This window comes from Heteronotia binoei, chromosome 21, assembly GCF_032191835.1.
Source record: "Heteronotia binoei isolate CCM8104 ecotype False Entrance Well chromosome 21, APGP_CSIRO_Hbin_v1, whole genome shotgun sequence".
Classification (NCBI taxonomy): domain Eukaryota; kingdom Metazoa; phylum Chordata; class Lepidosauria; order Squamata; family Gekkonidae; genus Heteronotia; species Heteronotia binoei.
This window is the reverse complement of record NC_083243.1, coordinates 114,726,673-115,303,388: the sequence shown is the minus strand read 5'-3', so window position 1 is coordinate 115,303,388 and position 576,716 is coordinate 114,726,673. Positions and strand designations below refer to the sequence as shown.

General features: G+C 43.0%; 4 protein-coding genes across 15 annotated transcripts; 3 read left to right on the top strand and 1 right to left on the bottom strand.

The window, feature by feature from the left end:
- Positions 1-58,655: 58,655 nt before the first annotated feature.
- On the top strand, positions 58,656-110,746 carry CAPRIN1 (cell cycle associated protein 1). 10 transcript variants are annotated; one of them, XM_060261743.1, is made up of 19 exons: positions 58,656-59,047; positions 59,411-59,623; positions 71,096-71,158; positions 73,498-73,584; positions 81,360-81,598; positions 81,698-81,780; positions 93,642-93,779; positions 94,502-94,554; positions 94,639-94,725; positions 96,928-97,083; positions 97,462-97,570; positions 98,458-98,519; positions 100,522-100,632; positions 101,154-101,303; positions 101,485-101,638; positions 102,166-102,360; positions 103,139-103,239; positions 105,006-105,069; positions 106,591-110,746. In XM_060261743.1, exons 2-19 carry the CDS (start codon positions 59,417-59,419, stop codon positions 106,653-106,655), a joined length of 2,124 nt encoding a protein of 707 aa, XP_060117726.1. In that variant the 5' UTR covers positions 58,656-59,047; positions 59,411-59,416; the 3' UTR covers positions 106,656-110,746. The 10 variants fall into 10 exon arrangements, with proteins under 10 accessions (XP_060117726.1, XP_060117729.1, XP_060117731.1 ...); XM_060261748.1 differs by having other exon boundaries at positions 58,837-59,047; positions 102,166-102,213; XM_060261751.1 differs by having other exon boundaries at positions 59,032-59,047; positions 59,415-59,623.
- A 7,053-nt stretch (positions 110,747-117,799) lies between these two features.
- Positions 117,800-167,659, top strand: NAT10 (N-acetyltransferase 10). 3 transcript variants are annotated; one of them, XM_060261972.1, is made up of 28 exons: positions 117,800-117,949; positions 122,131-122,222; positions 122,671-122,842; positions 123,647-123,769; positions 125,902-125,963; positions 133,951-134,065; positions 134,267-134,374; positions 134,797-134,930; positions 136,454-136,547; positions 138,089-138,187; positions 139,441-139,577; positions 141,212-141,336; positions 142,654-142,804; positions 144,712-144,808; positions 147,115-147,231; positions 148,837-148,938; positions 149,042-149,116; positions 150,229-150,345; positions 150,489-150,622; positions 151,613-151,661; positions 158,179-158,275; positions 158,588-158,698; positions 159,979-160,151; positions 160,701-160,820; positions 163,921-164,019; positions 164,512-164,585; positions 165,835-165,918; positions 167,261-167,659. In XM_060261972.1, exons 1-28 carry the CDS (start codon positions 117,842-117,844, stop codon positions 167,349-167,351), a joined length of 3,060 nt encoding a protein of 1,019 aa, XP_060117955.1. In that variant the 5' UTR covers positions 117,800-117,841; the 3' UTR covers positions 167,352-167,659. The 3 variants fall into 3 exon arrangements, 2 of the variants coding, with proteins under 2 accessions (XP_060117955.1, XP_060117956.1); XR_009556568.1 differs by lacking the exons at positions 165,835-165,918; positions 167,261-167,659 and having other exon boundaries at positions 159,979-160,155; positions 164,512-164,588; XM_060261973.1 differs by lacking the exons at positions 164,512-164,585; positions 165,835-165,918; positions 167,261-167,659 and having other exon boundaries at positions 159,979-160,155; positions 163,921-164,020.
- Positions 167,660-190,930: 23,271 nt separating this feature from the next.
- Positions 190,931-469,199, bottom strand: ABTB2 (ankyrin repeat and BTB domain containing 2). Its single transcript, XM_060261740.1, has 17 exons — positions 468,227-469,199; positions 281,996-282,142; positions 273,892-274,105; positions 238,901-239,053; positions 235,865-236,030; positions 233,100-233,189; positions 232,528-232,629; positions 221,781-221,877; positions 216,657-216,792; positions 213,461-213,687; positions 201,650-201,828; positions 200,573-200,678; positions 200,379-200,481; positions 197,947-198,037; positions 196,755-196,823; positions 192,781-192,894; positions 190,931-191,184 (listed from the first exon to the last, which is right to left on the bottom strand). The coding sequence occupies exons 1-17, from the start codon at positions 469,092-469,094 to the stop codon at positions 190,987-190,989; spliced, it is 3,060 nt and encodes a 1,019-aa protein (XP_060117723.1). The 5' UTR covers positions 469,095-469,199; the 3' UTR covers positions 190,931-190,986.
- Positions 469,200-539,337: 70,138 nt separating this feature from the next.
- CAT (catalase) lies at positions 539,338-573,148 on the top strand. Its single transcript, XM_060261741.1, has 13 exons — positions 539,338-539,760; positions 556,009-556,180; positions 560,665-560,775; positions 561,773-561,903; positions 565,455-565,559; positions 565,913-566,038; positions 567,811-568,002; positions 568,109-568,261; positions 569,148-569,286; positions 570,182-570,312; positions 571,115-571,222; positions 571,945-572,031; positions 572,366-573,148. The coding sequence occupies exons 1-13, from the start codon at positions 539,695-539,697 to the stop codon at positions 572,429-572,431; spliced, it is 1,587 nt and encodes a 528-aa protein (XP_060117724.1). The 5' UTR covers positions 539,338-539,694; the 3' UTR covers positions 572,432-573,148.
- Positions 573,149-576,716: the final 3,568 nt, after the last annotated feature.

Genomic DNA, 576,716 nt, shown 5'->3' with positions numbered 1-576,716 from the left:
TGAATGCTGTGCCGTTGTTGGTGACGATGGTCTCCGGCAACCCGTGGGTTGCAAAGATGGCCCTCAGAGCCGTGATGGTCGCCTGCGATGATGGCGAGAGCACCTGGACCACCTCCAACCACTTGGAGTATGAATCCACTAGTATGAGTAGAGTCCGCCCATGGAAGGGGCCAGCAAAGTCCATATGCAGTCTTGACCAGGGGGTTTTGGTGGATTCCCATGATTGCACTGGGCCATGTGGGGGGTCAGGCCTTGACACCTGGCATGTCGGGCACCTTTTAACCCAAGCCTCAATTTCTGCATCGAGGCCGGGCCACCAGACATAGCTCCGTGCGAGAGCCTTCATGCGGACTATGCCCGGGTGTGCCTCGTGCAGGGCTCTCAGCACTTGGTCTTGCAAGGGTTTGGGGATGACGACTCTGTTGCCCCATAGTAGGCAGCCTTTGTGGGTGGATAGTTCGTCTTTCCGGGCTGCAAACGGAGTAAATTCCGGCCCAGTCGATCCCTTGGGCCACCCCCTCCCCACCCAGTCCAAGACATGGGAGAGGACTGGATCACGAGCTGCGGAGCGGGCAGCAACGTCACGGGCGAGCAATGGCCTGTCCGGAAGCATGTCCATCAGTAGGATCTGATGAGCCGGGGCTGGATCGGGATCCACGTCAGGCAAGGGCAAGCAGCTCAGGGCGTCAGCATGGCCCATTGCCTTGCCCGGGCGATGTTCGGCCACCGCTGCCTTGTGGGGGAGAAAAGCATGATAAAAGTTTAGGAGGCCGAGGAAGGCCTGGAGTTCTTGCTTGTTGGTGGGCGCTGGAGCATCTCTTATGGCACGCAGCTTGGCGTCAGAGGGGTGGACCCCCTGGGCATCGATGGAGAACCCCAGGAATTCCACCCGATCCACGCCCAGGAGGCACTTCTCCCGTTTGACCTTGAGGCCGGCTGTTTCAAAATGTTGTAAGACTCCTCTAAGGCGGGCGGCGAATTCTTCAGGCGAGGCTGCCGCGATCAGCACATCATCGAAGAATGGAGTGACTCCGGGAAGTCCTTTTAAAAGAGAGTCCATGAGTTCCTGGAACAACCCCGGAGCCAAACTCACGCCAAATTGCAACCGCTTTACTCTAAAGGCCCCCCGGTGGGTCACAATTGTTTGGGCGTTGGCCGTGGCCTCATCCACCGGCAGCTGTTGGTAAGCTTGGGCCAAGTCCAACTTGCCAAAAAATTTTGCGCCGGCTAGGGTGGCTAAAACGTGGCTGACGATGGGCACAGGGTATGCGTGGGTCTGAAGAGCCTTGTTGAGGGTGCACTTATAGTCTGCACAAATCCGCACTTCCCCACTGGGCTTGACTGGAGTCACGATGGGAGTTTCCCAGGTTGCGTGGGTGACAGGCTCTAGTATTCCCTGTGCAATCAGTTTATCCAGTTCCTCCTCAATTTTAGGCTTGAGCGCGAATGGAACTCGCTGCGCTTTAAGCCCAATAGGCCGCACTGTGGGGTCGAGGTGTAGTGTAACCGGGGGACCCGTGTAGCAGCCCAAGGTGCCATCGAAAACGGCCGGGAACTCTTCGCAAACCTTGTTAAAGTCCACTCCGACAGTCTTATTGACCCCCCTGATCTCTATTCCCAGGGGCTTGAACCAGTCGAGACCCAAAAGGTTTGTAAGGTGGTTCTTGACCACTAGCACTTGTAGCTGGCCCTTGAACCCCTTGTATTGGACTGGGACTGGGCCCACTCCCCAGATAGGCACCTTATTCTTCTGGAAGTCCACTAAGGTAAACCCCGGGTCCCTGAGACGAGGCCTCAGCCTGGTGGGAATTTTAAAAAATGTCTCTGCCGCTATAATAGATGATGCTGACCCAGAGTCCACCTCCATTTGGCAGGGCACCCCCCCGATCCCTACACTGACCCGGATTTTGGAGGGCCTGACTGGCGAGGGTAGGTACTGTACCGGGTATGTGTGGGCATGGAGAGCGTCGGTCTCGAAGTCTGGCTGGCCTTCGGAGTGCGCAGATCTTTGCGGGACGCGTGCTCGGGATTTGGATCTGCAGGCACAGGCGATGTGGCCTTCCTTGTTGCAGAGTCGACAGGTGGCATTCCGGAATCGGCAGGTCTTCCGCTCGTGCTGGCCCCCGCAACTTGCACATGCAGGTAGTGTCTTGTGTCTCATGCCCTGTGGGACATGGGTGGTCTTCCTTCCTGCTGAACGATAGCCGGTTTGTAGAGCTTTGTCCTCGTCTGAGTCCTCTGTAGATGGTTCAGGGTTGATCTGGTGTGCCGCAGCCTGTCTTGTCAGCCGCGGCTCTGCTGATCTGCCCTTCTCCCAGCTGGTGGCCACATCGATTGCCTTTGTTAGGTCGCACTCGGAGAGGGACAGGAGTTTCTGTACTAGTTTTTCGTCCCTCAAGCCCCATACAAACTGGTCGAGAAGGGCTTCGTTGAGGTCTGCGAAACTGCATCGGCTTGCCACCCGGCGCAGGCTTGTCAAGAACGCCATCGTGGTTTCGCCTGCCTTCTGTGTCCTTTGTCGGAAGTCCCAGTGCCGGGTGAGCTTGGTTGGCTGGGGCTGGAAATACTTCTCCAGAGCGCTGATGATGTCGTCCACCGGTGTCTCTGAGAGCTTCCTGGGTTGGAGAAGAGCCCTGGCTAAGTCCACGGTCTCCGTGCCACACGTACTGATAAGCAGAGCTCTCTGCATGGTAGTCTCTGTAATCTTCCGGAAGGTCAGGTATGACTGGAAGCCTTCGACCCACGAGTCCCACAGCTCGGGCCGATCGATGCTAAAGGGCTGTAGGAGGTTGGCTGGAGCCTCCATTCTTGGCAGCGTGTCTGGGCGGCTTGCGAGCTGGGGTGTGCGCAGAGCGAAGGTGCGGACCCAGATGGCTTGGATTTAGCCACCTTTCCGTGTTCCTGGTTCTGTTGCTGGTTCTTACTGGCATCCCATCCTCGTCGCCAGTGTAAAGTACTGGGGTCGGCGCAGTAAGAGACCAGAGTCGGAGAGTGATTTCAGCAAGCTTTACTTCAGGAACACACACACAGACTGAGCTCTATTCAAACTTCCCGCTCTTTTATACAATTCTTGCCCCCTTCTGATTGGTCCTTAACTATCTACATGGATTGGCTATTTACAGGGCCCTAAGGGCCTATCAGGGTACAGTATGAGCCTAGATGTTGATTGGCTACTTATGTTTCAATCCTTCCCCTGATTGGGCACGCTTAGGCCTTCTCTGGAACCCTGGTGTGGAGTACAAGCTTTGGCTTATTCAGCTTCCCTCCAAAAGTAACAGTTCCCTCCAAAAGTAACAGTTCTCCCATTTAAGCCTAGGACACAACAAAACCCATTGAATAGAATTAAAGTTGGAACTGTTTCTGATTGCTGCTGGTCCCTCTGGATCTGGAAACTGGCTGGGGAGCATTTTAATCCAGCACAGCAAAGTTTAAAGGAACAAAAGCCTTAGGAAGGGAGGCTCTTCCACTTGGAAGGTGGGAAAGGGGGGAGGAGAGAGAAGTTTCTGAATTGCCAAAAGATCCTTAAGAGCAGCAGGGATCTTACAGCTGGATCCAGGGAAGGTTTCCTTGCAAGTAAGTCATTGGGAGGGGAAGGGCAGGGAATAAGATATTAGATCTTGCAAGAGAGGAATGCAGCTGTCAGCATCGGTTTTGCCCCATTTGGGGGGGGGGGGGGGGTAGAAACAATCTGTCTATAAGTACAAGAAAATTCACTGTATGAAACTGGCATCAAATTGCTGGTCATTTTAATTCTGCAAAACAAAAAAAGATGTTGCTATCAAGTTGTGGAGTTGTCCAGTCTGCAGTGGAAATCCCTGGACAATTGGGGGTGGGGAGTGGAGCCTCGTAGTGCAGAGTGGTAAAGCTGCCGTACTGCAGTCAAACTTTCTGCTCACGACCTGAGTTCAATCCCAGCGAAAGCTGGGTTCAGGTAGCCGGCTCGAGGTTGACTTAGCTTTTCATCTTTCCGAGGTTGGTAAAATGAGTACCCAGCTTGCTGGCAGGAAAGTGTAGATGACTGGGGAAGGCAATGGCAAACCACCCCATAAAAAGTCTGCCCTGAAAACGTGATGCGACGTCACCCCAGAGTCGGAAAACGACTGGTGCTTGCACAGGGGACTACCTTTACCTTTTTTTGCCTTTTAGTGGAGCCTAGAGTGGAGTATACTACCATACAGGCTTCCTTCCAAAGTGGGCTTGTTTTCCAGGGGTGGACTGATCTCTATGCTTGCGCAATCAGATATAATCCTGGGAGATCTCCAGGCCTCACAGAATAGTATGAAACAACAACAGTGCTACCATGGAATATTAACAACATCTATTTATAATATAATAAATTGCTAACAATAAATTCCTGTGTTGGTAAACATCAAAATACATCTAGTGGTTAAATACCAATCACAATGTTAAAGTGCAGATTCATACACTGTCTTTTCAAAAAGGTGCAAGCTTAGAAAATCTCAACCATTTTTATCACAGTTCATACTTCGTCTCCATAAAAGACTTCCAGAAGTTCCAACTCATCAAAAATTACCCATCACCTGTGGGCTGTGTTAAAGTGCTGGTATAGGTCCTGTTGAAAAAAAAAAATCACTCCATTCTTTGCAAGCTTCATTGCATATATTTTCAAACGTTGCTTCCAACTTCTATTATTAGCACTGACGTTTGGAGACTTAAAAAGTTGGAAGCAATGTTTGAAAATATATGCAATGAAGCTTGCAAAGGATAGACTTCCCTAATACTGACAACATGCAAACTTGTTTAGATTTAGCAGCTTTGCCTCAATCATGTCTTCAGACCAGCAAGCACATTAACTCTTAGACTAGTGTAGGCATTTATGCAATCACTGGTCACTTTCCACTTTTGGCATTTGGAGGCTTAGAGATAATCTGAATCATGTCTAAACAGCTGCATAAAACAGTTCATAAAAATTGGATTCACAGATCATGCAACCCACAGAAACACTATAATTGTCACACAGGAGCTGTCATGTTGTTAAAGACCCCTAAGATATCTTTGAAAGGAAAATCCACATAATGTGTACTTCAGTAATTCATTTTTGATAATTGGTTGGGGGAGGCATCAAGAAGCCTGGCACCAGCCCTGCCCTCACAGTAGAATGGGCAGGAGCAGTCTGTCTATCTCAAAATGTCAGTGGCTGGGGGAACAAGCCATTGGCAAGTGTTATTCAGGAGCATCTTAGAGGGAACTGGCTGGCTGCTGTTGGAAACAGGATGGTGGACTCTGGAGCCTGATCCTGCCTGGCTATCTTTATGGGTGAGAAAGAAAGAAAGGAAGAGAAGTAATAGATTTAGGGAGGGGGGATAGAATATATAAGGAAAGAGAGATCAGAGAGTGGGAGGTGAGACAAATGTTTGGGAAGAAAGGGGGAGACATGGATTGGATGGAGAAATCAATATATATGTGTGTGTGTATATTATGCAGAAATAAGGTTATCATAAAAACCAGTCCAGAAGAGATTATGGAACAAAAAGAATTTGTCCATGCTGAAAGTCTGCATAAAAAACAGCATGAAGATTCTGGTGAAGAATATATATATGGGGGGGCACCATTTTTTACTCCCTCCCCCTCAAAAATATGTAGATCCAGCCCTGCAAATGGTTGGACATATTAATAAATATATTTGGATCTCAATTTCATGTCTAGTTTTGCCCTGAATAATGCCTTTCTATTGATGATGCAGTCCTCCATAGGACATTGTGATCCTGAGATATATTTTGTTATACTGTGATCTTGAGATACAAAAAGAAAAAAAATATCGTGTTACAGCATCTCCTGCATCAGAAGTACACGAAGACTTTAGACAGAAATTATGCAGAAATAAGGTTATCATAGAAACCAGTCCAGAAGAGATTATGGAACAAAAAGAACGTTGTGTCCATGCTGAAAGTCTGCATAAAAAACAGCATGAAGATTCTGGTGAAGAATATCCCTTTTCACTTGCACAAAACACTGGATGAATCCTGGCAATAAAAGTTGACAGCGCCTAGAGTTTCTGTTAAAATATATCCTTTGGGTAAATTATTCCAGAGATAATTGTTTGTTTTCTTTCTTTCTTTTTTCTTTCTCTCTCTCTCTCTCCCTCCCTCCCAGACAATGAAATGTTATTTATATAGCTATATTCATAATGAATGCATATGATATGCAGATCTCAGTCATACATTTAATAAGAATCATGTGCCATATGGTCATCAGCCAACTCCTCAATGCTATGTTTCATTCCTGTTTGCTAACAAATGCTAGTCCATAAATAGGAATAGAACTTTGCTGGGTTTTTTTTTTTTTTAATGCTTCAGGTATAAACAGACTGGGGAATCCTGCAGTAAATTTCCTAGATTTAGAAAATACTCCCTCATCAGTTACAGAAAAGGAAGTCCAGAAGTTAATTGCAAAGCTTTCCAATGGCAAAAGTGCAGCTACCTTCAGATCTATATAAAGCCATCCTGATCTATATAAAGTTTCTATGTTGAACAAGCTTTTAAATATAGTAGAGTGACAGATGATCTGCTGGCTTCCTTTCCAGTATAACTGTCCCTATTTAGGAAAAAAGGTTGTTAAAAACTAAACTATAGACCAATTAGTGTTTTAGATGTAGCCTGTACAATCTATACTTGGGGGGGGGGAGGGTGAGAGAGACTTGAAGACTGAGCAGAACAAGACCAAATCATCGTGCAAGAACAAGCTGACTTTCAGGAAGGTAAGGGCACTATTGATCAATGTTTTATTCTAAGTCACATAAATAAAGGGTATCATTACACTAGATCAGTGATGGCGAACCTTTTAGAGACGGAGTGCCCAGACTGCAACCCAAAACCCACTTATTTATCGCAAAGCGCCAACACGGCAATTTAACCTGAATACTGAGGTTTTAGTTTAGAAAAAATAACTCATAGTGAAATTAACAAACTGAAAGAACATTTGGTCTGGATAGCATTTGTTTAGGAAACCAACAAAATAGTAACATGTCAGCATGGGAGAATGATGATGAGAGTGTCATAAGGCAATAAACGGAGGCTGTTCATTGCTCTGTTGCTTGCAAGTCTGGGTTAAACTGAGAACATGCTTTTGCCAGAGGTGTTCCTGTCCACCTAATTTACTTTTGAACATGTAACATACATTATAAAAATTATTCTAGTTTGCCATTAGGAAAAAATACATTAAAATATAGTGTGTTTAGTAGGAGCTGGTGGTTAGGGTGTCCAAATCAGATCTGGGAGGTCCTGATTCATATGCCCACTCTGCCCTGGCAGCTTGCTGGGAAACCTTGGACCAGTAATACACTCCGAGTTAACCCGCCTCATAGGTTTGTTGTGAGGATAAAAGAAAAGGGGAGTGTGTATCAAAACACTTCAGTGTCCTTTTTGGGAGGAAGGCAGGGGATACATGATGTTAGTTAATAAATTAAGTTGATGAAAGGAGTCAACTGATTTATATAGCTAAATCTGAGTCCAGCAGCACCTTAGCAAGATTTTTGAGTGTCAAAACTCCTTTTATCTAATTGAGGGAGCTCTAATGCTGGAAAGCTTGTACCGTCTCCCCCAAATCTTGTTGGTCTCTAAGGTGCTCCTGAGCTTGAATCTAGTTGTTCTACTATGGACCATTATTAACTAGAAAAGTCTAATGTGAGAAAGGAGGGCCAGTTTGGTGTAGAGGTTAAGTGCGTGGACTGTTATCTAAGAACCAGGTTTGATTCTCCACTCCTCCACTTTCAGCTGCTGGAATGGCCTTGGGTCAGCCATAGCTATCACAGAGCTGTCCTTGAAAGGGCAGCTTCTGGGACAGCTTCTCTCATCCCCACCTACCTCACAGGGTGTCTGTTGTGGGGGAGGAAGATAAAGGAGATTGTGAGCTGCTCTGAGACCCTGAGATTCAGAGTGAAGGGTGGTATATAAATCCAATATCTTCTTTCATTAAACAAAACTGCAATCCTGTGCATGTGTAGAGAGTAGGTGCCACAGGGCTCACTGTAGATTACTTCCAAGAAACCATGGAGAGCAAGCCCAATGAGAAAAGGCTAAAGGATTTGGGGATATTCAGTCTGGAGAAGAGGAGGTTGAAGGGGGAAACATGATTGGTCTTTTGAAGTATTAGAAGTGCTGCCACTTAGAAGAGGGCAGGGAGCTGTTCCTGCTGGCAGCAGAGGAGAAGACTGGCATAGGGAAAACTTTTTAACAGTAAGAGTTGTTTAACAGTGCAATCGACCCTCTCACTGGCAGTCACTTAACAGTGGCTGGACAAAACTTGTTAGGGATGCTCTGGAAACCAGAACAGCAGTGCAACAGTTCAAAAGCAGCTTATCAGCAATTTGCCTTATGGTCCCTGTAGCTTGAAAGAGCTCTGCTCAGATACTGCTATCAGAAGCATCGTATTTGAAAGCAAGGAAGCTTGCAGTTCCTTCCTTTCCACTCCTAAACCAGAGGCGATCCCGACTACTGTTTCTGCCAGATTAGTGGGATCCAACATTTCCCGTAACAAACCCACATCCCTTCAAAAAAGTGCTTGATTCAAGGTCCTGATCTCTCCTCCCCCCATCCCCCCCTTCTCCATGCTCTCTTCTCTTCGGCTTGGATCATGCCACAACAGTTTTGAAATATGAAATGCAACAAGGTCTTGGCCACACAAAAACGTGAAGCTGCCTTATACCTATCTCTCTAGTGCAGGGGTGCCCAAACTGTGGCTCTTTCACACACATTGTGTGGCTCTTGAAGCCCCCACCAGAAAAGGCATTTGTCTCTTTAAACCACTTCTTCAAGCCAAGCCAAGCCAGTCAAGTTGCTTTCTTCCCACCTAATTTCCTTCTTTCTTTCTCTCAGACTTTTGACGTTCATGTCTGGTGGCTCTCACACATCTGCCATTTATTCTTTGTGGGTCTTATGTTAAGCAAGTTTGGCCACCCCTGTCCTAGTGGGTCCCATCTAACCCCCTCCCTAAAATGGCAGGAAAACCTGCAAGGAATTTTCCTCTGTGTGTTGTGCTTGGGGGCTGCACTGTGGTTGCACCCACCCCATGTCAGAATTCCAAAGGTACCCATGAGCTCAAAAAGGTTGGATTGCCCTGTTGTCTCTCTGAAGGAGGCCCAGTTAGGGTTGCCAGGTTTGGGGTGGGAAGTACCTGGAGATTTGGGGAAAGGAGTCTGAGTTTGGGGAGAGGAGGAGCTTCAATAACCTAAGAGCCTTGTTCATGGGGGGGGGGGCGAAGGAGAGGGCTCCGAGTGCCGCCTCTGGCACCCGTGCCATAGGTTCGCCACCACTGCACTAGATGTTTGACATATATTGGGTTTTGGAAAACCTCTAACCCAGTGTATATCAGAGGTATGACTGAGGACTAACATTTAAAAGTAATTTCTGCCCCCATTCTGCTCCACAACTGGGTGCAGCAGGAGTAAACACTTAGGGTTGCCAGGTGTACATCGGAAAATACTTGGAGACCTTGGTGGTGGAACTGGGGGAGGGTGGGGTTTGGGGAGGGGAGGGGCCTCAGCAGGGTACAATGCCATAGACCAGAGATGTCGATCTCATTTGTTATGAGGGCCAGATCTGACACAAATGACACCTTGTCAGGCCGGCCCATGTGCGTCATAAAATGTAATGCCAGGTAGTAGAGATATAATGTTTATAGCACCATATTGTTAATGTTAATTTTAATATAATCTGTAAATTGTTTTAACCAAGATTTTATAAGTATAACTTGATGTATAATGTATTTTTATGCTGTGAGCCGCCCTGAGCCTGCCTTGGCGGGGAGGGCGGGATAGAAATATAAAGTTATTATTATTATTATTATAAACTTTATAAAGGACACAGAGAAACACAATTAAACATCTTTTAAAAAAAACCCCTTAAAGCATGCTTAAAACATTAGCACTCATTGGTCTTAAAGGTGCTTTCTTTGTATCTCTCCCATGGGATCCAGGGAACTGGACAAAGGAAGCTCTGGCTCTTTCCTCCCTTCCCCAGGGGGACCAGGAGGGAGAGAGCCTCAACCAACAGAAAGAAGAGGGGCTTGGCTCAGTAGCTCTATTGTGCAATTGTGAGAGGCCTGGCAAAGCAAGCTCTGTCTCTTCCCCAAGGGAGGAGCCTCAGGCAATGGAGAAAATAGAGGTTTTGCACCGGAGCTCCTGTGCTACTGAGCAAGCTTGGCAAAGCAAGCTGTGATACAGAAAGAAGCAAGAGAGAGGGAGAAGGAAGCAGATGACAACCGCAATGATTCTTATATTTCTTCACAATATAAGAAGAATCACTGCAATCTTATAAGACTTTTTTGTAATATAATTCTGAAGTTTACATATGAAATTGGGATTACATTTATTTATTGTTTGCATTAGTTAATTTTTCACGGATTTGTTCTTTCATACATTTTCTCCAGGGGAGTGGATCTCTGCCAGCTGGAGATCAGATGTAAAAGCAGGATATCTCCAGGCCCCACCTGGAGGGTGGAAACCCTAGGAGACACTTGAGCCTTCCTCTTCCAAACTGCACCCTTTTGGGCTCAGGTAGGCAGATGATTACTGGTAGCAGGACAGCCATTTTTTAGTTGCTGAAAGGGCACAGACTGGAAGAGAAGGGAAGCAGAAGTCTACTATGAATTCAATAACACTTCAAAATTAATTTGTATTTTATTAATCGCAATAGCATCTACATATTTGGAAAATAGTCTACAGGCGGCATATATGCTCATTTATTGAACTGAGTAATTTAATGAGTGACTGGCTGAAGGGTAGACGGTGTAGGCCAAAGACGGCACATAACAAGAAAGCTTCATGTTTGTGTAGTTTGGAGTTACTGGTGTAGCTGCCTCGAATGACCTCTTTGCTAACACCATTAACAGTTAGTCTGTACTTATTGGGAAATGCTTGAATGCCCAATGAGTTTTCAGTCCTTGACAGAACAATTGGCAGATGTTTTATTTTTATTTTATCCTTGCTATTCAGTGGTTATTTCCCAAAGGAGCTCACAGATATCACAATCTAACACAAATAATGATTAAAGCGCAGTGTAAGTGTGCTGGAGCCTGGCATTATCTAGATATGCATGGTTGCTCCCTGCATATGGCCTTATCATGGCATTTGGGTTGGAGGACAGGTGACCTCATCTCTAGATCTCTGGGCAAATGTGTTGAGCTGCAGGTCTTCTCCATAGCTAATGGTGTAGTGATTCCTGATCTAGGTGGCAAAAATAAATGAGAAGTTCAGTGGCACTTTAATGAGTAAAAAATGTATTTCAGCCTAAGCTTTCTTGAGTCAGAGCTTGCTTCAAATGCATGAATAGTTGCGGGGGGGGGGGGGGTTCTTCCCCTGATGTTACTGGGCTGCTGTGGGTTGGTCAAGAGGGAGATGCCATGTCCTGGTGAAGCTCTTTGCCCATGATAGCTGCTGATGCAGTCTGAATCTTCCTTGGGCTGCCAGAGATGTGAGAGGGGAAGGGGAACCAACTGACTGCTCACAAGAAAGTGAAGAATCAGCTTCCCAAGAAATGTTTATTAGAATAGGATGGTAAGAAGAGGTGGGCTGGTGGAAAAGTCTCTGATGTGAATAAAGTGCTGCCAAATATGTTAACTACAGATCTAGAGATAATAAAATGGCTAATTCAGGAGATAGGATAGTCAACTGGGATAGCCAACTTGATATGGACATTTTTCAACATGCTCATTTTTTTTCTTAATTGGCACTGCCTTTTTGAAAAGAATCGTGTTCAGCAGAGATAATTTAAAGAACTGTCTGCTAAAGAAAGCCTTCATGTAGCCACATTTTCCAGCAATGGCAATAGTGTATCTGGACAATAGAACCCTTAAAATCCTTGTTAGACAAATACATTTGTGTTTGTTATCAAGTAAGATTTGAAAATATAACCCAGGAATAGCCAAACTTGATTAACATAAGAGCCACGTGGAATAAATATCAGATGAGAGCCACAAGACATGAACAAATATCACACACGTCTTTATTAAAACTCTGAATACTTTCTTTGCACAGAAAGATAAAATGCAGGCCTTGAGTTAAGCAGGAGCTCACAGGAGCATAGCTCCTGAACCTTTCTGAGGGTTCCCCCACCCCCACTACCTTGTCCATTGAATAGTAGGTGCAGCTGCATAACAATCTCTGGATTAAGAGAGCGGGCAGCCAGCCAGTCACCAGATGCTTTGCCATGCCCCCAGAGCCTTCATTAACCCCTGGAGAAGCCCACACCACCCTTTCTCCACTTCTTATGTGATTTTGGGTGGCAGGTGGCTTGCTGGCCGTTTGACTGGGGGGGGGGTGCGGGTGGCCCAGGAGAGCCCCGGACGAGCAAGGCCTGCTTGGGCTGGCTGGATCTCTAGCAAGCCCAAGCAGGGCTCACTCCTGGGGCTCTCCTTTCTTGAATTGGGTTGCTTTTAGTTTATGGGAGCAGCATATGCTAATGAGTTATGCTAAAGTATTTGAGCTTCAGCTTCAGCATCTGACCTTCCAGGGAGCAATCAGGGTTGATTTCCCTTAGGACTGACTGATTTGATCTTCTTGCAGTCCAAGGGACTCTCAAGAGTCTTCTCCAGCACCACATCTCAAAAGCATCTATTCTTCTGCGCTCGTCTTTCCTTATAGTCCAGCTCTCACAGCCATATGTTACTACTGAGAATACCATCGCTTTGACGATATGGACTTTTGTTGGCAGGGTGATGTCTCTACTTTTTATTATACTGCCCAGGTTCGCCATGGCTGTCCTCCCAAGAAGCAAACGTCTTTTAATTTCATGGCTACAGTCACCATCTGCAGTGATCTTGGATACCAGAAATGTGAAGTCTGTCACCACTTCCATGTCTTCCCCTTCTATTTGCCAAGATGCCATGATCTTAGGTTTTTTGATGTTGAGTTTCAAGCCTACTTTTGTGCTCTTCACTTTTACCCTCAACAAGAGGTTCTTTAGGTCTTCCTCACTTTCTGCCATTAGAGTAGAATCATCTGCATATCTGAGGTTGTTGATGTTTTTCCCGGCAATCTTAATTCCGGCTTCTGCTTTATCCAGGCCAGCATTCCGCATGATGTACTCTGCATATAAATTAAATAAGCAATATACATCCTTTTGAACTCCTTTTCCTATTCTAAACCAATCAGTTGTTCCATATCCCGTTCTGACAGTTGCTTCTTGCTCCTTATATAGGTTTCTCAGGAGACATGTGAGGTGGTCTGGTACTTCCATCTCTTTAAGGACTTGCCACAGTTTGTTGTGATCTACACAATCAAAGGCTTTAACGTAGTCAATGAAACAGAAATAGATGTTTTTTCTGATACTCCCGTGCTTTTTCCATAATCCATTGAATGTTAGCAATTTGATCTCTAGTTCCTCTACCTTTCTGAAACCCAGCTTGAACTTCTGGTAGTTCCTGATCTACATACTGCTGAAGCCTAGCTTGTAGGATCTTTAACATGACCTTGCTGTCATGTGAAATCAGTGCAATGATGCGATAGTTTGAACATTCTTTGGTATTACCCTTCTTTGGGATTGGAATATAAACCGACCTTTTCCAATCCTGTGGCCACTGATTTCAGTTGGGATAGGGGCACCCCTTTTTGAAACTAGGGGGTTCTTTTGGAGAGAGGCTCCAGCAGGTACTCAGCAAATGTGGTGCTTCTAATTCAAACCTCCTCCCCCCCTCCCCAGCCCGTGGCATGTACTCTGAAGGATTTTGCCATTGACTAAAATGGCCCATAAAGTATAATGGAGCCGGGAAAAATTGGGAATACCGATTTTTTTCAGGTTTTTTCCGTTTACCTAATATGAGATTCAGTTTTTTAAGGGAATAATGATTTTTTTTGTTTAATCAACCCAACACCAATTTTTAACTAACTTTTTCCATGCACACCCCTAATTGAGTTCCTTCTTGTATAATTCTTCTGTGTATTCTTGCCACCTTTTCCTGATCTCTTCTGCTTCTGTTAGGCCCCTACCATTTTTGTCCTTTATCATGGCCATCTTTGCATGAAACGTTCCCTTGATTTCTCCAATTTTCTTGAAGAGATCTCTTGTCCTTCCCATTCTATTATTTTCCTCTATTGCTTTGCATTGTTCCTTCAGGAAGGCCTCTTTATCTCTCCTTGCTGTTCTCTGAAAATCTGCATTCAGTTGGGTTAAGTTTTCCTTCTCACCTTTGCCTTTCACTTTCCTTCTTTCCTCAGCTATTTGTAAAGCCTCATCAGACAGCCACTTTACTTTCTTGCTTTTCTTTTTCTTTGGGATGGTGCTGATTGCTACCTTCTGTTCAATGTCAATGTTCAGTCTTGCCATCTCTTGTTTGACTACATCCAGCTTACTTTGATTCATAGATCTTACATTCCACGTTCCAATGCAGTATTGTTCTTTGCAGCATCGGACTGTTCTTTCACCATCAGACACATCAACAGCTGAGCATCCTTTCAGCTTTGGCCTTTCCGCTTCACTCTTTCTGTGGTTACTTGGACTTGCCCTCTGCTCTTTGTCAGGACTTGGATGAACATCAGTCGAGTCCAATACTTGTTACAAGTTAGGATCTTTATTGATGAACTACAGTGCTAGAGTAACGAAATAACAGTAATGGCGATTCTTGGCAGTTGGTTACATTTTATGCCAGCAGCAAAGCACAATAAAACAATTATTCACACGGTCTCAAACAGTTGTCTCGTCTTCCCAGCTTTCGTTATCAGAAGGGAGGATGCTCCCCTGTTGTGAAGGCCAAACGGTTTGTCTTCAAAGGGCACCTGTGGATGCTAAGCAGAGACTATCTGCCGCCTGCCCTACTGCCCTAAATATTTGGCATAGCAGAGGGGCCAGGGTTAATGACCGGTGTCAGGCACTCTAAATTACAGCATGGAGTCAGTTTGGTCAATGCAAGCAAAGTAAAAGTTACAAGTTCTGACACTCTTCCCCAGTAGCATATTGGGCACCTTCTGACCTGAGGGGCTCATCTTCCAGCACCATATCTTTGAGCCTTTTGTTACTGTCCATGGGGTTATCTTGGCAAGGATACTGGAGTGGTTTGCCATTTCCTTCTCCAGTGGATCACATTTTGTCTGGATTCTCAGCTGTGGCCTGTCTGTCTTGGGTGGCCCTGCATGGCATAGCCCACAGCCTTACTGAACCGTGCAAGCCCTCTCGCCACATCAAGGCAGCAATCCATAAGAGGGTACGAAAGGTTAGGGAATTATTTTTTTGCACCAGTGGGAGAAGGAAACACACATGAACCATATAAATCACTGTCCATCATTTGCATCTTTATGCATCTCTCTTTGCCTTGACACCAAGGTTAGTAAATACAACTCCTACAAGAGCTATGAAACTACAACAACTACAAGAGCTATGAAACCCTGCACCACCCTCTTTAATTCTATCCTTTCTTCCAGTGGCTCCCTCTGTTCTTGCGCTGTTTCCCTGCTCTAGATCTCTCGGTGACCTCTGTGGTAGAGGAGAAGAGCTTGCAAGCCTGCCTATTTCCCCTTCCTTCCCTGCTTCACACACTGCAGAAATAGTCACCTACCTATGGATCAGCGCTCAGAGGTTGACTGAGCTCCTAATGCTAAGCATGTTTACTGCATTAGGATCCTCCTTGACCTACAGGAAGCACACAATATGTGTGAAAGAGCCACATGTGGTTCCCAAGCCACAGTTTGGCCACTCCTGATGTTATTATTGTTATTGCTGTTATTATAATATAAATGTGTGATTTTAATCGTACTTTCAACTGTACATGCACTAAATATAACATTAGAATTACTCAAGGCACATATAAAGAAAAATCAAGCATTCACTGTACATGGATTGTATGTGTATTCCCTGTAAGTTGTGAACAGTTAGGCCATTTCTGCACAGACACCTATCCCGATGCAGGCTGGCAAAATAATTTGGCATTAGGAAAGAATTCCCCACATGCCAATCCAGGTTGAGGTTTTGGGCAAGGTTTTTTTGCTTTCATGCGCTGTTTTTGCAGTCTTATTTTTTCCAGTGTTCCTTTTTTGCTTCAGCTCGCAAATTGCTGTTATGGGTGTGGAATTCTCCTCTTTGGGGCTATTTTTCCTGACTCTCTCCTTGCGATCAAGCCCTCCATCCTTCCTCCTCATGACATACATTTTTTTAAATAACATTTTTATTGACAATGTAAACAGCTTACAGAGAATAATGCACCATTAAAGTGATACCATAGAAAATACATACAATCAGCACATATGCAATAATAGATGCAACAAAATCCAGTTCAAACAAATTATGTTAAAGATAAATAGTCAACAAAGTTAACTTTTAAAAAGGGAGACCATATATAACCCCACTGAATTTTGGAAAGAGAAACACCTAGATCTTTATGCCAAGCAGTCTGATAGTTATGGATGAAAGGATTTTTTGGACTGACCAGCATATTATAGATTTTCTTGATTAACCCTTTAATTGGTGTTTCATCAAAATATAGTAATTTTTCATATTCAGAAAACCGGATACATACAAGAGACATGAACTTGTGAGAGGACCACAAATGTTGTAGCTGAAGGTACTCAAACCACAGTAGGACTGTGAAATGATCCCTCTCCAATTTCATTTTTTCCAGGAGGACCCCCTTCAATGTTACATCAGCAAATCGTGTAATATTGTTTTGTCTCCAAGTCCAAAAAGCAGAAGATGGTACACACACACACACATATATATATATACACACTGTGGCTAATAGCCACTGATGGACCTCTGCTCCATATTTTTATCTAACCCCCTCTTCAAGGTGGCTATCCTTGTAGCTGTCACCACCTCCTGTGGCAGTGAATTCCACATGTTAATCACCCTTTGGGTGAAGAAGTACTTCCTTTTATCTGTTTTAACCTGACTGCTTAGCAATTTCATTGAATGCCCACGAGTTCTTGTATTGTGAGAAAGGGAGAAAAGTACTTCTTTCTCTGCTTTTTCCATCCCATGCATTATCTTGTAAACCTCTATCATGTCACCCTGCAGTCTACGTTTCTCCAAGCTAAAGAGCCCCAAGCGTTTTAACCTTCTTCATAGGTTCCAACCCTTTAATAATTCTAGTTGCCCTTTTCTGGACTTTTTCCAATGCTATAATATCCTTTTTGAGGTGCGGTGACCAGAATTGCACACAGTATTCCAAATGAGACCACACCATGGATTTATACAGGGGCATTATGATACTGGCTGATTTGTTTTCAATTCCCTTCCTAATAATTCCCAGCATGGTGTTGGCCTTTTTTATTGCAATCACACACTGTCTTGACATTTTCAGTGAGTTATCTACCACGATCCCAAGATCTCTCTCTTGGTCAGTCTCTGCCAGTTCACACCCCATCAACTTGTATTTGTAGCTGGGATTCTTGGCCCCAATGTGCATTACTTTGCACTTGGCCACATTAAACCTAATCTGCCATGTTGATGCCCACTCACTCAGCCTCAACAGATCCCACACAGAGCCTCAACAGAGTGCCTCACAATCCTCTCTGGTTCTCACCACCCTGAACAATTTAGTGTCATCTGCAAACTTGGCCACTTCACTGCTCACTCCCAACTCCAAATCATTTATGAACAAGTTAAAGAGCATGGGACCTAGTACTGAGCCCTGCAGCACCCCACTGCTTACCGTCCTCCACTGCGAAGACTGCCCATTTATACTATACTCCTGTTAATTAGCCAGTTTTTGATCCACAAGAGGACCTGTCCTCTTTATAATGTTTTTATAATGTCTTCTCCAAACTTTGGCTGTAGCCTCTAAAAACAAATTAAGTTTCATTTTTAGTATGTCTGTATTGAAAAATGGGTCATAAAATTTCTTTAAAGGAATTAGGGAAAGAATACAAATCCTCAGTATACTTCCAATCAACCCTATATGAATCTTGAGAATGTTTTATTACATTTGTTAAAATGATGGATTCATAGTACAATTAAATATCTGGAACGGCTAACCCACTTGAGTTGAATGGACGTCGCATGGATCGAAATTCAATATGAGATTTGTGAAAACACCAAATAAATTTATTCAGACCTTTTTGCCATTTAGCCAAAAGTTCATTTGGAAGAAATATAGGAATTCCTCTCATGTAAAAGATCAACTTTGGTAAAATAAATGTCTTAATATCTATTCATTCCAATAGTGAAAATAATTGTTTATTCCATTGAATCAGAAGGTCATTTATCAGTTTTATAACTGATGCGTGATTAGCAGATATCATCTATCTATCTATCTATCTATCTATCTATCTATCTATCTATCTATCTATCTATCTATCTATCTATCTATCTATCTATCTATCTATCAATCATCTATCAATCATCTATCTATCTATCTATCTATCTATCTATCTATCTATCTATCTATCTATCTATCTATCTATCTATCTATCTATCTATCTATCTATCTATCACCATGTTGTCAGCAAAGAGGCTGGTTTTAAATTGGTGGTGGCCAATTTTAATAGGTGGGTTTCCCAGATCCAATCTAATGATATTGCCAAAGGTTCCACCGCAAGGGCGAAAATTAGAGGAGATAAGGGACAACCCTGTTCAGTGCCCTTACTCAACTTGAGGTCTTGAGAGAATACTCCATTGACACTCCTGATTTAACCCATTCCAAAATACCTTTTATATAAGGATCCTGGAGATTTCCATGTAGCCTCCTTACTGGAGTCCCTGCATGAATAGATTTTGAAAAGCACTTAATATGCTAAACAATGTAAAAGGATTCCCAATTCTGGCTTATAGTTTTAAGGAAATAATCTGAACTTGATTGTTGTGTACCACTTTTATCCTCAGCAGGGTTGAGTTGTGTAAAACTTTCCTCTACTGATGATGAAAAGCTGTTTCAAGTGGAGAGCAGGAGCTGCAAGAAATCATGAATTGCCCCTCCAATGTTTGTATGTAACCCCCAGTGAGGACATATAATTCCTGTTAAGAATAACATCTAAAAGAAAATTTGGATTCCCTGTAAATAAACTTATAGTATAGTGATAGCAGCAAGACAGCCCACCATTGGTTGCTGTTCCTTCCTGGCAAGCCCACAATACACTGGCAGTGTAAGGAAGAACAACACATTCACAGCCACTGGCCAACCAAAGTCTTGGCAGCACCCTGGCCCTGCCAGCCATCCTCCACCCTTCCGAAAGGTGCATGAACCTACTGCAGCATCATCTCCCTCTGGTCCTCCTGTTATATAACTCGGGGCAGACTCTGCCGTTGTCTTTTTTGCCTGGTCCTGTCTCTTCTGACCTCCCCTTGCCATTTCTCTGAAATAAAAAAAGTCTATTTTTCCCCCTCAACTGTATTTTGTAAAAAAAAATATTCATGAATATTATCCATGATACTATGCCTGGATAATCTACACACTGGGGAATTTCTAGAATCCAAAACTTTATTTGTTTATTTATTTGCACCCGAGACACAACCATGATAGTTTTTTTAAAAAATACTGGCAGGTTATGGAAATCATCCATACTATACTTACAAATTCCCAAGGACTGGCTTATTATCTAGGATATTCCTCTCACAGCTTCAGTGGACAAATGTAGAATCATTGTTTGCTTGAATCCTTGGTATTTCTTGGTTCTAATATGAGATATTAGTCTGAGAGTGGCTTTCTAGTAAATTGCCAAATAATTCTTCTTGTTAATTAAACTGAATACTTTCACAGTACAAACATGCACTGAGAAAAGATATAAGAGGAAAATATTTGAACAGAACATTTCCTACTTTCTTAAGCCAAGCAACTATTATTAGAACAGACATTGAAAATAGAATGGTACTATAATGTCATCATTAATGGTGAAACTATATTTACAACACTGTGTACAGTTCTGGACACTCAAAAAAGTACATAAGAAAACTGGAGAAAGTATGGACAATATCAAGAGAAATGGTCATATGCCTGGACCATTTTTTCCACAAGAAAAGGTAAAAGAAGTTTTCTTAATTTGGAAAAGAGGGATTTACGCAAACGTTAGGGAGGCTTGCAAATATGGCAGTTTAGACTATGTGAACGACAATCTCTTTCTCATCTGTCTGGTAATTGAATCAATATGATCTACCAAATGGATGTTTCACTGTGCCTTCAAACTGCCTGTCTTAATCAGGTGAACCAGTCTGATATTTCTGCTCTTTCCCTACCATCATACCCACAACACAACAAGAACAATAAAAGCCATAATTGTGGAAACACCTCTCATTGTCTCTAGGATGGATGTTGTCTAGGCACTGCAGGAGGGGCAGAGAACTACTGTGAATTGCTTGGGGAATAACTTGTCATCACTGAGTGACCTCCTGCTATCGCTGTTCTATTCTAAACTATACCAAACCCTCCAAGGGCAAAAGTGTAACTAAGGCGAGGCCAGAAAACATAACACACTGTGCATTCTGGGACAAGCAGAGGCAGCTGAATAGTATTCTGGGATGGCAGAGACAGGAAATGAAAATTAAAGTGGAAGCTGTAAAAGCAAGAAGGAACAAACTTTACATATTGCCAGATTGCTTTTCAAACTTGTATCTAAATGACAATGAAAGCTTGCTTTTGAATCAAGACATCATCTGGAAAAAATCACCTCCACTCACAATATTTATTTAGTTGACATTTTGTCTAGGGTTGCCAGGTCTTACCAGGCTGCTGGTGGGGGACAAGGGTCCTCTTTCCAGTGATCTTCTGCACATGCCCGATGTGTCCAGCATGATGATTTCACCCGGAAGTTATGTCATCACGGTGAACATGTCATGCAATGGTGCTGTCATTTTGGGGAAAACTCTATGGTTATCATAGAGTTTCTCCCAAAATGCTAGAGCATCCCCTGTGTGACATGCCCGGCATGATGATGTCACTTCCAGGAGACACCATTGGACTGGGCATGTCAGGTGTGCTGGAGCTGTTCAGGGACAGTGCTCCCCCTGCTGGCCAGTTCCATGGCAGCAAGTTGGAGGCCCAAAAAGCGGGAGAACCCCCACCAGGGGTGGAGGAATGGGAACTCTAATGCTGCCTCTCCAGAAACTTACTAGAGGGTGGCCAGATCGTCCCGACCACCCGGGAAAGTCCCGCTCCTGCCTCCAAATTCCCGCCTCCCGGGCTGGCTATCCCGGGACCATTAGAAGTCCCGGTTTAGCCAGCGAGAGGAGCCGGCGGGCCGCGTGGGCGGGCAGCGGCCCACCGAAGCAGCCTGTCACTAATAACACAGGTCGAGATGCAGGACAGGAACCCGGAAGTGACCGACAGGCTGCTTCAGCGGGTCGCCGCGCCGGCCCCCTGGGTCCCACAACGATGGGACCGATGCCACAGGGACGGGCTCGAAACACTCTATAACCCCTCAAAAGAACAGCAGTCTAGCTCGCTTCCCCCGAGCCCTGCTGCCATAAGCCTCAAGGGGGCTCATTTTGCGGCATCTACCGGCGGGAGGGTGGCACTCGCACGGGACACATATCAAATGAAAGGGCTATCAGAAACAGCCGGCGGAGGGAGTCGGGAGCCCACCCCACTGGGGGATCCACACCCTGAAAGTGATGAAGGTGGCGCAAAAACACAGTGGCCCAAAAACTAGGGGCTATCAGGAGGTCCAGTAGTGGGGCCAGTTTTATTTAACTTTATTTCCCCCTTTCCCTCTCTATAAATAATCTTGGTGTTTCCGGCGGTGATATTTGGGGGATTTTTGGGGACGTCACAGGAAGTGCTGTGAAGTCACTTCCTGTTTCCGGCAGTGGCATTTGGGGGAAATGACGTCACAGGAAGTGATGTCACTTCCTGCTTCCGGCAGGTGGCGCGGGGGAAAATGATGTCACAGGAAGTGATATCACTTCCTGTTTCCGGTGGTGGCATGATGTCACAGGAAGTGACGTCACTTCCTGTTTCCGGCAGCACACACATCATTCCCCCCCTCAAGGTGTCCCTGGCTGGCCTGCAGATATTATGGCCACCCTACTAGAGGCATCACACTAAGTAAGAACAATACATCAATAGAATTAAAACATTAGAATGATACATATTAAATAAGCCATAAACACAACTTTGAAACAACATTCAGCAGCCTAAAATGATATTCACAAAAGAGTGCTCAAGCTAGAAGCAGACTATAAAGCATATGGAAGAATGGAATGCCTAAAAAACATATTTATTTAAAGTGTATACAGACTCCTACATTTCCCTTCTCTCTGCTTTTTCCTTTTATTCAATTGATGATACTTTGTCCTTTACTCTCAGAGCTACCACAAGGACCTAGAATTGTTTTGGTGAGAATACAGAACTCTGCTTCTTTTAAGGTCACTTTGTAAATGGATTTTGGATGAACAGAAATCAGTAATCTTTCTGTGTTACACTAATAAATTGTTGCAAAATAATTTCAGCATTTAACTAAGGGTTGCGAGGTCCAACTCAGGAAATACCTGGGGACTTTGGGGGTGGAACCAGGAGACTTTTGGGATGGAACTAGGAGCGAGGTTGAACTCTGAAGGGAGTTCTGGCTATCACATTTAAAGGGACCATGTTTCTTTTAAATGCCTTCCTTCTATTGGAAATAATGGAGGAAGGGGGGTACCTTCTTTTGGGGCTCATAGAATTGGACTCCCTGGTCCAAAACTCTTTTAATCATATATAGCCTTTAAACATTTAATTTTTAAAAAAAGGATTCTCAGAATTCTGTAACAGATACGAAATTGTGTAGCATATCTCAAATGGGTAGAAAATCAAGACATACAGACCTGCTTATAACCATACATGTGGTGCAAGAACTGCTAAGGAGATTAAAGAAAATGTACATGAGCCCTGACCTGGCTAGCCTACGTAAGTCTGATCTATTGAGACCTCAGAAGCTAAGCAGGGCAGATCCTGGCAAGTACTTGAGTGAGAGACCTCCTAGGAATGCCAGGAATGGGAGGCAGAGGCAGGCTGTGTCAAGCCACTTCTCTGAACATTCTTCTTGCCTCAGTAGAGGTAGCCAGAAGTTGCCATGACTTGCAGGCATGCTTGCACAGACTCACACACACAAAAAATACAAAAAATACCAAAAAGAAAAAAACAAAAATGTACATGGAATCTGTCCATACCGTAAATAGACAGCGTTGGCATGTCAATTATCTGCAACACTATGATAATGAGACAACAACTAACCCTCCTCCCACACATCCTGCCATCCCAGAACAGAGGATAAGAAGGCAGTAAAGAAAGAGGAAAAGGTTATGTGGTTAAACTAGGAGTGGTAACCACCCATCGAAGTCATCGTAAATCCTTTTGCAGACAAAGCACTTAGCATGCAGAGAAGGAGTTCTAAAGTGATAGCAACTGAAGAAGGAATACAAAATAACAGCATCATGGTGACGTCGCTCTTGAACAGAGTACAGAAAACTTTTTTTCACCTCCTTTATAACAGAAGATGGTCAAATTATTTCTAGGAACATGTTCAATATCTACTGTCTCACCCCCTCCCCCATCTTCTGTTGTTCAGATAGCAGAATACACTTTGGTGAAGAGGATCTGCACATAATGTACTATGATAAGGGAATTGTGGTTTGGTAACAAAGATGTTGCTTCTAGATGTTCAAAATCAATTTCTTCTTCAAATTCAGAAGTCTTTATAGGCTACAGCAGGTATGTTGTTTGTTGTTCAGTTGCACAGTCAAGTCCGACTCTTTGGGACCCCATGGACAAAGTCACGCCAGGCCCTCCTGTCTTCCACCATCCTCCTAAGTGTGCTCAAATTCGTGTTAGTTACATCAGTAATGTTGTCCAGCCATCTCATCTTTTGATGTCCCCTTCTTCTTTTGCCTTCTATCTTTCCTAGCATCAGGATCTTCTCCAGTGAGTGCTCCCTTCTCATTTGGTGGCCAAAGTATCTGAGCTTCAGCTTCAGCATCTGACCTTCCAGGGAACAGTCTGGGTTGATTTTCCTTAGGACTGACTGATTTGATCTTCTTGCAGTCCAAGGGACTCTCAAGATTCTTCTCCAGCACCACAGCTCAAAAGCATCTATTCTTCTGCGCTCAGCCTTCCTTGTGGTCCAACTCTCACAGCCATACATTACTACTGGGAATACCATCGCTTTGACTATACGGACTTTTGTTGGCAGGGTGATGTCTCTACTTTTTATTATACTGCCCAGGTTTGCCATAGCTGTCCTCCCAAGGAACAAACGTCTTTTAATTTCATGGCTACAGTCACCATCTGCAGTGATCTTGGATCCCAGAAATGTGAAGTCTGCCACCACTTCCATGTCTTCCCCTTCTATTTGCCTAGATGCCATGATCTTAGTTTTTTTGATGTTGAGTTTCAAGCCCACTTTTGTGCTTTCCTCTTTCACCCTTAACAAGAGGTTCTTTAGGTCCTCCTCACTTTCTGCCATTAGAGTGGTGTCATCTGCGTATCTGAGGTTGTTGATGTTTTTCCTGGCAATCTGAATTCTGGCTTCTGCTTCATCCAGGCCAGCATTCCACATGATGTACTCTGCATATAAATTAAATAAGCAGGGTGACAATATACATCCTTATTGAACTCCTTTTCCTATTCTAAACCAGTCGGTTGTTCCATATCCCGTTCTGACATTTGCTTCTTGATCCTTATACAGGTTTCTCAGGAGACATATGAGGTGTCTGGTACTCCCAACTCTTTGCCACAGTTTGTTGTGATCCACACAATCAAAGGCTTTAGTGTAGTCAATTAAACAGAAATAGACGTTTTTCTGATACTCCTGTGCTTTCTTCATAATCCAGCGAATGTTGGCAATTTGATTTCTAGTTCCTCTACCTTTGCAAAATCCAGTTTGAACTTCTGGTTGCAGGTATACATGACCCTATACATAACAGCAGGTATACATGACCCTATAAAATTTGAAAAGAAATCAGAAGTTTAATAGTTCTCAAGATAATTATGTCAGAATCATGCCAGAGAGGAAATGTTCTCTCTAATTTTGCAGGTGAAATGGAGAGGATGGAGTAACAGCAAAACAAGGTCCACTTCCTGAGAGCCTTGGGTTCCTTGATTAGACAGAGCTTGACTGGAGAGATGTATGGCAATGCACTGAGGACAGCTGCTATTAACAGATAATTGTGTACAGTAGTCTTGGAAAGCCAATGCCTGTAGCTATAAATTTCCCAATTCTGAACAAACATTTAAATTTTTAAAGGAAGAATTAAGACTATTCATGCTAGAGAAGAATAAGATGATTGGGTAATTGTTGTTGCCTTTGCCATACTCATGATTTTTGATTACGGATAATTTTTCATATGAATAAGCAGGGCTTTTTTTGAGCAGGAACGCAGTTCCGGCTGGCTTGGTGTCAGGGTGTGTGGCCTAATATGTAAATGAATTTCTGCTGGGCTTTTTCTACAGAAAAGCCCTATGTGAAACAATGGTGACATCAGGGGCGTGTGGCCTAATATGCAAATGAGTTCCTGCTGGGCTTTTTCTACCAAAAAAGCCCTGCAAATAAGTCAAAGAACCCAGGTAGGAGGTGATGTGAAAGACCTCTGCCTGAGACTCTGGAGAGCTGCTGCCAGTCTGAGTAGACAATACTGAACTGAGTAGACAATACTGATGGTTCAAGGATCTGTATGGGGAGCAGCCTTGGTTCCGTAGGAGAGCATCTGGTTGGCATGCAAAAAGTCTCAGGTTCAATCCCCAGCTTCTCCAGTTAAAAAATTTGCCAGTAGAGTCTGATTCAGTATATGGCAGCTTCATATACTAATATATTTGGGATTTAAAATCACAAAAAAAAATCACAACAATCAATAGAGCAGTGTTAGCAAACAATTGTAGGCTAAAATCTATTACTTACCTGTCTCTCTGTGTTAAGTGCTGTCAAATCGCTTCTGACTTACAGTGACCTCCAAAACGTCTTATCATTAACAACTCATTAACTGGCTTGCAAATTGTGGGCCATGGCTTCCTTGACTGAGTCAATCCTTCGCATGTTGGGTCAGCTTATATTCCTGCTGCCTTCACATTTCCCCATCATCATTGTCTTTTCTAGTGACTCCTGTCTTCTTATAATGTGACCAAAATATGATAGTTGATTTGATCTACAACCTCCTTATTGTTTTTCTAGCAGTCCATGGTATCTATAAAACTCTCCTCCAACACCATGTTTCAAACGAATAAATTTTCTTCCTATCAGCTTTCTCAACAGTCCAGTTTCCATAGCCATATAAAGTAATGGAGAATGCCATAGTATGGTCTTGCTCTTGGGTCACTAATGACACATCTTTTTATAGTTCCTAGCTTTTTTCTAGTTCCTTCTTGATTGACTGCCTTTTCCAATCTCAACCTCCTTCTGATTTCAATCTCCTTCTGGATGCAGTCTCTGTTTTAATTGATGATTGAGCCAAGGAATAGAAGATTTTGAACAATTTCAGTCTCTTCATTGTGAATCTTAAAGTTGCGTAATTCTTCAGTAGTCATTATGTTTGTCTTCATGTTGTTCAGTTGTAATCCTTCTTTGGCATTTTCCACTAACCTTCATTAGTAGTCATTTCAAGTGGTGTCATCTGTATATCTCAAATTGTTAATATTCCTTCCACCAATTCTCACTCCACCTTCATCTAAATCTAATCCAGTTTTCCTTCTGATGTGTTCTGCATATAGATTGAAGAGATAGGGAGATAAAATACATCCTAGTCTGACACCTTTGGCAATTTGGAACCATTTTGTTTCTCCATATTCTATCCTAACAGTAGCCTCTTGCCCAGAGTACAGGTTGCACATCAAAACAATCACAAGTGGTGGCACGCAAATCAACCATAAGTTTTCATGATCCATGCAGTCAAAAACTTTGCAGTTATCTATGAAACACAAGCTGATTTTCTTGTGAAAATCTCCAGTATGCTCCAGTAACCAATGTGAATATGTAATATGATCTGCTGTGCATCATTCTTTCCTGAATCCATCTTGAATATCTGGCATTTCTCATTCCATATATGGTAACAGTCTTTGTTGTAAAATTCTGAGCATGACTGTACTTGTATGAGAAATTAACGCAATGGTTCAATAGTTGTAGCAGTCTTTGACGTAACTATTTTTGTAATTGGAATGTAGATTAAGCATTTCCAGTATGTGGGCCATTGTTTTGTTTTCCATATTTGTTGGCATATTCTTGCTAAGATTTTGATGGATTCCATTTCTGTGCCTTGGAATAGCTATGTGGTGATTCATTTCTCCCAATTGCTTTGAGTGCAGCTTTCACGTCGCTTTCTAAAACTGCAGGTTGTTCTTTGAAGGAATCTATTATCCTCTCATTCCTTCTGTATAATTCAGCTTATAGTTCCCATGTTATCTTTATTTTGTTATATTCAGTTAATGTATTTCTATATGGATCTTTCAGCATGCCTAACCATGCTTGAAATTTCCACTTGATTTCTTGGATCTTGTGGAACATCTCTTATTCTTCCTTTTTGGTCGTTCTAACCTATTTCATTGCGATGATAAATATAATAGGTTTGTTTTGTTTTTTTGTCTCTACATGCCAGTTCCTGGAACACTGCATTTAGAATGCTGATTCTATTTCTGTCACGTTCTACTTTTCCTTCTCATCTATCTTTAGCAATTTTAAGAGTTTCCTCAGTCATCCATTAAGGCTTTTCATTTCTTTTGACCAGGGCTGTTTTGTAGAAAAAGCCCAGCAGGAACTTATTTGCATATCAGGCCACACCCTCTGATGTCACCAGGCCACACCCCGACATCACCAGAAGCAGGCCTACATTTAAAAAAAATTCAGTTCATAAACATACAAAACATACGAACATGAAATATAAACTAATATTACAAATCTTATATGGAACTTATCACTGTCCTTAGTTGACAACACTCTTTTAAAACATGCATTTTCACACCACTGTTTCATTTAGACATTATTATTCCATTATCCAATTTGTTCTGAATCTTCAGAATGGGAACACTACCATTCTAAGTATGCTGACAATATACATTTAGCCTGCATTAAAAACTGTTGTGTTTTTTAAACAAGGATTTGTCCAATAGAATTACAAGTGGAAAGTTACTCCAGAATTTGTGGTATTGTTCACACAAAATTCAAACAAAAGGGAAAAGAGAAAGAGAAAGAAATTGAAAGAAACAAATGGAAGGAAGGAAGGATCTGCTTAGCCTTTGAGATCTGTTGGGATCAGGGTGTACCATGCCACTTTCCCTCCCCCTCTGGGAGGGGCTATTGTTTGAGGTAGAGGCACCAAATTTTCAGCATAGTATCTGGTACCTCTCCTCAAAGCACCCTCCGAGTTTCAAAAAGATTGGACCAGGGGGTCCAATTCTATTAGCCCACAAAGAAGGTGCCCCAATCCTTCACTATTCCAAATGAAGGGAAGGCATTTAAAAGGTGTGCTGTCCCTTTAATTGTGATTGCTAGAACTCCCTTCAGAGTTCAATAGAGCTTGTCACACCCTTGCTGCTGACTTCACTCCCGAAGACTCCTGGCTCCACCCTCAAAGTCCCGATATTTCTTGAACTGGACCTGGCAACCCTAGTCAGCACACAGGTACCAAAAACAGCAGCCCTGTACTAAATGGTCCATCCCTCTCCTAAACGTGTAACCTAAGTCACCTATAACTTGTTCTTGCTGTAGTTACACATTTCCCTGCTTTGTAGGAGACGATGTTGAGTGGGGCAGAGAATCCCAGCATTGCTTCCAAATTTTTGTCAAGAGGTAAATTTTACTTTACATTACAGAGAAGAAGGAATTCAGCATGGTACAGAGTTCTGTCCTCAGGCCTTGGACCACTCACTGTCTACTTGTTGTGAGCGGGAAATAGACAAAGCCACAAACACCCACCTGACCTGAGACAAAAAACTGGGAAATGGGATCAATAATGGTGGGAGTGGGGGGAGAGAAATGGAACAAAATGGAAAGTGGGGATGGAATGAAGAGCGGGAGAAAGAAATGGAACAAAGGGAAGGGAGATATGGAGAAAAAGAGATAATGAACTATTTTACTCACCATATGCTGTTGCACAGCTTAGCTCTGGGTTTTTGGAAGCTGCTGCACAGCATGGCTGAGCTCCAAGGGTGGCAGGCAACCCAGGAACTGGGAAACCTCAGTGAGTCCTCCTCTAGTCCCCCCCGAAGGTGGCAGGCAACCTGGGTGCTGAGAGGTAACCAAGGGAGTTGGCTCGACCCCCCTGAGGGTGGCAAGCAACCTGGGCACCAGGAGGTCACCGAGGGAGCACGGTTTGACACCCCCCCCGAGGGTGGCAGCAGAAGATGAGGCCACCCAGAGGCCACTGAGGGAGCACAGCCTGTCCCCTGGTAGGCAGCAGACAACAAGGGTGGCGTAAGGCCATGGAGGGAGCATGGATCGACCCCCCCCCCCGAGGGTGGCAGACAACAAGACCACAGGAGGCTGCAGAGGAAGCGCGGCCTAACCCCCCTCCCCCAGAGAGGCAGAAGAAGAGGGCACAGGGGGAGTGCGGCTTGACTCCCCCCAGGCAGCAGGCAATAAGGCCTCCCAGAGGCTGTTGAGGAAACGCAGCCTGACCCCCCCCCCCAGGGCAGCAGAAGAGGAGGGTGCCGGAGCATGGCCCGACTCCCAGTGGGTGGCAGGCGACCAGGTGCTGAAAGGGTGCCAAGGGAGCTCAGCTTGACTCTTCCCTCCCCACCCGAGGGCGGCAGGCAATGAGGCCACCTGGAGGCCAATGAGGGAGCGCGGTGTGACCCCCCACCCGGGTGGCAGAAGAGGAGGGCACCAAGGGGGCACTGCCTGTCCCCTGGTGGGTGGCGTAATATTTCAGCTTCTACTGTGGCATCTACTTCCTCCCAAGCAGTCAACGGAGCCCCCCGCCGGGTTTTCGCTACACATGGACTGCCAGACACCCTCGTCTCCAACAACTGGACTGCTTTCATGTCAGGTGAGTTCCAAGACTTTTGGGCTTGGAACCTGATAAGGCACATCAGGTCCATGCCCTTCCACCCAGCCATGAACGGCCAGGAGAAAGGAGGGTGTGGACAACCAAGGAATCACTCTGCAGCATTGTCCACGGGGATTGGGAGGCCTGGCTTGCTGAGTTTCTCTTGGCCCAGCATGCACTCCCAGTCCGGTGGAACTCCTAATAGGCCAGTGGTTGTCCACCTTTTTGGATCGGTTACACCCAGACCAAGCCCTGGACCTAAAAGCATTTCCAGAGGTGCTCCTGGCACCTCATGGATTTGATATTGGGGACATGGTTTATGCAAAGAACTTTGTGGGCAGCCTGGCCTGGATCCCAGCCAGGGTTGCCAAGGTTCTAGCGTTGGTATCCTATGAGGTGACCACGGAAGGTGGGTCCACCCTTAGACAGTACATCAATCAGCTGAGGTCCCATGCCGCTCTGGAGGTCGAGGTCGATGGCTTCAGCCCCGACTACCTGCCAGCCATTTTGCCACCTCCACCAACTGAGCTGTTTGATCCTGAGACCCCAACTTCCACCCCCAGGGCCGAGTCAGCAGCTGCCGAGGACTCTGAGATGCTGGCAGAAACTCCAACATCGCTGGCCCCTCCTCTCACCGCACCTGAAGCAGCGACTGCTTCTCCGCCCATTCCGGCACCCAGGCGGTCCATGCAGGAGCACTGCAAGTCAACCTACCTCCAGGACTATGTATGCTAGACTTGCAAACTGGGGAGGAGGAATGTTGTGTATGTGGACTAATGTTGCTTTTATCGTGTTCGTGCCTGGCTCATTGGAGCCTTTAGTCTGAACTTGGGGTCGGGGGAACTATGGGTCAAAGAACCCAAATTCCTGCCATCCTGCTCCAATCATAGGCCCCTGCTGGTTTAAATGATCCAATGGCATCCTAGCATGGGAACTTTGAACTGTATATAGTTGGCCCCGTTGGCCCGGAAAAGTAGTCTTCTTTAGCTACTATTTACAATGCTGTAATGCAATAAAGAACTATGATCAATGCAACCTCGTCTCCTCCCTGCATTGGACCCACTATATTATACAGACCAACAACAAATAACATCTGTTTTAGAATGGTAATGTGAAAGGGGCCATAAACAATAACTGCCAATAGTATTCTTATGTTATCTGCATATTCCATATAATATTCTTGATCACTGTGAAGATATAAAGCCATACATCAGTCTTCAAATAGATGCAAGATAGAAGCTTCTTGCTGTAAAAATGAAAGGAAGAAAGATAGCTAAATAGAAAACAGGATTTTAAAAAGCTTTGTTATCAACATGATTTATGACTCAGATGATAAAATCATAGCAAAAGCCATGTTTGCTACAATAAAAAGTTCCAATCACATGTAAAGTCTACCCATCTAGGTTCAAACCTGCTTTCACTAGCTAAAAGAATAACACCATATTGTGTAAAATCAAGATAATATTCAGGTCCAAAATTCCTTGGCAGAGAACTGTACCGGACTGCAACTCAGGGCAGGGATCAGTAACCACTCCCTTGCATGGCTTTTGAGAAAAACAAAATGAAAAATCATTGCTGCATTCACTGAGCCTTCTATTTTTGAGATAGGGAACATACTGTTGAACAGGGGTGTTACAGAATTTTGCAACCCAACTGTTTTGACCTGTTAAGCTTTGTTTGGTGTAGTGGTTAAGTGCGTGGACTCTTATCTGGGAGTAGGCTTCCCAAACACCCCGCCCTGCCAGGGGACCCCTGGATTAGCAGCCTCATCCCCTGCTCTCCAAAAATGTGGAAGCGGGGGCATGGGGAAATGGCGCGGTGTCTCTTTCCTTTCCTTGCCTGCCTTCCTCCCTTCTCCCTTCCTCCGGGTCACAAAGACCTGCCCACCGCCGGCCTGCTATTTGCTCCAGTCCGGCCTCCCTTCGCGAGGTGCATGCTGGGACTCATAGTCCTTGCGTCCTCTCCGGCTGCCACAGGCATCTCCTCAGGGAGTCTGGCCAGCAGAGGGGGGGGGGAGCTCCGCCCCCAGAGGACCATGTGCGTTTCTACCTCCAGAGGCTTCAGTCGCTGATTGAAAGGCTTCCTCTTGGGATGGAGTGTCTGTGTTACTTTGAAGAAGTTGGCAGCAACTCATGAGTAGAGAGGCCAATCCCCCTTCAGTGTTGCCAGAAATGGGGGGGGGGGAGTCTGCTGAGTACTTCATTATTCTCTATGTGAAGATCGATTCTCATAGGGTAAAATGGGGAATTGATCTGGAGGTTTCGGGGGCTCTGGGGGCACTGTTTTTTGAGGTAGAGGCACCAAATTTTCAGTATAGTATCTAGTGACTCTCCCCAAAGTATCCCCCAAGTTTCAAAACGATTGGACCATGGGGTCCAATTCTATCAGCCCCAAAAGAAGGTGCCCCTATCCTTCATTATTTCCTATGGAAGGAAGACATTTAAAAAGGTGTGCGGTCCCTTTAAATGTGATGGTCAGAACTCCCTTAGAGTTCAATTATGCTTGTCACACCCTTGTTCCTGGCTCCACCCCAATATCTCCTGGCTCCACCCCCAAAGTCCCCAGATATTTCTTGAATTGGACTTGGCAACCCTATCTGGGAGAACCAGGTTTGATTCCCCCCTCTTCCACTTGCACCTACTGAGATGGCCTTGGGTCAGCCATAGCCTTCATAGAAGCTGTCCTTGAAAGGGCAGCTGCTATAAAAGAACTCTCAGCTCCACCTACCTCACAGGGTGTTTGTTGTGGGGGGTGGGGAGGTAGAAGAGATTGTGACCGCTCCGAGACTCTGAGATTCAGAGTATAGGGCGGAATATAAATCCAAAACCATCATCATCGTCTTCTTCTTCTTGTTTTGCATTTGTGTCTCCCTTGTCCTAATTGAATTTATGAGTCTTTTCCTGTCTTGTTTCCTCATACTAAAGTATTCCCATTAAAGTTATGCAATTTTAATTTTTTTATCAGTAACATATAAACAATATAATATTATATGTTGCATATAAATGATATAAGGAGTTAAAATGCTGAAAATATATGAATTGATTGGGATCGTGAACAATGAAAATCTGTCAAATGAAATGGTTTACAATGACAACATACACAAACAAAAAAAGGGTGTAACATTTTTCTTCCTACAGAACTATTTGCTACACAGAAAAAGGTATACATCCGGAAGAAGACAGAATTCCAAACTACAGACATCTATGTTCAGATATTCTACAGGTTTGTAGAATATTTGTAATCTTTGGTAATTAAATCCTTTACAAACATTTAGAGCAAGAGATGAACAAAGAGTTATTATAATGAAGTCCATTAGCATAATCAAAGCAGTATGTTACAGATAACTGATGTTTATTAATAACCCACAAAGTTTCTGCAGCACAAATTCTAGTTGTTGCAAGTCCTTTAGCACACATGAAGGACACACAAGTAGTAGTAAATATACACAGGACTATTCTGCATCATTGGCCTATTATGCATGGTTGTTTTGTCTCGCTTTCACCGTATGTACCCATCAGGTTTTCTTTTTTGTTCTGCATTGATCCCCCCCACCCGTGCTCAGTTTGCTTTCTGGTCACTGTTTCCTTGGCTTCTCTGAGAGTAGTTCTGTGCCCATTTCCCCCTTGTTTTGCTTCCAAGCCAAAGGTAATTCAAAAGCATACAGTTTCTCTCAGATTTCCCTCCATCTCTTTGCTGCCTCTCAAAGGTCATTTCCCACCCACATTGAGGTCATTCTGCTGTAGTCTCACGCTGCTTGTAAAAAAAATTAAATGACTCCTGACTGGTCTGCTCTTTCTTCCCACCTGGTTTACACTGGGTGGCAAGAGAAGGCAGCACAGAGCTGTGTGTGCAGGGAGCCATAGGCTCTCCACACACACAGCGAGCTTGGCTGGGCTTCTCTCTCCTGTTGCCTGGTTAAAACTGGGCAGCAGGAGATGGCAGCACAGAGCTGCGCCTGCAGGGAGCATTCCTTGAAGTTCTGCTGCTGCTCTATTTTGGTCTCCTTGAGAGGAATGGTGGGCATCGCAAACAGCTCAAAGGGCAAGGATGGAAATAACTAATACACTAGCTCTCATTAGCAAATGTGAATTGTACATAAGACACATACCCAGTCCCCACTGTTGATAAGGCTGCAAGCTAGATGTTTGGATTCTTTTATGCCTCTGCAACTTCATAACTTGGACTAGAGCACTGTGTGTGGGACGGATCTTTGGGACTGGCTGGGAGTTGTAAATGATGCCATGCATTGGGGGGAAGGGGGGAGAAGCCAGAAAGCTTAGGCTGACATTGGAGTAATGCAATCCAAACCCAAACTCATCAAGAAACATTCACAAAAGAGAAAGCTGCTCGCTTTCCATCTCTTCCTGTGTCGTCTCCTCCATACAGATTGCAGCCAACTTTGCACAGGTGCTTGCTCACACGCGCACACTTTGCCAATGATCACAGCTTGCAATGCCATTGTCAGTGGGTTCTACCAAGCATCTGTACACTCAACATGTTCCACCATATTATGTGATCATGTGACTCCCACTTTTCACAGTGGCTGATAACACAGCTGAGAATCCCCTAGTGTTCGGCAATATGGAAAATGGGGCTTCGCAGTGTTTGTCACTTGCAGAAAAAGTCTCATCAATTTCAACTGGGGGGGGGGGGTGTTCCCCTTTGCCTGTGTTTCTTTCTGTTCCCTTTCCTTCAATAGACTAAGCTAAAATGCATGAACAAAACCTGAACGAGGATTTACATTGAAGGTGTAAACTGTGATAGGACAGTTGTGTGATTTTTAAAAAAACCTTTGAATGCCATGCCCCACACTTACACCCCAATTTAGAAAAAGTGTGCTGTTAATTGTAGCTGCAGAATAGATACACTGGAGGGGAAAAATGGTCTGTAAAGTGGGAACAGAATCCGAAGTCAAGTTTAAAGGCTTGCTGCTCAGAAAATCTGCAATAAGCTGTGTATACATAATGGGTCATTGTTTAATGTACTAGCATTAATCTGTATATGGTTCACACTTGAATTACTGGAAACTATTCATCACTTTCATTTCCCTTTCTGTAAAGCATTTCCAAGAAATGCTTTAAAAATCTTTGCCTGCCATTTCCTTTATATACTGTTTCTTCTAGGCATCCCATCTACCTCTCCAATATACTGTAACAAAGGTGTTTTTTTTTAAAGAGCCATATCTGGTTCCACACCGAGCCACATTTAGTTCTAGATCCATAGGTTGTAGATTCCAGGTCTATGCTAGCATAAGAGCTTCTCTGGGGTCTGAGGTGTGTCACCTTAGAATGGATGAGGGCCATGGCTCTGCCTGTTATTTCTCCACAGAAAGGATTCAGATTAAAGCCTCATTCATCATGAGCAAGTGCCACTTAACATGTGTTTTAAGAATTTTGATATGCTGTATTCACAGGTAAGTATTTCAGTAGATATAGACACCCATTTTATGCTTCTGATCTTTCTCAGGAGGCTAAGAGAAGTTCCTTGGAAGAGTGCAATGGAGCTGTTGCTTAGCACCAGAAGGAGGACTGTCCCACAGACAGCATAAGCAGGATGCTTGAAACAGACTAATGTTAAACAGAGCTGCACATAATACGGTAGAAGGGCCACATTCTAGCAGACCAAAGGGCCCACAAACTTATTCATTAACTAGATATGAAGAGTACTCGCTCCCCCATCTCCAGAGATTTTAGACAAGCTTTCATCTTATTTCATCCACTGTATGTGCTGGCTGAAAAATAAATGTGAATGCATATTCTAATTTTTTGGGGGGTGGCATTGGAAATGGGACAGATGGGGAAAGGGTTAATCCCCTTCTTTCTCCACTATCCATTGTGCCCTCCCGAAGTGTCTTTTAATGCTTTTAAGAGCTAATTGCACACATTTGCACATAACATACAATTTGGTCTGAAGCTGCATCCAGTTACATCACATCAAAACAAATGAGACATGTATTCTTAATGTCAAAGCTTGATTTGATCACTGAAACACTGGTGCCATCTGCAGACTGCTAGAAAAATGTAGGTGTTTTGCTAGAGAATAAATGAAAGCCTGCTGTTCTTTTAATTAATGAGGCATAGTACTATGAGCTGCTTTTAAAAAAATTATTATAACAACAATTTCAAGGGGAGAAAAGTACAGTAGGTCAAAATGACTTGTTTGCTTATTAACCTAAAATGACTTGTCTGCTCATCTTCCATTCTTTAACCTAAAACCTATTCAGTAAAACCTTTGTGCTTGCCATTTAAATACATATTTTTTAGCAATGTTAAATACAGAGTTAATGCTTAAGGATAGGACAGTTTAAACCAAAGCTGGCGGATGGTAAAGTACAGTCTATGGATGGATTTCTGATAAATCTCTTCACTCCTGCTAAGTGCCAAGATACTTGCAAAGTATATAGGAAGACTGAGTGAACTTTTCTTTCTTTTATCCTAACCCAGAATTTTAAGGGCCATGCTAGACATTCTGTTTTTTTCGAGTTGAGTCCAGCACATTTATGTTGGCCCTTAGGCAAGATCATTTAACAGAAACAGGGTATGCCTTAACTGGTTAACAAACGTTTTAAAAATCACTTTTGTATTGTAAATTATAATAGAACACAGATATTCTAATCATTTAAAGAGTAGATTAAGCAATTTAGCAGATTTAGGTAGGGCTTTGTTTGTAGAAAAAACCCAGCAGGAACTCTTTTGCATATGAGGCCACACCCCCTGACATCACCACTGTTCCACACAGCTTTTTTGTAGAAAAAGCCCAGCAGGAGCTCATTTGCATTTTAAGCCACACCCCCTGATGCCAAACCAGCCAGAACTGCATTCCTGTGCGTTCCTGCTAAAAAAAAAAGCCCTGGATTTAGGTAGTATGGATTTTTATAGAATTTTACACAATAATAAAACAATCTCCATATATCTAATTCTCAGCATGGTCTCATACATAGATACTTAAATCCAGAGACTAGGGCCATGGAAAGACATCTTCCTAGAAATGTGAGAAAAGCCCCAGGTTTGTAGAAAAACCTAAAACCATAAAGAAGAACTTCTTTTTCTACCTCCTCTATCCCACACATAATTTTGTACACCTCTGTCACTCCTCAGTCATTGCTTCTCCAAGCTAAAGAGCCCAAACCTCTTTAAACTTTCTTCATAAGGGAAGGTGTCACAAGCATGGGACCATGGAGGGCCTTCTACTGGCTGCCACCACTCTGGTAAGGGTCTGTCTGGGAGGGCCCAGAGCACCCATCCACCTCTGTCTTCCTTCTTAACAAAGCACCTTCTATCAGTGACTGAACAGACATGAGGACCCAGGCAGTATAACAATAACAAGTTTATTATAAGAGCCCAAGAAGAAACAAGTGGGTTGTACAATAACTTTTAGTGCAACAGTGAATATGAAAACAAATAAGGTGGCACAAAGCAAACATAAAAGCCCTAATGCAACTAGCTATACATTCCCTTCCTCTAACGCCAACAGACTTACCACTCCTTGGGTGAGGGAACTCTCCTGCTGCAGCCTTTCCAGAGAGAACCCTCCTGATTGCAGTTTCTCCAGAGAGAACACTCTTTCCTCTCTAGCTGGGCCTTTTATTTATTTATTTCCAGGTCTCTCTGGTCTCTGCTGGGCAAGTTTTCCCCTCCTAAACCTCTGCTCACTCAATCAGAGGGACAGAAGGGATCCTGGGAAATGCAGGCCTGGTTACTACTCCAATACAGGCTGCACTGGAGCCTGTCAGCTGCACTAGGCCTAGGATCATGACAGAAGGTGTTCCAACCCCTTAATAATTTCAGTTGCCCTCTTCTGAACCTTTCCCAATTCTGTGATACCTTTTCTGAGGTGTGGTGACCAGGACTGTACACAGTATTGTATGTATGTATGGCTTTTTTGTAGCAGGAACTCCTTTTCATATGAGGCTACACCCCCCCTGATGTAGCCAATCCTCCAAGAATTTACAGGGCTCTTAGTACAGGGCGTACTGTAAAATCCAGAAGGATTGGCTACATCAAGAGTGTGTGGCCTAATATGCAAAGGAGTTCCTGCTACAAAAAAGCCCTGTATGTATGTATTTATGGGATTGCTATCCTTACAGAATAAAAACCATTCAGTAAGATACATTATAAGAACATATAATTTAAAAAAAATCCAAAATGAGGCCACATCACAACTTTATACAGGGGCATTATAATACTGGCTGATTTGTTTTCAATTCCCTTACTAAGAATCCCCAGCATGGCATTTGCCTTTTTCATTGCAGTCACAAACTGACTCAAAATCTTCAGTAAATTTTCTAGCACTACTCCAAGGTCTCTTTCCTGATCAGTTACCATGAGTTTGGATCCCATCAACATATATTTATACTTAGGATTTTTGTCGCCTAACACACATTGGCGACAAAAATCCTAAGTATAAATATATGTTGATGGGATCCAAACTGATTGAACCTCATTTGCCATATTGACACCCACTTGCCCAGCCTTGACAGATCACTCTGGAACACCTCACAGTCCTCCTTGGCTCTCATCACTCTGAACAATTTAGTGTCATCCACCAACAGCCTCTTCACTGCTTACTCCATACAGCAAATCATTATTTAACAAGTTAAAAAGCACCTGATTTAGTATCAATCCCCATGCTACGCCAGTGTTTACCACCCTCCATGTGAAAGCCGCCCATTTATACTCACTCTCTGCTTCCTGTTAAATAACCAGTTTTTTAATCTGCAAGAGGACTTGTCCTCTTATCTCATGACTGCTGAGTTTACTTAGGAGCCTTTAATAAGGAACTTTATCGAATGCTTTCTGGAAGTCTAGGTAAACAACATCTACTGGGTCTCCTTTGTCCACATTTATTCACACCCTCAAAGAACTTTAAAAAGGTTAATGGGACAAGATCTTCCTTTACAGAATCCATGCTGACTCTTCCTCAATAGCTTTTGTCCATCAGTGTGGCTATTAATTCTGTCTGTAATAACAGACTCCACCACCTTACCCGGTATCTATGTTAGACCAACAGGCCTGTAATTTCCTGAATCTCCTCTGGAACATTTTTTTAAGGATGGGGATGTCACATTAGCTACCTTCTAAGTCCTTGGAAATGGAAAATAAAGATTTTTTAAAAAGGAAAATATAGATTTTTATTTTAAAAGACCTTATATAAATTAAGAAAAAATTTTCAACATTCAAAATTCACAATACAAATTTAAAAATACAAAATACAATACAAATAACCAATTACAAATTCAACCTCAGAGTCTTATGTAGGGTTGCCAAGTCCAATTAAAGAAAAATCTGGGGACTTTGGGGGCGGAGCCAGGAGACTTTGGGGGTGGAGCCAGGAGACATTGGGGGTGGAGCCAGGAACAAGGATGTGACAAGCATAATTGAACTCCAAAGGAGTTCTGGCCATCACATTTAAAGGGACGGCACACCTTTTCAATGCTTTCCTTCCATAGGAAATAATGAAGGATAGGGGCACCATCTTTTGGGGCTCATAGAATTGGACCCCCTGGTCCAATCTTCTTGAAACTTGGGGGGTATTTTGGGGAGAGGCACTAGATGTTATACTAAAAATTTGGTGCCTCTACCTCAAAAAATAGCCCCCCCCAGAGCCCCCAATACCCACAGATCAATTCCCTATTATTCCCTATGGGAATCGTTCTCCATAGGGAATAATAGAGTGCCCAGTAGACATTTCCCTCCCCCCCACGCTTTCTAAAGGGGGGGAAGGCCTCCAAACCAGGGAATCCCCTACCCCCTCCCTCTCACACACACAAATACTTACCAGATTGGAGAACTCTACTTGCTGTGAAAACGAAAGAAAAAAGGGAGGGGCTGTTCTCCGAAGCTCTTCCTGCTTCTTGCCCAGCCTTAAAGGGGCCACACATTTTACAAACGGCTCAGGATCTCAACAATACGAAGCCTGCAGGTATGTTCTTCCCCCCCCCTCCACCCCCCCACCCCCGCTTCCCGATTTCTGGGGGGCGGGAGATTAGGCTGCGAACCCAGAAGTCCCCCGCCATCTGGATCGGGGCGGTGTGGCGGTGCTGATGTTGTTAGATCTGTCGGCCGCGTTCGACACGGTCGACCATCGGCTACTGACCCGCCGCCTCGCCGATATAGGGGTGAGGGGGTCTGCCTTACAATGGCTCTCCTCCTTCCTCGAGGATCGGGGACAAAGGGTGGCAATTGGTGGCGAGCGGTCCCGGAGGCGCACACTGGATTGTGGAGTGCCTCAGGGGGCAGTTCTCTCACCAATGTTATTCAATATCTATATGCGCCCTCTTGCCCAGATTGCCAGGAGATATGGACTTGGGTGCCATCAATATGCAGATGACACCCAACTCTATCTGCTGATGGACGGCCGGCCTGACTGCGTCCCTGAGAATTTAGACCGGGCCCTGCAGGATATGGCAACATGGTTGAGGGAGAGTGGGCTGAAACTGAATCCAGCGAAGACAGAAGTCCTTTGTCTGGGTCGGGGCGCCCGGGAAGGGGAAATACCTCTTCCGGTCTTCGACGGGGCGCTGCTGAAAGCGGCGCACCGGGTTAGGAGTCTGGGAGTCTTACTGGAGCCTTCATTATCAATGGAGGCCCAGATTGTAGCCACTGCCAAGTCAGCCTTTTTCCACTTGAGGCGGGCAAGGCAGTTGGCTCCCTTCCTAGAGCGCCAAGATCTGGCAACGGTACTTCATGCAACGGTCACCTCGAGACTGGATTACTGTAATGCCCTCTACATGGGGCTGCCTCTGTACCGAACCCGGAAGCTGCAGCTGGTGCAGAACGCAGCGGCCAGACTGTTACTGGGGCTCCCTAAATGGGAGCATATACAGCCTGGGCTGCGCGAGCTGCACTGGCTGCCAGTTACATACCGGGTTCGTTACAAAGTGCTGGTCATCACCTTTAAAGCCCTATATGGTCGAGGACCTGTCTACCTTAGGGACCGTCTTTCCCCATACGAACCCCAGAGAGCACTGAGGTCAGCTGGAAAAAACTTGCTGACCACCCCCGGACCAAGAGAGGTGAAGCTGCAATGCACCCGTAATCGGGCCTTCTCCTCTGTAGCCCCGAACCTATGGAACCAACTTCCAGAGGAAATGCGGGCCCTGCGGAACCTTGAACAATTCCGCAGGGCCTGCAAAACTTTCCTCTTTCGACTGGCTTTCGCTGATGAAGGAAGTGATTGCTGATGAAGGAAGTGATTGCTAAGGATTACCGCCATCATATAAAGAACAAACAGCACTAGCACTTTTATTACTAATTAATTAATCAATTTTAAACTTATTAGAATTTTAACGTTAAATGTAACTTTGTTGTTTTGTTGTTTTTGTATAATTGAATGATGTTGTCAGCCGCCCTGAGCCTGCTTCGGCGGGGAGGGCGGGATATAAATAAAACTACCTACCTACCTACCTACCTACCTACCAGAGCGGGGGGGTTGGGAAGCCTAGTCTTATGATACCCCAGTTGAATAATTCCATAATTTAAAAATCCCATAATTCAATATTAGCAGTATCAACAACATTAGCAACTTAAGTAATATTAATAACATTAACAACTTTAATAACCTAATCTACTCTAACCTTTCCTATGAGGGGAGAAAGCAAGGAATGTAAGGAAAGATAACATATAGAACCAGAGGATTAACCTCTTCAAATCACCGCCATTTCCTCTACCATATTTCCCTTTTTGTGTTTTTCTTCTGCCATATTTTAATGCTGTATAATGATCATAACACCCATGCAATTGTATCTTTTATATTAACAGAGGGTTTAGAACATGCTTCTGCATGTTTGTTTCTCAAAATCATTTGAAACGTAACTAAATTCAGCAACCTAGCCACCACTTTCATCTTTTCAAAACCATCAAGACAATGCTAGGGCCCCCTTTTGTCCTGAAACCACCTGATTGGCCATAATTCCAAGTCCCAAGACTATTGTCTCCCAATTCTGAAATAAAAGATAAGGCCATTTCAAAACTTTTGTCAAAGCAGCCTGCTCTCTCCTGACAGCCACACACTTCATCACAGCATGAACAATGATTTTTGGAGAGGCCAAGTCTCAATAATAATCAAAAGCCCGAACTGTTTGTTGATGTTACAGTAAGATCACACATTCTACCCTTGGACACTTCTGCTGATCTGGGGAAGGGCCGAAAACCTTAATAATTTCAAATAACCAAAATTCCACAGTTGATTTCCATTATCAACTTTATAATCTTTTGCATTAAGGTAAAATGGGTCAAATTGGTTATTTGAAACTATTTTTGTATGGATTATCTGTATACTTAGTTTGTATTCTTCTTCACTCAGCCTGTGGAAGCTTCAGAGAAATGGAGGCAGAGAGGCGCCGCCTTTGTAGCTGTCTGCTACTGTTGGCTTTTTTCTACAGCAGTTTGACTTGTGAAGAAGACTTTACTTTGCCAGTTCTTGGCTGAAACCATTTGGAGGCCTATTGGTCCCAAGAAAGACTGTGTATAATACTTCACCTTATTTTGTCCTTATAAAGGACTGAGCATACTGTATGATTTCACCTTATGTACAATTCACTGCTTTAAGTGGTTGTTTATGTTTCCTTTATAAATTTCAAGGAAAATTTGTTGATTATATTGGAGGCTGGTTTAATCACAGAACCCTTAGGGGCTCCCCTGCTAGTCATTTATCTGTGATTCTCTATTCATATTGGGTTATTTAATCCCCAGGTGAGGGCAGGGGATCCCCTGGTTGGAGGCTCTCCCCGCTTCAGGGTCATTAGGAAGTGGGTGGTGGTGGAAATGTCTGCTGGACACTCCATTATTCCCTATGGAGACAGATTCCCATAGGGTATAATGGAAAATTGATCCATGAATATCTAGGGCTCTGGGGAAGCTGCTTTTTGAGGTAGAGGCACTGAATTTGCAGCATAGCATCCAGTGCATCTCTTCTAAACACCCTCCAGGTTTTAAAAAAAATTGGGCCAGGGGGTCCAATCCTATGAGCCCCCAAAGAAGGTACCCCTGTCCTTCATTATTTCCAATGGAGGGAAGGCATTTAAAAGGAGTGCAGTCCCTTTAAATGTGATGGCCAGAACTCTCTTTGGAATTCAATTATGCCTGTCACAACTTTTCTCCTGGCTCCACCCCCAAAGTCTCCTGCCTTCACCCCCAAAGTCCCCAGATATTTCTTGAATTGGACTTGGCAACCCTATTTGCAGACCCTGCGGAACTGCAATAAGTTTCCATTTGTGTATAGTGTACTTTTATTCCGTAATGAGGCTACAGTTTGGCCCATAAATGTTTTTAACCCTTTGACAATAAATACATGTATTTTTCATATTACTTAAGTTATACACATTGTTTTTAGTAACTGGCCCTATACTTGGTTTGCAGCTAACCTTTTTGGTTCTTGATTTGCTTCAAATTTCAGCTATCTATTTCTCTCCCTTTTATGGGCTCCTTCTAGGGCAAAGGTTCATAGAAACAATAAAAAGAGAACCAACTTGTCATGACCCTAGGCCAAGTGAGGCCTGCAGGCTCCAGGGAATAGGCTTCCCAACCCTCCTGCCCTGGCGGGGGACCCCAGGATTTCCACCCTCTTCCCCCACTCCCCCCCAAAAACGGAAGCGGGGGGAGGGGGGAAACAGCGCCAAGGAGCGTGCCGGGCGACGCCGCTGCCGTCTCTTCTCCGCTCACCGTAGCTGCTCCTCCGAGATGGGCTCAGGCTGAGCCCATCTCGGAGGAGCAGCTAAGATGAAGCCGAGAAGAGGCGGCAGCAGCGCAGTGCCATCGCCCGCTCCGCCTAACTGAAGCGCTCAGCCGCCCTACCGAAACTCCTAACAGCAGTTCGGGATAGGCCTCCCGGGGTTGAAAGTTTCCTCTAGCTCAGCGTCCAGCAATTATTCTCCACCAGTAGTGCGTGACACTGAACTGCTTCACCTCAGCTACTCCACCCCATGAAAGGGGCGTCGCGGCACGGGTGCCGGACTCTGTAACCAGCCCTCCAAAGCAATGGCCCCACGTCAGCTGTTAAAGGCAACTAATTCTCCCTCTCTTCTGCACCAGGCACGAGGGCAGACGCACCAACTCCTCTCGGGATAGCAGGAAGAAGAGCGAGACAGCCTCAGTTGCCCCAACCGACCCACCCACATCCTAATTAGCACCGCTCGAGCCCCTCCACTCACCGCGCTCAGGACGCGCACCACCACCTGAGGCTGCTGCAAAAAGCGCCACAGGTCAAAGGTACTGCCAGCTTTGCTGGCTCCGTAGGCGCCCCCACCGCTCTCCATGATCCTGACGCTGCTTTCCAACACTCTCCCAGCCCGGAACTCGCTGTAGCCACCTCGCCCAAACTTGTGCCTGTGCGTCCCCAAGCTCCGCCTTCAGGGAGGAGACCCGACCCGAGAGCAAGTGAAGGAAGCTGCCTCATTCTTGGGTGGTGTAGGTGCCGAGTCGTTTAATCTGCGCTCAGTTGTGCCTACGACATAGCAGCCCAGCTTCGCATCTACAGCAGGCAAAACCAAGGCAGGCGTCCGGTTCCTTAATGGTTAGGCTTTTTTTTCATTCGTTGAAGACCCCACTGGTGAATACCGATGTTGTCCTAAGCAGACTTACAACCCTTCTATACCCATTGGGCTTAGATTAGATGTACCTGTTTAGCAGTGGCTGTTGCTTCCCTGGCCCTTTCACCCCACCCTAGGGTTGCCAATCCCCAGGTGGGGGCAGGGGATCCCCCGGTTTGGAGACCCTCCCCCCACTTCAGGGTCATCAGAAAGCAGGGGGGGGAGGGAAGGGAAATGTCTGCTGGGAACTCTGTTATTCCCTATGGAGATTTATTCCCAAAGAAAATCATGGAGAATTGATCTGCGGGTATCTGGGGCTCGGGCTGTTTTTTTAGAGTAGAGGCACCAAATTTTCAGTATAGCATCTAGTGCCTCTCCCCGAAATACCTCCCAAGTTTCAAAAAGATTGGACCAGGGAGTCCAATTCTATGAGCCCCAAAAGAAGGTGCCCCTATCCTTCATTATTCCCCATGGAAGGAAGGAATTGAAAAGGTGTGCCGTCCCTTTAAATGTGAAGGCCAGAACTCCCTTTGGAGTTCAATTATGCTTGTCACAGCCTTGATCTTGGCTCCACCCCTAATGTCTCCTGGCTCCACCCCCAAAGTCCCCAGATATTTCTTGAATTGGACTTGGCAACCCTACCAGGGAAGCCTGAGAGAGTGGTTATAGCGCCTATATTTTCTAGGATTACTTCTGTCCCTCTGATTGGGTGGGCAGAAGTTTAGGAGGGAAAACTTGCCCAGTGAAGAACAGAGGGGTGGGACGTGGGAAGAAAAAATTAATAGGACTGGCTAGAGAGGGATGGTTGTTCTCTCTGGAGAACTTTTCCGCTGTTGAGAGAATGAGCTGTTGCCCTTTATGTAACTGAAGGGATTTATAGGTTCCATTTAAAAGCTGATAGACTTGACAAAGAAGTCAAAACATAGTACACCGGATAGCATGGATGGCCTTTTTGTGAATTCATTTGGACTCATTATATTTCAAGGACTATGAACCGAGAATGAGCTTTGTATGAAATTCTTATGTGAGGAAACTGTATATTGTCTTGGAACCTTTAAGAATGCATCTGTGTATGCAACCAGACTGACCACTCCTTGGTGGTAAACCATTGCTGTGGTCTCATGATATGAATTAGTGGAATTTGTTGACATATTTTAACTATAGCATTTGGAATAAAGAAACTGTTATTATTGATTAGATTGTGACAGTTCCCCTGATGTCTTTATACTTCGTATGCTCTCTGAAGGGCCTGCAGTCAGGAGGGTTCTCTGGAGAGGCTGCAGCAGGAGGGTTCTCTTTGGAAAGGCTGCAGCAAGAGGGTTCTGTCACCCAAGGAGTGGTCAGTCTGTTGGCATCAGAGGAAGGGAACGTTTAGTTAGTTGCGTCAGGGCTGTTATTTTCTTTGCATCAGCTTTACTGTTTCTATCTTTCACTGTTGCACTGATAATTAAAACTCACTTGTTTATTCTTGAGCATTTACAATAAAATTATTGTTGTGATACTGCCTTGGTCCTCACATCTCTTCAGTTATGGATAAAAGGTGTTTGTTAAGAAGGAAGACACAGGAGTGTGTGTGTGTGGGGGGGTGCTCTGGGCCTTCCCAGACAGACCCTTACCAGAGCGGTGACAGCTAGTAGAGGCCCTCCCTGCTTGTGACACAGCCTTAAAACAAATAGCTTTTAATAACAAATATTATAAAAGCAAAGTGTCAGAAAATGATGGGGTTTTGCACCATCTTCATTACAAGTATGTCCAAGTATAAACCAACCCAGGTGGCATATTTTATATATATATATTTATTTATTTGGGGAGGGGTTTCCTTAGACATTAGAGTATTTGTAGAGAAATGTTTAAAACAGAATTCATAAATTAGAATACAATTGTACCTGCAATTTTAAAATATTGTTTATTAACCTTTTACCAAGATCAGATGCAAAGACATTATTAACTCCTGACAAACATTTGGGAGAAAAAACATTTCAAATGCCTTGCATATAGATAGTTACTTCTCAGTTTCTGTTTGACTTCTATGCTCCAGAACCTTGAAAACTTTACAATCTGGCACACACATGAATAAAAAATGAATATCTTGTAGTTAAATTTTCTAAATCCTGCTTACCTATTTAACTGCATTTAAAAAACCCATGAACAAATATTTGCATTGAAACGTGAATTAATTAACTTTGAAAAGGTTAGAATACCCAATTATTGTCTTCACAGAACACTCACCCCCCTAGTGGTGGATAGGCACAATGTATTTCTTTCTACTTACCGTAAGTTAGGAACAAGTAATTGAGTTTGTTGCTTCTGTACTTTTTAAATCCTTGGCACCTCACTGAAGCCTGTTTTAAAACAATATGTCTACCATTTACTTAAGCATTCCATGGAATGAAAGACTACTATACAATCATGGGATTTTGTCCATAGGTGATAAAGGAGAGCATTCCCCGTTGCCGGGACTTTTTTTCTGAGGGAATGAGGTAGAATGGAGTTTGGGATCTCTTTGTGGAAACAGGATTCCCAAAAAATCTTTAGAAGTTCATGAGGGGTGCCTGTGTTCCTCCTTCATTTCCATCTTGAGAGTTCCAGCACCTCTTTTTCCCGAAAAAAGCCGTGCCTGTAGCAGTTCAAGTGAACCTTCATTATCTAAACCATCCCAAATTTCGACTTTACTAAGCTGCTGAATACACACAGCACAAAATTTACTTCCTTGTTGGGTCACGTTTGGGATATTCTACACATTTTTAAAAAACAGTTCAATGTAGGGTTGCCAATCCCAGTTGGGGGCAGGGGATCCCCCAGTTTGAAGGCAACCCTGCTTCAGGGTCATAAGAAAGCGGTGGTGGTGGTGGGGGGGGGAGAAATGTCTGCTGGGCACTCCATTATTCCTTATGGAGACCGATTCCCATAGGACAGGGGTGTCAAACTAATTTGTTATGAGGGCCAGATTTCACATAAATGAGACCTTGTTGGGCCGGGTCATGTTCCTATTTTAGATTAGGTAGCAGCAAGGCTTTTTTAGTAGAAAAAGCCCAGCAGGAACTCATTTGCATATTAGGCCAAACTCCCTGATGCCAAGCCATCTGGAACTGCATTCCTGTGTGTTCCTGCTCAAAAAAAAAAAAAGCCCTGTTTAAAACATTAGCACTCATTGGTCTTAAAGGTGCTTTCTTTGTATTTTTCTCTTGGTATCCAGGGAACTGGGCAAAGGAAGCTCTGGCTCTTTCCTTCCTTCCACAGGGGACCAGGAGGGGGAGGAGCCTCAGCCAATAGAAGGAAGAGAGGTTTGGCTCAGTAGCTCTGCTGTGTGATTGAGAGAGCCTGGCAAAGCAAGCTCTGCCTCCCATCCTTCCTCCCCAAGGGAAGAACCTCAGCCAATGGAGAAAACAGAGGTTTTGCTCTGTAGCTCCTGTGCGATTGAGCAAGCCTGGCAAAACAAGCTGTGATGTAGAAGGGAGGAAGAGCGAGGGAGAAGGAAGCAGATGACAGCCAGTTGCCTGGAGACCTGATAGGAGCCCTCTGGGGGCCTGATTTGGTCCCCGGGCCACATGTTTGACACCCCTGCCACAGGGCATAATAGAGACTTGATTCGTAGATATCTGGGGATCTGGGGGGGCTGTTTTTTGAGGTAGAGGCACCAAATTTTCAGCATAGCATCCAGTTTTATAATTTTTATTGATTTTAACTACAAAAAGAAGAAGCAGGAGCAAAGATAGATAAAAGGGGGAAAGGGGCATTTACAGAGTGGGGAAAACAGAAACAAAGAAAAGTACAAATATATAAATTATAATTCTACCTCCAAATAAAATACCATATTCGTTCTACCTGCAAGTATGAAGTTCTCCATATATTTTACCATCCTTGTCTTTCATTATAATTTTTTTTACTAAACTATTACTAGCAATATAAGTCTAAACAATTCTTTTTCAACACAAATAAGTATAAAAAATTCAAAGCCATCTTGACACAAGATTGGCTGATTTAGCTTAACGTTAAGAGCACAGACTAATTTGTTAGCTTGACTATATCCTTATTAAAATAAGCACATAAAATGATATCTTTATCCTTAAGTTAAAAAATACAACATAATAATTTGTCTATCTCAGTATAAGCAATTTCTCCAGAGGAGCATATTAAAAACAAATCTGCCAGATTACAAAATAATTGTGCTGTCTGCCTTTTTAACAATTAATCCAACTGTTATATCAGTATGAGCAATTTCTCCAAACAAACATACTAAGAATAAATCTGCCATATAAGAATAAATGTGTTGTCTGCCCTCTTTACCATTGATCCAAATTAACTGTATATTTATCTAACATTTTAACAACACCCTTCCATCCTTAGGATCTCCCTTGGCCTTTTAAGGACACATGTCAATTCTTATTAATAATTCCATATTTATTTACCCACAAGGAAAACCAGAACTCAGGAATCCTTCTTCCCAAGAAGATTTTTAAATTTTAATTTTAGCTGCTTAACATAGCCATATTAAAAACACAAATTCACTTATTGGTTCAACAATATCATCATTACAGTAGACATAAAAACATATATCTTTATCTATTAGATGCAAACAAAATTGAAAAATAATTATGTTATCTATCTACCTAAGTATATAGCCCAAAAATCCCACCTAGCCTTTTAAAATCATATGAGTTCTTACTAAAAGTTCCATATTCAAATGCTCACCAAGTTACAATTTGATTACGTTATGTATCTTCTTAAAATTTAAAAACTTTTTGATCCCTTTTGCTTCTATATCCATATTACTCCAAAGTAAACCAACTTGATATAACCCAGACATCAAACTTTGCCTTTTAAAATCGCATGTCAGTTCTTATCGAGAGTTCCATATCCAACTATCCACAGAGAGGGAAAAAATTCAAGAGTCCTTCTTCCTGAAAGATTTCCACATCTTAATGTGTTGCCTGGGATGTACCTTCTCTCTTCTCAATGCAACCACCCGTCTCAGTAATGAGAAAAATTCAGCGCCATTTGTTCCTCTCAGCAGGACTTCACTCAATCTTGATTTCCGGTCTTGTTTTGTAACTGTACCATAAGGATCCATTTTGGTTTTCTTTTGTTCGTTTCGGAACGGATTACTTTCCCATTCTGATTCCGCAGACGTCGCCAAAATCTCTTTAGCACTCAGCTCACGTAGATTTGAAAGTTCGCTAGCTTTCAGCATAAACGCTCCCATTTGCTTTATAATCAACTGCATTAATGAGCCAAGATCCTGTTTCAGAGAAGTAATATTCCATAATATATCTTTTTTATAAGACATGTTGCTTGGCAGTGCCATTTTTCTCTGTCAGCAAATTCAGTCTCTTAATCCAAGTTGAAAAGTAGCTTAAAGATCCTGTTAGATTATCATTCCAAATCAGCTCCAGCTAAGATTTCAAATGTTATCATTTCAATTACAGTCGGACGACAGGGACAAATCTCTCTAAAATATATCTCTTTCATGTTCAGACCATATTGCAACCAAATAATGTATGTCCAATTATAATCCGGGTCAATTTAAGTATTTGTATTCAGTCCAATTCAAGTTATTACCAATAGTTAAAATTGCTCTTTGACTTTTCGAGGCCTTATTCGCAGGGAAAGTAGGCGTACAGTTGACCTCTATCCCTTTCTTTGAGCTGCCTGCTCGTTGTTATGTAAAACGACCCATTAGCCAGTGGTATTGAAAGCTCACTTACTTGCAGAGTAGAATTGCCATGCTTGGAGTAGAGAGGAAATACCTCAAAAGCTTACTGAAAGGAGTGAAAGAAAGCAGTCAGGTGTTCACCTTTTTCTGCTGAGTCAGCTATCATGGTGGCGGAGCCTCGGGACATGCAAGAAGAACAGAAGCAGCTGCCGCTGTAACCCTAACTTCATGCAAAAGTCCCATGCTGGAGGAAAACCCATTCAGGGTCTTCCTGATCAGCTGCCTGATTCAAAGGTGCCGCAGAAAGACGATCTGCGGACACCCCTGAAGTCAGGCGACGTAACCCGGAAGCCCTACATTTTCAGCATAGCATCCAGTACTTCTCCTCAAAACATCCTCCAAGTTTCAAAAAGATCGGACTAGAGGGTCCAATACTATGGGCCCCAAAAGAAGGTGTCCCTATCCTTCAGTATTTTCAATGGAAGGAAGGCATTTAAAAGGTGTGTGGTCCCTTTAAATGTGATGGTTAGAATGCATTTTGGAGTTTAATTGTGCTTGTCACAACCTTGCTACTGGCTCCACCCCCAAAGTCCCCAGATGCTTCTTGAATTGGACCTGGCAACCCTAGTTTAATGGGCCTACAAAAGATTTTTGGGAGTAGCACCTCTCCTTCAGGCACGCTGCGCAAGAAAAGGAGTATTGGTAGAATTCTAGCTGCAAAAAATTCCCAGCATAAACCCTCTGAGATAGTAAAAGTTGCTATCATTTTTAACAATGGTAGTTTATACTGGATTTACACACTGTAATTCAGAAAACTGAGCCAAACAAATAGACCTTGTACGCCTCTGTGTCAATAAATTAAAAAATGCTTAAGAACACTGAGTTAATACGGCATGTTAGCAGTGCAATATAATTGGTGCTCCTGTTGAACACTGTCATACTGAAGTCAGCATGTTTATTTACTTCATTTTTATCCCACTTTTCTTCACAATGGAGACCCAAACTGATTTACAACATTCTTCCCTTTTCCATTTTATGCTCATGATAACCCTATAAGGTAGGTTAGGTCCAAATGTGTGACAGGACCAAGGTCAACAAGCAAACTTTAGCATATATTTCCAATGAAATTTGTCATGTGAGATAAATTACAGTAAACATGACCACAGTACAAACAAAAACTCAAAAGTCAGACTGCGGGCCAACAGTTCTTACCAGCACAAGGATTTACACGTCAGTTTTAGTAATTTCTGTTCACATTGGAAAATATTATAGCATTTAAGTTAATACCGCAAGGAAGAGGATGGTAAGAATGCCAGCTACTCTGCACACATTAGTTTTCATACAAAAACTTCCCCTCAAATGCCTTTGTTTAAAGTAATATAGAGTAATCCTGTGTTGCTAGGAATTTCCCCAAGGGGACAGTTTTGGGCAACCAAATGGAAACAAAGGTGCTCCAGCAGCACTTCCAGGTGCTACCATGGCAGCATGATAGACAAGGCAGGCAGAATCAATGGGAGTCTTGAGTCAAGGAGGCTGAGCCGATTGTTCTGTACTTGCAGGGGACAGAGGGGATGGGCCTTAGAAGCCATGCTCCTCCTCTGTTGCTAGCCTCTACAGCTGGGACCAAGTGGCAGTGGTGGTAACTATGGCACTCACCACACAGGACCTCAACACAACAGCCATCCACCATACTACTGCCTGCATAAATTTCACTTTTGTCTTTGACATTTATAACATCAGAGGATCCTGAAACAAAGGAACAGGATCTGTTAAGTGTAAAAGTAATACCTGTAGGTCATTAGGCAAATAAAAGGAAGATGTGGATATGGAAGCAACTTTGCTGCCACCCTCTACTGCAAACTGATTTCTAATAGAGCAGATTTCCACCTTGCTTGATTTTGCTACTTTAAAACCCTGTTTTGCTAACCTGAGTTTGTTTTTCAGACCTTCCTTTTGCATTTAAATCCCAAGCCTTGCTTCTGATAGCCTGCCTTCCTTGTTTTCTCCAGACCTGTGGATGGAACCCTTAGATTTCTGACTCGGAACTGGTTTGTGACCTTGCTCTTATCTCTTGCTCAATTGTTATGTTTGCATTCATGCCTCCCAGAATTTCTGAGTAGAGCAAAAGCATCAAGCTCTGCCCTGAACATGACATTTGTTTGCTGAAGCTAGTTGTGTTACTGGATGCAAGAAGCTCCTGGTTGGTCAATACCAGGTTTGCCCTTGAAGGTGACAACTACATTTTTAAAACACAAGATAATAAAAAGATAAAGTCAGGCAACATATATGTAAAAAAGGAACGTTAGATATGAAATAATTAGGGAAACATGGAATAAACTAAAAACAGAACTACAGAATTAAGTGTATATGTACATAAGCTTCTATGCAAGTAAGTCCTGATTAACAAATAGTCTAGGGCAGTTTTTATTGGTATTTGTAGTTTTTGTCTTTGTATGTATGTATTGGAAGAAGATACTGGATTTATATCCTGCCCTATACTCTGAATCTCAGAGCGGTCACAATCTACTTTACTTCCCCCCCACCAACAGACACCCTGTGAGGTAGGTGGAGCTGAAAGAGCTCTTACTGCAGCTGCCCTTTCAAGGACAACTCCTACGAGAGCTATGGCTGACCCAAGGTCATTCCAGCAGCTGCAAGTGGAGCAGTGGGGAATCAAACCCGGTTCTCCCAGATAGGAGTCTATGCACTTGACCACTACACCAAACTGGCTGATTAGATACTGTACAAAGCAGTAGACAAGTGCACCTTTAAGACCAACTAAGTTTTATTCAAAATGTAAGCTTTCGTATGCTCTTAAGCAGACTTCATCAGACAAAATGGGAATGGCAAGCAGCAATTTTTAATATAAGTGGGCAGTGAGTTGGTATGTGGAATCATGGGAATGTTTTTAGCAGATTAAAAGAATCACAAATAGGTATCTGTGTTTGTTAGTGTTAGAACAAAGCAGGGCTGAAACAACACTGGAGGGTGATAAAAAGCAGATTGCTGTTGTAGGTGCGAAGTGCCATAAATCTAGGTTTGTTAGTTTAAATAAGGGCATGGTTTCTCAAGAGGTTATAACATCCATTATAGTTTGCCATTAGGAAAAAAGGAAGACATTAAAATACAGTGGAGGATGGGTATATGCAATATGCAATAAGTATATGCAATAAGACAAGCAGCCAATATCCCCCATTTGAGTATGTCAATACAAAAAACATAAAACAAAAACAAGAAAACCAAATATTCTGATACATTGTTCTAAAAGAGAAATAATATAAGTTAGCCACTAATGGCTAGCCTCTACAGCTGGGACCAAGTGGCAGTGGTGGTAACTATGGCACTCACCACACAGGACCTCAACACAACAGCCATCCACCATACTACTGCCTGCATAATGGCCTCTGCTCCATCGCCTGCAAGGACCCTTCTTCATAGCCTGCTCAAAAGGAACACCTTCGGCCATGAGGGCTTGAACATGCTTCTGAACAAGACTGAAGGAATCATTCCAGCACTTTGGAGTAGACATCTCCATCTGGACAGCACGTCCCAGGGTAGACTCCCATCCCACAGCCATGTGCCAGAAGGCATGGTGGTGAGAGGTGGTGGAGCTACTCCTGGCAGTGGCAATGCTTGCATGCTTCACCACCAATCTGTACAGCAGTGCCTTGGCCTCAGTCCAGTTTGGCTGGTGGCTGTCCTGCCACCAGATGTTGCAACAGTCATACTACCCCCACACAGGAGAATTTGGAAGTGAGCAGTCCCACTATGGAAAGATACTGTTCACCTGCCCTGCCCCCATGCACCCATCATGGCCATCACCCACCAGGAGGTGGCTGCGGGTAGTGGTCAATGAGTCACAAAGAGGGAAGGTAGTATCTGGGGTGGGGAAGGACACTAGCCACATGCATGGCTGTGGCTCTGGCTGCCCATTATGTTTTTGAACACTGTCCCCTTTTTCCACAGGGGCAGGCCAGCCACACGTGGAATGGTGCCCCCTCATGCTGTTACTGCCCATGCTTGGAGAGCACCACATTCACTCGCTACCAGCACTCTATGTCTGGCCAGCACAGTGATCGTGGAGGAAGTACTTTGCTTGCCAGTACCAGGCTCCCATGAGAACTCTCTGTCTTTCAGATGGCACTTACCTTGATCAGTTTTGCCTAGACAGAGCCACCATCCAAGTCTTGTATGAGATGTGTCGTAAGTCAGCCTGTGCTCGGTGACAGCATGGATTCGTCATATGAAGAGCTGCCTGCAGCCAGCTCTCAGCCATTAATTGAATATCCAACCGCAGCTGTCTCTGAGACAGAAGGAGAACAAGAGATCACGTTACCAGCTGATTAGGAGTCACAGCCTACAGCAAAACTGAGCCAACATACCTTGTACCAGTAAACAAGTTTTCAGAAGCCACTCCAAGCCCACCCAGATCACCAACACTCTTGCAGTGCCGACACTGTCAGGGACGCTTAGAGTTGCAAGAGAGGAGAAGTGATAGACTCATGGTCCGTTGTCACCTATCAGTTGAAGAAATGACTGAGTAGTTTCAGGATGACTACCAAATCGGCTGAGAATTTAGCTCATTAAGTAAAAGTAAAGGTAGTCCCCTGTGCAAGCACCAGTCATTTTCGACTCGGGGGTGACGTCACATCACAATGTTTTCATGGCAGACTTTTAACAAGGTGGTTTGCCATTACCTTCCCCCATTTTACCCCCAGCAAGCTGGGTACTCGTTTTACTGACCTCAGAACGATGGAAGGCTGAGTCAGCCTTGAGTTGGCTATCTAAACCTAGCTTCCGCCGGGATCGAATCCAGGTTGTGAGCAGAGCTTGGACTGCAATACTGCAGCTTACCACTCTGTGCCATGGAGCTCCTTTTTAGCTCATTAAAACCGGCAATAATTTCAGCCAGGAGAAGCAACAAGTTGTAGATGCAACAAGTACACTTTGCTGCTGCTGGACCTCTGCAACTTTGAATTGAACCTGAAAACTGGCTTTTCTGGAAACCCTGACCCTGGACTGAACTTGCTGCCTGGAAGTCTTTTACCCTAGACCGGACTTTGGTAATGCTGCTCTCTGGAATCCATGTCTTTTCGACTAGACTTTGGTTATTCTCTACAGCCTTGCCTCTAACCTGCCTTGCTGAACCCCAGCCCTTAACTGCTGGGGAAGCTGCAACAGTACAAGAAGCCTGAGCCAGCCCTCCAGGACCAAGCTTCTGCTCCCCATCCCATTCTTGACTTGCAGAAAATCCTGCTCCCCCTGAGGTTCCTGGCCATGAGATCCTTACAGGATCAGGAGTCACAGCCTACAGCAAAACTGTAGACAGAGGTTCCACAGTCCTTGGCTAACTGCTGCCTACCCAGTTTTCTTGGTGCCATACTGGTGCACCTCTAGGAGCATATGCATTTCTCCAATGAGAAGGGCAACCTTTCACCAATCAGGGCATGGTTTGCATCATTTGGAGGTTTTCTCAATGTGATGGTGGCCACTGACTGCACCTACATAGCCCTTATCACCCCCCCCCACCCCGGGAAGAATCACAGGCATACCATAATCACCACTTGAATGTTCAGGCCCCCTGTGACTACCAGGACATCTTTACAGACCTGTGACCAGGCAGCATCCATGACACCCAGATCTTTGCTGCATCCATTCTCAATTGCTTGTTGGCCACCTGGCTAGAGAGCAAAGGACGGCTCCAGTGTTAGTATGGTGGGCATGGCTGGGTGGACAAACAGCAGAGAACACCACCCTTGTTGCCTCACATGCCATTCTCTCCAAGTGAACAAGGGAAACCCCTGCTGCCATATTTGCTTACACTGTATCTCAAAGATGACCCACTGGTCCATGCAGCTTACAACCAAGCCCACAGACAAACATGCATGGTCATCAAGAAGGGGTTTGGACAGTTGAAGATAAAATTCTATGCCTCCACCACATAGGGGGCTGGAGGCTTACACAGCCTCTGGCAGTGGCAAAGTTGTTCACAGTTTGTGCTGTGCTCCACAGCATCATCATTTGGTAGCGCCTCCTCCCTCCTCTTGGTGGAGTTGATGTGGAGGGTTCGTTGGCCAGGGACCATGAACTGTATGTGGGGTCTCCTGCAAGGCAGGATCTTAAGCGCCATCTCAAGCAGGAGTTTGTGCAAGCACACATCTGGCAGCAGAGGCATCCCAATTATTGTGCTGGCAGTTTAGGGTGTCTCTCCTTCTCTCAGCTCAGGTGGGGAATGATGGAACCCCTGGTAGCCCACCCATGCCACCTGAGCCCAATGGTGTGTGTGGGTGCCACCAGCCCAGTATGGGCTTCCCCCCAAATAAGGGCCAGATCCCCCCAGCACATGCCCCCATTCAGGTGTCAATGGAAATGATGGTGGTCTGCTTGCCATGATGTATAGCACACAGCACTCTCCCTGTGTGTACCTGGCCTGGTATAGGGTTTGGTCAGGTCTGCAGATGTGTGCCTATGGTCCAGCTGCTGGAGTCATGGTGACTTCTGGCATCCAGAGGGGTCAACAAGGTTGCTGCCATGGGAGCTCTTAGCAATAAAGGAAGCAACCAAAAACCTCTTCTTTAGCCCAGAAGACGTCTACATACTCTCATGGCCTGTTGGCATGTTTAGGCTCATTTCAGCCATCTTTGGGACGGAGCTTGCTGAAGCCAAACCAACACTGGCTTACTGAACTCTAGAGAAGAGTTGTCTTGGAACCTGCAACTGGAAGGGTAACATCTTGTACTTATGAACCTTTTAAGTATTTTAGCTAACAACTAAATATTTAGCTTTATAGTTTTCTTCTCATTTACTGTTCTTAAGATTAAACTACTCTTTGCACCTTAATAAAATATACTGTATTTTAAAATTCATACTTTAAATTGAGCCTGCTAACCGAAAGACAGCCAGTTGACTGAAGGACAGCAAGTGACCAAAAATGGGAGTAATACACCTGCTCTGTCTAGCACACAATAATAGCCAAACAGCAACATTCTGCACCAACTGTTGTTTTCCAAATTGATTTTAAGGACAGTGTATTACAGTAGTCTACTCTCAATGTTATTGTAGCATTGATCCACGTGCCCAGATCAGCCATTTTATAGGCTGTGTTGGAAGAAATATTTTTGCATTAGCTTGCTTCTCCAGCAATAACACCAGATCAAGTATAAACCCAAGGGTCTTAACTGAGTCAGCAAAGTCAGGTGAACTCCATCAAAAGTGGAGAGCACAATGGCCTACAAGACCTCCACTTTCCCAACCAGCACAATCTGTCTTCTCAAGGTTTAGTTTCAATGTTTTCATATGTAGCTAATTTATGAAGAGGACTGTGCATATTCATAGGTTTCTTGACAAGCATCATTGCCCTGGAAGATGCTCACACCTGGTTGCAATTGAGTCAAAAGGACCAAACCTACTGAAAACTAAGTTTCTCCTCAATTAACAATATCATTTAAATTCCTCATTTCACAATCTGTCACCAAACAACTACTTTACAAGCTTTAATCTCATTCTCCTGCACATTTGGTCATGCTAAATTATGTATGTTATTACAGTAATACTTTAAATCTGCAAGTTTAACATTTCTTCTAGATGTCAGAGTTCTGCATCACTAACCCTATTACATTGCTTATTTGTTATCCAATCTCATTGATAGTACTAATTTACAGCATGTAATCAGCATACAAATTAAACTGAAAGTGATTTTGCCCTCTATTCAAATCCAGCAATTTGCTATTGCAGTAGTAGTGTCTTTCAACTATGGTCCTGTAAATCAGTGGTCCCCAACCTTTTTGGCACCAAGGACTAGTTTTGTGGAAGACAATTTTTCCACGGACTGGGATGTGCGCACGTGATTGTTTCAGGATGACACAATTGAGCATTTTATTTCTATTAGTTTGGTGTAGTAGTTAAGTGTGCGGACTCTTATCTGGGAAAACTGGGTTTGATTCCCCACTCTTCCACTTGCAGCTGCTGGAATAGCCCTGGGTCAGCCAGAGTTGTCCTTGAAAGGGCAGCTTGTGTGAGAGCTCTCTCAGCCCCACCTATCTCACAGGGCATCTGTTGTGGGGGAGGAAGAGAAAGGAGATTGTAACCCACTCTGAGTGGAGGGTGGGATATAAATCCAATTTGTCTTCTTCTTCTCACATTGTATATATAATGAAATAATTTTACAATTCACGGCCTGGTTGCTACAGGCTGGTCCAGGGCCCAGAGGGTTGGGGACCAGTACTGGTCCAGGGCCCAGAGGGTTGGGGACCTCTGCTGTAAATAGCTTTAGTCTACTCAGAAGTCTGCAGAAACCTGAAGTAAAACTAACAATATTGTGAAAACCTTCAATCATAGGGTTTAACGGGACCCGTATAGGATGTCCATAGCAAATTATGTCTTGGGAGTTCTCTGAGAGAACCAGCTCTGTGGCAGATTCTGCACAAAGAATAAGCCAAAGTTAAGCACCTTTAAGCCTCACTGAGGAATTTCAAATCCCCGAGATTGAAAAAAATTGTTTTTCTACGACAAGCAGCACTTTCATCGAGGTCCATTTCTAACCAAAAGGCCACATGCGAACTCTCGATTCTCGAGGCGGACTACTTTCTTTTCTTTAAACGTCAACGGACCCCACCCACCCTGGGGTCCTTCTGAGCCACCAAACCTCACCCTCACCAATGTATTCCATATTTAGGCGACAGCCGCGCCTGAAAGACCCGCCGCAGAAAAGTCAGGCTCTCGCGAAGGCGTACTCAAATGCCTTGTTAGGGTAGAATGGGCGGCTAGGTGGCTATCAATCAGGCAATGTGCGCAGACAGCCCCAAAAGCTAAGGACCCATCGCTCATGCCCTGCCCGACTGTCGCGCGCGCACGCTTTTCCTTCTCTTTCCTCCCGTATCTGGGTGCAGAGGTGGCAGGAGGAGCGGCGCAAGTGACCGGGGCTGGAGTGGGTATAGGCGGCCATCCCCCCTCCCCTGACGGCAAGAGTGCACAGCACTGAGTTATTTCCCTCGTCCAGGGCTTACTCGGTTCCGTTCACGCGAGTGCGCGCGCACGCAAACATACACGGTGAGGAGGGGCAGCAAAAGGGGATGGTTCTTGAAAGACCGTTGAGCAGGACAAGGGGGGGGGGGGGAGGGTGCACGGGGCTGCAGTGAGGCTGCCGGTCACGTGGATGGCGAGCACGCGCGTGCGGTTTTGCTGGCGGACCACACGAATCAATCGGGTTGCCTGGAATCGTGTGCGCGCTGACAGGTGTGGGCTAGGTCGCGTGTTCGAAACTGGCGGGGAGAGGAAAAGCGGGGGGAATAGAAGAATAAAAGGAAATCTGGGCGGTGCGTTGTGTCCCCTCTGGCGGCCCGTCCGTTCATCCGCTTTGCTTCTTCTCCCTCCCCTTCGGGGCCCCGTAACGCGCTCTCGCTCTCTCCTCAGTCAGCGATGCCCTCAGCCACCAACAGCGCGATGGCCAGCAGCGGCGGTAAAGCGGGAAGCGAGGCAGTGGCGGCAGCTCCATCCCAGGCTGCAGCGAGTGCGGCTGCTGCGGCGGTAGTTTCGGGCGGCAGCACGAGTTCGGTTCAGACCGAGGCCATGAAGCAGATTTTGGGCGTCATCGACAAGAAATTGCGCAACCTGGAGAAAAAAAAGGTGCGGAGCCTCCCCTTACCCTCCTGTTGTTGTAAGCGCGTGTCGGGCGGAAGGTTCGTGGGGAAAGAGAGCTACGAGAGGCTCCCCTCAGCGGGATGAGGCCTGAAGGGCCACCACGCACGGAAAGCCCTGTTCGCTCTGGAGGACGATCTTCGCTTCGACTCCTCCCGGCCGTGGGAACAAAAGGGCCCCGGGGGCTTTGCCTTCGATCTTCCTTTGTTCTTACGCCCCACGGAGCCTTTGGTGTTACTTTGCCCTCCGGGCTTTTCTCCTCCCGCGCTGGCATTTCCTCCAGCTCTGCTTGCCTTCCGCCCGAGATGGGCTTGAGCTAGAAGCGACCCGCGCTGCCCACCCCCCTCCTCTGGCTTGGGCACATGGAGCCGGCCGGGTCCCAACATGGCGGCGAGAGGCAGCGACTCTTTCCAGGGAGGGAGCCTCATTGTATGAGCGGCGGCGGCGGCTGCACAAAGGCCCGGCAGGCTTCCTTCCTGCCCAAAACGCGCAGCCTCCGCTCTGTGTGTGCGTGCGCGCGCCCAGTTTCCTTCACTCCCTTTTTAGCTGCCATTTCTATGGTGTTGGAAGAGTCCCCTCGAGGGAAAAACATGACCTCGCTATCCCGTGGAAACTTCCGTACCCCAGTGAACGGAATGCTTAAATTACTTCCGCATGTATTAATGTCTCCCAACGGTTTAGCTGCCGCTTCTGTCTGTGACAAAAGCGTGGGCTTCTTGGGGTGGGGGCCAGAGCAACTGGAGCCACACAAAAGAAGTTCTCCATTACATCATGAACAGTGGGCACACAGCATTTTTTTTTAAAGCCTGGCCATTGAGTGGCAAGGTATTGTGTTTTTGTGCATATAACAGCTTATGCTGCTGTTCTGTGTAGGATTGTAAAATAAGCTTGGTTAAATACAATATGCACACAGGACATAGCTAAAATCCAAGTGTTCTGGTATTTGTTCCTATTTTTAGATTGCGTAGGTAAGCTAGTATTGTGGGGAGGGCATTCTATAGTTATGCATAGCTGTCTTCATGTACTTGTACTAAAAAGTACATGTTTTAGTATTGGATACATGCTACATAAATATGCATTGCGTAGGACACACCTCTGTAATTGGGGAACATGCAGATTCAATGAAACTGGTGACTTTAGTGGACATGACAAGATGCTTATAAGTGGAACTTTAAGTTGTGGTGGGGAAGCTGAAAAGTTGTGATGTGACAAAAATAATATTGATAAAATAATCCTCAGACTAAGAGAAGTATGGGTAAAAAGAGATGGTTTGGCATGCTGCTTAAAGGAGAATAAAGTACCTGGCATGCGTCAAGTGAAAGGACATTCAGAGACCATCTCTAAAAAAATCCCTATCTGTGGTTGCCTCCTGCCTTGCCTTTGCTGGCAAGAGTACAGAGAGCAGAATTTGAAATCAAGATCTCAGCTGGTGAGTTTGATTTAAAGCAGGGAGGTGGTCCTTCAGGTACCCTGGTCCCAAGCTATTTAGGGCCTTGTAGGTAAGAACCAACACTTTGAGTGGATTTTAGAACTGGAGTGACAGGGTCTGTTTTTGCCTCTAGCACGCTTCACAAGACACTATAGTGTTTTGTCTGACAGTTCTGTTTTCATAACAGCATGAACCCATGACAAGAAATTCACACAATGACCTAGGTCAGTTGCACGTAATAGGATTTCCTGTAACATTATTGTGGGCAGAGTGGTAGAGCCACTAACTTGAAACACCAATTTAAAAGCCCAGAGTTCATCCTGGATTCTCAAATTCTGATAACATAACAGTGGTTTTCTTGCTGCTTTTATATCTAATTTAAATTGCTTATTTTTATTATAACAATGTATTTATATGAACATATGAACCTACCTTATACTGAATCACACTCTTGGTCCATCAAAGTCAGTATTGTCTACTCAGACTGGCAGTGGCTCTCCAGGGTCTCAGCAGCTCTCTCCCAATGAATGTGGAAAATGTCTTTGTTCAGATGTTTTGTGTCAGTGTTTTGCTCAGAAAATCTTTGTAAAAGTCTGTGCCTGTAGTATCATACATTGACATGTATATCCACTCACTAAATAATATTCATGGTGTAAGAAACTGCATAAATTTCTCCATGGAACTCAAGGGGACATGTAATTTTTCCTCCTTCTGTTCATTTGTTAAAATACTTATATACTGCTTCTCTGTATCCACACCTGAATAATAGAGGTTTTAAACATTCATAAAACAAAAAATCTAAGTCATATTTAAAACTAATTGCATCAGATAAAAATTTAGAATAGTAGCAGAAAGCCTGATCAGATCAGCTGTTAAAATACTAGGCTTGGGGAGTGTGAGGATAAATGAATTATCCCCTAATTAATAGAGAGAATTCCCCTCTAAATGAGACCTTGTTGATAAAATAATGACTTGGAATGGCACCTAAAAACAGCAAGTGATCAAAGGAGACAAAGGGAGGAAGGGGCATTAAACTGCATGGTGCCACTATTAAAAAGGCCCTATTCTTCCTGTCTATGGGGGGTGGGGTGATGACATAAAGCAGAACCTGTGTAAAAGAGTAAAATGTATGGTGAAAATGTATGGGAGCAGATGGTTCTTCAAATACCTTTTTTTTAATTGACAACTTGAATTTGACCTGATAGCAAATGGATAAGTAATTGATATCTTTATGGATTGTTGTAATATACAGCATGTCACCCATTCCTCATAAGTTGTGCTGCTACATTGTCTAATTGTGGCTTCTGAAGCATTTCCAAGAATAGTTATAAGTAGAGTTCACTAAAGCAGTTAATCAGGGAGTAGTGAGGAGGGATGGGCACGAACTCATATGAACAGGGAGGTTGGTTGACAAACTGACTTGGTTCATATTCATGAACCATTCAAAGTTTTAAATCCTTTCTGCTCTTCATGACCCACAAACTGCATCAGAACTCATGAAATGTTGTGGTGGTTCTTCAGTTCGCCGTTATTGCTTCTTGAACCAGCCAAAATTAATGACAAACATTTGTTTGTTAGCCAGTTCATGCCCATCCCTACCGATGAGCATTGATTAAGATAACTACAACCCTGTAGTGTGTGTTAGACTGAGAGAAGGTTACTGGTCCAAGCTCAGCCAGTGAACTTCATGCGAGTATGGGGATTTGAATCTGAGTCTTTTGCTTCTCGTTTGAAAGTCATCACTGTTTCACAATTTGCACTTGGAAGCCCGCTTCCATATGTGCAGTGGATCAGGTCATCTGCTTGTCTTTCTAACAGAACTTCAGACACCACATTGAGTATCAAGACCAACAGAAGAGGAAGCATTGCCTTGTCTCAAATGAACCTTATCAGCTACTGCTGTGGGGTGACCCAGGATTGTTGAATCAATTAATTGATGCTTAAAGTAGTTAAATGTTATTTTTAGTTAGAATCTTCACTTTTAAACTTGATACCTTCTCGCTTAAGAAAGATTCCATTCATATTCATATAATTTAGAACTAAGCACAGAATAGTTCTAGTTTCCACTGTGCTTGGCTTTATCAAATCTGATGGGATTAAAAGTATCTGTTAAAATTGAAAGTGAAATTTAAAATGAATGAAACGTACTTTAGTGTAGAAACTGCAAAAGCAAAACACCCCTCCCACCAAAACTCTAGTTTTTGAAAATTCCAGGATTCAAAGTCTTGTAAAGAATAAAAATACATTGACTTAGGACTATCTCAGTCCTTAGATTTTTGGTGTATACCTAGAATGTTTTGAGTGTTCCATAAATCTGCATATTCACTACTGCATTCTTAAGTTGATGAGCTGATGTGGTGAGGGAGAGCTTGCCACAACGCCAGAATTAACAGTGACTCCCTGTTGTTTCTATATGCTGTAGTATATACGTTTTTCAACCCCATGATACTTATGAAACAACTTAGCTATATTCCAAAAAATTAAATAGAAATAGTTGATAAATGATTTAATGTTAATTTTGGATAGTTATATGTGTCTGGGCGTAGGTTTCACATGGTTCTATAGTAGAACAAGTTTTAGTCAGGTGCAACTGGACTCAAAGTTTGTTCTGGTGCTTCAGACCAACATGGTTATCCACCTGAATCTATGGTTTTATAGTGTTGCTTACCCAGCCGTGGAACCTGCTGGGTGCTTTAAGGGCCAAGGATATGGGCTCAGGACTGATGTCCTCACATTGGTTTGACATTCTAGGATTCAACCAAAACTATGGTTGCATATAGGCTGAGTCCATTCTCAGGAGACATGGCAGCTCTAGAGTTAACACACTGCTGCTGTTATATTATTAAGATGGTTTCTTGTCTTTTAAATAAGGAAAACCATGGGATAAATATAATTATGCAGACATGTAAGGTCTGAATAGGAGGCTTGGGGACTTAATGAGATTTGACTAATTGGTTAGTCAAATATTGTTATAACCAGAGAGAATTACCAGCAGGCTTGATGCTTATGCTAGCAACAGAAACAGATTTGTTAACTGTTGTGAAACAATGAAATTAAGTTAAATTGATTATAGCATTTTATTATTTAAGTAAGCATAATTCTGTGAACTGGCTTTTATGCTAGAACACATGGGTCCCTTTCTGGAGAGTTGATGAAGCAAGGGAGAGCATACATGGGGGGAGGTTGGTCTCTGAATCTGCCTGTGATAAAAAGCAGCCCTCTCTACTGTTGAGTGATTTTATCTTACTGCTCCTGTCTATATGCAGAGGTTGGAGATGTGGAATATTCCCAGCATATGTACACTTAGGTAGGAGTCTTCAAAAAGCAACTGAAAACAGTTGTGACCCAGCAGGGAGGGCTGTGATTTATGAGGGTCAAGCTGTCAAAATAAATTATTACAAGAACACAAATATTATGGTGTACACTAGGGATGGGCATGAAATGTGAAAATGGTGATTCGTTTTGTTTCGTGGTTCATTGGTTTGTCTGATTCAGTGGGTTTTTTTGTTTTGTTTTTTTAAATTTGAACAAATTTTGGTTCATTTGGTTTGGGAGGGCCTGAGAACGCTGGTGTGCCAGGAATGTGCCTGGCGTGATGACATCACATGGAAATGATGCTGTTCTGATGGACACATTTGCTGGGGCGATGCGAGGAGGATCCCCCGCCATTGACAGCTCAGATGAACAGCCCCCAAAACAAGTTTTGCAAGTTGTCCATAGCATGAGTACCTGAACTGACATGGAATGAACTTACAAAACAGCTATTTTAAGCACAAATTGTGATTTGTGCCCATCTGTACATAAGAACATAAGAGAAGCCATGTTGGATCAGGCCAACGGCCCATCAAGTCCAACACTCTGTGTCACACAGTGGCAAAAAAATTTATATACACACATACACTGTGGCTAATAGCCACTGATGGACCTGTGCTCCATATTTTTATCTAAACCCCTCTTGAAGGTGGCTATACTTGTGGTCGCCGCCACCTCCTGTGGCAGTGAATTCCACATGTTAATCACCCTTTGGGTGAAGAAGTAAGTGTTTTTGTAGTGTTTGTTCATTCACTGTAGTGTTTGTTCATTCACACAGTCAAGTCCGACTCTTTCTGACCCCATGGACAAAGTCACACCAGGCCCTCTTGTCTTTCACCATCCTCCGAAGTCTGCTCAAATTCGTGTTTGTTACATCAGTAATGCTGTCTAGCCATCTCATTTTTTGCTGTCCCCTTCTTCTTTTGCCTTCTGTCTTTCCCAGCATCAGGATGTTCTCCAGTGAGTGCTACCTTCTCATATGGTGGCCAAAGTATTTGAGCTTCAGCTTCAGCACCTGACCTTCCAGGGAACAGTCTGGGTTGATTTCCTTTAGGACTGACTGATTTGATCTTCTTGCAGTCCAAGGGACTCTCAAGATTCTTCTCCAGCACCACATCTCAAAAGCATCTGTTCTGCGCTCGGCCTTCTTTATGGTCCAGCTCTCACAGCCATACATTACTACTGGGAATACCATCGCTTTGACTATACGAACTTTTGTTGGCAGGGTGATATCTCTACTTTTTATTATACTGCCCGTGTTCACCATAGCTGTCCTCCCAAGGAGCAAACGTCTTTTGATTTCATGGCTACAGTCACCATCTGCGGTGATCTTGGATCCCAGAAATATGAAGTCTGTCACCACTTCCATTTCTTTCCCTTCTATTTGCCAAGGTGTGATGGGGCTGGATGCCATGATGATTAGTTTGTTTGATGTTGAGTTTCAAGCCTACTTTTGCGCTCTCCTCTTTCACCCTCAACAAGAGACTCTTTAGGTCCTCTTCGTTTTCTGCCATTAGAATGGTGGTATCTGTATATCTGAGGTTGTTGATGTTTTTCCCGGCAATCTTAATTCCGGCTTGTGCTTCATCCAGGCCAGCATTCCGCATGATGTACTCTGCATATAAATTAAATAAGCAGGGTGACAATATACGTCCTTGTTGAACTCCTTTTCCTATTCTAAACCAGTCAGTTGTTCCGTATCATGACAGTTGCTTCTTGACCCTTATACAGGTTTCTCAGGAGACATGTGAGGTGGTCCATCTCTTTAAGGGCTTGCCACAGTTTGTTGTGATCCACACAATAAAAGACTTTAGCGTAGTCAATGAAACAGAAATAGATGTTTTTCTGATACTCCTGTGCTTTCTCCATAAACCATCGAATGTAGGCAATTTGATCTCTATTTCCTCTACCTCTCCGAATCCCAGCTTGAACTTTTGGTAGTTCCCGCATACTGCTGAAGCCTAGCTTGTAGGATCTTTAACATGACCTTGCTGGTATGTGAGATGAGTGCAATGCTGCGATAGTTTGAACATTCCTTGGCATTACCCTTCTTTGGGATTGGAATATAAGCTGACCTTTTCCAATCCTGTGGCCACTGTTGTGTTTTCTAAATTTGCTGACATAATGTGTGCATCACTTTAACAGCATCATCTTTTAGGACTTTGAATAGGTCAACTGGGATACCATCATCACCGCTTGCTTTGTTGTTAGTAATGCTTTCTAAGGCCCATTTGACTTCACACTCCAGGATGTCTGGCTCATCGTCAGCAATTTCACCGTCTTGGTTGTCAAGGACATTGAAATCCTTTTTGTATAATTCTTCTGTGTATTCTTGCCACCTCTTCCTAATCTCTTCTGCTTCTGTTAGGTCCCTACCGTTTTTGTCCTTTATCATGGCCATCTTTGCATAAAACGTTCCCTTGATTTCTCCAGTTTTATTGAAGAGATCTCTTGTCCTTCTGATTCTGTTATTTTCCTCTATTGCTTTGCATTGTTCCTTCAGGAAGGCCTCCTTATCTCTCCTTGCTGTTCTCTGAAAATCTGCATTCAATTGGGTGAATTTTTCCTTTTCATCTTTACCTTTCACTTTCCTTCTTTCCTCAGCTATTTGTAAAGCCTCATCAGACAGGCACTTTGCTTTCCTGCATTTCTTTTTCTTTGGGATGGTGCTGATTGATGCTGTCTGTACAATGCCACGAACCTCCGTCCATAGTTCTTCAGGCACTCTGTTTATCAACTCTAGTTCTTTAAACCTATTCTTCATCTCCACTGTATATTCATAAGGGATGTGATCAAGGTCAAACCTGAATGGCCTAATGGCTTCCCCAGTTTTCTTCGGTTAAAGCCTGAGTTTTGCAATGAGTAGCTCATGATCTGAGCCACAGTCAGCTCCAGTCTTGTTTTTGCTGACTCTGAGGAGCTCCTCCATCTTTGATTGCAGAGTATATAATCAATCTGATTTCTGTGTTGCCCATCAGGTGATGTCCATGTGTAGAGTCGCCTTTTAGGTTATTGGAAGAGGGTGTTTGCTATGACCAGTTTGTTCTCGAAGGCCAAACTTGTCGGTTGTTCTGGCTACCTTTTGACTTTCTGCTTTGGCATTCCAGTCCCATATGATGAGGAGGGCATCTTTTTTTGGTGTTAATTCTAGAAGGTGTTGTAGATCTTCATAGAACTGTTCCACTTCAGCCTCTTCTGCATCAGTGGTTGGGACATAGACTTGGATTACTGTGATACTGAATGGTTTGCCTTGGATACGGACCGAAATCATTCTGTCATTTTTGAGATTGTTACTGCCTTCCTCACTCTCTTGTTAACTGTAAAGGCCACACCATTTCTTCTACGGGACTCTTGCCCACAATAATAGATGTAGTGATCCGCTGTAGTGTACACACTGGCAAAAGATAAAATAGGTTAAAAGAAATGGTCCAAATATCAGAATCTTGACACTTTTTACGTACAGAGATAATAGTTATGCATATACAATTGATGGATATATCCTGTGACCAATGGATCATATGTGTTTTGGCTCCCTAGGACCTTCCTCAATAGTCAATATTACTATTGTAAAACAAAACACATCCAGGAGTAAATATACGGGAAAAAAGATTTCTTTTAAAGCTAGGTGTTGCTTTCTAATGGAATGTTCAGTTACTAAAAGTTTATATAGTAGGCCATGGATATTCTTCCATGGTAACTGCACTTGTTCTTCAAATTTTTTTGCACTGGTACCAAATATCCAACATGTCTGGATGTATCTAGCTTCCATCAAAAGTAGCAATCAAGTGTGGGATCCATGGCCCACTGGAGGATCCTGCCAAGTGGGATGAAGACCACTGTAGTAGACCATTGTTTCAAAATGTTACAAAATGACTCAGCACTGGAAAGACCCCACTTAAAGTACTGCATTCTGGGCATCTCCAGGATGGAGACAAATGTAGTAAAAACGTGTTAAGGCAGTGAGGAGGCTAGTAACCAAGTTACAGGAAAAAGCTTAAAAAACGTGGTAGAACAAACATTCAAGCTCTTTTTTTAAAATATTAAAGGTGTCAGCCTGCTGATTTTAAAGATCCAGCAAAAAAGGGAAAACTCATGAAAGGCGCTGTATAATGGAAGCCAATAGTGGTGGTTGTGGTAGATGTAAAATTTCCAGAAATGTTGAAGCCATAGAAAAAGTATTTTTCCCCCAAGGGGAAAAAGATTTTTTTTGGAAAGGTATGTGTATTTTATTTCCTTTGATTTTTATTTGCCCTTCCCACAAGTGGGCTCAGGGCAGGTCACAACAATAAATTGCAAAAGCTACAACAGTTAGAAATAATTATTAGCATTATTAAAACTATGTGTGCAGTATATGCAATACTTATTTTCTGTCAAACCTAAACTACTTTTACTGATTTAACAATATAAAATGCATGATTTTATCAATCTACAGGTCCCAGTACACTCCTATTTGTCATTTACAGTATTCAGACAACTTTCTCCCGATGATGGGCCCAGTACTTTGAAATGGCCTGCTAGAGCAAGTGAGGAAGGTACCTTCCTTTGCTACTTTTAGGAAGGACATGTAAGGCATTCTTCCTTACCAGAGAAGGGAGCCTTTGGTGGAGGCTGAATTTTTTAGCAGGTTTTTGCTGTCTTGAGTCCCGGAAGATAATTAGATTAAATAACTTTATGACCTAGAGAGCATGTAAAATTGAATTGTACTATATGACATATTTATGGCATTTAAAAATATAAAAGTCTTTGTTTTCTTTAAGAAAAATTGCAAGTCTATCAAATTATTGAGAAAGAGTTGCCTTTTCATTGTGACACCAAAATAATGAAATTCTCTCTCCAGGGAAATCTGTCTGTTCACCTCATATTGTTTTTATGCCAGCGGAACTGTACCTGTTTTGTCCGGAATTTTTCTCACTCTCCTTCCTGTGTTTGATTTAACTGTTTGTGTGTTTTGTTTAATGGTTGCTTTTAATTGTTTTAATGCTATATTTCAAAAGCTTGTTTTAATGATTTTTATTGTTGTCTTGGGAATTCTGTTTGTATGAAGCTGTATGAAGAGGAGGCATGGAAATATTTCAAATAAATAATATCATGGGGGTTATTTTCAGTGTTCCATTTGAAGTCCCCCCAAACACCCCCCTATATTTCCAAATTATTCCATCAGAAAAATTGCACAAAAGTTTGGACAGGGACAGTTTTTTTCTATTTTTGAGTCCCCCCCCCCCTGGGTCTCTTCCTCTGGTTGTCATAACCTTTATAATGGCATTTGTTACCTGGATCATCCAAGTAACATTGCTATATTAATTTGAAGATGGAAATATTGGAGTAGGTAGATGACAGCAAGATTCAGTTCTTTGAATCAGTTCAGTCAAAACTGTAGAGTTGAGATTCCATATGTAATAAGCAAAATTTGGCATTTAGTGGGTTATTAGAAGTGGGAAACTGTACAGTATGCATCTATGGAGTAACACAAGAACTGCTTTGATTGTCTCATTATATTCTTCTGCCTCTTCTTAGTGGCAGCATATGAGCAATTTCTATTGTAATTGATCTTTAGAAGTAAGATATTTTGCTACCAGGAACAAACATCTGCAGGTCACTGGTAAACTGAGACTTCACTTTATATGTTTAAAATAAATAAAATCTTAGATTTCAGTCATCAGGTGTATCACCTTTCTTATTGAGTTTAACTTTGAATTGACTAAAAATTGAGAATGACAGCTTTAGTCTTGCTTTCCTTACAGCCTGATTTGACTCTCCCCTCCCAGTTATACATTATTTATTTAATTCATTTATACCCTCCCTTTCTCACCAGCATCCTTCTCTCCTCCATTTTATCCCTACAATAACCTTGTGAAGTAGGTGAGGCTGAGACAGTGTGAATGGCCCATGGTCACCTGGTGAGCTTCTGTGGCATAAGTGGGGATTAGAATCTGGGTCTCCGAGGTACTAGTCTAAGAAGAAGATGATACTAGATTTATATCCTGCCCTGTATTCTGAATCTCAGAGTCTCAGAGCGGTCACAATCTCCTTTACCTTCCCCTCCTCCCCACAACAGACACCCTGTGAGGTAGGTGGAGCTGAGAGAGCTCTTATAGCAGCTGCCCTTTCAAGGACAACTCCTATGAGAGCTATGGCTGACCCAAGGCCATTCCAGCAGCTGCAAGTGGAGGAGTGGGGAATCAAACCCGGTTCTCCCAGGTAAGAGTCCAGGACTTAACCACTACACCAAACTGGCTAACACCCTTAATAATTCAGTACACCACACCAGCTTTCAGTGTGAACTTTCCTGCTGCTGTACTGGAAGGGGTGCATGAAACAAGCACCTATAGTTGAAGCCTTCTGGTGATGCTCCATAACAACTATTTAAGAGTTGTTTTAGGCTTGTGAATCCATGTGGTTATTGGAGCATCATGTCGAAGAGAGTGGTAGTAATTATAACATGGGCAAAGAATTATCGAAATAAGGTGAGATTCCAGTTTTCATGTGGAATTTGAAATAGAAAGGAATCTGAAAATGGATGTCTGGGCTGGATAAAAACAGTAGCTTCTCAGGATTCTGTTTAGTGGGAGCTCTAACTGCTGCTTGAGATAGTAGCACAGACTTGTGATGTCTCCTCAGACAGTTGTAACATGAATATATCACTACCTCTAATTCACATTAAACTTCTTTGATGAATTTATATATGTGCACATTGTTGATGGTATTTTCTTTGTTTCTAGAGCAAACTTGATGATTATCAAGATAGAATGAACAAAGGAGAACGTCTTAACCAAGATCAGCTGGTAAATTAATTGATATATTATTGCAGAGCTTCCTATAAATAATAGGCTTATTTTAAGCTTTGTTTGAGTAAGTTCTGTATTACTGATGTGAAGAATGGGAAACTATGTTTTTTTGTTGTTTCCTGTTAGGAATGCATTGTAATCAGATGACCACAGTATCAAAGAAAGGCAGGGAATTTCCTGAAAATTTTGGAGAGAAAAAGCATGTGTTTGATCTCTTCTGGTATGTCTCCATTGGAAACAAGAGTGGGAAATGGCCAGTAAAATCAGTAAAAGTTAGTTTTTTTGTCTTGGCCATTCATTTTCAGGGTTTTTAAAAAATGGTCAGTAAAGTCAGTATTTCTTTGTTTTTGTGAATGCAATTTGTAGGGTGTTTTTTTTGTTTCATTACTGCATTTTGGGGGAAGTAGAAGGCAAGAAAAAAATGCTTGTGGATGCAGTGCAGAAAACTGTTGAGAAATGAATAGGTTCAGTAACTTTTCCCCAGCAAAAACACAAATATAAAGTGAAAGTAAAGTCTTACCTTACAGTAATCATGTTATGTTTTCATAATGATTATTTTATGCATAATTTTTAATATGTTTTATTAAATTTGTTTCTTATACTGCCCATTCCTTTTAAACAGGTCTCAGGGCAGTGTACAACAATAAATAAACTATTATATAGGTTAAAACATTACAATTACAATAAAATCAGTCAGATTTACTCAGATGGCGATCTAAATTTCCAATTATGCTACCATTTTGTGGAGTGGGGGGAGTGCCAGCCAGATGAATGATGTCACTTATCCTTAATCAGATGCCTTATGTGCCCTTCGTAACTGCATCAAGTTCTGCAGGGCATGGGTGTTACTTGGCAGAGAGTTCCACCAGGTTGGGGCCAGGGCATTAAAAGCCCTGGCCCGAGTTGAGGGCAGCCGGATACCTCTTGGGCTGGGGACCACAAGCAAGTTCATATCAGCAGAGTGTAATATCCCTTTGGGGGATATACCAGGAGAGGCAGTCCCGAAGACATGTGGGTCCCAGACCATTAAGGGCCTTCAGGGTAAGCACTAAAACCTTGAACTTGATCCGGTGCTCAACCAGTAATCTGTGCAGCTCATACAGCACACGTGGAATGTGTGCTGATTGTGGGCTCTCCATAAGGACCTGCGTTGCTGCATTCTGTACCATCTGGAGTTTCTGGGTCATTCTCAAGGGTAGGCCCACATAGTGAGTTACAGCATTCCAGTCTGGAGGTGACTGTTGCACAGATTACTGTGCAAGGCCAAGGTGGAACAGGTAGGGGGCCAGTTGCCTGACGTGGTGTAGCTGGAAAAACACCAGTCTGGAAATATTTGTGATAAGGAGGCATCCAGAATCACACCCAAGCTCTTGACAGTTGGTGCTGGTGTTAAGGGCATGTTGCCAAGAGCTGAGAATTGGCATCACAAGCCTGAATCCTCCCTGCCCAGCCACAGAACCTCTGTCTTAGCAGGATTCAGTCTCAGCCAGATCTGCTTTAACCATCCCACTGTGGCTTCCAACCCCTCAGCCAAAACTGATAGAGCAGTATCTGACTAGCTACCCATTAATAGATATAGTTGGGTGTCATTAGTGTACTATTTTGCTGTTTTATTATCTGCACTACATGATTATTTTTTAAAAGGAATTTTTTTGCCTTAAATTTTGTATGATAATGAAAACATTGTCCTATCTTTATTAAAATATTTTTCCAATAAAAAGGCTATTGGAGGCCAAATAATAATATTTTTAATGAAGTCTCAGTTTTACTTCATCAGTAGACTGGAATTAAATTGTTCAGTAATTGGTCAGTAAAATCAGTAATTTTGATGCTTTGACTGGTTTCTATCCCTGAAACTTTGGAGGTAGGTAACCAACTGGCAATAATCACAAAGCTGTTAAGAATTGTTGTCTGGTTACAGAAGAGTTAGCCTGTAATTCTTAGCCTCAGAGGTTATTTATGAGATTATGCAGCTTCTTTTTATACCAAGCAGGATTTGAATGGCCTTGGGTGGCCATCAGCACCCATGCATATACTACTTGCTTGGATAAGATGAGACGGGGATGCGGGAGAGAAGCATTTGGAAACTTTGAATGTAGCTAAGAAAATATGGACACTTCGAGTTTTTAGTGGCTAGCAAGAAGTGACCTTGGCAGAGCTGCAAGGTATACCATTAAGGGAATTGACAGTTGTCACTGCTTTGCTAAAGCTGTATAAAATAAATTATCTAAATGCTGAAGATGAATCGTCAATACTTGTCTCAGGATTAACATCATGCAGAGCCTCAGACTTCACTTTCACCCTTTGAGACGCACTATTTTTTTTCCTTCCTGCAGGATGCTGTGTCCAAATACCAAGAAGTCAGTAATAACCTGGAATTTGCTAAGGAACTACAGAGGAGTTTCATGGCACTGAGCCAGGATGTAAGTAGAATGTAGATGATTCAGTGCTAATTAGCCATTGAGAAATGTGCTTGACACTAAAAATATTGTTTATGCAGAACTGCATGTATCTTTTATTTAGTATATGTACAGCTTCTATAAATACATTATAAAAGACACATTGTTCTTTAAAAGTGTACTTGTTGCTCTTATCCAGTGTTCTAGATAATTGGTGGTCTCTGTCTGTCAGGAGCAGATAATTTTCAAGGAAAGATATGGCCGGGAGTAAACTAGGAGATTATCACTTACATCTTCCTTAGACACAGCAACACTCTTATCAGTGGTGAACAGAGTACCAATATTTGCATAGGCCATGGGTCTGCAGCCTTTTAGAGTTAAAAAACCAAACTATGTCAAAACTCTGAGCAAAAGATCAGTGTTGATTAATAATCCATAAATTTTCTGGAGCGCAAATACTGGTTGTTGTGAATACTTTATTGGAAAACTAGTATGAAATCCGTGCTTTACTATGGTATTTTAACTACCTTTAATCCAGTTATAATACTTCTGGGTATATAATTTTTGTGTGTTTTAGGAAGGGTGTTTTGGTTTTAGAATTGGTTTTGTAATATAGCAGTAAGAATAAGGCCCGTTGTGGAGGGAAATACAACAGGCTCTAGAAAGAGCCTGTAGGCGACTGTCCCCTATAGTGTCTTCCCATCTACTCACCCAAGTGAAGGCATTCAGTCGCCCCAACCTTGGTGTCTTCCCACCCACCCAAGGCAGCCATTTTCTGTAGGGGAACTGATCTGACTTCAGCTTTCCATCTCCTCCCCCCTCTCTGCAGCCTCTTCCTAGGAAAAGTAAATTCTTTCTCCACAATGTGGACCAGAGCTGTGTATATCTTTCTCCTCTCCCCCTTTTGATCTGCACAACAACCCTGTGAGGTAGGTTAGGCTGAAACTCTGTGACTGGTCTGAAATCACAGTGTGGACCAAAGTGACTTCAGCAGGGTATAATGACACACAGTCCACCCTGCGAAGCCATTTTCTCCAGGGAGCCTGATCTCTGCCATTTGGAGAGAGTTGTAATTCTGAGTTGATCTTCAGCCCTCACCTGGAGAGTGCAACACTGATTCCTCAGGAAGAAGTGGCTGGTTTGAAGGGTGGAGCATATGGCATTGTACCTGTCTGAGATCCCCCCCCTCTCCAAGCTCCATCTTTCAAATCTCCAGGAATTTCCAAACCTGGAGTTGGTAACCTTATCTCCTTCCCAGCCAACCATAGAAGGGATGCAGTCTCTGAATTTTGGGTTTCTAGGTCTAGGGGCTTGGGCTGGGTGTTGATGAGTCAGTCAGGACACCTGTTCAACTGTCTGCAGTCTCCATTAACTGATTTTCACCTGAGAACACAGAGTTCCACAGCTGACCAATCGGGGCTGGGTGTGTGTGTGCAAGCAGGCAGCAGCTTGCCAGGCAAACAGCAAAGCTTTACCCCTTTGCGAAAACACTTTTTACCCCTTTTCACTCCCTTGGGGTGGAATTTCTAAAAATCCCTTCAGAGTGGGCACTTATGTCATGGAAGGAATGCACTCCCCAAAAATTTTGGGATCCTAGGTCCAGGGGTTTGGGCTGAGTGTTGAGAGAGAGAGAGAGAGAGATAGTACACACAAAACCTTATTATAAGTAACAAGACAGTTTTATTTAGCACTGCATTTGACTGATTTAGTTTGTTTTATTTACAGTCTTAATTGGAAGTTTTAAATAAAATTGTGACCTTTTATGCATTTTTAAAGTTGTTTTGTTTATATTGTTTTAATGTTCCTTATATTGCGAGCCACCTTGAAATCCACGAGAAAGATGGTTAATGAATGTTTTAAATAAATAAAATAGCCTGCACAATAGTTGTAGTGAATTAGAGTAAATCTATGCATGGTTTGTACCTGGATTACTGGCAGGTGTACATTTCTGTTATTTGCCTTTATGTAAATCAGCTCTAAGAACCCCGTGGCACAGTGGTAAAGCTGCAGTACTGCAGTCTGAGCTCCCTGCTCACGACCTGAGTTCGATCCTGGCGGAAACTGGTTTCAGGTAGCCGGCTCGAGGTTGACTCAGCCTTTCATCCTTCCGAGGTCGGTAAAATGAGTACCCAGCTTGCTGGGGGGAAAGTGTAGATGACTGGGGAAGGCAATGGCAAACCACCCCATAAAAAGTCTGCCGTGAAAACGTTGTGAAAGCAACGTCACCCCAGAGTTGGAAACGACTGGTGCTTGCACAAGGGACTACCTTTACCTTTTTTTAAAATCAGCTCTAAAACTGCTTTAGTTCCATAAAAATGTTGGGCTGCCATTCCCTTCACATGTTGGTTACTCTAGCATCCCATCTACCCTTACCTATCTAGTGCACTTAAATTTAAAGGTTTTCTTTCCTTCTTGAAGAGCTGGATTTAGTTCCATACTGAGTCGGTTACAGATTCCTGCTGTAGGTAGTGTCCCAATTTGGGCTTCCCACAGCTTTAACTCGCAAGAGTGTGAATATGAGCTAAGGGAAGAAGGGAACATGAATTTGTAGTATGTCCCTTTTTTTAGCCATTTTCTTCACTGAGACTGAATTCTGTGTAGCCCATTGAGTTCTGTGTGCTCTGCAATGATCATTGAGGTGTTGGTAAATAGGATTCAGGTATGCTTTTTCATAACTTTTTTCATTATGTTCAAGGCAGTGTACAATTCAGAATTACATGACCTGTTAAATACTGCAAGAAAGGAGAAAGAGGGAGGAAACCAAGCATATTCATCCACTGACTTTTAGATAATGTATATCTGTTCCATAATGACTGGATGGAATGGCTGCTGCCAGAGATAATTCTTTCTGGGAGAGCAGGGAGCCAAGTGAAAACTGGTTCCTAGCATGCTGATGGATGGGCGCCTTGTTGTCTTATGCAGCATGTGGAGTGACTGACTGCTGATGGAAGCAGTTTCAGAAGGGCAGAGCCAAATGACAGCTGGTTCCAGGAAACCCAGTGGGTCAGAAGCTCACTCCAGTGAGCTATAGTTACTGCATGTTTTTCATTATGCACCCTGACAGAGCATCAGTATAACTTTTCACATTGTTGCCCTTCTCATCCTCTATAATTGGTGAGTGCTGGTTAGCTTGAACATTTGGAGGTCTGCTGAAGCAAAGTTTAGCAAAGAAACAGCACTCTGCTTTGTTACAAGGAAATACATTTCCTTAGGAAGAAGTGCGCTTTTTAAACATACCTACTGAAGTCTGGGAGATTGAGTTTCAGTCTTATTTCTGTACTTGAAATGTTATTAAAAAATGAAAGTGTTTTCGTGGTTGCAGTCAGACGGCTGTCTCTTTATCATTTCATGTTTACTTATAGTGAGTTCTAAATCCCTAAATTTAGACTAAAATACACTTGCCTAGAACATGTAGTACAATGACTTCATCAACTTCTTTTTGTTTGGTATCATATTCAGTCAGAATATTTTAGCATGAATTAAGGGTGTGACTATATGCTATATAATAAACTAAATGTGCTTTTGAGGCTTAGGCTGCATTCCGATGTCACAAACAAGCTACTATTTATTTGTGATATAAACAAGATTGAAATCCTCGGGCCTGTGTACTCCCTTCCCTCCCTTGGACTGAGGCTGAAGATTTCCTAACCAAAATGGATGTTTGAATGTGGCACTTTAACAAATTGGAGTTAGTGGGATGGTTTATTATGCTGCAGACTGTTTTTAGAAACTCTCCTTATGGGCAAGGGACCTCCCCATTGGCTACGTTGCTGGATTTGGATGTCCCTACAAACTGTGGAAGATAGTATCATAGAGTTGGAAGGGACTCCCAGGGTCATCTAGTCCAACTCCCTGCACAATGCAGAAAATTCACAAATACCTCCCCCTAAAATCACAGGATCAGCATTGCTGTCAGATGGCCATCTAGCCTCTGTTTAAAAACCTCCAAGGAAGGAGAGCCTACCACCTCCTGAGGAGCTGCTCTGTCAGGAAGTTCTTCCTATTGTTGAGCCAGAAATTCTTTTGATTTAATTTCAACTCGTTGGTTCTGGCCCTACCTTCTGGGGCCACAGAAAACATTTCCGCACCATCCTCTATATGACAGCTCTTAAAGTACTTGAAGATGGTGATCATATCACCTCTCAACCACCTCCTCTCCAGGCAAATCATACCCAGCTCCTTCAGCCTTTCTTCATAGGACTTGGTCTCCAGACCCCTCACCATTTTCGTCACCCTCCTCTGGACCCATTCCATCTTGTCTGTATCCTTCTTAAAATGTGGTCCCCAAAACTGAACACAATACTCCAGATGAGGTCTTACCAGAGCAGAGTAAAGCGATACCATCACTTCATGTGATCTAGACATTATACTTCTGTTGATACAGTCCAAAATTGCATTTTCCTTTTTAGCCATCACATCACACCGTTGACTCATGTTCAGCATATGGTCCACTAAGACCCCTATATCTTTTTTGCACATATTACTGCTAAGACAAATCTCCCCCATCCTATAACTATGCATTGGATTTTTCCTACCTAAATGCAGAACTTTACATTTATCCCTGTTAAAATTCATTTTATTGGTTTTAGCCCAGTTTTCCAGCCTGTCAAGAGCATCCTGTATCCTGTTTCTTCTACTATATTTGTGATCCTTCCCAATTTAGTATCATCTGCAAACTGAATAAGCATTCCCTCTATTCTTTCATCCAAATCATTTATAAAGATGTTGAACAAAACAGGACCCAGGATCCTTTAGGCACTCCACTTGTCACTCTTCTTCAAGAGGATGAGGAACCATTCACAAGCACTCTTTGGGTGTGATCTGTCAACCAGTTACAGATCCACCTAACAATAACAGGATCCAAACCACATTTTACCAACTTGTCAAGGATACTATGTGGAACCTTATCAAAAGTCATACTGAAATCAAGATAAACTATGTCTACAGCATTCCCCTGATCCAGTAAGGTAGTAACTTGCCAGGGGAGATCAGGTTTGACTTCAGTAGAGGGTACAAGGGAACATTAACCAATGTTCATCTTAAGTATGGTTTTGTTTTAGATATGAACAAGGTACTTGGCTTAATTATGTTTTTTCACCTGCTAGTGCTTCGTGCCCTATTTACAGAGTTGCCTGCCAACAGCAGCTCTAAAATGAAATTGTTCTTGCCTTCATCTATCTCTTGCTAGCACCGAGCTTTTAGTTTTGAGTGTGCCTTGCAACACCCTCTCTGTGCCCTGTCTCTAGCTTGTCTCCACTTAAAGACAGTAGTGAAGAGAGCGGGCGGGGGGGGGAATGCTAATGGAGTCCAGTCTTAGGTTCCTGTCCTCATTCTATATAGTAACTTATTATTATTTATAATACAATTTCTACCTTATGGAAGGCAAAGTGACTTACAGTGTAAACAAAGCAGGAACTGTACAAATGTATTTTAAAAAATCTAAAATCATAATAGATAAAAAACCTGGATTAATCAAATGCCACCCTCAGCTGCCTCCTAAAGATTAAATGTGAGATGGCCAGGAATCTCTCCCTGGGGTGCTGCTTTCACAATTGCAAAACTTCCACCAAAAAGGCCAACTCTTGTGTACTCATCAGATAAATTTTTTTGGTGGGTCATTCAGGAGGGCCTGTGATCTCAGTTTCCAAGCAGGAACATATGGGAATAGATGGTTCTTCAGATGCCCTGGCCATGTAGGACTTTAAAGGACAAAACCCTTAAATTGGACTTGGGAGCAGATCAGTAGCCAGTGTGATTGCTGTAATATTGGGGTCACAAGTCTGCAGTAGTTGGCTCCAACTAGCAGTCTACCCGCAGCATTCCGCACTAGCTGCAGCTTCCAAACAGTCTTCAAGGGTAGCTTCAAATAGAGCATATTGCAGTTATCCAGTCTAGATGCAACTATGGCATGGATCACTGTGGCTAGAGCTGACTGACCCAGGAATGGACACATCTGACACCCCAGCCAAAGCTGGACAAAAACACTCCAAATCACCATGGCTATCTGATTTCCTAAGGTAGTTGCAACATTGAATAGCACTTCCTAGTTGCAAACCTGGTTTTTCAAGAGGAGTGTAACCCCAGCCAAGACAAGGCTGGGGGAGGGGGGGTGGAAAGAGGGGGAAACTCCATGTCCCGGTAGAACAAAGTGTGAGTCCAGTGACACTTTTAAGTTTTATTCACAGTATAAGCTTTTGTGTGCATGCACATGTTTTCAGATACAATGAAATGGAAATTACCAGTCCATACATATAGGTAGAGGGTGAGCAATAAATAGGCATACATATGATTACCATTTGTTTGGGTTTAATTTGGGAGGTGGAGGGGGAGTAACACAGTGAAGAAAGTAAATTTGTCAAAATTGGAGATTGATGGGCAGATGTATCCTTAATTGTGTGGAATGCTGAGAATAATTAATTGAGACCCTGCCATTAAGCTCAAGCATGGAGGCGACCTTGCAGCATTTTCTTTGAAGTGGGGTGATTGGTTGTATAAAGTTATTTCTCCTTTCCCCAGACCAGAGAAATACATTCCAATCTGCCATTCCAAATTGCATTACATTTTGGTACTCATCAGGCCCTGGATTCAGTGGGAGCTCACAGGAGTGCAGCTCCTGAACCTTTCTGAGAGTTCCACCTCCTCCTTGCCACCTTGTCCATTGAATAGTAGGTGCAGCTGCATAAGAATCCCTGGCTGAGCTCCACCACCTATTTTTCTACAAAACGACCCCTGGTACTCATTACAATTACAAGTAATATATTACGTCCGATAAGAAATAGAATAAAGAGGATGTATGACCCTTCTGGGGGATTGGTGAGAGTACAGATGTGAGGACTGAATGAGGTTAGCAGTTTTGAGATAAGAAACCAATATTCCTGTTACATCCTGGGAATTCCATTGGTCTGAGTGTTGTAATAAATTGCAACTCAGCATTTTCCCTTTCTAGTCTGTTCCTGAAGTTCCTTTGCAATAAAACGGCTGCTTTGAGGTCACCCATTGAATGTCCTGGAAAGTTGAAATGTTCCATAGATTTCTCAGTCTTGTGATTCAGATTTGTCTCCATTTATCCTTTGGCAGATTTGTGTCCATTTTTCCTTTGAAACTTGGAACTTGAGTATGTCTCTTCAGAAAGTATTACAAATTTATTTATTTATTTATTTATTTATTTAAGATTTATACCCCGCCCTTCCCACAAGTGGCTCAGGGCGGCTTCCAATAGTAGATCCATCAAAATTACACATATAAAGGGATCCATATTTAAAACAGATAAAACAGATAAAACCCTAGTTATTAATACACATAAATATTTCAGCTATATATAAAAGGAATCCAGCAAGTTACAGTAAAATGCAACTAAAGTGTGTAGATGATGTTGCATTTTAAAGTTTTCCATGCCTTTATTTTACTACAGAGCTGCCATATACAGTAATAGCTTTGTTAATGAGCGTCCATGGTTAATAGTGGTTGTAAATTTACTGAATGTGCTGGTTAACAAAGCTTTTACCTGACAGTGAGAGGGTGGTAGTAGCAAATGAGTGGTGGGTCCTACAGCCTCCTCAGTGTTGCTGACTAGCAGGCCCAGCTTGTCAAGCCTTAGTGAAGCAGGCAGCCGGTGTCAGCTGGGCCCTCTGGGCAGCAGCAGCACTGAGTGTACAGTGGTGAAACAGACTTCAGGTCTTGGATGTGTTGGTTAATGAAGTTTCTAGTTAACCAAGTGGTGTCTAAAAAAAGCTTTTACTGAACATTTATAAGTTAAATGACGTCACAGTTGTGTTTAACTACTTATATTTTTTCATTAGATTCAGAAAACAATAAAGAAGACAGCTCGGCGGGAACAGCTAATGAGAGAAGAAGCTGAACAAAAACATTTAAAAACAGTACTTGAATTACAGTATATTTTGGACAAGTTGGGTGATGATGAAGTGCGCAATGATCTAAAACAAGGAACAAATGGAGTGCCGGTATTAACAGAGACAGAACTGTCAGCGCTAGATGAATTTTACAAACTAGTTGAACCTCAACGGGACATGAATGTGAGGTATTGCAATAGATTAGGCTAATGAAGCAATCCATTTAATTCTTTTGTACTGTACACATTTTGAGGTATGTTATGCTTCTGTTAAAATTTTTGTTGAAGGTTGAGTGATCAGTATGAACAGGCATCCATTCATCTCTGGGACTTATTGGAAGGAAAGGAAAAACCTGTATGTGGAACAACCTGTAAGTATACTTTCACTTTTGTAACAATAGTGCTAAAGTGGTGCTCTAAATGCCAAACTGTTGGAATATTCAGGTTAATTTGTTTACTGTGTATAGTTGTCTAGAATCTGAATAGTTAACAACATGCTAATTTATAGCATACTGTATTCTATACTGATGCAACCTTATTCAGCATTTAATGGAAGCTATTTGTTAGCTTCTACTTGTGCATCACTATTGTGTAACTCAGGTGTCAAACTCATTTCTTACGAAGGACGGATCTAATATGTCATTTTGATGGGCTGGACCATGTGTGCCATAAAATGTAACACAAGGTATTGGATATAGAAACTTTATGAAGGAGATTTCAGATGTCAAATGGCAATAGGCTTGATTGGATTAGGTGTGATGTGCAGAGGGAGTAGTAGATGTGGATATATCATCATTAGTAATGAGACAGGAAACCTAGATCTCACTAATAAAGATTGCAAGCTGTGCTGTTAGGTTGCTTTTATTATTCTTATATGTTAGAACTGGAACCGGGGGATCTTTCCAAGTGAAATAATATGTTGCTTTCAGATTGGACAAAATTCACTCACTGCTAGTGATGATAATAAGTTTAAAAAGCAAAGGGGTGTGTGTTAATGTGAAGAAAGGTAGCCAGTGAGATGGGAAGGGAGAGAGGGAGACTATGTGTCGAACTAGAATATATCATTTATCATCATAGATAATAATTCCCTACTGGTGATGGCCAAATAGAGCACTCCTATTGGCTGATGGGTGTACTCAACAAACCATTGGCCCATCATGCATCAGTCACCACCTCTGGGTTCCCATTGGCTGACTCCTCCGTCTCCCCACCTACTGCGGGCCCAGGAACACTGAACAATCCATCAAAACACCAAGTCTAAGCTCTATTGGAAGAAGGGCAGAGACAGTAGCAGTTGGATCCTTAAGGCTTTGTGTAGTTTTTTGAAGCTTGGATGAAGCTTTTTGTGAAAACGAGATCCTAGTATCTGGAGGCGCTTGTTTAGCGGCTTTCAGTCTTCTACTGGACTGTGGTCCTTATTGGATAAACAGTGTGCAGCGACCTGAACAGAAGACATTCCCTCTGGAAAAGTAATAAATGACTGTGTTACCATTTGAACTTTACCTGTGGAATTTTCTCGAGTCTAGTTCTCTGGCACTGCATATGTTCTATGTAGTTACATATTGTAGTCTATTTAATATTAAGAATGTTTCTGTATAAGAATGTTGAGTGTTTATGAATTTGTCACAGACTTAGTTAGAACGTGGTTTACATGGAGGCTTCTCCTTGTTTCCTGTAATCTCCAGGTGAGGGCTGGAGATCACTCAGAATTACAACTGCTGTCCAGATGGCAGAGATGAGTTCCCCTTGAGGTTGAAGGAGAATGAATGCATTCACTTGGGTGGGTGGGAAGACAGCAAGGGACAGTCACTCAGAGCCTCTTTCTAGAGCCCATTGTATTTTTCTTCACAGCGGTCTTTATTCCTAGTTGAATCATAAATGTATTTTTAAAATACTTAGCCATCTACTTCCAGTCATTAAACCATGGAATCCAATCCCAAGTGCTGTAATTCCTAAACGGTCTTTTTGAAAGAAACTAAAATCCCAGATATGCACTTAGAAATCTATTTAAAAAAAAAAAACTTTTCTAAGTAAGCCAAAATAATTTCCCTTTAATTTCCCTTGTCCTAGATGCATCTTTCCTGCCTCCCTTTTTAAATGTGTGTGCATGTGTGATCAGGACTCAAATAAAACAGCAAAGTAGAGCTTGTCAGAAGAATCTCCCCCCCCCCCCCCAAAGTGTGCATGCAGAGAAAAGCTTATAACTTTAATAAAACTATGGTGGTCTTGAAAGTTCCATGAAACTCCCTGTTTCTTGAATAAGCTCTCTCTGGTTCCGTCCACCGCCCTCCCTCCCTCTCCGAAAAAGGTAAAACAGGCTTGGCAACTCAGGAGCAGCCCTGGTGGAGGAAGCAAGAAGACAGTGTGGATGGGGGGTGGGGAGGTTTTCTCTGCAGCATGTGCATGCGCTCTTTTTCCTTCCCCCTCAGAGAGGCCTGGCAATGTAGTAGCAGCTGGGAGAAGGAAGCAGAAGACAGGCAGCTGCTTATGGGACAGATACCAGCCCTGCAGGAGCCAGATCAGTCCTGTGGGTCACACATTTTGACACCCCTGGTGTAACTGATGGTTCTTAGCAACACTTTGCTTTCCAGTAATTTATTAAAATATCTTTCTAAACAAAAGTCTATTTCATAAAGAAAAGAAATAGAAGTTTCCTATGCATGCAAGAAAAAGATAGTAGAAATTGATAGTTGGGAGAAGATCATGTAGCAAATGTTTTATAGAAATCTAGCTGGATGACTGATGTATGTGTTTGACTCTCTTATGTATGGTATAACACATGCTAAACTAGCTTATTGTGATCATATGCAAATAGCAGGAAATTGTTCCCTTCAATTGTACTTTGAGAAGGTGAATAAAACACTAAGCCTAGAGTTAGGAAAGTGAAGTTGATTTTTAATTGCCATTAGTGAAGAATTATAGCAGAAGAATTATAATTTAAAGCTACAGTTGAAAAATACCAGAACACGTGAAAAAGTACAGAGCTTTTTAAATGTGTGCCCCACAAGACTGTTCTGTTCATTAGTTATTAGGCAGTTTTAGCAGGCCCTTGATGCTCTTTTGTAATGCAAGCTTTCTCAGTGGCTGCACCTGTGATATAGAATGAACTTCCTGAGAATAAGAACATAAGAGAAGCCATGTTGGATCAGGCCAATGGCCCATCCAGTCCAACACTCTGTGTCACACAGTGTCCAAAAAAAAAGTTACATATACACACACACACACACATATATATACACATACATACATATATATACACATATATAAACACACTGTGCTAATAGCCACTGCTGGACATCTCCATATTTTTATCTAACCCCTTCTTGAAGCTGGATATGCTTGTAGACGCCACCACCTGTGGCAGTGAATTCCACATGTTAATCACCCTTTGGGTGAAGAACTACTTCCTTTTATCTGTTTTAATCTGACTGCTCAGCAATTTCATTGAATGCCCATGAGTTCTTGTATTGTGAGAAAGGGAGAAAAGTACTTCTTTCTCTACTTTCTCCATCCCATGCATAATCTTGTAAACCTCTATCATGTCACCCCGCAGTCGACGTTTCTCCAAGCTAAAGAGCCCCAAGCGTTTTAACCTTTCTTCATAGGGAAAGCGTTCCAACCCTTTAATCATTCTAGTTGCCCTTTTCTGGACTTTTTCCAATGCTATAATATCCTTTTTGAGGTGCGGTGACCAGAATTGTACACAGTATTCCAAATGAGACCGCACCATCGATTTATACAGGGGCATTATGATACTGGCTGATTTGTTTTCATTTCCCTTCCTAATAATTCCCAGCATGGCGTTGGCCTTTTTTTATTGCAGTCGCACACTGTCTTGACATTTTCAGTGAGTTATCCACCGCGACCCCAAGATCTCTCTCTTGGTCAGTCTCTGCCAGTTCACATCCCATCAACTTGTATTTGTAGCTGGGATTCTTGGCCCCAATGTGCATTACTTTGCACTTGGCCACATTGAACCTTATCTGCCATGTTGATGCCCACTCACCCAGCCTCAACAGATCCCTTTGGAGTGCCTCACAATCCTCTCTGGTTCTCACCACCCTGAACAATTTAGTGTCATCTGCAATCTTGGCCACTTCACTGCTTACTCCCAACTTCAAATCATTTATGAACAAGTTAAAGAGCATGGGACTCAGTACTGAGCCCTGCAGCACCCCACTGCTTACCGTCCTCCACTGCGAAAACTGCCCATTTATACTCACTCTCTGCTTCCTATTAATTAGCCAGTTTTTGATCCAAAAGAGGACCTGTCCTTTTACTCCATGACTCTCGAGCTTACTAAGGAGCCTTTGATGAGGACCTTTATCAAAAGCTTTCTGAAAGTCAAGGTAAACAACATCTATTGGGTCTCCTTTGTCCACATGTTTGTTCACCCCCTCAAAGAAATGTAACAGGTTAGTGAGGCAAGATCTTCCCTTACAGAACCCATGCTGAGTCTTCCTCAGTAACTCGTGTTCATCAATGTGCCTACTCATTCTGACCTTGATAATGGTTTCTACCAACTTTCCCGGTATTGAAGTCAGACTGACTGGCCTGTAATTTCCCGAATCTCTTCTGGAACCCTTTTTAAAGATGGGGGTGACATTTGCTATTTATTTATTTATTTTATTCGATTTATATCCCGCCCTCCCCACCGAGGCGGGCTCAGGGCGGCTTACAACAGAAAAAAGCTAACAAAGATCAATTTAAATACGTTAATAATTATACAATAAAATACATAAAAACCTGCTACCTTCCAGACCTCAGGAACGGAGGCAGATTTCAATGAAACATTACAAATTTTTGTCAGAAGATCCACAAGTTCAACTTTGAGTTCTTTCAGAACTCTTGTATGTATGCCATCCGGACCTGGTGACATTAGTTTTTAATTTGTCTATCAGTTGTAGGACCTCCTCTCTTGTCACCTAAATCTGACTCAGGTCTTTTAAAATCCCTTACAAAATAAGTGGTTCTGGAGCGGGCAAGACTGAGGCAAAAAATGCATTCAGCTTCTCAGCCATTTCCCTATCCTCCTTCAGTAATCCTTTTACCCTTTGGTCATCCAAGGGCCCCACTGCCTCCCTGGCTGGTTTCCCGCTTCTAATATACTTGAAATATTTTTTATTGTTAGTCTTTATGTTTTTTGCAATATGCTCCTCATAGTCCCTTTTTGCCTGCCTGATCACAGTCTTGCATTTGATTTGCCACAGCCTGTGTTCCCTTTTATTAATCTCACTTGACTAGCTTTCCACCACTTAAAGGAGTCCTTCTTACCTTTTACAGCTTCCATTACTTTGTTAACCATGCAGGCCATTTCTTATAGTTGTTTGTGCCTTTCCTAACTTGTGGTATATATTTTATCTGAGATTCTAGGATTGTAGTTTTAAATAGCCTCCAAGCTTCCCCAAGGGTTTTGACTGTATTTACCTTTCCTTCCAGTTTCCTCTTCACATTCATCCTCATCTCAGAGAATTTACCCCTTTTAAAGTTAAATGTGGTTGTGCTGGTCTTTTGGGGCAACTCTCTATACAAATGGTGAAATCATTAACGTTATGGTCACTGCTCCCAAGCGGTGCAATCACATTTACATCTCTCACCAAGTCTTGGGCATTACTTAGGAACAAATCCAGGATCGCCCCACCCTGTTCTGTTACCATCTGCTCCATACCACAGTCATTGAGAGCATCTAGAAACTCAATCTTTCTCTCGACCTGAACACATATTGACCCAATCAATTTGTGGGTAGTTAAAATCACCTATTACGACACAGTTTTTACGTCTGGCCGCTATCTTTAATCCTTCCATCATATTATAATCATCCTCTATCTTTTGATTTGGTGGGCAATAACAAAACTCCCATAGTTAAATTTCCTTTTGGGGCCCTCTATTTCGACCCAAAGTATTTCTAGAAGGGAATCTGATTCTTTGACCTCAGTCTTACTGGACTGTATACCCTCTCTGACATATAGAGCCACCCCACCTCCAACCCTTCCGTCCCTTTTCCTTCTGATATAACTTATATCCAGGAATCATTGTGTCCCACTGATTCTCCTTATTCCACCAAGTTTCTGAAATTCCCACAATGTCTGTTTTCTCCCAACACTAAACATTCCAACTCACCAATTTTACTTCGAACACTTCTAGCATTTGTATACAAACACCTATAATTTCCCAGGCAAGTTAGGCCCGCAACCTTCCTCCTGCCGCCTCGAGACTTTGGCAGACAGTCCATACTGTTTGTCACCATCTCAGCGGCAACTCTGATCCATTACCCGGTAGAAAAGTACAGCTAACCCTTCATCTCTTTGAGATGAGTCCTCCCGAACCAGAGACATTTCATCTCCTGTCGGCTTTTCCCCAAGATTTAGTTTAAAACTGCTCTGCCACCTTTTTGATTTTAAGCGCCAGCAGCCTGGTTCCATCTGGGGACAAGTGGAGACCGCCTCTTTTGTACAGCTCCTGCTTGTTTCAGAAAGCATCCCAGTGCCTAACAAACTTAAACCCTTCCTCCTTACACCATCGTCTCATCCACACATTGAGACTTCTAATTTATGCCTGTCTCCAGCCCCGCACGTGGAACAGGTGGCACTTCTGTGAAGGCTACCTTGGAGGTCCTGGCCTTAAGTCTCCCGCCTTACAGCCTAAATTTTTCCTCCAGGACCTCACGACTGCATTTCCCCACATCGTTGGTGCCAACATGCACCATGACCACTGGCTCTTCTCCAGCACTGTCTAGCAGCCTATCTACTACATGCATAATGTCCGCTACCTTCGCACCAGGCAGGCAAGTCACCATAGGGTCAGTACGCGGTTTTGCCACCCAGCTGTCTACTTGCTTAAGGATCGAATCACCAACTACCAAGACCTCCCCCCCTCTCTGCCCAGGGATGGTTCCTTGGCGCGAAAGGATTCCCGCTCACCAACTGAAGAAGAGGTCCCTTCTGAGGGCGCATTTCCCTTATCCTCAGCCCGGTGCCGTATTCACTCTCGACCCTCATGCTCCCTGGCAGCAACGGGGCTGCCACGTTCAGAGTGGGGCTCATCTAATACGTCCTCGAGAGTCTTCCCCGATTGCCTAACTGACTGTCTCTGCTTCTCCAGGTAAGTCACCATAGCCTCAAGGGTACGAACTAATTCCCTGAGGACCAGGAGCTCCTTGCATCAAGCACACACCCAAGACTTCTGTCCTGTGGGCAGATAGTCATACATGTGACACTCAGTGCAAAACATTGGAAAGCCCCCACCCCCCTTCTGGCATTCTACCTTCATGATAGCTTTTTAAAAACATATACAGTCCCCTTTAAATCCTTTTTGTTTATGTGGCTCCCCTTCTGGAGGGTCAACTTACCTTATTGGGAACACAAGGAAATCAGGGATCTTGGTTCCTGGTCCTTACACAGCCCTCAGGTTAAGAGCCACAGGCTAAGAGCACTTTAGCTCTCGCCCTTCGGTTCGCGCCTTTGGCAAGACGCAGTTTAACAATGCAAAGAGGTTGGGGAATACAGCCACTCCTAATCAATCAGCAACAATCACCTGCAGCCCAGTCAAACCAAACAGACAGCAGTTCCCCAGCAACCACAAACTCAGAATTTTCAGCAGTCACACAAACTCAGAAATTCTCAGCAACTTCCTCAGCTTATATCACTTATTCTCTGCTCTCTCTCAGAGCTTCTCTGCTCTCTCTGACCTCTCTGAAATGTGAGGCTACAATGTTTCACAGGTTTTGAAGGCTCTGTAATGTATGCTTTGAGATGTGCTTTTTGTGGCCTATGAGTGGAGGCTGTGGTTTGCTTCCTTTTATTTGCATTTGTGATGATAGGTAATTGTACTTTTGTTTAAATATGATGAAAAACATTTTGAGTCCTGTTGATTTGAATAAAAGTGGAACATGGATGTTAATAAATTAAAAAAACTTTTAGTAATAATTTTATCTTTTTTTGTCTTGGTGATTATTGTAACTTTGCTGAAAGACTTGCCAGTCTTTGCAGCAATCTGATTTTAGGCTGAAAATGATTTTTGGTGTTTAATTTGTTGGTGTTCATGGAGTACCACTTCAAATTCTTCCTTAGAAATGCTTTAGGACAGATTTCCCATTGTATAATGTGTTGAGATGAGGCTTTTTGTAAGAAGACTCTTGTTAACCTTCTCAGTTGATTTGATACAAATGCAGGAATTGACATGATGGATGAGACAGACTATTTCAGGGGTCCCCAACCCCTTGGCTGCGGACCAGTCCCAGTCCGTGGCCTGATAGCTATCAGACTGCACAGCAAAAGGGAGGGCAGCAGCAGCAGCAAGACATGTGATGGATATCAGGATTTTTTTATCTCCTTCAGACAGTTGCCTTTGCTCTAGCTCACCTCCCACGTTCCCCGAGGCAGAAACTGTGAGAGAAAAGGAGGGGCAGGGCCAGGCTGGCTGGCTCTGCCCCCTTTTGGCTGCTCTCCCTCGCTCACTTCGTTGATGTGCTAACCAGGTGCTGAAGTTGGAGGCAGTGGATGAAACAAATTCTGACATGGAGATTTGGTCTGGCATGGTGGGGAGGAAGGGAAGGGATGGGAGAGTGGTGGCAGGGTGGCTCCAGCAGAGGAAAAGTCCAGTGAGTGGGTGGAAACTGTGGATCTGTTCAGCCCACTGGCCAGGGCCCAGGCACTGAGTGAGCTGCAGTGAAGGAGCGATGGGAAAATGGAGAGTTGTTGACTGGGCAGGCCTAGCTCTTTTTAGAGGCGTGATTTCATTCCACGGAGGGAGGGAGGCTCAGAAGTGGCGGGGCAGGGGTGAATTCAGCCAGGAAAGAGAGAAGGGTCTGGTGAACCCAAGATGGGGTTTTGCCAAATGCAGTTGTGAAATCTCGTAGACTCCTTGCAGCCAGTTTAGGAGGTGCTACCTGCCATCCTATTCCCTCTTTCCGGGGACTTCCTTTGGGTACAGTTTACTTTGTGTTATATTCTTAGTCTGTTTTGGACTCTGGGTGGGTTATGCAGAGTGAGTTCTGAGGCATCACACCTAAAATGGCACTGCAAAATGTACCCCCTTCCCCCGCAGACTCCCAGTGTGGATGTGTGGTGTGTTGTATAATTATTTCATTATATATTACAATGTAATGATAGAAATAAAGTGCACAATTATATCATCCAGAAATCATCGCCCCCCCCCCCCCCCAGCCCTTGGGGAAAATTCCACAGAATCGGTCCCTGGTACCAAAAAGGTTGGGGACCACTGGTCTATTTAACTCAGTATTTGTTTTTTTTTTTCATAGTAGCCAGCTTAGATACTTTTGAAAGTTGTCCAGTAGGGTGTGGTGATTATATCTTTCTGATTGTTAAACACTGCCATCTTAGTGGAGCTGCTGTCATTGAAAGTTGCTTCTTTTGAGTGTTATGGCTTCATGGCATTGGTGGTATTATTCTTAATATGTATAATGTAATCTGAAAAATCCAGTTATACCGCTGGCCATGTCAACATTTGAAAGCACTGAATGATGCAGATCAGGGGCTGCGTGGAAACATTTTTAATGTGTATCTTAAAATGGTCACCTGTCAGTTTAACTGGGAAAATTGGAATTCTGTGCATGTGTTTCTATGCACTTGTGAATTGCCTATTTGCATCTGGAGGAAGTTGACAGAATCCTCTCCACTGTGCGCCCAACGACGTGCAATCTGGACCTCTGCCCATCCTGGCTAATTAAAGCTTGCCAGATGGAGCTATGGTATCCTATATGGGATATCGTAAATAGATCCTTCTCCGAAGGGCTTTTTCCAATGCCTCTGAAAGAGGCAGTGGTCCACTCTCTCTTGAAAAAACCTACACTTAACCCGGCCGAATTGGCAGACTACTTGCTGGTCTCGAACTTACCCTTTTTGGGTAAAATTATTGAGAGGGCAGTGGCACTACAGTTACAGAGTTTTCTGGAGGATGCTTCCATCCTAGTTCCCCATCAGTCAGGTTTCCACTCAGGTCACGGGACGAAGAAAGTACTGGTCGCCCTGGTGGATGAACTCCAGCGGCATCTGGACCGAGGCGGTTTGGCGGTACTGATGTTGTTAGATCTATTGACTGCGTTCAATACGGTCGACCGTCAGCTGCTGACCCACTGTCTTGCCGACGCAGGGATTCAGGGGTTGGCCTTGCAATGGCTTTCCTCTTTCCTTTATGGTTTGGGACAAAGGGTGGCGATTGGGAGACAGTCATGTCAGAGACACTCACTTAATTGTGGTGTGCCACAGGGGGTGGTGCTCTTCCCAATGTTGTTGAACATCTACATGCACCCCCTTGACAAGATTACCTGGAGGTATGGGCTGAGTTGCCATCAGTATGCTGATGACACTGAGCTCTGTCTACTGATGGACGGCCGGTCTGGCTGTGTCCTAGAAAATTTGGACCTGACACTGCAAGCTGTGGTGGGGTGGCTCAGGCTGAGTCGACTGAAATGGAATCCGACAAAGACAGAGGTCCTTTGCCTTGGTCGTGGCGGTCCGGGCAGGGAAATTCCCTTACCAGCTTTTGATGGGGAGCCGCTGACAATGGCGTCCAGGGTCAGGAGTTTGGGGGTGCTGCTGGAGCCTTCCTTGACAATGGAGGCCCAGATAGCAGCCACTGCCAAATCCGCCTTTTTCTATCTCAGGCGGGGGAGGCATTTGGTTGCCTTCCTCAAGCGCGGCGACTTGGCAGTGGTGATCCATGCAGTGCTTCACCGCAGCCAGGATCCTGTCCACATCCTCTGGCAAGAGCCCGCTGAAGCAGTCCAATATAGGACCAGAAGACAACCAAGGGACTTCCACCTCACATACTGTATCAATCGTGGCGGGTAGGTCCTGGCAGAGAATCAGGATTTTATTTGCGAAATATGTTGCAAAGGCCTCAGAGCCAGTATCCAATTCTCTACCATTTTGATTGCCCGATGGCAAAACTGTTAATGACCGAATTACTCTAAATAGTTGGGCTGGGTGCGGCTTTGTAGCTAAGACGGTGAGCCAGTTTGGTGTGGTTAAGTATGTGGACTCTTATCTGGGAGAACTGGGTTTGATTCCCCACTCCTCCACTTGCACTTTCTGGAATGGCCTTGGGTCAGCCATAGCTCTTGTAGGAGTTGTCCTTGAAAGGGCAGCTGCTGTGGGAGCCCTCTCAGCCCCACCCACCTCACAGGGTGTCTGTTGTGGGGGAGGAAGATAAAGGAGATTGTGAGCCACTCTGAGATTCGAAGTAGAGGGTGGGATAAAAATCCAATATCATCATCATCTGTACCTGAGTTGGGGTGGAGTGGGTATGGGCATTCAGCTCCCAGCTTTGGACAGTGCCACATTGGTGCTAGCCCAACAGGTGAAGAGCTTGGGAGTGACCTTGGATGCCTGTCTTTCCATGGAAGTCCAGATCACGATGGTTGTCAGGTCTGCCTTTTGTTATCTTCAGCAGATCAGGCAGCTAGTACCATATCGATCCCCCCAGGACTTGGCTACAGTGAATCATGCAATGGTCACTTCCAGACTAGACTACTGTAACTCGCCGTTCGTTGGCTTGAGACTGATCCAGAAACTGCAGCGGGTGCATAATGTGGTGGCTCACCTGCTGACTGCATCACCTTTATGGATGGGCATTCGGCCGGCGCTCCGCAATCTGCACTGGCTGCCCATTGAGTACCGGATCTGCTTCAAGGTTTTAGTTTTAACGTTTAAAGCCTTATGCAGCCTGTAAAATGGAGCTGTTCCACCAGGCTTTTAGTTGAGGCTGCGGGCGTCTATTCTTGATCTAGTTGGCCTCCCCTACTGGCACTGTCATCTGTGCTATAAAGTGGACTAATACCTGCCATCTCTATGAGATATCATGATGTGAAACGGCCAAGCTGGGCAATATGTGATGATATGGTAAAGTTTTCTGAGTGCTGTTGAGTTGTCTGTTTTTATTGTATTTTATTGTTTTATCCTATGTTGTACTCCACCCTGAGCCCTACAGGGAATGGGCGGAATATAAATAAATAAATAAATGCTAGCATATGGACTCTGATAGGGCTTTTCTTTTAAATCAGTGTAGAAGGGCAGACATTCACATCTTTTAACTGCACATGTATACATCATCCATTAATATTACAAGACTGTTTTAAAGAATTTGGGGTTACAGGATAGCTGTATCCATTCTAAATATTTTATGTATCTGTCAAAGTATGTGAAAATTTGATAAAATTAATGAAGCGGGGGGAGCAGTCGGAAGCATTACCATGTTCTTGTTTTATTTATAGATAAAGCCCTAAAAGAAGTCATTGAACGCATTCTGCAAACAACTTACTTTGATATTACCCACAACCATCAAAATGGATTATGTGAAGTAGAGGAAACATCCCCGGCACCTGCAGTGGAGGACCCTGTTGCAGAAGCTGGTAAATTCAAAATGATTATTACTATGTATGTTCAGAAAAGTTTCGCACTGGGAGTTAACTACCAAATAAATATGCATATAACTGCCTCCTTAGTTTCCTTATTCCAGTTTGCATTCATATTGCATTCTTAGTTGTAGTTAGTTATTGGGGTGAGCCACAGAAAAAGATCAGATCTTATTCTTGTTGACCTGACTGAATCTGATATCAAATTTCATTTCTTTTCTCTCCCCTGGCCCCGTAGAACCTTTGTGTAAAATTTGTAGTGTGGATTTGTTATTATCATGAACAACTTCGATAAAATTTTACTAGGTGTAAATTCAGAATTCTTAACTCCTGCCTTAGACAGCTGATTTACTCTTCTTGAAAGTAAAGTGCACTTTATACAAATACTGATTGTGATGGTTGCAAAAAAGAACGGACAGAATTTATTCTTCTGCTACTAAATAAGGATGCCAATTCCATAAGCATTTGCTGGTTTTTATTTTAAATTGTTGCAGTTACAATTACTTGAGAACCTACTTCATTTACAAACATATGTTAATACTAAAATTAGTTTACAGTTCTTAAGTATTGTCCAAATGATTTCACAATGTGTTTCCATAAAATTGAGCAAAATGGGATGTACTTGTTCATAGTCTAAAATACAGAAGGGGGTACACTTGCAATATGTAATACAAATATATTTAATATAGTTTGCCTAAAAAGGTCTGTTTTCTTTGTAGAGCCAGAGCCAACAGAAGAATACACTGAACCCAGTGAAGTTGAATCAACAGAGGTATTGTTGAGTGGAAAGATTGTAGTCACCTTTTAAAAGTGAATGCTGCTGTCTTACTGTTGTACTCTCTTACTTTTATTTTAGTATGTAAACAGACAGTTCATGGCAGAGACTCAGTTCAGCAGTAGTGAGAAGGAACAGGTAGATGAGTGGACAGTTGAAACTGTTGAGGTAAGGTGTTCTGTATGCTTTAGGTAAAGTTGCCATCATTTTCATTCCCTTGTCGTAATTGGTATGCAGCTATAATCTAAACAGGTTTATGGTGTAGCTAGTGTGAGCTGAACTTCATAGAATTAATACAGTCAAAAGTTGATCTGCTGTTCAGGTATATAGTTTTAAGTGAGTTAATCCTGACAGGGAAAATCTGAAGGATTTTGAAATTAGCTCATAAGGTTATTTTTTCAATATTAGTTTGAAAATATATAGGCATACAGTAGCTGATAGTTATTGAAGTTTTTCTGCATTCCTTCATTGACAAGAGAGAACGCTCACTCTTCAGACTGTTTTGATGTCAGTTGGAAGTAATGTATCCATTTAGGCTGAGAAGACTTTTTTCTAGTATGTATGAACATGAAAATTTGATCAAGTTAACTTAGAATAGAAACTAACATATTTGTCTGCTGTTGTCTCAAATGTTTCAGTCTGTGAAAAGAGGTGCAAGTATCATCCTGCTAGAACAGACTTTCTAGTCTTTCGGTTCTGCCCACTTTGTCAGTAGTATTATAAACAGGATTAGCATATAGACTCCAAAGAGCTGAAAGCATTTGACACCTGTAGTTTCAATGGAATTCCCCTTCAAACTTTGGTTATTTCTCATTAAGTAATTCTGTCACTTAATGATGAGGTTAAATGGTAGTCTTGTGTGTGCGTGAAAGTTTTGGAAGAACTATGTATTTTAAATTCTGATTGTTGAAAACAGTAAAGTTAAATTTGAATCAAGTAAAGCTCTGTGAACTACAAATACAAATTATATTACAAATGTAATGTTATCTTTGCCTTTTATTTGTACTATGCATTGTTTGTTCCAGTCCTCTGTTGCTTGAGATGCTAATTTTGGATTTACATTTGCTTTATAATTTGCAGTCATAATGATTTGCTTTATAATTTGCAGTCATGATGATTCCCTGAATATCTTAACCTATATGTCTTGGCTAAATGCTTGTAGCACACAGACATGAAGCTTGTCTTTAGATGCTAAATCATTCTAGATAGACTAATAACAGTAACTAATTTTGGCCTGCATCTTAAGCCTTGCCCTCTGTAGCAGAGAGTGTCCTTCCAAGCAATACTCCCTCTAAGCTGTGGAGTCTTGTGAGCAAAAGTTCTACTTCATGAGCTACTGGCATTAAATCTGTGAGCTACTGCATAAATTTGTTTGCTCTGGGGCCATTTCTCCTGAGCTAAGACAAAACTGTGTGAGCCAGAGCCTAAAAAACTGAACTAGCTCACACTAACTCTGCTTAGTGGGAGCACTGCTTCCAAGTGCTAGCAGTTTCCACTCTCACAAGATTAGAGTCTTTCAGTGAACCAAAAGCTCAATTGAAAGCACTCATCAGTAGTGGATCACCTCTGCATCAAACTGAGTCACAATGGAAGCAAAATTTAAGAGCCAAGCTAATTGAAAGCAAGTCATGAGAATTTGCTCCCATAGAATGATTGACTGCTTCATATTTACTAAATTAGTATTACTCTTAATTCAAAGAACATTATTGAAATTATTACCATTTAAGTAATAATGAATGGAAATGTCCAGAAAGCAGCTGGGGAGGGGGGGTGCTTGTAAGTATATTCGTGAGTTTATGTACCAAGGAAGTGCCAGATCAGTAGCCTTATCATGTTAGTTATTGTTGTTGTTGCTGCAGTGTTTAAGGATGTACACCCATCAAAAAAGGCTGGAGTGCTAGGAGTGTACAGGATGGACAAATTGCTCACCCAAACAATCAGTATTGGAGAGAATATATAGAATTATTTGCCAGTATTGTTGGGGTATATTCTCTTTTGATCATTATTATGATCAGTCTCTAGCATGTGAGCAAATCCACCCAGCCTTGAGATAAATTGCTGTCCTGGCATCAGATTTCCAGGTTTCTGTACCTTTGACTCAGTGACTTTTATCTTTAACTTGTTTCTGTCTTTTAACTTAATCTCACTTTAACAATCTCAAAATCAACTCTTGTTTTCTCTTTGTAGTTCTAGGAAATTGTAATAAGAGGATTGCCAAAATTGATTTCAGATATTTAATAGTTATCACTGCAAGAAGTTATTTTCTTTATATATTTTGTGGATTTAGCAGTTTAATCATAATAACGGACCAGTACTAAACTTTCTGATGGACTCTCATGTTTTGACCACTTCTGATGTCATCTGATGTAGGTAGTAAATTCACTCCAGCAACAACCACAGGCTACATCTCCTCCAGTTCCAGATCCCCATGCGCTTTCTACTGTGGCCCAAGCAGATCCTCTTGTGAGAAGACAAAGAGTACAAGACCTTATGGCACAAATGCAAGGCCCCTACAACTTCATGCAGGTACGTTGTTTCTTCACAGATGCTCCATGAGCTGGAACCAAATCAGCACTTGAGCTAGTGGGAGATAGTTCTGTTACTGCAGGGGAAAAGGTTCTATAATTTCCATGGGCGATTCAACCTGCTGTCTCTCATGCTGCACCTCATTCTGTTCTTGTTAAGAGTCTTTTTTCACAGGAGGCATAGGAAGGCATAGGCAAGAATGATCCATTTCTTGACATCAGCCCATCATGTAGGAAAAAAACAGAAAAGCTTTCACTTAATTAGTATTATTATCTCTCTGTTCCCATTGATTTCAGTCAGAGTTGAGCACCTGGCCAGCTAGTATTCTGGAAGGGACTTTACTTCTAGTGTAACAGGAGTCTCATCTTAATTATCTAGGATTCCATGCTGGAATTTGACAACCAGGCGCTCGATCCTGCTATTGTTTCAGCCCAGCCTATGAATCCAGCACAAAACTTGGACATGCCACAGATGGTTTGCCCTCCAGGTTTGTAATGGTAAATTCTACCTAGTTAGAGTATGGCAATAGTTCAATATAATTCAGTTATGCCAAATTGCTAAATATCGAGAAAACTAAATTGGATGTTAGTAAATATGTATTTAGATCTTTTCATTAATTTATGGAAACTGATTGATGGAAATATCTTTAGTGTAGTGCATTAGTACATGATATAGCGGTTATAGTGTTTAATTAGAACTTGGAAGACCTAGGTTAAATTGCCACACTGCCATGGAAGTTTGCTGGATGACTTTGGGCCACTTAGCCTCACGTATCTTGTAGCATGATTGTTGGTAGGATACAGTGGAGTACAGGAGAAAGATGTAAGAAAAAGAAGCATACATAGAAGTAGTCTTGTAGATGCATTTTCAAGTAAACTACTAAACTGAAGTAATTTTGAGTCCAATTACATCTTTAAGACCAATAAAAGTTTATTCAATGTATTAGCTTTCGTGTGCAGGCACATTTCCTCACATCTGAGGAATCTGATATCTGAGGAAATATGCTTGTACACGAAAGCTCATACAGTGAATAAACTTTTGTTAGTCTCAAAGGTGTCACTGGACTCAAAATTCATTCTACTGCTTCAGACCAACACAACTGCTCACCTGGATTTGCTGAACTGAACTGTTACTTATAATCTAAGAAATGGCTTTGCCACTGTAGTAGTTCTAGGAATATTCTTCAAAGACCATACAGTTGTGAACAGCCTGATATAATTAGCTGATACTGCAGCTGTTAGTTGAGTTTTAAAATTAATGTATATTATTCTCATAATCTTTTACAGCAGAAATATATTAGAACTAAGCATACGGAAGAGCAGTAGTTAATCACATGACAAACTCTTAATAAGGCAAATATTACTGTATTTCTAGTTCATAGTGAATCCAGACTTGCTCAGCCTACCCAGGTCCCTGTGCAGCCTGAAGCTACGCAGGTAAGAAGAGTACCTTGCATACTATGGCTCTGTGTACATGCATCTTAAATACTGAGACAATAGCTTAAATCTAGTGTTTATAGATGGGCAAGCCCTTGAATACTAAATGAAGCATAATTTCAGTCTTTCACATTCCTGTCATAGAAAATTTATGCAAAGCCACTAATTATAAGATTTGCTTATTGACGATCACATTCTTATTGTCTTCAGCTACGAGAGCATTGTGGGAAGAATAGCAAATTTGCAGTTTATATGCTGACCATTAGAGTATGATGTCTTAATTCCATTATGGAACAGATCAGAGTGGGTTGTTAGATGATTATTGCACAATCCTTACAAATTGGCAGTATTGATCAGTGTACCAGTTCTTGGGAATAGTTTTATCCTGCATTCTGTTCAAGATGGAAATTAATGTGCATTTCTTTCTAGTCAAATCAAATGAAGACTTAAGGCCTGCTTCATATAAGCATTACCCATATGGGTGGCCACTTGCAACATAATTTGTGGATGGAGTTCCATGTGGTAGGCCCAGGCAAATTTTAATGGCATTATATTACATAATAATGAAAATAGTAGATGCATGTTTGTTGAACTTGTAGTCCATTTTCCAGTTTGCCTTGCCTGTCTCTTTGGTAAATACTTTGTAACATTCTGTCTAGCAACATAGGCAAATAGTCGCATTAGAAACACAGCTTTTCCTCTGTTTGTTCTAAGACTTAAAAATATTCTACCAAAAAATCTCTGAAGGAATTGTGAAACTGTCCTGTACTACCAGTTATTGTCTCATTGTGTTTCCTCAGCTATTTCTGCTGTAGCAGCAATTTAAATACTTTACTGATCTAACAAATTAGGCTCAAATTAGGGGTTCAGCTAAATTAAGAGATTAATCTACAAGGGTTGAGAGACCCATGCTCCAGAAAAGTAACAGGAAAAGTTTGCTCATTGATTCATTTCACAAAGTTGACGCAGTAAATTATACAGTTGTGACCCCCCATACTAGTCAGTTCAAGTCCCTTGAATTGGTTATTGGACTTCAGCTTGGTTCAGCCATTAGACACATGGTAATAATTCCTTGCACATGTTGAGAGTGGGAATTGTGCTTTAGGAGTGCATGTGCTCAACACTGTGAAAGTGTTCTCTTATGTGAGCTGTGCAGTCATGTATATAAGTTGATAAACAATTTGTCCCGTTTGTATGGTGGTTCTACTGTTTTTGATCCAGAAAAAAAATTGCAAATATTGCATATCTTATTTTATTTATTTATTTATTTATTTATTTATTTATTTATTTATTTGGGATTTATATCCCGCCCTTCCCACGAATGGCTCAGGGCGGCTTCCAACAGTTAATCAAACATAAAATTTAAACAATTTCAAGTATAAAACAGTTAAATATTTAAACAGTTAAAAACATTAAAAACAGAGTAATTCAGTTTCCTGTAAACAGATGGCTGGCCAGTTACCTGTGAAGTTCTGTAAACTTGTTTCACGAGTTCATGCAAATTGTTGTGTGTGATAATGTGCAAAGCATGTTAACATAAAACCAATAAAATACAGTTAAAAAGATCCAATACAATAATGCAAGCTAAACAAACTAAAATAGCAGCAAAAATCAGTAGTAATTTAAAACAGCAATCAATAAAAACAGTGGCAAAAAAGCAGACCGTATAAAAGGTGGGAGACACAATTTGTTTCTTACCAAAATACTTGATTGTGGGGGGAGGTGAGCAAATACTGCTACAGCAAGAGGATTCAGTTCAAACAAAAAAACCCTCTTTAATCTGAATTTGATAAAATGGTTGAAATAAGACTTTTGTGATTATGTACTTGGAGAAATGATTACCTTTAGTTCTCAATCCCACCCTTTCAGTGTTTCTAACAATGATTAAATTAATGCTGAAGAATGTTGCTAGCATAGATGTTCACAAAGCTTGTGAATTCATATAAAGGATTTACCCAGAGGTCCTGGCAGGAGTTTCTGCTAAATCTTAAAACTTTGACAGGTCCCTTTGGTTTCTTCCACAAGTGAGGGATATGCAGCATCCCAGCCCATGTATCAACCTTCTCATTCAACAGAGCAGCGGCCTCAGAAAGAATCAATTGACCAGATTCAGGTAAGTTATGAGACTTCAGTTTGTTTGGCAAAGGTGCACACATTGCATTTCCACAATTATAGGTGAAGGTAATGTGTGGGCCTCTAATGAAAAAACTAGGATATCAGGTTTTTAATTCTGACTCCAGGTATCATTTGCTCAGTCATTTTTCTGGATTATATATATATTTAAATTTGTTCATGTCTCCTGATATTATATATTCCTTTTATTAAAAGCATTTATTTCAGAATTGCACATTTAAGTTTGCACACAGCTAATCAGAGAATGAGGAGATGAAATTGAAGAATACATTTAGGTAGTGTGAATTCTTCAGAATCTTAGTTTCACCACATTAATTTGAGCTTCAAAGGCAATGAGGAAGAGAGTTCCAGTAATTTCTTCCCCATGGTGTAGAATAAATGTTGGGTATTGAAGCCATAGAGTCTATCTGTGCCTTAGGAACCCTTGCTTGAGTGATTGCCTCAACTTTATAATATGGCATCTCTTGATATTACTAACATCAGACTCAATTTATTTGCCAGGCTTCAATAACTTTAAATGCAGACCAGACACCAACAACATCACCGCTTCCAGCTGCATCCCAGCCTCAGGTATTCCAGGCTGCCACCAGCAAACCTTTGCATAGCAGTGGAATCAATGTCAATGCAGCTCCATTCCAGTCCATGCAGACAGTAAGTACAAAACTAATATTGAGCATTTACTTTAGAAGTCAGCATCCTGAAAAAGCAATGATTAATTGTGCCAAGAGTAAGTTTACAAGACACTTAACTTTTCATGAGTTCCACAGGAGTGTTTAGTGAGAAGGATTATTCTGTAAATATATCACAGGTTTCTATTTATTTTTTCATGTAGGTATTTAACATGAATGCACCTGTTCCTCCTGTCAATGAGCCAGAAACCTTAAAGCAACAAAATCAGTACCAGACCAGTTACAGCCAGTCTTTCTCCAGTCAGCCTCATCAAGTAGAGCAATCAGAACTTCAGCAAGAACAGCAGCTCCAGACAGGTACACCTGTGAAATATGAAGCCTAAATGTTTAGTTCTAAAAATGATTTTCAAAAGATGTAGACCAAATAAAACAAATGGTGGCTAAGAAATTCATTTTGAATAAAATTTAGTAGATGTATGTTGAGAAGTAGTGATTTTACAATTTTTAAGGGATGGATAAATAGGAAAATACTATAGAATGCAGTCATTCATTTGATGTTGGTGTGTAGCAAATCAAAGAAAATTATTAATCCCTCTGTTAGTAAATAGAAAATAATTTAGAGTAACACTATTAAATATGTTGGTGTTATGTTGAAGGTAAGCCCTATGTAGTTTGGGGAACATTCTACCATGCTTAGGTAATTCAGACTGCCATGTTCGATTTAATTATGTAAACAATCTTTCTTTAGGTAGGTAAACATTTACTGTCCTACTTGGTGGCTCTTAAGCAGAGTATATTGGTGAGTTAGCTTGATATTCTTTGAATCTTTAGGAAACTGCAGTTATAAATACCAACCTTGTATTTTCTTGGTTCTTTCAATTTAGTGGTTGGCACCTACCATGGTTCCCCGGACCAGTCCCATCAAGTGGCAGGTAACCACCAGCAGCCTCCACAACAGAATACTGGGTTCCCACGTAACAGTCAGCCTTATTATAACAGCCGGGGAGTGTCTCGTGGTGGATCACGCGGCACTCGAGGCTTAATGAATGGATACAGGGGACCAGCCAATGGGTTTAGAGGTAAAAACTTAAAAACCTTTTGAGACTAATTCTGAATGTGTTTCAGAAATGCAAAATGTTCAGAAGCTTAAGCAATATATTGGCATGCTTTAACTTTTAAAAAAAGTTTATTGAAACGTGGTCTAAGCTTGTGCTGCATTTGCTCCGCTGTCGTTTTTGATGAGTAAAGAAGATGTGTGTGTGGGGGGGGGGGAGAATGACAGTAAAGGAACTAACAACATTGTCTCAGTTGAGTTTAACATAATGTAGTGTGAAACTGACTTTCCCGTATTTACAACCTGCTAAACAGCTGCATCTTTTTTCAGGGTTTGTTGCTTCCTTGGTTTACAAAAGCAAGTCTTTTCTTTTATTCAGACTATGACATTTGGCGGGATTGTTGTTTTTGGTGGCTTCCATTCTTAAGTTATTCTAAAATAACAGCTTTGCTAAATGCAAATATACAGTATGAAAATCTTGAACAGTATTGAAGACATTGAATGGCACACAGGGGGATAGGTGCAGTTTAAACATTTGTCTGCTAATTTTGTATAAAAGAAAATTGTGTGGCACAAACCCAGAAAGACTCTTTGCCTGCCGTCCTGTACTGCATCATGAAAGTGTAACATTCTCCTTATATGAAGAATGCTGCTATGGTTGCAAATGAACCTACATGGATTACTTTTTATAATATTGAATACTTTTTTCTTTATTGAATATTACTAATCTATTGAATATATTCACCTGTCTTCCATAAGGTGTACAATACTTTTCAATAAGATTTTTTCATCCTGATTTTTAGGCGGGTATGATGGCTACCGCCCTTCATTTTCCAACACTCCAAATAGTGGTTACACACAGGCACAATTTAATGCTCCTCGAGACTATTCGAACTACCAGCGGGTAAGTTGACTGAACTGAGACAAAACTTCTCTACTGGAATAAAGGTTTTTATAAAAGTGTTCAGTCTGGTGTTTTTTTTTTTTTAGTTAATGAATTTCTTTTATTTTACAGTTAATGAATTTCTTATGTAGAAATCTAATTTGAATGCAGTATTTTTAAAAGTTCATGTTTATTTAGCACTTTCAGTAGCAAAAGCTCTTCACGCAGATTATCTTACATTCTAACAGTGAAGATCTTTAGGTATTAAATACAGTGACTGGAGCTGTGAACATGCAAGACAGACTTTTCTACAAACCTGAAAAGGGTCCCAGCCGGGATTGCAGAAAAATGTGATTTTTTTTTTTTAAACTCAGGGTTTTTTCAAGCCAAAAATGATAAAAGGAGTGCCCGTAGCTTTAAGGAAAGGAGAGAAGGAAGGAAAAGAGAGTGTGGGGCTTTCAGGAAAGGGAAAGAGGAAATAGTGGGGGAAGGAGGGAATGAGATGCCTCCTGCAAGTCCTTGTGAGTTCCCAATTTTTGTATTATTCTTAACAGCATACTAGTATAGAAACAGAAGAAGACATTGAATTTATATTCTGCCCTCCACTCTGAATCTCAGAGTGGCTCACAATCTCCTTTATCTTCATTCCTTACAACAGACACCCTGTGAGGTAGTTGGGGCTGAGAGGGCTCTCACAGCAGCTGCCCTTTCAAGGACAACTTCTGCCAGAGCTATGGCTAAGCCAAGGCCATTCCAGCTGCTGCAAGTGGAAGAGTGGGGAATCAAACCCGGTTCTCCCAGATAAGAGTCCACATACTTAACCACTACACCAAACTGGATCACCTGACCTGGATAGCCCAGACTAGCCTGATCTCTTCAGTTTTTGGAAGTTAAGGAAGGTCATCCCTGGCTACTATCTAGATGGGAGAGCACAAAGGAATACCAGGGTTGTGACACAGAGGCAGGCAATGACAAACCACCTCTGAATGTCTCTTGCCTTGGGAACCCTTTGGGGTCGCTATAAGTTAGCTATTACTTGATGGCACTTTACACCATCAGGGTCAATCAGTACTGATATTTCTATTAGGGGGCAGGGAGTGAAGTTCAGAGAATGCTTTACATAAGGTTGCTTAATGAATTTATGATTATGGCAGTATTTGAGGCAGGGACTTCCTGGATCATAGGTCCATTCTCTTAAAGTCACTGTGCTGTAACAGTTTCATAGTTTTTTAAAATTGACTATTAAACCTACTTAGTTCTTGGCAAGCAATAGCTTAGTAAGGTCAAAATAGGCCAGGTCTTTAACATTTTCTACGCTTTAATCTGTGACTGAAAAGTGCTTTTGTATGTGCTCATGAGTGTGTATGTGCTTAGTGTTAAACAAAATCTACTCAGCAGCATCACCTTACATGTTTTCAAATATTAGTCAGGATTAGGGCTCCAACTGCCTGAGAAAAAAATGTCCGGTCCCTTTAACAAGAGGCTTAATAGGATGCTGAATGAAGTTATTGACTTCCATGCCATGAAAAGTTTTGACCACCCCATTTCCACACATTAAGCCTCTATTAAAGGAACAGGACTTTTTCCTCTACTCTTGTTGGCAATCCTAATCAGGAGGATTCCCTGGCTTTTAGGGGCAGCTGGAGCTGGGAAAATACAGAAGGGACTTTGGAACACCATATGTTGGCTTTTGGATCCCAACCAGGGATGTTGTATGGTGCCTGTAAAGTATTAAAAACGATCTTTTAAAACAACTTCGTTAATTGAGTATTTCTGATTCATTACAGGATGGATATCAACAGAATTTCAAGCGTGGCTCCGGACAGAGTGGTCCTCGGGGAGCCCCTCGAGGTAATATTCAAATGATGAATTTCTGATATGCACCTGGAGAAATTCTAGAGGGTTGCAGACTTAAGGGAACATATTCTATATTTAATTTCAAATACTTTTAAATTTCCAGGCCATTTGTTGGAAGCTGCTAATTAACTTTTGAGCTGTGTATGGAATAAATTTGCCTGCTGAGCTTTCTATTTAAGGCTACTTGATTATTTTGTACTCTTCACACAAATAAGTCGTGAAAAATGTAAGCTTAACCAATTAGGCGTGCACTTATACCGGTAAAATGGTTTGGCAGGCTCTTACCCCTTTTCAGCCCCAATAATTGCTGCATATTTGTAACTTGCTATTGCTACTTGAGTTTTAATAAAGATGCTGTGTTACTTGTAGCCTTTGTGGAGTTCTGTTTTTGTATGTGTGTGTGTATGGTACATAAACTTTGCTGCATTTTTATATAAGGATATTAGAAATTTAAATATTTTCTGTTTTATCCTGTTCGCTGCATATATATTTAAATGTGCCAATACTTCAGTGCTAAATAAAGCAGTGGGCTTGACCTAGTCTCAGGCAGGATGCAGCACCTGCTCACAGGAGTCATTGTGGCACAGAGGAAGGTTTGGAGGAATGATAAAGGAGGCAGCGCTCTTCATGCTGTCCAGGCAAGGTGGGGAACTCCATATGCAGATGCCAGTGCTGTTGCATGAATGGATTAAGCTTAATATCTCCAGCAGCTCAGCTGTTTATGTTCGACTGTTCACGAGTTCAATAAACAGCTGAATCTCAGATCTTGCAGCGCAAATTTGGTTGTCACTTATTTAAAAAGCCGCAGAGCAGGAAGTTACAGGAATTTCTGATAACCTTCAGTGTCATGAAACTGAATTCTGAAACATTACTGGAAGGTAGTCTGATAAGGGATTGCCTTTTTGTTCTTCTCTGCAACTAGTCCAGCAACATCTGTGTATACTGGAGGTAGAAAACCCCTGGGACACATGATGGATATAAGGCTGGTTCTCTGCCTAAGCTTCCATGCCTGTGAAATGCTAGCAGTGATGGGGAAGGGGATGAGCATGACAATGCACATCACTGCACCTTCAATCTACCTAGCCGCAGGGGCGCTCAGCTTGCTCCTAATGTGTCTGGTCCAGTACAACCGTTGTCTGCTCCCCTCTTGTTTGTTTGCTGGCACACCAACATTTCACTGGTAGATGTTACTGGGGAAGGGGTGTCTACTGTCGGTCTACACTAATAGTTATACCTGTTAAGCTTGTGCAGAAAACTGTGCTTTATTAACTACATTTCAGTATGTGGCTGAATAATTTTGGGCTTATTGCTAGTAGTAAGATGGCTAGCATTTGGTGTGCAATTTGCTTATCTTTCATGTATACAAAATCTGTCTTCCGCTGGTTGAACAAACAGCTGTCATATCTCTTTGTATTACCTCTTGTCATGAGACAAATATACTAGGGAAGAGAGCCATTCTGAATACCAAATGATCCCATTTGATAAAAAAAATAAAATGCTATTTTTATGTTCTAGGTCGTGGAGGGCCCCCGAGACCCAACAGAGGGATGCCTCAAATGAATGCTCAGCAAGTGAATTAAACTAATTCACAGGATTACATTTAAACGCCAAAAACATACTGGCCAGTGTACCATACATGTTACCAGAAGAGTTATCTCTTTGTTCTCCTTTTTAGGAAGTTCATAGTAAAGGGATTATTTTCATTGCCCATAAAGACAGGACTACAGTTGTCAACTTTATATTACCTGGATATGGAAAGAAACAACGTTTATTCTGCATGTTCTAGCCTAAGCGTCATTTTGAGCCTTGCACATAAGTTTTCCCTTGCTCTGATTAAAAGCAAAATTAGCAGTTCCAGGGTAATGAAAATCTTGGTTAACAAGCAGAAATGACCAATAACTGATTCAATTGATGTTCTCCAGTGGTGCAGCAAATTTGGATAAACATCTACAAATCCCTAATTGGTTTATTTAAACTTTCGCAAAAGGAAGATCAGAGAAGCGAAGTGTGAGTTGGTAGCAACTACATTTCAGCTTTTTTTTTTGGCTAGATGAAGCACTGAACATTTACAATGCCTCTACCATAACTAGATAACCTGATGGACAGTTTGTACACACCCCTGGTTGCAGCATTTTCCTATGAGGTCTGACTTGCTGTGGCAGAGGGATGCATTGTTTTGTGTTACTGTTGATATAATTCTGCAAACCCCAAATTAGGCTTAGATTGGCACTTTAAATTTTTCTGTAGAAAAAGATGTAATCTGGATTGCCACCTCTATTTCCAATGTGAAGTGTTAGAGCTCTCTCCCAACACATTTCTTGGATAGCAATGACACTTATAAGGATCGGTATTCTTTATCTTTCCTTATGACTTGCACATTGTCTGTCGCTAATACTTGATCTTGCTGTATTATCACCTAAATAACTTATGCAGGTACTGATGAAAATTAATGGATATTCATAACACTTTTGGTCACATGTTCTTTCCTTTCTGCATTCTGAAGGTTTTAAGAAATCTTGAATCCCTGCTGCTGCCCTTTTAAATTGCTCTCTGTTGAAAAGCACCAGTATGTGTTTGGGTTGGTCTTCCCTTTTAAGGGAAACTGCATACAGCAGTTACAGATCTAAGCAAGATAAATAAAACTTGTTTATAAAAAATGTATTCTTTTAACATATCTTCAGTGATTGATGCAAGTTTAGTAGTGGAATGGACTTGAACATATTCTCTAAAACTTTAAAGCATTTTACATTCCTAAGGGTATTCAGGTTGTTAATAATGGCCTCAACTCCCAGATGATACAGTCGTTTTAGATATCTGCCAAGGAGATTGTCTCCCGTTTCCATGTGGCATTGGTGCTTGTTGCCAATCATTCTCGTGGGGCTGTCCATTCAGTTTGGGGCAGCACTGAGATCTGTGTATATAGCAGGATGTTGGGTACAGCAGTCTAGCCCAGAAAATTTTCTGCTGTTTGGTGAGCAAGATGCATGCATAATGTCCTTACTGGATTGAAGAGATGACCATTGTCCGCTTATATGAATTAGAATAATTTCCGCTCCACAAACACTATTCGTTACATTGGGAAATGAGAACTATTAATTTGTTATTTAGTTTACCAGGCAATGTATCATTGTTCTTCAGGAAATTAGAACATTTTTGCCTGACCACATATCATTAGAATATGAAGGAGCTTCAGTTTGTCTCAATGATTATGTAAATATTTTCAAAGGCATGTTGTACCTTGAACACTAAGTATTACACATGGCATAAGTTTTTATTACAATCATCAGATTTAAAGGCCTAGAACTGTTGGGTTGGATGCAAACCTAGGAATGGAAAGAATTGGCAAAAATATGTCTTCTTAAAGGTAAAGGTAGTCCCCTGTGCAAGCACCAGTCGCTTTTGACTCTGGGGTGACGTTGCTTTCACGTTTTCATGACAGACTATAAAGCTGGAGCTGTGGACTGAAGGGCCTGTTAAGACTGCCGTGTGCCAAAGGGGGAACTCTGACAAAATGCCCTCACTTTCATGCAAGATCCCTGAGACCCATTTTTTTCAAGGGTCTCCCATACCTTAGTGGCTTTATGGTAGTCTCCTGGGAGAGTGTCAGATGCAGGAGGTCTGCTTCTATTAGCTTCTTCTGTTTGTGGGAGGCTGGGTCCAACCCATGGAAGTGTAAATTAGGGTTGTATATTTAATTACAAAATAATTTTATGCTGGGGTGACACCAGTTGTGATCTGAAGAAGCTGTGATGTATAAATTATGCAAATAACATTCATGCTTGTTTTGGGTCATGAGCCATGCAACACACTGAAGTCCTACCACAAAATCAGCACTGGTATTCTCAGGCTGCAGTACTGTCTGCAGCCCAAAATTCTATGTTGTCAGGGAACATTTCAGGTAACATGGGAAAGGGTCATATGATTAATGGGTTTATCTTATTGATTATTCCAGATGGCAGTGTAACATCTCTTCTGTATCTGAGTTTAAGCAAGGAAAAGAGAATTTTTTAAAATTATGAGGGCTCATCTTTACAATTAGGCATTGTTCTCTTCATATTGACCAAAAGACTGAGCTTGAGCCCTATTTGGGGTTCTGTTGGGTTCTTTTTCTGCTATGCCTTACATTCATCAGGCAATGACAATCGTGACTTGGAAAGGCTTGTCAAACTTTCAGAGCTAGGAGAAAAGCTAAATCATTCTGATTCAGTTACAGCAAGTTCTGGGCAGTGAATAACTGATTGTATTTACTTGGCTGGGTCAATCAGATACTAGGCATCCTGTCTGCAGCCGAGACCAACATTCACCTGCTTCAGAAGTGTCCAAGGCTTGATTCATCCTTTCAATATTCAAAGGTTTAAGGATTCTTCTTTTTTTTTGAGGTTATAGTGTCCAAATTGATAGAATATAGCATTGACAGAACTTGTTTTAATTTAGCTAATCTACTGCCATTCCTAACAGTTTTTTTTGGTAATGGTACTCATAGAGAGATTGAATCATGCAACAAAAGTATCTTGTTTGTACCACCCACTGTACAGTTGCTGTCCACATTAATAATCCATTTACAGATCATGTACGTCCTTTTCAAGCATTCTCACACATGAAGCTAAAATGCTTTGAGTTCTTGATAGTTTTACATCTGAATGCTGTTAAAGTGGGTCAAAATGTGAATGAGCGATAAAGTATTTATTGAAGGAAATATAGACTTACAGTAGCGTTACAGAATGATTTAGGGGAAAGCTGATTTAAGTCCTGTGTCTGTAAACTTCTAGATATCAATTCTGTGCAGGACTTTAGTAACTGCCCCTCTTTACTTTTTAATTTGTGGTTCCTGGAAAAGATGACTTACAAAAAACATTTATGATCCTGATTTTTTTTTTCCTGGCAAATTTAGAATCTGTGACATTGTGGATGTACATTAGAGTTATCCTTTAGTCTTCAATTACTTAAAATATCATTAATGTCAAAATGATCTTTCGAGCACCCTGCTGCCCCCCTTTCTGCACTGTTTGGCTATTGAATTCCTTTTGTCAAAATGTCCCTCATTCGCTCAAGTGTGTTGACCATTCCTGTTTCTACCATGGCTTTACAAAATTTGAACACTTCTTGGTATTTTTCTAATGTCGGTGTTGCCATTGTAATCTAATTCACTTTTCCCATCTACAAAGTTACCTTTGCTGCTGGATTAAAGACTTATTTTTAACTATTGTACAAATTTAAAGAGTATAAATAACCTTTGGCATTTCCAAGAATTTTACTTCATTTTATAACTGCACATTGCATCTGAAAGAAAAAGGGTGCTTACAGAAGTAATACTTCCTGTACATTAAAAATTGAGTAAGTAAAACTTGTGGGTATTGCATTAATGTGAATTGATGACTTGTATGTTGTGTTAGAATTGGTCAAAGCTAAACCTGTATGTATCTATGCAAACATTGTGAATTTTAGAAAATACACATCTGAGGTTAGTGATTTTTTTAAAAAAAAATTACTGGCAGAAATTGAAATTGGTGCCTATGCTGCTGTATTCTGGTTTTGAAAGACTGCAGGTCAGGTTGGTGAATCATTTGATTGCCTTTTTCTTCTCCAGTCCAATGGTGGAATTTCTTTTGTAGTTCATATGTGGCAAAAACTTGGGAATTGGAATGCTTATTAAATAATGAAATTTAAATTATTAGAAGTGTTATTTCTATATGGCTGTTATCACCTGTGATAACTTTTACATAGGATGTAGTCACCAGTCTCTTCCAAACACCTTTCTGCCAGTACAAAGACTGGAAATAAATATATTGTGTTAACAAGTATAAAAATTAAATCCTGATTTGGAAGCAGGACCTAGAATTAGATGCCAAAATTAATGTTAGGAGACATTCCAAAGTTAAGCTAATGTCTTACTGACTCGAGGGGATTTGTTACTGTTTACTTCATTTATGTCCCACATTTATCCTAAATTGGGGCCTGAAGCAGCTTGCATCATTCTCTGCATTTTATCCCCCAAACCCTGTGAGGCAGGTGAGGCTAAGATTGTGTAACTAGTCCAAAGTGACCCAGCAAGCTTCTGTGGCAAAGTGGTGATTTGAATCTGGGTTGGCCAAATCCTAACATAATACTTTGATCATAATACTACACTGGTTTGGAATCTGGTAAAATTATAAAACAATCTTCAAGTGAAAGATGTATTACTGTAGATATTGTAAGCCGCCCTGAGTCCGCTTGCGGAGAGGGCGGGATATAAATGTAAAGTAATAAATAAATAAATAAATAGAACATCTGGCAAAAGGTAATGACCACAGATGTGTGATATAGATACTGAAGTTGGCATGTTTGACTTCAAGATAAGGATTAGGAGGAACTCAGCCCTCCTTAGGGCTTGTTTCAGGATGATTTCACACTGGACACTCAAGTGAGACAAGCAGATGTAGTCTCCATATTCTCATTTCAGAGAATTAACACAAGAATTCTCGTTATCCTACAGTGGGTAGAATATAGATGTGAGAGGTCATACAGATTAGCATGTGTCCCTTTTGAAATGCCTGATTTTGAATAAAATGGGTATTACCAGGTGGATATATAGGTTTAGGGATCTGGAAATGTACATAAAGCTATAAAATGGCTCTGTCCTCAGTTCCCTATCTATTTAATTCAATGAAAGTCAGTTTGTGAATATATTTTGTTAATACCAATTTCTATACATTTTCAGACAGAAGAGTTATTTTTATCTGACATCCATCTATGCATATAACTGGTAATTCTGAAATAGTATTAGGTGAACAGTGGTCATTTGCAAATGTAATGGCAAAGCCTGGTGGCTGTTTAGCAGCTTTGAAGCTTGTCATCCCAAATAAGAGCATTTATAGTGCTTTATAACACTTTATTCCGAGGCTATGCTATTAGAGAAAGCAGTAGCCTACCTTGCAAGGATGTTGTAAGGATTATAATGCATGGAACCATACTACTAAGGATGCTAACAAGTACCTATAGGCAGGCCTTGAATTCAGCAGGAGCTCACAGGAGCACAGCTCCTGAACGTTTCTGAATGTTCCCCCTCTTCCCACCTACTTACCTCGTCCATAGAATAGTAGATGCAGCTGCATAACAACCCCTGGATGAGCTCCACCACCTGCTTTTCTACAAAACGACACTTGCCTATAGGGTAGAAGTTTTAAGCACCTTGGTTCTGGGATGTTTATCCTTTTGTACAGCTCTGAAAGCTAGTGGAGCTGCTGATGCATAGAAATTGTTAGGTATCTTGGTTGCAATTTGGAAGAACAGTATTCTATTTGATCCTTTAGGAATGCTGTCAAAGGAACAGTAGATGCAATACTCAAGATACAACTACTGACTTATTCAGTAGCCAAATATTCCCATGATCGGGAGGACTTATGCTGCTTTAAACAAGAGTGGCAACACTAAATTCTTTTCAGCAGTATTTACCCTGAAGACCATATGTGAAGAAGGAAGATGGATAGATTCCTTTAAACCAGTACAAAAAATTAAATTCAAGTTTTCACATGAGATTCCAGAGATGAACAAATACCACTTTCAAGAGAACTGCAGGTAAGTGTTCATCCCTATAATAAAAAGTTTAATTTCTACTGTTTTGTCAGCATATTTTTGCCAAACACAGATTTTTAAAATAAATTTTTATTAAAAGCATTCTGAAATTAAATCAAACTCCTTCTCATAGAAAAATAATTCTTCCAAATGTAATTCAGAATTCTTCACCTATGCCAGAAGGCAATTGAGGTTTCCTTAATGGAAGCAGAGATACTGCTTTAAGTGGAAGATCAATCCTTTCTTAAATTAAAAGCTGAGATGTTTAGCTCAGATACATTGCTTTATGAATACTTTATAGAGCTGAATGGTGAGAATTTATTAGATTCACATTTTAACAATTTAACAGTTCACTTTCTCAGCATAGTAATCTCTTATGTGTTATATATACCATATTTCCGGGGGGGGGGGGGGGGTGGGAATCTCTGGGCTTGTGTACTATTGTCCTAGTATAATAATTTGTTTGTATAGGGTTGCCAAGTCTGTGTTGGAAAATAACTGGAGGCTTTAGGGGTGGATTTGTGAGAGTGTGGGGTTTGGGAGGGGAGGAGCCTCAGCATGGTATGTTGCCATAGAGTCCACCTTTCAAAGCATCTATTTCCCCAGGGGAACTTATCTCTGCCAGCTGGAGATCAGTTGTAAAAGTGGGAGATCTACAAGCCCCACCTAGGGGCTGGTAACCCTATTTGATACCAGGTTAAAATCAGGAAATTTATGAAGCCTAGCTTTCAAGTAGCCTTTAGCACGAAATCCCACTGGGCCTAGGGCATGGGTCCCCAACCTTTTGTAACCTAAGCTCACATTTGGAATTCTGAGCATGATGGGTGCAGCAATGATGGCTGCTGCAGGATGTGGAGCCAGCCACAACATTATTGCTACAGCTTAACTCCTGTCACAATGCAGATGTTGCCAAAGCAACATTTTTTAAAAATGCAGTTAATCAAATCTCCCAATAGTCAACCAGAAGTCCTGCTGGCCCTGCCTTTTCCTAAAAACCCTCGGGTGCCATGGCACCCATGGTCTCACCACATTGAAAGACTCCTGCTCTAGGAAGTTTTACCATGCTGCAATGTTTGTTTTTTAAACAAAATATTTCAAAAGGTAGACATGTTACTCTGCAGCAGAAAAGTCAGATTCAAGTCCAGTAGAACCTTTGAGCCCAACAAGTTTCAGGACAAGCATTCTGCTATTCCCTTCTAAGCTTCTACTTTGTGAGCTGGTGTTAAAGCTGTGAAAGAGCAATTTGGCTACTGAATAAATCAGTTTGCCCTGGGGCCATCCCTCCTTAGACAAAAATGTGTGAGCCAGAAGTTTTAAAAAAACTTGTGAGCTAGCTCACACTAACTCAGTTTAGAGGAAACACTGGGTGTAATTAAGGTGATCAGAATGCATTTGTACCATTGTCTCCTTTACCAGTATTCTTTACAACACCCCCTCCCACGTTCTATTTAGGATAAAAGGACTGGGATGTTGATTTCTATTCATGCCTGAGAAAGGGAGTCTTGACTCTTGGAAGCCTATACTCGGAAACGCTTTTGTTGGTACCTAAGGTACTACTGGACGCTTAACATCGGTGTTTTTCTTCATTATGCGACTTAAACCCGTTAAAGATCTATACTGGCACTGGATGGTCCAGAATGCAATTCCCCTTTGCTGCGAGACTCTAAACAATATTCAAATGAATTTGCTTCAAAGTGAATACGTGTTAAGTTTAGCAATATATTTTCTTAGTATTAACGCTAATAAAAACATGGAGTGTTTGTCCGAAAGTAAGAAGACTCCTATTAGTCATGATGACAGTCTGCGTGAAACGGAAACGAGTGTCTTAAAATTTAACCCAAAGGTCACTTCATGTTATGCATATAGTGTACATGGATAAATTTATCCGCATATACCCACGTTTCCCTTTTCGTCGTTTTTAACTTTTGAATATATCCCCTTTGGGCGTTCTTTTCTATGCATCCGATAAAGTGAGTTCTGACGTATAAACTCATGGAGGAATAAATTACGTTAGCCTGTGAGTGCCACTGGATTTTTAAAGTTTTGCTTCCCCCCCATAATCCATAAAACCGATTCCGCACTTAGCACTTGCCTCTCTTCTGTGCGGGGCTCCTCACAGTGGTTTTTCCCCGGATTCTGGATAGGCATTGCTGGAACGGGGCTGCGTATTCCCCGCTTGCTGCCTCCCCCACGCAAATTCGAGAGCCGAGAAAGACCGGGACAAAGGCTAATATGGAATCGTTAAAATTCGAGGGGCAGCAGGAGTGCATACGATTAGTCTGCAATCCTAAATATGGTGCCCTGAAAGTCCTTGAATGTAAGTGAGCCTAGTTCTATGCAAATAAAGGGCACCGTAAAACACTAAATGCGCAGGACGGACTAATCCCTCTAGCTCACAAAGCAATTTTTCGGCGGCGGCCGAAGGAGGAAAGAAGCAGCTTCTCTTCCTGCCTGAGCGGGGCGCATACAGGACAGGCCCCTATGGAGAGTGCCTGATATTTTTGCCCTGACTCCTGCGTTGGCATCAGCTATATCCTCTAGTTTCTCTCCGGCGCTTTGAGAAGACTGTCGCTAGGTCCTTCCTCTCTGCCGCGCAGCCCACGTGGTTTTACACGTGGGAAGCTGGTCTTCAAAAATCAGGGTTGCAGCCTCCGCTTCCTTTACCTCCTGGATTAAAAGAAAGAAAGAGGGAAAGGTAACAAAAGCGCTCAAGGGCAGTGTGTGTCGAGATGGGGGATGTGCAATGCTTTTGGATTTCCGAGTTACGTTGTCGGATTTTAGGCCTGTTCCCTGGGAAGTTTACCTTTGTGTTCCGTAGGACTGATTGTGAAGAAAACGTGCGTAGCTTTTCAGCCTCAAAGATGACCCACATTGAAGGCCTTTTTCTACTGGCCTTATTTTTCTTAATGCTTTTCCTTTCATTCCCACCGGAAATCTTCCCGGCTTCTCTTTTTGTGGTTGTAGACATTTCAAGTAAGGCGAGATGCATCTCTCTTCGTCCCCTTCAATTTTTGGCCAATCATTTTAACATTTCTAGATTTCTGGTGAAATTTGCAAACTGTAAACACAAGTTTAATGATAGTGATAGAGTTCATTTTCACATAAGCAGATTCGTTCTTTCGCTATCACTGCATGGATGCTGCAATCCTATGCGTTTGGCTATAAGAATAAAAATCAGTCGATTTTGAGTAAAACGTGCAAAATTCATCTTAGTAGCGCAGAAGCTTAGAACAGTAGAGCTGTTGAACTACTCTGACTGCCGTGCTATTGTTGTGATTCTGGGCTATTTTCCTATTATTAAAGATGTCACACTTTAGAATACAGGGAATAAAATTAATGAATGTTTTTTGGAGTTTAAATTGAAACCGCTCATGATTTCTTTTCATGTTTGCACTAAATAGAGGCTGCAGCCCAAAGCACACTTACTAGGAAGTGAACTCAGTAGGATTTACTTCTGTTTACATGTGTTTAGGTTTGCACCGTTAGGAAGCTGCAACCTTAGAAGGTACATAGATGCTGTTAATCAGTTTACAAGCTCTTTTTGTTACTGTTATGCTGACAGTGTGAAGTATTTCCCAGGCTGGGGATGAAAGATAAGATATGACACTTGCACCAGAGCTTCTGTCTGATTATCACTCCACCCCATTTTTTATTCCACTTTTGCTTCAATGGGTTCAAGGGTGCTGTACGTGTTTTTTCCTCCATTTTATCCTCTTGATTGTTTCTGCTTGAGCTTCCCTCCTCAGAACCTGTTGGGGAATAATCCCTGTAAAGCTGACTTCTGAGTTAACACAGGGTTGTATTTTAAAACAGTCAGATTCAACAGAGGTCAGTACTGGTATTTTTGCAGGCAGTGTTCCTGATTACTGTCTCTTCACCATAGTATCTGGAACAGCAGTGTCGAACATGCAGCCTGAGGGCCGGATCAGACCCCCAAGCAATTCACTGTCATCTGCTTCCTTCTCTCTCTCTCTCCTGCTTCCTTCTGCATCACTGCTTGCTTTGCCAGGCTTGCTCAGTCGCACAGGAGCTACAGAGCAAAGCCTCTGTTTTCTCCACTGGCTGACCAGCACATGAAACAGCTTATGTACGAAAGCTCACAGTGCCCAGCCATTTCGTGTTTTCCCATGGGTCTTAGGCTCAAAGCATTGACCATGAGATTTCTGTAATGAATGTCAAATCTAAAGTAGGTTTGCAGCATACAGATACACACCTGAACAGCATACTCAGGATTGCTACAGCACAGACATTTTCTCCAGATTTTGATTCAAAAATTCAGAGCAAAAGGTGTAAGTGATCAGAAACTGTTAAATAAACAAAATATTGCAAGAGTGCTAACCTTTTAAAGATCTTTTAGGTTTTTAAAAAATCTTTAATTGTGTTTTGTCTGTGTTCTTTATAAAGTTTATATCTCTGCTACCTGGCATTACATTTTATGACACACATGGCCCGGCCCAATAAGGTCTCATTTATGTCAGATCTGGCCCTCATAACAAATGAGTTCAACACCCCCGATCTAGAATGTCATGTGAACTTCTTTTGTTAACACTTTTCTTGGCAACTGCAGTAGGTTTGGCCAAACCCAGACAGTATCTGGCATCTGGTTGTTGGATACCTAGTATTTTTAATACAAAAAGGGTTTTAAAAAAATACAAAATTTTGCTGCATCCTGCTTGTAATTATATTGCAGTTACACTTACTCTTTCTGTATAAAAGATAGTAAGCTTTAATATGGTAGAATCAATTTAATGATTCTGAAAAATTCCAAAATAAGGTAGAGTTATTTATAATAGTGGCTTCTTAAAATGTGGTAAGGTATTGTGGGAGAATGTATGTTTGTCTCTGTCCAATCTGTTTTTACCAAATATTGTCATGTCATGACTGCAGGACATTGCTTATTTATTTATTTATCTATCTATGACTTGTATCCCGCCCTTCCCACAAGTGGCTCAGGGCGGCTTCCAGCAATTACAATTCATGATGTTTCTATATGGGAAGGTTCACCAGCAGGTAAGCCTTTGAGTTATTCAGAGTTTGGAGCTTGTAAAGATCATGTTGAAATGGCATTTTTCTGTTTCTTACTTCAAATCAGATACTTAGGGATAAGTGACGTACTAAGAAGAAAAACTGAAAACCAACTGCTACTGTAATCTTTACAACAATAATATTATTATTATTATCATCTCTGACATCTTTACAGGATTTTTAGCTGAAGATGCAGCGGAAGAAGGTGGATAATCGCATTCGTGTTTTGATTGAGAACGGAGTGGCTGAACGGCACAGGACGCTCTTTGTTATAGTTGGAGATCATGGCAAAGATCAGGTGAAGACTAGCTTATGGCCATTAGGAATAACTTTTTTATAAAAATACTTGCATTGTGGCTGCATATTTGGTTGATATTCTGATGGAAACTTGTATCTCATGTAATTGAATCTGTAGTGGCAGGGGTTGGAGAGGCAAACACAGGAGCCGCCTTTGCAGTTTATGATCCTGCATCATAAGCCATTGTATAATCGAGAGACAGTCATTTTCCACTGAAATTTCTTCTCATGGTCCCTCCCTTATGTGCATTATGTGACAGCAGTGCATGCATCAATTACCTAAGAGATCAGTTGGGCTTTTGGATTGATTGTAGGGCAAAATATCTGAAGAAATTTTAGTAGCAAAGATGACTGCATTGCCCTCAGTTATAATTCTCCATTGAAGGATCAAAATAGGTAGCTGTGTTAGTCTGTCTGTAGCAGTAGAAAAGAGTAAGAGTCCAGTAGCACCTTAAAGACTGTAGTGAAGATTGACTTAGGCAGGATCCATGGCTAGATGGGACAATGCAGAAAGTCCTCTGTAATGCACTCTGAGCTTTTTAAAAGGATGAACAAAATAAAAATATAACATTACAGTGGATGCTGAATGTTCCAGTCTTTTAAAAACTTAATTCTGTGGTTGACTTCTAAAGGATCCTTTAGAAAAGTTAACCAGTGTTTAAAGAGCTATGTTGGAAAATTTTATCGCCAAATGTTTAAGAGGCAATGGCTCTATCCATTCATCTGGTGCCATCTCCAGAATCGTACAGGCATTCAATGACTTTCACCCCACCATCAACCTGACAATGAACCAGTCTATGCAAAAAAATACATTTTCTGGACACCACTGTAAAAATACGCAATGGACGCATAGACACTACCTTATACCGGAAACCTACTGACTGACAAACATACCTGCATGCCTCCAGCTACCATACCAAACTATCTATTGTATACAGCTAGGCTCTATGCTACAAGCACATTTGCTCCAATCATACTGTGACAGAGATTCTCACCTGAGGGATCTACAACAAACCTTTTTGGAACTAAAGTATCCACCTAATGAAGTCAGGAAACAGATTAACAAAGCCAGAATGATACCCAGAGAAAACCTGTTACAAGACAGACGCAAAAAAGACAATAACAACACCACTAAGTGGTCACACACAACTCTCAACTGAAAACAGTCCAACGTATGATCAACAACTTACAACCTCTATTGGACAGTGACAGCTCTCTTTCAAAAGTACTGGGGGGGGGGGGAGTAAACCTTTTCTTGCACACAGACAGCCCCATAATCTCAAACAACTCCTCACCCACAACAATACAACATCTCATCTGAGCATGGACACTGGTACCAATAAACCCAATTGCCAACTTTGTTGCCACATACACCCAGACAACACAATCACTGGACCTAACAGCATTAACTACGCCAGGCTCATTCACTTGTTCATCTTCCAACAGTATATATGCCATTAAATGCCAACAATGCCCTTCAGTTCTCTACATGAGGCAAACAGGACAAACCCTATGCCAAAGGATAAATGGACACAAATCTGACATCAGAAATTACAAAACTGAGAAAGCTGTGGGAGAACACTTTAATCTGTGGGTGACCTCAGAGTAGCTGTTTTACTGCAAAGGAACTTCAAGAACAGAATGGAGAGAGAAATTGCTGAATTACAAATTATTATGAAACTTGGAACAAACACCAACCCAGGACTGAACAGGCATATTGGTTTTTTATCTCATTACATATGCTAAACCCACTCTCACTGAGTATAGCTATATATCCACAGTATTCCAATGTATTTCTCCTTTAGAATAGTGTATCAGAATAATATTTTTTGTATTGACATATTCAAATAAAGGATATTGGATGTTTATCTCATTACATGTGCTTAACCCATTTTCACTATATTTTAATGTATTCTCTTTTTCTAATGGCAAACTTGAATGATGTTTATAATGTATAAAATGATATTTATAATATATGTTGCATGTAAAAAAATAAATTAAGTTGACAAGGAACATCACTAGGAAATACATATCCTTTTGTTTTACCTAGACTTGTAACAAGAGCTATTTGGTGTAGTGACTAAATGTGTGGACTCTTATCTGGGAGAACCGGGTTTGATTCCGCACTCCTCCACTTGCACCTGCTGGAATGGCCTTGGGTCAGCCATAGCTCTGGCAGAGGTTGTCCTTAAAAGGGCAGCTGCTGTGAGAGTCCTCTCAGCCCCACCCACTTCACAGGGTGTCTGTTATGGGGGAGGAAGTTAAAGGAAATTGTGAGCTGCTCTGAGACTTGGAGTGGAGGGCAGGATATAAATCCAATTTCTTCTTCAAATTAACAGGCAACTTTTATTACCTTTTATTGTTTTCCCACGCAAATGCTATCCAGACCAAATGGGCTTCCAATTTATTACACTGTTTTGCCATTTGATCCTAACTTTGTATCAGTTTACACTCTTAACCCACCAGCTATATGTATTTCAGCTCATTGTATCCCATCTCCTAGTCTGAAGAAGTATGCATGTATACGGAAGCTTACATTCTGAATGAAACTTTGTTGGTCTTAAAGGTGTTACTTGATTCCTACTTTGTTCTATATATACTACATTTATTCAAATACAGGCCTAGTTTTTTTTCAGGTATACCATACAAAAAAAGCAGAAGCCATCCTTCGTTACCATATAAGTTACAATTAGTAATTTGTTATAATAATTTTTTAGAAAGTCATTTTCCTTTCTAATTAATTTGTGTGTGTATTTCTTTTGAAACTGTCTGCCTGAGGTCAGGAAGACTCAAACATTTCTGTTATTCTGCAAAATGTCCAGAACAATAATGTTCAAGAAGGCATTTTTCAGAAAGGCATTACAACTGTGATAGAATGTAATGGTTCAGTTATAATGGATTAGGATTGTTTAATGCAGTGTATCTCTTGTGTTTACTACATTGTCTTTATTTTGTGATCCACTCTCTGTATTATTTACAGTATACGAGCCCTTCTGGCGCCCAAGGCAGCACAGCTCTGCCCCCAGGCTGGCAGCCTACTCATGAGTAGACCCACAAATCAACAAGGAAGAGACAGGACATGCGGGGGAGGGGGTGGGAGGATGAAGGGAATCAGTGGGGAGGAGTCAGGGGGGCAAGTGGAGGAAGAGAAGGGACGGGTGAGAGGACGAAGGGAATTGGTGAGGAGGAGGCAGGGTGGGCAAGGAGAAGACAAGAAGCAAGCAAGAAGGAGGGGAACAGGCATATGGGCGGAGGAAGAGGCAAACTAGTGTTTTGTCTATGGCATGCGGAGGGTGGAAGGCCAAATTCGGCACCCCACCCTGCCGGCGCCCTAGGCCGCTGCCTAGTTTGCCTAGTGGAAGGGCCGGCCGTGAGTATAATTTGTTCTTTCCCATGTTCTCTGATTTTGTAATTGTAGTCCTATTATTCAGCCAACTCACTGGTAGTCTTATGCTGTTTGATTGCACTGTTAATATCCTGTAATAATTTTTGAGTCTCAGCAAGAAAAGCAGATGATAAAGTTGAAAAAATATGTTGCAGCTTTATCATTCAGATATACCTTGTTTGCCTTGTTCTCTGATTCTGTAATCATAGCCCTGTTAGATTACTCATTGGTTGTCTTATACTGTTTGATTGCACTGTTAATATGGCAGGCTGTAAAGTTAAAAAATATATTGCAGCTGTATCATTCAAATATACATCGAGGTGTCAGTTATGCATCTGTATGTGCATGTGTCATTTGCGTAATATGGAAAATAGACTGTTAACTTTTTGGGTATGTCTTTTATAGTGTTTTGGTATAGAAATAAGTAATGAAGGAACTTGGCACAATTGAATGGGCGAAATAATTGCTTTCATTGTTTGAGCAGTCTTTCCAAATATGCACTTGTTGATTTCACGTTGCTTAGGAATTTTTTAAAAATACAGTTATGTCCAAAGTTCTCTACCAGGGATGTAATTTCCCCCACTTCCATGGATGTGATTTCACCCCCTCCAGAGTCTGACTTGCAGGGCAACAAATGATTATACACAGTAGTTCTGCCTGTTCCCTGGGCATAAATACATAGATCAAGCACAAGTAAAGTTCTAACATAGCCATTTTTCTTGTGACTTTTCTAATATGTTCCTGCATTGTCATTATTTCCTTACAAAGTAATGGATTTCTTTCTGGTCTTTTGACAGGTTGTCATTCTTCATCATATGTTGTCTAAAGCGGCTGTAAAAGCCAGGCCATCGGTGTTATGGTGCTATAAAAAAGAGCTGGGTTTTAGCAGGTAAAATGATAGTCCTCTTTCTTTTTAAATAGGAGCCAATTTTTGTAAAGTGTATTTTCCCTAATTGTTAACAAATAAATACTAGGTTCTGGATAGGGCAAAATATTCAAAGTAACAGGCTAAATACCTCCTTCGTTCTATTTGCATGAAGCTGAGAACAGCTGTTGGAGGCTTCCAACTCCATCCTAAGCAGAGTTACATGTATTTGAAGCCTATTGACTTCAATGGATTTAGAAGTCATAATTCAGTTTAGGATTGAATTGTTCATCTTCTTTGTCTGCTTGTAGGACAGTCATAACCCATCTTGTCTTAATTTTTCTAGACCTCCCATGTAGTCACCTTAATAGTATCAATAATATGCATTGTTCCTAATTTAAGAACATCTTTTTAAATCTGATTGCTTTCACAAGTGAGGACTTCTATTTTAATCTCATTTTCTGTCCTCCAGTCACCGTAAAAAAAGGATGAGACAGTTGCAAAAGAAGATTAAAAGTGGGACTTTAGATCTGAAACAAGATGACCCGTTTGAGTTGTTCATAGCAGCAACAAACATTCGGTACTGTTACTACAATGAAACACACAAAATCCTCGGGAATACTTTTGGCATGTGTGTTCTTCAGGTAAGAAAATGTTGTAAATGTCAAGAGTCCTCCTGGTAGTCCTCATGCCTGATATTTGTTTCTGTAAATAATGTCTTTAAATAGTTTACCAAAGCAAATTTAAAAGCACTTACTTGAATGTTACATAATACTAGTACGTAAGTGTTGCACATAGCATTACTTAATACTTTGTAAAGTTTATGAAGTAAATGTACTCAGCATTATTTTAAAAATCCATAAAATATCATTTAAAACTTCTACAACATACAGTATTGAGAATCATCATATGTGACTAGTATTTAGATTGACCAACTTTAATTGTAGTTACAAAGAGTGACATAAGAAAAGCCGCACATGTCAGTTGCAAGGTGTAGTATACATAAAACCTCCAGTGGACTGAAGTGGGGGGAGGGGGGGTTTCTCCCTCACATGGACCTGTAAATCTTTGGAACTATGTGGTTACATACAAGCCTTTGTGAACCCTTTCATGAAGACTGAGGCTGATGGTATTTAAATAGCATGTGTGTAACATAACCTGAAAATGCAGTGAATCAGATCAAAGTCTTCTGTGAACTTCCTTCTGAAGTTACCCTTGCTTCGCCCCACCCCGTGTGATGGGATCTTGTTCTGCTCATAAAAGCGGGGAAGGTACTTCTGCTGACTGCTTCTTCTTGCTACCCCCCCCCCCCCCCCGGGAACTGATTGTATCTCTCACTAGCATTCCAAGGGCTCAGGGAAGTGTGAAAAGATGAGAATTAATCCTTTCTGTGGGTTTAGTGTCTTCACAGGAAATTGTCTTCAAAAGTCATCTGTAATTTTTTCCAGGACTTCGAAGCCTTGACGCCAAACCTGCTGGCTAGAACTGTGGAAACTGTGGAAGGCGGTGGCATAGTAGCAATTCTTCTGAGATCAATGAATTCCCTAAAACAGCTATACACGATGACCATGGTATGCTTCACCGAGATGCTTTCACTTGTGCTTGAGAGATAGCTTGGTGGCCCTCCATGCCTGTATACAGCTACATTACTGACAATTTGCTTTTCCTCCTGTATTTCTGTACTGAAGAATAATTCTAATCAGTGGACTGAAGAAATCTCAGTGGCTTAACACTTTTTTTTCAATCATGAAACCAAATCCAGAATGAGCATCATGCATCTTATCCCTGAGCAAGTTCAGATTATTCTTCTAAATCTATAGTGGTTATTAGTCCCCGTCCCACCTTATGGCAGTATATGTTTTTACAAGATGCTGGATAAACTGTTATTTTTTCAATTTAATTTATTACGGTCAATAACAATATACAAAATCTCATGGTCACAGACCATAATTACTGACTACATAAAAGCATTCTCATATTCAAATTCCACCAATGTTAAACCTTAAAAATGGCATTATTAACCATCTCTATTTTGTTAAAAACGTCCACTTATTTATGGCTAAAAACCAATATTTTGCTACTGCCTGAGTTACAATTTTCTTCCAGTAAGTATTTCAGTAGCACAACATCTGCAAATTTCAGATAATTATCTATAGGTTTAAATTTAGAGCGTAACGGAAATACTAACTGATGTCTCTCTTTGGAATAGAGCTCACAGTGTAGAAGAATGTGAGTGACAGTTTCAACTTCCTTTTCTAAGCATATACAGCATCTTTGGATAGGCCAACGAAGGAACCTTTCTTGCAAAACATTAGAAGGGTGGGCATCAAAACGCGCCCTAGAAAAGGCCCATCTGTACGTTTCATACGTGATGTTAAATAAATATGGGGCTGCAGCAAATCCAGGCCAAGATTTTAGCTTGCTATACATGCTAGGTAAGAGTGCTTCATCGGCTTGGACCTCAATATCAGTCAAGCGTTGGTGTACCAAAGATTTGGCTTTACATAAACCTATTTCCAAGAGATTAGTCAGACATAACCCAATTGTTCTCAGTTTGTTCATTATTCTAATAGACCAATCAGGATAAGGGGTAGATGCTAAGAACAAAGGGATAAGTCCTGTAGGCTTCAGATGGATTCTTAGCCAATAGTAAATTGAAACCTTCCAGATTTTCAATTCCACTATTGGTATCCCAGCCTCTTGTCTTAAGACTACATTGGATGTACATTTTGGTACATTAAATAGTGCTCTGAGAAAAAGTACTTTCTCTAATTCTCTGTAATTGTTGCTGTTATTTAAAATGACTTGTGTCCTGTAAGTAAGTTGGGTCAGCACTTTGTGAGAAAAGAGCTTTAAGGCTGCCGGTACCAAACCTAGACCCTTATTTCTGAAGAATCTAAGAATGGCATTGGCACGTCTCTTTGCTGTGTTAGTTATAGATGTTATGTGTGCTGCTGGGCTATCATTGTGTGTAAAGGTTACTCCTAAATATTTAAAAGACTTTACTTGTTCAATATTCTGATAATTAATTTTCCAATTATATTTCTTATAAACTCTATTGAAGCGTACTATCTTTGTCTTTGAATAGTTAATCATTAACAGTTCTTTATCACATTGTTTTATAAATGTCTTCAGAGCACAGTGTAACCCAATTCTGGTTTGTGAGATGAGAATGGCATCGTCTGCATACATAAGTATCGATACACTTTTCCCTCCTGTAAATTTGGGGGCATGTACAACAATCCCATGTAGACATCGTATTAGTGAATTTATATAGATATTAAAAAGAAAATCTGTTATTCAGCTGGCAGATTTTTTCTTTGCATGAAGATACCAAGTATAATATCCCTGTTTTAAAAGAAGCTGAATTACTGCTAGAAGTTTATCTACCCGTGTGTGTGTTAATTGTTATCAAGTCACTTATGACTTATAGTGACCCTATGAATTAATGACTTCCAGAATGTCTTACCAGTGGAATGTCCTACTAGTTACATTTCTGATAACAGCTTCTGAAATGTATGTTAGGAATAAATCTTAACTTGGACCTGCTTACTTTGTCTTTTGTTTTGATTTTAGGAGCAATTAATGCAAGCTTTTTAGACTCATTTTTGGCAGGGTAGCACAATCAAAGTAGAGGGGTACTGAATTAGCTTAACACATTGTCCTCTGTGTCAAATTCATCAGAGTTCATTTTCTATTCTAGGATGTACATTCTCGATATCGAACAGAGGCGCATCAGGATGTAGTAGGCAGATTTAATGAGAGGTATGTTTATAATTTTGCCCACAAAATTTGCATTGGGAGGATAAGTCTAGCTTCCTGAGTAATCTGTTGAAGTTTCTGTCAAAACTGATTCCTCATTTTTTCTGGCATATTTTCAAGCTTAACTGTATCATGTCCAAATCTGATGTGATGGAGGGACCTGTGTGTACTTATGTGTCCACATATTAATATGTAAAAGAGGAAAGGAAAGGTCCCCTGTGCAAGCACCAGTCGTTTCTGACTCTGGGGTGACATTACTTTCACAACGTTTTCATGGCAGACTTTTTACGGGGTGGCTTGCCATTGCCTTCCCCAGTCTTTTACACTCCCCCCCCCCCCCCAGCAAGCTGGGTACTCATTTTACCGACCTCGGAAGAATGGAAGGCTGAGTCAACCTTGGGCCGACTACCTGAATCCAGCTTCCTCCAGAATCAAACTCAGGTCGTGAGCAGAGAGTTCAGACCACAGTACTGCAGTACTGCTGCTTTACCACTCTGCGCCACGGGGCCTAATGTAAAAGAGAGGAGGGGTTTAATTTTTAACACATAAAGGAATGCAAGTATGGGGGAACCTAAACCCCCAACCTCCTGCCCAGTATCTCTCAGAACTCCCTTGTGTGAAGAAATTTTGTTCTTGTCTTTTGTACTGGCAGGGAACCAAGCTGAAGGAAGAACCTTAAATCAATGTTTTGCAGTGAGATCAGGAAGAGCTAAGGACAGGGCTTAGCTCACTTGTCTGCTTGTTTTTCATTTGTTTGTTTTAAAAATGTGCATGGATATGTCTGTGAGTAAATGAATATAACTTCACTCTTAGATGAAAGACTTAAAAGCACAAACTTTGGTAGATTTGCATGTTCTCACAGTGGGAAAGGCAAACAAGATAGAAAACTTGTATTTCTGAGAATTTAGTGCACTCTCTTGCTGTCTTTTGACCTTGGCAGTTAAGAAGTCACTTGGTAGATGATAGAATTTTTACTGATTAAGAAGTTCAGATTTGTTCTGGAACTAGTATGTCCTAGAGTCAAGCGCCGATATTTTTCAATAAGCAGTCTCTTTTTTTAAATCAAAGCTGTTTTATTGTTAGAAATTCAGGAGCTATACCAAGGACACAAGCCTTGGGAATAATGACGTATTAACAGTTACACAGTTGCTATATAGGATATCTTCAAAGGTTACCATACAGATGCATAGTTGAGTCACAAGTTCAAAGGTTGCTAAACAGCTATCTATTTTATTGCTAAGGAATTTAGGCTATTAGAAACATCTCCCAATCTTCTTCGTGGTCTCTGTGCTTCACACTCATGGGATAGTGCGCCTGCGCCGATCCCCAAATCGGTACCTGAAAAGCCCGGTATTTTTCCGTGCTCGGCACCAATGGGCATGCGCAGGCGTCCCAGTGCGCATGCTCACCGGTGCCGGCGCGGGGATCTCGCCAGTTCCTTTCTGACCGCTGCGCTGAGAGGTTTACTTTTCCTGTTCCCTGGTCAGTGAGAGTTTTTGGCTTTGCCTTTCTTCTCGTATTCTTAGCCCGTTTATTGTTTTCTTAGTGTAGCTAGGTAGATAGTTAGTTAGTTAGTTAGTTGTTTTAAAAAAAAAGTTTTTCCCTGTTTGTTGGTCGGTTTACCCTTCGGGGTGTTCCGCCCTTTCTTTCCCCCAGTTTTCCCCTCAGACGACTCTGAGCGGTTTTTTTGCGACTACCGTCTATGGACAGTCGCGGGGGGGTTTTCAAGAGCTGTCGTTCTTGTGGGAAAAAGATCGGCCCCCCAGACGGTCATTCCTTGTGCCTGCTGTGCTTGGGAGAGGTGCATCGCGTAGAAGCTTGCCCGCACTGTCTTCGCTTCTCCAAGCAGACGAGGAAAAATTGTGCGGCCCGGCTATCGGCGGCTTTGACCGAATCGGCGCTTCGCCCGCAAAAATCGATGGCGACCGCTTCAACACCGAAGTCGACGGACACCCCGGCACAGGAACATGCATCGGCCGATGCTGCTCCGACCCTGACTCTGACTGAGTTGCCGGAAGAGCGCGGCTCCACAAAACATTCCCATGAGGGTTGGGTGGGCACGCCCGCTAAGAAGCGCTGAGAGGACTTGGGGACCCGAGCTCCTAAGAAGGCAAAGTTGAAGGAAAAGCGGAAGCGACCCCGCACTCCTTCGCCTTCGGTCGACGCATCGACGCCGGTGACCCTTGCACAGCCGAAAAAGATCCTGGCTTCCCCACGCCAAAGTCCTTCGACTCAATCACGTCAGTCGACATCGGAGCAGGCCCGTGAGATCAACCTGACCCAGCGCTCCTCGTCGTCGGACTCCCGTCGACGCACTGCGAGCGAATCGACGTCGGAGTTGGACGTTTCGGCGCCGATCATCGAGCCGATCCGAATGAGGTCCTGAGAGAGATGAGAGGTGGAAACCTTTCAAGCACCTCGCCGATTCCCCATACCACCGTGGGAACAGCGCAGGTGGCAACCTCCATATTCCCGGTACCAGTCGTACCACTGGTACCCAGAGGAGTTCCCGGAATGGGAGCAGGAGTCAGAGTTTTCCTCTATGTCGAGGGTCTCGCATCAATCCCGAAAGCCGTCGGCATCGGTGTCGATTCCCCCGGAACGACGCATGGTCCCGCTCGATGCCCATCGACGCCCATCGCCACCGGTCCAGTCTCCTCCAAGAGAGTTTACGCCGATGCTCTCAGAGCACTCTGCCCACCGAGAGTCTTCGTCGTCGGTATTGGACAGTGATGACCAGGACTTAGAGCCCTCACCGGTCTCCCAGACGGCCGAGGATCTTCCGATTTCTCCATCGGAAGATCTGAAGTCATACGGGGACCTTGTGAGGAGGATTGCAGCCACTCTTAATTTGCCTGTGACTCAGCCAGAACCCATCGTGGACGACACCGTGTTCGATATCATGCAAAAGAACACATCCACGGCTGTCGCCTTACCAGTCACCCAGGTGATCCTCCAGGCAGTTAAGGAGCCCTGGAAGAGGCCATCATCAACGCTGGTCTCATCCAAGCGGCTGGACCATATGTACAGGGTCCAGGAGGCAGGAGCTGAGTTCCTTTTTACCCATCCAAAGCCGAACTCAGTGGTCGTCTCCTCCTCCTCGAAGGCATGGAAGGTTCATTCCTCCCCACCCGATAAGGAAGGGAAGAAGATCGATGGAATGGGCCGCAAAGTTTATTCAGCAGGGGCACTCGGTATCAAGGTATCTAACTATGCAGCTTGCATGGCTAGATACCAGTAAGCTGTGTGGGAACAACTCTCCCTCTTCCTTTCCTCATTGAGTGAGGATAAGAAAGCTGCTGCAAAGAAGTTACAAAAGGAGGGTCTTGCTGTAGCCAGACAACAACTGGCTGCAGCAAAACACATGGTAGAAGCTTCAGCCAAAGCCATCACCTCTGCCGTCTGCATCCGTCGCCACTCCTGGCTTAGGTCGACGGCCTTACACCAGGACACTAAGACTTTTATAGAGGACCTGCCCTTTGAGGGTGATGGGCTCTTCAGCACCACAACAGACACGGCGCTGCAGGAGTTTGACAAAAGTGTTAAAACCTCCCGCAATCTGGGCGTCCAGGCTACCCCCAAAGCTACCAGGTCCAAACAATGGCCTAAGCCTTGGTCCAGGAAGCCCTATCAAAAGTTCTCCCTGAACAATGGCGTCTTCGCCCTTCGCAGGCTGAACGACCCTCCTATCCTGGCGACAACAGGAGTCGTTACGGGACCCAACCAACTACCAAGTCCAAGGGCGCTCGCCCCCAGAAGCAGGGGGTTTGACTTCTCCCCAGCACGCGTTATTGCCCCCACTGGTGCTTCATCCATCCGCCTACGCCCTTTCCTGCCTGCCTGGGAGTTGATCTCCACAGACAGGTGGGCTCTGTCCATCGTAAAAGAGGGCTACAAAATAGAGTTTGTTCAGACCCCGAATCAGTCCGTGGTAGTTACCACTCTCCCTTCCCCACCTCTGCTGGCGGAGGTGAGCAACCTCCTACAGAAACAAGCCATAGAGGAAGTTCCATTGGAGGCCAGGACAGGAGGCTTCTACTCTCATAAGAACATAAGAACATAAGAGAAGCCATGTTGGATCAGGCCAACGGCCCATCAAGTCCAACACTCTGTGTCACACAGTGGCAAAAAATGTTATATACACACATACACTGTGGCTAATAGCCACTGATGGACCTGTGCTCCATATTTTTATCTAAACCCCTCTTGAAGGTGGCTATACTTGTGGCCGCCACCACCTCCTGTGGCAGTGAATTCCACATGTTAATCACCCTTTGGGTGAAGAAGTACTTCCTTTTATCCGTTTTAACCTGTCTGCTCTCGCTACTTCCTGGTTCCCAAACGGGATGGGGGTTTGAGGCCTATCATGGATCTTCGGAGTCTGAACAAATTTATTCTGTACCAGAAGTTCAGAATGGCCACGCTGCAAACAATCTTGCCTCTCATCAATCAGGGAGACTGGATGGCGACCCTGGACCTCAAGGATGCTTACTTCCACGTCAGCATTCATCCTACGTTCAGGCGTTTCCTAAGGTTTGCAGTGGGTGCTCGACACTTCCAGTTCAGGGCCCTACCGTTTGGCCTGTCTACCGCTCCTCGGGTGTTCACGAAGCTGATGAGCCTGGTGGCTGCCGACCTTCGGCTCCAGGGAGTAGTTGCCTTCCCATACATCGACGACTGGCTTCTTGTGGCGAAGTCGAGGGAGAGTTTAACAACACACATTGCCATCACTCTGCATCTTCTCGACACCCTGGGGCTACAGTTCAATCTGGAGAAATCCCATCTCACTCCTTCAAGGACAGTGCAGTTCATAGGGGCTCTGCTGGACACAGATCAGCACCGGGCGTTTCTTCCGTCGCAGAGAGCGAAAGACATCATCAATCTGGTGCAGCTTCTCCAAAGGCGGCAGTGGGGCACAGCCCAACAGCTCCAGCGGATGCTGGGGCTGATGGCGGCGACGACAAGCGTGCTGCGTTTCGCAAGACTACGAATGAGAACTATGGTTCTTGCGCCATTTTCGTCCTCTCAGAGACTCACCTCGAAAGAGGTTCACCATCCCGCCTGCAGCTCTTCAATCACTGCAATGGTGGGAGTCGGAGAGCAACATCTGCCAAGGGGCTCCCTTCCATCTTCCGACCCCTACTGTGACTATCACTACCGATGCTTCCCTGTGGGGGTGGGGGGCCCACCTGGAAGATCTCTGTGTGGGAGGTCAATGGCCTCCGAGACTGAGTCGGTGCCATATAAATTACTTAGAACCGCTGGCGGTTCACTTTGCCCTTCGTTCCTTCTGCCCGCTAGTAGCGGGGAGAACTATGGCACTGCTTACGGACAATACCACTGCCCTGTATTATATCAACAGGCAGGGGGGGACAGTATCTTGCCGGCTATGTGCGCTGGCGATGGATCTCTGGATGGAGTGCCTCCAGTTAGACATTTTTGTGAAGGCGACACATCTGCCGGGGGTCCTCAACATACAGGCGGACTCTCTTAGCAGGGGTGGAGCCTCTCCACACAAATGGGAACTGCAATGGCGTTTCCTGGAGCCTGTGTTCCAACTCTGGGGGTACCCACAGCTGGATGTTTTCGCGACAGCCGAGAACAAGAAGTGCCCTTTGTTCTGTGCCAGGGGAGGGGCGGATCCAGCCTCGTTGGGAGATGGACTCCTACTGCCGTGGGGGGGCCGGTTCCTTTACATGTTTCCACCTTTACCTCTGCTGACGAGGGTGGTCCACAAGCTAGTGCAGGAGGGGCCACGTTGCATCCTGGTGGCGCCTTGGTGGCCCCGTCAGAGTTGGTTCTCGATCCTGCTCCAACAGTCGAAGGGGGTCTTTTACCAGTTTCCGGCGGAACCGGACCTGTTGTCGGCTCAGGGCGGACACGTGCTCCACCACAACGTGCCGCATCTGAAGCTGACAGCGTGGTTCATCGACCACTAGGTTTTTCTACCAGGGAGCAACAAGTCCTAAGCAGTAGGAAGCCTTCCACCCGTACTTCTTATGAGAGGAAGTGGAAGAAGTTTAGCAACTTTGTGGCTGACTCTCCTGTGCCGCCTGACAGTGTCTGGCTCTCGGCAATTTTCGAATTTTTGTTGGCTTTGGTGGATGAGGGGCTGGTATTCTCTTCCATCAAGGTCTACCTGGCAGCCATTTCTGCCTTCCATGGTTCTGTGGAGGGTTACTCTGTTTTTGCTCACCCTCATTCCAAAAGGTTCATGAAGGGGTTGTTCCGACTTCATCCTCCCTCTAGGTCCCCTCCGCAGTTGTGGGACCTGACTCTGGTTCTGGACAAGTTGACTCATCGTCCTTTTGAACCCATGGCAACATGCTCCTTACAACTTTTGTCATGGAAGACTGCATTTTTAGTTGCCATCACTTCAGCACGTCGTGTGGGGGAGCTCATGGCGATGCGTTGTGACTACCCTTACCTTGCTTTTCGGGAGGCTGGGGTTTCTTTAGCTCCAGACATCACTTTTCTCCCCAAGGTGGTTTCTCAGTTCCACCTTAATTTAGAAGTTTGGTTACCTACGTTTTATCCTAGTCCTTCCTCGGATGAGGAACGTAGATTGCATGCGCTGGACGTTAAGCGTGCGCTGTTATTTTATTTAAATCGTTCATGGGGTTTTCGTAAAGACAAGCAGCTTTTTGTCTCATACTCTGCCCCCAAGTTAGGGTCCAGGATTTCGTCTCAGAGACTTTTGAAGTGGCTTACTGAGACGATTAAACTTTGTTATTTGTTGGCAAAGAAGCCTTTACCTGGACCTGTTCGCGGACACTCCACAAGGGCGATGGCCACGTCGGTGGCATTCCTGAAGGGTGTGTCCCTTTCCGATGTCTGCAAGGCGGCTACCTGGTCTTCTCCGCATGCCTTCATGAAGCATTACGCGCTGGACGTGCATGCTCAGCAGAGGACTCGGTTGGGAACTGCGGTGCTGCAAGCTGTTTCTTCAGGTTGACCGTCTTCCCGCCTCCAGGTATGTTTTGCTTGCTAATCTCCCATGAGTGTGAAGCACAGAGACCACGAAGAAGATAGACAGGTTGCTTACCTGTAACTTTAGATCTTCGAGTGGTCATCTGTGCATTCACATTACCCGCCCTCCTTCCCCACTGCTGATGGTCTCCCTCCAGTAGGAGCTTCCAGTGGTCAGGAAGGAACTGGCGGAATCCCCGCGCCGGCGCCGGTGAGCATGCGCACTGGGACGCCTGCGCATGCCCATTGGCGCCGAGCGCGGAAAAATCCCGGGCTTTTCAGGTACCGATTCGGGGATCGGCGCAGGCGCACTATCCCATGAGTGTGAATGCACAGATGACCACTCGAAGATCTACAGTTACAGGTAAGCAACCTGTCTTTCTCACACTATTTTGGAAGCAGATAAGAGTTGTCTGTGTGAACCTGTGGGAGAGGTGACTTGAAAGTACTACCAGGCTGTAGCATAAACATCCTTGGGCCAGATGGATTTATTACTTGCCCAATGGTTGTAAATAAGGGGGGAGCAGAAGAGAGCTGGTGACCTGCTCTTTGTCTGAAAGAAAATAAAGTTACAGAAATGAGCGCGCTTGACACCTGGCTGTACAGGATAGCTATGTATGCACAGACCTGAGAGGAAGTAGGGGTGAATTACTAAATCTGAAGTATTAAGATGTGAGTTCACATGTACTTTTTTTTACTCTTATCTGTTGATTTACATATTTATAGTTATTGTTTTGCTTAAACTTTCCATTTAAATACACTGGAAGTTCATTGATCACAACATACAAGAGGTGGAATGTTCCACACAGAATCTATTGCTTGTTGGAGATAGGGCTTGGGTCCTCCTGAGCCTGGGCCTTTTTTAACATAATTTAGTTCACTTTTTTTGAACATTTGCTTTGTCCAGAGACAGATGAATCCCATGTGGATTGGTGATCGGATAAAGAAAAGGTTGCAGGGTAAGAAATACCTGCTTATTTAACTTCTTCACTGGTGGTCTCTCTCTTGTCTCCTTATATAGATTCATTCTGTCTCTGGCCTCTTGTAAGACATGCATGGTAGTTGATGATCAGCTTAACATACTCCCAGTCTCTAGCCACATTGCAAATATAGTACCTGTTCCACCCCGATCTCAGGTAAGTATATGTTAGTTGAAGCTTTTGAGCTTTGACTATAAATTAATTTAATGTTCAGTACAGAAGAGTATAGTAAATTCATATAAGCCTTTTTTATTTAATTGGGTTCAAGTAAGAGCTTTCCATTAGGTTTGTATCCACTGTTTGTGAATTTAATGACAGCAACTGTTTTGATTTGGGCAATTCTACTCTCACATATAGGAAGACAACCTGAGTCCTCAGGATATGGAGCTGAAGGAGTTGAAGGAGAGTCTTCAGGACACGCAGCCTGTTGGAGTGCTGGCTGAGACCTGTAAAACTCTGGATCAGGCAAGTATTGCAGTCACACTGGGATGAGGTATAGATGAGCCCAGGTCATTGTGGTGAACCTCTGTGGTAGTGTTAAATTATATAGCTTCTAATTCCATCTCCCACTTGCATGTTTTTAAACCTTAAACTGTGGTGCTTCCTCCTCTGATAGTTGTGTTTGGCCTCTCATTACAGCTTTCCAGGGTCAACTGAAAACTTTATTATTGTGGAAGACCATTGAATAAGAATTTTGTCCCACTTTTTAGTTTTTAATGGTTATCTTACACTGTGTTTTAATTATTGTATTGTATTTTACTGTGCCCTGCTTCCAGCTTAACTTTTATAGAACAATGATATAGAAATTCCCTAAATAAACAAAGAACTATACTATTTATGGTTGTCAACCAAACAGCCATACTGATTACTTGTTTCCTCATTGCTAGGCAAAAGCACTTTTGAAGTTCATTGAAGCCATTTCTGAAAAGACACTGAGAAGTACTGTGACTTTAACAGCTGCTAGAGGGCGTGGTAAATCTGCAGCCTTAGGATTGGCTATAGCTGGAGCAGTGGCTTTTGGGTAAGTGTTTGGTTAGATAAGAATGTATTTTTAAAAAAAGATAAGTATGTATTTGCTTTAGTAGCTGAACTGTGCTGCTGTATGATTTAATTATTTCCTGTCACTTTTAGCGACTGTTGCAGACTTAAAGTTTAAGGTGTTTTGACTAGAAGGTCAATCCAAGAAGCATTTTTAGCCCTCAAGTTGCAACTGACTTACAGCAAGCCTGTAAGGTTTTCATGACAGGAGACATTCAGATGAGGTTTTCCATTGCCTGCATCTGTGTTAGGAACCGTAGACTTCTTTGATGGTGTCCCAGCCACATACTAACCAGGGCTGATCCTGCCTAGCTTCTGAAATTTGATGAGATTGGGATAGCCAGGTCAGGGCTAAAAGTAATTAGTATTCCAGGCATGTGTGCGTGGAATGCCTGGAAGTCATGGTGGACTTCTGGCAACTCATAATGGGGCTGGATGTTCAGAGCGGTGGCTTGCTATTGCCTGCCTCTTGCATCCTAGCCCTGGTATTCTTTGGAGGTCTCCCATTCAAGTACTTGCCAAGGTCAGGCTTGCCTGGGCTATCCAGGTCAAGACTCAGGTTAAAAGCATTTTAGGGAGTTATAATCTCCAAAATTCTAAATATATTTTGAAAAGAACTCATTAAAATGTGAGTGCTACCTACAAGTTCTAATTCAGTAGTACTGAGTGCCCATTCTGTTCTTTTCCTGCCACCGAAGTTCCTCACCGCTCAATCTTAAGTCCATTTGGCAAGGAGCTCTGAGACCAGAGTCTCATGCTGTGCACTTTACCCATTGAGTTGTAGAGTGTTCTGGCTGGGGCTTGTGAACGGTGGGATAGACAGCAATTGGCTGCTGGGGAAGGGGGCTCAACTGTCATAAAGGAAGGGAGGTGATTTTGTCATGCCAATAATTAGCATCCTGAGCTGCTTCAGATGTCGTGGTCATGGCCGAGGGGAAGGGCTTGATTTTTTTTTAGTACACTTAACACCTGTGGGCTACACTTTTGAGGTGTGTGTGTGTAACTTTCTACTTCTGACAGGGAGCCTTTTTAGGTTTGAAAGAGCTTAGGGAGCCAAAAACAACAGCCATACTTCAGAACCACCCATAACCACACAAGCATAGGGGTCTGTGCCTCAGTTGTGCTGCTGGGCCACTGGTGTGGAGCTGCACTAGCACCCAGGTGCAGCAGTGGGGGCCTGTGCTGGAATAACCAACCCTTACACCGATGTAGGAGTTATGCTAGTGCAAAGGTTATTTGTTTCCCTGAGTGCTCCCTCCCCCTTAGGATTGCACTGTTAAGAGATTTATTTTGGCATATATTTTTGTGGAGTAGAGCACATTGATCAGGTGCATGAAGCATATCCTTGATTCGTAAATATTGTCATGGGGGAGGAGGATGTCTTAATAAATTCGTTAGTATTTTAAGTTGCACCATAAGACTTCTTGTGGGTTTTTTTTCAATGACTAATATAGCTACCACTCCAAAATTATAACACTTCTTTCCATCCCCCTTTTTTGTGTACAGCTATTCCAATATTTTTGTCACATCTCCCAGCCCAGATAACCTTCACACCTTGTTTGAGTTTGTATTTAAGGGCTTTGATGCACTACAGTATCAGGTAAGATGAACATGTCATGCAGAGCACTTTTGTAGATCTTTGATTTAAGATGACCAGGAAACCTTCCTTAAACTGAGTTAAATCACTGAATACCTGCAAGGGTGGTAGTGTTCACCCTAACTAGCAGTGGCTCTCTAGAGTCTTGCTTGAGGTTTTTCTCATTGCTGAGTCTTTTAAAGATTCAGATAATTGAATCTGGAGCCTTCTGCATGCAAAGCAGAAACCACTGAGCTATGCAAACTGCCCACCTTCTTTTTGTATGACTGATGCAGTAAAATACATAGATGTTAATCATAGTCACTTCAAACCACCATCAGTATTTATTTCCTTGTTACATTTATACCTTCTATATTGGAAGTCAGGGAGGTGTTTGTAGGATTTCCAGAAAATTTCCCCATCTACTGTCAGGCTGCAGATCACTTTAGCACCATCATGTTCCTTCAGATCTTAGCCTGATGAACAGTCACCAGATTAGCTCATGTATGACATGACAATTTTCAGTCAGAGGGTCCTAATTTACATACTGCACCACGGTAATTAGGTAACTAAACTGAATTCACTGTTGAGTCCTGTGATGCTGCTTTAGGTAGCTTAAAGCACTTAACATGTGACCTTTTTACTGGTCTTCCTGAATGATGAAGTTTTAATTCTATTGTTATTTGTACTGCATTTAAGCCTGCTATAGCCTTTTGTTCTAAGCACTTAAAAGAAGTAAATTGGCTTTCTTGGATGTGTGAGAGACCAAAATGAAGTAAGTTAATGGTAAATCTATCTGTAAATGGGATCATGTATCTATTTAAAGAAGACAAAAGTTGTATTTTCTCAGTAAATTCAGAAAATAATTTGCTTGGAATATCATTTTGAATTCTTTGCCTGAACTATTGTTGGGGTTGTAATTAGTCATTCAATAGATGCCAGCACTAGTGGTCAGTTCATGAATTATTAATATAGCAATCTTAAGCAGCACTACACTCTTCTAAACCCATTGATTTGAACTCTTTAGGATACCACTGTCATTCCGAAAATTAGATCCAGGTATGGATTGCTAATTCCATCCCATACTATTGTCTGATGAAGTGTGCTTTTAGCACACGAAAGCTTATATACTCAATAAAATGTGTTGATCTTAAAGGTGCTACTGGACTCCAGCTTTATTCTGAAAACTAGATCATTGTATAAACTGTGCACTAAACATGTAGTGGGAGAAGCATAATTGTGCTTTACCCATTACCTCCAGAGCTTGATATGACGTATATATGGTGCAACTGCATGAACATACTCACATGCACAGTTTTATCCCTATCTTTCAAAATTTCACCTAGCTTTTTAAACATAATTTTTGAATGTGTTATATATGTTACCAAAGAAAGATGTAGTTTTGATGGGCAGAAGCAATCCTGATGTACCACATTGTACACTGGGAGCAGTTTGCCAGTTAATGTTTAAAAATAACCACTTTCAAACACCTTTTCCTCTTTTATTAGTGTGCTATACTGTTTTTATTTGGTTCTCAAATATTCTTGTTTGCTTTTCTTTTCAAGGAGCACTTAGATTATGAGATAATTCAGTCTCTCAATCCGGAATTTAACAAAGCTGTTGTCAGAGTAAACGTATTCAGAGAACATAGACAAACTATCCAGGTAAATTACCTTTCATACAATTTTTTCTGTTTGGTTTTAAACACATTTTGGTTTCTGGAATTCTTCATGCACAATAACAACTTGCAAAGGCCAGACAGTATTGCTTCTGCACGGTCAGATTTTATTATTTAATGCAAACATCTTTGTTAATTTTTTATAGCTGTGGGTTTTGGAGAGCCAATGTGGGAAAATGCTTAGAATATACTAAGGCAGTGAAAATATGGGTTCAGATCCCCACCGTCAAAAAGCTTAGCAGGTGACTGGTCTATTCACATTTGCAATGTGTAGTGTAGATAAATTCTAGTGTAGATAAATTGGCCCTGTCTCTGTAGTATATAATGAACCAAAGTGTGTGTTAGGGGAGTTTTAAAAATCCTAATATAACCCATCTCCCCTTTTCCCAAGTTCTGTCTGGGGAGAAAAAGATTCCCTCAAGGCTTTAAGCTACCAAAGCATGCAATTTTAATAATATGATCATCCTGATGCAAGCAAGAAAAGATCAAGCTGACATAGTAAATGGTTCAAAGTTCTTCATTTACAGGATAAAACAGACAAAAGGTCAGGGTCTAGAATTCCAAAAGAAAAGTTTGCCAATTCACCAATACTTTAGCATCGTGCAGTGACTGTTACTGATTATTCGTGATAATATGTAGTATTTCAGAATGCCTGAAGTCCTTCATAGCCATTGTGATAGTATTTTTTTTTTTTTACAATGGCATTATTGAACATGAAGTAATTGGAGCGGCAGATGGCTACTCTAACCTACACTTGCTTAAGGCTGCTTAGTCGGTTTGTGGCAAGGAAGTGAACTGGGAATTTCCTGGTTCCCACTCATTTTATGAGCCATTATGCTTCAGTTATTTACATTTTTATAATATATTTAAATTCCACTTCCCCCTGATCAGCAAGACCCAACAGTAGCTTCAGAGTCAACATAAATTGGTATTGTGAAATTTGTCATTTCCCAACTTTGTCATAGTAAGTGCTAAGGTTTGTGTAACTGTGTTAGATGATTTAAAGCTGTATTTTCTTTGGTAGCCACAATTATTATCTAAATCTTGGTCACTGGAACTGCATACAGGATTTAAAGAACTGTGTAGCTACCTTTGCTTTACTTCAGACAGTACCAGACTTAAGGAGAAAAGTGCATGGATTCCCCCTCTGCCTACTTTTGGATTGATTTTGCTTCTAGCAGAACTGTCATTTTACTTTTTTAAAAACTCTTGTTCCCCGCCCACTTCTTTTCTGACTAGTATATACACCCAGCTGATGCTGTGAAACTGGGTCAGGCTGAACTTGTGGTGATTGATGAAGCTGCTGCTATTCCCCTGCCCCTGGTGAAAAAACTTCTCGGCCCTTACCTTGTATTTATGGCTTCTACAATCAATGGGTAAGTATTCTGTCTGGGTAGAGAACATGAGTCAGTGGTAGAGCATATTCTTTTCATGCTGAAAGCCAGAATTCAGTCTCTGTCATCTCCTTTGAAAGAATCTTAGGGAGCAGACTGTTCCTTGCTATGATTCTGGAGAGCTGTTGCCAATCAGAGTAGACAATAGTGATCTGTATGGGTCAATGAGCTGATTAAGTGAAAGGTTTAATTTTAGCTAGGTACACACGGGTCCTGTCTCCACTCTGCTGTGAAGACTTCTGTGACTCTTGCTAGATAAAGAGCAATACATCTTGATGGTTTGGCCTTTGAGATATTTGGATTATGCTGGCATAAGGAAATTACATAGAAAATTATTGTGACATCTCTGGCACTCTGATGGGTGGTTCTGTCTGTCTGTCTTAGTTAGTACTTGAGAATGCACATGGATGATCATTTGTTGGAGTGTTTCATTCCAGAAATTCCTTCCTGTGGGTAAAGATAGAATTCTTTATGGTTTCAGCCTCTATGGGCTCTGCACAGGACAGAGCTAAGACTTCTGGAACTAAATCACTAATAACACAATAGATAATCCCAATGTTGAAACACTTTTGATGAATCAGGATTGATACCCAAGAGCAGTAGGTTCATTCTCAGAGAGTAAACTGGAGGATACATCACAAGAGATACATGCAAATTCACCTCCTGCAGTGCTGGAGCGTACAATTAACTAATGTCCAAGGAACAAATCCCCATTGCTTTCCAGATATTTGGGACCTTCTCAGTGCTCTTTTCTGTGGTTACTATGCAGACTCGCACTGAAACCTTAGTGCTGTGGCTGAGACACACATCTCTTGGATCCTCACTGCCCCCATTATCCTGATTGCTCTTGCTGGTGAGCAGAATAAATCTTATAGACTTGGACTGTTACTTGGCCATCTTATCTAGGGCTAGATTTCTGCATTCACACTTCTGGTACTTATCAGATTGGTGTGCATATCAACCTCAGCATGGGTATTCTATGCCAGAACCAACAGCTACCACATCAAGTTCCTGCAGGACCTAATGGCTAACCTGCCTCAAGAAAATACCAATCCATAAACCACTGGATTGTAACCGACTGCTACAAATGAATGACAAGGAGGTACCAGCTGTTCTAAGTACTGATCATACCACTGACCCAGATGCCCAGTCCTGTACTGAAGTACAAGCCCTGACTGTTCCAGGAAAGAATGGAACCAGGAAGGCATGAATCACCCCTCTAAGTCTGTGTGCTGGCACCTCCTTTTCAAGGGGTAGTGGAGGAATCAAAAATCATCGTTCTGGGAGGCCATGAACAGTGCTCTGTGCAGGCATATGGAGTCTATAAGTGTGACTACACAACACTGTCCCTTTAATAACATCAGTTACAACCACCTCTGTTAGGCACAAAGGCCCAGACCTAGCTTTCTCTGACAGGGTAGTTACTTCTAAGTAGAGAAGGATAAAACATGACCCCCCCCCTCCACTCTTATGTGGAACTATGGCAGTGGGTGGGTGCCATGTGAATCTTCCAGTCATGAAGCTTGGCGCCAAGTTCTGCTGCGGGCAGTACATTAAGCACCGCAGGATTAATACTTCTTTCTTTTTCCAATTGATTGTGCATATTGTTTTAATAGCTATGAAGGCACTGGTCGTTCCTTGTCTTTGAAGCTAATCCAGCAGTTGCGGCAACAGAGCGCACAAGCCCAAGCCAGTATGACAGCAGAGAACAAATCCACCACCACCGCTAAACTCTCCACAGGTATTTTTCCCAGGGCTGCATAACTTGAGCTCTGTGTTGCTGATCTGCTGCTTGCAAGGTTTCCCCCCCCAGATTTGTACAAAAAAAATATTTACCCAGCCGTTCCCTGTAAGTACAAGGGACTAATAGTTTCATATGAATGTACCTATTAATAGGTGATCATCTGGCATGCAAGTTGTCCTCACTGAGTAGGCTTCCCAAAAATTCCCATGAAATCAAAGGGTATCATACATGTTTCATTTGGCTGTCACTGCTGAACCATTGTTTGACCAATGCATGAATTCACCTGATCTTTTTAAAAAGCCATGTAAGCTCAGTGGCCTTTGCTGCACTTTAAGGCAGTAAAGTCCATTAGTTGATTGTGCTATATTTGCTGTTCTGCAGCTTTTGTTGGTGATTCCCTCCAAGTGGTATAGTATTATGAGAAAGGGAGGAAAAGTCTTTCCACTTTTATAATAGAGCCAAATAAATTTGGGTTTCCCAAATATTTACCTGAATCCCAATACAACACTGATATTTGGATTTGGGAATATTCAAGAATTTTCCAGGTTCATTGACCCAAATCAGAAAAATACAATTTTTTTTTGCACACCCCTAGTTATAGCACAAACTAACAACTTGGTTCTCTTTAAAGTGTTCTATGTGCAATGTTCCCTCTAAGCTGTGAAGTCTTGTGAGCAAAAATTCTACATTGTGAGCCACTGACATTAAATTTGTGAGCTACTGCATAAATTAGTTTGCTCTAGGGCCATTTTTCCTGAGCTGAGACAAAAATGTGTGAGCTGGAGGCTAAAAAATGGTGAGCTATCTCATACTAAGTTTAGAGGGAACACTGTTTATGTGTACTCCATTTTTTCATTTACAGTTTTAGTCCTTTCAATTTGATGTTCCTATTGATGTCATGCTTCTGTTATGTTAAAAATAAGAAACCAAAAATCCCACCCAAATTGCATTTTAAAAAACCTCTCCAATGCTTGCATAGTGAGTTCTGCATTGATGCTCTGGGGACTTACTCTGTGAGCTTTCATGGGAAAGAGCAAGCATGTGCTGAATCAGAATGTTATTGGATAAAGAGTGTACCATACACACTCACCATTTCCCCCAACTCAGATCTTTCATTGTTCATATATTTCAACATATTTCATGGGAGTTTTATATGAAATTACTTCCCATTTGTGACTGTGCAGAATAGATTATTCTTTGAACTTATCTACTAGGAATGGAGATGAGAAAAAGGGAGATGACTGACAAGAAACCTGAAATCCCCATGGTTTTAGCTGTCACTTGTGATCCCTTTTGCCTTGTGTTTTTTTACAGTCCGTACACTGCATGAAGTTTCCCTCCAGGAATCCATTCGGTATGCCCCCAGAGATCCTGTTGAAAAGTGGCTGAATGACTTGCTGTGCTTGGATTGTCTCAGCATTACTAGGATTATATCTGGTTGCCCATTACCCGAGACCTGTGACTTGTATCCTTTCTGGTGTTTGCACTACATGTAATGCTCTTAAAGTTTTGTAATAACCAATGTTCCCTCTAAGCTGCAGAGTCTAGTGAGCAAAGATTCTACTTTGTGAGCATTAAAGTTGTGAGCTGCTGGATAAATTAGTGTCCTCTGGGGTCATCCTCCCTGAGCTAAGACAAAAAAGTGTGAGCTGGAGGCTAAAAATCTGTGAGCTAGCTCACACTAACTCAGCTTAGAGGGAACCCTGGTAATAACTACATGAGATGGAAGCTTTGACTATATCTCTAGCACTTTGAATGTGCATCCTAAGTGTGTACTAAGGAACTGGTTAACAGCAATGACACTTCCAAGTTAAAAGCAACAAAAATTCAAGCATTCAGTCGGCCAGACAACATAGTGCAAAGATTTATCCATCGGCCACATTAATAGTGGTTGTTTTTGACAAGGCCTTTATCACCCATGCAACAAAATTTCCCATTTGCAGCATTACCCATGTTCTTTTGTTGGCAAGCAATATAATTAGACTGTCATTGTCTGTAATTAACATTAGGCCTGCCATGTAGACTTTACATGGCACATCTTGAGTGTTTGTGCAGCCTTACCTCAGTTGTATCGCAACAGAGAATAAACATCCCTGTGTGTGTGTATTTTCTCAAGTGATTTGTCCTCTGCAGAAAGGATGTGGATGGTGGGTTTGAAACATACAAGATAATGCATTTACATGCATGTAATACATGCATTTACAAGATAATGCATGGGATGGAGAAAGTAGAGAAAGAAGTACTTTTCTCCCTTTCTCACAATACAAGAACTCGTGGGCATTCGATGAAATTGCTGAGCAGAAAGGTTAAAACGGATAAAAGGAAGTACTTCTTCACCCAAAGGGTGATCAACATGTGGAATTCACTGCCACAGGAGGTGGTGGCGGCCACAAGTATAGCCACCTTCAAGAAGGGTTTAGATAAATATATGGAGCACAGGTCCATCAGTGGCTATTAGCCACAGTGTATGTGTGTATATAAAATTTTTTGCCACTGTGTGACACAGAGTGTTGGACTTGATGGGCCGTTGGCCTGATCCAACATGGCTTCTCTTATGTTCTTATGTTCTTATACATACACATGTCTGGATAAACATTGCAGACTGCCTGTAGGGTGCCAGCACTCAAAGTGTGTAGCACAGTCCTATGCATATCTAGTAGGAATAAGTCCCAATACGTTCTGTGTGCTTAGTTTCAGGTAAATATGCATGGAATTGCAGCTGAAGCCTTAGTGCCTTCCTCCCACACATGGAGTGTGTGCTGGGAACAATCTTTCTCTAGGCCAGCTCCATCCTTTTTATAATAACTGCCCCCCCCCAAAAAAAACCCTTGTTATGGTGATCCTTTTAAATAAAATGGGCACAGCAGTAGACTTAAGCTACTGTTGTTAGAATGCCTGATGTTTTTGTTTATCTTACTGGTGTATTGGTAGGCATTCTGACATAGCCTTTCCAGTAGGGGGAAAAACATTGTTCTGCTCCTCCAGATCTTGACAATTTTAAAGGCAAAGAAGCATGGAGTGATGATCACTTTAAGTGCTTCTTGGTTCTTTAGTTACAAGCTGTCTCTTTTGTGTGTGTCTCTGTGCGCGCACATGTGTATGTGTTACGTCTTTCTGACCATGTGTGTTGGATAAGGCACCTCTGCATTCAAGACTGATATTTGTATTACTTCTAACACGAAGAAAAAGATGCTGGAAATGAAATGTAACAAGCTGCTAAGGCAGGATGCCTTCTCCCATGTCTACTAGTGATTATAGTTGAAGGCACTTGGCACGGTGCATGCCAGTATAGCAGATATCGATCAAATACAGTCTGATATGTCCCTGGACAGCCTCTTTCAGTAGTGTTTCCCCTTAACTTGTGGCATTTAGATACTATGTGAACAGAGACACCCTCTTCTGCTATCACAGAGCATCGGAAGCTTTTCTTCAGAGACTGATGGCTCTGTACGTGGCTTCTCACTATAAGGTTAGTGATATTATTTCTTTTCCTGTGTTGGAATTCTTTGGGGAATGGCAATTTGTGACTTTCCAGTAAAAGCTCGGTGAGATAAAATGTTTGGCATAACTTGTGTCCCCCTTCCCCCACTTTTTGTTTTCTCATTCTTTTTTTGTGTTGCTAGGAAAAATCCCTATTGAGAACAGAGATAATTGCTTTTCTTTTTACTTGATGTTTGTTCATTGTAGTGTTATGGGGCTGATAACTAGAAAATGCTGCAACTTCTGAAGGAAGGATGTTCGCTAATATTTCAAGTTGCCTTCTGAATAAAATTCAATTTGCAGAGTGTATTTCGGAAACTTTAGTCAGGAATTAGAGGAGTCTCAGATATATGTTCAATAGTTTCAGCTTCTCCCAAGTGACACTGGCAAAGTCTCTGATCAAAAGGCATCTTCCTGTATCTCCCCTCAAGGACAGCCAACACCTTGCTAGGGTAAAGGTTTTTCTCAACTTATGATCATCTAGATTGAAAAGATAAGCAAGAGGAACAAGTTGGTACCTGAACTGCTCAGGCACTATATAAGCTGGATTTATAGCAAGATCAGATTGTCTCAGTGTTCATTATTCTTTGTTTCAGCACTGCCTTAGCCTGATCCCCACTAAGGGTCACTATGGTTTGAGAAGAAAATCCAAGATTTAATATCTGCTTGACCACCTTCAACCATTTAGATTGAACACTTACTACTAATATCAGATGTGTTAGACCTTGTGGGTAAAAACTGATGTTAAACCAATATCTAAATGAAGCCAGGGTGACTCTAGCTTCTATAGTCATCGAACCAGTTTCCAGTCTTATCATGGCATTAGGCACACCTCTCAGGACCTAAAGGGCAGCCCTTAGGAATTTAGCCTGGACCCATTTGAGAGGGAGAAAGCAAAGGTGGAGGGCCCAGAAAGGTGCCATAGTAGAGCATTTGAGGGATTACTCTCACCTGAAATAATTTGCACGCTACGGATATAAAATGGGCCCATCTTGTGCATAAAAAGAGTCACAGATTAATGGGTCAGGGTACAGTGAAACGTAGCTACCTTGAATGTTTTTATGGGTGTATATTTTAAATAAATAAATGGAAACACAGTTCTTTAATTGATTGCTCTGTCCCCTTCTGTTGCTTCAGGCATGGCACCTAGCATATATTGCCAGGATACTCTCAAGACTTTATTTCTTATAACCTATATTATATCAGTCAAAGGACTTAGATTAGTGTGACTCTGCTTAGGATGGCTCTGCTAGTTTAGTTTGGGATTCTGGTTTCAAGGCTTCCTGTACATACTGAAGAAATAGTTGAATGGAAGGCATTTCATTTAGACTTGGGCTGCTGAAAGATGTACTGCTGTGAAAAGAAAACAGTGCATTATAACTTTTTTTTTAAAGGATTAGATTTTACCAACCCTGAACGCAGATATTCACAGAATAGACCTTTCCCCCTTTCCTTTCCTCCGCAGCCTCCTAAGCTTCCCAAAAGCTGTCCATAAAGTCAGGTTGCCCTTGGGAATGGATGTGGAGTGGGTAGGGGAGCTGCAGCCTGAAGAAATCAGCTGAAATCATTCCTTCCCACGTTACTTGAGGTTGTTTATGAACAAAGCAAGCACTGATGCAAGATATTAGGGGAGGGATTTCTGTCCATTTTTCCTTGTTGCAGCCACCTGCACCACATCTCACTCTATTTTCAAGGCTTCCCTGACCTTTTGAGGCAGTTTGTTAGGGCCCAGGAGGCTGCAGGCTCGTTCCTTGAGCCCCTTCTATTCATGGTCTATAGGCTCCAGCCCAGTTTATATATTGTGTTTATAAGACTGGATAACTCTTGCATCTTTGTTGTAAATAATAGTTATAGGTTTGGTGAGGCAATTATTTATACAAAAACAGTGTTGCTATGGGTTAAATCCAACAGTCCAGCAGAAGGTGCTGATAGTCATGGAATCTCCTTCCCCTCAGTTGCTTCTGACTTGGCAAGGTTGATTTCCAGTGTTGCAGGATCCATGTGGTCTAATAGCTATATGGGTTGGGGGTGGGGCTGCATGGGGAAAAGGGCAAAATTGCCCTTCTGGCTATCGCAGCAGCTGAGTAAATGAGGAAGGGGGATAATTTTACAGTCTTCTACCTCCTTTATGTTGCCCCGAGTCTGTGTGGATCCACAGGCAAATCAGTTTTCTTGGAGCCAGAAGGGGTTGCTGGAGAGTGGGGAATATGAAAAGGATCTCTAATCTGTGCACCCATGGACTGCAGGGTGCATATGCTAGAGAACTAACTCTGTAGCATGCTTGTGTCATTCCAGAATTCTCCCAATGACCTCCAGATGCTTTCTGATGCTCCTGCCCATCATCTCTTTTGCCTTCTGCCACCAGTTCCACCTACCCAGAATTCTTTGCCAGAAGTGCTTGCTGTTGTTCAGGTAAGAGAGAGAAAATGTATGCATTTAAATGACCTGTACTAATTTGGGAAAAGAACAGCAGAAAGACATATGATGGCATGCTTTAGTTGTCTGGTTTTATATGTTGATGCAGCTAGCTAGAAAACTTGTAGCAAACTGGAAAACATAAAGTATGCTGCCTTTATTGTTATGGTGTTTCAACTAGAATGTACAATAAGTTTCAGTCTTTTCCAGTATCATTTTAGAAGAAATTGATTTCTTACTGATGAGGAACTGGGAAGGTCACTGCAGTTGCAATTCATGTTTTTATTTAAAATATTTGTATCTTGCCTTTATAATAAGGTTCAAGGTGGCTAACAATAAGTAATTAAAATGCACAGCAGCCAATTAAGCAGGATGAAACCCACTGAAAGGCCAAAATTGTGCCCATAGATATAGTATTCTTAAATAATCCAAATATATTCATTTATTCTGTCAAAGTTCCAACTACTATGAATGAATGCCTCCAGACACCCTAAGTGTTTACAGCCCTTTTTTAAATTGATCGTGACAGGACTTGTTACATGTTCACTGGAACGCCATTCCAGAGTGGTGATATAAGAACTGAAAAGGCTCACTTTCTAACAAAGTATCTGTTCAAACTAGATACAACTGGTTCTTTCTTGAGCAGATCTAAAAGGGTACCTGAGTTGGTAACCAGGAGAGACAGTCCTTCAAGCAGGGGGGGGGGCACTGGGTTGTGAGGGGCTCTAAGCCAACATCTTGAACTGAACATAGGGGCAAAGAGTTAGCCAGTGCAGCTGTCTCAGTGGAGGTGCAGAAAGGTCATATCAGCTCAATGTGAGGCTGCATTTTATGCCTGTTGATGCTTTTTAGTTGCCTTCAAGGACAGTGCATGCAGAATATATTCTGCTGGGTTTGTGAAACAGAGCTGTCCCACCAAGGCTTTGGCTAAGGTGGCATGTGTCCAATAAAAAAGTCAGCCTTCCCTGCTGAAGATACCACTTCTGCATAGCTCAAATTAAACAAACATCAGAGCCTAGTGGCAGCAGTTTCTGAGATTATGTGCACAACAAATGATGCAATCATTTTTAATTTTTATGTAATGTATTTTATTATTATTTCTTAATTGCTTATCTTCACTGAATGGCCTAATTACTATCTGTTATCTGTCCTGAGCCTGCTTGTCAGGGGGGCAGAATACAAATCTTTAAAATATGTTACAGTAGTAAATCTCAGAGGTTATATAGCATGAGTTATCATGGTCAGATGAGCTGAGTCTAGAGAGGAACATTGTTTATTTTGAAGGCTCAATGGAATACAGATTTGCAGTCATAAATAACTTTAGTAGAATTTGGAACAGAAACAATATTGCTTGTTCACTAAAAATTGTTTCAAGCAGCTTTAACATTTTAAATCTTACAAAACTAGGATTTTACTCTCATGGGAACTCAGTAGGAATTTGCACTAGCTGAGACATACCATACTTACTACTTCTGTTGAACTGTGTCTGATCAAATACCCTTCCCGTCTTCAGTGGTTGACTGCAACATAGCACTCCAGCACCTGGTCTCAACTCTCTGCTTTGTTTCCCTTCTGCTGTTTCCCTTTGTTCCCTTCTTGCAGGTGTGTTTAGAGGGTGAGATCTCTCGCCAATCCATTATGAATAGTCTGTCCAGAGGGAAGAAAGCATCAGGAGATCTTATTCCATGGACCATTTCAGAGCAGGTAACAAAGCAGCTGCTCCTCTTGTACTTGTTTGGCTCATCATGAATGTTTTTCAATTCAGTAAGAATGACGCCCCCCCCATCCTCCTTTTATCTCTTCATAGTTCCAAGATCCAGATTTTGGTAGCCTCTCTGGTGGAAGAGTTGTTCGCATTGCAGTCCATCCTGATTATCAAGGGGTAATGTATTACAGTCTTCCATAACTTACTTTGTTGCAAGACTGAAAAAAAATCAAAATAATTGCAGAAGGAGCAGCTGTTTTGTACAGAAAACGTCATTCTCAACACCAGCCCAGAAACCAAATTTATGTGGATCTGCCACTGGGGCTCATCATGGCTAGTGAATAACTAGCCAGTTTGGTGTAGAGGTTAAGTGTGCGGACTCTTATCTGGGAGAACCGGGTTTGATTCCCCACTCCTCCACTTGCACCTGCTAGCATGGCCTTGGGTCAGCCAGAGCTCTGGCAGAGGTTGTCCTTGAAAGGGCAGCTGCTGTGAGAGCCTTCTCCAGCCCCACCCACCTCACAGGGTGTTTGTTGTGGGGGAGGGCGGTAAAGGAGATTGTGAGCCGCTCTGAGACTCTTCGGAGTGGAGGGCGGGATATAAATCCAATATCATCTTCTTCCTCTTACGTTGTGAAATTCAGGCTGTTTGCTTGGATCATGGTCAGGTAGTGAAGCAGAGGAAGAACTCCCTTCCCTAGTTCCTCTTTGCCCTGCTGGAGTGGTAGGGAAAGGGCACCAGAGAAGAATACCCCATGATGGGACTTGTGTAATTGCAAGACTTGAGCCCCTGTAATGGAGGGGTGGGGTGGGGGGGAGATCTGAGAAATCAGGTGGAGGCAGAGTTTATAGATTAGGGTATGTATAGAGAAATATGGGGAAATGCAGGCCATGCACTCATGCACAACTAGTCAGTGGGAAGGCTAGTCAGGATTATGGGAATTTCTGTGGTGTCCTACTGCAGGTATCAAGCATCTGTCAGGTCCTGTAGAAGCAGTCTCTGGAGTGATCATTTAAAAGTCATTCCAAAACAGGGTCTTAGCGGGATTGCCCACTCCAGAAGTTAAATCACATCCTTAGGAGCCAGTGCAGTCAAGTAGTGGATGCATCTTCTATAACTTGTTAACAACTAGCAGTCAGTGCTTATTGAGTGGCTTTTTTGCTTCTCTAAACCAAGAGTGATCCCACATCTGTGTGTGGAGAAGGAATGTTGAACTGTCTTGAATAGGTGTCCTTTCAGAGCTCTTCTCTTTTAATAGTCCTCTTTTTCTGAAAAACTTCTTTCACCAGATGGGTTATGGCAGCAGAGCTTTGCGCTTGCTGCAGATGTATTATGAAGGCAAGTTTCCTTGCTTGGAAGAAAAAATTGCCCAGAAGCCAAAAGAAATTTCTACTGTGAGCAGTGAGGTATGTATGGAAACCCTGGCTGGGATTAACATTTCTTGATGTATGGTGATAATCACATCTCCATAGAACTTGTTTTGGGGAGTTGGCAGATCTTAAGCAATTCCTGTTCTCCTGCTAAGCTGACTATTCTCTTATTGCTTTAGGCTGTCAGTTTATTGGAGGAAGCTGTGCTGCCTCGAAAGGGCTTGCCTCCTCTCCTCCTCAAGTTGGGTGAGAGGCAAGCAGAGAATCTCGACTACCTTGGTGTGTCTTATGGGTTGACCCCAAAGCTGCTCAAGTAAGAGTTCAGTTGTATTTGTGCTCTAGCGTGACAGAGGGAACTGGACACGCTAATGTTTTGCTAATGCTTCTATTGTAGCTATGCATCTTGCTGAGAAACAACCTGATTAATTCAAAGTGTATATATAACAGTGTATACATCTGACCTTATATATATCTTACCTTGGGATAATTGCTTGGATTGGCTTTTATGGAATAAATGTATGCTGGGATAATCTGTTCTCCATTGCAAGACCTACTTGCAGTAGCACAAGAGCCTGATACTGCATGGTGGGGGTGGCTCCTGTATATCTGGAGATTATAAACACACCTGTGTCAGAATATATTCCATTGTCAGTTTTCACATCAAAAAGTAGTGATCCTCTGGAAATTTCCATGGAGCAGTTGTGGTAGTCTTTACCTTTATTTGATCATTTTGGGTCACTTTTGGGGGAGGGGTCATGACTCAGTGGGCAGAGTATCTGGTTTGCATGCAGAAGGTCTCAAGTTCAGTTCCTAGTATCTCCAGTTTAGAGGAGCAGTTAGTAGGCGATGCGAAAGACCTCTACCTGAGATCTCGGAGAGCCACTGCCAATCTAAGTAGGCAGTACTAATCTTGATGAACCAAGATGAATTATACTTAATGAATTATACTGATTCAGTATAAGGGAGCCTCATCTGACTCATGTGACCATTGTTTCTTCTTACTGCTCCTCCTCCTCCCTGCATTAGCTTCATGATAGATTTTACTCAGTCAGGGATCATGATGATGCCACAACACTTTCTAGGCAAGCAGTCATGGTTCTGGATGGCATCAGTGAGGGCAACTGAGATTGAAGGGGAGCTAAACAAGCCATCTTTGGAAGTAATGCCAAAGATTGGAAGAAGGCAAGGGAATTTCTGTAACTTTTGTGTGTGTGTGTGTGTGTATATATGGATTATATAGCCTTTAAAGCAACTTCATATGCTCTGAAATACAATCAAGTTTTTTTTGTTGTCCTTTTACTAGATTTTGGAAAAAAGCGGGATTTGTACCAGTTTATCTGAGGCAGACTCCAGTAAGTTTAAGTTCCTGGTCCAAAGAATTCCTAAGATACCTACCCTACAGAATGACAGTCTAAATTAAGATCACCATCCTTACTCAGTTGAACCAGCAGATTAGTTAACATTAACCACATTACTTGATTAGTGGTGGAGCTATTTAATGGGTGGTAGGGCTGCAAGTCTGCTTATTTTTGAGGTTATTTTGGATCTTCTTTGTGGTCTCTGTGCTTCACACTCATGGGATAAAGCGCCTGCGCCGATCCCCGAATCGGTATCTGAAATGCCCAGGATTTTTCTGCACTCTGCGCCAATGGGCATGCACAGGCGTCCCAGTACGCATGCTTACCGGCGCCAGCGCGGGGATCCCGCCAGTTCCTTTCTGACCGCTGTGCGGAGAGGATCTACCTTTTGTGTCCCTGGTCGGTGAGATAGTTGGTTTTGTCTTTATCGTTGTATATAGCCCGTTTGTTGTTTTTCTTAGTGTAGATAGATAGATAGATAGTTGTTAGATAGTTAGTTAAATTTAAAAAAAAGTTTGTGATTGTTGGACTTGCCCTTCAGGGCCCTTCCCCCTGTTTGTTTCCCCCAAATTTTTCCCCTCAGAGGACTCTGAGTGGGTTTTTTTACGATTGGCGTCTATGGAAAGACGTTGGGGTTTTTTAAAACGCTGCTGCTCTTGTGGGAAGAAGATTGCCTTACCAGACGGCCATTGTCTGTGTCTTCTCTGCTTGGGTGAAGCACACCACGTGGAGTCCTGCCCACACTGTCTCCGCTTCTCCTAGCAAACGAGGAAGAACCGGGCGGCACGGCATTCAGCTGCTTTAACTGAGTCGGCACTCCACCCTCAGAGATCGGCATCGGGCCCGTTAGCATCGACCATGGCAGACACTCCGGCCCCGATGGTCACATCGGCTGATGCGGCACCGGTCTTGACCGAAATGCCGATCGAGCGAGGCCCCTCCACAAAACGATCCCATGAAGGATCAGTGGATACGCCTGCTAAGAAGCGTCGGGATGACTCAGGGACCCGAGCATCCATACTGAAGAAGGCGAAGTCCAAAGAGAAGCGGAAGAGGTCCTGCACTCCATTGCCTTCTCGCGACGTTTTGGCACCGATGGCTTCTGCTCCGCCAAGGAAAATCCTGGCGTCCCCGTACCGCAGCCCATTGGCATCGAGAGGCAGTGCCCATCAATCCCGTCTCTCGATGTCTGAACATGAGATCGACCTCACTCAGCTATCCTCGTCTTCCGGGTCGCGACTATGTAGTGGGAGTGGTTTGATTTCCAAAGTAGAGGCATCGGCGCCGATGGACCCGTCGACCCCGATGGAACCTAGAGGCAGACAGGATCTGGAGCCTTCCATGGCACCACACCGTTTCCCACTGCTACCACCGTGGGAGCAGCGTCAGTGGCCGCCCACCTATCCGTGCCCTTACCCACCATATCAGTGGTTTCCACCAAAGGAGTTTGTGGAGTGGGATCAGCAATCGGAGGCATCTTACATGTCGAGGCTTTCACACCATTCAAGAAGGCCATCAGCATCGATCCCTCCGGAGAGGCGCACCGCCCCAGCGGCTGAAACTCATCGGCGACCATTGGCATCGACCTGTTTGCCCATCCAGGAATTGACGCCGATCCTCTCCGAGCACTCCATTCAGAGGGAGTCTTCCTCGTTGGACTCTGAGAGTGGTACTGATAACCAGGAATGAGCCTTGGAACCTTCGCCAGTGTCCCATACGGCTGAGGATCTTCCTATCTTGCCATCAGAGGATCTGAAGTCCTATGGTGAACTGGTGAAGAGGATGGCAACCTCCCTCTCCATGCCTGTGACGCAACCACAACCCGTCTTGGATGATAATGTCTTTGACATTATGCAAAGGGACACATCCACAGCAATCACTTTGCCAGTCACCAGTGATTCTGCAGGCAGTCAAGGAGCCCTGGAAGAAACCATCTTCTACGCCGATGTCATCTAGAAGGCTAGACCACATGTATAGGGTCCAAGAGGCGGGTGCCGAGTTCCTTTTCGCCCACCCAAAACTGAACTCAGTGGTCGTCTCTTCCTCCTCCAAGGCGTGTAAGGTCCACTCATCCCCACCTGACAAGGAGGGAAAAAAGCTGGACAATATGGGAAGAAAGGTCTACTCTGCAGGAGCCCTAGGAGTAAAGGTATCTAACTATGCTGCTTGCATGGCTAGATACCAATACTCCGTATGGGAACAACTCACCCCTCTCCTCTCTTCCCTGAGCAAAGACAAAAAGGCTGCTGCCAGGAAGCTGCAGAAAGAAGGCTTTGCTGTGGCCAAGCAACAATTGGCTGCAGCAAAGCACATGGTGGGTGTGTCCGCAAAGACCATCACGTCTGCCGTGTGCCTTCATCGACACTCATCGACACTTCATGACTTTCAACGTCAACAGCCGTGCAGCAAGATACTAGGGCCTTTGTTGAGGACTTGCCCTTTGAAGGGGATGGCCTGTTCAGCACCACCACAGACAGTGCACTGCAGGAGATAGATAAGAGCCTGAAGACCTCCAGGAACTTGGGTGTGCAAGCAACCTCCAGAGCTCCCAAGGCGAAGCAGTGGCACAAACCATGGGCCAAGAAGCCTTATCAGAAGTTCTCACCTGAACAACAATGGCGACCTCGCTCGACCCAGCCAGACAGCAGGCCATCAGGAACCGTTATGGCTCTCAGGCCACTGGAAATCCAAGGGCGCTCACCCTCAAAAGCAGGGCCTTTGACTTTCTCGTGGCACACGTCATCGTCCCCACTGGTTCAACATCTATCCGCCTCCACCCTTTCCTACCTGCCTGGGAGTTGATCTCTACAGACAGGTGGGCTCTGTCCATCATAGAAGAGGGCTACAAAATAGAGTTTGTTCAGATTCTGAACCAGTCCGTGGTAATCACCACTTCCCCTTCCCCACCTCTGCTGGCAGAGGTGAACAACCTCCTACAAAAACAAGCCATAGAGAGAGTTCTGATGGAGGCCAGGACGGGAGGTTTTTACTCTCATTACTTCCTGGTCCCCAAGCGGGACGGGGGCTTAAGACCAATTATGGATCTTCGGAATCTGAACAAATTTATTCTGTACCAGAAGTTCAGAATGTCCACTCTGCAAACGATCCTGCCCCTCATCAATCAAGAGGACTGGATGGCGACCCTGGACCTCAAGGATGCCTACTTCCACGTCAGCATCCATTCGGCGTTCAGGCGTTTCCTTCGGTTTGCAGTGGGTTCTGAGCCTGCTTGTGCGGGGAGGGTGGGATATAAATAAAAGGTATTATTATTATTAACACTTCCAGTTCAAAGCCCTTCCGTTTGGCCTGTCCACTGCACCTCGGGTGTTTACGAAGATGATGAGCGTTGTGGCTGCCAATCTCCGTCTCCATGGAGTTGTCGTTTTTCCATACATCGACGACTGGCTCCTTGTGGCGAAGTCGAGGGAAAGTTTGTCAACGCACATTGCCATCACTCTACGTCTTCTCGACACCTTGGGGTTGCAGGTCAATTTGGAGAAATCTCACCTTACTCCGTCAAGGACAGTGCATTTCATAGGGGCTTTGCTGGATACGAACCGGCATCGCGCATACCTGCCTCCGCAGAGAGCGAGGGACATTATCTGTCTGGTACGACTTCTACAGAGGCAAAAATGGGGCACAGCAGCTGCAGCGGATGCTGGGGCTGATGGCAGCGACGACAAGCGTGCTACTTTTTGCGAAACTGCGGATGAGAGGCCTGCAGTTGTGGTTCCTTCGCCAGTTTCGCCCACTCAGAGACTCACCTCGAAAGAGGTTCGTCATCCCATCCATGACTCTTCAGACGCTACAGTGGTGGGAGTCAGAGAACAACATCTGTCAGGGAGCTCCCTTTCATCTCCCGACTCCCACTGTGACTATCACAACAGATGCTTCCTTGTGGGTTTGGGGGACCCACATGGAAGGTCTGTGTGTGGGGGGCCCGTGGCCACCAAAACTGACTCAATGCCACATAAATTACCTAGAACTGCTGGCGGTTCATTTTGCCCTACGCTCTTTCCATCCCTTGGTGGCAGGGAAGATTGTAGCGTTACTTACGGACAATACCACTGCCCTGTGCTACATCAACAGGCAGGGAGGGACAGTTTCTCGCTGGCTCTGCGCACTGCCAATGAATCTCTGGTTGGAGTGTCTACAATACATCTTTGTGAAGGCTGCACATCTTCCAGGGGTCCTCAACATGCAGGCAGTCTTTCTCAGCAGGGGTGGGGCTTCCCCACACGAGTGGGAACTGCAGTGGCGTTTTCTGAAGCCTGTATTCCAGCTTTGGGGGTACCCGCAGCTGGATGTCTTCGCCATGGCTGAGAACAAGAAATGTCCCATGTTCTGTTCCAGAGGGGGAGCGAATGCAGCGTCTCTGGGAGATGGGCTCCTGCTTCCTTGGGAGGGCCGGTTCCTCTACATGTTCCCGCCTCTGCCATTGTTGATGAAGGTGGTCAACAAGATAGCAAGAGAGAGACCATGCTGCATCCTGGTGACTCCCTGGTGGCCTCGCCAGAACTGGTTCTTGATCCTGCTCCAACTGTCGAGGGTGGTCTTCTACCAGTTCCCGGCAGAGCTGGACCTTCTGTCAGCTCAGGGCGGGCACGTATTCCATCACAACGTGCCCCATCTGAAGCTGACAGCGTGGCTCATCGACCCATAGGGTTCTCTGACAGAGTCCAGCAAGTCCTTATGAACAGTAGAAAACCGTCCACCTGCACTTCCTATGACAGGAAGTGGCGGAAATTCGCTGAGTTCTTAGTTTACCCTTCAGTCTCACCTAGCAGGGTGGGATTGTCGGTAATTTTTGATTTTTTGTTATCCCTAGTGGATGCTGGCCTTGTTTTCTCCTCCATCAAGGTATATTTGGCGGCAATATCAGCCTTTCATGATCCTGTGGAGGGATACTCTGTTTTCTCACACCCTCAGTCCAAGAAGTTTTTGAGGAATTTGTTTAGGCTTCCTCCACCATCAAGATCGCCCCCACAGTTGTGGGACTTGACTTTAGTGCTGGACAAACTAACTTGTCGCCCCTTTGAGCCGATGGCCACGTGCTCTTTGCAGCTCCTGTCATGGAAGACTGCATTTTTGGTTGCCATCACATCAGCACGTCGTGTTGGAGAGCTCACGGCAATGTGTTGTGATTATCCTTATCTTGTTTTTCGGGAGGCTGGAGTTTCCTTGGCTCTGGACATTAGTTTTCTTCCGAAGGTGGTCTCTCAGTTCCACCTCAATTTAGAAGTTTGGTTGCCCACTTTTTACCCTACCCCTTCCTCGGATGAGGAACGTAGGTTGCATGCTTTGGACATTAAGCGTGCTTTGCTGTTTTATTTGAACCATTCAAAGATTTTTCGTAAGGACAAGCAGCTTTTTGTTTCGTATGCTGCTCCCAAGCTAGGTTCCAGGATTTCGTCTCAGAGGCTCTCAAAATGGCTCACTGAGACAATTAAACTCTGTTATTTGTTGGCAAAGAAGCTGTTACCTGGACCTATTCGTGGACACTCCACAAGAGCGATGGCCACGTCAGTGGCATTCCTGAGAGGTGTGTCCCTAAGTGATGTCTGCAAGGCTGCCACCTGGTCTTCTCTGCATGCCTTCATGAAGCACTACACGCTGGACGTGCATGCTCAGCAGAGGACTCGGTTGGGAACTGCAGTGTTGCAAGCTGTTTCTTCCGGTTGACCGTCTTCCCACCTCCAGGTATGTCTTGCTTGCTAATCTCCCATGAGTGTGAAGCACAGAGTCCACGAAGAAGATAGACAGGTTGCTTACCTATAACTGTAGATCTTCGAGTGGTCATCTGTGCATTCACACTACCCGCCCTCCTTCCCCACTGCTGATGGTCTCCCTCCAGTAGGGGCTTCCAGCGGTCAGGAAGGAACTGGCGGGATCCCCGCACTGGTGCCGGTGAGCATGCATACTGGGATGCCTGCGCATGCCCATTGGCGCCGAGCGCGGAAAAATCCCGGGCTTTTCAGATATCGATTCGGGGATCGGCACAGGCGCTCTATCCCATGAGTGTGAATGCACAGATGACCACTCGAGGATCTACAGTTACAGGTAAGCAACCTGTCTTTCTGACATGTCCATGCAATATCTTGTCTAACAGTGTCATAACTTTTGTGTATTAAATTATAGGTAATCACACACTGCCTTGCTTTAATATTATTAAAGTAAGCTGGGTTTTTTTAGGTCTTGGTAATGCGCATATTGTTTACCTTTAACAGACTAACTAAAAAAAAGCCTTAAGCAACTGACAGGTTTATTATAAATGTTGCATTAGAATCAGAACTGCTGGTTTATTTTTTGGAAAAAAATTCTTTTCAGTCACTTCAGTAGTGGCTTTGTAAGTTTGTTGCAGTTATCATTTTACTGTGACATGCTGGTTAACCATTTGACATCTAGTGGTGTTGCTTCTCTCCCTGAGAGCAACCTTTTTTAAAGCAGTTAGTTATTGAAAATGCAGCACCTCATAACATGTTGCAGCAAAGAACTATGCCTTGATTTCTAGAATGATCTGACTGGGGAGCATTCCTGCATCATGCTGAAGATACTGAACGAAGATGAGGAGAATGAGCAGGAGAGCTGGCTGACTGCCTTCTGGAAAGGTGACTGACTTAAGGACAACATTTTGGGGCTGCCCATTTTGAAGCTGGAAATGGTCTTGCACAGCAACTTTGGCTGCCTTGGTGTCATGTGGGACCTGGTACTTCTAGAAATCTGAGCTCTGGATTTTTCCATAGTGGCGATTTCAGATCAGTAACTGTCTGCATGACACTGAGGTAGTAAGGTCATCTTAAGAGGATCTAAATGTCTCTGAAGCGACTGAGTGCCATTTATGTCAGATCTGGCCCTCATAACAAATGATTTCAACACCCCTGGCATAAATAGTAACATTTTATTTTCCACTTGTTTTGCAGATTTCAGGAGGAGGTTTCTGTCTCTCTTGTCATATCAGTTTAGAACTTTCTCTCCTTCATTAGCTTTGAATATTTTACAAAATAGGAATATCAGGCAGCAGTCACAACCCCGTAAGTATGTTCCTTTGTGCTACTTATAAAGTATTTGAACTGACCACTCCAGTTTTGGTAATAAACTGAAGCTTTATTCCAGCAAGATAAAAGTGCTGCTGGTCAGTGAAAAGTCTGACACAGGGTTTATAGTGTCACCCATTCTAGGGTTGCACACTCCTTTAAGGAACAGATTTATAGTCCAGGGTGAGCGGGTGCTCTTGAACCCAGGGCCAGTATTGAATAAGCAGGTGGAAGCAGTTGGTTTAGCCAGCTGCTGCTTTTTCTGGGCAGAAGAGATCTCGCCAGTGTGTCTGGATTACAACTAGATTAGATTCCACAAGGCATTCTATGTGGGACTGCCATTGAGAGATGTTTGGAAACTTCAGTTGGCACAGAATGCTGCAGCTAGTGGGTAATAGGACCATATCACTGCAATCTTGACCCATCTACATTGGCCCTGCATATACTTCTGGGTGCAATTCAGTGTGCTGGTTCTGAGCTTTAAAGCCCTATGTGGTTTGGGACCAGCATACCTGAAGAACTGCCTATTCTCTCATGAACCTGTGTGACCATTGCAGTCATTTTTGGAGGCTCTGCTTCAGGTTCCCCTGTTTTCTGATACTCAGCAAGTTGGCAACCCAGGAGAGGGTCTTCTCAGTGATGGCACCAAAACTCTGGATCTCTCTCCTAGGGAGATTTGTCTGAACCCCCTCCCATTGCCATCTTCCACCAGCCAATGAAGACTTTTTGTTTTGTTTCATCTGCTATTCCCTTGGTGAACCATCATTCCTGCACAATGTTTTTATTGTTATTTTTAAGTTTTCTATATACCTTAGATTTTGCTTTAATTATGTGTTTTAATTGTTTTTAAAATGTGAGTTTATTATGTATGTTTTAATCTGTTAGCCATCATGGTAGACTTTATGAGGGCAGTAAAGTGAAGTATAAATTTTGTAAAAGAAATAAAACTGAGCCATGGAAAGTGCAGTTGGTAAGTCTTCATAGCATTTTGTTTTCTTTATGCCAGAGGTCTTCAGGCTTTTTAGGCCCAGGATCCACATCAACCTTAATCTGCAGTAGTAGCCCCACTTACAATTTTTTCATCAGTATGCTCACCTGCTCTCTGTTTTCCTAATTTCTTGCTCTTCCCTGAAGAAGAAATTGTTTCTCTTCTTCTTAAAACAACAAAAATCCAGAGATTTGGAGGAAGTGATATGTTTTTGAATATCTGGTTCCTGTTCTGTGTAGCAACTATAATTTTTTCTCTCTCCACTTTTCAAACAATTCATGTGTCTCAGCAATCAGCCGTAGTGAATTAGAAGCTGTTTTTATTCCATATGATCTGAAGAGGCTAGAAATGTATTCAAGAAACATGGTTGATTATCATCTAATTATGGACATGATCCCTGCTATCTCAAGGATGTACTTTCTCAGCCAGCTTGGAGACATAACCCTTTCTGCTACACAGTCTGTAGGTACCTTATTTTTTATCTGTACACCAGTTCTTCCATATCAGTTTAGTTCCTCTCACTTGATAATGGCATACTTGCATTCCAGTTTGTGTCCTCCTAGTGGGGTGTCTGTATTAGAATTGTTTTGATACATTGTATGTGTCAGTAAATGAGGCACCTGAAGAGAAGATATTGATTTATATCCCACCCTCCACTCCAAATCTCATAGTCTCACAGCAGCTCACAATCTCCTTTATCTTCCTCTACCACAACAGACACCCTGTGGGATGGGTGGTGCTGAGAGGGCTCTCACAGCAGCTGCCCTTTCAAGGTCAACCCCTGCAAGAGTTATGGCTGACCCAAGGCCATTCCAGCAGCTGCAAGTGGAGGAATGGGGAATCAAACCCAGTTCACCCAGATAAGAGTCCACACACTTAACCACTACACCAAACTGGCTCTCATACATTAAAATACGTTGACCAATAAGAGCCCAGTTCCTCTTGCCCAAATGTAACATTTTTAAAATATTGAATCAAAGAAGGAACATCCTTTTTTTTTTTTTTAAACAGGCTCTTCTTCTTGGGATTGGCTTGCAGCACAGATATGTGGATCAATTGGAGAAAGAGATAGACCTGCCTAGTGGTCAGCTGATGGGTCTCTTTAACAGGATAATCCGCAAAGTTGTTCAGGTAACAGTCATTTTTAAGAGGACTGCTAAAATCTTCAGATTAACCAAGTGGTAGAAAATCATAGTGTCCAGATCCTGTGAAAGACTGTATCCAATATGGAGCCACCTTCTAATGCAATATGTCTAGCTTCAGTGGAAGAGGCTTAGTCCACCAGTGAAATATTCATTGTACTGAAGGAAAGCTCCATCATTAGAGCTATGGAACTTTTTGGTACACCTTTGAGGTACAACTTGGAGCATAAATTTTACATCAGCAGTGCAATTCATGATTTACCACAATGATTCTTAAGACTTGGATGAACTGTTTCTTGAGCTCTTATTAGCCAAGGTATTCAGCTGCATTTTAATTCTCCTTTGTGCTGGGGGTGAGGAACCGGAATCATGGGTAGGTGGGGGGAGCTGGAATGGGCTGGGGATTGCTCACCAATTTTCCTTCCTGTTGTTTATCTGCTCAAAAGCTTCACACAAGCCCAAGCTTTTTTCTCACTGGGTAGGGGGTAGTTGGAGGGAACTTGCACATGATTGTCACACTTAATTTAAACCTGAAGGGGTAGTAGAAAGGATTCCTGTTCCCCAAGTTTTATTTATTTGGTCGATTTATATTCCGCCCTTTCCCATATGGGCTCAGGGCAGATCACAGTCGTAATAAAACAATTAAAACACAGTAATAACTCAATAAGATACCAATAAGATACAACTACAAAAAATATACATGGGCGGGCAGGCACATATTTCAGATAAAACAGGTATTCCATCTTGTAATTTTATAGCCCATTGTGGGGGAGGGTAACAGATGGTATAAGCAGTAGAATGAAGGGACGTCCACCTGCCTCAACCAAAGGCCTGGCGAAACAGCTCTGTCTTGCAGGTCCTACAAAACGGAAGTAAATCCAGTAGGGCCCGGATCTCCACAGGGAGCCGATTCCACCAGGTTGGGGGCAAGCCGGACGTCCCTTGGGCTGGGGATGGCCAGAAGGTATTGGTTGGCCAATCGCAACAGTCTTCAGGGTTCGTATGGGGAGAGGCGGTCCCGCAAGTATGTTGGTCCCAGGCCGCGTAAGGCTTTAAAGGTCAATACCAAAACCTTGAAGCGGATTCGGTACTCAGTTGGTAACCAGTGCAATGTGCACAGCATCGGCCGACTGCCTGCCCGTAAAGGCAGTCCAGTTACTAGCTGCGCAGCCACATTTTGTACCAGTTGGAGTTTCTGAATCAGCCTCAGGGGCAAGCCTGTGTAAAACAAATTACAGTAGTCCAGTCTGGAAGTGACCGTTGCATGGATTGCTGTAGCTAAGTCATGGGGGGTCAGATAGGATGCTAGCTGTTTAACCTGCCGAAGATGATGAAATGCAGATCATGCAACAGCTGTGACCTGGGCCTCCATGGAAAGGGAGACATCCAGTGTCACGCCTAGACTCACTTTCTGGGATGGCACAAGAGGAGCACCATCCAGGGTGGGAAGATGGATGTCTGATCTTAGCCCCCCTCGGCTCAGATACAGGACCTCTGTCTTAGCTGGATTAAGCTTCAGCTGGCTTAACTGCAACCATCCAGCCACAGCTTCTAGTGCCCTGGTCAGATGTTCCGGGGTGGAGTCTGCATGGCTGTCCATCAGCAGATAGAGCTGGGTGTCATCTGCATACTGGTGACAACCCAGCCCAAAACCTTGGGCAATCTGGGCAAGGGGGCGCATATAGATGTTAAACATCATTGGCGAGGGAATAGCTCCTGTGGCACACCACATTCGAGTGAGTGCTGCAGGGGGATCTGCTCGCCAATCGCCACCCTTTGTCCCCGATCATGGAGAAAAGAGAAGAACCACTGTAAGGCTTTCCCCTGAACTCCTTTATTGGCAAGGCGGTGGGTCATTAGATCGTAATTGACTGTCAAACACTGCCGAAAGGTCTAACAGTAATAGCAGCGCTGACCCACCTTGATTCAGATGCCTTCTAAGGTCATCAGTGAGGGCAACCAAAGCAGTCTCCGTCCCATGGCCAGACGAAAGCCGGACTGGAAGGAATCTGGGTAGAGGTCTCCTCCAGGAAAGCTTGGAACTGCTCTGCCACCACTTTATCAATTATCTTACCCAGGAACGATAGATTTGACACTGGGCAGTAACTAGCCAGGACCATCGGGTCCAAAGATGGCTTTTTAAAAAGTGGACAAACCACTGCCTCTTTTAAGTTTAGCTGGAAAAGTCCCTGTTTCCAGAGACAAGTTAACAATGTCAGCTAAAGGACCTTGGAGACCCTCTCCACCTGCTTTGAAGCCAGGATGGACAGGGGTCCAATGGGCAAGTGGTTGGCTTCACTGCAGCCAAGATCCTGTCCACATCTTCCCGAGAAAGACTGCTGAAGTGGTCCAACGTGGGTCCAGAGGACGGACAACAGGCTTCCAGTTCCCGTGCTGTATCAACTGTGGCTGGAAGAGCCTGGCGGAGAGTCATGATCTTGTCAGCAAAGTAGGTCGCAAAAGCCTCACAGCCTATATCCAATTCCCTAGCTTTTAGATTGCCTGTTGGCACTGTAGTTGAACTAATTATCCTAGATAATTGGGCTGGGTGCAAATTCGCTGACTCAATGAAGGCCGCAAAGAATTCCTTCTTAGCGGACTTCACTGCCTTCTCATAGGTCTTCATAAACACTCTATAAGAAGTTCTAGACTCTTCGTCATGAGACCTCCGCCACACTCGCTCTAGCTGTTTAAGTTGCCACTTCAGCTCCAGGATATACCATGGAGCTGATTGAGTATGGCGATGAAGAGGGTGCTGGAGGGCAATGTCAATGGCTGCAGAGAACTGGGAATACCAGTCCTCTACTAGCTCATCTATATAATGTTGGCTATACAAATTGAGATCCTGGCTTTGTAATGATTAGAGACCTGCAGTTTGGCTGTAAACTGGTAATTCCCAAGCCCTTCAAGTTTCATCTTTATGAAACTGACTTTTAAAGCAGCATTGGTCAAGGCAGAATGTCAATTAATGGGAAGGGGGAATGCTGCAGAAGTCCTGTAGCACTGCGTGGCCTGTATATCATGTAAAGCATTTTACTGGGAGAGGTGGGGAGTAAGTTCCATCACTCCTTGGTTTGTCTTTTCTTCAGTTATTCAACACTATCCAGGAAAATGCTGTGGAAGAGCAGATGGCAGCAACAAAGGAAGTTGTAATGGAGCCAACTCTGAAATCATTAAATGAAGATTTGGTAATTTTATTCTCTTAAGATTTCGGATATTAGAGCTTCAGGAAGACTGCTATTTTTTTACTCCCTCAGAGAAATAGCACTTTAACTCACAGTCCATGGACTGTAAGTCATTCATGATGAAAATGTCCAGAAGCACCTTCTGTCTGAATATCAAGTATTGGGGGCAACTGGGAAAGTTGCTGCCATCCTGGCCAGAGACGTCTGACTGGTCATTCTCCATAATAGAATACTGGTCTCTTCTTCTGTAGAAAATATATGTAATTGGCCTTCTTGATATATGGCATGTGATTTATTTCATAATATTGGAGGTATTTTGGTAGACCAATCTTTTTTGGATTATTAGCTTTACTTAAAATAGATAAGATGTATAAAATACATTAACCAGCAAGTATTTCCTGGAGTGTTAATCCTGAGTGGTCCACTTGTATGATCTTGATAAGATGGAACTCTTCAGTGCATGTTATATATAAAGGGTTTTTTCCCTTGGTGTAGGAAGAAGCAGCAAAAGAGTTTCAGGAGAAACACAAGCAAGAGATTGGGAAGCTGAAAAACCTTGATCTTTCACAGTAAGCAGTCCTTCCACCCCTCCCTTGCACTAAATAGTTTTGTTTCCAGAAGATGGGGCTTAATGGACATAAACCACTTTGCCACAGCATCCACTTAAGACCAAGAATGCTACAGGGAACACCAGTCTAGTTTTGGTATCAATGTTGATGAGCTGCCTGCAAATAGGGAGACATGATCTAGTGTGTTGGCAAAAGTAGACTGATACATGGATATAGGATTCTAAACAGACTAAGAAGCTAGAGGCTTTATTAAGCTAGCCAGATAGGCTTTAAGTCATCCAAGACAGACTTTGGCTGTTTTTCCAACTTTTGAAGAAAGTTCATGTTAAAACTTTGCCACATACAGAAGATGTCTAGCAGGAGGCACATTGTCTTTATTTATTTTTATTTTATTTATTTATTTGAGATTTATATCCCGCCCTTCCCACCAGGTGGCTCAGGGAAGCTTACAACATATAAAATCTGACATAAAAATATAAAATTAGACATAAAAATTAGACATTCCATAATTTACATAATTAAAATCTAAACATTCACATAGTTATGTACTTAAAACATTCAAGACATACGGCGGTCTTGCAACTACACTCAATTTCAAGTTTCAGTGTTTCAGTGCCGGTTAGTTGTAAGCCAGCCGGAAGAGGACTGTCTTACAGGCCCTGCGGAATTGAACAAGGTCCCGCAGGGCCCTTACCTCTTCCGTCAGCTGGTTCCACCAGGAAGGGGCCATTACTGAGAAGGCCCTGCTGCATTGCTGAGGTAGGTTTGCTAGTGCAAAAGAGTTATATCTCCACTGTTTTCCATAAAGCCATCAAGACAGGACAGAAATTATGGGCTAGTGTTTCACTGGAAAGGGAGCACCAGGGCCACTTTTTTGAGAAAAATGTTAAATAAGTCTCCGGGCTACTCTGAATATAGCTTCTGGTGGGTAGCTGTGTTGTTCTTCAGTAGAAGAGCAAGTCTGAAGTCCAGGAACACCTTAGAGGCCAACAGAATTGTTGAAATATAAAAAGTTCTGTGTTTTTTGTCTCCCATTTCAAGGGCTACAGAAGTTGAACATTCTGTGTGGCTGAGGAAAGAAAGTATCAGTGAGATTCACAACTGCTAGCTTTGTGTATTGTGCATCAATGAAATATACAACTGCTTGCTTTGAATTCAGCCTTTTGTTTCTGGAAAGCAGCATAATTAATCTTTTCTGAACTAATTGATCTATTTGAAAGGATTTTAAAAATCTCTGCTTCACATTCAGATATGTAATAAGAGGCGATGACGAAGAATGGAACGAAGTGCTGACCAAGGCAGGACAGAATGCGTCCATTGTCAGTCTGAAAAGGTTAGTGCAGCAGGAAATTCAGGGGTGTGTCCTATCTAGTGTATCTAGCACCTCAGCAATTATATGCAACTGAAGAATTAAATGGGCAGCAGTGAAGAAAGCGAACTGATATATTCCCTCAGTATGCTTCCTTTTCTTCTTTCCTGGTCAGATAGTGGAAGTAAGTGGGATTATTCTGTATCATAAGCATTATTTCCCTTGCTGTGCTGTAGAACTACTTTAGCTGTGTTGGTTTATATACTGTTATGATTTATAATAGATTTCTTTCTTATTAAATATTGGCTACATCCTCACTTCTAAAAAATTAGTTCACATGAAAAACATTTGTCATATTTCATCTCAGCTTCTGTGGTAAGAGAAGAGCAGGTCTCTGTTCTGTGAAAGTTCACTTGGGAGAGCTGGATGTTAACACACTGTCTTGAAATAGTTACTATCCTTCAATTTACGGGGGAAGGTATATACCAGCTTGGTTCCTGTGTGAGTTCTTGGTGGTGCTGGTTGTTTCCCAAGAAACTTTTTGCCAGTATTCTGTTTCCATGAAGTCAGCCTGGTGTACCTCTTTCTTGAGTGGAGCAACTCCATGGCAGAACCTTTGTCACTTTTTGCTGGTTAAATACACTGTATGATTGACTAGGTACTATAATATTAAATTTTTTAAATATGTCCTGCCATTTTTATGTATGTATTTACTGCATTTATATTCTGATTTTCTCACAGAGATTCAAGGTTGATCACACAATTAAACAATAATGTAACTGTAATAACAATGCATTAAAAACAATGCATAAAAACGGAATCAACAAAATTAGAGAGTATAAAAAATAATAGCAAATATACACAACAAACAAGCCAATAAAATAGGACTACAAATGTGGAGAGAAGTACTATAGAGGCATGATAGTGCATGCAATAAATAATGGGAATTAAGTTGAATTCATTTAATTCAAAGAATCTTTGAAAATAACAAAATTGCTATTACTATTTTCTCCTGTGTAACATAGCTTTAGTTATGGCTGCATGGTATTTGCTAAGGAATCATTATCCTGAGATTATTTTTAAAATTACTAGATGTGTTTGAAAATGTGTGGGTGCTGTATACAAACACCCTGACTGATTTCCGCTAGTTAATGGCCCTGCATAGCTCTTTGCTCTTCCACAGGCCTAGTAAGAAACAGTCAGTTACATAAAGGAGAAAAATCCAAACCTTTGTTACTGCCATGATTTTTATATAGGGTTGCAAAATTTGACTTTTTACATGCAGAATCTTGGTGTAGAATGTTTCCTTGCGTGAATAATACCTGAGTGGTGGTGTATGCATTTTCTGTGTGTTTGTTTTGTTCAGTGACAAAAAAAGAAAATCAGAAGCTGTAATAGGACCGAAACAGGAGAAGAAATTTAAGAATAAAGCCTCAAAGCAAAAATGGAAGAAATGACCCTCAAATCAACATGTGGACCTGAGCTCCTGTTTGGGGAGGATCCAGCATCTTTTATAAGGCAAATGACTGAAAGCTAAGAAGAAGCTGTACCTTGGAGTGGAAATGCCTTGAGCGTTTAAGAATACTGCATGCAGCAGCGCTGTTCAGAAGTTATTTTTATATTACTGCCAGCTCAGCATTTGTGCTACATTAAAGGGAGTGTAGAATTGCACACTGGATTATTACCAGGAATCCTAACTTTTTGGGTCTACAAAACTCTGCTTTGTAAGCCTAAGAGACCTATAAACATCCTTCCCATTTCTTTATGATTGTTGTTCTTACTGGTGATTTTTGAAGGGAGGCCTAGGTTTCATCGTGCCTGTGTGTGTTTATTTTACATTGAAAGCTGATATTTTTCTTACTTTTAGTACAATGGGGTGTACAACATTCAGTAGAATTTTAAATGGTCAGCTTTATGTGCCTGTCCACTGTATTTTACTAGGCTTTATGATATAGAAAAAAAATCCACCTTCAGATCTAATGAAATCTCCAGTTGAATACTGTCATCGCTATATGGTTCCAGGGTTACTTCTGCACATTAGTAGCTGGTTCTGTTCCAATGCTCTGCTGGTACTATGCAAGACAGAGGATATGGGGAATGTATTTGTGCTCCCACATCCTCTCCCTGAATTGCATCATTCCTGCTTCTCAATTTGTACCACAGGGTATGCCATTTGTGTCAAGTTACTGCAGGAGATAAGCAAAGAAGTGGCCATGATTATGTGTTGTAAGCTGCAAGAATGATGAGTATATTTGGATGTGCCATTACACCAAAGACAGCAAATGATCCAATAAGAATTCCTTAGAATCCTAGAGTAGAAAGAGACCTCTAGGGTCATCTAGTCCAACCCCCTGCACAATGCAGGAAACTTACAAATACCTCCCCCACCCCCAGTGATACCTGCTCCATGCCCAGAAGATGCCTCCCCCCCCCAAGCCCCCCCTCCAAGATCCCTGGTCAAACTGGTGTGGAGAAAAATTGCTGCCTGACCCCAGAGTGGTGAACAGCATTTCCCTGGGCATTTTAAGGAAGGACCATGAGAACTAAGCATTGATACAACCCTTCCTGCCCTCCCTCTCATAATCTGCCTATGTTCACAAAATCAGCATTGCTGTCAGATGACCATCTACCCTCTTCTTTTTTTTTTTCCGTTTTCAAGATTTATTTATTAAATTCTGGGATGTGATTCACAAATACAGAACAAAAAGGTTTCTTAATACAGCAATATCTGTGTCACATTGTACAAACAACAATCACCCAGGTGGAGGGTGGATGTGGATTGCTTCCATGCATAAAAGGGCCTGTATGACAAGCCGGAAAGGTAAAGACAAACTATATAAGAACAACACAAAGCGTAGGGCAAAAAGCGAACAAACAGAAAAGAAATAACGAGCAAATTGCCTTGCCTTTTCCGTTATAACGTAACAATATGTCAGTGATAGAAAGGTACCGTGTCTATGTTTATTTCTTGTAGTTTTTTTTCTCAAGCCAGTTATAAAATTTCTCCCATTTTCTACTAGCTTCCTCTTTGGACTCTTCTCTTAATAACCTAGAAAGTATATCCATTTCGGCAGCTTGAAGAATTTTGTCAATCACCTCATTTATGTCCGGGCAGTTCTTTTGTCGCCAAAATTTGGCAAACACTATCCTCGCCGCTGTAATCATATAAACCGTTATAAATTCATCCTCTATACACACTTCTTTTTTCACTAAGGACCATCTACCCTCTTCTTAAAAATCTCCAAGGAAGGAGAGTCCACCACCTCCTGAAGAAGTCTGTTTCACTGAGGAACCACTCTTAACTGTCAGTTTAGTCAAAAACTTTTGATTTAATTTTAACCCGTTGGTTCTGGTCCGGCCTTCTGGAGTAAAAGAAAACAATTGCACACCAGTTGGTGCTCTTGTTTTCATACATTGTGTGCTGTAGCTATGACTGGATAGTGCATCTCCAGGGCTGCCAAATCAGAATCTGGAACAATTCAGGGCTGTGAAAATATCCAGGTCTCTCTTCCGTTTTTCCACCTCTCTCCTTGAATGCAACTTTCTGGTCCTCATGGTTGTGAAGATGATAGAAACTACATCAGCAATACCTAGTGAAATTCCAGAAGCTGGAGGATAATTGAGCAGGAACCCTCATGCGCTATGACTGCATGACATGTGGGATGTGATTTCAGTGCTCAGCATAGCTCTATCCCTACGTCATTGTCACAGTTCCCTGGATATTTATTTCCCCAAATATCTGCAGGGGAAAAAAAATTAAACCTGGAACTTGGCAACAGAATTTGAAACTGTAAAATAAAGAGATAAAGTCGGCTTAATCTTCAAGCCAAGAGTGTCTACCAGGAGGGTTCTACCATGCTGCAGATCAGGAGGATGTAGTTTCAGAATCCTGAGCTCCATATTTTTGTTGGCCAGTGCAGCAGAACTGGCACCTTTTTATTGCTCTACACATTTAAAGCACATTTTCCAACTCATTTTAGCTTGGATTGAACCAGTTTCCTTTGGCCTGAGCTATTTAGAGTTTGAGGTCTGGCTTGCAGCAGTGAACAACAGGTTTATGAAGAACTAGTCATGATTGCAAGCCTCAAATGTTCCAAAACTACCGGCCACCAAAATCCCAAAATTAGATTATAGCGTGAACTTTTTAGAAAGATTCCTTTTGTTTGCAACTTTTTTTTTAACGTTGGGGTTTCTGGATGGTTATAGGTTTGTTTTTAAAGCTCTTCCCTCTGGAGTCCTGAGAAATGAGAACAACCAACTTAAGAGGAAGAAAGGGATCCTATTCTAAGGGCTGCAGCGTGAGCAAAGAATTAGAATATCTACAGGAATATAGGTCCTGAACTACAACAGCTAGAGACGGTCACCCTGGTACAGGAAGCCACAATATCTACCAGTATACATTTACATATCAAAATTTAATATATAGAATAAAATACACATGGTGTGCTTTACTAAACTGTTTTTGGCCTAGTCAAGCCTGGGTATGGCTCATTTAGCTCCATATTGTTTACTTTTCCTGGCAGCAGCTCTGCTGGGATTCAGGCAGAAGTCTTTCCAGTTTGCTGCCTGAGATTCTCTAACCAGAACTATTAGGAATTGATCCTGAGGCCTTATGCAAAATGTGCTCAGCACCAGACAGTCATTTTCACTACTACCATGAATATGGGAGAGAGCTGTATTCAGGGGAGAGTCTGTTGGTTTCTCTCTCTTTTTTTTGGTGACCAACTAATGACCTGAGAAGGTGATGGCACTAGAAAGTACATGGTAGGCTACCGGACAGTGCCCTCAAACCTTAGTGCACATGTTGGAGTGTGAGCATAAGCCTAAACAAAATGGTAATATTAGGCTGGCCAGTCCTGCCACATTCCAGCCATAGCAACTGCTGGTGCTGGCCTTGTGCTGCAGTAGTGAGTTATGCTTCATCCCACACAATTTACATTGTTCTAAACTTGGAGGAAAGTTACTTGCAAGTAGTTGCCTACAGTGCACTCCTTAAGTAATCATACACCCTTCCAAGTCCATTGGAGTCAATGAGTTTAGAAGCATGTAACTCTCAGCTAATTTAGGGGAGGGATGAAATTCAAACTGAGGAATTCCTGGTTTATGGCTCATTCTCACCCACTGCACTATACCACCTCTCAAAATCTGTTTCTAGTTTTATAGTGTGACACCCTGTTCTAAGGTTTCATATAAACAGCCAAATCTATTAGTCGAAAGGGTACAGCATAATTTGTGTGTGTTTTCCCTTCATTAATCATGTAAATACTTGGCGAAGAGTTACTACTTGATGTCAGCTGGAGTTGTAAGACAGCAGCTGGTGATAATCAGAAAGGTTTCTTTGTGGTTAATCTCTGCATTACAGGAATCAAATGCTTGCAGTGCATTATGCCAGTGCTTATGGTGTATATGAGTGCTGTGTGAGGACTTAACACTGCGCTGTTCTCCTGAATTTGTTGTTATTTATTAAGCACCTAAATTTTAGACAGTATTGTGTATACACCTCCACCTCCCCACACAATTCTCGCTTGTCCTTCAGTTTCCTTAATAACTGCTAAGCTCTGTAATCATGGCAATAAACTATCAGACTAGAAAGTGATTTAAGGGAAAGCTAATGAAAATCAAGTTCTTTTAAAAAGAAAGAACAAATGTAATGCAGTACAAGATCATGAGATGAAATACTTTTTTAAAAAAGAAAAGCATATATTGGATTAAACCTCTTATGCTGCATGGCTAACAATATGAGATAAACCTCTAACAGAATTTTTACATAGGTGAAAATTCAAGATGATAACAGTAAAATGTGAGGTGCCCTGACCTGGATAGCTCAGGCTAGCCCAGTCTCTTCACGTCTTGAAAGTTAAGCAAGGTGGTTACTGGTCAATATTTGGATGGGAGACCACCAAGGTATACAAGGGTCGCTATGCAGAGGCACGCAGTTGTAAACCACCTCTGACATCTCTTGCCTTGAAAATTATATAAGTCAGCTAGGACTTGACATCAAAAAAAGAGAGTTTTATTAAGGTAGGTAATGGATATGAGGAGCAGCTTCTGGAAAGGGGGACTGAGAGGAGTGGAAAGACTTTGAAATGATGCATTTATGTAATGTGTTTTGTGTAGCTGTCCATCCACAAATAGCTTAAAAGTGTTTTGAAAGAGGCTGTTTAAGTCATTTATTGTGCTTTAGGGTTGAACACTTGGTTTGCAGGCAGAAGATCCCAGGATTAATCCATGGCAAATAAGAGTCTTGGGTAGCAGGGCTGGAAAAGACTTCTTGTAGAGATTCATTGCCAGCATAAGCCAGTGCTACAACTCATTCCAGTGCTACAACTGTCTGACCACCTCATATATTCATGAGTGCCCAGAGGCCCCTGTTTGCAGCAGTGAAGGCTCTTGTAGCAAAAATGGTGGTATGATAGTGAGGGGCTCTGACTGCCTGTCTGTAACGCAACTGTGGTCAGAGGTAGCAGGAGTTTTAAATTGCTTCCAAATGCATCCTTCGGCCTGAGCTGACTGCTAGGATGTGAAAACACAGATGTTGTTTTACGGACTGTGCAACTTACTGCCCATTAAACTGAAGTGAAAAGAAGGCCTGTCCTTGCACATATCCCTCTTTGGGGCAATGAAGTCTAATTGAAACCCTGGCTGTTAACTTTATAAAATATGGGGAGAGAAAGTAATGGTTTTATGGTAAGGTAATTAAAATCCAGAGAACCATTAATAGCTGTTGAAGAGGATACTTACTTAGTAGTGGTGCAGGTCACAGGAGAATATATGCATTTAATATATTTAAATAATTGCTAATGATAAGGATTATTTGTTTCTTCTACTGTCACCTCCATTTGCATTCCAGAATTTTTTTGGGGTTGCCAGGTGTCCCACTGTTGCAGGAGACCTCTCACAGGCAACCCTTGGAGTGCTGATGGGAGGATTTTTTTAAAGTACTAGAACCTGGAAGTACTTTCACTCTAGGAAATGCCAGATTTTTTAAAATATTCTTAAACTTAGAAGTGATGTCATAGTGCTCTAGAAACTCTGCCAAAAACTGTGGTTTTACTGTTGAGTGTCTGGCAATTCCTAGAATGACACCACATTTCCCTTCAGTTTTCCCCCTAAGTGATGTCCCAGAGCACACAACCCCGTGCCCCAAGCTCCTGGCAATTATCAGAAGCAACCCTAATTTAATTGCACTTCCTTAATATAATGAATCAATTCACACATAAGAAATTGCATGATAACAAAATTAACAGCTAAGAATAAATCATTTTTAACTTATTTTCACAAGACATTAGTTATATGGATTTTAACAAGTATACTTACCTTCTTTCTATATTTCCATCTTGATTGTTTTAGTTCTGTTGATGTATATACATAATATGTTTAAGGGCTGCTGAAAATGCAAAGGCTTTTTCTATCTGAACAGACGACAATAATCAGAAGCTTTCTTGATCTGTCTTGTAGAACGGGGCCATGCAGAAGTACACAAGAAAATTGCATCAGGTAAAGCTTTTATTAGCCTGGAGACTGCAAGTGAAAATTTTTCTTACTGGCTGAAGTGCAGCTGTGAAAGGCACAGGAGTGGAGGCAGAAATGACAGAAATTTTATTAGCAGTTACTTGAGAAATGGTTTACTAAATTCAGACATGTCTCAAGTAAGTGAGTGCGTCGAAGCAGCTCAAAGTGTTGGTGCTAGCAAGAGAACCCTAGCACGAGACACCTAGTTCAGAAGGACAGGAGAAGAGTACTGAGGTAGAGAAGAAAATGGCAGAAGGAGAGGACAGTGAAATATATAGGGGAAATATATAGGGGAGGGTTGGTGGCTCAGTGGTAGAGCATCTGCTTGGGAAGCAGAAGGTCCCAGGTTCAATCCCCGGCATCTCCAAAAAAGGGTCCAGGCAAATAGGTGTGAAAATCCTCAGCCTGAGACCCTGGAGAGCCGCTGCCAGTCTGAGAAGACAATACTGACTTTGATGGACCGAGGGTCTGATTCAGTATAAGGCAGCTTCATATGTTCATATATTGAAGTGGTTTAAAAGACAATGAAACTGGATAAGAGCTGCTTATAGTGGGCTGAAAATACTCATTTTGTAACCAAAGGAATTGTGAGGATACGACCACAGTTCAAAAGTTCAATGGAAGCAAAATGTTGTAACTTTTACCTTACTTTCTTCAGAGTTGTTAATATCATAAATAAAAAAGAGCAAGAGCCCAGTAGCACCTTAAAGACTAACAAGATTTGTGGCAGGGTATGAGCTTTCGTGCATCGCTGCTCACTTCTTCAGATACCATAAATAAAAGTTAACTTCTTGTTTTATTTAACCCTATGTGCTGCATGTCTAAGGGAAAGAACCCCCCACACACACACACACACAATTTAATATCTCAGTCTATATCTATCATCTGTCCATTGATCATCCATCTAATAAATAAATGGTGGCAGTATCAGAATGGAATAGTGCTTGAGCTCCCAGGCCCAATAAATGTGTGAGTGATGAGGGCCTATTATTAAAGGGGGCTGGGCTACCCTGTCTCCTGATGTCTCAGAGAGAGAGGACCAGAGAAAGGAAATGATCAAGACACTATATGTTAAAAAAGATGACGAGGAGGTGATTGGAGTTATGCTCTGCCTTTTACTCAGTCTCAGAGCGGCTTCCCTTCTCTTCCTCTCCCCATAACAGACAACCTGTGAGGTGGGACTGAGAGAGCTCTTTTGAGAACTACTCTTAAGGGAACAGCTGACCAAAGCTCACCCAGCAGCCTTCATGTGGAAGAGAGGGGAATCAAACCTGATTCTTCCTGATTAGAGTCCGCTACAAGAAATTGACCTACTTGTAACCCAGAATCTGAGAGAGGTTTTGGGTGGCAGGCACTCCAGTAGAGATACCAGTCCCCAGGTGGGAGCAGGGGATCCCCTGGTTTGGAGGCCCTCCCTCCGCTTCAGGGTCATCAGAAAGCGGGGAAGGGGGGGGGGTTGAGGAAAATGTCTGCTGGGCACTCAATTATTCCCTATGGCGATTAATTCCCATAGGGTATAATGGAGAATTGATCTGGGGTTCTGAGGGTTCTGTTTTTTGAGGTAAATGCACCAATCTTTAAGCATAGCATCCAGTGCCTCTCCTCAAAACACCCTCCAAATTTCAAAAGGATTGGACCAGGGGCTCCAATTCTATGAACCCCAAAAGAAGGTGCCCCTATCCATTATTTCCAATGAAGGGAAGGCATTTAAAAGGTGTGCGGTCCCTTTAAATGTGATGGCCAGAACTCCCTTTGGAATTCAATCATGCTTGTCACACCCTGGTTTCACCCCCAAAGTCCCCAGATATTTCTTGAATTGGACTTGGCAACCCTACACTTCAGGGAAAGGGTACCACAACGAATAACAGAAGCAGCACCTTTAAGAAACAAATGGCCTCTTCAGTGGTTGTTGCTGGAATTGCTAGTCAATCCTAAAAATATTAGCAGCCTTCCAAATCTTGGTTTCTGGCAGTAGGAAGTCCTTTTCCAGGATTTTTGGCCTTTGAGGGAAGGACTCATTGGTGCCAGGCCCACTTGCAACCACCAGGTGACTGGCTATACACAACTTGTGTGACTCACCTAGGCCTGATTACTTGCTGCTGTTCAACAGCAGTTATTAATTGAAAGTAAGTATAGTATAGTGTTTAAAATTTCAAACTATGATCTGTGACTGAGGCTTGAATCCCCACTCTGCTGTGGAAGTTCACTGTGTGATCTTGGGTCAGTTGTTGTCCCTCCTTGAACCAATTGAGGGAAGGGTTTCTTTCTCTCTGCAAAGCAGTGCAACAGGCGGCTCAGTTAATAGGAGAGTAGGGAGAGCCAGAAACTGCCGGAACCAAGGTTGATTGCCTTTTACTGCCTTTTACTTGGCTAGCTAGCAATAGCCATTTGGACGGAAGAGAGGAGTGGACTCAACCAATGGCATGCAAGTACTCTTGATGATGGGCCAAATGCAGCATACTCCCAGCCAATGGGAGTGCTCCATTTTGCCAAGACAAAAGGACTTTTATATCTATAAGATGACAGATGTTGCATTAACTGGCCTGTAATTTCCTGATTCCTCTCTTGACCCATTGTAAGGAAAAAAAATACAAAAAAAAGTGTAATCCAGTTCAATTGTATGGTGGCTAATTTTAGTGACAAGATACATACATTGGTTGGTAGTACAACAGTTTCATATTTGAGTTCGTGAACAACTTCCAGATGTATGCCATCAGGACCTGGAGACTTACTCATTTTTCATTTCTTAAGTCAGTCGAACTTTTATCTAGGGTTGCCAGCTTCCAGGTGGGGCCTGGAGATCTGCTTTTACAACTGATCTCCAGCAGGCAGAGATCAACTCCTTTGGAGAAAATGGCTGATTTGAAGGGTAGACTCTATGGCATTGTACCATGCTGAGGCCTCTCCCCTCCCCTCACCAAACCCCACCTTTTCCCAGATCCACCCCCAAAGTCTCCAGGTATTTTCCAATCCAGACCTGGCAAACCTACTTTTATGTCTTGTCACCTCAGTTTTACTCAGTTCTGCAGATTTTGTTCCTGGAAATAGTTGCTGTGGCCTGGGCACATGCCTCACACTTTCCACAGAGAACACAGATGCAAAGAATTCATTGTGCTTCTCTATTATATTTTCTGTCATCCTTTAGCAATGCTTTATTCTTTGGTCATTCAAAGTCCCATCTGCCTCTCTGGCTGGTTATGTGTTCTGAATGTATTAAAATAAATGCTTATAGTTTGTCTTGATAAGGGGAGTCAAACATGCAGCCTGGGGGTGTGGCATCAAGCCAAAATCAATACAAATACTTAATCAATATATATGGCTTAGCAGAATTAGAAATATATAGTAATGCTTTTGGGCAATAATTATCAGTAGCAGCTTTTAAAAGCAGAAGAGTTTTTGCTTGCTGAAGGAAAGGGGAACTGCAAAAAGGTCATTGCCCTTTCTAGAAACCGCAGGGTGAAAGCGCCACCAAGAAGCATAAAGGGAACTATGGCAGGTGCTACCAATGGAGCAAGAAGGTATGTGTGGGTGTGTATTGAGGGCTTCTATATAAGGAAAGAAAGGGCCAGTTGAGGCCCTAATAGGGGCCCAGAGAGCTGGTAAACAACTCGGATTGTGGTTAAAAATATGACGTAGGCACCCTCCTGCAGGAAGGAGAACATGAGTGTTTTAAGTTGGCAGTTGGGGTGAAGAAATCCTATAAAAGAAGGCAGAATTCTGTAACAATTGTTCAGACTTCCACTTTTGAGGCAGATGCCTAGGACGCTGATCCCACACGTGTGTTAATAAAGCTGTTTTTCCCTGATTTTCGTCTCAGACCTCCTTTTGTCATTGCACCTCTTTGTAAGAACCACCAAGCGGGCGCTTTCCCTGCTACATATTTTTGGTGCATTGGCCTTGTGTCAGGTCAGGGTTTTGTGCCCTGGCCGCTGGGCCCCACCGCTTGCCACTGCAGGCGGGGGAGATCTGATCAACGGTGTGGAGCTCCCGGCCCTCTTCGGCTGACCGTCATCTCCTACCCCGTCTTCAGTCCACGGGCGGTCGGCGGCCTCGCGGACCTGGACAGACGACAGGGACCAGCTTCACAAATTAGCAACTATTCCGGATTGTAAGTATGAGCCGTGTACACTGTTGGTAGACCCTCCCATTGAGATTGCTTGGCATTAGGCCCATCTCGGGGGGAAGGCGCGCTTGGCCTCCGCGCTGCAGCACCCGCGGAACCCTGCAGATCGGGGAAGACAGGGGCCTTGCTAGCCGCTTCCCACTGCAGCCTTCCGGACGGTGTCTGCTTCTAGGTAGGGATTCTAGGTGAGGGCTACGCTTATTGTGCCCTTGGTTGGGGTGCCTAGCCCCCACAGCGATACAAAGCTGTGTATTTGAAAAACAGAGAAACAAAAATCCTAAAAAAAAAAAAAAAAAGTGAGGGAAGTAAGGAGGTTTGGTTCCTCCCTAACAAGCTAAGAACACTTCTCTCTGGGTAACATATTGTCTGGTACGTATGATGAGTGCTTGATGTGTGACTGAGACGACGCTCTGCGTCGAGGCGAATGTGGACCTGCCAGTAGCTTGTTTCCGATTCACGAGAGTGCATATCGGCAGCAAAAGCAGGGAAGCGTGTGAATAGGCTCCCGTATGTGTTCCCCCTCCTCTACTTACTGTTTTAGTTGTCCTGTCTGTCTGGCCGGGGGAGGGCTGCAGCCTCATCACTGTCCTTATGAAAAAGAGGACCACAACCTATGGCCCCCGGGTGCTAGGTTCCGCTACCTAATTGGCCCCTGGGTATACACCCCCGATAAGTTGTCCCCTAGGTGGGAGGAGGTCCTCTGCTATTTTCTTAGAATCCAGCTGTGGGAGGGGTCCAACGGCAATACCACTGGGTGGCTTATAACCCGCCGCACTAGGTCTCTTAGGGGCCCCTCAAACCACCTTTGGCCCTCCTATCGAACCCGTTGGTATTTCTTTAGACAAAAGGAGGGTGGTCGCATTTGCGCTTGGACAATTAACAACCGCACTGCACATTCCGTGCGGGATAACGGCCCGGTAAAGTGGGGAAATGTAGATTGGGCTCCACTGCTGGCACGGGATCCCGAGGCCCTGCAGCATTTCCACTATTTACATTGTGACTATTGCAACCAATAGGGCACCCCCCCCCCCCATCTACTGTGCTAGCCCAATGCGCAGGAGCAGCGGTGGCTACCACCTACCCTCGGCTCTGAGCCAAAGCGATCAGCCGTATTGGAGCCCACCTCAGAGGTTTAGGAGAATTGTTTACCCTTGGCTGCGCATCCCTGACATTTGGGTTTGGGTGTGGCAGCAACAGCTGTGTCAGAACTACAGCCTCCAGTTGTGGAAGGGGAACCTTCCAGGACACCCAGGATCTGTTTGGTTGTTAAAGAGCCGGAGGAGATCCGCGGAAGGGGGAAGGTGGAACTCTTACTGGTCTCGGTGGTACTTTTTCCGGTGGGAAGCGGGTGGACGATTGGCCGCATGGAAAATTAGCAACCAGACCGCCCGGCCTGACTTGAACCTCTTGGGGTTGGCTGATTCCCTGGAATCTAGGGCTGCCGCTTGGCAGTATCAAATTTTGCATAGCAACCCGGCTGTGCTTTCAGCGGCCCTTGGGGCTCTACATTCCTCTCGGTGCTCCCAGTGCCCTGATATCCTTTACTGCCCGCCACCCCCCCGAGAAAAAGATCCGGACCCCCCCGCGTCTTGCTGCGTCCCCTGGGACCAGACCGCTCCACCGCCCACTGGGGAGGTCGATCCCTTTGCCGGGTTGCTCTGCTGAACCGTCAGGATGGGTGGCTCCCAGTCCACTAACACCCCCTTGGATTGCATGCTGGCGCACTTCAAGGAGGGCTTCACTGATGACTATGGCGGGCCGGGTCAAACACCCTTTCAGTTGAGGGCATTTTGTGAGTCCGAATGGCCGACGTTCGGAGTGGGGTGGCCCGCGGAAGGCACCTTCTCAGTGGACATAGCCCAGAAGGTCTATCATATCGTTGTAACCCCACCGGGAGATCACCCAGATCAATTCCCTTACATTGACTCATGGCTGTCTCTACTCAAAAAGCCACCCCCCTGGTTGAAACAATGTATGAAGTCAATGAAAAATATTTTGGTAGTGAAGCCGCAAGAGCGGCCCCTGAGGACGAAAAGCGGCTGCCGCCCTCAGAAGGCTGGCAGCGCACCTGACCTTGGGAAGGCTTCCTACCCTAGTAAGGCAGAAGTGTGTGACCCACAGAAGCCGCTGTTGCGGTCCCAGTCAAAGCCAATATACCCCAGTTTGGAGGGGGGCATGGAGGCACTCGACTTTGAGTGGCCTCCACCTTATGTCCCCGCGCCTCCACCCGCGCCACCCCTGCCGGCAGTTCGGCATGTGGGCGCCGCGGGAGGGGGAGCACGCGCCCCCGTTCAGGCGACTCCACCCGCGGTGCCGGCCCCGGTATTGGGCACGCCGCCGGCGGCAGGGGTAAGGCAGCATCATATGGTCACAAGGTCCCAGGTGCCGGCGGCCTCGAGTTTGACGCCATGGAGAGGGGAGTTCCCGTGGTGGAGCCCTTCTTTGGCAGAGATGGTTGAGAGGAGAATGGAAGCCAGGAGAGGTTCTTTCCCGGGTTGCCCCGCTTCCCCCGCCGTCGCCAGTTTGCCCCCTCCCGGTTCTCCCCTTGAACAAATTGTGCGCGACCCCGGCAGTGCAGTTCGGGTTAAGACCCAGGCGGCTGAGGACGAGGAAGGTGCCCCAATAGGGAGCACAGCGACTCTGCCCGGCCCCAGCACCTCACCGAGCTCCCCGGCGGTCCAAGTAATGCCGCTGCGGCAGGTCCAGACACCTCAGTTTTTGGGAGCAAACGGGCAGGTGCAGGGAGGTCAGAGCCGCTACCTTTACACTCCCTTCTCTTCTGCCGACCTTCTAAATTGGAAAACTCATACGGCCTCCTACACCGAGAAGCCAGAAGCTCTTACAAATCTTCTGACTAGCATAATGGGGACTCATAGTCCAACGTATTTGGACTGTCAGCAACTTTTCTTGACTCTTTTCACGACTGAGGAGCGCCAACGCATTTTTAGAGCTGCCAAAAAGAAGGCAGAATTCTGTAACAATTGTTCAGACTTCCACTTTTGAGGCCTAGGAAGCTGATCCCACACGTGTGTTAATAAAGCTGTTTTCCCCTGATTTTCGTCTCAGACCTCCTTTTGTCATTGCACCTCTTTGTAAGAACCACCAAGCGGGCGCTTTTCCTGCTACAGGGGCCGAATCAAGCTCCTATCAGGACCCCGAGAAACTGGCTATCATCTGCTTACTTCTCCCTATCTCTTGCTTCCTTCTGCATAATAGCTTGCTTTTCAAGGCTTGCTGAGTCACGCAGGAGCTATAGAGCAAGACCTCTATTTTCTCCATTGGCTGAGGCTCCTTCCAAAGGGAGGAAGGCAGAGCTTCCAGGCTCTCTCAATTGCACAGCAGAGCTACTGAGCCAAGCCTCTCTTCCTTCTATTGGCTGAAGGGGAAGGAAGGAAAGTGCCACAGCTTCCTTTGCCCCATTTCCTGGATCCCATGGGAGAAATACAAAGAAAGCACCTTTAAGACCAACGAGTGCTAATGTTTTAAGTTGTTTAAAAATATATTTAATTGTGTTTGCCTGAGTCCTTTATAAAGTTTATATCTCTGCTACCTAATCTTAAATAGGTATACACATGGCATGGCCCAACAAGGCCTCATTTATGTCAGATCCGGTCCTTATAACAAATAAGTTCAACACTCCTGATATTGATGCTTTTTGCAATCCTCTCCTGAAATCCTTTTTTCACTTGCACTTTTATTAACTTACCCTTTTTGCCTGACCCTGTGCTCCCTTTGGTTATACACAATAAAAAGATCCTGAGCAGACCCTTGGAACTGGCAGCTGGGCAAACCACCCCTCTGCAGTCACATGTCTTTGGCAGAAGCAGCCTGAGATGGAAGGGAAGGGAAGTTGAAGCCCCCTTGGCCACCACACTGTGCTCCAGAGCCAGTTTGCTCCCCCTTTAGTATCAGTCCCTGGTCAGATATGAAACGCACTTCTCATATCTTGTAAGGTGACCTTTATCCATAGCTGATACAGGGGGGCCAGTTCCTAGAATCTCAGTATGAGATATTGTTTCCTTGGCACTGTGCTGCAAGATGCATTTCCTGGATACAGTTTAACAAGAAGTTAATGAGAAAAATTGGCTAATACACGACTTAGTAAATTCTTCTAGTGCATCAGGAGGAAGCCATTTTGACTGGTTGGGGAAAAGGCAGAATTATTAAACCTTTGATCAAAGGAGTTAAATTTTTTGCTCATAAACTATTTTATCTTCTCTCAAATTATGAGTTTCAGCCGGTAGCAAAGACAGAGGATTATGGTATAATATACTTCTCAACCGTGTCCCTATTAGCTGTAGATAAAGAAGATGAGTGTGTGTGAGTGTGAATAATTCACTGAAAATGTCAAGACAGTGTGCGATTGCAATAAAAAAGGCCAATGCCATGCTGGGAATTATTAGGAAGGGAATTGAAAACAAATCAGCCAGTATCATAATGCCCCTGTATAAATCGATGGTGCGGTCTCATTTGGAGCACTGTGTGCAGTTCTGGTCGCCACACCTCAAAAAGGATATTATAGCATTGGAGAAAGTTCAGAAAAGGGCAACTAGAATGATTAAAGGGCTGGAACACCTTCCCTATGAAGAAAGGTTGAAACGCTTAGGGCTCTTTAGCTTGGAGAAACGTCGACTGAGGGGTGACATGATAGAAGTTTACAAGATAATGCATGGGATGGAGAAAGTAGAGAAAGAAGTACTTTTCTCCCTTTCTCACAATACAAGAACTCGTGGGCATTCGATGAAATTGCTGAGCAGACAGGTTAAAACGGATAAAAGGAAGTACTTCTTCACCCAAAGGGTGATTAACATGTGGAATTCACTGCCACAGGAGGTGGTGGCGTCCACAAGCATAGCCACCTTCAAGAAGGGGTTAGATAAAAATATGGAGCAGAGGTCCATCAGTGGCTATTAGCCACAGTGTGTGTGTGTGTGTGTGTGTGTGTATATATATGGCCGCTGTGTGACACAGAATGTTGGACTGGATGGGCCATTGGCCTGATCTAACATGGCTTCTCTTATGTTCTTATGAATATCCGCCATACCTATGATCCCTCTGGCATTGCCTATGAGTGAGTTCTGGCTCTGACTGGCTATTTGAAACACACCATCTGACATATCACAGCAAAACGTGTAGCTTTCAAATAAATGGCAAAATAAATATTTGCGTTATTTTCCACAGTTGCTTTAAACACTGTGTGAAGCAATCCCCACCTTCAGCTGTTAAAAATCTTAACTTCTAAAAACATGGTTTGTGCATTTGTTTTGCACTGATCAACCAGCAGAGGGGACTAAAATCTCTTGTTTTAAGAGGCCATCATTCAAGCTGGGAAAAAACTTTTTAGGTAAGAGCGAGTACTTTTATGTCCCATATTCAGAAATGATCATTTTAAAAGGATTGACAGAAAATGTTTTGACAATGCCCATTAAGAACCTCAGTAGCCAATAATCCCCATTGTTCAGAGCAGCTGAGTGATCTTTGAGTGGTAAAAGGTGAGCTATTAGTCCAGCATAACTCCCATGATCCTTGGGTGGTATGATTGAGTGCTCTGGCTAATTGGTGTAAAATGGTGCTTCTGTATGTGGCTGGCGCAGCTCTCAGTGGGCGGTGGGAGATGATGTGACCTAGTTGTCAGCATGATAATTTCACTGACTCAAAGTTACTTGGATAGTTTTGACAGCTGGTGGGACCTACCTCACTTGTCAGAGAAGTACTTGTCTTGAAGTGGATGTCACAGAGCTGGTGCCCTTCAGCTGGAAAACAGACTACTATTCTTGCAGCAGGCAAGATGGCACTCTGACCACGGTGATGGGAAAAGCAGGAGAAAGCTTTTATTGGCCAAAGATAATGAGGGAAAAAGGTAGGTTGTCATCAAGGATTTTTTCCCCTGTTCAATCAGGAGGCTTACATCTGGTTCAGCGTCAGGTATTTGAGTGAATACACTCAATGTGTGCAGATTTTTTCATCCGTTGTCAAGTACTGTCTTATCCAAAATTTCCAGGCACCACCTCCTGAACTACCGCAGGCTTCACCATCTCACCTGCAGGAAATGCTGTGATGCTTATTTAAATACCTGCCTCCTAAACCTCCCACTGGTTGCCAACACTCAGCTTGCAAACCCAACTTTGACACTATAGTGAGGGGATAATAAGTTTTATTTTCTTTCCTATCTTGAGGCTTTTTGCATAGTGCCACCAATACCCCTCTTTCTTGGGTAACCAACTCAGACTTGGAAAATTCCTGGAGTTTTGAGGTGGTGCCTGGGGAGGGTGGAGCTAGGTTGGGGAGGAAGCTCATCCAGATGTGATGCTATAGTGTCTAAATGCCAAACCTGCAATTTCCTACAGGGAACTGATTTCTGTAGACTGGAGTTTCAATTATAATGATAGGAAAACTCTAGGCCCATCTAGTAATCCTATCCATTTCTGAAGAGGAAGGATTGCATCTAAATCTGGACCCAACAGTGCATATGTTATCACTCTGTGTCTGGAAGGAATGTTCCTGTACTCTTCTCTGTTTTTCAACTACTTCTGTAAAGACCATTCCCAAGGCTGTGGGACCTGTGTTGAGAAACAATTACACTGGTGATGGAGCTGTGGATGGACAAGAGGGTAAATTGAACCTGCTTCCCCTACTATAAGCAAAGCCTTGCTGAAGAAAAAGGTCAGTTGCATCCCCTTCTCCTCTGTGACTCCAACCTGCTGACTCATATGGCCATTTATCTGCATGGAGCCTGCAAAACTCCAGGAATAATCTTTCAAGGGACTGAAGAGGCTGTATGAACTGAGGAGAAAGGGGGAAATGCTTTTGGTCTTTTGTGTTAGATAAATGCCCATAAACGTTTCCATTAGCAATGTGTAGTATACTGAGCCTTTGAGCTTAATGTCAAGGTCTGCGCGTCAGACGAATGCCAATAAACATTTCAAACTAAATTTTGTAGTATCATAGGCCTTTGAACTTCATGTCAAGAATGTTGACACTTGCTTAGAATCCTAGAAATAGTTTAGAAGTGGGATGGCCATGGCTGCATTTAAAGCCAGCCTGGGCTTTGCCTTAGTTCCCTTTAGCAGGCTATGTTCTCTGAGGAGGCTTGGTGCTACAGTAGTGATCCACAGATTTTTAGTGCCAAGCTCCAGGTGGGCAGAGGAATCCAAAGCATAAGGCTTCCATGAAAGCCAGCCTCCAAACAAAAAAAAAAAATCAAAATTCTTTAAACCATTAGTGTAAATATATTCTCAGACAACTCAATCAGTCTTTTATACAAAACAAGGAATGTATTCACCGGAAACCAGTCCCATTTTTTCCAGCAAATTAGTGCCAAATCATATCAGGAAAATCCAGGTGAAGAAGAGAATGATGTCAAAACTGTCCAATATTTCTTGATATGTGCAGCCAGCAGTCCATAAGGCAACAAGGTCATGTTGGTGCCCTTGTTTCACATTAGCTTCTTTAAGCTCCTCCTTTACTCCCAGCCTCTGGGCCAAAAGGAATCAAGACTCAGCTGTTTTCAAGTCTCCCTTGAGTTTCAGCCCCCCCCAAGGGCCGTTTGTTGTCTCTGCACTGTGCACCTGGTTATGAGTCAGCCCTGAAAACAGCAACAAGCTCTTGGCTTCCATGCTGTGCCAAATTGGTATGAAATAACACAGCCCTTCTTTACACAGGGGAAGGCTGAGCTAACCAAATGGAGAATGCTCTGTTTTCCACTTGGTCTGCTGATTCACCTGGAAGGGGTGGAAGCTCTAGAGGGGTGGCTGCCCATCTCCATCTTCAAGGGGTAGTCGTTTTCCCATACATCGACAACTGGCTCCTTGTGGTGGAGTCGAAGGAAAGTTTGTCAGCCCATATTGCCATCACTCTACATCTTCTCAACACCTTGGGGTTGCAGGTCAATTTGGAGAAATCACACCTTACTCTGTCATGGACAGTGCAGTTCATAGGGGCCTTGCTGGATATGAACCTGCATTGCGCATACCTGCCTCAGCAGAGAGCGAGGGACATCATCAGCCTTGTGCAACTTCTACAAAGGCGAAAGTGGGGCACAGCGCAGCAGCTGCAGTGGATGCTGGGGCTGATGGTGGCGACAAGCATGCTACTTTTTGCGAAGCTGAGGATGAGAGGCCTACAACTTGGTTTCTTCGCCAGTTTCGACCACTGAGAGATTCACCTCAGAAGAGGTTTGTCATTCCATCTGTGACTCTTCAGACACTATGCTGGTTGGAGTCAGAGAACAACATCTGTCAGAGAGCTCCCTTCCATCTCCCGACACCTACTGTGACTATCACAACAGATGCTTCTTTCTGGGGTTGGGGGGCCCCCTTGGCCTCCAAAATTGACTCACTGCCACATAAATTATCTAGAACTGCTGGCAGTCCATTTTGCCCTGTGCTCTTTCCGCCCCTTGGTGGCTGGGAAGATCGTCGCACTACTAATGGACAATACCACTGCTCTGTGCTACATCAACAGGCAGGGAGGGACAGTCTCTCATCAGCTCTGTGCCTTGGCGATGGATCTCTGGTCGGAGTGTCTGCAATACGACATCTTTGTGAAGGCTGCACATCTTCCAGGGGTCCTCAACATGCAGGCAGACTCCCTCAGCAGGGGTGCAGCTTCTCCACACGAGTGGGAACTGCAGTGGCGCTTTCTCAAGCCTGTATTCCAGCTTTGGGGGTACCCGCAGCTGGATGTCTTCGCCACGGCCGAGAACAAGAAGTGTCTTCTGTTCTGCTCAAGAGGGGGAGTGGATCCAGAGTCATTGGGAGACGGTCTTCTGTTTTCTTGGGAAGGTCAGTTTCTCTACATGTTCCCACCACTGCCGTTGTTGATGAAGGTGGTCAACAAGATAGCAAGAGAGAGACCATGCTGCATCCTGGTGACTCCCTGGTGGCCTCGCCAGAACTGGTTCTCGATCCTGCTCCACCAAAATGCTCCTATAGAACCCTAGAAGCCGTGCAGCACATGGCAATGTTGAAGGTGGTGCTCGCAGGCTCACTCACCAAGTCATCAGCCACCCCAAACCAAAACTGTGTGCTGAGATAAAAACAGCAGCACAAAAACTGTTCTTCATCTCAGTGGAGATTAAAGGGATAGAGACTCTTATGTGCCAAGCAGAACCTCCAGGAGCACCATAAATAATGAAGCTAATTGTGTCATGTGATTAAACATTCTTTTTAGCAGGGATGGAGGGTGGGAAAAGGAGAGACTGTGATAAAGTAGCTGCAGCACCTATGATTCCTGCCATGAGGTAGTGATAATGTGCACTACAGACTGCTGAAAAAGGGGAATCAGAGTGGACACATAACCCCCTCCTTGTCACTTTCTAGGTCTTCTCTGGGGAAATGGTGCATAAGGTTTCTCTGTATTTGCCTTTGCCTTTGGAAGAAAAACAGTACTGGGCTTCTGTGTATTGGCTTTGGTTCAGGTGGGTTTGCAAAAGTGCCCAACCACTCTGCATTTCTGAATGTTCTGTTGGGCTTCTGCTGGTCTTGCACTGCTGCATTGGTAGTTCTGCTGGGCTTCCAACCTCGCCCCCCCTTGCTTGGTTTGTGACTCTGTATTTCACATCAGTCCTGTAGAGCTGGCATTGTTAAAATGACACTGAATTCTGTGGGGCTTGCAAAAATGTCCCCCATTACCTTCAGTTTCTACTACAGAGATTATTGGGGGGGCAGGGGTTTTTTTTGTGTGTGTATGTGTGTGTGCGCTTGCGTGCCTGGAAATCATGGTGACCTCCAGCAACCCCTACTGGGGCCTGGACTTTTTCAGAAAGAAGAAGAGATTGGATTTACATCCCATCTTTCACTCGGAGTCTCAGGGTAGCTTACAATCTCCTTTCCCTTCCTCTCCCCACAATGGATACCCTGTGAGGTGGATGAGGCTGAGGGAGCTCTTTCAAGGACTGCTTTTGAGAGAGCAGCTCTTTCAAGAACTCCGCTTTATGGTAGGAGTGGAGTGGATGTGGAAGTCCTGTACCCAACAGGATAAGCTTAAACTCACAAAAATTATGCTGAGAATGAAGATCAAGTCCTCCCGCCCCACCTTGTAAGTTGTAGCAAAGTTGATCCTTGCTATGCATGGCCTGCCTTAAACTCTATACAACTGTTCTTTCTTCAAAGTTAATATAGAAAAAGCCACAATCCCATTTAACAAGTGCAACACTTTCACACAAATTTCAATATTTCAAAGACAACATGTCTGCCTGCATTCTGTACCATTCATACAGTCAAGCCTGAGAACAAATTTGAGTGAAAAAATATATGCAAGAATTAATTTCCCAGCTAGCAGAGTCTCACTTGGGTAGCATAATGCTTCCTTAAACTCTGAGGAAATAACTGATCTTATACCATCTGTAAAGTTTAACAAAGTTATGTTGTTAATAAAATATTGTACATTTACATAAATGAACAACATTAATGTACAGTTAATGTAGCAGACAATATTATAGCAATACAACAGAATCTATACTTTTTTTTGTACAGCCAGCTGAAACAGCTATTTGAAAATTATTTTCCAGAAGTACAACCTTTAAACATGTTTCCAAACAACCTAGTGACAAATCTTGAACCTTTGTGACTTTTTCTAAAGAATGGAAAGAACTGCATATATGTATTTCAGACACAAATTTTATCCCAAAATGACCGGAAGGTGCGCAGCATTAATTTAACAAACAACTTGCACAGCCATCATGGGTGTGCATGTGAAGTTTGAACAGTGATGCTACTCTTGATCCACTAGTAAAGTATGCTGCCTATGGAGGCCCCTTCTGGCTTTCTGTGTGGCTGTATTTTTCCAGTTTAGCAGCCCTTCTATATGATGTTTCGGTACTGTAGAATGTCAGTGTGTTATGCAACATGACTAAAGCTATGTTCACTTTACAGTGGAGTTACCTTCGTTCAATTTAGTTGAACATCCCTCTTTCCTGTCAGGGGTTCAATTAGGCTTAAATGCCTACTTGGTCATGTGGTTAAAGAGGGGAAGGAGTGAACCCTGAGCTCCTTGGAGAAAATGTAACAATCAACAGAAGATGGCTTGCCTTGTTGCTTTTAAATCTATTATTGTTCTTCCTACCAACATAATTATCAAGCTATATCCAACCATCAAATTATCACCTATCTGCACTGTCCCACTTGCCCCTCCCACTGCAGCACTCTGATCCTACACCCACTTTTGTTCCTGGATCCTCAGGGGCAGCATGGGGCAAGGTGGAATAGGAGTAAAAAACCAGTGGAAGTCACTGCTCCCTTTCCCCAAGCTTTAATCATAATAAGTCCTTGAAGTTGGAACTGCATTGTTAGCTACATGCCCTCAGTTATTTCCTAAAATGGCTGAACTCCACCCCCCCTGCCCCAAATTAAGCCCTGTGAAAATGGAGGTTTATCATATATGGCAGACATGGTTTTCAGGGCTGAAATAACTCAATAAGATTGTGAAAAAAGCCCTTTCCTTTGCTTCTAAAACTTAAACTCATACTTAATTGCTCAATCTTTCTACTACTTTCAGAATCTTCCCTGAAACTCTACAATACATCTCTCTCTCTGTCCTTCTACCTTTGTGTGTCTAGTCTCTTTCTTCTTCATTTGCTTAGCAGTAGTATGTGTGAAAAGGATCTAGATAATATGCTGAACATGAGTCAACAGTGTGATGTGGTGGCTAAAAAGGCAAATGCAATTTTGGGCTGTATCAACAGAAGTATAGTGTCCAGATCACATGAAGTGATGGTATTGCTTTACTCTGCTCTGGCAAGACCTCACCTGGAGTATTGTGTTCAGTTTTGGGCACCACATTTTAAGAAGGAAATAGACAAGCTGGAATGGGTCCAGAGGAGGGCGACGAAGATAGTGAGGGGTTTGGAGACCAAATCCTATGAGGAAAGGTTGAAGGAGCTGGGGATGTTTAGCCTGGAGAGGAGGCGGCTGAGAGGTTATATGATCACCATCTTCAAGTACTTGAAGGGCTGTCATGTAGAGGATGGTGTGGAATTGTTTTCTGTGGCCCCAGAAGGTAGGACCAGAACCAATGGGTTGAAATTAAATCAAGAGTTTCCGGCTCAACATTAGGAAGAACTTCCTGACAGAGCGATTCCTCAGTGGAATAGGCTTCCTCGGGAGGTGGTGGGCTCTCCTCCCTTGGAGGTTTTTAAACAGAGGCTAGATTGCCATCTGATAGCAATGAAGATCCTGTGAATTTAGGGGGAGGTGTTTGTGAGTTTCCTGCATTGTGCAGGGGGTTGGACTAGATGACCCTGGAGGTCCTTTCCAACTCTATGATTCTATAATTAACAACAACAACAAAAATCTTTCACAGAAGCAGCCTTTTTCACTTGTAAGCCTTGGCAAAGATGGCATTATAGGTACCATACCAGGAATCTCCCCCTATCTCAGTTATATGAAAACCAATCACATAACCTGTCAATAGGCTGCCAGGAAAACCTTTTGAATTATGCTCAACTTTTGGCAGCCCTGAATTTTAGTAATAAAAGGTGGCCTCTTTTTTTGGTAGACTTTTAAAGACCGTAACTGCAGTTGGCCAAAGCAAAAAATTAGTAATTATGGATGAAAATAAACCTAGACTCTGTTAGGTAACACTGATCATGAATGATTCATCTGAGCAGTCAGCAGTGGTCTGTGTAACCACATTAGTAACCTTGTGTGCCTTAAGTGGCAAAGGTGAGGGGCAGCTAGTTTTGTTTGCATTATGGCAATCTGGTGTTATTACTATACCTAATGAAGGAGCATGTTGTTTGTGTACATATAAAAATGGATGAACCTGAATAGCCAAAAACTGATCTTTCAAACACCAGAGTCTTTCATAGGCATGATTATAGTAAAAGCTGATTGTGGTCCATGCACAGATGTTTCAGAGAGGCATTCTGGACAGTCCTAGCTGCCCCCTAAGCCTACCTGAGTTCTCCAGTGTCTAAAGAAATCAAACCTACGTAATGTGAAACATCCATGATTAAACTCTCATCTAAGAAACTCATTAGCAGCTCCATGTGGCTGCTTTGAAGTTCACAGATGGGTTGCTGGGAGAGAGGGAGTCCAGCTCTTTCTCATTATGCCTCTTCTAAAACTGCTATTAGAAAATGAGAAGTTCAGCAATTGCCACTCTATTTTCCCTCCTTCATCCCTTGTGTTGTGTTTACTTTGACCCCTAGAAATTTTTGCATACTGGACTTCTGAAAAGGGCTGTGTGATTGCTTGGTCTTTTAGAGTTGCCTGTTGAAACATATCACTATATGAGCAACATCCCCTTTTCCTTTCCTCTAGCTTTCAGATTAATTTATTGTGGCATCTGAAGATGCTCTCCAGAGACATCTTCTGCACTGGAAGCAGCTACTTGAAGGGAGTTCTTTCTGCATTAGCAGATGTCCCCATAAACCAGAGAAAGAAGCCAGGATTTGCAAAGTCCCATCCTAGTGCAGTCTGATGAGCTGTTGTATCAGTTTTGAATTTATCTGATGGTCACACCCTTGAAGTGATGTAGATTGAATGAAGCCGGCTGGCCAGAGTGGATTGCAAGTCCTGCAGAGGATCTAGACCTTGAACCTTACTGTTCCTGCTGTAGATGAGCTGCTTGAAAGGCTCCTGCTCCAGCAGTGAGACCATGTGTTTGAGGAAGAAGCCCTCACAAAATGAGGCCAGCTCAGGTGCATTGTGAATCTGTAAGATACAAGGGGATGCAGGCAAGAGATTTTTATACAGCTGTCAATTATCACTTTTCTCTACTCTTTTTAATGGCTTCATTGTATGGAAAGGCTTAGCACTGGTAGCAAATGGCTAAGAGGATATTTAATCTTATGTCTGAAAAATGCTTTCTGTTTCCCTCTGTAAGGCCATTCCTTAGGGATATTTTAGAGGTTAAAACGTCCCCTCCTCCTTTTTAATCCCTTTGTGATCACTTGCTGGTTGTTGAGCTAAAGTCAAGTAACTCTTAAAGAAAAAGAGCAGCTGGTCAATGGTACAGCCAAGATGATACCTGTTTTGTTATGTATGGGTGCAATCCACGTGGCACGCCATGGCTACATAATAAGTGGTACCAGATGGTGCATGGGATTAGCAGTCAAAGAAATCTTGTGCATATGAGATATGCCTTGGAAAAAAGGCAATGAAATATGCTGGAGTTTTTAAATGTTTCTGCTTGCTGTTTTGGGGTATATAGCCACCAGCTTCATTTATCTCATTATCTACTGGATAACTGTCACTTTGGTATTACTGGGTGAAGATGAGAAAAAGGTAGCTGCTCCCACTGTGCCACAACTAATAGTGACAGAAAAATCTTTGAAGAGAAATACAGCTAAGTGGGAAGCAGTTTTTTTATTTTCCCCTTCCACAGCACCCATAGAGATATTATACGTGATCAAGGAGGGAAAACTGACTAGCCTATTTCCCAGTTCGCAGACATTTACAGAGGTTGGGATCAAGTGAAGTGTAAACTGAATGAGTTTATTGAACAGATGCCTCCCCGCCCCAAACTGTATGTCTCCTTGAAAACCTATTATTTGACAACATAAGGAAAACTGCTCTTCTCTGAACACAGCAGTAGCTTCCAATGATCTCTCTTGTTGCTGCTGCCACTCACTGAGGACCGCTGTGTTCTCAAAAGTCCCCTGAACTTTCCAGTGGGTGCATGAACCTTATTTTGATTTGTTATGCAGTAGTCATCTTTATTCCTGACAGGATTGCTGGGATTATATTGATTATAACAACAGCATTCTAAGAAGCAGTCCAACAAATAAAAAAAAGCTTCAGTTGTTGAATTTTTTTGCAGCTTTTCATGGCTCAGGAACTCTGCCAGAAGAAATACTGTGGTGATGCACTGGCCTATCATTTAATTCACTAAGGATCAAATTGCACGTGATGATAGGGATGGGTCATTAGAAGCCCTTATATGTAATTTAATCACAATAATTATAAGTCAGGGTGTATCCTTGCAACAATCCTGTATTGTAGGGTAAGTTGCTGTTATCTCAATATCTGTGAATAGGGAACTACTAAGTGTAAGACCTAGTTCTCACAAGCAGCAGTTGAGGTGGCTTACTATATTAGACAGGTAAATGGAGCTTTCATGTTCTAAGACAGTACGTCTCTTAAGTATTTAGATTCTAGAGACAAGTAACAGAGGAGCGTGTCCAGTAGGCCACTGTGGCAAACAGAAGCTGAACTAAATTGACCTTTGGTTTGAACCAGGACTCTTCTTATTAACTCAAAAGTGTTTGAATACTTCTGAACAAAAATGGAAGACAATTCATCCTTTACCTTGGCATATTTATAGATGTTGACACAACTTTCTGTGCTGATGGTTTGGGCACAAAGTATTTCACAGTGTCGCTGGAGGCCATCCAATTGGAACAGGCTTGCAGCTGATAACAACTAAAGAAAGTGAGAGGAAAACCATTCAAGAGAACAGTAAAGTGAACATCCATGAAGCTGCCTTATACTAAATCAGATCATTGGTCTACCAAGGTCAATATTGTCTACTCAGTCTGGCAGTGGCTTCACCAAGGCCTTACATTACCTACCACTTGATTGTTTTAGCTAGAGGTCCTGGGATTGAACCTAGAACTTTCTGCAGGCCAAGAAGATGCTACACCACTGAGCCATGCCCCCTTGTGAGAGTCCCCAAGAGGACAGATCAATAAAATGTGTACACTTATTTGCCATAGGGTTGCCAATCCCCAGATGGGGGCAGGGGATTCCCCGATTTGGAGGCCCTCCCCCTGTTTCAGGGTCATCAGAAAGCGGGGGGAGGGGAGGGAAATGTCTGCTGGGAACTCTATTATTCCCTATGGAGATTTATTCCCATAGAAAATCATGGAGAATTGATCTGCGGGTATCTGGGGCTCCGGGGGTGCTGTTTTTGGGGGGCAGAGGCACCAAATTGTTAGTACAGCATCTAGTGCCTCTCCCCAAAATACCTCCTAAGTTTCAAAAAGATTGGACCAGAGGGTCCAATTTTATGAGCCTCAAAAGAAGGTGCCCCTATCCTTCATGATTTCCTATGGAAGGAAGGAATTGAAAAGGTGTGCCGTCCCTTTAAATGTGATGGCCAGAACTCCCTTTGGAGTTCAATTATGCTTGTCACAGCCTTGTTCGTGGCTCCACCCCCAAAGTCTCTTGGCTCCACCCCCAAAGTCCCCAGATATTTCTTGAATTGGACTTGGCAACCCTAATTTGCCATATTGTTTATTCAATGTTTATGCTGTGCTAAGCTCTTCTCTTTTCTGCCTTCTGTTCTTGGTGTGCTACCACTGTCTCTCCATGCCTTCTCCTTGGGTGTAACCATCAAATACCCTGGACTTCAGCGCTAGCTATACACTTCCCTCATCTAACCAGAATGCTTCAGCCTAAACTGTTTACCATGTCTTAGTGATGCACCTCCTTAGTGATGCCAGATTCCTTCACTAGCTTCCCACCTAGATCCATCAGGAACTCCTTACCCTTGCTCTAAAACTCTTCACAAAATGGCTCCCCTCTACTTTTCAACTCTGCTTCTTTGTCTTATCTCTCAACTGCACCAGCCACAAACCCTCAAGTATTTTGCATTCTTACATGATCTTCCACTTTTGGTCCACTGCTTTCTATAGAACTAATTTCTTCCTTCAAATGCAACTTTCCCAATGGGGCCTTTGACTTCACTCCTTAATCTTCATTCCCAATTGTAACCAAATTGTTTTACATGTAAATTGTATTTGCTCACATCTAATCTGTGGTGCAGAGTGGTAAAATCTATTATTATTATAAAATCTATTATTATTATTATTATTATTAAAGCTGCAATACTGCAGTTGGAGCCCTCTGCTCACAACCTGAGTTCGATCCCAGTGGAAGTTGGTTCAGGTAGCTGGCTTGAGGTTGACTCAACCTTCCATCCTTCCGAGGTCGGTAAAATGAATACCCAGCTTGCTGGGGGGAAAGTGTAGATGACTGGGAAAGGCAATGACAAACCACCCCGTAAAAAGTCTGCCGTGAAAATGTGAAAGCAACATTACCCCAGAGTCGGAAACAACTGGTGCTTGTACAGGGGACTACCTTTACCTTTGAAGAGCCCCATGGCGCAGAGTGTTAAAGCTGCAGTACTGCAGTCCTAAGCTCTGCTCATGACCTGAGTTCGATCCCCAGCAGAAGCTGGGTTTTCTGGTAGCTGGTTCGAGGTTGACTCAGCCTTCCATCCTTCCGAGGTTGGTAAAATGAGTACCCAGCTTGCTGGGGGGAAAGTGTAGATGGCTGGAGAAGGCAATGGCAAACCACCCCGTAAAAAGTCTGCTGTGAAAACGTTGTGAGAGCAACGTCACCTCAGAGTCGGAAACGACTGGGGACCTTTCCTTTTCCAATCCGTGCTAACTCTGCTTTCCCATTGTCTTCTTTAGACTGTAAATTTCTTGGAGGACAGGACCAGTCTTTTGTTGTTGTTCAGTCACACAGTTGAGTCTAACTCTTTGTGACCCCATGGACAAAGTCACGCCAGGCCCTCCTGTCTTCCACCATCCTCCGAAGTCTGCTCAAATTCGTGTTAGTTACATCAGTAACGCTGTACAGCCATCTCATCTTTTGCCGTCCCCTTCTTCTTTTGCCTTCTGTCTTTCCCAGCATCAGGATCTTCTCCAGTGAGTGCTCCCTTCCCATTTGGTGGCCAAAGTATTTGAGCTTCAGCTTCAGCATCTGACCTTCCAGGGAACAGTCAGGGTTGATTTCCCTTAGGACTGACTGATTTGATCTTCTTGCAGTCCAAGGGACTCTCAAGATTCTTCTCTAGCACCACAGCTCAAAAGCATCTATTATTTTGCGCTCGGCCTTCCTTATGGTCCAGCTCTCACAGCCATACATTACTACTGGGAATACCATCACTTTGACTATATGGACTTTTGTTGGCAGGGTGATGTCTCTACTTTTTATTATACTGCCCAGGTTCGCCATAGCTGTCCTCCCAAGGAGCAAACGTCTTTTAATTTCATGACTACAGTCACCATCTGCAGTGATCTTGGATCCCAGAAATGTGAAGTCTGTCACTACTTCCATGTCTTCCCCTGCTATTTGCCACGATGTGATGGGTCCAAATGCCATGATCTTAGTTTTTTTATATTGAGTTTCAAGCCTACTACCAGTCTACTATCAGTTAAACCCTCTGAAACTGATGGTACTTTATGAATAACAAAGCTAACAATGACACATCCTTAAGTGAATGCAGTATAAGGCTCCTTCTAAGACCAACGATACACAGAGAATCATGATGTGTGATTTAGCCACAGAATCAGTCACGGGTTTGGGGAATGTGACATTTTCATGATCAAAAGCCCATTAAGTTGCGGGGGGAGGGGGGGGGAATTCAAGCACTAAGTAGATACCTTTTTTCTTTACCAGGGTTTAAAGCATTGAGAGCAGATAGGTATTTCTGATTAGGAAACTAGCTTGGGGAGCAGTTAGCTCTGACCTTCCCCATAAAATCCCAATTTTCACTCCAAAATTTTAGTACTCCTATTATTAGCATTGAGATATAAAGTACATGGTATACTTATTACAGAGAGGCCCATGGCGCAGAGTGCTAAAACTGCAGTACTGCAGTCCTAAGTTCTGCTCATGACCTGAGTTCGATCCTGGTGGAAGCTGGATTCAGGTAGCTGGCTCGAGGTTGACTCAGCCTTCCATCCTTCTGAGATCGGTAAAATGAGTATCCAGCTTGCTGGGGTGGGGGGGGAGTGTAGATGATTGGGGAAGGCAATGGCAAATCACCCCGTAAAAAGTCTTCCGTGAAAACATTGCGAAAGCAGTGTCATTCCAGAGTCAGAAACAACTGGTGCTTGCACAGTGGACTACCTTTACCTTTTTATACTGATTGCATAAAGCAGTTATACTCAGTGTTCCCTCTAAGCTGAGTTAGCGTGAGCTAGCTCACAGATTTTTAGCTTCCAACTCATACATTTTTGTCTTAGCTCAGGAAGGATGCACCAGAGCACACTAGTTTATGCAGTAGCTTACAACTTTAATGCCTGTAGCCCATGACTTTAATGCTAGTAGCACACAAAGTAGAATTTTTGCTCACAAGACTGCAGCTTAGAGGGAACATTGGTTATATTATGCACTGTTTAATTGGGGGATATATTAAATAGATATGTTCCAAATTGTTTGTCAAAGAGTAGACCAGTGTGTTGGCAAAGCACCCATTGCTCAATCAGGTGCATCATTAATATTATCCTGAAGCAGTGTTATAAATCAAATCAAGAAAATATGCTCACCTCTAAGATATCAGTGGTAGGAATTTCCAAAGATTCTGTTCCCCCATAATATAAATACTGCATCAGCATCTGAAATAGGCATAAAGCCAAAGTAATGAGAAATCTGAACTCACAGGTTCACCTTGGGAAACATGGAAGCTCCCATTTTATGTCACTCAGCAACTTGGCTCCCAGTAGATATTTTCATGATTTAAATTTAAGCAAGTTAAACAGTATGTGCTAATGTATATGCAAACTCTTTACTATCCAAACTTGGGTGATGGACGGGTCTGGTCAGTTAAGTCTGGATGCAAACATAGCAAGTACAGTTCAGTTTGAGAATAAAATATAGCATCACACTTTTGCAAACTGCAAATAGGAATGCAGATGACAGATGAACGAAGGGGCAGGAAATAAATTGATCCTGGTGTGCCAGTTTTATAGACAGCCACTTCCAGGCTTCCTGCCTCAACAGATCTAGAAAAAGAGGAAGTGCTCCTTAAGGCTACATGATTTCAATGGTCCTTGATTCTATTTGCATAACAATATCAATTCTACTTTGTTTTAATCGAATAAAACACATATAGGGCACATAAACTTGTAGACATTAAGAAAAGCCATTTTCAAGACAACCACAAAAGCTTTCAATCATTTGTGTTAAATTAAAACAAAGGCTACAATTTTTTCTGACTCTATTCAGACTTAATTTGCTTGAAAATTATGCCTGTGAAATTTCAGGAGGCTTTGGGAATAGCTTCTGTGACATGGTTTTTGGCCATGCATATCACTCACATGTCATCAGCAAGTAGATCATGAATCAGTAACCTGCATTTCCTATGATCATGGTAACTGCAAAAATTGCTACTGACTACTAAGGCCAAATTACACAAAAGGTTATGGATCCATGACCAGATCCTCCAACATATAATTCAGACTTTAAAATTGGCAATGGCAGAGGAAGGATATGGCTTGGGAAAATTGGTGTGTGTGTGTGTTAAAATAAAAAAATCCCCTTATTCTTTTACCTGGGCTACTTTTCACCCCTTGTAGTAAAAAGGAAAAAGAGAAAAAAAATCAAGTGACCATATTTAGCATGCATGCACACCACTTGAAAACTGCTACATATCAAACACCTTTCAGCATCTTAAGATGTTTGAATCATGTCCCAACACAGCTTTAGACAATGGAAAGAATGACAGTGTGTCAGACATACCTTGAATATATTGTATTTCATATCGCTAATTTCCACTGTCTTGCTTCCTTGGCTGTCTTGTTCTGCTTTATTGGCCATCAGTGTCTTAAATCTGTAAAAACAGAAGATTTACACAGGGAGTGTTTAAAATTACATTTGCTCAGATTATTTTTTCAAGCTTTAAAGGAAAAATGGGTCCTTCCATTCTACAGTTCTTATTGTCACCTCTTTTCAACAGAAGCTCTATGCCTTTAACGGCAGCATGTCAGGCAGAAATTAAGGTGCAGTCTACCACTGTAGAAATACAGGAAAAGAGTTCTACTCAAAGATGCTGAGACCCACCATACAGCCCCAGACAAAACTTCCTCTGCCTTCTTTCAGAAGAACATACACAATAGGCTTGATTAGAACAGGTGTGTTTTTACTATTTCCTCCCCCACCCCTCAGTGGCACATTGCCTGGCTCTTCAAAATCACAGTGTGGCCTGAGCCCCTGGAATTTGGTACCACAGTTCCTTCTTGCTGGCCCTCTTTTCTGCTTACCACACTCTACTGGATTCAGACAGAGTCATGGTTTGCTATCATTCACCAATCACTTGCGTTCAACAATTGAGTGACTGAGACCTGGTTTGGCCTTTACACTGGAGCCATAATTTAGAAATAGGAAGTAGACTGCAGGACCACATATCCCCCCACACCTTTGCCCTCCTCTTTTTATTTATCCCTGCCTCCTTCAACCCTATTTGGGTTTACTTGCATATTCTCTAAAATTCTCTAATCTGGGTTGAAATGAAATATTATGCTTCTAACTCACAAATTTCTAAAAATGGTATAAACAGATTTCAAAAATGAAATATACCAAGTTTCCTTTAAACCCAACATAACCATTGTAAGAAATTGACCTGGAAGAAGATGAGGAAAATCGTATGTATGAAATCCCATCATTAAGCATAAACTTTCATTTAAATTAAACAGGAATGGGGGCTGAGAAGCATCTACCTCTACTGAATGGAGAAATATTTTCTCTAATATCCTGAATTAGAATTGTTGGCTCTGGCTTGGGAAATTCTTGGACATTTTGGGGGTGGAGTCTGGTAAAAGCAGGATTTGGAGAGGAGAGGGTCCTCATTAGTGTATAATGCCATTTTCTCCAGGGGAACCGATCTCTGTAGCCTGGAAAGCAGACGTAATTCTAGGTGATCGCCAGCTATCACATGGACATCAATAGCCTTATCCTGAACACTAGATCCTGGGCCTACAATTAAAGTTCATGAATCCTTATAATGACAGAATCTCCCATGTACATTTATTTTGATCCATGTAGTAGTAGTAGTAATAGGAGGAGATTGGATTTATACCCCACCCCTCACTACCCAAAGAAGTCTCAGAGCAGCTTACAATCACCTTTCCCTACCCCCAACAGACACCCTGTGAGGTAGGTGGAGCTGAGAGAGCTCTAACAGAAACTTCTGTTTAGAGGAACAGCTCTATGAGAACTTGTGGCTAACCCAAGGTCACATCAGCAGGTGCATGTGGAAGAGTGGGGAATCAAACCTGGTTCTCAAAGCTAAGAGCCTGTGCACTTAACCACCACACCAAACTGGCTCTAGGTAGTTTACAACAGTGGTCCCCAACCTCTTTGGCCCCAGGGCCTGCCAGCCCACCGCAGCCCCAGGGCCAGCAGGGTGGGGGCACTGAATTCGGCTTTGCCCCCCGCGGTGCTGTGAAGCCTCGCTGCCCCACCCCCCATGCCTCCTCCTCCCTCCAGTTTTACAATATTAAGACTGGGGAAGGAGCCATGAAGTGCCTTCCAGGCTCTGTAAAGGCCAACACCCCCCCCCCCCCCCGGCAGCAGGTCCAGTGGCTACTGAAAAAGTCGTGCACCCCTTGCCTCCTTCCTGCTTCCTTCCTGGGCGGGAGAAGAAAGCAGGAAGGAGGCAAGGGCCACATATAAAACCAAGAGGGGACTGAACTACAATCTACAGATCTACCTAAGGAAGATTTCCCTAAACTTTCAGTCCCTTCAAAACAACTTAAAGAACAAAATTTTAAAATATTAAAAGTAAATGCATTTAATTGCATCCAGGTTTGGGTGCCCTGCCAAATCAAAATTGCTTTTAAAAGAATGCTCTTATCTCTGTTTGAAGAAATGATTATCTGCAGTTGTGAGAAACTAAAATGGTGATTGTTTCTATGAGGTGCCAACTTATTTGGTTGGACCCATGCTAACATTTCTGCAGGTACAAGGACTTCTATCTATGGAACTCAGTTTTTTCATTTCCCCCATCCTGTGGATCCAGGTTTCTCAAAATGCCCCCAACAGAAATGAAAATCATACTGCATGCCTGGAAGTCCTTGCACCAGTGAAATCATTAAGTTGGATCTGAGTCACTGATTCTTCTTTCAGTGACACCACAAAGGTGCCCTGTGACACTTCCAGAATAAGAATCTCACCTGTTTGAAGCAGTAACCAAGAGAACTTTGTGTGCATAAAACAGTTTTCCTTCCACTAGAAAAGTAACATCGGACATATCTTTGTTATTTAAAAAGTGAGGATCTGGAATGGGGGAAAAATGAAAATGAGTTTTAATAACAAAACAAAAACAACAGTCTCAAAGCCTGTGATGAAGAACGTTTTAGCATCTTACCTAGCCGGGCTGGAAGGGTCTTTCTGATTTCAGGAATGCTGGGGATGGGGCTGTTTCCATAGCAGTGGGCGAAAATAGTGGAAAGCTGCACATTGATTGACTCATTCTGAAAAGAGGAATGAAGAACAACAATATGTTTAAAACAGCCAAGCTCTTGGAAGCCAAATCTACTAGTTTCTTAAGAAATCATAAAGAAATGGATGACAGGAGCAAAAATTCAGCTTTCTGCAGAAAACAGTCCAAAGTTTGCCTACAAGAACAATTGTTAAACCTATACACAAATCCTCAGTGTCCTAAGAAAAGCAGTTTCAAACACTGTTACCCCTTCTGTACACAGAAACAGTTTTCAAGTGCATAGCCAATGCACAGAAAATTTCCTCAGAAATCTGGATCCTATTGAACTGATTGGAGGGTTTTTTGTTTTGTTTTGTAACATATACTGGGACATGAACTCATCCAGGAGTGATTCAGGTGGGTAGCCATGTTGATCTGAAGCAACAGAACAAAATTTCAGTTAAGTTGCACCTTTAAGACCAACAAAGTTTGACTCAAGGTAGTGTGCATGCACACAAAAGCTTATACCTTGAAGTATTCAAGAAGTCACTGGACTAGACTTCTGTTCTAGTCCAGGAATAGTAATTGTTGAAAGAAGTAGTTTTGCTTGTCTAGAGCTGGACTGGAGCCAGGGTCAAGCAAAGCTACTAGTTAGTTCTGTAAAATATAATGTAGGCATTTTAGCTTTTGCAAACTGCCTGTACACAAACCTTTGCTGACAAGCAATCCTTCCCCCACTTCTCCCTTTCTTTGAGAAGCAAACTCCCTCAATCCCAAGTGTCAAGTTACTGCAGGTGATCTAAATTTTCATTAGAATAAGGGTGTGTTAGGAAGGAGGTGTCCTTAAGCACTTTTTCTTCTGATGCCTGCCAGTTTAAACAGGCTCAAAAAAGTGCATCCATAATTAGCATCCTCATGCAGCTTTACACTAATTCCTGCTGAGCATATATAGAGCTTTGCGGGGGGAAATTACAAGATTTTCTTGCATCATGGATATCTGCATAGAGTTGTAAAATAGATTACTTTGCTGGTTCTCAGGATATCAAACATTAGCTGCAGTCCATCATTAACCAGCTCCTCATTGTACTCTTCTTCCTTAATGGTGACAAATTCGCGCAAAAGGTTCTGCACCACCGAGTAACGAGACTGATAAAAGGTTGTCCTCAGTGACTCAATCCACATGTGAAGCTTCCATGGGATTCCTGGGACCATTGAAAGACAAAGGGGAAAAAGCTGCTTAACTTACTGACATGTCTGTGGATGAATAACAGTAAAAATAAAGGAAGAAGTTACAAACTACTTTTCTGCATCAAGTCAATTTGCATCAACTATAGTTTTTGAATTTCTTCCTGTTTGCTTTTTTAAATTGTATTTTTGTAAGTCACTGGAGGACAAAGCATGGTAATGCACAGGTTATGATGAAGATTGGAGAGAGGCATTCCACGTTTGTCCACAACACCTGGTACCTGGAGGAATATTGCCTCTGAATTGGTGTTTCTGTTTTTACATGTCAGTGTAAGATGAAGGGACTCACAGGGCTGGGTATCATGTCTTTTTTATACATTTAGTGTAATGGTATGGTTACCAGTTCCATAATTTTCTCACACCTATCCTGGTAATGACAGTGAATACATTCAAGCTTTATACATAAAAGGCAGCCCATGTTGCCAACGACTTTGACGCATGCACAAATGCAGACTCAGTTTTGATATATGTGCACACATGGCCTCGTACTGCCTTCACAACACCCTGGGAGCCACCACTGTGTTACACCTCAAACAACTTTTTATTGGGGAATATTAATATTTAGCTCAAAATGGTAGGCCTATGAGAGGTGAGGTGTATAGATAGATAGATAGATAAATTTATTGTCATTGTTCTCAAAAAAGAAAATGAGAGCAACGAAATGAGGTGCTCTTCCACAAACATACCCACAAAAGGACATATACATAAACCATTTAAATGCATCTAAAAACACATAACCATTCATAACCCTGCATTTAGCTTAACTACGGCACTTGGATAGAAGCTGCCCTTGAATCTATTTGTCTTTGCCTTCAACACTCTATATCGCCTACCTGACGGTAAAATCTCAAATAGCAAGTGGCCCGGATGTGAAGGGTCCCTTAAGATCATTTGTATCTTCCTTCTACATCCCATATCATACAGATCCACCAATGAGGGGAGAGAACATCCACACATCTTCTGTGCTCTCACCATCACTCTGTGGAGCACCCTTCTCTCTGCTTCCGTGCAGCTCCCAAACCACACGCAGAGGCAATAAGATAAAATGGGATCTATGTCTTTGTCTACGGAGATAGACCACTGAAAATCCTTTGGTTAATAATGGCTTTTATTATAGCATAGGGTTTCAGATAGTTACATCCCAATCAAACAATTTCAAGCATACAAGAGGAATTATAAAGAGGTTAGCTGAATAAGCAGGATGGGGGAAGGTGATACAATACCTAGATCTTGCAGGGTAGACTCAGTCAGAGGAAATGCAAGGCCTCTGGAGGGAGATTTCTCTTGAGAGGAAGGGGGGGTGAGGGTAGGAAGGGGGTGGAGGAAGGAGAGGGTGAAGGGATTCCCTTTTTCCTTCCTTTTTCTTCTTCTGCAACCAGCTTTCCTGCTCCTATGCTACCCTAAACCTGACAGGTTGGGTTATCTGTTTTCTAGGGTAAATTACGTCACATCACTCAATTAACCTACCCAATGAGGGGGCAGAGTGTCGCACCAATGGAAAATCGGGGTGTCATATGTGTAATATCCAATCAGAGACCATTCGTATCATAGATCCATACCCCAACATAGGCATTTTAATTATACTGGCCAAATGACTTTATGGCCTTGTTTTTCCCAAAACTGGTTCCTTTAAAGCTCCCCAAAAGTGTCAAACATGGATGGGCATCCATCAAGTGGTCAGGGGACTGGCTGACTTTGATGGCCTTAGGAATTAATTAAAGAAAAATAGAAACTTTGTTAAGAGTCAAAATTGTGAGATCAGTTTACAGGTTATACCACACATTCACAACAAGAGGAGTGCTTAGTCTCTAACCTTTGTGTTCCTGCTGTCTTGTCCTGAGGATTACCAGATACAAGGCATTTATTTGTGTTGGAGGTTTCCTGGTTCATTCTTATTTCCTTATGCTTTGATAACAGGACTTTTAAAGGTTGCCAAAAGTGAAGGAATTTTTATGGCACTGCCCACCAGTCTCTCTGGGCCCAGAACATTTTCATTCCCAGGAGCAGAAAGATGGATGCTTCTCAACCTTTCAGCTGGCATCATGTTTGTCTGGCTTGTGGACCAGAATCACATTACAGACCTGCTTTGGGTCAAGACGAAACTGGATTTGTCTCCCTTATGTGCAAGAAAGACCACTCCAATTCAAATGGGCATTGCTGTATCCAATTAATATTCTAGCGTTAAATTGCAATATCACATTCCAGGGGTGCATGGCTTGGGAATAAGTACAGGGGTGTCTTCCTGGGTATCAACTGGGCCCCTTTAGCAGCCTCTCAAGGCTTGCACAATGCCCTGGGAGCCACCACCAGGTCCCTCCCAAGGCCAGACAACGTTCCGGAAGCCATAGCCACTGTTGGATCTCTCCTGCAGCCTCCCAAGGCTTGCACCACATTCTGAGAGCTGCTGCTGCAAGGTCCCTCCCATGGCCTCCTGAGGCCCACACAATCCCCTAGAAACCACCACTGGGTCCCTCCCAGGTCTTCCCAAGACCACCACCTTCTCAATTAAATCAAGGGATGAGGTGGGTGGGAAGACAGCAAAGGTGGGAGGTAGTGAATGCCAAGGGTTGGTGGAAAGACAGCAAGAGAGGGAGTGAATGCCAAGGATTGTGGTGGGTGGGAAGATAGCAAGGGTGTGAGGGATGATTCTAAAGATAAATTTGGACAGTTCTGAACAAGTAGTCAAAGAAAGAAAGGCAAGTAAACAAAAGGTTTGTTTGTTCAATAAAAGTGGCAATACAAATTATTTTAATTTGTTCTCATTCTGCTGTAACCCTCAAAATGTCTGGGCTATCTTGGGATATCTACTGACATGGCCCTGGTTATTCAGTCATAGGGAGGAAGATGCATCTGGCATGCCTGATCATATGCCCTATCCTGCTTGAAAAGTTCTAGTGAATGTTATTGCAGCTACTGGCTTAGTATACAGGGGAGGGGTAGGGAAGGCTGTGTTCAGTCACTGGGAGGAAGAAAGGGGCATGTCCCAGAGCACATCCATTCACACTCAAGGGTGTGCTGGAGCAGCAGGTAAAATGTAAGCGAATGAGGAGCACATGTTAACATCCTGCTAACTCTCACTTTACCAGCCATCACAACACAGCTTTTAAATTTCCTTAGGACTCCCCCTCCCAACCCTTGTTTGCTCTCATGGAGACTAGATGCAGATTAAATATTGAAGTTTTAAGAGGTGCACAGAGAAGAGAATTTTGGTTAATACAGTTTGTCAGTTCGGGCTGATAAAAGTGGAAACTGCCAACATTCCCTCTTCTGCACAATTGCTGAAAGTACAAAATCTCCATCTTCCTTGCTCTGGTCAAAAAAACCAGAACCTGTTGTCTTGGATTTTCAATTTTAATTCAAAAGAGCATTTTATAAAATTGTAGATGTTCTCCAGTACAAGAAACTGTTGAGCAAAAATGAGATTCTGATGACATGGTAATTCAGTGCAGTAGGCTTTTGTTCTGTGAAACTCTAGCGCTCAACAAATGTGCTTTTCAAGGTTTTCAGCCTTCCTCCCCTGAAGATGAAAGAATGGAGCTACCAGAAATTCTAAGAACTAATTTTAAAGATAGATTTCTCATTTATTTACTGCCAAAGGTTTATGCAATGAGTGAAATTCAGTTAATTTCCCTAACGGGTTGGTTAAGAAGTAATCATACCACAAGCATTTCAGTATCCATTCATTACAATGATATTTGTGCATTTTTCTTGGAATAATTCTTGTTGTAGCCAGAGAACTTTCAGATAAATCAGGTTATGGACAGGTGTAAAGGGATTTCTAGAAACATTGAATTTCTTGTTTATTTATTTAGTGCATTTTCTTGTATTTGTGAACAATATGCAAGCAAATGGGTACTATGAAAAAGAAGAAATGTCAGGCAATTTTCTAAAAAAAAAAAAAAGAGTCAAGTTTGTACTTGTGGTTTCGGAGAGGCCATAACTGTAAAATTCTGAATCTCACAATAGCAGTTCCTCTAGCCATAACACCTATTCTCATGTTACAGTGAACTCATAACCTGCATGTACATGCTGTTTGTAAGAAACAGCCAACGTGTGCTCATTGGGTACCAGCCCCTAGATAAATGTGCAGTTTCAATCATTCCTCAAATGTTACATGAGAATCAGACCCCCCCCCCTCTTTTTTGTTTGCTTTGCTTTAAATAGCATTAAGATTGTGGGGAATAAGAATAGGTAAAACTGAATTAGTTCTACAGTTCATTATTCTTCGGGTCACGGGTTACGTCATGATTTTACATGGGTTCTTCGGTAAAATTATTGCTTTATTATTGTTGTTGGTTGATGTACAAAAGAATGATTGGGTCAAGAGAGAGAGAAGATAGTGAGTTGGACATAAGAAAAAAAAAACAGCAAGGGGAAGCATGAGAAAGCTGAGAACATATCATTTAAAAATTATACATGGGTCCTACCACCAAAGATGAGTTGCTGCCATGAGGACCTGAATCTACACTTTCAACACTGCTGGAATGTCAAGAAGGATGTCTTCCTTGTTATCCATCAGGAAAACCAAACAGATACTGATCTTTTTCGCTAAATCTCAGAAATCTAGCAATCATCATGGATGAGATAATAAAAAGTTAGCACAGGGTATAATTGTTCACTCTTTCTAATAAGTTGTGCTATTGTGATTAATAACTTGACTTGAATCATGAATTTTATTAGGCATATTAAGAAAAATCAAGGCTGCTCTGCAGGGGCTGTTTTATAGAAAAATAGATGGTGGAGCTCATTAGCACAGCTCATTAACATATGCTGCCTCCCCAGCCAAAAACAACCTGATGCAAGAAAAGAGAGTCCTGGGCGAGCAAGACCTGCTTGGGGTGGCTAGAGCTCCAGCCAGCCAAAGCAGGCCTCGCTCAACTGGGGCTCTCCTGGGCTGCCCCCCAGTCAAAAGGTCGGCAAGCCATCAGCTGCCCAAAATCACATAAGACGTGGAGAAAGGGTGGTGTGGGCTTCTCCAGGGATGAATGAGGGCTGCGGGGGTGTGGCAAAGCTCCTGGTGCCTGGCTGGCTGGCTGCTCTCCTAATCCAGGGAGTGTTATGCAGCTGAACCTACTATTCAATGGACAAGGTAGGTGGGGAGGTAGTGGGGGAACCCTCAGAAAGGTTCAGGAGCTGTGCTCCTGTGAACTACTGCTGAATCTGAGGCCTGGTGCTCTGTACATAGAGTGAAGATGTGTTTGACAGTGTCCTATTCCTTTAAGGAGAACTGGAACGGCCAGAGATTGAGTCATCCTTGACTACAGGTGGTATATTGTCATCAGGTGTGAGCCACTTAACCACTTTGGAATGGGATTGGCTAAGGCCACTAGAAATGCAGTAGACAGCTACCAGTTCAATGTGGGAAAGGACAGGACGATACTAGCGTGGCATACTGTTGGATGGATATTGGATTGATGACTGTGGACTGTGTATTGACTATTCTCTTGGACTCTGTATTTGTACCTCTGCCTGGATCTACTTGTGTGTAAGTGTATGACTATTGGACTGCCTATTGACTCTGATACCTGCCTGAACCCAATACAGTTTGTTGAACCTGCTATCTGTGTTGAGTGTCTTCGTTGGGACTACAACTGAGACTGGTCTGACCAGTGGGAACTTCTTCTACAACTCTGTCATTGGTTATGGGCCCAGGGCGTCCTACCTGGCCATTCTGGTGCTTCAGTGTTCTAAGATTGCTCGTGAGTAAGGCAGCAGCAACTGTGGGTGTGGCTGGTGGCAGTTTGTCTTTGACTTAGGTCTACACTATGGAGTCAAGTGTGAATGCTTCTGGTTTCTTGATAAACAAGCTAAATGGAGGCAATTAGAGTACATGGGCAGAGAAAGTCGTTATGCTGTTGAAATTCCAGGGCCTGTAGGAGATGGTGGCTGACCCGCCTGATATATCAGCTCTACATGCCAAGGATGATGCTGAATTGATTATTAAAATCCGCAGGAATGATGAGAAAGCTCTATCCTTAATTGGGCTAACCCTGGAAGATTCACAACTGGTCCATATAAAAGGTATGAACAGTGCCAAAAGCTGCTGGGACGCTTTAAAAGCTATATATGTGTGAGAGAGTGTCGGCTCTCAGATATTTCTGATGCAAAAACTATTGAGAGCACATCTACAGCCAGGTGGTGATATGATGCAACACTTGGAATTCATGAAACAGACTTTGGCTGAGCTCCAAGAGAAGGAGGTAAATTTTTCTTCCTTACAGCAAGCCTACATCGTTTTATGTTCGTTGGATCAGAGTTTTGATCAATTTGTGGCAAATTTGGATGTGGTGCCTCAAACAGAGTTAACCTTATCTAACATTACCCACCGTTTGTTAAATGAAGATATGAGGAGACGGGAAAGTGCCCAACTCAGGGAGTCTCCAGCACATTCTTCAAGTCATGCAAGTCACAAAAATGCCTTGGAGGGTGTTAAAGGGGCCAAGCATGAGCCTGAAGCTGCTAAGGCATATGCAGTGCGTAAGTGCTACAGGTGTGGCAGCACAACTCATTTGCTTAAGCAATGCCATGTAAAGAAAGGCAAAAGGACTAAAAATAACTCCAGAGGTGAGTGTGTGAATGTGATAATCAATGAACATTCCTTCCTTAGTGCTCACTTGTTCCTAATTGACAGCGGTGCGTCCATGCACACTGCCAAGGACAAACGTTTATTTAAAACATTTACTCCCGTGAAAGGACAATGTGTGTCGCTGGCTGATGGAGTATGTGCAAAAGTAGCTGGAAGAGGAACTGTATATATAGCAAGCCTGGAGAGAGAGCTGGAAATGCTATATGTGCCTGGTTTAAAGTATAATTTATTGTCTGTATCATCTGTGACCCAGCAAAGTTTTTAAGTATCTTTCACAGCGGCTGACTGTCATTAGTGCTCAAGGTCTGTCGGTGAAAGCACATTTGCAAGGAGACCTCTATCTCCTAGGAACGGAGAAATGCGTGCAGGCAATATATGCAAATGTACCCTCCCATGATGAATGCATACATCTATGGCATCAATGTCTCGGACATGCAAACTTTCGGGCAGTGCAAAAGACTTTACAGATGTCAGCTGGGGTGAAGCTGAAACCCTGTGGAACCTATGTGGATTGTGAAGTCTGTAAGGCTGTAAAATCTAAGTCTGCAGCCGTGGGAACCCCAGGCAATTTTCGGAGCAAAGAAATCCTAGATGTGATATTCATGGATTTAATGGGGCCCTTTCCACCAAGCCTTGGAGGAGCTAAATATGTTCTATCAATAGAAGACCGTTTTAGCAGGTATGGATTCTGTTTTCTCCTTAGATCTAAAGCAGATATATATCAAGCTGTGTCCAACTGGCTTCGGTTTGTGCAGAGGAAAACTGAAAAGTTGCCAAAATGTGTTGTGTCTGATAGAGGCGGTGAATTTGTAAACCAAAAGATGGAAAGGCTGTTCCAGAGGAATGGAATTGAGCATAAAATCACAGCCCCATATCGACCACAGCATAATGCATTCTGTGTGAGGCGTGGGCAAACTCTACAGAATATGGCTTTCTGCATGCTAAAAGACAGAAATTTGCCAAAGCACTATTGGGGAGGGTGTTTTATGTGTACTTCCCATAATCTAAACCTAATATGGTCATCTGCTACGGGACAAATCCCTGCCAGTGTGTGGTATGGGAAAACACCATCACTTGATCATGTGAGAACATTTGGCATTCCTGCATTTGTAAACGTGCCCAGCCAGCTGAGACGGAAGGGGCATGATAAAGCCAAAAGGATGATATTTTGGGGCTACCAGAACAACCATAAAGCATATCATTTTGGTTTTGCTAATGAAAAGCAAATAGTGTCAAGCAGTTTGGTCACTTTTATGGAAAGATCCATAGGATGGGATCGCATTACAAGTCCCATATATTCTTTTCAGCCAACTTCTAACAGTCCTGAGATGAAAACCCCCAAGGTCGGAGGGGGGAGTACGTTGCCAAGCAACAGGGATGTGAAAGTTGAGGAAGAGGCAGAGCCTCTTCTAACTCCTAAATCTTCGGCTGTAAGTCTTCGGCCAAGCGTGTCATCAATACAGCCTGTGTCAGGGGAGACTACTGCTGAACAGACTCTTTGCAGGTCTACTCGAGAGAGAAGGCAGCCTGACTGGTTTGTTCCAGGTACAGCATGCCAAGTATCTGTGGAGCCCTCAAGCTATGAGGGGATACGTCAGTTGCCAGATGAAGAGCAGACTGGCTGGTGAGAGGCAATTCAGTCTGAACTTGGGTCATTAAAGCAGCTGCAGGTTTTTGAGGAGGCACAATTGCCGCCTGGACAAAAACTTATTGGCTCTCGATGGGTATTTAAAATCAAGAGAGGTGCTGAGGGTAAAGTCCAATACAAAGCACGTCTTGTTGCCCAGGGATTTGCACAGAAGAGCTGTGACTATGACAAAATATTTGCCCCAACCTTGCTGTCAAGTTCCTTACTATGTGCGTTGGTTCTTACTGCAAAGGAAGGTTGTTCTGTGAGACATCTAGACATCAAAACTGCATATCTACATGCACCCCTGAGACATGAAATCTATCTTAAGAAACCACTAGGTGTTCCAAATGCTAATTCTAACTGCTGGTTACTTAAAAAGAGCCTTTATGGATTAAAACAATCTGGTTTTGAATGGTGTCAGCATCTAACTGCAACGCTTAAAGAGCTAGGTTTTAAGCAGGGGATTGCAGACCCATGTATATTCATTAAGGGGAAGGGGGAGCAGAAATGTATTATATTAGTTTTTGTTGATGATTTGGCTATTATTTGTAAGTCTGATAATGTGATTAACAATGTGGTTGATACTTTAAACAGTAAGTTTACTGTAAGGGACCTGGGACAGATAAGACAATATGTTGGTCTAGAAATCAATCAGGTACCCGGGGGATTTAAAGTGTCACAGAGAGCAAAGATTGCTCAGCTCCTAAAGCAATATGGCATGGAGCAATGCAAAGGAGTGAGCAGCCCTATGACTTTGGAATATGAACGGGATGATTCGAAAAGCCCTATGTTTGATAAGGAGATTTATTAATCCCTTATTGGCAGCCTCATGTATCTGGCTAACTGGTCAAGGCCAGACATAGCTATGGCCAGCAATCTATTAGCTAGAGCAACATCGCAACCACAACAAAAACATTGGTTGGCAGCAAAACATATGCTAAGATATCTAAAGCAAACTATGGAAATGTGTTTGTCTATCACACCAAAAGGAAATCTTAGTTTATCTGCTTATGCTGATACCAGTTTTGCTTCAGATTTAGCCACTAGGCAATCTACATCAGGAATTGCTGTGTTCCTTGGGGAAACACTAGTAGGCTAGAAATCAACCAAACAGAGACACGTTGCATTATCTACATGTGAGGCTGAATTTGCAGTGTTAAGTAATCTGTGTACAGAGTTTACATGGTTTAAACAGCTACTATCAGATTTAGGTGTGCAGATTATCCAACCCATCATAGTGAAGGAGGATAATCAGTCTGCAATTCAACTAGCTTCATCGCTAGGTGTGAAGGGACGATCAAAACACACTGATGTACGTTTCTTTAATGTGAAACAGTGTATATCTGATGGGCTTATACAATTGGAATACTGTGAATCAAGCACAAATTTAGCTGATGCACTCACTAAAGTGCAAGCTGCAACTAAACATAAAGAGAACTGTCTGTCACTTGGACTTAAGTAAATGTCTAAATATGTATTCAAGGATTCTCAATGGGGGAGAATGACAGTGTCCTATTCCTTTAAGGAGAATTGGAACTGCCAGAGATTGAGTCATCCTTGACTACAGGTGGTATATTGTCATCAGGTGTGAGCCACTTAACCAATTTGGAATGGGATTGGCTAAGGCCACTAGAAATGCAGTAGCCAGCTACCAGTTCAATGTGGGAAAGGAAAGGACGATACTAGCGTGGCATACTGTTGGATGGATATTGGATTGATGACTGTGGACTGTGCATTGACTATTCTCTTGGACTCTGTATTTGTACCTCTGCCTGGATCTACTTGTGTGTAAGTGTATGACTATTGGACTGCCTATTGACTCTGATACCTGCCTGAACCCAATACAGTTTGTTGAACCTGCTATCTGTGTTGAGTGTCTTCGTTGGGACTACAACTGAGACTGGTCTGACCAATGGGAACTTCTACAACTCTGTCATTGGTTATGGGCCCAGGGTGTCCTACCTGGCCATTCCGGTGCTTCAGTGTTCTGAGGAGTAAGATTGCTCGTGAGTAAGGCAGCAGTAACTGTGGGTGTGGCTGGTGGCAGTTTGTCTTTGACTTAGGCCTACACTATGGAGTCAAGTGTGAATGCTTTTTTTGAAATTTTGAAAATGAAATAAATAATATTGGGAGTCCAGGCATTTTTTCTGAAGTTACGACCAAAGACTTACAATTAACAATAGGCCCTAGAAGAGCTTCATTGGAGGTTTGGAAGAAATGGCAGCCACACTGGTTAGGAATAATTTCTAGATGGGCACCCCTGGAAACTGTCAATGAGAAAGTGCAAGAAACTAATTGGTGGGAAAGGTTAAATCTTAAAGGTTATTGCAGAGTGGAAGACATGTTTCAAAGTGGAATTCTTAAACCTTTACAGGAAATAACAGAAGAAATAGGAAAACAATACTGGTTAAAAGTAGCTGGGCTATACAAGACAGTAAAAAAGATTAGTGAAAATGAAGATTTTTGGATAGACACGCCAATGGAAGTATTATACAAAGAAATGGCAAAGCAGAAAAAGGGTTTGGTAGAGAAGATATATAGAATGATGATAGTAAATATGGAAAAAATAGAGTATTTACAGAGGAGATGGAGCCAGGAGGGCAGGATATCAGAGAGGTCAGTGGAAAAAATTAAAGGAATAGAAGAAATCAAAGTAACCAAGTTTAAAGAACTTGAATATAAATTTCTTACAAAATGGTACAAGACCCCAGCACAATTAGCTAATATGATTCCAGGATTGAGTCCGCTATGCTGGCACTGTAAACTTTCTAAAGGGTGGTATGCTCATATGTGATGGGAATGCCCGGAAGTAAAGATCTTTTGGAACAAAATTATCGAAATAATCAGTAAAGTATGTAATACAACATTAACTATAGAGTTTAATCTTATGTTGGTAAGTACAATAGGTGGCCCGATAATAGATAGGAGTATGCAAAATTTAGTCAAGGCTATGGTATTGGCGGGTAAGGCGGTCATTGCTTTGGGTTGGAAGGACAAAAGTAAATGGACAGTAGAAATCTGGCACAATTATTTGTTTGAATTTATACAGTCGGACATCGTGGCGGTACTTAACAAGATGACAACATGGGATGAGAAAACCAAGGAAATTACGACCAGATGGAAGACCTACCTAGAATGGACAGTGATAGAAGGAAGGACGGATATTCAGTGAAAGATTAAGACTTTGTGCCCATGGCTGGGGGGAAGAGACTAGGAGTAAAGAGTGGGTGGGGGGAGGGAGGAAGGGTGTGTTGGAAATATAAAAAATATTTGTTGTAATGGATTTAAAAGATTAACAAATAAAGATTATTTATATAAAAAAAGAGATTGTAAACTTGGAGGCAGCACTTGTTCAGTAAAGATTCACTCTTACCGAGTTGTCTGAGCTCCATTGTGATATCAACATAGCCATGCTCGGCGCTGTAATACATGGCTTCCTGCAAAGCCTTCATTCTGGTTTTACACAGCTTTACTTGGCCTTCATTGGAGCTTCCCTGGCTGGAAGTATCACTTTCTACACCTTCTGCTAAAATCTCTAGCAGTGAAAGAACATCTCCTTTTGACTGCTGTGGCTGGGTCAGGAGCTTGCGTAGAACATTTCTGTAAAAGAAGAGCAACATCTATTATGCATTAACTGGTGAAATGCTGCCAAAAATTGTGAATAAAGCGTATTCCAGGATATTCTTATAGTCCAGGTTAGTAAACCTTTATTGCAGGCATCCCAAGTCTTTTTGAGCCTTAAGGCACCTTTGGAATTCTGACACAGGTGGTGGGTGCAGCCACCAAATGGCTGCTGCAGGAGGTAGAATCAGAGAGCAAGATCATGCATAACTCCAGTAGCAACTCTTTAACCTGCACCCTTAGAGACCCCATTTGGATGGAAAGGTGGCATAGAAATATTTTAAATAAGCGTTTCAGGATAAGCTCAGTTTAACAAAGCCTATTGAATCTCTAGTGGCCCATAAGAAGCTCTGCTGGGGAAAAGTCCCATCTGGCCCTGCCCACTTTCTATAAACACTTGGCAAGTTCTAGGAAAGATGCCAACAGGTGCTATGGGCACCCTATTGAGGACCCCTGCTCTAGTGCCACAAAAGTGTTTGTAAAAACCAAGGAGGTTTCTTTTTATGCCAGCAAGATAAATCATGGGTAAAAGCAGAGTTCAAAATCAAACACCTTGAGTATCTGCAAATGTGTTTTAGCATTGTTTCCTAGCACTGTCTAAATAATATCCACAGGAATCCTGGGCCTACCAGTTCATCTGATCCAACACTGACCCCAGGAAACAGAGCAACAGGCAGAAAAGGTGACCCAATGCAAGAAGGAAGAATGGAATGATAATGCTCTGTGTGGGTTATCCCTGTTACTGTGCCAATCTCGAGGAATGGACTAGTCACATACTTCTGAGATGTGTCTCTATGCAAGAATAAGGGCTATAATATTTTTTATGATAGATTTATATTAAAAACTCCCACCTCCTTATTTAGGAATAGATCAAGATGGGTAGCCTGTAGCAGTAGAAAAGAGTACAGTAGCACCTATCTGTAGAAGTGAGCAGTGACTCATGGAAGCTTATACCCTCCCACAAATTGTGTTAATCTTTAAGGTGCTACTGGACTCTTACTCTTTTCTTCTCCTTATTTAGGGGTTATTGCATTTAATCTAAGTAACAGGCAGGCCCATTGCTAGAAAATTTTAGGTGGCGGGGCCTAGGGAATAAAATTTTAGGGGGAGGGTCCATGGGGTCCAGAATGATGGCACCAAAGATGTCACTTAAAAAAAATAAAACCCTTGGCAGCTGGCTGCAAGAGTCCCCTCTGCAAAGAAGACTGACCAACCCCTGCTGTTTCCCCCAATCTCTGTGACTGCAGGTTTGGGGGAGTGGGAGAGGGCAGCAGGAGAGCTCAGACATCGACATTGGACAGCACTTCCTCATTCCAGGGAGGGAAGGAGCAAAGAGAAAAGAGGGCAGCCCCTGGCCCCTCCGGCTTCCTGCTCTTATTCAGACAACAGCGCTCTCACTCAGGATGCAGGAAGTGAAAGAAGCGCCAAGGTGAAGAGGGAAAGAGGACAAATGCCTGCCTCTCCCTGCTTTCACTACCTCCACTGCTGCTGGCGGGACCCCTGACCACTGTCAGCCTTGGCAATGGAAAAAGGTGGTGGCAGCGTTGGTGCTCGATTGGAGCAGCAGCAGCAGGTGCTTCTTGTTTTGAATGAAGACAGAGACAAGAGGACAACAGCATTGCTAGTAGCAATTTGCTTTTCAGAGTGGCGGGGGACAAATTGGATAGGCCATACATATGAAAAGGGGGTTTGATTGAAGGGGTCTGGATCCCTCCCCCATAGTTAGAGGTCTGGTAACAGCTCTTTTGGATTAAGAGAGATTGACAGGTCCAAGGAAAAAGATGCATACATATAAAAACCCAAGTCTTCCTAGTTCAACACCAACAATTTATTGATAACACCACAACAACTTCCATGCAGTCATGCCAACCTTTATTGATTGTGAAATTACTGCTAGCTGGTGTTCTCTTTGCACCCAGCATGGAGATTTAAATTTGCCTTAGCCCTTCCTGGCAATTTTTTCATAAATCTACCTCATCTTGTCCTAGTATTTCTTAATACCTCAGGGCTCAACAAGACATTTGTATTCAGATCTGAATTCCTTTTGTTTAAAAGGAGGCACAAGGCAGAGTGGGGAGAACAGATTTTAATCTTAGCCATGATGCTGGAACACAGTGTGTGTGGACAGATCTGTTAATGCTTTCTTTCATTGTATTTCTTGAATAGAAATTGCCCCTTCAGCAGCTACTTGCCCCAGCAGACGAAAAAGACAGGAAACCTGAGGTCTAATTGAAAGCGTCTTTGCAGTAACAAACATGAATATTAAAATGTAAATGTCTATATTGTTTGTGATAGTGATACTGTGTAAAATCTGCCACCTTAAATTGCACCTCATTCTACCAGCAAAAGGGCTGCTCTGCCCACATTCAACTTCAAAGTTTGCTGACACAGTGTTTTGAAGGGCAGACCTCTCTCTTTTGTTGGTTCTCTATCCTGACTGTTTATGCTAGACTGTGAATCTGTGTGAACCAATAACAAACATGATTCTTACAGTCAAGATTGTTGGCAGGAGAGTACCATTCAGTAACAAAAACACACACCACTGCACTGTAACTATGAATGAACAACAGCACTTATGTCATGGTAGCCATGACTGAAAGTTACTCAGACAATATCACAGTTGCATCTTGTACTACAGCCTTGGAAAGAATGTGTTCAAAGGCCAGCTGCAAGTGTATCAAGAGAAGCTTCAAGGCAATTAGAGGCTTATGAAGCAGGAGAGGCAAAAGCAAGAACTAGAAGACTGGTGGAGCCTTCTTTCATCTTGCCCTAGAGACCAGCTGTCATCTCATATATACAGAAGCTGCAGAAGGTTTTTTTTTTTATAAAGTCTAACGCTAGTCCCTCCTAGATTCCCTCCCGCCTTCATTAGGAGACAGAAAAGGGTCTCTAGGGTGATCAGAGGTGAGGCTCCTTACAATGTCAGCAGATCAATGGAAGAGGTTTACCTGTGTCCATGTGCGGCAGCATGGCTAAAGCAGTTCATGCCTTCATGAAGTGATGAGGATATCCCATTTGCTTCAAGCATACTTAGGAGTGGATCTGCTCCCCTGACCAACAACAAGCTGACCAGCTCATAGTTACCTAGAAAAATAATTGATAGAAAGACAATGATGCTTAAAGATGCTTATACTTAAAGATGTAATAGAGCAACTGGCCATTCATTTATCTACACATTCATTTATAAAGATTCATTTATAAAGCAGAGGTCCATCAGTGGCTATTAGCCACAGCATATTGTTGGAACTCTCTGTCTGGGACAAATGATGCTCTGTATTCTTGGTGCTTGGGAGGGACAACAGTGTGAGGGCTTCTAGTGTCCTGGCCTCACTGATGGACCTCCTGATGGCACCTGGGGTTTTTGGCCATTGTGTGACACAGAGTGTTGGACTGGATGGACCATTGGCCTGATCCAACATGGCTTATCTTATGTTCTTATTGTTTTCCTTTGCCATTCTAAAGTGATATGCAGGTTTGCTAAATTCTCTTCAATGTAATGGCAGGTTCTTCTGTCTGTAAAGAAGCCTCCTAAGAAGGGGTTGGTGGCTGGTGAATTCAGCCTCATTGGCAGACAGAATAACAGCTCAAAAGTTCTAGGTTTCTTCTGCCAAGTAGGCATGCCTACCTGTACTTCCTGTTGTTGCTATTTTGATTTTACTAATCCATTTTTGTAATTTGATTTTGTAATCAATTCAACCTACTCCAATCTGTTTCCTTCTTTCTCATGCTTTTGGTGCTTGTGCCCTTTGTTATGGCACCCTCCCTCTCCACTCTCATCCCAATTTGCTGCTTGCTTCTCTCCCTGCCCCCCTTTCCAGCTGTCTCTGAAACTGCTGCTTCAGAAAGCAATCATCTTACACATTCTTTTATGCTTTCTCCTCTCTGAAACCTGGCTTCTGCTCCCTTGGCACTGCCAGAACATTGCTGTCTTCTGGTCTTGAGGTTCCTCCTTCCTTCACACACCTTACCCTAATGAGCATGTTGGCAATGATGATATTCTTCTTTTTGAATTGTGCAACTTTCAGTCCCTGCCTGTACCTCTACTCCATAGCTTCTCAGTGTTTAAAGTTCATTCCTCTGACTCCCTCTTACTGCTGTCATATATGACCCCACCTCCTACCTCATTCACTTATTATTTCAGACTTTGATGCATGGATCACTTCTTCTCTGACAACACCACCTTAGAGATGTCAAAATTCATACTGATAAGCCCAACAGGCTCCCATGTACATCTCAATAACTCATACTTTGATGTATGCCTTTGGTATGAACACCCGCAATGCCTTGGGCATTTTCAATTTTGTCTTTGCAAGATCTGCTCTGCCTCTGAACACTTGGCTGTGAGACATTCCTGTGATTCACCATTTTCTTATTTCCTTCAGCAGTGCACACAGTCCACATTCCCTACATTCTGTCACTTGTTCCTGGAGTAATCTACAGCCTATTGTTTCAATGGTTTTACTGGAAGTGTAGTTACCTCTTCACACTTCTGTCACTGATACCCACCTGAAGGACTTCACAGTTTCTGACATCATGTATAATTTGGATCTGATGGCTGTAGATGCAGTCCCATGGTCAGACTACTTCACCCTGAAGGTCCAGCTGGGCACACCAAATCCTCCCTATTTAGGCAGAGAGCATATTTATGCTCACCCAAAGAGCCAAATGGAACCTAAGAGGCTTCAGGATGCTCTGCGGGATCCTTTACCCCCTGGTGATTCACTGGGTGAATGGTGGAGGACTGGTATTCCCGTCTCTCCAAAGCTATTGATGATATCACTCCCTGGTGCCCTCTCTGCATTTGTACCAAAGCAGCTCCATGGTATAACTTGGAGCTGTGGAGGATGAAACTAGAGCTGAGACGGCTAAAGTGAGTGTGGTGGCATACTCATAACAGAGTGATATGAACATCTTTTAGAATGTTTATGAAGGTCTATAAGATAGCAATGAAGGCTGCTAAGAGAGCTTTCTGTGCTCCCTCCATTGCTTCTGTGAAGTTGCACCCAGCTCAATTGTTTAGACTGACTGCATTGCCTCAAGGCAAACAAAATGATAGACAATTGGATATTGGCTGCAAGTCTTGTCACTCTGCCAAGACCTCCCAAACACAATTGCTACAGTAAGGGAACTGGAAGCCCCTTGTCTGTCTTCTGGTACAATACTGGACCACTTCAACTGGCTCTCTCAGGCAGATGTCAACAGGGTTCTGGCAGCTGTGAGGCTGATCACTTGCCTCCTAGACCCATGCCCCTCTTAGTGATTAAAGCCTGTGGGAATAGCATTCAGATCTCCCTGAATTTGTCCCTTTCTTCAGGGACCTTCTCAGTGCAGTTGAAGGAGGCAGTGGTTCATCATCATCATCATCATTTTATTTGTATCCCGCCCTCCCCGCTGAAGCAGGCTCAGGGCAGCTAACAACATTAAATCAATACATTAAATTATACAATGATATTCGAAACAATAACTAATTTAACAATTTAATTAAAATTCTAAAATTAATAAAATTGACATCCTGGTGCTATTACAACAGATGGTAAATTTTTCTTAGCAGTCTCTCTCTCTTTAATCGGTGTAGGCCATCGTAAAAAGGATGGTCTTGCAGGCCCTGCGGAACTGTTCGAAATCCCGCAGGGCCCGCATTTCTTCCAGAAGCTGGTTCCATAGGTGTGGAGCCACAACAGAGAAAGCCCGGGTGTGGGTACTCTGTAGTTTTACCTCTTTCGGCCCGGGGATAGTCAGCAGGTTCTTCCCTGCTGACCTCAGTGCTCTCTGGGGTTCATATGGGGAAAGATGGTCCCTCAGGTAGGCAGGTCCTCGGCCACTCATCCACTTTTGATGAAACCAACATTGGACCTGATGGTTCTAGCCAACTATTGCTCAGTTTCTAAGCTTCCATTTCTGGGTAAGGTAGCTGAGAGAATGGTGGCTAAGCAACTCCAGACATTTCTGGATGACACATCTATCCTGGACCCATTCTAGACCAGTTTCCACCCTGGCCGCGGGATGGAGACATCACTAGCCACTCTCATGGATGACCTCTGGAAAGCACTAGTCACCCTCATGGATGACTAGATGAATTGGTGCTGCTGTTAGGTTTAAACTTAACAGTGGCATTCAACATGGTCAATTATGACCTTTTGGCCCACCAGTGATATAGAGGCTAGAATAGCCTTACAGTGGTTCTCCTCTTTCCTCGAGAACAGAGGGTGGCACTTGGTGAGAGAGTCTCTTTGTGGTTTCCACTTTAATGCGGGGTTCCTCAGGAGGTGATTCTCTCCCTTATGTTATTCAACATCTACATGTACCCCCTTGCCCAGCTAGTCTGGGGACTTGGGCTGCCAGATGACACCCAGCTCTACCTGTTGATGGATGACCGCCCGGTCTCCGCCCCATAGTCTTTAGCTGGGGTTTTAGAGGCCCTGGCTGGATAGTTAAAGCAGAGCCAGTTGAAGCTCAATCTGACTAAGATGGCGTGTCAAGAATGCTTCTTGCCATGAGTACTTCCATTTTGGAACAGACTCTTGTAGGCACAAGATTGTGTTGCTATATTTGTTTGCTTGCTAATCAACTGTGTTTTGTCTGTAACAACATACAAGTAAACTTCTCGTACCCTCTGTAGTATCTACTTCCATGTAATCCAGTATATCCTTTTGGATGTCTTCCTGCAATCTCAAATTCAGTATCAAACTGAATTTTGATATCAAACAGTATCAAATTCAGTATCTTCATCTTTCCTTCAAAACCCAACTCTTCTCATTTACTGTACATACCCACTGACTATCCACACACATGCAGTTTCAGCTTTATATTTGTCTCTTCTTTGCCACTTATATTGAGCTTTGCCATTTCATGCCACTTCTTCCTTGACTAAACTGAAAAACTGTGCTTTCTCAGTGAAAATGTTGGCACCTCCTGCCTTGATTTTTGCACTCTCTGTCCTGTCTGGCCTGCTACTGTTGCACCTCTGTTCCCTCATATTTGTCTGTAATCTGCTAACAAATCATCCACTTGTCACATTGCTCTAACCGTGTGACAGCCTTCTTCAATTCCTGAAATGGCTTCCTGAGTGAAAACTTCTCACTGTTATCTTTCCAGTGTCCCACAGCCTTGCCCTCCCTAGTGCTCTGCTCATATTTCTTTTCCTTCATGCAATCTGAATTCCTCAGTTCTACCACTCTCGGCTACCAAAGATCTCCTGCTTCCCCACGGACTCCCACCCTTTTTCCCTTCACCTTCATACCTGAATGGTTCCCACAGTACCTATGTGATGACACAACTCTGTCCATTTTCAAATTCTGTCTCAAAACCCATCTTTTCCATGGAGCTACTGGCACAACTTAGCCCCCCCCCCAATCCCTCTCCAGACTTGGAACAAATGGATATTCTTCTTGTGTATATTCTTTCTTTGCCTTGGTGAACCTCTCCTTTGTTGTGTTTTCTATGTAACATTTTCAGTTGTAAACTCTTTGAGTCAGGGATCCATATTCCTTTATTCTGCAAGTTAACACAAAAATCCATGGCAGTATGTAAGCAAGCATATAAATAAATAACATGGCTCTGCCTCAAATATGTCAGGGTCTATCTTCTTTTCATTCTTCTCTGCCCAATGTTCATGACCAAAGGCAAGATGTTCATGACCCAAGGCTTTCACTGTGGGGCCTACAATATCCAGACTACTGTATTAGGGTCCACCTAGGGTGTATTTGTTTCTTTGTCTTATTTCATTAAGTTAACTTTCTGTAAGCAGCTTTGGGTCCCTTTAGGTGAAAAGGTGGAGTGGTAATGACCTAATAAGTAGATAACATAGTTACAGCGTCCCACTGGACTCTCATTAACAATACTGTGAAAACCATTAGTGAAAAATAATGGGGAAAAACCAGATATATTTGGCAGTTTTGAACATTGTTCCTTCCCAGTCAGTGTGCTTTGACAGCTTGAAATCAGGCTGCATACAAAAGGATGTTTCAGGCAAGTAGCTGTAATACTGAGGGTCTGTTCTCTTCCCCAGAAGAAACTCCTGTTTTCTTTTTCAGTTTCTGGGGAGTGAAAATTTAATGCTTGTTCAGACTTGCCTGCTGCCGAAGCCAGCTGCAGTGGGGTCTCAGCATAGTTGTCTTCTCCACTGCTCACAGCAGAGCCCTCAACATGGGCTCCTGCATCCAGCAGAAGCTGCAAAAATTACAGCAACAACAAACATGTCAAAATAGAACAGCCAGAAAGAACTGATCTGCTTTGGTGAGAAGACAAATTTATAGCAACCCCCCCACCTTTAGTTATTCTTCTTCCTTTCTTGTGAACATTTTGACATATTAAACATTTTAAAAACATTTAAACACGAAGAGATACTCTTGCTTCTTAAGATGCATAAAAGTGTACCATCAGAAGGACAATACATCCATCTGCTTACAAGAGAAGACGGTAGGGGCACAAGACAAGGCTGTCCATTGTCACCTCTACTTTTTATTTTATCTCTAGAGGTATTGAATAAGCAAATAAGGGAAGATGCAAGTATAAAGGGAGCTGTGATAAAAGATGAACAAGAGCCTTTGCTGATGATTTAGTTTTTATACTAGAACAACCGATGGACTCAATAGATTATCTTATAAATAAGATTAAACAATTTGGCTATTGGCAGGATTAAAGATTAACTATCATAAAACAAAATTTTTGACAAAGAATATGACAATGGAACAAATTCAATCCTTCCAGCGAAAATCAGGATTTTTGTATGAAAAAAGAATCAAATATCTAGGTGTTGTTATTTCAAACAGGTGTAGCAACTTAAAAGCAGATAACTATGACAAACTACTTAAAGAAATTAAAAAAGATTTGAACCTACCGTATCTTTAATTAGAAGAATAGCTCTAATAAAGATGAATATTTTAACAAGGTTATTATTTCTGTTTCAAACTATCTTAATATTTTTAAATAGTGGATTTTTTCAAGAACTGAACAAGATGGTTGCCAAATATGTGTGGCAAGGCAAAAAATCTAGAATTAAACTAAAGACTTTGCAGGACTCTAAATTAAGAGCAGGTATAGGCCTTCCAGATTGGCAATTGTATTATAAAGCATCTGTACTTCTTTGGGAAAGAGACTGGATACTGCTGAATGACAAGAGACAACTGCTGTTAGAAGGACATGATTTGACTATGGGGTGGCATGCATATTTGTGGTATCAAAGACTTGAAGGCCACTTTTTAAGAATCATTGGTTTAAAAAATCCTTGTACCATACGTGGTTATGGCTAAAGACTAGAATTTATCAAAAAATTCCAAGATGGGTTTCACCAGTAGAAGCATTTACCCATCCAAATCTTGTAAAATTAAATCAGAGCTATAGATATGATGACCTGTTGTGAAAAGATAATCAATTGAAAACCAAAGAAGAGCTGGAAAATATGGATGTTAAAATGGATTGGTGGCTGAGATCACAAGCTGAATTCAGATATGCCAAAGACAAGGCAACAACAGGTTTTAATACAGAACAATACTTATTTGACAAAATTCTTTTGGGTCCACAAGAAAAGTTAATCTCTAAACTATATGCATACCTACTTCAAATGAAAACACAAGATGAAGTTGTAAAGGACTGTATGGTTCAATGGGCAAAAAATTTTGGTTATAATATTACACTAGACATTGTGGGAATTTCAGAAACTTGGTGGAATGAGGAGAATCAGTGGGACACGGTGATTCCTGGATATAAGCTATATCGGAAGGATAGGGAGGGAAGGGTTGGAGGTGGGGTGGCTCTGTATGTCAGAGATTATATACGGTCCAGTAAGACTGAGGTCAGAGAATTAGATTCACTTTTAGAAATGCTTTGGGTTGAAATAGAGGGCCCAAAAGGAAATTTAACTATGGGAGTTTGTTATCGCCCACCAAATCAAAAGAGAGAGGACGATTATAATATGATGGAAGGCTTAAAGATAGCGTCTAAACGTAAAAATTGTGTCGTAATAGGTGATTTTAACTACCCGCAGATTGATTGGGTCAATATGTGTTCTGGTCGAGAGAAAGAGATTGAGTTTCTTGATGCTCTCAATGACTGTGCTATGGAGCAGATGGTCTCAGAACCTACCAGGGGTGGGGTGATCCTGGATTTGGTCCTAAGTAATGCCCCAGACTTGGTGAGAGATGTAAAAGTGATTGCGCCGCTTGGGAGCAGTGACCATAATGTTATTGATTTCACCGTTTGTATAAATAGGGAGTTGTCCAAAAAGACCGCCACAACCACGTTTAACTTTAAAAGGGGTAAATACAATGAGATGAGGAGGCATGTGAGGAGGAAACTGAAAGGAAAGGTACATACGGTCAAAACCCTTGGGGAAGCTTGGACGCTATTTAAAACTATAATCCTAGAAGCTCAGATAAAATACATACCACAAGTTAGGAAAGGCACAAACAGGCATAAGAAAAGGCCTGCATGGTTAACAAACAAAGTAATGGAAGCTGTAAAAGGTAAGAAGGACTCCTCATAGTCCCTTTTTGCCTGCCTGATCACAGTCTTGCATTTGATTTGCCACAGCCTGTGTTCCCTTTTATTAATCTCACTTGGACTAGCTTTCCACCGCTTAAATGAGTCCTTCTTACCTTTTACAGCTTCCATTACTTTGTTTGTTAACCATACAGGCCTTTTCTTATAGCTGCTTGTGCCTTTCCTAACTTGTGGTATATATTTTATCTGAGCTTCTAGGATTGTAGTTTTAAATAGCCTCCAAACTTCCCCAAGGGTTTTGACTGTATTTACCTTTCCTTTCAGTTTCCTCTTCACATGCATCCTCATCTCAGAGAATTTACCCCTTTTAAATTTAAATCCAGGATCGCCCCACCCCTGGTAGGTTCTGAGACCATCTGCTCCATAGCACAGTCATTGAGAGCATCAAGAAACTCAATCTCTTTCTCTCCACCAGAACACATATTGACCCAATCAATCAGCAGGTAGTTAAAATCACCTATAACGACACAGTTTTTACGTTTAGCCGCTATCTTTAATCCTTCCATCATATTATAATTGTCCTCTATCTTTTGATTTGGTGGGCGATAACAAACTCCCATAGTTAAATTTCCTTTTGAGCCCTCTATTTCAACAGAAAGCATTTCGAGAAGGGAATCTAATTCTCTGACCTCAGTCTTACTGGACCATATACCCTCTCTGACATACAGAGCCACCCCACCTCCAACCCTTCCCTCCCTATCCTTCCGATATAACTTATATCCAGGAATCACCGTGTCCCACTGATTCTCCTCATTCCACCCAGTTTCTGAAATTCCCACAATGTCTATGTTTTCTCCCAACACTAAACATTCCAATTCACCAATTTTACTTCCAACACTTCTTGCATTTGCATACAAACATCTATAATTTCCCAGACAAGCTAGGCCCGCAACCTTCCTCCTGCCGCCTCGAGACTTTGGCACAGTCCATACTGTTTGTCACCATCTCAGGGGACAACTTTGATCCATTACCCGGTAGAAAAGTAACAGCTAACCCTTCATCTCTTTGAGATGAGTCCTCCTGAACCAGAGACATTTCATCTCCTGTCGGCTTTCCCCCAAGATTTAGTTTAAAAACTGCTCTGCCACCTTTTTGATTTTAAGCGCCAGCAGCCTGGTTCCATCTGGGGACAAGTGGAGACCGTCTCTTTTGTACAGCTCCCGCTTGTTCCAGTAAGCATCCCAGTGCCTAACAAATTTAAACCCTTCCTCCTTACACCATTGTCTCATCCACACATTGAGACTTCTAATTTGTGCCTGTCTCTCCTGCCCTGCACATGGAACAGGTAGTACTTCTGAGAAGGTTACCTTGGAGGTCCTGGCCTTAAGTCTCCTGCCTAGCAGCCTAAATTTTTCCTCCAGGACCTCACGACTGCGTTTCCCCACATCGTTGGTGCCAACATGCACCACGACCACTGGCTCCTCCCCATCACTGTGTATTAGCCTATCTACTAGACGCGTAATGTCCGCTACCTTCGCACCAGGCAGGCAAGTCACCATACGGTCAGTACTCGGTTTTGCCACCCAGCTGTCTACTTGCCTAAGGATTGAATCACCAACTACCAAGACCCCTCCTCTTTCCCTGCCCAGGGATGGTTCCTTGGCACGAAAGGATTCCCGCTCACCAACTGAAGAAAAGGTCCCTTCTGAGGGTGCATTCCCCTTATCCTCAGCACAGTGCCCTGTTTCCTCTCGACCCTCATGCTCCCTGGCAGCAACGGGGCTGCCACGTTCAGAGCGGGGCTCATATAGTACGCCCCCAAGAGTCTTCCCTGAGTGCCTAACTGACTGCCTCTGCTTCTCCAGGCCAATCACCTCGGCCTCAAGGGTACGAACTCGTTTCCTGAGGACCAGGAGCTCCTTGCATTGAGAACACACCCAAGACTTCTGTCCTGTGGGCAGATAGTCATACATGTAACACTCAGTGCAAAACACTGGAAAGCCCCCACCCCTCTTCTGGCATTCTACCTTCATGATAGCTTTTTTCAAAAATATACAGTCCCCTTTAAATCCTGTTTGTTTATGTGGCTCCCCTTCTGGAGGGTCAACTTACCTTATTGGGAGCACAAGGAAATTAGGGATCTGGGTTCTTGGTCCTTACAGAGCCCCCAGACTAAGAGCCACAGGCCAAGAGCCCTTTAGCTCTCTGGCAAGGCACAGCTTAACAATGCAAAAAGGGTGGGGAACACAGCCACTCCTAATCAATCAGCACCAATCACCTTCACCTTCAGCCCACTCAAGCAAACAAACAGCAGTTCCCCAGCAACCATAACTCAGAATTTTCAGCAGTCACCAAACTCAGAAATTCTCAGCAACTTCCCCAGCTGTCTCAGCTTATCTCAGAGTTGCTCTGCTCTCTCTCAGACCTCTCTGAAGTGTGCCAATATATTGCTTTGTACTTCTGATTGACCATTCACCATGCTGCCATATGCAAGTTGCAGAACTGCCAGAATCTGAGGCTGTGTCCACAGACATATCCACTATATATTTAACATAAGAATTTAGAGTATGATTAATTCTCACACATCACTGGAGATGTGTGGAGATTTGAATTTTCAAATGTTTACATCTGAATAACAGGGAGTGAGTAAACATTAATTATAGTTAACATAAACATTACTTAGGGCAATCACGGCTTAATTCCTTCTAAGGGGCTATGTTGACAGGATACTTGGCTGTGTCTCTGGGGCACAATGTATTTATTATCTCAAGTGTAAATTAAGTGTGCCTTTCCAGTACTAAAGAGTGTCCTGGCAAGAGGCCAAGTCTTTGAAGAAAGAATCTAATTTTGCGTATATGTCTATACAATACTGAATGCATACAATCTACAATTGCTTGCTATTTATGTGAACAGAAACAGCTTATTTCTACTCCCAACTGATAAGCTGTTATTATTCACTTTTCAGTCCTACTGAAATTAAAGTAGAAAGAGTGTTGTATTGCAAGAGCCTACAGTGAAACAATTGTACATAGCCTTTGATCATAACAGAGAGTGTCATTCACAAATGTGGTCTGCACAAGAAGGCATCTGATGCATTTTGGAAGTTTAGGATCCATTTACTCTGGCTTTGTAATGACAAATTAAAAACCATTTTAATAGTGTGCAATAACTGTTATTACATTCTGACTATGCAACTTTTGGATTTCATTAAGATGCCCATCAAGTTTTGAATATGTAAAGACATCATCAGAGCTCACAGAAATTGGTTCACGAAGAAACCATTTCATACTTCTTCATTATCTTGAGAAAGGGAGAAAAAAGAAACATGAAAACTATCATAAATGTAGTATGTTTAATGATGTATTGAGTGAGACTGCAGTCCTGTATGTACTTACTTCCAACTTAACATACTTACAATCACACTGGAAAAAAATCCTATTATGCTGGGAGGACAAAATGTAACTAGATGATCTTGTACACCAACTAAAATTAATCTCCAGAATTGTTAATAAAAAGAATACACTTTCTTTCCCTGATGTCAGCCTTCTGAAGCATTTGTGTGTTGTGTGGAGTGATATTTGATCAATTATTGGTTTTTAGTGGGAAATCTTTGCTCTTCCTTCCTAGAAGACTAAGGGGCAACCTGACACCAGCACCATTTAAAATCTGCATACATGTTCAGTTTTTCATACAGGAAGCTTACAAGACAAGGTCTGAGACACCTCTCTTTTTTTCCTCCCTCCCTCTTAAAAATATCTCACCTGGGCCGTTTTCGCACTTAGCGTTTGCTCCCCTTTTTCCGCGGCGCAATTATGCCCGGATCATTTTTCTCGTTTTCCCACTAGTGACTCTTTGCGGAGTCGCCTTCCCTGAAGCCCCGGCTCAAATCGTTTTCCCACTGGCATCGGCTTGAGTCCGATGCCCTGTCAATCATTTTTTTTTTAAGCGCAAGTCTGGTTGCGTAATGACGTACTAACGTACTAACGTAACATCGAGCTGTTCCCTCCCCTTCTTTTCTTGGACAAACCGCATCACGTGTGCTGCTGCTGCTTATGGATTGGCTGCAGCTGTAGAATCCTCCACAGCCCTTTATGTATTAACGGAAGCATTCACAGTGGAGAATCCTAGCACTAGATTCCCCCCCCCCAAATTCTGAAGCACTAGATCCCCCCCCCCAATTTCCTCCGCTCTCTTTCCCCTCCCCGGCTGGCGCTTGCAACGGGGACCTGACTGATTCCTGCTGCCAGAGCTCCCCCCCCCCGCTCCATTCTCTCCTTCCCCTTCTGTGGCGCGTGTGAAGAGCGAGGTCGCGTCTATTTTCTAACCGAGCGGAATGTAGCCAGGGAGAAGAATGCAGGACTCCAACTTCCCATTTTATACATGGCGATTTTGTGCAGGTCCAGAAATCCTGGTGGCACAGCTGAGGGAGGCATTCCCTTTTTAAAACACACACACATGAACGCTTTGGCCCGCACCGGCACTAGATTCCCCCCCCCCAACAATGGTCGTTTTCGCATTATCGAGATAACGCAACAGCGAAATAACGCAACTAAAGTCAATAATAATAAAAAAAATTCTAACGAAACCAATTGAAGTGGCAATTGAGGCTATTCCAGGAGGGGTTTTTTTTTCTATTTGTTAATTTCGAAATATCGCTATTACGCAAAACTGTGAAGTTTTTTTTAAAAAAAATGGCCGTGCCGGCACTTTGGGGAAGCGCCGCGAAAGGCTGATGATTGGCCAAGCGGGTGGATGGGGTGGGAGGACGGAAAGGGAGAGGGTGACGCCCACAAAGCAGTCGATCCGGCGTGGATGGATTTCGCACAGCAAACTCCGCTGAGTGGATCCGGAGTGGATCCGGAGGTTTTCGGAAACTCCGGCAACATGCTGAAAAACATACTCCGGCGTAAAATCCCTGAAGCGCCGGAGCAAAGCGCAGCGCCGGAGCAACATGTGCGAAATCCAAGAGAAGATCCGGAGGTAAATGGGGCGCTACGCCGGAGCAAACGCTAGTGCGGAACGGTGAAGAGTTCTGGTAAGTTCAGAGTTTGCATGCTCTTTTGTGCCAGTTTGGTTGATCCTAACAGAAGGTATTACTTGGTATTTGCTTTGAGAAAGCCTGACAGTAAGTGATTTTAAAGGTCACTTCTGATATAGTGGGGGAAGAAGCCAGAGCAATACGAGCACTGGGATATCGCTTCTTCATTTTTTTAAAACCCTGACATGCTTTTATTAAAGTTGGTTTATAGAAAATATCAAACAGATCCCCCTTCCATCAGAAAAACAGCCAATAAAAATTTCTTGAAACTGAGACTGCTTTCTAAAAACCCCATCTAACTTTCAGTCAAAACTCTCTTAAACAAAAATGTTTTGTACATTCTACTAAAGGCTAAAAATAGGAGGTGTCATGGACATCTTCTTGTTAAGTGCTCCAGACATGACACAACAATAGATACAGTTCATGATCTTATAGAAGCAAAATGAGTCTTCCTAACAGAAAGAATAATCAGGAATGACTGGTGGCTAGATCTAAACTGCGGCACAAGGTCATACCAGGAGAGATGATTCTTCATATGTGAGCTGTTCTTATACATGTTCTCTATTTGTCTTAGAGGTTATTCTGTTACATAATTAATAATATCAACAAATTTAAATTTCCAAATGACTCCATAAACCTGCAAAAACTAATCACATCAACAATTCTGATCCTACTATAATTATATTGTGGGATATCCGATGGAGATACATCCTTGGACTGATGAGTACTGCAACTGGGTCATGGTATACTGATGACATTCAGACATACTTGAATGATCTCATGAACAAATTCTGAGCTCTGCCATATCTACAGTACTGGTTGAATAGTCTTTCCCTGTCTCCAGGGAACTACAGTTCCCTAAGAACCACTTCATCAAACCCTTCGTGTCTATCATAAATCAATCATTAACTCTGGGTACATTCCCTGGGCTACTTAAGAAGTTATTATCCATCCACTACTTTAAAAAAAATCATCCCTACAGAAAAATGATGTGGTCAATTATTGGCTAATCTCTACTCTACTCAGTCTGCATAAAGCCACTGACAGGAGCAGACACCAACAATCTGCAGGTGTTCTTGAACTACTCCTCTGCTTTGGGTCCCTTTCAGTCTGGCTTCCGGCTTGGCTATGAAACAGAGACAGCCCTAGTGGCCTTGACTGATGGCCTCTGTTTGAGTGGAGACAGAGCCCATGCCTCTTTTTGCTCCTACTGTATTCATGTGATGTTTCTGATACAATGGACCATGCCATCTTGTTGAAGCATTTGGAGACTGAAGCAGGTATTAGAGGGTGTGCTTTAAATAATTCCTCATGGACCACACTCAAAGCATTGCTGTCAAAAGACCAGTTTGTCAACAGAGTGAGACAAACCTGTCTTCTAGTCCTTTCTACCATTCTATTCAATCTTTATGTAAAGCCCTTAGGTCAAAGAATTTGTAGTATTGCAGCTGGCTGTCATAGAGTGCAGATGACACTCAACTCCATATCCAAATATCCTTGTGATATAGTAGAAGTCCTAAATCATTGCCTGCCCATTGTAGTCAAATGGCTAAGATTGAACAAATTGAAACGAGATCCTGATAAGACAGAGAAAGTGCTGGTTGGGAAGGTAAAGATCTTGAAGAACATTGTGCTTCCTGCCTTTGATGGAATCCACATGACCTTTGTTGACTCAGAGCTTAGGGTTTATACTGGATTCAATTTTACTGCTGGAGAATCAAGCTAATGCAGCTGCAAACTCCCCCACTTTCTACCAACTCGGTTTAGCCTGGAAGGTGACAGCCTGCTTTGACTTGGCTAATTTGGCTATCTGGATTCATGCCACATTAACATTGAAACTAGACTACTGTAATGCATTCTATATAGCTCTCCCTTGAAGTCAACCCGGAGACTCTAGTAGGTGCAAAATGCTACAGCTTAGTTATGATTGGGACCTAGGTGGAGTATGCATGCATATTACTCCTTCTGCAATCATTCTGTTGGCTACCCACCAATAACTGAGCTCAATTTAAGGTACTGGCTACCACATACAAAGCCCTTCATAACTTTGGTCCCTCATATCTGTGGGAACACCTCTCCTCCTGTGTTCTGCCATGACAACTTTGATCATCAGAGCTGAACCTTCTGCTTGTGCCTCCCTGCAAATAAGTGACAACTGTCTGTAAATACCTTCTCTGTTGTGGCCTCTACCTTATGGAATGGCCTGCCCAAGGAGGCCAGGAGGGCTCTCATTCTCCTGGATTTCTGCAAACTATGCAAAACTGAATTATTTAAGAGGACTTTTAAACCCAGGTTGTACTGTAACAAAATGGTTCAGAAGTAAGTTCTGGTAAAGAGACAGGGACTGTGGACTATACTATTGTGCAAGTAAGTAGTATCTGTTGTTGTATGTGTGATCCTATTGTGTAATATCTGCATCACTTAATGTGTCACATTAATGCTTATATTTTGTTTCATCTCTGTTCAGATCTCAGCTTGGTTTCAGATTTCTGCAATCTAAATTCTATTGCATTGTTCACTGGCTATTCCAACCTGTTGATTTTACTGACTTTCACTGTGTAATTCATCTTGAGTCTCATTGAGCATGGCAGACTCTTAATAACTTAAGTAAATAAATAGGCAATTGATACAATTGTTCCTAGCCACCGTTCCTCATGGCTAAGAGCTTGGACAGTGCTGGTTTACTGAAGATATGTGGATGATGAAAAGAAAAGGGGGACAGCTAGCATGACAATGGTGAGACAGTGGAGAAGGACTCAGGATGAATCTGACCAGGCATGGGGTAGAGCTCATTTTGAAGCCTGCTGCAATCAATTTGCTAAACACTTTGTGGATAAAAATCCCTTGTATCTGTTCCAATTTGGATGGTACCAGGATGTCAATTTGTCCGGTTGTATAGGATACATTTCAGCTTGTCTATAATGAGGTTGCGAACAGGATTCTGGGAAGTTTGAGACCTACCATCTATTTGTAAAACTCTTGCCCCTCCTGGCTGCTTAAATCTGTCTGGGTGGGGAACTTGAGGACTGGGAGACAGTAAATACCTCCCTGAGATGAAAGGGTTGCCCTTGCCTTGAACCAGTGGTGTATCTACTCCTAAAGAATGTACTCTGACCCAGGGCAGTTGAATAACTACTGTTTAATCTCAAATGTACCATTCTTGACCAAAGTGACTGAATGAGTGATAGCTGGACAACTTCCGAGATACTGAATGATGCAGATACCAGTCTGGTCATGGGACTGAAATGCCCTGAAGCCTACACATTCTGTCTGTCAGTTTTGTTCTCACATTAGAGACGTATGATGTTTTCTCTGTGTTACATGCCTTCTCTTTTACTTACCTGAACCACAGAGATATGTCCGTGTAACACAGCAAAGGTGAGAGCAGGCCAGTGTCGGCTGTCAGGATGCACTGATGGATATCGGGAGGAACTACTGGGAACCTGGGAACATTGAAATATATTAGCTATTGAAATTGCCTTTTCTTCACACTGCACAAATACGTCTGTGAGTGGCACTTCCTTGGTAAATTACAACCCCTGGGAGACTGACACAACTCAGAGAGCAGTGCCAACACCAATCAGTGTACTCATTCCCTTGGGCTTCTCTAATGCTTCTATTGGTTTCCTTCAGATGCTGCTCTTTCAGAGAGGAAACATTCAGTCCTTCAATCTTCCCATTACTATACCAGTGTTAATCATTATCTCATCTGTAGCAGGCCCCGAAAGTGATTTAAGCTTTATGGCTGTGGAACCTGTATGAAATTATTTTATGAGAGAAAACTCATCCTATGGCTGTCCAGCCATAGATGTGATCCAAACAAAGAGACATGTGGTGTTTCCAGGGCATATTTAGTGATGACTTTTGTTAGTTTGAAGTCTGAACAAAGTCACTAGGTTTAGTCCTTACTTACAGGTATATCCAGATTTGCTCCAGCATCAATCAGCATCTGAACCATAGCTTCATCTCCAGCAGCACAGGCATACATAAGTGGAGTCATACCCTTTAATAATAAAAGTTACAGCAAGCCAGTCACAAATGATAAACCTCATGTAATAGCTTCATGTGGAGGAGAACTATATATGCACACATCTATTTAATTTCTAAGTATTTTTGCATTCCCTTTGCATTATGTATGTTAGGCCTAATCCAAAAATGATGGCAGTCCCATTTATTTCAACAGAGGTGATTTTAAGCATGCACTTAAGTCTCTCACTGGAATCGTGGGACTTTGCACAGCCTAGTTTTGGTTATGTTGTCCAGAATGCACCTGCTGGAGATAAGCCACCCAGGAGGCCTCCCTCACCTTTGAAATCTTGTAGTTCTGATGTATTAAACATGGGGGAAGTATATACAAATAGCCATGCATACAGTGGAAGTAAAATGCCAACCAAACCAGGAGAGCCCTGAGGCACCTACTATCAAAGGCATGCCTTGTAATGGCTTTCTGTCTATCCCCATCCTTGATTGCTGCACTCCCCTCCTAGCTCAGCAAACTAATCAACTGTATCTAGAATGAAAGTGGGTATCCTGCCTTGCCAGAGAAGCAAACATATTTCTACAGCCTAAGCTAGCCCTCTGTCATCCATTTTAATTCTGTCCAGTTCTCCTCACACCCTGTCAGCCTCTTAGCATTCCTTTGCTGCTCTACCAAAAAGTGGATTTTCCCTTCCAAATCCAAACAGCAGTAGTTTAACATAAAAATAAATATATAAAAGGGTTCTTTCACCAGTTCTTTGGATTTAGCCACTGTTAGGACTCAGACCTTGGTTTGGAACAAGGAAAGGCTCTGTCTTGCTCAAGAACCATCTGCCCTCCTCATAATCTTCCAGAATCATAGACCACAGACCCACCCCCCTTCTCTTCTCATTGGACATGCAAAGTATATTCTGCATTCTCCCTTTTTTTTCCTGTTCAGGCAGCAAACCCCATCACCACCACCAAGTATCTTTACAGAGGACTAGATGGGATACTAGCTTTCTCTGGGTGTATATGATATTCTGCTGGACTAACTGCTTAGTTTTGAATTGGCTGTATCTCTCTCTATATGCTGTCCTTTTTATTCTAAAGAAAAGTGTATTATTGTCTCCTTCCATTTCTGGAAATATGGTACCAAATTTGAAACCATGTATACAGGTCTCAAAAGAAACACAGGCTGCTTTAGACACATTTAAGAAAGGTTGTACCCACGTACAGGGAGCAGTTTGTATAACAATTGGATCATGTCCAATATATTTATGTGAGCCTACATGATGTGTTTGTAAAGTCTGCTCACGCCCCCCCCCCCCCCAGTGTCAGGGTACTGAAAGGGAAAAGTGGAATAGCACAGGTGAAATAAAGATTAGATAAACCAGGGATAACTCAATTATTAGAAGCTTATCCAGTGCACGACTCTGAAACGTTAAACAACAGATGGTCTTGGGAATTTTTTTAGTGCAAGAAACATTATGTTTGGAACCAGAGAGACAAAATCAGGTGAAACAGTGCACATTCCTGGTCAGGAGCAAAAAACCATTGTAATCTTTTCCCTCACCACAGTAAAGTAGATAAAGGAGAGCGTTTTTTTTAAATTAAGGAAACCACTCAGGGGAGAGTGTTAACTTTCCACATCCCCAGCACTACACCTTTGTTCCAGATCTCTGTCCCCATAACTACATTTTAGACCCAAATTATACATCTGGAGTTTTGATTGTGTATCTCCAGAGTCACATATAGCTGGCTCTAAATAACATGGCCAGGCTGATCATGTGAGTCCAGGGAATTGTTTACGACTCACAAGAGACACACAAAATCCCTGTGAAAAATAAATTGAAGCTTGATCTAGAAACAGCTGATGCACACAAGCCTGCAGATAGCTCTTGCTGGATTAGGGTAAATACTTGGAAACTATCATAAATTGACTCTGACTAGGATTGGAATTTAATGGTAGGGTTGCCAATAGGGTTCCAAACCTCCCACTGGGGGCAGAGTTTTCCCCAATCTCAGGACCTCCAGCCCATCAGCATAGGATTGGCCAACAGGGGAGCCCTGCCCCCAAAGAGCTCCGTCACCACCCAATGTGCCCAGCACAATGACATCACCCAGAAGTGACATAATCATGCCAGGCATGTTGCATGGGATGCTCTAGCATTTTGGTATAAAACTCTTTGGCACCAACCCTAGTTGCCAACCTCCAGGTGGTGGCTGGCTATCTCCTGGGTACAACAGATCTCCAAGTGACAGAGATCAGTTCACTGGAGAAAATGGCGCTTTGGAAGGTGGACTTTATGGCATTGTACCCCATGGTCTTTCCCCTCCCAAAACTCCACCCTCTTCAGGCTTAACCCCCCAAACCTCCAGGTATTTCCCAGCCTGGAGCTGGCAACTCTATTAATGCTTGAAGCAAGAACAGAACAATTTTCTTGCTGTAATGATTCTGTGAAGCCCAAAGGTTTCAAATCTTAGCCACCCAACTCACTGAGACTCAACACAAAGCAGTCTGTTATTCCTGGATCACTAGCATCAATGGCTAGTATGGGGGGGCATTTGCCAAGGCTCATCAAGCACTGGAAGGGTAGTTGAACACCACCATTTTGTTCAGCTCTGTCAGAACCATCTTACTGGGTGCTCTGTATATTTATCTGCCTCCATGGTAGTAATTTGCCCAGGAAAATGAATTTTTCAAGATCCTCTACACACCTGATCATCCATTGTGTTTACCCCTTCAGGACCCAATACTTCTATAGCCTGATTGATCAAATCTGTCCTTCCGCAGTTCAACATTCGAAACCCCAGATCTTGCTGGAATTTTTCGGTGGCTGCCTTGGCATCCATTCTCCGGAAAGAACTAAAACAGCACTCAGGTCTGTTGAGGACATACATAATCAAAAAGGCACAGCTGTAATTTGAAGAGTGCAGTATTGTTGTATCAGTTCCAATCTTTTCTTACAATAGCCCTTGATTTTCCACTTTATTAAGAGTACAACAAGGTGTTACAGAGACATAGAACAGGTGTAATATCATATCAGTTCCTCCACTCTCCTTCATAATGTCTGATACTTGGTTTATACATAGAACTGCTAGTAACAAACTGCCAGAAAATAGAGGAGGTGGAATGGATTGTACCACTTTGGACTGCTTGTTGGTGAATGGAAATCACATTTTCTTAAATACTTCTCGATGTAAAAAAGAAAAAAATCTTGCATGTAGAAATCTAGCACAGCAGAAAGTGTGCTGAGGTGAAAGCTTCCCTCTTGATGTGATGGTACTTTACATACAAGGATTTTTTTACACAAGGGAGCACACTACCTGCAAGAAAAGTGGCATACTCCACCTAATCACCTGAGCATCTTACTGTCTCATTTTGCAAGATCATTTGTACTACAATGTACAATGTGATGCTTTCTTCCATGCTTGGGCTGCCCATTTACTTTACATACACCTTTGTATGTGTGCTAATTGGGCCCTTTAACTGAAATGAATAAGCAGCTGCCCTGGAGGGGCTCTCTATTACAGTCACCCCAGCTCCATGGTCCTATGCAAATGGGTATTTGTTGCTTTTATTTGTTTTATATTCTCTCACTTCTCACTTTTGTTATTGATTGTCCTTGTCATGATCCTAGGCCTAGTGCAGCCTACAGGCTCCAGGGAAGCCTTATTAAAGTAGCTGTAGGGCCTACATTTCTCAGGATCCCTCTGATTGAGTGGGCAGAAGTTTTGGAGGAAAAACTTGCCTAGTGGCGAATAGAGGAGTGGGACCTGGGAAGAATCACCCAAAGGGTGATTAACATGTGGAATTCACTGCCACAGGAGGTGGTGGCGGCCACAAGTATAGCCACCTTCAAGAGGGGTTTAGATAAAAATATGGAGCACAGGTCCATCAGTGGCTATTAGCCACAGTGTATGTGTGTATATAACATTTTTTGCCACTGTGTGACACAGAGGGTTGGACTTGATGGGCCGTTGGCCTGATCCAACATGGCTTCTCTTATGTTCTTAAGAAACAATAAAAGGCTAGCTAGAGAGGGAGGGTTGTTCTCTCTGGAAAAGGCTGAGCTGGGGAGAAGCTACAGCTAGAAGGAGTCCCTCATCCAAAGAGTGGTGAGTCAGCTGGAATTAGAGGAAGAAAACATAGTCACGTCAGGGCTTTTTATTTTCCTTTGCTGTTTATTGTTTCCATGTTTACTATTGCACTAAAAGTTACAACCTACTTGTTCTTGAGCATTTGCAATAAACATTATTGTTATACTACCTGGGTCCACACATCTCTTCGGTCACAGATAAAAGGTGTTTGTTAAGAAGGAAGACATGGGTTGAGTGGGTGTTCTGGGCCCTCATCAGAGTAGTGGCAGCCAGTAGAGGCCCTCTCTGATCCCCTGCAAATGTGACAGTCTCCCAGAGGACATTTGTCATGATACCTGAAGTTTGAGGAACACTAGGTTGCTGGGAGGAAGGGGAATCTGAAATCCCCCCCAGAACTTGTTTTTATTCTGAACTTTCTATAAAAATTCAGGAGAATTTGTTCAATACACAGCACTCTGTTAAATTCACAAGGCCTTTTGGAGATTAATATAGAAAGGGAGATTTAATTACACAGGGAGACTTGGAAGGAAAACGTTTTGCAGTGAGTTTTTGATTAATTTAAGACTTGAAGTATATAAAGGAGAGAATGTTAATATTTTCCTCCAGTGTAATTTTATTTCAAAATCTCAATGTTCAATAAAAGGCATGATTAATCTGCACAACACCTGCCCGTTTCTTGTTATGAATACTAAAGCTTTTAATAGATTTACAAATTGACACTCTAAAGGATGTTTAAATAACTCATCCAAAGCTATATATGGGCTCAGTGCCATTTTCTGACATAAAGTTATTAGATAAATCCCTTCCATCACACATAGGATGTATTTAGAACTAGTAACACTGCAAAGTGAGCAGTAATAAATTATAAAATGAATCTTTTTCATGAATACAATTGCTAATATTTGGAGTTTGGAATGAGTATTTAAAGATCAGTGCACCTGTTATATGAGTCCAGAATTGCTGCCACTTGTCTGCAAACCACCAGAACATTGATAGTGATAAAAACCCTGAAGGCAGCTATTTGTTTTGACTGTATATGCTGTCTGTATACATATAAAAACCCATGTGTCTCCTTCATAGTGTCTCTAAGGAGTGCTTCAAATATGAAACCATTCCTAATTTTTTCTGTTTAGGGAATCATATGCAGTCTGCAAGTATGCTATCATATGTAATCATCATACACACACAATTTTTGATGTATGCATACAAGCTGTACATATGCTAGGATGCCAGGGTCCCTTATGGCTTCCCAGTGTGTGTTCATGTTGCCAAAGACTCACAAAGATGCATATAAAATTGCCATGTACAGTGATTGATACAAAGGCTGAATGCTACTTTCCACATGAAGGGCTTTCTACGAAGGCAATTGGAAGTTCGTATTTGAAGCAGTCTTTAGAGGCAAAGGGTGGTCCTGAGGCTTTTGCTCACACATCAGAAAATTCTTTTCTAGCAGTACTTCTGACAGAGGCACAAAATCTATGGACAAGTCAGTGTTCCCTCACTAATTCACTCAGTCACTCACACCATCAAATCAAGCCTACAGGCCTCCTAAGTGTGCTTTGTGATTAAATCACTGAGGTAGTGTCTTTAATTGACTATGTCTTGGATATAGTCAATAGTCAACACTCCCCCCCCCCCCCCCCACACACATACTTGAGCTGCCGGGGTTCACAGTCCAGCCCTGGTAAAAGCAGCCTGGATGTCTGTCTGATGTCATCGCTGTCCACTGTGAAACTGCGTCGGTGCTCAGCATAGGTTATAGCAACACGCATCCATTCCATAAGTGGGGGCAGCAACATGAAGGGCCTGTAAAGAGAAAGGAGATGAATTCCTTAGACAGGAAACTTAGGAATCTTATGGTGCAACTAAACGAGATGCAACAGATTCATGACTGGACTCTCCTGCTGACTTTAATTTTATTTAATGGCAACCCCAGCAAAGAACTGGAATGAGTCAGAGGCTAGTTTTAATTAAAACTGTCAGGATATTTGACCCTGGATCTCTTACATCTCACTTAGGTTTTTAAAATCCGTTTTAGAAACTTTTTATTGAAAACTCAAATTCTTGCTATGGACCTGAAATATGTGTCATTTGGATAAAATGGATCTGCGTCTGAGCAAATGTGCTTAAGTCTCAAATGTTTGCCTCTTTAATGTAGGACAGCAGGATGGACTTTCTGCATCTGAGATAAAGCCATTTATTTATTGGGTTTTTTATTGTATTTTTAGCTCATCTTTTAACCAAACATTTGCTCTTAAGCAACTTACAGAAATTTAAAATACAAGCTTAATTAAATACAATAAAAGACATTCAAGAAAAGAATGTCTTGCAGGTACATTAGGAGAACTACTCTATACATATTCCAGTGTCCTAAGATTAATTTGAAAATATTTATAAGAGGGCACAACTCTCTGGAAATAACACCCACCACCCCAAAAACTGCCCCTTCAAGATTTGTAAGTTTCTAGAGATGAACAGGCTGATTTGTCTTCTCCACTCCTCCTGCCTTTTAACTGCCCCTCAGGTGCTCGCAACATCCCACCCCTTCCGGGGCATTTCCAGTTCTTCTTCTGGTTAATGTTTCTGCTTAGATGGAGAATTCCTGGAGTAGATCAAGACTTCTTTTATTCATTTGTTTATTCATTAAAGTATTTATAGCTCATCTTTCTCCATGGTTCAAGGTTGCTTATAGTAACAACATTTTCAGTTAAAACCAAAAATAAAACCACAAACCCCAAATCTTTGCCCCTATCCTCTTAAGAACATAAGAGAAGCCATGTTGGATCAGGCCAATGGCCCATCCAGTCCAACACTCTGTGTCATACAGTGGTCAAAAAATTACACACACACACACACACACACTGTGGCTAATAGCCACTGATGGACCTCTGCTCCATATTTTTATTCAATCCCCTCTTGAAGCTGGCTATACTTGTAGCTGCCACCACCTCCTGTGGCAGTGAATTCCACATGTTAATCACCCTTTGGGTGAAGAAGTACTTCCTTTTATACGTTTTAACCTGTCTGCTCAGCAATTTCATCGAATGCCCACGAGTTCTTGTATTGTGAGAAAGGGAGAAAAGTACGGTACTTCTTTCTCTACTTTCTGCATCCCATGCATTATCTTGTAAACCTCTATCATGTCACCCCGTTTCTCCAAGCTAAAGTCGACGTTTCTCCAAGCTAAAGAGCCCCCAAGCGTTTTAACCTTTCTTCATAGGGAAAGTGTTCCAACCCTCTAATCATTCTAGTTGCCCTTTTCTGGACTTTCTCCAATGCTATAATATCCTTTTTGAGGTGCGGTGACCAGAACTGCACACAGTACTCCAAATGAGACCGCACCATCGATTTATACAGGGGCATTATGATACTGGCTGATTTGTTATCAATTTCCTTCCTAATAATTCCCAGCATGGTGTTGGCCTTCTTTATTGCAATCGCACACTGTCTTGACATTTTCAGTGAGTTATCTACCATGACCCCAAGATCTCTTTCTTGGTCAGTCTCTGCTAGTTCACACCCCATCAACTTGTATTTGTAGCTGGGGTTCTTGGCCCCAATGTGCATTACTTTGCACTTGGCCACATTGAACCTCATCTGCCATGTTGACGTCCACTCACCCAGCCTCAACAGATCCCTTTGGAGTGCCTCACAATCCTCTCTGGTTCTCACCACCCTGAACAATTTAGTGTCATTTGCAAACTTGGCCACTTCACTGCTTACTCCCAACTCCAAATCATTTATGAACAAGTTAAAGAGCATGGAACTCAGTACTGAGCCCTGCGGCACCCCACTGCTTACCGTCCTCCACTGCGAAGAGTGCCCATTTATATTCACTCTCTGCTTCCTATTAATCAGCCAGTTTTTGATCCACAAGAGGACCTGTCCTTTTACTCCATGACTCTCGAGCTTTCTAAGGAACCTTTGATGAGGAACTTTATCAAAAGCTTTCTGGAAGTCAAGGTAAAACAACATCTATCGGGTCTCCTTTGTCCACATGCTTATTTACCCCCTCAAAGAAATGTAACAGGTTAGTGAGGCAAGATCTTCCCTTACAGAACCCATGCTGAGTCCACTCTTAAAAGGTGCCTGCCATTCACCCCCCCCCCCTTAAAGGTCTCCTGAAGATCTCCATGGAGGGGGTTCTCCTTCACCTCTTCAGGGAGCAGGCCCAGGCTCTGGTTTATTCCAGACAGGTCACCCTTAGTGGTGGGATAGACAACAAATGGCTGCCTGACAACCATAGCTGGTAAATACAGAGGATACTCAGTGAGAATATTGTATTTTTTGACAACCATAGCTGGCACACAGGGGGGCATATGGGAGAAAGATAACCTGTTTGTGGGAAGCAGTATAGAAGCCTAATTTATGAAGTCAAAAGTGCTACAAGTCAGCCCCACGTTCTATAATACTGAACATTTTTGGAAATGGGGCAGTGGATGGGTTGGAAACAGACCCATTTTGAATGAACACAAATTTTAGAAGAGTTTTGGACCAAAACAAAATAGGTTTGAAATTCTATGAAACTGGATTGCTCTGTGCCCTCATCCTAGTAGCTTTGCCTTGTCACTAAACACAATGGGATTTCAGTTAACCCAACTCTTAGAAATGCACCCAATTAATTCAAAGGTATAAATGAAATAGGTTTATCTATCTATCTATCTATCTATCTATCTATCTATCTATCTATCTATCTATCTATCTATCTATCTATCTATCTATCTATCTATCTATCTGTCTGTCTGTCTGTCTGTCTGTCTGTCTGTCTGTCTGTCTGTCTGTCTGTCTGTCTGTCTACTTTCATTATACTCAGTTGAAACGATGCATTTAAATATTTAAATGTATGTTTGAAGTAAATATGGAAAGAGTTCAAAGTGCATACAATATATTTGGTGTACTGTAAACAGACTATCAAGGGCTATAATTATTAGGGATGTCAGCTTGGGTTGGAAGGGATTTCAATGCCATAGAATCTATCTTCCAAAGCTGCTATTTTTTTCTAGTTGAACTGATCTCTGTCACCTGGAGATTATTTGTAATAGTGGGAGATCTCCAACCATCACCTGGAGGCTGGCAACCCTAAAATTAAATCCAGTGCTTATTGGAACAATATAATTTATCAAATTACCATCACAATGAGCAGTGGGATGTAACCTTCATAAATGATCATTCATGTCAGTATCTTTTCCACTGTTCCAAAAAACAAATTATTGTAATAACTATATTGTTGCCTTCAGAATGAATAACATACCATCTAATTATTAGCTTCAGATAATTCTTGTATAGAATTGAGTATGACAAAACCCTTTTTCAGCTTTCCGGCTATAGTCTCATTTTTCCAGTAAAACTAGTTAGCCAGCATCTTGTGCCTACTTAACCATAGCTTTTCCATTTGTTCTGTCTGCCTCCCATTAGTATTTCAATATTATTTTATATTACTTTGAAACCATATGGCTTGCATCTTTTATATTTTTAAAAGTTTCAAATTTCTGACTTGTTCTGACTTTTCAATTTCAAAAAAGTTCTTATTGGGAGATGTTCAAAGATCTAAACAATATTTTACAGTTTTCTTTTCATCTGAAACCACTTTGTTCAATGCTGATGTCTGAGCCACACAAAGCTTTAAGAGCAATCAAAGAGGATTTCATTTTTATTTGGATACAAGAAAGTAGATCCTCCGTGAAATTTCTATACTGGCAATCTTTTTTTTTCATTTTTACACAGTACACTGGCATGGTGGAGGAGCACTTTGACATTAGTATGTTTGCTAAAAAATCTTGAAAAATGTTACGCAACCTCAACTGATATTTCACATACACGGGGTGGAATTCTAGCAGGAGCTCCTTTGCACATTAGGCCACACCCCTTTGAAGTAGCCAATTTTCCAAGAGCTGACAGTAGGCTCTTTTTTGTAAGCTCTTGAAGGATTGGCTACATAATAATAATAATAATAATAATAATAATAATATTTTATTTTTATATCCCGCCCTCCCCGCTAGGCGGGCTCAGGGCGGCTAACAGACACGGGAGTCTCATGATTCAACATTAAACAATAATAGACATGGGAGTCCCGTGATTCATAAAACATAACAACTTAAACATTAATTACAATAAATTATTTAAAATACATAAAAACATATAAACATATAAGATATAAAAATAGGTGCTAAAATGATGTATTTAAGATGGCTGAGTGTCTATTCATTCATTAATCAGGTTCCGTCTTAGTTGCCACATGGTGACTCAAATGCTAACTGAAAAAGAAATGTTTTGCAAGCCCTGCGGAATTGGTTCAGGTCCCGCAGGGCTCGCACCATCTCTGGGAGATCGTTCCACCAGCGAGGGGCTATCACCGAGAAGGCCTGCTCCCTAGTGGCCTTCAACCTAACTTCTCTTGGCCCAGGGATTGTTAATAAGTTCTGAGAACCAGACCTCAGTGCTCTCCGGGGTACATATGGGGAGAGGCGGTCCTTTAGGTAGGCAGGTCCTCGGCCATATAGGGCTTTAAAGGTAATAACCAGCACCTTATAGCGAACACGGTAGACAACCGGCAGCCAGTGCAGATTGCGCAGCCCAGGCCGTGCAGGCTCCCACCGTGGTAGTCCCTCCAGCAGCCTGGCCGCCGCGTTCTGGACTACCTGGAGTCTCCGTGTTCGGTACAAGGGCAGCCCCATGTAGAGGGCATTGCAGTAGTCTAACCTCGAAGTGACCGTTGCGTGGATCACAGTTGCCAGGTCGGTGCGTTCCAGGAAGGGGGCCAACTGCCTCGCCCTCTTGAGATAGAAGAAGGCGGATCTAGCAGTGGCAGCTACTTGGGCCTCCATTGATAGGGAGGACTCCAGTAGCACCCCCAGGCTCTACATCAGGGGTGTGTAGCCTAATATGCAAAGGAGCTCCTGCTAGAATTCCACCTCTGCACAAACATATTTATTTGTGGCATTTCTATCCCACTTTTTCTGTAGGAAGCTTAAGGCTGTGTACATATAGCTCTCATATGGTCTACAAATCTACCACATTTGTACCACATTCAAGATACTCAGGGAAGCATGCATAATTTTATCCTCAGAACGCCATAAAGAACATTAGGCTAAGAGAAAATGATGCCCTAAATTCACATATTTTAGACTGAGAGAAGGTGATGCCCCTAAATTCACTGTGGTGAAAGTGGTTGTGAAGAAAGGCATTTAACAAGTCATAACTTTGAAGAGTACAGCTCTGTTTAGGAATTCACTTCTAGTGAGTTCACGGTATGGATAGGAACACAGGTCCTAGTTCAATGCTCTAATCACTATACCATGCTAGTGATCTCAGTCTTCCACCCAGGTACTTTCCTGCTCCACATTTTGTTAGCTTAAGCAAGGATGTGCTATATCAAGAGCTGTCAGCAACATGTCTGGGTGCCAAATGTCAGCAGCACATAACATTTTTCCTCCTAGTGCATGATCTTTGTAAGGAAAAGAGGAGGCATGTATCAAAAGAGCTCTCAAAAGGCAGTTTAATGAAAAAGAAATGATAGACCTGGCTTTTACTGCACAGCAGGGTTAATATTTATGAAAGCAAGAAATCCTGGACAGAAATAAGTAAGCAAAGGAGAAAGAACTGAGCACAACACTCACCAAACAGCAGAATGATAAGCCACCAGGAGACATTAAAGGAAGATAAAGCCCATTAGGCACAGCATTTTAGCCCTATCCTTTACTATCGCAGTATGCGGCTGCCACAGGCAAAGTGACTTTCAGTGTGTCTAATGGGTTATACCAGCTGCTTTCCCTCTAGGTCTATATCTTCAGCATTCTTGAGCTGTTCAGTTGTTGAACAGAACAGTATAGTGAAGGAGAGCCCCTGAATAATTAATTAATATCTCCAATAATAATAATATTTGTCATATTGAGTAAAAATATGCTTTGTCTTCAAACAAAGGGGTCTGTTGTAAAACTGCCATTAGAAACTGACTTTACCGCCCAGTGGGTGTGAGCTCCAGCTGTAGGATTAGATAAGGGAACAGCCTCCTACAGGCGATTTGCTGTATATAGATAAGTAATGAAACTTCGTCATGGAAATTTACTAGGATTTCTGTGAAGGCGGGACCTTTGAAATCAGATAAACTTGAGTGCCTGCCTGCTTGTTTTCTGTGTGAATAAAACGATCTGTATGTAGAATGATTTTAACACAGTCATTTTGGGGGCCCATGCCTGACTGGGTTCTGCTTATGGTATCATAAAGTAAACCTCACTTCAAACCAGTAAGTCTGTGCAGACCTTGTTATTTCTCTGCTTCAATAGCACCAGACAAAATAGCACAGAATAAATACATGCATTATACAAATAACAAATGGTGGTAAAAGATGAAGTTGTAAATACAAAGATTCTGGATAATGTTAGAAATGTCAACATAAACAGTGTTAGAAATGTCAAGATTTACAGTGTAATCCTAAACACTGTTCTATAGGGTTGCCAGGTCTTACCTGGCTAGCGGTGGGGAACTCCAGCCGTCTCTACTGGAGACCTCTACTGCTGCATGCACCACAATAACACCACCTGGAAGCAGCGTCATCACATCAGGTACATTTGGGGGGGGGGGAGACTCTATGGTCAACAGAGTTTTCCCCAAATGACAGAGCATCACCTGTGCAACACGCCCAGTGCAATGATGTCCCGCAGCAGATTGGAGGCCCAAATGCAGGGGAGCCCTACTGTTCTAAGGTGTTTTCCTCTCGAGAACAGGTTTGTGTGGTCTTCCCATATCTACTGCAGCTCTTGACACAGCACAGAAGCAATGTGGATTCCACATGACAGGTTTCACCACAGCTTTCCTGCCCTATATCCCTGCCCGCCCCCCGCCCCTGGGACATTTCCAGTTTGTTTTTAAAATGGCAATTGAATATCATTATAGCATTATAACAATCAGGTTCACTGAATTCCCAGCTTCCATGCTTTATTTTCTTTTTTTAAAAGCAACTTTCTAGCCTCTTTTGCTGTGGAGATATAAGGAGAAAGGGTGGGGTTAGAGACTTAATACTAATGATGAAAGCTTGGTTCTCTGACCTCATACATAGTTACATCCAGGCCTCATTTTGGGTAGGAGCTCACAGGAGTGGAGCTCTGGAACCTCTAAATTTTATTGTGCTCTTTCTTTCTCCCCACCCCCACAAATACTTGCTTCTGGGATCCATTGTTCAACCCCCTGTAAGAATTTTGCTGAACTCTACGATTTGACAAACTTCCTAATATTGCCCCCCACAAAAAATGGAAAAATAACCAAAACATACAAAGCAGACAGATGGAAATCTTCATGCTACTGTGGTCACATAGGAGAAAGTCATATTAAAGTATGATGGGAGTAAGGTTTTATGATAACAATTATAACTCAAGAAGCATTTTAAGGTAGATGCTGAGCTGATATAATTTAGTACACCTTCTGGCAATGTCAGGGGTGTGTGACATATGCAGGACAGAGAGGTGAAGGGGCCGCAGGCTCCTGGCAGAGGGCAGACAGATCTCCTTTTGCTGAGCCTCGCTGGGAAGGGGGCATGTTGCATTTCCCCCCCGCTGCCTTCTTACCCCCCACCCCCCCAAATGACAACGGGACTGAGAGAGGCAGCACCCATTTCGCCTGCCTCTAACTGGCCCTGCAGGGGCGCATTGGGTGGTGGTGGTGGGGAGAGATGGCCTTCAGCAGAGTTTGGCCCCTGTACTTGTTGGCCTCCAGCCTGGGAGTCAGCCCTATGGAAGAGGCCTGAAGAGGATACTGGCCAGGGATGCTTTGGATTGCCTCCCCCATCCCCCACCCCAACCAACCCCTCATTTTATAGGATGACTAAACACTCTGGGATTCCCCAGCAGGAGCACAGCCTTGGCCGGAGCTACTCCAGAGTCAATCCTGCTGAGCTGCAACAGGCACCTCTGATGGCTGAAGTCTGGCCCAGCAGGGGTTGTGGGGACACTGCTCTCCATATGAAGGGCAGGAAGCCTTTGTCGGTCTTTTGCAGCTCTTAAAGGGCGAAAACAGCTTAGCTAGAGAAGCCCAGGCGGGGTTGGGGGTGGCACTTCTGAATAGGGAAAGCAAACAGGGAGGGCTTGGGGGAATTAGGTTAATCTTGGCTAATTAGAAATGTTAGCAAATATATAATTTTCCCAAGAATATTTTTCAAATGCATAATGAATTTCTAATGAGTCCCAGGCAGTCTGAGACTAAAAAAAGGAACATTTTGGAGGAAAAGCCCGATCAGCACTACCACTGAGGAGATGAAATTATTTTTGAAGGTTTTGATTGATGTTGCATTTGCGCACAATCTGTTATTGCTGTGCACACAGTCTTTGTGTAACTCAATTATTCCCATTTGAAGTCAATGCCAGTGTTTTCTTAGTGAAATGTTAAATTAGATTTAGATGGTGGATAATTAACTGGAGTCTGCGAACTGCTCCAGAGATAGTTTTGCTCCTAAATTACAAATGAAAAACTAATACTTGCTGTATATGGGGAACACTCTGATGCTACAGAGGTAATATGCATCAGATCACCAACTCCCTATTTTTTGATACAGCTGTACTGGGGAAGAGTGAAGGGCAAGTCCAAGTAATCACAGAAAAAGTGAAGTGGCTGGGCCAAAGCCGAAAGGATGCTCAGCTGTGGTTGTGTCTGATGGTGAAAGAATAGTCTGATGCTGCAAAGAACAATACTGCATTGGAACATGGAATGTAAAATCTATGAATCAAGGTAAGCTGGATGTAGTCAAACAAGAGATGGCAAGACTGAACATCGACATCTTGGGAATCAGTGAACTAAAATGGACAGGAATGGGCGAATTTAACTCAGAGGATCACTACATCTATTATTGTAGGCAAGAGTCCCGTAGAAGAAATGGTGTGGCCTTTCTAGTTAACAAGAGAGTGAGGAAGGCAGTAATGGGATACAACCTCAAAAATAGAGTTTTTTCATGAGAACAAACTGGTCATAGCAAACACCCTCTTCCAACAACCTAAAAGGGGACTCTACACATGGACATCACTTGATGGGCAACACAGAAATCAAATTGTTTATATACTCTGCAGTCAAAGATGGAAAAGCTCCTTACAGTCAGCAAAAACAAGACCTGGAGCTGACTGTGGCTCAGATCATGAGCTACTCATTGCAAAATCCAGGTTTATACTGAAGAAAACTGGGGAAGCCATTAGGCCATTCCGGTTTGACCTTGATCACATCCCTTATGAATATACAGTGGAGGTGAAGACTAGCTTTAAGGAACTAAAGTTGATAGAGTGCCGGAAGAACTATGGATGGAGGTTCATGACATTGTACAGAAGGTAGCAATCAGCACCATCCCAAATAAAAAGAAATGCAAGAAAGCAAAGTGGCTGTCTGATGAGGCTTTACAAATAGCTAAGGAAAGAAGGAAAGTGAAAGGCAAAGGTGAAAAGGAAAAATTCACCCAACTGAATGCAGATTTCCAGAGAACAGCAAGGGGAGAAAAGGAGGCCTTCCTGAAGGAACAATGCAAAGCAATAGAGGAAAATAACAAAATCAGAAGGACAAGAGATCTTTTCAAGAAAATTGGAGAAATCAAGGGTACATTTCGTGCAAAGATGGCCATGATAAAAGGACGAAAATGGTAGGGACCTAACAGAAGCAGACAAGATCAGGAAGAGGTGGCAAGAATACACAGAAGAATTATACATGAAGGATCTCAATGTCCTTGACAACCATGACAGTGAAATCGCTGACCTTGAGCCAGACATCCTGGAGTGTGAAGTCAAATGGGCCTTGGAAAGCATTACTAAAAACAAAGAGAGCGGAGATGATGGTATCCCAGTTCAGCTATTCAAAGTCCTAAAAGATGATGCCGTTAAAGTGATGCATACATTATGTCAACAAATTTGGAAAACGCAACAGTGGCCACAGGATTGGAAAAGGTCAGTTTATATTCCAATCTAACATGGTCAGGAGGTATACATGTAAAGACCACACACATGTATATCCCCCTCCTTCCTCATTAATAGCTACTTTCTGCATATGATGTGACTGGATCTTTCAATAAATCCTGACCCAGAGATACGGCAGATCTGTCTGCCCCCAATCAAAACTTTGGGTGCATCAGAAATGTGTTAAATGCCAGCAGTTGCAGTTAACTAGGGAGAGTAAGAAACCACAACTTAATACAGATTTAGTATTTCTGATTGGGGTTTTTCTTGCCTTAAGTGTTCCTCATAGACTAAAAAGAGTAATCAGATACAAAGAAGGGCATGGCAACTTTACTTATAGACAGATTTTAATTATAATAGTAATAACGTTAACAGCAATCCTTCGCTGATTAGCAGGACAGGCAGTTTCAATAGAATACATCATCTCACGCCCTAATGGCCAACTGCACCTGCCAAAATTTCCTCCTCCACATACCACTAAAGGTACAGAAGTCCTATCCTCCTTTGCATCTGGACACTACATCTAGAAGCCAGCGCAGCATCACAAAGAAAACCACTGACACAGAATGAGTGACACCTCATGTGGGTTAGTTTTCCCACTGTTGCTCCAGTCTCAGTGCAGGTTTTTGAAAGCACGAGATAAGGGGTGTCAAACCAGCCCATCCATAGCTTTAATCTGGCCTGAAACTCTTTTCTCCCCCCCTCCCCACTCCTGTTCTCACCCTTTGAAGCTCCAAGGCTGCCAAAGTTCCCAATTCCTTCTGCTGCCAGCTGCAGCAGGAAGCTCTTCTGGGCTTGCAAAGCTGCAAAGAAAATGCAGAATGGCTTTTCCATTAAGGTCTCTATGCCCAGATTGGTAGGCTACCTCTACATTAGCGACCTTAATGGAAAATCCATTCCATGTTTGCCTTACAACTTTGTGCTGCAATGTGTTTCAATTAGAGTTGCCAAGTCCAATTCAAGAAATATCTGGGGACTCTGGGAGCGGAGCCAGGAGACATTGGGGGCAGAGCCAGGAGCAAGGGTGTGACAAGCATAATTGAACTTCAAGGGAGTTCTGGCCATCACATTTAAAGGGACAGCACACCTTTTTAAATGCCTTTTTCCCAAAGGAAATAATGAAGGATAGGGGCACCTTCTTTTGGGGCTCATAGACTTGGACCCCCTGGTCCAATCATTTTAAAACTTGGAAGGTACTTTGGGGAGAGGCACTAGATGCTATAATGAAAACATGGTGCCTCTACCTCAGAAAACAGCCCCCCAGAGCCCCCGATACCCACAGATCAATTCCCCATTATTCCCTATGGGAATCGTTCTTCATAGGGAATAATTGCCCAGTAGACATCCCCCCACTGCTTTCTGATGACCTTAAAGCGAGGAGGGGGAGGTCCTCCAAACCTCACACACTTACTGGGTCTGAGTTCCTCCAAACGACATCTGAAAAGAATAGAGGCTATGCTGCTCCCTCTCTCTCTCTCTCTCACACACACAATTAGTTGCTCTGAAATGAAAGCAAAACAAACCAAGGGACTGTGTTGCTGACCCTTCCCATGAAGTACTTCCTGCTCAACTTTAAAGGCACACACACACGCACACATTTTGAAATGGACCTGTCTGCAGATTTCTAAACCTGCCCCAGATCTAGAGCTACATGGTGGCTGTGGGGGCGGGGCTTCCCCCGCCAGCCAGCTGGCTGGGGGCGGGGGGGGGGAAGCCTGTAAAACCGGGAGTTCCCCTGCTGGGACCTGGGGATTGGGAAGCCTAGTTTCAATGGAATGGAGCTCAGTTTCACTTTCCAGGGTCCTATGGCCAATTGAAGCTGTTGCTTCCTGGAGTTGTGTTCTTGCAAATAAACAGTTGATGCTTTGAGCCAGCTTGTCTCTGCTGAATGGACCTGAGAACTGGTGCCCAGTGAGCACTCTAACCTAGAAATCCACAGCCAAAGGGGGATATTACACTGGAGAGTCATTGCCAATCTGAGTAGATCGGTGGGGGGGTGGGGGAGAGAAGCTTGCAATGCGCAACCATTTAATATTTCCTAGGCTCAGAGCACTTTATATCTTTAGTTTCTGCTGTGATTTTTGTGCTTTTTCTTGCTGTTTATTTTAAAAATTCCATTGCTAAATCCCATTATTTCTCCACTTTTTCATTTTCAACAAAATATTGCAAGAGTTTTAAGCACATTTGTATTTTAAGTAAAAAATTATATAATAGTGTTTATCTGTGTCCTTTATAAAGTTTATATCTCCGCTACCTGGCATTACATTTTATGACATGAATAGCCTGGCCCCACAAAGTTCCATTTATGTCAGATCCGGCCCTTGTAACAAATTCAGCACCCCTGCACTGGATGATCCTCTCTAATGAGGAATTCCTCCCACCCCTTACAAGTGAAACCCAGCACCAATTCTATCTGGTTGGGTCCACTGGGACACAAGCAATTCAAGATTGCAGCTTCAACATTACTACAGCTAGAGCTTAAGCCTGTTTGGAAGTCTTTCCTTCTGGGAAACTCTTTCCCCTAATTCCAGATATGTTGCTACTTGGTTATGGTTAGCGTGGTGGGGGCAAGAATATACCCTTGTGCCTGACTGCTCCATCTGTTCTGAGGCTGATGCCTAGCACTGGCAACAGACTCAGAGGTTAAGTCTGAGTGTTAATTCAGGTGGACAAGGAGGCAAGCAATTCACACTACTCCCTTCTTCTCAGCCACCTAGTTGCTTACACCTCAGCTGCTGGTGTGACAGTGCTATCCCTCCTGCTGCATATTCTGGCCCTTGAAAACTGGATGAAGCAGCTGAGATCATCCATCTGCCCAGCAGCAAAAAAGCAGTGTGATGATATAGCAGTTATGCCACTTTCACATGCAAGGTTTTCTTTTTTTGAGGGGGGCGGATTTCCATTGAGATGAGTGCAGCAAATATCACCCTTAGTAAGCAAAAGGGCTTAGGACAAATAATTCAATGCTGTAGTTTTCTGCCTGCTTTTGTGAGGTTTGTTCTGGGAGCAATCCAAGCTGGAGTGTGTTCATCTGCAAATGTAGTAAATAAAATTTTACGAGTCCACAGTTTTTATGAGTAGGCTACTGAGGGTCAGAAAAGTTATTTGTGAAACTGGAAATGTCTATTTAACCCTGAACCTAAAGAATGTTCTGAAATGAAGGACTAAATAGCTTCATGGGTAAGAAGATTTCAAAGACATTGTCCAACCACATCCCCATAGAGCCATTAGACAAGAGTGCACCTAACACCTTGAGAATGGTCCAAAAAAGGGAGTATTTTCTTGCAGGCAATCAGGCTTTCTGAACTTTTCTGTGAGTTCCCTCTGTAGCTAAATATATCAGGCAGCTGACTGTCTCTGAGGCAAATCTTGCAGTTGAGGGCTGGCAGTTCAATCCAGCTAAGGATCAGAAAGCATGTATGTATTTTGAACGTTTTATATGCAGAAGCTTTATGTTAGTAACATAAGCAAGGCTTTTTTTTGGTAGAAAAAGCCCAGCAGGAACTCATTTGCATATTAGGCTGCACCCCCTGACACCAAGCCAGCCGGAACTGTGTTCCTGTGTGTTCCTGCTCAAAAAAAGCCCTGAACATAAGATTTTGATTTGCAGAAGTACAAACAGGGAAAATGTACATTTTCCTGTGAATTAATGAGGCTTGCACAGCTTGTGAATCACTAAGCTGAATGCAACCCCCTAGTCATGGATGGCTACTAGAGCTCCTCTTTTTGCAGCCTACTTGGATTGTCAAGCACTTGGCAACCTCAGATACGCAGCTAGAGGGTGGGCTGAGTTTAGCATTACAGTTTCCAAACTAAGGCTGAGAAAGAATAAATCTCTTCTTTGCTGGCATGTAACAAAAGATCAAAGAAACCTTGAAGAGCCATGTAATGCTATAAAATAACAAGATTTAGCAAAAAAAAAAAAAGTGTAATGAATCGTCACAATAGTGGTCACCATTTAGTGAAGAGTTCCTGGCCTGTTATAGCTGCTATAAAGTGTGATTTTCCTACCTCCCCCCTTTCCAGCAACAGGATTTCAATGAGAATGTAAGGCTGCCGTGGAAGAGGGCAAACAGGGAAACTGAGGAAATACTTAAGCCTGTGGGACCAATTGTCACTATTCTACATTTAAAGAACAACTTATTTTACCAATATCATATTGGAGTATATTTTTGTTATGATTGCCAACCTATGGGTGGGGCCTGGAGATTTCTCAGTATTACAAGTGATCTGTAGAGTGCAGAGATCTGTTCATTTTAGGATTGCCAGGTACCTTCTGGCAGCTAGCAAGGGTGGGGGGAGACTTACCAGCAACACACTGAGCCTGTGCCCCTGTCACTGTCAACTTCCTGCATACACCAGAAGTGAATCATCATGTTGTTGGCAATGTGATGCTGTTGTCTGAACAAAAATTCTATGGTAGAAGCTGTTTTTACCATAGAGCTTTGGCTCAAATATCAGAGTGTCCCTGCATTGCTGTTGACATGATGATGGCACTTCTGGTGCATGGCGAAAGTTATGTTGCCACACTGCCCGTGACAGAGGCTTAGGCCTCAGTGTGAGGGATTCCCCACTCCTGGTGGAAGTCTGGGAACCCTAAGTTAACCTGAAGGAAATGGCTGCTTTTGAGGGTGGACTGTTTGGAATTGTACCCTGCTGAGGTCTCTCCTCCCCAAAGCCTGCCCTCCACAGGCTCCACTCTGAAAATTTCCAGGTAGTTCCCAATTCAAATCTGGCAAAATTAATTTTTGTCAGCTGTTTCACAGGAAGATGTAAAATTAATAGTTAATGTTTGAGCTAATACTTTCAATTTGGTAAATAAACCCTTAATACAAGACAAAAGGACCACTGCATTAACACATTGTAAGAAATTGGGCTACAGCTAGATATACTTGTACAAATAGCCAGGATCAACATGTAGATGTTCAGAGGTTACTTTTTCATCCTGAACACTTGTGCTAAACAATTTATGAAGATATGGCTTAGGTCAAAATGTTGTAGAGTACTCTTCTAAGGAAGTCAGTTTCTACAAATATGAATATTTGTTCTTTGGCTTTTTTAAAGAAAAGAAACTGCATTTTATCTGCCTTAAGATTATTTTTTGGTTGGTTAGACTCACTAGTGCTAGGGAATTAGTGCTTCAAAATGAAAGATGAGATTCACTCCATCAAGTCACATAAGTATCTCATAATATTAGGAGTCAGGGAAGTCTTGAAAATAAAAATTGGCAACCAAGTCACTGCCATTATGTAAAGTCAATGGAGAACTACAGAACAAGTCTTAGGATACAGAGTCATAAAATAGTATTCCAAAGAATGTAGATTATATACAACTAGGAATAAGGTCCATTGTGAAGAAAAATACAATGGGCTCTAGAAAGAGGCTCTGGGCAAGTGCCCCTGTGATGGAAAGCTAGGGGTTAACCAGAAACTGAAGACGCACAGGGCCTGCGTCAGGTGACCTGAGGGTGGGGGCAAAGTGCTCAGAGCTCTCAGGGAGGGAAAAGTAGTGGAGAAAGAGAAACTGCTGAGGCAGTCGGTCAGTCAAGTGGATGTCTGACAGAGTGGAGGCCTGTCAGAGAAGTCTGTCAGTGGGGACCTGACAGAGACTGAGAGGGTCAGTTCGAGCCTGCCAGAGAGGCTGAGAGGGCAGCTGATCCTGTGAAGAAGCTTGAGGCAGAGACGGGGAAGTCTTCCAGAGACTGCAAGCTCGACAAAATCAGCCAAGAGGGCTGTGTGTGTGAGAGTCAGTTAAGACCGGAATGGTCACAGACACCTAGAGACTACTCTGAAGATCTAGTGAGGAGGTTGAGGGAGTGGATGTGGGTCTGAGACACCAAGAAGGGCTGAGAGGAGAGACTCCAGTCAAGGGGTGAGACTAGACACATCAATCCCAAGAGGCCAGACCTTGGCTAGAGGTGGAGAGTGAGTTATAGGAAAACTGTGAACTGTGTAACTGTGAGAGACTCAAGAAAAGACAAAGTGATTGTAAAGCCTGAAACAACTGAGCAACGTATTAACCTGTGTAAATATCTCCCATATCCCCAGTTTAAGACTTTGTGTTACAATAAATCTGTGGTTTAAGTTAAAGTTCTCAAGAGCCTATATTTTGTGGGAAGAACAAACAAAGCTGCTGTGGTCCCATCAAATAAACAAGTAAAATATCCCGAAGAGACTGAAATAAAGAGATCCAGTGAGGCCGTGAGGCGGGCGCTGCTATAGCCCCCCTTGTTGTCTTCCCACCCACCCAAGTGAATGCATTCACTCCTCCACCACCAACTCAAGGGGAGCTTATCTCTGCCATCTAGACAACAGTTGTAATACTGAGTGATCTCCAGCCCTCACCTGGAGATTGGCAATAGTAGTTCCACAAGAGGAAATTCCTGGCTTGGAGGATGGCATCTATGGCACTGTACCTGTCTGAGGTCCCACTCCTCCTCAAACTCACCTTCTCCAGGAATTTGCCAACCTGGAGTTGGCAACTGCTAAGTCACTGTGGCTGTCATAGTCAGGCTGCTGCTTAACAGGAGCATCCAGCCAGGCCTAGTTAAGTTGTGGCATCAAGTCATCCAGAGGGTGCTGTCAGGCCTAGGGTGGTCAACCTCCAGGTGGAGCCTGAAGATCTTCTGGGATCACAATTGAACTCCAGAGAACAGATCTCTCTTCCCATCCTGAAGAAAACAACTGTTTTGGAGGGTGGACTGCATCTCATTCTATTCACCTGAGGCCTCTCCCTTTACTGACAGAAGTTGGTTGCCTAGAAACTGCCTTTGGCTAGGGGCAAGGCTGAGGGAAGGAGGGAGAGAGAAAGTGACAGAAAAGGCAGCAGTCATGCCTCTAAGGAAATGCTCCCAGCAGGGTCAGGCCTTGCTGCCTAGTCACATCATGGCAACACTGGCTCCCTGGCTATTTCTGTGATCTCAGAAATGTGTGTGCTTGGGAGGCCATCTGTGTGGGCTGTTGATGAAGTGGCAGAGGTCTGTTGGCAGTGATGCCTTTTATGAGGCTGGTTGAGAGAGGACACAGAAGAGTTGGAGATGTGGCTGTCTCAGATGAGACTGTTTTGATGGTTTGTTAACACTCCCAGGGCTGCAGTAAGTGGGGGCAGGGGAGTCAGCCAATGGGAGGTCAGAGACACTGACTGAGCCATGATGGGCCAATGGTTTGTGGAGTGCATGGAATGCATCACTGAACCAATGGGAGAGCTTCATTTGGCCAACACTATTAGAATGTGTGTGTATATATATGTGTGTGTGTGTGTGTGTGTGTGTAAGTATATTACATACATACATAAAAAGATAATAATAATAATATGATGATGATGATACAACTTAATATATCCTAGGTAGGCCATCCAAATTTGGCAAATGATGGTGGCTCTTTAAACAGACGTACTTTGTCATGGGGAATAAACAGGGGGACAAACAATGAATGTTGATATTGTGGATAATGGAAAATCTATTTTTAAAATGTTCCTCTCCAAATAAAGCTACACCATTAAAGCGCAGAACCCTTTTTTCCCCTCAACAGTGCTACTTCTCATTTCAGTGTATAGAACAATTTGGAGGATGCCATTGTAAGAAATACCCCAAAAGCAGAACATGCAGGAAGAAGGTTGTTTTTAACCATTGAATTTAAATTATGATGTTGTGAAATTTTATTGTTTATTGTGATTTTATTGTTGTGAGTTTGCTTTGGTGAGGAAGGCGGGATATAAATAGAATAGAATTAAATAAATAAATAAGAAGGCAGTTCCCATTTATTCTCCCCACATCTCCGATGCTGCCAATTTGTATCTGCAGATTAGGACTGCCAATTGTCAAGTACTCAACTTAAGCTTTGGAGAGAGTGTGCAAACGAATTGTACAGTCAGAAATTTATCCTGAAGAGCTGGATTTCCCCCCCAGTCTGTGCTTTCATTTCTACATATTGTGCATTGTATATCCTACATATTTACAGTGGAGTATCAAGAATGTTCAACTGAGTCCCTCTTCTCTACTGCTGCATGTGAAATTCCATAGCCCAGGGGTGGCCAACGATAGCTCTCCAGATGCTTTTTGCCTTCAACTCCCATCAGCCCCAGCCATCAGCCATGCTGGCTGGGGCTGATGGGAGTTGTAGGCAAAAACATCTGGAGAGCTACCGTTGGCCACCCCTGCCAAAGACCATTCCTCACAGGGTCTGTTGTTCCAAGGCAGATTGGTGGCAAAGCAACACGGTGTTGTGGGAGCAGCAGCTGCTATGAAGCTCATTTGCCTGGGCATTTCCCTGTGGAGCCCCACTCTCAAGCAGCAGCAGTTTCAAAATTTAGCAACTCAGCTACAAAATCTAATTATTGCTTCAATGTCTTTACATTCCTCTTATTGCGCCTTTTGCCTCTCACAAAGTTATATGTAATATAAGAGAAAGTATTTCCTCCAAAATAGGAAATCATTATATCATTTTTTAAATCTGATACTTAAGCATACTAACCAGAACAGAATTCACAACATCAATTTTTAGTGCACTGCACAGTGACTGACTGATATGGTAAAGGTTTGTAGCCACTTCACATGCAGACTCATTTTAACAACTCCTGACACATTTTGAGGGCCTCTAGCATACAAAGCTCAGAACAAGGTCTCTCTTGTTTAAATGAGCTGGCCCCTCTGTATTCATGCAAGGCTTTTTTTTTTGCGGTGCTCACAGCTTTTCCAGCCTCCAGTCAGTTTCCACCAAGTTGGCAAGTTCTGAATTTTTATTTCTAGTTGGATGGCATATACTCCCCCTCAGAGCTCTGAAATAAAATGCTTACTGGCTTTCATCACAAAAACTAATTGAGATACCAAGTTGGACTGCTTCCACTCTCACAGTCTGTTTATTATGTTTCCTTGTTGTCATTCAGAATAAAATACTACACTGCAGCAAATTTTAGGCATTCTAAACCATGGTATGTTGGCAAACTAGATATTTCATACACTTATGATGGGATGATGTGAGGGGCAATAGATTGATAATGCTGCTCCCAACTCTGCCACCAGCCTAATCAACAATTGTGACTAAGGCTTACTTGAGAGACAGCGTCATTGATTGCAATGTGCAGGACTTCCGGTTTTGGCGGCTTAACATTGAAAGTGGCTCGGACTGTTGCGTCCTGAGCCGCCTTCAAATTGGTGCGTTGAGGGGTCGCCCCTCGAAGGTAGACTCGGTGGATCGGGTAGAGTGGTGGATCGGGAATGCCAGCGGAGGTGGTTGCTTCCTGATCCTGCTCTTCCCAGGCCTCAGTGTCTCGATCACCATTTTTAAATGGCCAAAAGTCAGCCACTGGTTTTACTTCTTCTCCTTTCAACACTCTGCATTCTGGATCTTTAATCAACTTTAAGATAAATGACATGGATTCTTCTATTAGTGTAAGTTTTGACTTATATTCCTTCTGGATGTGTGTCAGAGATGCAGGAATAAAGAAGCTGCAGGCTTTAAGTGAGGCAAAAGACTGAGAAAGGGGGAGAATTCTCTCCCTTTCTCTTTCAAGGCTTGCAAAAGTTTCTGCCTATTTTGAACACTGAAATTACCTGCAGGAGACTACACTAATCTGTATCTTATATGAGACTTGGTGCCTGAACTTAATTGATTTATTGTATTTGGTGGAAGGAAGAAGAGGCTTTGGCTTTGGAGAAAGATTCCTATTGATAAGTGTATATGGATGTTAAGAGGCTTGGCTGTAAGATTTTTTTGTAACAGAAGCTGAAGCTTTGAAGTGTCTAAACTGTACCTACAAGTTGGTGCTTACCTGACATTATACTTTAGGTTTTTTGGTTGTAAGATTTTTTATTTTTATCTGTGGATGTCAAGGATGTAATTATTTTCTTTTGGATATAATTTTTAGAGTTGTTTTTTATTTATTTTTCTTTTGCCCTTGGTTTATTTGTGATTGAATTATTTTTACCTGTGGATTACTTTTTACCTGTGGTGTTTGTCAATAGTTTTGGTGCTGTTTTGACTAACACAAATTGTTGAGAGAAGCTAGAATATAAGAACATAAGAGAAGCCATGTTAGATCAGGTCAATGGCCCATCCAGTCCAACACACACACACTGTGGCTAATAGCCACTGATGGACCTCTGCTCCATATTTTTATTTAACCCCCTCTTGAAGGTGGCTATGCTTGTGGCCGCCACCACCTCCTGTGGCAGTGAATTCCACATGTTAATCACCCTTTGGGTGAAGAAGTACTTCCTTTTATCCGTTTTAACCTGCCTGCTCAGCAATTTCATCGAATGCACACGAGTTCTTGTATTGTGAGAAAGGGAGAAAAGTACTTCTTTCTCTACTTTCTCCATCCCATGCATTATCTTGTAAACCTCTATCACGTCACCCCGCAGTTGACGTTTCTCCAAGCTACAGAGCCCCAAGCGTTTCAACCTTTCTTCATAGGGAAAGTGTTCCAGCCCTTTAATCATTCTAGTTGCCCTTTTCTGGACTTTCTCCAATGCTATAATATCCTTTTTGAGGTGCGGCAACCAGAACTGCACACAGTACTCCAAATGAGACCGCACCATTGATTTATACAGGGGCATTATGATACTGGCTGATTTGTTTTCAATTCCCTTCCTAATAATTCCCAGCATGGCAATGGGCTTTTTTATTGCAAACGCACACTGTCTTGACATTTTCAGTGAGTTATCTACCATTACCCCAAGATCTCTCTCTTGGTCAGTCTCTGCCAGTTCACACCCCATCAACTTGTATTTGTAGCTGGGATTCTTGGCTCCAATGTGCATTACTTTGCACTTGGCCACATTGAATCTCATCTGCCACGTTGACGCCCACTCACCCAGCCTCAACAGATCCCTTTGGAGTTCCTCACAATCCTCTCTGGTTCTCACCACCCTGAACAATTTAGTGTCATCCGCAATCTTGGCCACTTCACTGCTCACTCCCAACTCTAAATCATTTATGAACAAGTTAAAGAGCATGGGACCCAGTACTGAGCCCTGCGGTACACCACTGCTTACTGTCCTCCACTGCGAAGACTGCCCATTTATACTCCCTCTCTGCTTCGTATTACTCAGCCAGTTTTTGATCCACAAGAGGACCTAGAAGCTAGAAGCCTGTTTTCTTTTTAGAACTATTTGGCTATAAGAGAACTCTTTGGAGAAGATTATTTTTTGCTAAAAATAGAACAAAGAACTTTAAAACAAATGCTGAAGAGATTTTTTTGAACTGGTGACTCTGAGTGTGCTTACATTAATAACAATGGATAGTAAAGCAGGGGCCACTCCCAAGGAACCCCCCCCCCCAAAAAAAAAAAAAAGAAATCAAGGAAGAGAAACCATTTTATTCACCTGGTGGCCAATTGGGCCTAGAGAAATTTACACCGATGCAAGGAGACATGAAAGAATGGCAAACTACTTTAATGACTACTATAACATGGATGGCAAGTAAAATAGACAATATAGATGAACAGATGACAAGAGATCAAACAAGAACTTAGGGAGAATAGTAGACAGACAGTGAAGACCAACAAAGCCTTAAAAGCATTAGAGGGTCAGGTGATAGAGAATATTCAAAAAGTGGAACATTTGGGAAAAGAACAGACCTTACAAATTTCCAGACTCCCGCAGTTGGAAGTAGATAAAGTGGCTTACATGTTGAGGTTTCAAAACATACCAGAACAGAAAAATGAAGATTTACAGAAAATGTTAGGTGAAGCCTTGGCTGAAATTTTACAGGTGACTCCTCAGAGGATGGAGGATGAGTTTGACCAAGTTAGAACGGTTCTATCGAGTTACACAAGACAAAACAAACTATCTAGTGAAGTCCATTTGAGGCTTGCAAGAAAAGAGATTAAAGATGACATCTTGAACAAAGTAAGAGATAGACCCATGGTAATAGCTAGAAATATGGTGAAAATTTAAGAGAGGTTCCTTGGCCAGTGAGACAAAAAAGGAGAGAATACCAAGCACTAACAGATTTTCTGAGAGGAAGAGAGATACCGTACATGTGGCTAATGCCAGAAGGCCTTCTTTTTACATACAAGGAGAATAGATATAGGATTAACTCCACTTTCAAAGCTCAGAATGTTTTGGAAAGAAGAAAGAAAGAAAAGAAAAGGATGATAAGGAGGAGCAAGAAGAAGGTTCTGATGATGAAGAGCCAAACCAACTACGGAGATATCGTACAAGACAAAGTCCCAAAAAGATAAGAAAGATAGTGATAAACAAAACCCATAATAGCTTCAATTGTTTCAATTAATGTAAATGAACTCAATTCTCCTGCCAAAAGAAGAAAGACATTTAGATATTTGGCAAAATGAAAATGGATATAATTTGCTTACAAGAAACTCATATATTAACCAAAGATCAAAATTTTTTGAAGAACAAAAAACTTGGCAATTTATTTACAGCAACAGATTTATTGCTGTAAATAATTGCTGTGGCCGGCCTGCGCCCCAGAAAATCTGGACCGGGCATTACAGGCCGTGGCTGGGTGGCTCAGGCTGAGCAGGCCGAGGCTAAATCCAGCGAAGACAGAGGTCCTTTGCTTGGGTAGTCGGGGTCCGGGAAGGGAAATCCCCCTGCCAGCTTTTGACGGTGCGCCGTTGATAGCGACGCACAGGGTCAAAAGCTTGGGGGTACTATTGGAGCCTTCCTTAATGATGGAGACTCAGATAGCAGCCACTGCCAAGTCCGCATTTTTTCACCTTAGGCGGGTGAGGCAGTTGGCTCCCTTCCTGGAGCGTGACGATCTAGCAACGGTGACCCATGCAACGGTCACCTCGTGGTTGGACTACTGCAATGCCCTCTACATGGGGTTGCCCTTGTGCCGAACTCGGAAGTTGCAGTTAGTGCAGAATGCCGCCGCCCGGTTGATATTGGGGCTCCCAAGACAGGAGCACATTCGTCCGGGGCTCCGGGTTCTGCACTGACTGCCAATTATATACCGAGTTAGGTACAAGGTGCTGGTCATTACCTTTAAAGCCCTATATGGCCTAGGACCTGTCTACCTGAGGGACCGTCTCTCCCCACATGTTCCCCAGAGAGTACTGAGATCGGGAACCCAAAATCTTCTCGTTGTCCCCGGGCCAAAGGAAGCCCGCTTGAAATCTACTAGGGACAGGGCCTTCTTTGTAATGGCCCCTTCCTGGTGGAACCAGCTGCCGGAAGAGGTGAGGGCCCTGCGGGACCTTGCCCAGTTCCGCAGGGCCTGCAAGACAGCCCTCTTTCGGCTGGCTTATAACTAACTGGCATTGAAAACTGTGTAGTTTTATTAGACTGCTGTTATGCTTTTTTAATGTTTTAACTGCGTAAAATGTTTAAATTTAATATTTTTACGTTAGATTTTATATGCTGTAAGCCGCCCTGAGTCACTTCGGTGGGAAGGGTGGGATATAAATCGTAAATAAACTAAACTAAAACTAAAAAGAAAAAGAAAAGGGGAGTGGCAATTTATATTAAAGACAAATTTAACCCACAACTGCAATTTGCTTCTGAAGATGGTAGAATCTTATTAGTGGAAATCACAGTGGACAACAAGAAAATTTTGCTAGCAAAAATCAATGCTCCAAATGACCACCAAGAGAAATTTTTTCAAGATTTGCGTCTTAAATTATCAAATCTGGAGTATGTGGAATATTGTTTAATAGGAGTTTTCAATGCTGTGTCTGACAGACAGTTGGATAAGAAAACACACGAATAGATTAAAACTAAAAGTCCTCAGCTTCCGACAAGTTTTTGGAAATTTGGTGGACGTTTGGAGAACAAGATACCCCAGTTCTAGAGATTTTACTTACTATTCTCATAGTCACCAAACCTGGCCAAGAATTGATATGTGCTGGCTCTCTACAAGCTTGATTAAAGACTTAGTGGACACAGAAATTCAAACAAGAGTTATATCAGATCACAGCCCTGCAATGATAAAATTAAAAGGTGCACGGATAAGAAGACCATGGAAGTTAAATACTGCAATTTTGAAAGGTATTTTCTTAAAGAAACTAAACTAGAAATGGAATCTTTCTTTAAACAGAATATAACACAAGTAAAGATGCAAACAGTTTGGGATACTGCAAAAGCTTTTTACAGGGGCCTTGCAATTAGATATTGCAGTTAAAAAAAAGAAAGAAAGAGTTGAAAGTTTTAAAAATTTAATGTCACAAATGGGAGAAGCTGAGAAGAATCTTTAAAAGCATCCAACAAAGTATGAATTTCAAAAAAAGGTGAAAGAAATGCAACACAAATTTAATTCTTATGGAAGAGGTGGAGATTAAATTAAGGTATGCTAAACAAATTTTTTTTGAGCATGCCAATAAGCCTGGAAGGTGGTTGGCCTATAGGATGAGAAAAGAGAAGGCTAAAAGAATAATTACAACATTGAGAGATGAGAATAACAAAGAGAAATCTCAAAAACAAGAAATACGACAAATTGTAGAACAATTTTATAAAAAAGTATATGAAGACAAGCAAATTGATAAAACAAACTTAGAAGAATATATTAAACAAAATAACCTTAATAAATTCACAGAACAACAACACATTTTGAATGAACCTATAACAATAAGGGAGCTTGGAGAGGCATTAACTGTCCCACAGAATGGCAAATCTGCTAACGGACGGCCGGCCTGGCTGCGCCCCAGAGAACTTGGACATGGCACTGCAGGCCGTGGCAACTTGGTTAAGGCTGAGCGGGCTGAAACTGAATCCGGCGAAGACAGAGGTCCTTTGCTTGGGTCGGGGCGCTCTGGGAGGGGAAATACCTCTCCTGGTCTTTGACGGGGCGCCACTGAAAGCGGTGCGCTGAGTCAGAAGCCTGGGAGACCTACTGGAGCCTTCATTATCAATGGAGGCCCAGATAGCAGCCGCTGCCAAGTCAGCCTTTTTTCATCTGAGGCGGGCAAGGCAGTTGGCCCCCTTCCTAGAGCGTCGGGACCTGCAACAGTGATACACGCAATGGTCACCTCGAGACTGGATTACTGTAATGCCCTCTACATGGGGCTGCCTTTGTGCCGAACCTCGAAGCTGCAGCTAGTGCAGAACGCGGCTGCCAGACTGTTGCTGGGGCTCCCAAAGCGGGAGCACATACAGCTGGGACTGCGTGAACTGCACTGGCTGCCAGTTATATACCGGATTCATTACAAAGTGCTGGTTATTACCTTTAAAGCCCTATATGACCGAGGACCTGCCTACCTTAGGGACCGTCTCTCCCCGTATGAACCCCAGAGAGCACTGAGGTCAGCAGGGAAGAACCTGCTGACTATCCCCGGGCCAAAAGAGGTAAGACTCCAGAGTACCCGTACTCGGGCTTTCTCTGTTATGGCTCCACAGCTGTGGAATCAGCTTCCAGAAGAAATGCAGGCCCTGCGGGACTTTGAACAGTTCCGCAGGGCCTGCAAGACCATCTTGTTCCAAACGGCCTTCACCAGCTGAAACTACTAAACTACCAAGTAAACTTGCCAGCGATTATAGCACTAAATGTATTAATGTTTTTAGAATTTTAATGGATTTTAATTAATTGTAGTTAAATGTTGTTTATTGTACAATGTATGTATTGAGTTCTTGCTGTTAGCCGCCCTGAGCCGCTTTGGCAGGGAGGGCGGGATACAAATAAAATGTGACTGACTGACTGACAAATCACCAGGACCAGATGGACTACCGGCAGAGTTCTATGAAGAAACTTTACTTCTACCATTTAAACACCTCATTGAAAAGATACAGGAAGAAGGCCAAATTCCAAACTCATGGCAAGAAGCTATGGTATCTTTGATTCCGAAAGAAGATAATGATTTGAAAGACATTAAAAATTACCGTCCAATTTCCCTTTTAAATGTGGATTATAAAATTTTTGCTGGAGTATTGGCACAACATTTGAAGAAAGTTTTGCAATCTACAATACATTACGATCAAGCAGGATTTTTGCCTAAAAGATATTTGAAAAATGTCAGAACAGTTCGTAATATTTTAGAATATTATGAAAGCCATCCAGAGAAGCAATTGGCTTTTATTTGCCTAGATGCTGAGAAGGCATTTGACAATCTTCGTTGGCAGTTTATGTTACAGCAACTGAAAAGTATGGAATATGGGGAAAATTTTTTGAGAACAGTAGAAGCAATATACTTCTTACAAAATGCTAGGGTGACAGTGAATGGCGAACTAACAGAAACAATTAATATACAAAAAGGTACAAGACAAGGCTGTCCACTGTCACCTCTACTCTTCATTCTATCATTAGAGGTATTGAACAATCAAATAAGAGAAGATATAAGCATAAAGGGTGCTGTGATAAAAAACAAACAATACAGACTTAGAGCATTTGCTGACGACTTAGTTCTTATATTAGAACAACCAATGGATTCTATAGACTGTCTCATAAACAAGATTAAACAATTTGGTTGTTGGGCAGGATTAAAGATTAATTACTATAAAACAAAATTTCTGACCAAGAACATGACAGCAGAACAAATTCAGGCCTTTCAGCAAAAATCAGGCTTTCTTCATGAAAAAAGAATTAAATATTTAGGTGTGGTGATTTCAAATAGATGTAGCAATCTAAAAGCAGACAACTATGATAAATTACTTAAAGAAATCCAAAAAGACTTGGAAAAATGGCATGATTTGAACTTATCTTTAATGGGAAGAACAGCTCTGATAATAATGAGCATTTTACCAAGACTATTATTTTTCTTTCAAACTATTCCAATATTTCTAAACAGTGGATTTTTTCAAGAGCTAAATAAGATGGTTGTCAAATATGTGTGGCAAGGCAAAAAATCCAGAATTAAAGACTTTGTAGGATTCCAAATTAAGAGCAGGTATGGGTCTCCCAGACCGGCAATTGTACTATAAAGCATCTATACTGTTGTGGATAAGAGATTGGATGTTGTTGAAAGATAAGAGACAATTGTTGCTAGAAGGACACGATTTGACTATGGGATGGCATGCTTACTTGTGATGTCAAAGACTTGAAGGCCACTTTTATTTTAAGAATCATTGGTTTCGGAAATCTTTATACCATACCTGGTCATGGTTACAGCCTAAAATCTATTCAAAAGTTCCAAGATGGGTTTTACCATTAGAAGCATTTACTCACCCAAATCTTTTAAAAGCAAACCAGAACTACAGGTATGATGATTTGTTGGGAAAAGATAATCAACTGAAAACTAAAGAAGAACTAGAAAACATGGCCATTAAAATGAATTGGTGGACGAGAATTTAAGTTGAATCCAGATATGCTAAAGACAAGATGATAGGCTTCACTAGTGAACAATACTTATTTGATAAAATTCTTTTGGGACCACAGGAAAAGTTAATTTCCAACTATATGCATATCTACTTCAAATGAAGACACAAGATGAAGTTGTAAAGGACTGCATGGTTCAATGGGCAAAATTTTTTGGCTACAACATTACACTAGAACAGTGGGAAAGATTGTGGAAATTCAATGTTAAACTAACCAGGTCAGTGACTTTTAAAGAAAACCGCTATAAAATGTTTTATAGATGGTACTTGACCCCGCAGAAACTGTACGAGATCTACACTAACATGTCTAATAAATGTTGGAAGTGCACCAAACAAATTGGTACTTTTTACCATATGTGGTGTACGTGTGAGATGGTGAAAGACTACTGGAAAATGGTACATGAAATGTTACAGAAGATTATGAAAACTCAGATACATTTTACACCAAAACTTTTTTTATTGAACATATTTCCAGAGGACTATTTTAAAGAAATGAGACACATATTGGCACATTTTAACACTGCAGCTAGAATCCTTTTGGCGCAGAGATGGAAATGTCAGAAAATTCCCTCGAAAATGGATTTGGTGGGAAAAGTTTTGGAGACTGCAGAGCTTGACTTTTTATCTCAATTGATGGCTGGGAAATCTAAAGAAGTGAGAAAAAACTGGATGAAATTCTATGTTTGGTTGGACACTCAAGACTCTTAAGATTCTCTGGTGTGATCTGATTTCTTTTTCTTTTTTCCTGTGCTTTATCGAATTTTCAAATGTATTTTGAATAAAATTGGCAAACTACTAGAATATAACTAAAGATTTATATTATATAACTTTAAAATGAAATATATATATATCGTTTAGATTAAAATAATAACAAGAGATAACCTATGTTAAGAAAATATGGTAGAACTATCCTTTTGATTTTGGAAAGTATTTTATAAAAATAAGACCAGAATGTACTGTGCTTTTACCCTTCATTTTTTCCTGTTCCCTATTTTCTAAACTTTTCTGAAACTAATTAAAACTTTTGAAAACTGATTGCAATGTGCACAGGAGCACTCTGGAAATTACAATCTTCAGGGAGTTTTGTTTTTTACTTCTTAAAAATGCTTCCAAAAGATTACACTAGAAAAATCAACACAAACAACTGAATGTGACAACAGATTTCTGTGCCATGACTCGCAAGACCCTTTCATCTCTGTCTAGGCAAGAACCAGGCTCCAACTCTCTTGTAACATAGGACTGAATGACACTGCCATTTGTGACAAGAGAAAAACGTGAGCTAAGCAACCAGTATACAAGCTTCAGTGCTGTTTGTTTTCCGCATCTGAAAGTATGTCATTGGTTATTAGATCTCTGTGAAAATCAAGAGATGTTGCAGCACAGGCATCTATATGAATTCTTACAAAATGTGTTCTGTGATGATAACATCTTATGTTGGAGGAGTCCTTCAGGTAGCTAGGGATTTGCAATGTTAAAGAGACTTGTTTTTATTCTAGTACACAGGTGTGGCAAGAGTTTGGCAGGTTGCAACATACCTTTTTGGGACAGTATAATCTTCAGCGCCAGCTAGTCGGAGTTCTATTATTAGTGCATCTTGAAAAGGCCCCATGTTGATAGTGGCATGCATGTATATTGCAGCAACAAATGTGGAAAGTACTTCATGAGCTTGCTCAGAAAAACTAGCATGGTGCAATGGCTGAAATGGCAGTCTTGGGAAACTCAAGTTCAAGACTTCCCATTCAGCCATGATGGCGGATTGACTTGGAACCATGCATTAACTCAGCTCACTGGGCTGTTATCAGGAATGGATACCATGTCATTTTTGCAACATTTAATGCATCATGCTAAGACTTATGCTTTGCTTCAGTTGTTTTTAGATTTCTGACTGGTTCTACAAAATCCTAATCCTATTGTACTGTCTACTGAATACCCCACCTTGCCAATTGTGTTGACTCACTTTGTGTAATCTGCCTTGAGTCCAAGTGAGAAAGGCAGACTATAAATTACAAAAAATAAAGAAAAGGATAACATCTTGTGTACACAGCTCTAAATTTTTTCACAAAATGTGAGATACAATGGTGTAGAGAAAAGTACAGCAATAAAGATTTCACTTCACCACTGAGGGCAAAGCTACACATCACTTGAATTAATGCACATTCCATGATTTAACTTTGCTGATGAAATTGTGGAAGGGGGGTGAAGGCAAGGCCATTTGCAGGCCATATGGAAGAACTGGTAGGTAGGAGAAGGTGAGCTTACCCCTTCCTATGCCTACCAATGCTACTTTGCAAATGCCCTTTACCCTGCAGCTGGGTTTACTTCTAGTTTTTGAATGTGGCTGAATGATCCACTAAGACAGCATGGGGAGAAGCGTATTGCAAGAGAGGGAAGGTGGTCAGGAGAAGGTTTCACTGCCCACTTCAGGCCGCCAGTTCTCTCCTGCAAGTGTATTCCATCTCACCCCTGCATACAAGGCAAACTCCCTCACTCTACAGTTATTCTGGTCTGAATGTAACATTTTATTTTGAGAGCCCTGTTCCTTTTCTTCTCTTCCCTGAAACTTTATTGTTTATGAATAAATGAATAGTAAGGAAAGAGACAGACCTTAAGATGAACGTGATACAAACTGCCGCACAATGTCTTTGAACAGGGATTAAAGCCAAATGGAACACAATTTATATCAGGCTAGGGAAGCCTCCCCTAATTTCAGCAACACAATGTTAATGGCAGCTCCACTTAAAATGGTCCAATTTCCCAAGCCACACTGCAATTTCCAGAACACTGTCTTAGTCCTGTCTCTATGGTTAGTAACTAGGAAAGGATTTCATAGAATCATCGAGTTGGAAGGGACTTCCAGGGGCATCTAGCCCAACCCCCTGCACAATGGAGGAAACTCACAAATACCTCCCCCTAAATTCACAGGATCTTCATCGCTGTCAGATGGCCATCTAGCCTCTGTTTGAAAACCTCCAAGGGCGGAGAGCCCACCACCTCCCGAGGAAGCCTGTTCCACTGAGGAATTGCTCTAACGGTCAGGAAGTTCTTCCTAAGGTTGAGCCGGAAACTCTTTTGATTTAATTTCAACCCATTGGTTCTGGTCCTACCTTCTGGGGCCACAGAAAACATTTCCACACCCTCCTCTAAATGACAGCCCTTCAAGTACTTGAAGATAGTGATCATATCACCTCTCAGCCGCCTCCTCTCCAGGTTAAACATCCCCAGCTCCTTCAACCTTTCTTCATAGGACTTGGTCTCCAGACCCCTCACCATCTTTGTCATCCTCCTCTGGACCCGTTCCAGCTTGTCTATATCCTTCTTAAAATGTAGTGCTCAAAACTGAACACAATACTCCAGGCGAGGTCTTACCAGAGCAGAGTAAAGTGATACCGTCACTTCACGTGATCTGGACATATACTTCTATTGATACAGCCCAAAATTGCATTTGCCTTTTTAGCCACAACATTGCACTGTTGACTCATATTCAGTGTATGATCCACTAAGACCCCAAGATCCTTTTCGCACATGCTACTGCTAAGACAAGTCTCCCCTATGCATTGGATTTTTCCTACCTAAATGAAGAACTTTACATTTCTCCCTGTTAAAATTCATGTTATTGGTTTTAGTCCAGTTTTCCAGCCTGTCAAGGTCATCCTGTATCCTATTTCTGTCTTCTACTGTATTTGCAACCCCTCCCAATTTAGTATCATAATATTTGGGAAACCTTTTCTCCCACTCATTCCATGTGGCAACATCAGTAATCACCATGTATTCTCTAGAGAACTGGGTTTGATGAAGCTAGTTCAACACTGCAAATGGCCATTGTTTTGGGCAGACATAGGCAAATAGTCTCCCCTATCATGCCCCCTGGATTCAGACACTTGCCAAATTGAGCTATTTTATAAAGAAACTAGAAGTTCATAAAAAACCCACCGCCCAGTGTTTGGAGGACCCCATCCCAACACACATCATGCTCCTGATGACATCATGAACTCAAAAGGGTTTCTGAATGCCCTGACCTCCACCCATGACCCCACAAACTCCATTATTTGACTGTTGTAGCAAAATGGAGAGAGACCTCACTTTTTCTCTGTCTTCCCTTCTTCTGCCCTGCCCTTCCTCGTGACATCCTCCATGCTGGACCCTAATCTCATCATCAGGCTCTTTACCACTTTATGCCCACCCATTTCTGCTTCTGGTGGGCTGGGCAAGGCAGGAGGCTTTCTATTTTGTGAGGTTTTTGTTCCTCCTAAAAATGATTTTTTTTTTGTAATTTTCTATGAACCAACACAACTATTTACAAACACTTGTATTTTTCCTATATTGTGGACAATACCCTTCCTCAAAGCAAAACCTGAATTTTGTAGTTGTGAGCCTTTGATAATAACCCCCATTGCTTTACTTGCTCTTTTTGAAAGTACAGTTTAGCATGAATTAATTTTGCATGGCAGCCAAAATTTTACTGTGCTGACAGCATCTGCCTTATTTGCCTTGTTATCGGACTAAGAGTTTTCACTGGGTTTGCAGTGCACATCAAAAGCACGTTCCAGAGAGACAATGGTGCACAATGGAGCAGTGCAGAGTTTGCAGCTGATCTAGCACAGCTAAAAAAGGCTGGCTCTATGGGCTTGCCAGGGCAGCGTCAGTGAATCAATGCCTCTATGCATCACACTGTGTGCCTGGCACACTCAAAGCCAATCTTGACTTACTTTTTCCTCTCACTGGAAATGAACAAACTGGATCCTATAGACTGAGAAATTCTGCAGTGTTTCTCCCATGTTAAATGACAGACACTGAGATCATTGTGGCAAGACATACTGTAAAATATATGCTAGAAGATTTTCAGGGACTGGTTGGATTTTTGATGTTTTTATTTGGCTTCTGGGGACTTTTGGATTTCTGTTAGTGTGGGTTGCCATTTCCTTATCTGGTAGATGAAAACATTCACTTTCTTCCTTATATCTAAAATGTATTGGCTGGATCCAACAGCCTATGAGTAGAGAAGGCTCTCTGAGGTGAACCTTCTTTACCATCTTACAGAAGTCCCTTGTAGTCTGTGCAAAGCTGACACTGAGAGCCAAGGAAGTCTCATGAACTAAATGCCCAAAGATATGGAGGGGGCAGTAAGGAGAGGAAACTGGGCAAATTGTCCCTTTATCTGAGCAGACAGCTTAATCTGACGGAAAAAGAGGAAGATGGGAGCAATTCTTCCTTATGCTGTCTTTTCACTGCAGCCTCCTTACCACCAGAGGGCCTTTTGTCCATGATACTCACCTGACCCCAAGTATCATCAGCATTCCAGGGGGCTGCTGAGAAGGAGAACATAGGGAAATCTGCTTCTATGAACACCTTGTGCTTGCATTTCATAGCAGTCAATTACATATAGTTACAAAAAATGAGGTACACTCCATCTTCATTATAGCAAATGGAAATTTTGCCACAGTATTCAATGAAATACCTAGTTGCCTTGATTTAGGGGTATGTGTACTGTACATAAGGAGGAGGAGAGTTGGTTTTATACCACATCCTTCGCAACCTGAAGTAGTCTTGGAGTGGCTTACAATCACCTTCCTTTACTCTCCCCACACCCTGTGAAGTAGGTGAGGCAGACAGAGTTCTGAGAGAACTGTAATTGACCCAGGGTCATCCAGCTGGCTTCATATGGAGTGTGGAGAATCAAATCTGGTTCTCCAGATTACTCTGCTGCTCTTAACCAACACACCACACTGGCTCCACATGTGTATCCTTAGTTGAATGGGAAAGGGTAGCCTGCACATCATTCCCCAGAGAGGACTGTGCAGAGAGCCCTTTCAAAAACTGGAATCCTTTCAATTTACTGTATAGGAGGTAGAGAGATGGTCTGGATTCTGTATCCTCTCTTCTTTGCCAAATAGCACACAAACTGAAACTTTAAAAATAGAGCATCCCCTGTGCAGTCCAAGATGCCACACATATACTCTGTTGAGTTATGGTTAGCTTAAATATTACCTTAAATTTCCTGTATAACTAAGTCTCAAAGAGAAATTATTGATGTTGTTGCAGTGCATAACGTTGATTTAACAATAAAGCAGAATTACAGCTTGAAAAGCAATTCTGGCATTCCATTCTCTGGCCCAATGCCTGTGAGAGGAGAAGTCTGCAGGGAAGACTAAAATTGCTTGTATTTTAATGTACATCCCACTCTGATCAACAACCCTCTCTGTACCCAACGGGGAAAACAAGTGGCCAGTGTGCTAGGATCATGCTGAGCTCTCATGTAACAAAGAAAAATTCAAGCACAGAATTTGTTCCTGCTTGCATATTCTGGCCCACAAAGCAATCTTGCAAAGCTATTAGTGACCTCTATACCCTGTGGCTGCAAGAGAACAAAGTTTCAAGCCCCAGAAGTGTCCTTCTGGTCTCTTCTACCATGACCACTGTGTTTTTTAAAATGAAGTCTGAGAAAAGTCTTTAGAGAGCCATGCTTGCTTTGTGATATTGTTAAAGGTTTCCATTGTGAGCAGATAGTCACCTCCTGGGATGATCTTTTAACCACTTCCACCATTTCTTCTAGCCACAGCAATCTAAAATAAAACAACTGTGATATGCCTTATTGCCATTGCATTCTTGTGGTAGGGATTGAGAGAGGATTCCTTCAACAGAATTTTCCTCCTCAGAAGTAACCTGAAGTAGGTTTTTAAGTGAGTTTGTAAAAAAGCAAAAGCAAAAAGAAATACATGCTGCTATGGAGACTGTTGAAGTATACTACCATCCAGAATTTTGGGCTACAGAGGGCACAGGGATTTGCTGAAATATATTGCTCTCCTCTTATAATTGCCAATAAGTATGGGCAGAGAGAGTGAGAATTCCCAGTGCCACTGGTGATGTCATGATGGAAGCTCTTAATGCCTCAGAGCTGATCAGAAGAAAGGAAAGGAAATTCTGCCTCTGTTCCCCCTCCCTCTTCTTTGGGAAAAGAGCATGTGTGTTCTGAACAAACCCATTTTCAGCAAATTGGGAGAATTCCAAGGTATGGAAAAAGCAGATTCTAAAATGACAAATGGGATGCCATAGGAAAGGAGGGTAGGAAAGCCAAGAACATGGGAGCTGGGTCCAAATAAGGTAAAAATAGTACTCTTCTTAGGAAACAGAGCTGAGATAGATTGAAGAAACTCATATATGCTATACAGTATTTTATCCCTGGATATTATGGCTACAACTTGGCAGTTTTTCAGTTCAAAGAGGAAAAAGCTCTACTGCCAGCCCTGGACATCTGGTAACTGATACTAAAAATCACATGTTGTGAGTAATTATATAGTATCTGCTTTACTTATGAAAGTTGACAACCAAGAAAACTTGCTTCCTAGTTCTCCAACGGTTTGGCAAAGCTGTGAAAGAAAACTGGCAGCATTACAGGAATGACTGAAGGCTGATACATGGAATTCGGCAGAATTGAATACACCACTTCAAATGCATGGTGTTGCACAATGAAGCCCTGTCAGTCTGAAAGGCATCCTTGGACTGTAAACTGCCAGACCTACCGCTCATTATTTAGGGCCATCCTTGGTGGATCCAAGTTGGGATTTTCCATGGATTCCATCTGAGGGCAGCGTAAAAAATAATAAAGGGTATGAAGGGCATCAGGAGACCAGGTGATGGGTTGCTGCTGCTGCCTGGTTTGTCGAACAGGGCTCATGCCTGGGTGAAGCGTATTCAAACACTGCATATGGTGCATTGCTCGTGACACTAAGTCACCTGGAAAAGAAACAGAGAAGGAAGCAAGAATAGTTTTGTTTTATTCTGATGAATGCCTTTTGTCCCAGTGGTCACTGATCCAGTGAACCAAAGGTTTTGATATCTATTGATATCCAAGTCAATTACACCCAGATGATTCTGAATGCCAATTTTTGTTTCTTACCATGCTATCTAAAATTAACCAGATTTTCTACTGAAATTAGGAAAACCTGTATTTCATGACTAAACATGGAGTCCTGGCCTCTGAGCTCCACCTGCCAATGTGAATCAGCTGGTCATCAAAGACAAGGAGTTTTTGGTGGTGTCTCCTCGCTTTTGGAATGCCCAACCTCTTGAGGCTTGTCTGGCACCTATCTGTCTTTTAGGTTCTAGGTCAAAGCATTTCTTTAAAACCTGCTTAATATTGGTTTATGTGGTTTTTATGACCCAGGCATATTTTTATGGCTTTTTAAAACTGATAATTATTATTGGTTTTATTACTGTACTATATTGCTTCTAATTTGTGAGCCACTTCAAGCAGGCCTCTGGAGAGGCAGCAAATTGATTTTTCTGAATGAATGAATGAATGAATGAATGAATGAATACTAAACCTTCCATCATGGGAAGATTTTTCTCAATCATGTGTATTTCTCATGTGGTTGCTATGGATAGTCAATTGGTGTAGGACATTTTGACAATAAGAATTAGCAGGATTCTGTCACTTAGGATTCTGTCACTGTCAATGTCATGCCCCCTCTCTGATCTTTCAGCTTTCATTTTAAAAAGTGAGTCCCTAGCTCTTTTGTCCTGGAGTTATAGTGAAAAATGTGTAAACAGGTAATGTTCAATTGCCTGAGAAGGAAAGAGAGAGGGGATACTGCAAAAAAGGCTGATGCTGAGTCAGTTAACTTTTCACTGACCAAATTATTTCTTATCTGCTACATTCCATAACTGTTCCTCCCTGGGTTCTTTGCTTTTTGTTTGCTTCTCTCCTCTTTATCTGCAGTGAAACATGGACAGAACATTAGAGTGAGATTTATATTGCCTTGGGGTTGTCTCCTCTGTTTGTAGCAGGTGAGGCAGGAGTAGAAAAATGAATGGCGAGGACTTCTGGGCTACGTCGCCTTGCTACCAGGTGGATTCGCGAGCTCTCCTGCTTGTAACCCCCCTGATCAGGCAGGGGGAGGGGTGCCATGGATGTGACACCCCCAAAGAGACCCTGGGGGGGGTCTCTTAGGCATGGAGCTTTCACAGTTGGATGGGGGTGCAACTGCAGTTGCTTCTGTTCCTTCTGTGTGCCCTGAAGCTCCCTGTCGCGATCGCTATTACAGCAGCAAGAGGTGAACACCCGATCCCTTGCTTTTCTTTTCTTCAATAAGCTTTTGATCTATCGTCCCTCTATCTCAAGCATGACAATTCTGCAATGCAAGTAAGTTGGCTTTCAAATACCAAGGGCTAATGGGTCCTTTTTACATTTTAATTACTTGGCAGTTCAAAGGAAGGGAAAGAGGCCGTGAATGAGGCCGTGGAAAGTCAAAGAACATCTCTAAGTACTGGAAATAATTTGAACTAATCGGAATATGGACACTTAAATCAACCCAGATCATAACTGGATATTTGTTAAAGAGATTATTATTTGGCTGCAATACGGTCTGAACAAAATGAAATACCTGTTAAGAGGAATTTTTCCTTGTCTGATTTCAAATTCATATATAACATCTAAAACTCCAGTTGGAGGAGACCAGGAAGGATGAGCTATCTGGGACTCTGAGCTACTTTTTAATCAGGATTAATGGACTGAGTTTGCTGACAGAGAAAAATGGCTTTACTAAGTGAAATTTCTTATAAAAATGACATTTTAAGCAGTTTGAAATCTATGAGGCAAGCAAATGGGAACTTTTTTGCGGAAAGCTAGCGAAATCTCAAATCTACATGAGCAAAGTGCTAAAGAGAACCTGGTAATGTCTGTGGAATTGAAATGGGAGAATGACCTGTTGATTTTCTGACATCAACTCCTTATCCCCAATGGTCTCATAGAGTAGTTGATAAACTGAAATCAATTGGGTTAGATCCTGAAAATTTATTAGAGGGAGGGGAGAAGTATGCAAGGAGTTTGATTTCTCAAAGATTTAAGGATATCGAAGCACAAAATGATTATGCAGCCCTACCTTGTTATTACAAGAAACTGAAACTAGGACCAAGCCTAAGATCCGCATCTTATTTTGGATTTATTAAAAAAATCCTAATTATAGATGGGCATTTACTAGAGCCCATTTCGATGCGCTCCCATCAGCAGTCCTTTTTGCTAGATATACCCGGACTCCCATGCATCAGAGGATTTGTTTTTGTGCGTTAAATCAGGTGGAGTCAGCTGCCCATATATTTCTTCATTGTCCTATGTTTGATGAAGAGAGACAGCAGCTGCTGATACCCCTTCTCTCACATTTTAAACCATTGGCAAATTATTGTAAAAATGCCAAGGAACAAGTGATGAAGTTTTTATTGGCTGACAATTTTGAATCTGTCTCATGCAAGGTTGCTAGGTATTGTTATCTGGTAATTAAAAAGCGTAGATCGTACTGTAAGTTGTGTTATTAGTGAAGGATTAGTTTGGTCCGGAATTTTAGGAATTATGGCTGTAACTGTCTACTGCTATGTTCTTATACTGTATTATCTTATATTATTTTGTATGCTGGTCTTATGACTGTTTTTAATAAACTTTGACCTGTTGAGAAATCAACAAAAGAAAATGAAAATGGAATCTTGTGGTGTGGTTAAAAAAGAAGACTGGAAATGGAGACCGACTCAAGCTAGGTTGAGAGGAACAAAGGCTGTGGAATTTTTCTCACCTCCTTTGAGAAGGATGACTGCATTAAGAAGTAAGAAGATGCATTTTTACCAGAAAATCATGATGTGGAAATCTTTCAGAAAGAAGAGCCTCCTGAACTAGACTTTTCTCAGTGGAGAGCTGGACATGGACTTTGTAAGAAAATCTGATATGTGAAATTAGAAGGCTAAGTGAGATTTATTTTCCTTTTTTGTTTTTGTTTGTTTTTGGGCTATAATAAGTTGTCTTGTCTAAAATAATATGGATTTAAAAGTTAAAGGACTAAAAAGTCTTTGAAAAGAATTTTATGAAAAAATAGTTATCTTAGATTAACTTTTAAAAAGGCAGATAACGTAATTTCCTGACAAATTGCTGAACTTGTTTTTAATAGATAATGATATTAGTTTCTATGTTTGTTATAGATATGGGTAATTCTACAAGTTAATCTATAACTCAGGAGACAGATTTCTTTTTAGTAAGAAGGGTTTCCTGAAATGTTCTTATCTTGGTGAGTAGTTGGGTGTGAAACTCTCAATAAGAACAGTCATGGGATTTTTATTTTTGGGTCATAAAAAGTTGTTTTTCCTAGCCCAATAGGGATACAAGAGGTGGACTAATTGTTAAAAAGGCAGACAACACAGATGTTATATAACCTGCTAGATTTGTTTTTTAATATGTCTCCCAGGAGAAACTGTTTATATTGAGATAGACAAAATACCATGTTGTATTTTTTTTTAGTTTTTTAAGGATAAAGATATGAATTTTTTGTGTCTATGTTAATGAGGATAGTGCTAAACCAACAAATTAGTCTGTGTTTTCAACAAGGTTAAGCCAAAGCAGTTAATTTCATGCTGAGGCTGCTCTGACTTGTTTATAGTTATATGTGTTGAAGAAGTACTGTTTAGACTTGTATTGCAAATAATAGCTTAGTAAAAATGTTTTATAATGGAAGATAAAATGGTAAAATATATGGATAATTTTATACTTGCAGGTAGAACGAATTGGATATTTTATTTGGAGGTAGATTTAAAATTGATACATTTGTATTTTTTCTCCCCCCCCCGCCTTTCCCATTCTGGATATGTCCTCCCCCCCTCTTTTTCTGTATCTATGTTTATGCTTTTTATTTTGTAGTAAAAACCAATAAAAATTATAAAATCTCAGAAAAATGAATGGCTACCCCTTTGCAGTTTCGTTCAGCCTGTTTTGCAATTAATGATTGAAGTTACCTTGCAGCAGCTTGCCTTTGTGGAACAATGTGTGCCTCTCAGCCTTTTACTCACCAGTGGATAACCACTGTCAAGATCCTGTGATCATCATTCCACCGAAATCTGAGATTAGGTCTTCAGGAAGTACAATGCTTGGGCAGGCTTAAACTCCAGCTCTTTTCTCCTTGGCAAACAAAGTACAGCGCTGCAAAAGGCAGAAGGGCTGATGGGTAGCCTTGTCAGCTCTGGGTTGGAAAATATTTGGAGATTTGGGGGGCTGGAGCATGGGGAGAACAGAGTTTTGAAAGGGACCTTGGCAGGGTATAATGCCATAGGTTCCACTGGCCAATGCTGCCATTTTCTCCAGAGTAACTGATGTCTGTTTTCTGGAGATCTCCATCCCCCACCTGGAGTTTAGCAACCTTACTGAGAAGGCAGAGTATCCAGGTAATCTTGAGCCCCACCACTTCTCACTACAGAAAAAGGAGATCTAAATAGACAAAAATAATGTCTACTTTGAATGCCAAGACATACTATTACTCTAAGCATCTGCAGAGTTCTTTTCCTGCTCCATCCAGGAACATATCTACTTGGTGTTAGGGGATGATTTTTCAAATTGGAGGCAGTGACTGTCATGAAGGTATACTATAGGAACCTCCAATTTTAATAACTAAGGTAGCAATAATAAGCAGGTTAACTCAAAAGCATGTCCTATTTTATTTGATGGGGTTTACTCCCAGGAAGTTGTTCTTCGGGTGGCAGCATCAAGCACTGATTAATTATTATATTTACTGCCTCCCCTTATATCCCCTAGTTCTACTGATCTGTGGCCATGACATCTTCTTTTCCACCTAGTATTCTTGAGGTGAGAAATGCCTGGAGATTTGGAGATGGGGCCTTGGGAGGGATGCAGTGGGATATAATGCCATAGACTGCCCCCTCCAAAGCAGTCATTTTCTCCAGGGGATTTGAATCAGCTATAATTCTGCAAGATATCTATGCCTCACCTGGAGGTTGGCAACTCTATTCTCACCCCAGGTCTCATTTTAATTGAATTCTGAGCTGTTCCCAGATGGCTCTTTTTAAGAAGAAATTCAGGATTGCATGTTTGCTCTTGCATTTTCATCTCTCCAGCTTTTCCGAGGCCTTTTGTATCAATGAATAAAATATTACTACTGCTATTGATGAGGTTGTGGTTTTATTTTTGAGAACTGCAAAAATAATTAAGTCATCTAAGGCTCTATTGGGCAGTTTTGTGTTAGGCTTGGGTGCTCATTCTCAGGAGATCAGGCTGAAATTTCAGGGTTCTCAGCCAGCCACACACTAGGTGGCTTCTTCTAAAACTCCTGCACATGCCTGTTGTCACTGCTGCATGTATACATTGGAAATGGGAGGCAATAATCATTTATTCATTTCAATTATTACAATCCAAAATTAGCCATGGGCATTAATCTACCAGCCATTCAATTACATTTTACATTGAGTACATAGTGAATTCCTATCTTATTTTTTATTTTTGTATGTGAAAAAGTCATGTAATTGTGACCACACACATTCAAAGACACTATGTGGTAGTACTCCTGTTAATACTGTCTTGTGACATCACCAGACTGAACCTGTGAAATCACTGGACCATACTCACAATATCATCAGACCATGCTCTATGGTACTCAAGGGCTGCTTACAGATGCGCAGTTTAAGGCAACCCAGAGATGCCTTAGAAACTGACTAGAAAAACCTGCCCAAACACACACATCTGCTGCCCGCCCCCGTCCCATACTCACCTCATCCTCCGGAGTCCTCAAAGTGGCTCAAAAAGCTACAACTTTTGAAGTGGTAGCAGATTTCTGAGTCACATGCCAGTCGCCTCTTTGGTGTTTGGAAGCGCAAGCACACAAGCAAGGCGGATTGGTGGTGTGAACCACACCAAGGGAATGGTGCGCTACAGCTGTCTGACAGTGCCAAGGCACCCCACAGGGGGGATGGGGCACCTTGTACTGGAGCATGTGGATGGTTTGAGATGCTTCTTTTTGAGCCTGCCCGATTTAGGATGCCTCCCATGCACCCGAAACTGCCCATCTGTAAGCAGTCAAGGTTTGGGATAAAAGTTGAGTCCAGTAACACTTAAAGACCAATAAAATTTTGCAGGGTATATAGTCTTTCTTGAGTCTTTGTCAGACACATTTTGGGATGATGATCTGTGTTTATCTCAGCAGGCTGCAAGACATGTAGGTTTATCACCCAAATATACAGACAATATATATATATATTTTAATTGAAAGTCAGGTTTTTGCCTTATCAGCAGTCTGAATCAATATGATGTTTCATTTTATATATACTTTTATATATACATTTTATATATACAGATTTCTATTTTTCTTTAGGAACCATCTTGGGGTTTTTTAGGTTAAAAGGCTCACAGGAAATAGTCTTCCATTGTACTTTGATGGTTACAATAGTGGGAGAGGATAAAATGAAAATAGCAATGAGGACTTCAAAGCTGGTTCCTGAAAAGTGTAAAGATTTCTTTCCGACCATTGAAATAAGGAAATCTGATCCTATGTACAGTTATTTGAGTGCAAGTGCCAACACAACTGGAATTACTCTTGAGTAAAACTGCACAGCACTGGGCTGTCTGTTCTCAGCTCCTGAGGGTGGCTATTACACAGGTTTGAAAAAAAAATGATGTCCTATGAATCATCTGCTGTGGCTGTTAATCCACAATATCACGTGATTAAACAAGCGGTACCATCTGGAATTCAAATTCACAGGACAGAATAACACTCACTTCCTCTACCCTCTATTCCTTCCTTGCTACACTGGCAACTTACAGCCATGTTTCTTTTTTTCACAGCTTGTAAGGGAACACATAAGGCGATCCATTCATTAAATGCAGTCACTGAGCCAGCCAAATCAGAGAGTAAGGGAAAGGAAGTTGCATTCAATCATAGATTGTTGCTATTAATGCTCTCTTGTGTTGCAGAATATACAGAGGTATGTTAGAAACCATTTTTCCCTGAGAAACCTCAAATTAAGACCAGTTACAAAATAAATGGTGGGACCTTTAAGGTATGTATTGGCTTCTTACAGCAGTGTTCCTATGGTAAGGCACTTGGAGAGAAACACCAACAGGAATGTTTTTCAGGAAGAAGCAGACCAGCAAAGCAGAGCTTAAAGGAGCATTGTTGAGTGGTGAGAACTCCAAACATAGCTTGCATTAATCCAAACATAAATGGGCTTTCCAAACATAGTATGAACACAAATATTCTCATGATTTTCCTCCCCTACTTTTCTTAAAGATAGAAGTTAAGGAAAATGGAGTCTTTAAAAAAAATAAAAGTGAGAAGGTAAAATTGGTTGTTGACTTGGAGAACTGACTGTTTGTGGCATTCAGTCACTGCAAACATGAACATCACAGAATCATTTGATTCAGGACTGTCAAATTCACAGCCTTGGGGCTATAGGCATGCCAGTCACAGACTGTGGCCCAACAGCCAGCTGCTTGATAAATTCTTCTCTCTTTCATTTTTAGCAGATCCAGGTGTCCTGGGAAAAATGTCGTTTATCAAGCTTTCAGTGGACCACAATCCATTGCTGGTGTAATGAATGCAGCTAAGAGGCTGCTGATTTAACTATAGACAGAGTATCGTATTTTTTATTAAAATGGAAGCAACATGGCCCAAGAAAGCACATTTTTGTGCATCACAATAGTGCCTTTGCTCACTAATTTCCAGCATCCTGAAACATTTATATCTTGCACAATACGGGCCCAAGCAAAACAATAGCAAAGCCAACAATAAGATTTCCATTGACTTCAGAGGCCCCATACTTAGAGTAAACAAACCAAACAAGTTATGAGTTGCATATGAAACTCACTCAGTTCAGAGATGCTTCCAACACATGTTGCCAGGAGAGACTGCTCTAATGTTCGAAGCTCCAGTTGAGCATAAGCATCAGCTCGTCCATTGCTGCCCATGGATCCATCATTGTAAGGACTGAAGTATGAGGGCAGAGAAAGCACACCTAAAGAGAGTGACCAGAAAACAGGTTTTTCAGATGACATAACATATGAAATCCTAGAGTGTGACCTAAGCCTCTGCTTTTTAAAAACACAGTGCAAGTGTTCATATCAGCCACACTTACTATATATGCATGTTGCTGTTCTGAAGCTAAACAGACCTTATAAGCCTGTCACATACACCTCTTTCCTGGTAAGGCATAAAGCTGATTTATGGGAAGCAAATCTGATTGACCTAACCAGTGTTGGTTTCAGGCAGGATGACCTTCCAGAATGAAGGGAAATGTAGATTTGTCAGTAACATCTTTGGTTTCCCGATAGCTTAAGAAGATGAGGACAGCAGTAACAGATATGCTAGGCCCTGGGTAGACAGGGTTGTCACCTACAAGTTCCCAACATCTCGGTGAACTGATTTTCATACTGTTCAAATTGTTCCCTGATTATAACATTTAAGCACCTTTTCATTTTCTACTGATAAATACCACAACAAGGTTGGAGTAGGATCATAGAAAAACATTGACTCATGCCAGGATTTGCTCAGGTTGTCTTCTAGGACAACAGCAAAGCTTCTCTGGGGGAGAGGAAGATAGAACGAGGCCCTCTCCCCCAAGATCTCTGGTTTAGTCCCTCCAGCAATACATGGTTCTGCATCTGTTCAATTTATGTGTAAGTAGAAGTTCCTGCACAGGAGGTCTATTTTTCTTCAAACACACAAACACCCTTAGCATGTAGGGTTTATCCTTAGGTTTGGATTCCATGAAGGATTTCTGCAAATAAAAGGGATTTCTGTCTGCAGAGGATAACTTTCTTGCTCCCTTCAATCAGTATCTCCTGAAATTCTGTTCCTAGGAGACAAGGCAATCCCATGAACACCATGAAGATGGAGTTGCAGGTCTGGAATGGGAAGAGGGAATTCAACCTCCCCCCCTCCCATGCTGTGGAAATCATCTGATGTATCCAAGCCTAAGTTCATATAAATGGAAAATCTACACAGTCAGATGAAGTAAGTTTTGGGCTGCTTCTGTACAGATCTATCTCCTATAGGCTTAGATCCATTATAATATTTCTAACAAAGTTGTCAGGCTACTGTCAGCAACCTCTGAGGTGGGAACTGGTGTAGTAATGTCATACCAGCACACTGAGGTAACTTCTGTTGAAAATAAGAAGTGATGTCATTATATTGGGAGACACTCTAGTATTTGCAAAAGACTCTATGACAAAATCATATTGGGCAGGGATGTCAAATATCCATCCCATAGGCCAGAACCAGCCCACCCAAGGCTTTAATCAGCCCCCCTGGGGCTCTTTTCTCCCCCCTCTTCCCTTCTGTCTTCAGCATTTGAAGCTCTGGGGCTGACAAAATTCCCTTCTCTTTCAGTTTCCTGCCTTGTCTTTGCAGACTACAACACTGACAAAGCTTCAAGGAAAAAATGGAATGGACTCTTCATCAAAGCTGCGGGGAGAACATGGAGTGGATTTTCCATTAAGATCTCTGTGCACAGATAGATAGGGCCCAGGGACCTTGATGGACGATCCATTCCATGTTTTCCTTGCAGGTTTGTCTGTGCTGCAATGTGTTTCAGTGGAGTTTCTTTTCAGTGGTATATAGACAACTGAAGCTCAGACTTCCTGGAGTTATGTCCTTACAAATAAAGGCTTGATGCTATGAGCCAGCTTGTCTCTGTTCAATGGACCTGACTTAGTGAGCTAATTTGGTGTAGTGGTTAAGTGCGTGAACTCTTATCTGGGAGAACCAGGTTTGATTCCCCACTCCTCCACTTACACCTGCTGGAATGGCCTTGGGTAAGCCATAGCTCTGGCAGAGGTTGTTCTTGAAAGGGCAGCTGCTGTGAGAGTCCTCTCAGTCCCACCCACCTCACAGGGTGTCTGTTGTGGGGGAGGAAGATAAAGGAGGTTATGAGCTGCTCTGAGATTTGGAGTGGAGGGTGGTATATAAATCCAATATCTTCTTCTTCTTCTGCCATTTTATTGTTTTCCAGGGGTCAGAGCATTTTGTATTTTTAGTTTCTGCTGTGATCCTTGTGCTTTTTTAAATACCTAATTTAAAAAATTGCATTGCCAAATCCCACTATTTCCTCACCTTTTTTTTAAACAAAATATTGCAAGAGTTTTAAGCACATTTGTATTTTAAGTTAAAAATAATAAGAACATAAGAACATAAGAGAAGCCATGTTAGATCAGGCCAATGGCCCATCCAGTCCAACATTCTGTGTCACACAGCGGCCAAATATATATATATACATACACACACATACACACTGTGGCTAATAGCCACTGATGGACCTCTGCTCCATATTTTTATCTAACCCCCTCTTGAAGGTGGCCATGCTTGTGGCCGCCACCACCTCCTGTGGCAGTGGATTCCACATGTTAATCACCCTTTGGGTGAAGAAGTACTTCCTTTTATCCGTTTTAACCTGTCTGTTCAGCAATTTCATCGAATGCCCACGAGTTCTCGTATTGTGAGAAAGGGAGAAAAGTACTTCTTTCTCTACTTTCTCCATCCCATGCATTATCTTGTAAACCTCTATCATGTCACCCCTCAGTCGACGTTTCTCCAAGCTAAAGAGCCCTAAGCATTTCAACCTTTCTTCATAGGGAAGGTGTTCCAGCCCTTTAATCATTCTAGTTGCCCTTTTCTGAACTTTCTCCAATGCTATAATATCCTTTTTGAGGTGCGGCGACCAGAACTGCACACAGTACTCCAAATGAGACCGCACCATCGATTTATACAGGGGCATTATGATACTGGCTGATTTGTTTTCAATTCCCTTCCTAATAATTCCCAGCATGGCGTTGGCCTTTTTTATTGCAAACGCACACTGCCTTGACATTTTCAGTGAATTATCTACCACGACCCCAAGATCTCTCTCTTGGTCAGTCTCTGCCAGTTCACACCCCATCAACTTGTATTTGTAGCTGGGATTCTTGGCCCCAATGTGCATTACTTTGCACTTGGCCACATTGAACCGCATCTGCTACGTTGACGCCCACTCACCCAGCCTCAACAGATCCCTTTGGAGTTCCTCACAATCCTCTCTGGTTCTCACCACCCTGAACAATTTAGTGTCATCCGCAAATTTGGCCACTTCACTGCTCACTTCCAACTCTAAATCATTTATGAACAAGTTAAAGAGCATGGGACCCAGTACCGAGCCCTGCGGCACCCCACTGCTTACCGTCCTCCACTGCGAAGACTGCCCATTTATACTCACTCTCTGCTTCCTATTAATCAGCCAGTTTTTGATCCACAAGAGGACCTGTCCTTTTACTCCATGACTCTCAAGCTTTCTAAGGAGCCTTTGATGAGGAACTTTATCAAAAGCTTTCTGGAAGTCAAGGTAAACAACATCTATCGGGTCTCCTTTGTCCACAAGTTTGTTTACCCCCTCAAAGAAATGTAACAGGTTAGTGAGGCAAGATCTTCCCTTACAGAACCCATGCTGAGTCTTCCTCAATAACCTGTGTTCATCAATGTGCCTACTCATTCTGTCCTTGATAATGGTTTCTACCAACTTTCCCGGTATTGAAGTCAGACTGACTGGCCTGTAATTTCCTGGATCTCCTCTGGAACCCTTTTTAAAGATGGGGGTGACATTTGCTACCTTCCAGTCCTCAGGAACAGAGGCAGATTTCAATGAAAGATTACAGATTTTTGTTAGAAGATCCACAAGTTCAACTTTGAGTTATTTCAGAACTCTCGGATGTATGCCATCCGGACCCGGTGACTTATTAGTTTTTAATTTGTCTATTAGTTGTAGGACCTCCTCTTTTGTCACCTCAATCTGACTCAGGTCTTTCAACACCCCTTCCAATATTAGTGGTTCTGGGGCGGGCAAACACTTCTCATCTTCCACGGTGAAGACGGAGGCAAAAAATGCATTCAGCTTCTCAGCCATTTCCCCATCCTCCTTCAGTAATCCTTTTACCCCATGGTCATCCAAGGGCCCCACTGCTTCCCTGGCTGGTTTCCTACTTCTAATATATTTGAAGAAATTTTTATTGTTGGTCTTTATGTTTTTTGCAATATGCTCCTCATAGTCCCTTTGTGACTGCCTGATCACAGTCTTGCATTTGATTTGCCACTGCCTGTGTTCCCTTTTATTAATCTCACTTGGACTGGTTTTCCACCGCTTAAAGGAGTCCTTCTTACCTTTTACAGCTTCCATTACTTTGTTTGTTAACCATGCTGGCCTCTTCTTATACCTGTTTGTGCCTTTCCTAACTTGTGGTATGTATTTTATCTGAGCTTCTAGGATTGTAGTTTTAAATAGCCTCCAAGCTTCCCCAAGGGTTTTGACCGTATTTACCTTTCCTTTCAGTTTCCTCCTCACATGCCTTTTATTATAATTATATATTATAAATATTATATATTATATATATATATAATATAATTATATATAATTATATATATTATATATAAATATTATATATTTAATTGTGTTTGTTTGTGTCCTTTATAAAGCTGGTATCTCTGCTACCTCACATTACATTTTATGACACACATGGCCTGGCCCCACAAAATCCCATTTGTGTTAGATCCGGTCCTCCAAACAAATGAGTTTGACACCCCTGATACTGGGCAAATTGCAGAGCGCTCTCCCCCTCCCCCGTCATCTAGTTTTCAACAGAAATTACCTCAGAGTGTCAGTTTAATGGTGTGAGCCCCCCTCCACCCATTTCCCTCCTGCCAGCTCTTCAGCTGCTATAGCAAGAGACCTGACAACCCTAGTTTCTAAGGATGGAAGGATTTCTGCACGTGGATTGTAACCTGTTTGCTTATCCCCTCCTGCTGCAGCCCAAAACACTGACTGCTTTTGGAAATCCCCTGTCCCCATGGAGCAGTATTTTGGGTAACATTACCAGGAGAGAGGTGAGAAAGCCACACTCCATAGGAAGAAATCCTTCTATCCATGGAAATACTCTGGTGGTTCCAAGCATCTAATCTAAAATGTGGTTTAACTGGTTTCCATGTAACTTACTGGCAGTAAAGAATGAATAGTACCTTAGCTCAGAAGTGAATCCTATTCATTTAAAAGGAACCACCAGTTCTCAAAGAACCATGACGAACACTGTAGCCTTAAACATCTTGAATGTGTCCCAACACACAATAATATTGAGCCAAACCATCTGCCCAAACAATAAAGAAAATGACTACAAAATTCAGGATTTAAGTATCAGTTCACAATCTCGGTTAACTAATCTTCAACAAGCACTGTCACAGACTCCCTGCCAGAAGCAGGCTATTTTGCTGCTCCACCCCCACTTCAAGTCTGCAGAACCTGAATAGAAGATAATCGTAATAAAAATAATAGTCTTTATTTAATATACAAATAGAAAAAAACTTAATCCTGCTATACAGAAAGGTTGATTTGGACCTCAAAGGTTTTATGAGTATTCAGAGTATATCCAAACCTTGTCTCAAAAGAAGAAATTTTTGTTGAATCTGAGCTGTGCTTAAAAAACAAAACAAAAATGATCACAAATTTTTTATTTAGATTTGTTTATACGCCAAATTGCTGCTGCAGGCCCTGAGCTCAGAGAGGCTATTGACTCTATATAATAGGAACCAAAACATTCCCTTGAGCCTCCTATCCATGTCAATCACAAATGTGACCTTACATTGGCTAGAACAATCCCACTTCCATTGCATAGATTATGCAGAAAGTTGTCTTATTTTGTTTTTTATCTCAATATCCAGAAGTCCTAGATACTAGCTTTTTTTAAAAAAAATGAAAGTTGGAAATTCAGCCTAGATAATGTGCTAAACAGCTACTTGGTAGAATGCCCAAATTCCAGACAGAACGTGGCCAGCTAAGCAATATGGTAACCCTAACAATGCCAACTAAATTCCTGGAGACTTGGGGACAGAGCCTTGGTATGGTGGCATCTAAAGAGAGACGGGATCTCAGTGGGGATATAATTCCATGGAGCTGACCCTCCAAATCTGTCATTTTCCCTAGAGGAACTGAACTTTGTAGGCCGGAAGTCTGTTGTAATTCTGGGAAACCTTCAGGCCCCATGTGGTAGATGGCAACCTTACCTTGGATGGGAAACTTTCTGAGCCTCTTGCAAGAAGGGCAGGAAATACAACAATAGTAACAACCTACAATAATACAAGAACAGGCACTCAAAAAGAATAGTATGAAAGCCAAAGTTCAGAAGTCCAGTGATGACAGCAAATGTCTGCTTTGCAAGAGAAAGGATGAAACAGTCAACCACATGGTCAGTGCCTGCAATAAAATTGCTCAAACTGACTATAAAGAATATCACACTAATGTAACCCAGGCACTGGGAATAAGGGCAAGGCTTAATGCCTCCTTTCTTAAAGTCTTCTCTCCCATTCATGCACCTTGCTTAAGCAAAGTAACTATTTATTACAACAGAGTAAATACAGTTTTGCACACAGGGTATGGGACTCCCCATCCCTAAACTTCTTTCACTTTCCAAACCAACAATTCAGTAGCCACTGTCTCCAGAAGTGCTGCTTTCTTGTTGAAGTCCCTCAGAAGTCCCTTTCTTGCTGCAGTCCCTCAGAAGCAGGCCTCCAGTGGAAATAAGAGTCCTCAAGGCCTCCCTCTTCACCTTCCAAGAGAAGAAGTCAGCTCCAGTTCATAGGCAGACAGTATGGGGGATAACTGCCTCCAAAAGAAGGGATTTCCAAAAAGGGAGGACCTACGCCAGACAAAAACTTCTTCAGCTGAGGACTCAGCACTCCAGTTGTTGGAGAGACAAATTATTAGGCCTCTGCTCCACCCACTATCCAGTTTACTTTTCTTCCAGTCTTTTTTACACATACACCTCCCAATATGCAAATTAAGTAGTTCTACTGCTCTCCCCAACAGCATATATCTTCAAAGCTATACACTAGAGTTGCAACTGTGTTGCAATGGAATTTTTGCAAGAAGTATGGCTTACCATTAGGCAAAAATTCATTGGAGCGCAAACCAGACAAGATCATGGAGAATGATGAAACAAAGACATTGCAATCCCAAGAGACAGAAGAAAAGAAAAGAAAGAGCAGGAGAAGATCACAAATACCAAGACTGATTAATGGAGTTATAGCATATCTGGGAGAAGAAGGTTAACAGCGTGCCAGTTGTCACTGGAGTTCTTGGAGCAGTGCCTAGAAGTCTCAAGAAACACTTGGACATTCTGGGCATTGGACATGTAACACCACTTCAGCTCCAGAAGACAGGGTTGCTTGAAACACAGGAATCCTGTGAAGATACGTCAGCAGGTCCCAAGAATTTCGCTATATCTTGAACTGCAGAACACTATCTACCAGTCAACCATATGGCTGTGACTCTTCTTCTTCTTCTTTTTCTTCTCCTTCTTCTCCTCTTTCTTCCCCAAGTACTGCCAATCCAAACCACTATTACCTTTGAAGCACTAGGACTGAAGAAAAAGTCCTATGACCTAGTCTTTCCTATGACTAGGAAAGACAAAGAAATAGGTAAACCTGCCACCAAAACCCTTTTTGTTTGGAAAGAGATAATGAACGTGTTTCCCGTCCCCCCTTCATTCGTGGTCATCCTAGCCTGCATCACATGAAATACCGTATTTTTCGCACCATAAGACGCACCCCCCCCCCAAAAAAAAGTGGGGGGGAAAGTGTGTGCGTCTTATGGAGCGAAGGTACCGGTACTTACCTTCCTGGTGGGGGGAATCTGCTGCCTCCGCCTCTGATCCCGGCGCTTCCCCCGCGCCTGCCTGGCTCCAGCTCTGACGCTTACAGCAAGCGCCAGGATCGCTCCCTCTGCCCTCCGATCCTGGCGCTTGCTGTAAGCATCAGAGCTGAAGCCAGGCAGGCAGGTACAGAGGAAGCACCCGCCCCCTCCGCAAACCCAGCGCTTTGCGAGCGCCGGCTGTGGAGAGGGCAGCATGCTTCCTCCGTGCCTGCCTGGCTTCAGCTCTGATGCTTACAGCAAGCGCCAGGATCGCTCCCTCTGCCCTCCGATCCCGGCACTTGCTGTAAGCATCAGAGCTGTAGCCAGGCAGGCAGGCACAGAGGAAGCACCCGCCCCCTCCGCAAACCCAGTGCTTTGCGAGCGCCAGCTGTGGAGAGGGCAGCGTGCTTCCTCCGTGCCTTTCTGCCTAGCTTCAGCTCTGACGCTTACAGCAAGCGCCGGGATCGGAGGGCAGAGGGAGTGATCCCGGTGCTTGCTGTAAGCGTCAGAGCTGGAACCAGGCAGGCAGACACAGAGGAAGCGCCAGGATCGGAGGCAGCGGATCGCCCCCCAGGAGGAAGGTGCGTCCTATCGTCCAGAGCGCCTTATGGTGCGAAAAATACGGTATATTAATGGGCCTGAATTTCTAGACTAGGTCATAGCTAGTTCCAGGTCTTGGGCTGCAGCTAGGCTTGCCAATCCTCAGGTCTCAGCAGGGGTTCTCCCACTTTTCCAGGCTCCTTCCCACTTCCAGTCAGCTGGCTGGCAGGGGGAAGCCCCGCCCCCACAGACACCTTGTGCCTTTCCCCCTCTGGAGGCTTCAGACTCCGCTTGGAAAGGCTTCCTCTTGGGATGGTGTGTCTGTGTCTTTAAGGCTGAAGGGGGGCAGGGGGAGAGGCAACAGAACAACATGGCTGCTCCCAGTAGCTGTGAAAGAAACCAGACCCTCCGTTGGTTGCACAATCTTTTCAGAGGTCGTTTGCATAGGAAAGGTAAACTTGAACCTTTGGTTGCTCTGTATTACTTTGAAGAAGTTGGAAGTTCAGTAATTCATGAGTAGAGATGCCAATTCCCCACTTCAGAGTCGTCAGGAATGGGGGGGAGAGGGAAATGTCTGCTGGGCACTTCATTATTCTCTATGGAGATCGAATCTCATAGGGTGTAATGGAGAATTGATCTGGGGGTATCTGGGGCTCTGGAGGGGCTGCTTTTTGAGGTAGAGGCACCATATTTTCAGCATAGCATCTGATGACTCTCCTCAAAATGCTCTCTGGGTTTCAAAAAGATTGGACCAGGGGGTCCAATTGTATGAGCCCCAAAAGAAGGTGCTCCTATCCTTCATTATTTCTAATGTAGGGAAGGCATTTAAAAGGTGTGCGGTTCCTTTAAATGTGATGGCCAGAACTCTCTTTGGAGTTCAACTGTGCTGGTCACAACTTTGCTTATGGCTCCACCCCCAAAGTCCCCAGATATTTCTTGAATTGGACTTGGCAACCCTAGCTGCAACAGTTGCATTTTGGCTTACAGAACTGAATTTGTTCAGGGTTCTTTAGAGAATTTTGCAATATTTCTACTTTTAGTCCAGTGATTCAAAAGGTGAAAAGGGCTGTACAGTACTGCTTATAGCATTACATGGGACCAAGAATATAATGTAATGAAAGAAAGGTCATAATCAGTAAAGGTTGAACCAATTAGGGCTACTGCTTAACATTAGCCTGGCACAGCCAGAATAAATGAGCTACAGAGAACAAACCATAGTTCTGGCTGCTGACTGTATGTGGCAGAAATTAACAATGATCAGGATCAAATGAGAAATAAAAGCTGCTTTCATTCAGTTTTCAAAAAGCTGTACTGCTGCATTTGTGAAAGAAAGTGATGTACACAGACATTGTTATTGCATAGTTGCAACTAATCTTTAGAAGGTGCCCTTTAAAAAGGCTTTAAGACTTTTAACTCTAATGGTCATTGCGGTCTATGAACTTTACTGAAATAAAATAGGCTATTGTAAACTCAGGAACAAACTCGAACAATCTAGTCATGATTCATCAGCAGCTGGTACCTCTGTGATATCAGGTGCTAGGGCTCCTCACCCTGAACATGCCACAGCTTCCTTTGGTTTCACTCTTTCAAGGGTTCTTCTACTTGCGTCAGCATGCCAGCTCTGCCCAAGCAAAGTCCTTCTGATCACTCAGAACAGCTAAGTGGACTGTTCATGTTCAGAGCAGCATAACTGCAGAGTGGACTATTGGTTTTATGTCCCTCATAGCGATGACTTGCCTTCACTGGCTGCAAAGACAACATGCTGAGCATCCTGCATATTCTGAGGAAAAGGAAGTGTAATCCGCTGTGTCTCTAGATTGAACATCATTGTGAGCCAATGGGCAATCCCTGCTCAAGGAAGGCTCAATGTCTTTGAAGAATAAATAGCTGTATTGCAAATAACCTAGAAATGTCCTGGGACCACATAATTGAGACTTGCCCTCAAAGTACATCTGATTCCTTCTCCATTCTCTGGTATTAACCCCAATGAACATGTTCACGTCTGTTTATGATGTTATTTTAACTATTTTAACTTCTGGATTTTAAATTGTACAGTTCTGTTGTTAACTGCCCTCAGCTTTGGGAATTCAGAGAAGTGTGGTACAATAAAATAAATAAATGTGTTGTTCAGTTTAATATACTTCTGTGTCTGCATACATGGGATGAGAAATCAGAGCAAAACTGATTAATGAGAAACCAGTGCAAAAACTATCTCAGAAAGAAACTTAGTGCAAAAGAAACTCAGTGGAAAAACTATTTCCAAAAGAAACTCATTCATAACTGTAACAGCCCAATCAATGTGGCCACAATGAAGTATGCACTTAGATTTGCTTAAGCTCACTGATCTCAGTGGGTTTAAATTCACTTAGCTCTGTAATGGATGGTTGGCCATACTCTTTCAAAGCTTTTCATATACAGCAGCAATGTTTAGTTGTCTCTAGCATCCATCTGAATATTTCCTGGGTTCTGGCCTTCAAAAGTATTATTTGAATTGCAATGTAATGGCACAACATCTGTATTAAACCTTTGTGCCTCAATATGGTGAACTGAGCAATAATTAGTTTCTGGCATTTGTCAAAGCCTCTGAAACAGCAGTAAGGAATGAGGTATGTTTATTCTACCACACTTAATACAGGAAACCTGCTTATGGGCTCTTTCTACCAGTGCTGTTAAGAGACTGTTGTGCCAGGGTGGAGTTCCAGTAACTCAGTTTTTAAAAAATAAAATTATTTTGCCAACTTATGAGGGTTTTTGTTTTTGTTTCAAATCTTGTCTATAACCTGATACTTCTTTAAGCAACTGAAATATTTCCAAATCCCTTAATCAAAATCAGTTCAAGAGAGAAACAACCCCCCCCCCCCTTGGACTCTCTTTCAGGATGTCACAGTTTCTAGTAATGCAACATTCTTGCAAAGTTATTTTCTGACAAAATGGGTTGGACTTGGATCCAGACCAAAGAGTTCCATGGGTGCACAGATTTCCACACATGGAGTATGATTTTCACTGCAGCCTGAAATGCCCTCCAGAATCCTGTTTTTGGCGGAGAAGGGACTCACAGGAACATGGGTGGGGAGGGGGGATTTCAGGCTACCATGGGAAAGGGTATGTGGGAAAATTACAACCCATCAATGGAAATCTTTACACCCATGGAAACATTAGTCTTTATCAGCAGGAACTCATTTGCATATTAGACCACACACCCCTGACACCAAGCCAGCCAGAACTGTGCTCCTGTGTATTCCTGCTAAAAAAAAAAGCCCTGGTCTGGATCCAACTTATTGTTTGTTTGTTTGTTTTCTTAACAGAGATAGTCAAAATGTTAGATTTATTAAGATCACACTTTGACAATTAAAATTAAAGTTAAAATATTAATGTGTGTATGGAAAGAGCATTATCACCCAAGCTTTCAAACTTTTATTCATTTTGTAGCCCTTCTTAATAAGAGTTCTCTGCTTTTTTAATATTAATTGTGAACCTTCTCCAAGTCAAGTACTGAGCAGGTAATTATAGATTAAAACGGATATATGATAAATAGATGAATCGTTACAGTTAAATCTTGATAGATATCAAAACTGAACCCTCACATTTCCCTATTATCCTTCACCATTGCCAGCATCCAATCCAAATAAAATCTGTATATCATGAGGCTATATAAAATTCACAGTAAGCTTGCCACCTATTCTTTCTTTAAAGGAACAGTTCCTTATTTATTTTTAGAAATATTCATGGGAAACGAAACACAATATTGGTAAAAAGCACCTTACTATATTCTAATAAATCACTAGTACTGTCCTGATATACACAACACAAATTCAATTTATGATTCACTTTATTGGTTCCAGAGCTTTTTTTGAGCAGGAACACACAGGAACGCAGTTAGAGGGCTCTTAGCTCAGGGCCTACTGTAAACTCCAGGAGAATTGGCTACATCAGTGGGACATGGCCTAATATGCAGAGGAGCTCCTGCTAGAAAAAGAGCCCTGGTAATAAAATGGGGTTAACTAGAACCTGATTATGGAATGGAGGAAAACTCCACCCACTAGGCTACTCTCTTTTCCTTTTCCTGTTGGTCTGAAGAAGATGGTTGAAATATAGCAGATGGTTACATTCAACAACCCCTGTGAATAAATTGCCCCAATAAGATCACAGAAGTGTGGGCTGGCTAACTGTGTTTATTTTGGCTGCTTTGTGAGAATATGTGTGAGTTCACTTTCATTTGGTGGAAGTGCAGCTGCTTGGGTATAAGGAAATGAAGACTATTCAGGGGAACTGTACTCCTGTATTTTTATTTATTTATTTTAGGGACTGGGAAAGTCCACCCCCAAAGTCCCCAGATATTTTCTGGCACCTCTAGAGATTGCCCTTTTATCCAAAAGGGCTAACATGTGGATTTTCAGCCTCGGTATTGGTTCTTATGTACAAAGGCTGAAAATATCTTCCCTTTCAGACAAAATAGCATTCATGAAAACTGGGAGGATCTTATGAATTATGCTCTGTCCATTCACATGATAAAATGTAACTACTGAATATATAAGAAATACTTTGAGCACTGAAGACAGTATATACAGTAAACGTTAAGTATTTTTATTAGTCCTCTAGGATACTTGGTAGAGATTGCACATAGCAACAACTCTATTATATTACAAGAGTGTGAACTAAAGCTTTAAAGACTTTGTTCTGTGAGAAATATAAAACTACTAAGCTCTGTGGCTGACGATTGCTGATCTGCACAGGGCATAGGTCAGGAGGCATAAAGAGAAGTCATGGTGTTGTGCACTTTTCATTAAAAGGTTATTTAATAATAAAAACCCAACCAAATTAAATTTTCTCACATTTTGTCCTACGAACAGAACAAAAACAAGTAAAGAGCATGTGTAGCCAGTTTCAGGAAATTAAACTAAAAGAAAAATATTTTGGGAGAAAAGTGGTGACATTCAGAAAGCTCTAAAGGTGTACATTTACTCTCTTGTAATAAAACATTAGAACTTATATTCACCTCTAGCTTATAATTACAAAAAGCAAAAACAACCCATCCCAATCATGAAAAGCAAATTAAGGCACAAGAAAACAATGCTAGATCTGCCAATATGTTAAAACTGTTTCTGCATATATGTATTCATATAAATGAATTTAAATTAAACATTACTCAAGGGCTATAATTAAAGCTGAACTTTAAAATTCCCATAGCCCAATAATAACATTAAGACATGTTCACATTATTTTGAGAACATGTGAAATTTGCCAAGTTAACAAAATCTGCATCCAGTGATTCTTTATCTAAATTGTAAGGTAACAGCTATACTATAACTTTAAATTAGAGATAAATCATAGCCAATTTACAGTAACATTTCTTTAAACAATACATACTTTATTATGAAATATTAATAAATACAATATAAAACAAAGCAAATAGAAAGATATCACTACAGAGATTAAGGTACTCAGGATATATATTGTAAGAATCTGGAAACATTTGACAAAGAATTATGACTTATAATTTATTTGAAAAGATATGTTTCAGGATACTGAACAGAATTTAAAATCTGTTGCAAATAAAAATTAATTCTTTTAAAGGCAAAAGTCAAATTTGCCCCTCTCTCTTCTTGACAAATAAAAGTCCCTGCTTTTTAAACAGCACATAGATTTTGCAGACAGTACACATTATTTTTACATGAATTTCATTACATTCTTTCGTTTGCCATTACTACTATGTTGACAGTGGCTCCTTAGAGTACTGAAGTTCACAAATAAAGCAGCTTGTATATTCTGAAGCCTTATCAGAATGAAAAAGCAAGAATTCTGGTGATTTTTCTGGACTGAGTCCCCTTTCAGCCTGGATGGTAGACAAGATGTCTTCAAAGAGCTTTCTCACATGTTCTTCTAAGCATGCTCCAACCACAAATGTGTTCTTTGTTGAGCCGCCTGGTCTACAGTAACTGTTAAGCTTCCATAATGGATCAAATAGTGGGTCACCGTGGCTGTTTAAGATGGGGGGGAAAGTGCTGAAGGCTTCTGACTCTGTACCTGTGTCTTGTGCTCCTGGTTCAAATCAGGCCTTCGTGCACCTAAGAATTAACTTTCAACATGGAACTTCCAGAACAATTCCGGTGTGATAGGACACAGGGAAGACCCATAAATACAGTGACATCGACCTCCAAGTTAGGGGTGAAGATTATTGCTTGGATCAGCTGATACACACAAGTGAATTTTACTGAGTCTTTTCAAGACAGTCACCCTTTGCTACTGCTAAGCAATATCTAGCAACATGTTAGATCCTGGTTGGCAACTGGTTTTTGCCAGTGGGCCACTTGGAGCAGGAAGCTAAATGGCCAGAGCTCAATACTAAGTCTTTTCTCTCTTTGGCTGCCGCTATGGCCTATTTCCACAAATGCCACCACAGTGCAACCACATGCAGAGTTACATCCTTCTAAACCCACTGACTTCCATGGCCTTTGAAAGATGTAACAGTGCTTAGAGTTGCAATATTAGCTACCTGCTTTTGTTTGGGGGGTGGTGGTGGTATTGACTAGGGTTGCCAAGTCCAGGGCTTTTTGGGTAGAAAAAGCCCAGCAGAAACTCATTTGCATATTAGGCCACCCCCCTGACACCAAGCCAGCCGGAACTGCGTTCCTGTGCATTCCTGCTCAAAAAAAGCCCTGGCCAAATGTAATTCAGAAAATATCTGGGGACTTTGGGGGTGGAGCTAGGAGACTTTGGGGAGAGCCAGACTTTCCCATTCACAAAATAAATATTTACAAATACAGCAGTCAGTGCAGTTCACCTGAATAGTCATCATTTTCTCATCCCCCAATAGCTGCAATTCTAGTAAATAAAGTGTAAACACACAAAAAGCAGCCAAAATGCACAGAGTTTGCAAGCTCACATTTTTGTGATCTCACTGTGGCTTTACTCACAGGAACTGTTGTTCTTCAGGCTAACACTGGCCAATAAAAAGAGAGAGAGGTGGAGTTTTTCTCCATCCCATAAACAGGTTCATATACAAAGACTCTGAAAACAATGCAAAACAAGCACAGAGATGTATACACACTCTTACTGGCTCTGATTCCTCTACAAAGACTTCTGAAAAGTACAGGGGCTGTGTGTGCTCTCTCTCTCTCTCTCACTCACACACATACTTACTGGTTCTGGTTCCTCCACAAGGACATCTGAAAAGTACAGGGGCTACGCTGCTCTCTTTCCCACTCACATACACTTACTTGCTCCGCAACGAAAGCAAAACAAACTGAGGAACTGTGCTCTCACGAAGTTCTGCTGCTGACCATTCCCCATGAAGTACTTCCTATTCAAATTTAAAGGCACACTCATACACATTTTAAAACGGGACCTATTTGCAGGATGGATCCTGTAAAATTGGGGGATCCCACGCTGGGATCTGGGGATTGGGAAGCCTAGTATTGACTAAGAGAAGGGGGAAAATGATAACTCTTAGTGCAATGGATTGTCTTCCAGGCACTGATTTCAACAGCCAGATATTTTGTAACCTTCAATTACAACCTACTTATAAGATATATGTTTGTAGTTATAGATGCAGGTGAAGGTTGATCATTATCATTATACTAAGTGATATACATGTATTTGCAACTGAACACGAACAGTACTACTCAACACCGTACAGGAATATTCCTCTGGCAAGGAGAATATTCTGTACAGGAATATTCTCCTGGCAAGGAGAATATTCTAAACCAACTGAAACTCCAGACTGCGCACTGGAGTTTGGCCAAGCATCAAGAATGAGATCCTTATACAAAGTGTGCCACAATATATTAAAAGGCCACAATGGTCAGGGCTTCTATTCATGTGCCTTCCACATCACAGCAAAGAGTGCATTGTCCCACTAGTGTACTCTTAAACACATTCAGTACTGCTTCCCAGCGCTTAACCCCACCTGCTAATTCAGATTCATTTCCTGGAGCCTCATATTTATTCCTGGGCAACCTCCCAAGCAGCTACTAAAAACTAAAACTGAATTCTCCTTGGCTTATGAGCTCTAACTGGATCTTAGTCATGCATAGTTCCCCGTTCATTCTGACAACAGAATCCACTATCAATTATCAGTTCCCAACAGTATTTTAATTTTATTCTATTGACTGTTAATACTGATATAGTACCACCAGTGTACCTGATATTTCACAGAACAGCATTCAGAAGCCTGCCTAGATGAGTTTCAATCATATGCTACAATTTTAAAGGTGAGAGGTGGGGAAGGTATTATATTTATATTGGAATAATATGCTGGCTTTCTGTTTTTAAATTAATACACAAGGTTACTCAAAACAAGATGAAATTAGGCAAAAATAGTATAAAACCACTTAAATGAAATTATCTTCAGCTAGAAACTGATAGTTTGTCTTTGTTTAGTTTTTAAATAAATTGATTAAATTAAGTGCTATAACATTTTGTGGATTTTTTTCTCCAATGGAAGCTTTATGGATAATAGCAAGGAAGAGTCTCCAGAACTGAGTCAGAAGTTTTCTCGTTTTGCATAAGGATCTAATAATGCTTTAAGTAGGCATTAATCATGAGTCTGACTTTCTAAAAATCAAAAACATAACAAAACAAATCTGAATGCCTTTGAAAGTACGTTAGGGATGCCAATCCCCAGGATTTTTTTATTACAGACTCTTGCACCAAAAGGCTTAAACAACAAGTGGGATCTCTCATGTTTTTTTTGTAACTTATCTATATAAGAAACCAATATGTATTGCTCTGTTAAATATATGTTAAATACATCCAGGGAGTGACTAACTGTTCTTTAATGCTGTACCTTTAAGGAACATTAAAATTGCATACACCTGTTGTTTTATAAGGAAGCACGTGAGCCCGTATATGTTTGGAAATTGACCATACTGAATGAAAATGCTTGTAAGCGTCAGCACTTGAAATATGTTGAACAGTTTTGGAAGGTATCGTTCTTTTAAAATAATATATGTATAAATAGCGTTTCAACGGTGTTATACTTAGAATATTTTGTATAGTTTATTGTTATGTTCATATTTATGTACAGCTCGTAGAAGCAATCTCGAAACGTAGAATAAGTACAGCCGTGTCGCATTTCAATTTTTGTGCCTTGCTGTACAGAAGAAATCATCAGGGGCGTTGGTCTCCATGGAACACTTTACCTGCGGAAAGACTGCCTGCAACCACCTTCTAAAGAATTTCAACATTAATTGCTTTTGAAGTGACTTTGGGTGTGAGGCTGATGTTCCTTATGCATTTTTTCTATGGAATGACATTGTTTAATATAAAATATTAAGCTCCTCCCTCTCTTTGTCCCCTGAGGAGGGAGGGAAAGACCCGGCAGGGCTTCCTTTGCCGGTGCCCACCATTGGGAGAGATACAAAGAAAGCACTTTTAAGAGTAGCGACGTTTTATTGAAGGTATGCACTTTTTGCCTTGCTACAGAGACAGAGAGAGAAAGAGTTTTGTTGGGTTTGTTATGGGTGCAACTGGGTCCTCCTCTTTCACTGTATTCATGCCCTCTAGTCTTTCTCAGTAGGAAAGCAAGAAGAGCAATAACAAGAAGCCAGGATGTGTCCAGCCCAGGTTTACTCAGCAAATTTCCCTTGATTTTTCTTTCACAATTTTCTTTGATTGGTGATCTTGAAGTTAGACTTCCCAGAAAGTAGGCTGATACTGACCACTGTACATGGCTGTCTCTCTGTTCTTGCACTGCCACATAAGAGTTGTAGTTATTTTTCTGAGGAAGACTATAGTTTGTAGACAAGCACATAGCCCTCAGACTGTGCCATGGTGCCTTCACATGTTCTTGAGCAGCACATGAAGCAACTTATGTACAAAAACTTATAATGTTCAGATGCTTCATGTTTTCCTCTGGGTCTTAGGCTTAAAAGCATTGACCATGAGATCTCTGTAATGAATGTCAATAAATTAAAAGTAGGTTTGCAACTTACAGATGTGCACACCTGAACAACACCTGAACAGCATGCTTAAGATTGGTACAGTACATTATCTGCAGTTTTTGATGCAATAATTCATAGCAAGAGGTGACATTTATAAGAGACTGTAAAACAAAATATTGCAAGCATGCTAAATGTTTTAAGCATGTTTTATTTTTAAAAAAAAATAATTGTGTTTGTCTGTGCCCTTTATAAAGTTTATATGTCTGCTACCTGGCATTATATTTTATGACACACATGGCCCAGCCTGACAAGGTCCCATTTATGTCACATCCGTTCCTCATAAAAAATGAGTTTGACACCCTTGCTATAGCACATCCAAAAAGGAAAAAAAAGTCGCAATGCATTGGGAAGATTTCATGCACAGCAGCATAAATACGCATGAAAACCACAGAAGACCCTGAATGTAGCCTGAGCAGGAGAACCTCCAATAAGAAGAGAATAATACTGTAATAGTTAACTGCAATAACACTAGCTGAGGCCACATAATTAGCCTTTACCCAGCCTGCAGGGTAGCCTAACATGCCAAAGGCACAAGTAAAAGATGGTTTCCACTGTTCTCCAGGTTTTTCTTGGAAGGCTGTCATGCAGACAGCCCAGTAGCAGTTACTGTAGTCGATAACATAGCAGAACACAGTTCTTCCAGTGTAAAGAAGTGGGCAGTAAAATTAGGCGGAAGCACAGGACCCACCTTATTTTTACAAACGTCTGCTTGCAGATTCCAATTAGATCCTTTAACAAGCAAACCTCTAAAGGGCTGTAAATGTCACACAGACAAACAGAGATAAGCCTTATGAGATGCAGTATAGATCTAGGTGGGTAGCTGTGTTGGTCTGAAGCAGTAGAACAAAGTCTGAGTCCAATGGCACCTTTAAAACCAACAAGGTTTTATTCATTGTATGAGCTATCAAGTGCACACAGAAGTGTGCATGCACACAAAAGCTAATACATTGAATAAAACAGTGTTGGTCGTAAAGGTGCCACTGGATTCAAACTTTCTTTGAGGTGCGGTATAATGTGCTACCAGCTTGGTGGGCAAAGTGGAAGTGCTGCCTAACATTACCAACAACACCAGTCTGGACTAAGCAATTTGTTCTGGACTAAGGCCAGGGACTGGATTCTGGGAACTGGACATTTGAATTCTGTTCTACCACGGAGCTGCTGTGACTAGTTAATTTTATTTGAATGCCAGGACACTACATTGGGTACAGGAAAGAGGTTTCTTCAGCAAGAGACAAGGGCCAAATTTTGGATACATGGCTGTGAAGCACAGCCTGGCAGTATTCTGTAATAATCTGTTGCTTAGTTAAGTTATGGGACCCAGGGCTGGAAGCCATCTGACAGCATGAAGCTAAGCAGGAATTGGCTAGGTAAGTGCTTGGATGGGAACGCTTCAGGAAAACATACACTGGTTGTCTTGAATTCCAGGATAGAAGAAAAGTTTCTCATGAATGAAACAGATAACTAAATAGACACAACTGAAATACGAGCATAACTGGAGTTTGGGCCCCACAATGAGCATTCCAGAGCTTCTCCAATGAAAGTAAGCTGCACTATACATTGACCCAAGCATACAACAATACAGTATTCAAAGGGGGAAAATATGATTGGGTGGGTTGTTTCTGCTTGCTGAGGGGTCAGAGATTTCTTCCAGCCCCTAAGCAAGCAGAAGCAACAGGGAGCTTAAGTTTCAGTCCTGGGCTCCGAAAATGCCCCATTGTTTCTGCTTCCTGAGGAGTCAGAGAATTCTTCCGGCCCCTAAGCAAGCAGAAGCAACTGTGTATGATCACGTCCCCTAAGCAAGCAGAAGCAGCAGTGTATGATGACGGCAGAATGGAGAAGGATGCAGCCGAGGCACTGGAGGCTGGTTAGGGGCCCCAAGTCAGGTGGCCCTACCTAGCAGTCAGGGGGCTGTGCTCTCACAGGACCCCTTGTAGCTATAGGCTTGAGCCAGTAAGATACCAGAACACAAACTCACGACTGCTGAGAGTCACCATGGGCCCTTGGACAAAGATTCCATCTGGGCCTCACTTGACCCTGATCCAACCCAATTATCATAACAAAATACTTGGCTTGCTATAGTAATGCAAGAATTGGTCTGTCTGTCCAATTTTGCTTGTTTTAATAGGATTGCCTAGTCCAGCTCAGAAAATACCTGGGGACCTTTGGAGGTGGGGCTGGGATACTTTGAGTGTGGAGCTAGAAGACTTTCCCATTCTCTAAAATAAATAAATAAAAATACAGCAGTGCAGTTCTCCTGAACACAGTCTTCATTTCCTCATTCCCCCAGAAGCTGGCTGCACTTCCCCTACCCCCTCTCTCTCCAACACTCTTTCCAACACTCTCTCACACACAAAGCAGCCAAAATAAACACAGTTTGGAATCACACTTTGTGGTCTCACTGGGGCAATTTACTCACCAAGGGAATAGTTGAATGCTATATACTCAACCAAGTTCTTCAGACTAACACAAGGACACCAGAGGTTCAACTTTACTATTTACTATTTTTTTGTGCAAACAACTCCTGGAGGGACTATAAAACAAATGGAGGAACAAGGCTGCTTCCCTGTCCTACAACAGCCACATTGTTCTGCAGGCTTGCCACGCCCTCATTCAGCCTGGCTCAAGATTTAAAGGCACACACATCTTTCTAAAAGCAAATTGTTCCCAAGCGTCTTCTTAAGCCTTCAGAGGTGGAAAGGTACATGGGGGCTGTGGGGGTGGGAAAGAGCCTGCAAAACTGAAAAATCACCAGCTGGGACCTGGAGATTTAGCAAAAAACCCAGAGTAAAGTGAAAAGGTAGAACAGGAAGGGAAAGCCACACAGGCATTCATGTTGAATCAACCTCAAATACTTAGAAATTCAATTGTTTATATAGCAAATTATTCATAGAAAATACAGTGTATCACAAAGTGCAAAGAAAAATTACTCCCGAAACAACCATTCGAATATTGATATCTGACATATCAAAAAAAAAAGAGCCCACCACTTCCTAAGGAAACCTGTTCCACTGTAACGAGACACCATGTATCCATGCCAATGTAGCATAACAAGCAAGAAAACCTGTAGAAGTGGTTTCTGCACTGGCTCATGCTCGTTGAAGCCTCGCATGAAACAGGGCATTTCGCGCATCCCTGTTGCGTCCTATTGCCTTGCTGCATTCCATCCAGATATTGGCTAACAGAGAAGAATTGGAGCATTGGACTCTGTTTTCATGGCTTTGCACACTATTTCCCGACTCCAATTTTAAGGAACAGACTGTTCCATCAATATAGGAATGGTTGTTTCGGGAGTAGTTTTTCTTTGCACTTTGTGATACACTGTATTTTCTATGAATAATTTGCTATATAAACAATTGAATTTCTAACTTTTTTGAGGTTGATTCAACGTGAATGCCTGAGGGACCTGGGGATTGGCAAACCTAATTTTATACCCCACCTTTCTCACCACTAAGGACTCAAAGCATCTTACATCATTCTCCTCTCCTCCACTTTATCCTCACAGCAACCTTGTGAGATAGGTTAGGCTGAGACTGTGTGACTGGCCCAGGATCACCCAGCAAGCTTCCATCGCAAAGTGGAGATTTGAACCTGGGTTTCTCAGATCGTAGTCCAACACCACTATACCACACTGACAAAATTGGCCACCAGCTTCAGGATGATTGTGGTTGTTCCAGGGCCAAAATCAAAAGGCATGGAAAAATCCTTGCCCAGGTGAGTCAAACAACCACAACAACGTGTTATTTGTAACTGAAGCTAAGAGTCTCTGTGACAAGCATAACTCAGAAAATAATGCTACATGTTTGAAAACTGGTCACCAACCCCAGAATGGTGATGGAAGTTGCAGTGCCAAAAAATAAAGGGACTTGAAACACACTGAACCAGATTATCTTCACAACAAGCAACATGTAATAAGAGAGCTTTTAAGCAACCTGTTATGTGTCTCTAATACTCAGATCTTCAACCTGCCATGCAAGGTTGCCGAATGACATATTCTCAGCCAGATGTACCTCACAATTTAAACTTTAAAAATTACATCATTTGTCATATAGCAAAGTAGCCTTTAAAAAAAGGACTATTAGATATTCCTCCAGCACAATAATGATTAACAACTCAGGTAGGCTTGCCAGCCCTCAGGTCTGGCCAGAGGATTCCCCAGTTTTGCAGGCTTCTCTCTGGCCCCAGCCAGCTTGCCAGTGGGGGGAAGTCCTGCCCTAATAGCCATGATGTGCCTTTAAATCTGAGCAGGATATTTTAGAAGCAGCTTGAAAACTGCTTGCATTTGGGAATGTGTGTGTGCCTTTAAATCTCAGCAGGAGAAAGCTTCATGGGAGGCTGCAAGCAGGCATGAGCCATGTGACTCTTCCTAGTGAGTGTGTGAAGTGTTTGAGAAAGGAAGACAGCACAGTCCCCCTCTGTTAGTTTTGCATTTGTTTCAGAAGTTGTGTGTGTATAGTAAAATGGATAGTAAGGAGTTAACTAGAACCTGATTATGGGATGGAGGAAAACTCTCTCTAGACTGCTCTCTTCCTTACTTTTGTTTTCCTGAAGAAGTTGGTTGAAATACAGCAGATTGTTACATTCAGCAACTCCTGTATGTAAAGCAATCTATACCATTGCCCCAGTGAGATCACAAAAATATGGGCCTGCAAACTGTTTGTGTTCATTTTGACTGATTTGTAAGTGTATGTGTGTGTTCCTTAATAAAGCCACACCTGGAAATGCTACCAAACCCTGACAAGGGAGAACCCTTTGAAGGCAAAAAAGAGGATGAGGAAATGAAGACTGTGTTCAGGGGAATTGCACTGCTGTATTTTTATTTATTTTTAAGGCAATGGGAAAGTTTCTTGGCTCCACTCCCAAAGTTCTCAGGTATTTCATGACCTGACAACCCTAACCCTAGTGCCTGTAAGTTCCACATGAATAACCACTAAAACAGATTAATGTTCTATTACCATGCATGTAAAGTGTGTGTGGGGGGCAAGCATCTTTTTACTAATTTGTTAGATCATGAGGGAATATTAACTCCCCGTCTTCTGTTCATAATATTAGCAAACAGGCCTTGGATTCAGCAGGAGCTCACAGGAGCCCAGCTCCTGAACCTTTCTGAGGGTTCCCCCTCCTCCTCCCCACCTACCTACCTTGTCCATTGAATAGTAGGTGCAGCTGCATAACAATCTCTGGATGAGCTCCACCACCTATTTTTCTATAAAACAACCTATGTTAACAAAGATTTGCTACTATACTACTCTTAAGTACATTTTGCCACCAAGTGGGATTGGGATGAGAAAGTGTTGAGACCAAGAAATAAAAAAAGGGAAGAGGCATAGAAAAAAAAAATAGGTGGAGGGAGATAGAAATGAATGAGAAAAGTGTGGGAAAGAGGGAAAGGTTAATTTATCTTGCTGCAACACCCTAACTATTGCTCTGCAAGATCTGGCTGTGTTGGGTGTGAGGAAAGGAAAAGACAAATGGTAGGTTATTACAAATAGTGACCTTGTTAGCAGACTGGCAATTACTGAAACAGCCATCAATGCGCTGTTCTGTGTTCCTCAAATGCTGGCTTGGTTGATGGGCTTAGGTAGGTTTGCTTTAGCCCTGGAGAAAGGAAACTGTAGCCAATAGTAGAATGTCTTTTACTGTGCTCAGACTTCCCTGCAACTTTTGGGGTTGCAACCAGAACTGCATTAAACATAAATGGAAAGACATTTGGCTGCATACAGCATGAGGTCTTCAGCTGATCGCTCACCCCAAATTTTGTCCCTCCCCCAGTCTCCCTCTGTTGGCTGCTCTTCACAAAGACCAACTTCGCACTAGACCTTTAAACCTGGTTTAGCCCTGTCCCCAAACTGACATTCTACACTAAAATCAGAGAATCATAGAGTCAGAGTTGGTTTCTCTGATTCTAGTGTAGAATGTCAGTTTGGGGACAGGGCTAAACCAGGATTAAAGGTCTAGTGTGAAATTGGCCAGACTGTTTCATGTAAGAGCAGATTCACATGCTAGCCTCTTTAAGAGAGATAATTCTTTCTGTCTTGCCTATACCAGCCCCCAGTTATGACAGACTGATCCTCTAGTCAGAGGTGTCAAATTCATTTCTTATGAGGGCTGGATCTGACATAAATGAGACCTTGTTGGGCTAGGCCGGGCCATGTGTATACCTATTTAAGATTAGAGATATAAACTTTTTAAAGAATGAAGACAAACACAACTAAAGGGTTTTTTTTTTTGTAAAAAAACTTAAAATAAAACATGCGTAAAACATTAGCAGTTGTTGGTCTTAAAAGTACAGAATCTAGGGAACTGGGCAAAGGAAGCTCTGGCTCTTTCCTTCCCCCCACCAGGGGACTAGGAGGGGGAAGAGCCTCAACCAATGGAGAAAATTGAGGTTTTGCTCTGTAGCTCCTGTGTGATTGAGCAAGCCTTGCAAAGCGACCTGAGATACAGAAGGAAGCAAGAGAGATGGAGAAGGAAGCAGACAAGACACAATTGCTCAGGGGGCTGATAGGAGCCCTCCGGGGGCCTGATTTGGCCCCTGGGCTGCATGTTTGACACCCCTGCTCTAGATATAAGAAGGAAGAACAACCAATTTTTCCTTAGCCTCAATCAAATAGCCTGACAAAGGTAAATTCTGAATTTTCTTTCCTATCTGCTGCTGTAGCTTCCCAGAAAAATGAGGGCACCGAGCTTCTTCAGCTTTCCCTGCCAGTATTTATAACTGGTGAATGAGGACCTTTAGGATTCATAACCAGCAAAGTGGAGCTGGTTTCCATGTGATTACTCATTAAAACTACTTCAGGATTCATCCTGAGCTTTTAAACCTGTTCATTTTCTGCTTTAAAGTGACCAAAGGTATCTGCTGTATCTGCTGTACAGAAGATATAGTATAATCAGATAATCCATCAAACCCAGTATTTAATATGGACTTCCGGGGGAGGAAAATGTCGAGCTGAGCTGCTTCCCATAACAGGAGCAGGCTGGAACTTCTGTTCGGGGTAGTAGAAGGCAAATTAATACCTACTGCCTACTTTTCTCAGTTAGAGATTAGTCCAAGATATGCACAAGAAACTTTGAGGAGATTTACCTTAGCTAAAAGGAAGTCCCCAGGGGGGAGGGGGCTTTTTTGAGGCTTTGAGGGGTCTTCAGAGAAGAGTTGCATTGTAATCATCTGCAGAAGTTCTCAGAGTCATTTATTTGACATAAGCTTGACAGAATCCTAACCTTCTTGGACTTTGTTAAACATCTAAAGCTACACAAAAACGGTGTGAATCTGGATAACCGGTAGAGAAGGTACAGATGATTATCTTTCATGCCGGAACTATTTACAGTTAAACAGAATAAACTCAGAAGGTGGGAAATGGAATTCTAGTAAGCTTGGAAGAAGAAGGGAGGAAGAGGTGAAATTTGGACTTTGTAAATTTAAAGGACAGTGCTAAAAAGTGGAAAGGAATTTATTGTTTGGTCTACTTGCGGTTTTGAAAAAAGAGCACCAACGTCACAGACCTGCAGCATATGCAATCAACACAGGAAGTACGTCAAGCATCGTGAGATCTCCTTACCAATGGAAATGGGATTTGGTGGCAAGTAAAGCAGGAAGCAGAGGAAGAAAAGCCTACTCTAGGATTATAACACCACTGAGAAACATCGGTGGCCATTGCTTGGAGGTCAAAATTAAAATAATGTTTTTAAAGTGTTCGGGACATTAAAAATGGTTGGAATTAATTGATAAGAAGAGGATAAATACTATTGGACATATTGTTTGTAATGGACTTTAGAAATTTTCAAAAGAAAAAGAAAAAAAAGCAGTAAAAACTCACAATCGCCATTTTTAAGGATTTAAAAACTTTAAAAATAAATATTTTGGTCTGGGAAGCTCTGAGGGCGGTGAAATCAGACGTTGTAAAAAGCAAGCTCTAATCTTTTGAACTGGATAGTTAAATTTCAAGTTGGTGAGATCAAAATTTTCGGTGTTTTTAAATGTCAGAACACAAGCAAGGCCGTACAAGGGCCACTTCATTGGAGAAAATGCAGGACCAATTAGAGGCAATGGAGGCTAGAATGATGAAAGGTATGAAAGAGATAATAACTGCATCAAAAAAAGAAATTATAGAAGAAATTTAAAAAGATATGGAAGATCTCAGGAAGGAGACAGAGGAAACATCTAAAAAAGTGCAGGAGGTAGAAGAGAGAATGAAAATACATGACTCCACCTTGTTGAAAATACAAGAAAAAGTGACAATCCATGACTGCAAATTGATGGAGACTCAGATACGTCTGAGAGGAGTACCTGAAAAGGAAGATGGTGACTTGAAAGAGCATATAATAAAAATAATTGCAGCATTTTTAGAGGAAGATCCTGAAGAGACTAAAAATATGTATGACTATATGTATAGAGTGAACTCACTCTATGCCAAGAAAAACAATCTACCAAGAGATGTTGTTATAAGATACATGACAAAAGAAATGGTGGGAAAGATCATGAGTAAAAACTTTGAAAAGACATTGATAGTGGGAGGCAGCAGAGTAAGAATTATGAAGGAGTTGCCAAGGCAAGTGATAAATGATAGAAGAACATATAAAAAACTGACAGAAAAACTACAGGACAATGAAATGAGGTTTAGGTGGATAATACCTGAAGGTTTGAGCTTTGAACTTCAGGGGGAAAAGAATCACAATCACAAATGTACAGGAATTGCATAGTTTTTATGAAGAAAATAAAGAATTTGCACCATGATGGATTACAAATTATTGTCTTGGAATGTAAATGGACTAAATTCATCACAAAAAAGAAGGGCATCGTTTCATTGGATTAAAAAACAAAATTTGTTTTTGTTTGTTTACAAGAAGTGCATATTAAACAAAAGGATTACAAATTTTTATGGAATAAACAATTGGGGTTAGAATTTTTTTCATTGGCTGAACAGAAGAAAAGGGGAGTGATTTTTTATGTCAAACAAGAATTGGAGCCAAAATTAGTGTTCAAAGACAAAGATGGAAGATTTGTAACAGTAGAAATAATATTAAATGCAAAGAAAACGTTGTTATTGGGATTGTATGCGCCTAATGGTGCAAAGGGTGTTTTTTTAAGGACATTACGCAACAACTTGATGAACTGACATATGACCAAGTTTTGATAATGAGAGATTTTAATGGAACAATTAAGAACTCTGGATAGATCTGGGGGAAAAAATAATAACAAAGAAGGAAAATTGCCAAAGTCCTTTTTTGAACTGGTCAAACAAGAAAATTTGGAGGCTATATGGAGGAAATTTAACCCTGAGGTGCGGGATTATACCTTTTTTTCAGCAAGACTTAAAACTTTTTCCAGAATTGACATGTTGTGGGGCACTAAAGATTTAGGTCTTATAACAACGAAAATAGAGATTTTACCCAAAATTGGGGCTGATCACAACCCAATAATGTGGATTACAAAATTGTCTAAGAAGTTGAGAAGATGGAGATTGAATGAAGATTTACTACAGAATAAAGAAACAGTGACATACCTAGAAAATGAAACTAAAGCTTTCTTTCAAGTGAATGATAAAGAGGATATGGAATTTCAGACGGTCTGGGATGCCTACAAAGCAGTAATGAGAGGATTATTGATTACCTTGAATAATAAAGATAAGAGAGCAAAAGAAAAACAGCTGTTGGACATTCAGAATGAAATAAGGAAAAAAGAAGGGGAGGAAAAGGCCAGGGAAAAAGAAGATTATAAGGGAAATTACAATATTACAAATGCAAATGAGACATTTGTTAAATAAAGAATTGGAATGGAATTTGAAAAGACTGCAGCAGAAATCTTTTGAGGGAGCAAATAAACCTGGAAAGTATTTGGCTTGGCAACTGAAGAAAAAAAGAGAAAATAAAATTATTAATAAAATTGTGGTAGATGGAAGAGAGGTAGTTAGTCAGGAGGGAATACAAGAGAATTTTTAAGAATTATGCCAAGTTGTTTAAAGGTGTTAAATTACAGAAAGAAAAGATGGATGAGTATTTACAAAAGATAAAAATAGAACCCTTAACAGAAAATATGCGAAAAGTTTTGAATGATCCAATTGAAAAAATTGAAATTGAGGCTGCAATTAATACAATGAAAAATGGAAAGGCACCTGGGCCGGATGGATGTACAGCTAAATATTTAAAAACCTTTAAAGATGAGTTAACACCGAAATTGCAGAAGTTGATGAACATGGTAAGAGTAAAAGGGAAAATACAAAACACATGGAAGGAAGCTGTTATTTCGTTGATACCAAAGGAAGATAGAGATGTCACGAATGTAAAAAATTATAGAACAATTTCGTTATTAAATAATGATTATAAAATATATACAAGAATCTTGGCAGAATGGCTTAAACAACATTTGACAAACTTTATAAAGGAGGATCAAGCAGGGTTTCTTCCCAAAAGGCAAATAAGAGACAATATCAGAACTGTTGTAAATATTGTAGAATATTATGAAAGACATCCAGAAAAGGAAGTAGCATTATTCTTTGCGGATGCAGAGAAAGCATTTGACAATTTAAACTGGGACTTTATGTTTGCAGTAATGGAGAAGATGGAGATGGGAGAAAGCTTTATTAGAATGATAAAAGCAATATACATTGAACAATGTGCAAGGCTATGTATAAACGCAGATCTTACAGAAGATATGATAATTAGCAAAGGCACAAAACAAGGTTGTCCACTTTCCCCATTGTTGTTTATAATGACTCTTGAAATATTACTGATGCAGATTCAAGAAGACAAAGAGAAGGATTAAAATAAAAGGATTTACTTACAAATATAAAGCATTTTCAGATGATACAATGTTTATAAATGAAAACCCCATACAAGTTACACCTTTGTTGTTAGCTAAAATACAAGAATATGGGGAGTTGGCGGGACTTTGTATTAATAAAGAAAAATCAAAGTTTCTATGCAAAAATATGCAATTAAATAAGCAACAAGAATTACAGAGACTAACGGGCTGTGAAATTACCTCCAAGGTAAAATATTTGGGTGTTGAGATAACAATGAAGAATATTGATCTACTTAAAAACAATTATGAGAAGCTATGGCGTAAAATGGATGAAGATATGTTAAAATGGAACAAACTTAATTTGTCATTGCTGGGTAGAATTGCTGTAATTAAAATGAATATCCTACCAAGAATAATGTATTTGTTTCAAACTATTCCCATTGTGAAAGAAAGTAAACAATTTGATAAATGGCAAAGGAAAATTTCAGAATTTGTGTGGACTGGGAAGAAACCAAGGATTAAAATGAAAGTTCTGACAGATGCAAAAGAGAGAGGTGGATTTCAACTACCGAATTTAAAATTATACCGGAAAGCAGTTTGTTTGGTGTGGATAAAAGAATGGATAACGCTGTTAAACAAAAAGCTCTTAGTGTTGGAAGGTCACAGAAATAAATTTGGCTAGCATGCAAATTTGTATTATGCAAAAAAGAAGATGAACGGTTTTTTCTCTCACCATTATATAAGAAATAACTTGTTAAATACATGGATGAAGTACAAGAAATATGGGGATGAGAGAAAACAGTTATGGATAGTGCCGGCTGAAGTAATAAAAATAACAGCTGAAATAGGTGAAGAAAAGTGGTTGTCATATAATCAATTATTAAAAATTCAAAGTGGCAAAGTAGAATTGAAAACTGCTGAAGAGTTGAACAATAAATATGATTGGTTCCAAATGCAAAAAATAAAGAGCTTGGTGGATAATGATATCAAAACTGAAGGGATAAGAAAAGAACAAACAGAAATGGAAATAGTTCCGCTTGGAGATAATGAAAAATTAATTTCAAAAATATATAAATTATTGTTAAAATGGTCTACGGATGATGAAGTAGTGAAATCTCAAATGATTAAGTGGGCAATTAATGTAAATAAAGAAACTTGGGAATACTTGTGGAAAAATTCTATGAAGCTTTCGACGTGTCATAGTATTAAAGAGAACTGTTTTAAAATGATGTACAGATGGTACATGACTCCTAAAAAATTGGCAAAGATGAATAATAAGATGCCAGACAGATGTTGGAAATGTAAAAAAAATTAAGGATCTTTCTACCATATGTGGTGAACTTGTGAAAGGGTGAAAAAGTATTGGCAGATGATTAAGCAAGAAATTACTAAGATTTTGGGATATGAATTTAAGAAAGTTGTAGAGACTTTTCTGTTGGGATTACAAATGGAAAAAATTCCAAAAAAAGATAGAACTGTAATTTGGTACTTGCTTTCAGCTGCTAGGACATTATATGCGCAGTTGTGGAAGCAAGAAAAAATACCAGAGAAATGGGATTGGATTATAAAAGTTATGACATGGAGTGAAATGGACAAATTAACAAGAACATTGGACAAATTAACAAGAACAAGAACAAGACTATAATTTAGAAGTTTTTAAGATGGAATGGAAAAAGTTTAGAAGATATGTAGAAAAAGAGTAGAAAATAAAAGGACACTGGACAATTTTTGATAATGATTAAGTTTTAGAAGAAGAAGAATATAAGTTTTTGTTTTAATAGTTAAGGGTACCTTTAAATATTAGCATTTTAAGTAAATAACACCAGGGGGGATCAAGTAACGGAGGGGAGGGGTGGGTAGAAAGTAATATATGGGGTAGATAAAAGAAGTTATTAAGATTTAAGAAATAATTTTGTTACCATATGTTACTAATAAAAATTGTTTTAAAAAAAACAAAACCCAGTATTTAATATATAGGTTGGAGTTATTGTTGGAATGGCTTGGAGCTCTGTGTAATCTTGAATTTTTTTTAAAGATAAATGTCACCAAATATATTCTGCAGAAAATAATACTGTGTTTAAAAATAAAACATATGTGTCTCTAGAAAGTGTTATGCACACTGTTCAATATCTTCTGGATAGTGAGATGGTTCTGTGCCAGCTGTTCACTGAGAAGAAACAATCTACCATTTGATTTAGATGTTCTCAGATAAATCCTTGCAGCTTTTTAGTAGGCTAGTTTCCCCCCCCCCCCCCTCCACATGATAAGAAAATAACTTCTTCATAGGGTTGCCAAGTCCAATTCAAGACTTTGGGGGTGGAGCCAGGAGACTTTGGGGGTGGACTCATAAGCAAAGTTGTGACAAGCACAATTGAACTCCAAAGGAAGTTCTGGCCATCACATTTAAGGGGACCACATACCTTTTTAATGCCTTCCCTACATTAGAAATAATGAAGGATAGGGGCACCTTCTTTTGGGGCTCATAAAATTGGACCCCCGGTCCAATCGTTTTGAAACTTGGAGTGCACTTTGAGGAGACACATCAGATGCTACGGTGAAAATTTGGTACCTCTAGCTCAAAAAACTGCCCCTCCAGAGCCCCAGATACCCTGGGATTAATTCTCCATTATACCCTATGGTCCAACAGACATTTCCCTCCCTGCCCCGCCCGTTTCTGATGACCCTGAAGCTCCAGAGGGCCTCCAAACTGGGGATCCCCTGTCCCCACCTGGGGATTGGCACCTCTACTCATGAGTTGCTGAACTTTCAAGTTTTCCACAGTAACACAGGGCAACCAAAGGTTCGAGTTTACTGTCACACTATGCAAACAACCTCTGCAGGGATTGTGCAACAAAAGAGGGTTTGGGCTCCTTTCACAGACATGTTGTTTTGCCTCCCCCCACCACTCCCCTTCAGCCTTAAAGACGCAGACACACCATCCAAAGAGGAAGGCTTCTCAAGTAGAGACTGAAGCCTCCAGAGGGGGAAAGCACATGATTGCTGGGGGGACGGGGCTTCCCCCGATGGCCAGTTGACTGGGGGTGGGAAGGAGCCTGAGAAAGCGGAAGAATCCCCGTTGGGACCTGGGGATTGGCAAGCCTATTCATGATAGTCGTATAATTTCCAGCTTTCAAAAATAATACATGTTGGAGTAGCATAATGAGATATTATAGCAGATACAATGATGTGAGAGCTGCTACAGTGCAGTAGTCAAGAGACTGAACCATGATGAACCTGGAAATTTTACCTCAGCCTTCAAACAACTGGGCATCGCAGTCTCCCAATCTGAATATGGCAATACTAATACTGATCTACCTTACAAAGATATTGTAAAAATTACAAAAAGACACAAGAATGATTGAAAAGGTATGTTAAAGGACACACTGATAAGAAAAGCTCCCAGACACAAACTCACCCCGGCTGCATGCTTTTGTTTGGCAGCAAGCACAGAGATCACTATGCTGCCTCTCCATATATGTAGTGCAATAAAAACAGCATGCAATAAAAACAATAAGACAAATAATAACAGCAAAAACATAATACAACAATCCAAGTCAATAATTATAAAATCATACCAATAAAAACCACTATAAAAGCAAGCCAAGGCATAACAGCACATAAAACAACACAGCAGTCTAAAATGGTATTAATAAAACAGTTCCCCAAGCCAGAAGCAGACCATAAAACAGCAGACCATAAAATGATGGAATCCCATAGTTAAGAGCCTAGGTAAAGAAAAATATTTTGGCCAGGCATTTAAAGGAAAGGAAAGTAGGTGCCAGGCAAACCTTAAGGAGGAAGACATTCTAAAAGCAAGGTGCTTCCACAAAAAAAGCCCTATCTTTGCTTGCCACTTACCTTATCTTTGCAGGTGGAGGCACAGAGAGCAGGGCTTGAGAAAAGGAGCTTAAATGGCAAGCTGGATGGTATGGGAGGAGCCAGTTCTTCATGTTACCACGGGCCCAAGCAGGGTTGCCAGGTCAAGAAATATCTGGAGACTTTAGGGATCATGCCAGGAGACTTTGAGGGTGGAGTCAGGAGCAAGGGTGCGACAAGCACAACTGAACTCCAAGTAATAAATAATATATTTCCACAAATACTAAAGATTCTCTCAAACGATAATTGTTACAAGAACAATACATAAGGAATATCCAAGCCCACACCCAAAGTCGCTTAGAAACAAATTAATGTCTGAAATTTCTTAACAAATAGGTGCACACAGAAGAGGAAAACAAGAAGAGGAAACAGCAGCCTTTGCAGCTAAAAAGCCCCCAGCAAAGGAAGGGAGCTCATAGAAGCAAATGCGAAACGTGGGACGAAGTACTACTGCGTCACATATCATTTCTGGTGTCTTGCTGTACAGAATAAAAAATCTGTTTGGAGCTTGGATATCCGTGGACGACTACACCATTGGAATTTCTGCCTGCACCGATTTGTTAAGAAATTTCAGACATTTGTTTCTAAGCAACTTTGGCTGTGGGCTTGGTCGTTCCTTATGTATTTTTCTTGTAACAACTATAGTTTGAGAGAATCTTTAGCATTTGTGGAAATATATTATTTATTACTTGTTTTTGGAGGCTGTTTTTTGCAGAGGTTCTTGTAACTTTTCTTCCTGCCCCACCTGGAGATTGGCAACTCTAGGCCAAGCCATGTAGGGTTTTAGAGGGAGGAATCACCACTTTGAATTGAGTATGGAAGCAGATGTGCAGCCACAGTAATCTTTCAACACAGGAGTGAATCCCCATGTATCCCACTGGTTGCCACTTTTGGACTAATTGAAGCTTTGGAACAGTTTTCTAAGGCTGCCTAAGCAAGGGATGGGTAGACATGAGGAGACACTGCTGGGTCTCAGAGTCAGCCACATCTATGGTCTCTACAAATGCCTCTGGGCATAGATGGCTAGAAAGGATCTTCAGGTGAAGGACACAGAGAGGGAAGGGGGAGGGAGCAAAACTTCATCTTCATTTTCAGAAAGTATGGAGGGATCAATGAAGTACCCCCCCCCTCCTTGTACAGCAAGGTCAGCTTGTTTCAAATACTGGGCCTTTGTCCTCCTAAGTCCAGAGAAGTGGGGTGGACCCAGTCTATATCACAGTAATCTCAAAAGTAAAAGGCAGATTAAGGAACACAAAGAATTTAAGGTGAACATTGTATAACCTGCTGGGATATGCAAGTGACATTCCCTTCTGTAATGAAAGAGTTCTATTTGTTCATGTACGCTAATACTAGTTAGTTAGCTTAGAACCAATTAAATGTTAGGCATGTTTTTTCCACCAGAGAAAGGGAGGGACTATTCCTAATGAGATTGTTGTTAAGATCAGCAATTGGCTGATCAGTATGTTAGGGTTGCTGCATGTTGTTTGTCACATACACAAGACTTGGAGGCCTTGTGGTAAACTTTCTCTCCTTTGTTCTCACACACCACACACGTTTGCACAGACAAAGAACCAAGATGGAATGTAGGTAGTTAGAATGTTATTCTTTTCAATTCATGTAACCCTTCCCTATTTTTAGTAAACTTTTCTTAAAGTTAATTATACTTGTGAGTTGCATTGCTTTTTAGTACTCTGGTACATATACGACTCGTCCTCATGGTTATGTAGATGCAGTAAGAAACAAGCAGCACCATGAGCTTTCTCTTACAGTGGCAGGATTGGCTTCACCAGGAATAGTCAACTGCTTTACAGGACCAGCACATCTTGCAGACATAGCATGTGGAAGAACTTGTAGTCAAATTCCTCTGGAAAAACAAGAGATGAAGGAGAGCCAGTAGCAAATGAAACAAAAAGAAACAAATCCTTGGCACCAATGGAAGAGACAGCTGTGGTCCAGATGCCAAACTGGTTAGAGACTGTGAGCTGGAGCAGTCTTTTGGGCCTTTGAGATATATAGGAAGATCCAAACTGAAGAACAGCAGGGTCAAGTGGCTGGCACAGGTATTAGAGGATAGGGCCAGGATCTGATGTGCAAAGTGTATTTGAAACAGGACACCAAAGTATCTGAAGCTGGCCTTTTCTTCAGTCACCCAGGCATTGGGCTGGCAAAAGATGAAGCAAAAGCACTTCTGTTAGTGCCTTCTGTATCAGTTGTGGGACAGGAATAAAGGCTGGATGGCTGACAGGCTGGCCACATCTCCCTAGTTTGTTCTATCCCTCTCCATCTTGCCTTTCCGTCACCCGTTTAGTCTTGTAAGGCACTCCTTCCATTTTTTTTTAACCATTCCAGACCACTTTTCACCATGTATTCTAATTTCACAAGGTCATACTCTCTGTTGTCCTTCCCTGGCTTTGTTTGTCCCATTTCTGTTTCAGATTTACACGTGGACACTTCTGTCCTGCTCCATCAACCTAATCGTTGTAGTTTATGGCCCCAGATCTAATCTGTCCTTCCAGGCAACCTCTGATATTCATATGAACAGGAACACACACTATAATTGTTTCTGAAAAGCACAGTTGTTTGCTCAAACGTTCAGTAGTGATCAAGCAGTCACAGGGTGGTTTGGCAATAGACTTAAAGCCCTCCAGGACATCTGCACTCCCATCATCTGATACAGTCATGTTTTGATCTGTGCCACTCGCCTTTGGCTATTTACAGAAGCACAAAAAGCATAGTTTGTACTTCATCACTGAAGGGTTATCCTTCTTCAGCATCCATTTAGAGTCTATAATAGTACATTGCTATATATAACCCTTTCAATGAGCATTCAGTTTTCAACAGTACCACTTTGAGTCCTGTTTTTCGAAGGATGTCAGTGGTCACTGGTATTATTGATGCCCTGAATTTCACTAGAGGACCATTTATAACGAACAAAGGGTGGAACAGTGATTATCCTAACAATATTCAGTGATGCTAGACACATTTCTTTAAAGAGCTCCGAATCAATATGACATATCAGGAATTCATCAATTGCTTAAAGGCATGCAATTAGCAGCTTGTAGTTTTAAAAAGCAGAAAATTAAAGTGGCTAAATCTTTTGTTTGTGCTGTACCACACTGTGAACATGATTACTTTGTATTTACTTTAGGAGCATACCACCTTGTTGTAGATCTTTCTAATTAACGGGGGGGGGGGGGTGCTGCTAATTGGACCATGCAAATCATAGCCAGAAGCCCTAACCTAATTAGAGTTCTACTGAATCCCCAATAATTCTCTTCCTGATAAGTTCTGTCTGAAGAAAAGGCCTCCACTGACTGGGATGCTGCCAGTACAAACACCAGAAGAGCTAAAAACTACTACAACCATCCTGGCAACAATGACTAGTATTATTTTATGTCACAAGTAAAAAGAAAAGGATGGTCACAAAGCCTCAGACATCTCATTAAGGGCATCAGAGAGCAACTGTCACTGGAACTTTATTAAGGCACAACCCTACTGAAAATGCAGAATTTATCTTAAAGGACAGGAGACCCATCTATCATTTAATGATTAGCAAAGTAGCATGCACAGTATTGAAGGCATCCCATTACTGGAATGGGCTAAACACCGAATGTTATCTGGTCTTTCACATTGGTAGGTGGATATATACAGCAATACATAAATAGTTTTTGTTGTTGTTGTTCAGTCGCACAGTCAAGTCCGACTCTTTGCGATCCCATGGACCAAAATAGTACAAGAATATATTCTAAAAATGGAATGATAGGATTAGGATCCACTGCTTCCAGTATGTGGTACTCAAAGCGTGTCAGACTGTATCGGAGAGACCCAGGTTTGAATACCCACTCTGCCATGGAAGTATGCTGGGTGACCTTTAACCAGTCACATTCTGTCAGCCTAAACTACCTCATCACTGGGTTTTATGAGGATAAAATCAGGAACAGTGTAAGCTGTTTGGGCTGTAAGGCAGGGAGCAAATGAAATAAACAAGTAAACAAAAACAACATTATGATCTTAAGCAACCTCCGGAAGCAGCCCAGGTCACAAAGGCCACTGTATGCAAATAGGGGCAAATGAGTGCTATACTGAGTGATAGTGGTGAAAATCTGGTTGGGGGGAGAGAACAGGAGACAAGATTCAGCCCTTCTTTCTCTCACTGACCCGAGCCATCAACAATCCAGTCACTGAGGGTCATGCAGATGCAAGCCTGGATGCTGCATAATACTGTTAGGAAGACCACAAGCCTGTGGAAGCAACATCTTCAAGAGTTAACACACAGACTTGACTGAAAAAGACAGAAGAGTTAAGTTTCACAGCGCAGACAACTAACATACCATCCTTATCGCTAATAGAGATATAATTTTCATTATAACCTATTAAATCTCTACTGCATTTCTAAGTAACAACAGAAGTAGGGGAGGGGGTCTTAGGCCCCAAACCAGATTTAACTGGTCAACACACACATATTGAATTTTTTGCTACACTGCAGTTTGTAACCAATGAACTGATGCCAACTTGATAAAATGTATTAGTAATGTGTAGTTGACTCTTAACGATGAACTTATGCTGGATTTTACAGCCAATTAGTATTTATATGTGCCAACATGTCATCATGGGTATATGAGGTTTTGACCACCCTGAAAGGGGGTGGAGCAGCTCGGTATGCAGGTCTGGCTTAGCTCTGCTCCACAATCTATTGCAATAAATTCTTTTCCCTTCTCACCCAGACTTCAGCTGCATGTCTTTTATTGGGCAAAGGCATTAAGATTGCAGACTTGTGCAACAATACTGTTATATTGGGGCTACTGTTTTGAAACGACATCATTGTATTTTCACTAAGTCATACGGTACATGAAATGGGACACCTGTGATAGGACTTCCTGATATACTTCATTTTATTTAAAAGCTACCATAGTGGTATATAAATAGGACCAGCCTACAAATGGTGGGCTAGAAGCTTTGTGAACTTCTTCATTCTAAGCTATTTTCCCCATCCAAACTTGCTCAAAATGAAGCTGTTACTAGCTCTATTGGGGTGGGAAGTGAAAAGTATGACAGATGGTACCTCTTTTTTCTCCAACCAGGACTAGTAGTAGCATTAGAGAAGGGCAATTTTTAGGATTGCCAACCACCAGGTGGGGGCTGGGGATCTTCTTGAATTACAGCTGATCTCCAGATTACTTTGGCTGCTTTGGAGGGTGGCTGTGTGATATTATACCCTGCTGAGGTTGCTTCCCTCCCCAGGTTCCACTCCTAAATCTCCAGGAATTTCCCAACCCAGAGTTGGCAACCCTAATTCTACACTTTCAATTCAAGAGATTTAGAAGAGTATAACTGCTCAGGATGGCACTAGATAGGGAAATGCACCTGGGAGCTAAAACTGCTATCCTCAGCAAGGTTGTCCAGATGTTGACGTTCTGTGGCTCCTTTTGATAAAATTAACAATGCCAAGAAAACTGGAGTTATCAATCTCCAGGTGGGGCCTGGAGTTATCCCAGAATTACAGCTTATTTTCAGACCACAAATATCACTTCCCATGGAGGGAAAGACCTCTATGGAATCACGCTCCTTGAGCTAGCTCCCTTTCCTTGCCAATCAGTTTCTTCACTCCAGCAGGAGCAGAAATGATAAGGGACAGCATTGGAACTAGAAGTAATGTCACAACGTTCTAGAAAATCTAGGGAATTCACAGAGTGTTGTGACATCAATTCCAGGTACAACTGGAAGTGACATTGCCTCCTCCCACCCCAGTTTCTGTTCCCGCTGGAATGGAGAGCAATGATGGGGGCCAGGGGTCAGGGCAGGCAGGATATTGTTTAGGAATAAAGGCCTATTTGCACTGGCTTCTCCCTGGGCAGTCTAGTAAGCCTGTTCCCCAAATGTTTCAGACATTGCCTCCAAATATCTAGGAACTTCCCAAACTGGAGTTGGCAACACTAAACCGATTACATCTGATATGACTCTTAGCTCACTTTCTTTTCAGGATTCCACTGAGCACACAACTTGGTACACAATTTTAAAAGACTGGAATCCAACATGAATCTTGTCACTGCTTTTCCCTGTTAAATAATAGTTTTGTCATGTTATTGACTTTGTTTTATTGCAGTAAATTGACATGCTCAAAGTTTTCTTTTTACAGTGCTTTCCAAAATCTTCACCACTGCAGTGCTGCTGGACATATTCCTACAACTTTTTCTTTGCTTCCAAATAATGTCAATGCAAGATTAATGCAACCAGATGTATTAGACAAAACTGCCTAATTTAATTGAGCAGGAGAGGCAGTGACATACTGTAGCTTGGATGCAGTGACTAGGGTTGCCAAGTCCAATTCAAGAAATATCTGGGGACTTTGGGGATGGAGCCAGGAGACATTGGGGCAGAACCAGGAACAAGGGTGTGACAAGCATCATTGAACTCCAAGGGAGTTCTGGCCATCACATTTAAAGGGACAGCATACCTTTTAAAATGTCTTCCTTCCATAGGAAATCATGAAGGATAGGGGTACCTTCTTTTGGGGCTCATAGAATTGGACCCTCTGGTCCAATCGTTTTGAAACTTGGGGGGTATTTTGGGGAGAGGCACTAGATGCTATATTGAAAATGTGGTGCCTCTACCCCAAAAAACAGCCCCCCCAGAGCCCCCGATACCCGTGGATCAATTCTCCATGATTTTCTATGGGAATAAATCTCCATAGGGAATAACAGAGTTCCCAGCAGACATTTCCCTCCCCTCCCCCCGCTTTCTGATGACCCTGAAGCGGGGGGAGGGTCTCCAAACCGGGGGATCCCCTGCCCCCACCTGGGGATTGACAACCCTAATGGAGTCACAGGAAATGTTCTCCTACTGGAAAGGCAAAATTGGGTCAGAATGATTTCTGGCAGGACAGAATGTCTATATCATAGGCATTTTATAAGAATCCAGAAAAACACCTCTTCTAACTTAGGGGCAGAAAGATAAAAAGAACTACATCAATATACACATTGTAGGAAGCAATGTTGTAGCAGATTGTAAACACAGTTGTAGTGTAAAATGTGTTGTTTGGGACTAACAGTCTATTTGCATTGGCTTCTCCCTGGGCAATAAACCATGCTGTGCTTTGCTTGTCATTGGCAGCCCCTTTACTGTGATGCCATCTTGCCCCTTCCCACAGGTTGGCATCAAACCATAAATGAGCTGTACACATAGGTACACATTCAGAATCATAGGGCCAGCTTCAGCACAGCATGATCCCATACCAGACTGGTAGATGTGTGAATAATGTAACATCATTCATACATAGGCCCTCCCAGAAGCACATTAAAATTGATCCCATGTTCCTGGGCTTTTATATGAAAGGAACTGTATCACCACAAGCAATATATACCAGTTGACAGCATTGGTTATGTTTCAAATGTCTCCCCCTTCTAGATTGTTGTTAGTTCACTATGGGGAAAGAAAGTAATCCAGCAGTGGAGAAGTTGATCCATTCAGTCTTAACTGAAGTGCCAAGAATGTTCTAAGAATCACCACTTAGCACATTAGACAGTTCTACAGCGTCTGCCTGCAAGAGGACTGTTTCACTGTAAACATAATGAATAAGCTGTCTTGTCTAAAACCTAGGAACAGTAAAATCCTAGGGCCAATTCACACAGCCATTTTGCACATGTTAATCTATTGATAGTCATATTGGGAGTTGCTCTTCTCAATGACTGTAAGTGGTCAAAACAAGCTTGTAACTGTGTGCCAAAAACTTAATCCTGCAGCAGCAACAGATGCTTATATCAAACTAGGCATATTAGCTACCTAAAGCCCAATGGTTGTGTAGGATGACTTTCAATTTATCCCACACAGGCAAGGAAAAAAAAGACAAGAAAAAGTAAATGCAAGCATCAGTTGTTTCCGACTCTGGGATGATGTCGCATCACAATGTTTTCATGGCAGACTTTTTATGGGGTGGTTTGCCATTGCCTTCCTCAGTCATCTACACTGGGTATTCATTTTACTCTCGGAAGGATGGAAGGCTGAGTCAACCTTGAGCCGGCCACCTAAACCCAGCTTCCGCCAGGATCAAACTCATGCCAAGAGAGCTCAGACTGCAGTACTGCAGCTTTACCACTCTGCACCATGGGGCTCCCATTATTTTTAGTTTACAAGACAGGGTTTGCTTTTCATCAAGGGAAGATTGAAAAGAGTTTTGCACCAAAATGTCCAGAACATACTCTGCAAGTGCAAAAGGCAGTACAGAAAAAGAAACTCCAAGCAATTCTGAAAGTGCCTTTTGAAAGCAGATCTACAGTACTGTGTGGATTGGGCTTCTGCAGTAATGGAGACAAGAACTCTGTTCTGTGGCCTTGAAGAGGATATTATCACACCTACTTGTTACACATCTTACAACAATCACAAGAAAAGGCTAAAATACACAAGTTTTTTTGGGGGGGGGGATAGAATGCAAACTTTGCTAGGCACACATGTATTTTGGTACTATACACAAGGAGAAAGAATAAATGCCATAAACAAAATAATTACACCAGGAGAAATTATGCAAAAAATAGAAAGAACTCTTTCTTCCTTAGCAGTTACTACTTGCATACAGTGAGCACTGATAACAGCATGTACCCTAATGAATTGATAATAAATTTGGGATGGATGTAGTGGTGTTCACTTGGAAAAATGGCTTCAAAAAAGGATTACACAGATTTATGAATAGATCTATCAATGGAGATTAGTCATAATGACTGAAGGGAATTTCCATACCCAAAGTAAACCACCAAATGAATATCTGTGCTAGGAGGCCTTTGTGTCTTGTTTGTTGGACTTCAGGGCACTATATGAAACAAAATGATGGACCTGACAGATCACTAGTTCAATCCAGCAAGGCAAAGTTTATCTTCTTATGAGAAACTGAAACAAAGTAGTTAATTCTCAACCTATGGAATGTTTCAACTTCTGGCTAACAAGTGGGTAGGGTTGCAAATCCCCCATTGAGGAAAGAGTTGCCAATCCCCCATTGGGGGCAGGGGATCTCCCGGTTTAGAGGCCCTCCCCTGCTTCAGGGTCATCAGAAAGCAGGGTGGGAATGTCTGCTGGGCACTGCGTTATTCCCTATGGAGACCGATTCCTATAGGATATAATGGAGAATTGGCCTGTGGGTATCTGGGGCTATGGAGGAGCTGTGTTTTGAGGTAGAGGCACCACATTTTCAGCATAGCATCTGATACCTCTCCCCAAAACACCCTGCACATTTCAAAAAGATTGGACTAGGGGGTCCAGTTTTATGAGTTTCCAAAGACAGTGCCCCTATTCTTCATTATTTCTCCCCCAAAGTCCCCAGATATATCTTGAATTGGATATCTGTAATTAAGGTGCCAGGTCTAACTCAGAAAATATTTGGGGACTTTGGGGATGGAGCCTGGAGCAAGGCTGTGATAAGCACAACTAAACTCTGAAGGGAGTTCTGGCTATCACATTTAAAGGCATTGTGCTCCTTTTCAATGCCTCTCCTTCATTGGAAACAATGGAGGATGGGGGCACCTTTTTGGGGGGCTCATAGAATTGGACCCCCTGGTCCAATATGTTTGTAACTGGGTGGGGGAGGGAGGTTGAGGAGAGGCACCAGATGCTATGCTGAAAATTTAGTGCCTCTACCTAATCTCCCCCCAGAGCCCCAGACATCCACAGATTGATTCTCCATTATACTTTATGGCGACTAGTCTCCCTAGGGTATAATGGAGTGCTCAGGTCCCTCTCCCCCCACCCTGTGCTCAGGGCCCCCAAACCAGGGGATCTCCTGCTTCCAACTGGGTATTGGCAACCCTACTTTTAATCTCTACTAAACAAGTCATTTTCTTTCTCTTCCCCTCCTTCCTCAGTCTAACTTCCCACAGAGTTGTTGTGAGGTTAAGGCCTGCTTCACAGAGACATGATGCCAACGTAACAAACATCTATCTTGTACTACTAATGAAGCAGGACACACCCATACAGTCAAGTCATAGTTCTTCTTCCATGTTTAATATCATACAGCAAAAAGAGTGATGAGGCAAAACAAGAATCCTAAGACTAAGAACTCTAACAGAAAGAGGTATGGTGAATGGTGTGCTGCTTAGACTTCATCAGGGAAGGGAAATTCGGAGAGATGGGAGAAGATGGCTCACAGTGCTTTCATGTGTTCATAAAGAAAATGCGCCATAATCCAGACATTCATATGTTATGCGGCCACCCCCAAATCTATACTGCCACCAAATCTTTAGGATCAAAAAATAAATAGTAAAGAGACTATTAATCATTATTAGATCCTGCCATAGTTTGCATGCTGTGCAGCTATGCTGTTAAATTAAAAGGTCCAGTGGCACCCTCATGACTAGCAACATTTATTCCAGCATAAGTTTTTTATGAGTTTGAGATCTCTTGCATACAGTGAGCACTGATAACAGCATGTGCTAAGACTAATTTTGCTGCACAGCCACCCTTCTGGAGTTGTATAGTTACACTACTTCAAAAAGACAGATTCAGGTGTGTAGCCATGTTGGTTGAAGCATGTTGAAGCATCAGAACACAGCTTGAATTCAGTGGCACAATTAAAACCAACAAAGTTTTATTCAAGGTATAAGCTTTTGTGTGCATGCACACGGAAGTTTATACCTTGAATAAAACTTTGTTGGTCTTAAAAGTACCACTGGACTCATACTTTGTTCTGTGAACTGCAAGAGTTTATAAAAACTGCCCATCAAGGCTACTTTATGAATACTGCACATATTCACACATATTTAGTGTGTGTGTGAAGGGGGATTGCCTTCTTTCTCCCACAAACCACCTTGGGCCAGATGTTATTCATACCTTTAAACTTTGCTCATGTGATTCACTATAACAATTTAGATTAAACCAATGCCATTGAACTGCTGTTCAACGTATTTTTTCTGCTTTCATAAGAACATAAGAGAAGCCATGTTAGGTCAGACCAATGGCCCATCCAGTCCAACACTCTGTGTCACACAGTGGCAATTTATATATATATATATATATATATATATATATATATATATATATATATGTATGTATGTATGTATGCATGTATATGTATATATACACACACACACTGTGGCTAATAGCCACTGATGGACCTCTGCTCCATATTTTTATCTAAACCTCTCTTGAAGGTGGCTATGCTTGTAAGTACTTCTTTCTCTACTTTCTCCATCCTATGCATTATCTTGTAAACCTCTATCATGTCACCCCGCAGTCGACGTTTCTCCAAGCTAAAGAGCCCCAAGCGTTTTAATCTTTCTTCATAGGGAAAGTGTTCCAACCCTTTAATAATTCTAGTTGCCCTTTTCTGGACTTTCTCCAATGCTATAATATCCTTTTTGAGGTGCGGCGACCAGAACTGCACACAGTGCTCCAAATGAGACCGCACCATCGATTTATACAGGGGCATTATGATACTGGCTGATTTGTTTTCAATTCCCTTCCTAATAATTCCCAGCATGGCGTTGGCCTTTTTTATTGCAAACGCACACTGTCTTGACATTTTCAGTGAGTTATCTACCACGATCCCAAGATCTCTCTCTTGGTCAGTCTCTGCCAGTTCACACCCCATCAACTTGTATTTGTAGCTGGGATTCTTGGCCCCAATGTGCATTACTTTGCACTTGGCCACACTGAACCGCATCTGCCACGTTGACACCCACTCACCCAGCCTCAACAGATCCCTTTGGAGTTCCTCACAATCCTCTCTGGTTCTCACCACCCTGAACAATTTAGTGTCATCCGCAAACTTGGCCACTTCACTGCTCACTCCCAAATCTAAATAATTTATGAACAAGTTAAAGAGCATGGGACCCAGTACCGAGCCCTGCGGCACCCCACTGCTTACCGTCCTCCACTGCGAAGACTGCCCGTTTATACTCACTCTCTGCTTCCTATTACTCAGCCAGTTTTTGATCCACAAGAGGACCTGTCCTTTTACTCCATGCTTTCTAAGGAGCCTTTGATGAGGAACTTTATCAAAAGCTTTCTGGAAGCTTTTTCATTTTGCATTAGCAGATGCTATCTATAACATAGGATGTAGTACTCTTCCTCACCAAGTTTTCCCTACTTGGATACATTTACCATGGCTTATGGAGCAGCACCAGCCAGCCAGACCTTGGTGACTCCAAAGAATCAGTGGTACTGAATACCAGATCTCTGGATTCACATCCCATCTGGTCTGGAGGTTTAGATCAAACACAAACTCCATGACACGCTAAGCCATCCTTTCTGAGACAATAAGCCCCACCCCCACCCCGCCCGCAACCAGCTTATTTTATCTGATGCTTTACAAATGGCCTGGGAGGGAGTGACATTTCCATAGCTTTACAAAACAGGCAAATAAGCTGCTAGCCCAATTTCTCCTCCCCCCCCCCACACCTCTTCATAAAGAAAATAGTCTTGAGTATAGCTCAAAAGACTTACTGCCAAGATACAAAAGGTCAGTTTTATTTTTAATAAGAGTTCAGCCATTTGGCTTGGTGTAATGCATCTTTAAATGCTTTTCAGTATATGCTATCAAATGTTATAATCTCCACAATTTTAACAGATTTTTTTTTATGCAGCAACATTGGAATCTTTAATATATGCATGTAAAAGGATTTTCAGATCCACATAAACCCAGCCAAATAAACTAGTTAAATGACTTCTAAAGATTTCTTTTATGGCCTTCCACTGTGGCTGGAGTATTAGAGTACTGCAGGCTGGCTCCAATAGCATGCCACGTTTTAAGTCTGGTTAGCTTTGTTATCTAGAGCAGGAAAAAAACCAATAATCTTTGTTCATACTTAGTTTAGAGTGCCTTTTGCATGCACCAGTTTTTTTAAAGTCACTGCAGCAGAAAACAGTTTGTTCCCCTGTCAAACCATGTTAAATTCAAAGCCTGCTATGCTATATTTCTGTGGTTTAATACAAGCATTAATTTGTCTTCATGATAAGAGATTCATGTGGAAAATGTGTCTGCAGAATGGATACGATTTCTTTCCTAACCATAAGTAACAGTCACTTTCACTCTGTGCTCTGGCTGCAAATTGATGGCTGCCTTCAAACCTGCTAACAGCTGAAAGCCAGGCATAGTCTCTGCCACCTGCTTCACCCATTGATCCAAAGAGTTATAAGAAACTTAAAAGAGGTCTTTAAGTTAATGCATTAGTGTAGTGGACTTTCAAGGGCAGACCTGCAGGGTGCCCCCCAGATAGGGAATCATATAAAAAATTCTCCATGTTAGGGCTGAAATTATGGGCTGGCTGAGGAAGAGATTGCAAATACTTTATGACTGTCAGGATACAAGAAATGCCCCCCCTCTCTCTTTCATGGCAAAGGGAAGCTGAATCCCAAGAAACTCTTACTCTGGTGGAACCTTTGTACCCAGCCTGACTCTGAACAGCCAAAGCAGCTTTCATCTGTGAACTCGTATGAGCGCAGTTATAGAACAATCCTATGCAGACTTACTCAAACTCCGCAGGGCCTGTAAAACAACCCTCTTCCGGCTGGCCTATGACTAGCTGGTACAAGAAATCCAGGTGTAGTTATATTAGAAGTTGCTGTCCCTAATGTTTTAAATGGTTTAAATGTCTTATAATTTTAAATATTTTATAATTTTAAATGTATTAATTAATTTTAACTGTTTTATGCTTAAATGTTATTATGTGGAATTTTATGCTGTGAGCCGCCCTGAGCCACTTGTTGGGAAGGGCGGGATATAAATTAATAAATAATAATAATAATAATAATAATAATAATAATAATAAATTTAAACAGTGAAATCAATTGATTTAGGTTGCAGCAGCTCTGCATAGAATTGTGTCCTTTGCTTTGAGGTATAGTTTCTGATCACACTGGAAATGGATTCCTTAAATGTAACCTTAAGAAATCATTGTACAGTGAGGTAGACTTGCCGATGAGTTGCGTCCTTTTGCATGCTCCTGCAAATTGCATCTGACAGAAATGACAATACATGAGAAAAGAAACTGCTAGGAAGCAAGGTAGTCTTCAAAGCACCCTGTATCTTTTTGCAACCAATTCTTCCAAACTCTCTGGAAATTATACTAGTGCCAGATCAAGTCCTCCTTGGCTGTTTTGTGGTAGTTTGATTTTAATGGTACTTCTATTCTTGCATTAAAAAAGCAGATGTCATCTTTGAGAAGCCAGAATACATATGCGAAACCACTCACAAGGGACATTATAGCCTGATTTTTCACTATAGTTTAACACACTCCTAAACCAATAGAAAGCATCCAGTGAAAACAGTGTCAAGATTATTGCAATGTAGCCAAATTAGATACCAGAAACTGGACCATCATGATTCCTTTGTTGGAGAAAGTGGGCCTGTTCTGAGCTTTCAACAATGATTGTATATATCACACAGACTGTCATGCCATCCAATTTTACTGTGACTTTCAACCAGCTGTACAGGCTTCAATCCTAGGAACACTTTTCATGGGAGCAAGCCCTATGGAATAAAATAGGACTTATTTCTGAGCAGACCTGCTTTGGATAGAGCTTATTGTCTTGTAGCAGGAGTTTCTGACAAACCATTGAGACCACCCAAACCTTCCTTCTGTAAAAAACTATGAGTAATCACGTTGAACCCGTATCTTAACTTCAACCACATAAGCGCCAGTTTCCTCAATCAGTTAATATTGCCACATGTAGAATACCTCTGGCACAGTGTGTTTATTAAAAGCACTTATAGTTCTGGTCAGATTCCTGTACATTCCTGTCCAAAGATCTTAAGTAATATCAAGAGGGGGAAAGTAAGGTTGCTAAGTCCAATTCAAGAAATATCTGGGGACTTTGGGGATGAAGCCAGGAGACTTTGGGGGTGGAGCCAGGAGCAAGTTTGTGACAAGCATAATTGAACTCCAAATGGAGTTCTGGCCATCACATTTAAAGGGACCGCACACCTTCTAAATGTCTTCCCTCCATTGGAATAATGAAGGATAGGAACACCTTCTTTTGGGGCTCATAGAATTGGACTCCCTGGTCCAATCTTTTTGAAATTTGGAGGATGCTTTGAGGAGAGGCATCAGATGCTACACTGCAAATTTGGTGCCTCTACTTCAAAAAACAGCTCCCCAGAGCCTCCATTATACCAGCAGACACTCTCCCTGCTTTCTGATGACCCTAAAACAGGGGGAGGGCCTCCAAACTGGGGGATCCCCTGCCCCAATGTGGGGATTGGCAACCCTAGGGAAAAGAGATCTTGACTACAGAACCTAAAGAGAAACTACCAAGGAATGTAAAATAAATCAAACAGGTCACAACATTTTTTGTTATGATTACCTTCTGACATCGGTGCAGCTTGCTTTCAAGGAAACATGTTTAAGATTACCATTTAATACAGCTAGCATTAGCAGCAGAAGCGAGGATGCAAAACAGTTTGCTCCCTGACCAGCGAGGATAATACTGTGCTCTGTTCATTGGAAAGGGAGAGGAGAGTGGGAAAGGGCCAGAAATGTCTGTCATTTCTGTCCACACTGGCTCTCCACAACCAATCTCTAAGCCACTGATTTTTATTACAACAGAAACAAAACAACTAAAAGGGTAGTGAATGAACCCTGTGGGTGTGAGAGCACGATATGAATGACATAAGCTGATACTGCAGCAGTCAATGAGTAAGATGCGAAAGGAAGGAGTAGTTCTGGCTTAGACAGCACACCCAGTGTTCTAAGGTCATTGTATGCTGTCATAGCTATGTTCCCCAAGCGGGTGCATGTACTTTATGCCATTTCTATAGCAACAATATGAGCAATTATATTTTTAAAAGGCAGAATGGATGTTGGATGCCTATATTCTGTGGGTGGGTGGCTTCTGACATTCTACATAAGTGGGCACTAGGGGAAAGGGTTTTGAACCTGCATGTCTTCTCCCTCCCCAGTGCAGAACTGTGTTTGCTCATGATGGGGTTATAGGGCCTATATCTCCTGACAGTGGAAGATAAGCAGGTACCACTCCAGACACTGGGTTGAAACAGATCAGAGTGAAAATTCTGCTAGAGTTCTTGTGCAAACATAAGCACAAGAGAAAGACTGCAATATCTCCTTGTGCTAGGTGAAATCAATTGTGTCATTCATGTTTCTATCCGTGCATGCAGTCAATTGCTGGTTGCTATAGTTTACAGCAGGGGTATTGAACACATTTATTATGAAGGCCAACCTGACATAAATGAGACCTTGTCAGGCTGGACCATGTCAGACCAGGCCATGTGTGTACCTATTTAAGATTAGGTAGCTAGGGTTGCCAAGTCCAATTAAAGAAAAATCTGGAGACTTTGGGGGCAGAGCCAGGAGACTTTGGGGGTGCAGCCAGGAGACATTGGGGGTGGAGCCAGGAACAAGGGTGTGACAAGCATAATTGAACTCCAAGGGAGTTCTGGCCATCACATTTAAAGGGACAGCACACCTTTTTAAACGCCTTTCTTCCATAGGAAATAATTAAGGATAAAGGCACCATCTTTTGGGGCTCATAGAATTGGACCCTCTGGTCCAATCGTTTTGAAACTTAAGGGGTATTTTGGGGAGAGGCACTAGATGCTATACTAAAAATTTGGTGTCTCTACCTCAAAAAATAGCCCCCCCAGAGCCCCCAATACCCATGGATCAATTCCCTATTATTCCCTATGGGAATCGTTCTCCATAGGGAATAAAAGAGTGCCCTGTATATATTTCCCTCCCCCCAAACTTTCTAAAGGGGGGGAGGGCCTCCAAACCAGGGAATCCCCTGCCCCTCCCTCTCTCACACACATAAATACTTACTAGATCTTCTTCCTGCAGAACTTTACTTGCTGTGAAAACGAAAGCAAAAGAAAGGGAGGGGCCGTTCTCCATGGAAACTATTACTGACCCTTTCCAATGAAGCCCTTCCTGTTTCCTGCGCAGCCTTAAAGGCACACATTTTATAAACGGATCAGGAGCTCTACAACTACATGATGCCTACATGCATGTTCTCCCCGCCCTCGGATTTTTGGAGAGCGGGGGAGGAGGCTACAAATTCGGGGGTCCCTCGCCAGGGCGGGGTGGGGGTGGGGGGTTGGGAAGCCTATAGGTAGCAGAGATATAAACTTTATAAAGGACCAACAAACACAAAGATTTTTTTGATAATTAAAACACACTTAAAACATTAGCAGTCTTAAAGGTGCTTTCTTTGTATTTCTCCCATGGAATCCAGGGAATTGGGCAAAGGAAACTCTGGCTCTTTCCTTCCTTCCCCAAAGAACCAGGATGGGGAGGAGCCTCAGATGGAAGAAAAGCTTGACTTAGTAGCTCTGCTGTGCAATTGAGAGAGCCTGAAAAAGCAAGCTCTGCCTCCCCCCTTCCTTCCCAAGAGAGGAGCCTCAGCCAATGGAGAAAATAGAAGTTTTGCTCTATAGCACCTGTGTGATTGAGCAAGCTTTGCAAAGCAAGCTGTTATACAGAAAGAAACAAGAGAGAGGGAGAAGGAAGCAGATGACAGCCAGTTGCTCGGGGGCCTGAGCTCTCTGGGCACCTGATTCAGCCCCTGGGCCACATGTTTGACACCCCTGGTTTACAAGGAGGAAAGAGGTGGATGTTGCACAAGATCCTGAGCAAGCAAAACTAAAATAAATGTTTCCGCTTGCCTATCACTGGATCTAAGCCTGTCTTCCCAAAGAAACATTGCAAATGAATATGAAACTAATTGCTTTTCCTTTTTACCTGCTTGAGCCAGTCAGCTGGGTGGTGTACTCGAAGAAGAAGAAGAAATTGGATTTATATCCTGTCCTATACTCTGAATCTCAAAGCCTCTCGCAACAGACACCCTGTGAGGTAGATGAGGCTAAGAGAGCTCTTACAGAAGCTTGAGCCCTGACAAGGAGGAGCTGGAAGGGTTAACAGACCTGGAAGAGTTACCAGCCAGTTCCTCAGCTGAACAAACAACACCTGGCCCATCAATCACTCTCCAGACCCCAATGTTGCTTGCATGCCCCGCTTTCCTCTCATTCTGGGACTCTCCTGGCTTATAAAGCACAACGCCCTTGTGGACTGGGCACAGGGAAAGCTGAACTTCAAGGACCCTTGTCCTCACCAGGCCCGGTCGGCCACCCTGGCCGCCGCCCCCCGACTGCTGGTCCTCTACTTCCCCCAGCCTACAGAGACTTTGCCGATGTCTTTGAGGAAAAGGGGGCCAACCAGCCCCACCCCCCCGCACCGGCCTCTTGACTGCGCCATCAATTTGGTACCATGTCCAAACTGGAGCTAGCAGCCCTGCGGGACTTCCATGCCAAAAACCTGGAACGAGTTTTCATCCGGCCATCCATGTCCCCGCTGTCTGCCCCTGCTCTCTTTGTCAAGAAGAAAGGGGGCGAGCTCCAGCCCTGCAATGGCTACCGGGCCCTGAACAAAATCACCGTCTGGGACCACTACCCTTTGCCACTGATCTCAGAGCTACTGGATCACCTTAATGGGGCCCAGGTCTATACCAAGCTGGACCTCCGGGGTGCGTACAACTTGGTGTGGATCCGCGCAGGAGACAAATGGAAGACGGCTTTTGGGACCCACTATGGCCACTATGAGTATCTCATGATGCCCTTTGGCCTGACCAACGCCCCTGCTGTCTTCCAAAGGCTGATGAACGACATCTTCTGCGACCTGCTTGACCATTTTGTGATAATTTATTTAGATGACATTTTAATTTATTCCCAAAGCCCCCCCCCAGCACGCAGGGCACGTCCGCCAGGTCCTGCAATGCCTGCGCGAGCATGGTCTCTACGCCAAGCTAGAGAAGTGTGCCTTCAACTTAACAGCAGTTGAGTTCCTTGGCCACATCATCTCACCCCATGGGACTTGGATGGACCCGAACAAAGTCAAGGTGGTCCTGACCTGGCAGATGTCGTGGAACCGCAAGGACGTACAGCGGTTCCTTGGCTTTTCCAATTATTACCGCCAGTTCATCCCTGCCAATGCTGACGTAACCACGCCTCTGACCCAGCTCCTCCGGCCCAGAGAGCCATTTCACTGGACTCTAGAGGCAGACCATGCCTTCACCACCTTGAAAACCGGCTTCACTACCGAGCCGCTCCTGCGTTACCCAGACCCGCAGCTGCCGTTCACAGTAGAGACCGACGCCTCCAGTGTGGCCCTCGGCGCACTGCTATCCCAGCGGGAGGACCCCTCCCAGCTGCTACAACCCTGCGCATACTACTCATGGCAGCTGACGCCCGCAGAGCGCAACTACACCATCTGGGAGCAGGAACTCCTGGCCATCAAGACTGCCTTCGAGGTTTGGAGGCATCACCTTGAAAGGGCCCACCCTCCGTCCAGGTCCTGACTGACCACCAGAACCTGAAGCATCTACAGACTGCTCGACACCTCACCCAGTGTCAAATCCGGTGGTCCCTCTTCTTTTCCCAGTTTGACTTCTGGATCACCTACATCCTACAGAACCAGAACCAGAAAGCGGACGCCCTCTCCCAAAAACTGAAATACGCTGTGCCTCTAACAGAGGAGACCCCAAGTGGGCTCATCCTTGCACCCTCAGTCTTCGCTGCCACCATGACTTGCCCAACCTTGGCTGCAGACATCCAGGCCAGCCAGGCCCAAGCCCCCTGGGCTAAGCAACGCCTCCTGGAAGTGCAAGATAGCCCGGCCGAGGACCTCTCTACCCGCCAAGGTCTCCTCCTGCACCGAGGGCACCTATATGTGCATCCAGGGCCCTTCTGGGCCAATGTGCTCCACCTGACCCATGACTCCCCTCCTGCAGGGCACTTCAGCCAACACAAAACCCTGCACCTGCTCACGTGGGAATTCTGGTGGCCTCGCGTCCATGCTGACGTGGCCTGCTTTGTTGGTTCCTGTGAGGTCTGCTGACAGGCCAAGGATGTACCAGCCAAGCCTCCAGGGCTTTTGCATCCCCTACCCACGCCTGCAGGACCTTTGGACACCATCTCCCTGGACTTTATCACCGAGCTCCCCAGGTCCAAGGGGCACACTTACATCCTGGTGATGGTGGACCTCTTCACCAAGATGGCTTACTTTGTTCCATGTCCCAAGCCGCCCACGGCTCCTGAAACAGCCCAGCTCTACCTCCAGCATGTCTTTCGCCTGCATGGGCTCCCAGCACACTTGATCTCAGACTGAGGCCCCCAGTTCACCTCCTGATTCTGGCAAGCCCTGCACTCCAGCTTAGGCACCCAGGTGCATTTGTCCTCAGCGTACCATCCCCAAACAGATGGGCAGACCGAATGCACCAATACCACGCTGGAACAATACCTGCGTTATTACACCAGCTACCAGCAGGATGATTGGGCCGCCTTGATACCCCTGGCCGAGTTTGCCTACAACAATGATGTACCTGTGTCCATGCAACAGACCCCATTTGCTGCCATCTATGGATACCACCCTCGCTTCTTCCCCACAGTCCTGCCCCCCACAGCAGTCCCTGCTGCTGATGCACAACTGCAGGAACTCTGGGCTCTCCAGGACTTGCTCCGAGAGCAGCTCCAACAGGCTAAAGAGTCCTACAAGACAGCTGCCAACTGAAAGGGACAGGTAGAGCCCCCACTGAAGCTCGGGGACCACGTCTGGCTCTCCACCCGTTACCTGCGTCAGTCTGGCTAGTCTTGCAAGCTGGACCTTGCTTTGCCGGGCCTTAGCCTGATCAAGGACCAAATCAACCCTGTTGCTTTCCGGCTACAGCTGCTGGCCACCCTCCGCATCCACCTGGTCTTCCACCGGTCCCTCCTTGTTCCTGCTACACCACCGGATCCCATCCGACCGCCACCTCCAGCGCCACCTCCTCCTGTCCTGGTTGATGGTGAGGAGGAATACGAGGTCCACCAGCTTCTGGACTCCCAAATCCACTGCGGGGACCTCTAGTACCTCGTGGGCTGGGAAGGCTATTGCCCTGAGGACCATTCATGGGAACCCGCAGCCAACCTACACGCCCCTGACCTCGTGCAGCAGTTCCACACAACCTACCCTGACCAGCCTGGCCCGTCTGTGTGTGTGTGTGTGTGTGGGGGGGTCCTGTGGATGGGGATAGTGTCATGAGCCCTGACGAGGAGGAGCTGGGGTAACAGACCTAGAAGAGTTGCCAACCAGTTCCTCAGCTGAACAAACAGCAGCTGGCCCATCAATCACTCTCCAGGCACCAGTGTCAGCTGCTGACGATCAATCTCCTCCAAGCTCTCCTCCTCCCATCTCAAGAGTTTGAAGCAGGCTCTGGAAAGAACTTTCAGAGCGAAGACATGAGGCACGCCTATGCTTCAGATCTCTCAGCCCTGAACTCTAGCAGAGTCACTGCCACCCAGGGAGCAGACTGATTGAGACTCCCATATAGCTCCCACCCAGGACCTGGTAACCTTGTGGAAGCAACAAGTCTGTTCTCTGGCTTGCATCCACGCTCCTTCCTGATCCTGACCTGCTTGATTTCCTTGGCACCCCGACCTTTTGGCTTTTGGACATTGACTTCTGATTCCAGTTTGTGATTCTGCATTGGTGACTTGGCTCCTGCTTGACTTCCTGGACTTTGACCTTGGACTGCCTTTGGACTTCTGCCTGCCTGCACCCTGAGAATGTGACAAAGCTGCCCTGTCGAGGAAAACTCCTACGAAAGCTATGGCTGATCCACGGCCATTCCAGCAGGTGCAAGTGGAGGAGTGGGGAATCAAACTGGATTCCCACAGATAAGAGTGAGCACTTAACCACTACACCAAACTGGCTCTGAGGATGAGTAAACACGTTTGTGGAGATCCATACATGTGTTGGTATGGAGGGGGAGGGATCAACAGAAAATGTATATCTGCACAGCACCAACTGAACTCTCTTCCAATGTTTGGGAACTCTGCTTTCCCAGGGCTTCCAATCACATGGTGAAAGCCTACATATGGTTGTACATGTGTCGGCTCTGTGCTGTTATTCCGCTGAACACTCATAACTACAGTTTCTTATTGTTTGTATTCATTTCAGGGCCTTATTACTTGGTTTGGTAATAAAATGTCTTGACTTTCAACCAGGTTAAAACCCACATCATAATATATATATGGCATCTGCTTGATTTTATCCCCAAAACAAGACAGAAGCAGAACAAAATGATTTTCCTCCATTAATTAAAAAATATTCCTTGTGGGTAACAATATAAAGAAAATCTAATCAATAACTGTTTAATCCTGGCTACTTAAATCCAACAGTTAGGGAATCTTTTATGCCTCTAAAAATGATCTGTTTCTAGCCTTGGAAAATTCCAGGGCACAAGTATGAGGGGGAACCATGACCTATGTCAATTGCCTACCAGAGGTGCAATCCCTTGAACTGTATCTCATTGTGTTCCAAGAACCTTTTCAAGCTGCTTCTGGAGAGGCCAGGAAAGCTCCATTCCATGAGCACCTTCTGGAATCCTACCCACCTTTTCCTTATTTTGTCATACCCAAATACCTCTTCATTGGCATCTACAATTCCTTCTGCACAATCCTCTGCTATAGCACAGATGTCTGCAGCTATGGTACAGGGATTCCAAACTTTCTGTCTACCTTATGCTACCAGACATTTGCTATGACCAGGGCCAGCCCTGACACTAGGCAAACTAGGTGATTGCCTAGGGTGCTGGCCTTCCGAGGGTGGCTAATTGGGCACCCCCATGTGACTCGGTGATGTTATCAGTGTGGGGGTGGGTGCACCAGAAGTTAGCCTTGCTTAGGGTGCCGGCCAGTCTAGAGCCAGCCCTGGCTAAGAGCTGCCATCCACTGCATCTTGCTTTCTGGTTTCAGACTTCCAAAGGCACTGGTCTTATGTCAGATAAGCAGTCTTGATGTCTGGATTTTTATCTAAAATCATTCTACAAAACTGAGCTGGAAATCCCCTTGAAAACAGGACTTTGTGTCATGTGTTTTTGCTCTCAGTTGTCTAAGACAATTGCTCCCAATTGTCCTTCCAGTAAAATGATTTGTATAAAATTTAAACATTGTTTGTCTAGTAAATATATCATTTCTGTAGAACAGAATTCTTTAACTAAGGGGAAAAAAACCTTCCCTTGTTTCTCTAGGAACAGGAAGTGAAGCTTCACATTTTTTACCTTCTCTGCTTGTCTTCTATTTTTGCATACCTAAGGCATTTTCTAGTAAATCTCCAGGTTTGTTGACATAAGAATTACTAAATTTTTCTTATTTCTGTTCTCTACATGTAAGCACTGAGTTTCAATTAGTGCTGGAAATAAATCTTGAATGCTGTTGGGCATTGGATTTCTGTAAAAGGGAACTACTGAAATCCATGGAAGATAGATATATCAATGGCTATTAGCCAGAAGGCTAAATGATATTTCCACCGTCAGATAGAGCCTCTGCACACCAGTTGCTGGGAGGCAGCAAAGGAAGATGGATCCTACCTTCACCTAGAGTTGCCAGCCTATAGGTGGGGCCTGGAGATCAGCTGATCTCCAGCTGGCAGAGATCAGTTCCCCTGGAGAAAATGACTGCTTTAAAAGGTGGACTCTGTGGCATTGTACTATGCTGAGGCCCCTCTCCTCTCCAAACTCTGCCCTTTCCTGGCTTCACCCCTGCAAAGTCTCCAGCTATTTTCCAACACAGACCTGGCAACCCTATTTCACACCCTGCTTGTGGGTTTCTACCCACTGTAGGAAACTGGATGTTATAAAGGCTCTTCTTTAAGTTCTTATTATTTCCAAAGGGACGGCCTTCCATCATTTCTTTGTCCTCTGGCAACTCAGAAGGTTCTGGATTGGAATAAGGACATTATTCTTCCTCCTGAAATTTCAACAATTAGCAGGCATGTGTCTTCTTGCAAAACCTTCATTGGACAAGACAGCCTACTATCAATTCTTTTTGTGCTTAGAGTACTTTTGTGCTTACTATGTCATTTGCCTTTGAAGATAAAAATACCCTCTGTTCTCGTAATGTGGTGACAACTTTTAAGCGATAAGGTAACCAAAGAAATTTGCAAATGGATATTAAGACTACAATAGTAATCCCTAGGGTGCGAACTATGGGTTAGGAAATCCCTGGAGATTTAGGGGGAAGAGTTTAAGTAGGGTGAAGTTTGAGGAGTGGGGGGGGGGGGGGGGGACACAAATTTCAGAGCAGTATAATGTCAAAGAGTCCACTTTCCAAAGTAGCAATTTTCTCCTGGGAAAGTGATATCTGAAGTCTGGAGATCAGATGTAATTCTGGGAGATCTCCAGGCCCCACATCTGGAGGTTGGAAATCTTATTAATACCTTAATATGAATGACAACAAAAGCTGGTGATAATAGGAGTTAACAAAGCCCAGGATCATACAGAACTGGACCCTTTTTCAGGTAGCATCATGTCCTCACAAACATGTACATTGCCTCCTGAATCTTATAATGACCCTGGCTGCTCTCCTAGATACCCCAATGCATAGACTATAGCAGAGATGGCCAAACCTGCTTATCACAAGAGCAACATAGAATAAATGTCAGATGTTTGAGAGCTGCAAGACGTGAACATCAGATGCTTTAGAGCAGTGGTCCCCAACCTTATTTGCCCCAGGGCCAGCCCGCTGACTGTGGCCCCAGGGCTGGCAGGGTGGAGGCACCCAATTTGGCCTCTCCCCCACCCCCCGTAGCGCCTCCCCCCTGTTTTCCTCCTCGTTTTCTCCTCCCTCCTTCACCCCCCATGTCCGCACAGCCACACAGCCTCCTCCTCCCTCTGTTTCCTCCTCCCTCTTTCCTCCCCACGCAGCCTCGCAGTCTCTTAAAGGTGCAGCTTGACTCCTACTTTCTTCTACTGCTTCAGACCAACACGGTTGCCCACTTGAATCTATCCTCCTCCCCCCATTTTCTCTTCCCTCTTTTGCCCACCCACCCCCCACGCAGCCTCCCCGCACATTTTTACCATTTTAAGACTGGGGAAGGGGCCGTGAAGCTCCTCCCAGGCCGACCCACCCCCCTGGAAGGAGGCAAGGGCAGAGCCCCTCACTGCTGCTGCTGCAGTTTTCCCGGCCGATCAGTTGATTGGTGGGGGGAGAGGTCGGCCTGGGAGGCACTTCACTGCCCCTTTCCCAGCCTTCAAATGGTGAAATCGGGGGTGGGGGGTGGGATGGAGGCACTGCAGGGGCAGGGTGGTGAGGCTGCATGGCCCATTGCAAACAGGCTGTGGCCTGGTACCGGTCCCCAGCCCGGGGGTTGGGGACCCCTGCTTTAGAGGCACAAGAAAGGAGTTGGAAGGGACTTCTGAGGTCATCTAATCCAAACCCCAGAGGAAGAAAGGTAGGCAAATTGATGGGGGAGGGGGGAGGGAGAGAGAGGTAAAAAGAAAACAACTTTAACCGTAAATGCATTCTCCAAGCCACTGGCTGGCTTGACTTGGAGAAATTATTTAAAGACACAAATGCCTTCTCCAAGCTAGCCACCAGGGTGGTGGGGGCTTTGAGAGCCACATCATATGTGTGAAAGAGTCACATGAGGCTCCTGAGTTGCAGTTTGGCCACCCCTGGACTATAGAAAGGCCCGCTTTAAGCTGGAGATGTTTTGAAGGTTTATTCAGCAGCAAACTGTCCCACAGAAAAGGCAAAATGCTTTCCCATTGAAAAGCTATTCAGCCAAATGATAAGGTGCAATAAAACTTCAAAACCCCTCTAGCTGTATATGCATTTTTCTTGTCCTTTTAATGGATGTCTAGAATTGTAGCTTTCATTTTTCAGACAGAGAAAAAGGAAGGTAACTTAACAGGCTGGCAGAAATAGACTTACTTGGGATGTAATAGCTGCAGACTAAAATAAATCAGCAGCAATATAAAAAACACTTCAGAAAAAACATAGTGGAGTGGATCTGTCGTTCCTGTAGGTCAGTCACTCGTGACTAGTTTGCTTTGCTGCATTTACTTGCCTCTTGCAATATTCTCCAGTGAGTCCCACTGAATAAATCTTACTCTAGAGTCAATAAAAAGACCCTCTGTGTGAGAACGAAGCACATTTGTTTAAATGTCTATGATTTGCAGAAACAGAAACAAAACCCAGTTTTGTCATACTCTCTGTTAGCAGCCTCAGCAGTTTCCCTATAACAGCATAGGCCAATGGGATGAAAGGTTCCTTAAGAAAACACTGTGTGATGAATGCTCTGAAGGCAAACCCATTCTTTTTGACCTTTTGGTAGCTGGAGTTATTTGAGTGAGGACAAGAATAAGAAATTGTGTAGATCTAATAGTGTAGATCTAATAAAAGACACATATACCCCACCTGTGTTCCTTACTCTGCATCTGCAATACAGCTGTAGATGCCTTGGCCATGTTATACAGCAGAACCTGATTTCCTCACTAGCCCTGTTAAGTTGTTATTATTATCTGAACTCCTATCTTGCAAAACAGAAGAATGTACTACCATTGATCTTCCTGATATGCCCATTCAACCATTTTATGTGCATAGGACAATGAGCATATTATCCAGTTTTGGTACATGCAAAATGCACCCTCAACAATCTGGATTTCTGATTGCAACTACACATATCAGGAAGAAAATAGTGTAATCTCCCCTTATGTGCAGCTGAGTTACCATAGCCATAATGAGGCTTTATTAGCAGAATGTCTGCAGCCAAAAAGAGAGGTGTCAAACTCATTTGTTATGAGAGCTGGATTTGACATAAATGCCACTGTTGAGAAGGGCCATGCTTGCCATACAATGTGACACGAGGTACCAGAGATATAAATTTTATAAAGGTGATTTCAGATGTCAAATGGCAATAGCAGGTGAATGCTTGATTGGTTTAGGTGTGATATGCAGAGGGGTGGTAGGCATGGATATACCAGCATAGGTAATGAGACAGGAAACCCAGGTCTCAATTCCATCCAGGAGGATTCAGTCCAGGAGGATGCAAAGTAAAAATGGGCATAAGTCCAACATTAGAACCCACAATGTTTAGTGGCTGACCTAAAAGTAGCAGGGCTCATACAAAGGAATTTCAAAGGGAGATTAGAAAGAAGAAACTGCTGAATTGCAATTGATAATGAAGTTCAAGGCAATGCATCCTCCTGGACTGAACTGAGAGCTAGTTTTTCTGTCTTGTTACCAATGTGTGCTATTATCATTTGGCATCTGAATCACCCAAAAGTATAAGGACCAATACAAGTGTTCAAATTTCTAATCAAGGTCTTTTTGAAAGAAAATAAATTCAGATACATAGAAATACATTTTTTTTTAAAAAAGGAACAACTTTTCAAAATAAGCCAAAATAATTTCCTCAATGTACATTGTGCTTGTCAGAAGAATCCATCCATCTACCCTCCCTCCCTCTGAAGAAATGTGCTTGCACGCCAAAGCTTATACCTGGAATAAGACGTTGTTGGTCTTAAGCAGCCATGATGTGATTCCAAATTTTTCTCACTTTCTTTCTTCTCCAAAAGAGGAACATCTCCAGAGAAGGAAGCAGAAGCTGTGCATGTATGTCTGAGTGTGTGTGTGTAAAAGTAGCTCTCCCACAGGTAGCAGCCACGGAGCCATAGTGGGGGGGAGGGGGGGAGGCAAGAGACAGGAATCAGGAAGCAAAGAGCCACTGTGGGAGCTGGGGAAAAAGAAAGCTATGGTGAAGCTGCAGCAGCAGCGCTGGAAATGGAAGCAGGAGAGGGAAGTTGCTCAGGGCCAGATTTGAGCCCTGCACAGGCCAGATGCAATCCACAGGCTGCATGTTTGGCACCCCTAAATTAGAGAGTTCCTATCAATTGCATGATGGTATTTATTTGAAAAGGTGTTAAGGCAAACCAAAATATGGTCATATATATTTATCAGTTCATGGGGAATTTTGAAATATCAAAATTTCAGCTAATTCCTTTTGCTGTTTTGTGTGGAGGAAAAAAAGAACATGAACAAATAAAATATATAAGCATTTCTACCATTTAAAAGCAAAGCAGCATGTTAACAAAGGCTGCTGCTCAAACGTTTTGGTGTAGGAAGCAATAAACTTATAACAAATATGACTTAACGAATATTTCATGAAGCCCTTATTCAGGAGACTCTAAAGTCTAGAGAAGGATGAGAAAAGAAAGAAATAGGATCAAGTGTAATGAGCAGATGAAAACACCTATTATATGTCAGGTTTTCTTTGGGACAGCTAAATTCCCTGAGTGAAAATTTAAATACTTTCTTTCTGTGTGATGTATTACCTATTGAATGATACATGCCCTCACATTGAAAAGGCATGAAATTCTATAAGGGTGTCTTCTGACAGAACTAGTCAGCTTGATCTGAGCTTTCACAGCTAGTGCTCGGTGGAAGAATCCCCAGATCAAATGACACCTTTGGATTTCACTTGGGAAACAGATGGGTTTCTTTACATATATCCCTTTGGAAATTTATTAAATTTCAGGGCAAATTCTTACTGTAAAGGACATGGTCCTATTGTGTATTTATTAACATATGCAGGTACGTATATGAGAAATACAAAAATGTTGATATACAGAAAGTCACCATGTGAATGATTGCTTACTGGCATGATAGCCAGTATCCTTCCCATCCATCTTGGTTTATTTCTTGCTCTTCTATGTTTCTGCACTATATCCCCTCTTCCAGCACATACTATTCTTCTGAATACTCAAAAACAGAATGCAAAGTGTAATTTGCTTGTTAGACAGACAGTCAATATGTTTCTCAAGTTTACCATTTCCAGGTTGATACAGTGCCAGCAGGGAGACATGACGGGGGAAGGGGCAGAAGAAAGATCCTACAGCACAGAGTTCTTTCACTGTAGGATAGAGTGAGAAAAACTGTTTGCAGATAAGGTGTTAAACAGGGGGGGGGGGTTTGTAGAAAAAAACTAGCAGGGACTCATTTGCATATTAGGCCACACCCCCTGACATCACTGTGCCGTCACCCATTCAGTAGATTACTTTCCGCTTTTTGACATAGCACAGTGCAGTGTCATCAGCTGCATTTCATGGATGTGTGTTCTCACACAGCCCAATGAGAGACCTTGTTTTGCCCCCCCAAACATGGCTGGAGAGAGAGAGCTATATTCATTAACTGCATGATTCTGAAAGCTCCCAATAGTTCACTGATATCTTAGCTGTACCGACCTAATTAAGTTACATGCAAATGGACCTTTTCTTCTAGGAAATGCCATTATGGGAAAGAATGACTAAGCAGAGAATCAAAAAGGAAAAAAGATTCCCCCCCCCCACGGCAATGCTTCATTCAAAATGCCCCTCCTGTCTCTACCCCACCCATAGGGTTGCCAAGTCCAATTCAAGAAAAATCTGGGGACTTTGGGGGCGGAGCCAGGAGACTTTGGGGGTGGAGCCAGGAGACATTGGGGTGGAGCCAGGAACAAGGGTATGACAAGCATAATTGAACTCCAAGGGAGTTCTGGCCATCACATTTAAAGGGACAGCACACCTTTTTAAATGCCTTTCTTCCATAGAAAATAATGAAGGATAGGGGCACCATCTTTTGGGGCTCATAGAATTGGACCCTCTGGTCCAATCGTTTTGAAACTTCGGGGGTATTTTGGGGAGAGGCACTAGATGCTATACTAAAAAATTGGTGCCTCTACCTCAAAATATAGCCCCCCCAGAGCCCCCAATACCCGCAGATCAATTCCCCATTATTCCCTATGGGAATCATTCTCCATAGGGAATAATAGAGTGCCCAGTAGACATTTTGCTCCCCCCCCCTTGCTTTCTAAAGCAAAACACTCCCTCTCTTCATGGGGGCTGGAATGACAATCACAGGTCTAGGCTGTCCCAGGAAGGCAGCTGAGGCAAGGAACATAGCAGTGGCAAGGGACCTGAGAGCATCCTTATCCCCCCAGCTCCAAATGGAAGGTAAAGCCCAGGCATTTAACACACACACCAGCATGGATGCAGATGGCTCCACTCTCACCCAATCAAGCTGCCTAGTGGCAGCAAACTGAGATCATCCTTCCCCCCTCCCTTCTCAAATGAGAGGAAAAAGGAAAGGAAAGGTCCCCTGTGCAAGCACCAGTCATTTCCGACTCTAGAGTGACGTTGCTTTAACAAGGTTTTTCTTTTTACGGGGTGGTTTGCCATTGCCTTCCCTAGAGAGGCGAAAGCCAGGACATTTGTCCCCCCTCCTCCACCCTGAGAGCGTGGATTAAGAGGGCAAGGCAGCAGCCTGAGAGCATCCTTCCTCCCCCACCCCCAAACAGGTGAAGCCAGGGCATTTAGCGTGCCCCCGGCCCTCCCCCGCCGCCGATCATTGATCCGCCCCAGGAGGCAAAGCCAGTTAAAAAATTTTTTAAAGAGCCAGAGAGAGCTTGAATGCAGACGGCTCCACTTTCCCCCAAGTAAGCTGGGCGACTGCAGCAGCCTAAGAGCATTCCCCCCCCCAGTCCTGAATGGGAGGCAAAGTCAATTTAAAAAGAAAAAAAGAAAAGCCCGGAGAGCAAGCTGGCAGCCCCGACCAGAATGAAGCAAAGGCTGGCCCACACACACACACACACACACAACCAACACCCCTTCCAGAAAGCACATAGCTGTTGAACTACTGGGAGGGGGCCAGAGCCCACAGCCCTCACCCCCCAGAGTATTTTAATCCTTGCTGAGTGCAGGCTTCCCTCAACCCCCCCCTCCGCCTCCCCCCAAGCAAATGGACATTTAAACCCTGAGTCGCCAAACCTGCCCAGCAGCTGCAAGAGCCTGCCGCCGCCCTCAACCCACACCCCCCGGGGAGGGTGGGAAAAGGGGGTTGCAAAGCTCGGCCCTGTTGCGAGGAGGAGGAGGCGTGTTTGGCTGAGAAATAAACTCGCCTGCTGTTCAGCACCTTTTTTATTTCAGGGGTCTCTCCCGCGGTGGGCTTTTGCGAATGCCCCTTTCGGTGTTCGCAAGGGAGAGGGGGAGGCTTTAAAGAGAGAAATTTTCCAGGAGTTCAGCTAAAGTTAAAATAAAAGTGAGTAACATGAAACTCGATCCCAGAGCAGAGTGGAAAGCCTGTGTTGGCTCTCGGCATGTGTGACCTGCCCCTAACACAGGGAAGGCCCCACAGCAAGAGCAGCCCATAAAACTCGGGGCTTCAGTGGGCTCCCCTCCCTTCACCGGCCAGCTGACTGGGGGCGGGAAGCAGCCTGAGAAAACGGAAGAGCTCTGGCTGCTGCGATCGGGGCTGGGTGCGAAGGGCTGCCGTTCTCCTCCTCCCCTCCCCCCGCTTTCCCTTTTATGGCCAGCGGGGGGAGGAGGCTCCAAATCGGGAGTCTCCAGGCCTACCGGGGGATTTGGGACCCCTACCCACCCATGGTCTCCTAAATGCATGTTTACCTTTGCAAACACATTTAGAAATCCTCATGGGATTCAGAAATCCACACATACGGTGTGATTTGGAATAAAACAAACAAATATGGAAATGGTTAAATACTGTCTCCCACTCACCTGAAACACTTGCCACTTCCCAAAGTGATTTCTTTAGAAGAAAATGACACATTATTTGATTTACATACATTTGCATGTAGTTTGTAGTTAGATCCTTAGGCCTAAAAGATACAACATCCCCAAATCTTATAAGTAGAGTTGCTAGGTTCCCCCAACCCAGTCATCGGCAGGGAATGGGGGAGAAGATAGTGTGGCCAGTAGGGGTGTGCAACCCTCCGCCAGTAAAATTCACATTCAGAGTTATTCAGGGGCAAGATATTGGGGAGGGTCAAATATCTCCAAATAACAGATTCAGTAGCTGATTCTGATTTGGGAGATATTTGGCTGTTTCCGAATATATGCCCCCATTATGCTCTATGGACCATATAAGTCAATGGCAAAATAGGGAATAAGGAATTGTGCCTGGGGAAGAGGGGGTTTGAGGTAGAGGCTCAGAATTTGCAGCCTCTCAGCAACAGAAGTCTCAAGTTTCAAAAAGATTGGACCAGGGGATCGAATTCTACGGGGCACCCAAAGGGGGTGCTCCTATCCCACCATTATTCCCCATGAGCCATTGAAGTCAATGGCAAAACATAGGGTATAATGAATGACAACTGGGGGACAGGGGGTTTAAGGGAGAGGCTCCAAATTTTCAGGGAAGCTTCAGGAGCCTCTCCCACACAGAACTCCCAAGTTACAAAAATAGTGGACCAGGGAGTCCATTTCTAGGGGCACCCAAAGATGTCCAGTGGTCCCTATGGTGGGAAAAAAAAATCAGTCATTGTTCTCATTGTAATTAGAGTGGAAAAAATGACTCTGCATGGCAGGGGGTTTGAGGGAGAGGCATCAAAGTTGCAAGACTGCTTCAGGTGCCTCTCCCCCACAGATCCCAAAAGTTCCAACACAATTGGAACAAGGGACTTGGTTCTAGGGACACCCAAATAGGGTACCCCCATTTATGGTTGGAAAAGCTAACCCAGGCAGCAGTCAGATTCTACTAGAGAATCTCTGCAGTCAATTCAACTGTGGTGAGGTGCTTGCTTGTAAGGAACATAACAGTGCTATGTGCCCTGCAGAACAAGTGCCACTGTGACAGTGGCAGTACCAGGGCTTTTTTTGAGCCAGAATGCACCGGAACACCATTCCGGCTAACATGGGCAGCGTCTCTCTGATTTGCAAATTGAGGTGGGGGCTTTCTGCAAGGACAGAACCAGTGCATTGAACACACTACTGCCAAGCAGCAGAGATGGGGCATGTGCCTTCCACATGCAAAGCAGTTGCACAGCCCTAAAGAACAAACACCTGTGGGGAATCCTTTAACACTGACCTTGAAGAAAGAAAATCGTGGAAACTAGGGCACTTGGGTTTTTAAAAAAGCTTCTGAGAAATTAAGGCTGCTCAAGGGGAGCCTTAACTTACATGGCAATATGTTGCATTAATATTACCTCATGGTCAGTTCTAAATATGACCTTGAATGTGCTGCAGGTGCTGTGTGAACAAGACTTGTGCTTGCACACTTCCTGTTCCTTCACTCCTTTCCTCACATACTCTGATTCAGTGGCTCAACAGCCCTAAGCAGAGTTATATCGTTCTGAGCCCGTTAACTTCAAAGGCCATAGAAAAGTGTAACACCGCTTAGGATCACAGTATTAAGTAGTTTTTGCTTTAGCCAAATCATGGGTTGCTACTACACAAAGAACAGCAAATTATAATTTCTGCTTGCCCTCCAAGTTTCAAGCTACATGGCAAGGAAAATCTGCAAATATAAAGTTCATTAACTGAGCTGAACCTAAGTCTGCTAGAAGAAGTATCTGTGAAAAGTCCAACAAGCTGGTATTTCAACTGCTGTAGTTAAGCATTTGCTAAATGCAGAAGTATTTTGATAAGATTATATTGTAAAGAAATGTGACGAAAATATGGGAGGGTCAATCATGGCACCAAGGTAGAGAATAACCTCTGGCCTACCATGTATATCTTGAATTTAGAATCTAGCTTTCTACCAGTTATATCATTGGGATGATTTATAGATATTTTTCTGTAGTGAATGAGTGTATTTCAATAGAACAGCATGGGAAAAAAAATCCTACTTTGTTATGTTCCAGCCATAGAACACATTTTCTGCCCCAGTGCCAAATGCTGTGCTTCAGCAAATGTCTTCTAACTATTAACACATGTTTGGGGGTGGGGTGGAAGAGCAGTAAGGAATGCTCTAAGGATACAGTAGCATTTCTGCATTCAATAAGTTAGCCATCAGTTAGAGGGGAGAGCAAATTAATAGACTTTAAGGGACAGGAGCAATAGAAAAGAAGGTTGCAATGTCAATGTCAGGCAGTTACAAACAATTTGCTAAGTCTGGGAACCAAAGAGGAAGAGTTCTCCTCCCCTCCCTCCACACACCAGGCTTAGAAAGTTGGCTGATCCTGGCTGTCCCTGGCTGTGACACCACTGCCAGCTTTGGCAGAGGATAAGGACATGATGCTGGAAAGGGCTTTATCTTCTTATTCAGCCATCTTAATCAAGGCTGACTCTCCTGATAGTCCTTGCCTCTAAGACTCATATAGTGTGCCTGGATTAGAGGATGTTACAAGGCAGGGGTGGCCAAACTTGCTTAATGTATGAGCCACAAAGAAGTCAGATGTTTGAAAGCCACAAGCCATGAATGTCAGATGTTTGAGAGCCACAAAACAGGAAGAAAGGGGGGAAATAGATGGAGAGGGGAGATGGAGAGGTGTAAAGAAAGCAACCTTAAGTGTATTCTTCAAGCCACTGGCTGGCTTGGAGAAGTTATTTAAAGAGAGAAATGCCTTCTCCAAGCTGGCCAATGGGGTGGTGAAGGCTTTGAGAGCCACACAATATGTGTGAAAGAGCCACATGTGGTTCCCAAGCCACAGTTTGGCCACCCCTGCTATAAGGGAAGAAGAGTAATAGAGCTGTCGCTTTTGTCATTGCTGAAAGTGCTCAGAAGAGGATGACTTGGCACTGCCACACTTACACAGTACACAGAAGGCTTTTTTCCAAGCAGCCTTGTTTCTGCCCATAAAATATAAGAGAGTCACATTCATGCTGACTAAAGATTACTTACTGTGTGAATAGTTCTTCTCAGGTACAACAGAAGTGTATATGTACTTGTGTAGAAGTTTTGTTTCTGACATGCTACCATTCAAATCTAAATAACTGCATTTTTGGAAGTGTCACTATGACATCGGAAGCTTTTGATTTTCTGTGATGTTCAAAAACATCCATTTTTTTAAAGGTAAAGAAACACTGCTTGATTACACTGGAGGGAATTCTGTGATAATGGGATAGAATGAACAGAAGCCCAGAAGGAGCAGACAGAGTGGTGATCAGTTGCCACCCTTATTCTACAATCATGAGACTCAGTCTTTCAACATGGAACTGAACACAGTTCATCAACAACCAGTTTTCTGGGAATTTGACTCAGGGTAACTTGTAATGCACTATTTTTAAATGAAAAATATGTAAAGGGAAATGAAGAATTACCTTACAGTGTCTCTGTTCCTCTTGAATTCAGCATAAGCCTTTTGCCATGTCACTAATAACTGAGCTCACAATTCCGTACATAAAGGATGTATTAAATTCAATTTGAAATCCTTTAAACACTTACTCAGGAGAAAGCCATCTGAAAGACACTGTGAGTTTCTTCTGAATGAACATGTGTAGGATTGGGCTGCCAGAATATCAGATAAAGGGAAACACACACTAGAAAAGCCCCCTTATCTTGAATTAAAAAAATAAAAACACAGATTTGAAGAAGTCCTGTGAAGACTGTCTTCTGCATTGGTACCATGTTAGCCAGTTGTTGCTGATGTTCCTTCATAAAGTTATGGCCTTTAAAGTCCTGACTCTCAGACTGTCTTCTCTATTAGTATCCACTGCTTAATTAAGAAATACGTTTACAAAGAGATTTAGCTGGACTCCACCAGTATTATACCAATGAGCACAAACAAAACTATTGAGCACAAACAAAAGCTGAAGCTTCAGCTGATGGATAATAAAAGGGAATCACCGGAAACAATGTAACTTCCACAAAACAGTGTACAAATATATTTAGTGCAAACTGAATTGAACAAAAAGGACAGAACACTGAATATACAGTATGAATAATGTCCCCACAAGGTCTTTCCACAGCCTGAAAGTCAGCTTCTTCTAATAGACACAGGGATGGGCAAAATCCTTTGAACTCAGCGTTCAACTCCAAATGGTGCAGAGGAAGTAAGGAGGAATCGCTTATTGCAGGACTCCTCGCGATTTCGACAGAATATACTTCATCAGCCTCCTTCTCTCAACGTTATGCGGAGCCTTAACTAAATGTTCTTTACACATGGTTTAACGCATGCTCTTCTACAGGTGCTGCCGGCCATTGGCCTGATCCAGCATGGCTTCTCTTATGTTCTTTAAAAAATACAGCTAATTTATCAAAGTTCCTAGTTGCATCAGCTGTTGTTTTAATTTGCGACTTTGGTTAGCACAGGAGAGCTAGAATGGAACTGAGGTTGTGCAATATTTCACACCTGTGTTTAATTATGTCAGATTGTTTTGTGACTCATTCATCAGTAATGACACTATACTTCCTAACTCAATTTGCTAGTATCAGTCACTTCTTAGATTATGTATTCAATTTCTGCTGTTTCTGCCTTTTTCTTTCTCTATGTGCTCATACAATTTTCTTCTTACAGATGCTTTTATTGGTATGACCCAGTAGCTACAAGTGTGACACAGGGTCCCCTGTGTCACACTTGCAGCTACTGGGCCATACCAATAAAAGCACTGAATAAAACCCCAAATAGCAGCTGATTCATCTGTATTTGGCTCTGAATACAGCCAAATCAGATTCCCTAATGTTATTTCGGCTGAATATGGCTGTCTGAATACTGCCGAATCAGTATTCGGCTCCATTCTATCCTGTGGGCCATTTTCATTGAGTGACTGATTGCACTCAATTAAATTAATGAACAGTAGGTTTAGAACAGATATAAGGAAGTACTTCTCCACCCAAAGAATAATTAACACATGGAATTCACTGCTGCAGGAAGTGGTGTGGATATATGCCTCTGAAGAGCCCTCTTGCCCCACCCTACGAGCGAAGTTGCTAACAGAGGACATTCCGTCCTGGGATCCTGTCACCTGCGAGGAGGTGAACTCCCTCTTAGGGAGGGTGAGAAGCAGGAAAGCCCCTGGGGGGGATTACATTAGGTCTGACCTGCTTAAAGAGCATCGGGATTGGTGGGCTCCAACGTTGGCTTCCCTTTTCTCATATATCGACGAGACAGCAAACATGCCAGCCGATTGGGGCTGGGCGATTATTGTGCCCATTTACAAAAGAGGGGGTCATGAACTCCCCTCGAACTATAGGCCAATTAGTTTGCTTAGTGCTATTAGCAAACTGTATGCCTTACATCTGAGGGACAAACTTACGGCCTGGATGGATTCACAAGGCATTATTGCCGATGTTCAGGCTGCCTTCTGCCCTGGAAGATCCCACCTTGACCAGACTTTGGTGCTGCAATTTCTGGTTGATAAATATTTGGCCACAAAGGGCTCCAGACTCTTTGCAGCCTTTGTCGACTTTAAGGCTGCCTTTGATCTGATACCCAGATCCAGGTTATGGGACAAGCTTGCAGCTTCGTCTATTGACAGACGGCTGTTGTTGCTAATGGTTAGCCTTTATAGCAACTCGGGCATCAGGATAAGATGCTCATCTCAAGGCCATCTAACCCAACCAATTTTAGTGAACAAGGATGTCAGACAGGGTTGTGTGCTCGCCCCCTTGCTTTTCAATTTCTACATAAACTCACTTCTAACCTCCTTTAATGATTTGGCTTTACATCCTCCCAAGCTCGCCGATCGGCATATTCCAGTTTTAGCGTATGCTGACGACGTGCTTATACTATCCAGGACGCAAATTGGTATGCGAAGGGCCCTTCGCCATCTAACCCAGACCAGTCTGCAGGAAAAGTTGGAAATTAATCTAGATAAAACCAAGGTTTTAGTTTTCACCAAACGTTTCAAGGCTCATTGCTGGTTTCTAAATGGTAAACCCATTGAGCAAGTAAAAATTATTAAATACCTGGGGGTGATTTTTCATTATCAGGGAAAGCGTTTGGCACATAAGAACTATGTTGCACAATCTGCGCAAAGAACAGCTGATGCCATCTACCGTTTTTACATCTCTAAAGGGGCCAAATTCTTGCCTGCAGCACTAAGGCTGCATACTGCAAAGACCAGGGTCCAGTTGCTCTATGGCGCTGAAATTGGCCCTTATTCAACCACCAAGCCGTTGGAGATAGTACAAACCAAACTCTTGCGCAAGCTTCTGTCTGTTCCCAGTTGTGTGCCAAACACTGCCATCAGGTTGGAATCTGGCGTCCCAAGCATCGAGACGTCTATGTGGTTAAACACCCTTTGTTACTTTTTGAGGGTTCTCTCAAAGCCAGGTGGCCTTCCCCATCTGATTTTTTTCGACTCTTTTGTGGGAACTTGGGAGAAAAGGTGTCTAGATCATTTTAGACTCTGTGATCTCTCCCCTGAGTCTCTAGCAATGATGGAACTGAGGGATGCGAAAGAACTTTTGCGCCTGAGGTTGGTTGAGCTGGAACTGAGATCTGCTAGAGCTAGTCTTTCTGCATACATTTTCTTAGGGAAGCAAGCTGAAGTACTGTCCCCAGCCAGGTATCTTTTCAACATCACTATCCCAAAATATCGGATAGCTTTCTCAAAAGCACGACTCAACGCACTTTTCTCTTCGGTGCTTTTGGGACGTTACGCTGGGTCCCCATATCTGGAAAGATTGTGCCCCTGTAATTGCAATGAGGTCGAAACAACTCTCCACATCGTTTTGCGGTGTCCAAATTACAATGACTTGAGGGCAAGATTAATCTCTCCAATTCTCGGGTCCTTGGCGGGCAGGCCGGAGGATGAGCAGATTGCCTTCCTCCTGTCTGACACTCACTCTGATGTTTCAACTAAGATTGCCCGTTTCTGTTATGTTGCTCAGTTGGAAAGGAGGGAAATTGAGAATGTAAATCTTGGCTATGAGTTTTAACAATATGTGTAATAGTTGGCGTAAGGAACTTTGTGTAAGAGGTGATGGGTTTGTTTTTATGATTTTGTCTCTGTTTGTATTAAGCTGGTCGGATGACCGTGAATAAAGTACTACTACTAAGGAAGTGGTGTCAGTTACAAGCATAAACAACTTCGAGGTGGGATTGGATAAACATAAGGAGCAGAGTTTCATCAGTGGCTATTAACCATAAGGTATGGATGGAACACTATATTTGGGGCAGTGATGCTCTGTATTCTTGATGCTTTGTGGGGGGGGGGGCAACAATGGGAGGGCTTCTGGAGTTCTGTCCCATTAGTGGACCTCCTAATTGCACCTGGGTTTTGGCCACAGTGTGACACAGAGTGTTATACATGGGCCATTAGCCTGATTCAGCACATCTTCTCTTATGTTTTTTTGACACTTTGTGAACCTATGAACAAGAACATATGGAGATTTGTAGAGATAGTGAAAAGCAACCAGAAACAAAAGAGAACTAAAATGTGACAAGATTATTAATCTAACAGAGTTTAAAACACAAAGATACATACATCTGTGTTGCAGAGGGGAAAAAAACCAGCTACAAATGAAAATCAAGCCCCAACAACATCCCATTCACAGTTCCCAGCACTTTGTACCACCAGCCCTCCCTGAAAGCCTGGGAGAAAAATTACTTCAAACATCAACACATCTGGACTGTTTCCAGCACAACACTTGTTTCAGACACCCCTGGGTCTAATATAAAATTACCCCCTCCAATATTCTCAGCCCTACACAACACAATCAATGACATCTCCTCTCCTAAATGCAAGAGGCTGAATTCAGTCATTGAACTGAAATACAGGCAATCCAAATAAACAACATGATTTAATGCTTTACAATTTCAAATTGTGGGGTCATAACTGAACCTTACATAAATGCATATGTTACCAACTGTGATGCAAACTTTGAAGGTTACATAGCAATTGATGAGACTTGAGAAGTTCACTCTGAGATTATGGGCTAGACAAGTAGCAGGACTTTGCAAGTTTTGTACCATTACAAGTCACAGATTGGATCCAGAGTCCTCACCCTGTGTCCTGCGCAACTATCAGGTGCAAGTTATAGATTCTTCTTGGTTCCCATATATGTAGAGCCTGATTCAGATAACAACTGCAGTATATATGGAGAAGGGGATATTTAGATGCTATCTGGCCTGTTGGGGAAACCCACAAGTGTAAATATGAGCCAAACTGTGCCCCCCAGGACAATTTCAGGTTAGAAACTGTTGCACAACCAAAGGCTGAAGCCCCTTTTTCCATGTGACATATTTATGGTCTGAATCAGGCCTCATACATGTGGGAAATCAGATGAACCTACAACTCATGTGTGACTATTACACTATGGTACAGGATGGACCCAATCTTTGTTTCCTGCAATGTGTCCAGAGGAGCTGGTCAGTTGCTCACCTCTGGCATTTTCCTCCTGCCTTCCTTGCAATGGAAGGTGAAGAAGAAATGGGCTAGGGCTGCTCTGAGGGATGACTAGTGGACTATAGAGTCCCACTCATAGTGTGCCTTGGGAATGGCATGTTGTTCCTTTCCCTTACTTTTGGGTATGCAGGCACGAATTGTATGACACTGGAACTGCATGACTGGAAGACCCCTCACAGAGAAACAGAGACAAATTTAGTACTGCAAAGAGAAGGCGAGATCAGAAACAATGACTGTATTTAATAATGAACTAAGAGCTGATTAAATTAATGATGCAGGGGAGGCAAGCAGGTGACCTGCCACTCACCATTTCCCCCCAAAGACTGGAACTGGTTTTAGAAAGGCATTATGGGCCAGCATCCCAGCTATGCAATGGAAGAGCGATGTATTTTCCCCACACAAGTTGGTGGGGTGTGCTGACATTTAAAACGAGGTAACTCTTCTCAAGTGAATGGTAATGAAATGCATTAAATGAAGGAAGGGAAGATTCCTGAGTGATCATTAAGTTTTTTCACAATGACCAAGGCTGCAGTTTTGCCATAGATTTCTTCCATGTACTTGTAATAATTTACCTTGTTTTACTTTCAGGTTCTCTGGGACAAAGTCTAAAAACACAGCTTAATATCTGACAAAAGGGTATTTTTCAGCCACTTTTCTTACTACTTTAAGCTACCATTCTGTGTCTTACGAAACAGGGATTCCTTTCCTAGAAAGGATATTATGAAAAGTGCAGATGGTAGCAAACCTGCAGATAAACAAAACAAAGTGAGCCTATGGTCCATTGGGGTTAGGGCAATATCTGCTTCCAACAGGAGTACAGTAACTTATCATTGTTTTGGTTCAAAGAAACCTTTGTATCCTATTACCATGATGACAGTTACTATATGCTGTGTGTAGATATGCCAAATCTCTTGAATACCCAAGGGCATCAGCTTGTGGGAGCCACTTCCTGTGCTTTCATGAATTATTTTAGTCACTCTCATTTATCTTTAGGTACTATCAAGCAAGGTCTTTCGATTTTAAATACAGTAGGAGGAATTAGTCGGTATTTGTCATCACCACTACTGGCAACATTCCCAAATCGTTTAACTGGATTAAAAAAAATAAAGCTGACTTCTTCAAAAGCAATCAGATAACTGAATGAGAATTACTAGGAAGGAAGCAACACATTTCTAGTATTGTTACGGTACAATGTTCTATTTATTTCTGATTGTCAATATGCCAGTAAAGTTCTATGAATGAATGAACACATTTCTGGGTTTGGGTGAGAATGCTGAAGAAATGAGCACATGATATGAAAAATGGTGTAGAAATGGCTTGTGAAACAAAACAGGCCATGCATGGCATGTTCAGTTCTGCTCTGGCTTCTATCTACCTCTGCCCTGCTCCTCTAGCTGGGCAAGTGACAACCACATTCCAGCTCTCTCCACAGCTTCAGCACTATGATGACTGTGAAAACTAACAAAGCAGCATACATGAAAAAATAATGTATTTCTTTGACTTGACCTGCAGTTCAACCAGAGATACACTCTTCTAAATGTGCTGTGAATGGACTTAGAAGGGTATAACTTTGTTCAGAACCATATTGTTACAATAACACTTCCTGGGACAAATCCTGAGTAGGCTCAGGACTTGGAGTAAACCTGTGTAGGATTGCTTTCTCAGTTACTTAGAAGACAAAAGTTGCAGACTGCCTTAGAACCAAAAAGCCATCAAGAATTTGGTGGCTTTTGGTAGCAATGATCAGACTACCCCAGGTGAGCTCTCCCATGTGTGGTAGATTGCTTGCTTGTCTAAAGAGGATTATACAATATATCAGATATGTGTGAGCTGTCAGGTATTATTGAGTAGGTTTCTCCAACCCTTTTGTGTCCATGGGCACCTTTACAATTCTGACACAGGGGTGCTGGTGCAAACAAAAATGGCTGCTGAAGTAGGCAGAGCCCCCCCCCCCCTCCACAGAAGAAGTCCAAGAGCAGGGGCAGAAGAGGAGTAATTTAAAAAAAACATACTCACCAAGAAGCATAAATGAGACAAAGAATAAAAGCACCACTGTGATAGCAACTGCCACTGAAACTTTCTTAAAATGTGCTCAGCTGATCTCCAATGCTGGGCAAAAGGCTCCCCTGGTCCCACTCACTTTCTAAAAACACTTGGTGGGTGCCAGGAAAGGTGTTGGTGGGTGCCATGGTGTCCACAGGCACCATGGCAGGGACCATGTTCCAGAGGCTGGACATGTTTTGTAAGGATTTTCAGTTTGTTAGCCCCCATCAATTCCAAAATTTTCTCCAGACACCTGTTCACAGCTTCCGCATCCTCCCTGGGATCTTCTGGGAACACAAGACAGAGCTGCATGTCATCTACATATTGGTGGCAACTCAGTCCAAATCACTCAATGACCTCTCTCAGTGTCTTTATGTAAAAAAGTATGAGGAACAAGAGTGTGGGTCCCCCAGCATCCCCAACAGTCCTCACCCACCTCAGAACACTGACTTCCAGTACCAACCCCTAAAGGCTGACCAGGAGGATACCACAACTGATGACATTAAAAGTTGCTAGGGTTGCCAAGTCCAATTCAATAAATATCTGGGGATTTTGGGGGTGGAGTCAGGAGACTTTGGAGGTAGAGTCAAGAGACACTGGGGATGGAGCCAGGATCAAGGGTGTGACAAGCATAAGTGAACTCCAAAGGGAGTTCTGGCCATCACATTTAAAGGGATCACACATCTTTTAAATGCCTTCCCTCCATTGGAATTATGGGGCACCTTCTTTTGGGGCTCATAGAATTGGATCCTCTGGTCCAATCCTTTTAAAACTTGGAGGATGTTTTGAGGAGAGTCATTGGATGCTATGCTAAAAATTTGGTGCCTCTACCTCAAAAATCAGCCCACTCAGAGCCCCAGATACCCACAGATCAATTCTCCATTATACCCCCCCCCCCCACACACATACACTTTCTGATGACCATGAAGCCAGGGGAGGGCTTCGAAACCAGGGGATCCTTTGCCCCCACCTGGGAATTGGCAACCCTAAAAGTTGCCAATAGGTCCAGAAGAATGAACAGGGTTGCACTTGCTTGTCCAGGTCATCCACCAAGGAAACCAAGGCCATTACAGTCCCATCAACAGGCCTGAAATCAGATTGGAATCTAAACAATCTGTCTAAATCAGGAATCCTTGAAGTAGTCTGTAAGAACAAAGATCAGCTTTCTTGGCACAGTACCAGGAAACATTGGTGCCTTGAACAGGGTATGAATTAATTTTGTTTTGGGATAATTTAATGCATCCCTAGAAAATTATCACAAAAATCTGATATGTTTTAAATAAATGGGGAGAAATTAATTCAGGACCTTAGTTTCATTTCTAGAGGAATGAAATTATGCTGCTGCGGATAGTCTATTTCCTATAGAATTTAGTCTTGCAGAACAAAAAGCATTACCAGGAGAGGAAAAAACTTGGTCTCACCTAGGCTTCCCAATCCCCAGGTCCCAGCGGGGTATCGCCCAGTTTTACAGGCTTCCCCCCGCCCCCAGCCAGCTGGCTGATGGGGGAAGCCCCACCCCCAAAGCCACCATGCAGCTCTAGATCTTCGGCAGATTTAGAAACCTGCAAACAGGTCCGTTTCAAAATGTGTGTATTTCTGTGTGCCTTTAAAGTTGGGCAGGAAGTACTTCATGGGAAGGGTCAGCAATACAGTCCCTCGGTTTGTTTTGCTTTCATTTCAGAGGAACTAAGTGTGTGTGTGGGGGACCGTGTGTGTGTGTGTGTGTGTGTGTGAGAGAGAGAGAGAGAGAGAGAGAGAGAGAGAGAGAGAGAGAGAGAGAGAGAGAGAGAAACATAGCCCCTGTTCTTTTCAGACATCGTTGCAGAGTAACGTGTGTTTGTGTGAGAGAGAGAGGGTTGCCAATCCCCAGGTTTGGAGGCCCTCCCCGCCACCTTAGGGTCATCAGAAAGCGGCCGGGGGGGGGGGTGGGAGGGAAATGTCTACAGGGCAATTATTCCCTATGGAGAATGATTCTCATAGGGAATAATGGGGGATTGATCCATGGATATTGGGAGCTCTGGGAAGGCTGGTTTTTGAGGTAGAGGCACCAAATTTTCAGTATAGCATCTAGTGCCTCTTCCCAAAATACCCCCCAAGTTTCAAAAATGATTGGACCATGGGGTCCAATTCTATGAGCCCCCCAAAAGGTGCCCCTATCCTTCATTATTTCCTATGGAAGGAAGGTATTTAAAAAGGTGTGCTGTCCCTTTAAATGTGATGGCCAGAACTCCCTTGAAGTTCAATTATGCTTGTCACACCCTTGCTCCTGGCTCCGCCTCCAAAGTCTCCTAGCTCCACCCCCAAAGTCTCTTGGCTCCACCCCCAAAGTCCCCAGATATTTCTTGAATTGGATTTGGCAACCCTAGTCTCACCAGATTGAAATGTAGCCACTGGGGGGGGGGGAAGGTTTTACTGTCTGGTTCACTTTTTATGAATAATAATTACAAAGAAATGTTTAACATTAGAACAGTGAAATTACATCTGTAATAAAGACTCTGGAATCTATCTAGGGCTACAGCCCTAAGCACTTTTACTGGGAAGTAATCTCAATAAAATCCAATAGGCTTTTCCCCAAGTAAATGCATCAGGTTTAGGCAGCATTTTTCATATAAGGGCCTCGCTCTGAGATTGACCCTCTCTTGCAAACTGTATACTTTTTTAAAGGTATAATTTAGTTGCTGAGCAATAAATATTAATTTGTCCCCCCCCCAAAAAACAACAACAACAATAACAAGTAATCATGTCTTGAGCTGGACCGGACCACAGAATGCTATCTGAGGGTATTTAACTTATCTTGCAACCTAACCTTTCTCAGGGGAATCTCCGCCCCCCCTCAAAGTTGAATACAATACTTCTATTCATACTTTGCTTTTTTCCATTAGCTGATATGCTGGGGGTTTACTTTCTCTCCCTCCCTTCCTTCCCTCCCTCCTGCCACATTCTATAACTTAAAATGCAGTCATTCTGTAAACTGTGTTGCTTTCTTTCACTCTGTTATCCTTGTGATATATATTTCATGTGCCTGGTCTGCAGACCTGACTTCTGTTTACATTAAAACTGTCTTGTAATTTTCAGGGAAATTTTGCAGTTAAAAGTTGAGCATAACCAGAAGAAGCATTTTGGAAGCCATAACATCTCCCACTGGGAATGTCCCAGTACCGTGCTTATTTCTTTAACCGGTTAAAGGGAAAATGGCTGAGGATCAGCTGGCCTGTCCATTTACAGGACCATACAGAAGCCAGTACTCATCCCTTGCTATTACTTCATTACATTTATATTTAATGGCTCTCCCATCTTCCCTTTGTTTGACTATCTTCCTTGTTTTCTAATAATAGCATGATTTATTGAACCAATTGCAAAAGCAAATAGATGACACAATTAATGACTGAAGCAAGCAAACCTGAAGCATGTATCAGATGATTAAATGAATTAGAGCAGTCTCTTATTCAGGGTGTCTGTTGCAATGTGCTTTTATGGTTGCTTACACTGCATTTTCAGACACAAACTGACAAGCTCAGCAAGTGTTTGGTGAAGGTTCAGAGTGCTTTGTGACAAGAATGTTGTTTACCTAAGGTAGTTTTAAGACATTCTGCCCTAATCGGAAGTCCTTGGCAGATTTTAGGAAGCAGCTTCTTCTTTTTTTGATACTGGGATGGGACTCCATAAAACTATGGAAACCAGTTGTAAGGTGAGAATACAGGCAAGGAATGTTAGTCAAACTGTGGGATGGGTTAAAGTGCTAGTACTAGTGCTTGTGCTGATTCCAGTGAAGAAAAGTGCCTTATGATTTTATATCAGTTCTTTCCTATTTCCAAACAGCAGTTATAACAGCTTCAGAACATCAACAAGTTGGAATTCATGAGACAGTAATGCCAGCATTTGTTATTGTTTCCGGTTCACCCTTCCTCGAAGAGGGATTCCCCACTCATCACTTCAAAAATGGATCATTCCTACAGCACTAAACACAGAGAAGAGAACACAGGAGCGGAGGGGGGGGGGGAGTTACTGAAGTCTAAAATAAGCTACTAAAGTCTGAAACTGACATGCTTACATGGGACTGAATGGACTGGTACTTTCATTGTTATAATCTATGTTTGACTGTTTATAATTTACTGTGATAATAGTGAAATATATGTAGTATTGAGATAAAAAAATTATTCTTCAGACTGTTTCACTTTAAAGAGAGTTTTGGAACTAGGTCTAACAGTAGCAACTTCTACTGTTTGGGACTTCGTTAATCTTCCACGGTTCTTTAGGTTTGTCCTAATCCCCAGGTGGTGGCTGGAGAGCTCCTTGAATATTTACAACTGATCTCCAGGTGAGAGAGATCAGTTCTCCTGGAGAAAATGGCTGCTTTGAAGGCATATTGCATTGAAGTTCCTCTTCTCCCCAAACCCCACCCTCCTCAGGCTCCATTCCCTAAATCTCCAAGCATTTCCCAAACTATAACAATCCTATCAATATTCCTTTTCTTAAAATTCCAATCTGGAATGTATGTCTTAACTTGAATAGAAGCCGATTTTTGAGCTTAATTTGCTATTATAATCAAAGATACCAGAGAATCAGCACTTGACTCATTCTCTGGGACCTGGGGTGGATGTGTAAAAAAGGAAACTTCTGCTCATTTTACTGATTTGAGTTTTTTGATGCTTAACAGCAGAATGAAGTGGTGGAATTCTGAAGCAGCAGAGTGGACTGTATCGCTTGGGTTGTAGGAGTGCCATTTCTGACTATTCCTCCATGTAGTTTTTAAAATGAAAACTAGTCCCTCAGAAGAAAAGATTATAGCTCACTGCTGTGCCAGTTTTATATTTACAGTGAGCCTGTTCCAGAAAGGAGCATTGAAATCCAATTTCCCACTCTCATTTCAAAAAGGTACAGTCTAGGGATGCCAGTCCCCAGGTGGGGGTGAGGGATCCCCTGATTTCACAAGCTCCTGCTTGCTGCTAGCCAGTTGGCAGGCTGGGGAGAAGCCCTGCTCCTAAGAGTGAGCACTGATGGCCAACCCCAAGAGCACCCATTGAGAGCCAGTTTGGTGTAGTGGTTAAGTTTGCGGACTCTTATCTAGGAGAACTGGTTTGATTCTCCACTCCTGGGAGATTTAAAGAGCCCTTCAATTGATTGTCAGGAGCATGTGGCCCACTGATCAGCTGGAGGGCCCTTTAAATCTTGCACGAGGGAGGAAGAGGGGTGGCCATCAGCTCCACACCTAAACTCTAAGGAGCAAATTCATCATGGGAATTCAGGCACGTGCGGTACCCGCTTCTTGCAAACAGCATTTAAAGGGTTCTTTTAAATGTTGTTTGGAGGGTAGGGGGTGTCTGAACTCCAGTGATAAATTTGCTGCTTGGAGTTCAAGAGTGCAGGGCACTCGTCCCCAACATGATGTGAGATGTCATCATGCTGGGGATGTCCTCTCCCTCACTAGGAACGGCTTCCAAAGTCCCCTGCTGGTGAAGAAGAAGAACTTGACAACTCTAATACAGCCTATTTTATCACCTCAAGATTCTACCACATTCTACCACATGTGCAGGCCAAGCTTGTTAAACTGGTAACAGGAACAGATGTCTCTAGAAACTATTAATCAAGAATCAATTGAGTCCATAATATATGACATTTTCATAAACAGTGCAGTCTTTTATTTTAAAAGACTAATTGTTGTTGTTACTACTACTACTATTAAAGTGGGCTAGAGTTCACTGGTACTTAGGATGCAAAAATTATTTGTGCTTTCATGGATTTCACTGTAAACATGCTCAAGTTAATTTAGTTATAATTTGGGTAACAATTATGAGAAAAGGACCTGTTAAATTAGCTCCTTCACATGGTGGCTTTATATACAGACCCTCTGCCAGTATTGTAACATCCGCCTGCCAGTACTGTAACATCCAAAGGGTACCTTGAAAATTAAGCATGATTAGGATCATGGTGATAAGATCATGGCAATATGTTACCAACTTTATTATACCAATGGGAACAACAAGGGGCAAAACCCTAAATATTTTGTTCATTGGAGGGTGCTGCTGTCCCTTACACCTGCATTGAGCAGACTGTGAAAGTTAACAGGTTTCAATATCTATGTCAATTTAGGATAAAGCATTTGACAAATCCTGTATTCCATGCTGTCAGAATAAATACATTCAGGCAGCAAAAGGGGGAAGTGAAAAAAAAGAAGCAGGAGCTAATTGGATTTTTATATTCAGAGTGAGATTAAATGAAACATATGCAGAGTTGCATAGTGAACCCACTGCATGATAATTTAGCTGTTTTTCACAGCAGAAAGGAGATGGGAAAGCTGTGATAGTAGATCCTTTACAAAAGCAAAAAAGCATTCCCCCCTTCAACTAGAGAACTGGGCATTTCTGCATGCAAGCCATGTGTTCTACTCTGAGCCCTTCCCCTGCAATCCCCAGTTATTATATTTGTTTAGAGCTGTACACATTTCCTTGTTGTTCTCTCAAGTAATCTATATGAATAACAAAAGCCCTATATTTGCAGCTCACTTGTAATGTCTTTTAAGATAATTCTGCAGTACTAAAAGAGTTGTTTGAAAAGGTGCTGGATAGACCTCATGGAAACTAAACAAACTAACAGGCTCTTCAAATCATTCCTTTGAAGCTGGTCCCTGCTGCGTATGACTTTTATCTTATCACTACGATTCATTTGGGATGACCTTCATGCTGATGCTGGGTACTGGTGACAGTGACAGCTACCTACCCCCATGCTGAAATATGCAACATGCACATCACAGGCCTGATTTGTCTGAACTAGTTCCCTTCATCCCTTTAAGCAAATTCAGAAATGTTCGTCAGTGATTAGTGAACTAGGCTTGATGCACTGATGCAATCTGAATTGTAAATTCCTATTTAACCAACTGGTAAGAACAATCACTAGAAGAGCTGGTGGGGATATTTAGGAACAGAGATGGAGTATGCTGGTGCTCATGCTTGCTCACCCAGCATTGTAAAAGCTTTTTCCAGTCTTGCTTATTGGAAACAAGTGGTCATTAAATTCAGGAGCTTTACTTTATCTCTCCAACGTAAACGTCTGATGTGCTATGACTGCACGCCTGGAATAATGGTCTCTTAAGAATTTTACAATCTTGTACTTCTTTTTCAGAACTCCCTCAATTAATATTTATCTGTGCTTTGAAGCCATATATACAGACATGAGGTCAAATGGGAAAAGTGGAGCAAAATAAGAGATGCCTTCAAGCACAATACATTGATGTACCAGAAGTTAATGCCTACCCATTGACAAGGGTGGTTCAGCTCTAGTGCCTACAGAACTGCTTCTATATGACTAAAATATTTCCAAAACAAAACACTGTTAATTTCTTCTTTTAGCCTCCAGCCTCTCTAAATTAATCATTTGCTTGGGTCCTCTTTAATCTTTATAAAGCAAAGATACTTATATGATTTATAACACAAGTATAATGTGAATATCCTTATCATTTATCTTTCTTTCTAACACTGACATGCATAAGGAAATTAATACAGAAGGTATTCCTTATATAGGGCATGCTGTTATGCTTGATAAAACTGTAAAGAAAGGAAGCAGCAAAGAAAATGTGGGTACAATTCAGCCATAGTTCAGCATTTTTAGGCCCACTTATTCCCATAGATGTCAGTGAGACAGAGCAACCTTTGTTGTGTTACTTCAGTAGTGCTTGACCCACTGCTTCTCTTGAGACACTCCAATAACATAAATAGTGCAAGGTCATATTGGATCCAGCAATGGGGCTGTTTCCCATTACAATATTACACTAGTGCTGGAAGTACTTCTAGATAATCTTAAAAAATGAGCAGGTATTTAAAAAGAAATAAACGTAGAGAAACAGTCTCAACAGTACACTTCAGTAGGAATAGTTCACATTCCAACCAGGAATCTTGTTCACTGATGACATGGAATAAAGAAAATTGGTCAGAGAGATGAAAGAGCATCAGAAGTGCTGAATTCAGACTATTCTGTGACATTTTTGTTATCATTTTGGTTAAGTATAATATAAAGGTGACAAGAATCCTTATGAGGTCTGAATCATCTTGGAAAAGCAAAGCAGAATCAATTATTCCCAAGTAATCACCGTATGAGATTTTGGCATAAAGTCAGATCATCTCCACTGGAACAAACTACAGTAAGGTTGATGTTATTCAGAACTGATTCTGGTTTTCATTTTTGTTATTGAACTGATTGTAGTCTATATTTATGAATAATACATAATATTGTGGGAACCAAAAACACTCTATCCTCAGTTGAAATATTAGCTTGAGATAGTTTGGTTCACAGCAGTTTTCCAATGCCATGCCCATTGAATAATATGAAGTGATTTGATAGCTACAGAGAATCTGAAAGATTGCTATGGCAATCAGTGTGTTTATAAAAGGTCTTAACTTGATCATTTGTATAGCTAATGTTGGATGATTGCAGAATACTTGGAGGATACCCATGTAGCACTGCTACTTCTGCCAACAGCAGGTATTTCATAAGCAAAGGTATCTGGTTTTGAATACTGAAACCTCAGCTGAAATCTGACAGATGCCTTCATTGGTGAAACTGCATGTGATTGGATAAAGGAGATACTTTTAGAATGTGGCTCTCAAGAACTGCTACCTGGTGAACATGAGAGAGTTCACTATTTGACTGCTGAGGTTGTCAACATCAGGGAACCATTTTTCCTCCTTAGTAGAACTTTAGTTTTCCCGTTTCCTTTCTTCATGGGCTAAATCTAGTATGTGGAATGTCTTGCCACTTGCCACTTGCCAATGTCAGTGACACTACTAATATAGTTTGAACATCCAACTTTTAATGTTCTATTTGTTTGTGATCTATTATGATGGTAAACTGATATATGCAAGGTATGAGTGTATCTCACAACCTAGAGTAAATGCTTCTCTCTTGTTCTGAGAATACCACTATTTAATGAGTGGAAGAATTCACACAATGGTTTGAAAATGTGTTAACCTGTGTGAGAATTTCTTGGAAATTCAATCTTCTTAACAAGATCAAAGAACACCACTAGCAAGTGACTTCTTTAGTTAATTGAAAGCCACTTGATGTCTCGCTGATAAATCCTGTGTGATCTTTTAGGTGAAATCCCATAAAGACAGAGAATTGTTCAGGAAAGACTCTGCCACACAAGTCTGTGTGGCCTCCAAGCTACCTGCAAGACTCTCAAGGGTTCCTGGGTGCCTCTCCATCTGTTAACTTTTTGAAGGGGAAAATCTGTGGAAATATCTTTAGAAAAAGACATCCATTGGCTCCAAGGGCAGGGTAATTGAATTTGCTTTTGTTTCATGTGAGATTATCTTTATGCAGTTGTTTTAGAACTGTAAGTGGATGGGGATCATGCCATTCAGAAATGATATTCATTAACAATGTGTCATCACACTGTGTCATCACACTATTAAGACTCCGACTAGTTCTTCAGGGATGGCATTGTTAGAGAAAGAAGGTGGTTACAGTACTGGAACTTAGTGCAAATATATTTTATTTCAGGCTACCAAACTGGTATTACAGGTGGAAGCTGTGTGCATATGGAATGTTGCTAATCCCTGGGGAGACATGGATTCCCCCCTGCATGTTGCAGCCTCCACTCATCTCATTACTTAGGGACCCTTATCCCCCAGTAGCATTTTGTGAAGATCAGTGCGGCAGTGGAAGGGGATAGCAGGAAAGTTCCATTCTGCTGCTGGAAAATTTAGCCTGGATACAGCCAGCTATTCACGTATTTAGGCTGGCTTTCCACTTGAAGCAAGTGCTCAGTGTGGCTGACAAAGTATTTAAATACAGATACAAGCATAATAAATCTAATTCAAAAATGATTTTTAAAAACATTAAAAAGTGATAACACTCTTAGCCTCTGATGAAGGAATCTAGAAAACACAATGTAGACCCACATATTTTTTTATAGTCTTCCTATCATTTTGATCATAAATTTGCAGGGGAAAAGACAACCTTCTTGGACAAACAACAAATAAAACTAAGCAGGAACAGGAAATCCCTATGGTTTCTGGCTTCCGAGTAGTGCATGAACACTCATCATCACCATCAAGAGAAAAGATGCAGACAATAGGGCAAGAACAGGTACGAAACTCACTCGGAATGCTGAGTCATCCCAGAATATCCCCAGCAATCCTAATGGATCAGGAGGATCTTACAGAGATTAATGGAAACATGAATAAAGTTTGCTATTCATGTAGTGGTGCATCAATGTTAACATTGTGTTTCTAGTTTTTTATCTACTTTTGCTGTATACATAAAGTATGGATCTCTATATAAACATACAAAATATTAATGGCAGTAGTAAAAAAATTATCCTATATATATAAAAGCCCAAGTGTATTGGTGCTTTCCAACCCTCCCATTGGCCCATGTTGTTCACTGCATCACCCAATGGCCCATCAACCACCACTCAACTGTACTTAGGTTCCACTGGTTGGGTCTGCTCCTCTCCCCTGCCCGCTATTGGCCCAGCCACGTCTTCCCTGGATGAAAAAACACTGTCTCTCCTCAGGTGGCAGCAAGTTTGGCAGGTGGCAGCCATCCAGAGGAAACCTGTGCTGCACAAAGAGGCTGCTGTTACCACCTGGGTGGCTGGTATGGGGAAGCTGCCTTCATGTCCTATGGGCTGTCCCTCCGGGTCCTCCATTTTCCCTCAGTGGCTGTTGCTATGCAACCATAGTATTCCAGTACTATGTCAGTAAACGGTAGGCAGAAGAAGTCCTTTCCAGGCTTCTTTTGGCCTTTGAGGGAGCAGCAGCCCTCCATGACAGTCAGGGCTGGTTCACCCACTAGACAAACTAGGCAACTGTCTAGGGCGCCAGCAGGGCAGGGGCACCAAATTGCCCCCCCCCCATGCCCTAGACAAATCACTACTTTGCCACTTCCTCTGCCCACTCTTTCTCCTCCTTTGTAGCTCGTCTGGCCCACTTCCTCCTTGCTGTCCATCTTCCTCTGCCCGCTCTCCTCTACCCTCCTTTGTAGCTTGCCCGGCCTGCCTTCTCCCTGCCGTCCATCGTCCTCCTCTGCATGCTTGCCCCTTTCTCTCCTTTGTAGCTCATTGGGCCTGCCTTGTCCCTGCCATCCGTCATCCTTCTCTGACTGCTCGCCCCTTCCCCTTCTTTGTAGCTCACCTGGCTCACCTCGTCCATGCCCTCCATCATCCTTGCCACTGGCTGATTTGCCTCTCCTCTACACACACCAGGGGCCACCTCCCCCTCAGTGTGCTTAGAAGAGCGATGCCAGCCTCCTGCTTTCCCACTTTGGTGGGCATAGTGTTTTCTTAATAGAGTAGGAAGAGGCTTCACACCCCTCTCTGTTCCAGAACAGGAAGGGAGAGGGGAACAAAGCCTCTTTCTGCTCTCTATTAAGAGAACACGATGCCTGCTGAGTGTGTAAGCAGGAGACTGGCATCGCTCTTCTAAGCATGCTGTGGGGGGGCAGAGTACAGTGCCGTGTTGTGGTGCCACAGAGAAGAGGTGAGGTGGGTGGCCCGGCAGTGCCCCTGTGGAGAGGGACACCCGGCGGTGCCCCTGCAAGGAGGGCGTGCAGGCACTCAGTCTGTCTGGGGTGCCACACACCCTAGGGCTGGCCCTGATGACAGCCAGTGTGATGTAGCAGTTAGCGCTTCAGAGCAGAGTCTGCCAGACCTAGGTTCTTGCTGTGGAAACTGACTGGGTGATTTCAGACCACCCACAGACTTTTAGCCTAACCTACTTCACAGGGTTGTTGTGCAGATCAAAAGGGGGGAGAGGGAATGGCTTTGAACCACACAGTGTCTGTATGACCATTGTCATGCCCCCAGCACATAATTATTCTTCCTTATCTCCATTCTGGGCCTCTTTCAAGGCTTTGAGCCACCACAGGCACTGGGACACACACACACGTGTGTGTGTGTGTGTGTGTGGAGGGGGAAGCCAGCATCCGTTTCAGCTGCAGGGTGGGTGGGAAGATGGCAAAGGTGGGGAGGTGAGTGAAGGCCAAGGGTTGTGGGGTGGGTGGGAAGACAGCAAGGGTGTGTGTGTGTGAGTGAATGCTATGGGTGGGGGGAGTAGTGGAGTGCCAAGGGTGTTTGGGTAGCTGAGAGGAAGAAGTGGTTGGGGGCTGGTAGTTGGAAGGGAGGTGGGTGGGTGGGAAGATACCAAGGGTAGGGGGGTAAATGCCTCCACTGGATGTCTAGAGCCTCTTTTTAGAGTCTATTGTATTTTTCTCCACAGTACGCCTTATTCCTAGTTATTAAATATTGCATTTCAAATGGCTGTTTGGGTTTGAATAATCATTTCTGTTTTGCATTTGGGGCAACTCAGATATGGAGTAGTCAAGACATAAAAGGAGTCAATGCCATGGTATCATTCCCAGATCTTAATTTAATTGGCGCTACAGTCTTTTTATTTATTTTTTGAACCCTGTTTCTTTGACTTTCTGCTGTGCCTCCTGTCCATTTAGATCAGAGAGAGGATAACCTCAGGCCTTGGGTCTTTCATAGTAAAGCTCAGTGTTGTAGTGGGGTACTGAGATGTGAGGACTCTACCTGAAGCAGTCATTTGATTGAGTACAAACTATTGGAAAAAAGGAGTGATATTACAGATCTTTTAACTGCAAAATAATACACAGTACAGCAGGAGTTTTGGAAGCAAGACTCACCAAATCCTTCATTGTGGGAGTGAAGCCATCCTAGTGACAAGATTTGTCTGAGTGGAGAGAATTAACAAAGCGCTATGATGCAACAACTAGGCTGTACATTGCTGTGATTAAAAATATGTCACAGCTTTGAAGTCCTAGTGAAGCAATTAAGTTATGTTTATATAGCAACCCAGGTATGATTTGTAATCCAGATTTTAAAAGGGAATTAATTAGTCATCTTAACTGCTGAATCACCTGCCATTTTAAGGCCAGCCAAATCCTCACCAGATCTGTAATAAACTCGGACAAGCAGAAATGTCTGGTATCAACCAGCAGGGATCCAATCTTGTCAGGACTTTTTTCTCAGGGGAGATGAGGTGGAATCAGGCCCGGCGCATGGGGTTCTGCCACCCAAGGCAGAACCCCAACGCACACACCCCCTCCCAGGAAAACGTTATTGTGTGCAGGCGGCATGATGTGAAACCTATCCAATAGCACCAGTATATTAATTTTAAAGATTTTATTGATTTTAGAGTTTTAGTAGAATTTTAATTAATGTGTAAATTAGTTATGTTCAAATACTTTGTAAAACTAATGTATTGATTATGTTGTTAGCCGCCCTGAGCCTGCTTCGGCGGGGAGGGCGGGATACAAATAAAAATTGATTGATGATGATGTCACGCTGTTCTTTTTGGGTGCTGAGGGAGCTCCTCCAACCCCTCAGCACTCAGAAAGAACACGTGGCGCTTTCCTTCCCTGGTGCTCTCCTCATTTGGAGGGCACTGAGGATAGGAAGTGCCATTCTTTCTGGCACTGAGGGGCTGGGGGAGCTCCTCTGACCCCTCAGAGCTGGGTTGGAGGCTCAGGAACTGTGCGAGTGGGGAGGGGGTACCTGCCCCTGCTGGGAGCTGGCACCCTAGGCAATCGCCTAGTTTGCTGACTCCCGCACTCCAGACCTGGGTGGAATGGAGTTCCAGAACTACTTCATGGAAACAAAATTCTCAAAAAAAGTTTAACAGTTAATGAGGGGCACCTATGTGTTTTTTCCTTCATTTCCCTCTTGAGTGTTCTGGCACCTCTTTTTCCAGAAAAAAAGCCCTGAGTCTGGTAAAGATGTAGATTCAATTAACCAACCCCACCCTTCCTCTGGATTTCCCTGAAATTCTTCCTCCCTCTCTCAATCCACTCTCCAGTAGTTAAGGCATAGCACAAATTGTGAAGAAAACAATTTTTTTGGCACAATCCAGAAAGTAGTCAAAGTAAGAAACTGTTTATTTCTAAATTCACAAGAGAAGACAGAAATTTGGTTTATAGGTGAAACATACATCAATTTGCATTTCTGACTCGATTTTCTTGTATTGGAATCTTAAATTAGTGCAATGGTCTAACTTACATAGTTCCATAGTTACCACAGGAGTTTAAGTTACTCCTCTGGGAATTTGCCCAGGGATAAATTCTTTCATAGCCTCAGAGAGCAAAACTGAAACTTCACACATGCATATTGTGAAACTGGCAGCAGTAACCAATTAGGCGACATGTCAGGCAGCACTGCACTGAAGACTGAGGACAGCACAGATAGCTTTTTCATGTGAAGTCCTGTGTGGTAATTTGAGATGCATGGCTTGCTTTGGCCCAGAATTTCTGTTTGTAGTAAAGAGAACTAAAGAATTAAAGAAGCAGAAATAAGCTGATAGAACAAGTACAGTCAGAAAGCATACAATGACCCTGCACAAATTTCAGACAGGTAGTCATGTTAGCCTGCTGCAAGAAAGTAAGACCAAAAGGCCAAATAATGCAACCATTGATTTAAAGAACGTTGCTGTCCTCAACCATAAGCCTGCCAGAACATCTCTGCCTTACAAGCAGTGTGAAACTGAACAAGGTTCCTCAGAGCATCTATGTTATTTGGCAGTAAGTTCCACCAGGTCAGAACCAGGACTGAAAAAGCCCTTGCTTTGGTTGAGGGCAGTTGATCCAGTATTGAAACTGGAGACAGTGCAGGTGGCAGAGTACAGGTTGGATATGTACTGTTGATGGGGTTCTAATAAGAACCTGTGCCACTGAATTCTGGACCACTTGTAGCTTCCAGGTCAGTCTCACAGGTAGCCCTGCATACAGCAGCTTACAGCAGGGGTGGCCATTGGCAGCTCTCCAGATGTTTTTTGCCTACAACTCCCATCACCCCCAGCCATTCGCCATGCTGGCTGGGGCTGATGGGAGTTGTAGGCAAAAAACATCTGGAGAGCTACCGTTGGTCACCCCTGGCTTACAGTAATCTAACCTAGAGGTGACTGTTGCATGGTTAGGTTGGCGTGAGACAGGAAGGGGGCCAGTTGCCTAACCTGACAGAGTTGAAGAAATTCCAGCGACCAGTCTGGCAACATTCGTGATCTGGGTCTCCATCAGTAATACTTTCCCTGAAGTATTACATAGTAGGCAAATGAATAAGGATCACATCAAATTATCATAAAATAACCAATAAAAATTTCATTTTATCTTGCAATATAAAAGAGAGCAAAATTCCTTTTAAAAGCTTTGCACAGGAAAGCAGCAATTTATAGTAATCAGTGAATTAGTGAAAACAGCAATCAGTGAAAATTAAGCTAGGATTTCCAAGCTTGACTGTGTTCACAAGGATTTCTCATTACAACTTGTACATTAATGAACTTCAGAACTCAGTCAGAGTTGCACATGTCTTAGTGGGAACAATTTTACCATTTACAACGCTGAGATAAACATAAGAGTATTAAGGCAACAATAATATACTTTCCATACTAAGAAGATGGCTTTGATTTTTTTTGCCCAAATGGACTAGCTTTCATACTGTTGGCTGACCTCACACATTGGACTCTTGTCTGTATAACACATTAAATGTTTACTACAGAGATGGAGAAGAAAGTCACACATGTACATTCTTGGGGTAGGAAAGTGCAACACATTGATTTTCTCAGATAGACTGAATTGTAATATTTCAAACTGTAATCCTGTTTGAAAAACCTAAACTGCAAACATTCAGATCATTATGTTCTGCCATTATTTAATATTAAAATCTAGGTAACACACAGTTTTAATTACATCTCTGTTTCAGTTTCAGTTAAAACATTATATAGTAAGAGCCAGAGAGATCCTGATGTACTGCAATATGAAAATACTGCCTACTTATACTTCTGACCCTGTTCCAGTGAAATACAACAACAAACCTCTGGTATGATTGGATTTTCATTCTCACATAATCATCTTGATGCTTGCTATCTCCAGTAATGGGAATGAATGGCACTTGAGGCAATTGTTAGAATCCTGTGTTCCAAGTTTAAGATTCAAAGGCATACTTACTTGGAAGCAAATCTCATTCAGTGTAACTGGACTTCTGTGTTAAACACATATGGGATCAGGATGCACGTGGAATAATTCAAGCCTTAGCAAAATGACATAATGTGGAAACTTTCAAAGTGCTATCAAGATATTTAGAAAGTGATAGATGGAAATAGAAGAAGGGCCCTTTGGGCACTGTATAATCAGCGCAAGTGCGGGGGGGGGGGGGGACTTAACAAGAGAAGCATTCACCAAGAGAGCTCCGATTAAGGTAGGCAGTACCAGACTCTACAGGCTGGCTTAAGATAAATGAAAATGTAAAGTGGTTTGCTCCAGTGGCTTCCAAAGAAAGTCATGGTTAATTGTTCCTGGCTGTCAAAAAGGCTTTCTTTCAATAGAAAAAAGAAAATAGAAGTGTGAAGGAGCAACATCTGAGCGCTAATACTGTGGCAATCAGTGATGCAAAGATACTAATGATGTAAGAAATTCAAATGGTAGCCTATTTTTGTGGCATATACAAAATAGCAGGTTCCATGCTGGGCTACCACTTGGTTTCTGCAGGGCAATTGCAAAGAAACCCTGGGGAGTTAACATTTTGAAATAATAAGGACAGTCTTGTCTTGTTACTTGGGATATCACCAGATAAGTGTTAGCATGTGATGCAACAAGTGTGGTGCCAATACAGTGTCACAACATGCTTTGTGGTCCTTGTGAGATGCTCCAGGTCATCCTATCAGGGAAGGAGGGTACTGTCATGTCCAGTAAGAGATGCAGTGTAGCTCACAGTGTAAATCCTAAGCAGAGTTATACTTTCTAAGTTTATTGAGGACTTATTATGGACTTAGAAGAGTGTAACTCTGTTTAGGACTCTACATAGGGCTGTTGTGAGATGGAATGGGGTTGGACGGGAGAAAACTGGGACAAATTGCCTATGCCCCATCTTAAAGAGACTTTGATACTACAAAACTATGTGCATTATCAAAAGCTACGTACCTACTGTGTAACAGAATCTGTCACAGCATAATTGTCACTAACATGGAGCAGTGACAAGTCACTCCATTTGCCTTATGTGGGATGGCATAATTGTCATCATACTGGTGCAAGCTGCTGCTTATCCAGCATCTCCAATTCTAAGCTCAAATAGAGCTATGCCTAAGCATGTGCTCATTGCAATGCAAATGACTTTCTAAGCGATTCCCTTTGCTAAACCTGCTGACAATAAAAACCCACCAACCAGAAATTGTAACTAAAATGATAATAGTGAAGAAAAATAAAATAGTGGACTTTGTAATAATAAACTAAATTCTAAATGCTACAATAACAACATCAGAAGCCGAACGCAAAGCATCTTTGAATATTAAGTGCAAACCAAGGAAGCGCTTTACTGAATGAAAACTGATTTACTGAATAATCTGTCTGATCTCTAAGCCAAGATTTCTTAGCATGTTAAATTCCCTTGTTTGGAGGAGCAGTTTAGAAAGAAAACTTTGGCAATATTCCACCTGGGAAACAATGAGGCTAGCCATTTCAAAAGCAAAAATTGATCTGGTTTCTTGTGAATGTCAGTGGCAGGCTTTCAGCAAGTCAGGGAAAGTGCTCAGTGAAGCAGCTGGGAAAGATGTACAGCCACCACAACTACACACAACTGCTCCTTATTTCTTTCTCCCTATTTGTAAAGAAACCATGTCTGCTTCTCTGAATTTCCTGGAGGAAGAGAAGAAGCATTAAAACACACGTGTTAAAAATAAATGATCTGTTCCATTGAATCAGCTTTCTCTCTCTTCTTTTCTACAAATACACATAACCAAGGATATACAGAATAATCCAGCAGATCTGGACTATTCTGCACCACTTTTCTCTCTTTTAAGGTAGCGATGATTTTTAAAATTGGATTTGAACAATTACATCACAAATAAAATATGAGGGGCTACTAATATTGCACTGCCACATAACCCCCTTATCCACTCCTGGCTGTTCTAGCCTGATATATAACTATGCATTGTTGTGAATATTCAAAGGGCCAGTGGTGAAGCAGCTACTCTCTAGCACTATGAAAATTTCTATTCTTATAAGGAATAGCCTTATAAACTATCCTAGTCACAATAAAAAAACACATTAATCTTCAGATATAGGGTGACTAATATCAAAGGTATTGTCCCAGGGGTAGCCAAACTTGCTTAACATAGGAGCCACATAGAATAAACATCAGATGTTTGAGAGCTGCAAGACATGAACATCAGATGTTGAAGAGCTGGAAGGAAGGGAGAAAAATAGATGGGGGAGGGAGATAAAGGTGGAAAGAAAGCAGCTTTAACTTTAAATTGTCCAATCTGCTGGCTGGCTTGGTGAAGTGATTTAAGAAGACAAATGCCTTCTCCAAGTTGGTTGATAGGGTGGGGGTGGGGCTTCGAGAGCCACACAATGTGCAAAAGAGCCACATGTGGCTCCCAGGCCAGTTTGTCCACCCGTATATTGTGCAAATATCTGGAATCTTAGGCTTGCAGACTGCAGCATAGCTGCTAGGCTGCATGAGCAGAGTTTGCTTCCCTGGATGGGAAGAGTCAGGGGGCGCCCGTTTCGGCACGCAGAGAAAAAAGCGAGATCTGACAGTCTAACTGTCAGATCTGTGCTCCTCGTTGGCTCCTTTGTCTTGGCAGACGATCGGCTAAGGCTGAGGCTTTTCTTTTGTTTTTGGTTGGACGTTGGGGTTTGTTGGGGCAGCCAACTGGGCAGCGGCGGATGAAGCGTTGGCTGGAGTATCGGCATTGGCTGGAGCGTCGGCTGAAGTGCTGTGGGCTGGCGGTGGCATCAGAAACATATGAAGCTGCCTTCTACTGAATCAGACCCTCAGTCCATCAAAGTCAGTATTGTCTATTCAGACTGGCAGCAGCTCTCCAGGGTCTCAAGCTGAGGTTTTTCATGCCTACTTGCCTGGACCCTTTTTAGTTGGAGATGCGACCCTTTTTAGTTGGAGATGCCAGAGATTAAACTTGGGACTTTCTGCTTACCAAGCAAATGCTCTACCACTGAGCCACCGTCCCTCGGAGGTGGTGGAGGATGTGGCGTTGTCCTTCTTGTTGGCTGAGTCTGCCTAGGGTTTGGGGTCTGCTGGGGCAGGGGTTGTGGAGCCCAGGGGTTGGTCTTTCCCCTTTTAATTTTTGAGGGTGTGGGCCTGTGGGGCAACCTGGGATTTTTATTATTGCCCTTGAGGTTGGCAGGTGACCATTTTGGAGAGCCTCCCCCTCCCCCCCCCCCAATTTTTCTCTTACTGGAGACATTGGTGTGCAGCAGAGGCTTGTGTGGCCACTTTGAGTTCCCTTTCTTCTTTCAGGGGGGAGCCATTTTAGAGTGGAGCTGCAGGAGGCCATTTTGTGGTCTTGTGCTTGCTATTTAGATGGCTGGTGGAAAAGGGTCGGGCAAGCCCAAAGGAAAAAAGCCAGTGCCTAAGGCGCCCAAGGCTCCTGAGAAAAGGCCACCACCGCCATTATCCTCTTCTGATGAGAAGTGTGATGTGGTTGATTCCTATATTGCTTGTAGATTGAGAGCATTGGAACAGGAAGCGGGCATTCTTTCTCCAGGTGGGGAGGATGGTGTGAGGCAATCTAAGAAGGGTAAGCAGGCGAGTATTCTCACCAGGCTGTTTATTCCTGAGGGCAGGTCTGGTGGAGTTGTGCCTGGCAGGGACGCTGGCCTTTGTGGTCCGGATGTGGGTTTGATGGTGGCGGCTGGAGCATCGGGGGTCGGTTTGCCATGGGTTCCTGCTGGATTCGGAGGTAGGTCGGGTGATAATTTACAGGCGGGGCCTGGGCAGGTTTGGCTATGGGGAGCATGTGGGCCTGCTTCGGGGGCTGGGCAGGGCGCTTCCATGTCAAGCACGGGGGCGCCTGCCTCCTCTGCGTTGGGCGTGTTTCAGAATTGGGCTTGGCCATGTGGGCAAGGGGTTCCTAGTGTGTACCCAGGCGCAGGGCATCCTGGCATGGCTGGTTCCTTTATGGGGGCACCCTCAACATATGGGATGGTGCCTTTTGCTGCTTTGCCGTTTGGGGAGGTTGCCTTGCCGCTGGGGGACCACTTGCTTCCCGCTACTAGGGAAAAAATATTAAAAGGGGAGTACGTGGATATTTTTTCTCTTCTCTTTCGGGAGGTTGAGAAAAAAGACAAGGAAGAATTGTATGAGAAAGAGAAGGAAAAATTGAAAAAATGGAAGGTGGACAGGACCTGGGCTAATTGGCGTCCTGGGTTCTGTATTTATGCCGGGGTGATTGCGAGGGCGCAGCCGTGGCGGGCAGCATCCCTGTTCCAGTATTTGGACATAATTTATAAAGGCTATACGGCCTTTAGTGGACCAGCCTGGTTACAATATGACCAGGAATTTAGGATGAGGGCTGCCCTGTGTCTGTCCCTTCAGTGGGATCGGATCCATCAGCAGCTTTGGCTGCAGGTTATGTTCCCGGCTAGGCCTAATCTGGGTGATTGCGCTGATAGTGGTCACTTGGTGAGTAGGTCATTCACATCCGCTGCTAGTTCATCAGGCTCTCCCCGCGGTGCAGCGGGGCAGGAGGTTCAACCCCGCATGCTCTGCTGGGAATTTGGATCCCTTGGGGTATGTAATAGGAAGGTATGCCAGTTCAAGCATGAGTGCCCCATGTGTGGTGGTACCCACTCATTTGACAACTGCCCTAGAGCCCGTGGGCGTAAAAATACAAAGAAGCCTAGCGGGAGCGGAGATGCCTTTCCAGCTAAGAAAGGGGCCCAGCACGATAAGGGTGGGACCTCTTGAGCAGTGGCTGTTGAGGTACCCTCGAAGGATTGATAGTTTGTATTTTTTAGAAGATTTTAAAGTTGGGTTTAGGATCCCTTTTCAGGGTCCTCAAGTTCCGTTTATGTGAGGAAACCTTAAGTCAGTTCAGGGCTTTGAGCAGGTCGTTAGGGACAAGATTGCAAAAGAGCTGGCTGAGGGAAGTATACCAGGTCCTTTTTCACATCCTCCAGTGAGTACTCTTAGAGTTTCACCTTTGGGTGTGGTGCCTAAAAAGGCGCCTGGTGAATTTTGTTTGATTCATCATTTGTCTTTTCCTAAGGGGAAGTCTGTGAATGATGGGATCCCGGAGCACTTATGCTCTGTTAGGTACACCAGCTTTGACCAGGCTATTGCCGTGGTGAGGCGTTGCAGGGTGGGGGCAGAATTGGCAAAATGCGACATTAAGTCTGTGCTTCGCCTTTTACCTGTCCATCCCGATGATTTTGAACTTCTAGGGTTTTCTTTTGAGGGTCAGTTTTACATGGCTAGAGCATATTAATACAGCACCATGAATTTTTTAAAATAATTTAAATATGTAATTATGTTTTATATGTTTTATTGGTTTTTAATGGAAGTAATGTGATGTTGTGAGCTGCCCTGAGTCCGCTTGCAGAGAGGGCAGGATATAAGCTTAACGTAATAAATAAATAAATAAATTGCCAATTGGCTGCTCTGTGTCACGTTCGGCTTTCAAGCGTTTCAGCACATTTTTGGAATGGGCTGTATGGGAGAAAGTGGGTTTGCAGGATGTCGTTCATTATTTGGATGACTATCTTTTTGTGGGTCCCGAGGGGACTGGGCATTGTGGGCAGTTGCTGTCTGGCTTTGTTGAGTTGGCAGCGGAGCTTGGGGTTCCTTTAGCGCCTGAGAAAACTGAAGGTCCGACACAGAGGTTGACCTTTTTGAGGATTGAGATTGACACTATTGCGCAGTTGTCTAGGGTGCCTCTTCAGAACATAGTGGAGCTGAGGGCCAGGATTTCTACCTTTGTTCTTAAAAGGAAGGTTACTTTGTTGGAGTTGCAGCAGCTAGTTGGGCACCTCAACTTTGCTTGCAAAGTGGTTGCTCCTGGGAGGGCTTTTCTTAGAAGGCTGTGTGATGCTATGGCAGGGTTATGCTTGCCTCAGCATAGAACTAGGGTCACCTGCAGCATGAGGGATGATTTGAGGGTTTGGGAGGAATTTTTGGAGTCCTTTAATGGAGCCTCTTTTTGGAGGGACGACATGAGGCTCGAAGCTGAGCTTCAGGTCATGTCTGATGCCACTGGTTCCTTGGGTTTTGGAGTCTATTTTTGTGGACATTGGTGCACGGATATTGGTGCACGGACATTGGTGCACGGATAGTCGGCCTCCCGGTGGGTGCTAAGCCCTAAGTAGAGACTTGGCCTTAGTAGTGGCAGGTTTTTTGGGTTTAGGGCACTGTGCAGCTAGGGGAGGGCTGTGAAGCATCCCCCTTTTGGGGAATTTGGGGTCTGGCATGATCAGCCTTTGGGTTTGAAGACCCGGGTTTGGAGAATGCAGACTGTCCGGGAGGCTCGGCTAGAGCGTGCCTTTCTGGCGAGACGTGCGTCTGGGTTTGGGCCCTCTGGTGCGTACCTCCCTGCTGGGGGGCTCCGGCTGGGGGGCTGGGTCTCTCACCCATTAATGGCAGAGGAGCGGTCGCGGTGACCCCTAGCCTTGGCCAGGCTGCTGGTGGGGTACCCTTGCTGTTTATTAGAATATTGAATAAAGTGGCCCAGTTTTATACCAATACTCTGTGTCTGACTCTTTATTCCGTCCTTGGGGAGCAAAACCGTTTTCCATTATCTTGACTTGGAAATGTGGTGCATCAATGGGCAAAACAGACAGTTTTCCTTCAGAACGCTAGGTGGGCCACCAATAGCAGTCTTACTCTATGCAGAGTAACAGAAAGGTGTGTGGCTGGGAAGTGGAGGTTCTCCCTCAACAGCTCCATTGCCACCTCCATCCGTTACACTGCTGTAAAAATCTCTACGGTTAAGTAAGGACATGCGGGAAATGACATTAATTCTTTCCAGTTCATTCTATAGTCTAACACATAGAAATATCTAAAATCATTAGGATTAATAACTTTTACATAATGGATGCATGGAATTATTTTTCATCTTTGTGTTTTGCAAGGTGTGATTGAAAATGATGGGGATATTTAAAATATGGATTCCATTAGCCTTTTTTATGGTAGACTTGAGCTGTGATGTTGAGTATCCAATGAGGATGATCACTAACTAGACAATATTTTCAGAGCAATGGCTGTTTCCATTCTGGAAACTATTTTAATGTTCTTTGTTATTCCAATTTTAAACTTTTCATCTATTTTTGCTTAACTGACCCATTTGCACTGAAGTCAAGGTGAATCTAAAGATCATTACTTGGCAGGATTATGGTCCTTCAGCAAAATAAAGTGTATGGAACCTAATATGTAAAATCCCTTTTGCATCCAGGAGATTTACAAATTAAATAGTGTTATAATTATTCCTTGAATTCAAAAAGCAAAAGTTTATTCCTGGATTATGACTGAGACATTTTGCCCTGTTCTTCACTTTTGTTGTTCAGTTGCACAGTTGAGTCTGACTCTTTGCGACCTCATGGACAAAGTCATGCCAGGCCCTCCTGTTTTCCACCATCCTCCGAAGTCTGCTCAAATTCGTGTTTGTTACATCAGTAATGCTGTCCGGCCATCTCATCTTTTGCCGTCCCCTTCTTCTTTTGCCTTCTGTCTTTCTCAGCATCAGGATCTCCAGTGAGTGCCCCTTCTCATTTGGTGGCCAAGTATTTGAGCTTCAGCATCTGACCTTCCAGGGATCAGTCAGGATTGATTTCCCTTAAGACTGACTGATTTGATCTTCTTGCAGTCCAAGGGACTCTCAAGATTCTTCTCCAGCACCACAGCTCAAAATCATTTATTCTTCTGTGCTTGGCCTTCCTTATGATCCAGCTCTCACAGCCATACATTACCCACTACATAATTTTTTAAAAAACATTACCAAGTAATACAATAATTTATACTTTAATTAATCCTTTGTGTCAATATAGTGAGTTTTACTAGCCTCAAATAAGGCTGAAAGCATCGAAGCGGTGGCAAATTTCCTTTACTGTGCTTATAGGAGAAGTCTGTTTAGAATGTTTAATTAACCACCTTTTTTCCTGCTTCCTTGATTTGATACTGTTGTTGTTATGCCAATAAAGGTTCTGTGACTGTGTGACTGTGACTGCGTGTCAATATGAGTTATAGCTTTGTAGAACTTATTTTAAAAACCAAGCGTGAGAAATACAAATGGTAGAAATATGGCATCTTGATCACAACATAATCATACGTGAACCCACATCTTTAAGATCAGCTTGGGAAAAAAAAACCCTTTTCACTTGAGCTGTAACTGAACTTTTTACTCCAACCACTTGATGCAATCTTAACATTCTTGCCCCATATTTTGGAAAACTATTTGTTGGGTTTCAATAGCTTACATCTGTACGCCAATCATCAGTCTATCAGCTCAGCATATCTAGAGGTCTGTATATAGCTAATAATATTTTGTACCTATTAGAAATGTAACTTGGGGATTTAAATTATAGATGATAGCTATGGTGCATTTTCCATGCACAGAATATTCGCTTTCATGACAGGGCTGTGAACTACTTCTGCAATGTAAATGGACCCTAATGAACTTTGAGACTTATTCCTTGATTTTCTTGGTTATCATTGTGTAGACATCTCTTTCTACAAACAGCAAAACATACAATTGCCTTGCTGAATTCAGTCAGATTCTACTAGCCAAGCTTGCTGCCTCTGGAACAAAGCAGATAAGATTGGTTAGTTCTTATTTCCACACACCCCATTTTGTTGAATCAGTTTGGTCCAACCAGGATCATCCAGAAGCAATAGGGTTGCCAAGTCTGGGTTGGAAAATACCCGGAGACTTTGGGGGTGGATTTTGGAGATGGTGGGGTTTGGGGAGGGAAGGGACCTCAGCATGGTACAATGCCATAGAATCTATCCTTCAAAACAACCATTTTTCCCCAGGGGAGCTGATCTCTGCAAGCTGGAGATCAGTTGTAAAAACAAGATATCTCCAGGCCTCACCTGGAGGCTGGCAACCTCAAGAAGCAGTATAGGTGAGCATGGGGCAATGGCTACACAATTTATCAAGATACTTTCCCCATTTTGTCCATTCCACTGCACTAGCTCTATACCTGTTCATAAAAAGAAGTTTATAGAGTAACTAGAAGAGAAAATAATTGCAGAAGGGGACCCCGGTTAATCCACCAGCAGAATAAAATAGAAGTCTTGTGGCACTTTAAAAACTAACACATTTTATTCCAGCATCAACCTGTGTGAACCAGAGCAATGATTCATGAAAGCTCATGCCAGAATCAATGTTGTTAGCCTTGTGGATGCCATTAGGCTTCTGTTTCATTCAGAAGAAAAAAAAATCAAAAGTAATAGAAGCAACAGAGCTTTCTTAATGAACATCAGATTTGTACTGGTAACAATTGCCAGCATGCATCCCCTTTCTGAATTACAGCTGGGGGAGTAAGGACAATGTGCATTATGCTTCCCCAGTGTAAGTGGTCCACCCCCCTTTAGAGAATTATGGTGATAGTGGGCTGTTATCAGTTGCCAAAGGGAATTGATAGCAAGAGGGAAGCATGCTTCCCTTAGAAGTCTGGATGGAGGTTAGTAGGGATAAAATGCTTACATGTACGTCAATTAAATGGTTGGTTTGTATGCAGGGCTTTTTTGGTAGAAAAAGCCGAACAGGAACTGATTTGCATATTAGACCATGCCCCCTGACACCAAGGCAGCCGGAATTGCATTCCTGCTCAAAAAAAAAAGCCATTTGTATCTATATATCTTTTTTATTTCATCTGTTTTCTTCTGTTTGCTCTATTAAATAGAGTTGATATACTACTCTTTCAAAAAGAATATCATCTAGACCAGGGGTCCTCAAACTTTTTAAATAGGGGGCCAGTTCACTGTCCCTCAGACTGTTGGAGGGCCGGGCTGCCGTTACTGTACAAGGCCGCGGGTCGTCAGTTCTCCGTCTTCTGCATCTCTCTCCCTTCCCCACACCACACACCCCGGCCTGGGAACTCACCTCACCTCGGTATCACCTCACACTCTGTCTCCGCCACCTCAGCCCAGTGCCGGAAGTGTGCGTTGCTAACATGAGTTTAGGTCGAACGTCACTTCCGGTCTGATTTTGCCATAACCCGGCGGGCCGCATAAACATCCTCAGCGGGCCGCATCTGGCCTGCGAGCCATAGTTTGAGGACCCCTGATCTAGACTATTACCAAGAACTGCAGTTAAGGACAGATGTTATAATTTTGTAATTAACAGGTATGTGCCTATGTCCTATGATACAAAATGACATGATAATCAAGACAGAGCTTCCCATCCAGTGGTTTGGATCCCGTGGAAAGGATCCCTGTGTGCAAGGGGAGTGGCAATTTTCACCAGTTCTCCCCTGCCACAGCAGCCCTCCACTCATGCTGCTCCTGGGAGGCCCCCCATCTCCTGTGAAAAGCATTTCAGGAAGCATTTCAAGCTACAGCAGGAAGAGGGAGGTACAGAAGTTGCTCCTCCATGAAAGTAATTTAGACAGAACCCAACCCAATATATTTGCTAATTATATTAACTTATTGAGGCTTGTTTAAAATAAACATTAACATCTGGTTTATCTAAGAGGTTGGGAGGGCTCTATTTTATCGCCACCACCTTGGTAAATGAAAACAGACTTTTAAAAATTCTTTTAAATACAGAGATGTAAAACAGCTGCCATATTTTGCCACCACAGCTGGCTATGTTTCACAAAGAGGTGAAATTCTTTTTGTGTCTCTAAGTGTTTTGATATGCTTTGGACTGAAAGCCTATACACAAATGTATACATTTTCTTTATGTCTAAACCTTTCAACAGTTGGCTTCAGCAAAAACAGAACTGGTGTTGCCTTGCTGAATTCAGTCAAATTCTACTAGCCAAGCCCCCACTGTGAGCTCCCACTGAATCTGAGGCCTGGAAATCTATGTTTGAAAGAATTCGCAGCATCCTGTGTTGGAAATGGGGAACTTGTGAGAACAGAAACCTCTGTATGTGTTTGCTGATTCTTTTATCATTTTATGCCTCATAAATAGCTTCTTAAGCTTTGCTGGTGCCAGTAAGGATAGAATGTTTTTAAAAACAGTAATAGGATTGCAAATTTCTTATTGTAGTTTATAAATGTAGTAGACAGACTGGAGGGTTTGAAAAGTGTAATGAAAAGGGCTGAATGTGCAAGATGCTGAGCATTCTAGTCCACAGTCCATTCACAGCATTTTACTGTATTTCATAGAAGAACTGTGAAGTGTTCTAGCCTTAAGCACTTTCCAGAATCTGAGTATAGCTCAGTGCCTTGAAGATCACTCATAGCACCTGAAAATCAGTTGGAAATATATACATTTTTTAAAGGCCAGTATATCGATTTCAAATGTGTTTCTAATTCAGTATGGGGAAAGGGTATATGCCAGTTAAATTTTTCTCAGCTTTGTTATCCTCCAGCAGTGTTACTGTTGGGATGATTTTTGGTAAACCATCTTTTGATAAGAATATCACCATAACAGAAAGCCAACCAAAACGTTATGTGATGCAGATCACTGTGAACTTTGATGCCTGTAGCTCCACATTGGCTTTAATAAACACTTCCAGTTACAAGTGGTTTCAGACCTCTTGCGTTTCCGTTCTTAAAGCATGTTTTTCGTCAGGAAACTGACTGCACATAAATGGCAGATTCTTCCTAACTAGGTCTGTCTGCATTCATAGTCACATTTACTGACCTTGGTGACAACTCTTCCCTTCTGAAACTGATACGAGAGAGAGAGAGAGAGAATAGATACCATTCCTGCCTCCACACTTCAATAAAATGATTAACTTAGCTCCCAAATCTATACATGAATGACTCCAGAGTCCCTGTGGGCTTAATTAGTTGATGATGAAGTTACCCTGATGCTACTAAGGGCACAATTTAATAGCAGAACCATTATGATTGATATGCGGGAGTGAAGGACCCACCCATACCTCAAAGCTGAGTGCGCACAATGAGATTGTAGAACAAAAAACTTTATTCTTTCCTTTAAAAACTGCACATATTTTATATAGACTGTAAAAAATATGTTCCAGAACAGTGTAGTATTACTAGCTATTTTAACAGTCCATTCTGTGTAAACAGCACCGCAGGTCATTTGTACATCTGAAGCTGCCTTACACTGAGCCAGTAAGGCTTTTGATAAGGTTCCAAATAATATTCTTGTTGACAAATTGGTAAGATGTGATTTAATTCCAATTACTGTTAGGTGGGTCTGTAACTGGTTGACAGATCATACCCAAAGAATGCTTGTTGATGGTTTCTTATCCTCTTGGAGAGGAGTGACAAGCGGAGTGCCTCAGGTATCTGTCCTGGGACCCGTTTTAATATCTTTAAAATTGATTATGAAGGAATAGAGGGAATGCTTATTAAATTTGCAGATGACAACAAATTGGGAGGGGTTGCAAATACAGTAGAAGTCAGGATACAGGATGACCTTGGCAGGCTGGAAAACTGGGCTAAAGCAAATACAATGAAATTTAATAGGAACCAATGCAAAGTTCTACATTTAGGTAGGAAAAATCAAATGCATCATTATAGAGTGGGGGAGACTTGTCTTGGCAGTAGTGTATGTGAAAAGGATTTAGGGGTTTTGGTAGACCATACTGAACATGAGTCAGCAGTGTGATGTGGTAGCTAAAAAGGCAAATGCAATTATGAGGCTATATCAACAGATGTCTAGCATCCAGGTCACGCAAAGTGATAGTATTGCTTTACTCTGCTCTGGTTAGACCTCACCTGGAGTATTGTGTTCAGTTTTGGGCACCACAATTTAAGCTGGAATGTGTCCAGAAAAGGGCAATGAAGATGGTGAGAGTTCTGACAACCAAATTCTATGAGGAAAGGTGGAAGATGCTGGATATGTTTAGCCTGGAGAGGCAACAACTGAGAGGTTATATGACCACCATCTTCAAGTATTTGAAGGGCTGTCATATGGAGGATAGTGTGGAGTTGTTTTCTGTAGCGCCAAAAGGTTGGACCAGAACCAACAGGTTGAAATTAAATCCAGAGAGCTTTCAACTAGACATTAGGAAAAACTTCCTGATAGTTAGAGTGGTTCCTCAGAAGAACAGGCTTCCTTAGGAAGTGGTGGGCTCTCCTTCCTTGGAGGTTTTAAACAGACGCTAGATGGCCATCTGACAGCAATGCTGATTCTGTGAACTTAGGAGGAGGTACTGGTGAGTTTCCTGCATTGTGCAGGGGGTTGGACTAGATGATCCTGGAGGTCCTTTTTCCATTCAGTCCAGTACTGCATCCTCTAAGTGGCAGTGGCTTGAAGGTTACATGCATGAGTCTCTTGTACCTTCACTATCAAACATAGTTTTAATGGGACATGCCAGATACTGAATGCTGAAATGCTTTGCATTTCATTCTAACACTGAGCTATGGCTGTCTGCAAGACAGTTTTACTACTTGTCTCAAGGCAAAACTATATTATGTGAGAAATCTGTGCTTAGACATCATAATGTATTTTTAACTTCAAAAAACAGTCATGGAGACTCTCAGTTTGATTCAAGGCCAAAGTGTGGGGAGGGAGGAAGAGAAGGTCTCCTGCCAGCAAAATGGAAAATTCTGACCTTGATTGATCAATGCTCTAATTTAATATCAGGCAGCTTCCCAGGTTCATTTAATAATTTCCCCTGTGCTAGTTCCCCAAAGACACCTTGCCACCTCCCATGAGCTGCTGTTAGGAAAAAAAGGGGAAGTTACCCATGGTTTACCTATATTTCCCCCTACAAAGTTAATAATAACTCTGGAGGGATTTTGTCAGGGAAAATGGTTTACACACCCACCCCTTCCCAGCTCTATGGCCCCAATCTCAACCTGGTTCCCCTTGGCTATTTTTTAAAATTAATGTACACACAGAGATCCAGTCTCAGATTCCCAGATGTCACTAGTAGTTTCATACTCAGCCTGGGATCTTTCTCAGGCATCTAGCTAAAGATAAATGGGAATTTAACAGGGACTTTCTGTATGCAAAGCAAGTACTCTGCCAGATTTGGTAATTATATATGCTAGGATTCTAATGGCCCATCGGAGACCTTTATGCTAGCAGAGGTATGTAACCTAAGCATAGCTGCAGTCGTTAGTACTATTAGATTGACAACTGCCTCCCACTCTTTCCCAGTCAGAGCTGTGAAGCATAAGGACAGTTAAGCAGCTGTAGCTGAGTCCTTTCAGGCTGCTTTTGAAGCATACTATAGACTTTATGTCGTATTAACCATAGGAAAGGCAACTGTTGAGATCTTTACGATCTTGAGCACTTTAGAACTTGACTGCAAGGTTGCCAGGCTGGAACTTGAAGAATATCCCTTTGTGATGAAACAGGATTCACACCTGTGATTGTACTGGGCACTATTCAAGATCCTCTAATGTATATTAAACCTATGGATGTAATGTAAGCATGAAAGGAAAAAAAGAGGAGTCAATTTGCTCTGAGCTCTAGCACATTTTGTCTAAATATAGACATGTCAATATTATTTTGTGCTGTTGCTACCACTTTCCTAGCAATGAAGCTAGGAAGTCTTATTCGGTCTAAGGAAACAGGACTTTTAGAAGGCACCTAGGAAATGTAAAATCAGTCCATCTAAAATTAGAGAAAATAATTTAAAATTCTTGCTAATGTGGATGGTTCCAGTACAGTTGGTCTGAAGTAGTTGAACAAAGCAGGAGTCAAGTTGCATCTTTAAGACCAACCAAGTTTTATTCAGAACATAAGCTTTCGTGTGCTCTCTAAACACATTTCATCAGAGGGGATCAGTTTGCCCTTCAGTTCTCTACATAGGGCAAACAGGACAAACCCTATGCCAAAGAATAAATGGACACAAATCTGACATCAGGAATTACAGAACTAAGAAATCTGTGCGAGAATACTTTAACCTTCCAAAGCATTCAATGGGTGATCTCGAGGTAGCTGTTTTACTGCAAAGGAACTTCAAGAACAGAATGGAGAGAGAAACTGCTGAATTACAAATTATTATGAAATTTGGAACAAACACCTTCCCAGGACTGAACAGGGATATTGGCTTTTTATGTCATTACATATGCTAAACCCACTCTCAGTGAGTATAGCTATACACCCACAGTATTCCAATGTATTTCTCTTTTTATAATAGTGTATCAGAATAATGTTTTATATTGACATACTCAAATAAGGGATATTGGCTATTTATCTCATTACATATACCGTACTTAACCCATTTTCATTTTATGTATTCTTGTATGTTTTCCAATAGCAGACTGGAAAAGAAAGAGGAAAGGTCCCCTGTGCAAGCACCAGTCGTTTCACTTTCTGTTGTCATGAGTTAATTAAGTGTTTGTATATGCATGCTGATGTTTAGCCAGTGAGTAGGTAGAGCCAATGAGAATGTATGCACGTACTTCCCGCCAAGGCTAGGTGTCAATATGCATAGTGACCATTCAGGGAGAGCCCTAATAGGCTAATCCATATATTTGGGTGGTGGTCTGAGGGAAACCATTTGGTCAATTTTATTGTCCTTTGTGTAAAGCCCTTAGATCTCCATGCAGTTGAAGTTAGAACTCCAGAGAGTCGAGATGTAGCCTAGAAGCTAGAAAGGATATTGAATCCTTCTTTGTTTTCTAGAAATCCCAGTCATATCTTTTCCTCATTAGAAAAGTAAACTACTTTGTATTCTTAAGCTAAACCGTGTGCCTGGCTGTGTTATCCGTGGCTATCTCCATGTTACTCTGCTAATAGTAAGTGTTAAACCCCAACAGTTACTCCAAACTGAAGACCTCAATAGACACTACTGCACCCAAGAGTCTGATGCCTGAACACTGGCACAATTTTAGAGCTGAACTTGGCCATTTTATACTGCCAGAGCCTGCAGCATGGTGGGACCATGTGATTTTGCCCCCCTTGCAGCTTTCCAAGTGCTGAAACAATTGTGGAGTACTGTTTCAGTACTTGAAAAGGCACAGGAGGGAAAAGATTGGCTGGTCATGCTGTGGGCCTGATTAGAATAAGGCTCTTTGACATTTTTTAATGACCAAGTTCAGATCTAAAATGGTGATGGCATCCATGGGTTCAGACCCACAGATGATGTAATGTCTGGTAGGGCTCTGAGGCCATTGACATCAAGGGACTAGCTTTGCAGAGAATCACACTGCTATGCAAGTAGCAATGCAAGTCTGTTTCAATAACAAAGGAGTTGCCTAATAACTGCATGTTTTGGACAGACATATCTGAATGTTTCTGCTAGTCAGTGTATTTTGAGAGTACTACTGCAGGTCAACCAAGGAACTAGCTCTGGTCATCTGCTGGTTGGTATTTTTGTGCTACTGGAAATCTGCTTCACAGCCATGCCTTTAAAACCAAACCAGAATGCTCACCGCTCCTATATAATTATACAAACCAAAGCCATGTTTGAGCTTATGCAGTCCTGCCCTCCCCACCACTCCATTAATGAGGTACAGTGTAGACAAATCTTCATATCCTTGCACTGGAAAAAAGCACCTATAACAGAAAAGGTTTATTTTTGCACAGGAAAAACACTGATACCTTTTTGTAAGTTGGAGGAAGTCTATCTTGACTGATAGTAGCACTGCCACTATCACTCTTCCAGCTCATTGCACCAGCTGGGTTTTGAATAAACAGGCTAGAATGTATAATATCTTTGTCTTAGTGTCCTCATCTTTATTAAGCTGATACACAGGTATGCTGTATATCATATGCTAAATTAATCTTTATGGTGCGCTCCAGATCCTGCTCCCTTTTTAAAATGTCTGTAGATGTTGCCTTTGTAGAGACTTCTGAAGAACTGGTTTTATTTACTTTATTTATATCCCATCTTTCTCCTCAATGGGGACTGAAAGAGGCTTACATTGTTCTCTCCTCTGTTTTATCCTTACAACAACCTGTGAGGTAGTTAGGTTAAAAGTGTGTGACTGGCCCACAAACACCGAGCAAGCTTCCATGGCAGAGTGGGGATTTGAACCTGGACTCTCTGATTTATTCAGGCACAATGATCACTATACCTCACTGGCTATCCAGCATGAAATATGTGGTAAAGCAAGTCTGTTTTGTTCCATATTCTGAGAAAAATCTCTACCTCTTCTTACCAACACAATGTAGTATAATCTGTATAATAGGAAATGCTAAAGAGAGTAGGATGTTGGTTTTTCACTATACACACTAGTGTGACTAAGAATAATGTGATAAAACCACCAAGACCTACTACAAACAAGTGATACTCTCTCATAACAGAATGGCTTTCCCACAATTTTTAGTAACAGAAGCTCTCTTGGTTTACCATGAAAAGCAGAAGTCAAAGCAGACAGTTTGTTGTTCAACTGAGCAATCATTTGTCACAGGATGAATTACACACAGGTTGTGGCTGGAAGGGATCTGTGGAGAACCGAATGAACATGCTTTGTCTACTGACTCCCATAGACAGTGGTTCACAATACAAGTCCTACAAAAACATTGCTTTTGTGTGACAGAGTGGTGACAAATATCCTTGGCCATTTTAGGTTTAAAGATAGTCAAATCCTCAGCTGAGGGCTGGGCAAATATTCCAGATGCAAGTTGGACTTCATGCTGGAAGCAGAAAGCTGAAAGCCAAATATCTGGAGGTTCAAAGGCAGGAGCAGGTGGTCTCCCAGTGCAATGACTACCCAGACTGAGGATCAGCAAGTCTGTGAGCTTTTATCTCCTTCAGTGGAACCAACTGGCCTTCCAGCATCACGTGGTTTGCAGGTCGGAAGGATCATGGGCTGCTGTAGCAGAACCAAATGATCTGTAGTTCTCTCCCCCAGTAAGAGTCACAGGGATCCAAGACCTGTTCCACAGGTCAGATGGCACCTGACAATAGTGCAGATGTAAACTAGGCAAAGTATTTTGTGTTTGCTTACAAAGGTGAGTGTCATGTCACCAAACTATTTGTCCTGGGAGAATGTCAGAGCAAAGACTGAATAGGATTGCCAGGTCTGTGTTGGAAAATACCTTCAGACTTTGGGGGTAGATCCAAGTGGGGTTTGAGGAGGGGAGCAGCCTCAGCATGGTACACTGCCATAGACTCCACCCTTCAAAGCAGCCATTTTCTCTGGGGGAGCTGATCTCTGCCAGCTGGAGCTCAGTTGTAAAAGCAAGAAAACTTCAGGCCCAACCTGAAGGCTGGCAACCGTATTTATTAAACTGTCTTCTGGTGCAGCAGGAACTCAAGATAGTAAAATAATCACAGGGTTGCCCAATCTGGGTTGGGAAATTCCTGGTGATTTGGGGGTGAAGCCTACAGAAGGACTTCAACAAGGTAGACTGCTATAGAGTCCACCATCCAAAGAAGCAATTTTTTTAAGCTGAAGAAGAAAGATGAGCACTGAATGACTACACCAAGAAAACAAAAAAGAAGCTTCTAGATGAAGTATACAAGGCAGACTTAATTAAGGTTACAGAAACCAAAGAAGATTACAAAATGATTGAAATCAAAACTCACTTTGACAACTGGAAGGAAAAGCACTTGCCCCTCTCTCCCTTTATTGGCAACTTCACTCTGCCCATTGGGGCTTTTAGATATACCGTCTGCTGCCTGCCGCTCAGATCTGGGTCTTTTTTAATTGGAGCCCCTCTGCTCTGGAACGGCCTCCTAGAGATGAGGCAGGATCCACTTTGATTGCTTTGATTACAAAGCAGTACAGTGTTCGGGGTGGGGGGAATGGGTAGCTTGCTGGGGTGTTACAATTATTGTAAAATGAATGGTTCTCTGTGCCATTATTTATAATTTTAAGGGGTTTTAGGATTTTTTTACAATTATAATTGATTATTTAGGGTTGCCAATCTCCAGGTGGATCCTGGAGATCTCCTGGAGTTACAATTGATTTTCAGATGGTAGAGATCAATTCCTGTGAAAATGGCTAGATCTCAAATTGCAGAACACCATCTACCATCAAATCTGTCTGTGTTTTTAATTTTCAGTATTTTTGTGATTGTGTGCATTTTTTAAAATCCAGGGACTTTGTTGATCTGTAATCTGTGTCTGAATGTGAGAAGAAAAAGTGGGATATAAATATTTTAAACATCATCAACAACAACAACAGCCTCCTTCTGAGACGGAAAGAGGAAAAGGCTGGTTAAAAGTAATTTTTGCCAGGTTGTTCCACATGCACAAAGCAATACTGAAGTATGTCTTCAGGTAAGGTGATTTCAATTTAGACAACCTCTCAAACATTATTACAGTAAATCAGGGGTGGAATTCTAGCAGGAGTTCCTTTGCATATTAGGCAACACACACCCCTGATGTAGCCAATCCTCCAAGAGCTTACAATGCTCTTTTTTTGTAAGCTCTTGGAGGACTGGCTATATCAGGGGTATGTGGCCTAATATGCAAAGGAACTCCTACTAGAATCCCACCCCTGCAGTAAGTAATCCACTTTAAGTAAATTAGGAATCTTTTATTACATCATCTTGAGTTGTTTTAAAGTGATCTCTAAGGTTTTAGAGTTAAATTTCTTTTGCCATGCAGCATACATGCTCCTCCTGCAATATATAAAAATGTGTTTTAAACTGAGTTTGTAAGTTAGCTACCTATTTTCTGCTTCAGCAAAAGGGAATTTCAGAGAAAACTGGTGAATGTTTGAAAACATCTGCCAACAATGAAGCTTCTTAAATGTATAGGAGACACCAGATTCAAGTCAGGAATGAACCATCCCCTTAAAATTATAATTCCTAATGAGACAGATGTAAAGACTGCCATCTCAAATGTTTTAAAAGATGTGCAGCTATGGTGCTTTCATTCATGCAGTCTTGAAATACATCAAGCATACATCCTTATTTCTACACTAGGGAATCTATATGCATTCTCAGCTGGGGAAGAAAGCTCCCATTTAGATTTCCCTGCTGTTTGCTTCCCATCCAGACAAACCCATGACAAAACAGACAAATGTATGTACCTCACTTTTGTACCTGGCCACTCTTGCTTGCTATGAGATAATATCTCTTTAGGAAACAACAACACAGCAATATTTAACCTGCTGGGCATAAAACTGTCAGTGATGCCAGATTTCCACAGCTTTCAGCAGGATCTGCTTGCAAGTAACTTGTGACTAGTTGATCTTCATATATGAAGCAGTCCTAACATTTCTCTGTGGGCAAGGAAATTAAAATTAGAATACCCTCTAGCTTTTTGTTTGTTTGTTTGTTATATAGATATTAGTTCACTGAGGGTACATGGATCAGGATATTTATTCAGATAGTTTCCTGAACAATGGAAATATGACAAAAAGACATGTATGCCAAGTATTTTTCCATCACTGAAATTCAGACTAGGTTAAAGGATCTAATTTAAGTCTTTCAACAGAACCACTTCAAAAAAGATTCAGAAAATATTACATGGTCTGCAAATTCCACAGAGACAGCTCTGTTAGAGAGCAATCCTAAGTAGGTTTACTCAGAAGTATGACCCATGAAATTCAACTGGGCTTAGAGCTGCCAGCTCTGGGTCAAGAAATTCCTGGAGCTTTGTGAGCGGAACCTGCGAGGAACAGAGTTTGGACAGGGGAGGGAACTCAGCAGGAAAGTGATGCCATAGAGTCTACCGTTGAATGCCTCCTGGCTCTGCGATTCAAAGGCTGACTGCCTGTGAACATGGAGATTTCCCTCAGTCATCTGGGGAACTCTGTAGTCTGGATTTCAGTTGTAAATCCAGGAAAACTCCAAGCACCACCTAGAGACAGGTAACCTTCAGATTACTCCCAGGAAAGCCTTTTTAGGTTTGTACCATTAGTCTGCTCTAGGGTTCCCAGGCCCCAGCAGGGAATTCCTTGGTTTTGGGGACTCTTCTCTGCCACAGGTAAGCTAGCTGATGGGGGAAACCCCTTCCCTAAACAGGGACATCATTGCACTGAGGATAGGGTTGCCAATTCCCAGCTGGAGACAGGGGATCCCTCGGTTTGGAGGCCCTCCCCCTGCTTCAACAGAAAGTGGGGGGGAGGGAAATGTCTGCTGGGCACTTCATTATTCCCCATGGAGACTGATTCTCATAGGGTATAATGGAGAATTGATCCAAATATATTTGGGGCTCTGGGGGGTGTTTTTGAGGTAGAGGCACCATATTTGCAGAACAGCATCCAGAGCCTCTTCTCAAAACACCCCCCCCAAGTTTCAAAAAGATTGGACCAGGGGGTCTAAATCTATGAGCCCCCAAAGAAGGTGCCCCTATCCTTCATTATTTCCAATGGAGGGAAGGTATTTAAAAGGCATGCGGTCCCTTAAATGTGATGACCAGAATTCCCTTTGGAGTTCAATTATGTTTGTCACAGCCTTGCTCCTGGCTCCACCCCCAAAGTCTCCTGGCTTCACCCCCAAAGTCCCCAAATATTTCTTGAATTGGACCTGGCAACCCTAGTTGAGGACACCACACAGCGACATTCTGATATTTGGGGAAACTCTTATGATTCTGAGCGTGAAAAAACCATGAGCGTTGCCCAAATACCAAAGCATCTCAAAGTGATGCCATCACACAAGATGTTCCTGTCCATCCCCAGAATGACCCCAAATCCCCCTGCTGGACAGGTGAAGGGGCCTGGCAACCCTACTGCTGCATCAGACATTTTGACAATTACAGTTCCACCCAATTAACTGAAGAATGCTGGAATTGTAACCTGTAACAGTTTACTATAAGTAAGCTCAAAAGATCAAGCAGGAGAATACTACTGGTTGTCACCTATAGGTCCCCCTCAAACCAGTACAGTGCATCAGTGATCTACAACCCATCTTGAATAATGACATCTCTTTCCTACAGGCTTGGTGGCAGTCTTTCCTTGTTTACAAATACCACTTTAATCTGAAACAGCTTCTTAACAATGGGCCACCAAATACAACCCCTGGGATTATGCTGTGTGGCAAGCCAATATGCTATCATAGTCCCATATAAACACAGACAATACTATCACATGGTCTAACACCACCATTTTGGGATCATCCACTTGCTCGTTCTCCAGTGTTATACATGCTATCATGGATCAACATTTTCCTGCTCTCTATGCAGGGCAAACAGCTCAGCATGTAAAAGAACAGGGCTTTTTTTGAGTAGGAACGCACAGGAACGACTGACTTGGCATGGTGTCAGGGTGTATGCCCTAATATGCAACTGAATTCCTTCTGGGCTTTTTCAACAAAAAAGCTCTGTGTGAAACAATGGTGACATCTGGGGTGTGGCCTAATATGCAAATGAGTTCCTGCTGGGCCCTTTCTACAAAAAAAAAGACCTGTAAAAGAATATGATTCAGATTATTTATTATTATGGTGCATAACTAATAAAAACAATTTAAGAAGCCAATCTATTCAAATCCAATGTACAAAGTACTCAAACATTTAGGTATGGTTGTTACAAGTAGAATAAAATTATTTGAAAACAGGGAGCTTTGCAAAAATTTTAAAATATACAAGAAGGATAAAAATGGTCAACTTCAAAGTCCCTCCTTTACAAAATTGTCACGAATTCTCCTGGCAGCTGCCAGAAATCTGGATCAATCATACGTAAATTGGGGATTAGAGTCTATTAACAATATATTTCTAGTTTTGGAGACCAAAAGACCCCGACATCTCTTAAGCAAAGGACGAATATTCTGGACACGTATGCTTTTGTATAGTCCACACTCAAGCAAAACATGGTCAATTGTTTCCACTTTATTCGTACAGCTAGGGGAAACCCGCTCTGCCATTGGCACCTTGCTATAACGACCTTCTACAACTGCAGGTAAAAGAATATGTATGCATGTAGAAGAATAAATACAAAGTTGACATTAAAAATGTCAGTATTCAGAAACTAGTAGGAAAACTCTTCCGTTTCCCCGGATACTCGCTTTCTAACCAGAAAGTCACAGTTCTTCAAGAACAACAACAAAACTTTAAAACCAGCCTTCAGTGTGCATGTGCCTTTAAATCTTTAGCTAGGCTGAATGGGGGCTGGGGGAGCCTGCAAAACAAGTGGGAAGGAGGAAAGGGAACAGCCCAGTCCCTCGGTTTCTTGTTTGCAGAGTAAATTGTTGAGTAAATTTCCCCAGTGAGACCACAAAGTGTGTGCTTCTGAACTGTTTATTTCGGCTGCTTTTGTGTGTGTGTGTGTGCGTGAAAAAGAGAGAGAGTGGAAGTACAGCCAGCTACTGGGGAAATGGACTATTCAGGGAAACTGAATTTTTATTTATTTTAGGGAATGGGGAAGTCTCTTGGCTCCACCCTCAAAGTCCCCAGGTATTTTGTGAATTAGACTTGGCAACTCTACTTTGCATTTGTCTTGATAGACTCTGAAGCTTACATAATTATATTTCACCTTGTTTTTCCGGCATGTCATGCTCCCTTTAATTCATTTTTATGCTCCTATGTAAAATGACTGCACAGCAAGGACATACACAATTCTTCTGAAGACATTGGATTGCTTGCAGCCTGCAGCAAAGCTGCTAGGCTGCTTTTGCATGATTTGTTCCCCTGGAGAGGGAAGAGTGGATCTTCGGCCCGTTTGGGCACGATTTTGAGGGGGCGGGGCTTGGCTGTGTTAACGGCCAAGCCTCCGCTTCCCCTTGCAGTCTGTTTCTTGTTCGGGCCTGGCTGGGAGCAAGGCCTGTGAGGCGCGTCGGGTCGGGTCGGTGGTGGCCGGAGTGTTCGCGGTGCTGAAGAGGAGCGGTCGGGAGGCGTCCTGGGAGCTGAGGCATCGTCTTTCAGGGTGTGTATCCTGGGGGGCTGTCTTTATTTGTCTGGTTGGGGCTGTGTTCGTCGGGGGAGCCGTTTGAGGCTCCTGCAATTCTTGGGGTCTGCCTCTATTTCCCTGTTGGGAGCTGTGTTGGTTTGGGGAGTCTTCCTGCAGCTTCTTTAAGGCGTCGTAATTTGGGGGCTGTTTCCAAATTTTCCCCGTTGGGAGCCGTGTTGTAATTTGGGGCTGTTTTTATTTTTTTCCCAGGGGAGCTGTGTTGTAATTTGGGGGCTGTCTCTATTTTTTCCCCGTGGGAGCTATGTTGTAATTTGGGGGCTGTTTCTATTTTTTCCCCGTTGGGAGCCATGTTTTTTTTGGGGAGTTGTTTGAGGCTCCTGCATCCTCCTTAAGGTGGTGTATCTTGAGGGCTGTCTCTATTCTATCTTCCATCTACTAAAGAGGTGTTGGTGTCATATTGGGGGCTCCTTGTAGGGCTGGGTGGTCTGCTTAACATTCTGGGTAGCATTTCCTGGGGGAAGGCGGCCATTTTTTTTAGAAGGTCCCTTCTTGGTGTGGTGCGGCAGCCATTTTGGGTCCCCTTCCTTCTTCAGGGGAAGGCAACCATTTTAAGAAGGCCCTCTGTGGAGGCCATTTTGTGGGTCTGCCTTCTGGGTGTTAGTTGCCCTTTAAGTGGTGTAGTTATTCTTTGGGGCGAGGATGTCAGGGAAAAAGGGGGCTGACAAGTCAAAGGGCAAGCAACCAGCGCCAAAGGCCCCTAAGGCCCCTGCCAAGAGGCCTCCACCCCCGCTTTCATCGTCTGACGAAGAAGGTGATGAGGTGGTTAATACTAATATTGTGCAAAGGCTTCAAGCGTTGGAGGAAGCGTCTGGTTTGCCTCCTGTTGAAGGGGTTGTGGTAGAAAGGGCGACCAAAAGGGCGATTCAGGCAAATGTATTAACCAGGCTGTCTATGCTTGAGGGCGGGTCTGGTGCACTCTTCACTGGTCTCGGTGGTCTGGATGGTGGAGCGGTCCCATTGAAAGCAGCTGCTGGAACGGGGTCATTGTTGGTGCCTTCTGGATTTACTGGTAAGGCTGGTGAGTTTTCTCAGGCCTTTGCTGGGTCTGCCTGGCCTTGGGGGCCTTGAGGGCAGGCTTCGCATGCTGGGCAGGCCTTCCCGGCTGTAGGTGTGGGGTGCCCTTCCCCCACAGGTGCCAGCCAGTTGTCAAACTGGGCTTGACCAGCTGGATAGTGTGGCCCTTATGGTGCTTGGCCGGATATGGGGTAACAGGGTTTGGCAGGTTCCTTTATGAGGGGTTGGGGTGCACCATCCCGTTATGGGGCAGTTCCATTTACCGCCTTACCATTTGGAGATGTGGCTTTGCCTTTGGGGGACCATTTGTTGCCTGCAACTAGGGAAAAAATTTTAAAGGTAGGATATGTAGATATTTTCTCCCTCCTTTTTTGGGAGCTGGAGAAAAAGGACAAGGAAGATTTAGACGAAAAAGAAAAAAAATTGAAGAAGCACAGGGTGGAGCGGACCTGGGCTAATTGGCTACCGGGTTTTTTTAATCTATGCTGGGGCGATTGTGTGGGCTCAGCCATGGAGGGCAGCTTTCCTTATACAATACATGGATATAATTTATAAGGGGTACTCGGCTTTTAGCGGGCCCGCCTGGCTGCAGCATGACGAAGAGTTCAGGATGAGGGTTGCCTTGTACCCTTCGCTGCAGTGGGACCGCATTCACCAGCAGCTGTGGCTGCAGGTTATGTCTCCGGCGTGGCCAAATTTAGGTGACCACTCTCATAGCAGTCATTTGGTAGCCAAGTCAGGTGTAGGCTCTTCAGCTTCCGCAAGTTCTTCTGTGGGACAGGTGGTTCAACCCCGCCTGCTTTGTTGGGAGTTCGGTTCACAGGGAGTGAGTAATCGAAAGGCCTACCAGTTTAAGCACCAATGCCCCATGTGTGGCGGGCCTCACTCATTCAATAACTGCCCAAAGGTCCGAGGGTCCAAGAGTCACAAGAAGCCAGGAAGTGGGGGAGGAAACAATCAGATGGGAAAAGGGGCCCAGCCTGATAAAGATGGGTCCTCTTGAGCACTGGCTATCTAGGTACTCGAGAAGGGATGATAGTGGCTACCTGTTAAGGGGTTTTAAGTTTGGGTTTAGGATCCCTTTTTAGGGGACCTGGATTCTGTTTATGTCAGGGAATCTTAGTTCAGTTAAGGGGATAGAGCAGGTCGTTAAAGATAAAATTGCCAAGGAGTTGGCTGAGGGTAGGATTTTGGGCCCCTTTTCATACAACCCTGTGTGTAACCTTAGGGTTTCCCCCTTGTGGGTGGTTCCTAAAAAGGCACCTGGTGAATTTCGTTTGATTCACCATCTTTCCTGTGGGGACAGGGCATTGTGCTCAGCTGCTGTCTGGCTCTATGGAGCTGGCTGAAGAGCTTGGGGTTCCTCTGGCTAAGGAGAAAACGGAGGGTCTGGCTCAAAAACTGATCTTTTTGGGGATCAAGCTGGACACTCTGGCGCAGCTGTCTAGGATCCCTTTGCAAAAAATATTAGATTTAAGGAATAGGATTCAGTCTTTTCTTAGTAAGTGGAAGGCCACCCTGCACAAGTTGCAGCATATAGTTGGCCACCTTAACTTTGCTTGCAAAGTGGTTGCTCTAGGGCAGGCCTTCCTTTGTAGGCTATGTGATGTTATGGCAGGCCTCCGCTTGCCTCAGCATAGAACAGGGGTTACCAGCAGCATGAGGGATGATTTGCGGGTTTGGTGGGAGTTTCTGGAGTCTTTCAATGGGGTCTCATTTTGGAGAGAACACATGAGGCTTGAAGCTGATGCTGCTGGATCTTTGGGTTTTGGAGTCTATTTCCGCAGACATTGGTGCGCTGATGGTGGCCAGACTCCTGGATACAGGTAGGTGTGAACCGAGATCTTATGTTTCTTGAGTTCTTCCCTATTCTAGTCGTGGTTTGGCTGTGGGGGACGGATATGGCCAATCGCACAGTTCAATTTTGGTGCGATAATATGGCAGTAGTCCATGTCATTAATTCCCTTTCATCCAAATCGTGATGAGGTTGGTGAGGGCCTTCACTCTGCGTTGTTTAAGGCTTAACATATTGTTTTTAGCCAAGCACTTTCTGGGGGTGAATAACGGGGTGGCTGGCGCTCTCTCTCGCAAACAGATGGAGAGGTTTCATCAGTTGCCCCGGATGCCGATCAAGAGCCGGCGCCAATGCCCCTGGAGCTATGGCTGATTGGAGAGCCGAAGCCTGCAGAGCGATAGGTCTAGCCATTGCGCCCAGCACCAAGAAGTCTTATGAACGTGCTGTGCAGCAGTTTGAGGACTTTAGGGCTGAGGTAGGGTATCACATTGTTTGGCCCTTCCCGGTGGAGCAGCTGCTCCACTACTGTGTTTCCCTACATCGTAAGGGACTGGCCGTGTGACCTATTAGGGGATGCCTGGCTGGGTTGGCGTTTGCTAGCAAGGCACTGGATTATAGGGAAGAAACAGCTGGTTTTCGTCTTCAAAAGGATGGGCCAGAGAAGGTGGTTCTAGGCCCGATACACGGAAGCCTATTTCCCCTCTGATTCTGAGGGGCCTGAAGAGGGTTTGGGGCTTGGTGTGTGCTTCATTTTTTGAGGCTGCTTTGTTTCACGCTGCATCCCTAATAGCCTTTTTCGGGGCTCTTAGAGTTAGTGAGCTAGTGGCAGGGTCCAGAAACGATGTTTCTGGTAATGCTTTGATGTTAAGTGACCTGATGTTGGTGGTGGGTAAGGTGGTCATTATCGTACGTCGCTCTAAGACTGAACAGGGTCAAAAAGGAACTGTGTTGGAATTGGGTGCCTGCTCTGAGTTGGAGTTGTGCCCTGTTTCCGCTGTGGCTGCTTACTTGGCAGTTCAGCAATGATAGTCCGCTCACAAAGCACCAGTTTTGGGCTGTGACGTCTCGGGCTTTAGACAAGCTGGGGTTATCGGGGGTGCGGTTTGGTACCCACTCTTTTAGGATTGGTGCTGCTTCTACAATTGGTGTCCTGGGGTATACTTCATCCTCAATTCAGCGTTTAGGCCATTGGCATTCTTCGGCCTACAAATCTTATGTTCGACCTTTGCTCAGTCCCTAGGTTGGCTGGTTGGTTGAATTGTTATTGGTTATGTTCTAGTTTGACTAGCATCTTTTTAGATGCTGTTGTTCCTGGCCAGAGGAGCTGAGTTCTCGTCTGTGGCCACAGTCATGTGTTTTGGGCTGCACATCAGGCTCAGAGAACTTTGGTCGGCTCTCAGCTGGGGCTCAGCCAACATGTTTGTATCAAGTGGCAGGGGTACCGTGGCCTTCAGTAGCCGGGCCTGCTGCCTTTGTTATTCCATGGGGGTTTAGGCCTACCTCCTCAGGTTTTAATTATTCACTTGGGAGGAAATGATTCTGGGCTAGTTAAAGGCAAGGCGTTAGTCTGGGAGTCCCGTAATGATTTTCGGTGTATCAAGGAGCGATGGCTGGAGACCACGATAGTTTGGTCTGCCATGATTCCTTGCCTTGTTTGGCGCAGTGCTTGGGACCCTGCTGCCATTGAGAGGGCCCGCTACAAAGCCAACAAGGAAATTAGGAAGGCTCTGGAAGGAGTGTTGGGCCACTATTTGCCCCAACCGGATATCTCTACTGAGTTTCCTGACCTCTACAGAGGGGATGGGGTACATCTCTCAGAAAAGGGTAATATGCTTTTCTTGAGAGATTTACGGCAAGGGTTGCAGGTGGCTTGGGCCTTCTGATGGGTGCTAAGCCCTAAGTAGAGACTTGGCCTTAGTGGTGGCAGGTTTTACTGGGTTAGGGTACTTTGCGGTTAGGGGAGGACCACGAAGCATCCCCCTTTTGGGGAATTTTGGGGTCTGCTTTTGCAAGGGCACCCAAAAGTGTGGCCTGGTCAGGGCAAGGGGTCTTAACAGACCGCTTCCCTGCCATTAACGGGCAAGAGACCCAGGCCCCAGCCGGAGCTGTGAGGGGCCGGGTAGGAATTTTTTGCTCCCCAGCTGATTGACTGTTGCTGGGGTGTGTTTTTCACCTACCCTACATAGCAAAGCAGTGGATTGTGGAATTGGCTATCGGGAGGTACAGCTTAGGAATTGGTCACTTTGGTTTGTCAGGTTTTACTGGGTTTTGGCAAGTTTTACTGGGTTTGAGTACTTTGTGGCTAGCACTCCCCTTTGGGGGAATTTTGGGGTCTGGCATAAGCAACCTTGGGGTTTGATGACCCGGGTTGGGGAAAATGCAGACTGTCCTGGAGGCTCGACTAGAGGGTGCCTTCCATTTAGACGTGTGTCTGGTGGTTGGGCCCTCTGGGGCGGGCCTCCCTGCTGGGCTAGCCTGGCAGGAGCTCTGTCTCACAGCTCCGGCTGGGGGCTGGGTCTCTCGCCCATTAATGGCAGGGGAGCAGTCTGTTGAGACCCCTGGCCCTGACCAGGACACGCTTTGGGGTTCCCTTGCCATTGTGATTATTATGATTAATAAAGTGGCCTTAGTTATAGCAAAACCTTGTGTCCGACTCTTCATTCCGATCTTGGGGGGCAAGGGCTATTTATTTTTGAATTTCATCCTCACATGCAATGGGTGGTAGGTTGCATCGGGTTTACATACGGTCACCAGATTGAAAACAGCTTGTTACCAACATCACTGGATTGACAAAGACACAAACTCAGGGATCAGGCACCACAACAAACTCTGATACTGAGTCTGTTCCCATATCCACTCAGACAATATTATTATAACATCAAACATTATTAGGAGCCATTAATGTGGTGCATGATGATTCTTTTCAAAATAGATTTTGTAATGTGTGAAGTAGCCTTAACTGGACTGGAATATTTCAAAATAGAACCTGCATACAAACTGGGCCACCTGACCTGAATAGACCAGGATTGCCTGATCTTGTCAGATCTCAGAAGTTAAGCAAGATCAGCCCCGGCTAGAGTTTGGATGGGAGAAACAGAAGCAGGCAATGGTAAACCACGTCTGAGCATCTCTTGATGTGAAAGCCCTACAAGGTTACCATAAGTCAGCTGTGACTTGATGGCACTTTCTACCAGCAACCATTATAAACTTGGCTGGGGACATGTCTATGTTCATTTAAGTGTGTCTCTGTTGGGAAATCTGCATGTAAATGCAGTTGTACTAATGGCAAATATCTCCCAAAGCCTAAACTTACATGACATTCTAATGTTTAAGTAAAAACAGAACCAAAGGAGAGAGCCCTAATTACCACACATTGTGAGCTATGATTGAAACCATCAGGGCAGGGATCCTGTGTTTCACTACAAAAATGCACTAAGTTCTGCTTCACTGTTATTTTAGTTGAGGAATCTAAGTCTAAGAGCACAAAGTTACCATTACCTGATTTTAAAGATGGGTCACCAAAGAGCTCAAAATAATGCAGGACAATCCAGTATATTTGCTTAGGTAGATTTGCATAGGTTGAAAATGAAATAATGATTTTCTTAGGTCTCTTTGCAGCTCTTTCTCTGAATTTTACTGAAGAATTACGCTACTGTGGTTTATAAACATGACCATTACACTTATCACGTTGCATTCAGTGTTGAATTACATGCCTCTCTTATCCACGAAGGGCCACAGACGCAGCTGAGGAATTAGACCTTTACATTAAGAGACATTACTGATAAGAAGTGAAATACAATTGCATCAGCACAGCCCCACAAAAAGCACTTCCTCTTGTTCAGGGGAGATGGGTATTTCCTTCTTAAGGCACCCCACACGCTTTATAAGCATCATGCGAAACTCCCTGACCTTGGCTTTAATGGACGTAAAAGTAGGCTTCCCAATCCCCAGGTCCCAGTGGGGGATCCCCCGTTTTTACAGGCTTCTCCCCGCCCCCAGCCAGCTGGCCAGTGGGAGAAGCCCCACCACCACAGTCATCACGTAGTTGTAGAACTCCTGCAGGTTTAGAAACCTGCAAACTGATCCATTTGCAAAATGTGTGCCTTTAAGGCTGAGCAGGAAACAGGAAGGGCTTCATGGGAAAGGGTCAGTAACAGTTTCAATGGAGAACGGCCCCTCCCTTTCTTTTGCTTTCGTTTTCACAGCAAGGAAAGTTCTGCAGGAACAAGATCTAGTAAGTATTTGTGTGTGTGAGAGAGGGAGGCGGCAGGGGATTCCCTGGTTTGGAGGCCCTCCCCCCCTTTAGAAAGTGTGGGGGGGAGGGAAATGTCTACTGGGCACTCTATTATTCCCTATGGAGAACGATTCCCATAGGGAATAATGGCGAATTGATCCGTGGGTATTGGGGGCTCTAGGGGGGTATTTTTGAGGTAGAGGCACCAAATTTTTAGTATAGCATCTAGTGCCTCTCCCCAAAATACCCCCCCCAAGTTTCAAAACGATTGGACCAGAGGGTCCAATTCTATGAGACCCAAAAGATGGTGCTCCTATCCTTAATTATTTCCTATGGAAGAAAGGCATTTTAAAAGGTGTGCTGTCCCTTTAAATGTGATGGCCAGAACTCCCTTGGAGTTCAATTATGCTTGTCACACCCTTATTCCTGGCTCCACCCCCAAAGTCTCCTGGCTCCGCCCCCAAAGTCCCCAGATTTTTCTTTAATTGGACTTGGCAACCCTACGTAAAAGGGTGTAACTTGGCTTAAAATAACACTGTAAGAGTCTCTGATTTATATCTGATACAGAATGAAGTGACAGAGAATTGAGGAAGTAGAATGGAATGTATTGCTGCAGAGGACAAGCAATGATTTCAGCCTTACCTAAAGGGACTGGGTCTCCTGCTCCTATTCCCCATTGCTGTTCAGTGCAACAGTAGGAGAAATTGGGGCAAAAATAAAAATGGAGCTGGAACATGGAGTGTCCCAGTGACATGTGACTCACTTTTTTCAATACTTCATTTTTTCAAATTGAAAAATAAAATATAACAATAATACAAAAAAAGGTAATCTCTACCAGGGGTGTCGAACTCATTTGTTATGAGAGCCGGATCTGACATAAAAGAGACCTTGTTGGGCCAGGCCATGTCAGGTTGGGTCAACCGTGTCAGGCCGTGCCATGTGTGTACTTATTTAAGATTATGTAGCAGACATATAAATTTTATAATGAGCACGAATATATATATATATATATATATATATATATATATATATATATATATATATATATATATATATATATATATATTAAAAATTTAAAACATGCTTAAAACGTTAGCACTCATTGGTCTTAAAGTGCTTTTTTTTAATTTCTCCCATGGGACCCAGGGAACCGGGCAAAGGAAACTCTGACTCTTTCCTTCCTTCCCCAGGGACTTGGGGAAGAGTCAATATAAGGAAGAGAAGCTTGGCTCAGTAGCTCTGCTGTGCAATTGAGAGAGCCTGGCAAAGCAAGCTATTCCTCCTCAAGGGAGGAGTCTCAGCCAATGGAGAAAATAGAGCTTTTGTTCTGTAGCTCCTGTTCAAATGAGCAAGCCTTGCAAAGCAAGCTGTTATGCAGAAGGAAGCAAGATATAGGAAGAAGAAAGCAGATGACAGCCAATTGCTCGATGGCTTGATAGGAGCCCTCTGGGGGCCTGATTCAGCCCCCAAACTGCATGTTTGACACCCCTGCTCTACACAACAACTGAGGGGATACAGACTGCTGTCGATAATCATCTTTTACAACAATGATAAATAAAAGTTTTAAACACTTATAGAGCAAGATATAACAATATTCATAAAGCTTTATCCTTGTTAAGCAAATAAAAACAAACTATGATGTAGATAGCTAGGTATGTACTTTTTAAATTCTGTAGCTTGCCATTCATGTTCTAAGATAGATGTGGCTCACTTCTGGTTGGGTAACATCATGGTGTGACACCAAAGCAATCATGGTCTCTCTTGGGGGTTACTAGCCCTCAGATGGCGATCCTAGTTTTCAATATTCCCTCACACATAAGAGTGCAAACAGAGAACTAGTGCAGCAGGGAGAAAAGCTTCTCCCACCTCCTCTCTTTGCTGACTGTGCTGTTTTTTGTTTGTTTGTTTTGGCTGGGAGGTCTTAACATAGGACAATGTTCCCAAAGAGGAAGCTCCATGGTCCTCCCCCTGCAGTCTGAAGTGGGACAATCCATTCTACCTCAGCATTCTACTCCCTTACCTCATTTTCTTATAAGTGTCTATCAGGCCTAGTCCTCAACCATTCATGCCGGTCTGGATCCTGGCCACGTGTAATGAATTATACTACCTGCATATGTCTCCCATTTTTCAGACAATCTGATAAAAACTCCATTTTGCATAGGTACATAACATTTCCAAAGAAGATGCCACCATGTTAATATCACACTTTTAAGAATGCCCATGCTATCTTTAAATTTCCATGCTCATAGCAGCACTTGTTACTCAACTTCTATTTTTAAATTTAGCTGCAGCTACACCTCACATTCCTTTGAAGTGAGTAACAGCAGCATTCCTATCAAATATTGAATCTGGACAGCATCTTTAGTTAATGAATCAATCCCATAATGAAAATGATGTTATCTTCCTCTTCAGGTGAGTCAATTGAAAGAGTGAAGAATAAGTAGCAAAGGACCAGTTTGGTTAACCCTTGCCTAGTGTGTGATCCCATTGACGAAAGCAGAATTTTCACCTTAGCACAACACAAAATGATCTACCTCAAGATCTCAGGATTGTAACAATATCAAACTACTTCCCTATCACTGCATTTTAAGTAGCCAAACATGTTTTGCATACAAGGGAAAAATAACTCACTGGGGCTGAGACCAGTTCTCAGGCATAAGAAACCTCACCAGCCAAATAACAAAGCCTGACATGTTCTGGAACGTGACTACCTAATGGAAATGTTGATGCTGACTTTTAAAAAGACATAGATATGAATGCTGTAGATACAATCCATTTCATCAAAGGAATTCAGCTGAGAAGTTTAAAAGGTGTACAAGATGGAACATGCAGTTCCTCAGCAATGCAACTAAATGGGACTCAGATTTCAATGACAGAACAGATATGATTTTACTATGGTTGATTTTGTTTTGTACATTCAGCAGTTAATCTAGAAGCATTTGGGTGGGAAATACAGATTGTGGAAACTCAACACATACCTGAGGCACTGATCTTATTTTTCACAAGGGTTAAACATTTTATTCCAGCAAGAAAGCTTGCAATTTTTAGTTCCGTATTTGTTGGCCAAATGAAATGAGCCCTTTTGGTTTAATTAATCTGGCATTCCATTTCGTATCTTGCTGTTGAACACTGAGGTAGCAGAATTAAAATGGTACATATACCCAAGACATAAATTCAGATATCCACTCACATACAAGACACATTTTCAAAGATGGAAAACAGAAAATCATAACCCACCACAGTGGATTCAATCCAAAGAAGCTCCAGAATTATGCTCATGGAACACATCCTTTCTACGTCATCATCTTCTTCAGTCCCTGCACCATCTGAAAAGCTTCTTCTGAAAGTCAGGAGATCCTCAGGAAGGGTTGTCAATCCCCAGTTGGGCAGCAGAGATACAAAGCAATGCTTCCGTGTATAAACTAGTCTAAATTATGCTTCTGAAAGCTAACACAAATAAAGTTACTCTAGCACAAAAATATAACTGGCCTTATCAAAATATATTTATAACAAATGGAACATCAGCAGGAGAAGAGTCAAACATAGGACAATTATGTATATATATAATGATATATACAATTATGTGTGTGTGTGTATTTTAAAAGTCTACAGAGGCAATTTCCTTTTGAACATGAACATATGAAGCTGCCTTATACTGAATCAGACCTTTGGTCTGTCAAAGTCAATATTGTCTTCTCAGACTGGCAGCGGCTCTCCAGGGTCTCAAACTGAGGTTTTTCACACTTATTTGCCTGGACCCTTTTTTTGGAGATGCCAGGAATTGAACCTGGGACCTTCTGCTTCCCAAGCAGATGCTCTATCACAGAGCCACCGTCCCTCCCTTTTCTTATGCCAATTTCATAGAAGGTGCAGGTTCAGTCTCCTGTGAAGCAAATAGAACGAAGGACCACCTTAAGAACACCAAGGGGAACAAGCAAATGTTGTTTGGTCAATGTAGTTTCTTAGACATGCAGAACATTTCTATAAGAGCTAAACGAAGTATCTGGAAATTCAGAATCCATTTTCGCCTTCCAGGCTTTCTCTAAGCTCCAATCATGACAAGGCACTTTTCACTAAGATCCCTAGCTTCAGTTTTTTACAGTTCTAAAGAGGTTAGTAAAATCTGAAGCTATGGATCTTAGTGAGAAGTGCCTTGTCATGATTAGAGCTTAGAGAAAGCCTGGAAGGTGAAAACAGGTTCTGAATTTCCCAACACCATTTAGCTCTTCTGCAGTTTAGCTTTTATGCAGTAAAAATACAAATTTTCTGCACATCTAAGAATGTACATTGACCAGCAGACGTTCGCCCGTTCCCCTTGGCATTCTTAATGTTGCCCTTCATTCTATTTGCTTCACAGGAGACTGAACCTACACCTTCTATGAAATTGACTTAAGAAAAAGGAAATTGCCTCTGTGGTCTTTTAAAATATATATATACATCATTAGGCGTTTGGCTCTTCTCCTGCTGATGTTTTGTTTGCTATAAATATATTTTGATAAGGCCAATTATATTTTTGTAGCTTTTATTTGTGTTAGCTTTTAGAAGCACAATTGAGACTAATTTATACATGGAAGCATTGCTTTGTATCTCTGCCACCCTTATCTGTGTTTCACTTTGGTTGCTTAATCCCCAGTTGGGGACAGGAGATCCCCTCATTTAGAGGCCATCCCCCACTTTAGGGATATCAGAAAGCAGGAGGGAGGAGGGTTAAATGTCCACTGGGCACTCCATTATATCCTATGGAGAGCAATCGCCATAGGGTATAATGGAGACTCAATCTGTGGGTAACTGGGGCTCTGGGGGCTGTTTTTTGAACTAAAGGCACCACATTTTCAGCATAGCATCTGGTGCGTCTCCTCAAAAAAACCCCAAGTTTCAAAAAGATTGCACCAGGGGGTCCAATTCTATGATCCCTCCCCCCAAAAGTGCCCATCCTGAATTATTTGCCAATGAAGGGAAGGCATTTAAAAGAAGAGTGGTTCCTTTAAATGTGATGGCCAGAACTCCCTTTGGAGTTCAGTCATGCTTGTCACAACCTTGATCCTGACTCCAACCCCAAAGTCCCCTGGCTCCATCCCCAAAGTTCCCAGAAATTTCTTGATTTGGATGTTGCAATCCTAGCTTCAGGAACAGTGTGAGATATACATGTATTTTTATCCTGTTTTCCTCCCAAATGGGGACCAAAAGTGGCTAACAATACCAACAAAAATACAACAGAAACAAACAGGAAAAAGGTGGGGGAAGGCTTCTGAGTCTTTCTTGAAATATTCAGGGCATTATGTTCCTGTCAGCAAGAGGAGAATAAACTCAGAGAAGAAAGCCAGCTAGTTAGTAGGATCTTTCCCACTTCCTCCCATGTTAGCATCAGTAATAGCATCAGTAATAGCACAAAAACCACAGATTTCACTTGCACAAGCCTTTCACTGGGTCAAGGGCACATTAAGATCTCAATGTGATAATGACCTTGAAGTATCAGGATGAAAGCTGGAGTGAACTTTCCAAGTGAACTTCAAATTCCTGTCATCTCTCTTCAGTGGGTCCACAAATGATGTGATACACAGTTGACTGAAAGATCTGCCTTAAAAGACTGGGATACCCAAATGAATGTTTATGTGCAAACTGAGGCCATCAGTCTGCTTTCCAGTTTGAACCCCTGAGATGCAAAATATATTGTAATCCAATATCTGAACCAAGGCCTCTGAACTCTGTTGCATTTTGCTATGGAAAAAGTTAAAATCTGGCTTGTGCGCTTAGAGTTTATTTGCTGTTTATGACAGGAACATTTTGTTAGCAGCTGTTGGAACCAACCCAAAACAGACCTCTAACTTCAGGTCCTGTGGAAGAAGCTAATTCCACTAATGGGGGTGGAATTTCTCCTGACAGTATTTAGGTCAATAAAACTGTGGTAGGCAGATCCCTTTCTGTAAAATACAGATCACATTAACAATAATGCCATACAAAGGATTTTTAAAAGTGCCGAATTATGCTCTTAGGGGGTTACTTTCTTCTGTTTTTGTTTTCTCTCAAATATCCAAAGGGATCAATAGCCTCACAAGTCTGATGCTGAAAGCACAGAAGAGCTGTTCATGTACAGCTCCCTTGAGTTCAATGCTATGTGTTTCCAGTTAGCAAATCTGTCTGAATCCATTCCATGTCAGAAGTAAAATACAGTAATGATCACATTGCATTCATGCCAGAACACCATGAGCTTCTGTAATTTGTACTAAAAACTAATAATTATAATATCCATAATGTTTCAGAAGAATGGATATGAAAATCTTCCACTTTTCTGTTTTAGGTTGTCACATAAATCTGTTTGACAATGTAGCTGAGACACTGAGATGTTGTTGAAGTCTTGTCTACAATCTGATCCCAAGTGATAATGAGACTGAATGTGTTAGGTCCCAAGGTCTGGTTTGGTAATTTAGAATGGGCAGGGTCCCCAACCCGTCTGTACAGCAAAAACGCATCCCAGGATAGGATTACTAGCTTTCAGGTGGATATCTCCAGGAATTAGAACTGATTTTCAGGAGCCAGAGATCAGTTCCCCTGGAGAAAATGGCTGCTTTGGACAGTGGACTGACTCTACGGCATCATACCCCATTGAGGTCCCATCCCTCCCCCAAATTCCCTCCTCCTGATCCATTCTAAAAATTTCTGGGAATTTCTTAACTCACAGTTGGCAACATGGCATGTTGGGCACCAACTCTAGACTTGCCAGTTCCAGTTTGGGAAATCTGGGTGTCCACCCTCCAAATCAGTTGTTTCTCCAGGGGAACTGATTTCTGGAGGCCAGCTGTAATTCTGGGAAATCTACAGGCTTCAGCTACAGGTTGGCAACCTTAGAACCTATGGAAATGTCTTGCTGATTGATATGTAGGAACATAGCTTAATTAACATCCATGAAATTAGTGCATTGAGCTATATTTTAGAATTTTATACTATGTCTTGTTCATATAAAAGATGTAACAATGTTCCTGTATATATGGAAAATCTATAATATCATTGCGTTCCTGAGTGCAGGGATGCTCATTTTATCCTTTTGTTTACTGAAAAGCAAAGTAAATTATCTCAGCAGGATGATTCCCAGCATAGCTGATAGGAAAGGGTGTATTAATATATCGAATGAATATTATGAGCAAACTTTAAACATCTGAAATCTTACCATGACAAGTTACCACCTTCATCACTTAACGTATGCCCTGGATTGTAAAAACCCTTCTGGCTACATGAAAAGTACAAGATTGTGACTGGCTATTGGGGCAGAACTGTACACCTCTATCTGACTTGCTCTCATATTGTACACCACCTTGGGCAGGTTTCACAGGAGGGCAGCATAAATTAGGGTTGTCAGCCTCCAGGTGGGGCCTGGAGATCAGCTCCCCTGGAGAAAATGGCTGCTTTGAAGGGTGGACTCTATGGCATTGTACCATGTTGAAGTCCTTCCCCTCCCCAAACCCTGTCCTCTCATGGATCCACTCCCAAAGTCTCCAGGTATTTTCCAACACAGACCTGGCAACCCTAACCTTAATAAAGAAACAAAACAATCTGCTTCAACTCCTTGCCAGCACAACACTACATCTTTTTCTGGGACAGCAAAGCCCTTTTGAACCGTGGCCCTTCCCTGCTTGGACAATAATCCCTGTGAAAGGGTAACATATAGGGCAGGGATGTGAAACTCATTTGTTATGGGAGCCAGATCTGACGTAAATGAGACCTTGTCAGGCTGGGCCATGTGTATCATAAAATGTAATGCCAGGTAGTTGAGAAATAAATGTTATAAAGGAAACAGACAAACACAAATATTTTTTTAAAAAAAACTTAAAATAATATTGGCAGTCTTTTAATATCTTGATTATTTAACAGTTTCTGATAACTGACACCTCTTGCTCTGAATTATTGCATAAAAATCTGGAGACAATGTCTGTGTTGTAGCAATCTTCAGTATGCTGTTCAGATGTTGTTCAGGTGTGTATCTGTAAGTTGCAAACCTACTTTTGATTTATGGTCTCATGGTCAATGCTCTATGACCAAGGACCCAGGGGAAAGCATGAAATGGCAGGGCATTATGAGCTTTTGTACGTAAATTGCTTTGTGTGTTGGTCAAGAACATGTGAAGGCACCATGGCTTTGTGTGTTGTTCAAGAACGTGAAGGCACCAGACTAAGGGCTATGTGTTTATCTACAAAGTGACAGTCTTCCCCAGAAAAATAGGTTCTTCTCCAAGGGAGGGGGGAGGGGCCTCAGCCAATGGAGGAGCTTGGCTCTGTAACTCTGCTGTGTGATTGAGAGAGCCTTGCATAGCTCTAGCTTTGATTGAGAGAGCTCTAGCTGTGCCAGGCTCTATCAATCACACAGCAGAGCTACAGAGCCAAGCTCCTTCACTGCCTGAGGTTTCTCCTCCCTCCCCCTCCCTTAGGGAAGAGGGAGCAAGAAGAAAAAAAGAGCAAGGAGAGGCTGCTTTGCTCAGTTGTCTCAATCCCATGGAGAAAACAAAAACATAGCGATGACAGAAGCAGGAGAGAGGGAGAAGGAAGCAGACTCTAGGCAGTTCCTTGGGGGGGAGACAAAAGCCTTCTGGAGGACAGATCAGGCTTGTGGGCTAGACATTTGACACACCTGATGTAGAGAGTTAATGCCAATGCTGGAGTCAGCACATAGGCCAGTCTTCAGAGATGAAATTAGGAGATGAAGATAACTTGTGCCAATACCAGGAATTTAGTGCTGGATCGTTTGACCTGAAATCTTTGTGCAGTTGAATAATTCAAGCCTTTCAAGAAAGAAAGAAAAAAACAGAATGACATTTTATTTTGGTTCCATTCCATAAACAGTTAGAACCACTGATTCTGTAAACTGTTGTGAAGAACTAGCCAAAGAAAACCACAATTGATTACCCTGATGGAAGAGGTCAGGAAGAGGTGTTACTTAGAAATAGACTGAAATGTCGCCCTCTGGCAAGTAACCCAGTCAGACTTGTGTTTCCTTTCATAGCTGTATGACTGAAATCGAAAAGTGGCTCATGTTTTGAAGAAAACCATCCCTTCCTCTTGAAAACAAGTCAGTGAATAATCAATATAAAAATGTATCAATAAAAATGGCCAAGTAGATTATGCATGAAACTTCGTGGTCAAAGACCTAAGATCCTTACTCCTGAAGGTTCAAATCACATCTTCCTAACAGACTATTAGTTTAACAAAGGCAACAGCTACAACACTCCCCCATATAGTTTCTTGGATATTGTAATTATGTTTGCACATGGTAGAAGATAGGGAAACATTCTTTCTAAAATGGAAATAATGAAGCAAAAATTCAGCCAGGGGACAAATATGAGCTCACCGGGCAAACATGATCTGGCACTTTCAATCGTGTCTCAGATTTACACGCCAAAAGAAGATATAATCTTTTTAGGTTACCAGATGCTCTGAAGCAATGGTTTAAATTTTACTGTGCTGAAAGTTTTCATCAGTGTGACTTAAGAGTTGTATGTGGATCTGGGACATAGTGTCCCAATCCTTTTGTGATAGTCTGTGCTTTAAAAATAAGTGCTGTATAAACATGTGATGAACTCTGAAGAGTTAATGCCTCACAGAGCCAGAAAGTCTTTGAGTGAGAGGCTGTTCAAACAGATTTCATTGGATAGCATCAACTGAGTTGGAAATTGAGTTTAGCACTGACTGAGGATTAGGAAAGTTGGCAAGGAGGAGTGGGAAGATCACTAAAGACCCTCATTCAGGCCAGAAAAGGTCTAGAAGTAATTCCCTGCTGAGTTGAAAAAGGAGATAGCTATAAAGAGTGGCGTAATCCCTGGTGTGTTTAGAGAAGGCTCTGGGTGCTTGTTAGCGTATCCTTGTCTTCTGAAACCTGAAGAGTCAGTTAAACTCAAGAACTTATACAGCAGCATCTAAACTAAACTAAACTAACAGACACTGGAACCAAAGCCTTTCATCTCAAAGAATCTAAGACTTCATGAACAGCTTAAAACTCTCACTTGCAGGAAACATATTAGCTGGAGTTTGTAAAATTACTAAGTTATCTCATTCTTGATTCACCTCAGATATTTTACCCTGATTCCATTTGACCTTTCTCCCCTCTATGTTGAATAAAATATCTTGCTTATTTTTGGAACTTCCAAAAGCCTCTCATGCACCATTGTCAGAAGTATAAGTTAAGGAGGTGATCTTCTCTTTCCTCAAGTCCCTGGGCAGAGTCAGTATCAAAATATAATAATGCAACAGGGTGGGACAGCAGCAGACATTCAAATAAAAAGAAAACAGATAAAGTGGCTACTCAGGCAGAAAGGGAAAAAATGGAGGTAAAATTCTGTATGTGAGGTAGGGTTGCCATCCTCCATGTCCTGGAAGGGGTTCCCCTGGTTTTGGGGGCTCCAATCCACCCCCTGCCAGATGGTCAGCAAGGGGAAGCCATGCCCCAAACATGACCACTGGTGGTTACCCCTCTTTTCCCCCTCCTGAAAGATTTAAAGGGGTAGATAACTCACTGAAAATGTCAAGACAGTGTGCGATTGCAATAAAAAAGGCCAATGCCATACTGGGAATTACTAGGAAGGGAATTGAAAACAAATCAGCCAGTATCATAATGCCCCTGTATAAATCGATGGTGCGGTCTCATTTGGAGTACTGTGTGCAGTTCTGGTCACCGCACCTCAAAAAGGATATTATAGCATTGGAAAAAGTTCAGAAAAGGGCAACTAGAATGATTAAAGGGCTGGAACACTTTCCCTATGAAGAAAGGTTAAAACGCTTGGGGCTCTTTAGCTTGGAGAAACGTTGACTGTGGGGTGACATGATAGAGGTTTACAAGATTATGCATGGATAGAGAAGGTAGAGAAAGAAGTATTTTTTCCCTTTCTCACAATACAAGAACCCGTGGGCATTCAATGAAATTGCTGAGCAGTCGGGTTAAAATGGATAAAAGGAAGTACTTCTTCACCCAAAGGGTGATTAACATGTGGAACTCACTACCACAGGAGGTGGTGGCGGCTACAAGCATAGCCAGCTTCAAGAGGGGATTGGATAAAAATATGGAGCAGAGATCCATCAGTAGCTATTAGCTACAGTATATTATTGGAACTGTCTGGGGCAGTGATGCTCTGAATTCTTGGTGCTTTGGGGGGGGAGGGCAAAGTGAAAGGGCTTCTAGCCCCACTTGTGAACCTCCTGATGGCACTTGGTGTTTGTTTTTTTGGCCAGTGTGTGACACGGAGTGTTGGACTGGATGGGCCATTGGCCTGATCCAACATGGCTTCTCTTATGTTCTTATGTGCTTATCAGTATAATGATAACACCCAAGCCCAAAACTCTGAACCAGCTGGGTGAGGGGGTGCATAAAGACGTTGAATAACACTGGGGGGAGGATTGCTTCTTGTGGGACACCACATATCAAAGGATATGGTGGAGAAACCTTCTCCCCTAGTGCCACCCTCTGTTCGTGATCTTCAAGGAAGGAGACAAACCACTTGATCCAGCTGTCTGCACAAATAATTTGTGAGAGTGATCAGTGTCACCTTCATCCCATGGCCAGGGGAAAACCAGATTGGAAGGGATCAAGGGCCAAAGTGGCATCCAGGAAACTCTGAAGCTACTCTGCTACCGCTCTCTCAACTACCTTGCCATGAAGGAGAAAGACTCCTGAATGAGAATTACCCCTCCTAGGATCAGACCTACACTGTTTGGCACCCTAAGCAAAAGTAACTACTTGCACAATTCTCCTACACTGTTCTCCCTTCCTCCTCCTTCCTGGTGTAATTTGCAGCCTATTATCAGGAGCTGTCCACATCCCTGCATCTCACCTCCTTGGCATGACCTCTCTCTCCTTCCCCCAATACACACACATTGCCCACCCCTTCACTTCCCTCCCCTGTGAGAATAATACACCTATTTCCAGAACATCGTAGTCACCCGCCTGGTTGCCAGGGTGCCTGGAGACTCAACTCACACACATCTACCAGGAGAATGTGGGTTTTGTCTACCACACTGGAAGGGACTTATGAGTACTAACAGCCACAATGTTGCAGCAGCACTCCGTGTCTCTTGAGGAGTGCTAACCAGGAGAACAGATGGTTTCCAGTTGCTCTGTGTGATCCCCATCTTGGCCATAGCAGCGGAAGAAAATGCGCCACCAGGAACTGTCCAGGCAAGCAGTTTCCAGCCTCAACCATAGAATCCATCTTGGGAGGCTAACACCACCAGCAGCTATCTTCCTGCAGTGCCAGACTCCATCACAGCGAAGCAGGAGGCTCACGTACTCAACAGATGTCACCTATGCATAAAGCCATCAAGCTTATCTTAGGCATTGATCCTGTCAGACCACCTAAACCTTTGTCCAACAGAACTCAAGACAAAGACTGGTGCCAGTAGAAGATCGAAGAGGAGGAAGAACATCTTCACCCAGAGCCAAGTTTCTTTGTATAGACTGGGTGTTACCTAGGTAGCAATTTGGCCATCTATTGTCACCTTTTTAGATAAGTTTGATAGATTTAAGTACCCCCCACCTTAACAATTTTTCCCATTCCTTCCCTTAATGGTTATCCTGGAGCCTCCCCCTTGGCCCATTGTTACCTGGAATTCCAATCAGGTAACTAAGGCCAAGTCTGCTCATTGGCTAGCTATGAGCATCCAATCAGGGACTGCCAATTAACTGGCTATTGGCTACTGCATAAGTCCAGCCCTTATGGTCATTGCAGAGCCTCCCCTTTTTCTGAGGTGATGTACCCGCTGACCACTGTCATCCGCCCCTGTACCTCCCATCCCCTAAGGGCTCAAGGTAGTCCTTATAACCTGTGACCCAGCTCCTCACAGGTGTGCATCTAGCAGTATCCCAGTTCCGCTGTCTAGATACATCCCCGATTCCTGATCAGTTGAGGGTCCCCTCCCCCCAGACCTCGTTCGTTGCCACTGGAGCCTTCCTTGAAGACTACGATCGGTAATTATCACCTTGTTTGTCCTTCCTTGTGTTATCTCTGAATTTCTCTCTATTTTTCTTAGGACTGTATGAGTGTTTTATGAGTTTATTGTCTTGTATGTGCGCCTATATTTTTCTATAATAAATTTTAATTTTTTTTCACTTAATTAGTGTCCCTGGTGAATTTTAAGCAATAATTTCTGGACGTGTATCCTGTATACATAGATTCAAAGATCCTTTTTAAGCCAGGTGCCCACCTGTCAATTCCCCAACCTCGTTTTGAGGGCATTTGGGGTTACACCCCTCCCCCACAACCACACACACACACACACAGAGGCACACCCCCACTCCACATCAATACATTGCCTGCCCCCGTGCACAGGGAGAGGAGACCACCGAGTACGCAAGGCAAGTGCTCTCACACATTCAGATGTGTACATGCACATAGACACACACACAGTGCATGCTTTTTCCACTCTTTCCTCTCTTCCCCCCTTCCCTCTTCCTCCTTTCTCTGCGAGTTGAAGACTGCAACAAGGGAAAAAAAACCCACTTACAAGTATTTGCTTAGTGGATTGGTGTCTTTTATTTCTTTTCCACCAGGGCCTGCTGGTGAGCAGGTGGGGAGGCAGGAGGGCTCTGGCTTAGCAGGGGAGGCCTAGGTTGTGGTGTCCGGGGGCCATAAGAACATAAAAGAAGCCATGTTGGATCAGGCCAGTGGCCCATCCAGTCCAACACTTTGTGTCACACAGTGGCCAAAAAAGAAAGGAGATTCACAAGTGGGTCTAGAAGCCCTTCCACTTTCCCCCACCCCCCACCCCAAGCACCAAGAATACAGAGCATCACTGCCCCAGACGGTTCCAATAATATGCTGTGGCTAATAGCCACTGATGGACCTCTGCCACCACCTCTTGTAGCAGTGAATTCCACATGTTAATCACCCTTTGGGTGAAGAAGTACTTCCTTTTATCCGTTCTAACCCTACTGCTCAGCAATTTCATTGAATGCTCACAAATTCTTGTATTGTGAAAAAGGGAGAAAAATACTTCTTTCTCTACTTTCTCCATCCCATGCATAATCTTGTAAACCTCTATCATGTCACCCCGCAGTCGACATTTCTCCAAGCTGAAAAGCCCCAGCGTTTTAACCTTTCTTTATAGGGAAAATGTTTCAAACCTTTAATCATTCTAGTTGCCCTTTTCTGGACTTTTTCCAATGCTATAATATCTTTTTTGAGGTGCAGTGACCAGAACTGTACACAGTATTTCAAATGAGATCGCACCATTGAGGGCCCCCCTGGAGTCAAGCCAGTTGCTACCACTTCTCCCCCTGTCTGGCCATTTGGGGAGAGGCCTCTGGGCTGCCTGCAGGCTTCCAGCCAGGCTCTTCCTGGCGCCTCCTTCCAGATGGCACCTGCCAGGCCTCTGTGCACTCCTCAGACTCCCCCAGGCTTTGAAGGCAGCAGCCCAGGCAGGCTCGCTTGCTTCCCAATGAGAACCTTGGGAAGGAGGTGGAAGGTGAGGGTGGCCAAACTGGAAGGAGTGCACCCCTTCCTCCCTCTGATGCTAGCCTCTGAAGGGCACCTGGACATGCTATCAAGGGGAGATGGGCACTCATAGCCTTCCATCCTCCCACCCCCTCTCTCTCTCTCGGCTTGACTTCGCAAACGAAGATTTAAGAAGGGTGCAGTAGTCCACGTCTGCTGCAGGCTCGCTGGTGGCTGACAAGACCAATGCGGGACAGGCATATCCAGCCACAGTGGCTGCAGGGAAATGTCTGATTTGGGGTTGGTGCTGTAGCAGTGCGATTCTTCCTCAATCTCCTTTTGTCCTCAAGACCAGCTATGCGTGCGTTCTCAAAGGAAGAAACAGCCTGGTGGATGGTGTGCCTCCATGCTTTGCGATCTGAGGCTAGGTCAGACCACTGGTGATGGTTGATGCGACAGGTGCCAAGGGATTTCTTCAAGGAGTCCTTGTACCCCTTCTTTGGTGCCCCTCTATTTCGATGGCCGGTGGAAAGTTCGCCATACAGAGCAATCTTGGGAAGGCGGTGGTTTTCCATCCTAGAAATATGCCCTGCCCAGTGCAGCTGCGTCTTCAACAGCAGTGCCTCGATGCTTGTAACCTCTGCCCTCTTGAGGACTTCAGTGTTGGTCACAAAGTCACTCCAGTGGATGTTGAGGATGGTGCGAAGGCAGCGCTGATGAAAGTGCTCAAGGAGTCTCAGGTGATGACGGTATAAAACTCACGATTCAGAGCCGTAGATGAGGGTTGTCATCACAACCGCTTTGTAAACATTGATCTTTGTGCCTTTTTCCAGATGCTTGTTGCTCCACACTCTTTTGTGCAGTCGGCCAAATGCACGGTTTATGGATGTGAATATGCCCTTCAGGCCTGCGCAGAGGAATTTTTAGGTGAAGCACAGTTTGCGCGGTACTGGCTCCACCCTTTCACCTTGGGGTCATCTGCCACGGCCTAGTAAGCCGGGACGCTGGCAGCGAGTCCTCCAGGTGGTAGGTGTTACATTAACGAGCTCTATCTGCCCGGGTTTGATGTTAGAGTTTTCCTTCTCTTGGCTGGCGAGGTTGGTGAGCCCAGCCTGCCCATCCGGTTATACCGCCGGACATTCGGTCGCACCATGACGTGGCAAACTCTGTGAGAAACGGGGGGGGGGGAACCAGCGGGAAGGTGTTGCCACAGATGCAGTAATGCAGGAGAGGCCATTGCAGTGACCATCTGCCAGGCATAGTCGGACAGTGACCACGCGGCGTTCACTACACCGGGAAAGGAGAGGCTATGTATTGCGCATACACTTTCCCTGGGGGGGCAGGATACCCAAGAGGGAGCCCACCCCTCCCCCCTCCCACCCCCTCCCCCGGCACAAACACACACATACATGTGTCCTGCCTCCCCAACAATGCTGGCTGCAGCAGGCCCTTGAAGGCTGCCAGGTCATGCTGCCGAGGGCGGAAGGAGGGCACAGGGAGGTGGAGAGGGGGATATTCTGCACTCCTTGGTTGCTAGTACCTTATGCAATTGCCTAGTTTGCCTAATGGGTGGTCTGGACCTGGCCCTGCCACACCTTTTGTCCAAGACTGTTGAAGGACTGAAAACCCAGAGAGGCTAGTTTTTTCAGGGCAACTGTCTAGCCCTCCCTTGTCCAGGGCTCAGTCACTCAATATAATTTTGCAGTGTAGCAGTGTTATTATTAATGGACCTGGCACTGCACAACACCACTGCTGGAGAGAGGTTTACTTTCCTATCCCCACAACCAGCATATCTCAGGATGGAAAGAAGGTTGGAAGGGGACTGAGCACGGCCATATCTCCAGCGCTGGCACTGGAGTTTCTGGCGCCTGGGGCTTCTGCTCCAAACACTGTGGAGCTGAGAAAAGACACCTCATTGCATGTCCCACTCAGCCTCTCCAGACCTGGAAGAGGCTGGGCGAGGAGTGCAGAATCTTTTCTTGGCTCTGAGGCGTTCAGAGCACCTCCTATCAATAATTAATCAGCCAGCTAATTAATTAATATCTGAGACCCCTCCCTAGACTCCACCCCAAAATATCCCAAAATCTCCTAATCTGCACCTAGCAACCCAAATCACAGTGTTTAAGAATAATGCAATTAGGGGGGCCACTGACAGAGCTCAAGATTACATGGCAGATTACAGAGAAAACGTAATTGGAGACGGGGAGTTATGGAAGCAGGTTTAGTGGAAAGTTAAGATATAGAACGAGGGATTTTTTTTTTTAGCAGGAATGCACAGGAATGCAGCTCTGGCTGGCTTGGTGTCAAGGGGTGTGGCTTAATATGCAATTGAATTCCTGCTGGGCTTTTCACACAAAAAATCACTGTGTAAAACAATGACGATGTCAGAGGGTGTGGCTTAATATGCAAATGAGTTCCTGCTGGGCCTTTTCTACATAAAAAGACCTGTATAGAACTAATGGGTGTAGACCATAGGGGCAGGTAGGGTTGCCAGCTCTGGGTTGGGAAATACCTGAAGATTTTGGGGATGGTGTCTGAGGAGGGTGAGGTTTGGGTGAGGAGAGAAACCTAAGCAGATAATACCATATAGTTCACCCTCCAAAGCAGCCATTTTCTCAAGGGAAACTGATCCTGGTTGTCTGGAGATCAACTGTAAGAGCCGTGTCACTTTGAGGTTGGCAACCCTAGGGGCAGGTGGGCTTTAAGGAAACAATAATCAAACTTGAAGTGAGGAACTTTATAGAATATGAGGGTTTAGTGGCTAATGGGAGAAAAGTTGGTAGAAACCATTATCAAGGACAGAATGAGTAGGCACATTGATGAACACGGGTTATTGAGGAAGACTCAGCATGGGTTCTGCAAGGGAAGATCTTGCCTCACTAACCTGTTGCATTTCTTTGAGGGGGTGAACAAACATGTGGACAAAGGAGACCCGATAGATGTTGTTTACCTTGACTTCCAGAAAGCTTTTGATAAAGTTCCTCATCAAAGGCTCCTTAGAAAGCTTGAGAATCATGGAGTAAAAGGACAGGTCCTCTTGTGGATCAAAAACTGGCTGAGTAATAGGAAGCAGAGAGTGAGTATAAATGGGCAGTCTTCGCAGTGGAGGACGGTAAGCAGTGGGGTGCCGCAGGGCTCGGTACTGGGTCCCATGCTTTTTAACTTGTTCATAAATGATTTAGAGTTCGGAGTGAGCAGTGAAGTGGCCAAGTTTGCGGATGACACTAAATTGTTCAGGGTGGTGAGAACCAGAGAGGATTGTGAGGAACTCCAAAGGGATCTGTTGAGGCTGGGTGAGTGGGCGTCAACGTGGCAGATGCGGTTCAATGTGGCCAAGTGCAAAGTAATGCACATTGGGGCTAAGAATCCCAGCTACAAATACAAGTTGATGGGGTGTGAACTGGCAGAGACTGATCAAGAGAGAGATCTTGGGGTCATGATAGATAACTCACTGAAAGTGTCAAGACAGTGTGCGTTTGCAATAAAAAAGGCCAATGCCATGCTGGGAATTATTAGGAAGGGAATTGAAAACAAATCAGCCAGTATCATAATGCCCCTGTATAAATCGATGGTGCGGTCTCATTTGGAGTACTGTGTGCAGTTCTGGTCGCCGCACCTCAAAAAGGATATTATAGCTTTAGAGAAGGTGCAGAGAAGGGCAACTAGAATGATTAAAGGGCTGGAGCACTTTCCCTATGAAGAAAGGTTGAAACACTTGGGACTCTTTAGCTTGGAGAAACGTCGACTGCGGGGTGACATGATAGAAGTTTACAAGATAATGCATGGAATGGAGAAAGTAGAGAAAGAAGTACTTTTCTCCCTTTCTCACAATACAAGAACTCGTGGGCATTCGATGAAATTGCTGAGCAGACAGGTTAAGACGGATAAAAGGAAGTACTTCTTCACCCAAAGGGTGATTAACATGTGGAATTCACTGCCACAGGAGGTGGTGGCGGCCACAAGTATAGCCACCTTCAAGAGGGGTTTAGATAAAAATATGGAGCACAGGTCCATCAGTGGCTATTAGCCACAGTGTATGGAGCACAGGTCCATCAGTGGCTATTAGCCACAGTGTATGGAGCACAGGTCCATCAGTGGCTATTAGCCACAGTGTATGTGTGTATATAACATTTTTTGCCACTGTGTGACACAGAGTGTTGGACTTGATGGGCCGTTGGCCTGATCCAACATGGCTTCTCTTATGCTCTTATGCTCTTAATGTAGACAGGGAAAGCAAGTGAGTGGCATACACATTGTATCCTTAGAAGATATTGGGGGAGCCCAGCTGAATTGTATGAGCATATTAAATTAAAAGGAACAGGTGGGGAAGGGAGTAATGAAAAACAATTGGGAGTGAAGAGACTATAAAAAGGAGAAAGGGGATATAAATCTAATAATGCATCAGTCCAACAGATTTTCCAATTGCTTTGATCTCTAGAAGGAATTTGGGGGGAAATTTCAAAAAGAGAAAGACATTCTCCAGCTAAATGAACAGGAATTTGCACTTCCTCCTACCACTGCAGGGTTGACAAGTGAAGACACAGTTTTGTTTTGGCACAGTTTTACATAGACTGAGTGTAAAAACAAAACTGTCTCAATCAAGACACTGAGTCAGCATTGCCATAGGTGACCTCAACTAGCTTCAAAACTGCAAAACACAGAAAAGCATGTAAAATTCCATACATAGTGCTTGAGGTGGAAAATATTCTTTTCTTTAAAATGAAAGTATAAAATGTAAAGAAACTTAAATGAAGTCGGCTCCACTTTACATTGCTGGCTTAATAGAAATGGATAGCTTGTTCCCTCATGTTCTTTTAACTGAAAACCTGACACTCGCTTATATGTTGGACCCTCTCCCATTCTGCCATGATTTCCTGTCTGAGTCTGCTGCCCATGGCAACAGCAGAAAATTGCACAGACTTCACGGATGGTTCCAGTCCAATTGAGTCTTGCCAGTTTAGCATCTTCTTCCATAACAAACCCATTACCTAGGACTTGGCTGTGTCTCAACAGCTAGCTTTGTACTAGTAAAATCAATCTGTCTTAATTTCTAAGGTGCTATTTGCCTGAAGGCAGCACTGACCTTTTGCCAGTGCTTGAAAAAAAAACACCCTAAGGACAAAAAAACTTGTAAGCTGCTTAGAGCTTACATTGTGTAAACAATGAAATTGAAGTTATCATTCATGGTAACCCTGGCATGTCACTGGCTACAATGAGTTTTTTAAAAACTGTCTTACTGATATTTGGCCCATAAATTATTCCATATAACAATAACCTGTGTCAAAATTTTTGGGGAAACAAAGAAAGATATCCAAATTATATTCAGGCCAAAAGTGTGAGAAATAAATCCAGCAAGAGTAGATTTCAGAATGGGAATCACTAGAGCTGCATGTTGCAACTAAACTGTGCTTTTAAAAAAACCCTATAATTTATTCATGGAATGGTGCATTGAAACTTAAATAACATCATGGATCAACAATCAAGCAATCAATTATACTTATTGGTTTGTTGACCTTCAGGTGGAGCCTGCATATCTTCAGGATTCATAGCTGATGTCAGTTCCCCTGGAGAAAATAGCCACTTTCAAGACTACACTCTATTGGATTCACCCTCTCCCCAAACCCTGCCCTCTCTAGGCTTTAACCCTCACATCTCCAGGAATTTCCCAGTCCTATTCACCTACTATATTCTTTGATGTGCACAGGATCAGTTACAAAGCTTGATCACTTTTAGTTGTAACACATAGGTTGGGTCCAGACCAGCATTTTAAGCTGGCATAGGGACAGGACATGGGCAGACCAAAAAAGCACAACCAAACATGCACATCTGCCCCCCATCCTGCTCCCGCACTCACCCCATTGCCAGTTGTCTGAGTCCCGCCACAAAAAGCTACCACTTCTGAAGCGGTAGCAAATTGGTGGAGCAGCTTCCAAGGTGCCTTCTGGATGGTCAGGAAGAAGCAGAAGCATGGCATTTGAAGTGCTTTAGTGCTGTGGATGCTCCTCTAAGGCACACACAGCCTGTCCCCGCAGTGGGCCACACGCTGTATGGCCATCTGAGGGTGTTTCTTTTAGTGCTGGCCCAATTCTGGGTCAGCACAATGCTGCACCAAGCTGCCTGTCTGGATCAGCCTTATTCCTTCTCTGCAACCCAATGCAATTATTTCCAATCTTGCATACCTCAAAAGGCACATAATACCCAGACATTTATTGTTAAGCATTCTGCTTTGGAGTACAGATGGCCAATCACTAGCCAGGTGATTGACCGCCACAACCACGTTTAACTTTAAAAGGGGTAAATACACTGAGATGAGGAGGCATGTGAGGAGGAAACTGAAAGGAAAGGTACATACGGTCAAAACCCTTGGGGAAGCTTGGATGCTATTTAAAACTATAATCCTAGAAGCTCAGATAAAATACATACCACAACTTAGGAAAGGCACAAACAGGCATAAGAAAAGACCTGTGTGGTTAACAAACAAAGTAATGGAAGCTGTAAAAGGTAAGAAGGACTCCTTTAAGCGGTGGAAAACCAGTCCAAGTGAGATTAGTAAAAGGGAACACAGGCTGTGGCAAATCAAATGCAAGACTGTGATCAGGCAGGCAAAAAGGGACTATGAGGAGCATATTGCAAAAAACATAAAGACCAACAATAAAACTTTCTTCAAATATATTAGAAGTAGGAAACCAGCCAGGGAGGCAGTGGGGCCCTTGGATGACCATGGGGTAAAAGGATTACTGAAGGAGGATAGGGAAATGGCTGAGAAGCTAAATGAATTTTTTGCCTCCGTCTTCACTGTGGAAGATGAGAACTTTTTGCCCGCCCCAGAACCACTAATTTTGGAAGGGGTATTGAAAGACCTGAGTCAGATTGAGGTGACAAAAGAGGAGGTCCTACAACTGATAGACAAATTAAAACTAATAAGTCACGGGTCCGGATGGCATACATCCGAGAGTTCTGAAAGAACTCAAAGTTGAACTTGTGGATCTTCTAACAAAAATCTGTAATCTTTCATTGAAATCTGCCTCCGTTCCTGAGGACTGGAAGGTAGCAAATGTCACCCCCATCTTTAAAAAAGGTTCCAGAGGAGACCCGGGAAATTACAGGCCAGTCAGTCTGACTTCAATACCGGGAAAGTTGGTAGAAACCATTATCAAGGACAGAATGAGTAGGCACATTGATGAACACGGGTTATTGAGGAAGACTCAGCATGGATTCTGCAAGGGAAGATCTTGCCTCACTAACCTGTTACATTTCTTTGAGGGGGTGAACAAACATGTGGACAAAGGAGACCCAATAGATGTTGTTTACCTTGACTTCCAGAAAGCTTTTGAGAAAGTTCCTCATCAAAGGCTCCTTAGAAAGCTTGAGAGTCATGGAGTAAAAGAACAGGTCCTCTTGTGGATCAAAAACTGGCTGAGTAATAGGAAGCAGAGAGTGAGTATAAATGGGCAGTCTTTGCAGTGGAGGACGGTAAGCAGTGGGGTGCCGCAGGGCTCGGTACTGGGTCCCATGCTCTTTAACTTGTTCATAAATGATTTAGAGTTGGGAGTGAGCAGTGAAGTGGCCAAGTTTGCGGATGACACTAAATTGTTCAGGGTGGTGAGAACCAGAGAGGATTGTGAGGAACTCCAAAGGGATCTGTTGAGGCTGGGTGAGTGGGCGTCAACGTGGCAGATGCGGTTCAATGTGGCCAAGTGCAAAGTAATGCACATTGGGGCCAAGAATCCCAGCTACAAATACAAGTTGATGGGGTGTGAACTGGCAGAGACTGACCAAGAGAGAGATCTTGGGGTCGTGGTAGATAACTCACTGAAAATGTCAAGACAGTGTGCGATTGCAATAAAAAAAAGGCCAACGCCATGCTGGGAATTATTAGGAAGGGAATTGAAAACAAATCAGCCAGTATCATAATGCCCCTGTATAAATCGATGGTGCGGTCTCATTTGGAGTACTGTGTGCAGTTCTGGTCGCTGCACCTCAAAAAGGATATTATAGCATTGGAGAAAGTCCAGAGAAGGGCAACTAGAATGATTAAAGGGCTGGAGCACTTTCCCTATGAAGAAAGGTTGAAACGCTTGGGACTCTTTAGCTTGGAGAAACGTCGACTGCGGGGTGACATGATAGAGGTTTACAAGATAATGCATGGGATGGAGAAAGTAGAGAAAGAAGTACTTTTCTCCCTTTCTCACAATACAAGAACTCGTGGGCATTCGATGAAATTGCTGAGCAGACAGGTTAAAACGGATAAAAGGAAGTACTTCTTCACCCAAAGGGTGACTAACATGTGGAATTCACTGCCACAGGAGGTGGTTGCGGCCACAAGTATAGCCACCTTCAAGAAGGGTTTAGATAAAAATATGGAGCACAGGTCCATCAGTGGCTATTAGCCACAGTGTATGTGTGTATATAAAATTTTTTGCCACTGTGTGACACAGAGTGTTGGACTTGATGGGCCGTTGGCCTGATCCAACATGGCTTCTCTTATGTTCTTAGGTGCACCCCAAAAAGCATTTCCACTACCTCTCATGATCTTTATCAAGTTCAATTTTTGCTATAATTTGAATCTTGTTGTATGGGGGGGGGCATGGGGGGTATATTACCTTGTTAATTTTCTCCCTGTTTTTCTCTGTTCTTACACTCATGAAGTGAGGTACAAAGATGTGCTTTACAAACATACAAGTGGAAGAGAAGGAAGAAGAAAAAGAAGAGTTGGTTTTATACCCTGCCCTTCACTACCCAAAGGAGTCTCTGAACAGCTTACAATTACCTTCCCTTTCTCTCTCCACAATAGACACCCTATGACAGAGGGGTCAAACATGTGGTCTGAGGGATAAATTAGGCCCCTGGAGGGTTCCTATCAGGCCCACAAGCAACTCACTGTCATCTGATTCCTTCTCCCTCTCTCTTGCTTTCTTCTGCACTGCAGCACACAGAAGCTAGAGAGCAAAGCCTCTATTTTCTCCATTGGCTTGAGGCTCCTCCCTTGGGGAGGAAAGTGTGAAGGGAGAGCTTGTTTTGCCAGGCTCTCTCAATCACACAGTAGAGCTACTGAGCCAAGCCTTTCTTTCTTCTGTTGGCTGAGGCTCCTCCCCCTCATTCCCTGGGGAAAGAGGGAGAGCTTCCTTTGCTCAGTTCCCTCAATCCCATGGGGGAATACAAAGAAAGCACATTTAAGAACAACAAAAGTTTTATTCAAGGTATGATCTTTTTTGCCTTGGTACAGTGAGTGAGAGAGAGAACTTCAGTTTTGTTGGCTTATTATGCAGGGCTCCCCTGGGTGCAACTGGGTTTGCCTCTTCACTGCATTCATGCCTTCATGTTCCAGCCTTTCTCAGTAGAAAAGCAATATGAACTATTTAGATGAGGAATAACAACAAGCAAGTGAGGTGGATTAGGCTGAGAGTGTGTCTAGACCAGTTCACCAAGCACAGTTCTTTTGCAGACTGGGAATTTTTAATCTGGGCTTCTCAGATAAGTAGCCTCTGACTGACCACTACACATTGCTGTCTCTGTATTTTTGCACTGCCTTGTACGAGTTGTAGGTATTTCTCTGGGGAAGACTATAGTTTTGTAGACAAACACATAGCCCTCAGTCTGTGTCATGGTGCCTTCACATGTTCTTGACCAGCACATGAAACAACTTATGTACAAAAGCTCACAATGCCCAACCATTTCATGTTTTCCTCTCGGTCTTAGGCTCAAAGCATTGACCATGATATTTCTGTAACAAATGTTAATAAATCAAAAGTAGGTTTGCAACTTCTAGATAAACACCTGAACTAGGCCTTGAATTCAGAAGCTCACAGGAGCAAAGCTCCTGAATTTTTCTGATGGTTCCCCCTCCTCCTCAAAAAGAGAACCAAAACCTGACACTAGGCAATTCTGAATAATCAGTCCCATGCAGTTTATTTCAGCCCAAAGTCCATACAAAGACCCCAGGATTCATTATCTCCATTTCAATTATTGCTATCTTCCACAGAGGTGTGGGCTATAACTAATATACAATACATTAATAAATATCAATTTATACAATAATTTTATAATATTTTAATTATCTTATTTATTTATTTTAGCAGGCTGACTTTCAATCAAGTATTTCTGGACATCAACATTAATGATTTTTATTTCTTAAATGTTATTTTTGTAATGAAAATCACCAAATTAATCTGTGCCTGTACATTAATAATAACCCATATTTTGGATACCTGATTATTTCTAAGAACTCCAGTAGTAATTTATATCAATTTTCAACTTACTTCAATCTTTCTATGTAAACAAAAATAAAAATAAAAAATGAATCCATTTGAAATGTAATCATACCTTATTTCAGTCTCATAAGCTATGATGTAATAACACTCACCATTTACAACACATTGCATCCTGTTATGGAATCAGTACCCTATGCAAAACTTAATTCCATAACAGAATACAGAGTTTTCTTTTTCCAGCCACTATTGCTATATGGAACATTTTCATGCAATTAGAGCAAGGGACAACTATCATTCCAAAGAATCAGTACTGGGTCTTCAAGGACACCTATGCCAATAATACTCTCAGGGGGAGATGCTGGGACTCAGTGGAAGAGTCTCTGCTTGTGGTCTCAGTGCCAAGGGGAGAGGAGAGGGCAAAGAAGGTGAAGAATTCCTCCTCCATTCCCACCTCAATAAACACTCCTACAACTCAGCTTTTGGAATAAAATTGGCCACAACTTTATTGATTACAGCTGTTAGAAGCCATGGCACAGCATGGGGCCCTAGATTCTGGCACTTACTGACCTGCCTACCAGTCAATGAACTCCAGCCCCAACACAGCCCACCTGCTGGGGTGACCACAGGATGACAATGCTGGATCCCACGAGGATGACTGCCACTTAAGCGGTCTCCCCTGCCATTTGAGCATGAGGATAACCTCTGGCAGTCCCCAATCTGGGCATGTCCCTAAAAACCCTCACCCCATGATCCCTTATGGGATGGTTTTTCCTAAAATAGATCCAGCTCCCCTACTGATAACAGCTCACCATGCTGTGATGATTAAATTGAAACAAACCTTCTTAACTGTAACATCACCTGTGCACCCGCCCACATACTGTGTTACCTCCTCCATAGTGACAGCCCCCAAGCTCTGTGCACTGTTCCTCCCAAAGGCAAAAACTCAAAGGGTGGGTAAAAAACCAGGTGGCCAGGTGAGATCTTGGGTAATGTGGTGCTTTAGATCTCCCCTGATTGGCCCTGCCCCCTTTATGCCCTCATTCATGACCCAGTTCCAGGCCTCCAACAGGCCATGCATTGGGAAGAGGCGGGCCTAAACTCCCACCATTGCATCTGCTCATTCCCCTCAGTTGACCATGCAACCAGGCCTTCTTAGCCTTACGCAGCCAGCCCCGGCTGCTGTTGCCTTCTTCGACTCACCCCTCCCAACAGGACTGCAAACAGGACCTGTGGGTGAATCAGAGTCCCAGCTTTTCACAAATTCAGTCTCCAGCATCACCAGCATAAAAGATGATGTAGTAGGTGATGTGGTAGGCCTCCACCTGAGAACCTGGAGAGTCACTGTCAATCTGAGTAGACAATGCTAATCTTGGTGGAACTATGGTCAGTATAAGGCAGCTTCATGTGTGGGTGAGATTCAGCAAGCACACTGGGAGTGGAGAAATAATTTCTTTTAAAACCACTGAGCAGCTTTATAACAAGGGAAGGAATGTTCTAGGCTTGCTAAGTTAAAGCCCTTTTCCTGTACCACAACAGGACACTTAATAAAGTACCTTCTACAAAAATGTTAGGTAATAGTCAGCCAGAGTTAATCACTTTTACATTCATGTTGATTTCAGTTAGAGGTTTAATCTCATTTACTTACTAAAATAAAGTACTTACTAAAATAAAGTAAAATAAAAAGAACTTAAATGTCCCTAACTTGTCCAGGTAGTATCCATAAACAACAGTATCTCTGATGCAAAAATAAATCATGGAATCATGGAAGAGACCTCCAGGGTCATCAAGTCCAACCCCCTGCACAATGCAGGAATTCCACAAATACATACCCCAAATTCACAGGATCTTCATTGCTGTCAGATGGCCATCTAGCCTCTGTTTAAAAACCTCCAAGGAAGGAGAGCCCACCACCTCCCGAGGTAGTCTGTTCCACTGAGGAATCACTCTAACAGTCAGGAAGTTCTTTTTAATGTTGAGCCGGAAACTCTTTTGATTTAATTTCAACTCATTGGTTCTGGTCCTACCTTCCGGGGCCACAGAAAACAATTCCACACCAACTTCCGGGATCGGAAAATGGTGAAATGAGCTGCTTTCCTTAACGGGGGCAGGCAGGTACTTCTGTTAGGGGTAGTAAAAGGCAAACTAATGCCTTCTGCCTACTTTTCTCAGCTAGAGAATTGTCCAAGATATGCACAGATACTTTAAGGATACTTACCTTGGCTGAAAGGGTGTCCTGGAGGGGCTTTGAGGGATCTCCGGAGAGAAGTTGCATATTCATCATCTACAGAAGTTTCCAGAATCATTTATTTGACTTAAGCTCGACAGGATTTGAGTCTACTTTTACAACTTTAAACATCTAATCTACAAAAGACTGGTGTCGATTTGGATAAACTAAAAAAAAAAGGTATTGATCGCTATATTTTCACTCTGGGACTAATTAAAGCTAAACAAAACAAAATTAGAAGGTGGGAGTTGGATATAATGGAAGCCTGAAAGGAAGAGAAGAAAAGGGGCTAAATTTGAACTTTGTAAATCTAAAAGACAGTGCTAAAAAGAGAAAGGAATTTATTGTTTAGTCTATCTGCGGTTGAGAAAGTAGCCCCATCGTCATAGATCTGCAGCACTCATAGTCAACATAGGAAGTACGTCAGACATCACAAGATTTCTCTACCAGTGAAACGAGACTTGGTGGCAGAAAAAGCAGAAAGTACCAGAGGAAGAGGAAGGAAGTAAGAGAAGTAAACAGCCTACTCTAGGATTATAATATTAGTGAGAAACATCGGCAGCTATTGCTGGGAGGACAAAGTTTTAACAATGTTTTTAAAGTGACTGGGACAATAAAAATTGGTGGAGTTAAATGAGTTGGTAATTTTAAAATAAGGACTATTTGACAGTGGTGAAGAAGATCTTTATTGGATAAAAGGAAAAGAAGGAAAATTTTTTAAAGTGAAGCAAAAGTCGCAATCGCCATTTTGGGGAAAATAAAAACTTTAAACATTAATATCTGAGCGTGGGAGGCACAGAAGATGGCGAAATTGGGTTCATTGGAAAAGGCAAGCTTCACTTTATTAAATCTGATGGTCCAAATTTTATTTGGTGAGATAAAAATGTTTGACTTTTTTTACATGTCAGACCCGAAGCAAATTCATACTAGGTCTGCTTCAATGGAGAAAATGCAAGCCAATTAGATGCAATGGAAGCCAGGATAATGAAGGGGGTGAAAGAAATGATAACTGCCTCTAAAAAAGAAATAAGAAAGGACATTGAGGACTCAAAAAAAGAATTAAAAAAAAGAGATAGAGAATCTCAGAAATGAGACTGTACTAATAACAAAAAACGTACAAGAGGTGGAGGAGAGAGTGAAAACACATGATTCCACCTTGTTAAAATTACAAGAAAAGGTGATAATACATGACTGCAAGTTGATGGAGACACAGATTTGTCTGAGAGGTGTACCAGAAGATGAAGAATCTGATTTGAAAGAATACATAATAAAAATAATTGCAGAATTTTTGGAGAAAGATCCCGAAGGAAACAGAAGTATGTATGACTATATGTATAGAGTGAACTCACTCTATGCAAAAAAGAACAATCTGCTAAAAGATGTGGCTATAAGATTTACGACAAAAGAAATGGTGGGAAAAATCATGAATAAAAATTTTGAAAGGACAATGATAGTGGGAGGTAGCAGAATAAGAATTATGAAAGATAAGTGTTAACTGACAGGAATGCATATAAAAAATTGACAGAAAAACTATGTGACAATGGAATGAGATGCAGATGGATAATACCTGAAGGTTTGAGCTTTGAACTTCAAGGGAAAAGGATTACAATTACAAACACTCAGGAACTGTGTAGATTTTACAGAGAAAATAAAGAATTTGCACCATGATGGATTACAAATTGATATCTTGGAATGTAAATGGACTAAATTCACCACAAAAAAAGAAGGGCAACATTTCATTGGATTAAAAAAACAAAATTGTAATATAGTTTGTTTACAAGAAGTGCATATTAGACAAAAGGATTATAAATTTTTATGGAACAAGCAATTGGGACTAGAATTTTATACATTGGCTGAACAGAAGAAGAGAGGAGTAATTTTTTTATTAAAAAAGAGTTAGACCCCAAAATTGGTTTTTAAAGATAAAGATGGAAGATATATAGCAGTGGAAATTTTATTGAATGCTAAAAAGACTTTATTGTTGGGACTTTATGCTCCAAATGGTGCAAAGGACATTTTCTTTAAAAATATTATGCAACAACTTGATGAAGTGACATATGAGCAAATTTTGTTGATGGGGGACTTTAATAGAACAATTCAGAACACAATAGATAGATCTGGGAAGACAAAATTGATAAAGAAGAGAAATTGCCAAAATCTTTTTTTGAGTTGGTTAAACAAGAGAATTGGAGGATATATGGAGGAAGTTTAATCCTGAAGTATGGGACTACACCTTTTTCTCAGCCAGACATAATTCCTTTTCTAGAATTGACACGTTGTGGGGTACTAAAGATTTGGGACTTATAACAAGGAAGATAGATATTTTACCCAAAATAAGAGCTGATCACAACCCAATAATGTGGATTACAAAATTGTCCAAAAAGGCGAGAAGATGGAGAATAAATGAAGATTTACTACAAAATAAAAAAATTGTGACATCTTTAGAAAATGAACTAAAGCTTATTTCCAAGTTAATGAAAGAGAAGATATAGAATTTCAGACGGTATGGGATGCCTATAAGGCAGTAATGAGAGGAATACTAATAACACTGAATAATAAAGATAAGAGAGCAAAAGATAAACAGATCTTGGACATTCAAAATGAAATTAAGAAAAAAGGTGAATTATAACATGGACCAACCAACAGAAAATAATGCTATCAGCCATCTGGACTAACCAAATAAACAAGAAGGTACAAAGAAGTAATCAGTATTAGTGTATATGCAGGACTTTTTTGTAGCAGGAACTCATTTGCATATTAGGCCACACACCCCTGACGTAGCCAATCCTCCAAGAACTTACAGTGAGCCCTACAAGAAGAGCCCTGTAAGCACCAGGAGGATTGGCTCATCGTTCACCCTCAGACAGAGGATGTAAGGGTGACACATAGGCTGCTGTATCCACTCTGCCTGAGCATCTAGTCTCCACAGCCATTCCTTCTGCACCCATAAAAGTCCTATAAAGCTCTAGGTTCAAAGCCTGCTCATCAATCCAAGCAACACTGATCTGTTTTCTTTTTCTACCCTGCTGGCTGTTTTGGTCTTTGCCCTTGCCTCAATTTTCTGTAGCTTTTCTGCAAGCCCACTGGGTCTTGCTTAATGTTTGGACTTCATCTCTGCCTATTTTAACTTCTGCCCGTGGCATCAACTCCTGAATCTGGCTGCTGCAGAACATTCTGCACTGGAACCTGACACAAGTTAAAAGTCTAACTGCACTTTCTTGCCTGGTCTAGGTTGGCACCACATATCTAAATGACTCCTGTTCTTTGATGTGTTGGCAATGTGTATACATATATTCCACTGATTCCAGTGACATTTAAGCATGCCTATATTTCTCTAAATTTCTACTTCCAAATAGTGGACCAGAGCCAATAACATTGGCTGCTGAATATTATGAGAGGATTAACAAATTCCAAGTATGCATGCTAGGGTTACTGAACACAGTTATAGAAATATTATGTCACCAATGAATACACAGATCTTAGCAAGGACAAAATTCTATCACCAAGTCCTCTAATAACAGCAGCACAAAACAACTGTTCCATAAAAAATAAAGATAATAGTAGTATAAACAGCTCAAAATTAACAACTATTTTTGCACTAAACTAGATGAATATAAATGTTGGATCTTCATGAAAGCTAGGGTATATTTAGCAATTCAGTGCCACAACTGTTCAAGCCAAGAGCTTGTAGATGATATCCAGACTAAACAAATATGATAAAGTGAGTGAAGAATAAAGTCTAAAAAAATAATTACCCTACAGATTAGTGTACAAGATGCTATTCAGAAGGCATGTAGTGTACAAATAGCAATACAATCCCATTAAAAATGTTCAGGCTATGATCACGGCCATAGTTCAAAAATTATGGGATAAATATTAACAAAAATATCAACTATTAAAGAAACATATACTTAACAAAACCATCAAGAGCTAGGGTTGCAAGGTCTGTGTTGGAAAATACTTGGAAACTTTGGGAGTGGATCTGGGAGAGGACAGGGTTTGGGGAAGGGAGGAGTCTAAGCATAGTACAATGCTACAGAGTCCACCTTTTAAAGTAGCCATTTTATCCAGGGGAGATGATCTCTACCAGCTGGAGATCAGTTGTAAAAGCGAGAGATCTCCAGCTCCCCACCCCCACCCTGAGGCTGGCAAGCCTATGAGAGCTAGATCTATGAGTAGACAACCTACTTAGAAGAAAAGACTCTTAGCAGTACAAAATGGAGTCTTATATGATTAATTTGTTCCTAAGGGTGTTTGCCAGGAATTAACTTCCCAAGTGTTCAATGACATACCTCCTAACCTGGAGACCAGGGAATAAGGAAGGGATGTGCCACAGCAAGGCAGGAGCCCTGAGCAAATAGGACTGCAGGCAATGGTGCCTCCAGCAATTAGGTAGTTGTTGGGCATAGGCCTAACCATGCAGGAAGAGAGGTGTGTCCTTTTTAGGCTTGCTAGTCCCAGGGCCAGGCAAGGGATCCCCAAGTTTCGCAGGCTCCTCCCTGCTGCCAGCCAGCTGGCCAGCAAGGGGAAGCCCCACCCCAATAGCCATCATGTGCCTTTAAATCTCGGCAGGCTTAGAAGAAGCTTGCAAACTGTTTTTGTTTCGAAAGGTATGTGTGCCTTTAAATCTCAACAGAATGAAAGCAGCATGGGAGGGGTGAACTGGCAGAGCCACGCAGCTCTTCCTGGTGAGTGTATGAAGTGTGTGAGAAAGGAAGAGAGCACAGTCCCTCTGTTTTGCATTTGTTTCAGAAGTAAAATGGATAGTAAAATGGATAGTAAAGAGTTAACTAGAACCTGATTATGGCACTGAGAAAAACTCTACCCCCTAAACTGTTCCCTTACATTTGTTTTCCTGTGTTAGTATGGAGAAGTTGGTCAAAATGCAGCAGACTGTTATATTCAGCAACTCCCATGAGTAAAATAATCTACACCATTGCCCCAGTTAGATCACAAAAGTGTGCGCTTGCAAACTCTTTGTGTATATTTTGGCTGCTGTGTATTTGAGTGTGCATTTGTCCCTTAATAAAGCCATGCCGAGAAATGCTACCAGAGTCTGACAAGGGATGTGGGGGGTATGACAAATTTAACTTTCATTTAGTGGAAGTGCAGCTGCTGAGGAATGCTTTGAAGGCAAAAAAGAGGACAAAGAAATGAAGACTATATTCAGGGGAACTGCACTGCTGCATTTTTATTTATTTTTAAGGAGATGGGAAAGTCTCCAGGCTTTACCTCCAAAATCCCTAGGTATTTCCTGAGTTGGACCCTAGTCCTTGACCAGTCCTGGCTGGGGCTTCATCACCCAGCAGACAGGGGATATGGAGGATCTGGTAGTTCTGGACCTGCTGTGAGAAGGCATCCTGAAAAGGTGTGAGGGAGCACCATGGAATGAAGAGGAGCTGTGCAAGAAGAAATGTAAAGGGAAAAGGAACTGGCGGAGTAAGAGAGGAACACAGCAAAAGTAGGAAGACACAAAGAGGAAGTGGAGAAGGAACCAATTGGGACTGGATACAAGGAGGGAGGAAAGGAGTAGGTTTGCAAACTCTGGCATGGGAAATTCCTGGAAATTTAGGAATGGTGCCTGTGGAGAGGGAATTTGGAGAGTGATTTCACCTTGAATCTATGGTATACCATTAGGGTTGCCAGGGCTCAACAGCGCACTAGTGGTGGGTGGGAGGAACCTTTCAGGGAGTGGGAAGGAGAGCTGCGAAGTGCCTACATCACCCAGAAGTGACATTCTAGTTTTGGGGCAAATCTCTATGGTAGAATTAGCTAGAAATCATAGTTTTGCCCCAAAACCAGAGTGTTATTGCCCAATGTCCCTATGTTACTTCCAGGGTACATAGGCACGTCATGGTTATTTATGGCTCCTCAGAGGTAAGAAGGGAGTAATTTGGGAGGGGAGAGGAGCGCCTGAAAGTGGGAGACCCCCGCCTGGACCAGAAAGTCTGGCAACTCTACCAACTGACACATACTGATGTTACACTGGCCCCGATAAGGGGATTTTACTCTTAGGATCAAAACTGGAAGGTGCACATTTGCCATATTATTATTTGCTGTATATGTAATTGCTGCTAACATAAGGGAAGATACATTTGTGCCTTTCAAAAAAAACACAAGGAAGTAGAAGAATAGTCTGTGGCTGGCAAGGCGTAGTCTAAAGATGAAGAAGAGAGTTCTGGAGAATTCCACTCAGATATACCCCCAGGGATACAATAAAACAGAAAAGACTTACATCCTTGCCTGTACTAGTTCATAGAGCCAGTTTGGTGTAGTGGTTAAGTGTGTGGACTCTTACCTGGGAGAACCGGGTTTGATTCCCCACTCCTCCACTTGCACCTGCTAGCATGGCTTTGGGTCAGCCATAGCTCTGGCAGAGGTTGTCCTTGAAAGGGCAGTTGCTGTGAGAGCCCTCTCCAGCCCCACCCACCTCACAGGGTGTCTGTTGTGGGGGAGGAAGGTAAAAGAGATTGTGAGCTGCTCTGAGACTCTTCGGAGTGGAGGGTGGGATATAAATCCAATATCTCCCTCTTCTCCTCTCTCTAGTAGACATAACATGGGACTTTTTACAAGGTCTTTCTAGTATTCTTGCAATTTGTATCAGACCACTAGGTGTATAGATCAGATTCGGATCTGAAAATAGGCTTGCCAATCCCCAGGTGGGCAAACCGGAAACTGCAGTGTACTGATTAGTAACACCTGAAAAAACTACTGCGTACTTAAATATTGCAATAATTGCTCACAAATATTTCTTATATATTATTTATATGTCACTCATATCTCACAAACCAAAATTCATTCTAATGTCCATGAATACAGCACAGCTCAAAATATAAATCAAATTCCAATTGCTGAGAAGATACCAAAGTCCACTGTACAAATCCTTTCGTTGATAGGCATGGACAGTACCAATAGGTGTGCTATTTCTTGGTAGGGTAGCTGCCTGAAATCCAACAGGTGCAACGACATGGGTCCTAGGTTCAATTGTGTTTCATTCACCCTTCTACTGGCTACTTTTCTTATATTCCGGAACTTTAACATAAAATATAATAGCCTCATAAATATGCCTATCAATGAAAGGATTTGTACAGTGGACTTTGGTATCTTCTCAGCAATTGGAATTGAAATATTTGTGAGCAATTATTGCAATATTTAAATCCCCAGGTGGGGGCAGGGGATTCCCTGGATTGGAGACCCTCCCCCCACTTCAGGGTCATCAGAAAGCGGGGGGAGGGGAGGAAATGTCTGCTGGGAACTCTATTATTCCCTATGGAGATTTATTCCCATAGGAAATAATGGATAATTGATCCGCAGGCATCTGGGGCTCTGGAGGGGCTGTTTTTTGAGGTAGAGGCACCAAAATTTCAGCATAGCATCCAGTGCCTCTCCCCAAAATACCCCCCCAAGTTTCAAAAAGATTGGACCAGGGGGTCCAATTCTTTGAGTCTTAAAAGAAGGTGTCCCTATCCTTCATTATTTCCTATGGAAGGAAGGCATTTAAAAGGTGTGCAGTCTCTTTTATACGTGATGGCCAGAACTCCCTTTGGAGTTCAATTATGCTTGTCACACCCTTGCTCCAGTCTCCATCCCCAATGTTTCCTGGCTTCACCCCCAAAGTCTCCTGACTCCACCCCCAAAGTCCCCAGATATTTCTTGAATTGGACTTGGCAAACCTATCTGAACAGTATAAAGAAGTGTATATGTGTCCACTTCTTTTCAGTTCCCTTATGTAATTTCTCACAATATGAGTATGCAAAAGCAATCCTTATCCCAAAATGAAATCCAGATCTCAATGCATGTCCTCATAAGAACAGCCAACCTAGTTGCCTAGTGCAGGGGTGACCAACGGTAGCTCTCCAGATGTTTTTTGCCTACAACTCCCATCAGCTCCAGCCATTGGCCATGCTGGCTGGGGAAGATAGGAGTTGTAGGCAAAAAAATCTGGAGAGCTACCGTTGGCCACCCCTGGCCTAGTGTTCTTTTTTGATGTAGAAAGCTCTTTAATGGTAAACTGTAGTGATATTCCTGTTCCTGAGATCTTAATGCTAACATCATTTATGTAGTTAAGGAATTCCATCATAATGGAATTTGGTTATAAAAATACGAAACTACCACAACCACAAAAAAAAAATACAAAATCTCCACCTTACTGTGTTGGGTATACTTCCCTGTTTGAAACTCCACCACTAGTTATCATAGATCTGTACATCTTCCTAACAAAATGATAGGACTGTTTTTTCTAAAAATATATAGTACTTCACAGCTTTAAACTACACCTATTGACAGTCAACCCTGTAATTACTGGATTTCAAGATTACAGTGTAATATGACAAAACACAGTTCACATGGGCTTGGTTTTTGCTACAACACGGCCACTCCTGTTGATTGCTCATCATGCAAACAGAATTGGGGAAGCAGCATGAATTCCTCATGATTTATTAGATGATACCTGGGAGTAATCAGAACACTTTTAAAATGCTGCCTTGAAAGCACATTGTTATATTCTAAGAACATAAGAAGAGCCCTGCTGAATCAGATCCATGGTCCATTTAGTCCAGCATCCTGTCTCACACACTAGACAGCCAGTTCCTCTGGAGAGTCAACAATAGGGCACAGAGACCAAGGCCTTCCTCGGATGTTTGCTCCTCACTCTGGGATTCAGAGGATTAGTGCCTCTGAATGTGGAAGTTCCCCTCAGTCACCATAGTTAGTTACCATTAACAGTCTTATCTTCCATGAATTTATCTACTCTCTTTTTAAAGCTGTTTCTTCCTGTGGCCATCACTACATCCTCTGGTAGCAAATGCCACATTTTAATCACTCTGTGATAAGGAGTGTCTTCTTTTGTCCATCCTGAACCTACTGTCCCTCAGTTTTATTTAGGGTTGCCAGGACCTACCTGGCTGCCTGTAGGGGGACTTCCCTTGCATAAGCAAAGCATACATGGTGTGATGACATCACCCAGAAGTGACATAATTGTGCCTGGAACATGCAGGGAAAGCTCTAGTATTTTTGTAAAAAAATCTATGACACCATATAGTTTTATACCAAAATGCTAGAGCATCCCAGTTGAGGTGCCTGGTGAGATTACATCATTTTTGGTGACATCATCATGCTGGGCATGTCGATGGAGCTCTTTGGAGAGGGGCTCCCCCACTGGCCAATCCTGTGCCAGCAGTTTGGAGGCCTGAAATCAGGGGAACCCCCAGCAGGAGATTGAGAATTTGGGAACCCTAGTTTTATTGGATGCCCTTAAGTTCTAGTATTTTGGGAGAGGGAGAAAAAAATTCTTTGTCAACTGTCCTCACCCATACATAATTTTATAAACCTCTAATGCCCCCCCCCCATCTCTTTTCTAAACTGAAAAGTCCCAGATTCTTCAGCCTTTTCTCATAAGGAGGGTGTTCCAACCCCCTAATAATCTTGCTGGTTGCCCTTCTGTGTACTTTTCCAGCTCTGCAATGTTCTTTTGAAGATGTGGTGTCTAAAACTGTACACAGTATTCCAATTAAGGCCACACCGTAGATCTACACAGAGGCATTACAATATTGGCCGTTTTATTCTCAATCCCTTTCCTAATAATCCCTTATATAGAGTTTGCCTTTCTCACTGCTGCAGCACACTGGGTTGACACATTCACTGAGCTATCCACTATGACCTCAAGATCTTTTCCCCTCTCAGTCTCAGCCAGTTCAGACTCCATTAGCCTATACTTGAAAGTGGGATGATTTTTTTTTGTCCCTATACCTTCCTTTGGCTGTTTATTCATTTTACTTCATTTATCATCTGCCTTCCTTGTTAAGACTCAGTGAATTACAAAATTATTAAAGTGTAATAAAGTATAATGCATACAAAACAATGCTATATAACTTGGTTACACAATTGGAGAGTGATGAATTAAAAACAATATACTACTTCAAATGAACAACGTTGTGTGCAGGGGTGGAATTACCTTAAATGTCCACATAGAATTAAGGCTACATCCCTGTTCCCTTTGTAAGAAGTGTCCTTCTGCACCATCCTGTTTTACCACATCATGATTTAACAAATTCCAAATCCCCTTTATGAAAAGCCCTCTGAACAGTCATTGAACAGCTCTTAATGCAGCATGGGCACAAATATTCACCATGGGTTTATTCATTTATGACACAGATTTACAAAGCCTTGTAGACACAAAGCATGACAGTATAAGGCCACAGTCTGATTGACCAGTAAGTTAGGGTTGTCAACCTCCCAGAGCTATTATCCAGACTACAGAGATCAGTTTCCCCAGAAAAAAATGATAGGGTCAGAGGGCATCACATCCCTGCTGAGCAACCCCCTCTCCCCAAACTCTGCCCTTCCTAGGTTTTCCCCTGAAATCTTCAGGATTTTTGCAAATCTGAAGTTGGCTATTGATTGCCAACCTCCAGGTAATAGCTGGAAATCTCCTGTTATTACAGTAGATGACCAGGCATTATATATCAGTTCATCTGGAGAAAATGGCTGGTTTGGAAGGTAGATTCTATAGTATTATATCCCATTTAAGTCCCTCCCCTCCTCAAGCCCTGCCCTCCTTAAGCTCCAGCCCCAAAATTGCCAGGTATTTCCCAACTCAGCCAGCAACCTTAGCAATCCTATAATTCAAACCATGTTTTGTTGAAATAAATGTGGTTTGTATAGCAGACAACTGAAACTACCCAAAGTCTGTTTAGAAGTCCTTGTTTGTTAATGGATTACAAATGGTAATTTTGCATACCATCTGAATACAGCCCAAGAATGCCTTTGCTTGTTTGCAGAATGCTGACAGAGTGTGATAAGTATATATCCTTCGGAAGACTATGCCAGAACTCCAGGCCCTGCTTCTTGTGAAAACCAGTCTGGCCTCGATAAATGTTGGAACCTGGCACAAGGCCTGGTTAATGTTAAATTTTAAGAAAGTTCATATGGGTAAAGATCCTCTCTATGCTAACTAGGCTGATTAGGGAGTTACAGATCAAAACATCACTTTTAAACCGTCACAGTTTCAGTAAGACAAAATGCAAAAGAAATGGACAGCAAGTGTGATGCAGTGTCAGATTTGGGCTAATCCCCATTCAGCCACAAAGATCACGGAGTGGCCTTGTGCCTAACACACTCTCCTGCCCAGTCTATATTACAGAGTTATGAGGATGAATAGGAGACCCATGTATGCTGCCCTGAACTCCTTAAAGGAAGGGGGAAGAAAAAAATGTAACAGGTAGATCATGGACCATATTAGGACCACAGTATAATGGAAGGTATTTCACTACAATGTTTTCTTATACTTTTACTATTGATCACTTAGAGACAACATGCTACTATTGCCTTGTGGTCATTACAGCCCTTATTACCTCAACACAGCAGTTTCATCTTTCAGAGTGGATATGCAGTAGAAAATGTGCATTATATTTCTACAAAGCAACTTGTATTTATTCTTTTTTTCACAGCATATTTACTGCTGCTCTTTACCATTTTCTAAAGTCTTCTCTCCCCCTCCCTCTCTAGTCCATAGTTATGAAGCCAAAAGCAGGACTGATTAAAGTTTCCTTGACACACAAGTCTATCTTCACACAAAGATGGATAAATTCCATCCATGGTATTTTTTTCGACTTGCTCCTGAACAATGAACAGTCCACAAAATTACGCATGGGTAGCAGCCTTATTTTCATGTTGAAAAATCAGCATTGTACAGTGTTCCAGTTCTTGTGACTCACCAAACTGAAACAGCTCATCATCCACACAGTGACATTAGGGTTGCCACTCCACCTCTACTTTGATTCTTTTGGTTTTTCTTGAACAACTCATATCCATCCACTACTACATTCCAGTCATGGGAATCATCTCTGTAATGCCTACTAAATCATATCCCTCCATCTGCATTAGAAGAATCATATCCCTCCACCTGCTCTTCCTTCCTATTGCACAAGCTTTGGGCATTGGTACATAGACACCTGAAGCTTCACACCTTTGGCTCCCTTAGACCCAGTCCTCCCAGGCAGACCTCTGTTGTCTCTCCTTCATTTAAATCCCTGTGTTGGTCATCTGCTTCCCCTCATGCTGTCAGTTTAAAGCCCTCTTGATGAATATCTCCAGGTTTCTGCCAAACACATTCTTCCTGGACCTTGACAGATGAAGTCCATCTTGTGTTAGTAGGTTATTGTCCAGAAAACCTAGCCCATGGGCTGTGGTCCCAGAATCCAAATCACTCCTGCCAGCACCACCAATGCAGCCAGTGGTTCATCTCTATTATCATCCGCTCCCGTCATATTCCCCTTCCTACAACAGGAAGGATTGAAGAGAATACCACCTGCACCCCCATTCCTTCTAGCTTCCTCCTGAAAGCCTCATAGACCTAATGCTTTCAATGGTGTTCACAGCTGTGTTGTTGGCTCCCACATGCACCATCACAAATGCATACTGCTCTGTGGGTTTGATACATTTCAGGATTGTGTCCATAATATCTTTAATTTTGCCCCTGGCAGGCAACACACTTCTCAGACTAGGGGTGACATCACTTCCAGTGAAAAACCACAGAGGCTTAACCACAGAGTTTGTGACAAATCCTAGATCATCACCCCTGATGCCAAGATGTCACGTCTGGATTTTGCTTTAAATGACCATGTGCCAGCTTAATGCTGGTACACCAAACTTCTCCATTATTTTTCTCCTGCTGGACTTTTGAGGTATACAATAGGGAGATTCTCAAGAGGTCTCTTGCCACAGTGCCCCTAGAAGCAGCTCAACAGGGATGTTATGCCATATAGTCCACTCTCTGATGTTTAGTCTGATGGATCACAAGTTGTGACGCATACAGATCATTCTAGTATGAAAATTATTTCTAAGTGCAATGTGGCAGCCAAGTGTGTTTATTCATACATCTGGCTTGGTCACATATAAAACATGTACTGGGAGGAAATGTATGGGTTGCTTCCATTGATCTGTCAGCAGAAGGTGCTGAATTATTTCATAGGAGGGTTTTTTTTCCAGTTTTCCAAAAGTTCTGGAGTTTTTCCATTGGAAAAATTGGAAACACCCCCACCTCCAATTTTTCAATATTTTCCCCGGTATTTACATCTTGATACTACTCATTTTTGTCTCATTGCTATCATATTTTAAGATTCACAGTGAAATAACCAACAAACATGTTTATGAAAAACAGTTCTCACTGTTATTCCAGGGACCCACCAATCATCTCAAGGGATGTATGCAGCCTCCTATGTTGTGCACATTGGGTGAGGATTCGATGGCACTGTGCCAGCGGTGAGGCGCAAGGGGTGGGGTTCTGTAGAAACTAATGCATGTGGCTGTCAAGAAACACTTATGATAAAACATTATCATGTAATTTTAGTTACTTCTTTTAAAAACAGAGAGTTAAAAGCTTTTTCATTATTCCCCTTCTATTAATCTGTTCTCTAATTTATTTATTATTTATTTATTACTTTCAATTTATATCCCGCCCTCTCCCTCTCAAATCAGTCTTTCTACTGAGGCTTTAGCTAAGAACTCCTACCATCTTGCCATGTGTAAACTGCTTCCAGTCTCTTACACAAACAGAAAATTATGTGTATTGCTGTGCTGGACATTTCTTGAGTGATGAAGCGTGCTTCCACAAATCATGAAACCTGAAAGCATGATACTCACAAGGATTTATTTAATACCACCTTAATGGACTTAAAGTATTCTTCAGTGTACCTTCACTCACGGAAGCATGTTTTATCCTGCTTGTCTGAATTACAAATCACCCAAGGTTAAAGTGCTCTTCTTTCCAAGGCAGTTGTCTTGTCTTCTAGCAAATTATGGGATATTAGCTTTGTAGGACTCTTTTTCAGCTAGACTGATACAGAAATTTCTTGTCTTTTAACAGATTTTCCTCTTGAACAAACAGTAACTGTATCACTCCAATAACAACCCTCTTCAAACTCCTATCTGATGACAGGACAGCTTTTTGTCATATTAGCAAAAGAGAGAGTTACTAGCGTGACACACAGATTGTGTGGCTGGTTCTTTACTTTTCACTGTTGGTTTTTAGAGTCATTTATTTTGTACATGCAGTTTACCCAGAGTTGAAACCAATGAATCACCCAGGGCAACTTACTGGCAGATGCAGCTCTTCCCTTTCCACATGCAATGCAACCTCATTTGTCTCCCCATGCTCCATGCAAAGCTGGAGCTGAAGATTGTGGGACCCATATGGACCTTTCCACTACAAAAAACCAACAAATCCACAGGTGAGCAAGGGAGCTGCAGTGAGGAAGGGCAGCTAAACAAAATGTCCTCTCATTTCTCTCCCACTAGCAGATCCCCTGAAAGTTCATGAGCAGGAGGAAAATGAGGTTCAGGTAACCAGTGTCCAGGTGGGGCCTGGAGATCTTCCACTTTTACAGCTGATCTCCAGCTGGCAGAGATCAAATTCCCTGGTGAAAATAGCTGCTTTGAAGGGTGGGCTGTATGGCCTTATACCAGACTGAGGCCCTTCCCCTCCCCAAACCCTGCCCTCTCTTGGATCCATCCCCAAAGTCTCCAGGTATTTTCCAACACAGACCTAGCAAACCTAGAATGGGGAATTTCATTTGCTTTACCTCTATACTGAAGCCAATCCAAATAGTATGGCTTTTTGTCCACACAGGCCTTCAGCTTCATGGACCTAAGCATCAGTTTTTCAGGCGTCAAAAGGGACTGCTGTGAGGAGGGTAACATGAGTTAAGATCTGTGTTCACCAGCACATTGTTGTGGCAGTTAGCAGGATACCACTCACAGTATTTACACTACAATGTAAACTGTTTATATATATAATAGAATGAATAATGCTGATTTTCAGATGCACCAATAACATTAAAAACTTAGGAAAATTTGGGTGCAGAAAAACAGAAAATGTTGCAAAAATATAGAATCACAGATTTGATTGTGCGAAGAGTGAAATCTAATCATGGTTTTGGGGGTCAAAACAGTAAAGGTAGTAAGGTAATCCCTCAGCCACATGCCTTCCATCCACCTCTAGCACCAATGGGAGAAGTAGACAGAGTAGTAGATTGCTGTGCCAAATTAGATTCTCATATACAGAGCTTATCAAATAGCTTATTAAATCTGTAATGCAGCTGAAAACTCAATCTCATATTCCAGGTTGTTTCTCTAAGAGAGTCAGTCAGAATAAACTGAAACTGCATTAGATTTCAGAGCAAGTGAGACTGGATTAATTCCTGCCAGACCATTTGTGTTCAATTACCCCGGTGAAGAACAATTGTCAGTGCAGGGTATACTCTGATTTTGATAATGAAACACCTTGATCTGATGGTAGGCAATGACAGATCTCCTGCCTTCTCACCATCTCTAAACTTCTTTCATTCTATGACAGGAATAAAAGATGATACAATGGATAATGTCTGGAGGTGGGCTTCCTCATTGCAACATGGTTTTAAACATCTGGATAAGTTATTATTCTGAATATTTTTAACCTCAGTGTCCAATGACCAAGCCTCAGTTCCAGCAGACCATAATATATCATTCCAAGGAACCAGTTTAATGCAGATTCTAAATTTAGTGCTCATAAAATTGTAGAAACTTCCCACTGTGTGAAGCCAACAATTGTCAAGGCAAACACTCCATCCACACAGCTCTGCCAGTAAAGCCTAGCCCTGCTGCAACTGTCCTGATAGTCCTGGTTTTAAACTTCTGCACTTCCATTATACCAGCTGTAACCAGTCATATGCAAGTTTATGGATATGGACAAATGTTCCTTTGATATTAGAATGAAATCATTAAATCAATTTTTTTTTGTTTTTCTATAATGGTTTTCAACCTCAGAAGACATTTGAAGTACAGATTCAGACATTACTTTGCCCTGTTCATCTCTCTCAATACTGTGAGTTTTGTCTTGTTTTTCTTCCTTTAAAAACAAAAAACAAAACAGTCAGCCAACAATAACAAGGTTCACTGAAGGAATAATTCTCTGGATTCAGTCACACTGATTCATTGCCTTTGTTGGTCACACCTGTAAAGATGGTATTTTGTTTTGTAATGTTTCTGGCCTCACATTATAAATTTATTCAGAGGTTCAGTAAATATTCTTTTTTAAATCCTGACTTCATGAAGGTTGAACACAAAGTCAGAACTCAGCTGGTTTTACCACTTCTTCAGATCTGTCTAGTGCAGGGGTGTCAAACATGCAATCCAGGGGCCGAATCAGGCCCCCAGAGGGCTCCTATCAGACCCTCGAGCAACTGGCTGTCATCTATTTCCTTCTCCCTATATCTTGCTTCCTCCTGCATAACAGTTTGCTTTGCAAGGCTTGCTCAATTGCACAGGAGCTACAGAGCAAAACCTCAGTTTTCTCCACTGTCTCAGGCTCCTCCCTTGAGGAGGAAGGGGGGGGAGGCAGAGCTTATTGGAGGAAGGGATTTAACTGCATCTGCTGATCCCCTCGTCTGATGAAGTGTGCTTAGAGAGCACACAAAAGCTAATGTTCTGAATAAAACTTTGTTGGTCTTAAAGGTGCACTTTACTCCTGCTTTGTTCGACTGCTTCAGACCAACATGGCTGCCCTCTTGGATCTATCCCAAATTGTAGTAAACAGTGTGTATGCTCCTACTGGGCATACCACAGTTCACCATACAGCAAAAGGTTCTGTGTTGTCTTTGTTCTTTCTCTCAACCATTTTTGTGGGTGGGAACAAGTGATGCCAGTCAGGGCTTTTTTTTGAGCAGGAACACACAGGAACGCAGTTCTGGTGAGAACTCCCTTTGGAGTTTGATCATGCTTGTCACAACCTTGCTCCTGCCTCCACCCCAAAAGTCTCCTGGCTCCACTCCCAGGTGTTTCCTGAACTGGAGCTGGCAAGCCTGCCTGGAATTGTTGCTAACATGTAACTCTGTGACTGGTTAGTGTAGATGGCATGCTGAGTTCCATGGAGTTGGGTCTCTTTCAGTATTTGTTTTATCTGATTAGGAAGTGTATAGCTATCTCAATACTGCACCAGAATCAGAACCAGGCCTTAGCTGAAAATGTCATTAAAGTATTGAAATGAAGTACAAATATGATAAACGCTGAATATATTTTTGAAACATTCACATTTGGAACACACACTGGACTTATGCTTAGAAACAGACATTTATTTCAATTTGCTAATATTTTATAGAACTGACACAAATTGTCTTCATTCCACTTACCAAAATAGAGAGAACCCTCAATGTTTGTCATATTATTTTTTGGCTCACATAAAACTGCATGTCTAAAGGGGCATTTCCCATGTCTTTCCCAGGCTATCAATTTTTACCCCATCTTTCTCCATAGAGTTCAGGGTGGCATAGCATACACAGTTCAATGGACAGGCCAAAAGAAAAAAAAATCCTGCTATATTATCTGCAGTCATTAGGGAATGCAGAATGCAGTGGTAAATATTACCTGAGAATTTATGTGTAGGCCAAAAGAGCCTTAATGGCAAACTACCATGTCATTATTAAGATTAAGAAAGGATTTGAACAGCTACTTCAAATAAGTCAGTGACATTCTAGAACACCACACAATATTTTTTCAGCACTTTGCCATGTGGCAAATATTATGTCTAGAACCAGACTTTAATCATAATGACTAGTTTCATTAGAGCAAAAAGGCACTTTTTGCTGCCCTCAACCGTTTCTCCAATAAAATAATTGAGTCTAAAACCACATCCAGTTGAAGTTTGATGGTGACATATTTACCCCCTCAAGGGTGAGCAGCAATGCTCCCTCAAAGCTGTGGAGTCCTGTGAGCAAAAATTCTATTTTGTGAGCTATTGGCATTAAAGCTGTGAACTATTGCAAAAATTAGCCTGCTTTGGGGCCATTCTTCCTGAGCTAAGACAAAAAAGTGTAAGCCGAAGGCTAAAAAACTGTGAGCTAGCTCCCACTAACTCAGCTTAGAGGGATCCGAATAGGCAGCCGTGCTGGTCTGAAGTAGTAGTGGTTGGAAAAGCTAGGACTTTGGAATTATTTGTACTGCTCACCAGTGTTCCCTCTAAGCTAAACAAAATAGGAGTCAATTGCACCTTTAAGACCAACTTAGTTTTATTCAGAACATAAGCTTTCACGTGCATGCACACTTCTTCAGACGACGAAGGAGGTTCAGTACACAGAGACACATAGTTAAAAACCAATAGCAGAATAGTAAAATTAACAAATTCAGAAAACCTTTGATCTTGGTAGTATTAGCATGGGAAACCATAGAACAGTAAAATGTCAGAATGTGAGAATACCTGTTAATTATTCTATTGCTAATAAACATGGGTCAAAAAGAATTTGTTAATTTTAGTATTCTGCTGTTGGTTTTTAACTTTGTACCACCTGGCATTCCAAACCCCACCAACTATATGTGGCTCTGCTTACTGTACCTTCCTTGTCTGAAGAAGGGGGGGGGGTCCAATTCTATGAGCCCCAAAAGAAGGTGCCCCTATCCTTCATTGTTTCCTATGGAAGGAAGGAATTGAAAAGGTGTGCCGTCCCTTTAAATGGGATGGCCAGAACTCCCTTTGGAGTTCAATGATGCTTGTCACAGCCTTGATCTTGGCTCCACCCCCAATGTCCCCTGGCTCCACCCCCAAAGTCCCCAGATATTTCTTGAATTGGACTTGGCAACCCTATCTTTTTTGCTTTTAAAAATATGTTAACCCTACCCAGCTAGGCACTTAGTTGTTTGTATAAAGAGCTACCCATGAAATCTGAGTTGATGGTAACCATGCAAGGAGCAATGCTCAGTCTCTGACATGTAGTCCTAAACACATGGCCCTTCATAAAAACAGCAGCTCATAGTTGGGCAGCCATACAATTCAGCTTAGTATTAGTCACAGCACTACAGGACAGAGCTCATTTCCAGGGGGAATTCAAAGGAATGATGTTCCAGGAGAGAAGATACATTTTTTAAAAAAACCTTATAAGGCCACGTGCATGGTGAACTTCTCTGAGTCTGTCTCTCCTGCTCTGCTGTTGCTTCACATGCTTCAGTATCGGCTAGCTCATTTGAAATCTGGCCTCCCCCTCATCCCTATAAGGGCAGAGATTGAGTCCATGCTTGGAGTTTCTGCCTGCCTGGCAACCTGGCTATTGCTCGATGTGGAGGAGGGGTAGGGGGGGTGCCTTGTACTTACATTGCAAGACAAGCCCCATGCTGCTTGCTCTGCTCTGCCTTGGTGCACTCACCTTGGGAGAAGAAGAGGCGGGCTGCTCCATAAGAAGCAAGTGCATCAAGGCAGAGCAGAGCAAGCAGTCCAAGGCTTGCCTTGCAAAGAGTGGACATTGTTGGAGGGGGAGGGTTGCCAAGTCCAACTCAAGAAATATCTGGGGACTTTGGGGGTGGAGTCAGGAGACACTGGGGGCAGAGCCAGGAGCAAGGGTGTGACAAGCATAATTGAACTCCAAGGGAGTTCTGGCCATCACATTTAAAGGGACACCACACCTTTTTAAATGCCTTCCTTCCATAGGAAATAATGAAGGATAGGGGCACCTTCTTTTGGGGCTCATAGAATTGGACCCCCACCTCCAATCATTTTGAAACTTGGGGGGTATTTTGGGGGAGGTACTAGATGCTATACTGAAAATTTGGTGCCTCTACCTCAAATACCAGCCCCCCCAGAGCCCCCGATACCTGTGAATCAATTCCCCATTATTCCCTATGGGAATCGTTCTCCATAGGGAATAATTGCCCAGTAGACATTTCCCTTCCACCCCCGCCACTTTCTGATGACCCTAAAGCAGGGGGGGAGGACCTCCAAACCTGGGTATTGGCAACCCTCTCTCTCTCTCTCACACACACACACACACACTTTCTGATTCTGGTTCCTCCACAATGACATCTCTAAAGAACAGGGGCTATGCTGCTCTCTCTCTCTCACACACACACACTTAGTTGCTCTGAAAAGAAAGCAAAACAAACCCAGGGACTGTGTTGCTGACCCTTCCCGCGAAGTACTTCCTGCTCAACTTTAAAGGCACACAGACACATTTTGAAACGGACCTGTTTGCAGGTTTCTAAACCTGCCCAAGATCTAGAGCTGCATGGTGGCTGTGGGGGCAGGACTTCCCCCACTGGCCAGCTGGCTGGGGGCAGGGGGAAGCCTGTAAAACTGGGGGATCCCTCGCTGGGACCTGGGGATTGGGAAGCCTAGAGGGGGGGGGTGCCTTCTGCTTACATTGCAAGGCAAGGCCTGGGCTGCTTGCTCTATCTAAGTGCTCTCTCCTTTTCCTCCACCAAAGGAGAGGACAGAGGGCTTCCCTCCCTTTTTGGAGGAAGTGGGCTGCCCTTTCTCTTCAAGAAATAGGTCTCTCTCCCTCCCTAAAGGAGGCAGTCTCCGGGTCTTTACTGGAGATTTCTCCACAAATCAGTTCAGTTCCCTAGAGGAGTAGATGGTGGGCTTTCTAGGGTTGCCAAGTCCAATTGAAGAAATAGCTGGGGACTTTGGGGGTGGAGCCAGGAGACTTTGGGGGTGGAGCCAGGAGATGTTAGGGGTGGAGCCAATATCAAGGCTGTGACAAGCGCCGCAGCCGCAGGTTCCCGCGCCGCAGCCGCACTAGCTGCTGTCGCTCCCTCCTCCTCCCGCTCGTCCTCCCTGCTCCTCCATGGCCGCCTGAGGCTGGAGGCCTGGGTGAAGCAGGGCGGTGGCGCGGGCATGGAGAGCAGGGCCGGGGGCTCGGGGCTTCCTCCTCGGCCTCTGGTGCTGCCGTGCTGGTGCTGGCGGGGCTGTGCTGCACCCCTCCAAGAGCTCCCTCACCGCCCTGGGCCGTGCCTGGCTCCGCCGCCTCCACTGCTCCGGCGCGCCCGATCTCCTCGCCGTGCTCCTGCTGCCCCTCTGCTGCGCCAACGCTGCCAGCGAGGCCCTCGGCCGACAGCTCCTCCGCCGCCGCCTCCTCCTGCTGCTGGGCGCCGGCGGGCCCGCCGCCTACGGCTTCACTGGGCGGGGAGGGGGCGGCAGTGGCTTGCCATTTCCCCCCTCCCCCCGCTTCCGTTTTTTGGGGGAGCGGGGCAAGAGGGTGGAAATCCTGGGGTCCCCCGCCAGGGCGGGAGGGTTGGGACCCTAGGGCTTTCCCCCCTTTATAAAGGAAGTGGGCTGCCCTGTCTGTCCAAGAGAGATTATGAGAAGGGCATATAGTGCCCTTCTGTCCATCATAGAGTACCCAGAGCTTAAAAGACAGCTTCTGAAGCAATGTGAAATGGTAACGCAGAAAGAATAAAAGGAGCAGGGGGGGGAAACCTGTGGTAACCAGTAGGAGAAAATGGCAGACTAAGGAAGCCTAGTCTTGATACTGAGAAAATAAAATTACAGAACAAAATCAATGTAAGGCCTTTTACTGGACCAATCAAATTAGTGCAAAATAAAATTAACCATGAAAGAAAAATGGTGTAAGCCAGAAAGAAGTGGCAAGTCCCAGTCAGAGAAACTAGCCTTGACTTTCTGGACTCCTAAAAGACTCTCCAGAAAAAGGCTGCTTTCAAGAGTTGTTGCAAACTTAACAGCCAGGTAATCTCCCCGGGATGTGGGTCATAAAAGTGTGGAGTGCAGAGTGAGAAACCTCTCTCACCACCACCCCTCACCTCTCCTTCCTTTCTCCATTTCCCCCTGCCTTCTGTCCCCCATCTCCCCACCACCCGAAGTAACTTGACAGGCCATGCATGCCCTCTGGCTGGCATACATCCTTTATTTTCTCATGGGGATTCCTCCCCCCCCTTCCACAGGAGGCAAAGAGCCTATCAGCGGTGGCCAAGGCCAAGACCTCCCTCCCTACAAGCTGTCTCAAGTCTCTCCTTCCTTCCTCCATCTATTCTTTCTCTCTATACCCACCTCTTTCACTCTTTCCTCCCATCTGTCTCTCTCCCTCCCCTCCTCTATTTGTCTCAAAATGAGGAAGCTATTGCTTGTCAAATGCATCTCTCTGTGGAAGAGTTTGTAGTGGTGGCTGTTGAATGAATACAATGGGAGCCAGGCTGTTTGTGACAGGAAAGCTGCTTTTGCTTTTCCAGTGACTGTGCTTCTGGATCTTGCATGTCAGAATAGGATCTCAGGAACAGAAATGGTTCAAAAACTTCAGGAAAGTGAAAGTTTAATTTTTGCTGTGGGATGTAGATTTGATGGAAATCTTTTCTTGCTGTTTTCTGTCTGATGCACACTGCTCTTTCACAGTGCTGAGATATTGAGGACTTTGAAGAGTGAGATGCTTTCTGTAGCTAAGGCAATTTTTCTCCAGATTGCCAGCTCTGAGTTGGGAAATACATGGAGATTCTGAGGTGGAGCCTGAGCCGTGGGTGTTGCCTTCTGACACACTTCTGGTGATGTCAGGGGATGTGGCGTATGCAAAAACCTATGCAAATAAATTGTGCTAATGAGTTTCTGGAAAGCTTTTTCTAGAAAATGACACCTGCTACAGAGTAATATATGAACTGGGCCAGGAGCTTCCCCACCTCACCCAAGTTTTTGATGGTTGGTTCTGTAGCACAATGATGTTGCTGTTCAGACAAATAGAACGACCATAACTGCTGAATGAACTTACAGCTTGCTAGCTTACTGATTACATTTGAAGCTATTTCAGCATGTATATATTCTCCCACAGAACGTAGTAGTGACAATAATAGCTTATTAAAATTAATGAGTCACTTCACTTAGTTCAGTCCAGCTTACCAGAAAGCTATTTGAATACATAACATGCATTAAAAGGTAATTGTTCTATGTATGACTCTCAGCAGAGAATCTGAACTGTGGATTTATAATAACGCATAAACTGATTTCCCAATGTTGACATTAAAATTTTAAAATCAATTAAAATAATAACTGCATGTTCCTACAGATGTGATGAAAATATATCATGGCTGTTATTCTGTGCTTAATTTGCAAATATGAGAAGGGAAACAAATATAAATAGCCATGCCATTAATCAAATCTACCTTTGGAGTTTTCAGGATGTTTGAAGCTTGGAGCTTTTGTATTTAATGTGTTTTAAACACATCAGCCACATTAAAAGAAGAACATTAAAAGAGGAATATTAAATATAGAGGTTGAATGAACCCATGTTTTAAAGCAACAGGCTTTCCAGTCTCCAGGTCTGAGTGAGGAATCCCCTGGTTTTTCAGGCTCCTTCCCACCGCCAGCCAACTGTGTCTTCAAACGTAGGCAGGTTTAGAAGTGACTTGCAGCTGTTTCTGAATATGTGTGTGCCTTTAAATCTCAAGAGGAAAGCTGCAGTAGGGTGGGGTGATCAGAAAGAGCCACGTTGCTCTCAGTCCCTCTTTGTTTGGAGGAAAACTCCGTCCTCTAGGCAAGGTATGTCTAACAGGTAGATCGCAATCTACCAGTAGATCGCGGAGGGGTCAGAGGTAGATCACCAGCCCCACTTGGTCTCATGGTTTGCTGGACAGGTGTTTGGGTTTTTTTGATGACTGTTTGGTGTGGTGGTATTTGATTATTGGTGCCAGTATGAAAAATTCTTATTTTTACTTTTAGAACTGAATGTGTGGTTTTGGCATCATCCAGAGGTCTTCAGTTCCTGTTGACCTTTAATACTTTGGGGCAGTGGCAGTTTTGGACCAGATTCAGCCAGTGTTAACTTAGCACCCCAGCCACCCCAGTATAACAAAGATGAGTGTTCCAAAGAAAACCAAAACCTACCACTTTCATGATGAATGGGAAATGGACTACTTCAACATGGTGAAAGACAAGTGTTGTTTTCTACTTTGTAATGCCGCTGTATCCTTGCCCAAAAAGGGTAATCTGGAGCATCATTATAAGGCTCTGCATAGCAATAAGTTTGATGCTGATTTTCCACCCAAAAGTGAAATTCATAAACTAAAGCTCAAAGAACTTAAATCTAAATTGGCTGCACAGCAACAGTGGATGGCGAAGCCAAGGTCACATTCAGTCAATGCAACCATGGCATCAGGTCATCAACCTGATCGCAAAGAAATGCAAACCTTTCAATGAAAGGGAATTTGTAAAAGATTGTTTTCTTGAAGCAGCAGACAATCTTTTTGAAGGATTTGAGAATAAGAAAGAGATCATAGCTGCTGTTCAAGATGTACAATTGTCAAGAAACACCATCGTGCAGCGAATAGAAAAGATGTGTGGAGACACAACTGAACAATTGTTGGAGGATGTTTCAGTTTGTGTTGCTTTCTCACTCCAACTGGATGAATCTACAGACATAAGAGGCATAGCCCAGTTACTAGTCTTTATCCAGACAGTTTTTGAAGACTTCAGTGTTAAAGAAGAACTACTTGGAATGATTCCTTTAAAAGGGAGAACTACCGGTCATGAAATATTCAGCTCTTTCCATTCTTTTGTGACAAAGTGTAATCTTCCATTGCATAAACTTGTTTCCATCACTACTGATGGAGCAATAGCAATGACAGGTGAGGTTAATGGTTTCATAGGCCTCTGTAGACAGCAAGACAACTTTCCAGATTTCCTTTCTCACCACTGCATCATTCACCAGCAAGTTTTGGCAAGCAAGAGACAAAGACTGTCATGGACATCACTTTCAAAATTGTAAATTCAGTTCATGAATGATCACTTTAAAGATGGCTTTTCAATCTTACTCTTGATGAAGGGGCAGCGGAAATCATTTTGCACATTGATATAAGGTGGCTAAGTAGGCACAAATTTCTGCAAAGATTTCATGACTTGCTGGATGAAATAAGAAGGTTTTTGAAGGAGAGGGGAGATGACAAAGCAGAGTTGGAAGATGAGGAGTGGTTATGTGATCTGGCATTTCTTGCTGACTTTACAGGTGAACTAAGTGATATTAACATTGAACTACAAGGTAAAAATAAATGCATTGGTGAGTACAGTTTCATCCTGCAAGAGCAAATTTGAGCTAATGATGACTGACCTTGCAAACAACACTTTTGATCATTTTCCTAATATGCAGGACCATCTGGGACAATATCCAAATTTTGTTTTTCAGAACGAGATGTATGTGACAGAAATCTCCTCTGTTATCCAGGAATTCAAAAAGATTCTGTGACTTCCAAAGAATTGAAGAAGTTGTGAAGTACTTGTCATACCCATTCAAAGCAGATATGGACATTAAGGAAACTGCAGCTGCTATCAGTAAAAATTACTTATTGAACAAGGCATCTCTTGAAAATGAAATAGTAACCATTAAAAATGACATTTTTCTCAAGACTTGTGCTGAGCAAGAATCGTTTTGGAAGCTAGTGCCTAGAGACAAATTTCCCAACTTGAGATGCAGTGAAGCTGTACACCCCTGTTTTGGTTCATCTTATTTGTGTGAATCTGCATTTTCCCACCTGAAAATGACAAAGAGTACACAGTGTTCCAACATGACAGATGAACATCTCCAGGATTCCCTGAGACTGACCTTCATGCAATAGTCACCCAACTTCAAAAAGCTGGTGGATGAAATGCAGGCTCAGACATCTCACTAATTAGCAAGAGCAAAGTTTTAAAGATTGCACAAGATCAGCCTGGATCAATACTTGACCTACATTTAACACAAATTACTAAATAAAAGTTAAAGAAAGTTATTAAGAAGTTAAAGAAAGTTATATCAATAAAAATTTAAGAAAAACTGTTTGCAGTTCTTTCTAGATCTTCGTCTCTCTGTTTTATTTCTGCTTATTTTGCTTACCAGTAAATGACTGATATTTTTATGAAAAACAAATTTAATTATTTCAAGGTTTGAAAAACCTTAATAGAATTCTGTCAGTTCCTATAACATCATTCAACAGTAATAAGCACATGAACAGAAATGAATATGTGAATTCACAAAATTCTATTAAGATTTTCAAACCTTGAAAAACTGAATTTGTTTTTCATAAAAATATTGTGGTTGCTATTTGTGAGGAAGCGGTCAGGGTCAGCTTGGAAGGGTGACCACTAAGAATTTTCCCCCAGTCACCTTTCCTCAGTACCTCAGCACCCACAGAGAAATTCTGTCAGAACTAAGTAAACTAGGCACCAGAAAGTTTTTGAATTTTAAAAACCACAAAGAATATTTATTGATTCACAAAAGGTAAGAGAGAGGAGTAAAATAATATTGATTAGGCTAATTAAAAAGGCAAATCAGTTGGCAGGCAGGAATTCAAAATAATCAATCTCTAAACTCCAGAGATGAAGTAGTTCAAAATACAAAATATAAACAGGCAGGCCTAATAACTGTGAACTGGCAGGCAGTGCCTAATTGGCACTAGGAACACTAGGCAGAGATGGAATAGCCCTATGTTCAGGCTTCTTTAAATCATAAAAATAATAAACTGACATTCACTCTTTTCCACACACACTGAAGACTCCTGACTTGTGCTAGATAACTTTTCCTTCACAGACATACACATTAGCTCACCGAACTCACACCCTTTTGAGTGCTCTAACCAGCCCCTCAACTCCTGGTGTATCTCAGTCCCAGCTAGATTCCTAATCTGACTCTTGGGGTTCCTTTCTAGTCACAAGAATCCAGTCCTCCTTTCAGAGCGTTTGAGTGTTCTAAGTTTCACTAGGAGTCTGCCCTGTGTTCTGACAGAGCTCCAAAGAGAGTTTCTCCTCACAGAAGGTACCTGGTTTTGCCTTTCTCACTAAAAACTCTCTCACAGACAGAAGCTTAGCCCAGTTCTGTCCACTCAAGGAACTCAGCCTCACTGGCTGTTTTCAGCTCCTTCCAGTTGCTTCACAACAACTGATTAGCTTAAGTACCAGTCTTCACACTGTTCAGTACTCAAGCTCCAACTCCAGACTAAAACTCTGAGGCGTTTTCTTCCTTCTGGAAGCCCCTTCAATTCAGTACATTCTCATTTCCATAGCTGCGCCCAGCCAATCGTTGCAAGGCTGTTCCCAGCTTCCAGGCTAACTTGCCTGAGTCCATTACACTATTGTTTAATTTGCACTAGCACTTGGAAGCTGGCAACCCTAGCTTACTTTGCAAATTACAATGCAAGGACATTGTAATTCCTTGAATCAACTACTACTGGATAGACACACTACTGTTCTGAATTGTTTCTGGGCACAATTCAAAGTGCTGGTTTTTAAGTTTAAGACCCAAAACAGCATGGGGCTAGGGTACTGGTAGGGCTGTCTTCTCCCATATGATACAACTTGCCTCTTAAGATCCTCTTCACAAGTTTTGCTCTGTTTGCTGTTTGTATTATTTTCTTGTAATTTGTTTACCTGTATACCACCTCCGGGGGGGTGGGGGGTGGGCTCCCTCTGGGTATCCTACCTCCCCAGAGAAAGTGTATGCGCAATACATAGCCTCTCCTCTCCCGGTGTAGTGAATGCCGCGTGGTCACTGTCTGGCTATGCCTGGCAGATGGTCACTGCAATGGCCTCTCCTGCATTACTGCATCCATAGCAACACCTTCTCGCTGCCCCCCCCCGTTTTTCACAGAGTCTGCTACGTCATGGTGCGACCAAATTGTCCGGCGGTATAACCGGATGGGCAGGCTGGGCCCACCAACCTTGCCAGCCTAAGAGAAGGAAAACTCTAACATCAAACCCAGGCAGATAGAGCTCGTTAATGTAACACCTACCACCTGGAGGACTCGCTTCCGGCGTCCCAGCTTACTGGGCCATGGCAGATGACCCCCAGGTGAAAGGGTGGAGCCAGTACCGCGCACACTGGGCTTCACCTAAAAAATTCCTCTGCGCAGACCTGAAGGGCATATCCACATACACAACCCACAACGCATCAAGTCCTGCAGCAATGGGCAAGGGGCGAAACGGCAGGTGGAAGGTGCCACTGGAAGCTGCAGTCCTGATCCTGCATGTAGGCAGTTCAGGGTATTGGTCGCCTGATGCTAACCCGGAGACGAAAGCATTTTTCGGCAGCACCCTGAACGACCAAGCAGCCTTATCTAGGGACAGCACTGCTTGCTCCACACGGAGAGGGGCCTAGAAAAGGTGGCCTAAACAAAGCTCGTCTCCTCCACCCCAGTTGGCTAGCCGCGGTCAACGGGCATCCTTACTTGCGGTCAAAAAATAACAACAAAGAAAAGGCATGCACCTGCCTCACAAAGTGTGCAAAGACTAAAGCTTGCGTGTTGGAACATCAGAACCATGCTTGACACAGTAGACAGTGGTCGCCCTGAACGACGCTCTGCTCTAGTTGCCCACAAACTTCTCAGGTTGAATATCGACATAGCAGCTCTCAGTGAGGTCCGTTTCCCTGAGGAAGGTAGTCTTCAAGAACACGGTGCTGGCTATACCCTCTACTGGTCAGGTAAGTCAAAGGCTGAGAGCCGCCTTTCTGGTGTTGGCTTCATGGTCAGGAACTCCATTACCTCCAAACTCGAAAACCTGCCAACAGGTCACTCAGATCGCATCATGTCCATGCGCCTCCCACTTCAAAACAAGCAGCATGCAACACTCTTCAGTGTGTATGCCCCAACCCTTCAAGCAGATCCTGCAGAAAAGAACAAGTTCTATGCTGATCTACACAGCCTCGTACGGAAGACCCCTACAGAGGACAAGGTGATCATCCTTGGCGACTTCAATGCCAGAGTAGGTAAAGACTCGGAAGCCTGGAAAGGAGTACTTGGCAAACACGGCATTGGCAACTGCAATGACAACGGGTGCCTCCTGCTAGAATTCTGCATGGAGCACTAGCTCACCATCACCAACACTATCTTCCAGCAGAAGAACAGTCTGAAGACAACCTGGATGCACCCAAGGTACAAGCACTGGCACCTTATCGACTACATTCTGGTGCGCCAGAGAGACCTTCAAGATGTCTTACACACCCGAGTAATGCCCAGTGCAGAATGTCATACGGATCATCGTCTTGTACGCTGCAATCTCCGTCTTCACTTTAAACCCACACCCAGGAGAGGAGGTATCCCTCGGAGGAAGTTTCAGGTTGGCAGTCTCCAGTCAGCCGAAGTTAAAGCTGCCTTCCAGGCAAAACTCCAGTCAAGAATTGAGGACCCCAGTTGCCCCACAGACCCTTCTCCAGAAGCACTCTGGGAACACCTAAAAACTACCGTCCTGCAGATCTCTGAAGAAGTCCTCGGGTTCTCCACAAGGAAGAACAAGGACTGGTTTGATGAGAACAATCAAGAGATCCAAGATTTACTGGTGAAAAAGAGATCTGCCTACCAAGCACATCTTGCTCAGCCCTCCTGTCCTGGGAAAAAAGCAACCTTTCGCGCTGTATGTAGCAACCTCCAGTGCAAGCTTCGAGACATTCAGAACGAGTGGTGGACCAAGCTTGCTGAGAGAACCCAGCTGTGTGCAGACACTGGTGATTTAAGAGGGTTCTACGAAGCCCTGAAGGCAGTATATGGTCCATCATATCAGAGTCCCTTGCGTAGTGCAGACGGCCAAGTGCTCCTCACAGACAAGGCATCCATATTGAACCGGTGGTCGGAGTATTTTCAGGTTCTCTTCAGTGCCAACCGCGTAGTTCAAGATTCAGCAATTCACCTCACCCCACTTCAACCAGTGAAAACAGAGTTGGATGAGATCCCCACTCTAGAAGAGACTGTTAAAGCCATCAAGCAACTGAAAAGTGGCAAGGCAGCGGGAGTTGATGGAATTCCACCAGAGATCTGGAAGCATGGGGGCACAGTACTACATAGCTCACTTCACAAAGTACTTGTCACCTGCTGGGAACAAGGCAAATTACCACAGGACTTTCGCGATGCAATCATCATCACCCTATACAAGAACAAAGGGGAAAAGTCAGACTGCTCCAACTACCGGGGGATAACCCTGCTCTCCATCGCAGGTAAAATCCTTGCCAGAATACTCCTGAACAGACTGGTGCCCGCCATTGCAGAAGAACTCCTCCCAGAGAGCCAGTGCGGCTTCAGAGCTAACAGGAGCACCACCGACATGGTATTTGTTCTCAGGCAGCTCCAAGAGAAATGCAGGGAACAAAACAAGGCTCTGTATGTGACTTTTGTCGACCTTACCAAAGCTTTCGATACCGTTAGCAGGAAAGGCCTGTGGCAAATCTTGGAACGTTTAGGATGTCCCCCAAGGTTCCTCAGCATGATCATCCAGCTACACGAAGACCAACGACGCCAAGTCAGACACTGCAACGACCTCTCGGAGACCTTCCCAATAGGTACAGGTGTAAAGCAAGGCTGCGTTCTCGCGCCAACTCTCTTTACGATCTTCTTTAGCATGATGCTTCAAAGAGCCGCAGTAGATCTAGATGATGACGATGGTGTCTACATCTGCTATCGCACCGATGGCAGCCTGTTCAACCTGAGGCGACTAAAGGCCCACTCCAAGACAATGGAAAAACTCATCCGAGAGCTACTGTTTGCTGATGATGCTGCACTCGTCTCCCACTCGGTATCAGCTCTGCAGCATATGACGTCCTGCTTTGCAGAGGCTGCCAAGCTATTCGGCCTAGAAGTTAGTCTGAAGAAGACAGAAGTTCTCCACCAGCCTGCACCCCAGGAAGATTATCACCCTCCCTGCATCACTGTGGGTGAATCAGTTCTGAAGACAGTCCAGCAGTTCAGCTACCTGGGGTGCATCATCTCCTCAGATGCTAAGATCGACAAGGAGATCGACAACAGGCTGGCAAAGGCAAACCGTGCCTTTGGCCGACTGCACAAAAGAGTGTGGAGCAACAAGCATCTGAAAAAAGGCACAAAGATCAATGTTTACAAAGCGGTTGTGATGACAACCCTCATCTACGGCTCCGAATCGTGGGTTTTATACCGTCATCACCTGCGACTCCTTGAGCGCTTTCATCAGTGCTGCCTTCGCACCATCCTCAACATCCACTGGAGTGACTTTGTGACCAACACTGAAGTTCTCAAGCGGGCGGAGGTTACCAGCATCGAGGCACTGCTGTTGAAGAAGCAGCTGCACTGGGCAGGGCATATTTCTAGGATGGAAAACCACCGCCTTCCCAAGATTGCCCTGTATGGCGAACTCTCCACCGGCCATCGAAATAGAGGGGCACCAAAGAAGAGTTACAAGGACTCCTTGAAGAAATCCCTTGGCACCTGTCGCATCAACCATCACCAGTGGTCTGACCTAGCCTCAGATCGCAAAGCATGGAGGCACACCATCCACCAGGCTGTCTTTTCTTTTGAGAACGCACGCATAGCTGGTCTTGAGGACAAAAGGAGATTGAGGAAGAATCGCACTGCTACAGCACCAACCCTAAATCAGACTTTTCCCTGCAGCCACTGTGGCCAGACCTGCCTGTCCCACATTGGTCTTGTCAGCCACCAGCGAGCCTGCAGCAGACATGGACTATTGCACCCTTCTTAAATCTTCGTTCGCGAAGCCAAGCCGAGAGAGAGAGATACCACCTCCATAAAGTCTCTGGAAGGGCAGCACATACATTTTAGAAATAAACACTGCTAGAATGTTTTTATTAACTGACAGAAGTAAAACTGGAACAGACATTAAGTATGCATCAATGTTGGGAGAAAAGAAATTAACATTAGCTCTTATTTATAGTGACAGAACAAACACAGTGCAGGAAATTTGGAAACACAACTGTGGTGTCAAGCTCTCTTTTAACCTCCTGTTCAAATTCATTTTGAGCATATGTATAGACTTTCATGCAAAGCCAGCCCTGTTTATATATATAAACTTGGGTTTCTGTATACTGTATTCAAACATTCCAATGAATATGCATAGATTGGCATCTGCAATCCCACTTTCCACCATGAATCTTCATTCTGCTCAGTTAGAACATATGAAAAGGGATATTGTTGGCACTTCAAAGTCATTAGAAAGTCCAATAACAGTATGCCTGCTATAAATCTGTTCTTCTTGTCTAAATGCTTAATTCTGAAAAACTATATATATCCTTTAATCTGGTTTTTCCCTTTTGAGTTTATGAAACAGTATTTGTCTGGCAGAGAAGGAAACATTTTATGAAACATCTCAACCTGCCAAGCTTGTGAGATATGTATCAGACCCATAAAAGTATTACTTAATGTACAAATCATCCACTTCCCCCTCAAAATTCCACAAGCAGCCATTAAAAGGTATGCTTCCTTGTGAAAAAGCGTTTTGGAGACTGATAATGCAGTAGTGATATATTAAATTGCATATATGCAAAAGTTGAGCATGTGGGAGCTGGCAAGCACCCTTCACTGACGATGGAGGCTCAGATAGCAGCCACTGCCAAATCCGCTTTTTTCATCTTAGGCGGGCGAGGCAGTTGGCCCCCTTCCTGGAACGTGACGACCTGGCAACAGTGATTCATGCTACGGTCACCTCGAGGCTGGACTACTGTAATGCCCTCTACATGGGGCTACCCTTGTGCCGGACCCGGAAACTGCAGTTGGTGCAGAACGCTGCTGCCCGGCTGTTATTAGGGCTCCCAAGATGGGAGCACATTCGGCCGGGGCTCCAGGGTCTGCACTGGCTGCCAGTAATATTCCGAGTCCGGTACAAGGTGTTGGTCATTACCTTTAAAGCCCTATATGGCCTACCTTAGGACCTGCCTACCTTAGGGACCGTCTCTCCCCACACGTTCCCCAGAGAGTACTACGCTCAGGTTCACAAAACCTGTTGGTAGTCCCCGGGCCAAAGGAGGCCCGCCTAAAATCCACCAGGGACCGGGCCTTCTCAACAACGGCACCTTATTGGTGGAACCAGCTGCCGGAAGAGGTGCGGGCCCTGCGGGATCTAGGGCAATTCCGCAGGGCCTGTAAGACAGTCCTCTTCCGGCAGGCCTATGACATCAACTGACAATGGAAACATCATGGATGGAACAAAATGTATTTATAGGCCGCCGGTTCTATTTTATCTTATTTTATCTTGTCTTTATTAATTTATGGTTTGATTGTATTTTTAAATGTTTTAAGCTGAAGTTGTTGAATTATCATGTTGTAAGCCGCCCTGAGACACTTAGGTGAGAAGGGCGGGGTATAAATCTTAATATAAATAAATAAATAAATAAATAAATAAATAAAAAGACAGTATCTGTCTCTAAGGCAACATTCACCTTCCCATGGCAAAGAGGCTGCAGCTAGAGTCCACAAAGCCATTTTCAGATTTTTGCTGGCCAACTGCCTTTTCAACCCCAGCTATGTAGTGCAGTGATATTCCATGTTCATAGAGAGACACATTCACAATTACTATCAACTAAAAGAAACATATAACCATTAAGACAGATCAAGATGGGTAGCCATGTTAGTCTGTCTGTAGCAGTAGAAAAGAGCAATAGTTCAGTAGCACCTAAAAGACTGACAAAATATTGGCAGGGTAGGAGCTTTTGTGAGTCTTTAAGCTACTACTGGACTCTTGCTCTTTTTTACTGCTACATGACTACTGTATGCCCTGTGTGCCACCTCACCAAGCACACACATACAATAATTTAAGATATAACTATAAATATTAAACATACAACCAATGTTCTGTCTAAGCTGAGTTAGTGTGAGCTACCTCACAGCTTTTTAGCCTCCAGCTCACATATTTTTGTCTTAGCTCAAGAAAAATGGCCTCAAAGCAAACTAATTTATGCAGTATCTCACAACTTAAATGCCAGTAGTTCATAAAGTAGAATTTTTGCTCACAAGACTCCACAGTTTAGAAGGATTATTGCATACGACTATAACCAGATAAGCAATTATTAATATTAAACATACAACCAGGGCTTTTTTTGAGCAGGAATGCACAGTTCCAGGTGGTTTGGCATCAGCAGGTGTGGCCTAATGTGCAAATGAGTTCCTGCTGGGCTTTTCCTACAAAAAAAGTCCTGCATACAACTATAACCAGTGTACCTCCAAGCATGTAGGTTTGCCCTTCTCCACCACTGCTGAACCTTAGCCAACCTTAGGGTGTCAACCTCCAGGTGGTAGCTGGAGGACTCCTGGGATTACAACTCATTTCCAGGTGATAGATCAGTTCACCTGGAAGAAAATGGACACTCTGGAAGGTGGGTGCTATGGCACTACATTCCATTAAAGTTCCCCCCCAAACCCTGCCTTCCTTAGGCTCCTCCTCTCAAATCTTCAGGTATTTTCCAACTCAGAGGTGGCAACCTTAGCCAGCCCTTAGGTATTAGAGGGAGTGGAATGGCTTGCAAGCCAGAGTTAGGACACAAAACGATAAGCAAACTTCCAGTTTCTCCTCAACTGTTTATTAGGCAAGATGTTAAAAAAATAAATTTTCCCCTATGTTAAAAGTTACTCAAGTGCTAAAAGGACAGCATAGATGCAGTAGAGAAGGATGGACAAATTTTGGAACAATTGGATCCTTTATTCCATCCCTGGCACAAGACTCACACCTCAGGGAGGCTCATAGTTTACCCATCCTCCAGTAGCAGCTGTGTCAAGATAGGAACCACCTGCTAACTACAAGCCTCACTAGGAAACTGCTTTTCTCACCTTCCTGAAACATGGGGCAAGTACCACATCGCATATTGGTGCCAAAGGTGCATATTAAAGAGCTACATGTGACTCCCAAGTAATTGACTATCACCACTGCAGGGTATCCCAGCTCACTAGTTACTAGCCATCAATGCTTATTTAAAATTCTCCTATTCACTAAAAGCTATTGAGCATCCATCTCCTGCAAGCTGTAGAAATATCAGATGATGATCTATGCCCACTAATAAACTATCCCATTGAATAAAATACAATTAACTATTCACTTGACCAGCACGGTGGATTTTTCATTACAGTATGTACTATTTTTCTTTTTAAAATAATGTGCAAAATCAGTTCCATAAAATTGGATGAAGCTGCCTTTTGATATTCTGTTATCTAGAGACAGATCTGCATTACTGCTGACTTATATTTTCAAAAAGAGAACAGCCAAGGCTTGTTTTTCACTTTATGTGGTCTAACCTAATCAAATCTGTGTAGCATCTTCTGTACTCCATCTTAAGAATGCTCTCAATTGCAGATTTTAGAGTACTTCCCCCTCAAGCCCTTCAACTTTCTTTTTTAAAAGGTTTTTTTTTAATGATTTCAAGATACAACCTTTGAAGATGTTTGTTGGCAGTAACCACCACTAGACATCTAATGATGAATCATGCTGGTGCTTATATGACAGGCAAACAGGGAGAAAGTTAGTATTCTGATTAGCCTTTACTTAAGAGATCCTGGTTCGAAAAGTTTTTTTTATAAATCAATTAATTTTGTTCACCATCTGCCATTATTTTTATATTACCTCTTACTCCACTGACTCCATTTTAGCTTATCAACTTATAAATCAATCCTTAAGATCTTTAAAACTCTGTAACTGTTTGGCATACATCCAAGAGTTCTGAAGGAATTCAAATGTGAACTTGTGGATCTCTTGACAAAAATATGTAATCTTTCATTAAAATCTGCCTCCATTCCTGAGGACTGGAAGGTAGCTAATGTCACCCCCATCTTTAAAAAGGGTTCCGGAGGAGATCCAGGAAATTACAGGTAGTTAGTCTGACTTCAATACAGGGAAGGCTGGTGGAAACTATTATTAAAGAGAGAATTAGTAGGCATATTGGTGAACAACAGCTATTGAGGAAGACTCAGCATGGGTTCTGTAATGGAAAATATTGTCTCACTAACCTATTAGAGATCTTCGAAGGGGTGAATGAACATGTGGACAAAGGGAGCCCAATAGATGTTGTTTACCTTGACTTCCAGAAAGCTTTTGATAAAGTTCCTCATCAAAGGTTCCTAAGTAATCTCAAGAGTCATGAAGTAAAAGAACAAGTCCTCTCATGGATCAAAAACTGGCTAATTAATAGGAAACAAAGAGTGAATATAAATGGGCTATTTTCTCAGTGGAGAGTGGCAAGCAGTGGGGTGCTGCAGGGCACAGAACTGGGTCAAACAAGTGTAGAAAATCCACTGGGTCAAACAAGTGTAGAAAATCCATAGGGAAACTAATGAGAGCCAACTCTGTAAAGCATGGTAGAGGTAGACAATGGGAAGTTGCCTCAGTTTCCTACCCCAGATATTTGCATATTGCTAGAATAACCCCATGCTGGATCTATGCAGCTGAGAACACATCTCTGTCAATAGAAATCTGGTTAAAGAAAGCAGGATTGATAGCTAACAGAAGCATCCAGGCCACCACAGTTTACTCAACAATTATACTTGAAATGGCAGCAAAATCTGAAGGCAGAACTGCATTTTTCCAGCGGTTGGAGTGCGTAGAAAAATCTACATAATTCAAGGGTAACTTAACTGGTCCCCAACCTTTGTTCAAGATGGACAAAAGGAAGTACCTCTTTACTCTACAAATGATTAGAATCTGGAATTCACTGCCAAAAGATACAGTGAAAGCCACAGGCATAGGCAGCTTTAAAAGGAGCTTAGAAATAATTCATGGAGGAATCTCTGTAGCTACTAGCCATGGTGACTAAAGGGAACCTCCACAATCAGAGCAGTAAACCTTTGAATACCAATGCCAGGAGGCAACATCAGGAGACCTTGGCCCCTATGCCCTGCTGTTGGACCTCCAGAGGAACTAGTTGGCCAGTATGTGAGACATGATTTTTGGCCACTGTGTGAGACAGGATGCTGGACTAGAGGGGCCACTGGTCTGATCTAGCAGGGAATCTAGTAGTTCGGTTCTTAACCTTTTTGAGCCTATGGGCACCTTTAGAATTGTGACACAGGATGGTGAGCACAACCACGAAATGACTGCCCACAGGGGGTGCAGCCACATACACAGAGGAAGCCCAAGCATAGGGGAGAAGAGAGGCAATTAGAAATACTCTGGGAAAGAGGGGTGAGAGAAAATAAAACAAATGGCAGCCTTACTGGAACAATGATATTTTAATCTGCATAACTGCTCAGATCTTCAGTGGCCAGTCAGAAGCCCTGATGGGAAGAGCCCCATCCACTTTCTATAAGCACCTGGTGGCACTAAAAAAAAGTGTTAGTGGGTGTCATGGTGCCCACAGGCACCACATTAGGAATCCCTGCTTCAGGCAGAGACTTTTCCTTGATCCAGCTGAAATCCCTACACAGAGAAAACCAGGTGTCACAGGGAATGGTTCTAGCGTCCCTGGCTTGTTAGTGTCCTACATGCAGGGGATTTTTTGGTGTCTGTTTAGAGGGGCATTGCACTCTGATCCCACACCTTCACTGTGAAGCAGTTATCATCTACAGATAGGTTTACCACACTGGTTGTTCCTGAGAACAAGGTCAGAGAAACAAAAGAAGCATTAGTCATGACAAGCTTATGTCCCATTGTTTTCAATGGCACTTCGTAATACCTGAGCTGAATCAGAGTTTTCGTTTCCCTGTAACAAATGAATGACAATCATAGTTTCATCAAACAATCGAAAAGAGATAAGGTCTCCTTGAAAAAAGCCAGGCATTTCCTTAACTACCTAGAAAGGAGTTATCAGATAACATATCCTAATACAATGTCATCCTAATTACACAAATGCTGTACTCACCTATTTGGTGAGTTTAAGACAACTTGTATTTTGCACGTACACTTTATATAGTATAACCTGCTAATGCTACCATCCACAGTTCAAAGAATGGTTCATAAGAACAGTTATGTTTCTTATGCAACAGAAAACTTTTATGATGGGACAAAGTCTCTGAAAGCAGTTTGGAAAACAAATAAAAGGTGTGGGGGAATCCTAATGCTCACTCACCTAAAGTATTTCATTGGCTTCCAGCTGCTATTAGAATGGCTGTTTTCAAGGGCTCCAATATTTGGTATCACAGAGGTTGTTCCCTCAGATCTCTCAGGACCATGAATTGTGTGGCTGTGTAAGTCAGTCCTATTGAAACTATTTCTGAATACATGTACATTGGAGCAAGTTGCATCTCTAACAACTTGCATTTCAGGGGGCGGGGGAAGGATTGTCCAGAGTGCCTGCAAGTCCATTCACCAACAAGCTAGCACCTAGACTAAAGGAACTCTGCATAGCCTTGCACTGCCAAAAAAGATGCTGAGATGTTACAAATAGATAAATTAGTAACATGCAGATGCAGTAAAACCAAACAATAAAACAAGTAACCAAAACAAACTAAAATGAACAATGAACACAGAGACACTTCATCAAGTATAGATCAGCAAGCCCACCAGATGCGGGCTTTAGAGGACCCCCTGCCAGGTGAGGCAGCCCTTACCATTAGCGTTCTTCCCGCAGATGAGATGCTCATAGGGCTGCAATACTCCCCAAAGCTCCGCGTCGTTGTTGATGACCATCTCTAGGGCGTCAGCTGATATCTCGCTCCCTCCGCAGCCGCCGTCTGGGCTCTGAGTCGCCAGAACCCGCGCCCTGATCTCCTCCACCAGGTTCTCCATGCAGGCCGTTAGCGAAATGGCCGCGTACTCGTGAATCCGGACCGAGATCCTCGTGTCCACCATCCACCTGAAAAACCTCCCCACGGAAAAGGTGAGGCCGCAGCGGGCCGACTTCCCTTTCCTCAGGCCGTCGCCGGCGCTCATGCTGAAGAGCGAGAGGGCCTTGACGGTGGCCAGCACGCAGCTTTCCGAGAGCGACCAGCTCTGGATCAGCTTGATGGCACTTTGGATCTCGAAGCGCGTGCATTTGGAGTGCATCACGCTCAGGCGTTGCGCCTCCCGGGAAATCCGGATCAGCGGTCGCCTGAGCAACACCGACAGCCTCTGCACGGCGTCTGGAGTGAAGTTTCTCCGGCTTCCCCCCTTGCCCTTCCTGAGAATCTTCCCGAGGTCTTCCTCGCTCCAAGGGAATTCCTCGAGCTCCGGCAGTTTGGCACACTTGGCAAAGATGTCCGCGACTTCAGGATCCTCCGGCAGGACAGTGTTCACCGTATCCCAGCTGTTATTGCGACTGTTCATGGAGCCCGAGTAGTACCACCAGTTGCCTCTGTGCTGGGAGGTTGTGAAGGCTTGGGAGTTGGACTTGGAGGAAGAGAGGCTAAGGGACCGGCAGGAGTCCCCTGCCCCATACCCGGAGTCCAAGGTTAAGTCTTCCAGGGTCTTCAGAGTAGAGCTGTATATCCCAGCCATAGGAAAGAGCGGCGACCCCCCTCCCCTCAAAGGCACAGGACGTGAAGGCGCTCGGGCTGGATCCAGGGAAGCCAGAGTGAGAAGCGGGGGCTCCCCCCGAAACCAGCGGCCCCACGTTCTTACCGCCCAGCAGCCCGAAAGGCCCGGGTGAGCTTCCTTCGCTCCCAAGGAGCCTTCAGGTTCTCCGGGGTGCCCGCTGTCTCCATTCCACAGTCAGGGTGAGATCATTTAATTTCCGCCTTGAGCAAGGATGGAAAGAAAACGCTGGGGCCAGGAGGAGCAGCAAAGGGGGATCCGCAGGAGAGCTCTTCGCTCAGGCAGGCAGTGCTACTATGCCCCAAGGGAGAATAGCGGAGTCAGGTGGCTGAGAGAGGACGTAGGCCGGTGAGGATAAGGAGGAAAACTCGGACCCATCCAGGAGGCACACAGAGAGACCGGGAGGTGGCTCTGCGGCTACCCGGGCAGCTGCTCCGTGCTGGCGATTCCCTCCAGACACTTGCCGAAGCTTTGAGCGAACTTCGCCTCTGCTGCTCTGTGGGGCACACCGACAGCAGGCGACATGCAAATGACCTGCTGGCAAACGCACCAATCAGCGGCCCCCTCTGCATTAGGAGCTGGATCTGCCACTGAAACTCGAGCTAGGCGCCTTGTGTGTAAATTTCACGCCGCTGATAGGCGGAGCGAGGAAGACGCTGGGGGTGGCGGAACAAAAACAAGCAGGCTGAGGAGGAGAAGAAGGGGCTGGAAAAAGACAGGCGAAGGAGTTCTTTCTTTTGGAGACTTGTAAGAACCCGCGCAGATCGTCATGTCTAGCTTGCCCTTAAGAAAGGTAATGAAGCTGCTTGGTAGCTTAAGTCCTGAGCATGCTTGTTCTGAGCCTCTGCACGGAATATGCATTGCTGACCTTACAGGCTGGACCTTCAACTTGGGTTAATAGGAAGAGGGGCTCGTTGAAGGGCGTGTATTTAAGAGTTCCAGCTCTGCACGTTTACCTGCGAGTTGGTGTGCACCGTTTATTTCACTGGGATTTGCTTCTGAGTCTGTGTGGAAATGGCTGCTTATCTTTTTACGTAAAGGACAGCTTTGTGTTGGTTTAGCATATCTGTGTATTAGGTTATAGCGTTTGCTTTCGCCATAATGTATATTTGACTTGACGATTTGCCCTTTCATTCTTTCTGTTCTACAGGAACCATATTCAGTCTGTGTTCACTTTAATGTGGCTAAGGCTGTTCACTCACAAAAGTGCTATTATGCTTCTTTCACCTTCATTGAGCCATATGTTCATGTGGGATATAAAACAGAAGGGGAACATAATGTACATTCCTGCCAGTGCAAATTTTACAAGTTGATCTGTGGGAAAACCCTCAGGTGGAAAGGGGTGGGGGGGAACCTCCCACGAGGGTGCCTGATAGTCTACAATGAAGTTTATGAATGTTGCAACTGTAGGCCAGTGGACAGAAGGAAACCACTTGTATGTGTGAGATGTAAATTTTTTGGAGGGATTTTGTGTAACTCATTGTGAGATTAACTTTGCAGATGACAGTAAATTAGGTGTGATAACAAACTGGAAGATTTAAAAATACAATAAATCTTGGATATGTTGGGGAAATGGACGGATGTGAGCATGATGCAATTTAATAGAGATGATTGTAAGACTTTGCATTTGAATAGTAAAATGTTATATGTGCATGTCGGATAGTGATACTCTTCGGAGCAGTAGCTTGTGTGAATGGGATCTTCGGATTTTGTGAACTGCAAACTGAGTATGAGCAGGTAATGTAATGAAGCGACAGAGAAGGCATATTCAATCTTAGGGTGTATCAACAGATACAGACAGAGCCAGTTTGGTGTAGTGGTTAAGTGTGTGGACTCTTATCTGGGAGAACCGGGTTTGATTCCCCACTCCTCCACTTGCACCTGCTAGCATGGCCTTGGGTCAGCCATAGCTCTGGCAGAGGTTGTCCTTGAAAGGGCAGCTGCTGTGAGAGCCCTCTCCAGCCCCACCCACCTCACAGGGTGTCTGTTGTGGGGGAGGAAGGTAAAGGAGATTGTGAGCCGCTCTGAGACTCTTCGGAGTGAAGGGCGGGATATAAATCCAATATCTTCTTCTTCTACATAGTGCCTAGGACACAAGATGTGATACTACCACTGTATATTGCTCTGAAGGATATGGTAGCTACAGGACAAAATGACTCTTCTGGGCAAGCAAAGAACAAGTTTTTGTTGTCCTCAAGAAGCCATAGTCCCCCCGCCACAGTATTTGACATTGAAGCAAAAGCCTGAATGAATTTCCAGTTATGCTGCATAGACTGTGGATGTGGCTTTGAGAGTCACATTAGATATTTAGACTGTGAATGTGGCTTTGAGAGTCACATTAGATATTTAGAAGCTTTCATAGAATCATAAGAGTTGGAAGGGACCTCCAGGGTCATCTAGTCCAACTCCCTGCACAATGCAGGAAATTCACAAATACCTCCTCCACACACATACATCCCCAGTGACCCCTGCTCCATGCCCAGAAAATGGCAAGAGAATCCTCCAGGATCCCTGCCCAAACTGGTCTGGAAAAAAATTGCTGACTGACCCCATAATGGTGAGCAACATTTCCCTGGACATGCAAGAAAGGGCCACAAGAACTAAGCATTGATGGAACCCTTCCTGCCCTTCTTCCTGTGATCATCCTGTCAGATGACCATCTAGCCTCTGTTTGAAACCCTGCTCTGAATATCAGGAAGTTCTTTCTAATGTTTAGCTGAAAACTCTTATGATTTAATTTCAACCCATTGGTTCTGGTCCAGCCTTCTGGAGCAACAGAAAACCACTCCACACCATCCTCCATATGAGAGTCCTTCAAGTACTTGAAGATGGTTATCATATCACCTCTCAGTCATCTCCTCTACAAGCTAAACGTACCCAGCTCCTTCAACCTTTCCTCATAGGACTTGGTCTCCAGATCCCTCACCATCTTTGTTGCCCTCCTCTGGACATGTTCCAGTTTGTTTATATCCTTCTTAAATTGTGGTGTCCAAAACTGAACACAATGTTCTAGGTGAGGTCTAACCAGAGCGAAGCAAAGTGATACCATTACTTTATGTGATCTGGACACTATATACTTCTGTTGATACAGCCCATAATCACATTTGCCTTTTATCTACTGCATCACAAATGCAGAGCAAAGTGATACCATCACTTCATGTTATCAGTATAGGGTTGCCAGGCCTGTGTTGGAAAATACCTGGAGACTTCTAGGGTGGATCCAGGAGAGGGTGGGGTTTGGGGAGGAGAGGAGAGGGGCCTCAGCATGGTACAATGCCATAGAGTCCATCCTTCAAAGCAGCTATTTTCTCCAGGGGAGCTGATCTCTGTCAGCTGGAGATCAGTTGTAGAAGTGGGAGATCTCCAGACCCCGCCTGGAGGCTGGCAACCCTTGATCTGGATACTATATATTTCTCTTGATACAGCCCCAAATCATATTTGCCTTTTAACTACTGCATCACACTGCTGATTCATGTTCAGTGTATGGTCGATTAAAACCCCAGATCCTTTTTGCACATACTACTGCCAAGACAAGTCTCCCCCATCCTATAATGATGCATTTGATTTTTCCTACCTAAATGAAGAACTTTACAATTATCCCTGTTAAAATTAATTTTATTTGTTTAAGCCCAACTTTCCAGCCTGCCAAGTCCATTCTATATCCTGACTCTGCCTTCTACTGTATTTGCGACCCTTCTCAATTTAATATCATCTGCAAATTTAATAAGCATTCCACCTATTCCTTCATCCAAATCATTTATAAAGACAAAACAGGTCCCAGGACAGATCCTTGTCGCTCCTCTCTGAGAGGATAAGGAACTATTAACAAACACTCTTTGGGTGCAGTCTGTCAGACAGTTACAGCTTCACCTATCAGTAACAGGATCCAAACCACATTTTACCAACTTGTCAACAAGAATATTATGTGGAACCTTAACAAAAGCCTTATCTTTCTGGTAGGTAGCTGTGTTGGTCTGCTGTAGAAGAGCTAATTTGAGTCCAGGAGCCCCTTAAAGATTAACAAGATTTTCATGGTAGAAACTTTCCCAGTAGAAGGGCTAAATTGTCCCCACTTCCTGGAGATCTTGAGGATGCACTTCAAGACCTGCCTGTTTGTCCAGGCTTTTGCGAGGGTTTGAATTGACAGGCATCTTTTAAGGGGGGAGGGTGAATTTGGAGTTTGCTTTTTTTTTTTAAAGTAGAAACATTTTTAAGTATTACTGTAAGTCACCTTGAACCACATGGGAAAGCAAGATATAAATGTTTTAATAAATAGCTTTATTTATCTTATTAAATTTATTCAAGTCTGTTAGCACTTTGAAGACTAAGATTTCCAGGACACACAATTTTGAGAGTCAAAGCTCCATTTGTCAAGGGAACTTTGATTGCTGAAAGCTTATTCCCTGGAAATCTTGGTTTTTAAAGTGATCCTTGATGTAGCTCTAGCTCCATTAACTACCAGTGTAATCCAAAGTAAAATTAACTCTTCTAAGCCCATTGATTTATGTGATCTTAAAAGTGGTAACTCTATTTGAGATAGCAGGGTACAGCACTGATTTAAAAGTGTAAATCATATTGAACTCAGTAGAATTTACCTCTGCATGGATATGCATTGGATCAAGCTGATAGTCTCTGCCATGGCTGTCGTTCACAAACAAATTATCAGCTCATTTGATGAAGGCCTGATGCCAAAGCCTGGCCTTTCATGGGACCTTGACCCAGGTATGATGCGAGGGGTTTCTCTCATTATATATGCAGTTGGATTTTAGCCCCTGCTATTAACTGGGTTTTTCTTAATGAGTGCTTTGTTTAGTTTTCTTGGCATGTACTTACCTGGTACAAGATCGCCACCTTTTGGTAAGACAAGATTTGTTTGAAAGTTGAGCAACAATATTTCTATTACCGGAAACATTTTGTTTCTGTTTCCTCCCACTATTGTAGGAAATAACTTTGAATCCGAACAATAAATGTTTTTGCAAAGCAAGTATCATACAAGAACACCATTAAAAGCTATCAAAAGAATTGTAGTTCTCCAGAAATCAATTCCATTTTTGTGTTAATGGGGCACAAATGATCTTATTGCTAAAAATTGTAGTGTATCACACGTTCCCTTAGTATTATAGTAATTTTAGTTAGCATCTGTGTGACACTCTGGAACATTCAAAGCATGTTGCTTATGTTATTATGCTGTATCCTTACAACAATGTCACTATTCCCAGACTACAAATATAGACTGAAGCCTCCCTAAGACCACTTCATTAGTTCAAGGTAGAGTGAGATTTGAACCAGTAGCCTCCTAACTTTTAACACTTCCTAATCCCTAATTTTTTAAACTGCTATGGTCACTACGCTACATCTTCCATTAAGGACTAGGTATGTGCTGACGAAATCTTTTGTGCTCCACATGTGCTACCTAATTCTCAGGTGAGTGGGAGTGGTTTCTAATAGTTTTACATTTATGTCCCTAGCTTGAAGACAGAAAATTGGCCTTCATGTGACATGCCCAGGCCACCTGCAGATCTAGTTATTTTAACAAACTCTCTGTGGATTTAACAACAACTTCTGATCAGGAATGTGGTGGCTCATGCAATTAAGTACTACAACGAAAGGATGAGCTGTCTATATTTCATTTTAATTTGTATTGTACTTAAAGTCAACCAAACAGGAAAAATATTGGAAATCAGTAAACTTTAACAACTTGCAACTTTACTGTGCCTTTCTTAGGCAAAAGCCTGCTTCATTAGAAGCCCAAAGATGAACAAATATTTGGGGGCAAGAATTTCAAACCCCCGAGGCTGAACTGAAGATGGAGAAGGAAATAAGGGAAGTAACTAAAGCAGATAATGTTATGATACTGGGAGACTTCAGCTATCCTCATAATTGACTGAGTAAACACGTGTTTAGGTCATGGTATAGAAATGAGATTCCTGGACATCATAAGTGACAGTGTACTGGAACAGTTGGTCACAGAACCAACAAGAAGGGTGATGATTTTGAACTTGGTTCTGAGTGGGCATCAAGACCTGGTTGTTGCACCAGTTGGGGATTATGACCACAGTGCTATTAAGCACCTTAAAGATTAACAACATTTGTGGTAGGGTATGAGTTTGTGTAAATCACTGCTCACTTCTTCAGATACGGGTAGAATGCGAGTCCGTCTGTCCTATATATTGGAAAGTGGAGTGATTTCAGATGCCAAATGACATTAGCAAGCAAATGACAATAGAAGGTGAGATTGGATTAGGTATAATATGTGGAGAAATCAGCAATGGTAATAAGACAGGTAATGAGAAATCAGCATTGGTAATGAGTTGCTGACCTAAAAGTAGCAGTTATCTTACAAAGGAATTTCAGAGGGAGATTAGAAAGAGAGTCTGCTGAATTGCAACTGATAACAAAGCTTAAGACAATGCATTCACCTGGATTGAAGAACTAAGTTTTCTGTCTCATGACCAATGTTGATTTCTCCACGTCTACTGTAGCTATCATATAGAGAAAGTGTGGAGTTGTTTTCTTTTGCCCCAGAAGGTTGGACCAAACCAGAACCAATGGGTTGAAATTAAATCAAAAGAGTTTTCAGCTAAACATTAGGAAGAACTTCCTGACAGAGCAATTACTCAGTGGAACACGCTTCCTCAGGAGGTGGTAGGCGCTCCTTCTTTGGAGGTTTTCAAACAGAGGCTAGATGGCCATCTGACAGCAGTGCTGATTCTCTGAACTTAGGCAGATCATGAGATGGAGGGCAGAAGGTGTTGCCTCAGTGCTTAGTTCTCATGGCCCTTTCTTACATGCCACTTTGGAGCATCACTGAGGGTGTGGAGGGGAGGTATTTGTGAGTTTCTGGCATTGTGAAGGAGGTTCGACTAGATGACCCTGGAGGTCCCTTCCAACTCTATGATTCTACTAACCTGTATATGTAACTTCTAATTAAATTCAACCACTGTGCCAGAAGACTGGAGAGTAGCAAATGTTACACTGATTTTTAAAAAGGAGTCCAGAGGGAAACCAGGAAAGTACAGGCCAGTCAGTTGTATGTCCCAGACCAATTGGCTGAAATTGTAATCAAGGACAGATTATTAGACATATACAGGAACAAAATGTGCTGAGGGGAAATTAGAGTGGATTCTGCAAAGCAAAGTCATACCTCATCAACTTTTTGGAGTTCTCTGAGAAAGCAAATAAGCATGCAAATAATAGTGACCCAATAGACATTATATACCGAACTTTCAAAAAGCCAATGTAAACTCAAAGAGTTATTGGATAAAAGATCAAGTTCTCTTTTGGATTAAAAATTGGTTAAATGTCAGGAAGCAAAGTTTTGGAATAAATAGAAAGTTCTTATAATGGAGTGCAGTAAGCAGTGGGGCCCCACCATAATTGGCATACCAATCAGTTTTCAGTGATCTGGAGCTGAGGGTGAGTAGTTTAGTGATCAGCTTTGCAGATGACACAAAATTATTAAGGATGGTAAAAATCAAGAATGACTGAAAAACTTCTTGAGGATCTCCACATATTGGATGAGGGGGGAACAGTGTGGCAGATGAAGTTCAGTGTTGGTAAGTTTAAGGTGATGCACACTGGAACAAAATTCTACCCCTTCCCGATTCAAACTAACCACAAATCATTCAGGAAATCAGGAAAAACACAAACAGAACCAGTGATTCAGGGGGAAAATGAATCATGGAACGAAACAAAAAGCCATTTTCCTGGTTCATGCCCACCCCTAGTATGGACCCAATACTGTGTCCATTTCTGGTTCCATATCTCAAAAAGGACATCAAAGAACTGGAAAAGGTACAAAAGATGGCAACCAAGATGATAGGGGGCTGGGGCACTTTCCCTGTCAGGAAAGGCTGAAGAGCCTGGGACTTTTCAGTTTAGAAAAGAGACAACTAAGGGGGAAGGGAAGTTTATACAATTATGTAGGGAGTGGAGTGAGTTAAGAAAGCAACTTCCCTTTTTCCCAAAATACTAACTTGAGGACATCCAATGAAGCAGTAGATTCAGGATGGACAAAATGAAATACTACTTTACACAGTAGAAAAAAGTAGGAGTCAACTCCTACTTTGTTCTACTGCTTCAGACCAACATGGCTGCCCACTTGGATCTACTTTACACAGTGAGTGATTCAAATATGGAATTCACTTTCAGAGGATGCAGTGATGGCCGCAGTCATAGACACCTTTAAAAAGGGATTAGACAAATTCATGGAGGATAGGGCTATCAGTGGCTAATAGCCATGGTGGCTAAAAAGAACTTGCACATTCAGAGGCAGTAAACTTTTGAATCTCAGTGACAGGAGGGAACATAAGGGGAAGGTCTCAGCCTCTATGTCCTGTTGTTAGATCTTTATGGGAATTGTTTGGCCATTGTGTAAGACAGGATGCTGGACTAGATGGACCTGTGGTCTGATGCAGCAGGGCTCTTATTATGTTAATATGCATATTACTCGGTGTATTTTTTTCTGTGTCTCTTATTTATTCATTGTATTTTTATTTTGCACTGTTGCCTTCAGCACTTCCTTTGAATTTATTATTAGTGCTATTTCCAAAGGAACATAATGGGTGTGAAGGGATTGTGAAAAGGCAGATTAAAATGGCAATTAATTTCTTCACCTCAGGAACTTTAACTTGTGCTTGTTACCCATTGTCCTACATAGTTCTCTCTCAAAGTTATAGCTGGCCAGGGATGGAGAACAGTTTTTGAAAGAAAGAGATTACATTTAGGCATAATTGACAAGTTATGGTTGTTGTAAGAATAAAATTTGAGTGTTCTTGGTTAATATATTCACTCTTTTTCCCCCTTCATATGCAGCTCAGGAATTAAAGGCTTCCTGGTTTGCAACAAAACATACTTTATATTTTTGTCCTATTCACAAATTGGTGCTGGGGGAAAATATAGTTTGAATAGAACAGTAAGTTGTGATTTGTTGCAAACCAGGGAGTCGTCAGCTCCTGAGCTTTGTGCAAGGGGGAGAGATAAGTGAAGGAAACAAAGAAGTCCGCAAAGTATATTTTCATAATAACCATCATTTTCATTCTGTCTGGAGATAGCTAGAGATGAAAGAGGTGTAACTGAAACTCTGCTTCCCATGAAATACACTTACTTTCCACTCCTCTAGCTATTGTTTCCAGTCCAACTGGAATTTCAGGAGAGTGAGTGTGATGTAATGACTAGAGTATTGGAGTAGGATCTGATCAGTGGATTGCCGTAGTCCTGTAAGACCTTCTCAGACTAATTTACATTACAGGATAGATATGAAATGGAGGAGGGGAGAAAAATGTTGTAAGCTGCTTCTCCCCTGCAAGTAGCCAAAAGTGGGCGATAAATAAGCATATGAACCATGATCCCCTTTTCAAATCGTCTTCGGCATTCTTGGTTTAAAACAATTTATTATAATGTAGTATATTGTAGTAGCATATTATCATTTGTTATTAAAAGTTAATACACGTACATAACATTTTCTCCATCCCACCCCCCTTCTGGTGACCCCCGGCAGTGTCAACCCCCTTAACAAACAACTCCCTATTACTATTTTATTTAATTTGTTATAAGGTAATAAACTCTATCTATTAAAGAATCTTTCTTCATAAAAAAGCAAAAAAAAAAATACCAAAAGCTATAATTGTAGTCCATCTTCATAATAGTCCTTCTTATTTATTCACAAAGAAACAAAAAAGTATAATCCAATAATCCCATTTTTTAAACTGTAATCCATATATAGTTTCTTTAAAAATTAACCATTGTCAAAGATCACCAAATATCCTTTAACGTTCCATTGTTTTTCAATATACTTTTGAAACTTTTCCCATTCATTTTTAAACTTCTCTAGATCTTGTTCTTTTAAGATTCTTGTAAGTTTGTCCATTTCACTCCTATGCATAACTTTCAAAGTCCATTCTCACATTTCTGGTATTTTGTATTGTTCCACATTTGCGCATATAACGTCCTTGCAGCTGAAAGCATATACCAAATTTTCATTCTATCTTGTTTTTGAAATGTTTTCATTTGTAATCCCAACAAAAAGATGTCTGATGTCTTTTTAATATTATATTCCAAAACTTTTGAAATCTCTTGCTGAATCATTTGCCAAAATTGTTTTGCCTTTTCACAAGTCCACCACATATGGTAGTAAGATCCTTCGTGGTGTTTACATTTACAACATCTATCCGATACCTGATTGTTCATTTTTGCCACTTTCTTAGGTGTCATGTACCACCTATATAACATTTAAAGCAATTTTCTTTAATGTAGATATTTTCATAGAGTTCTTCCATAAGTATTCCCATGACTCCATCTGTATTTCCTTATTTATATTTATCGCCCATTTTATCATTTGTGATTTAACTACTTCATCTTCCGTAGACCATTTCAATAATAGTTTATATGTCTTTGAAATCAGCTTTTCATTTTCACCAAACAGCATTCTCTCCAGTTCAGTTTGTTCTTGTCTTATTCCATAATTCTTGATGTCCTGTTCAAGCAAACTCTTTATTTAGGGTTACCAATCCCCAGGTGGGGGCAGGGGATCCCCCGGTTTGGAGGCCCTTCCCCTGTTTCAGGGTCATCAGAAAGCGGGGGGAGGGGAGGGAAATGTCTGCTGGGAACTCTGTTATTCCCTAGGGAGATTTATTCCCATAGAATATAGTAAAGAATTGATCTGCAGGTATCTGGGGCTCTGGGGGGACTGCTTTTTGAGGTAGAGGCACCAAATTTTCAGTATAGCATCTAGTGCCTCTCCCCAAAATACCCCCCCAAGTTTCAAAAAGATTGGACCAGGGGGTCCAATTCTATGAGCCCCAAAATAAGGTGCCACTATCTTTCATTATTTCCTATGGAAGGAAGGCATTGAAAAGGTGTGCCGTCTCTTTAAATGTGATGGCCAGCACTCCCTTTGGAATTCAATTATGCTTGTCACAGCCTTGATCTTGGCTCCACCCCTAATGTCTCCTGGCTCCACCCCCCAAAGTTTCCAGATATTTCTTAAATTGGACTTGGCAACCCTATCTTTATTTGTTGCAATTGAAACCAATTATATTCATTTTGTATTTCTTCAGCCGATTTTAGTTCCACCGTTCCTCCTTGAATTTTTAGAAGTTGTTTATATGATAGCCACTTCTCTTCTTTAATATCTGAATACAATTTTATTACTTCTGTTAGTACAATCCGAAGCGGTTTCTTCTCATCACCATATCTTTTATATTTTGACCAGGTATTTAACAGATTACTTCTGATATAGTGATGTGAGAAGAAGCCATCCATCTTATTTTCCCCATGCCATCCAAAAACATTTCCATGACCTTCTAATTCTAATAACTTTTGGTTTAATAATGTCATCCATTCCTTAATCCACACCAGGCATACTGCATCATGATGCAGTTTTAAATTAGGCAATTGAAATCCGCCCCTTTCTTCCGCATCTATCAAAATTTTCATTTTAATTCTTGGTTTTTTCCGGCCCATACAAATTCTGAAAGTTTCCTCTGCCATTTATTAAATTGTTTGTTGTCTTTCACTATTGGAATTGTTTGAAACAGGAACATAATTCTCAGTAAGACGTTCATCTTAATTGCAGAAATTCCGCCGAACATAGACAGATTCAATTTGTTCCATTTTATCAAATCTCCATCGATCTTACGCCAGAGTTTCTCATAATTGTTTTTGTACAAATCAATATTTTTCAAGTATTTTACACTCTGTTAACCTCTGTAGTTCTTCCTGTTTAGTTTAACATATTTTTGCACAAAATTTTCAATTTTTCTTTATGTAAAAGCCTGCCAGTTCTCCATATTCTTGTATCTTACGAAACAACAATGGTGTTACATGAGTGGGATTTTCATTTATAAACATCACATCATCTGCAAATGCTCTGTACTTATAAGAAAAACCTTTCACTTTCAGTCCGTCTATATCTTCTTGAATTTGCATTAGTAAAGCCTCTAAAGTCATTATAAATATCAGTGGGGATAGGGGGCAACCTTGTCTTGTTCCTTTATTTATTATCATTTTTTCCATTAAATCTGCATTAATACAGAGCCTTGCTGATTGTTCAAAATATATCGCCTTTACCATTCTTATTAAGTCTTCTCCCAATCCCATTTTCTCCATCACTGTAAACATAAAATCCCAATGCACATTATCAAATGCTTTCTCTGCGTCTGCAAAAAATAATGCTACTTCTTTTTCAGGATGTTTCTCATAATATTTAATAATGTCTATAACTGTTCTAATATTGTCTCTAATTTGTCTCTTGGGAAGAAATCCTGCTTGTTCTTCTTTAATAAAACTGTTCAAATGCTGTTTAAGGCATTCTGCTAAATTTCTTGCATATATTTTATAGTCATGGTTAAGTAATGAAATTGGCCTATAGTTTTTCACATTTGTAGCGTCTCTGTTTTCTTTAGGTATCAAAGATATTATTGCTTCTTTCCATGTGTTAGAAATTTTCCCGTCTATTCTTATAATGTTCATCAATTTCTGAAGTTTTGGTAATAGCGTCTCTGTGAGAACTTTGTAAAATTTTGCCGTAAAGCCATCTGGACCAGGTGCTTTTCCTAACTTCATTGAATTAATCGCCTCCTCTATTTCTCCTCTCTCAATTGGTTTATTTAACACCTTCTCATATTTTCTGTTATTCAACACCTTCTCATATTTTCTGTTATTCAACACCTTCTCATATTTTCTGTTAAGGAGTTTACCTTAATTTTCTGTAGATATGCATCAGTTCTTTTGCTATCTACACTTTGGCTTCTAAACAGCTTGACATAGTATTTATAAAATTCCCTTTTAATTCCTTCATGATCAACAATGTCTTTTCCTCCCGACACAATTTTGTTAATTACTTTATTCTCCCTTTTTTTCATTTGGCAAGCCAAGTATTTTCCAGGTTTGTTCGCACCTTCAAAAGCTTTCTGTTGGAGTCTTTTTAAATTCCATTCCACTTCTTTATTCAGCAAATGGCTCAGTTGGCTTTGTAATATTGTAATCTCTCTTATGATTTTCTTTTTCCCAGGTCACTTTTTAAGCTCCTTCTCTTTTTTCCAATTTCTTTCTGAATATCCATCATTTGCTTATTTTTGGCTCTCTTATCTTTGCTGTTCAATGTAATTAAGATGCCCCTCATTACTGCTTTATAAGCATCCCACACAGTTCGAAATTGAGTATCCTCATTTTTATTTATTTGGAAGAAGCATTTAGTTTCCTTTTCCAGAGACACCACTATTTCCTGTTTCTGTAGCAAGTCCTCATTTATCTGCCACCTTAGAGTCTTTTCCCCTGATTTTGCAGACCACAGTATTGGATCGTGGTCTGTTCTTGGCTTAGGAAGTATCTCTATTTTTTTCGTTAAGAGTCCAAGATCTTTTGTGGTCCAAATCATATCAATTCTTGAAAAAGAATTGTGCCTTGCCAAAAAGTAAGTATAATCATGTTCTTTGGGGTTTAATTCCCTCCAAATATCTTCTAAACGCTCTTATTTTATCAATTTAAAAAATGATTTTGGTAATTTCCCTTCATTATTTTTTTCCCCAGTTCTGTCCAGAGTATTTTTTACTGTTCCGTTAAAGTCTTCCATTATCATAATTCGTTCATGCACCACTTGGTCTAATTGTTGCATTATATCTTTAAAAAAAGAGTCTTTTGCTCCGTTTGGAGCGTATATTACCAGCAACAAAGTTTTTTTGTAGTTCAATGTCACTTCTACCGCAGTATATCTGCCATCATCATCATCTTTAAACATTAATTTCAGGTCTAATTCTTGTTTGATATAAAAAACTACACCCTTTTTTTTCTCCCTGGCCAGTGAATAAAATTCCATACGTTGTTTATTCCATAAAAATTTATAATCCGTTTGTTTGATATGTACTTCTTGCAGACAAATTATGTTACATTTTTGTTTCCCAATCCAATGAAAGGTTGCCCTTCTTTTTTGTGGTGAATTAAGTCCGTTTATATTCCAAGATATTAATTTGTAATCCATAATGATTTCTATTCTTGATCTGTTTCCCCAAAGTCTTTATGATCCTTCAAAAAGTTTGTCATTTGCTGAGTATTTGTGATAGTAAATCTCCGTCCTTTAAATTCAAAACTCAAACCCTCTGGGAGTTCCCATCTGTATCTTATTTCTTTTTCTCTCAACTTTTCTGTCAGCTTTTTGTAAAGTCTCTTGTCATTAATGACTTTCCTTGGCAATTCTTTCATGATTCTTATGCTACTTCCATCCACCTCCAGTGTACTCTTAAATTGTTTACTAAGAATCCTTCCCACCATGTCTCTTGTCACAAATCTCACCACCACGTCTCTTGGTAATTTATTTCTTTTGGCGTACTCCGAATTTACCCTATAAATGTAGTCATAAAAATGGTCAGTTTCATCTGGGTCTTTTTCTAAAAATTCAGCAATAATTTTAATTATATATGTCCTTAAATCGGTAGTAGTAGACTCAGGCACCCCTCTTAGCTGTATTTGGTTCTCCGTTAGTTTATAGTCTGGTAATAATGCTTTCTCCTGCATTTTTTGGACAGTGGAATCAACTTTATCCATTCTTGTATCTTGGTCTTTCACCTTTTCCTCCACATTTTGAACCTTCTGTAATGCTGTTTGAGTATCTTTTCTGAGATCTTCAATGTCTTTTTAAATTTCTTATTTAATTTCTTCTGTGCTGGACTCAATATCTTTTTTTAGTTCTATTTTTGTTTCTCTAATTATCTTTGCCAGTCTTGCTTCCCTAGCATCCATTGCATCTTGCCATTTAGCCGTTTTTTCTTCTTCAAGTGACCTAGCCCTCGTTCAGATCTGCTTTGCTGCTGGTCTTTGCTCTGACATCACTGTTTGCCTGTTGCTTTAAATAGGTTCAAAACTTGACCTCTCAGATTCAAATTTCAAAAACACAGTCCTATAGATTAGACCATGCCCTTTTATATAAGCCCAAAATCGCCATTCTCTGCTGCTCCTAGGTCCAGATATTAAATTTTTAAAGTTTTTTTCTTCAAAATGGTCGCTGTGGTTTTTCTGTCTTTTAAAAAAGTTTTTTTTTCTTTTTACTCCAAAACTGTACCAAAGTTGATTCTGAGTATGTAGTACAATAGATTTAACCTTTTAATAACAGTATCTGCCAGTTCTGCTATTGTTTAATGTCCAGTTTTCTTTTAATTAATTTTTAAAATTTTGACCTTCTTATAATGGCCGCTGGTACTTCTCTATGATTTTAAGTTCTAGAGAAGGCTGGGAGGCTTGTTATTTTTCCCTTCTCCTAATGGCTCCTTCCTTTACCTTCCTTCCTTTCTTGACATGAAGTCTCGTTTTCAGTGGTTATAAAGTCTCGCATTATTTCAGTGACAACATTTCCCGTATTATATTCTCCAACTCAGCAATTCTTCTCGGAGGGGTTATCTATTCCAGACCACAGGTATTCCAAACAAAATAAGTTTTCATCTTTTAGTCTTATTTCTCCAAATTCACAAGTCCCAATTTTAACCCCTCCTTTTTCTTCCTTAATATAAAATGTTATATCTGGATCCAGACCTTTGTTTTTGCTTTTATTTATTCTTACAGTAGTCCCGGAGTGATAGATATAAATCTTTTACCTTCTATTCCAATATCCTTCTGCGCACTGCTCTCTTAGTTATTAGATGTTAATCAGTCTCAAAGAAGCTTTGTATCCTGGTAGATTTAAGCCAACTTAATGACCTCAGAAATCCTCTGTAGACGATTGAATGCAGTCCTTCTCGGGGGACTCTTCAAAGCCAAAAAGGAACCCCACTGGAGTCCCTCGTCAGCCAAAGTAAATCCCCTCAGAACTTGATAAGCATATCTTGGCCCTCTTCCTGCCTGGAAGAGGTAGGCAGCAGGTGTTAAGATCACCTTCTCTGCCCAGAACAGAGGTTCTGATCTGCTTGTCGGCTGAAGAGCAGCTCAATCCTCCATGATCAAAACCCGGAAGTCAAATTGTCTTCAGCATTCTCAAAAAGCTATAATCTGTCTCCAGTCTATTTTATTCAGGCTCAGTTAACTGTTCCCAAGTGCTCACAATAACTATTTTAAAAAAGTGAAAGGAAATTTTTAACCAAGACCTCTTATGCTTTTAACAGAAAACGTAAAGCCATGTATGCCTGGGGTGACTTTGTCCGTGGGGTTGCAAAGAGTCGGACTCGACTGTGTGACTGAACAACAACAACAAATGCCATGGCATTCCTTATTTTCCTACATATGCTTCATGGTGTTTGAACTGGTAGTGACAGACCATAAAAAAAGACTGAGAGGTGGTGTGGTGGATAGTTTGCTGAAAACATCAACTCACTATGTAGTTGCTTTAAAAAAAAAGCAGCAAAATTCCATAGTAGTGGTCATCAGGGAAAGGGCTAAGCCTGTCTAGTGCCCTTGTAGAAGTCCCTGGACTTTGAAATACTGTGTACAGTTCTGGGGGTTGCCGTTTCTCAAAAATATATTGGACACTGGAGATAGGTAGGGGTTTGGATAAAAATGTGGAGCAGAGGTCCATCAGTGGCTATTAGCCACAGTGTGTGTGTGTGTATTGGCCACTGTGTGATACAGAGTGTTGGACTGGATGGGCCATTTGCCTGATCCAACATGGCTTCTCTTACGTTCTTAGGTAAAGTATAGGAAAGGTCAGCCCCAAATGGTCATTGGGTTAGAGCACCTGTCTTCTGAGGCAAGGATGCAGCATCTGAGGATTTTAATCCAGAAAAAAAAGGTGACTGAGGTAGACATCTACAAAATTATGCATAGTATAGAGCACTGGATCACACTCGGTGGCTGGCAGAGAGTCACATTTGCAGTTGCCATCAAGCAAACAAGCTACATGATAGCTGTAGGCCCTAGGCACCTTCCCCCCTGAATAGGGTTGCCAATCCCCAGATGGAGTGCAGGGGATTCCCTGGTTTGGAGGCCCTCCCCCTGCTTCAGGGTCATCCGAAAGCAGAGGGGGAGGGAAATGTCAGCTGGGCACTCCATTAGTCCCTATGGAGACCGATACCCATAGGGTATAATGGAGAATTGATTTGCAGGTATCTGGGACGGGGGGGTGGGCTGTATTTTTGAGTTAGAGGCACCACATTTTCAGCATCCAGTTCCTTTTCCCAAAATACTTTTCAAATTTAAAAAAGATTGGACCAGGGGATCCAAATCTATGAGCCCAAAAGGAAGGTGCCCCTAGCCTTCATTATTTCCAATGGATGGAAGGCATTTAAAAGTGTGCGGTCCTTTTAAATGGAATGGCCAAGACTCCCTTTGGAATTCAGTTATACTTGTCACAACCGTGGTCCTGGCTCCACATCCAAAGTCCCCAGATATTTCTTGAATTGGACCTGGCAACTCTATCCCCGCGTTATATAAGAAGTGGCTATTAATATTAAATATGTCATTAAAACCTTTTAAATTACTAGAGTACCTTTGAACATGTAGGGTTGTCTGTCCCCAACACTGTTGAACTTTAGCCATCCCTTGTGTGTCTGGAATGAGGGGAAGGGCTTTACTACTCTCTCTCTCTCTCCAGCATGAAGCACAGCAAGTCACAAGAGACTGCCTCTTCTCTGTTACCAACTTGCTGTTCTCCTAGCAGCTGGCTGGGTGCTGACAGAAGATTGTAGAGGCTATGACAAAGGGTGGGATATTCTTAGAAAGGATGTATTTTTTACTTTCATCTCTGGCACAGGGCCCACAAGTCTTAGGGAGAAGCTTCTAGTTTGCCCATCCTCCAGTCCCTCTGGTGGTGGCTGTTTTAAAGTGCAAACCAACTACCAACCTCAAATCTGAGGGTTGCCAATCCCCAGTTGGGGGCAGGGGATCACCTGGTTTGGAGGCCATCCCCCTGCTTTAGGCTTATCAGAAAGTATTAGGGGGGTGCTGAATGTCTGCTGGGCATTCCATTATATCCTATAGAGACTGGTCCCCATAGAATATAATTGAGAATTGATCCATGGGTATCAGGGCTCTGGGGGTGAGCTGTTTTTTGAGGTAGAGGCACGAAATTTTCGGTATAGCACCGGGGGGTCCAATTCTATGATCCCCAAAAGAAGCTGCCCCCATCCTTCATTATTTCCAGTGAAGAGAAGACATGTAAAAGGAGCACAGTCCTTTTAAATGTGATGCCCAGAACTCCCTTTGGAATTCAATTGTGCTTGTCACAACCTTGGTCCTGGCTCCACCCCCAATGCCCCTAGATATTTCCTGAGTCAGATCCAGCAACCCTAAATCTGACCAGTCAATGACCCTGTATACTTTCCTGAAACACAGGAGGTACCACTTTGGGAAAGAGTGCTTAGAAGAGCCTCTGTGGCTCCTGAGTATCACTGGTGTAGAGAAAGGATTACTAGCTGACTTGTGGTACTCACTAGGGATGTGCAAAAAAATTTTTTTGGTAGTACACGGATTTGGAAATATATGGGGGGGAAATACGGAATCCCGTATATTTCTGAATTCCGTAGTCGGAATAGCGCATATACGGTAGATGAGCGGCTATTTCCAAATATACGGCCCCATTATAAACTATGGGCCATTGAAATCAATGGCAAATAGGGTATATTTGAAGCCGCCTGGAGGGAAGGGGGTTTGAGGGAGAGTCCCAAATTTGCAGGGGACCTGCAGGGGACTCTCCCCTACAAACCCCCCAAGTCCCAAAAAGATTGGGCCAGGGGGTCCAATTCCTGGGGCACCCAAAGCCAAACCTAACTTCACACCAGAGAATCTCTATACGACCCAAATGCACTTTATACATCTATCTACTCTATGAGCCCTGCCACACAAAACACACTCTGCTTTGCAGACCTGGCTGCAGCAAACCCAGATGCCAGCTCTCCAGCCCTGCCCCAAAGAACACAGGGAGAGCTGGCCAAGCACAGCAAGCATGCTGGCTCTGGGTCTCTCACCCAGGTGCCAGCTTCCCTGCCACAGAACACACAATCTACAGATGCCAGCTCTCCAGCCCTGCCCAAAACAACACAAGAGAAGTGGTGGACCGCACCTAGCTCCGCATCATTCTGTATCTGACACAAAGCAAGAAGCATTTAGACTTACCTTGAGTGATGGATGGTTGGCTGGTCTAGGCTCTTTTGCGTTACCCAGGGTGCACCACGAGGAGGCAAGTCAGAGTTGCACCCCAAATGAGGAAGATCACTGGGAGGGCCTCAGATTGTGTGAGAGGAAGGCAACCATTCCTTCTCTCTCAGCTCAGCAGCAGCACACCAGCTATCACTGTCCCATTAGAGGGACCTCAGCATTGGTATGGCTGCTGGCTGCCTGTCATCATCACTGGCACCTCCCTCTTTCTTCCTCCTGCCCCTGAAAAAAAAGCTGGGTTATCCTGGCTGGGCCTGTGGGTGCTGTCGGTTACAGTTGGGGGCTGCAATGTCCCTTTCAGTATTATTAGGCATGTCTGGATGGGGGACTGGGGAAATTTGGATTGCTTTGCAGATTTTAAACCAGCATTCACTTTTGGTTTGGGGAGGGATGAGAGGTGTGTGTGTGTGTGTGGGGGATGCCCTGCCAATCAATTTGTGAGTGAGTTTTTGGGCTGTCTTTGGACTCTAGTCTATTTTTAGTGGAGGAGCGTTTTACAAACACCTTCCAAGCGTGGGCCAAGAGAGGATGCAGGCACAAGTAGGTGCTCACTTCATTCATTTTCAAAGTCTACGTTCGGGGAGCCGAACAGAGGCAAGTTGACTTTCAGGAAGACCAACTGCTCAACTGTCCAGGGTTGCAGGCAATTGCGATGTGGGCAGACAATGTCGCCTATATGCGAAAAGACGTGCTCACTCTGCACGCTCATCGGTGGGCATGAGAGGAACGCCTTGGCCACGGAGGAGAGGGCTTGCCAGACCTCCTCCTTCGTGACCCAGTAGTCCAAAGGAGATGCTTCCTGTGGCTCGAGGGGCTCAAAAAGATAGTTCCTCTCCATCACAGCACCCATCTTCACTCTCAGTGTCCTACCGCTCCTAGAGGGGCCAACGACCCGCCTGATGAGTGTCATCTCAGGACTCTTCATGGCATGAGTCTGGTGGGAAACACTGTCTACCTGGGGGGATTGGGGATGAACAGCAGTGGAAGTGGCAGATGAGCTGCTTCCACCCCTCTCCTCCTCAACTACCGGCACTGGGCCTGCCCTGACTCTGAAATGCTTGAACTTCTGGGAGAGCTTGTCTCGCCAGCGATTGAGCTCATTGGCCCGCTCGGCGACTGTGCCCTTAAGTGTGGGTCTAACATGGTCGCCATTATGTAGACCTTATCCTGGGTGAAAGTCTGAAAGTGGGCCTCAAGCCCTTCCTGCAGCCTAACAACCAGGGCACGCACTGCTGGAAGAACGTCTGCATGGCCTTGAGCTCGCAGTAGAAACGAGGCCAGGTCCTCACGGGCCATCTGAATCATGGGGACGACCAGTGCAATGCTCGCCGTGTCAGACGAGAGCATTTCTGTGTGGATCTTGAAGGGCCCAAGAACCTCCACAGTCGGAGAAATGACCACCCAATCCTCTTGGGTGAGACGATTCTCATCCCGAAAGACCCTCATCTCAGAGACAAAGGCATCGAGGGCTGCTCTCTGCTCCACCATGCGCTTGAGCATGGCACAGGTGGAGTTCCAGTGTGTGTTGACGTCACTGATCAGGCGGTGCCCTGGCACTGCTGTCAGTGTCTGTTTCTCATGCGGCCGATACGAGTCCGTATTGCTGCGTGAGAAGTGACCTGTGATGTGCTGACACTTCTGGAGCAGAAGTCGGTACTCATGGGTCACGGCTAGATACCGACGATCCTGGCTTTTCGTCTGGCCCATGAGGTGGAGAAGGTGGGCCACGTAAGGAAGGCGTTTTAGGCCCTGACTCTGGACAGCCGTCTTGATGTTGGAGCCACCATCAGTCACCACGAAGCCCATGGCGATGTCCCCGCTGCCTACCCAGCCCTCTAACTGCCATGAGAGGATGGCTCTGAGAGTGTTCACTGTGTGCGGCGCGTCGACTGCTTCAGCCTGCAGCAAGGCCCAGCGATAGCCGGCCCGGCAGCAGCCTGCTTCTCCCCCTTAAGAAGCACCCCCGGGTGGTGCTTCCGCAGGTGATTCTGCATCCCCCCCGGAGTCAGGTGGGCAGGGTCCTACCCACGACTGATCCGGGCCCTGCACAGCTGTCACTGCGCATAGCGTGGATCCTCCATAAGTTGCTTCCAGACTTCGGAGGTGAACAGATGTCCAAACTGACTGGCAGCTTTGGTGTCTGGAGCCACCTCCTTTGAGGTGCTCAGGGCAGACACATCGTGTGTCGGGGTGGCTGACCGCCGGGGGGAAGTGGGCGAAGATGGAGGCAACTCGTGTGTCTCCACCTCTTCCTCCTCCACCCCATGTGGCCTCCACTCCTGGTCATCCCCTGAAGGACTGCTGGTGCTGGTCCTCCTCAACCAACTTCTCCTCCAGCTCCTGCACGACACTCTGCACCCTCCTTGGGGTGATCGTTTTGGACAGAAAACTGTCCCCAAAGCTCATCTCCAAGGAAGGCTGCTCTTGCTGCCCCTCCTCTGGCTGCTGAGGCCGAGCGACATTAGCTGGAGGAGAGACTGCCCGAGCAGCAGACCCCTGCTCAGTGCCAGCACCTACTGGAACCTCTGCTGAGCCTCGATGAAGGGCCCAAGGCGGGCCTTTTTCTTCATCACACTCCAGCCAGAGGTCGGAGTGCTGGAAGGCGGCTGTGGAGTGGCCCCACGCACAGGTGGGGGGGGAGACCTGGGTCCTCCCCCTCCCCTCCACCCCTCTAGTCTTCTCCTTGGCCTTGCCCCCAGGGCCCCTCTTTTGCTGCCTGTCACTCATGTCACCCTTGGCCAGTCTCACACAACCTGAACTGAGAGTGGGGTTTTTTACAAACCTAACTCACTGCACTGTACCCTGAACCAACAGGTGCCCTGACTTCTTTTTAAGAACCCCCCCACCAAAACTTGTTTGTTTGGTTTTTTGGTCCCTAATCTGTCCCTCTTTGGGTTGGGGTAGTAGTAGTCTGGTAAAGTTTAGGATACTAGGTGATCCTGCCTCTACTGGCTACAGTTTTTAAAAGGCTACCTTGAGATGAAGGCAATCCTTGTTATATCCTCCTGGTTAAACTTCTCCTAACTAGATCCTGGGACACACCTGATTTCCTTGCAAACTAGAAATCAGGTGTCCCCTATAACTTGAGAGAAACTGTGGTTTACCCTATGGAAATCTAAGGATGCACCAGCTTTCAGTGGCTGAAAGCAAGATGCACTGCAACCCTAGTCTCTTTAAAAGGGAGCAAGATGTGGCCTAGTAGTCACACTGCCTTTTATGAGAAACCTACAATCTTTTTAAATCACCCCTATCTGGCCTACTTGAATTTTGAAAGGAGATAAAGCCCTAAACTGGATTAATTTTTTTTTAATTTCAAAAAACACAATCCCTAAAAACACCCTTATTAGTGGGGCAGCCTATTTAGTGGCACTAGCCAAACCGAAAGCAAACTCAGACTCCAAAAATAACTCTATAAAAACATGAAAGTGACCCAGCCTACACAGCCCACACACACACTCACCAACCCCCACACCAACCAGAGGTAATTAAAAAAAACCAAAACGTGACAGAAAGAAACTTAACTTTTAACCCCCCCCACCCCCCCCCCCCCAAACCCCCCCAGCACAATCAGAAAAGGCAAGCAACTCAACTGTTAAAGAAGTGGCCTTTTCACCAATAAGAAACCTCAGGCCAAATCAGTCAACAACACCCCCCTCAAAAAAAACAAAAAACAGAACCAGGAAAAGGGACAACAGGAGAAGGCCAAGAAACTCAACTGTTTAAAAAGTGGCCTTTTAAACAATGAAAATTAGGCCAAACAGCACCCCCCCCCCAAGAACCAGAACCAGAAGAGAAAAGAAACAACAGCAGCACAACACAGCAGCAACAAATCAAACACAGAATCCTTTTAAAACAGTAAAAAAATTAACTTTTAACAATACAGGAACTTTACCAACCCTTCCCCCCCCAAAAAACCCCTTCACCCTAACCCCAAGAAATCCAAGCCACCCAAATCAGGAAAAGTAAAAGGACACTGCACTTTTAAAAGTCCTTTTACTAAAGTAAGATATGGGCAAATTGGCAAAAACCCCCACACCCCAGGCCCCCTCCCCCAGCAGAACCCTCTAACCCCAAATAAGCTGCCCACCACCCAAATCTGGATAAGTAAAGGGACTCTGAGTCTTAAAAAGTCCTTTTACCAACTAAAATAAAAACAAGAACCCCAAGACTGTCTTACCTTAGATGTCTTCTCTACTCCAGGCAAGTCTGGTAAGGCTGAGAGAGAGCAGCAGCAGCTGAGGCCAAGGGCCAGCACAGCACAATCTCTCTCTCACACCAACACAGCAGCAGTGCAGGAGTCCAGCCAGGCAGACTCCTTAAAAAGGTTCTCTGGCCCTACAGAAAGCAGTTTCAAGAAATAGCACTGCTCTGTGATTGGCCAGACAACAGTGCTTACTTGGATACCCAAGTAAGCAAAAGATCAAAAGAACAACAATGTTGCTGATGGCTGGGGGATCAGCTACACAACAGCCTTGCAAAGCATGCATTTGCAATGCATTTTGCAAATGCATGCTTTGGATTGGCTGCTGGGGCTCTTCTTCCCCCTCCCCCCCTCTCTGATCCCAGGGAGGCTATGGGAGAGGCGGGAAAAGGCTACCAAAGGCGGGGGAAAAGGCAAGCAGCTCCCCTGAGGCTGCAGAAGCCCCTTTCCCGCCTTTTCCATGGATTTCCGTATACTTCCAAATATCTATACGGAAGTATATGGGGAGCCATACTCGGCTCCCGCATAATGGGCCCCAAATGGATTCGGCTGTATGCGATTCCGTATACAGCCGAATCAGGGGTGATTCGGCAGTTGATTCGGTTCGGCTGAACTGAATGCACACCCCTAGTACTCATTACTATAAGATTTGGTGGTGGCCATTGGTTTAGATGGATTTAACAGTGGTGTGGACAAATAAGATAGTTTATACTTGCCATTAACTATGTTAGTCAAGTGGGATCTTCAGTTTCAGAGACAGAATGCGGAGAGTAAGAAGGTGAGGGCTGTTGCCTGCAGGCTCTACTTGTGGCCTTCCCAGGGGCATTTAGCTGGTCACTGTTGAAAGCTGAATGCTGGATTAGATGGATCATTGATCTGATTCAGCATGGTTGCTCCTAGGTTCTTAACATTTATTTATCTAGTAAAACAACCCTTTCCTAATGAACCTTTATATTTCATGGGACTTTTAGGACAGCATGTTCTGACACATGTTAGATTTTTTTAAAAAATTAACTGTTACAGTTTAAACAAATGGTTTTCTGTTCAACATTTTCCACAATGCTGAAAACCAACCAGTGGTTTTGTGTTTCTCCACCAGGTGGCATTACTGGTCATTCTTTTGAGAACTACATCTGCTCTAATTTCCAAATATAATTTTCAAGTTATCTTAGTCTTTTAACGATGCATGTAAAATTTATAGATGTTGTATTATTGAGCCCTTCATCAATTCAGTTTGCAGCCCAAACAAATCATGCTAAAGTTTGCAGATACCATCACAGAATGTTCACTTATACAGTGAAATTGTACGTAATTTTGTTGATTTCACAAAGGTATTAATAAATACATGCTTGCAACACATGTTTTGAAGTCTTACTATAACAAGAATCAAGAGGAGTAATAAGATATCATTTTAAAGGACCAAGTCTTGTTACAGCTTTGTTTTCCCTAAATTTTAAAATACTATAAACTCATTTAGAAAATATAATATTTTAATTGATACTTTGATCTCTGCATCGATTTATAAATAAATCACATGATTTGCATGATCATGAAGATCTTTTTACATTAACTTAGTCAAAATAGTGAGTTCCTCACTATTTGTCATATCTTGCACTATTTCATTGTTTTCTGGTCTTGTAATCTGCCCTGAGTCTCAGCAAGAAAGATAGAACAGGGATTCCAAAATTCTGGAATTCTGCCTTGAACAATTTAAAAAACTAAGGACCTTATTACACAGTAACATTTTAATTTTGCTAAACTTCAAGTAGATCGTATTGTGTGGCTTCTCCAAAGCTCTATTTATGAAGATAATTTTGTTGCCAATTAACTGAAATTTCCTGAGGAACTAGCATCACCTTCCTTGCATTGGCATACAAATGAGTCCAGAAATTTTTAATGCACACCTGGGACTTGGATTGCAAGATTTATTGGCCACTCAGCAGTCTTGAAATATTGCTGGGAGGGACTGATAAACAACAGTGTCAATCAACAGCCATAAAAGCCTTAGCTTGGAGAGAAGCCACAAGAAGACCGTAGAGTTCAACTATCTGGCTGACAACTCTTGCAACTGCTCCAACCCGTTGTAGCAGTGCTGATAGTTGTTGCATAACTGTTGGTTTGCGTGATCTCCCTGCCCCAGATGTGCCCATAGCTTATCAACTTGTGTGTTTGGGAGGGAGAGGGGTGAGTTGCATTAGCACTCATTAAATATCAGTTTATTAAAATTAAGGGCACTGCCCCCACCTGTAGTACCTTAATATATAGGAAGCACTTGTTTTCTCTGCACTTATTTTTGATGTTTGCTATATTCAGTACTCTGTAAATCAGATTGTGTTCTTCTTGTGTTCTTCCCACCTTGGGTCCCAAATTGATGGGGACAATAGGGGCTATAAATACATTAAATAAAATAGGATGACTTTCCAGCTATACAATTATAACAAAAAAGAATGTCAGTATTCACTTTCAAAAACCAGAGCACAAATTAATAAATCTGATCATATAAAAGAATTCTCTTCACAAAATTCTTGTCTCAGATTGCCCCCCAAGGTCGGAATAAAGAGTTAGACACAATGCGAAGCTGCAGGCTGCAAGCCTCATATTGCCCCCCCCCCAAGGTCAGAATAAAGAGTCAGATACAATGTGTTGGTATAAAATTGGGCCACTTTCTTAAACATCATAATAAACGGCAAGGGCGCACCCAACCAGCGGCCTGGCCAGGGCTAGGGATCACCGCAACCGCTCCCCTGTCATTAGCGGGTGAGAGACCCAGCCCCCCAGCTGGAGCTGTATGACTCAGCTCCCGCCAGGCAGGCCCAGCAGGGAGGCATGCACCAGAGAGCCCAAACCCAGATGCATGTCTTGACGGAAAGGCACCCTCTAGTCGAGCCTCCAGGACAGTCTGCATTCTCCACACCCGAGTCACCAAACCCCAAGGTTGATCATGCCAGACCCCTAATTCCCCAAAAGGGGGATGCTTCACAGTCCCTCCCATAGCCACATAGTGTCCTAAACCCCAAAAAAACTGCCACTACTAAGGCCAAATCTCTACTTAGGGCTTAGCGCCCACTGGGAGGCCCAAAGCCACCCGCAATCCTTGCCGCAAATCTCTCAGGAAAAGCATATTACCCTTTTCTGAGAGATGCACCCCATCCCCTCTGTAGAGGTCAGGAAATTTCGACAAAATGTCCGGATGGGGCAGATAGTGGCCCAACCCCCCTTCCAACACCTTCTTAAACTCCTTATTAGCCTTATTAGCCTCTCAATAGCTGCAGGGTCCCAAGCAAAGCGTCAAACAAGTTGGGGCAGCATGGCTGACCAAATTATAGTGGTCCCTGGCCATCGCTCCCTAATATACTGAAAATCATCGTGGGCCTGCCAAACTAAGGCCTTGCCCTTTAAAAGCCCCAGATCATTACCTCCCAGGTGAACAATTAAAACCTGAGGAGGAGGACCCACACTATCTTGAAATAATAGAGGCAGCAGGCCTGGCCACTGAAGGCCCCAGCACCCCCGCCACTCAATATAAACATGTTGGCTGAGTCCCAGCTGAGAGCCGACCAAAGTTCTCCGCGCCTGATGAGCAGCCCAAACCACGTGGCTATGGCCACAGATGAGAACTCGGCTCCTCTGGCTAGGAGCAACAGCATCTAAAGAGAAAAAACAGTTAAACAAGAACAGAACCAGTAACAGTCCAACAAACAAGTTACTTAAGGCCTGAGGAAAGGTTGAACATAAGACTTGTAGGCTGATGAACGCCAACGGCCCAAGTGCTGAATTGAGGAGGAAGGATACCCCATGGCGGCAGCTGTCGAGGGTCCCAAATTGCACCCCAGTCAACCCCAGTTCACCTAAAGCCCGTGACATCACCACCCAAAACTGATGCTTCGTCAACGGGCTACCATCATAATGACAAAACAAAAACCCATCCTTGGGCCCTCGGACTGCCAAATAAGCAGCCAACGCGGTAACTGGACACAGCTCAAGCTCTGAACAACTACCCAACTCAATTACGGCACCTACTTGCAACTTAGAGCGACGAACAGTAATGACTGCCTTACCCTCAGATAGCCTCAGGTCCCTTAACAACAGAGCCTTACCAGAAACATTGTTTCTGGACCGTGCCACCAGCTCGCTAACTCTAAGGGCTCCAAAAAATGCTACCAAAGATGTAGAATGAAACAAACATGCCTCAAAAGAAGAAGCACACACCACGTCCCAAATCCCCCTCAAACCCTGCAGAATTGATGGAGACATAGGATTCCACGTATCTACCCGAGGTCCGGCCTCTCTGGCCCACCCTTCCAGCATCTTTCAAATACGATAATCAGCTGTTTCCTTCCTATGACCCAGCACCTTACTGGCAAAAGCCAGTGCAGACAGGTGCCCCCTAATGGATCGCATGGCCAATCCCTTACCTCAAAGTGAAACACAGTAGTGGAGCAACTGCTCCACCAGGAGGGGCCAAACAATGCGATACCCTACCTCAGCCCTAAAGTCTTCAAACTGCTGCACAGCCCGTTTGTAAGACTTCCTGGTGCTAGGCGCAATGGCTAGGCCTATCGCTCTGCAGGCCTCGGCTCTCCAATCAGCCATAGCTCCTGGGGCATTGGCACCGCCTCTCTGTCAGCATCTGGAGCCAGCTGACGAAACCTCTCTGTCGGTTTGCGAGAGAGAGTGTCAGCCACCCCGTTATTCACCCCAGGAACATGCTTGGCTAAAAATAAAATATTAAGCCGCAAACAACGCAGAGTGAAGGCCCTCACCAACCTCATAACCCACCGGTATTTGGATGAAAGGGAATTAATGACATGGACTACCGCCATATTATCACACCAAAAATGAACAGTGTGATTGGCCATATCCTTCCCCCACAGCCAAACCGCGACTAAAATGGGAAAGAACTCAAGAAACGTAAGATCTCAGTTCAAACCTACCTGTATCCAGGAGTCTGGCCAACCCTCAGCGCACCAATGTCTGTGGAAATAGACTCCAAAACTCAAAGACCCTGCAGCATCAGACATGACCTGGAGCTCAGCTTCAAGCTTCCAGTCCTCTCTCCAGAAGGAGACTCCATTGAAGGACTCCAAAAATTCCTGCCAAACCCTCAAATCATCCCTCATGCTGCAGGTAACCCGTGTTCTATGCTGAGGCAAGTGTAACCCTGCCATAGCATCACAGAGCCTTCTAAGAAAAGCCCTCCCTGGAGCAACCACTTTGCATGCAAAGTTAAGGTGCCCCACTAACTGTTGCAACTCTAACAAGGTAACCTTTTTAGGAAGAAAGGCAAAAATCCTAGCCCTCAGTTCAACTATTTTTTGAAAAGGTACCCTGGACAGCTGTGCCACAGTATCAATCTCAGTCCCCCAAAATGTCAATTTTTGGGTCAGACCCTCCATTTTCTCTGGAGCCAAAGGGACCCCAAGCTCCGCTGCCAGCTCAATAAAGCTAGACAGCAGCAACCCACAACACCCAGTTCCCTTGGGATCCACAAAAAGGTAGTCGTCCAAGCAATGAATGACATCCTGTAAACCCACTTTCTCCCTTACAGCCCATTCCAAAAATGTGCTGAAACACTCGAAAGCAGAACATGAAACAGAGCAGCCCATTGGCAATGCTTTATCCATGTAAAATTGGCCCTCAAAAGAAAACCCCAAGAGCTCAAAATCATTGGTGAAGAAGGCGAAATGCAGATTTAATATCGCACTTTGCCAACTCAGCACCCACCCCACAGCGCCTCACCACGGCTACCGCCTGGTCGAAGCTAGTGTACCTAACTGAGCATAAGTGCTCGGGAATCCCATCATTCACAGACTTCCCCCTGGGAAAGGAGAGATGGTGAATCAAACGAAATTCACTAGGCGACTTTTTTGGCACCACGCCCAACGGCGAAACCCTAAGAGTACCCACTGGAGAATGAGAGAAGGAACCCAAGATCCTACCCTCCGCCAACTCCTTGGCAATCTTGTCTCTAACAGCTTGTTCCAAACCCTTAACAGACTTAAGATTCCCAGACATAAATGGGACTCGAGGCCCCTGAAAAGGGATCCTAAAACCAACTTTGAAACCTTCCAACAAATACAAACCGTCTGTCCTTCGAGGGTACCTTGACAGCCAATGCTCAAGAGGCCCCACCCTGGCTGGGCCCCTTCTCTAGCTTGATAGGATCCTCCACCCCACCAGGCTTCTTTGCATTCTTACGCCCCTGAGCTCTGGGGCAGCTGTCAAAGGAGTGGGACCCACTGCACATGGGGCATTCATGCTTGAACTGGCAGGCCTTCCTGCTACACACTCCCAGAGAGCCAAATTCCCAGCAGAGCAAGAGGGGTTGAACCACCTGCCCTGCTGAACCGCAGGGAGAGCCTGATGAAGTCGAAGATGTTGTAGATGACCTGATCACCAGATGACCGCTATCAGAGCGATCACCCAAGTTAGGCCTAGCCGGGGACATGACCTGCAGCCACAGCTGCTGATGGATACGGTCCCACTGAAGAGACGGATACAGGGCAGCTCTCATCCGAAATTCCTGATCGTACTGCAACCAGGCCAGGCCGCTAAATGCTGTGTAGCCCTTATAAATTATATCTAAATATTGGAAAAGGGCAGCTGCCCGCCAAGGCTGTGCCCGGGCAATCACCCCGGCATAAATACAAAACCCCGGCAGCCAATTTGCCCAGGTCATGTCCACTTTCTGCTTTTTTAATTTCTCCTTCTCATCCAACTCCTCCTTATTTTTTTTCTCCAACTCTCGAAAGAGCAGAGAAAAAATGTCCACATACCCCCCTTTCAGGCTTTTCTCCCTCGTTGCGGGTAGCAGGTAGTCCCCTAATGGCAAGGCAACATCCCCAAAGGGCAAAGATGTGAAAGGAACCATCCCATAGGGAGAAGGTGCGCCCATAAAAGAACCTGCCATGCCACGGTACCCTGCACCCAGGCAAGCCCCGCAAGGGCTGCAATGCCCACCTGACCAACCCCAATTGGAAAATGACCCAGCCCCAGGGGAAGCAGGCCCCCCCGAGCTCGCAGTGGGAAGTACCCTGCCCGGCCAACAAGGCAGGTCCCCAAGGTCCCCATGGCCAAGCCTGCCCTTCCAATTGTTCCCAGACTTACCTACACCTCCAGCGGGAACCACTGGCAATCCAACTCCCGATGTTCCAGCCGCTGCCACCGCACTCACAGCAGGACCACTGGGACCAACATCCATGCCAAGTACAACTCCACTAGACCTGCCATCAAGAATAGACAGCCTGGTAGTATTTTAGCTTGCAGCCCCCTCTTAGAGGCCCTATCCCCCTCCACTAGAGAAGGAATGCCTGACACCTGCTCCAAAGCCCGCAACCTGCGAACGATATTAGCATCAACTGCTACATCACCCTCCTCATCAGATGAGGATGAAGGGGGGGTGGTGGCCTCTTAGCAGGAGCCTTGGGTGCCCTAGGCGCTGGCTTCTTGCCCTTAGACCTACCCGACCCCTTACCTCCTGACATTCTTGCAGTCAAAATATAACCTACATAATGGCCACTCACAAATGCCTCCTAAAATGGCTGCCACCCTTTCAGGAAGAAAGGGACTTAAAAATGGCCGCTCACAAGTGCTTTCAAATGACTACCTTTCTTCACAAGAAGGGACTTAAAATGGCCGCCAAAGAAGAAGAACGCAGATTTATATCCTGCCCCTCTCTCTGAATCAGAGTCTCAGAGCAGCTTGCAATCTCCTTTATCTCCCCACATTGACATTAAATAAAAGGACTCAAATGGCCAACTCCACCCCCTTTTTTCAAAAGAAGGCATTCCCCAGCAACCGAAGGCACCTTAAACACCTCCCTGGGACTCAATCCTAAAAGGACTCAAATGGCCAACTCCACCCCCTTTTCCCCAAAGAAGGCAGTCCCCAGCAACCAAAGGCCCCTAAACACCTCCCTGGGACTCAATCCTGCCCTAAATCTCCCTCCCAAAAAAGGGAGAGGGCATACCACCCCAGCTCCAAAGGAAAGCCCAAAAGCAAGAGCCCCCAGCAGACCATCCCAGCCCAATAGACTCAGCCAACAAACACCTCCAAAGCCAAACAACACAGAGTGCTCAGAACCGCCATAAAAATGCCACCGCCACAAAGCCTCCCATGCACTCCTCAATCAGACGCTGTGGAGGCCACCCCGACGCAAAACGAGCTCCCTGGACCCTCACGATCATCTGCAGGCCTGTCAGCAAAGGGCGGAGGTCTGGCTGTTAAGACAGCCAGGCCCCGCCCACCACCTTGCACGCCCAAATGGGCAAAGACTGACTCTCTCCTTTTCTGGGCAGCAAAACAGTCTGTAGCAGCCTAGCAGCAAAGCTGCAGGCTGCGAGCCTCATATTGCTGCTACTTTTTGTACTCTGCACATTCTCCAGTTTAAGAGGATAAGTATTGGGACAGAACTAAGGATTTCTTATGGAAGAAAATATACCAGAGAATCTTTCTAGGATTCTCAAACAATAAACATGCAGTAGTCTTGATAGTACTATTTAGCCTGATCAAATAAAAATCTGGAGCTGCCACAGAAATTTACATAAATTATACATATTTTTGAAGCAAATATCTTCATTTATTCAAAATACAGGGAGGAGGGGAAATCTATAACAGAGAAATCACATTTTTAAAATTTGAAAGCATTATTAAATTTAAAGGCATTTTCTGTTTTTAAAAATCTGTGAGTATAGTTTACAATAAAAAGTTTAAATTGCAATATGCACCAAATAAAACATGAGCAATAGGATTTTCATAACAACCAGCAAAAGAATCTGGGGTAAACCTGAAGGTGATGAGCCAGAAATGTACCCCTGCAGAACATTTGTTTTATAGCTATTATTTCACTCAATCATATTGACATTTTTCTAGAACTTTATTAGTATCCATGTCCAGTTCTGCACTAGACCTTTTAATCCTGGTTCAGGCCTGTCCCCAGCTGATTTTCTAAACTAAAATCATAGAATCATAAACGCATAGAGTTGGTTTCTGTGGTTCCATGATTCAAGTGTAGAATGTCAGTTTGGGGACAGGCCTGCCCCAGGATTAAACGTCTAGTTTCCTGTGATCATAGTTGGGCACTAGACTAGAGAAAACACTGCATGTACAGCTTTACTTCAAGACTGCTTGTTTTGTTGACTAGTTCTAGGTCATCACCAATCAGTTCTAATATGGAAGAAGAAAAATAGGATGAAGAAGTGGTAAAATTTGTCTTTTTCCAGTTGAAAGCCGTGTTCTGCCATCTCAGAAATTTCTTAGCATAAATGGTAGATTGATGTGCACACGTTTCCAACAGAGGATAAATTCAGTTTAGCTAGTAGAGTTGCCAGATCTCCATTTAGTGGGACACCCCCCACTGGGAGCCAATCTCCTGCAGCCACTTGGTGAGGCAGGAGGAAAATGCATGATTGCTTCCGGTCTGACTCTGGATGGGACATTGTTGCACTAGGATTCCACTGAAACCCCATGGCTCAACCAATTTGTCCTCATCCTCTGAGCCTCCTGTGGGTTGCCAGTGCTCATGATAACCAGTTTACCAGATACCAAAATAGCCATTTTGTGTTGGAGAATAAAAACACGCACACACTTCCCTTTTCAGTATATTATACCTTATGTGCTTATATAATTTAAATAGCAAATCTTACAACTCATTTTTTCTCAGCATGTCATTTGGCTCATGTTTGGTTCATTTTTCCAGACAGCCTGGCATGATTCCCCACCCCGCTGTGCTTCTGGTCTAGAAGCTGCTGCTCCATTCTCTCCAGCCCCCTGCAATTTTGGTCAGTTTCCCATGAAACTGTCTAAAGGCCACAATTCTATTTTCCCCAGCCCCCTGTGCTTCTGGTCAGTTTCCAGTGAAGCTGACTAGAAGCAACAGCTCTGCTTTCCCCAGGCTCAGGGCCAGATTAACAAGTAGGCCAAGCAGGCACTGGCCTATGGGCCCCCAAGCCTTTAGGGGTCCCAGGCTGACTTTCCCCCTGAACTTAGCTCAGAAACAGACAGCCAATGCAGCAAAATGGGCAACATGTATTCCTGGTTGCTAGCCTCTGACAACAGTTGAGCTGCCACATTCTGGACCAGTTGTTGTTTTTGGGTTGTCTTCAAGGGCAGCCCATGTGTCAAGGCAGAGACCATCTTAAGAAATGTTTCTAGTCAGTCCGAGCTGAAGGCATACTGTTCTCTGAATTACTCCACTGTTCTACAGAGTTTCTTGATTTACTGCAGGAGCTGGGTACCCCTACACTGGCAGATATTCAGCAAGGTCGCCCATCCATTCCTGTTAATTGGGCTCATTTTTAGTTCAGCTGTGGATCTGAAGGGGGGAGGGGAATTGCTCTCACCTGGAAGATTCCATGGACACTGTCCAATGATTGGTTGAGAAGGTCTGGAGGCTATGGCCTAAAAGTAATTAGTGAGAAGAGATGTTATATATCTTGTTATCTACCATTTCCTTTCCATGCCTCTGTTCTGCTAGGAAGACATCTGTGTTAGGCTCCAGGGCTCTGCTTCCAGAACTAACTGTGCTGTGTTAGGCTTCCAGTAAGAAGTAGCAAGTTAGCTTTCTTATTTTTCTGTGCATTTATACTGCCATTGAACTATATGCGTTTCAAAACACTTTGAAATAATTTCTTCAATAAAGATCTATTTTGCTTTATTGATGAGTGTTCCTTGGGGAGTTTCTGAAATGAAACTCATATACAATTTGGTTGCATTACTGCACCAGGGTGGGGGTCTGTCCTGATATCCATGTGTTGCAGTAATCCAGCTATGCAGTTATACAGAAGCATGGATCAGCATGGTCAGCAGAGTTTACTAATGAGAGACCTGGAAAATCAAATGCAGTTGATTGAAAATGCTCCTGGTGACTGTAAACTACTACTACCTTCTAGGGGTGATTACATGAAGGCTGATACTGAATTCTGTGCAAGCTGTGTAAAACACCCCTGTGCTCTTATATAGGTACATGGTGTCACTTCAGTGTGCCCAACTTTTACAGAAACCCATGGGTTGGATCCTGTGACTTTCCCCCCACTATGTTGGATGTTATGACAGCCTTCCAAATTTTTCTCTGACCAGGGGTGGAATTCTAGCAGGAGCTCCTTTGCATATTAGGCCACACGCCCCTGATGTAGCCAGTCCTCCAAGAGCTTACAAGGCTGTTTTTTGTAAGCTCTTGGAGTAGGCTTGCCAATCCCCAGGTCCCAGCGAGGGTTCTCTCACTTTCCCAGGCTCCTTCCCACCCCCAGTCAGCTGGCCGCAGGGGGAAGCCCCGCTCCCGCAGCCACCATGTGACTTTGCACCTCCAGAGGCTTCAGTCTCTGATTGAAAGACTTCCTCTTGGGATGGTGTGTCTGTGTTACTTTGAAGAAGTTGGCAGCAACTTGTGAGTAGAGATGCCAATCCCTTGCTTCAGAGTTGCCAGAAACGGGAGGGGGGGGGGGGAAGGGAAATGTTTCTGGGGACTTCATTATTCAGTATAATGGGGAATTGATCTGGAGGTATCGGGGGCTCTGGAGGGGCTGTTTTTTGAGGTAAAGGCACCAAATTTTCAGTATAGCATCTAGTGCCTCTCCCCAAAATATCCCCCAAGTTTCAAAATTATTGGACCAGGGGGTCCAATTCTGTGAGCCCCAAAAGAAGGTGCCCCTATCCTTCATTATTTCCTATGGAAGGAAGGCATTTAAAAAGGTGAACTGTCCCTTTAAATGTGATGGCCAGAACTCCCTTGGAGTTCAATTATGCTTGTCACACCCTTGCTCCTGGCTCCGCTCCCAATGTCTCCTGGCTCCATCCCCAAAGTCTCCTGGCTCCACCCCCAAAGTCCCCAGATATTTCTTGAATTGGACTTGGCAACCCTATCTTGGAGGATTGGCTACATTGGGGTGTGTGACCTAATTTGCAAAGGAACTCCTGCTAGAATTCCGCCTGTCTCTGACAAAGAAAAACATCCTTTGACAAATAAAGACTTTCCCTTATCAGTAAAGTCATTTGTCATTGAAGGAAGAAGTTGGGCTTAGTTACACCTTAACCCATTACATGAGTTCGTGATGGAGACAGGCAGCCATGCTGCAGCTGTAAGTTCCCTATGGAACTATATTTAGAAGTGCCTCAGTTTGGATCAGGACTGTGTCAAGGGTTCTTTCTCTGCTGCTTTTCTCATCCTGTTTTTCCTCCACCATGATCACTATGACCACTTTCAAGGGGATGGATCCCAACGGCTGGAGCAGCCTCTAGGGCAGGGGGTGGCCAGACAGTGGCTCAAGAGCCACATGTGGCTCTTTCACACATATTGTGTGGTTCTTGAAGCCCCCACCACCCCACTGACTGATTTAGAGAAGGCATTTCTCTCTTTAAATGCATTCTCCAAGCCAAGCCAGCTGGTTCCTTCCTGACTGCCTTTCTCCCTTCCTGCCTGCCTGCCTTCCTCCCGGCTCTCAAACATCTGACATTCATGTCTTGCAGCTCTCAAACATCTGATGGTTATTCTATGTGGCTCTTATGTTAAGCAAGTTTGGCCACCCCTGCTCCAGGGTTCTCTACCTCCAGGTAGCAGGTCCACTTTTTTTTGGGGGGGGGAAGTTCCCCCCCCCAACATTGGTTTTGTCTCCCTTGGGTCTACTGGAAATATGTATAATTCCCCCCTCCCCCCCCCCAGTGATAGAATTTGGTATACAGATTTCTAAGGTATATAATAATAGGTATCATAAATTAGACCGGTTGGATCTAAGTGTGTGGTAGGTGACATTTTTGTCTTGAAACTTGTAGAAACCCCTTCGTTGGCTTAGAATGGTTGTACAAATGTGGTGCCTCTTTCCTACCCATTTGGCCACATATTGTTTGGTTATCCACAGTATACTTCAAGAAGTGGCAAGTGTCTCCTGCAGCAGCAGCTTCTCAGGGAACAGCGCCCTAGGCAGGGTGCTCCCCCTCTGCACCGCCCTCAGCAAAAGCGAAGGGGAGCAGCAGCGCACATTTGCCTCAGAGCGCATTGTGAGGCTGCAGTAGCTCTGCCCTTGTGTCTGACACAGACAGTGGAGCAACAGGTGGCCTCATGGTGCACTCTGCAGCACAGGTGCACTGCTGCTTCCCATCACTTTCACCAGTATTTTCTTCATCACAGAGGCGAGGTCAGGTGGGAGGGCCAAATGGCACCCACCCAAGGCCCACACCAGCACCCTTGCCAGGGTTCTGTCCCAGGCGGCTGCCTAGGCTCCTGTGTCTTGTGCATTACAAAACAGATACATGGTACTAGTAACTACCATGCTGCCTTCAACAAGTGGAATCTTGATTCAGCCTTGAATATGATGGGGCCAGTGCCAAATACAGTGGTGTGAGCTTGCTGTTCTGTTGCTCCAATATCAGATCCTTTCATTTTTTTAAAAAGGTGGAACAGGCTCTTATAAAAGCAAGTATTGGGTGGGAAAGTCTTAAGGATCATTCATCCAAATGACTCCAGTGCTGTGCATGATCATGAGGCTGAGATTTCATCCTTCTAAATGTGCGTTGTAATTTGAAAAGGCTGGGATTTTGTTTAAAAATAAAAAGAGAGAACAAAACAGGGACTGTGGCAAGAATAGAAGAGGTCCCCCTGCACATTTTCCTAACCCAAAGCAACACCAGAAGGTATTTATCAATTAACATACCAGAAGGTATGTTTAAACCATCAAGGGCCTGCAAGCATTCAGTGTATGTACAGGTATGTGTACAGGTACATTCAGTGTATGTACCCTATGCACCATGGTCCCAATCTAAATCTAAATTGGGCCCCTGCAGCATTTCTAAATGGAGTTGTACCAGAAATTCACAGGGGCTGCGAGTCCCTCTGGCACACTCATACAAAATTTCTCATGTAGTTTGACCCTGAAGAGAGTCAGAGAATCCAATCCTCACATCTCCATTCTGGAAACTACGTTTCCTCTCTTCTCCTGTTAGGGCTGCTCTGGCCACGGGCAAAGGATGGGGGTGGGTAGGGTTGCCATATCCAGTTTGAAAATTTGGGGATGGAACCTAGGGAGGACAAGGATCTCAGTGGGGTACGATTTCATAGAATTCACCCTCCAAAGCATCCATTTTCTTCAGGGGGGTCTGATCTCTGTAGTCGACCTGGAGGCTGGCATTCCTGTCTCTTGCTGAAATTTCAGGCATTAGGTAACTGGATATCCAGCAATCATGTTCATTTTAGTGATTTCACTAAAGCTGTAAACCAGTGCCTTGAGCCTTTACTATTTAGAGGCCTCTTGTTTTGGAATACACCTTCGGGGCATACATCCATGCCTTACGAAATAATGTCTGTGCCTGTCTTTCTCTCTGAGATTCCAGGTGTTTTTTCAAATTTTTTAATCTAATCAGATAGCGCAAGATATCCACTAAACAGTGCAAAAGGAGTAGGAATGCAGAATTTAAAAGAAAACAATGCAAACAAAAAAAGTCTTAAGGTGTGCTATACCACAATGAAGAAAGCGGATGATAAAGGTACAAGACAAGATACATACTCTAAAAACTGCAATACACAAATGGAATAATAAGCTCTTGAGTCTTATATGAAGCTCTCTGATACCAAGGAATATTAGTATTATTCAGCCGAAAATGTAGACTATTGAGGATTTAAATTAGAGAGTGCTAGAGAGAGGTGGTGGTGCCCTGTACCTGAGGCTAATGGTTGATGACTACAGCTTAATAGCTCCGGTAATAGGATAATAATATGGGATTAAATGGAGGCAGCATTGCCCTAGCATGTTTTTCAAGCATTGTGACTTCTGCAGAGGAGGAGTTGATCATGTTTAAATATACACAGCTGCTCTTATTTAAAATATATCAAGGATATAATTTTCTATATCCTGTTAATAGATCTATAGCCATGCCGACAGAAGCCCTCTAGGTTTTTCACCAGGACTGTGCTCTTTGTATTGCTTCTGCAGATATCACCAAACACTGTTGTTTAAGTTCTTGTGTAGTTTTTGGGTTTGTTTTAAGCTGTTAAAGGTATGCTCTTGGGAGAAGTATAAACATTGACACTGCCCTAGAATTTGTAAAATAGCACAAGTTCTTAAATTCTGTGATATTAAATTGTTTGTGTTTTTATTACAGTCTTGTAGGAGGGGTAATGATGCATTCTCAGCCATAGCCATGTTTCTCTTGTGATGCTTATCTCTCAGTGTACACGTCAATTTTCCAATAAGCATCAGTTTTCCTGATCTTTAATAAGCCAGTCCTCACTGTGAGCACTTTGATGTCTGGTTGTCTGCTTATTAAAATACCTATTTAATGATGGGAAAACAACTTTCTAAATGGTAAAACAAAATATTTGTAAAAAAAACAAAAAGAAGGAGCAAGAAAGATGGAAAAACATCACATTATGATTAACATTTTCCAGCAGAACTTTTTTAAAAGCAAAAACTCTAATCCTCACAGTTTGAAAAGCCTGTGTTCAATTCACAAAGACGGGTGCTGTATATTTGAGCAAGTACTTCTCTGCAAACTGGTGTAACTGAGAAAATGAATTTTGAATCAGGAAACAGCTCCTTTTGTATTTTTACCTCTGCACTAGGTTAGGGTATTAACAGATGTGAGCTCATCTGTTATGTTGACTGGATCTGACATAAATGGGACTTTGTGAAGCTGGGTTACGCGTGTCATAGAATGTAATGCCAAGTAGCAGAGATAAATACAATTACATATATTTTTATTTAAAATACAAACATGCTTAAAACTCTTGCGATATTTTGTTTAAAATATTTTGTTTAAAATTTTTGCACTATTTGGCAATGCAATTTTTAAAATACAACATCAAGAAAAAGCATGAGGATCACAGCAGGAACTAAAAATATAAAATGCTCTGAGCCTAGGAAACCATGAAATGGCTGGACATTGCAAGCTTCCACCCCCCCCCCCCCCCCAGATCTACTCAGATTGGGAATGACTTTCCAATCTCATCCCCATTTGTGAGTTCCTAGATTAGAGTACTCACTAGGCACCAGTTCTCAAATCCATTCAGCAGAGAGAAGCTGGTTCAAAGCATCAAGCCTTTATTTGTAAGGAGACCACTTCAGCAAGCAATAGCTTCAACTGTCCAAACAAACAGAAAGAGAAATTAGCTCCATTCCATCGAAATACTTGCAGCACAGTCAAAGTTGCAAGGAAAATGCATAATGGATTTTCCATTAAGGTCTCTGGGCTCAGATCTATCTGGGTGCAGAGACTAATGGAAAATCCATTCTGCATTTTCTTTGCAGCTTTGCAAGCCTAGAAGTTTCCTGCTGAAGCTGCTGATGACAAGGCAGAAGGAGCTGGGAACATCAGCAGCCTTGGAGCTTCAAAGGGTGAAGATGAGGGTGGGGGTGCAGAAGTGGGCCTGATTAAAGTCCTGGGCTGTATGGGTGTGGCTTACAGACTGCAGCTTTGACACCCCTGCACTAGGTGGTCTTCAGCAAGCCTCAACAAGTCCCATATAGCAAGGAGTTGGAGTGTCCACATTGGCACTGTCGCATTTTTGCAACCAAGTAATGCTGGCCCAATTCCCCATCTTTGCATATTTACATCTCATGAGCATAGTGTGTGTGTGTGCACACAAATTAATAAATTCCTTCCCCAGGAAGATGTATCTATCCTCCTCTAGCTTTGTATTCCATCAGCAGATTCAGGTTTTTATTTAATTTTTGCTTTGGTGTTTTTGTATTTGTGTGTGTGTATGCACATGGGCATGCAGTTGGAAGTCATGGCGTTCTCTGGTGACTGACCCCTACTGGGATATATTCAGAGAGGTGGCTGAATAAAGCCTGCCCCTGGCCTCCTGACTTCTGGTATTCTGTCTCCTGTCCAAGTACTTGGGAAAGTCAACCCTGCTTAGCTTCTGATATCTGATGAGGTTGGATTTGCCTGGGATATCCAGGTCAGGGCCAAGGTTTCTATTTCATTTGACATTCCCTCTTGACCCTCATTCCTGTTCATGTGTGTTTTGTGTGTGTTTGATTGTTTGCCTCTTTGAGGGCCTTATTTAGGGTGAAAAGAGCATTAAAATGTTTTTAAATAAATAAACTTTGTGTTAGGCTCTGTTCCTGTGGTTGCGAATGCTTCTGTACTCAACAGTGCAAACTCCAGAGAGTTGGAATAATGCATGATGGCAGAAATATTCCTTGAAATATTCCTCACCCACAATTAGCTTTCATAGTTGGTATGCCTAAAATCTGCAAAACACAAGTATATCCCCAGTGTAAGAGTCTCAGTGGATGTATCATCCCTAGTACAGTGTCAAAAGAATGGTCTAGTAGTGACAAACACATCAGTTCTAGTTTTTATTTATTTTCGTGAGAGCCAGAGTGGTATGTTGGTTAAAATATACAGCTAGGATTTGGGATCAGAGGGTTGTTGTGAGGATAAAAAGTAGAGGTGATCAATGTGAACTGATTTGGGCCCCCATTTGGAAGAAAGACAGGTTATAAATGAAGTAAAAGAAATATTGTTTATAGTACTGGATTGAAATGTTCTTGCAACAACCAGCAGCATGCTGCCCCAAATCCCAGTCCAATAGAACACTTCAGCTAGAGCAGCGTTTGTTAGTGGCAGGTAGTTGAAACTTTTAATGTGCATTCAAAAAGATAAAGGCTGAGATGAGTTTGTGCAAGAACTGGCATAGCTGGCTGGTATCTGTATAATAACATTATGGCTGACACACTGATAATTGTATGTGATGGCACTTCAGAAGAAGATATTTTGATCCTCTCTTATTGCACTTTAAAACCATAATCCCACTGGCATGCCCTGTGAGCCTCTTTGCCACAGGTTACATAAGGAAGTCATAGTCATGCACCAATTATGCCATTCATAATGTAACCTATAAAAGGCCAGTAAATTTCATATGCAAATGGTGGTGTTTGTGGGAATATCATATTACCTAAATCTGACTGTATTACATAAATGCACATTGATATTTCAGTAACAAAACAACATGAAAGAAGAGCAGCTGATATAAAAGCCTCCTGAAAATAATTAAAATGTAAGATTGCAAACTGTTACTGTTATTGCATGTTGCCAATATCATTGATGAGAGACATAAATTATATCCTGGACTTTTGTGAGATAGGCCCATCTTTACTAAATTTGGGGGAAGTATTTGATTGTATAAAAGTAGGAATTGCTATATGTATGAACTCATTTCCATAAGCAGGTGCCATTATGTTAATGTCTCTATACAAACAAGTTGTGTTAGGAGCCTTACTTCATGTTTGTATGCTTAGGTCTTGGCTATATAGTAAGTATTTTGATGCATAGTGAATTGTTTTAATGTTTCCAAAATATCTTTAGTAGCTATGTATGAAAATCAGATGGCTGTGTCCATTCAACAGAATGAAAGTAACAATACGAGAAAAATAATGCCCTTTTTGAGGAACAGTGTTCAAAATAAAACTTTCAGCTCACACACAATTCTTCCTTAGGCACCAAAGAGAAAGGGGGAAAAGACAGTAAAATACATTTTATTTTATGTGGATATGATGCTAATCCTAACTTTCTTGACAGCAGGTTCCCCCTTAGTGTTAAAATAGGGGGCAGTACCTGCAAACATAGTTGGATTAAGTTAGATCATATATCTTGAGTTTCAGATTGTAGGAGAGCCTTATAATGCTGCTGTGGATACAGCTCACTTAATTGTAGAACTACTAGCACTTTCAGGTGTTCAGATTGGTTCACAGATTGGTTCTCAGTTATCTCTGACAGCCCATAAAGTAGATCACTATCAGTTCAATCCTACACAAAGCTACACCCTCCTAAACCCATTGAAGTCAATAGGCTTAAAAGGATGAAACACACTTTAGGATTACACTGTAGAATTAACTCTGTATTGTTGATAGACACAAGTGCACAGTTTGGTGACCTAAAGGAAGCATCCAATGCACAAAGACCATCTGAATGATTGCATGGCTAGGGCTTTGCTTCCTAAAGCAAAAGGTTTATCTACACATGTTTTAGTTCAGTTATAGACTGACATAATTCTAGAATGTACTGACAGTGAAATATTTGGGTCCTGAATGAGGGATTCTTAGTCCAGTAGTCACACTGAGGCAGTGAAAAAAAAATCAAAGACAACTTACTTAATTGTGCCATGGCCAGAGAATCTTTATATCTAATTCCCAATGTAGCCCCCGTGTGTGGATGCTTATTCCTGCATATTGAGGGCACATGGAGGGTAAACAGATTTTCCTGCACACTTGGGGAGGTCCCCAGGTGTGCAGAAAAATCTGACATTGGGGGGGGGGATCTACATGGGGGATATTTAAATTCCCCCCAAACCAAATCTGCTTGCTCTGCACATGTGATTTAAGGAGATGTGTGGGAACAGCTGTTTCACTTGCATGGTAAGATGCAGTGTCATGTACTTCCACTGCTCCAACTGCTGCAGCAACATCACCACCACCACTGGCACCTCCCCAGCCAGCAGCTGCCGCCCTCACCGAGTGCCTCCTGTCAGGTGCTTCCTGTGGCCATCAGGACACTCTGGAAGCTACCACCAGTTCCCTCCTGCAGACAGCAGGACACCACCAGAGCCTTGGCCAGATTTGTCACTGTCCCCAGGTCCCTCCCAGGTGATTAAACCCCCTATAGCCAGCAGGACAAGCCAGGAGTTGCTGCTGCAACCATATGCCTTCCACATCCTCTCAGCAGCCACTGTCACCAGGTCCCTCCCATGGACAGCAGGACACTGCCAGAGCTTTTCTCCTTCTAGAGGAGAATTAGCCAGTGTGGGGAGGGGAAAAGAAGCAGAAGCAGCAGCCAGCAGTGTGTGTTGGGGGAGAGCAGCAAGAGTAGAGGGTGAGTGGAATGCCAAGGGTGCAGGTAGTTGGGATAGCTGCAAGTGTGGGGTGAGTAAAGTGGTAGGTGGGGATAGCAGCAAGGGTGGGGCAGACTGATGGAGAAAAAGGGACACAAAAGAGCTTGAGGTGGATTGACAGATAAGGGGAATAGGAAAAAAGAGTAAAGTAGGGGGTAGGTTGACAGAAAAGGAATGGGAGAAAGTGAGAAATATGGTGTAGGTTATCAGAGATGAAGTGGTAGATTGACAGAGATGGGATGGGAGCAAAAGAGATGGGGGAGGTTGACAGAGAAGGAGAGCAGGAGAAAGAGAGAGAAGATTGTTAGAAAAGGAGGAAGAGGAAAGGAAGCAAAAAGGGGGAAGGGATGTACCCCCTCTGCAAGTTTCTTGTGGGTCCCCACCAGCGTTCCCTCTAAGCTGAGTTAGTGTGAGCTAGCTCACAGTTTTTCTAGCCTCCAGCTCACACATTTTTGCTGTAGCTCAGAAAAAAATGGCCCCAGAGCAAACTAATTTATGTGGTTGCTCACAACTTTAATGCCAATAGTTCACAAAGTAGAATTTTTGCTCACAAGATTAGATTCCACAGTTTAGAGAGAGCATTGCTCCCCACTTGTGCTTTCTAACTACAGATATTAAAAAAGTATTCTTCTACCTTCTTTTCCATGATACATTATGTTTATACTCCAATTTTTTTCCTCCTTACTTAGCTTCCATTCCATATAGCATGGTAACTCAGTGTATCCAGTCATCTGCAGAAGTTTTCTAGCATAGCTAATAGTGCATTGTGCATGTCAACAAATATTTTCTCACATTCTTGGGGTCTTTATCTACTGATAAGAGCTGTGCTCAGTCAGCTGAAACTGCTTCTGAAGCTTCCAGCTATTCTTCCAGCTCCTAGGGTCACAAGAATTCATTCTTAAGCAAGCAGAGTCGTGCTAAAGGGTAATTTTTCCTTCAGTACCACTTCAGCCAGCCAGAAGGAGATAACATTTTCAATTAGATCTCCAGGTAAAAAAAAAAACACCCTGATGTGCTAGGGTACATGTAAGGTTTTCGGTTTTGAATATGTTGCACATTTTTAAAAGTCCTCATCTGCAGTCTGAAGTTGTACAGGTCATTTTCTGTATAATATATTACTACTTTAATAGTGGAAAGTCTGGAGTCATACAATTGCCTTCTATCTCCTGTTTTAGAACTCCCTTCTTGGATAGCATTGTCTTCTAAAACAGGATCTAAATTGGATGAAAGAAAAATGCAAAACCAAAATGCATGTATTATGTCTGTTTCTCAAAAAACATACTGCATGTTAAAGTAACATTATCGCCATTATAGTTTATTTGCATGACTAAGCAGAAATATATTGGACAAATGGGAACCCACAGGTGTTGTGGGGAGCATCTAATTGTCCTCTCCTTGACTATTTCCTTTCCCATTTTCAGGCTTCCTTCTCTCCTTCCCACACAAAAACCAACCTATCTTTACTTGCCACCCATCTTCAGATGCCCTCCTGCAGTCTCTATCTGCCCCTCCCCCCCCAATCTTCAGCTTCCCTCCTGCATTCTCTGCGTATGAAAATTAATGCCCAGTTGTGTGATGCTAGCTGCTGGGCCAGGCCTACTTGCATGGTCCTCAAAGATCTGTGAAGGGCACATCACTTTCCCTTGTATTTCCCTTCCTACATTATTTCCTTTTTCTTTTCTCCTGGCAACCCCCATATTCTCTGCCCTTTCCCTGCCTCCTTCTCTCATCAATTCATCAGCCTATTTTTTATCTGTCTCCCATCTTCAGCTAGATTTATTATTCATTATCTTAATTTATATCCATTTCTTCAATTATCCACAGTGGTGGCCAAGGCACCTTGCATCATTCTCTTCTAGGGCTGCCAGCTCCAGGATGAAATTTGGGGAGAGAACAGACTTTAGTCTTGGGGAGTGGTATAATACCATAGAGTCCACCTTTCAAAGTAGCCATTTTCTACAGAGGAAATGATTTCTGTTGCTTGGAGATCAGTTGTAGGCCCAGAAGATCTCCAACCATCAGCTGGAAGTTGGCAAACATATCTCCTCTTCTCCTTTTTATACTCACAACAACCCTGTGCAGTAGGTTAGACTGAAAGTATGTGACAGGCTCAACATAATCTAGTGAGTTCCCATGGCAGACTGGTGATTTGAATTTGTGTCTTCCAGACCCTAACATGAAACTGTAAATATTACATCACAGTAGGTTTCACAGAGTGGCTGCTGTTGAACAACAGCCAGCAGCGAGGCGTAGGTGAGTTATGTAAGTCAGGTAGTTGCACGTAGCTTGGTGGTTACTGTCAGGCCTGGCCTAATGAGTCCTCCCTCAAAGGCCAAAACAGCCTTGGAAATGGCCCTGCCCCAGCCCTGCCTTTTACTGGCAAAAACCAAGCCAAGGATGCTGTATGCCTAGGAACAGCGATGGAGGTCTTTTGTTTCTTAAAGCTACAGGCGCTTCTTTTACCTTTTGAGGTTTTTTGGATTTCAGATTTTTTTTCTTTCTCTTTCTCTGTGATGTCATCACATCAAGGCTGGCCCTGCCCCCTACCAGAACACCTCCTAAATCCCCTCCCAGGGAAAAGATGATACCTGGGTCTTGCCCAGGTATCTGAAGATTTGGCCAGCTTCACTATTAGAATATAAAATATGAACAACATATTTATTTCTCCACCTCAAAGCAACATTTTGAGTCTTGTTCATCTGAGTCTCAAATTGTTTAAGTTTTGCTTCATTACCATCTCTCATATTCATTCATTGGTGCAAAGATTTAGAGTTGCCAATTACCTGGAGAAAAAGCTTAATGGGATGTTATGCCACTGCCTATTTCAACACATTAAAGCTCTGTTAAAAGGAAAGGACAATTTTCTTTTGAGTCCATTGGTAACTTGGTTAGATTATATAACTAGTTAATAAAAATCAAATAATAAATTATATTTCATCAAATATAATGACACTGTCTGGTAACTTGTTTGTTTCCTTTAATTGTTTCTATTCCAGTCTCTCTATCAAAGGCACTTGTAACTATCAGTAAGGCACTTCACCAATATGAACAATTTTTAAATAATCACATATGAAAACAATGGCAGTAAAATAGACATCATTTGTACACTAACAGCCACAATAACAGTAAATTTCATAGCAACCTTACAACAATTACTGTAATAACATTCAAAACAAAAGAACAAAGCAATAAAATGAAAAGTGGAAATTAATTGGTAGGTAAACATTTTGATATCAAACAACGCTACTACTAAGCTCCACATTTCAGCAGTTCTTTTACCATTTAGAGCACAGAGCTTACTCATGTGTCCTATTTCCGAGTGCTGATTTGACAGTTTTGGAAGATATTGCAAAACAAATACCCACACCTAGACCATGTACTGATTGATAATGACTCAAGCGACCTGTACTTTGATGGCATTAATAACTATTGTTCTACTAACCAGCTTTAAGAGACTGAATTCTGATGTTTTATGGACAGCCCCGACACATTTGCTTATAACAATTAGGTGTGTGTTTGAACATTATATAAGCCATTTAAAAAGGTAGTCCTCTGCACAGGCACCAGTCGTTTTCAACTCGGGGGTGACGTCACATCACGATGTTTTCACGGCAGACTTTTTTACGGGGTGGTTTGCCATTGTCCTCCCCAGTCATCTACACTTTCCCCCCAACAATCTGGGTACTCATTTTACCGACCTCAAAAGGATGGAAGACTGAGTCAACCTGGAGCTGGCTATCTGAACCCAGCTTCCGCCAGGATCAAACTCAGGTCGTGAGCAGAGCTTAGGACTGCAGTACTGCAGCTTTACCACTCTGTGCCACAGGGCTCTTTACCATTTGAAGAAACAGGAATATGGCTGAATATGTCACAAACATGTACCAAGGACTAATTCATACCTCTTAATACTATAAAAAGCAAGCTGTGGTGTAATGGTTAAGAGTATCAGACTAGTGTCTGAGAGGCCTGGGTTTGAATCCTCACTCATGCAATGGAAGCTCACTGGGCCAGTCACACTTAGGGATCCCAGTCCCCAGGTGGGGCAGAAGATTTCCCCAATTTTTCAGGCTCCTCCCCCCCACCAGACGCTGGCTAGTTGGCCAGCAGGGGAAGCTCCACTCCCAACAGTCATCCACACTTCCACATGAAAAGAGCAAGTGCTTTGCATGCCTGCCCTGCAGGCCATGAATGTGTGACTTGCAGTGCAGGCATGCACAGTGTCCACCTTTCAAGCAGAGGTAGCCCACTCCTGCCCTGCAAGTGGTGAACTCACGGCTTGCAGGGCAAGCACATGGAGTGCCCCCTCTTTTCAAGTTGGGGCCATGCATGTCTGTCCTACAAGTGGCAAATTTGTGGCTTGCAGAGCAGGTATGTATGGCATCCACTTTTTTCTCAATAGGATGTATTTTGTGTATTTTTGCAGGTTGAGAGGAAGTGGATGTCATCACATCAAGGCTGGCCCTTCTTCCTACCAGAATGCCTCCCAAATCCCCTTCCAAGGAAAAGATGGTACCTGGCAACCCTAGTCACACTTTCTCAGTGTAACCTTAACTGCTTTGTTACCACTGCTGAGAAAGACAGGATATAAGTTAATTGAATAAACTGCGTAGATTTTTGCAATATTGTTTTTAACATTTAGTTCACTGTTCCTCCAGCTGGGGTCCAGGAACTGCTGAGGACCTATGAAGATACAGGATGTGTTTTTGTGTACTTTTGCAGGTATAATATTGTGGGTTCAAAGCATTGCAGAGACGAGATCACAGTGAGGACAGCTCTTTATTAAGGAAAGCATGGCGAAGGATGCTCCCAACAAAGACTGACTAAGGGCCTGTGGGCCAAACCTATATACCGGGGTGGCCAACAGTAGCTCTCCAAATGTTTTTTTGCCTACAACTCCCATCAGCCCCAGCCAGCAAGGCCAATGGCTGGGGCTGATGGGAGTTGTTGGCAAAAAAAATATCTGGAGAGCTACCATTGGACACCCCTGCTATATACAACTCTAATCTCCCATGCTAGCCTGCCCTTGGTTCATTCAAACAGGCAGGGGTCTGTGATAGGTGCAGGGCGGCAGGTATTTGGATCCCACTACCCATTGCTATACAGTCCCCAAGCTCTGCTTTCCTGGCTCCAATGAGCTGGCAGGAAGTACATACTTTAAGGCACAACATCCCTCCCCCCTACGTTCGCAAGCCCTATTGTACATAGTCCTGTAGGTACACTGGCTTGTGCCGCTCACGTGTTGACCTTCTGAGTTCTGGGGCTGCAGGTGGGGAGGTTGCATCCTTGGGTACAGAGGTCTGGGGGCTCGGTAGTGTTGTAGCCTTGGCCAATGGTTCAGAGTCTTCCTGATGCTCGGCCCTGGCCGGATGTTCTGATTCCTCTTGCGGCACACGTGTCTGTTGAGCCGTGGCTCCCGGGGCCGTCGCTTCCTCCGTCTCCTCCTCCAGACTGTCGGCTGGTGAGGCATCGGGGCTTGCTACCCTGCCCCCTAGTGTGTCGTGGAGCCATAACTGGTCTATGTGTCACCTCATTGTGAATCCCTCTTCTGAGGTGACCTCATACATTACGGCCTCCAGTACCCTGGAGACTCGGGTCAGTATCCATGCCACCCCCCCTCCAAAGTTTTTAGCGAACACCAGGTCCCCTGTGGCGAACCCTCTGGGCTCCCGGATTGTTTCCAGTACCTCCTGTAGGTTTGGGGCCTGGTCCGTGTGCATGCAGTCTAGTAATGTGTTAAGCCTCCTACCCATGAGAAGTTCTGCTGGACTTCATCCGGTTACCGTACTAGAGGTGTAGTGTTGGGTGAGCAGGTATTCGGCTAGGTGGGCTTCCCAGTCGCCCTAGATGATGCGGTGGAGCGATTCTTTGGTAGCTTGCACCATCAGCTCCACTTGGCTGTTTGTGGCGGGATGGAAGGGGGCTGACCTTATGTGCTTTATTATATTTCGGCCACAAAAGTCTTGGAACTCGGCCGAAGTGAATGCCGTCCCATTGTCTGAGACAAGGGTGTCTGGCAACCCATGTGTGACGAAAACCCTTCGGAATGCTCCTAGTGCCGCCCTAGTGGAAGTGGATGCTACTGGGATTACCTCTAGCCACTTGGAATGGGAATCTATGATCAGGAAGAATACCTGTCCCTGGAAGGGCCCCGCAAAATCTAAATGCAGGCGGGACCAGGGGTTTCGTGTGTGTTCCCACTGTTGATCTGGAGCTCTAGGTGGAGCTGGCTGAGTATCCTGGCATGGCTGGCAACGAGCTACACAGGACTCAATGGCATTATCAATCCCTGGCCACCAGACATAACTGCGGGCTAGCGCCTTCATGTGCACAATACCAGGGTGTGTCTCGTGTAGTGCATTGAGGACCCTCTGCCTTAAAACTGGGGGGTACCACCACCCTGTTTCCCCACAACAGACACCCCTTGTGTACAGACAATTCGTCCCGATAGGATACAAACACAGAGAATTCTGACCCCACCCGGGCTGCCAGCCATCCCCTCCACACTCAGTCAAGAACCCGCGAGAGGGTCTTGTCTTTCCTGGAGCATCGAGCAGTGTCCGTAGCGTGTACCAGGCAGTCCGGAAGGATCTCCAACAACATGATCTGGTAAGCCGGGGCAGGATCTGGGTCCATGGAAGGCAGCGGTAGTCGGCTCAATGCGTTCACGTGGCCCATCGCCTTCCCCAGTCGGTAGCATAGGCTGTACTGGTACTCCGCAAGGAAGATGGACCACCACAAGACCCGTGGTGAAAGCATTTGCAGCGTCTGTAAGTCGGGGGCAAACAGTCCTAGCAAGAGCTTGTGGTCTGTGTATTGTGAAGGGCCGGCCATACAAATAGTCATACCAGACCCTCCTTGTCAATCTGCGCGCAGTTGCGCTCCGGCTTTTGCAAGGTTTGGGAATAGTATGCCACTGGGACCTTGCGGCCGTCCAGCAGCATGTGAGCTAAGACTGCCCCCACCCCTTATGGAGATGCATTGTAGGCCAAGACGACTGGCAGCCGCTTGTCGATGTGCGCCAGCAAGCTGTTGGAAGTCAAAATGCTAAAACATTTGGTTCAGATGAGAACGATATAGTAAAACTGCTTGAAGGCAGGATATGAATTCTTCCTCTGTGGCTGTGGCGATCAATACATCATCGAAGAACGGCTGGACCCCGCGAATGCCTTTAAGGAGAGAGTCCATTAAGTTCTGGAAGATCCCCGTGGCCACACTGACACCGAACTGCAGCTGTCTGATCCTGAAAGCCCCCCTGTGTGTGACAATAGTCTGTGCATCCGTGGTGGCGGCATCTACTGGAAGCGGATAAGCCTTGACCAAATCAAGCTTCCCAAAAATCTTAGCTCCCGTCAGCGAGGCCAACATGTGACCCACCACCGGCACCGGATAAGCATGGCCTTGCAGTGCCTTGTTTATTGTACATTTGTAATCTGCACAAATGCGCATGCTGCCATTGGGCTTTACTGGAGTGACTATGGGGGTTTCCCATTTGGCGTTTGCCACCAGCTCCAGAACCCCTTGAGACATGAGGCAGTCCAACTCCTCCTCTATCTTGGGCTTTAATGCCAGGGGCACCCGCCAGGCCTTCAATCTAACAGGCTGTACATTGGGGTCTAGTTAATAATAATAATAATAATAATAAATTTATTTTTATATCCCGCTCTCCCCCGCCGAAGTTGTAGGGTCACTGGTTCTCCCGTGTAGGTACCCAGGCTGCCGTCGAAAAGGGGAGCGGAATTCTTTGCACACCCTCTGGAAATTGGTCTGGGAGGGCGGGGGTGCATGATGGATGCCAGTTACCCAGATTCCCAGGGCCTTGAACCAGGACCGCTCCAGTAGAATGCACAGGTCCCCCTCGACTACAATCAAAGGGAGCCAGATGGAAAACTGGCCGTACTTTACATGGACATTTCTTACTCCCGGTACTGCGACCTCCCTCTTCTGAAAGTCCCGGACTACGAAGAGGGATGGGTTCAACTGGGCTTCCTTCCCCGGGCACAGTTTCCTGAATGTCCACGCCAATATTACCGTCTGGCCCGCTCCCGAATTGACTTCCATCTGGCAGGGCCTGCCCACTATGAGCACAGTCACTTTGTACTTTTCCAAGGAGGGCAGGGGAAGCTGGCATACGTGGTCCCTCGCCTCGGTGAGCGCCTGGATGTCCTCCACAAATGTGACCTTGTGGCGGTGGCCATCTTTCTGTTGTGGTTTTCCACCCGGCTGCAGCGACTTCAACTGACACACCCGTGCAAGGTGCCCCGTTTTTCCACATGTGGCAGATGGCATTCTGGAACTTGCAGTAACGGCTTTCGTGGACTTCCCCGCAGCTGGCGCATCCTCCCGTCAAGGTAGGGTCAGTGGCACATGGCTGCTGGAGCTTCGGGGCCTGGCGTGTCTGCAGTGCGTCTTCCTCGCCGGAGTCTTCCGAGTTGGACCCACTGGCGACCTGGTTCGTTGCAGTGGCCCGCTGCTCCTTATGCGACTTCTCATAGGCGGCCGCCTCATCCAGGGCACCTGCCAGAGTAAGCTTCTTGTGCCTCATCAGTTTGGCCTGTATCTTCTCGTCGCGGAAGCCCGCCATGAAGCACAGCAGCGCTTCATCGAAGCTCGCAAAATCACCATCTCGGGCAAGGTGGTGCAGCTCCGCTAAGAAGGTCGAAGCGGTCTCGCCGGTCTTCTGTACCTTCTTGTGGTATTCTGGTTGCAGGGCTGTGAGCATCAGCCAGGGTGAGAAATGCTAGGTGAGCCTCTCTGTGATGGCCTTGTATGTGGCAGCGTCATTGGTCAGCCACACCAGCGACATCAGGTTCTCTGCCAGTGCTAGCGTGTCTTCTCTGCAGAGGCTGAGCAAAAGCTGTTTCTCCTTCCACTTGTTTTTGACGTCATGGTAGAGGAGATAGAAGTTGAGTTGCCTCACCCATCAGTCCCATCTTTTGGGTTGATTGGGGATGAACTCTGGCAGTTGCCCATGGGGGCCAGGCGCCGCGGCCTGGTCGGGGTTGGCCCTTGGAGAAGTTGTTTCCCCGGTGCTGGCGGAGCCAGAAGCTTGGCTCTGACTCATCTCCTGTCCTGGCATGGTGACCCTTGTGAGCAATGGTGGTGTGATGCGCAGAGCAGAAGCTTGCTGCGAGGCGCGGTGCGTTGCCAGTTGCTGCGTCGCCTACTAGGATCCCATCCTCGTCGCCACTATAATATTGTGGGCTCAAAGCATTGCAGAGACGAGATCATAGTGAGGACAGCTCTTTATTAAGGAAAGCATGGCGAAGGCTGTTCCCAACAAAGACTGACTAAGGGCCTGTGGGCCAAAGCTATATACGACTCTAATCTCCTGCGCTAGCCTGCCATTGGTTCATTCAAACAGGCAGGGGTCTGTGATAGGTGCAGGGCGGCAGGTATTGTTATACAGTCCCCAAGCTCTGCTTTCCTGGCTCCATTGAGCTGGCAGGAAGTACATACTTTAAGGCACATACATAACAGCAGGTATAAAAAAGAGGAAATTTTGACAAAAGTTCCCCACACTGCATTTGCTTTTCATATCAGACTTTTCTCTACTTCAATATATATGATTGGGTTAGACTTGCATTTAAAGACATAGGTCTGTAGGCATTGTGTATAGTGGGTTTAATTGCATTCTCCATGTTATTGTAAAACAAACAAGACTTTGAGAGGGAGAGATCAATATTGTTCAAGAAAGCATTTTTATAAAGTAATAACTGCTATAAATTTCTGATCTTTTGTTGGAACTCCACATAAACTGAAAGGCTCTCTACAGAATGTAGGTCAGCTCTGGAAACAATACAGAAGTCCTGGCTACTGTAAGCCAAAATGCCCTCAAAACGAGGTTGGGGAATTAGTTTGATGGACACCCGGCTTTAATAGGAATCTTTTTACCAATGTATACCAGGCTCAACCATTCAGAAAGTGAATGCTCAATTAACTGGACTCTAATTTAATAAAATCAATTGTGATTTATTTGGAATAATAGTTCTTTCATACAAGATAAAAAATACAAAACAATCACACATTCACACAGGTCTAAAGAAATATAGATAGATCGATAGGGGTACATATAAGGATAAACATACAGGGTGATACTACCTCTCGCAGACTCCAAGGAAGACTCCGATGGCGACGAATGAGGGAATGGGGGAGGACCCGAAACTGATCAGGAATCGGGGATGTATCTATACAGCGGGATATGGGGGTTGCTGAATAGAGAGCACACCTGTGGGTAGCTAGTCCACAGGTTATAAAGAGTCACCTACGTCCCGAGGGGATGGGAGGTGACTGGGAGGGGAGATGGGAGGTTCTACTGATGACCACGAAGGCTGGACATCGGCTGAACCAATGGTGAGTCTTTGGCGACACCTGATTGGGTGTATGCTTTGACCAATGAACTTCACCTTCATCCTGGGCATCCTGGAAACTTCCAGGTTGCGACAGGGCCTGGGGCAGCTCCAGTGATATCAATATGGAGATGGCTGGGTGCTTGGGATGAGATGGGATTATCTGGGAATGTGACAATAGGGAATCAGATATGGGCCTAGGTATCCCCGGTGTAGACAAAAGGCTTGGATGTGACAGGAGAGATCCTTCCTCTTTTCTCCTCAGCTCTTAGACCAGAGCTGCTGTTCAGGATATTGCTGAGCAATTAGGATCAACAGTCGAGCTATTAATCCATTCATAAAACAGATGGGTTGCTTGCGGGCTAGGAATGACTCAAGGTGTGTACGTGAGGTTCCCATTGAGAAGGAATGAAGCCCAACCAGGCAGGAAGATGGCTACAAGTGGTGTTAGCGAAACACAGTGGCTTCCATGCTTAGCACTTCAACACCGGTCGCCTGGACAGCTCCGTGGCGGCATAGTTTCTTCCTCACCATGGCGGACTCCACACAGTAGCGGGGAAACGTCCGTGCATGTTGGCAAGCACTCTGTGCCTGTTTAGAATACTTATACACTTAGGCTGCTTGTACACATGAGTCCCGTTTAGTTCCTGGATAGCTTTGCTCGCACTCTCTGGCCAGACGTGTGCAAGCTCACTTCTCCAGGTGCCCTGGCAACCATGCTTGTGACTATAATATTGGGGAAAGAGGGGTCATTTCCTCACACTACTCTGAGAACAGCCACACTTAGAATTGCATTTAGTATTTTCAAAGTATCCTTCCATAGATCTCTTTTTCTCATGTTCAGTATTCTTCATAATGAGGGATTAAAAAGTAGTTCAAGGATGTATTGAACAATTTTTTTGCACAAATCATATTTTATTTTGCAGCTTAAATGTACAAAAACACACACAGGTTAGTCTAAAATGACTGTAATAAATATGATCATAATACTCACAATGTATTTCTAATATGCATGAAGATGTAAGAAATATATAGCAATATATACAGAAAGAAATATACAACAATATATATAACAATATTCAAGAAAGAAATATACAACAATGTATACAGGAAAATATACAGAAATATATTTGGCATGCAGTATGATGAGCTATTATGAGAGCTGCATTTAGATTTGCTATCCTGTTTTCAGAGTTTCTGGTGTGTTTTTCTGTTGCTGCGTATCGTGTACTAGTATAGAGTATTAGGGTGTACTGATTAGACAAGGTGGAATTGAAGGCCATAATAGTTACCTATGTATGACAATTAGTAGCTTTTGGCTCCTCTAGTTGCTATTGCAATATTGTCAATCAGAACAGTAGTCAGTTGGAATTGATACTGACTACACATCCAAAGGTTTTGAATTTGATGCTCATTGATTTTGGAAATGGGGTTGTTAAATTTTAGGGCAATTAGTTGTAAATCTAGCAAAAATTACTGCAACAGCAAGGGATGAATAAGATTTATGGCCAGTGAGCTGTGAATAGCATATTCTGGTACACAGAGCCTCTCCTAGATATGACTGCCATCAGTGCATTCAGGAGTATTGTTGGGTTCAAAAGTGCTTGCAAACTACCAATGATGACACCCTCACCCCTCTTCTGAACAATCCACCCTAGCAGTTTCATGTAAGCATTTAGTAATAGGAAGGATTGACTACCATCTTTCAGGAGCTGTTAGGGTAACTCCTGTGGTGAGCGGTCTGTTGTCCAGTACTACTCTATGAGATAAGAGTGACACCCCCCTCCATGTTATACTTCAGATGCTCTGGTTCAGAAAGATTAAACGCTGCTGAGATATTCAGAATTAGCAAAGTCACTCTTACCACTTGTAGGAAATTAACCAGGGAATTCAAGGCACTTTCTGCCTCAAATACCAATTAGAAGCCAAATTTATATGGATTTAGATTGCAATCTTTAAAATTCACCTTAAGACTTTCAACCCAACCCGTTGATAAAGCTGGGCAGGGAAGCCCACATCCTGACTTGGGTTCTGGATGACCTCCCTGCCACAATTGAAACAGTAAATGAACTCAAGGCTCAATGCACACCTTCTAATCAGATTTTGGATTACTTCACTCCACTCAGCCTGGAGAAAGTTTGCAGAACGCTCTCTATTGTGCGCTCAACCACTTGTAGTCTGGACCCGTGCCCATCTTGGCTAATTAAAGCTGGCTGAGAAGAGCTAGGGCTGCTCTGAGGGAAATTGTCAACAGGTCCCTACTTGAGGGAACCTTCCCCCAGCCTCTTAAGGAGGCAGTGGTCCGTCCCCTTCTAAAGAAACCATCACTAGACCCGGCAAACTATCAGCAGGTGTCAAACTTGCCTTTTGGGGGCAAGATTATTGAAAGGGCGGTAGCAGTGCAGTTACAGAGCTTTCTGGATGATGCTTCCGTGCTTAACCTTTTTCAATCCAGCTTCTGGCTGGGTCATGGAATGGAGACAGTCTTGGTCGCCCTCACAGATGACCTCCAGAGGCATTTGGACAGAGAAGGTTTGGTGATACTGATGTTATTAGACCTGTCGGCCACGTTTGACACTGTCAACCATCATTTACTGACCCGCTGCCTTGCCAATACTGGGATTCAGGGGTTGGCCTTACTATGGCTCTCCTCCTTTCTCCAGGGTTGGGGACAGAAGGTGGTGATAGGGGAGGAACTATCCCGATGGCACCCACTTACATGTGGTGTGCTACTGGGGGCAGTTCTCTCTCCAATATTATTTAACATCTACATATGCCCCCTTGCCCAGATTACCCAGAGGTTTGGGCTGGGTTGCCATCAGTACACAGATGACACCCAGCTCTATCTGTTGATGGGTGGCCAGTCCAACTCCTCCCTGGAAGATCTGTCCATGGCCTTACAAGCCGTGGCAGGGTGGCTCAGGCTGAGTCGACTGAAATTGAATCCAACAAAGATGGAGGTCCTGTATCTAAGTCATTGCGGTCCAGGACCAGAGGTCTTTCTACTGACCTTCAATGGAGTGCAACTCACGCTGGCGTCTAAGGTCAAAAGCTTGGGGGTGCTCCTGGGTCCCTCCCTAACAATGGAGCAGCCACTAACAATGTAGCAGCCACTGCAAAATCAGCCTTCTATCATCTTCAGCTGATAAGGCAGTTGATCCCCTTTCTCAAACGCGACAACTTGGCAACAGTGATACATGCTACAGTCACCTCAAGACTGGATTACTGTAATGCCCTCTACATGGGGCTGCCCTTGTCCCAAATCTGGAAGCTTCAACTAGTGCAGAATGCTGCTGCCAGAATGCTGCAGCCAGGCTTCTTTCACAGGAACACATTCAACCTGTGCTGAAAGCACTGCACTGGCTACCTATTGCTTACCGAATTCACTTCAAGGTGCTGTTTATCACCTTTAAAGCCCTCTATGGCCAGGGACCTGCATACCTTAGGGACCGTCTTTCCCCGCATGTACCCCAAAGAGCACAGATCAGGGTCACAAAACCTGTTCTCGATCCCCAGTATCAAAGAGGCCAGGTTTAAGATGACCAGAGCCAGGGCCTTTTCTGTTGCGACTCCTTGCTGGTGGAACAAGCTTCCAGAGGATGTTAGGGCCTTACGAGAGTTTTCACAGTTCTGTGGGGCCTGCAAAACAGTGCTCTTCCACCAGGCATTTCTGAATTAAAATCTACAACAGGAAAAAAAAAACATATTAAACCATCTGGTCCACAAAAAACCCCGGAAACTATTTGGCCCACCTCGAACTCTCTAATGTGACCTTTCTTTTAATAGGACATTGAGCAGTAATAGCTAAATAATAAATATCGATTGAATTGGCAGCTACCCGCCATTACTAACACATCGATATATTTCGCTGTTAGATCAAAATAGCACCTGACATTGTTTTATGATATTGTTTCATAAGCTTTTATCTATGATGTAGTTTATATTTTTATGTTATGGTTCATTAATACTGGGTTTTATGACCTTTGAATGTGAGCCGCCCTGAGTCTGCTTTGGAGGGGAGGGCAGGATATAAGTTGAATAAATAAATAAATAAATAAATAAATAAATAAATAAATGTATTTTGGCTACTGATTCTGACCATTACGTTTAATTCTCCTAGCACACCAGTAGCTTCAAAAAGAGGTGAAAGGTAGGCAGACTAAATCGAAAATGGGGAAGAGGCAAAGGAGATCAATAGGTTCTTTGGAATAATTTTGCAAGGCTGCTAACTGCTACAACACATGCTAATGTGTTTAGACTTAGAGTTTATATTACTTTGCAAGAGGAGGAGATTAACACAGTGCAAGAGGAGAAGATGAACACTGGGCTTCTCACAATACACAGTAAGAAGCCCAGACTAGCTGGGGGAAGTAGCTAATACAAATGGCAACTAGATCCAAGTAGTCAGCCGTGTTGGTCTGAAGTAGTAGAACAAAATAGGAGTCAAGTTGCACCTTTAAGACCAACTTAGTTTTATTCAGAACGTAAGCTTTCGTGTGCTCTCTAAGCACACTTCATCAGACTAGGAATTTGGTACAGTTAGCAAAGCCACACATAGCTGGTAGTCAGTGGCCAATGCCTGCTCTTGGGGATTCAGTCCAAAGAGCTGGCTTAAAAGATATGATCTATGATGGTGCATAACCCCAGAAGCAGAGAGGGAATGGTCATATCTGTCAAGCATGGTGAAATTCCATTGATAATTGATTGTTATAGGGTCCTGCCTAGACCTGGTCTGTGAAGTATCATGGAGGAAACAACTTTGTTAGCTTTGTTATTCTTTCCCTTCCCCCGTCTTGCTTTATTGCTTAAAAGTAGAAATAGTGAGAACGGAAACTAACATGAGAAGAAGTAATCAGCAACTTCCCATACATTCCGAGGAGGGAGTACGGTACATCTGGGGAAAGCAAGGACAGAGTCCTGATAACACTATGGGAATGTAGACATTTATGATAGTTTATGTGTGAGAGCTACCCCGTACCCCCATCCCTTGGAATCCTTTTGAAGTAAGCCTTAAAAGTATTGTATCAATGTATTGGCAGCATTACTCACAAGAACCTGTTATACAGAAAGTATCGGTCTATCAATAAACGTAGTCTTTGTATCAACTTCGACTCGTTATTGAACCCGCATGCTTGACAATATCGCTCCATCTTTTCACCAAGTTGTAAGATCATCAAGTGTGCTCCTGTGACACTTAGTGTGGTATAAGGAGTTGCTATAAAAATATTTCTAAGTGCTAATTTACCTCCTTAGACCACACAATTAGGATACAAAGAACTATATTAGCAATTAGAGGAAGCTTTCTAAGATTTGTAGGAGCGTCTCTAAATGGTTCTGTGCTCCAAGCAACCCATGTCATAAAGGTGCTTTCAGCCTGTCTCTCTAAACCAGTTTGGCTTCTGACGCCAAGCTGAAGGCCCCCCCCCCCCCAAGCGTCATTTCCCCTTTTTTAATGAAGGGTTGGGTTTAAAAAAAAATCTTCTGTGTTTTATGGTTAGTATACACTTTGAATTATGGCAGATTATTGTTTGAAATGTCTGCAGTGCTTCTGAAAGTGCCTTCTTTTTATTTTCGCACTTATTTTTCTTGGCAGGTTTCCACTGCATTGCAATTTTGTAATACCGCAAAATAAATAGCAAAAGAAAAAACCCCTGACCCATCAGTTAATGATGTAACCCCCCCCCCCCCAAAATCATTTCTACATAGTACAAAAGTGTTAAATTGGGGTGGAGGGCGCTATTGAAAAATGTGGTGCAATTTGAAATGTATTAACCTGTTCCATTACCATTTTGTATGCAGTTTTATTTGCTATCTAAAAGGAAAAAATCCTGCCATGCTTACAAAAGAATTAGGACAGAAATAGATTTGAATCAAGATGATGTCACGGAGTGAAAGCACTCTTAAGATAGTAAACCTTCTTCAAGGGCTAATTTAACTTTTTAGATTAGATAGGATCTTCTCTTTCCCTTGCAAAACTTTTATAAGTGCTATAAAAACTTTTACTGGTAGTTTTATAAATTTTCTAAGAAGTTCCTATGGGCCTCAGAAAATTGCAAGTACCATGTAAGCACAAGTATGTGACCATCAGTGTTCCCTCTAAGTTAAGTTAATGTGAGCTAGCTCACAGTTTTTAAGCCTCTGGCTCATACATTTTTGTCATTATTACCCTAAGTCAGTGTCAGGGAGGGACCATGGCTCAGTGGTAGAGCATCTGCTTGGGAAGCAGAAGGCCCCAGGTTCAATCCCTGGCATCTCCAGCTAAAAAGGGTCCAGGCAAATAGGCATGAAAAACCTCACCTTGAGACCCTGGAGAGCCGTTGCCAGTCTGAGTAGACAATACTGACTTTGATGGACCAAGGGTCTGATTCAGTAGAAGGCAACTTCATATGTTCATGGCGAACCTTTTAGAGACCCTTTAGAGGAGGAGTGCCCAAACTGCAACCCAAAACCTACTTATTTATCGCAAAGTGCCAACACGGCACTAGGTTGAAAGGGCTCCTCTAGAGTAGCCCTCAATGCAAACGGGGGGATCTGGCCTCTCTCAGCCTTCCCTCGCTGCGGGAAGCTGGAGGAGGGGCATTTGCATAGAGGGCTCCTCTAGAGTAGCTCTCAATGCAAATGGGGGGATCTGGCCACTGTCAGCCTACCTGCACTGTGGGAAGGTTGAGGGGGGGGGGCAAGGACTCCTCTAGAGTAGCCCTCATTGCAAACGGTTCAGCCTAGGGGTGCAGCAACCCCTAGCGCCAGGCTTGAGCCCTCCCTCCTCACTGGTTTCTCTCTTCCCCTTTACCTGGGCCCAACGAAGCAGTGATCCTGATGGCAGAAGGCACAGCAGCAGGCAGACAGGCAAGCAGCATGTGCTCTCTCACTGCGCAGTCACTGCTACTCTACGTGTGCACGTGGCTGCCCCGACCTCTAGGCATCCTCCTTGTGTGAGCTCAGGGTGGCACAGGCACAGTAGCAGACAGCTTCAACCCCTCGCATGGTGGCCACTGGAGACTCTGCAGGCTGGGCGGAGGTTCGTCCAATGGGGGTGGGGTTGAACTTACTTGAAGGGGGACAAAGATCCGGCCATGCTGGGGTAACTGCGTGTGTGCCCACAGAGAGGGCTCTGAGTGCCCTCTCTGGCACGCATGCCATAGGTTCACTCACACTGCCCTAAGTGGTTGTGAGGGTCTCCTGAATTTGTTGGGGGAATTAGCGAGGAGACCCCTAGGCTATGCAAGAGGGGGCAACAAGCAGGTCCTCACTGCCACTTACTTCTTAATTCAGGAAAAATCACTCCAGAGCAAACTAATTTATGCGGTAGATCACAGCTTTAATGCCAGTAGCTCATGAAGTAGAATTTTTGCTTTGTCAGGTCTTTGGTGCCCCTCCCGGTCCCCCGGCGTCGCCGTTGCCCCACCCGGGCACTCTGGGGCGTTCCCCGGAGGTCTCAGAAACAGGGGGGTGGGCACTGGGTTACTTCACCGCAGGCCCCCGTTCCCTCCTGGCTGTGCTATGGCTCCTGTCCCTCTCTCTCGCGAGGCAGCCTCTTTGCGCATCAGCCAGCTCTCCTCAGCGACCTCCTCCCTCCCTCCTTTTATGCTTCCCGACCCATCCTCCCCCCTCCCAGGACCTGCCCCTCTCTGGCTCCTCCCCCCTTCAAAGCCCCAGACGCCCAGGAGAGGTGCGTCGGGGCCGGGCTGACTGGGCGTGCCTCAGGCGTCCCAGCCCTCAGCGGCGTGCTGCAAGGGAGCGTCTCGTGCTGCGACGAGCTGAATGGCTCTCCCTCTTGCTCTCCGGCGTCTTGCCCCGGCCAGACCTCACGGACTCGAAGCCGGGCTCGCCGTCTGGGAGGCGTCGCTCGGGTGGCTGCTTTCGCCCCGTCAGTCGAGGTGAGGGGTGGGGCCTCCACAGGGGCTTGGAGAGGTGGGGGGGGCTCTTGGGGCGATGCCGGGGGCTTGGAGCGGCTGGCAGGCGCCGGGGGGTCTCCTCCGCGCAGTCCCTGCCCGGGCTGGGCGGGACATGCTTACAAGACTCCACAGGTTAGAAGGCGTATTAGGGATCATACTTTTTTATTCACTAATGTGTATGTTTATGCGAAGAATGAAAGAAAGGATTAATTCATTAAACTCAGTTCAGAAATGTGCTTTTTTCCATCTCATTTGTTAGCAGGGTAGTATAATTGACCCTGAGTTTCAGTGAGAAAGGCAGATTATAAATGACAAATAAATACAGCCATTGTGCTCAGTAATAGCACAGTTTCTGCTCACCACCGTTACAATGCTAAATTCATTTGGACAGTGCTGAGCAGTAAGTTTCAGGGAAGCTATATGTGTGGCAGCATGTACTATAATATGTGTAAGGCTATTCTATATTTATTTATTTGATTTATATTCTGTGCTCCCCACCAAAGGCAAGCTCAGGGTGACTCACAAATTTAAGGTCACACAGTGTGACCAAATAAATAAAACAACCATAAAAACATAAAACATAAAAACAATTTCTAAAACATCTGTGTGCTAGTATCAAGTTTCAGAGAGCGATCAAGTTCTAATGGTGGTTAACCATTCTAAGAGGTCCTAGGATCACCATGGTGTGATGGGGTAGACCGTTGGTAATGTTTTTATGGGCCAATCCCATTGCTGCAGGTGTTGTCATCATGAAAATGCATGGCGGAAGAGTGCCATTTTGCAGGCCTTGCAGAACTGTAAGAGCTCTCACAGGGCCCTGACCTCCTCCGGCAACTCATTCCACCAGCTAGGGGCAGCAACAGAAAAGGCCCTGGCTCTCATTGACTTGAGCCTCACTTCTCTGATGCTGGGGACTGTCAACAGGTTTTGAGACCCAGATCGAAGTGCTTGCTGGGGCATATGCAGGGAAAGGCAATCCCTAAGGTATGCAGGTCCCTGGCCATATAGGGCTTTAAAGGTAATAACCAGCACCTTGAAGCGGTAGCCAGTGCAGCGCTTTCAGCACAGGCTGAATGTGTTCCCTTAGACACTTCGGTGTGAAGGGCGGGGTATAAATTCCAATATAAATAAATATAAATAAATAAAATAGAGGAACTCCCATTAACAGCCTGGCTGCAGCATTCTGCACTAGCTGGAGTCACTGGATTTGGGACAAGGGCAGCACCAGGTAGAGGGCATTACAGTAATCCAATCTCGAGGTGACCTTGGCATGGATCACTGTTGCCAAGTCATCGCGTTCAAGAAAGGGGACCAGCTGCCTTGCCATCTGCAGATGGTAAAAGGCTGACTTGGCAGTGGCAGCTACTTGAGCCTCCATTGTTAAAGAGGGATCCAAGAGCACCCCTAAGCTTTTAACCTTGGGCGTCAGCATGAGCTGCGCTCCATCGAAGGTCCAGTCCCAAACCGTGGCGACTCAGATACAGGACCTCTGTCTTCATCGGATTTTGTCCACTCAGCCTGAGCCACCCCGCCACAACTTGCAGTGCTGCAGACAGATCTTCTGAGGTGGAGTTGGACTGGCCGCCCATCAACAGCTGGAGCTAGGTGTCATCTGCATACTGGTGACAACCCAGCCTATGCCTTTGGGCAATCTGGGCGAGGGGACGCATGCAGATGTTGAAAACTTCGGAGAAAGAACTGCTGCCTGCGGCACACCACAGATAAGTGGGTGTTGTTGAGACAGTTCGTCTCCCGGTGCCACCCTCTGTCCCCGACCCTGGAGAAAGGAGGAAAGCCACTTCAAGGACAACCCCTGGATCCCAGCATCGGCAAGGCGACAGGTCAGTAGCTGATGGACGGCGGTGTCGAATGCCGCTGACAGGTCTAGCAACATCAGCACTGCCAAGCCATCTCTGTCCAGGTGCCTCTGGAGGTCATCTGTGAGGGCAACCAGAATTGTCGCCATCCTGTGACCCGAATGAAAACCGGATTGATGTGGGCTAAGCACGGAATATAGAGATATATTTCCTTTTATTTATATCCTGCTTTTCAACTATAGGACCCTCAGCATTCACCCAGTGCTTCACCAACTACACTGGCTACTGTGGATCTGTTTTATGGTGTTGGAGCTAACCTTTAAGCCCCTAGCAGCCAGGGATTAAGGTACCTATGGGGCCACCTCTCATATGTGGCCCAATGGGCCTTGCACTCATCGGACTTGCTTTTACTGGAGGGCCTCAGCCCAAAGGATGTCCTTCTAGCCTCAACCAGGGCCAGGGCTTTTTCGGCCCTGGCCCCTACCTGGTGGAATAAGCTTCAATTAGAGATCAGGGCCTTGTGGGACCTACTGCAGTTCCGCAGGGCCTGCAAGACAGAGCTCTTCCACCAGGCTTTTGGTTGATACAGACAGGTGCCCACTATTATTCAGCCTCCCTTCCAGTGACCTCAGATCCTAATGGCCACCTGGGACCCAACTGATTCTTGTTGAGGTCTGTTGAGGCATCAGTTATACGTTATGCTGATCTGCTGTTTTAGATATATTTTAACTTGTTGATTTGTTTAAGACTGTGAATTTTATGATGGAACCCATCCTGAGCCTGCTTCCAGGGAGGGCAGGATACCAATTGAATTAAATAAATAAAACAGGCCTGGCCTCTCTTTTATGTCATCATGTTGCACCAGCATAAAAGAGAGGCCAGGCCTGTTTTATTTATTTATTTAATTCAATTTGCATCCTGCCCTTCCTGCAAGCAGACTCAGGATGGAGTCCATCATAAAATTCACAGTATTAAACAAATCAACAAGTTAATATATATCTAAACAGCAAATCAGATTATTTGTCCCCTTTCCCCCTCCCATTGTTGTTTTTTATAAATGTGCAGATCTAATTTCTTCATTAATGTGACTAGAGGAACCCTGCATGTCCTGGAATTAGGCATAAGAAATTAGGATGCATTAGATACAGGGCCAGATTAAACCCTGTGGAAGCCCCTAGGCAGTCAAAATCTTGGGAGGCCCCTCGCAAATTATTTCAGAGTTGCAGCCCCTACTGCAGCCTGCAGGAACCTTCTCAAAAGCCCCTTTGACAAAGCTGCGGGGGTGAGGCAGAGAGAGGCAAACTTGGCGATGACACCAGCATCAACCACACCAGGCAAGTCAGCCAAAGAGCAGCTCAGTTGCTGGCTGTGAATGCAGGCTGGGAGGACTGCAAGCAGGGGGGAAACCGGGGGTGGGGGGGAGAAGCCGGCATGGGGCCCCCAAAGGCATAGGAGCCCAAAGACCAGTGCCTACTTGGCCTAATTGTTAATCCAGCCCTGATTAGATACAAGGTCAGATTAGGTACAAGATTTATCTCTTCCTTCTCAACACTTTCTACACCAAAAGAGTTCCTTGTGCATTCAATTATCCTACAACTTAGCCTAATTATATAAATATTTCCTGTCTATACACACCACCAAGTACCTCTCTGCTTAAGACTTTTTTTTTATTTCAGTATGTAGTTGGATAGGAGCCATAGTACTGGATTATGCATTGGATTCAAAGTAAAAATAACCATCTACCTCTGTTTGCAGTTGGCAATAATAACTAATTGTAGTTCTGTCTCCATATCATATTTTTGTTCCCAGTTAACAGTTAGTAGATAGTCCTAAGCAGCTTGACTCCAAAATGTCTGGAAGACCATCTGCTTCCATATCACCCTGCCTGAATAAGATCTGTGGATGAGGCCTTCTTGTGAGAACTTGCATTGTCTGTGGTTAGATGGACAGAAATCTGCAGGACTTTTTTAAATTACACCCCCCTCCCCATTGCTAAACCCTTCCCCAGAGATGATGCTCACACTGCTTTTATAGGCAGAGGAATTTGAAGCCATTTTTGTTTTGGAAAGCCGTTAAATGTCCAAGGGAGAAGTGGTATTAAATTTCCCTAAGATACTCTGATTAGTTCTTTTTTTATAATGATTTACTGATCTTATTATTGTTTAATAATAACAACAATAATAATGATACTGTGTTTGATATTTATTTATTTATTCTTCGCATCTATATCCCGTCCTCCCTGCCAAAGCAGGCTCACGGCAACTAACAACAATTAAACACCAAACAATAAAACAGTGAACAAACAATTAAAATTATCTATCAATTACCAGTTAAACAATTAAACCATTTAAAACAGTTTAAATTAATTAAAACAATTTTTGGTGCTACAGTTGTTACCATACGTTCCGCAATGTTCAGCGATAATGGGCATCTATTTATATTGTAGTTCAACTAAAGGCAAGTCGAAATAGAGCTGTTTTGCAGGCCTTGCAGAATTGGGCAAGGTCCCGCAAGGCCCTTACATCTTCTGGGAGTTGGTAGCAATTGAGAAGGCTCATGAGATAGGACTGTGAAATGGCTTTGGTGACTTATAAAGGTGGCATACACAGCACAATTCAGTGCAGTTGAAATCAGTGGATTTATAAGGTATAACTCTGTTTAGAATTACAGTGTAAGTTTACTAAATAATATAGTATCATCATATCACAGTAATTTTAGCTTTTGGATGGTTATGTTTAAAAAGAATAATACACATCCAGCCATGGGCATCCTTACATACAGGGCCAGCTCAGCCACCAGGCAAACTAGGCGGTTGCCTAGGGCGCCGGGAAGGAGGGTGCACCAAATTGGACTCCCCGCCCCCTCCCGGTGCCTCTGGCAAGCACCTAGTTTGCCTGCCTCCTTCCCCGCCAGCCGCTACATTTTTCTTCCCTTTGCCTCCCCCCCCCGCAGCTCCGTGCCCCCCTGCCTTCTCCCCTCCCCACTGCACCTCCTCCTCCCTCCTGACCTTTCCCCACACCACCTGGTTTTCAATGCTGGAACAGGCTCTACCGCCGCGTTCCGGCTCTCTAAAGCCCCCCTCCTCTCGCCTGATCACTGGGTCGCCGGACAAAGCCGCGCCGCGGGGCTGCACTCAGTCTGTCCCAAGCAGCAACCTGAAAGGGCACCTCTGCTGCCACTGACTCCTTTCCCAGCCAGGAAGTGGGGAGGGAAGGAGTCAGCGGCGGCCAAGGCACCCTTTCAGGACACTGCTTGGGACAGACTGAGCGCGGCGCGGCCCCGCAGTGTGGTTTTGCCCGGCGACCCAATGATCAGGCAAGAGGAGGGGGGCTTTAGAGAGCTGGAACGCAGCGGTAGAGCTGGTTCCCTCATTGAAATTCATGGCGTGGGGAAGGATCGAGAGGGGGGGAGCACAGAGCCACAGGGGGAGGTGCGGGGGGCACTTTTTGGGGGGAGCGCCAGGCAGCGAGTCTGCCTAGGGCGCCATGGGGTGTTGGGCCACCCCTGCTTACATAGAATGAGTGTGAGTGTACCTTCCCATACACTGCTGTTGCAACTGCTAAAGGCTTTCTTTATTCAAAATGTGTAATGGGCAATTTTTAAACATTATTCCCACCTCCCCCCCCCACCCCCAGATGAAACTATTTAAGGTACAGCTCCTGAACAGAACTTTGCAATCCTAGGAAGAGACTACCAACTTCAGCTCATACCAAAACATCCTGATTACAATTACATGTTTAGTTCCATGTACATAGTCATGGTTTACTGCAAAAAAAAAAAAAGTGTTGCAAGCAAAGTGAATAATCCTGCATGTTAATACTCAGACCAACAATAGCTGCAGTTCAGGAATAGTGGTTAAGTGTGCGGACTCTTTATCTGGGAGAACAGGGTTTAATTCCCCCACTCCTCCACTTGCACCTGCTGGAATGGCCTTGGGTTAGCCATAGCTCTGGTAGGAGTTGTCCTTGAAAGGGCAGCTTCTGGGAGAGCTCTCTAAGCCCCACCCACCTCACAGGGTGTCTGTTGTGGGGGAAGGAGATTGTAAGCTGCTCTGAGTCTCTAATTCAGAGAGAAGGGCGGGGTATCAATCTGCAGTCTTTTTCTTCTAGTCTAGCAATAATCATTAATATCAAAAAAGCTCTTGTGGTTTTTAATATAAATTTACGTATAAGGAACTTCATCATGATTCATGTAATCGGATTACATTTAGCGCTAATGGTTGTATTCCATTAATGAAACTAAAGAATCACAAACACTTTTTAAAGTACCTTGTAAAGTACTGGGCTTTTAAGTACCTGGGCATTTGTTTCTTCCAGTGATTCCAGTTCTCTAGATAGATGAAGAATAAAGAACTGGTCACTCAAGGTCCAGGTGTAATTAATAAAGAATTATCAGTTCCCCAATAGCCCTACCAATTTCCAACAAGTTTCAAAGAACTTCTGTTTTCAAAAGTTGAGAGGATTATTGCATAGTTTCATTTCATGTAGATCTTATCATCAGGGCCTCACAAACCCCCAAATGATATTATAGAATCCCATACTCTGTTAGGAAGTGGATTTTCCACTCTCTGAAGAATACAGCAATTCTTGGGATATTTGTGCTCTGGATAGTTAAGACCTTTGCAAGTAAATTTCTGACTCTGGTTCATACTTTCCCAGGAGCAATATTAAGAAGGAGAGAGAACATACACAGGCAATGAAAGGCATGAAAGTCTGGCTGGGGGTGGGGGGAAGTTACACATCTAGCTAGTAGTGTTTTACATATTTCATATGGCTTACTTTACTGCCTATCTTTTGAAATATTAATGTGGTAGCAGGAACAAACCATTATTTTCTCCCTGAAAAAATGCTGGACATTAGAGCTGTTTGGATATTGCAGGGGTGGCCATGCTGGCTGGGGCTGATGGGAGTTGTACGCAGTAGAACTGTAGGCAAAAAGCATCTGGAGAGCTACCGTTGACCTCCTTGGGATATTGGATTATGGGGTAAATACAAATGTCCATACACTTGCCCAGTTCAGGCACTGCAACACACCAGTTTACACTAATCATAGTTTAGGACATGTGTACTACATGTCCAAATGTACTACAAAGTAGCTTAGTACTGCTTTTTGTTTTCTTTCCTCTTAGAATTCAAGTTCATACACTCATATTCACTCCTATCTGCATGGTTAAGCAGTCTCTTGGAGTGGGTCAATAGATTACCAATCTGAGTATAAAGCAAAATCAGCACAAAGCAGAATTTACAAACTCTTTTCAGATTGTGTTATCTGATTTTGGTTTGGCTGACAATGACATTGATATATTAATTCAGACATCACGCTAAATCATAGTTAAATTCCCTTAACCATGGTTTAGAATGATACATATGAGCAACAGGATTGCCTATATTATTATGAGTAAATAAGAGTGGTGTTTATAGTGTAAACTGTGTATATTTTGTAAACAAATATGCTGTTTTGAAATGTATTGATTAAGCATGAAGCCTTGAACAGCAGAGGTAGCTTCAGTAAATATGTTCTATTTGACCTTTAATACTGCTGAGCAAGGAGCAATAGGTAGTTGAAGGATTATTCTTAGTTATGCAACGTAGTGGGACAAAGGTTGGTAATGTCTAACTGCTTGTTATTTGTCAAGGGTTATTCATCCAATTTATCAGCTACCGTTCAAGAGTTATGAGACTGTCTGGGGAGACTACACATAAATTACAGTTAAACCATCCTCAATATACTGTTAGCCCTAGAAGGGGGTGTCTTAGTCTGGAACTTTACCTTGTATAGCATCTGTTAGTGCTGAAAGGTTGGCACCTCTCTGCCTCTCAGCTTTACTGTCTAGCAGCACTCTTATTTCATGATGGTGGGAAATTTCAAGCTACTGTGACAATTTTGTCTCTTGAAAAGCTTATCACCCAATAAGTTTCATCTGAAATTATTATACAGTGTTCCAAATTCTTCAGTGGTTAATCACAAGCCGCTTCAGGTTATATATGTCTCCCATTAAAATAAATAAAAATGTAGGAAAATGCACGAGTGCTGTAGTTTGACTCATGGGAACGATGATTACTGGAACACAGAAAGCCCTAGAAGATTGGGCTTTATTTATGAAGAATTGCCTTGTCCTTCTCGCCTGTCATATCTTTGAGATTTTTTTTGTATGTGTCATCCAAACAGGGGCAGCCCAAGGGCGCATGGCGCCCTAGGCAAACACCTGCCCCCCTCCACAGCGCCCCCCCTCTGCAGGGCCACTGCGCCTCCCACCCGCCTTCCCCCCCACGGCCATGCCTCCTCCTCCTCCCTCCCCTCCCTGGTCAATTTCAGTGCAAGCCAGGGAACTGGCGCTGAAGCCCCGCACTCCCCGGTGGACCATCTAAAGCTGCCCCCACCCCGCCGAAGACTCACTTAAAGCCAGTGCCGCCGGCACTGAAATTGACTGGGGAGGGAGGAGGGGAAGGCAGCAAACTGGAGGAGGAGGAAAGCCCAATTTGGTGCCCGTACCTCCTGGCGTCCTAGGCAACCACCTAGTTTGCCTAGTGACAGGGGCAGCCCTGCATCCAAAACTGAAACCACACATGGTTGTGAATGTGATAATATCATCTATGCTACAGTTCATGAATGTCATTCCTATTCATCTACTTTGGAAAGTAAGCCCAACTCAAATCCCACTTTTTTTTAAAAAAAAAGTATTTTTAAGGAGCCGCTTGTTCTGGAGTTTCTATAGCATGATCGAGTAGGTTGTAAAACTTCCTACAGAGGCTAATCTAAGAAATATAAAAAAAACCCCTTAAAACTGGGCTTTGTGCCTGTGCTCTACAAACGAGTGCTATCCTTAAGCAGGTGTATTCACTGGGACTTTGGATTTCACTGTTTCTCTGAAGAAAGGCAATTGCTCTTACCGTTTAATTAAAAAACTGAAATATGAAACACTCTCGAGTGAGCGCCTCTTAAACATAACGGAACTTGTTTCACTGGGAAAAAAATTAACAGAAAAGGAAAGAAGGGGCAGAGACACAATTCGTTGGCTGGTTTCTTCGTTACTGCAGCCTTTTTCACGCCTCCTCTTTGATCTTTTCTCGTCGGGCTCTGGAAGCGCCTTGGCGGACTGAGGCTCCACTTCGTTGCCGGTTCTTTTTCTCCCATCTTATCTCTCACCGAGTCAGCCAGTCAGCATTCTTGATAACCAGTAGCCATTTCCAAGGAGCAAGGGGACCGAGCCATTGGCTAGTGAGAAAGGGGCGGGCCCGCTGGTGGCGCTTGCTTCTTATTTTCCTCTGCCTCTCGAAGTCGGGCGGGGGTGGTCGGTTGTTATCGTGAGTGGAAGGATCTTTGTTTTCTCACAGCCTGCTGCGAGTGCTGTGTGAAAATCTGAAGCCTCCCAATCCTCTCTTGCGGCTGGAGCCTTGGGGTCTGACAAGATGGCTGCCCAGCGGAACAGCGCTAGTGAGCAATTGAAGCGTTGGCAAGAGCTGCGGGGCTCACAGGTACCAGGACCAATACCCATCCCCGCCACACACATTACTCTGAATTGAGATAAGCGTGTCGGCGAGCTCCAGCCGAGCGCGTGTTTCCTTGTTTGCCTCCACTCGCGTGTTAATAAAGGCGCTGGATCCCCTTTCTGCGGGCGCGTCCGTGCTTTTGCTTGTGTGAATATTGGTAGGCATCGGCTTCGTTTTGCGATCCGAGAAACAGCGAGGAGGGGGTTATCACAGAGTCATTTTCCATCGGCGGCGAGGGATGGTGGGATGGGATGCTTCTAGTGGGGCATAGTGCATCGACCAGAATACTTTGGGTGGAGACCATGTCTGTGTGGATGCCAAGTGCGGCTTGAAGTGCCTGTTGGGGTCGGGTATCGAAGCGAAAAGAAAATAAGGCTTGTGCACCCTTAACAGCGGCGCAGGGGAGCGAATTCTGGCAAGCAGTTGTTCTTACCTTAGTCTGTGCCCTACAGTGCCAGAAGTGTTTCTTCACACGGCTATTAAACGTACTTCATTTTAACACAGTTCAATGGAACGTTACTTTTTGTATTGTCGATGACAGAGAAGGGCTGGATAATTTCGCAGGTGCAATGAGAGCCCTTGTAATTTTAGCATAGAAGATGAACATAGCTGCTTCTGGAATATGCCACGGATAGAAAGTTTGTTTAAACTGAAGCAGAGCAAAGTGCAGGTGGTATGTTAGTAGTATTAGTTTGTGCTGCTGATTGTAGTTTGAGAACTTTGGAAGGAAACAGCATTGCATGTTTTTGTGTCTTTTATTCGCTGTGCTTGCCAATGTGGTCCTATGCCAAATAGGCTGGCCGATCTGGACTTTACTGACAGATGTATTTACATGGGTGAAGCAGGCAGTAGTGCACAGCAAGGTTGTTAAGTACTGAAGAAATATTGGGAGGCGTATTCAAGGGGGGACATGCTATATTGAGTGTTTTTAGTAGGGAGTATATCCATAAAAGAAATGTGATTTTGAGTATAATATAATGAAGTTTATTCCAGTTGCCATAACTTTGGTAAAACTGGAAGAAAGTGCTTATAAAGGTGAGATTAATTGCAATCTGTTGTGCACAAAGGAAAGGTAGGGCAGTGTGAAGCTACTTCAGTGGGAGTTTGCTGATGTAGTTGTAAAGGAAAAGGTCACTGAGGCAAAGGTTTCCTACCAGTAGAACAATAGATATGCTACTATTTATACAGTCTCCCAGGTGATTTTGAACCTTGGATACTTAAACTAAACATTGAAACCTAAAAATTAAGTTTGACCCCTCTTCCAAATGTGTTATGTAGAACTGGAAGTGAGCTAAAGGACTGTATGGGTCTCTGTGTTACCAAGATGCAGCACAGGAGTCTTTAACATATGTTTACTGGAGGCAACAGTGAGGTTAGTGTACATAGCAGGAGCAACAATCTTTCTTTCAAGCTGCTTCCAAACGTTGGAGAGGGATAACAAAAAGAACATGAAGCTAGTGTTTACCTAAAGTTTAACAGATCAGTGTTAAAAGTTACTATTAAATTTGACACAAACTTTAAAATAACATTGAAGTGTAATTTGTCCTCATAACACAGTAAGTGTTCTAATCACTGGAAACAGAATTAATCACATGTATCCATGCATTTTTCCATCATAATACTATGCTGTCTCCCCCCCCCCATTTCTGAAAAATCAATAACTTCTTATTATGATAACTGTTCTTTCATGGTAGGTGACTGTTTGACTTAGTATGCATATTTCATCTGAATGACTATCCTTTCATACACTGCAGAAAAATAGCAGGAGAATCTGAGTATTGTTGATAATGTATAGGAACTGTAATACTGTTGATTTTTAAATTGTCAGGGAAAACCTTACTTTCTGGTTAAAACAATTTTTATTTAGTAACGTATGGTAACAATATCTTATTCCTGCGTCATTAATAACTTATTTTTATCTATCCCATATATTACTTTCTAACCACCTCTCCCCCCGTTACTTGACCCCCGCCGGTGTTATTTACTTATAATACTAATATTAAAAGGTACCCTTAACTAATAAAACAAAAATTTACATTCTTCTTCCTTCTAAGACTTAATCGTTATCAAAACTTGTCCAATGTCCTTTTATTTTCCACTCTTTTTCTACATATCTTCTGAACTTTTTCCACTCCATCTTAAAAATTTCTAAGTCATAGTCTCTTAAAATTCTTGTTAATTTGTCCATTTCACTCCATGTCATACCTTTTACAATCCAATCCCATTTCTCTGGTATTTTTTCTTGCTTCCACAACTGCACATATAATGTCCTAGCAGCTGAAAGCAAGTACCAAATTATAGTTCTATCTTCTTTTGGAAATGTTTCCATTTGTAATCCCAACAGAAAAGTCTCTGCAATTTTCTTAAATTTCTTGTTGAATCATCTGCCAATACTTTTTTGCTCTTTCACAAGTCCACCACATATGGTAGAAAGAACCTTCATGTTTTTTACATTTCCAACATCTGTCTGGCATCTTATTGTTCATCTTTGCCAACTTTTTAGGAGTCATATACCATCTATACATCATTTTAAAACAGTTCTCTCTAATACTATGACACGTCGAAAGCTTCATAGAGTTCTTCCACAAATATTCCCAAATTTCCATCTGTATTTCTTTATTTACATTTATTGCCCACTTAATCATTTGAGATTTCACTACTTCATCTTCCGTAGACCATTTTAAAAGTAATTTATATAGTTTTGAAATTAATTTTTCATTGTCTCCAAGCAGAACTCTTTCAATTTCTGTTTGCTCTTTTCTTATTCCTTCCATTTTAATATCATTATCCACCAAGCTCTTTATTTGTTGCATTTGGAACCAATCATATTTGTTATTCAGCTCTTCAGCAGTTTTCAATTCTATTTTGCCACTTTGTATTTTTAATAGTTGATTATATGACAACCACTTTTCTTCACCCGTCTCAGCTGTTATTTTTATTACTTCTGCTGGCACTATCCATAACGGTTTTCTCTCATCTCCATATTTCTTATATTTCATCCATGTATTTAGCAAATTATTTCTTATATAATGGTGAGAGAAAAAACCATCCATCTTTTTTCCCATAATACATATAAGCAGGCCAGCCAAATTTATTTCCATGACCTTCCAACGCTAAGAGTTTTTTGTTTAACAGATGCAAAAGAGAGAGGCGGTAATTGGAATCCGCCTCTCTCTTTTGCATCTGTTAAAATTTTCATTTTAATCCTTGGTTTCTTCCCAGCCCACACAAACTGACATTTTTCTTTGCCATCTATTAAATTGTTTGCTGTCTTTCACAGTCGGGATAGTTTGAAACAAATTATTCTTGGTAGAATATTAATTTTAATTGCAGCTATTCTGCCCAGCAATGACAAATTAAGTTTATTCCATTTTAACATATCTTCATCCATTTTACGCCCTAGCTTCTCATAATTATTTTTGAACAAATCAATATTCTTCATTGTTATCTCGACACCCAAATATTTTACCTTAGAGGTACAGTAACTTCACAACCCGTTAGCCTCTGGAATTCCTTTTGTTTATTTACTTGCATATTTTTACATAGAAGTTTTGATTTTTCTTTATTAATACAAAGTCCCGCCAATTAAGAACATAAGAACATAAGAGAAGCCATGTTAGATCAGGCCAATGGCCCATCCAGTCCAACACTCTGTGTCACACAGTGGCAAAATTTTTTTTATATATACACACACACACTGTGGCTAATAGGCACTGATGGACCTCTGCTCCATATTTTTATCTAAAATTCCCCATATTCTTGTATTTTAGCTAACAACAAAGGTGTGACTTGTATGGGATTTTCATTTATAAACATTATATCATCTGCAGTGCTCTATATTTGTAAATAAATCCTTTTACTTTTAATCCTTCTATTTCTTTATCTTCTTGGATTTGCATCAGTAAGATTTCAAGAGTCATTATAAACAACAGTGGGGAAAGCGGACAGCCTTGTCTTGTACCTTTGCTAATTATCATGTCTTCTGTAAGATCTGCATTTATACATAACCTTGCACGTTCAGTATATATTGCTTTTATCATACAGTTTTCCTCCAACTCCATTTTCTCCATTACTGCAAACATAAAGTCCCAATTTAAATTATCAATGCTTTTTCTGCATCCGCAAAGAATAATGCTACTTCCTTTTCTGGATGTCTTTCATAATATTCTACAATATTTACAACAGTTCTAATATTGTCTCTTATTTGCCTTTTGAGGAGAAACCCCGCTTGATCTTCCTTTATAAAATTTGTCAAATGTTGTTTAAGCAGTTCTGCCAAGATTCTTGTGTATATTTTATACTCATTATTTAATAGTGAGATTGGTCTATAATTTTTTACATTCGTGACATCTCTATCTTCCTTTGGAATCAACGAAATAACAGCTTCCTTCCACGTATTTGGTATTTTCCCTTTTATTCTTATCATGTTCATCAATTTTTGAAGTTTCGGTATTAACTCCTCTTTGAAGGTTTTAAAAAATTTAGCTGTACATCCATCTGGCCCAGGTGCTTTTCCATTTTTCATTGCATTCATTGCTGCTTCAATTTCTATTTTTTCAATTGGATCATTCAAAACTTTTCCCATATTTTCTGTTAAGGGTGCTATTTTAATCTTTTGTAAATACTCTTCCATCTTTTCTTTCTATATTTTAACACCCTTAAATAATTTGGCATAATACTTAAAGAATTCTCTTTTTATTCCTTCTTGATCTACCACCTCTCTTCCCTCCACCACAATTTTATTAATAATTTTATTTTCTCTCTTTTTCTTCAGTTGCCAGGCCAAATATTTTCCAGGTTTATTTGCTCCCTCGAAAGATTTCTGCTGCAATCTTTTCAGATTCCATTCCAGTTCTTTATTTAACAAATGTATCATTTGTGTTTGTAATATTGCAATCTCCCTCATAATTTTCTTTTCCCCTGGCCTTTTTCTCAGTTCCCCTTCTTTTTTCTTTATTTCATTTTGAATGTCCAGCATCTGTTTTTCTTTTGCCTTCTTGTCTTTATTATTCAGTGTAATCAATATTCCTCTCATTACTGCTTTATAAGCATCCCACACCGTCTGAAATTCTATATCGTTATCATTTACTTGGAAAAAAGTTTTAGTTTCATTTTCTAGAGATGTCACTATTTCTTTATTCTGTAGTAAATCTTCATTCAATCTCCCATCTTCTCGACTTTTTAGACAGTTTTGTAATCCACATTATTGGGTTATGATCAGCCGCTATTTTAGTTAAAATCTCTATTTTCTTTGTTATAAGGCCTAAATCTTTAGTACCCCACAACATGTTAATTCTGGAAAAAGTTTTATGTCTTGCTGAAAAAAAGGTATAGTCCCGCACTTCAGGATTAAATTTCCTCCATATATCCTCCAAATTTTAATAATAATAATAATAATAAATTTTTATTTATATCCCGCCCTCCCTGCCAAGGCAGGCTTACAAGACATGGAATGAACCATGATTATAACAATACATTATATAATAAAATACAATAAAAACATTAATAAATTAATTAAAAAACCACTACAGTTAAAGGTGCTACCATACAACGCGGTGTATATGTATATATCAGATGGCTCGGTGTCGCTTCAGGATTCCATCTTATAGGCCATTTGAAAAAGGACAGTTTTGCAGGCCCTGCGGAACTGATTATAGTCTCACAGGGCCCGTACCTCTTCTGGGAGTTGATTCCACCAATGGGGGGCCGTTATTGAGAAGGCCTGCTCCCACGTTGTTTTCAGTTTGGCCTCCGTTGGTCCAGGGATTTTTAAGAGATTTTGGGAGCTAGATCTCAGTGCTCTCTGGGGGATATATGAATTGGTCTTGTTTAACCAATTAAAAAAAAAGACTGGCAATTTTCCTTCCTTATTATTCCCCCCCCCCCCAGACCTATCCAGTGTGTTCTTAATTGTTCCATTAAAGTCCCCCATTATCAAACTTGATCTTATGTCACTTCATCAAATTGTTGTATAATGTCTTTTTAAAAAGTATCCTTTGCTCCATTTGGTGCATACAGTCCCAGTAACAATGGTTTTTTTGCATTTAATATTATTTCTACAGCTACAAATCTTCCATCTTTATCTTTAAACACTAATTTTGGGTCCAATTCTTGTTTATTATAAAAAAAATCACTCCCCTTTTCTTCTGTTCAGCCAATGAATGAAATTCTAGTCCCAATTGCTTATTCCATAAAAATTTGTAATCCTTTTGTTTGATATGTACTTCTTGTAAAAAAACTGTATTACAATTTTGCTTTTTAATACAATGAAACTTTGGCTTTCTTTTTTGTGGTGAATTTAGTCCATTTACATTCCAAGATAATAATTTGTAATCCATCATGGTGCAAATTCTTTATGTTCTTCATAAAATCCACGCACTTCCTGTGTGCTTGTAATTGTAATCCTTTTTCCTTGTAGCTCAAAGCTCAAATCTTCAGGTATTATCCATCTATACCTCATTTCATTGTCCCGTAATTTTTCTGTCAATTTCTTATATGCTCTTCTGTCATTTATCACTTGTCTTAGCAACTCCATAATTCTTACTCTGCTGCCTCCCACTATCAATGTTTTAAAGTTTTCAAAGTGTTTATTCATGATTTTTCCCACCATTTCTTTTGTCATATATCTTATAACCACATCTCTTGGTAATTTTTTTTTTTTTTTTTGCATATAATGAGTTCACTCTATACATATAGTCATACATGTTTCTAGTCCCTTCAGGATCTTCCTCCAAAAAATCTGCAATTATTTTTATTATATATTCTTTCAAATCAGTTTCTTCATCCTCAGGTACTTCTCTCAGACATATCTGGGTCTCCATCAATTTGCAGTCATGAATTGCCACTTTTTCTTGTATTTTTAACAAGGTGGAATCATGTACTTTCACTCTCCCTTCCACCTCTTGCACTTTTTTTGATGTCACCACAGTCTCATTTCTGAGATCCTCTATATCTTTTTTTAGCTCTTCAATATCTTTTCTAATTTCTTTTTTGGAAGCAGTTATCTCTTTCATTCCTTTCATTATCCTGGCTTCCATTGCATCTAATTGGTCCTGCATTTTCTCCAGTGAATCAGTCCTTGCACAAGTTTGCTTGTGGTCTGACATGTAAAAACACCGAAAATTTTGACCTCGTCAAATTAAATTTCAGCTATCAAATTTAAAAGAGTGAGGCTTGCTCTTTCCAATAAGCCTAATTTTGCTGCCCCCAGAGCCTCCTGGACTCAGATATTAATTTTTAAAGTTTTTATTTTTTCTAAAATGGCGGTCATGACTTTCTACCTTACTTTAAAAAAAAATTCCTTTTTCCTCTAGAGGCTTCTAAAATGGTTGTTAACAGTAATGTCCAATAGTATTTACCTTATAATCATCACCTCTGTCGGCTCCACCCATTTTTAATGTCCCAAACACTTAAAAAAAATTATTTAAATTTTAGCCTCCTAGCAATGGCCACCGATGTTTTTCTATGGTATTATAGTCCTAGAGTAGGCTGGCTGCTTCAATTATTTCCCTTTTCCATCTGATACTTCCTGCTTTGCTTGCCATCAAATCCCGTTTTCGCTGGTAGAGAGATCTCACAATACTTGACATATTTCCTGTGTTGGCTGTGGGAGCTGCAAATCTATGATGATGGGGCTTTTTCTCCAAAACCGCAAGTAGACAAAACAATAAATTCCTTTCCACTTTTTAGCACTGTCCTTTAAATTTACAAAGTCCAAATTTCACCCTTTCTCCCCTTCTTCTTCCAAGCTTTCTAGATTTCAATTTCCCACCTTCTGATTTTATTTTGTTTAACTTTAATTAGTCCCGGAATGAAAGATAGCAATCTGTACCTTTTCTGTAGTTATCCAGATCAACACTGGCCTTGTATAGCTTTAGATATTTAGCAGTATCAAAGAAGATTAGGATCCTGTCGAGCTTATGTCAAATAAATTACTCTGGAAACGTCTGTAGATGATGAAAACGCAACTCGTCTCCGGAGACCCCTCAAAGCCTCAAAGGAGGAGCCCCCCTGGGACTCCCTTTTAGCCAAGGTAAATCTCCTCAAAGTTTCCTGTCCATATCTTGGACTGATCTCTGAATGAGAAAAGTAGGCAGTAGGCATTAGATTGCCTTCCACTACCCCGAACAGAAGTTCCAGCTTGCTCCCCTTCTGAGAAGCAGTTCAGCTCGGCATTTTCCAACCCCAGAAGTCCAGGGAAAACCTTACTTTGAAAAGCCATTTTTCTCATTCTAAAATGTTAAATATTTCGGGGGGGGTGTGTGTGTGGATCTTTTCAGCTTTTTCCAATAGTTTCAGTTTTTCCATTAGAGAAGGGATGTTTTTGATGGGAAAGGATTATTTTCCCCTCCAATTTTTCTAGTCAGAGTAAAATTTAATTGATAGGAATGTCAAGGACACGTCATTATTAACCTATTTTGATTCTAATGTGGTGTTCTAATAAAATGTAGAAAAAAGTATCGAAAATGGGATTTCTTCCCGACAGAGTACTTATGACATTTTAGATTTTTTAAATCTTCCTCCATCTGTTTTTGAGATTTTGGTAATGTAATAAACTGTAATGGAGTAAATCAGTTAACTGGCTCAGAAATATCAATTATAATTTGTTGACAGTCGTAATTCAACTAAATTAAAACATGAACAATGCGATTAATTAAATTCAAATTGCAGAAATTCTTATTGGTGTTTACTAAACAATTATAGACATCAGTGTCCAAGATAGCAAGCAATGCTGTTTGAAGGATTTGCAGCATTAATACTCATTTTGTCAGACTGGAAATCTACTACTGTGCTAACTGCAGTCCTATATGTTACAGCATATTTAATTTATTTAGTTTAAAACATTTATTAGCCACTTTTCTCCCTTCTGGATCTCAAGAAAACTTATGATATTAATAAAACATTATAAAAACACAAAAATGCAATAAAATATTACTATAAAAGTCAAAATTTAAAAACTCCAGCTAGTATTACCAATAACAAAAGCTAAATCAATTAAGCCGCAGTCTTAAATAAAACTGTCTTCAGCTGCTTCCTGAAGATCAATGATGGAGGAGAGGGGAATCTCCCTGGGGGAAGTTGTTCCATAATTGTGTGGGAGTGTAACCACACCCAAGACAGGGGAGATCTTGGATCCCCTGCCCAGAGAACCTCTGTCTTGTCAGGATTAAGTTTCAGCTTGTTCACCCTCACACAGAACTACCATGGGAGAAAATTCTACTATTATAAACTACTAATAAACAATTGATAAACAAAACTGAGTGTATATTTCATAAGGTTAGGGTATACATAAATGACAATCAAACAACTATCAGTACTAATCCATTCAAAATACATATCAAGTAGAAATCAGATTAAAGTTCATTCCAAGCTGCAGCAATGAACAGGGCTGGTGCATGGGAGTTGGCAAGGTAGGCGACTGTCTGGGATGCCACCTCACCTACAGTGCGCCTTCAGGTGCCCTCTCCTGCTGCTCTGCTGCGGCAGCCGGGTGGAGGAAAGAGGTGGCCCTGCGTCACTCTGAAGCTGCCTCTCCTGCAAGGAGAGACAGCCTCAGAGCGAGGCACAACAACCCCGCAGCCCCTTTCTCGCCCCTGGCAACCGGGTGGAGGAAGGAGGTGGCATGGCGTCGCTCTGAAGCTGCCTCCCCTGCAAGGGGAGACAGTCTCAGAATGAGGCGCGACAGCCTCAGAGTGAGGTGCAACAGCCCCGTGGCCCATTCCCCTGCCCAGCAGCTGGGTGAAGGAAGAAGGAGGCGCAGCATCACTCAGACCCCCCCCCCCATGGGGGGCATAGCTATGTGGGTGGCCTGCAGTAGCAAAAATCCCAGCTCTGCCCCTGTAATGAAGAGTCCTTTAAGGAGCACATCACAAAATTTAGATGATGTATCTCTGTATAGTCTGCAGTAGTATTGCCCTATTGCAATACTAGTACCTGGAATTGAGTTTGAAAGTTGGGAGCCAGTCAGTTTTCTGGCCACAGTATTCTGTAGCAGTTAGTGTTTGGACAGTCTTCAAGGGCAGCCCGAGGTATAATGCATTGCAGCAATCTAATCTAGACATTACAAGGACATGGATCACAGTGACAATATATGGCCCACAGGTGGCTCACCAGCTAAAAGGCCACGGGTAGCATACCAGTTGAAGCTGGTAAAAGGTGTCCCTGGTAGGCACAGCCACCTTTTTCCAACAGAAGGCCAGGTCCAGTAACACCCCCAAGCTACAAAGCTGCTCCTTTAAGGTGAGTGCAGCCCCATCCAGAATAAGAGATATTCCCATTTCTGGATAGAACCTTCCAACCACCTCTTTTTTCAGGATTAAGTTTCAGCTTGCTAGCCCTCATCAAAAGTGGCTGTAGGTCTCTTCAGGGTTTGTATATCCTTCCTGGGATCTGCTGGAAGTATAAATTGGATGTGAGTGTCATCCACGTATTGGCGACAGCTCAGTCCAGATTTCTGTATGATCTCTCCAGTGGTTTTACATAAATGTTGAAAACCATGGGGGGTGGGAAGAGAACCTTGTGGAACCCCACAGGACAGAGGCTATAGGGTAGAGCAGTAGTCCCTTAGTACAACACTCTGGAATGAACTCTTGAACTACAGATTCTCAAGCTAGGACTGAAAGCATACAAAACAGTGCCTCCCATTCTCAATCCCAAAAGGCTACCATGAATAGTGGTATCAAAAGCCACCAAGAGATCCAGGAGAGCTAACAGAATTGCACACACCCCCATCCAGCCACTGGTGTAGATCATCTACCAGGGCAAGTAAAGCAATTTCAGCCCTGTGACCAGGCCTGAAACAGATCCAAACAATCCACTTTATTTAGAAATCCTTGAAGTTGGCTAGCCTTAACAGAATTTTATCCCCCAGCTCAATAGCACCTACTGTCCACTTTACCTATGGTGATGCATCACCAAGTACCCTGGGGAGCATAATTGGGAGAGGTAATCTCCTCCCCCCACCCCTTCCCCAGCTAGGTCTCAGTGATAAGCAGTCATGGGATAAGAGAACTGTCACGGCTTCTCTTTTAATTTGTGTGGTTAGATATGATGTGTCTCTTAATTTTGCTATTTCTCTCTCTGGGTTTGTAATGCAGCCACCAAGAAGTTAATTCCAATCTTATTAATCTTTCTCTCAGAATTGTGACCAAGCTGTAAGGCTTCTTCATTGGACTACGTGGTCCCGAGGATGAGACTCTTATATTTTAATATCATAGGACTCCAGGTTAACAATAAAACAAAAACAAAACTTTATTTGTACAAGAAGCATATTGGTTTTCAGATGTTTATAGCTTAACTCTTCAGTGAATAATAACAACTTCTGACTGGGGTATCACACCCTTTCACTTCACACACTCATCACTTTCAAATCCTCCTTTCTCTTCCTAACTCAAATTTTTGTCAGCTTCTGTCTCACTGTGTTATAATACTCTGATAATATTTGGTTCTCTCTCTCTAGCCTCTAATATCCATCTAAATATTTCTTCTTCTCTTATATAGAACCTTAATGCATTTCACAGCACTATATGGGATTCTAATCAGAAAACTTCTCAGACGCTGTAGACTGCTGACTGACCAAAGCTGACTGTTAACTGCTGACTGACAGACTGGCTTTTGCATTCACTCTCTCTCCACACACACACACACTTCTAAGCTCTTTCACTCACATATACTCTTTCACTCACCAACCAGTCATTCAATCCCCCTTTCATCTGCTTTGTTCATCTGCAACTCACCAAACATTTAAAGAAGCACACAGTTAAAACTTTAAATCATTACAAGGACAGATCTTGTGGATTAAAAACTGGTTAAAAAGCAGGAAACAGAGTATAAATGGGCTGTTTTTACAATGGAAGGTAGTAAGCCATAGGGCTCGGTTCTAGGTCTGGTGCTTTTTAACTTGTTCATTAATTATTTGAAATTGGAAGTAAGTAGTGAAGTAGCTAAGTTTTGTGAATGACACTAAGTTGTTCAGGGGGATGAGAACCAGGGAGGACTGTGAGGTGCTCTAGAGGGATCTGTGGCAAATGAGGTTCAACTTGAGCAAGTGCAATGTAATGCACATTGGAGCCAAAAATCCTTACTATAAATATGTGTTGATGGGCTCTGAACTGGTGGTAACTGACCAGGAGAAATATCTTGGAATCATGGTAGGTAACTCCTTGAAAATTCTCAGTATGACTGCAATAAAAAAAGGCAGATGCTATGCTGGGAATTAGGAAGCGGATTGAAAACAAATCAACCAATATCGTAATGCCCTGTATATGTCTATGGTGTGGCCTCATTTGGAATATTATATACAGTTCTGGTCACCACACCTCAAAAAAGATGCTGTATCATTGGGAAAAGTGCAGAAAAAGGCAACTAAAATGATAAAGATGGAACATCTTCCCTATGAAGAAAGATTGAAGAGGTTAGGACTCTTTAGCTTGGAGAAATGATGATTGAGGGGTGACATGATAAGAGGTTTACAAAATTATACTTGGGATAGGGAAGGTAGAAAATGAAGTACTTTTCTCAGTTTCTCATGGTAGAAGAACTTGTGGGCACTCAAATTAATGAGCAGTAGGTTTAGAACAGATAAAAAGAAGTATTGCTTCACCCAAAGAGTAGTTAATATGTGGAATTCACTGCTGCAGGAGGTGGCGGTGGCTACAATCATAGACAGCTTCAAGAGGAGACTGGATAAACATATGGAGCAGAGGTCCCTCTGTGGCTATGAGTCACTGGGTATAGAGTGGGGGTGATCAAACTTGCTTAACATAAGAGCCATACAGAATAAACTCCAGATGTTTGGGAGCTACAAGACATGAACGTCAGATGTTTGAGAGCCAGAAGGGAGGGAGGGGAGAGAGGGACGAAGGCAAATAGATGGGGGGAGAGGAGAGAGGGGTGTAAAGAAAGCAACTAACTTTAAATATATTCTCCAAGCCAGCCAACAGGGCATTGGGGGTTTCAAGAGCCACACAATATGTGTAAAGAGCCACATGTGGCTCTGGAGCCACAGTTTGGCCATCCCTATGTCTGGGCTAATGATGATCTGTATTCTTCATGCTGGGGGGGGGCAACAGTGGGAGGGCTTCTGGAGTTCTGGCCACACTGGTGAACCTTCTGACAGGTTTTGGTTACTGTATTACACAGAATGTTGGACTAAATGTGCCACTGACCTGTTCTCACTATAAAAGTGTTTAAAATAAAATAAATATTGGTGTCTTTCACTAGGAGCTGAAGACTTTTTTAGTTTTGTTTTGTCTGGTGGTGATTGTGGAGAAATATTGTTTCTTTGCTGCCATTACTGTCACAGAGTAGGCTTTAAGATGAGTTCTAGCCCATGCCTTTTTGGATTCATCCTGAGTCTTTCTCTGCTGTTGCTCTAGCCATCTTCCCTGTCCTTTTATCATCCACAGCCCCTCAGTTAAACCAAGGGGCTGACCAGGCTCTTAGCCCTGAGAGAGGGTGCCTAGGAGCAAGTGTCCTTTTTCTAATGTTGTTTGTTTATGTTTTTAATTTAATTTTGAAGACTCCTTAAAGATGCATGGAGGGTTTTGTAATCTGAATGGATCTATATCTTGTTATGAGGAAGGGAAGTACACATTGTTATTGTAGTGCTCAGTTGAGTGTCGCTATGGTGAGGGACACTTAAGAATGAATACAACATTACAGCTGTTAGCAATGTTGTTTATTTATTACATTCAGTTTTTAAACTGCCCTCCCTTCTAGGACTGGGCTCAGGGTGGCGTACATTAAAATACTCATAAAAATACAATAAAAGGTTAAAATCACAGAAAATAATAATACCAATCAGATGGCAATAAAGCTACCTGGTAAGTCACTGCCTTGCGGAGAGGGGGGAGGTAGGAAAAGCTGTACAAAAGTTGATATTATCCATTTGATGGTTATAAAGGCTTCACAGCCATTTTGTTCTCTGTACATGGAGATGGGCACAGAGGATGAGCATGGACCGGACCATGGACAGGTCCGTAGCTAAAGGGGGGGCTGGCAATTCCATCCAACCTCCCCTTCCACTTGTATGGCCCCTCCTGGTAGCCTGCTCTCCCCGCGCTCTCTCAGCCCCTGCACTCGCCGCTGCCGCTCTCTCAGCCCCGCACTCCCTGTCGCTCCAGTGAAGCTCCCCGGACTCTTTCAAGGCTGCCTCCCCCCTCAATCAACTGATCAGCGGGAAAAGCCTCACAGAGGCCAGCGCTGTCCTTCTCCTCACCACCCCAGCGCTGATCGGGGGAGGCGGCCTTGAAAGAATCCAGGAGCTTCATCAGGTGGGTGGGAGGGAGGGGGAGGCCCCGCGGAAGGGATCAGGGGCCTCCAGAGTGGTGGGGAGTGTGGGGGCGCCAGAGCAGTGGGGGCTGCAAGAGCGGGAGGCGGCCTCCAACTGAAATTTTACTCCCTGGCCCCCCCAACTAAAATTTTCTGGCTATGGGCTTGACCATGAACCTAATTTTACCACAGACCAGGGCCCAGTTCATAGTCTGTGAGCCCAGTCCATGCCATCCTGCTGACACAGACCTCCCACAATCCTCCCATGAGGTTTGTAAGGTCTGTATCAGCGAAGATTGCAAAGCCACGCAGTGTGCAAGTGAAGGCTGAGTGGTGACTTCCACTCACTTCCAGGTTGGTGAAGTTGCTACTTGGTTTTCATTCACATGCTACACAGCTTTCACTTGCACACTGTGTGGCTTTGCAAAAGCCATTTAAAGGGAAAGCATTCATTTTAACTGACTTTGTAAGTCGCATGGCAGTACAGACCAAACAGACCACAACCTGGTCCATTAAATGTGGAAGTTCTTGGTCTGAGGGTCCATAAACCCCACAGACCTTGGATCTCTGCAGACCATCATTTTTTTGGACCGTGCCCATACCTATTCTTTAGCTTCTAGTTGTATGGAAGCAAGGAATGCATGTCAAGAAAATATCATTACGATTTTGTTTCTGAAGTTGAGGTGGGTGCTATGATTGCTTATATTCATGTAGGACATTGTTGGTTCAGGATTCAAATTGTATGGTTTGTTTGGGTTAGAGAGGTTCAGGACCATTACTTTAAACAGGGAAACCTTTGGAGGGTGTAGGGCAGCTGTTTATGGAGATAATGGCATCAGACTTGCACAGAACACAGTTCTGCTTCTAATCTAAAGACAGTCCTCTCCCCAATTTCAAGTGAATTGGTCCAAGGGGTTCAGTTTCACATGCAGTAGGTGTTTCTTGGCACAGCACAAATGCACTTCACGGATTCCTATTGAGGGAATGGTGCTGGCCTCCCCAGCATTTTTTTTTAATCCTGTCTGTGTTCCATTCATTTTTCTATTCTTACAATGACTATCAGTAGTTTTTGTTTGCTTGTATGGAAATCTCTGTTATCTTTCCATGTTGTGGTATGCTGTTTGTTTCTTTTTACAATATTAGGAAGGCTTCCTTTTCAGAAAACCTCTCCATCCAAGAGTTCTGTAAGTTATTCCCCTTAGGGGACTTCGGGGAGAGGAACCAAAATTGCAGGGGCACTAGGGATGCCTGCCCATCAAAGACTCTAGTTCTTCCCAGTGTTTTGTGTTTTAGTAACCTGATTAGCCTGATTTTAGTAATGTGGAAGAAAGCCAAAGTCATACAGGTGTTTCCATGCAGGACAGTATTTTAAGGATACTTAATAAATTGCTGTTAAAACAGCAGTCTGCTTTCAGCAGTAGACCTACATTTTCCTTGATTACTTACACATGACTCAAAATTCAGATAATTCAATTAATGTTTATGCTTAAGGCATGACTATTATTGACTTTTCACTGATGCTTGAAAACCAAGCAGTGTAGTTTGTTTAAGATTTGTTTGACAGTTTGAAAGTAAAATATAAAGCACTGGGAAGACTTAATTACAGGATGCTTTATAAATCTGATTACATTGAAAGCTTGGCAGTACAGCTTGGTTGGTACTACGAAGTATGTTACTGAAAATGAAAGTGTTTTGAAAAGTTTTTCCTCTTTCACACACTTATTTGTTTCTTAATCTTTGGGTTCTTGTTATGTAGAACCTAATATCCCCTGGTGATTCCTCCTTTGAAGTAACAGAATCTAATGCGGGAAGCAATTTTTCCTGTAGCTTCAGAAAGTACAATTCACCAAATGTTTGTCCAATGAATCCACTGTTATTTTCACTGATCCGTATTACACAATGATCATTAAACACAAATTTCTTGGATGTGCTTCTCATTGTTGTAGTTTTGATTCTTTTCAGAAACCAGATGCCTTGACCACGGGAGCAGGAATTCCAGTGGGAGACAAGTTGAACATCATGACGGTGGGTCCACGAGGCCCTCTCCTAGTTCAAGATGTGGTTTTCACTGATGAGATGGCACACTTTGACCGAGAAAGGATTCCTGAGAGAGTTGTGCATGCCAAAGGAGCAGGTATGTTTTAGAGAACATACACTATTTTTCTTCTGCAAATGGAATGCTTAAAGCTGTTGTATAGCTACGGAGTTGTCAAACACAGTTCTATGGACAGAAGGGGGCAAGAGGTGAACCCCCCCCCCCAAAAAAAAACATTTGTAGAATTTGAGATTTCCAAAACTTAAATAAGATTTGATGTTAGGGCAGAGCTCTACTTCACGTAGCCACTTCTTTTCAGTGCTGTTACAGTACAGTGCTGAATAGGCTTAGAGCAGCCCAATCCAGACATAAGTGGCAGCTGGCTGTGGCGTAACTGCCACGCCGCTAGTAGACTTTCTGAGGACTTCGGCATGCTGGAGCTTGGGGAGGAGAGAGGCGTAGTTTGCCATGAGGGAGACAGTCACCATGGTAACACCGCTGGCGTAGGGCAAGGGAGGTGGAGGCAGCTGGAGGGAAGGGCCAGCCCACCTACCCTCCATTGGCCAGTCCTGGCGCATGTGTTGTGGCTCATGACAGTCAGGGATGGGGAAAGGCTGCCCCAGAGAGGCTGATAGCCATCCTCAACCCACCTCCAAACAGAGAACAGAGCCAATGATGGGCAGACCATCAAAGGCAAAGGAGAGACGTCCCAGCAACACGGGGAGGGAACAGGAGTGAGGCTGGGCATGCGTGCACAAGAAGCCTGGATTGGTGGCGAGGTGGGGATGGGGGGCAGGACAGGCCCACACGGGACCACAGAGAAGCTGTCAGTCCCCTCACACCCTCCTGCTGTCAGAGTCTCTGCCAATGGCAGGCAGACTAGTAGGAAGTACCAAGTGCAGGAGTTCACTGTCAGACATCGGCTGGAATGTGTCTGGGAGTGAGCAGCCCAGCGGCAGATACCCCCCCACCCAGAGACCCTCTGTATTGCCCTGACGCCCCCTGCCATGTGCACGAAACTCCTCCCCCGAGCACTGCAGAACTCAGAGTGCGAGTGCATCAGCCGCAGAACTCAGGGTCCACTTCATCAGCCCCCCCTTTGTGCCCTGTGTACAACAGCCCTGACAGGTGGCACCCCCCCTCCCCTGTCCAGCCACGCGGGGGCAGCATGGCGGCTCATAGCCCGACCCCCCCTTCAGTAACCAAGTCTGTCCACCCTCCGAGGCATTCCCTTGGAGAGGCCACTGACAGAGTGAGGGGGGGGGCTGCCCAGGAAATGTGCAGCAGATGCCAAGCAGGAGGGACAACAGAGGGCACAGCTCAGACTTTATTTTTCCAGAACAGAGTGCAACAGTCTCCCTGGTGTGCACTGGGCAGGGGCTCCATTCAGTGCAGCGGGCAGAAACAGCTGAGGGAGTGGGGGGGGGGGCTGTGGAGCGACACTCGGAAGCCTCTGAGTCCCACCTGCAAAACGGAGACAGAGATCAAGAGTGCCTGCAGGGGAGGCAGCTGGAAGAGCAGGCTGCGTTTCAACCGGGCGCTCTCTTACAGGGACAGTCTCTGACCCACCTCCCCACAACGGGGCAGCTGCCACACACACACACTGCTAGGGGTTGGGAATGCGGCAGAGGGCAGACCAAGGGAAGGGAGCAGGCGGCAGCACAGGGGAGCAGGGTCAGCAAATGCCCCCTGCCTGAGCCCACTGTCTGGTTCAAGTGCCAGAGACGCTCGCACACCAAGCGGCCGAGAGCGAGGGGAGGAGGGGGGGCACAGTGGAACTTACCCAGACATGGGCGACAGTCCTCGCTCACATGAAGAGCCTCCGCAAGCCCGGAACCTATGGAGACCTGGAAACAAGAGCAGTTAGGCCCAGGAGAGAGACCTCGCTCTCCCCCTCACAAGTCAAAGATACTGTCAGAGCTATCATGCAGTGAAAAACCCATCACCAACGTGCCTGCCTGTCCCTCGTTCTAAGTCTGCATGGCTGGGAGCTCACCGGCAGAGCCCCTCGCCATGCGCTCCTCCCTAACAACTGAGTTGCGTGAGGCAGAGTGGAAGTATTTCTAGGAGGGGGGGCACGGCGATTGGCTGCTGGGGAGGGGGCTCGCCAGCACGGGATGCGAGGGGATTGGTGAGGCAATTACACCACTCCCTAAGGGGGTCGTGAGCTCCCGCGGTGGCAGGGACAACCTTTGTTTTTGGTTTTAATGAGCACCTATGGGATACGCCGCCATTTTCGCGGGCGTAACAGTACGCCTCTCGGGGAGGGTGTGTCATAGCCCAAAGTCCTTAGGGAGCCACCTAAGCCTTGCCATGCCCCTGACTCTTCCCCCTCTTCTGCCACTGCGGTCCGCTCCGCCAGACTTACGCCTCCACTCAGGCACTGCTGCACTCTGGCGGGGCGGCACTCACGTAACTCCCCTCCACTTTGGTGCCACCGCTCTTCCACTGGCGTATGTGCCACTTCCACCAACATAGCGGTAAGCCCACTCCCAAAGCACTTTCACACACCCCCCCCCCCCCAGATTGTGCTGTAAATCCCTTATCCTAATTCTGTAATTTTTACAATAAATATATTTCATTTGGCAGTGTTTATGCTGAAATTCTTCTTTAAGGATTTTTTAAAAATTGTAAATACAAATGAGAGTTTTTGACAGGATCTGTGATTTAGTGTAGAGGTCTGGTGGTTATTTTTATTTATTTATTTATTTATCTAAGATTTATATCCCGCCCTTCCCACTAGGTGGCTCAGGGCGGCTTACAACATATAAAACTAACATGGAATCTAAAATTAAACATTAAAATTAACATTTCATAATTTACAGTTAAAAATCTAAACAATTGTTATATACATACAAAGGGAAAAGTCATTCCTCTGGGCAAGTAGTAGCTATTGAAGGAATGTAAGAATATAAAGTAGTTCTTTGTTCTACCCCTCCCCCCCCCTCTCTCTCTCTCACACACACACACTTGTGAAAGTTTGTACTATATGCCTTCATAAGACAGCTATTTTTTTTTGAAGAACAGCGACTAGAAATTAAAAGTTACATTTTAAAAAGTATTTTACAAATCATGGTCTTTGTTTTCAGACAGTATTCTGTTGTGTGGTGAAAATGGGTATGGGTGGGGGGAAAATCCAGAATGAGTTTCCCGTATATCCTAGCCCACAATAAGCAGGAAATTGATGGTTTAATTTAACAAAACGAACAAACCAAAATTCCTACAGGAATTGAGTGCTGTGCATCTCTTCTGCCTTCCTGTTGTCTTCAAATGTTGACAATAAAATATACAATCCAGGTGAACACTACCAAAGAAAGGACCTGGCAGTTGGACTGAACACCCTTCCTAGGAGGAGGAAATTGTCTAAGGAGGACATGCATCCTTAGACTAGACAGAGAGTCTTCTAGATATTTTCCAAGTTCAAAGAGTTGTGAGATAAGGGGCAAATTTAGTATCTGAAGATAAAATTCATAGGCACATGTTCTTAGAGTCCAGTATCCTACTTCACCTCTTGTCAGCCCATGAATTCTACTCAAGGTAGATGAAGTATGCATGCTGGTGTCGTTACTATCTGTGTTGCTTTCACTGGAATAGATTCCTTGATGTGCATCCAAACTTGTGCACCGTTGAAGATAATGCAGTGCAAAGAGCACTTAGTTATGCACTCAGTTGTTCTGCTACCCAGCCACTGAATATGGTTACAATTTGTATGGTATAATTTCAGTTTTTATTTACTTTATTTGTAGTCCCACCTTTTTTACTGAAAATCAAGGCAGATTAAACAGTAAAAGTCACTGCAATCAGTAGAATGTGATGTCTGATAAGCAATGTAGTTGGGCCAAGATTACAGAAATTTGAAGCAAAGCAGAAGTATTAGATGCAATATGTTAAGGAATGAAAAAAATGGTATTATATAAGTAGACAATACAGTGGAACCAGGACAGTACATACCAGAAAAAGAAAATGCATTCTATGCACCGTGGCCTAGTCCACAGTCTTGTTCTTGTTAAAACACCTTCCTTGAACCATTCTGTCATAACATAATCCTATTATAAAATGTTCTTCTGTACAGTTCTGTTTTACATGGTTTGTGGAAACAGAAAAGTATGGAAGCCTTCCTGACCTTCACAGGTGGGCCATTCTATAAGGTGGGAGCCACTAAAGGGTGCACATGTACACCAGTTTCGGAGCTCATTGTGGGAGCCTCGTTGGACTGGCCTGACCTGGAGGTGGACTCTGAAGATATTTCAATACCTTCAGAGCTCATTCAGGTCAGGCCATGGGCTGGTGGTGCGCTCCTTTGGCTTTTAAATGCCTTTGGAGCTCAAGCTGCATGAACCCTCCCACAAACTTCACAAACCTCCATGGATGGTCACAGGCAGATAATGAGATAATAATACACGTTCATGTATGAGGTTTGTTTATGGGTTTGTACTCATCCCTAGTAAAGAACTTGGTTTTACCTCCAGTGTGCCGTGTTCTGGCTACCATTTCTGCTGCTCTTTGTAAATTTCCGGGCCTGTGGACTGTTTGTTTCTGCTGCTTTTCAGTTTTGTATAAAAGTAATATTTTTACTTTTTCAGGAGCATTTGGTTATTTTGAAGTGACTCACGATATCACAAAATATTGCAAAGCAAAGATATTTGAGCACATAGGAAAAAGAACTCCACTTGCCATCCGATTTTCCACAGTTGGTAAGGCCTTTAAAAAGTGTGTGCACGTCCTCTAATTTGCATCTGTATGACTTTTCTATTTCTAGTAGGTCACTTTAGACTTCTTAAAAATAGTTCTAAGCAAACTTGTTATGATATCATCTGTTGTTCCAGCCACTGATAAGATGTGTAAAGCTGACTAAAAAAAAATTCCATTTCTAATTTTTACAAAGTAAACATTAATAAATAGAGAATGGTAGAAAGAAAATCATCTTCTACTTCCTAAATGCATCTCTGAATATACACCCTACTTATCTCTGTCATAGACTGGTCAATGTTTGTTATTGGGAAGCCTGGTTAATGTTTGTTATTGTGAAGCCTATACGAAGATGGATAGACCTCTGATTTTGTTGCAGAATTATCACACTTCTGCCTTACATAACTAATGTTAAAGGAGAAGGGTAGCTGTATAATCAGTTATTCTGCTTCTTAGTTCCTAAAATGCAAAAAAGGGGGGAGGGGTCTGGTTACACTGTCAGCATTGGTTTTCATCTTTTGTAGTAAAAGATGTTGAATGAGGATATCATACTGTAAAATTTCAATGGGTAGGAAAGGAAATTGTGTGTAATTGTTCTGTGCTCTTTCTTTTCATTAGGTTTCCTTTACAGTGGTGCAAATGACAATGTACAGGTGTGATCCTCACTGTCATTGGCTGTACTTGAACTCTATTAAGATAATGTTCATTAGGAAAAGATGTGGAGGACAGTTACAGCACAGGAGATCTTTTTCAAATTGATGCTTTCCACAGCAGAATAAAATTGCCAGTATAGTTAGATGGGGTAGGGCTTGAACCAGGATTTATATATTCCCTGCTGTATTTTTGACAGCAAGAACACATGTCCCAAATGACATCTGTTTCTAGTGTTAGTCGCATTTCTATTCAAGAGGTTCTGTGTTTGACAACGGTCTCTTTACTGTGTGTCACAGTTGTGGCTTTGTGCAATTTTCATTGTTTCTGCTTTTCATTCTTATTGCCTAGCTGGAGAATCAGGTTCAGCGGATACAGTCCGTGATCCTCGAGGATTTGCAATGAAATTTTATACAGAAGATGGTAACTGGGATCTTGTTGGAAACAACACTCCCATCTTCTTTATCCGGGATGCAATGCTGGTATGTGAAGAAGTAATGGCTACTTGTGGTCACCAGAAAGAAAGTACAAGCCTGCTTTGGTGGGGAGGGCGGGATATAAATTAAAAATTATTATTATTATTACAAATAGTTCCCATGTGTTAAGGAATAGCTTACCATCAAGTGACTTTTTATTATTTTATAAAAACATTGTATTTTGTCTTTAAGCAATATTAAGATATAAATAAACCAAGATGTTAAAGAATTAATAACATTAATATCACACTATTTTCACTGGATATTCATGATACAAAGGTTCATCATAATGAGAACATACAATTTTATAATATCTGGGAATCTATATATCTGTTTCTCAAGTGTGGCTTCCCCAGTAGATCTAGATGATGACGATGGTGTCTACATCCGCTATCGCACCGATGGCAGCCTGTTCAACCTGAGGCGACTAAAGGCCCACTCCAAGACGATGGAAAAACTCATCCGAGAGCTACTGTTTGCTGATGACGCTGCACTCGTCTCCCACTTGGTATCAGCTCTGCAGCATATGACGTCCTGCTTTGCAGAGGCTGCCAAGCTATTCGGCCTAGAAGTGAGTCTGAAGAAGACAGAAGTTCTCCACCAGCCTGCACCCCAGGAAGATTATCACCCTCCCTGCATCACTGTGGGTGAATCAGTTCTGAAGACAGTCCAGCAGTTCAGCTACCTGGGGTGCATCATCTCCTCAGATGCCAAGATCGACAAGGAGATTGACAACAGGCTGGCAAAGGCAAACCGTGCATTTGGCCGACTGCACAAAAGAGTGTGGAGCAACAAGCATCTGAAAAAAGGCACAAAGATCAATGTTTACAAAGCGGCTGTGATGACAACCCTCATCTACGGCTCCGAATCGTGGGTTTTATACCGTCATCACCTGCAACTCCTCGAGCGCTTTCATCAGCACTGCCTTCGCACGATCCTCAACATCCACTGGAGTGACTTTGTGACCAACACTGAAGTCCTCAAGCGGGCGGAGGTTACCAGTATCGAGGCACTGCTGCTGAAGACGCAGCTGCGCTGGGCAGGGCATATTTCTAGGATGGAAAACCACCGCCTTCCCAAGATTGCCCTGTATGGTGAACTCTCCACCGGCCATCGAAATAGAGGGGCACCAAAGAAGAGGTACAAGGACTCCTTGAAGAAATCCCTTGGCACCTGTCGCATCAACCATCACCAGTGGTCTGACCTAGCCTCAGATCGCAAAGCATGGAGACACACCATCCACCAGGCTGTCTCTTCCTTTGAGAACGCACGCATAGCTGGTCTTGAGGACAAAAGGAGATTGAGGAAGAATCGCACTGCTACAGCACCAACCCTAAATCAGACTTTTCCCTGCAGCCACTGTGGCCGGACCTGCCTGTCCCGCATTGGTCTTGTCAGCCACCAGCGAGCCTGCAGCAGACGTGGACTATTGCACCCTTCTTAAATCTTCGTTCGCGAAGCCAAGCCGAGAGAGAGGCTTACCCATCAGGGCTACACTGACACTAAGCAGATTTTTCCTACAAACTTTCTTGCAAAATACATTGTGGAGGTCATATTTTCTCAGAATGCACCTACCTCCAGCATGGTCATTGGTTATTGCAGCGGATTTCAGGAGCCACATCAGCCCAGCAGTAACTGCTTCAGAGCTTGGGAGTAATGTTAGGCCCAGTAAGAAAGTGAGGGGATGGGATACCCACCCTTCACTGGCCAACACTTTATTAAATCAGAGAAAGGATAAATGAATATTAAATGGGTTTTAATGTATGAATATAAGATGTGTTGAAATTTGTTCAAATATTGTTAGGTTCTGAAGGTCCCTGTCTTGAGCAGATGAGTTTTCTATATCACTTGAAGGCTGACATGGCTTTTATGCATTTTGTTTCCTCTTGAAATTCTGTAATAATCCTGCACAGATGAGCACATTCAGATCCATTCTCTCCAGGGAATCATAAGGGCACAAGTGGAACGTTGGCCTTGATGTTAGGATTATTGTTTCACATTCATGTTTATTTTGTTAAGTGTTAAATGATGCTGAAATGGACTAAAATAAGGGTCCAATAAGAATACCAAAATAAGATCTGTCTAATAAAAGCATTTGGGGTAGTGTTTAAGAAAAACGTTAGCCATATTTTGAATCATATTGATATCGCACCTCATGGGTTTTCATTCAAACAAGAAAAATATAATAAAACATAAAAAAGCTTCAGTGCAATACTATTTTAGAACCAAGGACCATGCAATAACAGACAAATATTACAGCCTAATTAAAACTAGTTTCCTTTTGCTCTCAAAGGCTTGCTGGAATATGAACCATCATTTGTTTTTTGAATGCAAGGAGGGGATTAGCTTGACACACTTCTCTAGGAAGCCAGTTTTCAAGGAGGAGGTATAACTAGGCCTTTGTCTTCAAATAAAATAACTCCTGCAGTAAAGCCTCCTTCAAATATAATAGTTCAGAAAGCATTTCCTTAAGACAACCAGGGCCAAGCCTGTTTAGGTCTATAAGGATTAAAATGAGTTGTCCCCACCACACCAAGAAAGCTTGAATGCATGCATGGTGGTGCTAGATTTGATATACTACCTGTATTAGATGAAGCCTTATTTATTCTTCCAGGAAATATTCTTTCTGCAGCTTCCTTCCCAAACAGGAGAGTTTCTTAAGTACCTACTGATCCTGCTCTGATCTCTGTTGTTAACTTGATACTTCAATTAATACTGTTCCAATTCTTCTTGTTGATTTTATTGCTTCTAGCCTTTCTTCTATAATTTTTTTTGTTAGCAAGTAGGGCTTAAAGTGTAATTATTACTGAGATATTAACTTGTTTACATGAATTTTGTAGACTGCCCTGGGTTACTGATTCTGGTTGAGGAGAAGGATTTACATTTTTCTGAAATCAGTTTTGTTTCAGTGTGTCTTCTGTCAGCTTACTCTCAGAATTAAAGATGGCCACTTTTTCCCAGTGGCATCTTCAAACCCACCCAGCAGGAATTACAGTACTATTTCCAGAGATTACCAAAGCATTATTTTAGGGTTGGATCAAGATGAAATTGGCAGTTGCCACCAACTCTCCCTTTCTGCTGCAGACTCTCACTCATGTAATTTCTCAGGCTCTCCGGTCTTCAGGAGCAGCATTTCATGGAGATCAGTGGATTGGGAAAGTTCCATTCAACCATTAGAAATTTTTGTCTGTATTCAGCTCATCATCTTCTAGGACAAACTGTAGTTCATGTATTACTGATGCTGGTAACAGATATTCTGGTTATAATGGTCACTTGAGAATCTAGGAACAATGCTAGGTGTAATAGAGCCCACAGATGAGTGTATCCTCCCCCACAAATCGGTGTTGGGGAACAAACAATTAATTCTCCAGTTGATTAGTTTCAGTAATCCCCAAAATCCTGTTCAAGCAAGTGGCTCCAATAATGCAGTGTTCTGGTTATCTTCATAATCTTTTCAAAGAATTGTGTGCTTTCCCTGTTTCAGTTGTCATTCTCATGAGTGAGAATTCTTTAATTATTGCAATAAAGTAAAAATGTCAGTTTCTGTTTGAATTTAGTTTCCATCCTTCATCCACACCCAAAAGAGGAATCCACAGACTCATCTTAAAGATCCAGACATGGTATGGGATTTCTGGAGTCTCCGTCCTGAGTCCCTACACCAGGTGAGAATGGCCCTTTTTAATTCCATCTCTCCCCCCCCACACACACACACACTTAAATGGCACAATACAATGACTTTGTTTGTATATCCACTGTATTTAAAAGAGCTAGAGGTTCTTTTTTGTGCTCCCCCAACAGAAAGGGTGCACTGGAAAGCAGCAAGGCTTTCTTGTATGGAAATGGACACAGGACGGGATCTCATAGCTGCATCATGCTAACAATAGATTATATTTGCAGCATATGATTGAACTACACAATAGTCTACCATTCAAAATAATCATTGTGATTTGCAATATTTTATATAACACAGTGAATGAGGATAACTTGTATTGATTTACTGCTGGTTTATATTTAGGTGTCATTCCTGTTCAGTGATCGTGGCATTCCAGATGGATTCCGCCATATGAATGGCTATGGATCACATACTTTTAAACTAATAAATGCCAGTGGCAAAGCAGTATACTGCAAATTTCATGCAAAGGTAATCACTTCACTTTCCTGTTTAGACTGTCCTTCTAAAAATTTAGTAGTTAAAAAAGGAATATCAAGATAACAAACGGGTTAATTTTTTGGTTCTGTACCTGATTTTGAATGGGTAGTATTGTATTACTAGACATTTAGTTTGTCCCCATATACTGAAAATTTTATGTTGTCTTTTAGATGTAATAAATTGATGTTCCAATTATTTAAAGATGAAAATTGCCCTTTGGCTCTGCTTTTGTTGCTGAAGTTTTTTCTTCAGTGCGGTGGAATATATGCTCATTCTGTGAATTAGGCAGATCATGGAGGGCAGGAAGGGTTGCATCAGTGCTTAGTTCTCGTGGCCCTTTCTTACACACTCAGGGAAATGCTGATTGCCATGTTGGGGTCAGCAGTTCTTTCTCCAGCCCAGTTTGGCAAGGGATCCTGGAGGTTTTGCCATCTTCTAGGCATGGAGCAGGGGTCACTGGGGATGTGTGTGTGTGTAGGGGGGGAGAAGGTATTGCTGAAGTTCCTGCACTGTGCACGGGGTTGGAGTAGATAATCCTGGAGGTCCCTTCCAGTTCTATAATTATATGATTCTATATCTGTCAGATGTCATAAACGCACACATTGAATAGTGCCAATAATATCTTGGATTCACCCCCCCCCCCCTTTGCCTTTATAGATTTGTGCATTTGAAAAGCAAAGAAGTCTTCTAAACCCTTGTTTTATCACTTTATTTCATGAATCCTTACAGCATGCAAGGATTCCCCTACTCCCAAGTACATTCCACTTCTGAATAATGCTGCCTCTGTTTCACTTACCTGCTCCCATTTTAAAAGAAGGGAAAATTGCAAATGCTTATTAGTCTCAGTCATTTTGTAGGAATAGAATATTCTGCTAGTGTTACTGGGTTATGGTTGGCTGGAGTTTAATTTTGATGTCTGTGTCTACATCATTAAATGTAAGCTTTCTCCCAGTATAGTAACGTCTTCAGCATGGATTCCCAATGTAGTGCCCAAGGGTGCCACAGCACTTGCCGACTTTCTTGGCATCCACCAAATGTTTTTAGAAAGTGAGCAGAAGAAGAGATTTGATTTATACCCCATCCTTCACTACCTGAAGGAGTCTCAGAGCAGCTTACAATCTCCTTTCTCTTCCCCTCCCCACAACAGACACCTTGTGTGAGGTAGGTGGGGCTGAGAGAGCTCTGACAGAAACTGCTCTTGAGAGAAAAGTTCTGACAGAGTTATGACTGACTGAAGGTCAGTCCAGCAGTTGCATCTGGAGGAGTGGGGAATCAAACCCGGGTTTTCCAGATAAGAGTCCATGCACTTAACCACTACACCAAACTGGCAGGGGGCTTTTGTCTGGCAGGGCTTCTGATTGGGTATGCAGATAAAATAACATTCTTTCAGCGGCAGCTGCCACCACAATGTTTGCTTTATTCTCTTTCACTCCTCTTTTCCTGCATATTTTTAATTACCTCTCTTCTCCCCTGTACTTCTGCTTCCTCTGTGTTTGTGTGTGCACATGCATGCATGGCACTGCTTCCTGTGGCAACCATTTTGTGGTTGTACAGCAGATTTTTCCTGTTAAAACCTTTTCAAATGCAGCCTACGATCACCGAGTCAGTTAGGTTTCAATAATTTAATATTTCTTGCTGTTTTTCTTGCTGTTTTGGGGGCTGGACCAGATGACCTTGGAGGACCCTTCCAACTCTGTGATTCTATTATTCTACTAGTATCAACTGAACTTCTCGAGTCTGACTGATGTCTTTTATATTTGTAGACTGATCAGGGAATCAAAAACCTTCCTGTTGAAGAAGCAGGGAGACTGGCTTCAGAAGATCCTGACTATGGTCTGCGTGATCTCTATAATGCTATTGCTAATGGAAACTACCCATCGTGGAGTTTCTACATCCAGGTTATGACATTTGAGCAAGCTGAGAGATTTCCATTTAATCCTTTTGATGTAACTAAGGTAAAGGCATCTTCTATTCCTGTCTCCTGGATACTCCTGTCTCCTGCAGATCTGGAAAGTTGATCTAAAGATAGCTCTGTGATAATATTTCTGTTATGTTTTCTAGGTTTGGCCTCATAAAGATTATCCTCTCATCCCTGTGGGAAAAGTTATCTTAAACCGAAACCCTGTCAATTATTTTGCTGAGGTGGAACAAATGGCTTTTGACCCAAGCAATATGCCTCCAGGCATTGAACCGAGCCCTGATAAAATGTTACAGGTGACCATGACAGGCTCTTCGGGGGGGGGGGGGGTTGGGTTTTGTTGGTTGTTTTTTTTGTAATACAACTCATTTTGCCCATTTAAAATGTTTCTTGTTGCGATGAAAATAGTGGTAATGTATGTCTCGTTTGATGTGTTGAATTTTATTTTCAGTTGTTAACTCACACTTTTTATTCTTTACGTTTAGCTAATAATCCAGATTTTTAAATATTGACTATGCAAGCAAATTGATTATGAGCAGTTTTAATCAGTAGCTGTGCTTGGCATATTAGCAAAGGTTAGTGGTGGTCTCAAGAGGCAGGCATTTAAAAAAAACATTTTAATATCATTATGTATTTTTGGAAATTCCATTTTCACTCAATTTGGGGAGTACTGATATTCTTCTGAAATTAATTAAAACAAATTCTTTCCTACATGACTTTTCTGATGCAATATCAGTACTTGTTTAATAAAAACAATAATTATGCCCTTCCTCTGACTTTCCAATATAGAATTCAGACTGTTTTTAAGCACACAACCCTTTCAGCAGCTTTAGCAGTAATAAGCTGTGCATTAAAATAAAAACGGAATTCTACAACCGCTTTTAGCATATCGGGGCCAGACCATATGTTCAGAAAATGGATACTCCTAGCAAACACTTGAGACGTACAGTTAGATGATTCATATAAATGTGTCTACATAGTTTTTTCTGTAGGTCTGCTCTTATCTTGTTTGATGGTGACCATAAGAATGTAACTATTCTTCTCTGCTATGTATTAGGAGGAGGAGCAACAATTAAAAGAAGCCACTATTAAAATTGTTCAGAATAGGAGGAGGTAGGCAGCAGCCTACCCCAAAGAAAAGTTACCTACCTTCATTCCTGCTTCTTTTATGTATTATTCTAGGGTCGTCTTTTCTCATATCCAGATACTCACAGGCACCGTCTGGGACCCAACTATCTTACAATTCCAGTAAACTGTCCCTACCGAGCTCGAGTGGCCAATTACCAGAGAGATGGATTTATGTGTGTGTCTGACAACCAAGGTAATTTTGAGATGCTTTCCTTTAAAAAAAATTACTCTCAGCAACAGCTGCAGGAGTTTTCTGCATGTACAACATAGTAGGAATGTTTTAAATATATTTTTGATTTTTTTTTCATGTTTGGAGGTTCTTAATGATGTACATACTCTTCTTGACTAATGCTGACCAGGAGGCAATTATGCAAGCACTAAAATCTGTTAGAAACCGCATCTAGTGTTGCATCAATGTGATTGTACAGTTTCAATAAATTAGCTGCCACGGCAGGCAGAGGAAGCAAGAGCCACCAGCTACCTGGACATGCAGGCAACTGAGCAAGGAGGAATGAGCCTCATACTGTTGGCATTACAAGCAAGAGCCCCCTTGCCATCTTTAGGAGGGGAGAGGGGAGGAATGTATGACTCTGGGGGAATTGGAAACCTCTGCATGGGACAGACAGGCAGTGGTATGGTGGGCTGTCGAGCCATCAAGTAGCCAGGTGAGCAAGCAAGGTGGAGAAGGGTGGGATTCCACCTCTGTACAAGGCTTATGCTCCCCACCTTTCACTGTACTAGTAAGTAATCTGAAGGAAAAGGTAATAATTCTGAATGGTTTAATAAAACTTGTTTCCTGTGGAAAGAGCAAATATGAAATCATCAGTTATTTGTTCAGAACTTTGTGTGAATAACAGAACTGAGAGTGTTTGGTTACTTTTTTCAGTGCACTTAGGAATGAACCATTTTTCCACTGAAAAATGCTTATAGCAGCAAACCACTGCATTTTTACAAAGATCAAGAGCTATGTATCAGTCACTGCTGAAATGTTTTAGATACCCTCTTTCTTGATTTCATTATCCCTGCTGTCTCCCCACACACTTACAAAATATTTGTGAAGTAGTAAAACTATCTTTTTTTCCCCCTAGGTGGGGCCCCAAACTACTATCCAAACAGTTTTACTGGTCCTGAGGAGCAGCCTGACTTGAAGGAGACACGTATACTTCTTTCAGGCGACGTGACACGTTTCAATAGCGCAAATGACGATAATGTGTCTCAAGTAAGCAAAGCAGAAATGTCCAGCTGCCTTTGTTTGGAAGTTGGGTATGAGGAAAATTACATCTTAGTATTCTCATGAGACATCTATCAAAGACCTAATTTAAATGATCTTTGTGAAAGTTTGATCTTGCAGTAATTACATTGTTTCTTCCAAACTGTGCTCTTCTGAAGCACTTTGGTCATCCCATCCACTATTAAATCTTCAGATTTTTTTTTCTGCCAAAGGATCTTATGGGTTAGAGCCTGCAGAGTTGTTACGGAAGAAGGTTTTTTTGCCCCTCTCCCACCACTGGCTATTTCTGATCCTGGGAAAATTGATCCCTGAGGCTAAAGGACCTTTGTAGATTCACCCCACCCTACAAGTGGGGGACTGCAGTGAACTATTGCAAATTGGCTACTTCTGTTTGTGCTGATGGAGGAGAGGCAGCCTTGCCCCCTTCATCTTACTCACTACAGACCACAACCCACACTGATGTTCATAAATGTCTTGAGACCAAGAAAATCAGTTTTCCCAGGGTCAGAGGAAAGTGTGGGGGAAAAGAGAGTATGGCAGGATTTTTCATCTACCAGTACCTTCTGCTGATAGATCACCAGATCCACCTCATTTAAATCCTTGAAAGCATAGTCCTTAATTGTGATTTTAATGCCAGAAGGATGGGCCTAATAAATATCCCTGCTGTCACATTTCTTAGTGGCAGAAACTAAGGAAACTCACTTTTTATTTTAAAACATTCCTAAATTTTTATGCAGTGCAAGATCTAACCACAATTGAAAGAATGCTTTTCTTTTTTACTTTTATAAAGGTACGAGACTTCTATACCAAAGTACTGAGGGAGGATGAACGCCAGAGGCTCTGTGAGAATATTGCTGGTCATCTTAAGGATGCTCAGATATTCATACAGAAGAAAGCTGTAAGTGTTGCTAGGTGGCCTCTAAACAACAGCTGTCATAAACAGCAGTCATATAATAGATAATTTTCCTTCTTTCCCAGGTGTGAAGGAAAAAGTAATTTTTTTCAGGTATGCAGGGGAAGCAAAGCTTAAAAGGTATTAAGAATATAATGATTCATTCATTGCAACTTTAAAATACAAGAATCAAATATTATATGTCTCAGTGGTAGTAAAATAACTAGCCCAGGGCTTCTGTTCATTGAAACATGTTCAGGGAAGATAATTTTTGTTTGCTTGCCCCTTCTAAATTTCCAGGCACAAAAATTGATTATCTTTAAGAGTTTGTGCTGGGGTAATTGGCAGTTGAAGATTGTTTAGCTGCTGCACAAAGACAATTCTTTAATCTACAACATTGAATAAAAGCAACACAATATTCCTATCGAGATACAGATTGCACTGTACCAGCTTCAACTTTTATTGTGCCAGCTTCTCTCAGATATTTTCAGTATATTTCAGTAAACAACTTTCAGCTTTTGCACTGTCTCACAGAAAACTCATACATCAAATGTTCCTGTATGATTAAAGGATTAATTCAGAAACTAATAATAAGAACTGTCAGCAGAAGTTTTGGATCTTGTCCAAATCAATATCAAGTGCCATGTTCCCACATGATTGAGAGCAGGCCCAAGAGCTAAGAATGAAGAAGGAATAATTGCCTATTTAAATTTATTTTGCCATTTTAGGTGAAAAACTTTACTGATGTTCATCCAGACTATGGTGCACGCATTCAAGCCCTCCTGGACAAATACAGTGCTCAAAGTAGCAAGAAGGTATGACAGCAGTTTCTATTCAAATTACTTCCAGAAAGATAAAAATATAAGGAAAGGCATGTTGATCAATTGCAATCCCTGCTGTCTGAATTACTGGAATAAAGAAAAAAATCTTACCATCCTATACCACTGGCAAACATTAAGTATCTATAGCTGTCTACTATCAGATGGATTATCACATTAGACTATTCAGTAGAATATTTTTCATTTTTAAGCAAATGGGGTTCAAAAGAATTCTATTTCTTATAATCGTGTCTGATGAAAAATAAAATTGATGCAAATTTGCCTTTTAAAAAGTGACTATCTCCATTTTTTATTATGTCTTTGTTTCTAGGAGAGTATTCATACCTATACACAAACTTCATCCCACACTGTTGCAAAGGAAAAGGCTCATTTGTGAATGGCGTCATCTGTGAATGATCATTAGTTGGTCCCATTACCAAATACTTTGTCACATGGGACTTACAGCCATCCAACTGGAAAATAAGCTGTGGAAGATGTTAACAAAAGTTAACAAAAATGTTGCAAAAGTTTGTCTTGGGCTGGTAGCTTCAACTTAAAATAGTCAAGATTGCAATTGTGATTAGAGTTAATAGAATGATAACCGTACGCCTTCTAACATTATCTGTCTATGCTGGCAATAATTCTTACATCATATGAATAAAGTATATTCTACAATAACTTGGTTGCTTTTTGCATGTTTGTAGTTTTTGCTTTTTTATTCTTTTAATTCTTTCTGTATCTATATTCTGAAAACAGATCTTTCTGATATATTTTATAAGCAAGCTGATACCAGTACTGCAATTAATGAACAATAATAATTTTTTTGGTATTAGGGCAAATTTAAAGAAATACAGATATTAAGACTTGCAGTTGCTGTTTCATTAAGTGTAATATTGATTAAGGTCATTTGTATAATGCCTTTGAAAACTGCTTCTATAACTTCTGCAAAAGAATTATATGCAAGTAAAAGCTTAGCGTGCTGTGGTGCTAAAATTTTAGCTTGCTAAAGCTAAGATGCGGGATTGATTAATAAGTGTATTTGAACCAGATGATTTGAAAAGTGATTTGGATCTTATTTACAATGTAAATGTTTAAAATAAAATTATAATAAAAATGTGTTCTGTATTTTATGTGATATTTGTCTACAAATACACTCTAAATGCAACGTTCTATAAACCTTGCACTATGCTAATAGTCTTGGGAAGAAGTCACATGGGGTCATGTCTTCAAGTCCAGTGCTGGAATCATAGAGTTGGAAGGGATCTCCAGGGTCATCTAGTCCAACCCCCTGCATGATGCACAAATAACTCCCCACCCCCAGTGACCCCTGTTCTCTATGCCCAGAAGATGGGGAAAAAACAAAAACTGGCCTGGAGAAAATTGTAGCAGTCAGCATTTCCCTGGGCATGTAAGAAAGGGCCACGAGAATGAAGCACTGATGCAACCCTTCCTGCCCTCTCTCTCATGATCTACCTAAGTTCACAGAATCAGCATTGCTGTCAGATGGTCATCTAGCCTCTGAAAACCACCACCCCCTCTGAGGTACCGCTTTGTCAGGAAGTTCTTCCTAAAGTTTAGCTGAAAATTTTAATTTCAACCCATTGGTTCTGGACCGATCTGGGGCAACAGAAAACAATTCTGCACCATCCTCCTGCTAATGCCGAGCTGGTACCACCTCCCCCCCAGGGGTCCCCCCTTGATGCTCCCCCCCTTGATAGAATGGATTCCATTCTATTATATGAAGAGATTGAACTGTGGTTGCACCACGACCCTAGAGAAGGGGTTTAAAGTTTAAAATCCTTTCTCTAGTGTCACATCTGCCACTCGATCTCTCCATTCTGTCCTAGGGGCCCACAGAATAGAAAGGGGAGATCGGGTTTAGAGCTTCTGGAGAGCTCCGGCCCCTTCTGAGGCCTGTGACTAGAATTACAGAATATTTTTATTTATTTATTTATTTATTTGGAATTTATATCCTGCCCTTCCCACCAGGTGGCTCAGAATAAGAAAACAATGCAAATAAAAAACCCAATGGCTAGTATACTGTAATGTCAGAAGTGTTTTATAGAGATAGCAGACAAAGCAGCAAAAGGTGATACATGCAATAAACATTGCAGTAGATTATAATTCTGACAGCATGCACTGTATGGTGTTTTCTCTCCTAAATCCTCAATTTAATCCAATATTCAACTGAACTAGCACAATGTAAATAGGAGTTTAGCAAATCTGCTCCTCTGACACATGATGAAACAGATATGTAAAGAAATCTAAATCCAGATTAACCCATCATATCACCTTTAAGCCTACTTTTGATTGATGGAAATATTATAAACACAGTGAAGAAATGTCATGCCAGTTTCAGCACGAAATTGTAGCTTTATCTTAGTACTGATTGTGACAAACCACCACACTGATTATTGTGACTCGCTGTTTCCATTTTGATGGGGAAAGGGAGTCTGATCAGCCACACTGCTGTACTTACTGGACATCAATGGGCAATAGCTCTTTACACCTTCAGGGGTGACTGAGACCTGCAGCCCTCTGAAGACCAAAAGCAAAAGTGAAGTGAGGTAACCAGCAAAGAGTTACCAAATGCCAAGCACGTCTTCAGCTGGCTCCTTTCAATCTGAACTGTGTACCATAGAGAAGCTTGCAGTCTGTGTACTCCACCTGTCCTGTGATGGGCTGACATGTGGGAAGGGCTGCAGGAAGCTACTTGAAAACTGACTGGATAATAGCCAGTGCTGGGCCCAGTTGTCCAAAGTCATCCTTGTCTATCCCTGTTCCCACTGTCCAAATAATACCCCAGCTCATGGATGGGGCTATGCTTTGAATTAGATAGTCCTTGAGTTCCCTTGCAATTCATGCTATTCTCTTCTTTATGCAGGGTAAATTCACTTTTGCTGCCACCTTTATTATTTCCAGAGCCAGCCCTCTCATTAGGCAGATCCAGGGCTTTTTTTTTAGTAGGAACATACAGGAATGCAGTGTCTTGGTGTCAGGGGGTGTGGTCTAATATGCAGATGAATTCTACAAAAAAGTCCTGTGCGAAACAATCATGATGTCAGGGGTGTGGCCTAATATGCAAATGAGTTTCTGCTGGGCTTTTTCTACCAAGAAAGCCCTGGGCCGATCTACTTGATTGCCCAAGGTGCCAAAGGACGGGTTTGAGGTCACAAGCAGCTGACTCAAGTGATGGGCTCAGCAAGGTGCATGGCAAAACAGCCTTTAGGGTGTTGCAAGACTCTTAACTTCTTACATGTCAGGCATAAAAAGGTGGCTACATTTGTAGCAGGTGTTTTTGTCATTGATGGTTTAACCAGATTAAGTGACCCCCATCCATGCACTTTGAGAGACTCTTAAGATACTGTTTTGACCATTTTTCTGACCCCAGACATCAGTCAGCCTCAAGAAGAGACTCTGTGATCTTGCTAAAGAGGCAGATAACTTCAGTGGCACAAATTAGTGCAGCTTCGCTTAGAATCAGCTCTTTTTGAAAATGGGTTATTAGCTCTTCTTTCATCACCTGCTTAAGCAAAACATAGGGTGCTTCTCTTTTATGCATTTTCTGTTCAGTGAGCAAAAATACTATCTGCTTTTATGAGCAGGATAGCGTTTGCCTCAAGCCTTTTTTGTATTATTTTCCCTTGTTAAAACAGGGAAGCATTAGGAAACAGCCTTTTTCGACTGGTGCATTTAAGGTTTATAAGACTCAGAAAGTTAATGAAGTTCAGATACATTCCCAGCTGTTCTTCCTTATCCAATAGATTTTTAGATTAATGCAGGGACTGATAGTATCTAGAACCCCAGGGCTAACTCTACCCCGGGTTGTGTCTTCTCCCACCTCACTTTACCAACAGGAACAAAGAACTGTGTTCATTTATTTGTTTTCTTCTGTTCTTATCCCACTCTCCCACTGAGTGGGGCAACCGAATTCACTATGCAGCATTTTGGGGTCAGAGTTTGTTCCATTACAATCCATTCCCTCTATTGTGGTTTTTCTGTATTGCTAAGCAAAATTGTACCGTGTTGTATCAGTAGTCGTATGCCATGGTTATATTGGTGTCCACTGCCCATTAGTCACAACAATGATGCACACTAATAGTGCTCTTGCCTTCGCCATGCCCAAAAGACATACATCAACGTATGGCAGCAGCACAATGTCCCATGATCCACCCTCCACACGTGAGTCAGGGAGAGACCACAGCACTTTCTCCACCCCATCACAAGTTCTATGCTGTTATGGACAGGAAGCCAGCAATAGACATCAGCAGACATAGAGCCCAGGCCTACCTCAGACATCACCTTGACTCTCCTGGCAGTCCCAGTAGCTCTGCTAACAGCCAGCTGGCAAACAAAGGAGTGACATTTATTCTGAATATTTCTATCCTGGCTCTTCAAAATGTGGCCTAAAGCAGAAAGTGCCATTATTATCTACATCATGGACATACTGTGTGAGTAGGATTGTATAGTGACTTCTTTTATTAGACAAGTAAATGACAAGATAACTGGCTGATGGCTCAGATTCTGTGCTAAGGACTGTTGTAAGCAGTATGGATGACCTAAAACAGACCTTCCAACTTTGCAGCCTATTTAGAGGCTATGGCATAGCAGGGTGTGGGGCTGCAAACAGGGCCCACCTTACTACTAGTACAGGAGGAGGAATCACAGGGAGGGAAGGGACG

Coding starts and splice junctions, on each gene's coding strand:
- CAT (XM_060261741.1), top strand. CDS start 539,695: ATGGCTGCCCAGCGGAACAGCGCTAGTGAGCAATTGAAGCGTTGGCAA. Junction 561,904..565,454: donor TTATCCGGGATGCAATGCTG/GTATGTGAAGAA, acceptor GTTTGAATTTAG/TTTCCATCCTTCATCCACAC. Junction 565,560..565,912: donor GTCCTGAGTCCCTACACCAG/GTGAGAATGGCC, acceptor GTTTATATTTAG/GTGTCATTCCTGTTCAGTGA.
- CAPRIN1 (XM_060261743.1), top strand. CDS start 59,417: ATGCCCTCAGCCACCAACAGCGCGATGGCCAGCAGCGGCGGTAAAGCG. Junction 59,624..71,095: donor GCAACCTGGAGAAAAAAAAG/GTGCGGAGCCTC, acceptor CTTTGTTTCTAG/AGCAAACTTGATGATTATCA. Junction 101,304..101,484: donor CATTCCAGTCCATGCAGACA/GTAAGTACAAAA, acceptor TTTTTCATGTAG/GTATTTAACATGAATGCACC.
- ABTB2 (XM_060261740.1), bottom strand. CDS start 469,094: ATGGCTGGGATATACAGCTCTACTCTGAAGACCCTGGAAGACTTAACC. Junction 282,143..468,226: donor CTGCGGGAAGAACGCTAATG/GTAAGGGCTGCC, acceptor CACTCTCTTTAG/GTGTGCTTTCTCTGCCCTCA. Junction 213,688..216,656: donor GCTGCCGCACATGGACACAG/GTAAACCTCTTC, acceptor CTTCTTTTACAG/AAATGTTCTACGCAAGCTCC.
- NAT10 (XM_060261972.1), top strand. CDS start 117,842: ATGCAGCGGAAGAAGGTGGATAATCGCATTCGTGTTTTGATTGAGAAC. Junction 150,346..150,488: donor TTTCTACTGTGAGCAGTGAG/GTATGTATGGAA, acceptor TTATTGCTTTAG/GCTGTCAGTTTATTGGAGGA. Junction 160,821..163,920: donor TAATCCGCAAAGTTGTTCAG/GTAACAGTCATT, acceptor TCTTTTCTTCAG/TTATTCAACACTATCCAGGA.